At 40.0% G+C, this 413975-nt stretch overlaps 9 protein-coding genes across 16 annotated transcripts in view; 3 read left to right on the plus strand and 6 right to left on the minus strand.

The window, feature by feature from the left end:
• Positions 1-11751: 11751 nt before the first annotated feature.
• LOC121949919 (transcription factor Maf) lies at positions 11752-104129 on the plus strand. Its single transcript, XM_042495783.2, has 3 exons — positions 11752-13238; positions 20489-20559; positions 100607-104129. Exons 1-2 carry the CDS (start codon positions 12262-12264, stop codon positions 20514-20516), a joined length of 1005 nt encoding a protein of 334 aa, XP_042351717.1. The 5' UTR covers positions 11752-12261; the 3' UTR covers positions 20517-20559; positions 100607-104129.
• wwox (WW domain containing oxidoreductase) lies at positions 100551-254445 on the minus strand. The gene is made up of 9 exons (XM_042495782.2): positions 254181-254445; positions 252779-252843; positions 252441-252498; positions 252126-252295; positions 240269-240375; positions 209152-209240; positions 203432-203617; positions 199394-199658; positions 100551-102001 (listed from the first exon to the last, which is right to left on the minus strand). Exons 1-9 carry the CDS (start codon positions 254285-254287, stop codon positions 101810-101812), a joined length of 1239 nt encoding a protein of 412 aa, XP_042351716.1. The 5' UTR covers positions 254288-254445; the 3' UTR covers positions 100551-101809.
• A 5052-nt stretch (positions 254446-259497) lies between these two features.
• On the plus strand, positions 259498-284122 carry LOC121950732 (nuclear factor of activated T-cells 5). Of its 2 annotated transcripts, none has more exons than XM_088079915.1 (12): positions 259498-260346; positions 270128-270256; positions 272625-273249; positions 273388-273571; positions 274364-274554; positions 274664-274836; positions 275054-275188; positions 275314-275366; positions 275511-275643; positions 275844-276028; positions 276120-278445; positions 279621-284122. In XM_088079915.1, exons 1-12 carry the CDS (start codon positions 260274-260276, stop codon positions 280025-280027), a joined length of 4614 nt encoding a protein of 1537 aa, XP_087936041.1. In that variant the 5' UTR covers positions 259498-260273; the 3' UTR covers positions 280028-284122. The 2 variants fall into 2 exon arrangements, with proteins under 2 accessions (XP_087936041.1, XP_087936042.1); XM_088079916.1 differs by lacking the exon at positions 259498-260346 and adding an exon at positions 272013-272075 and having other exon boundaries at positions 270126-270256.
• On the minus strand, positions 283503-287509 carry nudt7 (nudix (nucleoside diphosphate linked moiety X)-type motif 7). Its single transcript, XM_042496821.2, has 3 exons — positions 287079-287509; positions 286385-286543; positions 283503-284690 (listed from the first exon to the last, which is right to left on the minus strand). The coding sequence occupies exons 1-3, from the start codon at positions 287232-287234 to the stop codon at positions 284337-284339; spliced, it is 669 nt and encodes a 222-aa protein (XP_042352755.2). The 5' UTR covers positions 287235-287509; the 3' UTR covers positions 283503-284336.
• Positions 287510-288371: 862 nt separating this feature from the next.
• Positions 288372-295945, minus strand: hprt1l (hypoxanthine phosphoribosyltransferase 1, like). Its single transcript, XM_042496759.2, has 9 exons — positions 295573-295945; positions 295112-295218; positions 293013-293196; positions 292678-292743; positions 291878-291895; positions 291329-291411; positions 289945-289991; positions 289355-289431; positions 288372-288938 (listed from the first exon to the last, which is right to left on the minus strand). Exons 1-9 carry the CDS (start codon positions 295588-295590, stop codon positions 288891-288893), a joined length of 648 nt encoding a protein of 215 aa, XP_042352693.1. The 5' UTR covers positions 295591-295945; the 3' UTR covers positions 288372-288890.
• Positions 295946-298857: 2912 nt separating this feature from the next.
• psmd7 (proteasome 26S subunit, non-ATPase 7) lies at positions 298858-304664 on the minus strand. The gene is made up of 8 exons (XM_042496035.2): positions 304476-304664; positions 303961-304052; positions 303284-303376; positions 303087-303184; positions 302886-302966; positions 301957-302048; positions 301534-301732; positions 298858-299482 (listed from the first exon to the last, which is right to left on the minus strand). The coding sequence occupies exons 1-8, from the start codon at positions 304547-304549 to the stop codon at positions 299219-299221; spliced, it is 993 nt and encodes a 330-aa protein (XP_042351969.1). The 5' UTR covers positions 304550-304664; the 3' UTR covers positions 298858-299218.
• Positions 304665-306432: 1768 nt separating this feature from the next.
• Positions 306433-362892, minus strand: LOC121950517 (genetic suppressor element 1-like). Of its 5 annotated transcripts, none has more exons than XM_042496541.2 (16): positions 362240-362892; positions 329434-329613; positions 326388-326587; positions 322489-322655; positions 321542-321745; positions 320567-320725; positions 319460-319743; positions 316579-316888; positions 315868-316475; positions 314714-314826; positions 314343-314622; positions 311943-312056; positions 311473-311853; positions 310059-310358; positions 309182-309285; positions 306433-308294 (listed from the first exon to the last, which is right to left on the minus strand). In XM_042496541.2, the coding sequence occupies exons 1-16, from the start codon at positions 362274-362276 to the stop codon at positions 308157-308159; spliced, it is 3579 nt and encodes a 1192-aa protein (XP_042352475.2). In that variant the 5' UTR covers positions 362277-362892; the 3' UTR covers positions 306433-308156. The 5 variants fall into 5 exon arrangements, with proteins under 5 accessions (XP_042352475.2, XP_087936043.1, XP_087936045.1 ...); XM_088079917.1 differs by lacking the exon at positions 362240-362892 and adding an exon at positions 342460-342595; XM_088079919.1 differs by lacking the exon at positions 362240-362892 and adding an exon at positions 342468-342571.
• Positions 362893-385437: 22545 nt separating this feature from the next.
• On the plus strand, positions 385438-388079 carry LOC121950290 (F-box/LRR-repeat protein 14-like). Its single transcript, XM_042496235.2, has one exon. The coding sequence runs from the start codon at positions 386028-386030 to the stop codon at positions 387237-387239; it is 1212 nt and encodes a 403-aa protein (XP_042352169.1). The 5' UTR covers positions 385438-386027; the 3' UTR covers positions 387240-388079.
• A 5524-nt stretch (positions 388080-393603) lies between these two features.
• Positions 393604-413975, minus strand: part of LOC121950036 (ELKS/Rab6-interacting/CAST family member 1-like) — a 21352-nt gene continuing 980 nt past the window's right edge. Inside the window, exons 2-21 of one of the 3 annotated variants that reach the window (XM_088079921.1) lie at positions 411821-412610; positions 411493-411681; positions 408014-408305; positions 406730-406857; positions 406551-406625; positions 406302-406457; positions 406011-406178; positions 405423-405590; positions 405162-405299; positions 404894-405034; positions 404533-404673; positions 404169-404362; positions 400831-400966; positions 400608-400739; positions 398706-398762; positions 397899-398059; positions 397518-397665; positions 396780-396875; positions 395182-395367; positions 393604-394222 (exon numbers count right to left, since the gene is read on the minus strand). In XM_088079921.1, coding sequence (XP_087936047.1) covers positions 394085-394222; positions 395182-395367; positions 396780-396875; positions 397518-397665; positions 397899-398059; positions 398706-398762; positions 400608-400739; positions 400831-400966; positions 404169-404362; positions 404533-404673; positions 404894-405034; positions 405162-405299; positions 405423-405590; positions 406011-406178; positions 406302-406457; positions 406551-406625; positions 406730-406857; positions 408014-408305; positions 411493-411681; positions 411821-412372 — 3396 coding nt within the window. In that variant the 5' untranslated portion in view covers positions 412373-412610 and the 3' untranslated portion in view covers positions 393604-394084. Of the gene's footprint in view, positions 394223-395181; positions 395368-396037; positions 396116-396779; positions 396876-397517; positions 397666-397898; positions 398060-398705; positions 398763-400607; positions 400740-400830; positions 400967-404168; positions 404363-404532; positions 404674-404893; positions 405035-405161; positions 405300-405422; positions 405591-406010; positions 406179-406301; positions 406458-406550; positions 406626-406729; positions 406858-408013; positions 408306-411492; positions 411682-411820; positions 412611-413975 lie in introns of those variants that run through there. The other 2 variants (XM_088079922.1, XR_015776957.1) reach the window with 2 other exon arrangements.

Consider the following 413975-nt stretch of genomic DNA (forward strand, 5'->3'; position numbering starts at 1 on the left):
CCAATGTGCCGATTGCCAAATGCAGCTGATTTGGAGATGAAGTTGTGCGGAGGAGAGACTCTAACTCTCCGTCTCTATTGCTGTCTCTCTTGTCTCATTCCACCCAGGACTACCGCTTGCGTTTAATCACTAAAGTCGTTGAAGACTGTTTTGTGGTTCGACTGTATTGTCTCGGAGAAACATGTCGGGTTTAAGAGGCTGTAAAGTAGCTTTGTACTGATCTCGGGAGAAAGGAGGATAAACAAGCAGATTGGGGAGAAACCTGATCAGTGTTAATGTTGATGGTTTAGGATTTCGTCTCTCATTGATGCCTTCTGCCTGACAGCCAAAAACACCATTCCACTGATTAGACTGAAAAAGAAAGACAGGAGCTATGGACTAGCCATGCCCCTATTCCATACCTCCTCTATAAACTAATGAAAAGAATCACAGTAAACTTCTGTGCTGACTGATCCTGCATAAAACACATCAACACTTGTATAATCATGATTCAACCCCAAACCTGGTGCTGACTGTGCTGAACTGGCAGGGTCTGAACCACACACTGTTGATCATTTACTTGATATTAGTGGACAAGTGGCAGGAGTGACAGGGGCCTTGGATGAGGAGCGCGAGGATGTAGGGGGGCCTGACCGGGGTCTGGGCAGGTTGTCAGCTAAGGGCACAAGGTGTGGGGGACAGGGGCAGAGACTGCTGCCATATTTCTTCATGAGGGCGACAGTGACAGAGGAGCGACAAAACGAATGGCCTGTCAGAAGAAATGAGAACGAATAGTTCCTGTGTTCCATGGAAAGAGGACTCTTCAAGCATCAAGGGGCGGTTCGTTTGGAGGCAGAAACCAGGACCAAGTCTGCAGCTAGCATCACTGCTAACTCCTGTGAATCCTGAGGCTAACAGATGATGTTTGTAGCAGTGTAGGTTTTCTTTTGGCCCTTTAATTGACCCGGGGGCTGCATTCAGTGACTCACCAGCAGCTTGAGTACTGGACAGCACCACTGAGTGCTATGTCTCGCAGAATGATTGTTTGTTCGGGTGTACATTTCCTACCTGGCCGTACGTGTTGGTGGCGTGGTCCGCAGTGTGGCGTGGCTGCCGGCGTGTCTCCCCGATGTGGGGTTTCCCAGTGACTGTAAGCAGAGCTGGCTCATTTCTGCCTCTAGATCCAGAGTGTACTGTGCTAAAATCTGACAAGTTAATTTTACTTTAAAAAGATCAAGGAAACCAATAACCCTGAAAAAAAATTGCGATTATTCACAGAATTTCAATAGTTAAACACGATTAATCGCATTTTTAAATTGTATGTTTTCAATTCCATAATTTTGCATTTCAGGAGCCATGGACAGGAATTCACAGTTGTGAATTCCATATTGACAAGATAAAGCAACCAGATTGTCTTGATTAGGTACCAAATGACAGCAAAAAAACTGCATGGGATGAGCCTAAAGTTGTGTCTGTAAAGGGTAAAGGCTTGTAGGTATCCATAGAACCCATTTTCATTCGGATATCTGGAGGTCAGAGGTGAAGGGACCCCTGTGAAATGACCATGCCATTTTTCGATCGCTCAAATTTAGCCTATCTTTGTAGCGTAATTTGCCCCCCTTCCTGACAAGCTAGCATTAAGGCCCCACTGAATCCCTCAGGTCTTCTGGTTTCATTTGATACCAGTGCCATCACTATAGCTTCAAAACTTAGCTCGGTACAGCCTCTCAAAGACGGGTATGTCAGCTGGCGATTAACATGACTTGATCGCATTGTGATTAACTCATTAATGCTGACAGCCCTCCAGGATACTTGTGTGAATAGATTTCATGGAGGCTATTTATACATAGTTCGACTAAAACCCCAAACTATTTGTGTTTGGGTAAACCAACCCTTTAAATTACCTTTCAGTGCATTTAAAGGGATCTTATTTGTGTTTGTTGTGCATTTGTTGTTGAACACACTGCCCTTTAAATATTCTTTTTGTACAAGTGCTCCATTTTCCCTCTCTCCGTCTCTTTCTCTCCTCATTCTGCGTCTGTCTTTTAATATACTGTAGCTTCTCCCCGCCCAGTTTTTTCCTTTAATCCCCCGCCCCTCTCTCTCTTTCTGCCTCTCTTCACTTCTTTTTCTGTCTCATCATTAGTGGCTGTCCCATGTTGAGGGGAGAGTAATCTGAACTACGTGTCCCAGGGGCCCATTCCTTTACTTCCTGCTGTAGGAATAAGTGGCCTATTGATTAGTTATCAGCCCGTAATTGGGCTGCGATCTCCCTCGCCCTCAGATATCCCCCAGATATATGACACTCCTGACAGCCTGAGAGGTGGGTGAGGAGGCGGGGGGTTGAGTGGTGGCGAGGGGGGGGTTCCTCCCTCCTGCCAACACTTTACTCAACAAAATGTCTTCCTGACCACATAGATGCCAACTGCTGCCCACGTCTCTCTTCCTGCAAAGGGATTTTCAACATCACGCCAGGGAAAGATTATTCAATCTTTCAAATTATACAGCCAGCGAGAGGTCCTGCAGGATTTTATGCTCCGTGTTAACTATGAGCACCCATTTTTGCCATTTTCTCATAGGAATAAACTCTGAAATTGTAATCAGGAGTTTTAAAATGAAAATGGTGCGGCTTACCGAGAAAGAAACTTATATAAGCTCAGAGTAAGTACACCATTCGCATATGGATAATTGCCTGTGAGGGATTTCAATACAAATTGAGGCTCAGGAAGCGGATAAGCAACAGGAAGGGTGTCTCTGCTCCTGTGTAAGCATCCAAATCTACTGTGAGTGCGCAAAGAACCATGACTAACTCTTACTAAGTCTGTTTGTGCGTTTTTAGGAAAAGCTTAAAGATACTTTCCTCTCTTCTTCATCTCACTCCCTCTTGCTGTCATAACCTCCTTTTTCCCCCAAAATTATGTGTCGCTCTCGGGACTCTTTAAGTTCGAATCAAAATTTATACATCACTCTCCAAATGCACTTTTCCACTCAACATCAAGAGGTGCTAATTGTGAGCGCTTGCGAGCCTGATCAAAGCGCGCAGAGAGGAGATGAAGACGTGTCCCGCTGGGTTCTTCAGACAGACACAACATGTCAAACCCTCCATTTAGCAGCCAGATTAACGCTTATCCCAGCCCTCCCCCTGCTCCCTCGCTCCTCCCGTCTCTCCCTCAAAACCACATCTGATAAACATCTCATTTCCACACTCAATATTGCCATAATCAAAAGTCCAGCCATTACGTGAAGCCTGTTCATCATCTCGCTTCACTCATCCCTCGGGCCAGCAACGATCAACCTCTTCCCCTCATCCTCCTCCCTCGCTCTCCCCCAGAGAAGAGAGTATCCCAGTGGAAGTGCATTTGTCTCCTGGCATTAATCTAGTGGAGATATAAAGGATTGTTGTATGAGGCCGTGGTGTCCTGTGGGCTGTATTGTCTCTGCATCTTCCTCTGTGACAGAGTGCAGAATAACGCAGAGAGATGTGACTTTAGTTTGCTGGCTCCCTCACACACTCCTCTGCTTACTAAGAGCTATAGGCAAATGATTCTTCCATTGCAGAGGAACAGATGAGGGGATTATCATGGGGAGGTTAAAATTAATATTTACATTCATCTGCAATAATCTTAAATCACACTGCATGCAGAGGTGTTTACATTCCCATCTTTCTTTTAACTGAATCTCTTAGTGTCTCCGAAGGGATGAAAGTGTGTGTGGGAAGACTTCAGAGGAGGTCTGGGGTGGGAGAAGCAACGCAGATCACGTGGACTGTTGTATCTGTAATGTGGCACCACCTCACTATTGTCTGGTAGGGCTGCCCCCTGATCTCCACAGAGCCAGTGGCCTCTTCAGCCCTCTGGAAAACCACACAAAGACTCATTGTGTGAGACCTGAACCAGAGCAGCCGGCAGTCATCTAGTTACAAAGCATATACAAAGTTATTTTATAATGCATTAATCCATATATTCAAGATTATAATGCATTATTTTGTGAGTTAGATTTTATACATAGTAAGAATTTATGTTCTTTCCCTTTTGAGCCTTTACTAAAAGTTACCTTAACTATTAGACTAAATCTCAGTATTCTAGTGTTATACCATAAACATATAATACATAGTTATCATACCATATAGTTTGCCTATGTTCCTTTTTTATAGTCATAGCATTTTCTAGCATTTTGCTTAAGTTGTTAAACTACAACAAATATCTTGGGCTGCGGCCAACAACAATTTTCATTACTGGTTAACCTTTTTTAAATTGATCAAGTAATTATTTAGTCTCAAAATACTAAAGTATTGCAAGGATGACCTTTATGTGTGGGAAGATTCCTTTGATGTCTATGAGCAAACAACTAGAAAAAAACACTCGGGCTGAAATCAATGTAACCGTCTTTATACAACACTCCTTTTTAAAAAAAATATTAGTCCTCTTAGTCTGAGACCAAGACAAGACAGAGTCAAAATGTGGTTGAGACTCAGTCCTTCAAAATGTTTCTTGAAGCTGGTTACAAATCCAAAGCGGATCTCAAGTACTACAACACTATTTTCAGAGCCAAAGGTGATGTCTTCGTATTGCTTGTTTTGTCTGAATTATAATTCACACATATTCAGTGTGCAAAGATAAGAGGAAGACAGTGATTGTTTGGCATTTTGTCTTGATAAATAACTTTAAATAATTAGAAAATAACTATAGAAATTGTTATTTATTAATTCCTTGTAAGTTGATGAATTGATTGCTCATTTCATTGCTTCTGACAGTACTTATGTGGAATAACTTTAGCCCTGCTTCTAAACTGGGTTGTTATTTTAGTTGCATTAAAAAGTTTTTGCAAGATACCGTGAGATAGTTAAATTAACCATAAAACTCCTGACTCACTGGATCACAGACGGTTTTTCAGTCTTGGTGCGCAGATCTGTGAACTCTACAAGAGTTTATTAAAAGAAACTTGCTGTATTTATATACATATGATCCCATATTATTGTTTGGATGATGATGTACAGGAGCAGAGGGAGGATAAAGAGGAGGAGTACTGCTTGCTCCTCCTCCTCCTCTGTATGACGGCACAGTTCCACTCTGACTAATGGGGAAACTCTTTATGTATATGAGTCACATTAATAACAGCTCAGAGTGGACACTGTGGACATTAATAACAGTGTACAGTTACAGGGAGCATATAGCACGGTACATATACCAGCCACATCAATAACAACTCATAACCTGCAACTGCAACATGAATCATCGTGCCTTGTGTACACAGGAAGTCACGCATGCAAACGCTGTGTTCATGCATACAGCTAAAAATAGAAATTTACCGTCAATAGCCATGAAAAGCTAAAATTATCCAGAAACCATTAGGGGAATAATAGCGTGTGTACCTTGTATTGTTTTTGTTTTTTAGTGAGAGTTGACTACCTGCTCTTCCACATGCTGGGTGATGCACAGTGGGAAAAGCTAATGAAGCCAATAATGTAGCAGTGTGTGTCTAATGAGAGGAGATGAGCTCAGGTTCCATATGATTCACACTTCATTTTAGTGTGTTTGTGTGTGAACATGATTACATTCATGAACCTTGACTGTTGAATCCACAATGAACTACTACTTCTTCACAGAAAATCTGCAGCGTCCAATTTCACATATTTGTGTATTCATAAAGCCGTTGAAAATCATTAGCTTGCAGACTGTGCTGACATGTGAATGACCCACATCTCTTCATCATGTTACCTGTTCACGCTATGCGCATCATATTTTAAACTACACATGCAGCTTTGCTGGTTTTTAAAGTATAATAGCAGTACAGCCGGTGCTAGACGGAGACAGAGAGCAGATGAGACTGCTCAGACGATGCCTGTGATGTCCACCTGCTGTGAGAGACAATAACCAGATGTGAAGAGGAGAGTTTGACACATGCAAGTCTGCTCATTGTGGCCAATTACCAGGTTGAAGCATCCTCCTGGCAGGCACACAGCCAGAGAGAGAGTGTCACAGCCTGGGTTTCTAATCAACAGCATCCAGTCATTTGAATCTGAATCTTACACTGCTGCTCTGGTGTTGTACTCTGCAGAATGTTTCCATTTTGAGGCTTTAAGGGTGTGATTGACTGTGGAGTCTTAAGCATTTCTGCCACAAAGCAGAGGTAAAATGAAGCAAAAGCAACAGAAGAACCGGGGTTCTCTATTGAATATGCACTAAGGCTGCAAATAACTGTTTTCATTGTCGATTCATTTGCACATTATTTTCTTGATTGATCATTTGGTCTTTAAAATGTCAGGAAATAGTTTAAAATGTCTATGTCAGTTTCTCAAAGTCCAAGGAGGTGGCTTTCAGTGTCTTGTCTTGTCAGTCCAAAACCCCCAGATATTCAGTTCAATGTGATACAACAGCATAGGAGAGCTACATAGGAGGACTATGATGGCTGACATGAAAAATGCAAAACGAGAATGATCCTATCTAGAGCCATTTGTCTGTCCTAGGCTACTGTAGAATGACATAGCGAACCCTGTGGGAGATTACCTGCTTTCTATATAGATATAAACAGTTCATTCTAAGGTTTAAAAACAAAACAGTCCTTACCTTCAGGTGATTATACACTAATGAAACCATACTCAGCTGGCACCACACTTCAGTATAATGTAAGAAAAATGTTGTATTCTTACATTTGACATATATTAAATGTCGTGTGGAATAAGAATCAGGTTGACGATAATTTAAATGCCTAAATACATATGAACTTTTATGTTCTATATGCAATAAATTTATGACGTAGATTTTTGGTTTTCATGTTTGTTTACATTTTTCTCTTACTGCTACAGCGGTTTAGATAGCTGCTGCATGCTGATGACGTTTTGCTCTTGCGTATTGATGTCGATGAACATTGGTCATGGCCTGTGATTCAGAAAGCGTCATCATACAGTCTGCATACATCAAACTTGATGTTGTACCTAAGTTTGTTAGATCCATGTCGCACAGTGCAGCTTGCACTAAACTTATAATATTGCTAAAATATCACAGTCTGCAGGAGGCTTTAGACGTCCTGACACTGAATTTTGGTCACGTGATCGCAACCCAAATTCAAACAAATATCAACATCTAACAACGATGGTGGCCAGCTGGTGATCAACTAATTGAGTATTTGACTAATCATTGCAGCCCTAACATACACTGGTAAACCCATGTCCTGTCTTTCTCTTGGTACAGTGTTTGTCAGTCTCTCTGTGTAAGTGCAGGTACAATGCAAGGTAATAATGAAACTCACTTGTTGAGGGCCTGTTTCTTCTCCATTAACCATGCAGATGTTTTTCAAGTCCACACATAAACAGACAGTTCAAACCCTGAGCTGCTACCTGCTTTCTGAGCAAGTAAATGAATCGAAAAGGTTGTAAAAGTCTGATTAATGCCGGATTGGAGAACAGGACGGTGAGATAGTGGGAGAGCGAGAGAGAGCGACTAAGCCTGTTCTCTCAAACGTAGCACTTTGCAAATATGGCACTTTGTTTCCGTGATGTGGAAACTTATTATCTTAATATGCATTCTTTTATTCCCCCCTATAAAACACTGGCAGAGTAAAGCGTGGCACCGTTCTTCATGCTCCTCCTTGTAATAGCTTCTCACAGCTCCTCATTCTATTACAAAAGATACAACAGTTAGTTAAGACCCCACGAAACATTTCATTTTCTGTCCTGCTAATTAAATGTGTCTCAGATGAGCCCGCTGAGCCCACTCGTCTGGTTGTCCCCCATTTGGGGTGCCACCAGAGTTTAATATATGGCATTAAACAGGGATTGAGAATGAATATGAAGCCTACCTCCCATTGGGAATGTAATGAATGATTATAAGGCATAATCTTGGTCATGCAGAAATCCTTTAGTTTAGTTTCTAGTCGTTTTATTTAAGTTACTGTCTGTTAAATATGGTAATGTCTTTGGCTATTTTTGGCACACTTAAGATTTTGAATAGTGTAAGTGGGGTTATAAACTGCTTATCTTGCAGATGCATAAAATCAGCTTTAATGAGTTTTTTCTTCAGTGCTCTCGATCCTTCATTTCCTTTCTTTGTCAAGACATTGTGATAATATTTTACACGACATTGAGATAATATCATGGTGAGTAACCTGACTTATTTGTCTTCAGTAAGTTATTTACTTCACAGACCTCACAAGTAGTTCCTGCTTCTTCACCCGCAAGCAAAACATTTCTCCCACAAAGGTGGATAACAAAGCAAACAACAAGTTGTGCGCATCCTCTACATGTGCACATCTTCAGGGAACCCCAGAGGCAAACAAAAGGTTAGCATGCCGAAAATAAAAGTGACGTCTATTGCAACGCAGCGCATAAGTCATGCTGTAATGAGGATGTTTTTAATAGATGTAACAATTAGTAAAGTCACTGTGTCAGTAAATCACAGGGAACTCTGGGAGCACTGGTTATCCTTTACCCAGGATGCATCAGTGTTCTCCTGGGGTGAACTCTGAAAGGTCAGACAGTGTCTCATTAACACGTACTGTAGCCGGGCTCCACATGTAGAGGCCAGGCTATTAACACAAAGCTGGTGTGTGCGCATTAAGGCCGGGGCATCAGCAGCGTTACAAAAGAGTCAAAGTGTTGGATGTTTTCATTAAAAAATCACTTGACTGCACGACTCTTTGTTCACAAACTGATGCAAATATTAGTTTTCCAAGTATTTAACTCTTTGAAACCTGGTTCAGCATCAGTTTTCTGAATAAATTAGTTTGATTTCTTTAAAAAAAAGAAAAAAACAACAACAACAACAATGTGCTGCACACTGCAAAATATTAGTATAAGGTGACAGGAAAATTACCTGAGAATTACCTCTTTTTTTTTTCTTTTTTTTTTTTACAAAAGAAAGAGTATGATTAAACATTTTCTAAAAAGGATAAAATATCCACAAAATTATTTTTATAATTTCTGACTATTTATCAAAATTAGGCTACAGCAAAAAACATACTTTACATTTATTATTATCATTATTATTAGTAGTAGTAGTAGTGGTATTAGTGTTTATTTTTTTATTTTATTTTCGTACACTTTTCAGGTCATTCCTCTTGTCCACGTTCACTTTCTTTTTTGGGGGGCTAATTTTCACTTTTTCCTGTATTTGTTCACGACTATCTTGCTAATATTTGTGTCATTGCTGGTTAAGTTGCTTATTGCCTTCTCTCCATGTTTTTGAGAGAAATCAAGCCAATTTGTTAGGCTTTCAAGGGATTAATGCTGTTAAGGATTGATTTTGGTGTGTCATTCGTGCAGAATGTCAGCCTCAATTTTGAGTCAAAAAAGTTATTTCAGCCACAGCATTTTATTTGGAGTAAAAAAATACAGCTGATCTGATTGTTTTCTGGCATTTCTCTTAAGTAGGTGAAGACTTTGATAGAGGATGCAGGGGACACCTCAGTATCTGTAAAATGTGCACCTGTCTCTCCTAAAAACATGAAAGTAGCAGAGGACTTTTATTTTTGACAGAATTCGATAAACGATACCATAAAATGGTCCAGACAAGGCACAAATTGGAGCATAGAAATGAGTCATAATATTTTAATATATTTAAATATGTTTAAACATATAAAGCTAAATGCTTTTAACTTTCCCCTGCACAAACACTATATAAGTACCCCCCCTCCTGCTGTATATATGCCAAAGTGCAACCTCTGTATGGTGTTGGGGGGAAAAAAATCCCCCCCGATAAAGACAGTGGTAAACTTGGTGGCAGTGAGTTGGCTGCACGAAACTCCAAAGGGAGACAGTACATACAGGACTATTAGCCCTCAGTAACACAGCTGATGCATTGGCTCTGGACTCTGCTTGTTAACCCTTGAGACTCCTGAGCCGATAAATCCTGGTTTAAGAGATCTGGCAAACTCAAGAACTCACCCAGCAGCAAGTGTCTACTGCTGCTTCAAATGTGGACCTGAATGCACCATGAACAACTTTAACGGCTCTCTGTGCCTGTTGGTGGCTTGTGTGTCAAACAGTTATACAAATACCATAAAGGAATTATGTTTTTTGGTTTATTTTGCCAATTGTACTTGAAAAATGACATGTTGCATGCAGCCGGATCATTTTTTTTTATTCAGCTCCCTCAGTTATGACATAATTTTCCTTGCAGTAGACATTATGTCCTGTTGATGCTTAAAAGACAAGCAGCACCACCTAATATGTGAAAATGATCTTTCACAGTCTCTCTGAAGCTCTTTCCCTGTTGTGTATCTTACTACCAGTCTGAATTCACACTACAACAGAGCGACAACATATAGTAGCGTCAGATGGGACACCTCCTCTGTTTAATATTTATTCAAAAGCATCAGAGGGGACTCTGTTGTGTGTTCTAATGAATAAAACACGATGTTTATCCTTTCCTGTTTAACGTTAAGTCCCCATGAACAGTCACAGGGACCAAGAGAATATTTACTTGCGTCGGGACACCGGGGAGTTGGATTATCTGCTGGCGGCTTTGTAGTTTTCTGAAGCTTCCCCGTGTGACATGTTCCAGGGAGAGTTCTCTTATTTACTCTCCAGTCCTCTGTGTATAGCCCTCCTTATTGTTTGTTCTTATGTGCCACCACTCCTGAGGAATGTGCTCCAGGAGAGAGAGACAGGGAGAGAAAGAGAGAGGAACACTGACGCTGTGATCATTACATGGGATTGAGAGTGTAGACTCCAGAAGGACACAGATGGAGGTGTTGTCTCTGCAGAGTATTACATCAGAAACAGGATTTTATGTTGACAAGGACTTGCATTTAATGTGAATACAAGTGTAAGAGAATGTGTTCCCAGTTGTCTCCTTAAAGAAAATGACTCTTGGATAGCTTAAGTACTGTTTTATATATGTAAATATATATTTTTTTAATTTGTCAGTTTAGTTTTTTCATTTGTTTTGAATCCACAAATGTTCTATTTATAATAAGGAGTCATGCTTGTCTTGTTAAATAATCTTCATATCCAGCAGTAAGACTAACAGGGAGCAGATGAGACTCCACAAAGTGACATAAAAATGTTTTTACATTTAAAGCAGAAAACCACCCGCGAACAGCAGTTCTATTTGACACACACTCTTATAAAAAACCACGTGAAGTTTTCCTTTATGCCGAAAGGTGGCGACGTTGGGTTTCCAAACAGTGTCATTCAAGCAGACCCAAGCCATGCTCCTTTCACTTTCACCTCCCTCGCACAACGATCCGCTTTGTCTAGTAATATATTTCCGCTACTATATGTGGAATATTTATCTATCGCTTAATGAGAATCTTTATAATGTATTCTGATGCATTTAATGTTTGGGTGGAGTAACTGAAACAGCTTGTTGTCTGAGACGAGTTTTGAGATCAATTTGACTCCTTAATTATAAATCTGCTTATATAATTAATGCATTACACCTGTGCAAAAGTGTTGTTACATCGACACATTAAATGAGAGCTGGATTAAGGACTGTACAATCACCAGACAGTTCTGAAACAAACGATATTGTTGTCAAAAAATGACTAAAATTTAAATATTTAAGTAGTTATATTATTATATGAAAAATATTAAATAGGCTATGTGTTGAAATTATAACGACTTGGTAATTTAAAAACATGCCTATTTACCATCTCATATCTTCTGTTAATCCTCGGAATCTGTTTTATTTTACTCACTTTTGTTCTTTTCCATGCAAAGTGACAAAAGAATGAATATTAAGTCTCATGTGTCAATCTGCTGATGGACTCTGACAGTTCAGAAAACTTTGGTTTCTATACTATTATGCTAATTACATCCCCAGGCTGGGCTCCTCATTGGCTGAGTCTCAGTCAATTTCATATTTCAGTATGACGTCAGGGCGCCTATAAAACTAAGCAATGCTTTTTAACTCGTCGGCTGACTGATGCCTTAGAAAAAAAATCTATCAATCCTAGGGTGGAGTTTTTTTTTTCCTCCACAAAGCAACTATTTGCCCGGGACACGTGCGTGAACCTCCTCAATTTGGCGCACTAATCCTAAAAGGAGCCATGAAGTGTTAAATGGTAGAAACAGAGACAGCGGCGCTCAGACACCCGCACGCTGGGAGAGAGGGAGGAAACAGCGCTGCTCCAATGCGTCTGTGCAACACAGACTGAAGAGAAAAAAAACTTATCGACTCACAAAACCAAAACCTGCGCTGCGCAATTAGTGCGTGAAAATCCACCTTTTCTCCGGTTTTGAAGAAAATAAATAAAGAAATCAAGCTGGCTCAGTGCGTGTCTCAGCAGCCCACTTTGACAGGTGCTCCTCACCCCCTTTGGAGGACTGTCAACAGCAAGAGGATGGCATCAGAGCTGGCAATGAGCAACTCCGACCTGCCCACCAGTCCCCTGGCCATGGAATATGTTAATGACTTCGATCTGATGAAGTTTGAAGTGAAAAAGGAGCCGGTGGAGCCCGATCGCAGCATCAGCCAGTGCAGCCGCCTGGTCGCCGGGGGATCCCTATCTTCCACCCCGATGAGCACGCCTTGCAGCTCGGTTCCCCCCTCGCCAAGCTTCTCGGCGCCCAGTCCGGGATCAGGGAGCGAACAGAAGGCACACTTGGAGGATTTCTACTGGATGACCGGGTACCAACAGCAGTTGAACCCCGAGGCTCTGGGCTTTAGCCCGGAGGACGCCGTAGAGGCGCTGATCAGCAGCAGTCACCAGCTCCAGACCTTCGATGGCTATGCCAGGGGGCAGCAGTTCGGCGGCGCAGCCGGGGCAGGAGGCGCCATGGCCGGGGAGGAGATGGGATCAGCGGCCGCCGTGGTATCCGCGGTTATCGCTGCAGCCGCAGCTCAGAACGGGACTCCCCACCACCACCACCACCATCACCACCACCACCACGCAGGGGCACACCATCCCTCCTCCGGGTCTCAGTCCGGCGGCGGCGTGGGGGGGACCCACCAGCACCTGCGTTTGGAAGACCGGTTCTCGGACGAGCAGCTGGTGACCATGTCGGTGCGGGAATTGAACCGGCAGCTCCGGGGGGTCAGCAAGGAAGAGGTGATCCGCCTGAAACAGAAGAGGAGAACGCTAAAGAACAGAGGCTATGCCCAGTCCTGCCGGTACAAGCGGGTTCAGCAGCGGCACGTCTTGGAGGGAGAGAAGACGCAACTCATTCAGCAGGTGGACCACCTCAAGCAGGAGATCTCCCGGCTGGCCAGGGAGAGGGACGCCTACAAGGAGAAATACGAGAAGCTCATCAGCACCGGCTTCAGAGAAAACGGAGGATCCAGCAGCGACAACAACCCCTCATCCCCGGAGTTTTTCATGTGAGTCTCGGCGCCGAAAAAGTTTTAATAACCGACCCTCACAAAGAAACAGACAAAAAAACTTTAAAATTTTCACGCAGCTCAAAATAGTTTGTGCGTGCTTGTTGAAGTTGTTTTGTAAAAGCTGCATTAGTTAAGGACAAAAGAGTTTCACACCTTTTCTGTATTTTAAAAGTATTTTGTTCCAGGGCGAGGATTTGTTTGATTTATGTTATATTAAAGGAAAAAAGGGCCTGTTTAAATGGCTGAATACGAATTCGGTTTCCACAAACATTTTAGAAGGATTTCTGTCCAACTTCAGACACACTGCATAAAATGTCTTTACGCTTTGCTGAGCATATAGGTCCGCCTCATCCTGCGCCTCGTCCATCCTGCTCCCTTCACCCAAAATTTGTTTTATGGAATTCAACAATCCTCAGGCACAGCAGCTTTATTTTGATGTGAATTTATTTTAGATTTTTTGTTTAAAGTCAATTTATTTTTGATATGAATGATTTCATTTTCATATCATCCATCCTATTTGTGTTGTGAAAAAAACAACAACATCCAAACTCAGAAGTTTGGGCATTTGATGTCAGACTGTAACAGTTAGCCTATGTGAAGCCATGCATGCTGGTCATGTACGGATTGTGTTTTTACTTTTTTTTTTTTCTTTTTCCTTGTTTTTGTGAATTTGTGTATAATGATTGTATTATACCACGACTGCATTGTTCAGCCTCATCACCTTTTTGGGGATTTATTTGTGATAAAAAGTGTGAACAGGTGCATTCATCCGTCACCTTGCTTTCATAAAAGTTGCCCGCGAACATAGACTCTTCAAAAACATATTTTATAGGCTGTTTTTGGAGCCATGTGAGGAGAATGATGTTGTGGAATAAAGCAACTTTGTGCTTAATATTGATTTATACTGACAGACAACCTACTATGAAGGTGAGCAGCATCGGAATAATTATAATTGTATCTGACAAATGCAGAGATTAAATAGATTATTGCGATCAACAAGTGGGGCCGGAGATAAAATGCTTTAAACAGAACAGAAGCAGATTTTGATGCATGTCATGAAGTAAATTATAAAAAGGCCACTTTGTTACGCAAAATTGGTGCAACAAATGATCTATTCTTTCTACAGTTCCCTGTTAATGTGTTTTCCTTTCATTTAAGGAACTTAATTAAGTTTACCCAGAAGCCTATGGGCGTTATTCGGTAAATAAACTGTGAACTGTTTGGGAATGGAAATTATATGTTCTCCCGGTGCTGTGGAATAATTAATGCAGCAATGCGTCTTTTGTGATTATTTCTAAACAGTAAAATGTATTGTCTGGACAGTACAATTAAAAAGCAGACATCGTGTTCACTCTTAAAATGGAAATTTAATGAACCTACCATTCATCAATAAATCTTCATGAATGGAAACAGAAATATTCTCCTGAAAATGTTTGTTATTTTTGTTCTCTTTACTTTTGCATGTTGTTTGTCACTGTGTCTCCGAGGCGACACCACACACTCTGAGCCTTATAATCTCCTCTCGATCTAAACTGAAACATAAACAGAAGAAAATGTCAATTGCAAATGTCATTGAGATAATGTTAAACATCTGTTTATACATATCTGGTTCTGACTAAAGCGCGGTGCAGATGTTGCGCACAAGGTGCGTAATTATAACAGCTTCAAGATCATTTTATACTTGAACTTAATTTGTGTTTTTCCATTCCTTTTTTATTACTCTGAAAATGCACGACGAAATATTTCAAAGCAATTTCCTTCTCTCTTCTTTTGCTTCTCAAGAAATAAAAGAGACGCCTTTCACCTGTTGCGGATTTAAAAAGAAAAAACTCTTTAATTTCTCTGTGAAAACGCAAAAAAAATCAAACCACAATGCTCAATATTTCTAATATAATTTCATTTTAGCCTCGGGGCCTAATAATTATGCTGCAGGTGTCCTAGAAAAGGCTGAGTTAATGATTGATTTTAGAGTAAACTTGCACTTTTTACTCGGTAGCTGTCCACTTGTTGAATATTATCGGTGGCAAGTTTCATTTAAAATCGACCAGGAGACAAAGGTCTAGAAGACAAAAACGATCAAATTCACTATTAGACGCAAATATGTCTAACTTTTTTGAAAATGTGAATTTTGACTCCCCGCAAATAATTCCGTCTGAAAATAAACTTAACGCAGTCAAACTCTTTATAATAATACCGTGCGTATTTGAATTTATGTCTAATTTCTTGTTCTCTTAAGTGATGCTTGAAGTCATATTTAACCAGGAAAATGTTTCGCTTTGTTTATAACACGCGAGGTATTTAGGCAATCCACCACTTTCGCTTCAGTGTAAAGATCTTTATTTGACAAAATGTGACATTAAAAAAAATGCCGAGAAGAGTAAAAAGAGAGAAGCCAAAGAAGGCACTTGGAGTAATTTGGTTTGGTAGCGACTGACAGCTCCAGTGGGTTAAAATCTGCCTCTGCTCTGGACTGAATGTGGCCTGCAGAGTGTCTCTGCTCCTGAAAGCAGTCAGATGAACTCAGTGCGTCCTGAAGTGCAGCATGGCTGAGATAAAGTCTGCACAGGGTTAGGCTGCCATACAAGGTCACTGCCACCACAATGCATGCTGCTGTAAGCCAGTGTGTGTGTTTGTGTGTGTGTGCAAGAGGGATATTATCTTTTCCCATTGCAGGACATTTGCCAGTCTGAGTGCATGCATGTGCTGTATGAACATGAGTTTTTTTTTTTTTTTTTTTAAATGTGTGTGTAGCTCATGAAAACTTTAAAATGCACCTCAGTGGTGACATGTCTGCAGCCAGAGTTGAAGACTCTGTATTAGCTCTGTCTCACCTGTACATGTCCCACTCACACACTCGCACAGCCACCTGGCTCGTAGCTCCCGTGAAAGCCCAGGAATGAGGGACAAGATGGGAGAGCACGATCCCCTTATGCCTAGAGGAATGATTTTCTCTGTGATTAAAAGTGAGTGAGAGACAGAGATAGAGCTAGAGGGATAGAGAGAGCACCACAGAGAGGAAGGAGAGAGAGGGAGATGCTGGCTGCCTTCCTGCTCCTTTCAGATGATAAACGATCAGAGATGCTTCCTAGCTGAGAGGAGAGGGCCTTTTAGTGAGCATGTGTCCACTAATTTATGGCCTTCCTATCTGATTAGGTCAATATAGTGTGCTATTTAATTACATTTGTGTTATAACCTAGAACTGGAGATGCTATACTTCTTTCACGGCACCCTTTTCTTCTGTGAGCCAGGTAGTTTTCTCAGTTGTCTCAGGCTCAGGACAGTCGCCTGGAAGTGGTGGACAGATTGGTTTCCATTGTTTAAGCTCCGTTATTCAATATCTAAGAATGATGAAGTGGAAAATCATTGTAAAGGGTGGAAATTGTGTGGGACGCTTTCTGCTTGTTTGTTTTGACTTGTAGACACACCAAGGGGCAGGAGGATTCAGTAGCACTGATTCACTTCCTGTGCTGAAGGAGGACAGAAGGCACAGGAAACATTATTTCAGCGCTTCCTCCTCATTTCTCAGCACTCTACCAGATTCACTGCTTCTTCCTCCGCCTTTTGCTTCCTCTCTTTCACTCGCAGCATATAAAAAAGTGTGTACACACAGCACACAGACATGCCACATTATTAATCTTATCAGTGTGAACTGTAATTCTATTCTCCGGCCCACCATATTGACTTCTACACTGTGATCATTTGCAGTCTGTCCAATGATTAGGTTATTAAAGATAATGTAGTTGTCTGCTGTCACAATATTGGACTCTCTCTTTCAGGTCAACTATGGGAAATCACTTTGAAATTTATCAGTATTGACATTTGAATCATCCTCATGTACTCCGCTTTAATGCCTCAGAATTAATAGGACAAAGGATGTGTGCACTTTTTTTAGTGTCTATTTGTGTGAGTGCTCAATAACCAGCCGGCATTGTCTTTTATTTGACCTTGTGGAGGATGGGTGTATGTATGCTTTAAGTGAGTGCATTAAATCTATAGGAATTAGTCATTTCATCATGGCACTGTCAGGCTTTTTAGTCAATCAAAAGGAAATCTAAATACATGTAAGTAAAGTGTCTCAATTAAAAAAAAAAAAAAAAAGAAAGGCCAGAAGCGTAAAATAAAAATTAGGCTGCATTATTTTTTCCCTGTAGTACTACAATAATTTATTAAAGAGCAGCTCCAAGTTGCTACACTGGTCCCTCTATTTTGATTTATAACCGTTATGATAGGAACTGTTTTTTTTTTAGCAGTTTATTTCTTAGAACACTACCTAAGAGAAGCAGGTGTCAGTAATAATAATATATACAGTACATTATATCATTAATTCATATAGGCTGTCACCCGCTGCTGAATAAAAAATATATTTTTTTGTATTATTAGGAATTATTTTGGAGCCACATATGTCGTTTTGTAACACAACAGTAACACAACATTGTCATTTTCTCTTCTTCCCTATAAGCGCTCCCTTTCCCATGATAGCCCCTCTCCCCAAAGGGTTAAAAACATATTCACATTCAAAAGAGGAAACAATCTCAATCTCTTCCACTCAATCCGCATCTGCATCACTCCACGCGATAAACATTTACATTTAAATTGATTTAAATCAGCTGCATTTATGTTCCTCTGTGGTCCGTCCATCATCTAGACCTGCAACGCCAGAGCCTCTCTCCCTCTCTCTCTCTGTCTTGCAGTGTCCTGAGTTATGTGTCATTTATTTGAAACCCTAATAATTTAACTTGTCCCCCCCTGTTGCGGCTGTGCATGTGGCAAGAATGCAGCAGCTGAAAAGAAGGTTTGTGCAGCTGCCTCTGTATGTATCTTATTGGCTTTACACGGTGATTTTTCCCAGCAAATAGAAGCATGGGCAGAGAGGAGGTAATGTGATTGTCTGGATCCAATCCTATAGTCTTGTGTTGAATTGAGATTACTGTAAATGCTGGGCTGTAAAAGAATGTGCATATGGCCACATGTAATGTGGCTCGTGTTTTGTGTATGTTGTGGTGGAATTCACACGCTAGATTTGCATTTGCTTGTATAAGGAGCTCTCCTCAGAATGCATCACTAAAGGGCAATAGATGAAAGCTAATTATGATTTAATTATATGTGATCACAATATTCTGACTCACAGATAAACATAGCTCAGGCTGTGTTGATGTTTTCGACAGTGAGTTGAGTTGCAGGGCACAGAGTCAGTGGAGTGGTGTGTTTTGGACCGCAGCGGACGTGGTGAGGGGGGGAGGGGTGTGTTGAGTGCATTATGCGACTGTGTGTGTGTGCGTGTTTGTCTATGTGTGCGCGTTAAAGTCTGCGTGTGCATGAGTTTGTGTTATGCAGGGTGGAGCTGGAGCCGAGCCCGACCCCTGTGTGTTTTACCTGCATCTCAATGAAGCGAGAGAGGTGATTTACCCTTCTACTGCAGTCAGTCTCTCTCTCTCTCTCTCTCTCTCTCTCTCAGCCAGTCAAACAGACATTGATCTCTTTGCCAGGCAAGGTGACCCACAGTGTTGTTCAGCTCTTCCAAAGTCTCTCCTCTCCCTTTCATTTGTACCTGAGAAAGGCCTTGACCCCACACACTGCTGCCATGTAGCAGCCCTCTGCACGTGGACCTCGCTTCCCCTGTATAAAGCCCAGTGTGTGTGTGTGTGTGTGTGTGTGTGTGTGTGTGTGTGTGTGTATGCTTGTTTGAGTTAGCAAGAGTGCACACAGGGTAGACACGTGTGTGCAAGTATGCATGCATGGTGTGCATGCATGTGTGGGAGAATGTACATGCTTCAGTGTGTGTGTGTGTGTGTGTGTGTGTGTGTGTGTGTGTGTGTGTGTGTGTGTGTGTGTGTGTGAATGTTCCGCTGTGTCTGGCCCTGTGTGTTTATCAGGCTCTTTGTTTGTCTTCACCTATAGGTACGTGTAATTACGTGCAGACTGATGTCTGTGGGGCTGAATCTGTAAATTCTCACAGGTACACCTGAGAGTCTGGTGTGTTCCTGTTTATGTTTCAGAGCATTTTTCAGGTGACGGCAGACTTGTCTCTGCTGTAGGTCTGTGACTGGGAGCTCCTATGGAGCTGAATGGGTCAGAGTCCATTTGCCCCCAGTGTGAATCGGATTACAGAGAAATGAATGGTTCTCATTGTTGCTTAAAGATGGATTGGGGGGCATTAATATACTTTGTCACCCCTTCACCTCATTTCGCTCTACTGAAGCCTAGCGCAAAGTTTTTCAGGATGATTCGTCACTCAGTTTTTAAAGCAGGTTTCTTTATCTGAAGTCGTCCCTAACATACATGTGTGCATCTGTTATGTTCACACACAAATGTGTGAATACCCTTCTGTCAGACATGCATGCTCCCAAACCTGTAGTTATGGGCCCTGATGAACTGTCTTACCCAAATGCTTAATTTCAGTCATTTATGAACCAATTCGTGTATTCTATATTATTGTTTATTTCTTTTAAATAATGCATTTATTATTATATTTTTTAATAAATGATGGAAGTGTTATACAATAATTATTATCAAATACAATCATAATGTTATAACCTGAATTTTTTTTTTAGATTTACTTCCAATGTGTATTGATTTTGCTTTTGAAAAACTGTGCATTGTGTGTATTTGTGTGTGTGTTTGTGCATGTTTACGTGTACGTGAGTGTGTGCGTGCGTGCATGTGTTTGTGAGTGTGTGTGTCTGTGTGTGATTGTGTGTTTTGGAAAATGCAGTATATAAGACTCGTTTTATGAGTATTAGTGAAATCACAAGACATATCTAAATCTTTCATTTAAATCTTAAACCTGACATCTGTTTAGCTGAAATATCGTATTAATTTTACGTGACTGAGCATTGAAATTAAGTTTTGTTTTTGTGTTGTTTTTCTTTGGTGCTGCTTTATTTATAAGTTTAGAAATGATTTTGAATTGTTTGAGGTTGTTTATCTAAAACATTTGCCTTTATTTTCAATATGTGCTGATTACAATTCTAAATAACTTGATAGCTTTTTATGAACTTAACTCATATGTCAGTCCTAGAAAAAAAATGCCGCAAATTTGTCATTTAGTTAAGACTGGATTGGTTTTGTAAAATAACTTTTGTCTTTGCTCTCTACATTATGTCTCTTTTCTTTAAACTCTTGGTCTGTTTTGGAACCACAAAACCATAACTTAATGTTCAGAGTGAGTTATATGTGCGGCAGAGTGCCCTGTATTGTTGGTTCAGAATGTGGGTTTTATAAAACATTTCTGTTTCCTGTTTTTGCAGGACGTCAAGAAAATTCCTTCATCTGTGATAGAGAGCTGTGTCTTCTCCGTCCCCCCACCCTGGAGTCTGAGGTAAATTCTCCTGCTCAGTTTTTAATCTTCGACACTCCTTGACTTTACCACACAAAATCATGAAATACATTTAAAATATAATTTAACATTTTAAACTAGTGACAAATTAAAAAATATATATAAACTGCATTGAAAAGTTTGAAGCTGCAAAGTCTCACATTCTAAATTTCAAGTCGCTGCATGTTTATAAAAATACAGCACATTATTGTCTCTTGGTAACTGATCTATCAGTGATGTTGTCCGAATTTATTTAGGAAACATATATACGTCAATGTTAAAAAACAGTTTTTAAAATTTGGATTTACACATAGTATTGATCTCCTTCCTGTAATTCAGCTTTATACCTGTAAAAGTACACTTTATGTTCCAAAACAAAAAGATAAATTGCAAACAAGCATATTTCAGACACACTACAATATAAATATACAATGTACTGTGATACTGCACATGATTTCTGCACAATTCTGAATCTTCAGAACCACTGTTTACTTTTGGTTTCACAGTTGTTAGTGTAAGTAGAAATATGAAATTTTTTTCTGGTTTCTGCTTTCTGTTCTTCATTCAAACATTTTGAACACAATCAGCTAAACAGGAGACTTAAATCTTTTGCTCTGTAACATCTAGATATTTCCATTATTAGTATAAATTTGACACAAGTTTCTATAGTTTCTATAATGACTCAGGCATAAAGTAAGTCCTCTGAGTGAAATCAAAACCACAAACCACTTGTTTATATTGATTTCATTTAATAAGGAAGCACCCATCTGGGACAGCAGACACCTGGGAGGGTTTCTTTATTAGATGCATTTTTTTTCTCTCACTTTATATTTAGCTCTATGACGATCAAAAGCTCTCTCAACCTTTGTTGTGTGCAATGTTACGCCGCTCTCTGTTTTGGGGGCTCTGACAGTGCTGCTTGACTGACAGGATGGTGACATCCGCAGTGCTCATGGGATGAGGCCAAAACTTTTGTCTTGACCCTTTGACCTCCTTGACTCTCTCGGCTCTCCCTGCGGAGACAAACACTGTACATTAATTTTTTATTTTTTGGCTGACACGCAGATAGACGGATGGTGGGATGGCTGAGGTTGATGGAGGGAGCGAGCAAAAGCAAGCTTTTTGCACTCTCACGTTGCCAGACGGAAAACGGCTGTATAAGGAGGATGGAAGGAGGGAATTGAGGCAAAGTTAGGGAAGAAGTTGAAAGGATTGAGGACAGGAAGGCACCTGGATTTGAATGCAGACATGCACGCCAGGGTGTGAGAACAGGAGGAGGCAAGAGGAAGGGAGGAAGGGATGGCAGGAGGGCTCCTGGCCGTGGATGCAGACAGACAGGCAGGGTAACCAGAGGCAGGCGGTGACCTTCTCTGCTGCTGGAGGATCGAAGGCTTTATTTAAAGGCCTGGTCAATGCTGGGTGCTGCTGAGGTATCAGCCTCGCAGCCAGGCGACTCATCACCACTGTAATACAACTCTCTAACCCTAACCCCCCTCACACACACACACACACACACACACACACACACACACACATACACATACACACACATACACACACACGCTCAGACAGACAGGACAGGACACTCTCTGGACACCTCAGGTTTTACACTGTACAGAGAGGCTGGACAGAGGAAAACTACAGCATCAGCATCGGCTAATTTTACGGTGCAGCAGACAGTATACTCTACTTTCCTCTTGTGCTCAGCATTGTGAAGCACATGCTTGTTTTGCCTTTCATACACACTCCATCACTGACCGATTATAAATAGACTGCATAATGCACAGTTTTCCTTGTGACGTATTGATATCCAGTGAGGGTGGAGGTGATGAAAGAGTTAAAAATGACAGAATGCAGGCTGCTAAGGTAGGACACCTGCGTCTGTGTGTGTGTGTGTGTGTGTGTGTGGAGCACGTGTTCGTGCGCCCGCATCTGTGTGGTTGCAGCGTTAGGACACCTGCATGCTTCAGCACTTTCTGGCTGTCAGGAGCTCTGAGGTCACAGGCAGGGGAGTGGAGAGGGCACATTAGAGGAAGCCTCAGAGCCCCACCCACCCACCCACCACGCCTCCATGATCCTTCCCCCTGCATCTCCTCCCACCACCCCAACCCCCTACTTTTCCCTCTTCCTACCCCGTTATCCCCCGTCATCCCACCGCCTCCTCCCCTTGCTCGTCTTCCCCTCGTGGTGACGGGGTGAGTCGGCCACTCGGGGGGGAGGGGGCGCAGGGACGCAAGGTGCCTCTGTGGCTGACAGCAGGCAGGTCAGGTTTTTGTAGTCATGGCAGAGGAGGAAGGACACATGCACACAGACACATCAAGGTGTGCAAGGGAGGAAGAAAGAGAGCATACATTTATGTGTTTGCGTGGGTGCATGGGTTGTGTATGTACACACCTGAAAAGCTTTTGCTATTTGATGGTCATTATATAAAGCTGTTCATAAAAATTATAAATATCAACCAGGCAGAGTATTGATGTTAATGTATGTCATGATCAGGGGCGTAGCACCAAATTCTGGGCCCTAGGCATAAGCAGTCTCTATGCACCCCCCCCCCCCCCCCCTTCTCTCTTGATCCATTTCATGCAACCTTTACATTTTGTTTTGTTTTGTTTTGGGTTTTTTTTTTAACAAAGTCAGTTTCCTTTCTGGAGCTTTACATTTTTTTGTTCTTTTTTGGAACCTCGATTTTCCCTTTCTTGGGGAAAGACATCACAGCATACTGTATTTTGGTGCTCCAGCAGCGTAATCAGTCACTCACTCAGCTTTAGCTGCGTTTACAGACAAAACTGGTGCAGGGTGGACTGAACCATTTTGCGCCTTTAAGGGTTGAGAGGAGTGGCAGAGAGCTTGCACTGTTTTTTTGTACAAAGTTCAGTTTTACAACTGATTCATTCTGCCAATTTTATTTCAGTTATGGGACTAATTATGTAGAAAAAAATTATGTGAACAACATCAAAATTTTCATTCTAGGATTTTTGAGGGCCCCACTCCTATCAAGGCCTTGGGTAATCAGTCGCACTATTCCCCCTACGACAACGCCCCTGATCATGATATGTGTTGAGGCTTGTTAATGTCAGGGGAGAAATCTGTCTGAATGTAGTATCAGTACAAAATCTGTATGATCATTTGTGATATCAAAGCAAAATTCCACAATTTCATTTCAGATGATAAACAATAAATATCAATATATGTATTGAATTGTCAGTTCTAAAACACTGCAGCAGTGTTGGCTTCTTTTGTATTCTGCAGCAACAAGAATTTGCACCCTTCCACAGTTTGACACACTTCGCCATCCATTTACTGCCTGGGATATATATAACTACTAGCTGCTCCGTGTGAGACTCGTTACACTGATAGTGACACAGACGTCATCCCTCAATCCAGAAAATCCAAATGACAGGGAGGATATGAGCAGGATGTATGCTCATTATTAGGCCTGGTCTGAAAAGAGAGGGAGCAAGTAAAATTGGAGTCTGGATTAGAAATAACAAAAAAGGGAAAAAGATTTAACTCTCCGCGGTTGTTAAGTTACACTAATTGAATGCAGAACAACTGTGTTTAGATTTGGATTGTTTTTAAAAATGTATTGTGTGTTTTTACTTTGCTCTAAACCACAGAGTTAATGATACTTGAGGAGAAAGCTGCACCCTCGAGCCAAACCTCTAAACATCAACGTGCTCCCCTTTTTAACTTATGTTAATATACAATTTTCTCTCTGATATTTCAGTTGTTTAAGCCTCGATTGTGGTGTTTAATTCAAACATAATTAACTATAAAGCTGTTACCACTGTGTTTGTGTGTGTGTGTGTGTGTGTGTGTGTGTGTGTGTGTGTGTGTGTGTGTGTGTGTGTGTGTGTGTGTGTCTGTAGGCCTCAGAGCCACTGTTGTCCTCAGGTTGTGACTGTGTGTTCACAGCATGATTGAGAGAGGAACTTGTGATCAGCCGGAGGTTAGTGTGATATAATGTATTCCCCTGAATCACCGCAGCCAGCAGCCCAGGGCCTTCCTCTCGCCTGCAGCCTCCTTCCCCTCACACACTCACAAACGCACACTCCTTCCTCACTCCCCTTGCGTCACCGTCCCCTCCTTTCTCTTCCCTGCGGTGACCGCCCAATGCTACCTGCTTAGCACTGCACCCAATATCTAATTGAATTCCAAAACTCCGGCTTTAGCTCCTGATGCTACAGAGATGTTAACACGGCACAATACTAACAGTCCTCGGGACGTGTTTCAACACCCGGCTCCTAAAGAGAAAATTAGCGCTAAGCTCACTCTGGCAGCGCATGATTTATTCAAAGCTCCAAACTATGTCTTCTGTATCCCCTAAAGGATCGTCTTTTATAGCCATGAGCAAATCAGCACTTCATATACACACTTGCAGCACATGCAGAGTATGTATTGTGGCTGCACCGTTGGTAGACAGACTGTGTGTCTCCTCTCGCTTCTCGAGCTTCTACTGGAGTGTATCTATTGTCCCCTTATATAAATGTGTCTGCTGGTCTCTCTGCATCCATATTGCTGGCGATGCCGTCCATCCCCTCTCCCTGACACCTTCACTTTTATTCGCTGGCCCTCAAACACTAGCTCTGGGCTTTAATGGCACATATTTCCTGGGCCCGGCTGAAACGGGATGCATCTTCTCCTTGTTAGCTTGATAAATAACCGGGCTGCTGGGAAAGTGCTGAATTTGAGCTTTCAGCCTCTATTTTCTGCTGGATGACATTAATTTTAAGTGCTGAGAAGGAGCTAACTAATACAGACAAATAAATAAGGAGGAAGGGAAGGTGCAGAGGTGCTGGAGTCATTCTGCTGTCCCTCCCCCTCCGTTACCTGTTTATACACAAGCGCTTATATATGCAATATGCAAACCTGCAAAAAATATACACAAAAGCGGCACACACACAAAGTTTGCCAAACTTCTGTCCAAACTGTGAAATCATGTCCCATAGTTGGTGCAACTCCTGCAGAGGTCAAATGTTTAATATGTTGCAGGTAGACAGATAGTCTGTCAGGTAGACGGTGAGATTGGCTCCATGCTTCTCTATCTACTGTCTGCCTCCGTCTCTCCTCTCTGTCTGTCCCTCTTATTCTGTCTCCTGAATTCTGTGTTTCATCAGAAAAAGAGATTAGTGAGGCAGCAAAATGGTGGCGGATCACAGCGCACAACACTATGGATAAATTGTATTTTTATGAGCTTATAGAGACAACAAAACAGAGATCAGGTTTGAGTCTAAGTAGCTTGTTAATGGATTGCAATTTAAATATTGAGAGTAATGGAGGAAAGTTAATTATTGTTGAAGAAAAGGCAACTTTGTAGCTGAAATTCTGGTATTGAAGTATGTTTAAACTGGATGGATAAAGGTCTAATGATATAATTTATTGCATTTCTATTTTCGTGTGTGTGCTGCAACACACCTGAGAACAGGTTAATCTATATTGTGTTTTTCTTGGAAAAGAATCTCTATTTGTGTGTCAAGTCTGTCTCTAGCTCGGCTACACCTATTTTTGAATTAGAAAAGAATAAAATGGATTAAATACAGGATTAAAGTTAAATCATGTTGGGTTTTTTTTAAATGTTGATGCCTGTACATTCCTATTGTTTTCTCTCTTTATATTTAAAATTACTTTATTTTTTTCCATTTTTACAGTTTTGAACCCACAAAACCGGAGATGACGTTACATTTAGAAAAAGCATTTGCCACATGACAGGAGCAAAAGCACAGCAATAAATATGTTTTACTGCCCGTCTATAAACAAGGAACACAAGGATGTCGCCTGAACATGCACAGCACTGATGATGTGAATCTATTTTCATCAGTCCTAACATGCAAAATTACTCTTAAACGTAAGTCAGTTGCATGTTATAACACACACAGAAACGATGACTTTTTAAAAAAGTCTCTTGACATCAAACATGTATTTACTTCTGTGCATTATCATTTATTATTTTTGCACAAATCCATGTAGCCTGCACACACACACATGCACACACGTACCAGTTGTGTATAACACAACACAATGAAGTGGCTTGGGCTTAGACACCTCATACATTATTTTAACAATGTATAGCACGGCAAATAAAAAGGTCAGTGGTTGAGAACTGGCTCCATGTAACAATAAGATGCATGAACTGAGCACTGCAGGCCCTTCAGTCAGCATCCTGCTGCTGAACGCTGTGAGGAGAAAACGTGAGCTACAGTGATAGATTCTACTGTAGGCTGTGTGTGCGTGTGTGTGTGTGTGTGTGTGTGTGTGTGTGTGTGTGTGTGTGTGTGTGTGTGTGTGTGTGTGTGTGTGTGTGTGTGTGTGTTTATTCAGTGTTTATGGGGCACCGTTGTGAAACACCTTATAACAATAGATTTACTTGGTCTATCATTATTGATTGTACATTTTTCCCTTTTGCCCTTTGCCTCACTTTGATAAATGTCTTTTATTACGACAACATTTTGCTTTTAAAGCACATCGTGAGCTGAGATTTTGTTTTTAAAGCGATGCTTTTATTAGACCAATTCTATTTTTGTCAGCATCCGAACACACTCCTGCTCTGCAGATGCGGTGCAAGCAGTGCGCGTTTTCTGTTTGCAAAGCAGGGTTTAATTTCCAGGGTGTATTTATCACATGCTGTCATGTTGCGGTCACATGACCACATGAACCACTGCCAGCAATTAAGGCTGATAAATCACTCATTTACAGGAAGAGAAGGAGGGACAGAGTCAGGCAAAGAGGAAACCAGAGAGTGATAAGAGAGAGGGAGAGGAATAATGAATTGCCTGCACCCCTTCACAGATTTTTTATTCTTTCATTTTTTAAAAAACACAATGTTGAATGTTATTGTGTTTGGGCAGTGTTGTATGAACTGTTGCCAGCGAGGCTCATTGACTCCTACAGGCAGAGACAAAGAGACAGATGGTAGTCGTTGCTGTAGTTTACTGTGATTGTGACCTGACTGCACTGCTTTATTTACTGTTGGTGGTGTGTGTGTGTTTTTGTGTTTGTCTGTGTGTCTGTAGCTGAGTGCAACCCTGCACAAGCACATGCATTTCTGTCATGACAAAGAAAGAGATGCAGAGACTGAACATACACAACCATCACTTCTCTCTCTCTCCTTTGGGTACCTGCTGATAGATTTTCTCTCCGTCGAAACAGGAGAGCAAACACACTGATGGCTCCGCATGCAGCTCTTCCAGATACCAAACAATGCTGGCGTTTAATTAACAACATCCTTTATTTTTGTCACAATGTAGATGGAAATATTGGTCTAATGCAGAGTCTAAATTCCAACAGACTTGGTTTCTTTTCTGCCTTTTTGACCCGCTGGCATAGAAATTGAGACACATAACTGTGAGCTTTAGTTGCTGATCAGACATAAGTCTCCGAGAGGTCCTGGGATGTGAGCGGGGTCTAACCTGTGCAGCGTCTGTATAAGTTACATCAGAATGTGTGTTTCAGCAGCGTGGGTCAGCGCTCTGCGGAGTCTCAGTCTGCCCACTCACTTAAAAAGGCTGATTAAAGATTCATGACAAAAAAAGAAAAAAGAAACGCTTTAAATGGGCTGGAAGAAGACGAGGGGAGAAGAAGAGAAGAGTGGGAAGGAGACAAGCTGTGGTTTCTTTTCCGACAGTCTGAACTCTCATTCACTAAAGACAGCGGCCACTAACTGACTAAAGGTGTCTTTACAATGAGACCATTGAGAGAGGCTAAGTTAGTCAGGCTTCCTGCTGCAGAGGGAATATGATAACTAAAGATTAGGAATCAGCAGTTACTCTGTGTGCGTGTTTGAGGGGGTGTTTGCTGTTTAAAGAGTCACTATATATTTAAAATTAATAGCTGAGTGTGTGTGTATTATTCCACAAAGGCAGGACCTTGCTGTCCATGGTCTTACCAGTGATATAATTATGAAAGCAAATGCCTGCGACTGGAGCAGCTATTCTGGGTGAAGAAATAAATTGTGTACACAATAACCGAACTAGAATACAAAGTCAACACTCTGAGTGTGTGTTTTGTGTTATATGTGAAGTGTTGCCAGAGACTGACTAGCATGGGAAACATTTTTCCAGTTGAGCAGACAGACAGTGTGAGTCTCTATGTTCTCTCTGATCTTTGCTGCCAACTTGCTTTCTAGTAACATCAGTAATGTAAGCTGTTTGCTTTATAAAACATTTTCTTTCTCTTGAAAGAATTTGAAGGGGATGATAGCTTTCAATTCTTGTCATACATTGTGCAAATATGCAAAAATTTATTTTTGTATATTGTAGTTTTTTATCTCCTGACTTCATTGGCAGTAAGGTCACAGACAAATTTCTATTCAAGCCTGTAGTTTTATTATTGATTATTTATATTAATATAATGTAACAGATTGGAGTAGCTGCGCCTGAGGGCTTGTGCAGTTAGTTTCTTTTGATTTACTCCCTGAAGAAGTTACCACTAGACTCAAATTTTCTTTTTTTCACTACACGAATCTGCGGTAGGAAGGGTGCTGCCCCGTCCCCATCTCCCACTTTCTCTCATTCTCATCTGCTCTTGGGGCAGAGAGGGAGGAGACACGCGGGAAGGAGGAGCAAACAGCCGGGCGTGCTCACTTTTAGCATGTGTGCACATGACGTCCTGCTAGATAAATTGAGAAGGGAAAGGGGGCCACATCAGCTCCATCCTCTCTGTGTCACTTTCTCCCTTTAAAACACACATATCGTCATTGTCGGCACAAACCTTGTGCCTCCACATTTCACTATTTTCATTTTTTTTTCATGAATTAATTCTATATTAATTCTGTGAACCTCCTATCTCCATCAAATACTTTTAAAAACAGTTGTTTTTTTTTTAATTCCTGAAAAATAGCACGTTTGTAGGTGTGAGGTTTGCGCCCGACAGCAGCGATATACTTTTGAGAACTCTGAAAAAAATGATAGTGACATGAACAGTATATCTACAACAGGCCCAAGGCGTCAGACTGTAATACGACATCTTTTTGAAGTAGTGCAATTTTTTTTGCTCCTAGTAATAAATCAAAAGAGTTCATCACATACAAAGATGCATGTTTACTTTGTGGATAGCCCATGTTTTATGTCACGCATGGGGTAAATGTGTGAATACTGAATATGGTCACTGGCTTCTTCAGGTCCGTCGTCTATTGCATATACAACAGATACATTTAATTGATCAAATAATCATAAAAGTCACACAGCAGGTGCAATAAATAGATTATGCAGTTATCTCTAATTACACCTCTACGTCAGTTCTTTAAGGTGAAAAAAATGCAAAGAAATTAGTGCTATCTATGCATATTTCTAGAATGGGAAGAGGTTTTTAAATAGAATAGGTCAAAATTTTAATTAACAGAGAGCTCCTTTAAAAATTCTGATACTCAGTTTATTTTGGTGGTGCTGATCTGTGGGTGCATCACACTGTTCCATACTGTATATTTTATGTGGCGTTATCTCGAGTGAATTAAAGGGCCTGTAAAAAGTGGAACGTTATTAGCGTCAGACCACCTGGGGTGAACATCTGCAGACTCAGACTGCAGGACCAACATACATCACTGTTTCACTTCTCACTGTTTATTGTCACACACACACACACACACACACACACACACACACACACACGGCTCAGCTGCATCCATCTTTTGCTTGCCTCTTGTCTTATTGACATATGTGCAGTTGTGTGTTCCAGCAAAGCAGAGTGAGCAGGTTATTAAAGATGCCACAAGGTCACAGGTCAAGTACAGGTTCTGCTGCTCTGGTCATCCAGAGGTCAAAGTTCAGCAGGTCAGTGTTGGAGGCCAGGATGATCACAGCTGATTGGTTTATCACAGCGTAGCTCACCGGAAATTCAAAATCAAAGTATAGGATGATTTTGTTTGAGCTTTGAATGATTCCTCTGCATTATTCTGCTGACTGCACAAAACCATTTTTATTTGTTTATCTTAGTTTTTATTCCTACAGTAACTACTCTCCTTTGAATAATTAGATGGTCTTTTCATGTTCTATTAGGACTGTTTTTCCTCAGTATTTTTTCATCTTCAAAGTGAAAGCTAAAATAGGGCAATCATTGCAATTTAATTACTACAAATCCCTTTGTGAATTTGCTCTTGTGTTTGTTTACATGGATAGATTTGCCGTCTTCTGCACTTTTTTTTACGTGTGTGATTCAGTGAATGTCTTTACTTTCTTGTGTCGTTCTGCATGTGCCTTCTTATTTACAGTGTGTGTGTGTGTGTGTGTGTGTGTGTGTGTGTTGATGATGATGAAGTTGCAGTGGGGTTTATTTAAATAGATAAGATGGTGTTTTATTCCCAATCAGAGGAATCTCCTGTCGCATCTCAGTCTCTTCATAATAACCCCCGGCATTCCTCCACATCCCCCGATACATACACACACACACACACACACACACACACACACACACACACACACACACACACACTGAGTATTGCAGACACTGCAATTTTTCTCTCTCTCAGGGGTAAAAGGCTTTGATAAATGAAAATAAATACTTTTTCTTCATACAAGGAACAGAGGGGGAGAGAAGAAAATGGCAGAAGAGACAGGAGGTCTGTGACAGTTTGATGCCTCAATACAAGCAAATATATGACAACGAAACACCTTTTATAACTCTCGCTCTCGCTCTCTCTTTCTCTCTCTCTTTCTCTCTCTCGCTCTCTCTCTGTGTGTTTGTGTGTGTGTGTGTGTGTGTGTGTGTGTGTGTGTGTGGTGCAACTTAGTGCTAAAACACAGATACGTCCTCAGCCATTGTTGGGAATAAGAGTGAAGAAGACATTGATTCAGAGAGGTGAGCTGAGGAAAAGGGAGATATAGCTCGTGGCCTGTAGGCTGACATGTTAACCGAGTTACAGTGAGAGAGAGAAAAAACAGCACAGCACATGATTTAGAGGGAACAGGTTCTCCTCGCTCATCTGTCTGTTTCTGTGACTGCAAGGTCACATAGACGCCTCCCTCTCTCTCCCGCTCCACCTTTGTTTCCCTCTGCTCCTCCAGACCTCATTTCATTCAACACTCCCAAACCTCCGACAGCTCCATAACTATAACTCTCTCCTCCCTGTCCTATCCTCCTCTCTTCTCTTCATCCGCAGCTAAATGACTCTGTCAGAAATAAAGAGCACTTATCTTATCTACTGCCTCCACTCTGCTGTCTCGATCCCCGTCGACGTCACACACACAAACGCAGAGAAAAAAACAACAACTTATGGACAAATCCTAACAGACACATTACACTAACAGACGTGTGTCTTTTATTGTAACTGTTATTACAGTCATAATGACTTTCCTAACCCATAACCAAAACCTTTTTATTTTCTCTGCCTGTCTTAATTATTCCCCTCAGATGGAAGATTCAGTCTTGTTTCAGCTTGTTGTACTGACTCAAAGTCTTCAGCTACCTGCCAGAGAGAAAGACATATCAGCCTACGGTGTAGTAGACAGACAGGTAGAGGAAATCTTGACAGAGGACAGGTGTCCACTCATTCTGTTCTGCCATTCCTCTCCCTCCTTTCTCCTCTCTCTCTCCTGTCATCCCCTTCCTCTCTCCTCCCTGTGGAGTGGAGGAGAGAGAGAAGGATCTACAGCTATCTGCAGCCTTGTGGAGGGCTTACTGTGTGTTTTGTCTTTCTGTGTGTGTGTGTGTGTGTGTGCGTGTGTGTGTGTGTGTGTGTGTGTGTGTGAGTGTGAGAGTGAGTATGAGCCACCTACCAGGCACTCAGCAGGAGGCCACAGAGGGATGAGAGAAAAGAAAGAAGGATGAGGAGAAGGGAAGGAGGAGTGTGATAGGGATAAAGCTCTCGGGGAGAACACACTCAATAACCAACTACACACACACACACCTACATTTACACCTTCACCTGCACCTTCACCAACCAAATTTCCCGAAATAAATGTTGGCATTGCCAATTCTGCAAACCACGGATATGTTAAATTTGTATGTTTCCTATGTTGCAGAAAGTTTACGTTGAAACTTTTTTTTCTTTTGGTTTTCAGTTTTATGTTGTGGTTGTATTTAGGCACAAAAGCACTTTGTCAGGGTTAGAAAAAAAAATTGTTGGTTGAAAATGCTTGGTTTTGAGATAGCTCACTTGGTAAAGCGGGTATACTATGTAACAAGGCTAAATTTACCACAGTGGTCATGGTTAGATTCCAGCCCAGGCCCCTTGCTGCATGTCATTCCCTCTCTCTTAAAAAAATATCCCAATTTGGTTGTTATAAATACGGCTGGAAACGTTACAACCTCTTGTTAAAAAAATAACCGCTTTTGTTGGTCTCAAACACTGATCTGCTGGAGTCTGCTGCTTTGCAGCTATGTTACCTACATATCACACCATCCACCACCCCCTTCTTCTCCTGGCTAGAAATCTGGCTCAAGAACAGATAATTTGAACTACATCATATGTATGAGACCAACAGATGTAACATGTTCATATTCACGGTTTGCAGAAACATACAGTGCCAACTATAGGGTTGCAGTTGTATACCGGTTTCAAGGTATACTGTAGTATGAAAAATGTATACAGTGTACATTTTGCAGAAGATTCTAACTTGTGTATATTTATTTAGCAAAACTGAGACTTTTTGTACATACTTCCATTAAAAAAAATGTTCTCAAGTTTCAATAATAGTAATAAAGAAATGAAAACAGAAGGTTTTTTTTTTGTTTTTTTTGGTTTTAAGTGTTATTTTAACTGAAAATGATAATATTTGTGTAATACCGTACACTGTCATACTGTGAAACTCTGATATGTTTTGAGACGCTTATTGTACCTCATACCTATTATCAACGATTTATTCTGCCAAGTGGGCTGCACACACTCACCTCAGCCCAGCACACACTCCATCAATCTGATTGGACCCTGAATGCTCCATCGCTAATAGTCACGTTACAGAGTGCAACATAGATGCAGATTTTGATCAGCATGTATTGTGATGACTTGGCCTTTCTCTTCCCTAAATGTGCACACACACACACAAAGTTGTCCTGCCAGTTAAGTTCAGGAGGATCAAAGGTTAAGAGTAAACTCCATCGACTGATTCATCTGTGCGTGGAGGTTATGCATATGTTTATTGAACCTTGTCCAAATTGGCCACCTTACCTGAGTAAATTAGCTTCAAGTATTTGCATACTTATAATGTTCAGGATCGCTCTTTGTTCGCTGTGCCTGCGTAGCAAGAAAACCAGAGAGGGAAGGAGGGAAAGAAAGGGAATGCGCTCGCTCCGAGCAGATAGTGGATATGTGTATGCAAGGATGCTTAAGAGACGAAGAGATGAAAAGAGTGATAATTCTCCTGCTACCCTGAGGCCTCTCACAGCCTTGCGGGCTCCCTATAGGTCCCCTGACGCATGCCTTAGCAGAAAGCCGGGGCCCGCTAATTGGCCCCTGTGATAACACCAGAGAGAAAGGCAATGTATGTGTGGATGAGTGTGTGTTTGTGTTTTGCTATTACAGTGCCGTTGAAGCTTATATTTTTTACAAGTAATAATTTATTGGTTTGTAATTCTGCTTTGAAGGGTGTTTGATTTGTAAGCTGTGAGGACATTTATTATGATCTACGAGCTCATTGAAGTCGGAAGCCACTGAAAGACAATTAAAGCATATACACTAGTTCAAAGCGCTGCTTCAATCTTTAAACAGCTTGTTTCTCTCTAATTGTTTCATTATCTCAGTGTGCTTATTAAATGTACGATAATTGTTAATTACCACATGAGGATTTGTAAAGGATTTGTCTTGAGTATCAAAACAAATTAATTAAACTGAACACATTTAAAACAACAGCAATGATAACAGCAGGTGCAGTGTGTGTGTGTGTGTGTGTGTGTGTGTGTGTGTGTGTATAAAGCTACATTTCCAATGCTATGCCTGTTTGTTTGAATCTCTTTGTTTAATTGAGATTCATAGGAGGAATTTAAATGAGATTCAAATGAGATTCATAGCTAATTGTAGCAGCACAGGTAATATGCAGATAGATTTAATGATGATTCAGTGTATCTTGCAGTCTAACGAGAGTTTGATTAGACCATTGGAAGACACTGGCTGAAATCATTACTGTGGTCTGAGAGAGAAGCAGCAGAGAGGGGAACTGTTGTTTCAAGGTATTTAATAGGAGATAAAATGATTTTTTTCCCTAAATTGTTTTTTCTAAAGCATTTTCAAAACGCAAATGTAAATTTATCCTACAATATGGTGTTTTAGAACAAAAACAACAACAAAAGTATGAGTAAAATGAATGCATTGTTTAAAAAAAGTTGAGTCAGGCCTTGGTGGAGTGTAAGTTTTTTGTTTTGTTTTGTTCAGGATAAATTGATTTTGTTCAGGATAAATTCCTCCTGTGAATTATCTCAAAGTGAGCACACTGTACTGTACATGTGATTCCATACACTCACCAGTTTAATCTGTGTAAAATCCAGCTGCTCACGACAGCTGGAACATTATAAGTAAATAAAACGCAGCTCCTGAGCTTGCACATACACGCATGCACACACGTCAACACTTATTCTTCTGTTGCCTTCTGTACATAAGCAACGAGTCTTTTCCTTCCCTTTCTCCTGCTCTACATACGCCCAGACAGATGTGCACTGCTGGATATTGTACATTTATCTATAGTGTGTTTACCATAATTAAATTGATGGGAAAAGGCGTTATGCACTAATCAGTGCATGTGAGCATGTGTTAGAGGATAAAGGGGGTTACATTTAAGACAAGAAATTCATGGATGAAAAGATCTTGATTCTTATTTCCTACTATAAAGGAAGGTACTCAAATACCCAGAAACTCTCCTCTGAGGGGTGCTCCCATTTGTAATCTCTACTATTAATCTAATATAATCCCAGTACTAAAAGGTTTATAATTTGTAATTTATTTATTTAATAAGGAACAATGTACATTAATCCACATTGAAACAGATGTTAATACACCTGAGTTAGCTGGGGAGCTAGTTTTCATCAGCAGTCCCTTGACTGATCTCAATGAGCATCCTAAAAAAAAAATTAAAAAATAAAAAAACATTAAGATAAAAAGGCACACAAAAGAAGAATAAGATGAGAATAATATACAGCATAACTGACAATATGAGTGGATGAAATTCAAATGGCAGATGATTCAGGTATATTCAGTCATTTTAAAATTAAGTAAAATTAGCCTAGAATCAGGTTTTCAGGGTTTCTGATATTACACTCTGAGGGAAAGGAACATTTCAGTTTATTGCTTAAATTTACTTGCATGGTCATATAGACTCAGACTTTACAGGAGACAACAAACATATGCACATGTGTGGGCACAAAAACATGCACACACACATGTTGAGTTTATACACATGGGCCGTACATTGTGCCTTATTTTGCATACTTACAGTCATGTAACATACAGGAGGTAGCACAGACACACATGCAATATAAGCATGGTGATGAGAGAAACCATGGAACAAATATTCTGTGGGACTGGTTAAGGCACAGCAGTAGGCACTAGGCTCTCTCTACTGTACGACTGCAGTATTGATAGATGCTGCAGAGCCTGAGTCTACCATCCCACTTTATTTCAATTAGCTCACAGGAAGCAGGAAATAACCTGCAAATCAATTGTCATTTCTACGGGGCCGAGGCTGGAGGCAGAGATTCACTTTGTCCACCAATAAAAGATGATGTAGCCATGAAGAAGATTAAAGGGAAATTTCCTCCTCACGTTCTCACACACTGCTGTACAGTATATCATTAGTGTGTGATGTCCAATGCCTTTAAGGCCATTATGGTTATTTTAAAAAATGTTTTCATGGTGTACACTCTTGCTTTATCCACTGTAGTGGTGGTGAAGTAAGTGATTTCCTTGAAAACCCAGAGGTCTGTTCTAATATTTATGTGGCAACATGCATTTTGAGTCAACTCAAGAGTCAAATCTCTTTGTCACTTTTGGATTGTGATATGCCAGTGCAAAATTGTGGGGAGTTCACAGTGAATAAACATTCTCAAAACTTAGACGCTTGGTCAGTGGCTCTACATAACCTATGACGCTCTAAGTACTTCTCTTGCATTAGTTACGAATGTGTAACAGACGGCGTGTCAACCAATTTAAATGTAGCTACTGTGATGTTTCGCACTGGTGTGTAGTGTGCTGTTTTGAAACCTCAAGTTCGGCTTTCTGGCTACCCATAGTGTGTTTTTTTGTTTGTTTGTTTGTTTTTTTTGTTTTTAGATGAAATGGCCATATTTAGACAAGAGCTTGAAGCTTCGGAGGGGTTAGGGGTAGACTCCCTGACTCCCAGACTGCAGCAACGCCTCACAGACAGCCTTTTGCTCAAAGAGACCTCGCCCTTAATAATGCAAAACTTTAAGCCTTAAGATAATGTAAACCAGATAGTTATATAACAATTCACACCCTGTACAGTTGTCATGAATGTTGGTGTAAGCTAAATAGACCAAAACTGTTTTTTGGGGGGGGGGTTTAGTAAACATGTTAGGGCATTTTAATATGTGGATCTATGGAGATTGCTTGGCTTTTGGAGCCAGCATCAAGTGGCCATTTACTGAACTGCAGTTTTTGAAACTTGCACATTGGCTTTATTTTTCAGCCCCAGAGATTTTTCAAGTTTACTTTGTTAGTGTTGTAACAAAAGTACTTGGTTAGGTTGAGAAAAAAATCATGGTTTGGGTTGAAAGTGTTTGTAAGAATGTTTGTTACTAATGTAAAATAACGTGACGTACAGTATGTGATGTGACACACACTACATTATGTAGTTAAAATAACTTAACATTTGTTTTACATGAGACCCAAACATCTGTCACCTAGGTAAAAGTCCTGTGTTTATTTAACACATCTGTTCTTCTAATTTGGGCTTTCTCGCTCTTTTTTACTTAGTTGACACAAAAGGAGTTCAGTGACTACATGTTGCTGTTTGACGAGTTGGGAGTAAACCTGTGTAAGTTCCATTTTTCAATATTTATCGTCACAGTAGCTATTCTAGGTCCTATCATTTTTGTAGTTGTTTGCTAGGCTTAGATAAATACACCAATGACAAAAAAGGCCCAAAATATTCACAGGTGCAGACTAGTTCTTGCTGAAATCAGCCTCAGAAAACAAAATTAAATGCCGACCATTTTAATTAGCACAAAACTGTCCAGAAGAGCAGGAATCTGTATGTTCCATGAAAAGCTTTTACCGAGGGAGGCTGAGAAAAGGGAGGTCAATATGGATTGCAACTAAAGCAAGATATAGTAGGTTATATGGTGTATGATCATTTCAGCAAACATAGACATGTATGCACCCCCACTTTACGGCATATCACACACACAAACACACTCACCTGAAAACGCCGGGGCGCACCGCGGTGTGATTTGTTTGTGTTGTTGGTGCAGTGGACTGAAGCGATGGAGGTAGTAACTGTTTGATGGTAGGCTTTATGGAGACACTATATAACGCCTGTGACAGTTTATTCAGTGCATGTCAGGAAAAGGGGATTTGTGACACTACAATGGCTGGGACACTCCTGCAGCCCCATGCACTTATGCACCCACCATTCACAGCTCCAGAGGGAAAAATGAGTGAGGGAGATGTGAATCTGTTTGCATGTTAAATGTCATAGAGCTGTGAGCAGTATAACGCTGAAACAAGGCTGTAATTCTATAATACAAGTTCTAAACTCGTACTGTGGGGATTGACAAAAATCTCTCTTTTTTTAATTTTAGCTGCTGATTTGAATGTAACATCACACTCATGCCTTTGACATGCTCGAGCAGACACAAATGTCTGAAACGGTTTAATGAGAGATTTTTCCTCAGCTTCACGGCTAAAGTAGGAGGCGATTGGACAGCAGACTGAGATCGTTAGACAGTACATTTTCTTTACAGAAAAAGAAATTCTGCCTTCTTTTTGCACTAACTTTTTGTCCAGCTAGTTATTCCCCAAGGTCCATTAGCTGAGTTCTCATTGGTTCTCCTCTCGGCTGGATGCTATTAGACCTGGGATTGGGTATCGAATTAGCCTGCTGATTGGGTATTGAAGGAGTGAAGACTGATGAGAGGATTTGGCTAAGCTTTCTTCTCCAAACCTCATTACTCACACTCACACTCAAAGAGAGCAGAGCTGGAAGACATACACACACACACATACACACACGTACATGCAGACATTTCAGTCCTGCTTAAATTCACACTTTTCTGAGGAAGATTTAACAACTTAAACATCATCCCACTTCACCAATCGCCTGCAGGTAAAAGACAATTCATTCCTCATGAATAGACCGCTCTTTTAGCTCACCTTTCACACCTGCTGCAGACAGAGAGCACAATCAAAAACACTAAACAAATATCTGATATGATGCATGAGCAGGTGCTGCAGAGGCTGGAGACACTGGGAGACAACCTTTCTACACTGGAAAGAAAGCGTTGTCGGCCCAAGAGAGTGCTCCATGCAATTGGAGGCTGCTAAAGAGAAGGATGTGTGAAAGGCTTTGTGCTGATTTATGCTGTGTTTCATCCCACAATAAAGATTATGGATGATGATATTGATTTAGCCGGGGCTGTGGCCATGACTGGACTCAGGCTCTCAGGTTGGGAGAAAAGAGAATTTAGCTCATTATCATTCTCAGACACAGTGAGGAAGCCTTTCTCTCAGCGCCTGTGTGTGTGTGCGTGTGGATAAGTGTGTGTCTCTATATTTGTGTGCCAGAGTCTTAGATCATCCTCTGTATTAGCAGCACGACTCTTCCCTCCTTTAGTGTTTGTGAAAGTGTTGAACCCCATCCTGTCCTCCTCTTTCACGAGCCAGAGAGCGAGCAGCAGGCGTTCCCAGCAGCACAGCAGAGCAGACCAAGAGGGAGGGATGAAGTTATTGACTCCACTTTGATTTAACCTCTCCTGACTGATCCTCAGAAGCACACAGACACATGCAGATTGGGGAATTCTCAAAATAACAGCTGCCTTCTCAGGGATGTGCACGTTAAGGATAAAAAGTCAGAATTTATTTCAGGCTTGTAGTTTTGGATATATTTGTATATACCTGTAGTGAAAGCAGTAGTAGTTTTCTTATACTCAGCACAGCTCGGTCAAATGTGGCTTTAGCAAATCCAAAGCCTCCACACCTTTATGCCACACATGTAGACAGTAAAGAAGACATTGTGGTTTAGTCAGTTGAAGGTATTTACTGACCTTCAGCAGCTGGCATTGCTCTGGTGACTGCATGCAGTACTCTTGAAGTCCAATCCTCACAGACACGGGGTTCACACACCTTTAAACTCTGAATAAAACACAGTTAATTTCTGAATGTAGGTTTACCCATAGCTAACATTAGCAAATCAGCTAAAAACAAACATGTAAAGACAACTTTGAAGTTACAAGGAGGTGCATTTCCTCTCTAAACCCCCAACAACTGCATCATGCCAACACTTCCGAGAGTAGTCTGTCCTCTGAAAACACAGAAACTTAACATGTTTCTAATGCCTACTATACACTAAACCTTTGAAAAGACTAAAGTCCGTCCCTCTCTCACATCTAAAGACAATGTGAGTTTTTACAGACTGTAAGATTTTCCAGACTGGGAATCTTGCAGGGTCACTATTTTCAAGACTACAACTAAATGACCAAAAGATTTCCCTGCTCCTGGTGGAAAATATTATGCCCAACTCTCTTAAGAAATATGACATATCAACAATTATGTTATGTAAAAACACATAACTCTAGAAATATAAGATAAAAACCCTCATATGTCAAAAGAATAGTTGTCAAATTGGCATCAATTTAATCTGGAAAGATAAACTATTTTGTTGCCTCAACTCGTTACCAGCCTCCATCGGTCATTTTAATGAGGAGAGACTATGCTTTTTTGACTTGTCACTATAATAAGTCTTGTTCACTCCACAGCTCCTCCAGTTTCTCCTCCTTTACTACAGTCCAAAAGAACCAAGACTTGTTCACGTTCACGTTTCTGGAGTTTCCTCCGTGTTTATTGTCTACCCAGTTTGCTGCTTCTGTTTGGTGCTGGACAGAGTGCAGCTACTTCTTGTTGACAACATTCACATCATTGAACTTCAGTATTTACAAGAGCAAATTAAGTTTATGATAAGACAATAAAAAGACTGGCTTAAGACACGTCAGATTGAGTTTTATGACCACCTTACACCAAACGACTAAGATCACAGGAAAGCGCCACAACTTTTGCAAAACTGACTCATGATTTTATTCTGACAGTGGAAATTTGTTTGGTACAGCGAAATTGCTTGAAAAGTAGTTCGATGCAAGTCTGGCATAAGTAATGTATCATTGCCCAACACTGATAATGATTAATATTGCATTTTCATGTACACAGCATTTGAATCTTTTTACATTTTATGCAAGATTAAGATAATTTCATCTACTTTCTATACTGTTGGACAGTGTAATCTTCAACAAATAAATAATTCTTTTCAAGCTGATCATTTATGTTGTATGTAAAATCCTAAATCATCCGAAGTAAGTAACTAAAAAATCTGACATTTTAATGTATTGTAAACTTAGTAAAGACAGTCCAAAAAGTAAGACCGAAATATGAATGGTTCTTGAGTAAAGAAAAATAATTGTATTCACACTACAATACTACAATACTGTACAGCATGTTCTTGTTTGACTCGTACATGCAGTAAACATTCCTCTGCACATTGTGTCGGTTTAGCTGAATGCATCTATAAAATGTTTAGCTAATACGCCCCTAATTTGGGACCATTTCAGATTGAAACAACAGCTATTATTACCAGTAATATCACTGAATGCTGTTTTGCTGAACACTGTTAGAGTTGTTGAACAGGACAATGGCGCCAAAGTGCACTTCTCTTTAATTAATTACCCGCTTTTGTTTCTGGAGGCAACACACAAACACACACACACACACACACACACACACACACACACACACACAGATAATGACACACTCACAAATGCACAAGAGTTTGGTTTTTAGCGGAAAAGGGAGGAAGTGCAGGAAAGAGAGAGAGCGAGAGAGGAAGAGGGTAATATCAGCAGGCTATCTATCCTCTCTTCCACTGGTGCATCCCAATCCTCTTTGGAAATAACAAATGCATAAAGGAGCCACAACACAAATATATCTGCCTGGCTCAGATAGATAGGGCTATGCGAGAGTTTAATACCCTTATGTAAACCAGTAACAATCAAGCCCTAACACACACCCCCACATCACCACTAAGGGGACAATAAGGAACACGCTCTATTCTCTTTCTCCAGATATGAACAGTGAGGAGTGATTGTGTGTGTGTGTGTGTGTGTGTGTGTGTGTGTGTGTGTGTGTGTGTGTAAGAAAGAGAGAGAGAGAGAGAGAGAGAGAGAGAGAGAGAGAGAGAGAGGAAGACCGAGCTGTTTTCTTCAGCAGATAGTGAACAATGCAGTAGCCCAGATTGGTTGGCTCCCTGGTGCTCGTTGTGGTGGTTGTTGTTTCAGAAGCGGAGAGTGATATAGACCCTGACCTCAGAGACCGCAGCACGTCTGATACTCTATTTCATTCATCCCTCACCATCCAGTCTTTTGATATCTCATTCTCATCCCTCTGCGCCAATTTGTTTTCATACTTTGCCTCCTCTCTCATCCTCCCTCTGCTCTTTTTTTCCCCCTCCTTGCTAAAACTGACGATTCAGTAGACAAAGAGACAAGCGACACTTAAACCGAAGAGGCCATTTGTCTAAAAAATGTTGCCACTGGCAAACAATCCAAAGCGAGGAGAAAAACTCCAGGACTGGCACATTTGTCAAATGAATTTGGTTAATATATACCGCACATATGGCAGGTTTACTAGCTTTGAGATGCTCAGGAAAAGTTATGACATGCTTATGATATATCTTGACTTAAGAAAAATAAAGTATGAGATAATTTTGCATCATTTCCTAACTATGCACACACAGCTTCTGACCAGGAAGGGAGGAAAAAAACGACAAGTCTCTCTTTCTAAAGGTGGATCAATATGATTAGTATGCCGCGCATGTGTGTGTAAGTGTGTGTGTGTGTGTGAGAGAGAGTGGGGGTAGTATAGACAGGAGTTAGGATAGCAAAGGTTAATATCATACATCAGCTGCCATCTGCATATGTCTCTGAAGGAGAAAAACACTCTTTGTCTCTGTGCTCTCAGTAGGGTTGATCGCTGTAAGATTATACACCAGCTGACATTTCACACTTGCTAGATGGAGAAAAATTTGGACACTTTCTTTTAGAGGTGTAGAGGGGGCAGCCATAACAGCTCAGCGATTTAACACAGTCTCTCCGGTAGCGTTAATCTCTCTCCTAACTAGAGCAAATACATTGTGATATTTGAGATGGTTGTTAACAATGTTTCTAATAAGCAATTTTGGCATGAGCTAAAACAAAAATCCTTGTCTTGTCTTCCAGGGAGTAGTGCATTGATGCAATTTAACAGTGGCCTTTTCATGTTAGCAGCTTCTGCAGATACTCAGATCTTTTCTACAGTTTGTATCAAAGCATAACAAGTTGCTGCAGCAATCTCAAAGATGTAAAGAATCTGTCTTTTCACTGCAAGCTCAGCGAGACATGATCAACATCTGTAAACCAAGCACACGCAGAAAGTGAAACCCAATGCAGTGCAGAGAGACAGAGCAGTCTGTGCTGCATATGCGTGTGTGTGTGTGTGTGTGTAAATTGTGCCTTGTCGTCAGTGTGCACCCTACCTGACTGCATGCATGCATCACTGTCTTTGTGTGTTTGCGTGTGCATGTGTCTTTGTGTTTGCGTGTGTGAAAGCATGCCCTGAAGTTCTCCTTGATCATCAAGCTTAATGCTGCACTCTCTCAGCCATATAAGACCCTGCTAGGAAACCATCAAATATTTATACAACATTATCCCTGATCCTATAGCCTGTAAGTAAAGAAAACACTCTGCTGACTTCCATTGCATTACAGAGGTCCAGGATTCAAGCTCTGGTTTTGTTTTGGAGTTGTTACAGATTCTTTCATTCGCCACCGGGTTTTCTCAAGGAGCACTGGAGTGGTGGTGCTGACAACCCGCTGGGTAAATTATATTGTAAAGAAGACGCTCCGTCACAAGTGCTGTTTACAGCTCTCACTGCAGGATTTGTGACACTTTTTGATATAGTGATTGAGAGGGAGGATGGTGGAAAAATACAGAAAGAGAAAGCGAGAGAGTATTAATTCTACATCCCAGTCACTGAATGGCTGCTGTTGTTCTGAAGGCTGTTTTATGGAGCAGAAACAGCCTGATCTCTGTGTTGTTTTCTCCTTGATTGATTGCCCCGGCCCGAGGCTCCTCGGAGTGCGCTGTGTTTTGTCTGAGTATTTACTGTAATGTTGGGAGGATAAAAATCACAGGCACAGCCATTGCACTACACAGGCAGAGTGGCAAATACAAACAAACCGAAACGCAGAGGAGGCCCACACAGGCAGACAAATGAGGACAGACACAGACAGCACTGAGACAAACATACAATATCATGAACTTTTATCATTATTCTATGCTATGACTGTTTTAATGGTTTTATTTAAACATAACTATACTATGACTACTTTAATTTTGACATACTATGCATAAAACATTTTTCAAAATACTATACTATGACTATTTGTATTTTATTCTACTATACTTTGACTTTTTAACAGATTTTTCAACACACTGTACGATGCTGTTTAAATTATTTTCGACCACATACAATACTATGTTGTTTTTACACAATTTTGGACCCAATACTATACTATGACTTTTTTTAAATGATTTTGGACCGCATACTATACTATGTCTTTTTTACACAATTTTGGACCCACGCGCTGTTGTTTTTACTCAATTTTGGACCCCATAGAATACTATCTTGTTTTTACATGATTTTGGACCCCATATCACTATGTGGTTTTTTTCACGATTTTGGACCCCATACTATACTATGTGGTTTTTTCATGGTTTTGAACCGCATACTATACAATGTCATTTTTCCATGATTTTGGACCGCACACTATACTATGTCGTTTTTACACGATTTTGGACCCCAAACTATACTATGAAGTTTTTTACGTGATTTTGGACCCCATACTATACTATGACATTTTTTCATGATTTTGGACCCCATACTATGCTACAGTGGTTCTTGAACTTTTTTCTGTAATGCATCTCTTGACCATCGCAAAACACTTTTGGTAGAAAAAAAAAAGACATACGACAGTGCTGTGCCATCAGTGTCTGATTTATTAAGCAACATTGTAACTGAAAAACACTTTAAAATGTTAAGAATCTATGACTAAAATTATGGCAAATCATTTTTTGCCATCATACAATTCCTAATGCATAATAGTTTTTAATAAGCATTACTTAACTGAAATTGAATGTTGAGTATAAAATTCAGTTTATGAACTTAGATTTATATTTTTACTGAACTTTTCATATGATGATTATTTTTTAAGAGTTATGCATGACTGTTATTTTTGTAAATACTTTTTCTAAAAATCTCTCACGTACCCCTGGAGTACCTCCAAGTATCCCCAGGTGTACACGCAACGTGTCTTCACATGCTATACTATGTGGTTTTCAGCTGTTTTTAGACATGTCATATTTTGACATTTTTCATTCATAGCATTTTTTCAACATGCTATATTATGATGTTTTTGGCCATTTTTTCATTCTATTCCATTTCTATTCTATTTTATGTGGTTTTCAGGTATTTTCGACATGCTATTTTATGAGGTTTTGGGAAATCTTTTTTTGGCAATCTATACTCCCTGTCTCGACATGCTATTTTATGTGGTTTTCAGCTGTTTTTGTGAAATGTCATATTTTGACAATTTTCAGCATACCAGTGTGGCATTTTGGGTCAGTTTTTCAACATGCTATATTATGCTGTTTTTGACCATTCTGTATTGATGTTTTCCAGCTGTTTTTTGGACAGATCAAATGTTGATATTTTTCGCCATACTATAGTATGACATTTTCATTGTTTTTTTTCGACATGCTATATTATGCTTTTTTTGGCGGTTTTTACAACACTTTAGGCTCTGACATGTTAAGCCATGCTGTCTTATGTGGTTTTCAGCTGTTTTTTGGACACGTCATATTTTGACATTTTTCGCCATACTATAGTATGTCAGTTTCAGTGTTTTTTTTGACATGCAATATTACGCTGTTGTTGGCCGTTTTTGCAACATTTTATGCTATGACGTGTTTCAGCATGCTGTTTAATGTGGTTTTCAGCTGTCTTTTGGACATTGCATATTTTGCCATTTTTCACCATACTATAGTATTGCATTTTTGGTGCATTTGTTTACATGCTATGTTATGCTGTTTTTGGCAGTTTTTGCAACATTCTATGCTGTGATGTTTTTCTGCTTGCTATCTATGTGGTTTTTGACTGTTTTTTGGAAATGTAATTTTTGGACATTTTTCACCATACTATAGTATGGTATTTTCACAGGGTTTTTTTTGGTTTTTTTTTGACATGTTGTATAATGCTCTTTTTGGCAGTTTTTGCAACATTCTTTGCTATGACATTTTCAGCATGCTATTCTATGTTGTTTTCATGTCATATTTTGAAATTTTTCACCATACTCTAATATGGCATTTTCTGTGTTTGTTTTTTTTTTTTAAAAAAATGCTATATTATGCTGTTTTATGCTATTTTAGCCATTTTTTTGCGACATTCTATGCCATGACATATTTTGCCATGCTATTTTAGGTGGATTTTCGCTGTTTCTTGGACATGTCATATTTTGACATTTTTTGGCATACTATAGTATTGCATTTTCTGTGTTTTTTTCGACATGCTATTTTATGTGATTTTCAGCTGTATTTTGGACATGTCATAATTTCACATTTGTCGCCATACTACAGTATGGCATTTTCTGTGTTTTTTTTCCCGACATAATATATTATGCTGTTTTTGGCAGTTGTTTTTTATTTTTTTTGACATTTCTCACCATACTAAAGTATGGCATTTTTCTGTGTTTTTTTTTTACCTGCTGTATTATACTGTTTTGGCAGTTTTTTACAACATTCTATGCTCTGACATGTTTTGGCATGCTATTTTATTTGGTTTTCAGCTGTTTCATATGTCATATTTTGACATTTTCACCATACGATAGTATTGCATTTTCTGTGCGTTTTTTTTTCCATACTATATTATGCTGTTTTGGGGCTTTTTTCTGACATTCTATGGTATGACATGTTTTGGCATGCTATTTTATGTGGTTTTCACCTGTTTTTTTTGTTTGTTTGTTTTTTTTGGAAATGTCATCTTTTGACATATTTTATCATACTATAGTATGGCCTTTTTCTGTTTTTTTTTCAACATACTATATTATTACTATTACTATATTACTATATACATTACTATATTATAACCATTTTTGGCAGTTTTTGCAACATCCTATGCTATGACGTGTTTTGGCATGCTATTTAGTGTGGTTTCAGCTGTTTTTAAGACATGACATGTTTTGACATTTTTCACCATACTATAGTATGGCATTTTCTGTGGGTGTTTTTGGACTTTTTCTATAATTCTATGCTATGACATGTTTTGGCATGCTATTTTGTGTGGTTTTCAGCTTTTTTTTGGACGTCATTTTTGATATTTTTCGCCACACATTTTCTGTGTTTTGTTTTACATGCTCTATTATGCTTTTTTTCTTAAATTCTATGCTATGATGTGTTTTGACATGCTATTTAATGTGTTTTTCAGCTGTTTTTAAGACATGTTTTGACATTTTTCACCATACTATAGGATAGCACTTTCTGTGTTTTGTAGAGATACTATGTTATGCTGTTTTTAGCTGTTTTTTGACTTTCTCGCCATACTCAAGTATGGCATTTTCTGTGGTTTCTTTGACATGCTATATTATGCTGTTTTTGACAGTTTTTGCAGCATTCTATGCTATGATGTTTTTCGGCAAACTACTTTATGTTGTTTTCAGCTGTTTTTTAGACGTGTCATTTTTTGACATTTTTGGCCATACTATAGTATTACATTTTCTGTGGGGTTTTTTTTTTCGACATGCAATTTTATGCTGTTTTTAGCCATTTGGCGTGTTTCTGCATGCTGTCTTATGTGATTTTTAGCTGTCTTTTGGACATGGTCATATTTTGTCATTTTTCGCTATACTATTGTTTGGTATTTTCTGTGGGTTTTTTTCGACATGCTATATTATGCTGTTTTTGGCCTTTTACCGACATTCTATGCTATGACATGTTTTGGCATGCTATTATATGTGGTTTCCAGCTGTTTTCTGGGCATGTTGTGTTTTGACATTTTTTGCCAAACAATAGTGTTGCATTTTCTTTGTTTTTGTTGACATGCTATATTTTGCAGGTTTTTTTTTTCTTTTCTGTGCTATGACGTGTTCCAGCATGCATTTGGCTTTCAGGTGTTTTTAAAGACATGTCATATTTTGACATTTTTCAGCATACTATAGTATTGCATTTTCTGTGCTTTTTCGTCATGTTATATTATGCTGTTTTTGGCCATGTTGCAACATTCTATGCTATAACATGTGTGGGAATGTTATTTTATGTGATTTTCACCTTTTTTTTTTTTTTTTTTGGATACATGATATTTTGACATTTTTCGCCATACTAAGTATTTTATCTCTGTGTTTTTTTCCTACATTCTATCTTATGCTGTTTTGGCTGTTCTTGCACCATTTTTTGCTGTGACATGTTTCAGCATGCTATTTTATGTGATTTTCAGCTGGTTTTGGACATGTCTTTTTTTGACATTTTTTGCCATACTATAGTATGGCATTTTCTGTGGTTTCTTTGACATACTACGTATATTTTGCTGTTTTTGGCCGTTCTTGCACCATTTTTTGCTGTGACATCATTCAGCATGCTATTTTATGTAGTTTTCAGCTGGTTGTGGACATGTCTTTTTTGACATGTTTTGCCATACTATAGTATGGCATTTTCTGTAGTTTCTTCGACATACTAGATTATGCTGTTTTTGGCAGTTTTTGCAACATTCTATGCTACGACATGTTTCGGTCCACTATTTTATGTGGTTTTCAGCTGTTTTTTGGACATGTCATATTTTGACATTTTTCGCCATTCTATAGTATTGTATTTCTGTGTTTTTTTCGACATACAATATTATGCTGGTTTTGGCCCTTTTTGCGACATTGTATAAAATGATGTGCTTCGCCATGCTATTTTATGTAATTTTCAGCTGTTTTCGCCATACTATAGTGTAACATTTTTTTGTGGTTTATCTGCATGCTATATTATCCTGTTTATGGCAGTTTTTGCAACATTCTATGCTATGACATGTTTCAGCATGCTATTGTGTGTGGTTTTCAGCTGGTTTTTGGACTTTTCTTTTTTTGTTTTTTACATTTTTTGCCATACTATAGTATTGCATTTTTGGTGATTTTTTTCCGACATGCAATATTATGCTGTGTTGGGCCATTTTTGCAACATTCTAGGTTATGACGTGGTTCAGCATCCTATTTTATGTGGCTTTTAGCTGTTCTTTTGGACATGTCATATTTTGACATTTTTCACCATACTTTACATGGCATTTTCTGTTTTTTGGACATACTCTAAAATTCTGGTTTTGGCCATTTTTTCGACACTCTATGCTATGACATGTTTCCACATGCTATTGTGGTATTGTAGCTGTTTTTTGGGCAAGTCACATTGCAATGCAATATATATTCTATTGCATTTTTGATATTTCTTTTGACTTGCTAAATTATGATGTTTCTGGCCTTTGTTGGCCTTCATTTACACTTTGTATACTATGACACGTCTGTACAAGCTATAATATGTCATTTTATGCGTTTTTTTTTTTTACATGTCAAAATTTGACGTTTTTCAGCATACTATACGATTGCATTTTCATGTTTTCATCATGCTAAATTATGACGTTTCTGGCCTTTAGCCTTTATTTCCACTTTGTATACACTGAAGCATCTCTACAAGCTAGAATATGTGGTTTTCAAAATTTGACATTTTTCACCATACTATACTATTGCATTTTTGGTCCTTTAATGCTAAATAATGACGTTTCTGGCCTTTTTTGGCCTTCATTTCCACTTTGTTCAAAATTGTATATCGAAAAACTTTTTGTCGACAAAAAGACTGAAAATGACTTATTATACCTTATAGACGTGTCATATAATACAAAATGGAAATGAAGGCCAAAAAGGCCAAAAACATCAAAGTTTGGAGTGTTGACAAAATGGTCAAAACGGCAATTGTATAGTATGCTGAAAAAAGTCAAATTTTGACTGCTCCTAAAAATGGCTGAAGACAACATATGATAGCTTATAGAGACGCGTTATAGTATACGAAGTGGGAATGAAGGCCAAAAAAGGCCAAAAACCTAATAATTTAGCATGTCAAAAAATGGCTAAAATAACAATAGTGTAGTATGTCAAAAAAAAATTCGAATTGTGACTGCTCCTAAAAATGGATGAAACGACATATAATAGGTTGTAGAGACATGTCATGGTAAAGAAAGTGGGAATAAAGGCCAAAAAGGCAAAAGCCTCATAAATTAGCATGTCAAAAAACGGCCAAGAAGAAAACAAGGTCAAATTTTGATTGCTCCTAAAAATGGCTGAAAATGACATATAATTGGTAGAGAAGCGTCATAGTATACAAAGTGGAAATAAAAGCCAAAAACAGGCAAAAAAACCTTATAATTTAGTAATTCAAAAAATGACGAAGAAGGCAAGACTTTAGTATGTTGAAAAAAAAAGAAATATAGGCCAAAAAAGGCCCAAAAAAAGCCCCATAGTGTAGCCAAAAACCACTAAGTATAACATGAAGAGACATGTTATAGTATACAGTTTTGAAAAAAACATCCCAAAACATACCCAAAACCAATACAATAGCATATTTATAAAAAAAAAACCAAAAAAGCAAGGCTATAGTATGGCAAAAATGTCAAAATCTGACATGTCCAAAAAACTGCTAAAAACCACTTACCGTAGCTTATAGAGGCATGTTATAGTGTACAGTGTTGAAAAAGCATCCAAAAACGGCCCTAAAACCCATAAAATAGAATGTTGAAAAAACGATCAAAGAAGCAAGGCTATAGTATGGCAAAAATGTCAAAATTTGACATGTCCAAAAAACTGCTAAAGACCACTTACTGTAGCTTATATAGGCATGTTATAGTGTACGGTGTTGAAAAAACGTCCAAAAACGGCCTTAAAACCCATAAAATAGAATGTTGAAAAAACGATCAAAGAAGCAAGGCTATAGTATGGCAAAAATGTCAAAATTTGACATGTCCAAAACACTGCTAAAAACCACTTCCTGAATTATACAGACATGTTATAGTGTACAGTGTTGAAAAAGCATCCAAAAACGGCCCTAAAACCCATAAAATAGAATGTTGAAAAAACGATCAAAGAAGCAAGGCTATAGTATGGCAAAAATGTCAAAATTTGACATGTCCAAAACACTGCTAAAAACCACTTCCTGTAGATTATAGAATCATGTTATAGTGTACAGTATTGAAAAAATATCCAAAAACGGCCCTAAAACCCATAAAATAGAATGTTGAAAATACGACCAAAGAAGCAAGGCTATAGTATGGCAAAAATGTCAAAATTTGACATGTCCAAAAAACTGCTAAAAACCACTTACTGTAGCCTATAGAGGCATGTTATAGTGTACAGTGTTTAAAAAGCATCCAAAACGGCCCTAAAAACCATAAAATAGCATGTTGAAAAAACGATCAAAGAAGCAAGGCTATAGTATGGCAAAAATGTCAAAATTTGACATGTCCAAAAAACTGCTAAAGACCACTCACTGTAGCTTATAGAGGCATGTTATAGTGTACAGTGTTGAAAAAACATCCAAAAACGGCCTTAAAACCCATAAAATAGAATGTTGAAAAAACGGCCAAAGAAGCAAGGCTATAGTATGGCAAAAATGTCGAAATTTGACATGTACAAAAAACTGCTAAAAACCACTTAGTATAGCTTACAGGGGCATTTTATTGTACATAGTGTTGAAAAGACATCTAAAAACGCACACAAAAGCCATAAAATAGAATGTTGAAAAAACGAACAAAGAAGCAAGGCTATAGTATGGCAAAAATGTCAAAATTTGACATGTCCAAAAAACTGCAAAAAACCACTTACAGTAGCTTATAGAGGCATGTTATAGTGTAGTGTTGAAAAAGCATCCAAAACAGCCCTAAAACCCATAAAATAGCATGTTGAAAAAACGACCAAAGAAGCAAGGCTATAGTATGGCAAAAATGTCAAAATTTGACATGTCCAAAACACTGCTAAAAACCACTTACTGTAGCTTATAGAATCATGTTATAGTGTACAGTATTGAAAAAACATCCAAAAACGGCCCTAAAACCCATAAAATAGAATGTTGAAAATACGACCAAAGAAGCAAGGCTATAGTATGGCAAAAATGTCAAAATTTGACATGTCCAAAAAACTGCTAAAAACCACTTACTGTAGCCTATAGAGGCATGTTATAGTGTACAGTGTTGAAAAAGCATCCAAAACGGCCCTAAAACCCATAAAATAGCATGTTGAAAAAACGATCAAAGAAGCAAGGCTATAGTATGGCAAAAATGTCAAAATTTGACATGTCCAAAAAACTGCTAAAGACCACTTACTGTAGCTTATAGAGGCATGTTATAGTGTACGGTGTTGAAAAAACATCCAAAAACGGCCTTAAAACCCATAAAATAGAATGTTGAAAAAACGATCAAAGAAGCAAGGCTATAGTATGGCAAAAATGTCAAAATTTGACATGTCCAAAAAACTGCTAAAGACCACTCACTGTAGCTTATAGAGGCATGTTATAGTGTACAGTGTTGAAAAAACATCCAAAAACGGCCTTAAAACCCATAAAATAGAATGTTGAAAAAACGGCCAAAGAAGCAAGGCTATAGTATGGCAAAAATGTCGAAATTTGACATGTACAAAAAACTGCTAAAAACCACTTAGTATAGCTTACAGGGGCATTTTATTGTACATAGTGTTGAAAAGACATCTAAAAACGCACACAAAAGCCATAAAATAGAATGTTGAAAAAACGAACAAAGAAGCAAGGCTATAGTATGGCAAAAATGTCAAAATTTGACATGTCCAAAAAACTGCAAAAAACCACTTACAGTAGCTTATAGAGGCATGTTATAGTGTAGTGTTGAAAAAGCATCCAAAACAGCCCTAAAACCCATAAAATAGCATGTTGAAAAAACGACCAAAGAAGCAAGGCTATAGTATGGCAAAAATGTCAAAATTTGACATGTCCAAAACACTGCTAAAAACCACTTACTGTAGCTTATAGAATCATGTTATAGTGTACAGTATTGAAAAAACATCCAAAAACGGCCCTAAAACCCATAAAATAGAATGTTGAAAATACGACCAAAGAAGCAAGGCTATAGTATGGCAAAAATGTCAAAATTTGACATGTCCAAAAAACTGCTAAAAACCACTTACTGTAGCCTATAGAGGCATGTTATAGTGTACAGTGTTGAAAAAGCATCCAAAACGGCCCTAAAACCCATAAAATAGCATGTTGAAAAAACGATCAAAGAAGCAAGGCTATAGTATGGCAAAAATGTCAAAATTTGACATGTCCAAAAAACTGCTAAAGACCACTTACTGTAGCTTATAGAGGCATGTTATAGTGTACGGTGTTGAAAAAACATCCAAAAACGGCCTTAAAACCCATAAAATAGAATGTTGAAAAAACGATCAAAGAAGCAAGGCTATAGTATGGCAAAAATGTCAAAATTTGACATGTCGAAAACACTGCTAAAAACCACTTACTGTAGCTTATAGAATCATGTTATAGTGTACAGTATTGCAAAAACATCCAAAAACGGCCCTAAAACCCATAAAATAGCATGTTGAAAATACGACCAAAGAAGCAAGGCTATAGTATGGCAAAAATGTCAAAATTTGACATGTCCAAAAAACTGCTAAAAACCACTTACTGTAGCTTATAGAATCATGTTATAGTGTACAGTATTGAAAAAACATCCAAAAACGGCCCTAAAACCCATAAAATAGCATGTTGAAAATACGACCAAAGAAGCAAGGCTATAGTATGGCAAAAATGTCAAAATGTGACATGTCCAAAAAACTGCTAAAAATCACTTAGTGCAGCTTATCGAGGCATGTTATGTTATATAGTGTTTCAAAAACGTTCAAAAACGGCCCTAAAACCCATAAAATAGAATGTTGAAAAAAACGACCAAAGAAGCAAGGCTATAGTATGGCAAAAATGTCAAAATTTGACATGTCCAAAAAACTGCTAAAAACCACTTACTGTAGCTTATAGAGGCATGTTATAGTGTACAGTGTTGAAAAAACATCCACAAACTGCCCTAAAACCCATAAAATAGAATGTTGAAAAAAACGACCAAAGAAGCAAGGCTATAGTATGGCAAAAATGTCAAAATTTGACATGTCCAAAAAACTGCTAAAAACCACTTACTGTAGCTTATAGAGGCATGTTATAGTGTACAGTGTTGAAAAAACATCCACAAACTGCCCTAAAACCCATAAAATAGAATGTTGAAAAAACGATCAAAGATGCAAGGCTATAGTATGGCAAAAATGTCAAAATTTGACATGTCCAAAAAACTGCTAAAAACCACTTAGTATGGCTCATAGAAGCATGCTATTGTACATAGTGTTGAAAAAACATCTAAAAAAGGACCCAAAAGCCATAAAATAGCATGTTGAAAAATCGACCGAAAAAGCAAGGCTATAGTATGGCAAAAATGTCAAAATTTGACATGTACAAAAAACTGCTAAAAATCACTTAGTGCAGCTTATCGAGGCATGTTATGTTATATAGTGTTTAAAAAAGGTTCAAAAACGGACAACAAAACAATAAAATAGCATGTTGAAAAAATGACCAAAAAAGCAAGGCTATAGTATGGCAAAAATGTCAAAATTTGACATGATCAAAAAACTGCTAAAAACCACTTACTGTAGCTTATAGAGGCATGTTATGTTATATAGTGTTTAAAAAAAACTCAAAAACGGACAACAAAACAATAAAATAGCATGTTGAAAAAATGACCAAAAAAGCAAGGCTATAGTATGGCAAAAAAGTCAAAATCTGACATGTCCAAAAACTGCTAAAAATCACTTAGTGCAGCTTATCGAGGCATGTTATGTTATATAGTGTTTAAAAAAGGTTCAAAAACGGACAACAAAACAATAAAAAAGCATGTTGAAAAAATAACCAAAAAAGCAAGGCTATAGTATGGCAAAAATGTCAAAATTTGACATGATCAAAAAACTGCTAAAAACCACTTACTGTAGCTTATGGAGGCATGTCATGTTATATGGTGTTTAAAAAACGTTCAAAAACGGACAACAAAACAATAAAATAGCATGCTGAAAAAACGACCAAAGAAGCAAGGCTATAGTATGGCAAAAATGTCAAAATTTGACATGTCCAAAAAACTGCTAAAGACCACTTACTGTAGCCTATAGAGGCATGTTATAGTGTACAGTGTTGAAAAAACATCCAAAAACAGCTCTACTAACCATAAAATAGAATGTTGAAAAAACGGCCAAAGAAGCAAGGCTATAGTATGGCAAAAATGTTGAAATTTGACATGATCAAAAAACTGCTAAAAATCACTTAGTGCAGCTTATCGAGGCATGTTATGTTATATAGTGTTTAAAAAACGTTCAAAAACGGCCCTAAAACCCATAAAATAGAATGTTGAAAAAAACGACCAAAGAAGCAAGGCTATAGTATGGCAAAAATGTCAAAATTTGACATGTCCAAAAAACTGCTAAAAACCACTTACTGTAGCTTATAGAGGCATGTTATAGTGTACAGTGTTGAAAAAACATCCACAAACTGCCCTAAAACCCATAAAATAGAATGTTGAAAAAACGATCAAAGATGCAAGGCTATAGTATGGCAAAAATGTCAAAATTTGACATGTCCAAAAAACTGCTAAAAACCACTTAGTATGGCTCATAGAAGCATGCTATTGTACATAGTGTTGAAAAAACATCTAAAAAAGGACCCAAAAGCCATAAAATAGCATGTTGAAAAATCGACCGAAAAAGCAAGGCTATAGTATGGCAAAAATGTCAAAATTTGACATGATCAAAAAACTGCTAAAAATCACTTAGTGCAGCTTATCGAGGCATGTTATGTTATATAGTGTTTAAAAAAGGTTCAAAAACGGACAACAAAACAATAAAATAGCATGTTGAAAAAATGACCAAAAAAGCAAGGCTATAGTATGGCAAAAATGTCAAAATTTGACATGATCAAAAAACTGCTAAAAACCACTTACTGTAGCTTATAGAGGCATGTTATGTTATATAGTGTTAAAAAAAACTCAAAAACGGACAACAAAACAATAAAATAGCATGTTGAAAAAATGACCAAAAAAGCAAGGCTATAGTATGGCAAAAAAGTCAAAATCTGACATGTCCAAAAACTGCTAAAAATCACTTAGTGCAGCTTATCGAGGCATGTTATGTTATATAGTGTTTAAAAAAGGTTCAAAAACGGACAACAAAACAATAAAATAGCATGTTGAAAAAATAACCAAAAAAAGCAAGGCTATAGTATGGCAAAAATGTCAAAATTTGACATGATCAAAAAACTGCTAAAAACCACTTACTGTAGCTTATAGAGGCATGTTATGTTATATAGTGTTTAAAAAACGTTCAAAAACGGACAACAAAACAATAAAATAGCATGCTGAAAAAACGACCGAAGAAGCAAGGCTATAGTATGGCAAAAATGTCAAAATTTGACATGTCCAAAAAACTGCTAAAGACCACTTACTGTAGCCTATAGAGGCATGTTATAGTGTACAGTGTTGAAAAAACATCCAAAAACAGCTCTACTAACCATAAAATAGAATGTTGAAAAAACGGCCAAAGAAGCAAGGCTATAGTATGGCAAAAATGTTGAAATTTGACATGATCAAAAAACTGCTAAAAACCACTTACTGTAGCTTATAGAGGCATGTTATAGTGTACAGTATTGAAAAAACATCCAAAAACAGCCCTAAAAACCATAAAATAGAATGTTGAAAAAATGACCAAAGAAGCAAGGCTATAGTATGGCAAAAATGTCAAAATTTGACATGTACAAAAAACTGCTAAAAATCACTTAGTGCAGCTTATCGAGGCATGTTATGTTATATAGTGTTTAAAAAACGTTCAAAAACGGACAACAAAACAATAAAATAGCATGTTGAAAAAATGACCAAAAAAGCAAGGCTATAGTATGGCAAAAATGTCAAAATTTGACATGATGAAAAAACTGCTAAAAACCACTTACTGTAGCTTATAGAAGCATGTTATAGTGTACAGTATTGAAAAAACATCCAAAAACGGCCCTAAAACCCATAAAATAGAATGTTAATAAAAACGACCAAAGAAGCAAGGCTATAGTATGGCAAAAATGTCAAAATTTGACGTCCAAAAAACTGCTAAAAACCACTTCCTGTAGCTTATAGAATCATGTTATAGTGTACAGTATTGAAAAAACATCCAAAAACGGCCGTAAAACTCATAAAATAGAATGTTGAAAAAACGACCGAAGAAGCAAGGCTATAGTATGGCAAAAATGTCAAAATTTGACATGTCCAAAAAACTGCTAAAAATCACTTAGTGCACCTTATCGAGGCATGTTATGTTATATAGTGTTTAAAAAACGTTCAAAAACGGACAACAAAACAATAAAATAGCATGTTGAAAAAATGACCAAAAAAGCAAGGCTATAGTATGGCAAAAATGTCAAAATTTGACATGATCAAAAAACTGCTAAAAACCACTTACTGTAGCTTATAGAAGCATGTTATAGTGTACAGTATTGAAAAAACATCCAAAAACGGCCCTAAAACCCATAAAATAGAATGTTGATAAAAACGACCAAAGAAGCAAGGCTATAGTATGGCAAAAATGTCAAAATTTGACATGTCCAAAAAACTGCTAAAACCACTTCCTGTAGCTTATAGAATCATGTTATAGTGTACAGTATTGAAAAAACATCCAAAAACGGCCATAAAACTCATAAAATAGAATGTTGAAAAAACGACCGAAGAAGCAAGGCTATAGTATGGCAAAAATGTCAAAATTTGACATGTACAAAAAACTGCTAAAAACCACTTACAGTAGCTTATAGAGGCATGTTATAGTGTACAGTGTTGAAAAAACATCCAAAAACAGCCCTAAAAACCATAAAATAGAATGTTGAAAAAACGACCAAAGAAGCAAGGCTATAGTATGGCAAAAATGTCAAAATCTGACATGTACAAAAAACTGCTAAAAACCACTTACTGTAGCTTATAGAAGCATGTTATAGTGTACAGTATTGAAAAAACATCCAAAAACAGCCCTAAAAACCATAAAATAGAATGTTGAAAAAACGACCAAAAAAGCAAGGCTATAGTATGGCAAAAATGTCAAAATTTGACATGATCAAAAAACTGCTAAAAACCACTTACTGTAGCTTATAGAAGCATGTTATAGTGTACAGTATTGAAAAAACATCCAAAAACGGCCCTAAAACCCATAAAATAGAATGTTGAAAAACGACCAAAGAAGCAAGGCTATAGTATGGCAAAAATGTCAAAATTTGACATGTCCAAAAACTGCTAAAACCACTTACTGTAGCTTATAGAGGCATGTTATAGTGTACAGTATTGAAAAAACATCCAAAAACGGCCCTAAAACCCATAAAATAGAATGTTGAAAAAACGACTAAAGAAGCAAGGCTATAGTATGGCAAAAATGTCAAAATTTGACATGTACAAAAAACTGCTAAAAACCACTTACAGTAGCTTATAGAGGCATGTTATAGTGTACAGTGTTGAAAAAACATCCAAAAACGGCCCTAAGACCCATAAAATAGAATGTTGAAAAAACGACCAAAGAAGCAAGGCTATAGTATGGCAAAAATGTCAAAATTTGACATGTACAAAAACTGCTAAAAACCAATTAGTGCAGCTTATAGATGCATGTTATGTTATATAGTGTTTAAAAAAAACTCAAACACGGACAACAAAACAATAAAATAGCATGTTGAAAAAATGACCAAAAAAGCAAGGCTATAGTATGGCAAAAATGTCAAAATTTGACATGTCCAAAAAACTGCTAAAAACCACTTACTGTAGCTTATAGAAGCATGTTATAGTGTACAGTATTGAAAAAACATCCAAAAACGGCCCTAAAACCCATAAAATAGAATGTTGAAAAAACGACCAAAGAAGCAAGGCTATAGTATGGCAAAAATGTCAAAATTTGGCATGTCCAAAAAACTGCTAAAAACCACTTACTGTAGCTTATAGAAGCATGTTATAGTGTACAGTATTGAAAAAACATCCAAAAACAGCCCTAAAAACCATAAAATAGAATGTTGAAAAAATGACCAAAGAAGCAAGGCTATAGTATGGCAAAAATGTCAAAATTTGACATGTACAAAAAACTGCTAAAAATCACTTAGTGCAGCTTATCGAGGCATGTTATGTTATATAGTGTTTAAAAAACGTTCAAAAACGGACAACAAAACAATAAAATAGCATGTTGAAAAATGACCAAAAAAGCAAGGCTATAGTATGGCAAAATGTCAAAATTTGACATGATCAAAAACTGCTAAAACCACTTACTGTAGCTTATAGAAGCATGTTATAGTGTACAGTATTGAAAAAACATCCAAAAACGGCCCTAAAACCCATAAAATAGAATGTTGAAAAAACGACCAAAGAAGCAAGGCTATAGTATGGCAAAAATGTCAAAATTTGACATGTCCAAAAAACTGCTAAAAACCACTTCCTGTAGCTTATAGAATCATGTTATAGTGTACAGTGTTGAAAAAACATCCAAAAACGGCCCTAAAACCCATAAAATAAAAGGTTGAAAAAAACGACCAAAGAAGCAAGGCTATAGTATGGCAAAAATGTCAAAATTTGACATGTCCAAAAAACTGCTAAAAACCATTTAGTGCAGCTTATAGATGCATGTTATGTTATATAGTGTTTAAAAAAAACTCAAACACGGACAACAAAACAATAAAATAGCATGTTGAAAAAATGACCAAAAAAGCAAGGCTATAGTATGGCAAAAATGTCAAAATTTGACATGTACAAAAAACTGCTAAAAATCACTTAGTGCAGCTTATCGAGGCATGTTATGTTATATAGTGTTTAAAAACGTTCAAAAACGGACAACAAAACAATAAAATAGCATGTTGAAAAATGACCAAAAAAGCAAGGCTATAGTATGGCAAAAATGTCAAAATTTGACATGATCAAAAAACTGCTAAAAACCACTTACTGTAGCTTATAGAAGCATGTTATAGTGTACAGTATTGAAAAAACATCCAAAAACGGCCCTAAAACCCATAAAATAGAATGTTGAAAAAACGACCAAAGAAGCAAGGCTATAGTATGGCAAAAATGTCAAAATTTGACATGTCCAAAAAACTGCTAAAAACCACTTCCTGTAGCTTATAGAATCATGTTATAGTGTACAGTATTGAAAAAACATCCAAAAACGGCCCTAAAACCCATAAAATAGAATGTTGAAAAAACGACCAAAGAAGCAAGGCTATAGTATGGCAAAAATGTCAAAATTTGACATGTCCAAAAAACTGCTAAAAATCACTTAGTGCAGCTTATCGAGGCATGTTATGTTATATAGTGTTTAAAAAACGTTCAAAAACGGACAACAAAACAATAAAATAGCATGTTGAAAAAATGACCAAAAAAGCAAGGCTATAGTATGGCAAAAATGTCAAAATTTGACATGTCCAAAAACTGCTAAAACCACTTACTGTAGCTTATAGAAGCATGTTATAGTGTACAGTATTGAAAAACATCCAAAACGGCCCTAAAACCCATAAAATAGAATGTTGAAAAACGACCAAAGAAGCAAGGCTATAGTATGGCAAAAATGTCAAAATTTGACATGTCCAAAAAACTGCTAAAAACCACTTCCTGTAGCTTATAGAATCATGTTATAGTGTACAGTATTGAAAAAACATCCAAAAACCGCCCTAAAACCCATAAAATAGAATGTTGAAAAAACGACCAAAGAAGCAAGGCTATAGTATGGCAAAAATGTCAAAATTTGACATGTCCAAAAAACTGCTAAAAACCACTTACTGTAGGTTATAGAAGCATGTTATAGTGTACAGCATTGAAAAAACATCCAAAAACGGCCCTAAAACCCATAAAATAGAATGTTGAAAAAACGACCAAAGAAGCAAGGCTATAGTATGGCAAAAATGTCAAAATTTGACATGTACAAAAAACTGCTAAAAATCACTTACTGAAGCTTATAGAAGCATGTTAAAGTGTACAGTATTGAAAAAACATCCAAAACGGCCCTAAGACCCATAAAATAGAATGTTGAAAAAACGACCAAAGAAGCAAGGCTATAGTATGGCAAAAATGTCAAAATTTGACATGTCCAAAAACTGCTAAAACCACTTACTGTAGCTTATAGAGGCATGTTATAGTGTACAGTGTTGAAAAACATCCAAAAACAGCCCTAAAACCATAAAATAGAATGTTGAAAAAATGACCAAAGAAGCAAGGCTATAGTATGGCAAAAATGTCAAAATTTGACATGTCCAAAAACTGCTAAAAACCACTTAGTATTGCTCATAGAAGCATGTTATTGTACATAGTGTTGAAAAAACATCTAAAAACGGACCCAAAAGCCATAAAATAGCATGTTAAAAAATCGACCGAAAAAGCAAGGCTATAGTATGGCAAATATGTCAAAATTTGACATGTCCAAAAAACTGCTAAAAATCACTTAGTGCAGCTTATCGAGGCATGTTATGTTATATAGTGTTTAAAAAACGTTCAAAAACGGACAACAAAACAATAAAATAGCATGTTGAAAAAATGACCAAAAAAGCAAGGCTATAGTATGGCAAAAATGTCAAAATTTGACATGATCAAAAAACTGCTAAAACCACTTACTGTAGCTTATAGAAGCATGTTATAGTGTACAGTATTGAAAAACATCCAAAACGGCCCTAAGACCCATAAAATAGAATGTTGAAAAAACGACCAAAGAAGCAAGGCTATAGTATGGCAAAAATGTCAAAATTTGACATGTACAAAAAACTGCTAAAAATCACTTACTGTAGCTTATAGAAGCATGTTATAGTGTACAGTGTTGAAAAAACATCCAAAAATGGCCCTAAAACCCATAAAATAAAAGGTTGAAAAAAACGACCAAAGAAGCAAAAATGTCAAAATTTGACATGTCCAAAAAACTGCTAAAAACCACTTACAGTAGCTTATAGAGGCATGTTATGTCATATAGTGTTTAAAAAAACCTCAAAAACGGACAACAAAACAATAAAATAGCATGTTGAAAAAATGACTAAAAAAGCAAGGCTATAGTATGGCAAAAATGTCAAAATTTGACATGTACAAAAAACTGCTAAAAACCACTTACAGTAGCTTATAGAGGCATGTTATAGTGTACAGTGTTGAAAAAACATCCAAAAACGGCCCTAAAACCCATAAAATAGAATGTTGAAAAAACGACCAAAGAAGCAAGGCTATAGTATGGCAAAAATGTCAAAATTTGACATGTCCAAAAAACTGCTAAAAATCACTTAGTGCAGCTTATCGAGGCATGTTATGTTATATAGTGTTTAAAAAACGTTCAAAAACGGACAACAAAACAATAAAATAGCATGTTGAAAAAATGACCAAAAAAGCAAGGCTATAGTATGGCAAAAATGTCAAAATTTGACATGATCAAAAAACTGCTAAAAACCACTTACTGTAGCTTATAGAAGCATGTTATAGTGTACAGTATTGAAAAAACATCCAAAACAGCCCTAAAACCCATAAAATAAAAGGTTGAAAAAAACGACCAAAGAAGCAAGGCTATAGTATGGCAAAAATGTCAAAATTTGACATGTACAAAAAACTGCTAAAAATCACTTAGTGCAGCTTATCGAGGCATGTTATGTTATATAGTGTTTAAAAAACGTTCAAAAACGGACAACAAAACAATAAAATAGCATGTTGAAAAAATGACCAAAAAAGCAAGGCTATAGTATGGCAAAAATGTCAAAATTTGACATGATCAAAAAACTGCTAAAAACCACTTACTGTAGCTTATAGAAGCATGTTATAGTGTACAGTATTGAAAAAACATCCAAAAACGGCCCTAAAACCCATAAAATAGAATGTTAATAAAAACGACCAAAGAAGCAAGGCTATAGTATGGCAAAAATGTCAAAATTTGACATGTCCAAAAAACTGCTAAAAACCACTTCCTGTAGCTTATAGAATCATGTTATAGTGTACAGTATTGAAAAAACATCCAAAAACGGCCCTAAAACCCATAAAATAGAATGTTGAAAAAACGACCAAAGAAGCAAGGCTATAGTATGGCAAAAATGTCAAAATTTGACATGTCCAAAAAACTGCTAAAAATCACTTAGTGCAGCTTATCGAGGCATGTTATGTTATATAGTGTTTAAAAAACGTTCAAAAACGGACAACAAAACAATAAAATAGCATGTTGAAAAAATGACCAAAAAAGCAAGGCTATAGTATGGCAAAAATGTCAAAATTTGACATGATCAAAAAACTGCTAAAAACCACTTACTGTAGCTTATAGAAGCATGTTATAGTGTACAGTGTTGAAAAACATCCAAAAACGGCCCTAAAACCCATAAAATAGAATGTTGATAAAAACGACCAAAGAAGCAAGGCTATAGTATGGCAAAAATGTCAAAATTTGACATGTCCAAAAAACTGCTAAAAACCACTTCCTGTAGCTTATAGAATCATGTTATAGTGTACAGTATTGAAAAAACATCCAAAAACGGCCGTAAAACTCATAAATTAGAATGTTGAAAAAACGACCGAAGAAGCAAGGCTATAGTATGGCAAAAATGTCAAAATTTGACATGTACAAAAAACTGCTAAAAACCACTTACAGTAGCTTATAGAGGCATGTTATAGTGTACAGTGTTGAAAAAACATCCAAAAACGGCCCTAAGACCCATAAAATAGAATGTTGAAAAAACGACCAAAGAAGCAAGGCTATAGTATGGCAAAAATGTCAAAATCTGACATGTACAAAAAACTGCTAAAAACCACTTACTGTAGCTTATAGAAGCATGTTATAGTGTACAGTATTGAAAAAACATCCAAAAACAGCCCTAAAAACCATAAAATAGAATGTTGAAAAAACGACCAAAGAAGCAAGGCTATAGTATGGCAAAATGTCAAAATTTGACATGATCAAAAACTGCTAAAACCACTTACTGTAGCTTATAGAAGCATGTTATAGTGTACAGTATTGAAAAACATCCAAAATGGCCCCAAAACCCAGAAAAAAGCATGTTGAAAAAATGACCAAAAAAGCAAGGCTATAGTATGGCAAAAATGTCAAAATTTGACATGTCCAAAAACCTGCTAAAAACCACTTACTGTAGCTTATAGAGGCATGTTATAGTGTACAGTATTGAAAAAACATCCAAAAACAGCCCTAAAAACCATAAAATAGAATGTTGAAAAAACGACCAAAGAAGCAAGGCTATAGTATGGCAAAAATGTCAAAATTTGACATGTACAAAAAACTGCTAAAAACCACTTACAGTAGCTTATAGAGGCATGTTATAGTGTACAGTGTTGAAAAAACATCCAAAAACAGCCCTAAAAACCATAAAATAGAATGTTGAAAAAACGACCAAAGAAGCAAGGCTATAGTATGGCAAAAATGTCAAAATTTGACATGTACAAAAAACTGCTAAAAACCACTTAGTGCAGCTTATAGATGCATGTTATGTTATATAGTGTTTAAAAAAAACTCAAACACGGACAACAAAACAATGAAATAGCATGTTGAAAAAATGACCAAAAAAGCAAGGCTATAGTATGGCAAAATGTCAAAATTTGACATGTCCAAAAACTGCTAAAACCACTTACTGTAGCTTATAGAGGCATGTTATAGTGTACAGTATTGAAAAAACATCCAAAAACAGCCCTAAAAACCATAAAATAGAATGTTGAAAAAATGACCAAAGAAGCAAGGCTATAGTATGGCAAAAATGTCAAAATTTGACATGTCCAAAAAACTGCTAAAAACCACTTCCTGTAGCTTATAGAAGCATGTTATAGTGTACAGTATTGAAAAACATCCAAAACAGCCCTAAAAACCATAAAATAGAATGTTGAAAAAATGACCAAAGAAGCAAGGCTATAGTATGGCAAAAATGTCAAAATTTGACATGTACAAAAAACTGCTAAAAATCACTTAGTGCAGCTTATCGAGGCATGTTATGTTATATAGTGTTTAAAAAACCTTCAAAAACGGACAACAAAACAATAAAATAGCATGTTGAAAAAATGACCAAAAAAGCAAGGCTATAGTATGGCAAAAATGTCAAAATTTGACATGATCAAAAAACTGCTAAAAACCACTTACTGTAGCTTATAGAAGCATGTTATAGTGTACAGTATTGAAAAAACATCCAAAAACGGCCCTAAAACCCATAAAATAGAATGTTGAAAAAACGACCAAAGAAGCAAGGCTATAGTATGGCAAAAATGTCAAAATTTGACATGTCCAAAAAACTGCTAAAAACCACTTCCTGTAGCTTATAGAATCATGTTATAGTGTACAGTATTGAAAAAACATCCAAAAACGGCCCTAAAACCCATAAAATAGAATGTTGATAAAAACGACCAAAGAAGCAAGGCTATAGTATGGCAAAAATGTCAAAATTTGACATGTCCAAAAAACTGCTAAAAACCATTTAGTGCAGCTTATAGATGCATGTTATGTTATATAGTGTTTAAAAAAAACTCAAACACGGACAACAAAACAATAAAATAGCATGTTGAAAAAATGACCAAAAAAGCAAGGCTATAGTATGGCAAAAATGTCAAAATTTGACATGTCCAAAAAACTGCTAAAAACCACTTACTGTAGCTTATAGAGGCATGTTATAGTGTACAGTATTGAAAAAACATCCAAAAACGGCCCTAAAACCCATAAAATAGAATGTTGAAAAAATGACTAAAGAAGCAAGGCTATAGTATGGCAAAAATGTCAAAATTTGGCATGTCCAAAAAACTGCTAAAAACCACTTACTGTAGCTTATAGAGGCATGTTATAGTGTACAGTATTGAAAAAACATCCAAAAACAGCCCTAAAAACCATAAAATAGAATGTTGAAAAAATGACCAAAGAAGCAAGGCTATAGTATGGCAAAAATGTCAAAATTTGACATGTACAAAAAACTGCTAAAAATCACTTAGTGCAGCTTATCGAGGCATGTTATGTTATATAGTGTTTAAAAAACGTTCAAAAACGGACAACAAAACAATAAAATAGCATGTTGAAAAAATGACCAAAAAAGCAAGGCTATAGTATGGCAAAAATGTCAAAATTTGACATGATCAAAAAACTGCTAAAAACCACTTACTGTAGCTTATAGAAGCATGTTATAGTGTACAGTATTGAAAAAACATCCAAAAACGGCCCTAAAACCCATAAAATAGAATGTTGAAAAAACGACCAAAGAAGCAAGGCTATAGTATGGCAAAAATGTCAAAATTTGACATGTCCAAAAAACTGCTAAAAACCACTTCCTGTAGCTTATAGAATCATGTTATAGTGTACAGTATTGAAAAAACATCCAAAAACCGCCCTAAAACCCATAAAATAGAATGTTGAAAAAACGACCAAAGAAGCAAGGCTATAGTATGGCAAAAATGTCAAAATTTGACATGTCCAAAAAACTGCTAAAAATCACTTAGTGCAGCTTATCGAGGCATGTTATGTTATATAGTGTTTAAAAAACGTTCAAAAACGGACAACAAAACAATAAAATAGCATGTTGAAAAAATGACCAAAAAAGCAAGGCTATAGTATGGCAAAAATGTCAAAATTTGACATGTCCAAAAAACTGCTAAAAACCACTTCCTGTAGCTTATAGAATCATGTTATAGTGTACAGTATTGAAAAAACATCCAAAAACGGCCCTAAAACCCATAAAATAGAATGTTGAAAAAACGACCAAAGAAGCAAGGCTATAGTATGGCAAAAATGTCAAAATTTGACATGTCCAAAAAACTGCTAAAAACCACTTACTGTAGCTTATAGAGGCATGTTATAGTGTACAGTATTGAAAAAACATCCAAAAACGGCCCTAAAACCCATAAAATAGAATGTTGAAAAAACGACAAAAGAAGCAAGGCTATAGTATGGCAAAATGTCAAAATTTGACATGTCCAAAAAACTGCTAAAAACCACTTCCTGTAGCTTATAGAAGCATGTTATAGTGTACAGTATTGAAAAAACATCCAAAAACAGCCCTAAAAACCATAAAATAGAATGTTGAAAAAACGACCAAAGAAGCAAGGCTATAGTATGGCAAAAATGTCAAAATTTGACATGTCCAAAAAACTGCTAAAAACCACTTACAGTAGCTTATAGAGGCATGTTATGTTATATAGTGTTTAAAAAAAACTCAAAAACGGAAAACAAAACAATAAAATAGCATGTTGAAAAAATGACCAAAAAAGCAAGGCTATAGTATGGCAAAAATGTCAAAATTTGACATGTCCAAAAAAACTGCTAAAAACCACTTAGTATGGCTCATAGAAGCATGTTATTGTACATAGTGTTGAAAAAACATCTAAAAACGGACCCAAAAGCCATAAAATAGCATGTTGAAAAATCGACCGAAAAAGCAAGGCTATAGTATGGCAAAAATGTCAAAATTTGACATGATCAAAAAACTGCTAAAAACCACTTACTGTAGCTTATAGAAGCATGTTATAGTGTACAGTATTGAAAAAACATCCAAAAACGGCCCTAAAACCCATAAAATAGAATGTTGAAAAAACGACCAAAGAAGCAAGGCTATAGTATGGCAAAAATGTCAAAATTTGACATGTCCAAAAAACTGCTAAAAACCACTTCCTGTAGCTTATAGAATCATGTTATAGTGTACAGTATTGAAAAAACATCCAAAAACGGCCCTAAGACCCATAAAATAGAATGTTGAAAAAATGACCAAAGAAGCAAGGCTATAGTATGGCAAAAATGTCAAAATTTGACATGTCCAAAAAATTGCTAAAACCACTTACTGTAGCTTATAGAAGCATGTTATAGTGTACAGTATTGAAAAAACATCCAAAAACAGCCCTAAAAACCCTAAAATAGAATGTTGAAAAAACGACCAAAGAAGCAAGGCTATAGTATGGCAAAAATGTCAAAATCTGACATCTACAAAAACTGCTAAAAACCACTTACTGTAGGTTATAGAAGCATGTTATAGTGTACAGTATTGAAAAAACATCCAAAAACGGCCCTAAAACCCATAAAATAGAATGTTGAAAAAACGACCAAAGAAGCAAGGCTATAGTATGGCAAAAATGTCAAAATTTGACATGTCCAAAAAACTGCTAAAAACCACTTACTGTAGCTTATAGAGGCATGTTATAGTGTACAGTGTTGAAAAAACATCCAAAAACAGCCCTAAAAACCATAAAATAGAATGTTGAAAAAATGACCAAAGAAGCAAGGCTATAGTATGGCAAAAATGTCAAAATTTGACATGTCCAAAAAACTGCTAAAAACCACTTAGTATTGCTCATAGAAGCATGTTATTGTACATAGTGTTGAAAAAACATCTAAAAACGGACCCAAAAGCCATAAAATAGCATGTTGAAAAATCGACCGAAAAAGCAAGGCTATAGTATGGCAAAAATGTCAAAATTTGACATGTCCAAAAAACTGCTAAAAATCACTTAGTGCATCTTATCGAGGCATGTTATGTTATATAGTGTTTAAAAAACGTTCAAAAACGGACAACAAAACAATAAAATAGCATGTTGAAAAAATGACCAAAAAAGCAAGGCTATAGTATGGCAAAAATGTCAAAATTTGACATGATCAAAAAACTGCTAAAAACCACTTCCTGTAGCTTATAGAAGCATGTTATAGTGTACAGTATTGAAAAAACATCCAAAAACGGCCCTAAAACCCATAAAATAGAATGTTGATAAAAACGACCAAAGAACCAAGGCTATAGTATGGCAAAAATGTCAAAATTTGACATGTCCAAAAAACTGCTAAAACCACTTACTGTAGCTTATAGAAGCATGTTATAGTGTACAGTATTGAAAAAACATCCAAAAACAGCCCTAAAAACCATAAAATAGAATGTTGAAAAAACGACCAAAGAAGCAAGGCTATAGTATGGCAAAAATGTCAAAATTTGACATGTCCAAAAAACTGCTAAAAACCACTTACAGTAGCTTATCGAGGCATGTTATGTTATATAGTGTTTAAAAAAAACTCAAAAACGGACAACAAAACAATAAAATAGCATGTTGAAAAAATGACCAAAAAAGCAAGGCTATAGTATGGCAAAAATGTCAAAATCTGACATGTCCAAAAAACTGCTAAAAACCACTTACTGTAGCTTATAGAGGCATGTTATAGTGTACAGTGTTGAAAAAACATCCAAAAACGGCCCTAAAACCCATAAAATAGAATGTTGAAAAAACGACCAAAGAAGCAAGGCTATAGTATGGCAAAAATGTCAAAATTTGACATGTCCAAAAAACTGCTAAAAATCACTTAGTGCAGCTTATCGAGGCATGTTATGTTATATAGTGTTTAAAAAACGTTCAAAAACGGACAACAAAACAATAAAATAGCATGTTGAAAAAATGACCAAAAAAGCAAGGCTATAGTATGGCAAAAATGTTGAAATTTGACATGATCAAAAAACTGCTAAAAACCACTTACTGTAGCTTATAGAAGCATGTTATAGTGTACAGTATTGAAAAAACATCCAAAAACGGCCCTAAAACCCATAAAATAGAATGTTGATAAAAACGACCAAAGAAGCAAGGCTATAGTATGGCAAAAATGTCAAAATTTGACATGTCCAAAAAACTGCTAAAAACCACTTCCTGTAGCTTATAGAATCATGTTATAGTGTACAGTATTGAAAAAACATCCAAAAACGGCCCTAAAACCCATAAAATAGAATGTTGAAAAAACGACCAAAGAAGCAAGGCTATAGTATGGCAAAAATGTCAAAATTTGACATGTCCAAAAAACTGCTAAAAACCACTTCCTGTAGCTTATAGAAGCATGTTATAGTGTACAGTATTGAAAAAACATCCAAAAACAGCCCTAAAAACCATAAAATAGAATGTTGAAAAAACGACCAAAGAAGCAAGGCTATAGTATGGCAAAAATGTCAAAATGTGACATGTACAAAAAACTGCTAAAAACCACTTAGTATGGCTCATAGAAGCATGTTATTGTACATAGTGTTGAAAAAACATCTAAAAACGCACCCAAAAGCCATAAAATAGAATGTTGAAAAAACGACCAAAGAAGCAAGGCTATAGTATGGCAAAAATGTCAAAATGTGACATGTCCAAAAAACTGCTAAAAATCACTTAGTGCAGCTTATCGAGGCATGTTATGTTATATAGTGTTTAAAAAACGTTCAAAAACGGACAACAAAATAAAATAGCATGTTGAAAAAATGACCAAAAAAGCAAGGCTATAGTATGGCAAAAATGTCAAAATTTGACATGTACAAAAAACTGCTAAAAATCACTTAGTGCAGCTTAACGAGGCATGTTATGTTATATAGTGTTTAAAAAACGTTCAAAAACGGACAACAAAACAATAAAATAGCATGTTGAAAAAATGACCAAAAAAGCAAGGCTATAGTATGGCAAAAATGTCAAAATCTGACATCTACAAAAACTGCTAAAAACCACTTACTGTAGCTTATAGAGGCATGTTATAGTGTACAGTATTGAAAAAACATCCAAAAACGGCCCTAAAACCCATAAAATAGAATGTTGAAAAAACGACTAAAGAAGCAAGGCTATAGTATGGCAAAAATGTCAAAATTTGACATGTCCAAAAAACTGCTAAAAACCACTTAGTGCAGCTTATGGAGGCATGTTATGTGAAATAGTGTTTAAAAAAAGACTCAAAGACGGACAAGAAAACAATAAAATAGGATGTTGAAAAAAATGACCAAAGAAGCAAGGCTATAGTATGGCAAAAATGTCAAAATCTGACATGTCCAAAAAACTGCTAAAAACCACTTACTGTAGCTTATAGAGGCATGTTATAGTGTACAGTGTTGAAAAAACATCCAAAAACAACCCTAAAACCCATAAAATAGAATGTTGAAAAAACGACCAAAGAAGCAAGGCTATAGTATGGCAAAAATGTCAAAATTTGACATGTACAAAAAACTGCTAAAAACCACTTAGTATGGCTCATAGAAGCATGTTATTGTACATAGTGTTGAAAAAACATCTAAAAACGGACCCAAAAGCCATAAAATAGCATGTTGAAAAATCGACCGAAAAAGCAAGGCTATAGTATGGCAAAAATGTCAAAATTTGACATGTACAAAAAACTGCTAAAAATCACCTAGTGCAGCTTATCGAGGCATGTTATGTTATATAGTGTTTAAAAAAAACTCAAAAACGGACAACAAAACAATAAAATAGCATGTTGAAAAAATGACCAAAAAAGCAAGGCTATACTATGGCAAAAATGTCAAAATTTGACATGTCCAAAAAAACTGCTAAAATCACTTAGTGCAGCTTATCGAGGCATGTTATGTTATATAGTGTTTAAAAACGTTCAAAACGGACAACAAAACAATAAAATAGCATGTTGAAAAAATGACCAAAAAGCAAGGCTATAGTATGGCAAAATGTCAAAATTTGACATGATCAAAAACTGCTAAAAACCACTTACTGTAGCTTATAGAAGCATGTTATAGTGTACAGTGTTGAAAAACATCCAAAAACGGCCCTAAAACCCATAAAATAGAATGTTGAAAAAACGACCAAAGAAGCAAGGCTATAGTATGGCAAAAATGTCAAAATTTGACATGTCCAAAAAACTGCTAAAAACCACTTACTGTAGCTTATAGAGGCATGTTATAGTGTACAGTATTGAAAAACATCCAAAAACGGCCCTAAAACCCATAAAATAGAATGTTGAAAAAACGACTAAAGAAGCAAGGCTATAGTATGGCAAAAATGTCAAAATTTGGCATGTCCAAAAAACTGCTAAAAACCACTTCCTGTAGCTTATAGAAGCATGTTATAGTGTACAGTATTGAAAAAACATCCAAAAACAGCCCTAAAAACCATAAAATAGAATGTTGAAAAAACGACCAAAGAAGCAAGGCTATAGTATGGCAAAATGTCAAAATTTGACATGTACAAAAACTGCTAAAAACCACTTAGTATGGCTCATAGAAGCATGTTATTGTACATAGTGTTGAAAAAACATCTAAAAACGGACCCAAAAGCCATAAAATAGCATGTTAAAAAATCGACCGAAAAAGCAAGGCTATAGTATGGCAAATATGTCAAAATTTGACATGTCCAAAAAACTGCTAAAAATCACTTAGTGCAGCTTATAGAGGCATGTTATGTTATATAGTGTTTAAAAAACGTTCAAAAACGGACAACAAAACAATAAAATAGCATGTTGAAAAAACGACCAAAAAGCAAGGCTATAGTATGGCAAAATGTCAAAATTTGACATGTACAAAAACTGCTAAAAAGCACTTAGTGCAGCTTAACGAGGCATGTTATGTTATATAGTGTTTAAAAAACGTTCAAAAACGGACAACAAAACAATAAAATAGCATGCTGAAAAAATGACCAAAAAAGCAAGGCTATAGTATGGCAAAAATGTCAAAATCTGACATCTACAAAAACTGCTAAAAACCACTTACTGTAGCTTATAGAAGCATGTTATAGTGTACAGTATTGAAAAAACATCCAAAAACGGCCCTAAAACCCATAAAATAGAATGTTGAAAAAACGACTAAAGAAGCAAGGCTATAGTATGGCAAAAATGTCAAAATTTGACATGTCCAAAAAACTGCTAAAAACCACTTACAGTAGCTTATAGAGGCATGTTATGTTATATAGTGTTTAAAAAAAACTCAAAAACGGACAACAAAACAATAAAATAGCATGTTGAAAAAATGACCAAAAAAGCAAGGCTATAGTATGGCAAAAATGTCAAAATCTGACATGTCCAAAAAACTGCTAAAAACCACTTACTGTAGCTTATAGAGGCATGTTATAGTGTACGGTGTTGAAAAAACATCCAAAACGGCCCTAAAACCCATAAAATAGAATGTTGAAAAACGACCAAAGAAGCAAGGCTATAGTATGGCAAAATGTCAAAATTTTACATGTCCAAAAACTGCTAAAACCACTTACAGTAGCTTATAGAGGCATGTTATGTTATATAGTGTTTAAAAAAAACTCAAAAACGGACAACAAAACAATAAAATAGCATGTTGAAAAAATGACCAAAAAAGCAAGGCTATAGTATGGCAAAAATGTCAAAATTTGACATGTCCAAAAAACTGCTAAAAATCACTTAGTGCAGCTTATCGAGGCATGTTATGTTATATAGTGTTTAAAAAACGTTCAAAAACGGACAACAAAACAATAAAATAGCATGTTGAAAAAATGACCAAAAAAGCAAGGCTATAGTATGGCAAAAATGTCAAAATTTGACATGATCAAAAAACTGCTAAAAACCACTTACTGTAGCTTATAGAAGCATGTTATAGTGTACAGTGTTGAAAAAACATCCAAAAACGGCCCTAAAACCCATAAAATAGAATGTTGATAAAAACGACCAAAGAAGCAAGGCTATAGTATGGCAAAAATGTCAAAATTTGACATGTCCAAAAAACTGCTAAAAACCACTTACTGTAGCTTATAGAGGCATGTTATAGTGTACAGTATTGAAAAACATCCAAAACGGCCCTAAAACCCATAAAATAGAATGTTGAAAAAACGACCAAAGAAGCAAGGCTATAGTATGGCAAAAATGTCAAAATTTGGCATGTCCAAAAAACTGCTAAAAACCACTTCCTGTAGCTTATAGAAGCATGTTATAGTGTACAGTATTGAAAAAACATCCAAAAACAGCCCTAAAAACCATAAAATAGAATGTTGAAAAAACGACCAAAGAAGCAAGGCTATAGTATGGCAAAAATGTCAAAATTTGACATGTACAAAAAACTGCTAAAAACCACTTAGTATGGCTCATAGAAGCATGTTATTGTACATAGTGTTGAAAAAACATCTAAAAACGGACCCAAAAGCCATAAAATAGCATGTTGAAAAATCGACCGAAAAAGCAAGGCTATAGTATGGCAAAAATGTCAAAATTTGACATGTCCAAAAAACTGCTAAAAATCACTTAGTGCAGCTTATCGAGGCATGTTATGTTATATAGTGTTTAAAAAACGTTCAAAAACGGACAACAAAACAATAAAATAGCATGTTGAAAAAACGACCAAAAAAGCAAGGCTATAGTATGGCAAAAATGTCAAAATTTGACATGTACAAAAACTGCTAAAAAGCACTTAGTGCAGCTTAACGAGGCATGTTATGTTATATAGTGTTTAAAAAACGTTCAAAAACGGACAACAAAACAATAAAATAGCATGCTGAAAAAATGACCAAAAAAGCAAGGCTATAGTATGGCAAAAATGTCAAAATCTGACATCTACAAAAACTGCTAAAAACCACTTACTGTAGCTTATAGAAGCATGTTATAGTGTACAGTATTGAAAAAACATCCAAAAACGGCCCTAAAACCCATAAAATAGAATGTTGAAAAAACGACTAAAGAAGCAAGGCTATAGTATGGCAAAAATGTCAAAATTTGACATGTCCAAAAAACTGCTAAAAACCACTTACAGTAGCTTATAGAGGCATGTTATGTTATATAGTGTTTATAAAAAACTCAAAAACGGACAACAAAACAATAAAATAGCATGTTGAAAAAATGACCAAAAAAGCAAGGCTATAGTATGGCAAAAATGTCAAAATCTGACATGTCCAAAAAACTGCTAAAAACCACTTACTGTAGCTTATAGAGGCATGTTATAGTGTACAGTGTTGAAAAAACATCCAAAAACGGCCCTAAAACCCATAAAATAGAATGTTGAAAAAACGACCAAAGAAGCAAGGCTATAGTATGGCAAAATGTCAAAATTTTACATGTCCAAAAAACTGCTAAAAACCACTTACAGTAGCTTATAGAGGCATGTTATGTTATATAGTGTTTAAAAAAAACTCAAAAACGGACAACAAAACAATAAAATAGCATGTTGAAAAAATGACCAAAAAAGCAAGGCTATAGTATGGCAAAAATGTCAAAATCTGACATGTCCAAAAAACTGCTAAAAACCACTTACTGTAGCTTATAGAGGCATGTTATAGTGTACAGTATTGAAAAAACATCCAAAAACGGCCCTAAAACCCATAAAATAGAATGTTGAAAAAACGACTAAAGAAGCAAGGCTATAGTATGGCAAAAATGTCAAAATTTGACATGTCCAAAAAACTGCTAAAAACCACTTAGTATGGCTCATAGAAGCATGTTATTGTACATAGTGTTGAAAAAACATCTAAAAACGGACTCAAAAGCCATAAAATAGCATGTTGAAAAATCGACCGAAAAAGCAAGGCTATAGTATGGCAAAAATGTCAAAATTTGACATGTCCAAAAAACTGCTAAAAATCACTTAGTGCAGCTTATCGAGGCATGTTATGTTATATAGTGTTTAAAAAACGTTCAAAAACGGACAACAAAACAATAAAATAGCATGTTGAAAAAATGACCAAAAAAGCAAGGCTATAGTATGGCAAAATGTCAAAATCTGACATGATCAAAAACTGCTAAAACCACTTACTGTAGCTTATAGAAGCATGTTATAGTGTACAGTGTTGAAAAACATCCAAAAACGGCCCTAAAACCCATAAAATAGAATGTTGAAAAAACGACCAAAGAAGCAAGGCTATAGTATGGCAAAAATGTCAAAATTTGACATGTCCAAAAAACTGCTAAAAACCACTTACTGTAGCTTATAGAGGCATGTTATAGTGTACAGTATTGAAAAAACATCCAAAAACGGCCCTAAAACCCATAAAATAGAATGTTGAAAAAACGACTAAAGAAGCAAGGCTATAGTATGGCAAAAATGTCAAAATTTGGCATGTCCAAAAAACTGCTAAAAACCACTTCCTGTAGCTTATAGAAGCATGTTATAGTGTACAGTATTGAAAAAACATCCAAAAACAGCCCTAAAAACCATAAAATAGAATGTTGAAAAAACGACCAAAGAAGCAAGGCTATAGTATGGCAAAAATGTCAAAATTTGACATGTACAAAAAACTGCTAAAAACCACTTAGTATGGCTCATAGAAGCATGTTATTGTACATAGTGTTGAAAAAACATCTAAAAACGGACGGAAAAGCCATAAAATGGCATGTTAAAAAATCGACCAAAAAAGCAAGGCTATAGTATGGCAAAAATGTCAAAATTTGACATGTCCAAAAAACTGCTAAAAATCACTTAGTGCAGCTTATCGAGGCATGTTATGTTATATAGTGTTTAAAAAACGTTCAAAAACGGACAACAAAACAATAAAATAGCATGTTGAAAAAATGACCAAAAAAGCAAGGCTATAGTATGGCAAAAATGTCAAAATTTGACATGTCCAAAAAACTGCTAAAAACCACTTACAGTAGCTTATAGAGGCATGTTATGTTATATAGTGTTTATAAAAAACTCAAAAACGGACAACAAAACAATAAAATAGCATGTTGAAAAATGACCAAAAAGCAAGGCTATAGTATGGCAAAAATGTCAAAATCTGACATGTCCAAAAACTGCTAAAACCACTTACTGTAGCTTATAGAGGCATGTTATAGTGTACAGTGTTGAAAAACATCCAAAACAGCCCTAAAACCCATAAAATAGAATGTTGAAAAACGACCGAAGAAGCAAGGCTATAGTATGGCAAAAATGTCAAAATTTGACATGTACAAAAAACTGCTAAAAACCACTTAGTATGGCTCATAGAAGCATGTTATTGTACATAGTGTTGAAAAAACATCTAAAAACGGACCCAAAAGCCATAAAATAGCATGTTGAAAAATCGACCGAAAAAGCAAGGCTATAGTATGGCAAAAATGTCAAAATTTGACATGTACAAAAAACTGCTAAAAATCACTTAGTGCAGCTTATCGAGGCATGTTATGTTATATAGTGTTTAAAAAACGTTCAAAAACGGACAACAAAACAATAAAATAGCATGTTGAAAAAATGACCAAAAAAGCAAGGCTATAGTATGGCAAAAATGTCAAAATCTGACATGTCCAAAAAACTGCTAAAAACCACTTACTGTAGCTTATAGAGGCATGTTATAGTGTACAGTGTTGAAAAAACATCCAAAAACAGCCCTAAAACCCATAAAATAGAATGTTGAAAAAACGACCAAAGAAGCAAGGCTATAGTATGGCAAAAATGTCAAAATTTGGCATGTCCAAAAAACTGCTAAAAACCACTTAGTATGGCTCATAGAAGCATGTTATTGTACATAGTGTTGAAAAAACATCTAAAAACGGACTCAAAAGCCATAAAATAGCATGTTGAAAAAATGACCAAAGAAGCAAGGCTATAGTATGGCAAAAAAGTCAAAATCTGACATGTCCAAAAACTGCTAAAAATCACTTAGTGCAGCTTATCGAGGCATGTTATGTTATATAGTGTTTAAAAAACGTTCAAAAACGGACAACAAAACAATAAAATAGCATGTTGAAAAAATGACCAAAAAAGCAAGGCTATAGTATGGCAAAAATGTCAAAATTTGACATGATCAAAAAACTGCTAAAAACCACTTACTGTAGCTTATAGAAGCATGTTATAGTGTACAGTGTTGAAAAAACATCCAAAAACGGCCCTAAAACCCATAAAATAGAATGTTGAAAAAACGACCAAAGAAGCAAGGCTATAGTATGGCAAAAATGTCAAAATTTGACATGTCCAAAAAACTGCTAAAAACCACTTACTGTAGCTTATAGAGGCATGTTATAGTGTACAGTATTGAAAAAACATCCAAAAACGGCCCTAAAACCCATAAAATAGAATGTTGAAAAAACGACTAAAGAAGCAAGGCTATAGTATGGCAAAAATGTCAAAATTTGGCATGTCCAAAAAACTGCTAAAAACCACTTCCTGTAGCTTATAGAAGCATGTTATAGTGTACAGTATTGAAAAAACATCCAAAACAGCCCTAAAACCATAAAATAGAATGTTGAAAAATGACCAAAGAAGCAAGGCTATAGTATGGCAAAAATGTCAAAATGTGACATGTACAAAAAACTGCTAAAAACCACTTAGTATGGCTCATAGAAGCATGTTATTGTACATAGTGTTGAAAAAACATCTAAAAACGGACCCAAAAGCCATAAAATAGCATGTTGAAAAATCGACCGAAAAAGCAAGGCTATAGTATGGCAAAAATGTCAAAATTTGACATGTCCAAAAAACTGCTAAAAATCACTTAGTGCAGCTTATAGAGGCATGTTATGTTATATAGTGTTTAAAAAACGTTCAAAAACGGACAACAAAACAATAAAATAGCATGTTGAAAAAACGACCAAAAAAGCAAGGCTATAGTATGGCAAAAATGTCAAAATTTGACATGTACAAAAAACTGCTAAAAAGCACTTAGTGCAGCTTAACGAGGCATGTTATGTTATATAGTGTTTAAAAAACGTTCAAAAACGGACAACAAAACAATAAAATAGCATGCTGAAAAAATGACCAAAAAAGCAAGGCTATAGTATGGCAAAAATGTCAAAATCTGACATCTACAAAACTGCTAAAACCACTTACTGTAGCTTATAGAAGCATGTTATAGTGTACAGTATTGAAAAACATCCAAAACGGCACTAAAACCCATAAAATAGAATGTTGAAAAAACGACTAAAGAAGCAAGGCTATAGTATGGCAAAAATGTCAAAATTTGACATGTCCAAAAAACTGCTAAAAACCACTTACAGTAGCTTATAGAGGCATGTTATGTTATATAGTGTTTATAAAAAACTCAAAAACGGACAACAAAACAATAAAATAGCATGTTGAAAAAATGACCAAAAAAGCAAGGCTATAGTATGGCAAAAATGTCAAAATCTGACATGTCCAAAAAACTGCTAAAAACCACTTACTGTAGCTTATAGAGGCATGTTATAGTGTACGGTGTTGAAAAAACATCCAAAAACGGCCCTAAAACCCATAAAATAGAATGTTGAAAAAACGACTAAAGAAGCAAGGCTATAGTATGGCAAAAATGTCAAAATTTTACATGTCCAAAAAACTGCTAAAAACCACTTACAGTAGCTTATAGAGGCATGTTATGTTATATAGTGTTTAAAAAAAACTCAAAAACGGACAACAAAACAATAAAATAGCATGTTGAAAAAATGACCAAAAAAGCAAGGCTATAGTATGGCAAAAATGTCAAAATCTGACATGTCCAAAAAACTGCTAAAAACCACTTACTGTAGCTTATAGAGGCATGTTATAGTGTACAGTGTTGAAAAAACATCCAAAAACGGCCCTAAAACCCATAAAATAGAATGTTGAAAAAACGACCAAAGAAGCAAGGCTATAGTATGGCAAAAATGTCAAAATTTGACATGTCCAAAAAACTGCTAAAAACCACTTAGTATGGCTCATAGAAGCATGTTATTGTACATAGTGTTGAAAAAACATCTAAAAACGGACTCAAAAGCCATAAAATAGCATGTTGAAAAATCGACCGAAAAAGCAAGGCTATAGTATGGCAAAAATGTCAAAATTTGACATGTCCAAAAAACTGCTAAAAACCACTTACTGTAGCTTATAGAGGCATGTTATAGTGTACAGTATTGAAAAAACATCCAAAAACAGCCCTAAAAACCATAAAATAGAATGTTGAAAAAACGACCAAAGAAGCAAGGCTATAGTATGGCAAAAAAGTCAAAATCTGACATGTCCAAAAACTGCTAAAAATCACTTAGTGCAGCTTATCGAGGCATGTTATGTTATATAGTGTTTAAAAAACGTTCAAAAACGGACAACAAAACAATAAAATAGCATGTTGAAAAAATGACCAAAAAAGCAAGGCTATAGTATGGCAAAAATGTCAAAATTTGACATGATCAAAAAACTGCTAAAAACCACTTACTGTAGCTTATAGAAGCATGTTATAGTGTACAGTATTGAAAAAACATCCAAAAACGGCCCTAAAACCCATAAAATAGAATGTTGATAAAAACGACCAAAGAAGCAAGGCTATAGTATGGCAAAAATGTCAAAATTTGACATGTCCAAAAAACTGCTAAAAACCACTTACTGTAGCTTATAGAGGCATGTTATAGTGTACAGTATTGAAAAAACATCCAAAAACGGCCCTAAAACCCATAAAATAGAATGTTGAAAAAACGACTAAAGAAGCAAGGCTATAGTATGGCAAAAATGTCAAAATTTGGCATGTCCAAAAAACTGCTAAAAACCACTTCCTGTAGCTTATAGAAGCATGTTATAGTGTACAGTATTGAAAAAACATCCAAAAACAGCCCTAAAAACCATAAAATAGAATGTTGAAAAAACGACCAAAGAAGCAAGGCTATAGTATGGCAAAAATGTCAAAATTTGACATGTCCAAAAAACTGCTAAAAACCACTTAGTATGGCTCATAGAAGCATGTTATTGTACATAGTGTTGAAAAAACATCTAAAAACGGACCCAAAAGCCATAAAATAGCATGTTGAAAAATCGACCGAAAAAGCAAGGCTATAGTATGGCAAAAATGTCAAAATTTGACATGTCCAAAAAACTGCTAAAAATCACTTAGTGCAGCTTATCGAGGCATGTTATGTTATATAGTGTTGAAAAACGTTCAAAAACGGACAACAAAACAATAAAATAGCATGTTGAAAAAATGACCAAAAAAGCAAGGCTATAGTATGGCAAAAATGTCAAAATTTGACATGTCCAAAAAACTGCTAAAAACCACTTACAGTAGCTTATAGAGGCATGTTATGTTATATAGTGTTTATAAAAAACTCAAAAACGGACAACAAAACAATAAAATAGCATGTTGAAAAAATGACCAAAAAAGCAAGGCTATAGTATGGCAAAAATGTCAAAATCTGACATGTCCAAAAAACTGCTAAAAACCACTTACTGTAGCTTATAGAGGCATGTTATAGTGTACAGTGTTGAAAAAACATCCAAAAACGGCCCTAAAACCCATAAAATAGAATGTTGAAAAAACGACTAAAGAAGCAAGGCTATAGTATGGCAAAAATGTCAAAATTTGGCATGTCCAAAAACTGCTAAAACCACTTCCTGTAGCTTATAGAAGCATGTTATAGTGTACAGTATTGAAAAACATCCAAAAACAGCCCTAAAACCATAAAATAGAATGTTGAAAAAATGACCAAAGAAGCAAGGCTATAGTATGGCAAAATGTCAAAATTTGACATGTACAAAAAACTGCTAAAAACCACTTAGTATGGCTCATAGAAGCATGTTATTGTACATAGTGTTGAAAAAACATCTAAAAACGGACCCAAAAGCCATAAAATAGCATGTTGAAAAATCGACCGAAAAAGCAAGGCTATAGTATGGCAAAAATGTCAAAATTTGACATGTCCAAAAAACTGCTAAAAATCACTTAGTGCAGCTTATCGAGGCATGTTATGTTATATAGTGTTTAAAAAACGTTCAAAAACGGACAACAAAACAATAAAATAGCATGTTGAAAAAATGACCAAAAAAGCAAGGCTATAGTATGGCAAAAATGTCAAAATTTGACATGATCAAAAAACTGCTAAAAACCACTTACTGTAGCTTATAGAAGCATGTTATAGTGTACAGTATTGAAAAAACATCCAAAAACGGCCCTAAAACCCATAAAATAGAATGTTGATAAAAACGACCAAAGAAGCAAGGCTATAGTATGGCAAAAATGTCAAAATTTGACATGTCCAAAAAACTGCTAAAAACCACTTCCTGTAGCTTATAGAATCATGTTATAGTGTACAGTATTGAAAAAACATCCAAAAACGGCCCTAAAACCCATAAAATAGAATGTTGAAAAAACGACCGAAAAAGCAAGGCTATAGTATGGCAAAAATGTCAAAATTTGACATGTCCAAAAAACTGCTAAAAACCACTTAGTATGGCTCATAGAAGCATGTTATTGTACATAGTGTTGAAAAAACATCCAAAAACAGCCCTAAAACCCATAAAATAGAATGTTGAAAAATCGACCGAAAATGCAAGGCTATAGTATGGCAAAAATGTCAAAATTTGACATGTCCAAAATACTGCTAAAAACCACTTAGTGCAGTTTATCGAGGCATGTTATGTTATATAGTGTTTAAAAAAACCTCAAAAACGGACAACAAAACAATAAAATAGCATGTTGAAAAAATGATTAAAAAAGCAAGGCTATAGTATGGCGAAAATGTCAAAATTTGACTTGTCCAGACAACTACTTAAAACCACAAGACAACCAAAATTTACTCCCCCATAAAGTCAAAAACCTCATAATTTAGCATGTCAAAACAATGGTAAAAAAGCAATAATATAGTATGTTGTAAAAAGTCAAATACTGTGACATTCTTTCATTCTTTTTTGAAGACATACTATACTATGACAATATTTCATATTTTCAACATACTATACTATTACATTTTGTGATTTTTGACCACATACTATGCTGTGACGTTTTTTCACCGCAAACTTTACTATGATCTTTTTTTTTATTTTTTATTTTTTAAACATACTTTTGATTATAATTTTTGATGAGATAGTATACTATGATGTTTTTTTACAACATATTTTATTATGACTACAATGATAATAAAAATGATAATAATTAAAATTATAACATCTTCTAAATGTTTTTTTCAGGATGCTATACTGTGCCTTTTATGATGGTTTTCATAACGCCTGTGCTTGTCAAGTTCCATTGAACTGAGTTCTATTCAAATTTCGCTATGCTTGTTAAATTTACCTTTGTCTTGTCAACTGTCCCTACAGTGGTTTAATCATATTGCATTTCAATATTTACAATTAAAATACTTACCTGCGACACCTACCTTTCTTCCACTTAGCCTTTGTCATCTTCTCTGATGTCTTTATTTATGAGAAAGGTTAATCAGACTTTGAAACCATAAAAAAAAAAAAAAGATATACAATTGTATCACATACACTTGTACAAGCTAAAGCAGTGTGTTATTTGTAAGCTTTAAATGCACATTTTTCAGGCCATAGTTAGTGGTTGCACTGGAACTCTCCGACTGGAAACATGCAACAAAGCACCCAAAATTGACCAAAGTGTTAATTCAGTATCAACAAAACTGAACAGTCTAGGCCTAACAAAGAAATTACTTCAGAGCTGTTATATTGGACGATATTAGATTGGACACGTGTTCAAAAAAAATGGTAACTCAGTGACAATATCATTGACAGGCTTCAAAAATACATAAACCCCTTCATGATTTACGCCTCATCTTACCATGATATTGGACAACAGACTGGACAATTTGTTATACCTTTTTGAATTGATTTCACTGCACACGTCTGGCGTATTCATGTTTTAAAAATGAGGAATCAGTTTGCAACAGACGTGCAGAATTCTCTGGTGTCTCGCTCGGCAGTCATGAAATTTAAACAGCTTAGTTTCTGATGTCTCAAAACAAATACAAGCTTTCGTTTTCAGATTCTTCAGAAGTGGCACACCTGGCTGTCATATCAACACTTTTACTGTATCAAAATATTTTCTGTGAGCATGTGGGTGATGAAAACTGGAGGGTGGGCTGTTGTCAGACGACATACTTTGCTGCAGACTGTGATATGCTGTGGACAGGACAGCCCTTGGCTCCGTCTGTCAGCGGGTGAAGCCCCTGTGTGCAGTAGTGTGGGCCGGCCGTTCAGGGTTCCCCTCTGTTGCAGAGCTGTCATGGTGACAGAGACAGACTGACATAGTGTAGCACTGAGAGGTCGCAGCCTTCAATCTGTCGCTCTTTTTCCATTCATCCATTCTTGTGTCTGAGTTTCCCTCATTCAGCCTCTCGTAGTCTCTCACCTTCTTCCTTTTCGCTGATGGTGTCATGGAAACACGCTGTGGGTGTTCAGAAATTAATAATACATTTTTATTTATTTTCAATCCAATTTGTTAATTCATCTGTAAAAAGTATCACAATATGGTTTTAGTTTGTTATGAAACCTTGACACAATTGCACAAATCAACTGCACGTAACAAAGTATATCAACCCCCTTAAAGCTTTAGTAGTGTCAGCATTAAGTGCGTGTGTGTGTGTGTGTGTTTGTAAGTGTGTGTTTCCATTGTGTCTTCAGCCCTGTGATGTACTGTGGGAGGGAAGTTGATTGCGTAATTCTACAAACCTCAAAATGGTGCTTGTCAGATGATAATCTGCCCACTCTGCAGATTACTGCTCAGATTAACACACAATGAACACTGGGAAGGTGTGGGAGATAACACCCCCAATTTGTGCATTTGTGTGTAGATGCAATTGTGCGCATGTGTGCTTGTGTATATGTGCTAAAATATTTGTGTCAATTCAAATGTGCGCAGACATTTGTAGGTTTGTTTTGTGTGCATACTGTGTGTGTGTGTGTGTTTGTATTCATACACTCTTGTTTGTCTTGCTGCTGTCTGTCTCTGGTGTTAGGGAACACACACACACACACACACACACACACACACACACACACACACCTCCTTCTATAGCCTGGGGGTTCTAACAGCTTATTATGAGTTCTTAGTGGGAGAGGGAGGAGAGAACAAGAGGCCGTCTACACTTAAGTGGCAGCAGACAGCGGAGACAGAGAGATTTACTTCTCTTATTCCCGCACACAGAGATTTAAAGGAGCTCAGTCTGCGATTAAGAGAAACTACTTCTGTAATACTATAACGCTTAAATGTCTGCTGGCAAATGTAACGATTAAGAGTGTGTCTGAGGTAACGGTTCCTCCAAAAGGACACGCCGTTACAGAGGACATTACAGGGGATCTGCACACAGTTAAATGGAGAAATGTAGCTGTGGTTGTTTCCATTTGATGAATGCCAAATTTTCTCCGCTCATGTCTTCTCACTAGTCTGCGTGCTGGCTGCTCCCTTTTCTCACCATCCCCATTCTGTTGGTAGCCACGCTTAGAGTGTGTACAGGCATCTGTGTGTGGGTGTATGTATTTGTGTGCGTGTGTGCATGTCCATTCCCACTCTGTCAGGTTTATTTCTGTTATGTTTCTTAATTAGCTAATAAAGGTCATGGCATCTCTCAGTCAGGGGGGGACGGCGCATGCAAATGAGCCAGAAGGTCAGATGGATTAGTGACCGCCTCACACCGCCCAAATATGGACACGACCACGCTGCCATACAAATACCTGCAGCTATGAAAGAGTACCAACACACACATACTGATACAAACATGAATGGTTTGCTCAACGTTATTGTTGTTTATAGATAAACAGTGTAATTGTAGTGCCAGGCCAATGAGGTTACTGAGCAACTGGCAAATTCTCAAGTTGTATTTTTAGGAATGTCCTCACCAAAAAAAAAACATAAACATTGGTCTTTGGCTGCAAAACCTCTTTGGAGGGGTTGTAGTGGGCAGGCAGCATCTGACTGTCATAATGAGGACTGCTGTTTTTATGATAATTTTCATGACATACTATACTATAACATTTTTACAAAATACTTTACTATGACACTTTAAGGACTTTTTTTTCACAACATAGTATACTATGACATTTTATGAATTTTTTACAACATGCTTCACTATGACATTTTTATGGCATTTAAAAAAGAAATATATAATATACTATGACATATTTATGACATTTGTTACCACATACTATACTATGACATATTTATGACATTTTTGTATGACAAACTACACTATATTTTTGACATTTTTGTATGACAAACTATACTATGATATTTTTTGACATTTTTTACAACATACAATAGTATGACATTTTCAAGACATTTTTCACGGCAAACTACAATGACTAATGACATTTATGACATTTTTTAACAACATACTGTACTATGAGATTTTCATGCTATTTTTCACAACATACTTTACTATGAACTTAATATGGCTTTTTTTAGGACATGCTGTACCATGACATTTTATTGACATTTTGCACCATAAACTATATTAAAAAGATTTTGACACTTTTCATAACATACTATACTATGACTGACTAATAAGAAAAAATATAATATACAATTTTAAAGCATTTTCACAACATGCTATACTATGATATACTATGATTTAAAGACATTTTTCAGGACATGTTTTACAATGAAATTCTTATGACATTTTTCAGGACATACCATACTATGAAATTTTCATGACATTTGTCACAACATACTGTACTATGACTTTTTTATGACTTTTTTCACAACATGCTATACTATGACATCTTTTTACAACAAAATATACTATGACATTTTCATGACATTTGTCACCACATACTGTAATATGACATTTTTATATGTTTCACAACAAACTAAAATATGAAATGTTAAGATATTTTTCACTATACAATAACATTTTCAAAACAAAGTATACTATGATATTTTTCCAACATTTCTTATGACAAACTATATGAAAACATTTTTTCACTAGCTATACTATGACATTCTCATGACATTTTTCACCAAATACTGTTTTTTGACATTTATGTGACATTCTTCGCAACCAATATACCTTGACATTTTTATGACATTTTTTCATGACATACTCTATGACTTTTTAATGACATTGTTAACAACATTTTTCACAACAGACTATGCTATGACATTTGTTAGGAATTTTTTAACAACAAACTTTTATATCACAATTTTTACAACAATCCAAACTGTGAAACTTTGAAGACATTTTTTCATGATATTCTTGACATTTTTATGACATTTTTCACAACATACTGTACTATGACGACACGACTACAAAGTCGATCATCGAACTGCGGCCTAGAGTGTCCTGATGCCAAGTGTGCATATGGACACCCTTATGCCTGAACATGGTGTTTGTTATGGACAATCTGTGGCAAGTACAGAAGTCTAATAACAAAAGACCACTCCAGTTCAGATGGGGGGGGGGGCATTCCTCCTGATCACGCCCCTCCAGGTGTCACTGTCGCTGCCAACATGGCTGGTGAAGTCCCTAAGCAGAACGAGGGAATCCCCAGAAGGAGCACTCTCCAGCACCCCCTCTAAGGACTCCAAAAAGGTTGGATACTCTGAGCTGCATAGTCAGGAGGATCCGTCCCCCCACCCGAAGGTGGAGGGAGACTACCCTCTCGTCCACCGGGTTAAAATCCAACATACAGGCATTGAGCTGGGGGCAATAAGTATTGCCACCCCTGCCCGCCTCTCACCAGTGGCAACTCCAGAGTGGAAGAGAGTCCAATCCCTCTCAAGAAGACTGGTTCGGGAGCCCATGCTATGTGTCGAGGTGAGGCCAACTATATCTAGTCGGAACTTCTCAACCTTGCGCACCAGCTCAGGCTCCTTCTAGAGCTAGCTTCTGCAGCCGAGGACCGGACCGCCAAGGTCCCCGCCTTCGGCTGCCGCCCAACTCAAATCACGCCCAACCCCTTTTGCCCCTCCTATGGGTGGTGAGCCGACAGGAAGGAGGTCCCAAGTTGCCTCTTCGGGCTGTGCTCGGCCACCAGGCGCTCGCCTCCAACCCCACCCCCAGGCCTGGCTCCGGAGGTGGGGGGCCCGGTGACCCGCGTCTGGGCGAGGGAAACTTTGGACCATTTTTTTGTTTCATCATAAGGGGTCCAGTGAGCTACGCTTTGTCTGGTCCCTCCCCTAGGACCTGTTTGCCATGGGTGACCCTACCAGGGGCATAAAGCCCCCAACAACTGAGCTCCTAGGATCATTGGGACATGCAAACCCCTCCACCATGATAAGGTGGTAGCTCAGGGAGGGGACAACTTTAACCTTTAGCAAAAACTTTTGTAATGGTCATGCATTGAAACACTTCTGTCACTAGCAGGTCAGATCAAAAAAAGCCCATATAGATCATTTTGGAAGACACATGACCTATTTTGCTATTTAATTTAAAGGATTTGGTGTTTCTAGTGGCAATTAGTTTTTCTTTTTTTATGCCAATTTGTTTTGTTTCTTTTCTCAAACCTGCATGTGTATGTTATCATTTTATCCTGATAAACATGTGCTTACCGCTCTTATTTGAAAGTGTCTCTTGCGAGTGGCGAAGTGCTCTCGCGGTGCTTTAGTCTTTATAACATGTGCTGCATGAATGCTTACGTAGATAAGATAAGAGAGGAAGCACAGATGCTCCCGGCGCTGACACGGTGCACGCTGTAGTGTTGCAGTGGATCTGTTACTACTCTTTAGGTCTATCACCTTTCGCAGCAGAGCTTGTCTCAGTGTCCTTTAGCCCTAAATCACCAGGCTGTCTCCATGTGTGAAAGCTCTCTCTCCCTCTCTGGGTCTATAACTCATCCTGTCTGTCTCGCTGCTCTCTCTCTCTCCACCATCTCACTCACTCTGCCTCTCCCATAACTCACTGGGTCTCTCTCCATCTCTAACCTGCTCACTCACTCCTCTCCCATAGCCATTCATGATTATATCTTTGTAACACTTCACTCTGCTTTCTCTCTCTCTCCCCTCCTCTCTTTCACATCCTGTCTCCCGTTTGCTCTCTAAACAATTTTCATACCCACTTTTTGACGTAGCACTGATGCTCTGAGTCATAGCAGCGTCCTCCCCTTCTTTTGTGCATCTCCTCCAAATCCCACCATTCATCTATTTCTCTCTGGTGGGAGGTTGTCTGGCTGCCTGCCTGACTTACAGCAGGCAGAGTGATGGACAAGGGGTGAGACCCAGTGCATTACACTCCTCTGCAACACAGCACAACAGAGACCAGACAACACTGTATATAACACTGCACTGAATACCAAATGATGCACAGAGGAGGAGGATAGACAAAATAAAAACTCCAGCGGAGAAGGAATGATAAACAACGCATCACTCTTGGGGAGCATCTCCGGTCTTTGAGCTCATTATGTTCATGAGCGAAGATAAACACAGCCGCATATCAGCGTGAGTGGAAACTCTTATAACGGAGATTTGAATTAATGCCAAACTTTCTCACACATGATGAAAACAAACGTGAGTAAGTACACCTACTATCTAGAGTCGCAGGCTGTTTGGCCTGCAGCATTAAAAGTGCAACTAAGAGTGAGTCAAACTCTGTCTGTGCCATATCTTCAGCTCAGCAGACCTTTATAGGAGATGATAGAGAGAATGGGACTTTCTTTGTTTAGATCCTTTTCCTCCACCACCACCTCCTCCTCCTCTTCTCTTCCACTCAGTAAAGTATTTCTCCAGAATCTTGCTGTTGTTTCGAACACATGCTTCAAGCCTTAGCTGCCCTAAACTAAAAAAAAAAAAAATCATCTTGCAATACTTTCTCAGGAGCAAATACCCAGAATAACAAATACAAACCCCGCCAGAGGAGCACAGAACCAGAGAAATGCACAGGACCTCTCTCTGTCTTCAGAAGTCCAGTATTTTTACTTTTCCTCCTGACATCAGATGTGTCTGAATATTTAAAAGACCCATCTCTTCCCTTATGTAATTTTTCACTTGATCTTAGAATATTCTAGTTATTTCACACCCATGACCCCTACCGCCTTAAACCAAGAGTCAACGCTTCCCTAAAGCCCTCTCTGACTTTGTCTTTCTTTTCATGATTTCCCAAATGCAAACATATCTCCTGTCTTCTAAACGTCTCTGTACAACCCCGGCGCCGCAAGATTTAGAGCCGTTTTCAGAGTTTAAAAAGGTCCGATCCATAATCACCAAAAGTGCCTCCACCATCTGTGGAATTACAATAACATGCATTTAAATGACTGAACTCAATATCTGTATCTGCTGTATATCACTGCTAGTCATGACTCATACTGCAGGCCCGGTCGAGCCGCGTGCTTAGTCTCAGTTTCATGTTAATATCCTGCAGATTAAGTGGTGGGGTGACCGTTGTATCACTGCAGAGCATGTTTGCCTCTTGTTTTTTTTTTCAAGCAGACACAATGGAATATAATTAGTCGATAGCTGTTTCGCACTCAGGACTCCGCTCGCTGCTAATAAATGCTAACAACAAAGAGTGAGGCCGTATGTCATTCGCGGCATTAGCTACTGTACAGTTTTGTCAGACAGACTGCTCGCGAGTACATTACATACATTAACAGTGCTTCCATTCTCAGTCCTCTGATTACAATAAATGCTCCCTCGCATTGTAACGATGGGCTTTACAATAATGGGCCATAAATTAATACAGTGCTCGGCAGCAAATACTATTATGCTGTTAGTGTTTACAGTATACCCATGTATGTATGGCTGAATTGGTGGATAATTACCATTCACAAAGGCAGTCACTCCAACACAACAGGCATTTACTTTCCATTTGTCACCATGTCGGGGGGAGGACAGAGGGGGAACGACTGCATTCTGATCAAGGATATCAATGCCCCAAATCCTTATTGATTTGAACAAGGGATCAATAAGCGAATTACCAGCTGTGTCTTACCGCTATTAAAACACACCAGCAGTGGGCTGGATCTCTTTTCTTTAATCTTACAGAAAAGGAGGGCAGGTGTGAAAAGCTTATTAAGGTATAATTCACTGCTCCGTCTGTGTCATTTGGGCTTTGTGTTATCACTGAGATCATTCCCACACATGGCTGTGTAGAAACGCTGTGAGTGAGTGGCAAGCAAGCATGTGTGTGTGTGTGTGTGTGTGTGTGTGTGTGCGTGTCTGTAAAAGGAGTATGTGTGTCTCTGTGTTGGGGGGGGTTGCTTCCATATGAAATGTACACGAGGGTGAATCTCAGTGGTGTTAATGGCTTTTTAAATGTCAGGGAAAGTCAGGGAATGATAAAAGAGAGATCTGTTATCCACTGTCCTCATGATCACCGTGGAGCACGCCGCTGCTCTCACCTCACCGAGGAGCCTTGGTCTCTGTGTGTGTGTGTGTGTGTGTGTGTGTAGGAGTAGGCCAACTTCCACCCGTGCTGATGTCAGCATGATTTATGCACCAATCAGATTAGCTCTGAGAGAGAGAATGAGAGAAAGAGAGCGGGGAGGGGGCGTCAGACATTACTTGCTGGTTTATTGTCGTGTTTTTCATCTTGTATTTGGATAAATCAGAATCGAAAGATGAATAAATATCACTTCAATTGATGCAGTTGACCCAATACATGCTGTATTTATGTGTTAGTGTATGTTTTCACACCATACAGAATAAACACACAGTGAGGAGAATATTCACAAACTGTCGGTTACACTGTCTGCCAAACAACACTTTAGGACTGGGCAATATCGAAATGTCAATATTTTCATTTATAAAAATATTTTTCTTATATTGATATGTCTGAGGATATATCAGAGGTGGGTTCAATTTATGTCCCCTCACTGAATTTCAAGCCTGAAAGCTAATGTTGGTTTTTAATTTACTGTAAGTGTCACTTTAATACTTACACTCAAATGTGTTCAGAGACATGTTACTGTTGTGTTATTCTTTAAAATGAGAGTTTGTGACTCGAGCTGGCATGTCTGACACAGAAAACTTTGTTATCGGGCAAAACTTTTTGTCTGATGAAGGTACCAAAATGTTGCATTACAACAATGATGGTTGCAGGTTAGACAGTTTGAGGGAGTTTTCTTTAAGTCATTTAAAAGTTAGAAAAGGAGGGATTATACAGAGGGAATGGTACAAATGTGTCAAAAATAATTATATCCAAATAATTATAATCAAATGTGCAAAATCTTATATGATATGAATGAAATAATCAAATGATGTTAAATAGTAGGAACTGTGTCCCGCTGTTGCAGTACATCTAAAAATTTTCTGCAAATGTTAAACAAAACCAATGATGACTAATGATAACAAATGGTATTTAAATTTGAAAACATCATTTTGTAAAACGTGATTTGATCTTATCACCACAAAAACAATTCCCCTGAAACAATGATTATGATCAGGCCAACAACACACAGTCTATCCAGACTTAGCTACAGGCCAGTCACTTTTTCGCCTACAATAACACACACACACACATACACACACACACAGAGGCACACAGAGAGATAGAAGATGTAGTAATAACACACAGCAGGTTTACTTTGATTTACCTTTTAAGGACACATTAGTTCCAGTTTTCTCTTAACATCTCAAATCTTCCCCAAAATCCACCCTCGCTATAAGATAAACGTTGTGTATGTACATGTACCAGTGTGTGTGTGTGTGTGTGTGTGTGTGTGTGTGTGTGTGTGTGTGTGTGTGTGTGGTTTGCCCGGTGCCCTGGCCTGCTCTAACAGAGGGTTGAGTGATGTCACAGCAGACTGCATTTTAATAGAGAGGGAAGCAATTAGAGAGGGGACAGGGCTAGAGGTGGAGAGATGGAGGGGCTGTCTGTGTGACACACAGTACGCACGGTTCACACACACACACACATACACACACACACACACACACTCATTACTAAGGATGAGTTAATTAATTGCACAGTGATTCACGGTACTTGTAATTAATCTCGTAGGTATGTGAGTGTGTTTTTGAGAGGTGACTCTTCTGCCTTCCATTTATAACCCACACACACACACACACACACACACACACACACACACACACACACACACACACACACAGAGACACTGTTGCTCCTCACATGAACACTAACATTTCTATTCCTACAGAGTTACTAACTAGTCTTCCTCAGTGTTGTTCAACAAAATTACAGCATCTTCTTATTAGCCATGGTTTTGTTGTTGTTGGTAATATTGTCAGTTTCAGCCTGAGGTTATTAAGGCAATTATCCCAAATTGTTGTACTTAAATTCATATATTGCTCATTAAATTTATTGCTGTTTACTGTATCTTTTACATCAGGTTTGCACATTTTACTGTTTGTCTCCTTTTTCTACTGCCTTGTGTCACCTGTCCTTTGTACACGTTGTGCGCGAATAAAAGAGAGTAAAGAACTATACAGTAAATGAAGGTTGAATGAGAGAATGATGTAATATAAAATCTAGATTTTAGCAGACATTTAAAAGATGTAATGTTTGCGTGTGTGGCTGCCTCAGTACCCACAGGGGAGTTGTATTTCAGAGAATAGACACTAAAACAGTGGGGACTCACATTATGCAGCTAAATAAATGACAGAAATGAAGCTATGAGGTCATGGAGTTTTTCCAGTGTATTTTGCTTTTTTTTTATTCACTTAAAAGGCTTTTCACCCAAACAACCCCAATTTGAGAGAAAGACAGTGAAAAAAATGCATTTATTTACCTTACAGTACTCAGTTACATTATGTCGCAGCAGAAAATGGCTTTTATTCCTCCTCTGAGCTCTTAGCACTTTTTTTTTTTTGGATTGGTCTAGTTGAAAAATTATGTGTATTAATCTTGGCCTCCTTTACCCATGATCCTTTGCATTTATCAGCATGAGCGGGAGTGGTGTAGCAATCACATTTGGAAATTAAACAAATAAAAAAGTTGAAGATAGCTGAGTGAGTGATGAGGCCGGCCAATTGGTCGCAGCATAAATCTCCGCCTGTCACCACCCCACCTCTGCCTACACACATTTGGATATTGTTATGATTTTACCGTGTTTGCATATATGAGCCTAATTTATTAGCATCAAACACCATCAGGCTTATTTACAAGCAAGTTCTGGTCCGCTGCCAGTAAACCCATTAAGTGCATTGTTGGAGAGTGGTTATATGATCAAATACACAATAGTAATTGTGAGTGGAGAGAGGCCGGAGCGTTTCTCAATGAGGTGATTATCAGCGCGCAGGTTATTGTGCTATTTCAGCATGACATGTAAATCTGCATCACACCGTCAATCACGGTCTCCGCCGTCAGAGAAGTGCGGTGTGAAAATGTCAACACTAAAGGATGATGAGGGGAAAAGAGTAGAGCAGGAAAAAGCTGTATGATAGAGGAAAATACTCCATATTTGTGTTTGGGAAAGAAATAGAATGATTATATGTTGGTTGTTGTTTTTCGGTGAGAGAATACAATCTTAATAGCTCCAGATGGCCCCAGTTACAGACATGAAACAACCTCACTCCTCTTTCCCTCAATTTTTCTCCCTCCTCCTCTCCTCCCTTGTGCTCTCTGTCAATATAGAGGCCCAAATGTTTCAAAATACACAGAATAGCTGTGTATGTTAATGCTCTGTACAAGAACAACCCCAATTCCAAAAAAGTTGGATTGCTGTGTAAATCAAAAGCGAAATGCAATGACTTGCAAATCTTTTTCAACATACAGTCAGGAGAAGAAGCATTTTTCCCATGCAGCTATTCCAGTGAAATTTAGCCCAGACTTTGGTATTAATTTATTAAAATGACACTAAAGAAATCGTAAATTTCAATCTGTAAAAATTATGTGCACTAAAGTGGCATTAAACAGGAAAAAAGCACTGAGCAAGCTGACTGAAATTTATTTCATACCAGCATCACATTAACACCTAAATAAACAAACTAATCTCTTACAGTGCTCAGTTGGGATTTTGGCCCATTTTTCCACACAGGCAGTCTATATGTCTTGAGATTTTATGGGTTCCGAATTGTGGATATTTAGATGGCAATTTCTCTTTTAAAAATTAACAATTAGTGCCCTCAGTTCAGGTCCCCAAGTGTTGGTGAAAGAAAAGGTGATGTAACACAGTGGTAAACATGCCCCAGTCCTAACTTTTTGTTGCAGGCATCAAATTCAGAGTCCTATTTTTACAAAAATAAGTAACAAAATAAATAAATGAAGTTTATCAGAACAGTATTTTAAAAAAAAAGATTTGCAGATCATGGCATTCTGATTTTGTAGATGTTTATTATTATTTTTTAAGTTTTACATCTGTTTTGGATTTGGGCTTGTATTTGAGCTGCGTGCAGGTGTGCATGAATTGTAAGCAGAGCTGGATAGCGACCCTATACTGAAAACTGAAAACTGTCAAGTACGCAAAGCTGGCACTGAAAGTGTGGTCGGCTGGTGATGTTGTATACTTGTTCTTTGATCAGATAGCTCCTGATTTTTGCCAGTTTTAGACTATTCAATGTAGCTGCTTGTGTAAGGCATTTAACCATTGAGAAGTTTAACTTCTTCCTCAAAAGAAAGGGGTTTAGTGGAAAAGCATCTTAACATTTCATAATTTTGGCTCTGAAACTCAGGTAACACATTGGTAAAAGTCTTGAAAACTTTAAGCAATACCCAATACCCCAGCCTGCGTTTTAGGCACTATTAAACAGCTCCTTGCCATTTTATACACCTTATACACAGCTTCATACAGCCAAGTACCACATTGTGCATCCAAAATATTTTACCTCTCTCCATGCACTCATGTCAGACTCACAGCCCTCAAGATATCATACATACCCATGACTACACACACACACACACACACACACACAGACTAACAAAAAAGAGACAGAGAGAAAAGGTCCGGGGCTAAGTAAGCGGTGCACCAGGTTATGCGTCATTTACCGCAGCTCAATAACAACCTTTCTCTCTGCCCGACACACCTGGTCACACAAAATGACACTCGCTGTCCTCTGAGAATGCACACACACACACACACACACACACAAACATATCTCCTTTCACCCTATGGTGGCCTTAACCAGACACATTACATCCCCACTCTACTATCTGCTTGTGACAGATGTATTTATGTAATGGTTTTGATAGATATTGATTCACACGGCGGAGCCAGTTAAGAAGCGGAGAAAAATGAGATTTCAAAATCAACATGGCTGAGGGTGTGTGTGTGTGTGTGTGTGTGTGTGTGCGCAGTGGAGGTGATGCCTAACAGTAGAAGAGAGAAAAGGTGAAAAAGAAAAGAGAGCAGAGGTCAGCAGTGACTGCAAACATTTAGAGGAAGCTCAGGTGGAAATCACAAACATTTGATTCACAAAAGAGTGATGGGACAGGCATGAACTCTGTGTGTGTGTGTGTGTGTGTGTGTGTGTGTGTGTGTGTGTGTGTGCGCAGTGGAGGTGATGCCTAACAGTAGAAGAGAGAAAAGGTGAAAAAGAAAAGAGAGCAGAGGTCAGCAGTGACTGCAAACATTTAGAGGAAGCTCAGGTGGAAATCACAAACATTTGATTCACAAAAGAGTGATGGGACAGGCATGAACTCTGTGTGTGTGTGTGTGTGTGTGTGTGTGTGTGTGTTTGGACTGGCATGATCACATGTGTGTGACCTTGGCTGGGCCCAGTGGTAAAGTGGGGCGTCAAGAGAGTCAGTGTGAGAGCAGCCAAGCGTTCTCCCTCAGATTAGCGGGCTTTATTACTGCCACCAACCACTGGCCTGACAAATCCTCTTATTTCATTTTACCTTCCTTTACCTCTGCCGTGCTCTTTCTCCTTTCCTCACTCTTTTATTCCCCGAAAACCTCCCTCCCCCTCTTTTCTCCCAACTCTGCGGTAGCTTTGCATGCTCCACCTTACACCCCGCCTGCCTCGCTCTCAGTTTTCCCTCACGGTGTATTTCCTCAGTTTTTTCTCCTCATCCTCTTTCCATCTTCCACACCTATACAGCTCTTTTTTCTACCTTCCTTGACTCCACCTCGTGCTCCACTCCTCTCTCTATCTCTCCCCCCTCTCCCTCCCCTCTCTATAGTGTGATGAATCTGTAGACAGGGGCTAATAATTGTACTTCAGCCCAAGTGCTCATTTTTCTTTGTGTTTGAAAGCTGTGACAGGCAGGAGCTCTTTTTTTTCTAACCCCCCCTCGTCCCTCCTATTTCTCCCTCTCACTCTCTCTCTCTTTTCTTTCTATCCTCACACAATGGGTGAGTAAAATAACTCAGGGTTTACAAGGTCATGCTGTCTAGCGGTGAGGACACGCTGGGGATTTGGGGCTGGAAGGATTTCCTCAAAGGTGCCGTGTTGAGGCTTCAATAAAAACAGAGAAAGTTATAGATTGCACAAGCAGATCTGCAGGGGGAAATAAGTGCATTTGATAGTGAACAGGCTCACTGAATCACGAGCTATCTGGATCCAAATGTTATCAATGCCGCTTCTGAGAATCTTTATAAAAGAGGTGGAGAGAAACGTCTACTTTGTTGCATGTGCCAGCAACTCCAGCATCTTCGTATTATACAACATTAATCATTTTTGCAAAGAGAAAGCTACTTAAAAAAACGATGCTTCCTCTCATATAAAACATCCACATCTTATTTTCAGTGTGTTTCGTAGCAGTGTATCTTTTTTCTATTTTAGTGCTATGGGTTTGTTACATCTCAGAGTGAAATGCATCCGGCACAGTGAGATGGGGCAGCCCCACTGTACTGTTTACCACTACAGCCTCATGCACATATGCGCACACACACGCATGCAGACACACTTTCACACACAAAATAAAATAAAATTGGATTTTTAAAAAATCTGCAAAACAAGATATTAAATTAAGAGATATTATTTTGACAAGCAGACTTTTTCTTTTTATTAAAACATACTAATTAAGTACCAAAGGAGTCTGGGGGAATGATCGGCTAATTTTTCTTTCTGCAATTATTAAAAACTATATTATCTCAGTCTCCATCCTAAAAAAGCAGTGTGCAAGCAAAACGCATGTGCAGATATTGCAGGGAAATAATGTTTCCATCGACTCCACAGTAACTCTTTATGAAAATTGATCAAGGGTTTTAATCACAATATCATCCTCAAAAGAGAGAGGTGGAACAAGAGCACAGGGGAGGGAGGAGGACAGAGAGTAAGACTTTATTGCCTGCTGTAGTTAGATGGTAAATTTCCTCCTGGCAGATATTTATTGAGTTAGTTGAGTCTAGAGAGAGCTTTAACATTGATTGTGATCATTAAATATATCCGCTCGAAATGGCAACATGGCATTCCCTCAGTCAGTGGAGCCAATAGGAGTAGAACAAAGGCATAATCAAATCAATCCTCTCATAATTATTCTTTGAGAGGTGAAATTAATCACAAGAAGAAATAAAAACAATAATGGAAAATGAAATGGTCAGTCGTAAACAATTACGGCCCAAATTGAAATAAACTCAGTGAAGGGGAAAAAAAATCAACTGTAAATCCAACTAATTAAAATAACATTCTAATGTATATTGGTTATTCGGTTTACACAGGCTTTCAGTTATTATATTGTCTTGTACTGTTATTATAAGAGAGAGATAAAGTGACAGAAATGAAGAGAGACAGAGTGAAAAAGTGTGTGTGTGTGTGTGGGTATGTGTATATGTGCATATGCGCGGGGCCTCGGCTGTGGGGTCAAAGGATCAAGGTCCTACTCTTGTGAGAGCCGTGCTTCTCTCTTCTCCCTGCTCGCTGAGAGGAAGTGTAGCTCATTGATTAGCTATCAGATGATTCCGATAGGGGCTGATCGATAGGACTTTGTATGAAAGCCAGGCAGGGCCCTCCCTCTTCACTCAGGCACACACCCATGGATCGGCCACTGCAGTGCACAGCTGCACGGACGTCTGGTTGCTTGTTTGTTCTCCAGGAGATCTTCCTTTGTGTCTTCGAGTCCGCCCCTCCAATCGAAGGCTTTCTCAAACGCTCTGTCTGTTTTTTCGGTTTTCTATAGCTTCACTTTTATAGAGTTGTCATTGATAAGCTAAACCTGCAAGCTTAGCCGAGCATGATGCCTTCATCATTAGTGTCCTTCTTCAGTAGGGAGGTGGAGGAGAGGGGACAAACATGGCAGAAGTAGCAGGTGTGGATTAAGTCTCTTCAGGATCATCACAGATGCAGGTTGTGAGATTGTGATAAAATATCCATCCTTAGAAGTTATTTTATCGAGAATTTCTTTGAACTTTCTTTGAAATATTTCAAGAGCAGTGAAGTGTGACAAAATGCAAGACCCAAAGTAAGTGATTAGAGGCAGGAGTTGTCTTTAAGTATATCCAGTGGTGGCAGAGCCAAGCATGAAATCTGCAACTGGAAACAGTAAGCACAGCAGGGCAGACTAACTAAACAAGTCGCTGGGGCCTAACAACAAGCAGAGGGAAACTAAACAGCTGACACGCTGAACACTAACTTGCTGGGAAATGTTTGTTCAAAGCTGAACTGGGCAGACACTATGGAGGGGAAGAGCGTTGTCTCTCAAAGAGGCTTGAGTCAGGCAGAAAATGTGCTCTTTAACTGAGTAACAAAAGGCAAATTTACCTGTGCCTTTCTTTTCATGGAGAGTTTACCATGGATAGTGCCATGAATGATCAGCACCACGGACAGCAGCCAGAGGAATACTTGATCATCATTAATATTTTTAACATGTAGGAGATGTGTAGCCAACATTGCTGTTTACTCCTTTAGCTGAGGCAGAATTACTCTGTATGTTGTAGATCACAAGCATCACATAGGTTTACTTTAAGGCAGGCTTTTGACAAAATTACTTGATGACACTGATTCGTGTGTGCTGTTCAGAGCTGCTGACAGTTTACTCTGAGCAATAAGTTGCAAAAATAGTCTTAAAAGCTGTTTATAAAACATTCAGCCTGCCCACATCACTGATTTCAGTTGCTCCTGGCCGGTAGAAATTTTGGTTTCAGCCATGCTTCTTGTCAGCATGTGTAACATTTACACCATTATGTAAACAAGTCGAAACTTTGCTGTTAATGCGACATTAATTCTTCTTATCATATTAAAAATAATACCGGTATTATAGTGGACGATATGATTTGGAACACAGAGTCACCAAAGGTGGGTTAAGGCCTTCTTGATTTTATGTGTATGACAACTTAAAAAAAACAGTAGGCCTATGTCTCAGCATTTCATTCATTTCTGTGAAGAAGACTGAATGAAATGTTTATCTTTAAAGCTTAGATTATTATTCAAGGTATAATATTAAAAAAAAATCTAAATGATAAGGGCACAATAAACACCTGACCACAAGATTTAATTCACAGGGCCTTCCCTCTCTAACAAACCACCTCGTTCTACCTTAGAGAAGCATGCAGAAAAAAAGACCAAAGAGAAAAAAGAAACAGCCAAGCATCAGCAAATAGAAAACACTGAATTTGTCGAAAAAAGAAGCCTATAAGGTAAGTGCTATTGAAAATATTAAAAAATATATAAAACAGACAAAGAATTGTACAGAAAGTTCCTAAAAATATCAGGAAACTTATTTCTGATGCAACATTCACTGGAAATAATCAGCTCAAAATTCTCTAAAATCTCTTGTGCTACACAAACGCCCTGCAGTTCTTGCGTGAATTATCTGGCATAATTATGTAACTACTAACATTACTACTGTAATTCCTTAATAATAATTTGAAAAAAAAACATAAAATACTCTTCACTTCATCAGGTGGGTTTCAGTTTACTCAATGACAGGAAAAGGGTTTGGAACCAGCAGAGTCGATGGCTGTAATTTTATTAGGGATCACAGCATTGTACTGTTTCTGGAAAGATTTATAAAAATCTGCCTCTTTTCTCACTCAGATTATCACTGGGTACATCTGAGACACCAATTGCTGTTGCAGAGTGTGTCTGTGTTGTTTCTGTGCTGTATCTCTGTTCCAGGTGTGCTCTGTGCTGTGAAAGGACAGTGATAAGACACCTGTACTCTGAGTGCAGTTACAGATTATAGCGGGGCAGGACACTGGTATCAGTGTCTGGACAGGCCTTGACTGTGTAAAGGCACAGCGTGTTTCTGACTGAGTGTGTGTTCTGTGAGTATGTCTACGTACGGGGGACAGAAAAAGGCCTTATACGAAGGGAAAAACCACTCCCAGATTGTGGTGTAACTCTGTGTATGTGCTGGTGTGCGGGCCAATAGTTACTCAGCTTTTTCTGACACTATGAGGCAGCTGAAAAACCATGTGTGAGAGTGCAGGTGATCTCTGGGATCGGCTGGTTGAGTCTGTCCTTTGCACGCGGGTCTGACATAAAGCACATGAGCAAAGCAGAGAGAAAATGCTATAAAACACACAGTGTAACTCTGATGCTTTCTTAATACACACTGAGTATATTTCTCTTCTCAGGAAAAGTTAGTTTTTTAAGACTTTAATGTTGCTCACTTGTCAGCTCCCTACACAAATATCTCCCCCTAATGGCCTCCAAATGAATAGACTTCCACTGTGCATGTCAAATGATTTCACACACGTTACTGTAAAAGGGATATTTATTAAATGTTTTTTCTCATTTGTTTTTCTCTTACAGATATCATGAAACTGGAATGCTGATGTTTCAAGAGCGACCTACGGCACCCAGACTGCCATAAAGCACAATGTCTCAAAAGCGTCCCAACAGCGGCTTCAGGGCAACCAATCCACAGCAAACCCAAAGCCAGTGTTCAATATTAAAACAATAATGATAAATAATATCAGGAGACTGAAATCGCTCACATTCTTCAACTTCAACAACAAGGGAAGAAACAGATATTAAAGATCCTGGACTCTGGACATAAGATTCTCCACCGTCTGTATTTGCTACTCAAATGGACACAGATCATCCCATAAATACCTCCAAATTGTAATTTAGATTTACCAGAGTATAGATTATAAATACTAGGTTGAGTCAAATAGCAAACAGAAAAAAAAATATGATGTCCACACCCCTTTAGCACATGCCCCGAAATCAGGATAATGTAAATATTGTACAGAAAATGAATAGGGACATTGGTAAGAAATAAAATTATTGCAGAATAATGTATATAGCCATAAGAATCATACCTAGTGTGTTTATATATTCATGAGTGTCACATGCCCATTACTCCTTATTTCTTCCCTGCCCAAAAAGATTTAGCACAACAATTAACCAACACCAACACTCTGTATCTCAATAGGAAACATTGACATCTACGTAGAACTAGAAAGGAGGATACTGAATTAAATTGGGAGGACACAATATTTGCCATATAGTGCACTATTGCTGGAAACAGATGCATATGCCATAGAGTGTATGCTTATTAGGTAACCCTGTACTCTAGCAAGACAGGTCATCTGCGTCTTTGAACTTTGCTCTTTTAAATATGCAGTTGCTAAATGGAGAAGACTTGAGAAAGTTACAAAAAGCTACAGAGACAAACAGAACAGACTTAAATAGATCCCTGAATTCCTCCCAAATCTTCTCCCGTCCCCTCCCTCCCATTGTAAACTACCACAGCAGAGCTGCACACAACTCAAACTTTAATTTATTCAATAGAGTGTATATGAAATCCCCTCCTGTACTGTGTATTTAGCGTGTTTTAGCCCCTTTAGTGACGTGACATACCCAGATCTATGGTTTGGCAGCTCCCTTGTAATGTGCAGTCAGAGAACAGTTACCTGCAATTAAGTTCATACCTAAATCATCATGAAGCGCCATCCCTCGTCTTTGATTCCTGTTTGGCTAGTCCACCTTCTCCACCTCCTCCTCTGTCCATCAGAGGGCCTGTATGCCTGCTGACTTCTCTGCAACCAGGCGCTCGCTCAGCTCCCACAGGCTGGCAGCGCTGCTCTGGTCCTGGGCCTGGATGGACGGCAGGCAGCGGAAGCAGTTGTTGAAGTACATGCCGCCTATTCCCTCCAGCTCCGGAGCTACGGCACAGTACACCGTGGTGGCCGCCCCCTGTTGCTGTGGACAGAGAAACACAGAGAGAGATGCAAGTTCAGCGGGAGAATCATGACGAGACGGCGTCAGCCTGCAGGAGGACACAAAATAAAGAAGGCCCATTTACTGACTCAGACATAAGGACGTGTCCCGACCGGAGAAAAAGAGCAAGGACGAACAACGGACACCGACCACATCGCTGTGTCCTCTGTGAGACACACACACACACTCAAAAGAAGAGACAGCAAGACAGAGTGTCAACAGGAAAAAAAAATGACTCCACACGCTGTCTCTCCCCTCTCCCTGCAGCCCATGATGACTGGGTCATATTACCATGGGAACGGCAAACCCCTTACTGTACATATATTTATATACATATATTTATTTATTTATTTCTCTACCTGGTGTGTACAGGACCTCTGGCGTTTTGGGACCATGAGAATGCTACAGATGTATAGACTCACAGTGGAGAATGTGAGAACATGAAAATGACACCAGCTCCTGTCTGGATGGGAATCACCAGGAAAATCACAGCTTTTCTGTATAGTGTAAAAGAGCAGGTTTTAATGTTGTGGTTATGAATATGTATATTTTCACATGATGTGTATATGGGTTCAGCCACGCTTTCAAAGTTAAGACTAAGTATTGGAAATGATGCAAGAACAATTACATGTTTAAATCAAAAGTTGGTTTGTTATAGACAATACACAAACACACGCAGACACACACGCCACAAGGTTTTCTCTCTCTCTCTCTCTTTCTCAGTAAGTCCTCTAATTTTTTTAAGTTTAAATCTGAAGATCACTCAAGTCTCAACCAAGAAATTGACTCATGTTTCATGTCCTCTCAAGCCAAGACACACTGTGAAACAGTGTTTGGACGCAACCTGCTAAGTTCTCTAATACACCCTGTCCCATCAGTCAGTAATTAGCAGGGATATTCTTGGAGGAGGGAGATTTCTGTGACATTTGAAAATGAAAGTTGAAACTGCAGCAGAATAAACACGTCAGAGAGAATTACACACATAACCCAACTGCTCAAAGAGGGATCTTTCATGTTGCAGCTCCAGCTAAAAGCTGCTGTGACAGCTTCCCCGCAAACTCCGGGGCTGGAGACGACTTCTATACGGCCACATGAAATGGCTCGCCTCTTTATCTCCCAATGAGAGGCAGCGAGAGCGAGATGGGGGGCAGAGAGAGTGAGAGGGAACACTGATGTGGAGGCTGAGGACTGTTTAGCAACAGAGCACTGGCACACAGTGAGACAACCCCGGATATATGCTGTCGTCAAACATGGGCAAGACACACAAACATACACACATGCATAATGGAGCCACGTTACATGCCAAATGTTTGAACAGCTTCCTAAAGCAGCTGTGAGACAAACACACATGAAGTGGAAAGTTCCATTGAGGTCTAAAGCATTTAGACTTTCACATGCAAGTACAAAAATATGCACAGAAATGCAAATGCAGTGAACGTAATACACACACTGACTAGAATCCAGAAATATTTTTTTCTCATCAACACACACTCACACACAACCCCCTCTGAGCTCTAAGTAAACTTCCGCCAGGAGGAGCCCTGGTGTGTAACGTTGCAGCAGCAGATTGAGCGTGTTTGAAGTGCAGTGTGATGAGAGAGCTGGTAAACAGCAGATGAAAAGGCAGCATCTCTCTGTGCGCCGCTGTCTGTCTCACCTGCCAGTGGGGCGATAACTTCATCCACATCACATGTCACTATATCAAAGACAGACAAATGCCAAGCAGTGTCTCTGAGTTGCAGGTTCACACGCGCTCAGTTTAACTCATCTCCCTCGCTTAGGGCATCTGATTTAGCTCGTCTGAAAGCTAAATGCCTTTTAAACTCCACTGAAGATTTCAGTGCTGTATGCTCTGCCTCGCTGACGCCCCCCTGAACTTGGCTGACTTTCAAAGCAGTTTGTTTGTGACCAGTAACCAAACACTGGCCTGGCTGCAAGTTGAAATATTGATAAAAAAAAATAATTTTTTACTTTCATAATTCAGATTTATGTTCAGTATTTTTTTCTTCATATAAAAGCAAGAGTCTGTACAGCTGTTTCTTACCAGTTAGCAGTGCATTGACTGTACTGTGTGTCCAGCAATGTGCTATCTTATTGGTGTTTAGCTCATCCCCCTCACCACTTGACCCTGTGACCTCTGTAGAAGATAAGGCTGATGAGATTAGGCATTAACATGCTCAACCACCCACCACAGCCATCTATCATTGTGTGTGTATGTGTGTTTGCAGATAGGAGGAAAGGGGTGTGTGAGGTAGTGAGAAAGAGAACAAGAGGGGGGTGTGCAACAACCTCAATACACTCGCATTACAAAACAACACATACAGTATTCATACGTGCATGCCTGAACATGAGCATGCGCCTGCACACGAGCACGAACAAATTCGCAAATAAACATTTGGGACAATCTACATGAAAGGTGATATCACTGATCCAGTGTGCATCATACACATCTGTGGTGTAACAGCCATTTCTAACCCATGTGAAACTGTAGATTATGCCTGTAAATTTAGCTGTCTACAAACTGATGGATTTTTGATGTGTGTCTTTCTATCTTCTGCAACTAAGTGTGAATCATTACCTTGTGTACAGTAGTTTTCAGAGAAACATCCGTGATGTTTTAGACTTGTTCTCTATGACCCAGAGCTGTAGACTTTGACTTGACTTGACAAGAGACTTGACAAAAAACTGGAACAGTTCTGACTAGATAACACAAAAATAATAATAATATGCCGCAATTTGCCGTGATGCAGGTTATTGCAAAGGTTTTGTAGCTGTAGTAAATAAAGCGCATTTACTTACTCATTGTGATTTAAGTTATGATTGCCGGGTTTTGCTGCCTATTGCTGTGCAATTGGCCTATTATATAATCCGGGCTTGGATCCATCTACATACTTTTAAAGCCACTTCTTAATATTTTTTTAAAGATCTAACAAATTGCATTAAGAAGACTTGGTCTCAGCTATGTAAAACTTTTTTTCAAAGGTTTTGACTAGTGCTACCATGTCATTACAGTTAGTACAGTTACTCCAATATCAGTATCGGAAATGCCTCTAATACTGCCTAAAATGCTGGATCCTTTATTGGTGGCTAAGAAGTCTAAGCACCAATCTGATGCTATGTAATTAATTATTGAACCTAAAGGTTCAGAAACACCAAAATGACATCACAGAACAAGTGGCTATGACAGCCAACTGTTGTGTCGCCTCACGTCGCCTATGTCTCAGCCAAAAAGCTGCACATGAACACACAGTGAAGACTACAACTGACTGAGAACTGACTGAGAACAATACACACGTTCTGCGTACGAGCAGACGGCGGTAGTCTGTATTTGTCATTGAAAAAGGGAAACTGGATGATTCTACCAAAGAGCTCAATGGCTAAAGAACAGTAATCTGACCTAATATAAAATGTTGTTCTGACCTCACACCCTCTTGACTTTAGCCCTTTGTTTACTTTCCTCTCTTCCTTTTCTCATGCGCTAAGCTGAACTGCCAATCAGAGTGATTTCACTCACCGATGGGCTCCTTCGTCTCTGATGTAGATTTATAACGCTGAAGTGGGTCACACCGCAAAGACAAGGGCAACAGACCCTCAACAACAGCCCACAATTGACTGACAGCTAACCGTTTGGCTTAGTGTGTCAGGGCCTTAAAAGTAGTTTCACACCCAAATAAAATGGCAGTTTTTCCAGAAATCATTTGTTCTTCGCCCTTTTGATACAGCAGCCTATACAGCAAGTTGTCAGCAGTATAAGCAGTATTTTACACTGGAAAGTCCCACCAGTAAAAAAAGGAAATGTGTACAGTATGCAAGGCTTTAGTTTCAGTGTTAGTAGTATACAGCTGTTGATATTTTTTAAACGCAGTCGTATCAAAAATAAAACCTCTATAATAGCATTCAGAGACCCGAAAGACACCAATTGAGACTAGAGACTTGACCAGGACTTGTTTTAAATTACTCGAGACTTTGCTTGAACATTCCCTCCAAAAAACAGCTCTGCTATCACCACACAGATTTTGGGAGGGGAGAAGATGGGACAGATCAAATGTACCAAAACAACCCTAAAATGTTCCTTGATGCTACAGAAATCACTGCACCACAGCAATATGACAAACCAAAGGAGCAGGACAGTTCTTCTATGTTTATCTGCTTTTGTGGGTAACAAAAAAAACACACCCAAATCCTGAGAAAATACTCACAAAACACCCTGCAATAAGCTGACAGTAGATAAGCAGCAATGAGCCTGCACTTAGCCTGGGATCCACTACTACGGCTCTGGAACTGCCCTGGGATCAGATCCAAGTCTTCCAATCTCAGTATCGACTCAATACCCATGGACCTCATGGACTCGCAATAGAAATGTCCTTGTACAGTGTGACGCAATAATCAGTTGCTGAAAACATGAGCGTATTCAAAAGCAAAAAGGGTACAGGGGGGAGACGTGATGTTGTTGAATTAACAGTAACGTTACTTTGCCGTGTTCTGTTCTGTGTCTTCATCATCCAAGTTGTACTCAGCTGTATGAGCTTTCTCTGACCCTATGCATGTGACCCTTCAACCCCACATCTGTAGTTATGACATTGACCTCTCCCTCTGACCTGGATGTAAATAAACCCAGTACTGTAGAGCAGTCTGTTTTTGGCCCATCCCTGTACATATAAACCTGTAAATACAAACAGCTATGCATGCTGAAAACCTAGCAATTCTTTCAGGTACTTTTATAATCCCCAAATTCTCATATGGCATGTGCTGAAAAAACAGAATAATTTAAAAAAGTAGAAAAAGAAAAGATTAAAAATAAAAAAAAATGTTTAAAATATATGAGTTGATAATATTGTCAGGCAATATCCTCTCTTGGACAGTGTGTGTAGAGTCTTCCTGTTTTCTTACTCCTGTGGGTGGTTCTCTTCCTTTGCCTGTCCTTCTGTGTTTCTGCTCACCATCTGTGTCAGTTGTTGTCAGTTGGCATTTGTACAGCAGCGAGGGTTGAGGCAGAGCAGAAAAGAGAGTTCACCAGCTGACCTCTGTGATGGCACTCCAATTCAGCCACAGTGCTATATGTTGGCAAAGCTATTTATGCCAAGGACACCATTTGAGAAGTTCAGTTCCTGGCATGAACCACAGATCATTAGGGCGTATGTCCGTGCTTGTCATGTGAAGGCCCTCTGGATACGCAGCAGGTCAAGAAAACAGTTTCGGTTTGAGCCAAATTTCAATTTTTTAATAACATTTTTGTTAGCTTGTTTGAAGTTTGTTTAGCTGTCAATTACAGACAAGCAGCATCCTATGATTTGAAGTGCAAAGTTCTATGAACAAATACTATTTAATATCCTGTTTTAGATGAAGTCACATTTTGGGAAAACAGTAAATTACAGAATCTTTTTCTCATCTATAAGTGGTAAAATACCTGAATTCTACGGTTGGTTTCTTGATGAATAAAACTTATTTTCTACTATCCAGTGTAATAAGGCTACAGCATGCATTTGGAAAGTATTTCCTGGCTTGTAGCCCCAGTAAAGGGATCAGGAGTGCAGTTTTTGCCTCAGCCCTCTGCCTGGCCTCGTGGACTAGCTATCCTGAAAGTGGGATTCAAAAAGGGATTGTGATTCTGTTTCAGGAATGTTTTTTTCAGCCTGTGATGTTTCAAATAGATGGAGGTGTCTGATTTTTAATCTGTGCTAAAGATATTTTACATTTAATAAATAACCATTGAAATCAAAAACTCTCTCTGTGTATCTGTGCAGTTTGTGTGTGAACATGTGTGTGTGTGTGCAGAGCCGTCTTTGCCCTCAGCCGTTGTAACCTCTGCAAGCCGACAGCTCAGCTAAGCGTGCCTGGCCCAGCTGTAGAGGGAATCCGGGGTAACGCGGTCCCCTCAGATAAACAAGCTGTCCATCCATTCAGCCTGACCACTCAACCAAGAGGAGAGGAGATTAGTACCTCAAACACCTCAGCGCACACTTCAGAAAGCACCCTGACACTCACCCTTGTGACTCTGTGGTGACCTCTGTCACCCTGACTGAGTTGGGCCAAAGGTCACAGTAGACATAAGCAAGTAAAGGTGCAGTTCTAGCGTGATAAAATAATCCACAAGCTCTCTACAAATCATTCACGTCTACACATCCAACAACGCAGAGGCTAAAGGTCACTAAAGACAACACGATTTTGTTTTCGTCATTCATGATGCCACCATGTCAGACCACGATATAAAAAATTTGTGCTGTTTGGCCGACAGACTGGCAAAACTACAAGTGTGACGCTGACCGATCACCGTATGCTGTTGCCATGACGTCATCTGCGGTCATCGCAATCTAGTTCGTAGGTCTTCAGGGGGGCAGATCAATCATGGCTACCGCAGAAGCGCTGTGTGTTACGCTAGCAGTCTTTTGCTTGGAAAAATAAAAACAAAAATGATTGTGGACCCATCACGATATGTCACGAAAAGGACAATATGGTCTGTCTATCCTTCCAATAGAACTTGAGGTAAGAATGTGATAACGTCAAGAAAAAAAGCCCAATTAGCCGTTATGTGTGTTAGCTATGCTAGCTTTGCTGCATGTAAACAGGGGTGTTGTCTCCACAGCTAAACGAACATTTGTTGAGTTTCACTGCTCCATCTCACAGCTCACAGCAACAGTTGCACTCCTCATCCTCTTTGCCAGGGAGCGTTACGTTATCCTATCGGGCAGCATCAGGATATGTATCATTGACTTTGGTCAGAGTGTCAAGCTAGATGGAAAATGGCAAAAAATTCCAACATGCTGGTCATGTCGAATCGGGGGCATGAGGCTTTCTGGACCCATCGTTGATTGTCACACTGAAAAAGAGTTTGTTGCTCCTGATGTTAATATGCAGGCCCTAAGTTGTGCGATAGTCGGCAGCGACGCAATCGGGACAAAATATGGCAAAATTCATGTAGTCTGTGGTGATCTTAAAGCCTTTATTTGAGCACATGTCCATAATCTGACAGAGAGCCTGTTACGATCCCCAGAGAATGACCGGCTCTCAACATGGGTCTCCCCAGTGATTAGTCCACCCCTGGTCATCTGTATGTACTAAACTCTATTTCATATCCCCCATTAGCCCACAGGCGGATGGCTAATACTCACCTATGGGCAGCGTGCTCCCCTGAGGGGCATTAAGCACAGGATGAAAGGACCAGCCTCCTCCCTCCCTCCTTCCCTTTCCGTTCCTTCATCATGCCCGCTCAATCTCTCTCAGTCTGTCAGTCTTGCCCCCTGCTCTTTCCTATGCCTCCTTCTTTTCCATCAACCCTCTGTAGATCCCTTTCCCCCTGCAGCCCCATCCCCCTCCGGCCTCATAACTTACAGGACTGGGCATACTGTAGCTGAGGTCTCATGGGTAAACGGTCATAGCAGGACCTCTTGGAAGTAAATGGATCTCTTTCCCTGGAGTCCCAGATCACAGATGAGCCCTGGTGACATTCTTTCTTTCTATAAAAGCGAGTAGAGTGATGTAGTAGAAGATGAGAAGGCAGAGAAAGAAAGGGGCAGAGAAATAAACTATGTAGGAGTGACGGGAACACAACACAAAGCACAGCAGAAACCCCCTCCTGCACTATTTCTCTTTCTTTCTCTCTGCGGCCCTCCCTTTACCCCTTTTGCGCCAGATAAGATCAGCCAAGTGTCAGTCATCAACAGCCTCCTGTCACGCTGTGATTGTTCATCTGTTTTGTGTGTGTGTGTGTGTGTGTGTGTGTGTGTGTGTGTGTGTGTGTGTGTGTGTGTGTGTAAATGTGCAGTGTAATGCGACATCGCTGCATACATTTAATGCCCGCATGTTCAAGGGAACAATAGACGAGGAAGTGAGGAACGAGGTGGAGGGAATGCAAAGGACAAGAGGTAGAGGAGGAGGGGAGGCATAAAGATGAGAGGAGGGACAAGGAGAGCAGAGGAGGAGACGAAGGAGAGGAGGAGGTGAGGGAGCTAGGACACAAGGCATCCAAGGGGAAAACGACGAGGAGTCAGAAGGACTTGCGCAACGACTGTGAAACTATCTCATTTTTATCTTGCGAGAGGACTTCCGAAGTGATCCGCACAACCTAATTATTTTCCCCTAATAAAAGCAACATATGCTAAGACAATAAAAGGCCTTATTGGACACCTATTCATTAAAGAGGAGCAGTAAAAGGAGCAGGACTCTGGCACAGGGATTAGCTTTTAAAAGGGCTTTTCTCTGGCTGGAAATGGCCTTAGTCTTCCTTTAGCACGCCCATATGGGTGCAGAGCCCACCATAAAAGATCTGAATTATACATGAAGGGGCCTGGCTGCTTTATTGGCTGTGATCTGCTTTTTCACTCTCACCTGATTGCGTCAGTGCACGATACCTCAAACTTTGGGCCGAATCACTCTCTGCTGTATTAACATGAGGAGTGCAGTTTTGAGCGAAGAAATGCTCAAATGTAAAATACATATTGGTAACGACAACCATTCAGCAGCAGTAAGATAACCCATAATTCACAAAAGTTGGTCAAGTTAGTAACACCTGGTAGAAATAACGCGTGCTGGTGACTCAAATCTGACAGTTTGACACAGTGAAGTCATTATTCCATATGGTCAATGTACTGTAAGTGTCAGTATGTTTCTATTATGAGCAGAGCAATGCTGTCTGCGTGTCGGTGTGCGAGTGTGTGATGAGCTGGTGTAATAGGGCCACACACAGGTGTGTGTATGCTCACCTCCTCACTGATGCACCAGCTAATTGGTCTCCTGCGGCAACCTGACATATTCACACACCCTCACACACACAAACGCATTTTCAGGTGTGCACATACCAGACACACACACACTTACAATGTAGTGTGCAAAAGTTATATCCATGACAGTGTGCAAATACAACCATGCATGCGCCCACATGCACAGGCAGCCCGCGGAGTGTATTTCCAAATGAACTCATTATCACAGTGCTGACTCCAAGTGAAGAATGACACCTAACAGACTCCTCATACTGTACACACACCTACTGTAAAGTACTGCAAAAGAAAATAAAAACCAATGACCAGAAAAGCATACTGTAAAACACAAGCCATGAAAGAAAATGTACCCAAGAGCCAAACATCTCTTAAGCCGCCTTCAAAATCCAACGTGTTATTTCTCCACCAAAGAAAAAGACAGGAGCTCCCTAACACAGGAAACACAATGCAAAACTTATCTGTCTTTTTGTTATGTTAAATACCGGTGATGATAGCAGCCGTCACTCCAACAGCAGACATGCACCCGGCCGTAACAATTACTGAGAATACAATCCCAAAATGTAACATTACAGCTGGGAAGGAAGCCGTATTGTTCAACAGAGCAGAGATACATTTTAAAGCTGTCACACAAAGCAGAATGGGAAGTGTATTTTTAGGCAAATGAGTGACATGGTTACAAAAAAACGGTAAGTATAGTCCCACTGAATCACACAAAGTGGGCTTCATTTGCAAATGAAAATATTTGTCTTCATTTCCCCTGTCTAAGATCTGTCCTCCCTGGCTTAATGATGTATTTATTTTATCATCAGTGTTCTGTTTGTTTGCTTTCAGGCTCATCTTAACAATATCTTAAGTTCATCTTCCTCTTTGGCTGTAGTAAGAAATAAGAAAAAAGTCTGTTCACATTGTCTATCCTGCTCATAAGCCATTCTCCTACACCCCCCCCACCTCCTCTTCCCTTGTGCTGGAGGTCGAGAGAGGGATGTTCTGTTTTAAATAAGAAGGCAGCACTGGCCCATTAAACTCTGATAGTAATGATATTAATTTGGCAGGAACGTGTCATTTTCACAGGAGAGCAACTAGCTGAACTGTCATTACGCACACACTTACAGACACACGCGCAGGCGGAGCATTCTATCTCGCTCACACTGTCTCTTGCACACACACTCACACAAACCCGCTCTCTCTCGCTCTCTCTCTCTCCCTCACACACACACACACACACACACACACACAAACCAGGAACATGTCACAGGAGAGCAGCTAGCGGTAACATTATGAGAGAGTCGCAGAGATCTGCTAATGGGATAGATTAGTGTGCCCTTGGTCACAACGGCTACAATGGAGTGACTGGAGCTGTGACTTATATCCATGTCCCCCCTCTTCACCCCCTTTTTACTCTCTTCTACAGCACTTTCTCCTGCTCCTCTTCCTCTGACCATTTCTTCCTCTCTTCCTCATGATACTCTAGAGCTTTACATTTTATTTCGCCTCTTACTTCAGCCTCTATGGGGCAGATTTGTCATCACCAAGTTTGTGACTGTAAAGATCAGAGCAACGACGACAGAAGTGTTTGCAGCCAGAATGCAAAGCAGTGACAAATTATTAGAATTTCATTTATGGATTTTTACTAACTGAGGCTAATAAGCAAAGAGGACTTTACTAATCAATCAGCATTAATAAAAGTGTTGCAATCTTTAAGTGTATTCTGAATAAAAAGCTGTCAACAAGACGGCACTCAAATGTTTTCATTTACTCTAAATGTTTTACTGTTAGTGGAATTTCATTTTTATTGACTGCAGCTTACAATTCAAACTTTTTTTGTTCACATCTACGTTTCCACATCTGAGTTTGAGTTCGGTCATGTCTTTATGTCAAAAGCCTGAAAATGTAATGGGTCAGAGTGAATGCATGCAGATTTTTTTTGTGTGTGTGCGCGTGTTTGTGTTTTCATCTGACACTGACAGAGCGGACGTATTTCACAAGTTCAGAACGGGAACAGGCTGGCAATTCTGTCTGTCATCATGTACAATCTCAGAGAAAAATGATGGCTCAATTTACAGCATAAAGGAAGCGCGTTAACCATTACGCAACCAAAACAGTTAACAAATAGTATCAGTGTAAGTTCTTTGTAGTTACTATACCCAGTAGCAAAATGGCGGATGGAAACTTTACCATGCAAAGGCAAAAAGCTGGTTGCTAGGCTCTGACTGTCTTTGCAACAGCGGCACCAACAATAATACCATTCAAAAACACTTGGGAAAAGAGTTGTCTGTCTCCACTTTAATATAAAAGCAGGTGTAAAGTTACACTTGGGGCGAAAAACCCAACGGACTGCAGTGCAAGCCTCTGAGCATTGACCTTTACTTGTTATAATTAATATGGACTGTTGTTATCCCTACCAATGAACAGTCAAGGTAAGTCATGTTACCTTTAAATTCCTTTATGTTAGTTCGTGCCCTGCATGAGAGAATTTTCTTCAATGTGGAGATTTTATTAGCAAAAAGAGGGCAGCCAGTAGACCACTACAGCGGCAAAATACGCACAGATTTCTTTGTGATTCCTAATGAAACACGTAAAACCGTAGAGACAAATATGTAATGTTTAATTTGTGGATTTATAGTTTGTACTTGAGTCAATCTGCTGCACTTGTCTCTAAAACACTGCTAAATATACTCTCACACACGGTATCTCTGGCACACACACAGGTCATATATGCCAACATGCATCCAAACACACATTAAAGCACTACAGAGGGATGTGCCACCGTAGTGTGCAGTATAAGAAAAAACTAAAGTGTATTTACTTATATTTATTGGTATGCTGATCCATGTGTATGTGTGTGTTTGTGAGTTAGCGTGAGTGTGTGTGTCCCAATATGCTCCTGTGAGTATGTGTGTGAGCGCATGTGTGTCTCCGTGTGTGTCCATGCTGACCCCATCTCGGCACTCCTGACCGGTTGAATGCGGGCTGCATAAATTAGTGCTGATGCTCTGCGATGTAATTATGCTGCTGTCAGGACGGCCCCTCTACTCAAATTCATTTTAATAAAGTTGGTCTCCAAGGTTACCGACCGGGGGTCACCTTCGGTGTCAGCCCCTATGGATCGCGCCCACGGAACATTCTGAAAGTCTGCGGTCGGAGTACGGTAACACCTTAACACGACAGTCTGAACCCCCCACATCACAACACAAACAAACCTCCCACTGACTTACTCAGGATGGAGAGAGGCAGGTGGCAGAAAGGAGCAGGGACGAAACAAGAGTGGTAGAAATGAAGAGGAGAGGAGAGGAAAAAAATGTTTAATGGAAAGGTGGAAAAGAAAATATGGGGAAAGGAGGGGGGAAATGGTATGGGAGGGTGAAAAGAGAGAGGTGGAAGCATGAAGGAAGGAATAAAAATGAGAGGAAAACAGTAAAAAGAGCGGAGGGGGACAAGGGTAGAGGGACAAGGAGAGGGCGAGGGAGTGTCTCTCTTGGGCAGATGGCGGGGTGTATTCTCATTTGTCCTGCTACAGTGTGTGTGTGCTAACACTAACCTCCAGGGCAGAGCTGCAGCACAGAACACGCTCTCAATTAGCCAATAACACAGACCTGCGCACACAGCTGGGAGAGGGAAAAGGCACCGCTCTGTTTCTGCACAACAAATAGTTAAATATGCAGGGAAAGCAGACACTGCCACAGTATCAAATGAATGAAGTCCCATATGAATAAATAGTGGATAAGTTTACTTTATAGTACTGGTCATTTGAACTTTATGTGTTTGTGCTAAGGTTATATATTTTAAGGGACACCAGTCATGCTCCAAGTGATTGAAACAAATTTGCCATTTGCAAAAATGTCTGTACAAAAAATATAGATGGAACGACCCTAGGAATTTGGCATGTCTCATTTCATCTGAGTAGACAGGTTTCAAAGAGAAATTGTGGCATAAAGTTACTCTGCTGGATGTTCCTCATTTAAATTGACAAATTCCGAGTTTCACATCAGCTGTATGCGTATATTTATCAAGTTAGATCATGTTTTTCTTCGCTCTTCATCGGTTTCTGTTTTCATGTACTAATTTTAAATGTTTGTTTCCCCTGCTTTTCAGGTTGTCATCTGTGCAGTGTGATTAGTTGTGCTGACAAGGGTCTAAAAATAGAATTATTATTGAATTAAGCCATCATTTCTAATGCAGTTTTATGCTACCAAATATGACAAGGACTAGTGGCATACAACTGTTTCTGTCTGGCTTTAATATTAATCCTGAAATCATATAAAAGGTTTTGCTGCTTGTTACTGAGCTATCATGCTGATGTTAAAGAACCAGCGTAGTGGATTTAGTGGCATCTAGTCATGAGTATTATAGACTGCAACCTGTTGCAACTTCTTCATGTGCCATGCGAGAACTCCCGGTTAGGCTTCTTCTTCACGGTTGAGGAGGATTTTTGACTAACAGGTGAATTATCTGCATACCCCCCCGTCCTCTCCAAAACCAACAGTTAAGGTGATAAAAACTTGTAAACACAGTGAATGAAGCAGTTTTGCATTAGAAATCAGTTTTTTTCAGACTTGGCTCTGCTCAACCTGGAGGGGCTGCTAACTACGGTGGCAGACGCAAAAACGCAAATGCCCCCATCAAGAGCCAGTGTCTGATTTGTTTGTTCTGGGCTACTGTAGAAACATGTCAGTGCAACATGGTGGACTTCGTGAACAAGGACCTGCTCCCTATGTATATATAAATGGCCCATTCTGAGGTAATAAAAACACAAATTTTCTTGTTTTCTGGTGATTATACATGAAAGAAATCCTACTTTTATATATATTTTACCATTACTGACAATGTATCCCCCTAAATCCTACACACTGGACCTCTAAGTCTTTATCTGCCTCTGACTGGACTAGACGGCCCATGTTTGAAGTTGTACGCTGTGAATATTGAAATCTCAGTGCAAGAGACCACATTCACTCAAACTCTCTCCCTGCACTCTCTTGGTCTGCTATCATTCAGTGAGTGAGAGTGTTTAGCCCAGCCGTGTGGGCCGGGGTGACTTTGAGTGCCTGTGTAATAGTTACAGCAGCACGCTTTGTTAGCTGCAGGTAATTTATGGTTGAACTGGCCTGATAGTCTGATACGATCGACTGCCCCGACTGTCTTTACCAGCCGGCCCCAAAGACACAGAGGAAGACTCTATCTGAGGAGGGGAGGTAAGAATGAGACACAGAGGGAGAGATGGAGATAGCGGGCTGCAAGGCAACTTAAACTAACGATACGGGAGGTAAGAATCTGGATCTAGACTATAAGATGCTGAGAAATAATAAAGCAAAAATGAGTGTGACAAAAGCGCACAGAGGAATGAGTAATGCAGGTGAAAGGAGGGTGAGAGGAATGAAAGAGTTGCAGAGCAGTTAAGTTCTCAGCATCTCTCTTGAGGTGTGCTGAGAATTAGATTGCATTAAAGACTGACAGTCCATTCATCTGAACCATACCAAGAAGGAACATTTAGTTAATTGAATGATTAATAAATTCAGCTCAGTCACACTATTTCACTCTGGTGTTGGCTTTGGATAAAAATGTCTGCCAAATGGGAGACGTCATATATCACTTGTTTGAACCCCTTTGCCTAAGACTCATGCTGAGCATCAATATAACTTCAACTAGTCCAGCTGTGTATACAAAGTAAAGCCTCAATGCCACTGTACAAAAACCCGCTATCAACTGGCTTTTTAATGCAATGGAAATGTGTACAATCGGCATTCACACGCGCGCCAGCTCCAGTCGGCATTGATGGGAACACAACACCCGGGTGAAAATGGTAATTTCAGCTCCTTAACTGGCAATATGCAACTTAACCATCAATGCAGTAACACACTGCACTAATTACCATCCCTCTCCTCCTAAGCAGCTAAAACACAGATCCAAATACATCTGCAAAACTTTCTGAATAAGTAGGAGATATATAAAGAGAAGAAACCACTTAAAAGTTTTCAAAGACCACTGTTACTGCTACTGTTCGCCTGTTCTCCTGCCTGTCTGTGACCTCGCAAAGACACATCAACAAGACAACACACACATGCACACACATACCAGCTGACAGAAAGGGTGACTCGCTCCCTAGCGGTGAGTTCAGTGGCAGTGGGAATACACCCAATTGCTTTTATTTAGCAGGTTTATCCGTGTTTAAAAAACCTGATGGCACACACTAATTTTGGTAGGAAAGGGGTATAAGGGAGATACAGCAGCAGTGGCAGCATGGCAAGTTGTTTCACCTTGTGCTCTGGCAGCCTGTCCGTCTTCCTCTCTGTTTCATCAGAAGATTGTGTTTCCGCTGTGAAGTTTTTTGTTGCTGGCTCATCATTACCTCTGTCTGTGAGACACGAGTCCTTCAGCTCCAACTAAAGTGCAACCGGAGAGCCAACCAACACCCATCTCTCTAATATGAACAGACACACGAGCCTCCACGCCCACTTCGCTACACCTTCTTTCCCTTAATAAAGACAGGCACAGGCCCTTGCTCTACATACACCTTTCCTTCACCCCCTCCCCTAATCCAGTTAGGCAGGAACATCCTCACCGTTCTTTCTCCACCCTCGTACCTTTTCCTCCAGGATGCACTACTCTAATCCAGTCTGTCAGGCCAACCGGGTCCCTGACTGCTGTCCTCCTTTTATCTCCCATCTTCAAACAGAATGAGGATGCTTTCATAACGCTGGGTGAGTGACAGGTAAGGGAGTCAGGTGGAGACAGGCCCGTGATATGGACAGTCACTTTGTCCTGTTTAAATACACTAATAGAGGATAAGAGGCCTGTCAAGGGGACAGGTGGAGATGGGACGGGACAGAAGACACACACACACACACTCATCTTTACTTGAGGATGTTTTGTGAATGCAGAGACGGGGATGTGCAACGTATTACATCAGATAGCAGAGGATGATGTAGAGCGCAGGCAGCTCCCGTCTCTTTCACCTTTAAGCGCCCTGACACACCAAGCCAACGGTTGGCTGTTGGTCAATGTCGGGCCGTCAGTAAGTGTCTGTAGGGCTAGTATTTGCAGCGTGTCCCGCACTGTTGGCAACAGTCGACCCTTTGTCTGCTGTTTTTCTGCCGATTCAGCATGTTGAATTAGTGGTGGAGCCCGTCACTGAGTAAAATCAGTCTGATTGGCAGTTCAGCTAAGTGCACAGGAAACGGAAGTGGGGAAAGCAAACAAATAGATCAAGAGGGAGTGAGATTGAAACAAAATTGTTTTATTAAGTGAGATTATTTTGTTAGCCACTGAGATCTTTAGCAGAAACAGATCATAACTCTTTGTGTTATTGTTCCTAGCACAAGGGAGATATCAGCTATTGAACATTTTGAATCTATCCTGTTGGTCTTCTGGGTTTCCTTTTTGAATGACGAATACAGACTACAGCCACCTGCTGGTACAGAGTTATATTCTCTTCACATAGGCTCAGAAAGTACATGCTGTTTGGCCATTGGTTGTAGTCTCTGTGGTGTATTTGGGTGCAACTTTTTGGCTAAGACACAGGGAACGTGAGGTGACACAATAATCAGCTTTTGTTGCAACTAGTTCTCCAGTGTGTCTGGGCCTTGATGGACTGATCTGACGTTCTTTCCTCTCAGTGCATAATAATGTGAGGTGAGAACCAAATTCAAGCTTTTCTTTTCTTGTCTTTAGAGAACAAAACAGCTTCTTAGTTAGCCACACAACGACTGACTGATGTTTGCAAACACAAGCGTCCAAGAACAGTGTTTCTCTTATTCCTAGGTGGAACACTCCAATTTCAGTGTTACATTAACGCACAAATCACCAGTGAGCACACAAACACACACAAGCGCACACACTCATCTGAATCACTCCGCATACACCCAGTAGGCAGCCTTTTGGATAGATGGCACCTGCATACAGGAGGAGGGGGCACACAAATAGGATTGGAGAGTGGAATGGGGGTGTGCGGTGGCAGTGGGGTGGGGGTGAGTCCATAAATAGGATTGTGTAGGAAGCAGGGCGAGCTAAATAGGATTGTAATGTACAGGAAAGGATGTATAAATAGGATATGAGAGTCAGAGCTGTGTTCTCACTAGTTCCACGTCCCTGTGGTATAGGAGTTCTCTAGGACTGGCTTGCAACGGTGTGTGCGTGTGTGTGTGTGTGTGAGAGAGAGAGAGAGAGAGGGAGAGAGAGAGTAAAGGCCATTAATGTGGAGGCTAATCTTGAGGCACCTGTCTCCTCAGGCAGAGTGTGACCTCCACTCGCCAGGTTCACCCATGTTTGTCCTCCCATCCCATTCCTCACCTCCTCCTCCCCCTACTTCAACTCAATCCTCACATCCTTTTCTTTTTTCCATTCCTTATAACTTTGCTTTTCATGTTTCGTGAACAAGATCTGTGTTTCTTTTGTTTCTCTCTCGCACTGCTTGAACTCTTCGAACAGGTAAACGGTCACTCTTGCTGTGTGTACACTGCTCTCATTCCAAGAGAAGTTGACGGTCAAAGCTCCGTCTCCTTCTCTCTCTCTCTATCTCTCTACTTTTGGGGTCAGTGGGCTTTGGGAGCTGTCAGCTCAGTGCTGGTGTCTACTGGCTGACGGACTAAGGTCAAAGGTCAGGGGTCAGGAATTAGAGGGTAGGATGTGACCTTAAAGACAAACAGCATGGAGAGAGGGTCATACCCCCGAAAGAGCCTGTCATTCTCCACACAGGGGGTAACGGAGTGTGAGCGCACATACAGTGTGTTCATGAAAGTGTTTGGATCTCTCATATTTACACACTGATGGCCTCTCTCGTTTGCATATACTCACACCTGACCTCCGTGTGTGTGTGTGTGTGTGTATGTGCGTAGGTGTGTGCATGTCATACGGTGTGATGTGATGTGTGTGTCATGTTAGCATGGCAAGCATCTATTAGCCTGTTTATGGTTCCTTGTCAGAGCAGCTCCTCTCCTCCACTCATGATTACATTACAAACCCGTTTACACAGCCAAGGTCACAATGGACCGCAGCGAAAACATCATCTTCTCCATAAGCCAAGGCAACAATGCATACGAAACTGACAAAGAGACAGGCAGTTAGTCACACGCAGTGAGCAATATCTACATACTCCCATACAGTCATATCATCATATTTTAAAACGCCAAGGTAACGGAGAATGTGTGTGTGGGGCCCAGGAGAGCACACTGCCTCCTCATACAGGTAATGGATGGTGGGACTGAAAGAGACTGAGGGGAATTAAGATAAACACACTCTGATAAAAACTAACCTGCCTGGCCGCACCGCTGTCTGTTTACAACGAATTAAAACATATCACATATGCTGCGCATGTGCACATAAACACTAACACCTGCGTACGTGCATGCCCACACACGGTACAGACTTAGGATTTTATGATGGATTTATATACAAAGGCAGGCTTAAACAGTGGAATAAATGTTTGGACAGTGGTGGCTCTTTGAGTAATTGATCTATGAATCACACACAAGAGATCTTGTAAATTATGAAGACAAATAAACTCTCCATATATCAGGCCCCTATTATAAAATGTTAAGCAGATTTAAACAGATAGAAATGTATCTGCTTAGACAAGGACATTTATTTTTTGCTCTCAGGTGTCCTGCATACAGATTATTCACAATAACACTGCGACAATACTACTCTGGGTCCAAAGCCAACCTTGGGTCAGAGGAAGAATATAATCGGTCCCAAAATTATTCTGGAGTTATTGCAGGTGAAAGAGCCCTCACAGAACAAAATTAATTATAAGTAAAGTTACTGTCTACTGTAGGTTATAAAACCATAACTTCTTGCAGCCTTATGCATAAAATAGATTTACTGGAGTTACCAAAAGTCATAGTATTTTGGACAGTTTAAAGAGAAATTGGTATTTTTCTACCTGGACCCTATTTTCCCTGTGTTTTTGTATCTAAAGCCGCATTTACACTACCAGTTCAAGGCTGGAATATCACGCCGTTATGCCGCCTGGCTGTTCTGTATATAACATCTGATTGCGTAAATGGGGGGCAGCGTGATCTTGCCTCTGAGCTGCTACAGGAGGTAGTAACAGCACCATAATGAGGTCTGTGTAAAATGTGAAGCCTGAAAGACATGACCATGGGCAGCACGGGTGTGATGTTTTGACGACGTGTTTACGCGTGCAACCCACCGCGGGAGATTTAAAAAGCAGCTGTTAGCGTAACAGCTTATTTAAAGAAGAACAGCGGCCGTAAATGTCCACAGACTCGGAAAACAAAGAGTTTCAGGAGCTCCTTACCTTCCAAGAAGAGGACAAGATAAGCTGCCATATAACAAAGAAGGTAAATAATTGTGGTTAGAGCTGAACACTTGTGTGTTAAATGTCATGCCCATCATGCCTCTTTTGATTTCAGGATGCTGCAATGCATTGTATGAGGACACACTGGAGGGGAATGACGCCGCCATCATTTGGTTCTTTGTAAAAATGCAGGGGCGTTATAACAGGGTGAATTCGTTGTGGCCTTATAGCATGATCTCTGTGTAAAAGCAGCTTAAGTGACAAATGGAGGCCAGGTTTGAAATTGGTTCAGTACTGAGAGAGACTTCTCTTGCTGCAGTTGCAAAACAGATTGCGATGTAATCCTGGTTTACATCCATTATAAGTGCTTGTTTTTGCCACTGACAGGCTTAGATTGTTAATAAAAGTGTCTGACAAAATTACAGAAATGACCCTACAGGGAAAAAGAACATTTTTATGTACTTTCACTGGTCTGTTTGTTATTGTGTCTAAGTCTCACTCAAGAAGAAATCTCTTTCCGAGATCCCCTGGGAGGTAACTTGTTGCAGGAGAAACAATAGTAGCAACACAAGTAAGAGTTGGAGAGAGGAGTGTTGGTAACAGCAGAAAGCATTTCTTAGTGTAATCTAATAAAATTAAATGTCATGGCCGAATATTTAGCTGATTTCAACAATGTGGAAAAGTCTGCAAGATTTCAGAAGCAGATTTCTCCTTCATAAAGACTTGGCCACATACATTACAAACACACCAGTGAAAGATAAAGAAAAACATTTCATTTTTCTGTGGGGTCTTTTTGATAATGTGATCAGACTCTTATAATAACAATCTGAGCCTGTCAGTGGCAAAAACTTTCGATGGACATTAATTGACTGTGCACAATTGGCCTTAGGGATTACACTGCAGCCTGTTACATGGCTGCTGGACCAGTTTCAAAACTTGTCCTCTTCACCAATCACTTAGACACAAAACATGATAAAATAGAGTCCAGGTAAAAAATACTACAGTTATTGCAGTTATTACTCGGTAAATTATTCTATTATCTAAAAATGTAGTCTGGAATCTAAATTGTGGGTGGCATAAAATAAAAAAAGAAGGACATATAAGAAAAAATAGGCCGCAAAAGAAAACATCTATGCCCACTGGCTACTAAGCAAGTAGACAGTTGTGGCCAAAAGTTGGTATGATCCCACACTCCCTGGTGGAAACATACTTCATACGTGCACACACGCTTTTCCAAGTTCATGCACCACTGATCTAAGTACATAATGAAGTGTGACATATCAAGCAAAGGCGCTAATGGGGTGTGAAGTCATTAGTGAACTCCCTCTCTTTCTCATACACACACACATACACACACACACAACTTGTGCATAAAAACACACCTATTCTTTCAGTCTTTACTTGGAGGGTATGATTGTGATAAGCCCTTTAGGCAACTCAGACTCCAGGGTGATATAAGCCAGCTATGTTTTACAGCACAGCTTCTCAAAAATAGATTTCCACAGCATGAACGTATCATACATGGGTTTGTGTTAATACAAGCTTTATCGTGTGCACGAATTAAAGCAAATGTGCAGGGAAATGGGAGGTGACACAGTTGCAGGGTTTCCCCTCCTACACTGGTGCTCAGGCACCTGACACTCCCAGACTTCTGACAAATGCACCTGTGTGTAAACCTGACATAACTGACATAATGTTGTATGACATACTCCACATTTACAGCTGGCACAGGAATGAGAGAAGGAGAGAGAGAGAGAGAGACGAGAGAGAGACGGGAAGAGAAAGAGAGGGGAAGGGAGAGAGACTCTAAAAGCTTGTCAGTCCCTCTTAATTATTCTAATTGCTGAGCTCAAGCTTCATGCCAAGGCTTAGGCATTCCCCTGGCACAACAACACAAGCCCCCCTATCACACACACACACACACACACACACACACACACACACACACACACACACGATTCAGCCACTGCATTGCCTTGAAACCTTTCCTCGCTTCTCATTCCGTCCTCTCCCCTCATCTCCATACAGAACTCCCCCATCTCCCTCTTTTCCTCAGCTCCCTCTATCAGCATCCCTCCACCCTCAGAGCACCCTCTTATTCCTCCACTCCTCCTCCTCTCCTCCCATCACAACAGACCCTTCTGCTTCCTCTCCCCAGCCACTCCTCTCCTCCACCCCTCCGTTCCTCCGAACTGGATTAAAAGTACTTTTCATTACCCGTGCGGGAGATATGGCACTTAAAAATCACCCCATTATCATTTTTCACCCAGCAAACAGCACACACTCTCACAGAGACATAATTACCACACCCTGTCATACCAGGGAGATGGAGGCTGCTGATTTCCAGCCAGGCCGTGTGTGTCACTCTGTGTGTGTGTGTGTGTGTGTGTGTGTCTGTGTCTGTGTGTGTGTGTGTGTGTATAAGAAACTGCTGCCTGTCCGCCTGCCTGCCTGCTTCTCTTATTGATATTAAAAGCGCTGCATAAACGAGTGTTTAAAATGGCTGTCAGAGGGGGAGAGAGAGAGGATCCACTCCAATCACAAACTGCAGCACACATCACTGGATCTCTTTCCCGCCTTGGCACATGGTAATGGCCTGGAATAACAGAATACTGCCGGATGATTCCCATTCCCACATTCCAAGTTGTGCAGGGCTGCAGAGGAGGCAGCTGAAATGGGAGGGGATGAGTGATAGAGCTGGCTTTAACCAGTCAACACTTAGCACATAATGAATTGGGAGTCATTTGATGAATTGGATTTATGGCAACGCTTGTTCTTAATGGCTGAAGTGCTTCAAATTGTGAGGCTGCTGAGGGAAGGGGGACCCGACTCATTCACACTAATATTCATTTAGGAAGCTGGTCCTCATCTAACAGTTAGACCAGTTCTGCAGGGGCCATGCCTTCACTCACAGCATTCACAAGGGGGTGTTAAGTATATACGTGTTTAAAACACTCCCCGCACCCCTAAGACATTCATCACCGTGACAACGCTGCGTGGCGGCCCCCCAATATCACTCCGCAGGGGCCTGCCGTTGGCCTGTCACAGGAATGGGTGTCTATAATTATGCCTGTAGATAAAGCAGGGACAAACGTGGGTCCTGCATGATTAACTGGGTTGCTGTTTGATCACATTTGACTAATTTGTGGCATAAATCTTCAGGCTGGCGCCCCTGCTAGAGACCATTAGCCCTGACACTGACACCCCTGACACACACACACTCACACACACAAACACACACACACACACACACACACACACACACACACACACACACACACACTCAATACTCATACCTTTAAGAGGAACTGCAAAAAGGAGGGGTGTGCTGCTGGCCTTTTAGTGCTGCTGCGTTGGTGGGGAGAAAATGTGAAAACAAAATACGTACACTCGCTAACAGTTTCAGGCAACATCAATTCCAAAACTCTATCTGCATGAGGTCAAGGGTGGGGGAGTGGGGGTGTAGGTGGGGCAGCTGGTACACCTAAGCACTATAGAGAGAGAAATGCAGGTGTACTGGATTATAATATTAAGCAAACATGAGCTCTGAGGTCTAATTATGACACAGGGGAGGGTAGAGAGCGAGAGAGAGAGAGATTCAGTGCTGTGTGGTGGAGCGGATGCTGAAGCCAGCAGAACCAGCCTGGTCATTTGTAAACAGGTAACGATGCAGGCCAGGTGTATGAGCATATGTACCAATGAGCAGGGGAGGAAACGGGGGAGAGGGAGGGAGTCAGACGAGAGAGGGAAGACGGGGGAAGAGAGTGGGAGGAGTAGAGGGAGGATCTAATTAGGGTGAATTTACAGTGCCCTGTGCCAAACAGCTAAAATGGCCAACTGGGCACAGAGATTTATTACTGGGTTAAATTAGGTTGTCTGGTGAGGGTTGGTAAGGCCACCTGCAGCTGTCAATTGTCACAGCGATTATAATAACTGCGGCAGAAGACAACAGCTACGCAACATAAAACAACAAGTGCAACCGTGCATTGTTAGAGATGCAGGCTCGTGAAGAGAAACCAATATTCTTTTGTGTTTAGGACAATATCAATTGAGTCAAGTGAGTGATTAAGAATGATGCTTGAGCCCATTTAGCATGAATCAATGAACCTCTGGACAGAAGGTTTCCAGTGCGAGGAGCCTTTGCCTCCATTTGCATCAGTATCCTTGATCAAATCTGCAAGGTAAACAGGTTTAAAACCTGATGGGGGATATTAAACTTGCAGATTGAGCCTGACTCCCCCCCTCCCCAGGCCTGTCTGGAGCTCGGGGCCGGGATTTGGGCCTCTGCATTTGACTCTGGCTGTTGAGTGCAAGGACGTGGCACAGCAAGCCAGCCCTGAGCAGCCATACTTTCATGGTCGGTTTCCATTTAAATATCTGACTGACAGGGAACATGGCGCCATTAAGGCGTCCCGAGGGCCCGGCACGAGAGGAGGAAATGGGCAGATAAAACCCCCCAGGGGAGAGGAGGGGGGTGAGAGAAGGGCCACACTGCCTACGAAGCCTTTAACAGTGGGACCTGCTCTTAAAACTGTATAGGCACCACTCCATCCATTCAGTTCCTCCGTCCCTCCACACCCAAAACAACCTTGTCTCTCTGGAACAAAAGCAGGATTTATCTAGCATGACTTACAGCTCCAAGCTGACTTTCTTTCTCCGTTGGCAGTATGAGGTCATATAGCGTGTGTGAGTGCACATGAGTGAGTGTGTGTGTGTTCACATAAAAGATTCTTCCAAGTCCCAACTGTGTAGTAACCCTAAAACATTTAATACACACAGTTTTGTTGTCCAAGGGGATAACGGAGTACAGTGAACATGTTGAACATGAAAGCAACAAGAGTCGTTTTTTCAAGGCGTGTCATCACACAGGTCGGCTTCAACATTGTCTTTCTTCTGGTTTTAAACCAGATTGCCTCGGCACGATGACGGATACAGATTTAAGTTTTACTTCACTCATTCAGATGGTGATAAAAAAAGCTTTTATCATTTAAGAAACATTGCAAAGGTACGACCATATCTATCCTATAAAAGAAGATAAAAAACATATCCATGCTTTTATTTCAAACTGATTACATTATTACAATACTCTTTTCACTGGCCTTCTGAAACAGTTCATTAAGAAACTTCATTGCATCCAGAATTGTGCCACTAGACTTTTAACTCAAACAAGTGAGAGGGAGCATATTAACCCAGTTTAGGCTACACTTATCTTTTAGTACAGAATTTTGATTTATATTTGATCAGTGCTACATAGATTTACAGTCTGCATGCAGTTTGCAAAGCCACAACTGATATGATGGACAGCTGCAGTAGAGACTCCTCGGCTCTGATTGGTTGCTTGTTATGAGCTGTCAAAGATGTTAAGAAATGCCACTACAGGCAATACAAAGTGGAACAGGGTAATGGTTATTTTCACATACAGTCAAACAGACACACATCTGTCTCGTATCGTGATAGTTTCAGGAAATATGACAAAAAGTTATTCTCATAACAGTTTCTAACTGTGGCCTTAAAACTCGCAGTCTTGTCTGGTTGTTTTGGATATTGTCTAATCAAGTCTTGGCTACAAAACTGGCGTTAACTATGCTGAGCTCCAGTCTGTTGGGTCAAGAATCTAAACTGTGGATGCTGCCAGGCCTAGAGGTTAAGTGGCTGTCAGAAAGGGTGAAACACAGCGGCAAACGGCTCTGACGCACAGACGCAAATGAGCAAAGCCAGCCAGCCACAAGGCTGACAAGCTAGTGGCACCATGAAAATGCTTAGCAAGAGGAACTGATTCGGGGAAAGGAGTATTGTCTGCCAGTGATATACTTTTACCTCTTCACTTCCCACAATCTAGCTTTCAGAGGCTACACTCTACCCCTCCTTCCTCCCTCCGTGCCACCGTCCGCACTGCCAGGCCCAATAAAGGTCAAGTCCCTGCCTTCCTCTTAAGGAGCTCATTTGCATCCCGCCGGCAAACAGCCAGTCAGGGCTTGTTCAAAGGATCTGCTAATCCAATCAGATTGCTCATCTGTGAGGCCTTATCGCCACAGACACCGGCATCTGTGGGAACCACATCACAGGGCATCATGGGGCTGCTGGTTGTGATTGGTGGAGACAGAGAGTCAGAGGGAAGTATGCATCACAAGGCTTCAACACGGCTCGGAGTTAGCAAGGAGTGACAGTCAGAGAGCAGGGAAGGCTTAAGCAACACTTCCCATGTTATGACTGCTGCCCCAGGAACGGCACGGATACATATTGGGTGTGAAATACGAATTAGACCGGTAGGATTTCATCTTTATCTACTGTTGAGCACAGAGCGAGGAAATTGTGCGGTGTATGAGCAGCACATAAATACCAAGACTTAACAGGAAGGTAAATGCGTCGAAAAAGGTGTTTTACAACATACTTTTTTTTATGGTAAGTGGATTTCAGGTGCAGCAGCTCAAAAACAATAAAAATAAAAAGTAAGAAAACTATCTTAGTAAAAAGTTAAGAAAAATCATGAAAAAACAAACAAACAAAGGAGATGTTGAAAACACACAGAGAAAGGCACAGTATAAAATAAATGAATGGATATAAGAACTGATGCATATGCCCTTCAGCCCCAAAGGGAGGCAAACCTTGCTTGTGTAGGTTAATGTCTAACTTTGAGCACGCGCACACACACACACACACACACACACACACAACCAGTACAGCAGCCACAGGAGTAAAAACAGTTTGCTCATTCAGGTATAAACTACAGAGGTGATCTGGCTATGTGAGTGACTTTGTGTCCAGGGACACGGCTGGACATAAAGGGACATGGGGGGGGCATAAAGGTACAAGGGGACGGAGAAACCAACTTGGCTGTCCTTGCGCACAGTCCCACAGAGACCACAGTCCCATCCGTCTCTTCTTCTCCATTTCTGCTCCTACTATATTCTCCTATTCTTCCAACCCTGCCCTCGCCTCCTCCTCTTCCAGCTCTCCTGTTCCTTCTTTCCGTCCTCTCCCTCTCCACCTCTTGCCATCTGCCCTCCGCCATCCCTCCTCCCTCCCCTCCACCCACCCCGATTGTCTCAAGCACTTGCTCTCGACCCCACTGGTGTCACTATTAGCAGCATCACACTGGGATCACATGGCTGCTGAGGTATGGAGGCCGAGTCAATGGAGCGTGGCACACAAAGACGTCCATATACCCCCTTCGCCGCCGCTTCCTCCTACTCCCTTCTCTCGATAATTCTCTCTCCCGCCTTTTTCCCATCCCTTCCTGATCATTAGCTTGGAATGCAGCCAGATTGGATTTAACTAGCCAGACTAACTGTATTTTTTCCAATATATCCTGAGCTTTCCTCTGTAGCAGCTCAGCATATTGCACGTTTAAACTTGCTGAACCTCAAAACTTAAAAAGAATATACAGGTGACTTTTCATAATGGTTGCTAACTATTATGTGAGTCATCATTTTAAAACAGTGGATACATCATCGTGTAACAGAGCACCAGTTTGTCGGTTATGTGACCTGCTCTTTGTCCCAGCCTTGGCAGACTATTAGACCTGGAGCGAGGAGTCAGAGAGGTGAGACAGGCGTGAGGAGGAGGCAGAGGTGGATCTATAACAGCTCTCCAAGCAGAGTGCTGCTCCAGGAGAGGCAGCTATGGATTCAACCCATCCCTCGCTTTTCTCTTACTCTCTCCTTTTGTGTCCAAGAATGTGAGGCTGCATGTGCGCAACGTGTTTGCGAGAGGCATCTGTGTGTGTGTGTGTGTGTGTGTGCGTGTGTGTGTCTGCAGCCCGTGCATGTGATAAGCCTGTGGTAGTAGTGGTCCTGTGAGGGACCTAAGGCCCTGTTCTCCTGATTAGTCATTTATCAGGCCTGGCAGCCCAGACCCACCATAATCACTCTTCTCTTACCCCTCCTCCTTTTCCTCCGCTGATCCCCCTCTATCCCCCTAGATCTCCACTGTATCCACCCCTACAACAATGCTCTCCATCCCCCAACACCAAAGTCTATATGGTGCTGCATGTACATGCCTATCCAACCTCTACCTGCCTCCATCCAAGCTGCGCCCACTCCGTCCACCCTGTCCTCTGCACTCACTCCTCTCTGTCTGACTGTGTCTAGCCAGGAGCCCCCTTTCCTTCTCCTCTTCTCCAATCCAATTTCCCTCCTTGTCTGACTGTGTTTTGCATGAGCTTAAGCAGTGGTTCCCAACTGGTCCAGCCACAGGGTCCACATATAAGATAAATTACGACATATTCAGTTTTATTTAACAAAATGTAAACACTAATAGGCTTAGCATACATGTGCAATGAGTGCAAGTGCAATGACTTAAAACTTAAGTCACTCTCTAGTAATTTCTTGAAATTTTTGGGACATGTCTTGCCAAGTTTCTCATGACCTTTATCCATGTTTTTGAATGAAATCAAACATTTCAAATGTTTTAAATGCTTGTGAAAGGTGTCTGAATGCAACACATGAAAACTAATATCAATCAGGGTTTCAAAGGGTTTATAGGTCAAATAATAGTAAGAACTGGGCAATAAAAAAAATGCTGGAAAAAAAACAACTGGTTGGCATGACAAATGAGGCCCTTAACAAAGTCTGTAGTTCTGTACTTCAAAATAAATTATGTTAATTATGAACTTGACGTGTTCACAAGTCACTTGTGGACCACTTGGAATAAACCTGCGACCCACTTTTGGACTGCGACCCACCAGTTGGAAACCACTGTGCTAAAGACCCAAAGCTGCAGCTAAAGACATATTTCCAATTTGTCTGTTTGAATTTTTGCGTGCCGGAGCCATTTAATACCAAGGAAAGAGAAGAGGGGTACATGATGAGAGGAGGATGGGAGGGCAAGTGTCTTCCGGAGTGGCAGGAGGACCTCCCTATCAACCAGCTCCACACTCCCTCGTCCTGCCATGTCAACAGACAGGGATTAGGGTACCAGACATATTGAGGAGGCCAAAATGAGTTAATGCAGTTAACCAGCTGCTTCTTCTCAACCTGTCTTCCCTCGGTTGGGAGAAATTGGAAAAGCTGTCTAGCCAAGTAGAGGGAATGTAATCTGGACTATGCAGACTGGAGGATACGAGCACATGAAAGGGCTGTCCTCCTGCTTCCCATGCCTCTTTTCTCTTTCCTTCACCCTTCCTTACCATCATTCCCACTCTCTCTTCCCTATCTGTCTAAGAAAAGGATGGATGTAGAGGGAAAAAGGAGAGAAATGTGGACAGAAAAAAATGACAGAGGTGGCCAAACCCATGATGAAGGGTTAAAATAAAAAAAAAAATGCAAATAAAAAGAAGGGAAACGTGGTAAAAGGGGGTGTATAGATATGGGGATACAGAACAAAGCAAATGTGTGTATGTGTGTGTTATTATGGTGCATGACAGCTGTTTGAATCCCCAGGGAGATAACAGCTGGGACTCCACCAACAAACACACACTCCTTAACATATCCCTCGTTTCATTTCTCCTTAACCATCTCCATATCCCTCCATCCCTGGCCTCATCTTTTCCTCCAGATCTTCTTTCAATTCATTTAATTCTTTCATTTCCAGGCTAAGACTCCTTTTTTTATCGGTTCACCAGTCATTTCTTGTTTTTATTTCACCTTGTATGTTTTTTTCGATCTGTCGTGTGTCATAAAACGTCTTTGTCTCAATCTGTTATATAGTATAGAGAGTCAGTGAAATGAAAATATGTTGTTAATGGATAGTTTTTCTTCTTTAATTGTGGCTTTATTGGTATAATTTCTTTAAAAATTAGTAAATTGTTTTTTTTCCAAATATCTATACAATATCAATCGACTTTGATCTCTAAATTAAATCATGTAAACAAAGCCAGCGATGGGGTGACAGTTTAAAACGAGGGTGTCACACAACAATTACAAACGGGGCCTTTAACCACACCTCTCCCCCGCCGACTGTGTCTCTTTATAGAGCAGTCTGCGTAATAGTGGCTCTCTTATAAAACACAGTGCCGTGTCACACACACATTACTCAGCCCACCGCCCCTTTAAATGATCCAAAGATGTATGAGGCCATCTGTGGGCCACAATTAAATACCAACCCCTTTAATTCAGCTGCATGCTACATTACCGCCCTCTGTCCAAAGCCCTGTAGACCAGTTACAGGATTGGTTGAAGTCACACAAGTACAGCAGAGTTAGTTACACTGCAAAAAATGTCAGTATTTACATGACATTCTGAGTTTTTAAGTCTTATTTTCAAGTGACACAAAATTGACTGAAATTTTTTTGTAATGGATAGCATTACAGAAAAAAAAGAACACGATTCTTATTCACAGGTGATTCTACACCAAAAGTCAACTTATTTATATTACATTTAATTTCTTACAATATATCCACCTAAATCCTACACACTTGACCTTTAAGTCGATATAAAAACTCACAATTATTCAAAACTTCAAATTAATGTGAAAAAAGTTCATGCTGCAGACCATAGACCATGCTGGGTTAAATAACAACATCCATGAGCATCCCTGCTGCTTCAGAGCCTTGCTCATTTTCTCCACCTATTCACTGGCAATCAGTGAAAGAGGTTCATGAAATTAGTCTGCGGTTGAACACATGCTCCAGCTTTCTCTTATTTCACATCACTCCCATCTGATTGCCTTTCATTGTCAGACTCATAAAAGTCTCTCTCCGCTCTTCTTGTATCTCCTCTAGCTTAGGGAATCTAAAAGACCATTCCCCAATTATCTGTCTGTCTCTCCTTCATTTTTTCTCTCTCTTTCTTCCTCCGTCACAATATATTCCTCTGCTAAATCGTCTCTCCTCACATTGCCATTCCTCGTCCATTGACTGCACTGGCCTTGTCTCTGAGTGCTAATTGTCTCATTCTGAGGACTTAAGGATGCTAGATGGGCACTAGATGTGTTAAAGAGACAGACTGTGAAACCAGTGTGTGACTGGCAAATTACATCCTTGGCCTTTCTATGGTTGGCAAAGACACTTAATAAGCTCTCAATGTGTTCAACAGCTAGGTGAATAGTTCACTGGCTCCACTGTTGAATCTGAATAGTTCTGAAAGATGCTGCACAGAGCGTGCGCTCACGAGCGTGTGTTTGTGTGTGCGTTCAGTGAGGTGCTGTTTGTATTCTCAGTGCAGTCGACCCGGCGTTCTTCCCAGTGACAGGATCGGGGCAGATCAGCGCTCACTTACAGAATAACTCACCTGAGGAAAAACTCTCCTCTCAGCACGTCGCCCTTTTCTCTGTCTGCCTTTCTACTCCTTCTCTCTCTTTCTCTCTCTCTCTGACTCCTCTGTCTCTGACCCAGACAGAGATCCCCCTGAGCTACCGCACTCAGCTCTCCCTCTCCCCTTTCTTTTTCGGTTTTCGTTCTCTAACCCTATCTGTCTCTTTTTATATCATGCTCTCTGTAAAGATACCCTGTGGGAGGGCAGTATCTAACAAACACAACCGCACACACCGACTCGACTTGCTCACACTGACATTGACGTGCACGCGTGTGCACAAACGCATACACACGGACACGTACATGCATCACCTGCAACACTACCTTCCACTATAGTTTTCAGACCAGTGACGGGAATAAAAGATTCTCCCACTCTATCCCTCTTTCTCTCACACACACACACCTATGCGCACTCACAAACAGACACACAAACACACACACACACTCAGAAAAGAGCCCTACCAAATGCTCTATTTTCTGTTGCTGTGTGGTGATTTATGAAAGGTGTTTCTCACAGCAGGCAGATAGTCCTGTTTGGAATGCTTCATTTCATAAATCTATTCTCCATTCTCATTCCTCTGCATCCCCTCCTTAGCTTCCTCTCTCATATTTCCCCTTTTCTCCCCTGTGCAGGAGTCCCTCAGCCTCTGTTGACACATACAGTACAATGTATGTGTGTGCGTATGTGTGTGTATGAGTGAGTGAGTGTATGGATGGGGAGGGGAAAGAGAGACATAAGTAGGCTTTGTCTGCAGTCAGGGTAATGATGCAGGAACAACCAAAGCCCCTGCAAAAACCCCATTCTCCTGAGGTCTCTCTCTCTGGCTCTGACTCTACTCTTCCCCCACTCACACACACACACACACACACACACACACACACACACACACACACACACACACACACACACACACGGGCATGCCTGACACAGAGTCAAGCAGCGTTAAGTTGTGTAAACAAAAGTGAGATATCAACTGAGATCCAACTCCCCAATGAAGCCACACGTGCAACTAATAAACACACACATTAATAACTCGACTTGATAGAGCACCTTTATCAACACACACGCACGCACACACACACACACACACACACACACACACAGACACATAGACACAGAGGGAAGTAAAAGCAGCAGTGGGTTAGGAAAACAGTAGAGCTGTTACATATATTGGGAATAATAAACAGCCAAACAAAGAGAGGTGAAGTAATCTGTTTCAATGTTTATGTCTATTAATGGAATATATTAAATATATGTACAGTTCAGAGCCGGTGTGTCATGTTACGTCTGTTCTCCTCTGTGTAATCTCTCATTCAGCCCTTCTTTCTAAAGTAACAAAAAAGAGGCATATAGGGAGCATTTCCTACATTTTTAAAGTTGAGACCATCTTGATTTTCACATGTTGACTCGCCTCTTCCACTGAGGTGGTGGCATTTAACCTGAAATTGTCTTCACCATATGGGAAATGGTGTTGTTAAATGTTGCTAAAAAGAAAATACTGAATAAACAATTATATGATTGTTTTATAAAACAGTAATGTTCTTATACAAATATATTGTGTAAATAAACTCTGTCTATATGCAGCTAATATGGAACGGTTTTTGATGGAAACAAAATGTTGAAAAAAATACGTTTTCTATCATGTTGCACCTGGCAAGTCGCAAAAGTTATGAACGTATCAGTAAAACATTTACTTACAAAAAATTAATTATTTTCTGCCAGAACAGGCAATCTTGTAATACACTATCCTCTCATAGTGACTAGAGCATTATGTTTATTTATTCTCTTTTTTATTAACATTAAACCAAAATCACAATCTTTCCCTGATCTTAACAAAGGTGCTTCGGTTGCCTAAACCACAGACAGGATTTTGGATGTGAGCAGAGTATTCTGGTGTCACAGTGCTGCACATTGTATATCAGCTATCCACCCCAACCACCTCCCTGCCATTCCAGCCTGGCACATAAATTTGGTGTTTCTTAACTCAAAGAAACGCTGTTTCTGAACATAATCATGGCAACAATTGCATTATCACCAGAGTGTAATAATGCAAAAAATGTAGTTATTTACAAACGTAGTTTTTAGCAGACAGGTTTGAGTGAACCACACAACTGTCAAATAGGTGTCAATTAATAGGATTTTTATTTGTTTGTGTTTTCACAAATGTCAATGTGATTTTGAAGGTTTTCTTACATTTTAGTTTGGCTGTGTGTGGGTCTACCATATTTTGGAAAATCTACTAAGTACACAAGAATAGACAAAATAGAAAGTTATCAGACTCATGTACGTATGTGCATGGGTTAAAATTGTAATATCATTAGAAATTGTAATCATTACAGAAGACACGAGACACAATAAAGTGCAGTCAGTCCTAAACATACTGATGTGTGGTTTCCACATGCATTATCATCACATGATAACTTATATTTTAGGGGCCCTCTGTGGTCTGGTGTCATGAGAATGTGTTTTCTGAGATTTTGCTGTGCCATTTAAAAAGGTTGTGTTGTTTGTAGTATTGAAGTAAAGACAGGCAGCTTTCACCTCGGACTGTGTGTTTAGGCTCAGGGTTCATCATGACTGTGTGTAATCAGATCGAGCCAAAGGTGAACACATGGTAGGAAAACACTTGGTAAAAGCACAACTCTGCATCTGCTGCAGCGCGAGTGTGTGTGAGAAGAAAGAGGAAAAAAGGGAAGAAAGAGATGGGGGCCACAGTGTAGATAAGGCAGTCTTGTTCCTTATTTATGTCTTATTATAGCTACAGCGGGGCCAGGCCACAGACACAGTCACCGGGGACACAATGATGAACTACTCGACAAGACAGCCTGCTCACTCCTGGGAAGACACACTCCCTATATTCCCCACTCCTCCACTCCTTCGCCTTCTCCTTTAACACTTCCCTCTCCCTCCAGTCTCCTGCTTGTTTTTAACCCTTTCTCCCGTTCCTTTCAACAACCTCATTCTGTCTCTGTCCCTCCTCCACCTCCAGAACTCTTTCCACCGCATCCTGATTCAATCTCAAGTTTTCTTCTGCTTTCCCCATCCGTCTCTCTGCAACACGCGGAGCAGAGAGGACGCTACTGTAAACAGGGAGTTACCCAAAGGTGCTGCAGTCGAGTGGAACGGCAGGCAGGTGACATGATTAAGACATCCCCTTTCTCCCTCAAGCACACACGGAGAACCTTGTGCTCTTTCCCGTTACACTCCCTCTGTTGTTTCTAATCCTCTCTGTCTCTCTCTCGTGGGGTGACCTGCAGAGGTGGATGTGACTGAGCTCATTACCTGCCTTAATGAGAAGACAGCACCACTGAGACAGCAGCTGCAACTTACCTGAACACTGCACACACACACACACACACACACACACACACTCTCACAGGAAAACGCATGTAAATACCTGCTACTAACCACTGAGACGAGCAAATACACTTGATTATACCTCGGAGAGAGGAAGACTCAAAGTGAGAGCGTTATGAAGGAGGGAGGTGTGTGAAGTCTCCCAGGCTCGCTGTTGATACCACCGGCTCTCTGCTGTATCTTAGTTGTTGTTTTATGGAATTACCCTTGTACCAACATGCTCTTCCTGTGAGTAAAGCTTTTTTTGCCTGGTTCAGGAAAATTAATGTCTATGAGCGCAATACAATCCATCATAGGCTGAAAGCAGAGGTCATTCAGGAAATGATAGCAGGCAAGATAGGCTCCATGTGCGCACACACACACACAGACAGACGGAGAGAGTGTGTGTAAAGAGGATATAGAAACATGGGGGGCGAAGGATCCTTGAATCGCCAAACCTTTCTCCCATTTTACTCTTTGACTTTGGTAAGTTAGAGAAGGTAAGAAGTTCTGTGCTCAAGTAATGTTTTAAATATTGTGCCATTTCTGAACTGATACCAGAACAATATTTTTTTCCAGTGCCTTACTCTGACAAATGTAAAACAAATTTCTACAAAACCCATTTTAAAGATCTTATAAGAGAGGCTAAAGTCCTCAAATGATAAATGTCTAAACGCAAGAGACTAAACAAGAATTTTACTAAATAATGAAACAGTCTAAAACTGGCAATTTTTTCATTCAAAACTATCTCATCCAAAAATTAGGCCTGATACCTGTTACCCATGGCACACATCAACAAACCAGAGTATGCCACTATCCTATCTACCAGGGTCGACACATGTCAACTGGTCTGAGAAAGAAAGGATTTTATCACACTGGCTCTCTGAATCAAAACATCTCAGCTACTCTACCATCACTGCTTATTCTGTCTATCTGATGCCTTCAGTGTGTCAGGCATCAAGTGACCCACATCAAATTATAAAACAAATGATGAGCCTTCGCAATGTGTCCAGTGTGCGTTGCACTTTCAAGGTTGCTGGACTTTTTGAGTCCTAGTAACACTATACAGTAGGGATGAAATAGGCATGAGAATTGACAACCATTTTAAGTTTAGAACTGGTTTCTATATTGTCTAAACCATCCAAATCCTATGCTTCTGGGCTTACCAACTCCTTTCAACGAGCATGCTTTTCCAACAGTTGCACACTGCAAAACAATAATATTAACTTTTGGAGCAGAGTTGCTGGAAACGAGCCATGGTGGAGACGAAGAAATTACATTACATAACATTTAGAGAAAAATGACAACAGTCCTGCTTGTAAGGTCTATAAAATCACAATGTAATTTTTCTGCTCTTTCTACACTGTGTTGAGACACAGACATAGTAAAACTGTCGCACTGATTGTGAAAACCTATGAAAGCCTTCTTTATCCACTCAAAAAAAATGATCAGCAAACAATATGGGAATTAAAAATGTTCTGGCAGATAAGCAGAATAGATAAAGGCATTGTTATCAATAAAATCATACCTATTTTCCATCCCTACTGACTAATGTTTTGAGTGAATCCTGTTTTCTTTGTATCATGCATACAAAGATGCAAAAACAGAAGCCTGAGCACACAAGTTAAGAGAGACACTTCTGCAGACACTTTCATACTATTCTGCTGATTAACAATTAACGGCAATAACAGGTAGGCAAGAAGAGAGTAAGCTAGCCAATATGGATATTAACAATGTAATATCTAAAAATATATATTTTTAAATATATAATATATAATCTGCTTTTTCAGTGTTTTATGAGAAAGGAAATGCATTCAAAGAAAACACGACACTCAGGTGTTGCTGATTCGATGTCAGGGAAACTCGACAGGGCGCCTTTAACAGGTGGATCTCATCTGATGTTTAATGCCAGCATTTTGCCAAGTACAAAAAAATTATTGATGCTCGATAACCAGCCTTACATATGACATTGTTTGCAATTTATTTACAGTTTATTGACTGTGCTATCAACTTGGTATGTAGAGCATGTGTCCATCTTTGTGATTATTGATGAATGATTTAAATGTAAAACCTAAAACCTCAAATCAGACATATAATGAGAGTACCATCAGCACATACAGGTAGGGCTGTCATAGAATCCCAGAGCTGCAGTCTCTTGTGGGGACTCAAGAGGGTCAAGGCCACACACACACACACACACACACACACACACACACACACACACACACACACACACACACACACACACCCTTCTTATCCTTCCACACATGTGAAGTTGTTGACAGATTAATCACATGCATTAATTATTGACAGTAACTTCAATGTGAAAAGCAAACATCTGTCACCCTCGCCCTGTTTTAAATCATTTATACCTTCCCTACATGGATAATCATATGGCTATTGATTACGATAGTTACAGCACAAGGGCGTATCGATAACACATACATGCACGCAGCCTTACATTCAAGATGAGCTCAGTAGACGGATTGAGAAAGGAAGGAATCCAAATCCGTCTAAAGTGGACACACACCTGAGCTTCCATGAAAGCTCACACATTACTCACATAAGTAACACCAGAAACCAACGCTGTCCTACATAAAGCCGAATCTGGAATCTCTTGAAACTGTGCAAGAGGATGACATGGACAGAAAGACATGTTGACAGATAAAGACAGATGAAGAGAGCTAAGCCTTGTCCTAAAAGTGGACAGATGAGGGCCAATCTCTCTCGTTCTCTCTCTCTCTCCCTCTCTCTCTCTCGGAGATGGGGGGTGGGGGGGGGGGTTTATCTGTCTGACAGGGTGAAGGATGTGTGGTCAGGTTCTACTCTGATGCTCCTGTCCTTTTAGTAAATCAGCCTTCACTGTTGTCACCTGGCCGACCCATGGTCACACATCACTGGTGTCACTCTTATATGATGTAAAAACCCCACCACCCTCACCCGCACACTCACACACAAGTCCAGATTGTTTCCCTTACTTTAACCAATGACATGGACACAAACACACCAAAGTGACCAACTTAGGGAACCACAGAGCAAATGAAAAGTCTGAAAAGACGGAGGTTCAGTGTTGAGGTGTACTGATAATCATGCAATATTTATTCATTTCTTCAATAATGTTTCACTCTGAAAAATGTCCTCCTGCTTTTGTTAATGCTTTCCACTTAACCTGAACAGAAGGTGCATTCAGCAGCATAAGCCATGAATAAAAACACCAGCTGGATGATCTACTGTACTCAGAGTATTCCTGCCAATTATCATAGTGACAAAGATATAACATGCACTATAAATTATGCAAAGGCTCTTCATTTACAAACAGTCTTTTTAAATTTAACTGTTTTAAAATGTGTTAAATCGCCCAAAATAAATTTAATCAAATATACAAACTTATCCTTCAAACATTTAATATGATGCAAAGCATCAGCAGGTCAGATTAAAGGAAAGGCGGTAAGATTCAGGAGCATTAAGTGGCATCTATCTGTGAGGACTGCAGATTGCAACCAGCTGAAACTTCACCTGGTTTTGCTTCAGTGTTCATTGCTCATGAGGATTTTATCGGGAGCCAAATTATACACAGAGGTCTCTTCTTCAGTGATTTAAACCAGTAAAAACTATGAATACCACTGTGTTTTTCCGATGCTGCTTGTCACAAAGGAGCCTCTAATTACAGTGGCCGGTGCGAAAACATGATTGGTCCTATCTGTAACCAGTGTTTGGTTTCTGTGTTCGGGACTACTGTATAAACGTGATAGTGAAAATAGTGATCTCCGTAAGGGAAGACCTATGATGACACGAACAGCTTATTCTAAGGTAAGGAAAACACAGCAATTCTTATTTCAGGAAATTATACACTGAAGAATGTTATACTCTATTTCTGCCATAAATCCCTATAAACAGTACACACACACTAGACCTTCAGAGAAAATACCTGTTATTTAAAGCTATCAGATGTATTCACGTAATCACATAACTTAATCATTTCTGTTCTACTTTTTCAATTGAAGAAGTAGAAAGCAATATGTTCTCCCAAAATGAAGAAATAAATTCAAAACAATTAATAAACATTTTTAGAACAAAATTGCAAAATAGAAAAAAGCTGTTTTTTCTTTACAAGGCCCTGATGAAACGCCACATTTTATGACACTAAGAAAATGACTAAACTCACATGTACTTTAAAGTTTTAAGTATCTGAGGTACAGTTATTGCAGAGATGCCATTATCTCTAAGTGCTCCTCAGACATCAGTAATCTATCCATGCTGCAGATAATCACAACGATGGGAGAGGGTAGAGGGATCAATATGGCCCTCTCACAAGATCTATTGCTTTCTGATCGATTTCTCTCTCTGATCAGCCTCTCTGAGATCAGCCGCACTTCCTGCGCCATGGCACTGCAGTCTAGAACCAGACGTGATGAAGGAGTAATAATATTCTTCCTCTCACTGCATTATGTCATCGCCTGGTATTATATCATCACAAGTGTAAGAGACCAGTCTCTGTCTGTCTTTTCAGCACATTACTGGGAAATCAACTTTGTCACTATTAAGAATGTGATCAACTACAGTGAAAAATATTTTAAAGGAATACATAGATTGCAGGAATACTGCAGATTTTCATCCAGCTTTGTATCATCACAACGTGGGTAGTGTGTATAAATGAACTGCAGAAAATTTCCCTCCATTTAAGCTAGTTTGCTGTTGCTCGAACTACTGATTGTACTTCCACATCTTCCTCTCAGAACTCACTCTGATCAACCCGTGAAAATAGGCAGTGCTGACCAAATATAAAATAAGATTCTGTTACTGTTTTGCCTAAAATGTCTTCAGAGATATATTTTAGTGCAATGTAATGCTGTAATATGAGAATTTTTGAACAGGAGGCAGGTGCCAAACTGTTTCCTATACTGTAAAAACAAAGGCTAAAAAAATCTAATGGTAAAACTAAGCAGCGCTGATCAAATATGAACCAACCTTCTGTTACTGCATTGTCCATTTCTCCCCTTCAAATGTTTTCAGAAACATAGTTTAGCTCACCGTTTAATTGTAATTCTAGATTGTTTTTTACCAGCTAGCTGCCTTGTTGTTTCCTGTGTCAAATCAAACAAGCGCACATTATGTCATCCAGCAGTAGAAGTGTTAATTGGCGTGGTAATATATGTGCATTCTGGTGGTTTTAGGTTTTCTACCTCTTAAGCAAAAGCAAAAAGACCATTTCATACTTTCTGATTTTCCTATTTAAAGCACTTTGTGTTATAAACTCTTTCATGTGTCTGTATGTTCAATTTGCAGGCTGGCACACATAATAAAAACTGTAATAATAATCATCATTATGACAATCTACAAGTTAGTGTATGCATGCTTGAATATGTAATGAGAGTAATCACATGAACAAAAGCTTGTCTGCGGAAATTCTAACTGATTTTTGGTTGAAGAAAAAAAGAAAAATAATAATAATACAAGCGCCAAATGACTCAAATTTCATCAAAGCATACTAGACTTCTAACCAATAAAGCATGCATGGCTAATCAAATTAAGGGGACAAGCTGTCTAAAACATTTGTGTTCTGTGATTTCATACTAAACATTAATTCCAGTCTAACCAATTGTTTTTTAAATGGAAACAAATGAAAGCAGCTAAATAAGGAGTCATTAATGTACCCATAAAAAAAATGAAGACCAGTACACTGCCCACCACAACATAGTATTACCAGTTACCTATATTACTCCCCCACTCCTCCTTCATATGCATCGTGCAGGACAAAGTCATATACACCCCCGCTCCCCCGCCCTCCCCCTCCTCCTCCCCTGGGCTCTCCTCTGTGATTGGAATGAAAGGTAATGGTCCTGAAAGAGGAAGAAAGGAGACTTTCCTCCTCTCTTATCTCTTAACACCGACCGAGCAAACTCTCACACACACACTCACACACAGTCTGATGCATCCTTATGTATGCACACACACACATACACAAACAGTATATCTGCTGCAGGATGATGGCAGAAATAACATTGGTTTAATTGTGAAACACATCAAAGGAAAAACATATTTCGCATGAGGCATCTCAGAGGATGAAACAGTATTGTAATAGTAACAGTTTTGTCTCTTTGAGAGAATATACATTTTTTTTAAAAATCCGGAAAGATGTAATGCTAAACAGATACAAAGTAATTTAATAGGAAGTTTAAAATATTCATAAATATTGAATTAATCATTTATAATAGATCTTAAATTAACTGCCGTCCTTGAAGTATTAGATGTGAGGAGAGAAGCAAGAGAGAGAAAGTCTGTGATAGAGAAAGAGAACGATAAAGAATGAGCCCTCTAGACATTTTTCCTTCCCTGTGCTAACATCTCCTCCGTCTGATAAATGAATATTCATGTTTGATCCAGACACGGCTGCTCAACAAAGGCAGGGAAAGCCCTAAAACAGATATCGCTCCACTTCTGATGTAGTAACACGACTCAGAAAGCCTTTCTACTGTTGAGCGGAGATCAGGTTAATATTTATCCCACATCACTGCGTGTCTGTGATGATGTCTCAGAGGGTGGATAAGGTAATGCACCACAAGAAAATCTGGACCACACATTTTGCTGCGGGCCCTGTCTTTTTACGTGTTGCTCTGTGCATGTATGTCTGTGTGGGACCGACAGTGGAGTTAAGGACAGTGAAGGCCGCTCTGATCACATCCTCACTGCTGTTCCCGCTGACGCAGCATCCTGCTACTGGAATCAAGCTGGTGACCTGAAAGTATTCACTCACTTCCCCTGAAATCCCCCTGTGTTAGTGGAACGTGTGTGTGTGTGTGCATGTGTGTGTGTGTGTGTGTGTGTGTGTGTGTGTGTGTGTGTGTGTGTGTGTGTGTGTGCGCGCGTGTGTGAATAAGGGCTGAGTTGGCGTTCTGTGAGCCTCTCAGAGATAGCAGTGTCTTACAGTAGATTACAGTGGATCCAATCCATACGCCCACCAGGCTCAACTAGACCAGCTCTCTATTCCTGTCTATCCCACAGCATAAGGCGGATAATAACCGGGGAAAACACACACATACACACACACACGCAGCATGAATACTGACACCCTCAAAAATATGGCTGACAACAGAGACTGAACTTACCAACAAGTGGAATTGGAGTAATACAATACCAGTTACTCCATATGAATATTATATCAGTACGGTGGCTGTCAGTCTGTCAGTCTGAATGTGTAGTGTATTCATCAGGGCTCACACACTGATCGAGGGGTGGAATCCTTCATCACGCTCACATAAGGCTACCACACCCCTCTTCCTCACGCTGCAAGGATATGAATGATATTCTGAACTAAAGGTGCAGTTCACTGACGTGGCAACATCACACAGAGCAACCAATCTGAGCAACTATGATGGTCCGAAAGTGAATTGAAGAGTTGGTCACTTAAATTATTTGTGTGCCTACAGAAAGTTAAATTATGATAATATTCATGTAAAACATCCCTCATGTCAATTTATCAAGTAGTAATATCAAACATCTGCTGGTCACAGCTTCACAGATTGTCTTGCTTTTCTGTTTCCTATTATACAAATCTTTTTTTTAATTATTTATTTATGTATCTGTTTTTTTAGCTTGCTGCTCTAGCAGTTTATGATGGGCATTAGTCTTTATTCATGACATTTTACATGTACATCTTAAATATTTATAATGATTAAATCATTAAAAGCAAAGGAAACGGGGTGTCTATTTGCACCCAGGTGAGAATAGTCACTGCAACTATTTGACTGTTTACACTCATACAACTTATTATTATTGATCCCATTGCATGCTGAGTGGCTAGTACTCGAGGTCATAAAGGATTAAGATTAGAGCAAGGAGGTCATCGTTAGGGCTAGTGTTAGCCCTCGGATATTCTCTGAGATTTAAGTGGTAAATTTATGAGAAAAAAACTCACAATTTTACTGCCAGATAGTCAGGTGACATAGTATAAAGAGTGGAGCAGTCCACAGAGGTAAAAAAGACATGGTGGGTGAGTGTGTTAAGTACAGGACTTTCACTCAGGAGACCTGGGTCTGGTCCCACATGAGTCGACTTTAGCTGATTATTTTTAGATTTAGTTGGCTTTTTATTTTCAGTTTTTAGAATGCACAAAACTCCTGAATGCACGCTGTGCAAACAAAACTTTTCCAGAACAGAGGGATGGACCCGTTCATGTTGACGTCATATTTTGACATTACCGGGACACCCAGGAATATAAACCTGGATGTTAGCCACTTTGGCTATTTACACCCCATGGGCAAATATCATTGTCAGCCACGGACACCTGGGAGCTTGCCATTGCTATAATGCTAAATACACCCATGTGTCAATAGCTTCATTAAAAAGAAAATTTTGTTTGTTGATTAAAGATCGCATTAATCATTGGTTGCTAATGTGGGGTTTTAATTAATTAATTATTCTTTTCCCTTTTTTTAGCTTTTTAACTTTTATTTTTGTAACTGCCTGTTGCTGTTTTTCTTTGCATTACCACCTTCAATCAGTTAAGAACCATTATTTTCAAGCTATTTCTTACACTTGTCACACTGAGAAATAAGTATACACAGAGAGAGCAAAACTGCAAGAAAGCAGATGTAAAAGAATAAGTGAGGGGGAGACACTTTGACGTCATGTTCCTTGACGGATGTTGGGTGAGTGTTGCTGGGTGTGGCAGGAAAACAAGAGGTGTGTGAAGAAAAGCTAAGGTTAGTTTAGGCGTACATTCAGTTCATCTGAGAGCGCAGAAAAGAGAGTGAGGAGATAGGTTGAGGGCAGAGGGGTTAATAAGGCAGTGGGAATAATACGAGCGTTGGCAGCTCAGTGTGTCAGTTAGCCCACACACCCACACACACACACATACACACACACACACAGCAGGAGAGAAGGACACAGACTGCTCAGTATGCAGCCCTGACATTGTCCACATCTGATACGGGACATTAGCCCCTAACTCCCTCCATACACCGCTGCCCTTCACTTTATATTACTTTATGTTAATAGAAAAATATTACATACAACATCATTTGTCTTTGTTACCACGGCACCCCACAACTGATTTAAATGCATGTGTTTACCTCTACAGACAGGTGAAGACAGGGGGAAGGGTGGGTGACTGACTGTGTGTGTCTATGCATATGTGTGTGTGTGTGTGTGTGTGTGTGTGTGTGTGTGTGTGTGCCTATGCATATGTGTCTTACTGTGTGTAGTAACGTGTGTGCGTGTGTTTGTATGCAGGGGTACAAATGCACGCATCTTCTTCAGATTTATCGATCTTACCTACCTCTCAGTGGGACCATACTTTAACATATATGTGTTCATATATATAGGCATAATGTGTGTGTTGCTGTGCAGATGGGTGTTGAGTGCAGGACCCTGACATCAACCTGCCATCACCCACAACTCCACCTGCAGATTAGACTCTGGTTCTATTCAGAGGCAAAGACTGCTTTAAAACATATCTGGAAGACTCACTTTGAACACCTTTATTTTTCAAGTTATGTGTGTTTCTTTGATATTGGTAATAAGTAGTAGTCTTGTTTTATATGTATAATTTATTATAAAACATTATGTGCGAAGATAAACAATTTAATTATGTTCAAAACTCTGATATTTGTGTGGTGTTTGTGGCACTCAAAGCTGGGTGTTTTTAGTTGACATCTGTGATCTTTTCCTAACCATAACCACGTTGTTTTGTTGTCTAAACCTAACCACCAATCCCTTTTTCACTGCCTTGTTGGTGCCACCCCAAGCTGGGTGTTTTTGGTGACACACGGCTGCCTTTCTGGATGCATTTGTGGCACTCCAAGCCAGCAACACCTGCAATCTTTTCCCAAGGAGTTTTGTTGCCTTTACCTAACTGCTGACCCGTTCCTACTGCCGCATTTGTGCCACTCAAAGAGAGGTTTTTTTTTTTTTTTTTTTTTTAGCAACACACTGCTGCTTATCAAGCCGCATTTGTGACATTCAAAGACGGCTGTATTTTGGCAACATCCATAGTCTTTCCTTAACCTAACTACCTAGTTTTATTGCCTAAACTTAACCACGAACCCCTTCTTAACGTTGACCCTTTCTGTGTCAAGATTCAACACAAGGGGGTGCTTCCTGCATCAATTTAGTAAGGGCCAGGACTTCCACCAAAGCTGTAAAATATGACAGGTAGGAAGAAGATCACGTATTTTCAGGTATGGATGCAGGTGTACGGCAATTTGTGCTGTTACACAGTAAGTAATTTTCAGGTATTTAAGTTTGACAAGTGCTAATTAGAAACATATTTGCTCACCAATAAAACTGCATTAAATTAGCTTGGTAATATAGTAACTCTAATAGATGTGGACATGAATAATGTGGACAGTGTGTTGATTATTTAATCTGCATTAAACTGAAAGTGCATTTTTTCATAAAAATACAAGAACTATAAAAGCAATAGAATTTAATTCCACTATGTCAGGAGCAACTTGGATTTTCTATTGCTTGTTTGTTTTTAAATATAGTAACTATGATATACAACAGTGCAGTTCACGTGTGAAAACTGATTTTAAAAAAGCTTCAGACATTGGTTGCCACATATAAATAGGTAGGGATAAGACATCTGACAGACAGGTCGATGTAAGACTGTCTCACACCACAGCGTCTTACCCCTGATGTCCTCTCTGACCAGATAGGTTCACCTTAGAAGCTTAAAGGTCGCCTAAATCTGCCTGTCTGGGATTGTGTGTGTGACTGTGTGGGCATGTATATGTGTGTTTGCCATTACTACATTCTCCGTGGGCTATCATCAGTGTTCCCATTAATCAATAAATCAATAGATCAATGTTGGGCTGCAACTAAGGCTGAAAGCTCTCTGCCGTATTGACCTGTCATTTGAGACCCAGATGATCACTGGACTTAAATGTAAATGCCACCTTAACTTCAGTCGGACTAATAATTTGTGTGTATAGTATCCATGTACTAAGGAGGGAAGGACCGACTGCTGTAGGTGAAGCAGCGTCCCTTTTTCAAAGGTTATTACTTTGACCTGCGTTTTGGTGGTTACTGGGTCCAAAGGTGCAAGGACTTACACGTCATAGCAGAGCTATATGCATGCCATACTGGGAGGCTATTGATCTGGCAAGCAAGTAAATGTGGGCACATTGTCATGCATGTAAATGGTGTGGCATTAACAGAGTGCGAGGGCCTTCTGCTGTAAACGATCCTGCACTTTGTCATCTCTGGGATGTCAAAGCTCATACGCTACACCGTTAAAACACCCCCATAACTCTAGCACCCAATGCTAATCCTACAGCCCACTAACATGTATGTGAGTATGTGAGCATGTGTGTACTCTGCATGTGTACTACATGTGTGTGTTTATGCTACATATTGCTCAATCTCTTTAGTGCTGATTATGAAGGTGCAGATTGATAGTTGGCCTCGACACGGTGTTTAATCATATTGGCATTCCAAAGCAAAGAAAAATGGCAGTTGTAATGAATTAGCACAGTGACATCATGTAGGGGTCATTCATTAGCAGCGGTTCAGAAACCGGGAAGAGATGCAAGACGTGAATTGGATGGATGGCATTAGAACAATTTGAAGGGTCTAAAAAGGATCTTTTGGAGTTATTCTGATGAGCGAGTTTGACCCCGTTTATTAAAACACAATCAAAATAAAGCCAGATGAAGACAGAAAATTGGAGGCAAGAGGTGAAGTTCACAACTATGAGGGAAAAACTCAAGACCGAACTGGATTGTAGAAGCCTTTTGGTGCAGTGCAGATTCACAACTGGGAAGGTGCCAAGCTGTCTGACAGGTTAACATTGTTACACACAGGTAGAAGACACGTACTCCTCAAGACAAAGCCAACCAACCACTGTCAGCCCAACAACCAGTGATTGCCGATGTATCTGCGCCTGTGTGTTTAGTGCACAGTATGTCAGATTTTTCTCAACAGTCCTGTTCAACGCTTGGTTGTGACACAGACTTGTGCTCATAGCTCAGGTGGAGAAGCTCTGCTTAAGCGATACGGTACACAGGTTAATTTCAGGTAACGTTACATTAGACATTACATTTATGTATCGCTTGCCCAATGTGACGAGCACGAGTTTACTTACGTTAATGTCAAGCCCTCAAACTCCCGCTGTCTCTCTACCTGCTGAGCAGCTGCCCTAATGACCAGCAGCTCTCAATCACACTTTGGAGGTGGATCATTAAATTACAAATTTCCAACACATTTACAACATTACAACATTGCCAGAAAAGAAACAACTGGTAATGTACTCAGCCAGTCGTGTATCTGATATGTTTGCCCAATCAGACAACCCTAGTCTGACCCACACAGCTCTGATTCACCCCAGCTACTGTTATGCAAGTCAGATCCAGCTGCTTACCCATAAACCAATTCAATATTGACAATAAACACAAACAAAATGATTAATCACAGGAGCAGACTTCAATAAAAGTGCCCATCAGAGTCTAAAACACCCTCTCTCCATATCTCTTTAATGCTGGAATTTGGGGGGCTGTCTGTCAGTTTCTGTAACTTGCCAAACCTGACAATCCAACATTCACGCCACTTTACACAGAGACTGGCCAAGTTGTCGGACAGTGGAAAAAGAAGGCATGCTTGAAATTCTCTTTGAGCATGCCAGAGGCCTTATGCTACTGTTGGATTCTAAGAAAGGCTGAACCAGAAGACCAACTGGTCAAAAAATGACCTTGCAGAGGAGAATTGAACACGAGTCTTTCACTTTTAAGAGGTTTCCCACAAGTGGCAGTATTAATCGCACAACACTTTAGTCTTTCATAGGCTGGCAAGCATGTCCTGACCAATACACAGTTCTGTTGCTACTTGATACTCATACGGACACAGAAGGATTCATGTCTCCCACACCACTACACACACACTATAAACGAAACAGGAAGACGACAGAGAAGATGGGATGCTGGGAGGAGGGTATAAGAGCTTGTGCTCATTACAATCAATTAGGGTCAAGTTGAGAGCAGAGCCGGGTGGTGAGAGGAGGGGGGTGGGTGGGAGGAAGCAGAGAGGAAGGACGAGGGCTAGGGGGTGGCATCCTGGCAAATGTGGAAAGAGGGCCAATTAAAGTGAAAGCAAAAGGAAATATGAATGATTTAGTGCTTAAACACACATGGGGACACACACATATGTATGTAAAGCACGCATCCTCTCAATGTAATGTCAAGCTCAGTGTAATCCTACAGGAGCTGCAGTGCTATGTGTTTTGTTAGTTTGGACATGAACCCTAATAACTAAAGGATGAGTGAGTAGTCTACATGAAAGGGCTCCTCAGCCTCCCCCCATGAACACTTTCAACTCTGCGACCCCTTTTACCACACATTCACTGCTGTTTGACTATTAAACGAGTTTTACAATCGAGGTTGAAATCGGTTTCTTAGGTTGAGTAAAAAAAAAAAAAAAAAAGGAACTGACGTCAGTTTAACCTCAAATGATAATCCTTTAAGTATAACACCACCTTCAGCTATTGAGCTGGATTTCCAATTACGTAGACTGAAGATCTTGAACCAGAATCAGCCACCACAGCTGAGCATTGAAGCTGGTATGAAAGTGTAGGATGTAGCTCCTCTAAAGGCTACTAAATTCATAACAAAAGTTCAATATAGGGCTGTCGGCGTAAATGCATTAATCGCGATGCTATTAAGGTCCGTACATAATGCATGAATGTTTTTTAAATGTGTTAATCTCTAGACAACTTTCCCATCTTTAAGAAGCTGTACCGGGCTGATTTTGAAGCTAGAGCAATGATACTGGTATCATAAGAAACTAGAAGACATGAGGAATCTAGCTCTTCAGGAGGGGAGGAATGCTCCAAAATTAGGCAAAAAATTTTGCGATGAAAAACTGGCATGGTCATTACACAGGGGTCCCTTTACCTTTGACCTCAAGATATCTAAATGAAAATGGGTTCTATGGGTACCCAGCAGTCTCCCTTTTACAGACATGCCCATTTCATGTGATCTTATGATATCATGAGAATTCAGCTGCTGTTGAAGGCACGGTAAGTATGGCTTTCCAAAGAAAGTTGGCTAAAGGAGGCAGTAAGTGCTCCATTGCCTCTTATTTTCCACCTACTAAGATGTGCTGTTTTGATTAATTACTGCAGAGAAGAGTGAACAATGTGACTGATCAGTCATATACCTGCTGCACTAAATCACAGAGATCCTGATGCATTTCATCTTGGTTTAATGGAGTTACTTGATTAGTGTTTAAAAAGTCACCTCCCTTAGTAAATATGTGGTCTTTGCTGTGCAATGTGTGAAAAAAAAGTTCTAATCTGCACCTGTTACACCTTCATTAGTAATCTCAAGTGTGAAAATCTGGGCCCTTAAAGAAAACAAGATACACGTAACCTCGAAATAAAAAAAGCACTCACCCTCATACATCTCTTTCCTCTCACACACCCACACACACACGCTCACACAGAGCACAGCTTTATGTGTGTTTGACTCATCTAAGTGAGATAATCCAGTTTTCCGGATGAATTCGCCTTTGTGTCCCGAGGGCAGAGATTAAGATAAAGATATTAAACAAACAAGAAGCCAAACTCTCCCCTTCCCCAGCTGCCCACTGCCCCCCCAACCCCCCCTAGTATCAGCCTCATCCCTCCTCTATCACATCCTCCCTTTCCTGTGGTCGAGCCAAGCTTGTTGCTTCACTTTTCTGCTACACTCAGGCTCAATGAAGACTTGCTCCAGAGAGGTGTCGCTCCTGAGCACTCAGTCATATACAGTGGTGGAATGAAGCTAAGTACATATACTCAAGTAAATGTGTACTTAAGTACAAGTACAGGGAAATGTGCTTTTGACTTCACTAAATTCATCTGACAGCTTTAGTTACTTTACGAATTAAGAATTTTACACAAAAGTCATAAAAGAGTTTATAAAATATAATGTTTTGTTATGAGTAAATTACCCAAAAGTTTATACAAGTAGATCTATAACAAGAAGTCAATTGGCATAAAAGTTATTTCCAACTATTTTGAACTTTTGAATTTTTTAGTTTTTTCAATAATTTTCTCTCTCACTCTCTTTGTATGTGTGTGTGTGTGTGTGTGTGTGTGTGTGTGTGTGTGTGTGTGTATAATCTAATGTTTTAAAAGAGCTTTTTAATAAAAGCAAGTTTTTGGGGTGTTTTTCTTTCCTTTTCTTTTTAAAAATAGCTTTTTGTGTTTTTAGTTTTTCTCTCTTTTAAAAAAAAAAAAAGATTTTTAGCTTGGGGGGTGTTTTTCCTTTGTTGTTAGATAATTTTGAGGTTATTGGGTGTTTTTGTTTTTTTCGCAGATTTTTTTCTTTCATTGGGTAGTGTTACTTTAAATACTATAATTACTTTTTCTTGATTATACTTACTGACTTTAACTCAAATAATATCTTCAATGCAGGACTTTTACTTGTATCAGAGTATTTTCACAGTGTGGTATTAGTACTTTAACTGAAGTAAAGGATCTGTATACTTCTTCCACCACTGGTCATATACTAAGTCAGTTAGGTAATGCACAGGGAGAGAGGCGAGAGTGTTGATCTGACATGAAGCTCACTCGCCCCTCTACTCTGCTCTTGTCACAGGGTTGACTGGCTCCAGATCAGGAGAATAAGAAAACATGTCAAATGCATTATCAACACCACCACAGCTATGATTGAGCTGCCTTTAGAAAGGAACGAGAGGGTGAAAGACAGAGCAGCACTGCTATTTTCAGTTCTATTTAGCATTATTTAGTAGTAAGTAATTTTAGTAGTTAGTAATTTGGCATTAGTTAAGTACAAACTAACCATCTGAGAAGAGTTCAAAACACTCTTAAGCCCCATTGTCACTGGAAAAAAACATCTGGCTTTTGTATTTAATGGTAAAAGTTACATCACTCCCCAGTCAAACTTGCAGTAATCATGGGTATTATTTATTGGCTCCAATCAGCTCCAAACCGCAATGATAAACATGTGACATCCGGGTGTGCACACTAATTTTAGCTCATTTTCCGGGGCAATTCAATGAGGCCAAACAACAAAATGCCATCCGTCTCTATCCAAACAACACTTGGTCATCATTTAAATTTCAGTTTGCACTGAGTTTGAGAGAAACTGAATAAGTAAGAGATAAAGGAACAAATAAACCACCGTAGCATTTTCACTGGCCTCCATGCTGCTTTCTAACCTGTTTTCTGGCCAGTCTGTGTCAAGAACATGACACATCAGAAAGAAATATAGTTGACTAGCTCTGATCTACTGGAAATGGGAAAGCAGTCTATCACATATTTTGAACAGGTTTTTCTCCTTTTAAAAAAACTACATACAAACAAATTTTGGTGGAAAAGGGGTATTAAAAAGTCAAATATAAGCAAAAAGAATCAATAAATAACCAGTATAGTCGCAATGAGGTTTTAAAGTCTTGTGTAGAGTTTGCTGTACAGTGTTTATGGTGACAATACAACTTAAGTGCAATTTAAGCAACAATTTATCAATATTGTAAGTCATACATAAAACAAAAATAAATTAGATGCAAATACAGAAACACTGCAAATTGTGCTCAAAGAGGAAGCAAATAAAAGTCTGCGGGGCAAACTAAAATGTGATGAACACTCTGATTACATTGGTGAAAGGCTAAAGCCAGATGTGTGGCTGATAATATAATGAAACAAACATATTTACTACTTTTTAGTGTTCCTGGACGTGTCAATTATGATGGACTAACATTGTTCTGTATGTTTCTTCACCAATCGGCAACTGTAAAAACACACATCGTGAGACCTCTTTGGGGTAGTCAATCTATGAAAGGCTCTAAAATGTGGAACACACTGCCAACTGAGATAAAACTAACACTAAGATTTTTTTTTAACAAAAGTGTTAAAGGTTGGCTGAAGCAAAATCAGAGATGTGAGCATTTTTAACTATTTTAAAATGTCTTATAGTTGAGTGTTGTAACTGTATGCAACATTGATATCTGTGTCTTTTTTGTGTTGTAATTCTGTGTAATCTTGATATAAATATTTACCTTTTTGTCTTCTTTTTACCATAACTTTTATTATATGCACACTTTTGTATGTAACTTTCATATCTTCTATCTTTTTTTCTTCTTTTTTATTACTAAAAGCCTAACTAGGGACAGGAATTGTAAACTTACCATAGCTATAATCTCTTTATGTAAAACATTAGTTACTATAGCTTGTTTGTAACAGGCTTAAGTTGCACTACGTTAATTTGTTTCAAAGTGGTCAGGGTATCTTCTTCCTTTGCTTCTGTTTTGCCTTTGTGCTCAGTTTCTAAGTGGCATTACGTAAATCCTCTTAGCCACCATCATATATGTTGTTGTAACCATATGTCATTTAATTTCTCTTACATTTAGAATTATCATATTTCAAGGGTTTTCCTCTAGAAACTTCTTAACTGAGGCACCGTTAGTCACCTGGACATTGGCACATCTCATCTAATGATCAATGTAGTCAGTAGACAACCTAAAGAATATTAACTAATACTGCATATTAACCACATGGCACAAGTGAAAAAGCATCTCTTCTCTTTGTCCATGGAGGTCTATGTATAAACCCGGTGGTAGTGATGGCAATAAAGCAAATCTGAATTTGAATTTGAGAGGTTTTGAGTGCCAGTTTGAATGCCTTAAGAGACACAGAGATGGAAAAGGAGTTCTCTCTTAATAAACTGGGATGAAGGAGGCAAGAAACGGAGAGGGAGAGGGAGAGGGAGGGAGAGAGATGGGGTTTGAGGGGAGAAAGTCTTTGCTGAAAATCTCTCTCTCTCTCTCTCTCTCTCTCTCTGCAGGAAGACATCAAACAAACACACCTGCTCCCCGGACCAATCCCCTCAGCACTGCCCCAACTCTCTGCCTGCCTCCGCCATATACTCACACACTCCCATTCCTCATTACACACACCCGCACACAAAACACATAAACGTACACACACTCACACTCACACACAGTCCCATTCCTCATTACACACACCGAGAGCAGAGCAGTGAGAGATCGCGGAGAGCGAGCGGGAGCGGTGCTTTGGTGTAATGGGAGGAAATGTTGGTGTTTCATCTGGAATTGATGAAGTCTTGTTTCAGCGGCTCTCCCCGGAGCAGGGCCGCTGAGCGCTGGCTGTGTAAATGAAAGGAGCAGCCGAGACTGGACCGGAGGAGCAGAGAGCCAGTCGATAGAGCTACTGGAGAGTCATACTGAACTGCTTAGAGACTCAAAGCTTTAGGAATGGAAGAGGGGTGTTTTAGAAAATAAAATGTCTATATTGGTAACTGATGGGAGGTACAGATGGAGTAGTTTAAAAAAAAAGGATAAAGCACAGAAAAAAAGAAATACAGCTTATAGATGTGGGACATGCTCTGTGATGAAATCCGATTTTTAGCATCCCAGCAAACATCTGAAATTAACTAAAACTAAAAACACATTTATGATAAAATAGAAAAAAGAGCAAGAGGGCAGTGGCAATAAAGTGCTTAAGAGTTTACGAAAACCCCTGCCCACTAAATATGAGATATCTACTTACCTACTTATACATTTACATTTTTACATTTTATACATTTTACAGGAGCATATTTTTCTCTATTTAAGTTTTTTTCCTCACCTACTCATTTTTCACGGTCTCATCTGAAACTGGTTCTTCAAACAAAACGACAGGCTCTGATAAACCCTGACCTGGTATGTAAAGACGAGCGAGAGACGACTTGTGCATGAGCACGTATCTTGAATGATGTAAGAGGCCTTAGATCTAATAAAGCCAGTGTGGAGGCTGATGTAAATGCTTGTTCTAATAAAACCCTGGTGTTAGGGGGTGTGCAGAAGGAGATCTAAGTGCTTGTTATAATCAGGCTCAACTGTACTCTCCAGTCAGAGAGTGTTGTCTCAGGTTAAGCAAACAGAGATGAAAGGAGGAGGAAAAGGTCACCTCTACAGACAGACTGTGATCTATTAAGTACTGAAGAGACAGACACAGATTTGACGTTTTAAACTATAACGCTGAGACAAAACTACGACAATTTGAAAGAAGTGATGAGTCTTTGCTTACAGTAGCAAAAGTGCAATTTAGTATCAATTTAGATAGAAATAGAAACAGTGAAACAACATTAGAGTAATAAATAAAGATGGAAATACATTGAAAAGGACTAAAGCACAAATAAACAAATGTGCAAATTCTCGAAAAAACATCCAAACAACTGTTCAAATACATGCACACGCAAGGACCGTAACGCTTAATCTCAAGTGCGATCCTCACCATAGCAGAATGGATGTTAAAACACAAACACACACACAAGCAGCCTACAAACAGTGGCATTCATGTGGAGTGTTAGTTCGAAATAATCAGCATGAGTGTTTGTTAAAACATCGTAAAAAGCTTGTTTCCAAAAGATAAAGCAGTTCAGACAGGAGGAGGGAATCCAATCAAACATTTTGGACTGGGACAAACAGAAAGAGGCCCATTAGTCGGATCAAACATGTAGGCAGTCCAACACCGTTCACACACACGGCCTTGTACGAGACAGCTGTTATGAGAGTTGGCTAAGACTTGACTGACACATACAAAGAGAAAGAGATAGAGAAGACGAGGGTGAAAGCCTCAGTTCAAGCCTCTGACTCCTCATTCATAACTGACCAAACAAAATGCACTTCAGTCTGCACACACACAGATCACACAGACAGATAAACAGTACACAGGGCCATCTCAGCCTGATTGGGCTAAGAGAGACGAGATTAATTAACATTTTTATGTAAATGAGGCGTTTGTGTCTAATTATTTCTGTTATTCCAGCAGCAGCAGCGGGCTTTGATGTGCCAGCGGTGGATTTAAATAGAGGGAGATTTCCATCACATCCTCCCTCTGCGTCACAGCCAGGCAGGAGACAGAGACAGCAGAGATTACACACTCCGCTGGGACACACACATACACACTGTCTCGTCTTGCACACACATTTTCGCATGCGCACACACACTCAGAGTTAGTTCACCTTAGAGGGAAAGTCCTCATGCGTTTCTGTGTATTTGTTGCCAATGCTACCACTCAAGCGCTCGCATGTTTACAAACCCACACTCTAACCCCCCGTTCCTCCCAGTTGAGGCAGTCGAGTGTTGGAGATGTGGAACCCTTAATTGGCAGAGCATTCATCAGTGTGTTATCTATCTGAGGGAAAGAGGGCCTCCATGGCCTGTTTGGTGCTAGTTTATGAGCTGATATTAAAGGCTGTTAAAGTACATAAAGGGGATAAACTTTTACAGCCTGAACTTATAGCCAGAAACACAGGCGCCGTCATAAAGGGCCGATGTACACTCTGTGCACACTGCACCGCCGGGTCAAACTGTCTACAGTAACTCTGGAATATCTGTGGATCTGTGAGAAATAGGTCTGCTTTGTCAAACCAATACGAAACTCCCAAAAAAAGAAAAACAAAGAAACAAAAAAAATGTGTCTACACTAAGTCTCAACTGAATTCACTTTACCTCTATAATGGGAGCTATAATTAAAAAGTTAAAGGCACCCTGTGGAGTTTTTGACCACAAGTAGTGCTATGGAGCAATGTTTTTACGAATGAGTCCCTGTTTTGTTTGTATTGTTCACAGCCCAGGGACACACATGAGCATCCTGCAGCTGGTTTCAGGCTATTGCACTGATCAACAGTGTGCGGTAGTAACGAGCAAAGAAGCGTCACACTGCCCTCTTAAAGGCGATGAACATGTACACAATGCAGGATTTCAGTTATTCGAGAATTCGTTTTTGAGGAAAACATTCAGCACATATTTTAAACCTCATGTATACACATGATGTGTTTTGGTTAGAAACACTAAATGTATATATATATATAATTTTAAAAGGGCAATTCCACAGGGTGCCCTTAAAGTTATGAATGTGATACCTAACATTTCTTTGATTGATCTGATGTCAAAACAATTAAATTAAAGTTAAACACTTCAAAGCTTTAAAAGAGGTTGTCCTCATATTTTTGTACATTAAGACTACCAGTCACATTTTACTATGTTTTAGAGATTTGGGAAGTGAATACTTCTGAGGGACTACTTTTTGTTTTTTCATTAAATCTGACTTAAAAATGAGTGTTTATGATGACGTTAGTGTTGATGATGATAAACATTTCTACTCAAACTTCTATGACTACTAAAATTACATTTTTTGAAATTTTGCTGGAAAAGAAAGCACTGTATGTTGAAAAAGACCCAGGTTCGATACCACAAATGCTGCTGAGAAACACAACAATGTGTCTGTAAAAAAACACTCAAGTCAAGTGCCACAAATGCTACTGGAAAAAGCCACAATGCACCACTAAAAACACCCTGACTAGGTGCCATAAATGCCACGAAGGGTTGCAAAACACGATTGTTGTTTTTTTGTCGACTTCAAAAAGTAGTCTGAAGCTTGGTCGGCATCTCACCTTACACATGCTCCCACTGTCCTGTCCACATTCTCCATGACAAAGTCAGCTCATGTATGACGTTAGTCTAGAAACCTTGATATGATACATATAAAATGTAAAAATGTAACATATTCATGGTAGGCAGAAATGTACAATGCGAACATTTTCTTCTGGGCTGTTGACAAATAACAAAAATTCCTCTTTAACTTAATAGTCTTCTTTTGATGAAACCTAACCTCATGCATTGGTTAAAAGGTTGGTTTATTTTTCTTTCTTTCTTATTTTCTATTTTTTCCTTCCCTATTGGCTCTCAGCCAGGAAGGTGATGCGTCAGGAGAGTAGTGGAAACTAAAAAGAGGAGACACCCAACAATATGGCCAGGGTTGTGGAGAGGCATGGAGGAGACTGATGGAAGAGTGCTGACAAAGAGGCAGTCTGAGTGAGAAAGAAAGGCAGACATAAAGAGGAGACAAAGTGTCAGAAGAGGGAGAGCCGCAGTGTCTGCGGGAGAAAACACATCTAAGAACTGTGTACAAACAGGGATCAGAGAGGCAGAGAAATGAGGGTTATTCCTGAAGGGGCTTTTGCGTCTGATCCTACAAGTGTTCCCTCCACGCCTGCTATAATAATGTGAAGGCTTGAAACAAACATTGTGATAACACCGTGACACTGTATCCTGTCACTCTGAGCCTGAGGGAGCCAAAAATACCTGGTACCCCTCTCTTTCATAACTCCTGACACCTGACACAGCCTGGTCTCCTCCTGAGTTCCCCCAGCTTACATTCATCCTCCCATTGCTGTCAGGTAATACACACTCTCACACACATACACACACACACACACACACACACACACACACACACACACACACACACACACACACATACAGTATATGCTCTAACATGTACTCCACATATATTCCTACATGTACCTGCATGGCGTTTCCGCACATTTCAACTGCAATATAAGACATTCTATTCATAACATCCTGCAATGTTGGGGAAGTTATATTCTCCACTGACTCCACAGATAAGCGCCTCACTTCAATTACATGTAGTGAACCCAGCAGGGCTCTAATCTGCATGTTAGCATAAGGATAACTAGCCTTCTCTCTCCGTCCAATCTCCCCTCCTTTCTTTTCTGTCTGACACTTCATGTTCTGCTGATAGGGATCACAGAGTGTATTATCACAGAGTATGGGCTGTGCTATCAAAGTGGGGAGTGTTACTGGCTGTCTGTGCACGTGTGAGCATGTGGCGTATGGGTATGTGTTTGTGGGCAACCTGGTTTCACTCCTAACTTGTCAAATACCGACGCTTGGTCAGTGGCCCTGAGGTCAGATACCGTCACACTGTGGTACACTTTAGCGGTGGTATGAAACACACCAGGTGGCAGCATTTTTTTTGACACTCTGAGCAACTGCCATAGTATTAAAGTGATATTCTGCAGATTTTGAAACAGCTTTCAATCAAAACAACGTGGGTAGTAAGTGTGGGTGAACTGCGGTAAACTTCCCTCCATCTAACCAGTGTGTATATATTACATTCTAGTAGTTGTAGGTTTTCTACCTCTTGAAGCAAAAGTGACCTTTTCCTCTGTTTTCTCTGGTCATATAGCACCAGTGTCAAAAGTATTTCCATCTTTCTATGGCAGAGACGGCCTACTTTTATGTGAAGACTGTGTATTGGTGAAATACTTCTTTAAGAGCGAGAAATTCAGCAAGATTTTTACCTATGTTGTAAGTTTATTTTGAAAAGAGACTGTATCTATTTAAAAATCAGGAATGGTACATTTCCTGTGAAATCAGAAGTTTATTTTAAAAAGACACAATGCATGTAACATGCAAAATGACACACAGTCCCTGAGCACCTAAAACTGACAGGGGTACCTAGAGCGTCATAGTTTAACATGTAGTGCAACTGACCAAGCGTTGCTATTTCAGAGTATTAAACAACCCAAAAAGCCCTAATCTGGTGGCGATCGCTTCTTTTGGGTATTGGCTTTATACAACGAATGTTTATGGTGAGTTCATTTTTTTCCACTCATTCAGTGCTTTATAGCTCTGTGCAGTCATATGTTATTTTTGGAGTAATCTGTCTTGTTAAAGGTCTGCAGTGAAATATGTTCAGAGATTATGTGGGCTTTTTTGAAATCATGCACAGAGATTACAAACAGGGCAAAGCAACACAAATAATGTCTCGTGAGAATACATAAAATGCAAATAGAAATCCGCATGTGTCAAGTTTTCTTCACGGTGCTCTCTCTGGAGTGACAGCCTAACTGCTCATTATGTTATATGTTCAGCTTTTCTGAATGGTCCATTTTCCATTTCCAGTGTTGAAGTCTGCTCATAGAGGCCATTGATCCAAAGACAAGCTGCCTTGACTGATTGCTGGGAGGAAACGCTGGCATTATGGGGCATCTGTGTGTATGTGTGCGTGTGCGAGTGTGAGAGAAAGAGGGGAAGAGAGTGTGCGAGTGTAGAAGGAGGCAAAGCGGGTATTAGTCTGATGAAGTCATACAGGAAATCAATGTCGTATTGAAAGGAGAAAAATGCCCTGCCCAGGGGTGGTTGCACACGGGCCCGCACACAAACACTCAGACTCACTTAACAATGAGACAAAGTGTGATGTGCTATGAGCAGAACAGACAAAAGGCTTGATACTGAAAAATTAGTTGGTGATATGTCAAGTTCAAGTACAATGCTAAGGAGAGAGAAATTCTGCAGAGGCTCTCAGATACTCCCACAAGTGTCCTAATTTCTCCAGTTGTGTTGGTGATAAGTTACATGAGACATTCATGCCTTAGTAAGTGTGCACATGTATTTCAGACTATAGGTTTTTTCCATATGAGAATTTGTGTGCGTTCTGTATATCAAAAGGCACAGAGTGCAGGGCCGGCTCCAAGAGAGCAAGTGTTTAATAATGTATGGGGCCCAGAGACAGGGCCCTATAGATGGAGATGGACTGGGTGACTGAATTGTCAAGACACACACACACACACACAGACAAGAACAAACACACACAAACCATACTCCATGTTGTTCACACTAGCATGCACACATAAACATACACAACAGTCCATCTTAGCCGCGCTCCTCTTGATCTCCACTCCGACCACATCAATTGTTAATAAAGCCGGGGCCCGGGCTGATTACTAAAGATTATTCCGCTGTTTATTCTGATCAATAGAGCATTTCTATTCCTGCAGGCCCCTCATGGAGATGTTTGAAGGAGCAAGCGAGGGAGGAAAGCAAAGACAGAGAGACAGTAAGAGAAAGAGGTGCGCCTATATCTTAATGACTTTAGTCGCAGCAGTGTCTCCAGTGCCTGCTGGAGCTCAGAGCTCAGAGCAGAGTTAGGTAGATCTTAGCCTTGGGCTACAGCTCATGATTTCTACCAGCAACTTCAAGACTCGCAGCTCGGCTTAGACTGGAGTGGATATTAATTTCACTGACCAAGTGGCAGACAGAGGTGCTCCATAAGACCATCAGTCACCAGCTCTAAGCTACTCAGCGGCTATTACTATGGTAATCTATACCCCAGGCCTGCGTGTGTGTGTGTGTGTGCCTGTATACTTTAGCATACACACATTTTGTGTATACGTGTGCATGAGGGAGGGAGAAAGACAACAGAGAGGGACTGAGCAACTACTGTAAGTGTGTATCAACACTCATTAACAGAGACACACAATTACGTAGTCCCACACTTATGTTTCTGTTCAACCGGCATATGATGTTCACAGAGTAATTAATCATAAAAGGCGGAGAGGGGGAGGAGATGAGGAAAGAGGGAGTGGGGGAAGAGGGGGAGGAGTTGGAGGGTGGAACAACATTATGAGTCTGGGTAATTGTCTAATTTTCCTTCAGAGAGCCCAACGAGGAATTAGAAAACAAACTGCTAGTGCAGTCGCTCCGTTCTGCAGTTGAAAGATGAGGAAGGCTATCAAAGCGTCAACCATTCAGTAAATATTTAAAAAAAAAAAAAAAAAAAAGTAAAGACATTTGTTGGAAAGTTAACATTTTCCATTTTGTTGATAATGACTGGATGTTTAAATTCACCCAAAAGGGCCCGCGCTGTTTGTTACTTCACTGGCATGACGAAAAGCAACAAAAAAGAAAAGAAAAGGAAAAAAAGATATGTTCCTCAAGTCCTGATGTGTGTATCACTGTTCTGTTCTGCTGATTAAATATATAAAAAACTGAAATTACCATCTCTCGGTTGTATACCTCTGCCAACTGGTCTGTCCAACATGTAGCCATGACTGCTGATAATGCTTCAAATATGGATATGCTGCAAAGAAGCTATATGTTCTAAAACATGGGTGCTTCACACACACCTCCTCACAGCAGCACAGAGGATCTAAACAATCAGCACAGTGTCAAGATAGGTACCTTAGATTAGTGTCATCAATTCAGTATCGATCTAATATGTCCCCCTCTGTTCCTGAGTTATGATTTTGAATTATTGCAGAAAATTGTGATGTCACAGTGAAGATGACCTTTGACCTTTTGAATATAAAATGTCATCACCTAGTCATTTTATTCTATTTGACATTTGTGCAACATTTGAGGAAATTCCCTCAAATCGCTCCTGAGATATCGCGTTCACCAGATTAGCATTTCTAATCAGTTCTAATCTGTTTATTCTTGAATCCAGGTTGACATATGTGCATAATTTGAGGAAATTGCCTTAGGTCATTCTTAAGATATTGCATTCTTAAATATGACGTTTGTACCTACGTTTTTACGGTTGGACAAAACGTAAGGCCTCTGAACACAGCTGTCGCCGTAAAAACAACCTTCAGCTCAGTCACTCAGACAAGCACATGGAGATAGGAATACATTGCCTGGAAGAGACCCAAGTAGGGCACACACACCTACACGTGTGTGTGTGTGTGTGTGTGTGTGTGTGTGTGTGTGTGTGTGTGTGTGTGAGGGGACATTTTTAGCACAAGCATGCAGATGTGTATGCATGCACACACCAGCTGTCATCTAGATCTGAGCACGCAAAAACTCCTTAACAATGCAAATGCAGGTTTGCCTAAGCGGCAAAGAGTCGCGGCATTGAGGATTTTATGTAGCATTGTGGGACAACAGAGGAAAAAGATAATAACAAGACGGATTGGAGGTGTTATTTCTAAATCCACCATCTCTGAAGGGATAGAGAGGACTGAACAGGATGGGCCTAAAAGTGACAAATGAGACAGACATACAGCAGACAGACAGACTGACACTAACTTGTTAGCCTTCCGGTCACCCGTACCCAGTTCTGCAAACGGTAGCACTTTACTTTAAAGCTCTCTCTTTTCAGCAGGATAAAATAACAAGGTAAAAGTGTGAAAACAACTTAAAGTTACCTGCACTTCAGTAAAAGCTGTTTCTTCCCCCCAAAATTAATTGCTTCTTACTGGGGACATTGAGTGCACATGACAGTGAAAGTCAAAGAGGTAGGAAGGCATCGCCTCGGTCCTCCTTTGTTCGGTAAATGACTAAATATTTAATGTTCCGGGGCTCTTAAGATTAAAGGTAACATGTTGTCAGTAATAGTGGAGCTACTTCAAAGGATGTAAATTATGCATTTCTTCCTTTAGCAGAGAAATCAAAGCAGGTAATGAAGATTAAAGTTTGTGGACCTCCATTCTCTCTCTGGTTGAGGAGAGAGGAGAGCAGACGAAGAGAGAGGAAAAGGACCTGCGTTAGGAAGGTTAATCTATTCGGAGCGTGGGTTATCTGATTAAAGAATCATTGTGTTCATTTAATCTGTTCCAGTGAAGCTGGTGCATGGAGCTGGGAGATAGTGGTGGGGCAGGGGCCTAACCACCACTGTCAAGAGGCGCTGAAGCCAAACCAAAGTGGCAATCAAAGAACTGCATGACTTTGGGGAGACTGGGAGACACAAACCAGCTGCGTTACAGTTTCTTTGAGTTTGCTTGTATTTGAAGTAGACAGGTGGGAAATTGTCCGTGTAAAAATAAGAGACAGGAGGAGGAGTGAAAGAGCTTCCAGTCATAACAGCATCCAAAGTGCAGGTGTAGGGATTTTTCCTCAAACAGGACATTTGACACAATCTCACTCCTGTTCCCTTTAACCTCTTCTATCCCTCTGATGTATTTGTTTACAGAAAGACTGACTATGTGTACATGCATAATAATCCAGTAATCCAGTTTTGCCCTTTTTCTGACAAAGACAATATTCTTACTCAGGCTGCCGTTTGAAAGTCTTAAAGCTCGAATCACCAGTCGAAGATCCTAAGTCGAATAAGATTGCTTCAAGTCGAGCTGTTGTGTTTTTCTGAGAAGGCATGTTCTGGTCCCTTGATTTTGCTGCGGAGTAAGTGCTCTTGACTTTCACGCTACTCTTTGCCGCTGCAGACAAGCAGGCAGCGTCACGAAGGGAGAGAGAGACCACACCATAAGGTGAAGAAGTTGTGAATTTACAGCTCAATGCAAGTTAACACGATACAGTGTCTGGCTTTTGTTGATATCTAGTGTCAGCAAAAAATGTTGTTGTGCATTTGCAATTTGTCGTTAGCTCCCTAAGCTTGTTTACTTTATGATGTGAATGTCGCTGTCACAATGAACATCCCGCGGAGCCCTTCAGACTTTAAAACTCTGTACTGACAACAAAACGAATCATCATATATTCGTATTGAACCGCCAAATCCAATTCGACAGGTATAATTCTGATTCGGGTACAGCCCTAATTCTTACTAACAACTGATAACCGCCGACCTGCAAGAGTGTTCCCCAAAGAAGTACAGGGTTTTCAAAATTGGCTCCTGCTGCTACAATCCTTTGGTACTTTGTTAAACAGTGGCAGAAATGCAAGCTAGCCTGTAGCTGCCTATTGTAGAAGGAAAATGGAAATCACTGAAATTACCAAAGATTTTCACATATGTAGACATTTTAGTAGTCGTCTGAAGTTTGGTGTACGTTATTCCAGGCACATTTTTTCTACTAGTTGTCCTTATAAGTTGCTAATGCCGTACTCTAGGTATTCAGACACCAGCATTATCAGACAAAGTCACAGACATTAAGTTTAGGGCGAAGAGTCACATGGTAAGGTGTAGAAAAAAACTCCCACATCAATATCCAGGGTTGTGGGACCAATCCACCTCCCCTACTGTCCGCCCTATAAGGGTGCTTGCAGTCCCTTTATTACATCATAAGTGGCAGCTTTACAACCTGATGCCATCCTGATGCATTTCATGAGGTTCCGTCCGGCTGCATTCTCAAGTGAAACTACCTGTGTGCGTATCAGATGAGTGCGGCAGATGCCGTCCTGCTGTCTGCCAACGTATAATAACACTGCAACCGGTTCTGCCCTGCCGCGTTCTTACCTGAAGCCGTCCAGTGGCGTACGCCTAAAGCAGTGACAGAGTGGCACTATTTGACAGGTTTGGAAAGAGACCAGGCTGTTTTTTTCCGTGACCGGTGTCGAATACAGAATGTTGTAATACTCTGAATAATAGTGGAAAATTAGTGCGCATGTAAACGTAGTCACAGTTTCTATCAGCCCTGGACATTTTTCTGTCTGTGAAGAGCTGTGCTTACAAGTCCCCCTCGGGGCTATATTTTACTCCTATCCACATCTCTAAAACACCAGTTAGAGCACAATCCCACCGGCCAACAGAAGGAGTTGACATTTAGAAACACAGGTTTTTTTGTTCTCTAACAGTCTGTGCTCCTCCATGAGAAATGAGTAAAAAAATCAGGAGACTTTTAAAGGAGGAGAGAGGCGCTTAGCCCCGTCTTCACACCCATCTGCTCTGCGCCAGAACATCATTTAGGCTATCCCACAATGCACCTCACACAGGCCCCAACAGAAGAGTCAAGCCCATTAGCTTAGCGACGAGAGCGCTAATCGTCACATTCCATTACAGTCAATGGCAGCGTGGTGATTCTAATGTCCATTTGGGAGAAGTCACACAAGGGCCGGTGTTGCGTCACCAGAGCAAAAGGGGGACACAAACCAAAGAGTGACTTTGAGGTAACGGAGGCTAGGTTGGAAGAAAATCAAAATTTTTATTTAAGCTTACTATATTCCTTATGATTTGGGTTAAAGACACTTTGGGATCATTATCAACTCTTCTTCTTAGATCTCCTGATCCAATCCAGCACGACTCTCCTCAGTGTATTACTGTACAAACAGCACTCTCGTGGAGCTGAGACTGTGTCGAGAGGCACAAATGCGAAGTGAACAAAGCCCAGCGTTATTCTATTGGAATCAGATTCCTCTTTAACTGAACATAGACTTATCGATCACTGTGAAACTACACAAGAGCAGCTTCCAAATGAAGGAAGGTGTGTGTGTGAGAGGGAGAGGAGCGAGACAGCGAGACAGAAAGAGAGAGAGTGAGAAAGGGGTAAATAACATCTTCATCTCCACTCGCGTCTGCAGCAGCCAGTCAGTCAGGCATCATTAATCCAGTGAGGAGCCTCATCCGTTGTGTATTGGTTCATTTTACAACACTACAGTGCTGTCTAAATATTGACAGAGCTCTGTTGTCTGGGCTATTGACTGTCATCAGAATGCTCCCCTTCAGAGCCGAGTGTAAAAGGGAACTGTGAGGATCTGATGTGTGTGTGCATGTGTGTGTGGGAGAGAGAGAGTCAGAGCGCTCGTCTCCGCAGACTGCTGCCTTCACATGGGCAGCACATGTAACAGCACAGCTTAGACCCCACCAAAAAAAAAAATGCACAAGGGGCACGTTCATGCAAAAATTTAAGACACATGTATGTATTGTGGACATACACACACGAACGTACACACTCAATCACACACGCACAAAGAAGAGCTGTAGCTTCTCACAACTTGGCTGTCCTCTAAAATTCACTCACCTCAAATGATTTCTATGCAAATAGAGCAGCGGAGGAAAATGCAGCAGCTGAATTAAATCCAAAACACATTTGGTCAAAAATCAATTCCCCTGGTCCTCCCCTCATCCACACAGACAGCCGACTCTCTACTCTCCCTATCCCACAGCACACAGCCCTGCACCACTGATAAATATTCATTTTTTATTTTTATGTTACACAAAAAAGCTGTGATGGGCAAAATAGGAAAGCCTCCCCAACAAAAGCCTTCTGCAAACGCACACGCATCACAAACATGAAAATACCCTAAAAAGATAGACTTGCAGTTTATAAATAATCAGATAACTACTGCGATTCTGCACACAGATCATTTAATGGAGAATAAATAATACTAGATTTACATTATGATTTGACAGTTATACTTTAAAACAGATTGGTTATAGTGTGTGGAAGCAGCTCTCTGACCGCTGAGCGCACACGGTGCTTTTAAAGTCCTTCTACAGCTTTCCAGCCTCCCTGTGCGCCAGAACAACCACGACTCTCCTAACAGCACTTGAACATTCTCTCTTTCCAAAAAGAGATGGTAATTACTTGACAAATCACTGCCTCTTTTAAGTGCCAGATGAAAGAGTGTAAATGGGGGGAAATACGCAGGAAATAAAATAAAATCCATTTTTTCCTGTTCTCCGTTAAGTGGCCGGAGAGGGAGAACTGGAGATATTTAATGTTGCTTAAATATGCAGTGTGATTCCACCCGCTGATTAAATTATAGCAGATGAGATCTTCTGTTGGCTGGAAACTTGAAAAAGTCCAGAGCTGTTTAAAAATGCATCAAACATGCTGTTGGATTAGCTCTCTGTCTCTGTCTCTCACTGTCCCGCTGAGGGGAGGGAGGGGAGGACCGAGCTGTGCGGAGGGGGAGGAGAGGAGAGAAGACAAGATCCACTCCTCCCACAAATGAGACTAATGCTGGTGTGTTTGACAGAGAGCAAATATGATAATGAAGAAGTCAAAGCGCGCTTAATAATAAAACGAATGGAAAAGGAATTATTTGAATTAAGTAAACCCACTGGAAAATGTGACAGAGCATCTGCATATGTGTGTGTGTGTGTGTGTGTGTGTGTGTGTGTGTGCATGCGTGTGGTTATATTAATTAGTGTGTTTGCAAAATAGTCCAAGTGAGAGCCCACTGGGTCCTGTGCTCTGCACTTTTTGCCCTCTTCCTCCACTCTCCTTCTCTTCCTCTCCAGAGCCAAGATGTGCATATGTTTTGGGCTGCTTGAATTTCTCCGCTCATAATTGGGCTGACCCGCAGGGGGCCCTCATCCACTGGGACAACACTGTAAACATGAGTTTACTCTCTCTCTTTCTCTTTAGATGGTAGAACTGCTCTCAGCTAACTCTCTCTCTCTCACACACACACACACACACACACACACACACACACACACACACACACACACACTCACACACACAAACATGCTGAAAACACAATGCAGTGAACTGATCAAACAAATAAACTACCAACCAAGACGACAAGAAAAGGGGCTTTACTCCGACCCTGTATTTCCAGCGATGAACAAAGAAACACAAACTGCTCAGAGCGCTGCTCCCGCTCAGTCAATGACAGAAAAAAATAAATAAATAATTGAGCGCAAGAGAAACTGTTTGAAGAGTCAGAGGCTTCTAGCTCACCACATTGCATCAGAGGGCCAGTAGACAGAGAGTACTTTTCCTGCAGAGACGGGTAATGAAGGCGGGTGGGAAGTTATTCATAAGAATCTGACCGTGTAAGCACTTGTGTAGAGACATGATGTTTAATTTGTAGTTTGAGCAAAAGAAGTTTTCAAGTCCGGCTGCAAATACGGCACAATAATGTCACACTTGAGTGGGCAAACAGGTCAAACCACCTCCATTGTGCTCCTTCAGGGAACAGCCAAATGCAGCGTGGGACTCTGGCACACTGGGGGTTAACAGATTGAATGAGCTTTGGAGCGGTAATAGGTTGTCCAAAAATGTACCGCTTATCTTATATAGCATACTTCCACAATTTAGATGCTGTTTGCATGTCTGTGTGTGCATGTTTTCGTTTGTTTGTGTGTGTGTTCTGTATTGGCGGGGGCTGCTAAGCATGCTACCACCTCTGTGTGTGTGTGTGTGCACGTGTGTGTGTGTGTGTGTGTGTGTGTGTATTCCTGTCTGTGTGCGCACATACTGTATGTGTGCAGGCATGCTCCTGAGTTCAGAGGTAGTGACAGCTTTGACAGCTATACCTGCCAATGGCCAGATCCTGGCGATAACCCCTGCTGTCGCCACAAAGCCGACAGAAAGGCTCCAATTTCCCCCCCAGACACTGGGCCAGTCTGTGGAGGCAGAAGAGGGGGGGCAGAGAGACAACCTCCAGCCATTCTCCACAATACACTCTCCTCATTCCACCCCACTAACACATGAATGGGGATCCAATTGATTCTTTTTCACCCCAGTCCATTTTCCCACCCGGCCTGACACAGAGAGAGGATTTTGTGCTCATCTGCCCTTCCTTGTGTACTTCATATCGGGGAGAAGACTTATAGAAAGGGAAGGTAAAAAAGGGGGGATCTTTATCAGAAAGCGAATTAACGCTCAAAGTGCTCCATTTGGAAGGTATATCAGGCCAATCCATTAAAAGGGCCTTCAGAAAAGAGCCGGCGCGGAGGACACCTTGAGAATGAACAGAAGACCTTGCTGAAACAGCACTCTTCACACACAGGAGGAGAGAGAGAGAGAGAGAGAGAGAGAGAGAGAGAGAGAGAGAGAGAGAGAGAGAGAGAGAGAGAGAACCACAGCATTACGGTTTGTGCCACATGGGGCTGCATAATCACCTGCTAAATAAGCGTTCGTCAAAAATGACATAAATAAACTTGCTTAAAAATCTAAAAATTCCATTTTTAAGCAGGTTTATATATAATAATATGCAAGATTTTCCTAAAAATAAACACAAAAGTAATCCCCTCAATCATCACTAATGACCCACTAGAGGTGTGTGGCCGTGTATTTATTTGCATAGACCCTTCCCTCTGCTCGTATTTTCTTATCGTCTTCGTATTATGCTGCGTTCAGGACATGAGGACAGAATGCAGGTGGGGTCGAGATGTTATAAGAAGCTAACAACCAGGTGTCAAACCGTAATAAGTGAAAATCCAAGAAGAGGAAGCTAAGATACACTCAAATACAGCACCGAAAAAAACACAAATGTTGCGCACCAGAGTGAAACTGGGGTTGGCGGCCACTTTCACTTTGTTGTTGTTACTGTTTACAGTAACAAAAAATCCTGCATAATATACTACTAAAAAAAAGAAATTTAAATCACTTTCATTTAGACTTTTTCTCATTATTGTCAATGAGTAAATAACTTTTGTTCCTATTTCCGGCATGCATTCTCTGTCACACACACTGGCCTGTGCGCATTTCCTCTCATGCATACACACACACACACACACACCTGCGCCAGCAGTGAGTTCCATTAATCTTCTCCCAGGCCCTGTCCTCTGCGGGCTGACCCAGGTGAGGGAGGGGGAGGCTGGGGTCAGAGGCTACAGGGGTGCCCCTGTTTGGATGGGGGCCTCATGAACATTAGCCCCTGGCCAGTGGAGTGGGGGGCGGTGGAGGGACCACCCTATACTGACTGCGAGAGGTCAGAGATTAAAAAAACAAAAAGTGATTTCTGAGAGCATCTAACAGTGGAAGTCACTATATGCAGATGGATGAGTGGAATCTAACTCTCTGGAGCATGTGTCGATGAAAAAAATTGAGATCACATCACAGAAGAGGGATGTAATAAAGATCACCACCCTGAACATGATGCAGCCTCACAGGAATGCAAAGTTGGAAAAAAGGAACGGAAAAATAATAACTGACGATTCGACACTAAATATTGCAGCCTTGTTAATGCACTGTGTTTTGTTAAATATCTAATGTGTGATTTGATGTGGTTGTCCTGTTTGTGTTTGATGCTCATGTCATTATCTTTTTTAAATTGATCATTCTATATAGATTATTTGTTATTCTGATATGCCACTAGGTGACACATCTATACACATCATTTTTTTTATTTCAAAAGAAATATCATCAATACACGAGCTACGTAATTAATTTATACATAAAATGATATGATGATGATTAAAAAAGTTTTTAAAAAATGTAAAAAAGAAAAGAAAAGGAAAGATTACGTGGCACCATTCTACTTATGATAACAAGGATGATGTGGTTTGGCTTCTTACAGTCTGTGCCACCGTGCAGATCACCCCAGAGCTGACCTCATCAGCCTGAGAACAGAAACCCAGCCCCGAGGGGGATCCTGGCTTTTTGTGCCTCCTCTCCCCTTCTCCTCTCCAGGGTAAGGCCCTAAACAAGCAGCCCCTCTGTCTGGAGCACCTACCAAGAACAGAGACTCAACTCTTCCCCTGGCATTATCAAACGGCTCAATGAACAGGGAGGACACACAAAAGTTACAGAAAGTGAGTGAGCAAAGACAGACAGGCAGAGGGAAAAGAGCCAGAAGAAAGAACTCTCATTTGTATTAGCGTACATACACAAGCTCACACATACACCGGATTTGGCAGCGTAATTTGGATAGGATGACTGGTCATCAACAAGTACTTTATTAAAACAGAAAAACTCTTCTTTCCACACAACAACAACTCCTTCATTTCATTCTGTCATCCTGCAATCTCATATTCACTGCAAGGTGTTGATGGTTGTAATGACAGCGATGACGATGATGAGTGGTTTGTGTTCACTGTGTCTTTCTTTGAGCCAAAGTGTCATGCTGAGAGGGAAGACTGCCCTTGTAATTCATGTTCAAACCCAGAAGTAAGATGTAGGAAAAGAAGCACGTAAAAACTTAAAAACACATACTCATCTATTTCTAACTACATCTCCTCCCACCTACCAACACATACACACATACTCACACACAGACTTGAAAGTGTCTGATATGCGAGGCGTGTTGATCCTGTTTATAATGGCGAGTTTCCTGGTGTAAGCTGTTGGTCTCCCCTGGCGTTGGTCTCCCTCTTCTCTCCAGCCCCTCATCTCTAATGCATGAGCCAGCCAGAGAGACCGCGGAGGCCAAAGAACGAACGAAAGGGAGAATGAGGGAGCGAGAGCGGACAGAGGCTAACCCTGGCACTGCGGCGCAACACTTTCATATTCTAATAAACCCAACATGAATACACCCATATACAGAAAGGGAGGAAATTGCATTTCTAAAACTCTCTCTGTATCAAAGGGCATTCCGCCGAACATCTCTCATACACACACACACACACACACACACAAACATGCAGTCCGGCATTTTCCAAACCGGGAAAAAATGAACTAACACAAACATACACACACGCACGCACGCACACACGGGGAAGGCTCAGAGGGATTACAGTCTGCTGACGACAGCAGTTGAATGCACACACAGGCATAAAAACACAGAAAACTTCTTAAGAGAAGTTCTGTTCGAGGAAGTTCTAACTAGATGTCAGATGTGTGGAAACAGCGGGAAACGATTTCTCTGATTGTATCAATGCATCACTGAGAGCAACGTGGAAAACAAGTGATAGGTTACAGAAAGAAAAAGTGAGACACAGCAGATCAGAGGGCAACGATCTGGAGCAGAGAGGCAAATATTGTGCAAAACACGTACGCTGAATTCCAACTTAGACGGACCTGTGCCTCATTTCTGGCCCCATCTCCTTTAGAGCAAGCCATTTAATTTCAGGCCGCTGATACCCATCCCTCCTTTCACAAGAGTTAATATCCCATTCTCCCTCCTCCTCTCTGCTGGTGTGTGATGGAGTCTCAGTGACAGCCTGTAATGCAGGCCTGTATGCATTGATTATATGACACCCTCCATTCAGGTGTGCTATTAAAGTTCCCCTCCTCTCTTCCTTTCTGCTCTGCCAGTGGAATAATGTCCAATAATAAGAGGAGCAGGTGACTGCAGCCGAGGCGAGAGCCAGGCTGGCCCAGACGGAAACACTAGTTCCCTGGGCAGGACTAGATGAAGATACGCCCATGTTATTCACCCCAGCGCCGTTAGGCACAGAGAAACAGGGTGGGGGAATGCATAATTGCATTTAAATTACATGAAGGATGCTTTGACTACCTCCTTGTCTGGCTGCCACTCCTCCCCTGCATATCTGCACCCATATAAAATCAACCCGTCCCACCCTCTGTAGCTCCCCTCCCCCAGCACTCAGTAAGGACGCCCTCATGTCCGTCCCACACATGCAGCAATACACAGAATAGGCCTTTAATTAGTGTTCAGTAATGAGTGTCTTTCTGTGTACACAGTATGAGGTGGAAACACAACTATATGATAGAGATTGTAATATAACATGTTTTAAACTAGATGCTTCTGGGGAAAAGTCATGTCACTGTATTTTTTTGAAAAGCAAATATGAATAAATGTATTTCATTCATTAAATGAAGCAATGGACAAAAAAAATTAAGGTAAACGACCCGAAATAAAAGACTGCGGCAAAATCAAAAACTATAACTCAAACAAAACGCCCTATAAGACACAATAACTCCTCCCTACCAAAGAGCAATATACCTGAGTAAACAACTGCACTCATACAGATTAAAAAAATCATAGAAACTCTTTTTTTTCCACCTGTACTTGACAGAGATTAGTGTCTGTGTTTATGTGACGCAGTTAGGACTGCCCTCTGAAAGTCAGAGAATCGAATCATCAGTCGGAGGACCCTTAGTCGGCCAAGATTGCTTATTATTTTTTTTGATAGTCAGTGAGATGTTTTGGTCCCCAGATTCTGGAGCAGAGTGAGTGCTCTTGACTTTCACGCTACTCTTTGATATATGCTGCTGCATAGACGCAGGCAGTCACACAGAGGAGAACATTATCCTCTATCTTCTGCTTAGAAGTGGTGAATCTACAGCTTACAGAAATTTAATACGACATACAGTAGTCTCTGGCCTTTACTTGACATCAAGTGTCGGGAAAAAATGTTGCACGCTGCCTATCCATTAGCACTGTTAGCTTGTTTATATTAAGTGAATGCTATCACAGTGAATGTCACTTATCCAACAAGCACAAAATAAATCATATTAACAGAAAAAATAATTTGGTATTCTGTCTTCAATTTAAAAACAATAACAGTATCAAATCTTGCTAAGACTTCAACAACTATGGACAAACATATTTCTTAGCACAGATGATTGAATAAAAGTCTTGTTTGTCTGAAAGCAATAAACCAACATTAAAATTTAGTCCAACACCTAAATTCAAGGCATTACACGGGTTTTTCATGGTCAGACAACGGGCCGTTATAAACTAAATTTTTCTCCAATATTTTTCGAACCTGACTGTAAATGTGCAGTATAGTCTATCCTGTAGGTTGGGCTGTGGGTTGGTACACAAACCCATTATAGTAACTAAAATCAGGTCATATTATAGCAGCTGTACCAAGCCTCAGACAGACAACATCTTTAAGCCTCCTGCTCTCACCCACACAGTATTCCTGCTGTATAGCACAGCGGTCTACCTTCACCATCCCTGCCTTCTCTTTCCGCCTTTCTGAGAAGCTCCAGGCCGAGAATAGAGCTCAGAGCTCTACGGTTTACATAAACCACAATACCTCCTCAGCTCAGAGGGGGGAAGACAGACACAAGCATCTGTTTTTGTTTGCATTTTATTCCAAAACATAAAATTGAATCAATCTTTTAATACTCTGGATTGTATAAACATGGGAGAGAACTGCTTGAATAAATATCAAGAATGAAAATGGATTTCTCGTCGACGACTATTATCTATGCGGTTTATTTATGAATACCACGGCTGGTGCCAAAATAGGCAAGACATAAAAATACAGAGATAATGTGTTTAGCCTTTTTTTCATTTTCTTCTTTTTAAGTGAAAGAATAAATATTAGGATTTACATCACATTTACATTTTTATCAAAATCAAGTTGGGTGCCGCTAAACCTGTGTGCAACCATTTTCATCTGTGGTTGCCAGGACAACTGTGAAAATAACAAGAGCAACATGACACTGACATCTTTAACAGGAAAATCATTAAAAGCAACATGAGGGGCCAGATGATGCTGTCTGTGCCTCAGTCAGTCTGTGACTGATAAACACCACGCCGGATCCATAAATAGACTAATAGCTCTTTCACTGCTCCCACTACAATGCACTCAGTCAGGACAGTTAGTGTGTGTTTTTGTAAAAATGATAGATAAAATCCTCTCAATATCAGAGACTCATAATGGTGGTGTGCAATATCAGACACAGTGTGAGATGCAAACATACACACACAAACACAGCGCACACACCTAAACATATCCAGGGGCCATCTATCGCTGGCCACACAACACCCACCGACGCTTAACTACTTCTCATACACACATATATTCATAAGGTATTATGCAGAATAACAGTTTTATGGATTTTAAATGGCATTCATTTACGAACACTGTGGCTAGCCATCACATGGAAGGGCTATTTTATCCCTTCTTAATGTAGATCAGTCTTCTTGGGTGAGATGCAGAGGGAGGTCCAGGACATTAGGGAAGTTGGATCTGTCTTCAGCCACTGATTAAACACAGGGCCGAGGTGAATGAATAGAAAGGGATCGCATCAATTGGGACTGAGGCCTGAATGCATAATGGAACCATCACATGAATGCTATGTCTCCATTAATATCCTTTGAGGGTGAGGATCCCAGATAACAAGAAGCCTTTTCCGTCCATATTTCTTCTAGCTCAGATTTTTACGAGCAGCGCTCCGGTTATTACCGTACACCACATAGAGTGAAACAAACTTCACACAACCGCACTGAGAACCGCAGCAGATCCTCCACAGCCGGGGAGATGACTTTCTATAGTCTGTGCACGCTCCAGTGTGTGTGTATGTATGTGTGTGACAGGTTTATAGGAGTCATTTATCCTGCTCAGCGGGCTAGTGTAGTGCCGAATGGTGGCCTGAGTGCCAGGCGTAGCTTATTGTTGTGTAGCCTTTATGGGCTACATTAAGTACAGCTGAGTGAGAGGGAAACATACAGTACAATACCCTGAGCTCACACATGTCATACACACAGAGATTAACTACCTCCCTGGGCCCAGGGCAAGCCTACATCCACTCAGCACAAGACCCTGGCACACTGCCTCCGACTGCAGACATGGGTGAAGGTGTGTGTGCACGTGTGTGAGAATGTATGTCGGCAAAGAAACTAACGACAAAAGTTCAAGAAAAAGTTCAGTTAGCATTCAAAGAAATGAAAAGAGATTGATGCCTTAAGACACTGAGAATCTCACAAATCATTCTCACCTGTGCTTTCACATCTAGGGGATGGGTGTCCAGATTCTTGTTGTGACAGAGCGTTAGGGCTCGAAAACTTAGGCTTTTCAGAGACACACTTTAAAGCAAGTGTCATGAGAAATCACTGAAATGATGGCTTCACAAGCAACAGAAACCCATAAACATATTTTCTAGGGGTCGACAGGTTATCAGCCTGGCCCACTATTGGGGAAAATATTTGGCATTTTGCCGATTATCTGTATTAGTATTTTATTTTAATGATCGCCGATAAAATTGAATGAATTAAAAAGTGCAAAGAAATTTTCAGCATGGGAGGAACTTTTACGTTGTAAAACCTCAGGGAGCTGTTTTTGTTTATTCACATTTAATATAAATTTCCACTTGACTTTATTAAAAAAGTTGCTGGGAACTTGCTGTATATGATGTTGAAAGTCTCCGTTTCGATTATACCTTAGCCAAAAGGCATTTATACAGAGTTTTGTATTGGAGTTTGTTCAAGTCCAATTCTAAATACTGACAGAAAGATATTTATTTTTATTGTAAATGCATATCGGTTCCAAATATCTGTTGTCGGTCTCATTAACTACTACTAATCAGTATCAGTATCCACCCTGAAAAAACAATATCGGTCGACCCCTAGTATTGTATATGTTTCTAAAGATTTAAAAATGACAATACCTAATGTATTATCTTAGTTTAATGTTGTTTCTGCGCATTATGGCTTTTTTCTATAAAACAAGCCTCACAATAGCAATCACTAGCATGCCAGTGTAATTATTATTGGTAATTTGCACATGACAGCCACGCATTTTCACACATTTCCACACATTTCCACACATTTCCACATACCCTCCCCCCGTTGATGGCATATGATGCCCAAAATTTAACTTAAGTCCAGCAGCAAAGTTGCTCCAAACAGGATTGGATCTTGGTCTTTTTAAGGAGGCTGGTTGTTGCACTAAAGTAGACAAAGCAGTATTTCAGTCAGATACACCTCAAACCAGATCGTGAGAGATCAGAGCAGGTCATTAAAAAGCCTCTCTGATCAATCTGACCCATAAAAACAACATGAGTCACACATCACCACTGGACACACCACACCACACACACACACACACACAAAAATACACACATGTGCACTTGTTCTCAGACACACTGGCACGGACAAACGGGTCCAACAGTCAGGCAATTTGAAAAGCAGTTTTATTCTCTCACTTACCCACTCATAACACCCCCCACCCTCCCACCCCACCTGCGTGTCTGCTTTTTTGAAAGCTTCATAAGCGTCGCCTCTTCAACTGTGTTCCACGGTGTAAAAATAGAGGCCATTATATTGCCTAATGCCTACCTGCCAGCCCTCTATGCTCCCTCCTGTACACGAAGGCTTTTACATGATGAGGTGGCTGACATGTTCCACACACACCATCCATTACCATATGTACACTGGATGAGACTCAGCCTGCGCAACTTATACTAATGCATGTTTGGTATGCCCTGTGGGGGTGGGAGACATACGCGCACGTGTACGCGCTCGAACACACATAACGCGCTCGAACAAAGAGATGCGCAAACTCTCTTCCATACAAATATAATGGCAGCACTGTGATATGCCACTTGTATTAACAGCAGGATGCTTTTAAAGTAAATAAAAACATTATAGCTGGCTCTCTGGGTGAGGCACGATCCTGCTTCTCTGAGGCTCGCTCTGTATGTGTGTGTATGTGTGTGCGTCTGCGTGGGACTAGAAGAGGGGGGCAATCCTCTGCTCTGGGGCGGTGGTTTCTCTCTAATTGCCCCTCTAGGTGCCTGTGTGCTGGAGAGCTGAACTGAGGGTAAACACAGATCTAGAGATGATTAATAGCCAGAGGTCAGGGCGGAGCACAAACAGGCAGAGAGGCTGAGACCTCACTTCAGCCTACCTTGGCCATCCAAATCTACACACACACACTGCTCGCCTGTAAAGTCCTTTTTTCTGACAGCGGATCGCTACATTCACACTCACACAAAAAAAAATCCAAAAAGATCGATCCAGGCTGGATTCCTCTGCGCAGAGCAGAAGAGAGAGTGGAGATAGAAGAAGTGGACTGAGCAGGTCAGTCAGGGGTGAGGGTGAAAGGTAAAGTTGAAGGGTGAAGGGGAAGGGTGAGGGTCATGGTGTCGGCCCACAGCAGAAGTCCTTAACAAGCCATGATCAATACATGACTAGGAAACCCTGAGCTCCTGTTTCTCCCACATCCCTATGCAGCTGTAGGTGGTCTCCCAAAGATTTTACACTGTAGCAGAGAACGACGCACACCCTGCTCTCATTACCTGCCCACTTTGTCTTCTCTGTCCCCTGACAAACACACACACTCACACACACCGTTCTCTTCCCTACAGCCCGTCCCATGCACACATTTCTATCTCTCACACCGATCTGCACACAACACACACACAGCACATCCCCAGCTGAATGGAGTCAGGTTGGGCGGCCCTTCATTTTTCATGCAAACGGTAATTTAGTGAGACTGCCTATTGATTGAGCGCCGCTTGTCTCCCAAACAATGCCACTTCAATCAGCGGCCCGTGGGGGGAGGGAGGGCCGGGGGAGAGGGAGGAGATGGAGGGGAGAAAGAGGGGGGAGGAGGAGGGAGGGCTGCCGATAGCTGCAGTGACTGATTTAAGAGATGGATAAAAAGCAGATACGTCCCCCGCCCCTGTACTGATTAATGACAGTGGCCAGAGCAGCCCTGGACTATGCATCATGATTTAACCACCAGCCCCTCATCTAAAGATTAGCGTGCACGCACACACACATTGTCAAAGCACCCACACACACACACACAGTGTGTACTGTACCACACAGAGAGACAAGACACGGAAGGTGCGAAGGAAAGAAAGGGAAGTGAAGCAGTGAGAAGTAAAAGGATAATGGGGGCAAAAGGAGACACTGTATGACTGTGGTCAGCTGGTTTTTACTAAATTTTCAGTGGCAGAAATGTGATGCTTTTCAAAAAACTCCACAACTCGCAATGTAGAGTGTAGTCAGGAGACATCACACACTCTGGGAGTAAGTTTGTATTTACATAGCAATGTAATTTTCTTGCCAGTCATGTGGCTAATTGTCTGCACCGTCAGCTGGACGTGGCAGAGAGTTCAGGGAGAAGAGTGCAGCTGTGTGTTGCTGTAATAAGAGGTGTGTTACAAAGGAGGCTGGTGCGTCTACACTGGCCTCTCACACTAGTTAAAATGTAGCTATTAAAGCAGTGAAAAAAGACAAATTTTATCTTGATTAAACAGTGCAAGAAAGAGTCCAAAGTCATGTCTTCAAATGTCTATCTTTAAGCTTAAAGAAAAATAAAATAAAGAAAACACTGTGAAAACAGCACTCTCTTTGGTCCAGAAACTTGGTCCTTACTCCCACATATACATCCTCCCTGTATCACCTCAGACAGAAAGCCACATGCAAAATCTAACTTTTGGTTTTCCCTCACAAAACTGAAAACCTTTGGAAAGGTTCAAGTACTCAGTATAGAAATTATTGTGAAAAATTATTCTGTGATGATTTTGAACAATGCTCTCGTTCTACAATGAGTCTAAACATTTTTTACAGGTATATTATGCAGGCTTTTCTGTTAAAACAATGTATATGTCATAATACAGAAGTAATCCCTCTCAATCATCACTAGAAGTGTGTGACGGTGTATTTCCCTGCAGAGACTCTGTCCTCTGCCTGTATATTTTATTTTCTTATTTTCTGTGTTTGAGACATTAATAGGCGTGTACCCCAACAACACTCAGTTAAGACTGGGGCTTAAAGGTAATGACTTGGTGTCAGTCCATCAGCAGTGATGTAGTAGGGTGAAACACCAAACGACTTCAATCCATAGTATATGTGTGAGGTGTTAAAAAGGTTGTGAAATGTTTTATCTTGCACCTAAACACATGCAACAGAGTCCAGCTACAGTCCAATCAATCCCAGTCTAATACAACCTGTACACACCAGGCAGGGCACAGTCTAATGTCACAGTTTGTGCTCAATCGCAGTGCAGAAACCTAGAGCGCAATGTAAAGTTGTGCGAAGGAAAACACTGACTCTGGTCCATTAGTTGTGTTGGAAGCCGAGGAGGCGGGTTGGAGCCCCTCCCTGCGGCTGCTAAAATATTCATCAGACTCCCTGAGAGCATGTCTGCTAATAGTTATACATGGAGCAGGAGAAAGAAGTGAGAGGGAGGAGGAGAGGAGAGGGGTGGGAGCGAGGCAAGAGGAGGAGAAATTGGGGAGATGAGCGATGCTCCCTGTGTGCATGTCAGCTAATAGTCAAACATGAAGCGCTAGGAGGGAGGGAAAAAAACAGGAGAAGAAAGAGAGGGAAGTGAGGAGAGGGGTTGTTTAAATAGTCTGTGGCTGAAATCACAGGGGGATGAACTACACTAAAAAAGAAAGCAAAAGTGAGGAAGAGAGAGAGAGACAGAAGGAGAAAGAGAGAGAAAGATTGAGAGGGAGTAATCACTCCTTTTCCTCCTCCCCTGCCATCACTCGCCCCTCCGAGCTGCGTTCCAGATTGATTAAAAGCCCCTCTTGTAATTGTCAGATCTTGTAGGAACCATCTCTGTGTTTGAGTGTGTGTGTATGTGTATGTGTGTGTGTGTAAAAGGAAAAAGGGGAGGGGGGGGGGGGTCATCTGTGTGAGCAGGGTAGAAGAGAAACCCAATTTCAATCACGTCAACCAGTGTAACTGTAGTCACTTCAATAGCCACCAGTCGCTACCACATCAATCAGAACTCCCACTCAAGCAAAAAAATATTGTTGATGTTGTTTTGTCTTTGCAAACAGCAACCCAGGTAGCCAAGTTCTATCTTTGTATCCTGCTGAAAGGAGAAAAACACACACGTGCATAAACACACACACACAGAGTCATTTCTCTAGTCATTAAAATGAGGAACGGCCGACGGTGTAGAAGCTGTTGAAATACCATTAAGAAATGGAGACAAATGCAGTGGATCCCAGCCTGCTAAGGCAGCCTTACTACAGTAAATCAGACAGTGACGAATATTACTGAAGCCACGCCGCATGCATATGCACACACAAATACACACACAGACAAAACACATGTGCGCACACTCATCCGCACACAAACTGTGCAAACAATCTGCGAGGCACCTTCTGAAAAAGCTCCTTCGGTGGATTAATGAGTAATTATCCTAATTAAATGTTTCCTGATCATCCGTTGTGATATATGGATGATTATTATGTTCAGAGATGATTAAATGATAGTGTAACAGAGCAGTCTGATATCATTTCAAAGAATTAATGAGCGTTTGTACAGAGGAACCATGTGGAAATAAGGCGCAAATTAAAGATTGAATTAACTTTGATTTAATCAATTCAGGACTAATTGTGAGCCGCAGTAATAGAAAACTTTTTAGCCATTTAATCACAGGTGGAGATGCATGCTCTGTTTTGTTTTAGGTTTTTTTTGTAATGCAGAACATTCAAAGAAGTTCAACAAGTGAAAACATGCAATCAAGTGGTTTCACTGCACACACACACACACACACACACACACACACACACACACACACACACACACACACACACACACACACACACAGTGCCAAAAGACTTTTAGCAGGGCTTTTTACAGCATCACTTTATCAGATGAGGCTGTGTGTTGGAAGGGATCTGGCATTACAATATGTATCACGATCCAGGGGTTATGATTCGATATATTGTGCTCTACTTTATAAATAATTATATAAATATATAGTGCATTAACTAAATTAAAACTGGCTAAATCCGTTAAAATACTGAACTTTGCATTAACAAAACAAAGGAAGCTCTCTGAGGCCCCTACCTCCCCATAAGGGTACAAATTGGTTTAGTCCACCACTAAACTAGGACTCGTCTCTAAACGCAGCTAGAGTCGGGTGAGTGCACATAGACTGTTATGTGTTTCCCCAAGAAAAGAAAATTAGGGCTCCAAAAAAGAAACGGAAAAAAAAATAATGAAAGAAAGATAGAAAGTAACTGAGTATTTAAAACAAACCTCTGAAAAGGTGCATTAGAGAAACATGGATCAAGAGAGGAAGGGTGGGGGTTTCACAGAGACTACTTATGTGCGTAGGGCCCAGAAGTCTTAACTTTTTCTAATATCCCCAATATCAAACACAGTGTGCTTCAACAGACTGACTGTAAAGCAGAAAAACTAATTATGCAAACCAGAACAAGACTTTCCACATAACACTCCCAAGCAGACTGTTCTACAGTGTTTAATGTTGAATGACAATATTTACTCATTTAAATTCTTCCCTGTTTTTCTCTATGAGACAATGAGAGCTCACTAATCCCATTGAACTCGCCTTAAAAACTTATGTTAAATGCAGATAAATCTAAATTAATGCTTTTTTTGCATGGGAAAAAGCTACAATCTACTCTTACCAAATTTCCAACTGCTAAAGGGGTTGAAACTGAAATGATCACGAAATATAAGTATCCAGGCATTACTACTGATCAGAACTTGTCTTGCAAACCACACACTGAAAACCTTGTTTCCCAGCTGAAACTTTAATTTTGTTTCTTTTTTTATGGAATAAATCCTGTTTTTCGCTTCAGGCAAGGAAACACTTGATTTCTGCAACTTTTTTACCTTAATTGGACTATGGTGATCTGCTCTTAATGAATGCATCTGTCCAGTGCCTTAAGAAGCTGGATAGTGTGTACCATTGTGCTTTACACTTCATTACTGGCAGTGGAAACCACGTACACCACTGTACTCTGTACACTACTGCTAAATGGCCTTCTCTGTTGACGCGCAGTCTCTTGAATGGTTGCTTTTTGTATATAAATCTCTGCTTGGGCTGCTTCCTGCTTATCTGTGTGCATACATGCGTAAAAACCAACAACAATACAGTCTGCGTTCTCACAATGTTTTCTTGAAACTGGTGTCCTGGTTTTGAACAGAACTTGGCAAAAAAACGTTTAAATGCGCTGCCCCCTCTATTTGGAATAATTTACAGAAGGACCTGAAATTGTCTAAGCTGATTACTATCAGAGAATTAAAGTCAATTTTAAGGGATAAGAAAACACTCTTGGTCAATGCTAGTCAGATAATCACTGAAATTGTTTTAGACAATCGCACGTTTATTTATTCAACTGGTTCTTGTGTTTAAGTTTGAATGGATTTTATGCTTGTTTATTTGTATTGTGTGACAGCTGTATTTGACTGTTCGTATTACTTGTTGTAACAATGTTTTATGCTGCCCTCTTGGCCTCTTGAAAAGAGGTTTTAAATCTCAATGAGACTTTTAAGAGTTAAATACAGGACACATATGAAGGTAAACTGCCTAATTTACATGTTTTTAATTGGAGAAACACCTCCTGCGCAGATTGTGAGATGAAAAAAATAAAATAAAATAAAATAACTTCTCTTTTGATCCTTTGAAGACATATCTGCTCTTATGGGCAGTTGATTGTGTTACTTAGCCTAATGTAAACCAATAAACGAGGCTAACCTTGTGAGCAGGGTCGATGCTTATTTAAAAGCTCATTGATTAACAGTTGTGATTATTGATCATGCCATGTGGCCCAGACAGGATTGACGGATCTGATAGGTCAGGGTCCAGATTCACACACAAGACAGGACAGACAAATGTACGCGAGGAAAGGGGCGGGAGGGTGGGCAGGCAGGCAGGCAGACAGACACACACACACACACACACACACACACACACACTCAGATACAGTCCCTCTTCTCAATCATGTACTAACTTGAAGAGATTACTTGGAGTATCAACTTATTATCTGCACAGCACTTGAACCTCTTCAATATTTTTGCCCTAACCCCTATCTCCCGCTCCACCGCCTGATTCACTTCTCCATACAGTTCACGGTGCAGAGCAGAGTAGTTGCATGTGAAGGAGATAGTAAGCAGTAATATTCAATTATTGTATGCACGGCGTCCCCGTCCCGCCCTAAATTGATTTCTTACAGAACGGGAGGCATCGCTCAGCACTGACACACAGCCATGTTTCCCCCATCTACCACATCCCACGCAAATTACTCCTCCATCTGCTCTGTCTCACTGCATCGCGCATTTGCCCCTCTCCTCCCTTCTTTCCTCTCCTCCGTCTTTCCTCTCCTCCCTTCTCCTCTCCTCCTTTCCTCTCCTCTGTCATCATCTCCCCTCGTCTTCTCCTCTCTTCTCTCCCCCGTCAGACTGCACAGCTATCGGCGGTTGGCACGGGCTCCGGCTCCCATACAGGACGTCTAATCTGTCTTTAATCTCTTTGCATTGTAATGGGAAATGGTTTTGTGTTTTACCATTTGATTGAAGCTGCGAGCCCGCCCCTCACCACCGTGGGACTCTGTGTTTAGGAGTGGGAGGTGTTTTCAATTTTGCCCTTGCCTCAAATTGTCTTTTATCAAAGAATTCATATCAGTAATATGATTCTACATATTAACCAGGCTGTTTGTAAGTGGCCTAATACGAAAGAGGAACGAGTGGGGAGAGGAAGATAGAGGCAGAGAGAAAAATGAAAACTGGCTTCCACTCACAAAATCTAAAAAAAATAAATTGCACTGAATTAAACATCCACAAGAAGACTAAAGAAAAGCTTGATAAACACCTTGAATGCAGCTCATCTGTAATAAGAGAGTGTGTGTGCTCACCTGCTGGCACACAGGAGCTGTGAAACTTTTCTCCCGTCAAGTTATACCATCATCATAAAGACCTTTACAATTGTACCTTTAATAAAGCCACACAGAGAGGGAGTAGGTCTAATCAATACTTCATATAGCAGGGATTATTGTTTGTTCAGACTCAACATAGATTCAAAACATCTCGGCTCGACAGTCATGTAAAGCGAGAATTGATTTGTTCATAAAAGCCGTGAAATTTTTGATGTCGGTGTCACGTTTATGACTTCTATTTTTTTTTCTCTCTCTGCATCACATTTTTTATTCATACGCACATTGTCACTTTAACAAAGAACAGGCCCGCAGTTAACGCTGAATGGCATTTACAGTCTCTGATGGTTAAAATCAACAAAAAGCCAAACATACATATAAACACATACACACACACACGTATGTTCATACACACACACACACACACACAGCCTCCTCTCTCCTATTCTAATTAAAGGGACCTCTCTGCCCTGGGTGTGTGTGTGATATTGACACTTAGCGCCGTACAATAAACTTTATTGGCAAGCCCTGCTTGATTACAGCACTAAACTAGAATAACAAGGAATATGGGAGGAGGGGACGTGGATTATATACTAAACAGACATTAGCGGGCTCTATTCAAATATCTGGTGCATTTTAATAGCGAGCCCTGAAAGGCCTCTGTCTCTGAGGAAAAGCCTCTGTGTGTGTTTGTGTGTGTGTGTGTGTGTGTGTGTGTGTGTGTGTGTGTGTGTGTGTGTGTGTGTGTGTGTGTGTGTGTGTGTGTGTGTGTGTGTGTGTGGACACCAGCAGTGAGATGAAGCTGAAATATACTGTGCACAAATAAAAAATGACATGGGGTGAAATATAGTAAAGGTAGAAAAATAGAAAGAGAGGAGATATATGTTGAAGGATGGAGGAAGGGAAAGAGGGATAGATTTTCCGTCATTAATGATCTATGGAAAATCCTCTGTCTATTTTCAGATATACTGTTAATGGCTGCTCGCTGCCATTAAAATCGTTGCCGTCCTGAACTCAGCTATTCACATATTGGCTGCTGCTTCATCTAATATTCATCTGCTGGAGGTCAATGGCTGTGGTGGCATGCTTAATTTGTGTATACAAATTAAGGGTGGAGAATGGGAGCTTTCAATGAGAACGGCGTTGAGATTCAACAAATATACAATTTAAACATTAATAACACCTCAAAAACCTCCACAGAATTATTCTTTTGTGACTTTTATTAGAAATATTATCACAACTAAAACTCCAGAAATACTTCATAGTCAACTACCATTTCTTTCGGACAGACATCATCACTTTATTCGACCGTCATCAGAGAGTCGTTTTCTGTTGCCTACCAGTAGAACTGGTTTAATACAGACAACAGTGCATTATCAAGCATTGTGTTACCAAGATTTTTGATTTCTGAAAGTAATAAATACGTTTTAAGTAAGATTGTATATATTTACACAAGGAATAGTGTAGAACACGAAATATATGACATATACTTTCGATGGTCTTGAAGATATGAGGTTGACTTTGAACTATCTATTTACTTTTTCTTGTGATTTCATTGATACATTTTCAGGTATTTTATTTTCTCAACTATTGAAGAGATAAATCATGTTGTGGAGCTAATGTATGTAGACAGTCTTTGAGTTTGTGTTGATTGTTGTGTGTTGTACTGGTGTTGTAATGTGTTGAGTCAAACTGTGAGCATGAATGCTATGTTATGTGTATATGTCATCTTGTAAATGAAATATTTCTTATGAGAATAATGGAGACCCCAAGAAGAGCAGCGACTGTTTAAAACAGAAACTAATGGGGATCTTAATAAACAAACAAACTAACCTCCACAGTCCCGTCACTTTTGTTGCGATTTAACAAAATAACAAAACGAGTTTGTCTTTTAGAGTTCACTAAAATAAAGACTATAAGCATCCTAATACATGTTAAAAAGTTTTGACAGATACAGATTTGAGCTGTAAAAACACATGAATAGACATGCAGAGAGGAAGAAAGAAAAAGGGAAATTGTCTCTCCTCAGCACTCCAACAGCCCTGCTGAAAGAAGCAGCCTCTTAAAGAGGACTGACTGCAATTATTTCCTCAACAATGGTGTCTCAAACAATACCTGGAGGCAAAGACTTTGCAAAGCCCTCTTCATCCTGGACATTAAATTACCAGCCCAAGTGATAAATCAATTAGGCTAAACCGGCAGGTGAAGCAGAGGGTGATGTGCTGTTCATTCAAAAGTGTAAAACTGATGTTTCTCTTCTTATAATTTGGGAACTAAGCTCTGTGCCATTAGCAGCCCTACTTCAGTTAGTGTTGCACTGTGCATAAAGCCAAATGACCCGAGGTCTCTTGAAGAGGTCACCGGGTATAAAATATTTGCAACTCCTTTCAAAAAGTTTAACAGAATAAAGAAAAAGATTAGAAAACACATGGTGGGAAATGTGCTTGTTTAAATAAATGCATATTTTTGTAAAAATTCCATACATTGCGATAACAGAGTTGTGACTCAAGAGCAAATGAACCACAGCTGTCCGACCCGCAGCTTCCACCTTCACTGAGCGGCTGTTCTGCTCAGTCAGTTGAACTACAATGACCCCTACTGGCCTAAAACGGTACTGGAATCAGTGCGCACCTCAGACAAAGAGCTTGTACTTCATTGTGAACTTGTGGCTTTGCAACTGATCTGGATCTTCAACCCACAATAATATAATCGGGAGGAGAAATGACAGAAAATGTCTTTCTCTTTTCCCTCTTGAACTATAAACTCTTCCAAACTCTACATCAAAACTCCCCAGTTTTTTTTATTGTTTGGAAGTGACTAAAAGAGGATGAAGACATTCAAATATTCTCCTCCCACCCCTCACATCCTCCTTTTCTCCATCTCTCTCGAGGCCTTGGCACCCTTGGCAGGGCCTCTCCCGCTGGGCGTGTTGGCAGAGCTCTGTCTCTGATTCACCCACAGCGTGCCCTCTGGCTTAACAGGCTGGCACAAGGACATGGAGCAGAGTTGCGAGAGGAGGGCAGGGCGGGAGGCACGGAGCTGCAGACTGATAGAGCTATATATTACTGATAGAAAGTTAGAACAGAATAATGAAGCGGGTGCGAGTTCACTTATTTGAGGCTTGTGGTTTCTGTGAGCAAGGCAGAAAATGGCACCACTCGGTCGGTTTGCACGTGTGTCTGGAGGAGAACATTAGAGTGAGACACACATGCGGCCTCACCTTGAAGAGCCACTGACCCCACACACCTTTATTGCATCTCCAATTAGAGGAGAGGGAGGGAGGAAGGGAGCGATACAGAGAGGGAGAGACGGAAAGAAAGAGGGGGAGAGATGTATTTCATAAATGTAGTTCCATAAAGAGCACTGACCCAAATGGCATTCAGTAATTCTTCCCTGTGCCAGAGGAGGTGGGATAATCAGAAACTTCATCAAGCTCACTCCTTCCTTCTCTCCTTCCCTGCGTCTGCAACACCTCCTACTGTCCCACCCTCCGCTGGAACCTCTTAAACAAAAATCGCGTGTAATAACTGCACAACGTATACAGTGCATCCGGAACACGCATCAAAGAACATCCTTCTATCCCCACTTCATCGCTTCATTTTAATTAAACAAGTTTCCTCCACTCAGAGTCTCGCCATCTCCCATCTCTTTGATCTGTTCCCTTCCGACTCACAGTAAAAGAAACAGTCCGTCTCCACTTTGAGAAAGTTGTAAGTGTTTGATTCTGAAGTCTCCCAAGCAGCAGCGGTACAGCATTGATTTAACGTACACAAAAAGGCATCAGAGCACTTAGAAAAAAAATTACTGAAAACATAAAAAGACAGTTCCTTTGTCGACGCTATAACTACAACCTCTTATGGTCCATATGGGTCTACTTATAAAAGCAGAACAAATTCCTTTTTGAAACTGTTCAATAAATTCAGATCTGTCATCATGACAATGTCGGCAATACATATCAAATCTGTCACTGCTGCGCTGAGACGGATATGGGAGGGCAGAAATCTGAAAGAAAATAATACAATTAAAGTGTGTCTCAAGCACCAAGTCCCCATCGATCCATTCGCTCTCTTTTCCAATACACTATGGACTCAACATGGACTTATTCTTTCTTAAGCACAACTGGGAGCACTCCCTCCCCCCAGGGTGCAACACTCACACAATGCTTCAAAAGAACATTTTGTTTATATGTTCAATATCAGAAACATCAATAAAATTATCCAATCATTAATTTCCTATTCAATACAAATTTAATGCAGAGCCACGGAGTAGCCAGCTCATATCCAATGAGGACATCTATATCCAATCACTCAGCTCTGTGCTTCACATCGTGCGCACACACACACACACACACACACACACACACACACACAAACACACACATATCAATGGGACTGTCCCTAAAACTGCCATTCCTCACAGCCTGACTCAATACTGTAGGGAGGGAGGGAAAGAAGGAAAAGAGCAAATAAGGAGGATGGGAGTGGTGGAAGAGGGGGACCTATTATTTCTTAAGCACAACTGTCAAGGTGAAAGTCTTGACATTGGATGGTAAGACCAAGCTGAAAAGACACAATTCCTGCTTCTGGTCCACAGTGTGTACATTCAGAAATGCTGGTTTGGACATGCATGAGTATGGAACCAATTATGGAGGAATGGAACCGCAATACAAAAATACCACATTACAAGTAAAAGTCCTGCATTCAAAACCTCAAAAGTACAAATGTATAACCAGCAAAATGTACTGTAAGTATCAAAACTAAAAGTATGCATGCAGCAGAAGAGACCCTGTCAGAGTTATATCACATATTATGTTACTGGATGATTATTACTAATGCACTGATGCACGTCAGCAGCATTTATGTTCATGTAGCAGGTTGAGGTAAAGTTACTTTAAAGGGGAAGTGCATTAATTTTGCATATCAAATTTTGCTTGCAGGTCTTGTGAAATTTTACTGCAAATGTCAAAAAGGGATCAGGCCTTCTGTGGTTTCACAGCAGCCTTAGTCTGACAATTTGAAAATTAAGGAATCAAGTAGGGCTGCCCCTAGAGTCGAAGTCAAAGAGACCTCTCAGTTGTCTAAGATTGCTTTAAGTCCAACAGTCGATTTTCTTTTTTTTTTTTTGCTAGTCAGTTTGCTGTGCAGTGAACTTCTAAAGATGTTTTGGTCCCTAGATGTTGATGCGGAGTGAACGCTCTTGACTTTTGTGATACTCTTTGCGCCATTAGCTTGTTTACTATATTACAAGAATGCCACTGTCACACTGAACTTCCCACTGAGCCTGTTCAAACTTTCAAACTTTATATGAAAAAGAAAGTCTAATAGTTGTAATAAATAGCCAAATCTGATTCGAACTGCAATTCTGCTATTCTGAGTTAGGTACAGCCCAAGAAACTAGAGACCATCTTGCGATGGGATCAAACCAGCCATGATACAACGATCCACATATTAAAACTAATGTGGGTCAAAGTCGTAGAGTGAACTGGCAATGGCCACGTATCTACTTTCTACCCTCTTGTTCAGACCACATTCATCTTCCAACTCAAACTTGATGTCAGCTACACACCTGTAAAGTTTCATGACAGCATCTTGCATGGCTATGACACTATCTATTTGATAAAATCTGTCCAAAGAATCAATATATCATATTGTGATGAAACTTGTGATTTACACCCCTAATTAATAGTATAAATTAGAATAAAATAGAAGAGTAGAAATACAGTATGAGCACTTAAATGTAAGGTTTAGAAAGAAGTAACCGCTGTATAGGGGGTTTAGAAAGAATGGAAACACTCGAGAAGCTTTCATACATCATAGTTTCAATGTGACCTCTGTAAGGAGCTCTTATGCGTTCCAATAGACACACTCATTCATGGAAAATTTTGAGATCAATGGCAGGTTCAACAGTTCCATGCTTGATGATACAATCTATAGCTCTCTGATGCATGTGATTAGGAAATGCGTGGGAATGCTATCAGTATTGAATATCATACAGGTAGTGAACCCGGCTGAACCCGCCCCGACTATAACCCCCGACATGATACACATCAGATAGAGCTGTGAGCTGCGTGCGTGTGTTTAACATGTTAGAGCTGGCGAGATGACATGAGAGCCAGGGTTCACAGGTCAAGTAGAGTGGAACCAGGTAGGCGATTGGCTGATCAGGTCTGAGTGTAATGACTAATCAATGGTTGAATGCATTAGCCTAATCTAATGGGCCAGGTGGGAGAGGACAACGGCAGACGCATGGAACACATGATTGAGCACAACATGCAACAGCGATGCAATCAATAACACATAGAGTGGTCTAACCCCGGGGGGGGGGTCCCCACTACTGGAAAGACCTGCTCCACATGCATTTGCTCCGCATGTGTGTGTGTAAATATGTATGCTTGGTTGGTTAGGGGAGGACAGAAAAGGAACCAAGCTGCTTTAGTCTGATTGATTGGATTATGAAATGAAATGAGGGAAATCAAAGCCTTTTGTTTCTGGACGGCACCCTCACACACACACACACACACACACACACACACAGACAGACACACACGCACACGCACACGTCAGAGAATAGCTACTGTGTGTGTTTTTATCCACCTGCGAGAGAGAGATGCACTAAAAGAAAGAGTGGAAGAGAGAGTGGTATAAGTGATGGGGTGATTATAGAAAGCGAAAATAGAAAAAAAAAGAAGCAAAATACAGGAAATGAATCATCAGTCTGTTTATACAATCAGGGGAAAGAGAGGTGAGACGTTCTTCATATTTAGGTTTGTCCCATGAGAAAAGGACACCCTCCTCTGTGCGTGATTTGACCTTCCAGCGTCACTCAGTGACGAGCATTATGTGAACCTGTTTGTGGGTTAAAAGCATTGCTGAGCTCGCATGTACTAGTCTGTGCATTACTGAGATCATTCATATCTCTAACCCCTATCAGATGAATGTGTTTTAATGCAAAGTATGTAATGGAGAATAATGCTACGATGAAAGAAACGCAGATTGGACAGTGGAATTTGTTAAATACAGGACAAATTTGACAAATACATTTTTTTGAAAGTTGTTAAAAAATTAGCAATGACTATAAAAAGGTGCCAAAACATTGATAAAGTCACTACCACCAGACAAAGAGATGGACAGAGAGAGAGAGAGAGAGAGAGAGAGAGAGAGAGAGAGAGAGAGATGACAAGTTAGGGACAAGAGCCAGTCAGAGCAGAGGACAGGCCTGGGTCAATACTTGCAGCACATGCTGCTGACACTGCACTGCTCAACACACACACACACACACACACACACACACACACACACACACACACACACACACACACACACACACACACACACACACATCATGTGCACGCCATACACACACGTTTTCACGTGGACAAGTACACAAAAGATAGAGAGACATCAGACCAATCAGTCAGCCGATGTCAATATTTCAAGAGGAAGACGGAGAAAAGGAGAGAATGCAAGTGTGTTTGTGCATCAGAAAAAGCCTCCACAATTATGAGACTTTTAGACTAAATTGGGTCTTTGCAACACCGGTCCTCTTTTCTTGACCTCACTATATCTAAAGTAAACGTTAACTGACTGAATTAAAAGTTCCACCTTCTGACATTTATTTTTGGGCTGCCAGATGTGAAGACCCCAGTGAAAGCTGTTTCAACACGATCTTAAGGGGTCAGTTCACCCCAAATTAGGCCTAAAACAAAAACATTTTCTCACTAACCTCTGGTGGCATCTAAAACTGCTGCAGGGCTTTATGCCATGTTTCTGTTATTCCTATTTCTCTTTAAAATCAATTAATTATTAATTAATTAAATAATTAAATTGATCAAAAAAATTATCAGCAACCATTTTGATAATCAATCAATCGTTGAAGTAATCTGATAAACAAAAATGCCAAAATTCACACATTCAAGCATCTTCAATGTGAATGTTTCTTATCTGTTTATGATACTAAACTAAAAATCTTTGAGCTGCAGTCCTAATCTCATTGACTCATTGTGAATTTAATCTATACACACACTAACATGAAAAAATCTCTTGACTTTTTTGGGGTTTTTTTGTCATTTTTGTTTCTTTTGACTTCTGTTTTGACATTTTCGATGCTTATGCCCTGCAATTATGTGAATGTGTAACTTTATTTTGTTTTATGTCTATGAGCATGTAAGAGTAAGTGTGTGTTTGTGCGTCTGTGATAGGGGCCTCTCCATCTTTGAAACGAATTAGCGTGCGGTGCCTTATTGAGTGAGGTGCAGTGTTTAAGTGAAACTGATGAGAGATGTGTGAGCAGCGAGGACTGGGCTATAAGTATGTGGCTTGGGTCACAGGTTAATCCCTATTGATTTACTCCACCGTCTGCATATAGCCACACAGGAAGACAAGGCAGGAGAGGCCTGCGTTACCAGCTATCACAGAGCACAAACGCAGGATAAAAATCACTGCTCGCACACTCTTGGTTACCTGATACTAAGTAGGGTAAGGACAAGAAAATTAAGTATCATTTAATCTAAATAGATAGTTAAACACCCTCTACTTAGACAGATTGCAGACCGTGACCTCCTGAAGATCAATGAGAGATATGATCATTGGCTTCATTTACACGCGATCACATGATCAGGAGCATTTGTCCTCATTTGAAACAAAATAAAGTGTCAGTGACAGATTTAAATGCTACCTTCAAACTGTGAAATCACAGCGACCTGCGACACCGCGACATCAGACCACAGTGTGTTTGATGAGAAACCCAAACAATATCCGCACCCGGCTGTATTTATAAACAAGCTCTTTACAATCTCACCCCAGAGGAGGAAAGGTGAAATATTACATTAATATGAACAACTATTAATAATAACCCCCCCTCCCCTTACCCCATCACTCCTTCTCTCTCCATCTCTATCTCCCTCCTTCCCTCTCTCTCTCTCTCCCTCTGCCTCTAATCCTATCATGCGGGCAATAAGTGTATGCACCATGAGCACATTTAATTTCTGCGGTTGGTTTTCAGCGAGCCCAGAGGTGAGCCTTAATAAGGATCAATGGCACTTTATCTGGGACAGCACCCACTTCACAGCATGCAAATTACACAGCAACCCTTAAAAAAAGAAATGGATTTAATTAAAAAATGTAGAACCACGGGCTCTGGAAATTCAATTAAAGGATTTATGCAAAGGTTGGCTAGCTTTTTGTGTTGCAGTTCCTGCTTATATAATGAGCTTTTCATATTAAAAATCAATAGGTAATCTGGGCTAGGGGATCGGCTGCTTATGTACATTTTTGAAATCAATTTGAAAAATAGTCCATCAGCTCCATGTCACAACAAAGAGGGGAGGGAGCGGGGTGTGTGTTTGTGTGTGCTGAGTTGTGGGGGGGGTCAGTGACAAGAAAGCAGTAGGAGTGGATGGGTGAGGTAGGGGTGATAGGTTACATCTATCTCCTCTCTGAGGGACACAGGAGAAAAGCTCTGAAGCTCTAAAGGTAAAAGAGACGAAGGGTGAAGGAGGCAATGTGGAAGAGTGGAGGGTAAGTGAGTGCGGATGTCTCTCTGGCCAGGTCAGTTTCTGGCTCTTTGGCCTGTTCTGATCCCTTCTATTAGAGAGAGAGTCCCTTGGCAGTGAGGGTCTAGCTGGCTCTGACCTGTGGCTCTGGGGTAATTTAGCCCAGCCCCAGCTCAGACTCAGCCCAGACTCAGACAACCAAGGCTTGGGAGACGTCCTAATGGCCTCCCTGAGGTGTCTGGAGCTGGAGGAGCGGGGAGGATGCGGTTGAGGCTTTAAGTAACGTTTCTTCACAAACAAAACTGTCAAAATCTATCGCAGAAATACATCCTATAAAGAGGTTAAAATTAAAATGCACTGTGCAAAAAAAGTATATCTTAAAAAAGTGTAGTGTGTATCTTTAAAAAAGCAGCATTACAAACAAGATAATATATTGCAGAATTAAGCATTTTTATGAGTTTGATTTTAAAAAAAAAAAAAGACTTTCTTCCTCAACTTCTGCTTTCAACACGGATATTGTTCTTACCTCCTTCACACTCATGTTGTATAACTGTACGCAGGCAGGAGGGGTGAATGACTGACTGCATACAGTAGCAGACTGTCAGCATTTGATTGGTTCTTTATTGATCTAGACACGCTCTCCATCACATCAACTCATCCACAATAAACCATTTACACAGTTTCCCTGTGCAATGGACCACATAACCAGGCCTCAGGCCATCTCTGTTCACCCACTGTGTGTGTGTGTGTGTGTGCGTGTGTGTGTGTGTGTGTGTGCTTGTATGTGCATGCGTGTGCATGTGCACATGTGCATGTGTGTGTGTGTGTGTGTGTGTGTGTGTTTTCTTTAATGAAATGGTATCTCCGTGGACAATAATCCCAGTAACAGGATTGGGCAGGAACACACATGTCAATACAGCCAAATGGGATTGTATGCTTTTATCCATCCCCACACCAACACATCTTCTCCCCCTCTGTCTCTCTCTCTCCTTCCATGTCTCTCGCTCTCTTCCCCACTATGTCTCTCTCTCGATATGTATTGCAGCAGCACAGCAGGGAATGTCTGGCAGAATATCACGTTCATCAAATCAACTTCCTAAAAAATGATCTAAAGCATGGCCTCTGAAGGAAATCAGTGCATCATCAGAGAAGTCGACTCTCTCTATGTGAACTTCATACCAATTGGCATATTGTGTAATATTCTATCTACACCACTGAGGAGAAACATACAGTGTCTCCAGTCAGGCTGGAGCTGACCCCCCTCCTGTGTAGCTCCTAATCATCCAAGAGGACTCTATTGCAAGGGCCTGGCAGCTCATCTAACCCCACAGAGGAGAAGGGGGGGCTGGTGGGGAGATTGGGACCTCTGCTCCTCTTTCTTTCCACATGGTTGAGCACCACACACAACACCGGAGCACACACACACAGGTTGCCTGGGTGTGCAGCAGAGCCACTGCGTCTGTGTGCTACACCAGACAGCAGATAGAGCACCTGACCTTACGTCTGTCTGCGGGGGAGAAACTGATAAGAACACTGAGGTAAAAGTGGCGGCTGTGCTCACAGCCTCACTGTACGTCTGTTATATGCTGATGTCTTCGTTGCAAGGCCTGTCTCTGGGGTTAACCCCCGAGGTGCAGGAGCTCCTGGTCACAGTAGGCTCAGCAGAGGAGGCACCAGCGGTCCCACTACTCCTGACTGAACAACCGTTTCTCTAATACAGTCCTGACTGCTGGTGCCTGGTCAAAAGTTCAGCCTGTGCATATGTAAAAAGGTGGCCTGGTGCCCGAGGCAGGATCCTGGGTAAAATAATCACACTAAAACGCTAAGAAGCATGGGACTAGGCGAGAGCACTGATGAAACCAGCCCCTGGGGGGACTGAGGTGTCTGATTGGACCAGCGGAGCCTCTTAGGCCTGAGCCCACAATACCCCCCTCCCCTCTTTCTATCCATTATGGTGGATGATGAGGTACTGGAGCCACTGCCCACACTGATCTCCATTCAGCTCAGCACTGTCTGTGCCTATAGTTAAGGTATAGATTAGATGAGTATAGGCTGAGCACAGCTGCTCAGAGCCTGAGGGTACACTGATCTTGAGGGAGCAATCAGTCAGTCAACAAAATGTCACAGGGTCAGCGTTACAGCGTGACAAGACAGTGACAACTTCACAAAAGGTTACAGCCCAACTCATAACTGCAACAGTCACCGAAACTCATTCTGTGCTGTTAAAATGTTTTGGTTCAAAGTGTACTGTCTAATAACTTTTACAGCACACAGTCAAAGGCCTCAAATCCTATCCTGAAATACTATCCTACATCAAATAAATCAACCAAAAAATCTGTGTCAATCAAATTTCGAGCATTAAACAGAACTGCGATAACTGCTGTTTTTTTTTTTTTTTTTCTTCTGCTTAGTCTCGTTCTCAAACACACACGCATATCCGGGCACATACACATGCAGCACACACCACTGCGGGCCAGATCATTCAGCGCTGATAATCACACCAAAGGACACAGGGAAAACTCCCACTCTAAACACGCTGAATTAAAGAAACAGGAGTTACAGGCCTGGTCGCACAATCTCTGATAAGTAGATCAAGGCGCGGGGAGGGGAACATGATGTTAGTGAGAGATAGTTTGGCTGATTAAAATGTCATGGCTCTTTATAGATGCCTTTCTCAACTCAGCAAAATAGAATCAGCTCTGTACATCAATAGCAGAGTGGGCTGTGCTCCCTGCTAATAGAGAAGTTTCTTTGCCTTAAGTAGAAGCCACAACACAAAGGATGCAAAACTGAGGAAGTCAAAATATATTTTTGGTAAAGCGCGATCAAAATGCGGTAGCAAAATAGATAAAAGTGAAGAGCTGATAAAATATTAGAGCATGACGCACAATTAATGAGGGAGGAAAAGCTTGGACATGATTGGATGACCAAGGCAGAGCTTGTGGCCTGACATGACATTCCCTCCCTTTTACTACAATAATCAAATTAAAGATCTGGGAGCACATGTAGCTGCAGGTGTTCCTGTAGTCTCCATATTGTGAATTCATGTGTGTGAAAGTGTGTTTCTCCCCATGTAGGGCAACTGTATATCACTCCACCTGTGCTCCTATAAATCAAACCTGTGTTTTAAATGAGAGGCTGGTTATTTGCGCAAGAACACACACGGGGGCTTTGTGATTGTTTTTTGGAGTCGACATTCTGCTTATGTTTGCATCCCAGAACAATCTCCATGGATCCCGCAAGCGTACGCAAGCAATTAAAGCGATACCATCTTCATATCCCTGCAACCAATAACTGAAATAATATCACTGTTTTATTAAGCCCTTAATGTGGGGGCAGAAGGAGTGAGGAGTGGGATTTTAAAGAGGATACACTTTCAGGGGCCTTATCAACCCCAGATTTAAATAAGAGCAAATGCTCAGCTTAAGGGTGTGCCTCTGTATCTGTGTGTGTCTGTGTGTAAGGCTACGTGTCTGTGTGTGTGGCCTTTATCAGACACGAGTTTTAGCTAATCGCTGTGTCAGCACACCAGAATTTAATTACTAGCTCTACCTTTGTCCTTTAATATTTACTAACATCTACACTACGTTTAATTAACCACGTGTAGAAAGAGCCGAAGCCCCGTTCTGGAGGAAGAAAACGCTCTGCTAATTGCATCTGTGCGCTCGCATCCAAAACGTTAACACGCCCTTCTCTCAAACGCACAAAGCACACAGAAGTGTCATCCACTCTAGGGTGCACTTCCAAATCATCCGATTAATAAGCATGTTTAACAAATTTTCGGTCCAGCTTAAAGTGACGCCAACCAGGTTTGAAGATTGAAACAAGACAGCAAGTGATGAAAAAGAAAAATGTTACAGAGGGTGAGTGTTTTGTGACAGAAATTAAGGAAATGTTCGTCTTGGCATTTTGTGAAAGGTGCTGAGGAGCAGTTCCTCTCATCTCTCATCCGATGTCAAAAGGAGGAGAGACAAATGACGGCCTGGGGCCTTGTGTCTGTCAAACATGATGGATCAGAATAACGCTTCACTAAAACTCCAGCACGTTGCCTTTCAACACATCACATTTTCCCTTCAGTGCAAACACTAAATTGATAAAGTATGAAGAGTAGCTAATGGAAAGATGTAATAGTCAAACTAAAGCATATATTAGGAGGCCGTGGAGCCTAAAGGGTAGAGAGCTGCTATCAATTGAAAAGTCTTACAGAGCAGAGGACACAATAGAGACTAAGATAAATCACAGTGTTGGATTTTATCGCTTATATCCAAGGTGTGTGAGGACATTAACCTCAGGCACCTAACCTCACCTTACAAGCACACACATGTGCTGTGAACACTCTCATGCAGAAATTTATTTTACATCCACAGCAGATGCATCTTACCAACAGTTGCCACTCTGAAAGGTTATTGCATTGAGAGGAAACTTTAGTGGTACATTTTACTAACATTATCTAACTGGATGCCATTAGGCAGGTTTCCATTACAGATTTGCACAAAAATTAAGCAATATTTTCAAAATGTCAATAAAACACAATTGCGAGATGACTGCGTTTCCACTGAGTGATGTTTTGTTATGCGACTTCTCCTCTCAGGATAATATTCCAAAAAGCATGGTGATGGATGTTCAAAACATTAGCAGGTTAATTTCTACTGCAGCCACCGCACTAGCTGTCATTATTTCAAATCCAAGGCGACGTAGGCGTGTTATGCGAGCGATAATGGAAAGGCAAGCTCCTTATACGTGGGAGAGGCCGTGTATGAGGGATTTCTGGGAGGTGATAGTCCATGATCTGACAGAGGAATTGTCAAATTTTCAGATGATCCGCTCAACTTTTGAAGAGTTTGAAACTCAATTGAGGTGGTACAAAAAAAAGCACTAGTTACTATCCACAACTTTTGCTAATGGAAATCCATAACGGAGCGAGTCGAGCTGAGTTGATCCATGCTGTGTCATGCTGTGCTGTACCATGCAGTGGAAATGGGCAATAAAGTCACCATTTACCAGCCAGTGACCAAAAGCAGAAAGCTGAACACTCTAAGCATCGTTCAGTGCACAGAAATAAAACAGGGAAGTCTCCTGTCTCTGCAAAACCCAAATGAATAGAGGCCACGCTCTCAAATCAGAGGAAAACCACAACACAATGCTGCTCAGCTTCGTTCCTCCTCACTTGACCAGCTCCTGTCTCCTGTCCTGTCTGTATGCTGTAGTCTGGCTCTGGCGCCAGTGCTGCGTTTAGAGGTGAGCCCAACTAAACATACAGCCATACCTCTTGCACCACCTTTGCCCCTTTCCCCACCAAAGAATGACATTCTGTGTCTTGAGCCTCTTACCTGGGTCCACTTTACCAAAGGGCAACCCTACCAGGAGCTGTTAACCCAATAACACAGCTCCAAGGGTCAAAGGGGCACGTTAACTTCCACCAGCATCACAGAGGAGTGTCAATTCTCTGAGGGGATCGGGTTTTATTGTTCAAAGTTAAACTTGTAAACAGATATAAACCACAGATCCCTCTGGCACAGCACCTGGCCTCCTTTCGCTCGAAAACAGCCTGTGAGGACGTAATGTCTTTACTGTATCTCTGCTGTTCTCAGACAGGTTGAGTCACCCTGCTAATATGACTCAGAACTTAAGATAATGCATCTGAAAATATCTGGTAATAGGTTCTCCTGATGGGAAAGGGGTAGATGGCAAAAACATACTTGACAGAGAGCTTATTATCTTAGTTCTCCGGACTGCACAGGAGCAGAGACTTGAGTTTGTGCAGTGCATTTACAGTAACCTAATAGTCGCGGTACACAGGATCTGGAATATCGCCTACCCTTGCGAGAGGATAGGGGGACTGCCTCTCAGAGTTAAATAAACAGTGACAGGAGGAAGAGGAAAACAAACCACAGACTATCTCTCTATCTGTGAAACCCAGACTCTCTCCCTGAGCCCTCAGCACTCAGCAGATCAACCCCTCTCCATCCTTTTCCTCTCCTCTCTCCCAGGAACGTGCCAAGACAAATATATACGCTGACTAAGGGACACATCAGACTTAAACAAGAAGACAGTAATACTGCGTGGTGAATATACTGACATTCCTTGCATGATACTTATAATTAGCTTCAGAGCAGCTCCGGTGAAATCAAAAGTTACCAAACGTTCGGGTCAGATTGTGCTGCAGTTTGTGCACTCACACAATTAGATAAAACTCAAAACTAGTGTTGTCACTTACCATAGACTTGGTGAAAGGTCTGGCCAGAGTGAAGAGAAAGGTCATCAGCCACCAGCTCCGGTGAATGGAGGTGTACATCATGTTCCCAGGATGCACTGCGCTGGAGGTGACACCGTGAGGCGAAAGGCGGCGGTGAAGCTCGTTACTGAAGAGGATGTTGCAGAGTTTGGCCCGATTGTAAGCCAGCATGGACCAGTAATCTTTCTTTGCAGGAGACAGCAGGGCCAAGTCCACTTTGGCACACGAGTCTAACAGGTCTGTGAACCTGAAACATAGTCCAGATCGAGAGTAGTTAGAGTGCGTGCGTGTGTGTGTGTGTGTGTGTGTGTGTGTGTGTGTGTGTGTGTGTGTGTGTGCGTGTGGTCTTTCTTCTGGCAGATGTGTGGTGCCGGCTGCATACAAATCAAAGACGTGACATGATGTTCTTTAATTGCCTGCGACAGAGCTGTTAAACTCCAGATGTTTGACAAGGCCCCTTAAACATTACACTACTCGTTGTGTTATTATGCAGTCACGCAGTAACATCACAATACACGGGCACGAAAATCACACTCCCTGTGTGTCTGTGTATGCGTGGGAGAAGGAGACGTAGGCTCCAAACTGGGGGAACACATCCTACATATTAATCCAGTCATTAGAAAACAACCAATCAAAGTGTCACCTGGTTTCCTTGTTGTGATTTTACAAGCTCGCTGCCTCTTGTTTACTGTCGCCTTCCGCAACATCCTTGCTTGGCTAAATTACAACATCTGCAGGCTTTTCATTTCATGTGCTGCAACTTCATAACTACTTTAGCAAGTAGAGGTTGATAAATCAATTGCTTGAGCACCAAATGCAGTTTTCTCCCCCAAAATTTGTTCATGTTATACTGAAGTTGTGCCTGTTTAAAACTGAACACAAATAAATGCAATAACCCTGCCCCATGACTCAAACATATTGTATAATAAAATATAGACATTGTGGTAAATTAAAATATCCTCTCTATACATAAAAGTACAGAACAAGAGCTGTAGCTTAGATCTGTCAGAGGTAATTTCATTAAGGATTTTATCTCCCCTTGTCTGACCAGATCTGATGCGGTAGTAGGGCAAAGTAAACCTGTACAGCGCCAATTCCACAGTAAGCCCCGGTGGTGGAAACTGATAAAGTGTCCAGCCATTACCCGTATGTCCATCTCTCCCACCCCTGTCCCTTATAGGTCAACGCTTTACCAGCGGACAAGGAGCTTAGGGAATACAATATGCTGCTAGGTCAGGGGTCACACACTGCTTGTGAGGGGAAGCTAAGTGAATAAACGGGAAATCAGCGAAAACTGAAAATAACACAAACAAAAAAGGGAACGACTTCAATAGATGTAATATAGGTCTGGAATGAGGTGGACAGAATGGAAGATGTAATATGAGATATTGTCTATTTTCACTCCTTTTTCCCCTCCCTCTAGTCTGTGTCGGTGTGTAACTGACTCTCTCTGGTCCTGCCTAAGCCTTCTTTGAAGGGGTTAAAGCCGCGTAGAGGAGAGAAGGAAAGGTGAGTGTATTTGTCAGGGAGGCAGAGGAGGAGAGAGAGGGAGCTGTAGGGCAAAGAGTGAAAAGGATACCTGACCATTCTTGCCTTGCACTTTATACTGGGTGGGTTCCCACCTATTTTCACTCACAAAAATTTCCAAACTTTGTCTTTCGTTTCCTGAAAGTGGCGATCATTTGTGAAGATTATTTTGGTGAATAAAATGTGCAAGGATCATAAACACATGTTTAACACAAACATTAGCTTCCAGGTTGGCCTACAGAAAAATGTCATCCATGGGTCACTCCATTAAAGCTAAGTTACGTCAATAGCTTCAGATATTAATTAGCCATTGTGTTGGTTAGGCTATCAAGGCTATCCAAGGAAGACTACAGTAAAAATGTCATTATATACAAAACAAATTCCATGTTTTTTCCCAAAACGTCTGATAATGTCATCGCTTTCCAGGCCTGGGAAATGTAATTGTGAAATTCTATGACTTTTCCAGATTTCCCATGACCGTGGGAACCCTGTACATGTGATCGTACACACCGTTCAAACAGCAGTCCAGTTTTCACACCATCAAAACTTGTGTGACCTCACTTGTTCTTACTGTGTAGGCAAGTCTTGCTTCAATCAAATCCTGTCAATACTCCCTTCATGACATGCTTTCTTTCAATAAGCTTTTCCTACCCTCTCTTCCTCTTGCTTTTCCTACAGCATGTAATAGCAGCGTGACCCCCGAGTGAATCTGAGTGTCAGACCATCCACTCTGCTGCTCCTGTCCTCTCATGCATGGCGCTCTGTATAACATAACTCATACGAGGGCCCCTGTAATATTGCTGCTGCTTGATCTGCTAGAATAACTCTGCGTATGTTCTCCTTGTCTCAGGTCACTCTGCCGAGCTCCAATCAATCACTCTGCTTGGCCGTCTGACTGACTGAAGACTGGATCAATGTCGCACACACACACACACACACACACACGCTCACTGACTCTGAAACACATGGCTGAGGGCTCGGGCTCACAGATCAGTACGAGACACCATGCCTGTCTGCTGTATGACAGGGAAAACAGAGGCCTTTGGAGTGGAGTTAACAAAAAAGACAGACGTGAAAAACAAGAAAAGGCAGAAGGAGGGAAGAGAGGGGAGAAAGGGGCTGAGTCAGGGGGTCAGACAGAAAGGAGCAGATACTTGATCAAAGTTAATTTTAGCTGATAAGTCCATCCATCATGTTGATGATACGTTTAATTCATAGTGACAGCGTGTGGAGGGAAATGAGTTTTCAGTGAGTGAGGCTGTCATGTTTGACAATATGCATTAAGTCTGAGCTATCAGTTTGTGGAGAAAACTTGCCAGTGTAGCGGCTGTAACTGCACGACTGGAGCTGAAGAGTTGTTGGACTAGTTTGACTTCAGTATGGCTGAACTGTGACTGTTAACTGAATATAAGGCAAACAACAGTGTGGCTCTCAACAATATCCCATACCCTAACCCTTCTGCCAGGGAGGCTGATTTACATTATGGCAACTAGAGTTGAGTCAATTTTCAGTTTTGCTGGTCCGGTCCAGTGTTCGAGCTTAAACCAGTTTAATTTATGCAATTCTGCAATTTTAAAAGAAGCCCAAGTCACAGGGGCTAAATCCAACTCAAACTGTATTGATAATAAACAATATAACAGTGCGATTGATATAATATCATGTTTGTAAACTCACTAATGGAGCAACTAGTGTAATAGTGTTTAATTCTATTATTATTGCTTTCATTTCTGTGTTCACTGCTTATATTCTTTGAATTGTATTCACTCTTATTGGTATGAGTAGTGATTTTTGTTTTGTAATTGTTTCCATTTCTATTTCTCATCATTATCATTGACACAACAAGTCAAACCGAGTCAAGCCAAGTGAGCAGATGTGTATGGAAAAGGGCTGAGTTACCCTGATTCAAAATAAAATCAGTAATATTTGAGATCATTTGTAGGTGTGTTAGTAATATTCACAAATTACAGAAATTACAGGGTTTAATACCCTGTACTAAATAGCCAAGTCTAGACATTTTTTCTGTTGTTTAGTCATCCATGTATCATTATTGGTAAAAATCCTTATACTTCTAAAACCTGAAGGTTTGCCCTTCTGGGATAATAAAGTTGTCTGAATCTGAGTCTGAATCTGAATGCACCCAAGATTTAATCATAACTTAATTTAACGTTACCACATGCAACAAGGAACAGGTAATAATTTCACCGTGGAATTGGTCTGGCATTATCACGTTTTTCATTAATGATGCATAAAACCAATTCAATATGAGTTAAAAGTAACCCGTGGCGAATGATCCTTTGTTCTTAGCACATCTTTATTAAGAATTAATCAAGGTGTGCATTCCACCCTAAATAAATGCACAGGTATTGCTTATTACTTATTAAAACAGCCAAAAAAACAGGCAATTTTAAATTCTATAAGCTTTATTGAATAGTCTTCTCTCGAGACCCTGTAGATGAACTAATACTTTTTACATGCCTGGTTTACTGCCTTTACCTGTGGGACTCAGAAGATACCACAACAACGCGGGCGGGGGCCGAGCGGCGCAGCACGTCCTGTAGGCATTGGACAAGCAGGAAGTGACCTAGATGGCAGATCTGGAAGGTGGACTCCAGGCCGTCCTCTGTTAAGCTCCAGGGCTGAGTGCACACTGCTGCATTACACACCAGTATATGCACGGGCCTACAGGGAGAGGGAAGGCAGAAAATAAAACATATTTGATTGTTTATTGATTATAAGTGAAAGCAAAGAAGACACAGCTGCATAAAAAGGGGATTTTTATACCATATTAGGCTGAAGAGGAAGTAAGGAGAGACAGGGAGGAGGAATAAAAAAAGAGGACAGAATAGTGAGAAGCGAAGGCAGAGAAAGGAAACAGGGTGTCTTATTCCACAGTGTGGTAGACTTTAGAGGTCTACAGAGACAGAGCATCAGTAATGCTGATATGATACAGAGGTTTCCAGTGCAAGTCCCCGTGGCTCGACAGGTACTGTAGATACTGAATACAGCTGGCTGGAATCCAAGAGCAACAACACATTGAAAAGCAATCTCAAACCGTTTCAACACACAAGGGTGGTGGAAGTAATGGGTGTTGATACAGGCCATGTGTAACTACTCTGAGTAACCAAACCCACCAACACATCGACTCGGAAAGGCTGAGCAGAAGACAGCAGATCAAAGGAAATACACACACAAGGCATGATTTATAAAAAAAACAAATGACTTAATTCAGGGGCCAATAAAAAACAACGGTTTAACACAGACACGCAATGCATTTCCATCCTTGCAGACTTTGTGTGGGCGAGTGAGTAACACTCCCTGCTCGCGTGCCAGTGAGTGGAGATTGCTGGATTGGTCAGGGCAGCGAGAGATCCTTGTCGGTGACAGCGTCGCTCCAGCGAGCTTGAAACCACAGTAACACAGCCGAACAATCCAAACACACCCCACCAATTTTTAATTTCTTCCATTAGAATTAATTATGAGGCCGAAGGCAATTTGTGTACCCTGTGTTTAAGACTGCCTACTGGATTAATTAAAAACTGGATGCTGGAAAATTAATGTGTGAATTGTTATGCCTTGCTATAATGAGCCATCCCATGCTATTACATAGGAGTGTACTGTACGATCACCTTCAGGCCTCCGAACACACAAGGTTCATTAAAGAGCACAAACCTAGTCACAAGTCAACTTGAAGAATGCCGACCTCAGCACGTTATTAACGGAGCACATACTAGCAGTGAGATATTAAAATTTCCAGCTAAAATGCAAAAAGGTAAGGAGACATAACCTCGTGTAGAGGGAAGAGGGAAAAAAATGACCTTCGTAACCTGCACTTCATCCTGATAAAACAAGATAGAAGAATAAAGCACCACAGTTGCTGTGATGTCAAGTTCTGCACTGGAACAAAAAAAACAAAACACGGTTGTTTTTGGCCCAGTGTTCCCCTGTCTAATAGAGCGTGAAGTACAGTAACAATGTGCTACACAAGGCAAAACTCTTGGGTCTGTTAGTGATGCACTGGCTCGAAGCTGCACAATAACACCACAGGCATGAACTCTTGACCTCATTTTCCAACCTTTCACTGTAACTGCTGTTTTAAACTAATACTCATGTCAGTTACACCTCTTAGATTTAAAATCGTGTCCTCTTTTGAGACCTTACACAATTAAAAAAACATGCAGTATGTCATTCAAATCATATCACAAATTTGTGATCAAAAACTCCAATAACCCAACTTTTTCTCTGGCCAGTAGAGCGATTTCCCCCACGCAGCTCCGATGGGCCTCTGGTGAGTCTGCTTGTAATGTAAAAGGCCTGTTAATTCAACTGCCCACCAGTTAGTCCCTCTCTCATAAGCGCAGGTCTAATGAATGTCTTTAATAGGCCTATTGCCGCGTACCACAGTCCCTCTTTCCACATTAAGATCTCACACAACACTGTGTGCACTGTGCAATCTCAGCGCTGGTCAAACGAGGGTGTTAACTACCAAACAGGGAGACATCAGTTTATATATTTACTTTAAATAACCCCCCTGGGTATGACCCCTGACCTCTATGATAATGTGGGCCAGCAGGAAGAGATTGCCTGTGTGAGCTGGGCTCAGACTGCTGGTCATTAACACTGCACTTTATTGGCAACAGGAAAACTGGCACTGGCAACAAACATGTGGACAGGTGTACGCCACTCATCCACAGCAGCAATTAACCATCATTTTCATTATCCATTTATCTGCAGAATATTTTCTCATAGGGATGTGCTATATGAAGAAAACAACATTTCATAGTATTTTTTTAACAAATACCTTGATATTGATATTGCAGTGATATTGTAGAGTTGGTTATTGGTGCTTTCACAAAAATATTTAAGCAATGAAATTTCTGATAAAAAATCAATGTATATCCATGTGGATATAATGACTAAGTGGGTAGAGGCAAATAATGGAAAAATCTGGTAAATTCAGGAAATTACATTACTTTACTGTAATACAGCTTTTAAAACCAGGAAATGTCCTGATATTACGATATTCAAAATCTAAGACGATATTGAGTCTCGTCTCACAATATCCATATAATATCAATATAAGGCCCAGCCCGACATATTTTCTCGTGTAATCAATAATTATTTGGTCTATAAAATATAAGAAAATGTGAAAAATGTCCATCTCAGTTTCTTATAGTCCAGGGTGACATCTTTAAATGTCTTGTTTTGTCAGTCCAAAACCAAAGATTTTTACTTTAAAACTATATAAAACAGAGAAACACAGGAAATCTCCACAACTGAGAGGCCGAAAGAAATATTTTCTGCCATGTTTGCATGACAAAGTACTTTAACAATTAATAAATTATCAAAACAGTTGGCGATTGTTCTACTGTCAATTGACTAATTGCTGCTTCTTCAACATCAGTGGGGTCCTCAGAGTTACTTCGAGAGGGCCACCAAATTATTGTTTGTTAATTTTTTGAGAGTATCTTCTTCTTGTCAAAAAATAAAATATCTCTGAAAATACACTTTCACTTTATCCAACGTATTTTGCCTTTTGAAGCAACTTATCTTTGTGATACTCAATTTTATGTAATATGCAACTTGATTTGATACTCTATATATACGTAGTAGGGGATCCCTGCTTTACCCTGCTTTCATCTTAGGGGTCCTCAGCCTAAAAAATGTTAAAGATGGGGCGCCTGGTGGCTCAGTGGATATAGTGACGCCCCATATACAGAGGCTGTATCCTCACCCAACAGCCGCGGGTTCGATTCTGGCCTCGACCCTTTGCTGCATGTCGCTGACATTGTTACGGTCACCACACTTCCGTGTTTCTAAGATTACTGCGATCTGGCTTGCGTGTATTCATACAGACCACCCATTAGACATAATACGCTTAAAATTAGAACAGGATAAATGCCGTTTAAAAAAAAAAAAGTCACAGGTGAAAACAAATTGCATGTGTTAATTACGGACCGTTCAGTAGAAATTGTATTAGGGGCGTTCTGTCAGCACCATCCTCCATCAATTACATCCCAATGAAATTGCACTGCATTCAACAATATCAATATCCAGGTAATTTCATTTCAAAGGACACGCAATTAAAGCAGAATCGGGGTCAATGGAACACAAAGCAGCGTGAAAGCCACTGACTAAAGCACTTAAAAGCAAGGGAGTGAGAAACGAGAGAAGGAAAAGAAAAAGACTCTGATTACATTTCACCTGTCAATGACACGCTGCAGGAGCATTATTGTGCGTGTGTGTGTGTATGAGTGTGTTTGTCTCTATGTGTTTACAAAACTGTGTGTATGCGTCTGCGTGTCCGTGCATGTATTCACATGTGCGTGCGCGCGTGCTCTTGTGTGTGTTATGCCTGAAGACATACGTGCAGTAATAGAGTGGTGGTAGACTCAGACAGCTGCCCAGTGCCATTCACAGCTCAGAGCTCCCAGCCTCCACTCTGCTCTGTTCGCCTTCTGATGAGAATTAATGTACTCTGACGTCCCCTGGGACTCCCCCACTCCCCCCCCCCAACAGCACAGCTAATGAAGAAATACAACCTTGCCAAAATACTGAGGTAGAGAGAGACACTGAGAAAGACTGAGAGACAACATGAGAGAGAGGCCGATGCAGATAAACAAATTGCAAAAGGGATATGTAAAAAAAACAAAACCAGGAGACGGGTTTCTTGGGACAGCGGGCTTAAAGGGAGGTTAATATACTTCAGAGGGGATGGGACGGATATCTGTAAGATACGGGAGGGAACTATAGGACACAAGGAGAGGGAAGCCAACGTGAGGTTTGGCTGTGACCCAAGACACGTGTCCTGGATGGCCATACCCTGCCCCAGGGCTGCTACGGGCAATGACTGCCCTGCCTCTCCCCAAGGGGCTCCCCTGACACCAACACCCACACACACACACAAACACACACACACCCCAGCCTAGACACCTGCGGGTGGCTGAGCAGTATGGATGACAGAATACATGACCCCAAAATAGCAACTGTGCACCCGACCACGGGACACAAGACACATGCGGTAAAAGCTGACCACCACAAAATAAGTGTCATAAAGTCTGGTTCGACCAATGTCAAGCAAATCGACACAAATACACTCATTTACTCCTGGGGCCTTGTCCATATGGTGTCCATCAGACACAGTTTGGATGTCCTTTAAGTGTGCGGGAAGTAATGGTGATGAATAAAGTGATCGGCCTGAATGAGAGACTCTGACTTTACTGATTTATTTATATCCTTGAGTTTTCTTTTCTTCTCTTTCTGAGTAAGTAGAATGAAAAAGTTTGTTAGGACTTCAGCGCAGCCAGAGCCTTACATTTTGTCTGCTCCTCTATTCTTGAAACTTCAAATTTTCATCTTCCTAAATTACTCACTTCCAAAGGTCAATATTCAGTAAGATCAATAAGATTCGGGAGTTCCAAATTATGAATTGTTTTTTCCCCAACTGGTGAAAAACTGTTCCTCTTTAAAGGGGTATAAAAGATATTTAAAAGTCTATTTAACTGCTATTTTGTAACTACTGCTCTCTAAGTATTTCTAATGTACTCATGTTTATTTGTTGTACCTCTCAGTGACATCTACACACATGCTTACATAGATAGAACACATTATACAATTACAGTTTTCTGCTTTCCAGCCCACTTGTTTTTTGGCCTCACCCTGCACTGCATACTGTGCTTTTTTCTGCCATTTTGTGTAATTGTAAATTGTGCAAAATAAAAAAAATCTCATCTAAATCTAAAAACTCTGACAGTTGAAATGGGACTGATGGCTACTTAAGGTTAGCATTGAATAGCTGAGAGAAAGTGTCATGATTTGTTAGTTGGGAGTGCTGCCATATAAGTGATTTAAGAGCAGCTCTGCCGCTGTCTCTTCACAGTAGAGACTCTTCTGATGGCCTTTCAGATCCAAACGGTTATTTTCAACGCATTAGATTCAACTATTCACCTACAGTATTGGAGAGACCAGGCTAAAACTGCTGTCAGCTCGAACACACAACTGCAGCATTGCATAGTGTAATTTCCAAACTACAGAGCATCTAAACATTTCATAGCGGCAAACACAACCCTGATGTTCGGCAAGATTTTGCAGGTTTAGGTGCATCTCAGGAAATTTTACATCTACTCTCCATTCAAAACATACTGTAGGTCAGTAATCTAAAGAGTAGTAGAATTAGTTAGAGAAGATTAAAATGTATATTTTTGGTTTATACTCACAGTTTCTTGGCCTTGTAAGACTCAGCAAACTCCCTGACACTGCGGAGAGAAGCCAGGTCGCACATCATGGCCTCTACTCTTGCTTTGTGCTGCAGAAACAGGAAAAACAAAAGAACGATTGTAATAACCAGCAGCAGTAGATAAACAACAAGGTCACCAACATTATTTCAGATTTCATACAAACTGCCACGTTTATCATCACTGTCATCTCCTTCAGCAAGAGAGAAGAGTTATCACAAAGTACAGATTTACATGATTACAAAAAGGTGTGCTGTTACACCAGGTTTATGCAATTAAACCCATCTCCCCAGCAAAAATACAGATCTTAGGATCTCCATATGTGTGACTGGTAAACACATCTGTCCGTCTTGGGGAAAAAAAGTCACTGTTGCTCTTCATAAGCTTTTTTCCTCATTTAAAGAGTTTTTAGGGGGGAGTTTTCCTTTATCCATATTGAGGATATAAGGATTAAGGATGGTGTGCACTGCACAGATTTTAAAACCATTTGAAGAAAATTTGCTAATTTATCATATGCGACTTTGGGCTACATAAAAACTAATTTGACTTGAGTGTTATATTCAGTCAGACTGGTAAAAAAATATATATTCTTGAAAAGACTGATGACGTGGTCACAGTCCTGTCTAAAGACTCGGAAAGAAGTCCATAGCTTTTGACTGTGTTCTCTGTGTGTGTGTGGGGGGGGCTCATCTTACACCATATGTTAGGAGACAGGGTGGGGATAGAAGAGGAGAGGAGAAAGATAAATGACTTAAGAAGTGAATGCATAGCTGCATTTACACACTGAGGAAGATGGGCTAAATATTCATCATCCTCTCTGTCCCACTGCAGCGTTCTGCTGCGGGGCAAAGGCCTCAGCAGAGACGTACGCATCTCTTTAATAACAGCACATGACCATGTTTTTGTGTGATAAAGGATGTTAACTTAGACTCTCTTCCCCTTTTTCCCCCTCTTCCCCTTCTCTACATCGTCATCAGTGCAGGGCCCCTTCAACAGACAACCCAGGTTCAATCTCACGTGGGACAGTGGAGTGCGAGTGCGTGCAGCGTGAACTGAGGTTTTCTGTTCAGACTGATGCTCCATTAGACTCATGCTGAAAAGGGAAAAGGAGTGAGATATTGCTCCCAGGACTCCCAGCTGGGCTCTGGATTCGGTAGCACCAGGTATTCCTGATGCTACTTCTCCCCTTCGTCCTGCCCGCTATCCCTGAGGAACGCTGTCAGCTCGCATTACACCCCGGAACAGCGTTCAGCTCTCCATCCGCCGCCACCGCCACTACTGCTGCCGCTGCTGCTGCTCCCCTGTCAGCCTTTTCCCCTGATCTGATCTCCAGTCTGTGGGCGTCATATGGGAATGTCTTAACTCTGCGTGTCTGTCTCCACGGAGCTAAGTGTACATGACACTCACAGCAAGGACGCTCCATGGAGCAGTGCGCACAAAGAAAACAAGAAAGGGTTAAGAGCGCCTTCTGATGGAAATGTGATTCTTCAGGCATTTTACAGACACCTTAACTGCTCCAGGGCGTATTTATACATGCATACACAGGCACACACACACCCCCACACACACAACAAATGCAATGTTGTGACTCAAGGGTAAAACCACGCTATCACACCATTATCTATGCCTGAATTATTCTCTTGATGCTACTCTATACCGTTATATGGATGCTATTACAAAGCATTAAAGGGCTGATTATGGCTATTATAGGTATGATTATAGGGTACCTGCTTATATGATCTGCACACAGCAGTAATCACAGGTGAGAGGAGACAACTGTCTCATTTAATGACTTGTATGTGCAGCATTCACACTCCTCGCCACTTTTACACAGTACACAAGTAAAGTAGCTGTGAAAGAAATATTTGGTCACCAAGTATTCGAAGAAGATGTGCAATATAACGAGGAAACTTTATGTTATAAACGTGTGGAGGAAGCCTTCATTTGTTCTTATGGAATTTGGAATTGGGAATTTTACAACAAGAAAAATGGGGTGTTACTTCCAAACAAGGTCAGAGCAGGCAGCAGTGTGGTAATTAACAGGTCAGTATAAGGCCTCCTCAACAGGGTAGCCCTCCATGAGTGTATGACCAGCAGAGAAGATGAGAGCAGGTGTCAGCTTGACGAACACATATCCCCTTCTCTAGAGACAGGGGGGGAAAGGGAAGGAGAGATGGAGTAATAGGAGACCAGAGGGAGGATAGAGGGGGGTTGAAGGGGGGGCCACTGGAGCAAATCCAGCAGGGAGAAGGTGAGCAGCCTGCCTGCCTGCCTGCCTGCCCGTCTACCCTCCCCCTGCAGATTGAAGTCTTGCGAAGAAAATAAAGTTTATTGCCTGGAAAGAGGGGGGAAAAAGCATGTAAAAAGCATTAAAGCGATGGAGGTGAACAATTAGACAGATGGCCAGGTTTTGGAAGGAGAAGAGGGAAAAAAAGGGTAGAAAAAGAGAGGAAGAACGCACGGACGCAATCGTTCAGGGTTTTTATGAGGACCCTGACAACTCCTGGTCTCTTCAAGGGCGAAGGAAAAGTGAGAGGCAGCGAAGCCTCTCTGGTTAACTCCAGAGTAATCGCTGAGTGTGCAACACCACAGAGCTCGGCTCGGGGTGACAGAGCTTACCGCCCCCAGCTACACACAACCTATCGCTTCGTCTCAATGCAAAAGGCTAATTATGAATGAAACACGCGTAAATAAGCTTGAAAACTAGAAACTGGGGCAAGTGTGTGTCCATCTTCATGACCAAAAAAGCAGCAGCAGGTTTGGAACAAAATGCAGCAAGGTCACTAGGGGTCGACAGATATTGTTTTTTCAGGGCCAATACCGATTGTTAGTAGTTAGTGAGACAGATAATTGGAACGGATATGCATTTATAATAAACATGAAAATATTTTTGTCGAAATTTAGAATTTGGAAAATAACAAACTCCAACGCAAAACTTTGCTTAAATCCCTTTTGTAAATGTTTAATCAAAACTGAACCTTTCAACATCATATACAAAAAGTTCTCTGCATTTTTTTTTATTAGGTTAATTGAAAATTTAAATAAAAAATGAATTAACAAAAATAGCTCCCTGAGGTTTTATAAGTTCCTCCCATGCTGATATTTTCTGTCCATGTATTGTAGACCGCCTTTCCTGAGGTTGGCTGAGTGTAATACACACGCTTTTTCATTAATTTTGATGGCGAACACTAATATGAAACGCAGATACAGATAATCGGCAAAAAGGCCGATAATCTGTCGACCCCTTAAGATCCCCACGATGATAACACAAGCCTCAGATCACTCAAGCCACCATCTTTCCTCTTACACCCCTATCTCCAGTCATCAACCCAAGAGCACAGCTGTCTGTAACATGTCATTTAACCTCTGCGACTTTCACCAGAAGGGAAGAAGAAACTACGAACAAAGATGGAGAGCCAAAGTGCTGTGGTGGAAGCTGGCTCTGCAGAGGTTCCCCCCGTCTCCCCTGGTGTTTTCCACGTGTGTTGGGGAATGACATGTGGACACTGCTGCTGAGACAGAGTGGAGCAATGGAGGGGGGAAGAGCCCTAATACAATTATAACTGGGGCCATCCAATCCAATAAAATGAAGAGGTATTAGAGAGGGGGAGCCCCATCCTGTTCAATAAGACACTGGACCACTCTACTAACTCTTAAAACACACATGTAGGCATACTCGCACACGCACACACAGGTACACACACTTCGCTGACCCTTTTAATAGCATAGCAGCCACCCCTAATGGACGCAAGCAAGTGGAACCGCCAAATAATACACTGTCTTAATGCACTAGGCTCAATCTCATCCCCCTCTCCCCTTATCCTTCTCAGCCTCCCTCTCACACTTTAACCCCCGTTTCCATCTTCGCTCACCTCGTGCTGCCCCCTCACTACCTCAGCTCCCCTTATAGTTTATCGATGCAGGGACGACACTTAAGAAATCAAAAGTATACCCCATATATACAAAACACTTACCCTGAAGCCCCAGGTTAACACCTCAGGCACTGAGGAGGATGGTGAGTGAGGAGGGAAGACAGAAAGATGTGCGATAGTTAAGTGTGTTTTCTACCGCTCCCTCTGAATGCCTGATATCAGTATAAAGTGATGTTAGATGACTGTATTTTAAGCAGCAGGTGCGGAGGTAAGGTATAATGGTGGTGAAAGTGAATGAGCAGGGAAGACACCATGTGAAAAGGGCACCTTATAAAAGCAATTAGAGAAATGACTTTGAGCCCCTCTTCTTGCTCTGTAGATTAGAACAGGCCTCGGAGGGAGGAACACAGAGGAACTCAGATCTCTATGACCTTGTCCGCAACACGCCACACTAAATTGGTCATCAGCTTTTAAGACTGTATTTTATCATAGATATATATTTTTAGCGAAAAGAAAAAGAGAAAAGGAAGGAGGGGGGAAACTGTGGAATGTGCTGGTCGTATATCATTCTGTCACAATTATGACGTTTGTTCATAAATACCAACCAATCTCCTCTCCACCTGGCTAAGTCACATGCGCTTGTGCTTATGCACACGCCACACACCAACAAAAGAAATATGGACACACACCACGTGCAGTGAACGCACATGCACACCGCAAATAAAGAAACAGACACATCTGGCTGGGTGCCCTACCACAGGTCTGAATATTGACCTCCACACACAGACAAAGAGACTGAATACACACTCAGGAAACATGCATTCATGCACCCAACACACAAATGAACCCACACACTCCGCACATTACAAACACAAACACACAAACAAACAAATGCACGCGCACATACACATCCACTTACTCACTGACATGCACACACACTGCAATTAATAGGGAGGCAGGTCTCTGGTGAGGAAGAGAAAGTGCCTGTTCAGCACATACAGTACAGGCAGAATATGCAATTTCCTCCAGTTAAGTCTGTATTAAATTGATTTCTTCTTTCTCTGACACGGACTGGGTTTTTCCCCCCTAATGAAAGCTGGATAATCTACAGGTTTTCCCTTTCCTGAAATCAAGTTACAAATCAAGCAATTGCAGGGGCAGATATGGGAAAGGTGAAGGAAGGACATGGGATGATTTTCCAGATGAGAAACATGGAGAATGAGGCACATACGTGCCGATACTCTTAACACGGACATCAGGGGCACTTCTCACACACGCGCACACACACACACACACACACACACACACACACACACACGCACACACACACACAGAGTAAAGGCCAGGCCTCGGTTAAGTACCTGCTGACATTTTCGTTCAGTGACGCACTAAGGCTACAGCAGGCCATGTTAGTAAACACAGCATTAAATGACGGTAATTAATGAAACACATTAATTAGTCAGCACTTCAATGAGTTAATCACTCACTCAGAACTGACAAGGAGTCATGTAGAGACTGCAGAGAAACACTGAGCGTGCTGAGAAAAACACAAAAGATAGAGGACTTGAAAAGGAAAAAAGTGGAAAGTAATTAAAGAATACCAGCAGAATACCAGTGGAGGAAGAAGTATTTATTTATTATTTATTTCCTTTCTTTTCTTGAGTTAAAGTAGCAACAGCAAAACCCAAATATAAACTACTCCAGCCCGAATCTTCTATTAAAAAATGTACTTAAAGCAAATGTATTAAGTATAAGCAGCAATATTTAAATAGCCAAAAAGGCAATGTTACATTTTATATTATAGAATTACTAATACTGCAGAACTTTAATGTTATAGCTGGTCCAGATGACCCAATTTTATGTACTTAATATACTGCTGTGTAGTTTAATTCGCTGTATAGTGATGCATTATATTTTATATGCTCATTAAAGGTTTTCAAAGTCTTAATATGTGATGTAACTATTAGCTTTAACTGTCAAATAAATGTAGAGAAATAATATATATATATATATATATATATATATATATATATATATATATATCCACATAATGTAGTGGAAGTATACAACAGCATCAAATGGAAATACTCAAAGTAAAGTGAAGTTGCAAAAATATAATATACAATTTTACAGAGTGAAATAAAAACTGTAAACAGGGCAATATCTGAAAATATATTATGGAAAAATAACAATATTTTTGCATTATAATTCAACTAAATCATATAACACACAATGCTGCTTGTATGAATGAGGTCGTTGCCAAAAAAAAAGAAAATAAAGAGAAGCATAACGAGTACAACTATAAGTTACAAGTGCACAGAAATAGTTTATATTCGAGCTTGACATGTACCTTGAAGCGAGACAGACAGGTCAAAGAGAAAGAAAAATAAAGACAAAGACATGGAAAGAGTGTGAGAGCCCGAGATAGACAGAGAGAGGGAGGGAGAGAAAGAGAGAGAGACGGAGATGGGAAATGAAAAGGACAGGGCGGTCATCATAATTGCAGAGTTTGCTTTTCGGATGCAGACAGACCAGGGCCATGGGGCCTGAGGCACATATCAGATTCCACACAAACACACACATACAAACTTACACATGCACCCATATATACCAACACACACAAACACGCACACACACACGCAGAAAATATTCCACAGCCAGCCTGTGTAAGTGTTTTTTCATTAAGTCAAAGGACAGCTGATATAATTTTAAAAGTGTTTTGCGTGCGTTTGTGTCCTATAACAGAGAAAGTGTGAATTGAGACAGTGACATCCAGCTTTCAATCCTAACAATGTTATATTATAAACCTGCTCTCTGTCTCTGTGTCTATCAGTGTGTGTGTGTGTCTCCATTTTCTGCCTCCACTTCACTTCTCCCCTCCTTCGTCCAGCGCGGAGTCTGATCAGATTTACATTAAAAAGTGATGGAGATTTAAATAATGTGTCTATGTTCTCAGAAAGACATTAAGAGATTTTCATCTTACTCTCCTCTTCCTCTCTGTCTCTTCCTCTCCATTTCCTCACCCTCTCCTGCTCCTATCTCCCCCCTCATCTCACCCACTCCATCTCCGCCAGATTCGCAGACAGTGCACATTTTCCTGCATGTCTTCAGTGTAACCGATACCCCTAACAACCAGGATTTTAATGCGATCCATATTGCTCCCTAATATTTCAGATCTCAGAATAAGCACTGGCAATTACATATTTACACCCAGCTTATTTTGCAATTCTGCACAGGGACTTTAGTGTCGGTGTGAACGGCACACACGGACTTAGTTGCTGATTATGTTGTGGTTAGAGCACAATAAAGTCGGAGAAAAACTCAGAGACCCTATGCACTTATACCGCATATACATAACTTTCTATTTGGGGTGTCAGCAATAAAGCTCGACACTCTCAAGTACAAAATAATGTGCTCTTTTCAAGTGTGTCGGTAATGTGATTGCTTTATCTAAACCTGCTAGTTTTCCACTGTTTAATTTCTCCTGAAACACTCGTGCCTTGCATCATCCCGGTATCCGGAGGGCTGCTGAAGAACCAGACACACTCGCAGAAACGCATTTACACATATGTACATTGTTGTAGTGAACACACATCGCTGTGCAGAGATGATAAATTAAGCCCCTTTGATTTGGTTACCCGAGCTCTTTTTGTATCAGCTTTATAAAAACATAAGCATCACATAATTGAATAAGAAAAGAATCTGGCAATTAAGAAACATGGAGGCCTTTGATGTGAGTAAGTGTATAATAGGCCTTTTGATGAGGGAGTGTTTTACACTCCGCAGGGTCTGGTATGCACTTTGATTAAAAGCTCTTTTGTTTGGCAATATTCTAAACTGCTTACCATTTTCCACTGTCACAATAGTTTAGCCTGGAAATACAAAAGATTGTGAATTTTTTTCCTCTTCTCTGTAAGATAAAGTCTCTTGTTGTGTGAAGAGTGACCTAAGATAAAGTGTTTTACAGGGTTTCCACACATTTTCATAAACAAATTTCAAATTTACTCTGTGACTTTTTAAAGAGTCATATTTTTCTGGCATTTTTTCAAAAATATCAGATTGAAACTTTTATTCAGACTTAATTCCATACATGGAGGGAAAGACAGACAATGAGGAAACATAAGTGATGGTAAACAAGATGTTGTAACACATCAACATATATTAGAGCTACATTAAATAACAGCTACAGAAAATAAATTTGCTGATATGTTACATTATGTGGAAGTTTATCCACTGAAGATTATAGTAACAATTACATTAAACAACAAAATTCAATGAATTTTGGCTGCCCAGTGGCTCAGCTGGCACAGTGGGTCACTGCACCCACAGCGACTGCGGGTTTGATTCCAGCCTCAAGGCCCCGAAAAATCATGTTTAAAAAAAAACATGAATTTTCCAAAACCTTTAAATGATTTTTACTAATTCCATGACTCTTCCAGGCCAGGATAATGTGTTTGTGAAATAACATAAGTTTTCCAGATTTTCCATGATCGTGGTTTTAGAGGGGGAATCACAGGACTAAAAGTGGCATACTGGATATGAAACAAAATACTGAAAATTATCAGTGTTATATGGTAATTTTCATATTCATAAACACATTCATTTCCACCAACTGTAGCTTCAAGTTTCAAGCACCATTTACATGATCCACCCTGTCTGTTGATAAGGTCATGTGGTTTTGCATTCTGTTACAGTGTCACGCAGATTTCAATAATGGGATTCTCATCATGCATCTTTAGCCCCTTGTCGCCTGATAATAGCCTGAAAGACGCTCGTTGAACAATGTAATAAATGCATCACGTGACCTCGGCAAAGGTCGGGGGTCAGCGAGCCACGGATTGTCAACGGAGCGCTGGCCTGACAGAGAATAAATGACGCCTTGTAAACAAATTGAATTATTGCTTTAATTCATGCAGTCTGATTAAATTTGCAGAGAGAAGAGTCCTTCACAAGGGAGGAGAGGAATGACAGCGAGGAGGAAGGAAAGAAGAAGAGAAAGAGGAGAGGAGGATGGACGAAGGGACGTGGACACACACCTCTCCCTCCATCAGTCCATCCCCGCAACGTCTTTGGCTCCACCGAAGGAGAGTTAACTACATTAACAATCCCGATCATCTCACAAGACTGCGCGCTGCTTTCCGTAGACAGCGAGTCTTCCTTTTGTGTCTCATCTAAATGTAATAAGGTTGTGTTATATTGAGTTGGGCCACCAGGCTGACTCCCTGTCCTGGCACCAACTGAGTGACAATAAGCAGGAGACTGATCTGAATTTTATAAACTGATACACAGACTACGGTTTGTCTGTTGCACAAACATTTGAGGAAGTTTGGATAATTGAGAAAGAAAGAAGATGCACATAAAAACAGCCTGAGCCCGATTATGCAGGAGCTGGGCATTGAGGATGCCTAAACATGAAGAAATTTGTGTAAGCTTATTGAAAAGGGCAAATGGGAAAGCCCATCTCCTATGGTACACCCCATGAACCTAAAACACCCTGAATGAAACATCAGTATTAAGTTTGGTCTATCACCCAAAGCTGCATTAGGTCTCTCCTCAGTTTGCTCCTTAATTCCATCCGAGTAATCCCACATTATTGCCCTCTAACAGTACCCTAAACGGAGAATAAAAAGTTTGCTCCCCTCTAGCAGTGTATTACCAGGAAACAACAGGCCCTCTCCTCATTAAGTTATAGATATAAATGCTCCAAAGCATGAAATTACCCCCGAGCCTCCCTCTCCAAATAACCTGGTTTGCAAACAAATGATCCGAGCACAAGCAGTAAAAGGCAGATTATTAAAATAATAGGAGGGATTTAAATTTGCATCCACAGAACAATTCAGCAAAGGACTGTGCAATTACTCCTCCCCCTCCTCTTCCCCTGTTCATTCCACCTTTCTACTGGCAAGCAACGTCCCTAACACTTTATTGTGTCCATCTGTTCTTTCTAAGAAACAGAAGTAGAGTTTGGCATCTTCAGGTGTGTGTGTGTGTGTGTGTGTGTGTGTGTGTGTGTGTGTGCGTGCGTGCGTGCGTGCGTGCGTGCGTGCGTGCGTGCGTGTGGTCGTCCACAGGAGTACATGCACTTATCTGGTTATTGTTTACCTTTGTCAAAACCAGTCAATTTACATGCTCATAGTTTCCTATTCTCCCCGGCCCACACCCTTATTTCTCCACTCCTATCTCCCACTATGATAAATATCTGACTTTATCCTGAGACAATAACAGTCCTTCCTCCTATTCTGGAGTAAATGGGGAGCGATGAGAGAGTGAGGTGAGCAGGAACGGACGAGGCAAAGGGTGCTCAGGTCTGCATTACCTCTGAGTTATGGCCCCCATTTGCATCTCAATCAGCCTCTTTGGAGAGCCCACCACCTTGGTAACACCCCCATCACACCGCAGCCACCCCGGGTAATCAGGGAGATTTAGTGGGAATGGCAGCCTACCGTGGGCACCCCCTGGCTGGGGCTCGCAGCTCATTCCCAGCCCCTGGTCTCGCTAAGGGCCCTCTGGGCCACATCCAAACACAGGAGAATGGCAGCACTTAACAAGACCGAGGAAGACCAAAATAGACGAGCAGCAGGAACAGGCCATAAAACAGAGGGAAAACAAAGCACCCGCGTGATTGTAATAGATGTTCTGGTATAGATGTCTGCATAGTGTTCTGGATTGCTGCCTCATTATAGCAGGAGAAAAAAAAGAAAACAAACTTGAACTTACGACCTTAGGTGAGAACATTTTATCTCAGAGTTGATGAAGGCGCTGACACCATCCCACAGCTCCCCTGCAGCAAACACGGGCTCCCTCTAACATGTAATGGGAGTACGTGCACAAACAAACACACACACACACACACACACACACACAGCTACATGGTGTGATTTGCAGATAGTGAATGCTCCACTTGAGAGTTGCCTCTCTAGTTAGCGCTGTCTCATGGCTGAACCCTGCTAAGGTATTATTACCCACACTCAGCCCTATTGATATTGTGACTCCAGCATCTGTTCAGCTCCTTGTTACTGCCTGGACCCCAGCACAGCAGCCTATCTGCCTGCGTGCATGGCGTGTGTGTGTGCCTGTTTGTTTGTTTGTGTGTGTGTATCCCACACCTCTGGGGTAGAGAGTAGTCACTGCGCTCAGAAGAAGACTAGAGGCTGAGGAGGCTAATAGAGAAACACTTGACACACCAGGGGCCTAATCAACTGCGAAGGACACGTACCCATAGCTCCAAATCTCTCTCTATCACAAAACACACTCTGGCCTTTCTTTCTCCCTCTAATCTCACGGATACTCTAAACTCCACACACCGATGCCACATCGCACAAAGACTTTGTAAGCAAAGCTTGTAGAAAAATAACAATGGAAGAAAAGGCAAGACTGGGAACCAAACTTAAGCTGCAAACACAGACGGCTCAGGTGAGCAGAGGAAAAGACAAAAAGAAAGGGACACGGGAGGGAAGTGAGGACCGAAGACGGAGAGACTCCAAACGAGGAGCTGAGTTTCAGTTATCAGAATCAAATATTAGTGGGGGAAAAAACTGGGGAGTGGGCAACATTAATCAAAGTGTTCACCTAGTGGGCAGCCATATGGCAGATCAGCACGCCAACAGTGCAAACTTGCTGATCTTCAGTAACGGGGTGCAATTAATTCCACTGGCTGCATTCATCTCTCCCTCACACACTGAAGGAAGGGAGGTAGAAAAGAAGGAGCAAGAACAGAGGAGGGTTTGTTATGACTCTTTTACTCTTCCTCCTCAACTCTTTCTTCCTGTCTCTCCCTCTCTCTCTCTCTCTCTCCCTCTCTCGGAGCAGAGGAATCAAACCCAGGTGATGAATGAGGTGGACACAAGGGCCTCAGGTAGCTGCTGTGGCGATGGTGGGGGGAGTGATGGGGGGTGGGACAAGAAAAAGTGGAGAAATTAGGAAGCTGGGAGAGAAGAAGACAGTGGCGGAGAGGGGATTAGTTTATTCCAAGATTCGATCGAGGCAATTTTAAGGCCCTTAAAATCTATATTTATGTGTATGACTTTTTTCATATTGTGCACGATATCAGTTCATTGCCAAAATCAGAATCAAAAGTAATACTCATTCAGTGACTGCCATTATTACTAAGATATTAAGGATTGCATTTAGTAAAAGTTTATAGAGGAAAGTGTACCGACAACATACCCAAAATGACAAAGTCAGAACAGCCTGCTATTTTTGAACCACTCAAATGAGTGGAAGGCACGCACAATACCACTGGTCAAAGAAAAGCCTCATAAATTCGATGTAAATCCCATTATCTGGCCCACATAATAGATATTTCTATGCAAGACTGTGCAAATAAAACACTGTGTCTGTTAACACTTTCCAACTTTCCCAAAATGTATTTTAGTGCCTATAAAATGCTTTAAAGGGGGAAGGAAAACTTGTAATGAAAAGATAGTTCACATTTTGTGAAGTGGGGATGTGGGATGTTTGGGGCCCTTATCCACAGTCAGTGTATCACCTACAGCAGATGGTGGACAGCACGCCCGCAGTTTTGAGAAGAAGGCTGGAGTACCGTCACAGAAGCTAAGTGATGTACTGCTTTGGATCAGAGTATTTTCACCACTTTATGTTTTTGTAAGACAGCCCAGAAGCTGTTAACAGCTTCAGTTCCCCATCTATACTCACATGAAAGCAACCACACTCCCTTGAAAACTACATATACCACTACATGGTTGTACGCCCCCGCACACCAGTCAGGTTGCAATTAGTTTACATCCATGTCTGTGAAAACATGGACGCTTCACACACAGAAGACCTATACGATCAGCACAGTTTCGAGGTGGTTCTTGAGAGTTCTATGGCCAAAAACATGTTGAATGAGGTCACCGTGACCTTGACCTTCGACCACCAGATTCTATCCAGTTAATTTTTGTGTCCAAGTGGATGTTTGTGCCAAATTTGAGGAAACTCCCTTAAGGCCATCTTCAGATACTGCATTCATGAAAATGAGATGAGACCTTGACCTTTAAACATCAAATCCTAATCAGTTCATCCTTAAGTCTACTCAAATGTTTGTGCCAAATTTAAAGAAATTTCCTCAAGGTGATCTTGAGATATCACATTCACAAGAATGAGACGAATGCGAGGTCACTGTGACCTTTGGCCACCAAAATCGAATCAGCTAGTCCTTGAGTCCAAGTGGGAAATTCCCTATAGACATGGTTGAGCTATTGAGTTCACAAGAATGGGACATCCTTACATACAGATAGACAGACGGACAGACAGACAACCTGAAAACATAATGCCACCAGCCATGAATCTGAATCAACGTCAAAGTCAAACAATAACACGAACACACTAACTGATCGAGGCAGTGGTAGACCAGCAGCTCCTGTGTTCAGCTAAGTTTAATCACTGCTTTTCTCAATGGAGTCTGGCCTTGAAAAGAGCGATACAATGGCTTTTCCCCATCAGTTCCACATCAGAAATCACTGTCTGACAATAAGGATAGGGAAAACAGTAAAAATATTTTAAATATAGCATACACTTATCATAATGCTGATTGTTTTAGGTGGGCCGTTCTTTAGGGGGTTAATTTTGTTTCTGACCCCTGCACAGAATCGTCTACTTTTTGTGTCACCCAGCAGCCTGCTTTTCAAAACTGGTGACTTGCCAGCCAACAACTACTGTAGATAATACACTGACTATGAGTACCTCACACAACCCCACTTCAAAAGCTCTGCACTATCCCTTTAAGGTCTGTAATTTGCATGAATTTGTCAGAGAGTGGGAACTAAAGTTTGCAACTGAGGCACAAAGAAAAAAAAAAGTGCAACTCTCCCGTTAAACCACAATCTCAGTTAAATCTGAGCTGAAGTCTCTCCGTGCAAGATTGAACCAAATACAGTGTTTTTTTTATCAGATATCAATTCATTAAAATGTAAATTAAAAGAGCAAACATGATCATGATAAGTGACGTCACTCTCAGTCATTTCTTCTTCAGCTGGATTAAAGAAAAGCTTTTATGGGAAAAGATGGTCAGCGTTTGCACTTGGTGAGCCGGCAGAATAAAGTGAGCACTACCTGACCACACACACACACACACACACACACACACACACACACACACGGCTCTCAAACCTCTTTTGGTTTTATGTAAAATTAGCTTCTCCCCTGGCTCTTAACACAAGCTCATCTCCATTAGCCGCAACCTAGTAAAACTGACTCCTGCAAATGAGTTGTGGATATGCATTCCCCCGGCCCTCTCATCTCTCCCATCCATACAAATATACTGCATCTGCTATCTCATGTCCATATCTCCACAAGTCAGCCCATCCCATAGGCCTAGTCACCATACCACCCATACCAATATCATAAATGACTGTGGGGGAAGCCTTCATTAGGGCAGCAGTGCCCCTCCACCCCTCTAATCAGGGCATTTTCCTTGTGCGCATTGGGATGATGCTTTATGGCCCAAATGGGGCTCTGTTAATGAGGAAGTACACATGTCTCCATTTCCTGTCTAGCCAGGTCGGCAGTTCCTGTATTTGGCCCTATTATAATCACGAGGCTTTTTTAATGAGCTTTATTCATCTTGGTCATGCATCAAACACCACGCAGACATACAATAACAGAATAAATGAAAAGACACACAGAATTAATTACACTAATACTCTTGCCAAACATCGTGACATTAGCCAAAGCCATTATTACCATCCGTCGGAGATTAGAGGAAATAAATTACAAAATGAGTGTCAGGGAAGATATTTCGATGTCTTTATCTCTTTCAAACGATGTCAGACTATTCAGCGCACTCCGAGCAACATGAGTTTAAACCCACATGACGACAGCTGAATCATTGCAGTGTCACAGTAAATTCTGTTACAGGGTTCCCACAAAATTCTGCTTTTTCACATTGTGCTCTCGGCCCGCTCATTCTTCTCAATCCCCCTCTCTACGCCTCTGATCTCCCGACGTCCCCGTCTTTCCTTCCCTCCATCATCCCCTCTTCACTCCCAGGCCTCGTTGACATTAACCTGGAGCACTCACATTTCCCCATGGTTCTCCATGTTGCTCTCCGCATGTCAGAGCGGGAGGCTTTATGGCCCACATCCATCAGCGTCACATGCCAGGATTTATGGGAGATGGAGTCCAAACCTGATCGCTCTGAATCAGTCTTGCTGAAGCCGACCCCTGGGCCGCTGTGAGATGTAATGGATGAGCATCCTCGCCCCCCCCCCACCCCTTCACCCACCTCACTCCTCCTTCCACCTCTCTCCTCACCCATACTCTGCGCTCCTCTCTTCATCTCTCGTCATTTTTCCTCCCCTCTGCCCGTCGGTCCAGTCCTCTACCTTGCCCTATTTGGCTCGTCTAAGTCATTCATTCAAACCTAATGGAGATTTGGTTACCAAAAATTAATGAGGCAGACTCACTCAAGGAAATATCCGAGAGCACCAGCATACACTCACAGAGACATAAGCTCATCATTCACTGCTGTGTGTAGGGTTTTATTTGGGCTAATTTATCATGACACTGTATTAATAGGCAGCGGTGCCCTTCAGAGGAGAGATGAGAGGCACCAATTAACTCTGTTCACTGTTCACTGCCACAGACAGACCTGTAGGAATGACAAAGGTCTGTCAAATTATTCTGTCCCGTAGCTGCTCCGTGTGTTTGACAGAACATCAACATAACTGACGGAGGAGAAGAAGCTCAGCGGATGATCATCTAGCGCTGACTTAGATTGAATATTTTTCCAAACATTTTGTACTTCTAACATCTAACATCTAACATTAGGACCATGAATTGCGCATCACATGCGACCACTATTTGCTCCGTTTCAAGGTCCAGTTCCCAGAAGATATTGCATTAATGACTTTACAAACAAACACTCCCTTAAAGCTTTAAAATTTGCTCTTTTTTTTGCATCTGATTGCAACTGTCAGTGTGGCAAGTATTAATGCTGCCTTTGCGCCACGATTACAGGAGACAGAACAATAGCAGAGAGAAAAAGAAAACTGAGCTATCCTTCAAAATATCCGATACCTCCTGACAGTGCCTTTGCCTGGCTACAATCAAAGGAAAGTTTGGGGGTGACAAAATGTATTAATGCTAATGATTTTGCTGTAGGTTGGGCACCCATTAGCTCACCTGGTAGAGCCGGCACCTCATGTACAAAGGCTATGTCCTTACTGCAGTGGCCACAGGTTCGATTCCAGCCTCAGCCCTTTGCTGCATGTCATCCCCTCTCCCTCCCCCTTTCACACTACAGCTGTCCTATCAAATAAAGGCAAACCCCCCAAAAATTATCTCAAAAGCTACCATTAGCTCAATGAGTTGGTTGAAAATGTTGTCTTCTGTTGATGTTTTAATGTTTCCAGCTGAATCAGACATACTATCACGCTAAAAGACTGAGACTTAAACCATATATCCCAGGAAAAATAATCTGCATGGTCACCAGTTGATCCATTTAGAGGACTGAGAGGTAAAAAATAGATGGAATATAACGAAAGCAAGTGTTAGATTTATGCATTCTTGTTCATATTTAACAGCATGTTTCATTTTTAACTTTAACAAGTAAAAGCTTTTTGGATGAGGACAAACCAACATGTTAAACAAACATGGCTACAATAAGTTTATTGACTTATGATCTTCCCCAAAACTTTTTGCCCTTACAAAAAAAGAAACGTTTTGTATCTGACTCTCTTAAGAGAGCCACACATACTTTGGCATGTGAGGAAAAACAAAGTTTGACAAGACTGCTGTGCCTCATTATGATTTCTATGCTACGATGGGACTTCTGGTGTTTAGGTGAGGAGTTTTACACATGGTCAGTTAAAATAGTGCTTAACAGTGAACTGTACAGTCAGAAAAAGAATAACCCAAATCATTGTGACAGCATTAGTAGAACAAAGAGCTCACAAAAGTTTAAGACACCATGCCTCCTCCTCATAGCATTCAGCCCTATTCAGAATTAATCAGCTGAGCCCCAGTGGTCTACATATAGAGCTGTAACCAAGGGAGTTTGTGGTTAAAGGTCAAACTGTGTTCATTGGTTTACAGCAGGTTTTATTACACTTATTTGATATATTTACTCAACCTGTTCACCTTCTAACCTGCCTCTATATGGAGCTGGTTATCTAAAAGTTGCACACAAACACACACATGCTCATTTCTCAATTGGAACATGTGAAATAATATTGCCCTGCGGCCCCCCAAACAGGTCTGTGCCATAATAAAGGCTTTACACTATGAAAGAAACACAGCGAGGCAGCTCCGACACCTCTGAGCCCCCCTCAGCATACACACACAAACACGCACACAAACACATGCAGGGCTGTGCCTGGTCACAGGTCAGGAGAGCCTGTAGCTCTCTGTGGTGCAGGGGAGCAGAGCCGCTTGAACCTGTAATATGCTCCTCTCTCCCCTGGTGCCACTTGTTGGGGTTTTAGTGCAGGAGAAATTACACCTGCTCTCTAGCCTGAGACCAGCATTGACACACAAAGACGGCTGAAACTGGGGATTACACACACACACACGTGAACACACGGGTAAACCAAAGAGGAACTCGGACAGTCAAACAGAGGAGTGTGGGTGTGCATGCGTGATGTTGCATTTATACCCCCAAGTCACTGATCAACAAAACACTTTATAGTGGTGCTTCACACATCATTAAAACTAGTAGTTTTCAAAGTATGAGCAGCCCAAATAGCAATAACAGAAAAACACCTGCTCTCCATCCACTATTCCCACAGGTGAACTGCCTCACTGAGAGAAAATAATACACTCTATGACCTGGCTTGACAATCCAAACTGGCTTGAAAACAATGTAAAGCAGTTATTTGTTCACCTCTTATACACTAAATTAATCTCAAAGTTGTGTAATATTAGGACAAATTATGCTGAAAATACTGATCTGTAGGTCCAATCATGCACCAATGTGTAGGTTTCATCACTGGTTAGAGCGGGAGGCCGTTTCATCATCCAAATGTTCAACTAAAATGAACACAACATCTAGCCTACTCTGCAAGTCAAATGTGAGCTGAGAGATAATCATTGATATGGGGCAGGAGAGAATGAAACTAATAAAAAGGCAGTGTATCAAAGTATCGCAGTTAAGCATTAGTCACGTGAGGGCAACTACGCCACAACTCTGGTGTTCTCTAAATGAATCCCCCTCGTCCCACACTTGATTTATGGACCTGTAAAAACACACGTTGTTTTTAATCTACTGCTGCCTGAATCTGCCCCTCTAATGAAATGTGGATTTGCGTGTGTGTGTGTGTGTGTGTGTGTGTGTGTGTGTGTGATAATGATGTATGGGCTGAGGTCTGATTCTTTGAGCATGAATTTTCTCTCTGATAAATATGCATTCAGTTACATAGACTGATTAAGCTGTAAACCAGTGTTAACTCTGTGTCAAAGCGCATACAAACACACACATATACATATGTACACACTCACACACACACAAACATGCACACAACTTCCCAGAAAATAATGATAGCTGTGCCTGGGGCAGGATTGTTTGGATGCCTGGAGCGGTTCACTGATATCAATTGCATGAGACCCGACTGCAGACGATATCCTATAAACACAAGATGAGGCTCAGAGACAGAGTCATATCAGCAGAGGACATTTTACTGAGACAAGAATGACGATTTGCAGAGTTCTGCACCAAAATGCTATATATTGACAGACTACAAATACAGTTTAATTATAAAAATGTACATGATAAATGCATGGCAAGAATCAAAGATTGCCAAAGATTATTGTGATGACACCAGTATCAAATGTAACTACAAGATCTAAGGAATATAGTGGTGCCAACAATGCTGGCTTCTCAGTAAGGGGCCCAAATTTCGGTCCAAACTTAGGCTAAATTTTGGCAATGGAAAAATGGCGTGGTTATTTCACAGGGGTCTCTTGACCTCTGACCTCACGATATCTGAATGAAAATGAGTTCTGCGGCCATAGTCACGTGTCTCCTCTTTACAGACATGCCCACTTCATGCTAGTCCTAAGCAGTTTTTTACTGTCTTTTGATTCTCAATCAAGACAATCTGGTAAGAACTGCTTTACCTTGTCAATATGGACTTCATAGCTGTTTTGTAATGCAAAATAATGCAATTGAAAACGTGATTAAAAATGCGATAGCAATAAACTATTGAAATTCTGTAATTAACTGCGATTATAAAAATGTATCCTTTGACAGCCCTCGTTTATTGCTTTTCAAAGGTCACATCTTTGTATGAAAAAAAGCCTATATTCACCTTTGTTTTTGTTTGTTACATTTAAAGTTTATAGGTCATTCTCATCACGTTAACAACAGCATCATTGTGATTCCACACGTTTTTCTTTTTGGGACCTGACACACCAAGGTGATGGTCAGTCAGTCTTAAATGTCAGTCTGACAGTAATTTTGTGTCTAGTTGGCATTTGTTGGCCCTTGTTGCCTTTGGCTTCTTCAGCATGTTGAATTTGCATCAGAGACAGCAGAGTTCGTCAGTGTGTGAAATCACTCTGATTGGCAGTTGAGTTCGGAAGGAGAAAAAGAGAAAGTAAGGAAAGTAAACAAGCAGCCAAAGTTAAGAGGATATGAGATCAACAGCAAAAACAGTTGTTTATGTTGCTGTTCTCTAGTGCACAATGTCTGTCATTTGTTCTTTCAACATCAAGTTGTGTTGTTGATTTGCTAACTGGCATTTTGAATCAATCTTGTCCATCATTCATTTTGCGTTTTTGAGGACCACCACTACCTGCTGCTATGAAGCGTTATTTTCTCTCATGCAGGTGCAAAGCGTCTGTGCTAGTGGCTGTTGGCTCAAGTGCAACTTTCTGATGATGTGAGGTGACCCAACAGTTGGCCTTCAGTGCTGCTAGATTTTTAATGTCAGTTTGGTGAATCTGGGCCTTTAGAAAGAGTACAGCCTTTCACGATAATTACAATGTCTACTTATCAAGGTTAGCTAAAATCATTGAGTTAATATCCATATATCGTAGCATTGCAATGTGTTTACATGTGTGTTTGTTTACATGTTTGCCAATGTGATGCCAGAATGAACAGCAGGGTTTGACAGTATTTTGCCAATTAAGAGATGACTCTCTATAGCCCTGTGGCAAATGTTTATATTTAAGTCCAATTTTCCTTAACAGAGCCTTTAAGTCCATGTTATTTACTGTTTAGATTGTGTGGATTAATTTCATTTATGTTTTGTTGATTCAAAACATTTTTTACATTCCAATTCCAATGTCTAAATATTCTTTACCCTATAATGCCATTTATATCATATTTTATAAACCACTTTCTGTGACCTCCATGTCAAACACATAAACAATACTTTCCTGAAAACCCTGTTGTATGAAATCTTGACCTCATTGTATAAAACGATCAGTTCTGACTTAAAGGATAATCACAGCCTGAAACTTATCACAAATTAAAAACCTTGGGCATCCTGAAAATGTCTTCTGAGTGAAATGTTAAGTCCATCTTTGCTTAAATAAGGACAGTAACTTGTTTTGTTGCTCATTGTAATGCACTGTAAAGGAGGTAGAAAGGTTCCTGTTTAGGAAAAAATCCCAAAAAACAACTTGAAGTGTTCCAATTGCAATGATCAATGTGTTGTTTCTAAAAAATGACATTTTTTGTGATCTATTAATTACCATAAAAGCCAGACATATCAAACATGATCCAAAATTATTACCATATATCATATATAGTATATTAGATTTTTTTCTTTTTTTTTCTTTTTGAATTTTGTCAAAAAGGCCCATAATACATACATTTAAAAAAAAAAAATAGAAATTTCTGGCTATTATTGCATGGTTCAGGCTTTACAGAGCTGAGAAATAAAAGATTATTCTGCTCTAAAAAGGAGTACTTTCAATATTATACTATAATATAAAGGGTTTTTTCCTTAAGTCTAAATTCTTGCTTGTGTTGTACGTCGCTTTGGACTAAAGCGTCTGCTAAATGAAATTGTAGAATTGTAGAATAATATTATCATGCTGTCAGTGGCATAAAACAGTCTTGAAATGATAAAAATATCATTTATCACAATTAATAATGGAACAATTATCTATTTTTGACCAAAAGAAGTTGTGACAGGCCTAGAGTTTACTTTCTCGGTCAAGCTGACATTGAAATATATGACTTACGGTGTCAGAATGGTTGGACCTGGCAGCTGCTGACTTGTTGTGACGCAATGGTCTGTTTGTTAGCGGACAATCCCTTTGTCCTTCATAACAAACTCAAACTGACACCAGGGTACATGCATGCAAACTCCTCTCCTTCTGTATTTTCCCGTCTGTCATATGTGAAACACCATCAGACATGTAGGGCACGAAATGCATGCAGTGCAGACACAAACACACACATACTCATTAAGTTCCCATCTCATGTCTGAATACACTCCTGGTTGGTTATGAAAGATGACGAGAGACAGCATCAGACAATTTAAATCTCACAGAGACATCAAACACAGAATTATATCTAATTAGCCTTTTACATCTCCTATGAACTTTATCACGGGATCAGAGAGCCATGTGCTAATTTCAAACTGTGCTAAAGATGCTAAAAGAGCTCGGGGTAATATCGGATAAATGTTATAGCGAGTTGCCAGATGGTTCCTGCATACAACATTACTGTGTTTGCTTGTTTGGCAGACATCAACTAAGCCTCAGTCTATTTGGCTGCAGCTTATTACAACTGGCTCATCTCCTGATTTAAACTATTATAGTGTGTCTGTCAGTGTGTGTGTGTGTCTGTGTGTGTGTGTGTGTGTGTGTGTGTGTGTCTGTGTGCGTGTGTGTGTGGGTAGTTGGGTGTGTGTGTGCTGGACTTGTCTCTCTGTGGTCAGCACTTCTCAGACTTCAATAAAAACATTCTCTGCTGGCAGAGAGAGAAAGAGGGGGAGAAAGAGTGAAAGAGATCCAAGCAACCTCTCACCTCTCTCATCATAAGAAGCCCTCGTCCCAGGGCTATGAGCCCTCCTTCAGAGGGGAGAGTGAAAGAGTGAAGGATGAGAGTCTGTCAGGTTCAAACAACAAAGAGGTGCTGCCTTACACATCCTTCCTCAACCTGTCCCCTTCAGTGGCAGTGACATCATTTAAATCATTTAAATCCTCCCCAACATGACCTATGGCAAGTGACCCGTCATTCCAACGCTCACACCTCCATGTGAGACGGCTGCTGAACTGCTTATTTAGCAGAAAATACCACCCGGCTAACTATGTGATTTATTCAAAATTATTCCTCCGCGGTGCTCCTTCACACAGAGCATTTGCCCATAGTTCACTGTGGTCCAGGCAATTAGGAGCAGGCCACACCTCTTCAGGAGACAGAGCACCTGGCTGTAGCAGACAGACATAAGGAGGAGGAGAGCTGAGCGCTGCGCACCGCTTTTCACGACGGGCTGGAATAACTAAGCAGAGCAGTGAGGGAGAGTGAGGGAGTGAGGAATGCAAGCCAGGCACTTTAGGATTCATTTAGGTTCCCCATCTCCCTGGTCACTTTATTAGCAGTCTGGGAAGAGTGATGCATGTCCCAAAGCTATGCAAAATGCATAATCAAGCATTTAAATACACACCATGTGGATGGGCATGTGCAACGTGCATGTACATGTGCACACGTACTGTACTTTTGGCGTGTATCACATAGACGCAAAATCATACACACACACACCCACATACACACACACAAAAAATGCTTACTACTGTAAAACCTCAAGGTATTCAAACTCTTACACGTTTATACTAACAGTCTTTACAACACAAAGCCTCTTTTAGTATTCCCATGAGCTGCATTGTAACCGTCACCTGTGTAATGTAAAGAAATCCTCAATGGTATATTACAGTAAATCCTATAGTGGTTCCCGAGCTTTGTGTGGTCGCTTGTTTGAGGCATCAAAGCAAGATAAATTTTGAGAAAAAGGGTGTTTCCTCATCAAATTTACATATCGCAATTCCACCCTTATTCCATCCATCCTTTCTGCTCTCTTCACCGCCAAGCCAATGTAGGCCGTAGTTGGGGAAGTGGGACCTTTTTATTCCCAGTTTACAGACAGAATGCAGGTAGGAAGCAAACTAATAAATAAGTAAATAAAAAGAGATGAGAAGGGCTCCCCGGAGAGGTGGACGCATGCTACTAATATGCAAGGAAACAGAGCGATTTGCACGATGCCTCATCGCAGAAATAAGGAAGCACAGCCACTCCCTCAATGATTCAGTGGATGCACCTGAGATTGGAGGAGAGGATTGGGAGAGCACCAAGAGATGGAAAGTGCAGGTGTAATGTCGGTATAGTCTGGGGACAATCTGAAAAGGGGCTCTAGGGCTGCTTAAGTACAAGCGTCGACATCACCAACAACAATATCCACTGGATTTATCGGAGCTTAAACAGTGGTGTGTCAGCAAAACCACACGCAAAAAAAAAATTACTTCTGCTGCTGCTTTTTAATGAAAGAGCATGCACCATGTGAGGCATCCTAAACCATAAAAAGGTATGCATGTTTTAATTAAAGGAGCAGGGTGCAGGATTTAGTGGCATCTAGTGGTAAGAATTACAGACTGCAACCAGCTGAAAGTTTTCCCATGTGCAAATACTAAACTCCCCATTAGGATTCCTTCAGTGTTCATTGTTAAGGAGGTTTTTACCAGGAGCCAAATTATCCACAGAGTTCTTTTCCTCTCCAAAACAAACAGGCCAGGTGATTAAAACCGATAAAAAATACTGTAAAAACAGTGTCATATTACAAATCAGTGTTTCCCTGATTTTGTTCAGCTTCTCACAGACATCCAGCACCTGCTGATGTGTGTCCAATATTTTATTCTGATAAGTTATGATCCAGATGTTCAGGAGGTTTTTACTGGGAGCCAAATTGTCCGCAGTGCTTTCACTCCAAAACAGACCAAGTGATTTAAACTGGTAAAAACAATGAATAAAGCAGTTTAGTGTGGAAAATCTGTGTTTTTCCGATGCTGGTTGTTGTTGAGGGTCTGCCAACTGTGGAGGCCAAAGCCAAAACGTGAATGGCCCTGAGACAGTGTGAGATTTGTCCGTTCTGGACTACTGTAGAAACATGGTGGTGCAACATGCCGAACTCTGTGGAAGAGGACCTGCTCACTGGACCCTTAAAGCGACTGAGTGAAACTGTTGTTTAAGTCAAAACAGTTTCAGTCAAAACAGAAATTTAAGTTTGTTATGACAGGATATTGAAACACTTAAAGCTGTTTTAAAGTCACATCAAGAAAAAATTATAAGGAAAACACGATATAGTTTGAAATCCTGCAAGATATAAGAGCGACAACTGACTAACTATGATCTATTGGGTTCTCTGGCAGCAGAAAAGAGTACTACAGACCTGCTCACTGACCTGGGAAATGGGTTGCAATTTCCTTAATCATTGTGGGAGGGAAAAGAAGAGGGGGGGAAAGGGGATCTAAAGGAATTAAAGGTTGAATGGAGGGGGACAAAAGTCTTTTGAGGCCTTTCTGAAAGATGAAAAAAGGAAGAGCCAGGGAGAGAGGCAGAAAGAGTGACTAAAAGAGCAGCATCCTGAGGGCCTGGAGGGGGCTGCAACCGACCAGGTCAGCATTTCACATGTGTCACTTCCTGTTGGCCTCAGCGGGAGGAGCGTGGCATGGCATAGTGGCCAGCGGGGCACAGGGCCTGTCAGACTGACAGAGGAGGTTATGCACCAGGCAAACGGACAAATGCAGGCCCACATGCATCCACACACACATGCAGCACTTTTTTCCTGTGCAAACAAGTGTGGATCAGGTTTACGGTAGAGTGAGGGTGACACAGAAAGGGGTCGGAAGAAAGTTTTTTATAAGAAATAAGGGACTCATCCAGAACTTTGCCACCTAAAGTGCATATAGGCCATGACGCATAAATATGCGACAACAGAGACTGCCTTCTTCCTGTCTGTCATCGGAGACCTTTTCCACCTCAAAAGAAAAGATAAACCAGACATTTCACCTGAAATATCACTGCATATCATTGAATCTGATGCTACTCAATACTAAACATAAGAATCGGTGAAAGAATATCTACAGCACATGGGTAAATTATCTCTATAGATATAATATATACAGAGTTCCCACACATTTTCATGGACATAATTTCAAAACTTTTCCATGAGTTTTAAAGGGCTCATAATAATAAAAAATACATTTCTTGCCCCACTTGTTTTTCAAACCTATAAGATTCAAACTCCACTCAAACATAATTCCAGGACATGGACAGAGAGACAGAACATGGGGAGAAAATTAAGAAATGTACGTGATGATACACAAAACGTCACACGTTGACACATATTAGAGCGATGTTACATTGACAGCCACAAAAAAAAAAGAAGCTATGTTACATACTACGAGTGGTTATATTAGGTGTAGGGATGAAAAGTCGATATAGTATCACAATATTTTAGCATGGCAATATCGTATCAATAAAACACAAACATCCACTTTGTTATTTTTCTTTTGTTTTTTTTTTTTTGGTTTTTTAATTTAAATTATTAATACTACAAATACAACTTAAACAACTGGTAGCCTTCTAGAATAATAAAAATCAACCCACTAGATAAAATTTTCTGTGTGAAAAACATCTTTGAAACTTTGTCTCATTAGATAAAACAGATGTTGGAAAAGTTTTGCTTTGGGAACATAATTTACAGTCGCAAAATATGTGTTATCGCAATACTCATCATATTGCAACAGGTTTAAAATTGCAATAATATTATCGTGACTGAATTATTGTGATATTGTTTTATGGGGCCTCTGGTGATTTCCATCCCTTGAATATTGTAACAATTTTATTACACACAACAAAATTCCATGACAACTTTTAAAAACTTTTTATGATTTTTTTTTATTAATTCCATGATTTTTCTAGGCCTGGTGTTCCATGACCGTGGGAACCCTTTATATATTTCTATAGAGGCAAAGGCTTAAATCTGATAATAACGGTAAAGGTGTGTCTGATTTTCACGTCTAGCAGAGGACTTGTCTGTCTGCCTGTGTGAGTGACCGCTGCTTATCAGCTCTCAGTCCGCCTGTCTCGCTCTGGCCTGTGTTAATGTTGCTGTTTGACATTGCAAGCAGCAGGCTTTTTTCTCCCAGCAGCCTCAGTGGACACTGAGCTTTAGCCTAATTGGTTCCAGAGCAGACCCTGACAGAACTCTCCTCAGCGGCACACAGCCATATTAATACCCCCCTGCCACACACACACACACACACACACACACACACACAAAAACAAGCACAGCAATCAGTGACTAGCTCACTAATTAACGCCCTTACAAAGCATCTCATTAGCATGTGTTGCAGAGAGGGGCAGTGGGGGAAATAAGCATTTTGGATTAAAAAAAAAGGGAAAGAAATTACAAAATAAGACCGGGCTGCATGAGTGTGTATGTGTGTGTATTGTATTCTACTCAAGGGCCAAGGGCCTTGGTTGGCCTACTGTATCTCAGGGGAGTCCATTACAGCTCTCTGAGGGAGACACTGGAGTCAAAGATAAGCAGAATTTTAAAGGCAATCAGGAAAAATAAATCTCTGGCACGCAGGCAACACTTTGGTTGTTAACCAGCAACTTAACCTGCCTGTACTGTGAGCGGAATAGGAGATGGATGGGTAAGGGACTGTGGGAAAACAGCATGCAGTTAAGTCATGGGGCAGAGGACAGACGCTGCAGAGCTAAAATATGTGCATAGTAGAGTTACCTGAGGGACTCTATGACAAAAATAAGATGCAAAATACAGTATAATCCACAAAATTAAAAGTATTAGTGGACGTGTATGTATCTGCTTTGTCTCTTTTTGGTGCAAAACACTCTTTTTTTTTCCTTTTTTCTTTCTCTACCTATCTCCACCTGCTCTCGCTCCATCTCTCCCGGCACCCATCTGCTGCTTAATCCCCTCCTGGTTTTACTGTGGCTTCATCACAGCCTGTAAAAACAGCCCCCTTTGAACCCTATAAAGGCAACCAGCATCAGGCTTATTGTAAAACACAATCATAAGGTAAATGTTTATCCCCTCTCCGCCACTCTAAACTCCCCTAATGAGCCTGCTGGAGGGGTTTCACCTCGCAGCGCGGATAGAGGGAGAGAAAATAACACATTCTGCCCAGATTAGGCCTGCGGTGGAAATGGAGCTGAAGTCCCATCATGAAAACAGTATGTAACATAAACACAGCAAGAAACTAATTTCATGATAAAAAAAAGTCAGCAAAAGAACAAACAGGTAAGACAATCTCTTCAGTGCCAAACAAGCTCTAAAATGTCAAGCATGAAAGTGTGAGCTGTTGAATGTGTTCAATATAAAAACAAATATTTTCATATTAGATGAACATTAAAGGAATACTTCACCCCTAAATGACCACATGTATATCAATTATTTACCTCCAGTTACACTGAATTCACCAATGAAAGTGTTTTTGCTCACGTGTGTCCACAACGAGCGAAGAATGCAAAAATAAAGAAAGTTCATGACGAATTTAAGTTGCAGATTGTCAGTAATTAACATCAGCAAAACTATATCAAAGGGTATATTTCAAGTCTCATTTATCCTAGGGGTGGGAATCACCAGAGGCCTCACAATATGATATTATCACCATTCATTCAGTCATGATACAATATTGTTGCGATACGTAAGTCACGACACAATGTCATCATGATACTTAAGGCATGATACATTATTGTGATTTTAAACGTTTTGCAATATGCTGAGTATTGGGATAAGATGTACTGCAATTTGTACCTTTTCAACTGCAAATTACGCACTAAAAGGAAAACTATGTCGACATCTGTTTTATCTGCTAAGATAGAGCTGAACTGAAACTGAAACTTTCACTCTGTGAGAAAAAAAAAAATCAATCCATATATTGATACAATGTTGTACGCTCAGTACTTGTCAGACAAATTTTCACATAAATTTAAAACACCTCTGCATTAACAATCTCAAGCACACACTAGTAGCATACCTACGTTGTTAATGCAGAAGAGTTTTAGATAAGGTTTGCTGAAGGTTTCAGCAAAAATGCATGTGTTTGGGAAGTACTGAGCATACGGCTTGAAAAATGAGACTTGGATTATACTGCAGATTATACTGAGTTTTGGGAGAGTTTAACTGACGTTTCACATAATCTTGTTGTTAAGCGGGGTCATTACTTAATTTCAGCATTTGTTTTAGGATTTTTTTCTCACCACAGAGGCATGAAATAAAAACGAAATCTTCTCTACAAATTCAACGTAACACAAGGTGAGTAGCTGAAACACGAATGGTCATTAGAGCGGGGGGTGAAGAATTCCTTTTCATAGAAGTACAAGGAATCCTCTGTGAAGTATTTTGTTCTGTTTATACAGTAGCCGTTCCTGGCAGAGCACAGTATGATTGGCTGGGAAGGATGAGCCCTCTGACCCTGCACTTCCTAACAGCCAGTGGCTGTTCTGACCTGCCCATTATCCATCGGTGACCCCACTATTATACCCACTGTCAGTACACGATGCTACGCTGAGCGGCACCGCCCGCCCTGCGCTGCGGATGAGCCACCGCTCTCACCTCTGAAGAGCGACTCTGGCCCACACAGCCAGAGAGTTAGAAAAAGAGAGTTCAGAGTAATAGTAAGCAGGTAGTTGGAGGTCAGAGGTCCTGTGCAATCGGGACAGCAGTTCCACTCCTGGCAGCCAGAGCGGAACTCTGAGAGGGACCTGGAAGTAGATATGATGACCTTTTGTACAGAGGACCCCAAAATATACCCTCTTATCAAAATGACCTTAACGCAGGAGCATGGGAAGGCGAGCAGAGTCCATCCATCATCTTAAAGATTAATCCTCCTCTCTATTCTTCTCCTAAATCTATTAATAATGTCGCCAGAGGGGAGAATTTGCAGCAAAGATTTATTCTGATATTGTGACTTTTATTCATTAGCCTATAACAGGGGGATTCCTTAAGAAGGAAATATGGAGTGAGCTTAGGGCATGCTAATTCACTGCTCATGCTCCGTTTGAACTACACAGAACTGTATTAACTTAATGATTTAATTTGCTACCAGTCCGCACATGAAACACAAACATAGGGAAGATTATCATTTACGACACAGAGGTCAGCGATCATTTAATCTTTCGAAGCAAGTCTGAGCAGATTCCATTTGTTAACATTTAACAACATCTTGGATAACTCTGTGGCAGGTGTGAAGCTTGGAAATCAATTTGACTACAAAATCTGGCAATTGGATCGGAGCTTTTCTTCACTCGTTTAGACAAAGCAGCTACATTAATAGATCTGTACACTGGATTTCGCACTGTGGAGCAGCACTGACAGCCCCAGGGGCATACTTCAATTAGAGACTTGGGTGAGTTTAAACACTGCAGATCTACTCTCGCTCAAAGGCGTTTGTCTCCCTCTCTCGCTCCCCCTCTTTTCCTCCCGCTCGTCTCTCTCTCTCTCTCTCTCTCTCTCTCTCTTTCTTTCTCTCTCCATATCTGCACTGAGCACTCTCTCCTTCTTCTTCAAGTCCTGCTCTCTGTAATCAACCCAGTGCTAATGGCTTATTCTTTCTGCTCCAGCACCCACATTTCACTTGTTTATTTTCCCACACTCGTAAATCTGGGGACGCGTCACAAGCGCGGCGATATTAGAGCAATAATCTCAGGTAATTATCAGATGCCCTCTCTCACTTTCTCTCTCTCTCTCTTACTCCCTTTAACTCTCTCTCTCTTTCTCTCACACGCTTTAAGCAGAGACACCCATACAGTTTCTTCACCTTTCCTGGGAAGAGTGCAGGCAGTTTCTGAGAAGCAAAATGGGACTAGCTCAACTTTTTCTTTAATTTAGGGAAGCTTTTCTCTTTAAGGTACACCTGAATATGTGGATCATATTAGTGTTGTCACAATACTGACATTTTCAATATCGATACAAACCCTTTTGATACCATAGGAAAAACTGGCATTGAGGCCAGTAAATTTAAAAAAGGGGACACCCAGTGGCTCAGCTGGCAGAGTGGGCACCCCATGCACAGAGGCTACGTCCTCACTGCAGCAGCCGCAGGTTTGATTCTAGACTTCCAGCCCCTTTGCTGCATGTCATCCCCTCTCTGCCCCTTTCACGCTTAAAGCTGTCCTATCTAATAAAGGCAAAAAGAGCCAAAAATAATCTTTAAAAAATGTCATTAAAAGATAGATATAACAAGGCTATAAGATGATCATGAGGATGTTATTTCTTGGTTAGTTGCAGAGAACAGCAGAATGACTATAGCAAACGTTAAAAATAAAGGAAAGCCAGAAATTGCAGCTGATGTTGGTGCATTGTTGCTGCAGAAAACAGGTTTTAAAACTGTTTTAAATATTCAGAAGCTACATGTAATGATGAATCAATACTTTTAACAAAACTATATCATACAGACATTTGGATAATTTATTTCATGTCATTGATCATGAATTAATGCAGCATTGAGTCATGCATCCGCTGTTTACACTGAAACAAGTTGAGTGAATTTTTATTTTTACAGCCCCAAATCACAAATTTGTTTCAAAGAGCTTTGTTATCTGACAACATCCACCTTTTCCCTTAAGATTCTCGATTTTTTAACTAAATCAAGGGTCTACAAAGAATATGATAATTAATAATTATAATTATAATAATAATAATAATAATAATAATAAGAAGAAGAAGAAGAAGAAGAAGAAGAAGAAGAAGAAGAAGAAGAAGAAGAAGAAGAAGAAGAATATAATTAAACAAAAATAAATTCTGAGAAAATCTCAGAGAAAATCTTACAACCCTACTGTGAGTCGGGCAAACGTGGAGGAGGAGAGCAAAGTTGTAAATATAGAAACCTGTACTACTTCAAATTTTTGTTCTAAAGAACCTTAAAGCTTGCATTTTGAAAGGATATTAGTTTTACTGTTCTAAGTCATTAGTTTTTTAGTTTTTTAGTTTCATCTCATGTGAGACAGTTGGGGTTATTTTTGGTTGTATAAAAGTTATAAATAAAAGAAGAAAGTGATTAAATGTGACGAACTACAGTGTGGTTATTTTAATGCAGTTTTTAAGTGAATTCACAGAACAATTACTGCATTGTGATCTATACCATTACCGTGATATAAAATCACATATACCATGATAAAAGATTTTGAACATATCGCCCACAACTACTTGTCAGCAGGAGCAACTCATTGTTGGTTTTGGCTGTTGTTTTTTCATGGAAATCATTGACATCATCAGGCTCACACTTTAAAGAGCTCAGGCACAACTTACCCATTCCTCCTGAATGAGGCTAACTGCCTTGCCAGCCCGGGATAGGTTTCGACACGCCAGGATCACATGGGCGCCATGAAGAGCAAAAGACCTGGCTGTCTCGAAGCCTGAGACACGATCACAGAGACAGACAGACAGAAAGACAGACGGACACAGAGAGAGAGGGGAAAAAAACGAATGAAAGCGAGCAATGCTTCAAAGATTAGTTTTTTCTGAAGATAACTTTGATTCTCAGGGGTTGAATCTAATGGGGTGTTGGGGGTGGTGATGGTGGGGGTGCAAGTTAAAATCCCTATCAATTTTCCATATAATTTCTTTCATTGAGTAACCCAGTGGTCTAGTAGAGGGAGTTAATCATTTCTCTCTGAAGTGATGAAACTGATTGAATTATTGTGGTTCAAGACTTCTTCCTCTCTTCTTAGATAAAGTTTTGGATCTGACCGCCGGCTCTCGAGAAGGTACCTCTGCTCGTGCTGGGTAAGAGAAAGGGATGCTGGTTGTTAATTATGTTGGTAATTACACAATGATGGCAGTAATTATGAAAACAAGGCTCATAATAGAGGGAGTCAGATGAACAATCGAACACACGTAACATTCAAACTGTGTGATATTTCAGCACATCAAAGGGCCTCTGATAAGGACATTTCTCCCATGAAACGAGGTCCGCGGATACACACAGAATTTATCAGTCCAAGACTACTTCATGGCTCCATCCAAATCATGCAGTCACGATAAAACTGACAAAAAACGAAGATAGAGGGAGAGAAGTCCATTTCTAAATTACAAGTCTAAATGGGTCATTTCAACCCATAGGTTGAATTAATTTATGAGATTAACTTATTTCATCACCGTATTTTTATTTCCTGTGACATTTACTATCCTTCAAAGTTCAACCGCACTGAGCGGTGTCCCATTTTTCAGTCCCACCTCTACAGTAAATACAAACCACAGTCAGACACACATATACAGGACGGTGTGTGAGCGCCCTGATTGACGAACTGACGGGCACAATAACTGATAGTGGCAAAGAGGGTCTGAGAGGCAGAGTGTATCAGAGGGTGGATTAATATGAACTGTAATTAGATTATATGTCTTAATCTGATTTTCATTAAGAGCAAAACTGGGAGGCCTAATTGTGAGGAGAGTGTTAAGGACTAATATCTATTAAAACTCAAAATTGGAGTCGGATTGGAAGCCCTCTCTGACAAGTGAAGCATGGAATTAAATTATATGACACCTTATTAGGTGTAATGGAGGGGACTGTGGCTGTGAGCGAAGATCATTTCACTCACAGGAAATGGAAATGAAAATAAAAACAACATGACAGAGAAAAACGAGCGGTGTGACTGCTGGAGAAAATATGCGTTTTGATTTTGCAGGTGGAGAAGCCGCCTATAGGAAAAAGATGTCTTAAAATCTTTTCAACCACATACAGAATGGCTGTATTTTCACTATAATTTAATCTTCTTCAGGTATTATTGGGCGATAGGTTGTGTTATGATGCATTTGGTGTTTGTGGCGATATATGGCAATGTTTAGCTTTTAATATGGCAAAGCTTCATTACTGTCAAAATGTCAAACGATGCAAATCTTTGAAACTTTTGTGGATTTTGTGGGTTTTTTTCTCTCTTTCTTTAAATTCTTTATGATTGTTTATGATTGTTAATTTTTTTTATTTAATTACCTTTTTTGGGGCATTGATTTGCCATGGGGTGGGAATCCCAAGAAGCCCCATAATACAATATTATCAAAATAGTCAAGTCATGATATAACATCACAGTGATTTTAGACATTTTTTAGAACACTGAGTATTGAAATAACATATGTTGCAATATATTGCAATTTATTGCCTTTTTTTGGAACTGAAAACTAGGACCCCAACGGAAAACTCTTATCATTATCTGTTTTATGTTATGAAATAAAAATGAAATAAAAATTTCAGTCATTTTTATTGAAGCAAAGTGTATCTAGTGGACTGGAAAGCTATCGTTTTTATTATCCTCATAGGTTACCAAAAGATGTATTTATAATTTTTATAAATAATAAAATGAAAACATCAATACTACACTGTGCTGTATTGTTTTTTTATCAACTCCTCGATGCTGCACCATTGGTTGTAGGGTGGTTGTAGAGCGTATGTGGGCAGAGGAAGCAAAAAACGAACTTTTATCTGTCTGTTTTTGTGAAAGTAAATAAAACACACATACCAAAAAATATATAATTTTATCAAAACTAATGATAAAAATAATAACCTGTGGAAGGCTACAGATGTGTCTTCAATTAATATCACAGCATATTCAAAATATGTAACAGACACAATCCTTAAGCAGCTACTAAATTTGCAAATGGTAAAAAAAAAGGATTCCAAACATGCCGTCATATAAAAGCGTTTTTTTTCCGGCCTTTATAAATTGGACAAGGCTGCTGGTAAACAAAACCACCTCACACTCACTTGTTGTGTGTACAAACCATGAAAGTGAAATTAATCGACACCAGTGTTTTCCATAATGGAGAACAAATTAGAATATGGCAGCAACAACAGCAGCAGCACCGAAGCCATGTATTTCCAATGACAAATAACAAGGGCTTGACATTAATTGTGAAATAACGAGAGTGGCGTTGCTGTAACAGAGACTCCACGCCCTCTCACCCATGTTGCCGGTAGAGAGGGCCGTGCTGAAATTAGTTCCTGGTCAGGTGTACAACAATGCGAATCTGTTTCGGCGTTGTACGCTGATGGTGGAACATGACAAGAGGTCAGACAGCGGTTTCTTTTGCTCTGGTGGATCGACAGACGCCATAAGCTGTTTTACAACACACAGGAAGCCTGACTGTTACGCCGGGCTGTGACGATCTTTTAGGTTCTTTTGTCTAACAACTTGGCAAAACAAAAGTATAAGAAGAGCACGGAGAACATTTTTAAAAAGCTGGGAGATGAAGATAACACAATTCAGCCTGGTGAAACCAGAACCTTTGATTGTGTGCTTGTTCAATCTGATGATTCTCAACATTACAAGAATACAATAAGTGGCTCAGCTATTGTTGAAAATTTGTTTTTAGTGTAATGTATAAAATGCATAAAAAATTGTGTAAAATGTCCATTAAGCAGTGAATGCTCTTCATGGTACATTAGGATCCTGGCCCTACTGATATCCCCCAATAATGAGTGTGATTTAGTGATTTCACGCTTTGTTTGTCCTCCCTGGCCCGCCGCCCCTCTCTGGATCCCCCTCGTACACAGGTGTATTGGCTCAATGTAATGAGATCATTACCAGCCTCGTCAGTAAACGTGTTTATTTGGCAAACGGAGCTGCCTGCTCCTTCTCTCTCTTGATCTGCATCCAAAGAGGCATTTAACTAAAATAAGCTCCGTAGTACAATTGGGCAAACAGAAGTCAATTCAGATCATTACAAGACCTGTGGGTAAACAGACATGGTTCCCACAATCCCCTTTTCGACAGAGCTCAATTTGTGCTCAGAAAAAAAAACACAAGAGCAACACAGATCATGAGCAGGCTACATATAACCGCACCTCCAATGAATTATATGGCATTTTTGACGGTGATGCACAAAATAAAAAAATATGTTGTGTGTGTGTTATGTTTCTGAAGAAGTAAATAATATGATAAATATGTGACTGCTAATTAAAGTGTTTAAGTTTGTGTATCTCTATCTTGTTTAATGTAGTGCATTCAAGCTGATTTATGCATCAAAATCTGTTGACTGGTTTGGTGTATATGAATTTGCAGATAAACTGAGGGTGATGTGGATCACGCTGCAGATCCCCTCCATCTGATCCAATGTTGCCACTGCACTTCATTTTATAAATTCCTCCCTTTTACCCCCAAATCATATCTCATCCCATCTTAACTCTAAGGTTGTGTCTGAACTTTACTATTAAATTTATTGCATTACACTGTAAGGAAACTTATCTGAGTGCCATAATTCAGAGTGTGAAATGTATAGCGCCCTGAAACATTCTCACAATGGAAAGAAAAAGTAATGTCCATACGGTTATAAGAATGTATCAATACGCTTGAGTATTGCGATAATATGTATTGTGATTCTGTATTGGTCCTTAGAAAGACGAGTGATTTTTAAGTAATAGTTTACATGCAAAGATTTGTCGCAGTGGTTCAATATCTGTTGTGTGTAAACCCGCCAACTGCTAGATTCTTCAGCGTTGTGATCTATCTTCAACTATTTCACTTTTCCACTTCAACATAACAACAAATCAATAGTTTACCCACAAAAAACAAAGGCAGAGTCCAAAAAGGGTGCAAAATCTGCACCATATTCAAATCCAAAAATGTTTTGTACATCGTTACACCTTTGTCTAATTTGTCACCTACTATATTTGTACCATCACAATTAAAAAATAAAAATGAAAAAAAAAACAATGGGTGCACTGCTAGCAGTTTTCCTAATTTAGGTTTTAAAAAAATCACAATATAGAAAAAGAGAAAAATTTTATAATAACTTTGTGCGCAAACAGACACACACACAGTGGCACGAAGAACACTAGTAAGGCGCGGATCAGCAGAGTACAGTGACAATGCAACACAGTGGTACTCAAAAGGTGCTAACATGTCTACTGAAATGGACAAACATAAATGTAAATAAATAATGTAAACATAATAACTTTCTTATACTATTGATAGAGAATATGAAACACGTGATCCTCTAAAATCATGACATTTAAGACTATTTGTGTTATTTATAACTTTTTGTTTTTGATCATATATTCAGCAAAATAAATGTTTTTCCTTTATTTGTTGTATTATGACATTCTGCTGACAATTCCTCATTTTAGATGGAAATATTGCAGTTGTGTGACCCTACACCTGACTGTGATGGCGCAAAAGGATGATGATGCATAAGTGTCCAAGAACTTTACAGTTTACTATATAGTGGTTTTGTAACAGTATGAGATTTTCATGTCTCTGAAAATCACAGCATACAGTATTACATAATCATTACATTGTTATTATTATAAGTGTTGTTATTGTTACTGTAATTGAAACTAATTGAAACTATACACTGTATGTATACGTAAAAAGGAAGTCGAGGGGAGAAGGAGATGTGAAAGGGTGATTCTCGGTTCGACTGCATTTTTTTTTTACCATAGATAAGTAAGTGTACGCGGTACAACTTTAAAACGGCGGAAAACCTTGAAATCAGCGTATCGCTGCAACCCTACAAAATAACAAACTATTTAGTGTCTTTTTATGAAGAAAGTAGTAAATGAGTGAAAGAGTCGGACACAGGCTAACTCCTGACCGCCTTGGTGCACCTGTTCCTGCTGCTGCTGTGTATTTTTTGTCCCGAGAAGTGAGGAACTACACAACCCTCCCCAGTCTTTCTGACTTTTAAGATCCCCTCTAATTCCCCACCATTAGTCCAAGAGGAGGGAGATGTCACCCCAAAAGTGGGATGTATGGTTAGTAATTACAGCCCAAGGTTGCGCTGTTCCAGGCGAGAGCACTGGAGTGGTTCTATTACCCCTCCCTGTCCCCTTCTGCCTCCCTCTTACCCCCCCACTGCTGTTGCACCATCCATGCAGCCCTATCTAACACCCCCCACCCTTCCAACCCCCCTCGCTGCCTCTGACCCTCTGTGTCAACCTCCAACTCCCTACACAATCTCTCATCATGGCCTCACATCACACTGGTCACCCCTGCTCCTCCCGCAGCCAGCCTTACCTGACTACCTCACACACACACACACACACACACATATACACACAGGCCAGTAAACTTGATAAACACACACCAAGTCGCACAAGGATAAACACAGACCCCAGAAGCATGCACACACATCTCCTGAGCATTGAGGCTATTTTCATCACTGTCATCAAAATCCCCCCCATCATGTAACTTTCATCCCCTCATCATCCGCAGACTGTAAACTCGATAGGTCTATAAACTACTTGACTACACACAATAACCCAGTACCCTTTCATTTTATTTTACCTACAGCCTTTAAGCACATATATGTATTCCATCCTCCCGCTCTAACCACTTCACTTCTATTATATTAGAGCTGTAATCATTATTGAACCCTTCTGGCCTCCAGCATAACACTCTTTGCATGTTACACCAGTTTGGGTCTGCATAGCAAATTTCATCCAAGGTTAATAAAGTTAAATAATTTGACTAACCAACCATAACTGGTTCTCATTACGTAGCCAATAAACACATTCATCAGAGAGGACATGAAATGCCCGTTGAAAAAAGAAATAAAACTCTCCTTCGATTTCCTCAGTGGCTCACAAGCTGATGTAGAGGAGACAGAGCAGGACACGGGCCGGCCGCTCCCCCAGCGGACACACACACACACACACACACACACACACAAAATACTATCAGACTCCTGAATATAAACACAGATGCACTCTGGATGTCATCTAAACCACACACAGCCACTCAGAGATGCTCAGAGACACACACACTGGGACACAGGCACCGCATGCCACCCTCACCAGGAACATCTTTTTATCCATCTAATTCCTCCCACTATGAATAATGCATTTCCCTCCTTACCGAGGCTCGGGTTTAACGCATCGCTGCGCGGGTCTTTAAGGGGGTCCTTATTCATAAACAGCAGCGCAGTAAATACCAGAGCTTTGCAGCCAATTTAATGGCAGTTATGCTTAACAAATCTGCCTCAATCTAATGATCAGCCACAAAGCTAGGCTATGGGTTTAATCTGCACACAGAGGCTCCCCCAGCTCTGCGACTCACTGAATATGCTTAGGGATCTCTCCATCCAGAGAGAGGAGAGCACCGGCCTGACACTTAATCCTCCCAACACAACACTGGGATCAACACAAACATAGAACAATGTTAGTCTTTCATGAATAAGAATAACATTCAAAGTCCTAAAACACTGCAGAGACGATGCATAGAGATACTGAAACATTATGGAGCGCTTCTTTCCAAATCCTTGCTATTCCCTGTCTGGAGTTTTTTTCTGCTTCTTATTCCAGCATTGACCCTGAACCTAAACAAACAATGCCATGTGGAATTCAGTGCATGCATTTAGATTGAGTACAGCTTTGCAATTGCAGGCACTGCTTCACAACAAGCCACTGTACAAACGAGCCAAAAAAGTTCAGATGAAATTCTAAACATGTCGACATAAAAAGAATAAACACTGCAAATGTAGGATAATATAAACTATGACCAAAAAAACAAACCATTAAAATTCTAGAAATAGCAAAACAGGTCCATGTTATGCATTAGGATGCCCATTGGTTTCAAAAAATGCTCTTTTTTTGTCATAAAATAGACCAAATAAGCATGATTTTTTAAAGAACTTTTTAGTAAACTTTTGGGTGCGTTACCTTGAAAAAACATAGTACTATGAAGGCAAGAAATAAAAAAAGAGACTATATGTTTCATGTTAAAAAAGCTAGTGTTCAGGTTTCTGTAAATTGTTGAAGTTGACCGCATTTGAGAAGTCAAGTTGTCCAGAATCAATCATTATAAAATAACCTAAATTCGTCCTCTCAAATTCCACTGAAAATTTTAATACAGCCCAGACACTAGCTTTTTTAATTTAAAACAATTTGTTTCTTTTTACAGTGTGATGATTAAAAATGATGATGACTGTTCATTCTTTTGAACAACCTAAATTATTGCATTTGAACAGCCTACACAATACCAGGAAATGTCATTAATTATCAAATAAAGTACATTAAACAACACAAAATTCAACTTTACTAATCTACTAATGTGAATCCATTTTTCCAGATTGTAAAAAGATGTTTTAAAACCATTTTTTTGCTGAGAGATGAAGGAACCATGTGAGGAAGGCCCCAAAAAAGGGACTCAACATAATTTCCAGACAGTCATCTCATAATATTAACAGTGCTTAGGGGGGACTTGCTCTTTTTTGCAACATAATTGAGGATGTACTGTATGAGTAAAAACTGTCAAAAATGGGTCGTTACATAAAGGCAATATGGTACCACAGAGGGTTAAAAGTAAAACCACAGCTAAATATAGGTTTTCTGTCATACAGCAGAAATACTACCATGCTACTAAAATAGCACATGGAAGACAGTTGTGTTGCCCTGAATGTTTTATTTAAGTAAGACAGAGGGTCAGTGTGTTATATCTGACCGCTACCCAACATACGTTATGCTGACAACATGGCACCTGCTCTAAGAGCCTAAGAGACTGAAGCTGCTCCCCAGGTATAGAGGGGGACACATACATGCAGTTACACATATATGCAGTTACACATAGGTCCCAAAAGAAATGTCATCGGGCAAAGATGACTGCAAGTGCAAGAAGACCACAATACAAATATACTCATGCCTCAAAAGAACAAAAATATTTTAGGACAAGTGTAGCTTTTCAGATTTAAAGATTAGTGTGGGAAAAAAATACACAATAAAACTGTTAGATTTCAAATTTCAAAAACAATGTTGAAAGAATTCTGTCTTTGGACCCAGTGGGTGCCAGAGATATCCCGACAATGGCCCTTTAAGGACAACTGTTCCATGGACCCCAGTAAATAACCTGAGAGTTAGTTGATAGGAGGGGAATTAGAGCCAGAGCAGGAGTGTGTAATGGGGATGGATAGGAGGCTCAGGCCTGGGTCAAAGCCGCTTAGGAATCAATGCAGAGGTACAGGTGTACAAGCACAGGTCTATAAGAGTAAGAAAACCTTTAGAGAGAGGGGGGGGCGAGAGGGAGAGAAGTAGAAATAAGGAGGGAAAAGAAACTGCGATCATTCATTTCCATTATCACAATTAAAAACACCGTTCAGGTTGGTACTGGTTTTTAATTTACAAAAGAAAGCAGAGAGAGGAAGACTGATGTTGTGAACCGAGCACAGCGATCGCATCGGCAAGACAAACCACATTACTGTCTCGCCTCCCAGCACTGTTGCAAGGGAGCCTCAAGGCTGGTCACAAAACCACAGACTATGACATTTTACGCATAAATAAACTCATATATGTGCTTTGTGCATTAAGAACTAAATTAAAGAGCTGAAATGTAAATGTGTTAATTAAATAATATCCCACCATTGCTAATAAAAATGTCACATTTCCTGTGGAGGAAAGAAGCACTGAAGAGAATGGAAATAGCCTTGACACTTGGATTAAAACACTATTGATGCCATTAAAATGCTAAGTGGGTCCAACCAATTGGCATAACCACATTTCACTAGTGGAATGTCAAAGGAGCACACCAGTAGTAGCAATTACTATTAGAATACTGTTAATTATTGGTGCTGCATATTTAATATGTGGTAAAGTAAAACAAAGGTTATGTTAATATGGGCTTATTAAGCATTCACACACTATAAAAATGTCTCTGTGTTGGAGCTATTTGATGCATTCTTTTGAGAAAAGCTGCTTTTTTTTCAGATGAACACATTTTCATTTACTAAATACATTGCAACAAAACTTAAATGTGGATTATCTTTTTCATTATATAGTTTTTAAACTAAGGCATAAACCCGGGCCCATGTAAAGCATTTAATATGATAACGTTTTAATACCCTAACAGCAGTGACATCGTGGACCTCCTGTGCCCTCTTGTGGTAAAAAAAAGAAAAAAAAGTATTTGCAATTTTCGCCTTTCTCCCTTTAGAATTATTTCTCACCACATTTGATGAGAAGGCCCAATTATTTGGTTTTATTTCAGAGTCAAAAATATTCCTGCAGTTTTTCAAAGCGTATCAGAGAGTCTTGTGTGCTTTCACCATTTCCCACATTAAACATTTTCTAAGCTTGGGGTCATTTAGTTCAGATAGCATCCATTTTTTGTAATTATTTATATTCAAACTGGCCTCCCTTACACATGATGATTTTGGGGGGGGGGTCATTGTTTTGTTGAAAAATTATGAATTCTCTTTTACACAACTTCAGTTCAGAAGACAAGTCAAATATTCAATTGCAAGTCAAACTCCTGAGGAAGTGAAACATCTACACGAATCAAATTAATTTAAAAGTTTAATACTGATTTAAAGGATTACATTTTATTTCTAGGGTTTAACTTTTCACGCAGCCATCTCTACACAAGTTCTCCATGTGCATCCACAAGGTTCAAGTTTGATTAATCTCTAAGACCTTCCTCCAATCTTTGACTAGGATTTTTTTGTATCGGGCCAATGCCACTATTTTCGGGGGAGTTATTAGTAACCCTTCTTATTACTTTCAGTTTTATATGTTGGCCTTTGGTATTTTTGTTACATGTATCCTGGGTCCAAACAGTAACTGAATGTTTATTTGTATGAATGTTCCATGATTGTTATTTATTATTCTAATTTTTACAAAACCTACTCAAAAGGAAACACAGTAATCTGAGTTCAGTTCCATTATTTAGTTCAGCTATCTGAGTTATTCAGAAACCTGCCAGCCAACAGTAATGGTTGCCAGGTTGCTATTTGCAACTATTTTGAGAAACTGGCAACCAATTCTTGGTCTTTGGCTGGCATCACTGGCAACCACTTTGTAACATAAAAAAAACAGGGAAAGCAAAACAAAAACAGAACAGCAAGATGTGCACCCCATTTTTTTATATGTATTTGTTGCATTAGTGATAGTGAAATCTAAATATTGCTGTTAGTTAGAAAAGGAAACAGACTACACTGTGCCTGACGATGCTGCAATCGAGTTTTCTCGCATGCGCAAAATGTACCCTGTGCTGTTTTGTTTACAGGGAATTGAGGTCGGACGTGTTAATTGATAACGCAAAATTCAAATTCTTTAAAGTATCAGAAAAAAAATTACAAATAATTTATTTGGTAATGTAATATAGCTTGTAAACATGATTTTATGTCACATTTTTAATATTAAGCTGACAAAAACTACATTGTATCTAATTACTTAAAATCTAAAGTGACTAAAACAACATAAGCTGACGCCTGGTTGCCTGCCTGGCAACTACTTTTAAAGGTTAGTGTTGATCCCTTAATATATTTATTTAGTCAATGTCTAATTTGTTTAATAATAATAATGACGCTGTTTATAAGGAACATACTGTATGTTTGTGTTTGTATACGGTTTGTTAATATATATATAATATATATATATATAATTATAATTTAATGTTTAAAGCGCAATAATAACTTGAAAGCATACATTATACAAGAATATTTTCAAGGACAATAACATTTGGCTATGTATTATTTCTATATGACGACTATGTATATGAATAAAGAGACGGATAGAAAAAAAGAACATCAAGGTCAGGGAGTCATTTAAGTTCACAAGCTCAGTGAAGGTCCCCAGGCTGCTGTAAATCTGTGTACGACGGTGTCGCTCTGCAGCATCTCTCAATACACACACAGCAATTACACTGCTGTGACTTTCCTTGGGACAAAGAATTTGAATATAAAGACAATTAACGATTTTATGTTTATTTGATTTCCCTCATGCTGTCATTATCTATCCCGAACAAAGCAGCAAGTCTGAACAAATGGCCACTACTTGTGCTAATTTAAACTAAAGGAAAGAGGAAATACATTTGTTTCCAGACCATTATATAGTGAGCCATGCATTTGCTGGGTACAAATGGACACCATTCATTACAGTTAACAATGACATCCAATTCAGCCCAGCTAATGAACTTCAATACAATCATGTTCTGTATTAAGGAGTGATTTGTTGAGTCTAAGTGTATCATTTTGGAGGCTAATGTTGATGAATGTCTGGTAGTGGAGCGATGGGGACTTGCAGGGAGCAGAGAAGCGCTTGTCAAGCGTCCCTCTGTAACAGCGCTTATACCACATCACCACCTAGTGGTGTCATCATGGAAACACACTTTACTGCACTTTGAGGACTTCAAATAAAACATTATTGAATTGGTAAAACAGATCAGGATTTTATGAAACTCACCAATGCCAGAGTTGCCTCCAGTGATGAGGACAACCTTATCAGACAAATCACGACCCTGCAGGATCTCGAGAGCAGCTGTGTTGCCATCGTACCGTTTTGGCTTCACCACCACATCCTCTACTGTAAAAGCCTGCCGCGGGTCAAAGTATGTGTTTCGCTTGTTAATGTGACTGAAAAAAACAGAGGAAACAGGATGTTATAATAGAAACTTCATCCCACATTTGTACAGTCATACAGGCATATTCAGTGAAGCTTAAACAAGCTTGTTTGTTTCCTCTGTTAACCAAGCCGGGGTTAAATTATCGTTCTACTTACTCAACATAAATTATTTGTCCTTTTTCATCCGTTTCTTGCTCCCAACCATACGGTAAATCTGTAGGACAAGACAATACATTATTTTTCTTCAACAGCCAGAATGTGTAAGAACAAAATGAGTATCTTTACGATAGGAGAATATTACAGAATTACATTAATTCATGTGGCACTTTCACAATCAAAGTTACTTAAAACAAGGATGCATGGCTTTTAAGAAGTCACTTCTCAAATTTGATGGTTATAAAGTAAAAGGTTAGAACATATTTCTTGCATGCATGTGTGACTCTCAAACAGACAGAAATATGCAAGATCCCAAAACACAAACGAATAAAACAAACCTCCGGCACAACGTTTCTTCTTTCCAGTCTTGGGGTGCTCCCACTGTGTCTTCATCTCATCGTGGCTGTTGGTACACAGAGACAACTCATTAATTAATTAATATAACAACTGGGGACAACACACATTGATGAGATGTGGAATTGTGCCAGATTTAGCCAAAAGGCTCATTTTTATCTGGAGCCTCTTAGTCTGTTGTTGTTGTTGTAAATTAAAAAAAGGAAAAAGGACATTAAAATGCACGTACATTGATCAACCAAAACATTAGCACCACTGGCAGGTGAAGAGAATAACGCTGATCATCCTGTTACAGTTACAACGTTATACTGGGAAACCCTGGGTTCTGGCATTCATGTGGATGCCACTCGATACGCTTCACCCAAGCATTACTGCAGACCAAGTACATCCCATCATGGTAACAGCACTCCTGATGGCAGTGGCACCTTCAGCATGGCAATGTGCCGTACTACAGCGTAAAAACTGCTCAGGAATGGCCCGAGGAACAAGACAAAGAGGTCAAACTGTCAACCTGGCCTCAAAATTAACTGTTACAGTTTATTAACAGCATTAACTTGAAATTTTAATATCAATACTTAAGCACATTTAATTTTATAAAATTACTTTTGATACTGAAGTACAGTAAATATCAGATACTTAAAGACTTTAACTCAAGTAATATTCTAAAATGTGACTTTACTCAGTGACTTAATCAGTAAATCAGTGACTTTTAAATCACTTCTTAAAACACATTTTTATAGACTTGCTTTGATGTGATGTCATCTATTTTAAATTCATCTCTTTTAGTTTGTCCTTTACTTTATCTTTCAATGTATTATTTTCTTCTGTCCCTTTTGTGTTTAATTCTATTATTAGTAGTATTGTTTCTGTTTTCCTGCTGACTTGTATTTAGTCTTATTGGTATGGGTTGTTGTTTTTATTTTTGTTTTGTAATTTTGTCTGGCCTTAGTTTGGTATTATTGTTTGGTACTTATAGTAATGTTGCCTCTGCAAGAAACCCTTCTTGCTTCTGTTTTGCCTTGTTTGTCGAAGCACTTTGTAAATAAAGCTTATAAGTTATTTTTTAATTTCTATCAAAGTGATTTCCTTTTGTAAATTTTTTTTTTTTTTAAATCTGCACTTTTACTCAAGTATGGCTTTCAGGTACTTCATCCACCTCTAAATATGTCTCAAGCACCGATTTATTGAAAACCTACCGTGCTCTGAGCTCTGCAGACTTCATGCTATCAAAACATCACAGCTAATCTAAACTGGTTTAGCTAGCAAGGAGCGTTAGCCACAAAATGACAACACCAAAATAAACTATTGGTTGTGAACACAGCTGAATTTAAACTCCTAAAATCAGACATATTGGTGTTGATGGTTAAGATTAGGGTTTCCACTCACTTTGCATAGTAGACCCAACCATCTTTCGTGGACCTCTCTTCCCATCCGGGAGGTAACTCGTCCTCACTATCTGTATCGTCCATACCCGCGTATTTTAAAGCCGCCATAACTCACGTTTTTGTTTCTTTTTTTTTACGCAAACGACGGCGCTAAAAACACAAAACCAGTGAGTAAAATCTGCTCTGAAGAATGAATGCAACTGTCAGCCTTGAGAATTACCCGCACAGCGTTTGTCGACCGGCACTTCCGCAACAACACGGTGACGCTGACCGAATTGCCTTTTGGGAAATTGAGTTTAAAAATAACGTGCTGCGGTTTTTTGTTGTATTGTAAACTGTATTGTAAACTTTTGTTGCTATTTTAAAAGTATAACTGGAATAATACCTTTCAAAGTCAAAATATAATGATCCTTAATTCATAACAGTATCCCTTATAGCCAGTGATGGATTGTAACTACGAACATTTAGCCTACTTAGTTACTGTAGGCTACTTCTATGCAAATTTCATGTACATGTACTTTATTTGAGTTTTTTTCTTTTCATACCACATCATACTTTTACACTACTACATTTCAGAGTAAAAAACTGTACTTTCTACTTCACTGCATTCATCTGAAAGCTTTTGTTAGTTACTTTAGCCTACATTGTTTTCATCAAAAAATATAAAATCAATGTAAAAAAACATTTTTTTTTTTTTAAATGATAAGTCGACAGAAAATAATTGGCAATTATTTTGATAAACATTTAAGTCATTTTCTTGTTTGTTTTTTCTCTGTCTCACTTTTTTCATAGTTTTGAGTTTTGTTTTGTTTTTTTGTTATTTTCAGCCCGATCCAGCAGGGGTGGTTTTTAGTCCGTTCAGATTTGCCACCCTGGCTCAGCCTTCTTTTTCTTTCACAGTACTGCAAGAAGACACAAGTAATTGGCTGGTGTTTTGTGTTAATTTTCCAAACGTGCCTGTGTGAACTGCCACCAGCCTACAGCTGTTCCCCTTCAGCTCATTAGGTCTTTTGTATGCAAAGGCAGCAATGTTCCCCTTGTTCCTGTGATTTTACCTGCCTGTTAACCAGTTTAGTTACCTGCTGCAGGTGTCCTGTCTGTCTGTTGAGCCTATTATTAGGGAACAGGTCACCTGTAAAACAAGAAATAAAATAAAATGAGAAATTTACATATCACTAGGTCTATCCACTTCTAATCAGTACAGTAGAAATACGGGGAAGATGACTGACTTCCCCATTAGGTCTATGTACTGAAACTAAAAACCTGTATTCAAACAGTGTTTGTGTTGGCGTTTCTCATGGAAAACATTTTGACATGTAACGGATAGAAAAGCACCCAAATTAGTGATGGCTGATTTCCATTTAGCTGCTTCAGTCATGAGACACTTGAGGAGAAAACCTTTGTTAACTGAAAACACCTCTGGTGTCTTACTATAAGAAAACACATTCATTCTTTCTTTCATATGCTTATACAAACATTTTGTATTAATATTTGTATTTAATATCTTTAGATATTATATCTTGACTAAACTGTTTGTCTCTTTGTGTCTTTACAAACCAGCTTTTATTAAATTACCCCAATAAAAGTGTTTTTCATTGAACTGAAATGATTTTTTTCACATTTTCTGGAGTTTAATGTGGCTGTCAAGCAGAAAGTTACAATGAGGGCCACATAAGCATACACAAAGAAGCTTTATACACTCTGCTTTGAAGCCTGCTACTTGCCCCCTAACACATCATCAAGAGCAGCATTGTCACGTACATGTCACGTACTCATAGAAAAGTTGCCCTGCACTCTTGGCATCTTTCCTCAGTTCTACTTGTTCCACTCCTGTTTGTTAGTGTAGTGATTCAACTACTGTTTTAAGTATCAACCACTGAGCAATCTGACATTAAAAAGACGTCTGTTAAATGTCTAATGTCCATCTATATGTCTTTAGATGTTTAGATTTTGTTGTCTTTAAGTGTTTCGTTTTTGGTTATTTGAGGGTGAGAAGTGAAGGTTTAGTAGATGTCTTAGCCTATGAAAGAGTAAACAGAATCTGTGTATATGACAAAAAATAAACATTTCTAATGTATTTGTGGGGGTATGCAGTACTTTTGTTAATTATTTTCAGGTTTTTTATGTATTTTTTATATATTCTAAAATATGGTCTTGGAGACAAAATGACACATATTGCTCAGTGGGCAGTTTCTGTTATTAAAAGTGTTTTCTATTTTGTATTGAAATATGAGACACTTGACTGCTTTATTGTGCTGGTTTTGAAAATCTGCTGCGCTTGTTCATCCAGGCACCAGGTTTCATGTAATTGACTGCAAATTTGCTTACTTTCATTTTTCTTATTGCAAATGGATTCTGAGAATTTCTCCTGCTCTAGTTTTCCTTTCAGAGAATTACATATGAGACCCCCTTGGCTCTTCCCCACCTTCCCAAACATGTGGAGCAGAGGTCAAGTTGCTGATGAACTACAGAATAAGGATCATACTGTTATCTACGAGCTAATCACAATGGCAGAGTCACAAGAATGTATGATACTTCAGACTACAATACAGAGCTTATGTAACTGAGAAAACAGTTACTTGACAAAATAGTTCTGCATGCCCCATTTACTGTCCTTACGACTGCTTACAAAAAGAAAAAATGTTAGCAATGACAAGTTGCGAGACCTGATGAACAACTTATTCAGTGCTCTTCAACAAATTCCTCCAAGACAGAGCCCATTTTCTCACGTTCAGCTGCTCTGGTGTGTCTGTCAGAGAGCTTTTTCACGGTGACCCTGTGTGAGACACATGGAAGGTGTTGATTGACAAAATAATCTTGACTCATGGTCCAGTTTCCGTCTTTTTCATGAGCTTTCAACTGCATCACATCATCTTCATCAGCAGACAGTGTTTGCTCCGTTGAGCTGAACTCTAATGCTCAAGGGGAGAAGTTGTGTAACAAAAAGTTGCATATTTCTAAAAGCTACCAGATGTTACTATAGCCCCGATGAATACAATGTTGATGCACTTGTACTTTTCTTGAGTATTTCTATTTTATTAAAATTTTCAGGGGAATTTGACTTTTTACACCAATGCACTGTATAATGAGTTACTGTGCAGATCAAGATTTTACAGTATATTCTGTTCTTATAAAATACAACGTAGAAACACATTGTGAACTTTATAACACATACAAATGAATAATTTGGACAACAAAACTAAAAGCAATATCAAACAAAAAAGGACAATAAAAGCAAAACAAATGTAACAAAAATGAAAGTTAACATAACAATGCATAAGACTTGTGACAAAAGGTTCACTTGAGGATTTTGTAAAGAGTGCATACATATATCATTTTAATGGCTTTTTTGTTTTGTGGTGAAGAAATTGTTGACAAGTATTGGTCCATTTCCTTCATAAATACAGAGAAATTAGTTGTTTTTTTTGTTTGTACATTTACATTTCTGAATGGGAAATTTGGCGAGAAGAAAAATTAGATTATTGAAATGCATTATAATAATCATAGCTCCCAAATACAATATTTCTACAGTAACAGTAAAATCTGAGATAATTCTAACTATAAATTTAGAAATATCTTTCCACAGCACAAATGTGAAACTACATGACCAAAATAAATAAGAGGATGTTTTAGGATATAATTCACAAAAGGAGGAATTGACATCAATGTGCCCCTTTAACTTAAAATGAAAAAACAATTAATACAAATACAGATATCACTAGGCCTACTGATTGCTAATGAGTAAAGTAGAAATACAGGAAAGATGACTAACTTCCCCATTACGTCTATGTACTGAAACTAAATAATTGTAATCAAACAGTGTTTGTATTGGCATTTCTCATGGAAACATTTTGATATCTAACAGCTGGAAAAGAACCAAAATTAGCGATGGCTGATTTCCATTTAGCTGCTTCAGTCATGGGACACTTGAGGAGAAACCTTTGATAACTGAAAAAAACTGGGCTCTTAGTATGAGAAAACACACATTGATTCATTTTTCATATGTTTATACAGACATTTTGTATTAATCATTGTATTTAATATCTTTAGATATTATGTCTTGGGTAACTGTTTGTCTCTTTGTGTCTTTGCAAACCAGCTTTTCTCAAATTATTCCAGTGAAAGTGTTTTTTCAATGACCTGAAGTGATTTTTTTTTTCACATTTTGCATAAAAGTCTGATGCCTTTGGGGAGTTTAGTGTGGATGTCAAGCAGAATAACACCCAAATAAAAATATTTCTAAAGTAAACAGTGAAATCTGAGATTATGTTGTCAACTTCAAATTTAGAAATATCTTTCCACAGCACAAATGAAAGACTACGTGACCAGAATAAATGAGAGCCTGTTTCAGGATATGATTCACAAAAGGAGCAATTCACATCAGTGTTGTCCTTTACTTTTTTAAAGAAATGCTTCATAGGATAAAATCTGAGGATCAGTTGAAATGACACCTCTTTCACCTTATTTGTTACAAGACACTTTTTGTGGGGAGGACCATACTGTCACCCTCTGGTTCCAGGAGCTAAACATCTCCAAAACCAAGGAGCTGTTCTGTGGGGGACACCCAGCCCCCGACACCCCCCACCCTCTGTCTGGGCCACCCAAGCTGGGAGGGCAGGTGGTGAAAAGGTCAATGTGTTTAGGTACCTGGGCACAGAGATCAATAACCACCTGTCCATAGCACAACATGCAGACAGGGTTTACAAAAAGGCCCAACAGTGCATGTTTCTCCTGAGGAGGCTGAAAAGTTTTAATGTCAGACAGGACATTTTAACAGCAGCATGCCGATCACTCACTGAATCAGTCCTCACATTTAACATGGCATCCTGGTACGACGACTAGGCAACCATGTGGCTCGTTAGCCCCCGTGGCTCCTGTGTCTCTGAATAAAAATTATATGGAAATGAATAGTGAACATTTTTTAAAGATTTTCATTCAATTTTATCATTGTTTAAGCCTAAAATTACTCTTGCATTTTTCAACTGCGAAGATATGAAGCCTGCACAAGAGTACAGAATATAAAAATGTATTAGCATTTCATTAACCAAAATATGCATCATATTTCTGTGGCCTTGGTGCCTTTTCTGCTAAATTTTGCCAAATTTCATAAGTGGTGGGCGGTCCTGGGGAAGTTAATAGTGTATGGACAGATCTGTTAATTTTTACCACCAACGCTGCAAAGTTAATGTAACAGAAAATAATAAATAGTGTTAAAACACATGAATGAATGCTCATGTAGACCAATTTATAATACTAGACTTAGACTTAGACTTAGACTTAGATGACTTTATTGATCCCCGGAGGGAAATTTAGTTGTCACAGCAGCTTGGCACGTAAGACATACAGAGACATACATAAAAAAATAAGAATAATAATACTGTACTATACTATATACTATACTAGTAGGCTAATTTTGACTAAATGTGTTGTGTTACCTTTATTTTAAGTATCAAATGTGTTTTGTGGCTCCAGACAGACTGTTTTTTTAGGGGGGGTGCAAAAATGGCTCTTTTAATATCAAAGATTGCTGACCCCTGCCCAAATCCAATGCAATTTTCTGTCACTATATGACAGACAATAAAGTTTTTTAAATTTTTTATCTTTTTTCATCCAGTCAATGTCATTGACAAAATCACTCCAATGATGAAATGCCACATAAATACAATGTAAAGACATATCTGACCTCTGTGATGGTTCACTTTAGTCTCATCCAGGGGCCACAGCGCATGCCCCTGGGCAGCGGGAGGAGGAGGGGCCAGGAGGTGGGCCGACCAACTGTAGGCAAGTGTGTATGTGTGTGTATGTGTGTGTGTGTATGTGTGTGTGTATGTGTGTGTGTGTTTGTGTGTGTTCGTCTCAACGTAGCACGAAATGTGTCTCCTCTCAGCAAAGACACACACACTAACGTGGGACGTGATAGTTAACGGTTTTTGATATTGAAAGTTTTGTTTTTGTCGGCTTGACATTGTTTTCGATGTTATTCTCTGTATATTAAAAAAAACATTCCGCTTGCAAAAATTCATTTGGCCAAGAGCTGCCGACTTCGTTTCTACTAAAGAGTGTCCGCTTCCCCTCCCCTCGATGAAGCGCTGCGATGCCCTCTGATTTTATATCCCTCCTTAGCTCGGATCTCGACCTCAATTCCCCCAAATCTCTATACTCTAAAGGTAAGATTTCTACTAAAAAAGGCTTCTATACAGACACTAACCCGTTTGTCCTGGTTTGATCGGAAATAATGTCCTGATGGCTCATGTTAAGCTGCTAGCTAGCAGTAGTTAGCTTCTTTTTTGCTGTTAGCCAACCTAGCTAGCTTAGTTAGTTAGCTGCATTTGTAGCTGGTTGGTTAGCAGTCCGTGTCACATGCGTGGAGGACCATGATACGCTAGGCTGCTAGTCTAATTATAACAAGGATACGTGCGATCATATCGATTTGTCTTTTAGTGGACTGATGGTTAGCATTAGGTCAGGTACTGTTAGCTAGCCTCAGCTTCGTGAGGACGCTTGTTTCTGGTCCCCACATTGTTCAGTGGTTTAACATACTAAAGTCTTAGTGGGGTCCTGCAGAGGGGTGTGTGTGTATATCGTGTTTATATCGCGAGAGAGTACACGCGTGTTGTTTTGTGTATCCTCCTTGTTCAGTTGTGTTTGGTGACAGTCTCTCTGTTGTTTTGGTTTAAGGGTGGGATTGAGCCAGAGTTGTCCCCCTCACAATCTCTGGTTTCTCAGGAAGAATGCAGCTCCTGGCACTTGAAAGCTCAGGCATGGCAGTCTCCCTGTCAGGATAAGGGGGAGCTGCCACGGGGGCCACCAGTGCCAGCATTCAATAATACGCTTTGGACACGAGTCAGGCAACTGTTTAGTGTAAGGAGGGTGTTGCTACATCAACAAGGAACTAGACCGTTAACTCTTGTTGTGTTCACCTGGGTCAGATTAACAAGATAGATCAAGCAAGGTTTTAAAAAAACAACCTAAATTACATTTGTCCTTGATCCTGCTATGTCTTTAACATGTTATGCTGTTTTTATTTAAAGGTTAATTTCACCCCCGTATCAAAAATACATATTTTTCCTCTTACCTGCACAGCTGTTAATCAGTCTAGATTGTTTTGGTGTGAGTTGCATGGTGCTGGATATATAAGCTGTAGAAATCAGTTCAGTTCAATACTATTTATAAAGCACATTATCACAAATCAAAATTTGCCTCAGAGGGCTTTACAGCATATGACGCCCCTCTGTCCTTAGACCCTCACATCGACTAAGGAAAAACTAGAACGGGGGAAAAAATGGTAGAAACCTTAGTAAGAGCAACTGAGAGGGGATCCCTCTTCCAGGATGGACAGATGTGCAATAGATGTTGTAAAAAAAAAAACAATTAAATTACAGTAGATGACAAAATAATGTATAGGAAAGAGAGAAAAATAGAGGAAGGGATACACTGCAACAATGCTAGTAATAACATATGAAAATAGTAATAGACATAAAAATTAATAAATGTAATTTATGATAGCATGTAATATTGCATGCAAATGTTGTAGTTTATGTATGTGGCGATAATAGTCATATGTGTATATTGATAGTGGAGACATGACTAATAATAACAATAGAGTGCCGCAGGGATGACATTTTTCTGAAGGCCTATCTAGAAGCTAATGTCGCCTTGGTTCCCTGGCCAAAAAGCCTGTGAGATTTTTCCATGGGATTTTGGATCATTGCAGAAAATAAGATCTGCAGTAAACAATCTAGAGCTTTACCAGAGTGTAAAAACAAGTAACTAAGGTGCATTGGCTTTCAGCAGCACTTTGCTTGCAGGTTAATTTCCTTCCTGTCAACAAGTGTAACAACTTAATGTGTGAAAACTGTCCAAATTTAATGTTCAACACTTGCATCTGTTGTGCTATTGCTTTGTGTGTTGTTTTTTATTTCCCTCAAATGGAACTACTCCCATTTTCAAAATTCTTACATGTTATTTATATGGTTTAAGGCAATTGCAAAATGTTAGTAGAAATGAACAACTCTCTTCCCAAATCCAAAAGCTAGACTGCTAAAGCTTAAATGTATGATGTTATAGAGTATAAAGTCTGGAGCTGTTCCATAAGCAGCGAATAGGAAAAGATGTTCTTGATGACACTGAGAGCAGAGTTCTCAGTATAAGGGTACATGTCTGTCTGAGAACTGAAAACACTACAATAGAGCTTTTTTGGGTAAAGAAACAAAAAAAATCAAACATTGTTTGGGTCCACAAAATCAATCTCCCATTCATCAGGGTTTCTGATGCTTTATTTTTTTGTAGTTCATTCATTAGGTGCGCTGTTGGAATTTATAAACCGTCTTTGCTCCAGACTCTCAGTGCAGAGTGTACTCTGGGCACAGACAGAGCAGCAGGATATCATTCACAGTAAACGAAATGAAAACTTCAGTGTTTATTGCGCTGGGTCCAAAAGTTTCCTTCCACTCACCTCTGCAGCAGCTGCACCTCTCATCCATCGATCCGATCTGGTTGGCTCTGAGCGGCTCAACAGATAAACTATCCAATCAGTGATTCACCTCCTCAAACTGCTGCACTTTGTTCATGAATCTGCAAATACGTCCATATTTAGATAAGACACAATGATAAAAAGAAAGGGAAACACACAAGGAAACATACACACACTGTCTAATTCTGTGGGAAACACTGCCCACGGAGAAGCTTCAGACTTCATAACTATGGCATCACAAGTTTGAGACTTATTTCTCTGGTTTGTGGCTTTGAGAGAGAGTAGCTCATGTTTACAAATATTGATTGAACTTTCCCAGACTATGGAAATAACACATCTTAATTAAGGGGGTGTTCCCCTTTAAAGCTGTAACCTGAGATGCTTGGATTCCTGCATTTTGAAAGGACAGTGGTGGACAGCAGGGTTTTATCTTTTTTCCTTTTTTTTTTTTTACCACCACGTCTCAGATATAGCCCACACTTTGATGGTTAAAAAATAAGATTTATACCCAATGCAATTTTTACCTGGTTACTGTTGGAACTGCTGCTCTCACATCTGTCTGGCTGCTATGTATAGGATGCCCATGAGCTGGCAGAAAGCGCTGCTATGTGACCCTGAAATGCTCAGTTGAGCCTACCATATGGTCACACTGTATCACATGATGACTGTTTATTTATATCTCAGCAATTGGGTGTGCGCTTGTGTTGAGGTCAAGGTAGCAGACATGCTCATCAACGATCGAGTGGGAGACCTCATGTATATCAGACTGCAAGTGAGAGGAGGGACAGCTGGCTAAGTTGCCGTTTGGCCTGCCAAGTCAGTATTGCACCATTTAGTTGGTTTTGGCACAAAATGAGGAATGCAAAACCTCTGTTGTGAAGAACCTTGATATCTTTAAACTGGAAAGTAAATAATAATAGTAATATGATAATTAAATAATAAATATTTTGGTGCAGCATCTTTTTGCAGAGACCCCATTTGCCCACTCTGACTCCAGGAATCTTCTGTAGGATTTCCAACTCTGTAATTGAAACGAATGACAGTGATTTGGTGTTTACCATGTGTTAGTGTGAATGGCAAAGACTTTCAGACCACTCTACTTGTTGTACAAATGCAAACCATAACAGATCTTTTTTATATAGTATAGTGCTTAAAATACACATTACCAAGATATTATCAACACTTTTCAAAACACACAAACATTCAGTTCAGTTTTGATTTAAGTTAGGGTTTGTTACTTTTTCCTGCTGTTCGCCCACATTATTCCAGCATAATTATTTATATCCATCCTTAGAAGGAAGTCTGATTTATTTTATTTACATAATTTAGTCACATCCCAACATCCCATGAAGACTAAAATATTCACTAAAAGAAAAAATGTGTGCTGCTTCGACACTTGCCAAAGGGTTGTCTCTTTGACATCAAAAATATTTCTTTCCCCTCAACTTGAAGTGGAGATGTATTGTGATTTTGCATGTTAGTTTTATTGCAGAAATATTTTATTACATAGTTTATTTTATCCCGCTCCCCGTTTTCTCTGTGTTTTCATTAGATGGAGAGAAAATCCCAAAAGACAGTTTAGTCTTAGTCAGTGCGAAAGGAAATCTTGCATCACCTTATCAGTGTGAGAAACTTGAGTTGGAGCATCAGTGTGTGTGATTCCACTGTGAGACACTAATGCAGTATTGCAGCTCAGTATAGATGTGGTCTGATTGTAGAATAACATTGTAGTGTACATTTTTTATTTCTGTACATTATGAGAGCAACCGTGCAAAGCATATAGTTCATCATGTTACATAAGAAATCAGAGGTTTTTTCCGCTCTATTATTATATCATTATGCCTGAAGTGAATGTATTCATTTTGGTACATACATCCATTAGACTCCCATTACTGTCAGTCACCTGAGGCACATGAGAAGAAATGAAAGTGCCCCCTGGAAATAATCCTTTAAAAGCATGCTGCCTCATAACATTTATTGACACATCCATGTATATTTGTTTATTCACTGCACCTTTGTAAGCTTACAGTGGTTGAGTTTAGGCTTGGTTGACTAGCAAGCACAAAACTTGTGTCCTACAAATGTCAAAATACATATCATGCAGTGCTGTATCTCTTATGGAAATGGAAACTAGATGTACATGGTACTAATTGGGTTATATGTTAAGCTGAAACCACTGATCTGTTTCTTTTTTCATACATAAGAATCAAATAGAGTATGCAGCCATTTGTTGCCAGTATAATTCAGTTTCAAGGTAAACAGAGATGGTACAAATCGCCAAAAATGGCATTCTTTGTGGTTTGAGTGCTGTGAGTAGCTCTATTGTCTGCACTCTGGCTTGAGCATATTGTTACGAGTTCAAGATTGTAATTAAAGGAGCCATTATTGGGCACTGAGACACATTCTTGGTCTGCATATTTTTTCATTTGCAACAAAAACATAGCCCTCATGCATTGTCTATTCATCTGTCATCCCCCATCTTATCCCCAAGCCAGCTGCAAAGAATAAAAATGGACTGGTGACCTTGCCATTTGGCAAAAGCTTTAAGGCATGTGTAATGTGAGCGGTGCATAACTTTGAGATGAGGTAATTTAATTGTTCTAAGTGTAGGTTTAACTCAGTCCGCCCCCTCGCTGGCTCGTGTGTTGCAGCCTTCTTTTTTGGGCATACTCAGACAAAGCTTGCAGGGGCTGTGCACATAAACTCATACAGATGTCATCTGACTTGTGTAAAAGCAAATGGAGACCAACACCAAAATCCCTCAACATTATCTGTGTCTAGTATTCAATAGGGAGCAGTGGGAAGTTACTCTTTTTAAGCTCTCCTCTGTCAATTAAAGAAGCATTTCACTGCTGAAAAGATGGTCGCATAATCAGACTAAGCTGTCTATGCAGTAAAAAGAAGCAAATACTTTTGAAATTCATGCTACATGACCAGAGAAAACAGAAAAAGGGATGTGGCATTTGCTTTTTACAAAGAGGTGGAAAACCTACAACTACCAGTATGCACCACAGAGGTCCAGACTAATAAATGCTCCCACTGGTGGGTGGCCCAGTTCAAGCTTGGTTGTTTATAACCAGGAAACAATATGGTGGCCTGCTGGTAGCAAAGGATTTCAAATTACAGTTAAACAGTATAAGTATGCTTCTGAAGATTTTAGGTGAAAAATAGGCAATGCGGTAACAGAATCTTGGTTTATATTTGACCAGTTCTGCTTGGTTTTACTGTTCTCATATGAAGGTAGAACAGTACACCAAAATATGTTTCTGAAGACCTTTTAGGTGAGAAAAAGGCAATACAGTAACAGAATTTTAATTTGATCTGTTTCGTCTGAGTCTAAGAGAGAAGGGGGCTTGTCTCTCTCCCTTTCCGCTTCTATATACTCTTTGTGTCCGTAATAGCAAGCATAGGAAAATTTGGAAGTAAAATCTGTAGTTCAAACAACAGCCATAGAGCCAGACAAAATCTGTCATATTTGAGCTGGGTGCTGATCAGGGAGATCTGGGCGCTGGTAAGATCAGGGGAAGTGTACCACAGTTCATTTACATAAACCACCCACATTGTGATGACACAAAGCTGGTTAAAAATCAGCCAAGTATCCCTTTGATTCTGTGTCAATTAAACCATTTGATTAAAAAGTTTACATGGTTAACCGTATAGTAATTTAACCAGAAATAATATTATGTGTTTGATTCGGTGACCCAGAGAAAGCACCCTCTGTCAGAAAAATAGGACAAGGAAAATGGACGGCGCTTTGCATCAAAGCTCAACACTTTTTTGAGTTGCAAATGTGTTGTAGAATAAAAATATATAAAACCATCACGTACCAAAAGTGAGCAACACGTAGCCTATGTACAGCGGTTTGACAACAATAAAAACATACATTTAAGATTTTTGGCTTTTTTACCTTATGCTGAAACTTTTTTTTTTTATAGGTAATATGTTTATACTTAGTAAAGTATTGTCCTGATATCGGTACTAAAACTTAAGTATTGCAATATTATCAGTATCAGACAAGTGTTACAAAGTGTTCAATATTTTTCTGTAATTTTCCACCACCACAACCCATGCCACAGTGTTTATACGAACACTGTTTTGCCTACTGTTTTCTCACTGGGCAGTCAGGCACTGACTGAAATCAAAACACTGAGTAAAATCCAGGCTGTGCATTTTCATACCCAAATAACATGAATGATTAAGCAACACTAATCAATTTGTGCTTGCACTGTCTGTCAGCCCTATGTGTTTAAGATAAGTAGACAAAGTATTATATGTAGCTATACTAAACCTATTAGTCCACATGTGAACAAGTATACTCAGAATGTGACAGGCAAATGTGAGTTTTTTTAAACATATTGACACTATTAAATCTAATCTAATCTAATCTAATTGATTACTGTGAATATTTTAAACATACCATAGAGTAAATGTTTGGGGTAAACCTTATTTGCAGGGAGGAAATGCATGTAAGGAAAAACTACGAATTCATCGAAAATAACATCTCAGAATTACATTTCTGTGCTTGTGCTGGTTTGCTCTGTGATCTGCAGGCAGTCAGAGAGTGAGTGACTTATTCAGACCAGCACAGTGACATAGTTTAACCCAGTGTTTTCATTTTATTCTGGCCAGTGCATGTCATCCAACCTGGCTTTGTGACCCTCCTTCCAGTCTGGGTCGGAAGATGCACAGCTCACTGAACAAGCATGTCAGTTATCTTTATTATGTAATACAAGTCTGTTTTGGGGTATGTAGCCGCCTGCTGCAGATGTAGTGTGAGTCTGCGAACGTCATTCGTTTATATGTGAATGGCATGCTCTTCGATGCACATGAATATGCTCCAGGCAGGTTGCACATGCATTCAGAAAACTCACATCACACACGCATCTGCCGACTGAAAAGGGTGAAATAGTCAAGACTGAGGTCATGTCGGGTTACCAGTCAATCTGTAATGCATCCATGCACAAAGACTCTCTCTCTTCACACCATGAACAAAGCACAACAGACACAGATGGAGTGTTACCATGAGAATCGTGCACACTTTGCTATGTGCTTGGAGACCACATTAAAGTTTTTTACATGGGCTTCTATCCAAGACAGATAGGTTCATAGGGATCTTTTGTTTGACTTGGAAGTTGTGTAAATACACTGTTATGGTTTGTTTGGTTTTAAAGGGACGGTTCACTCAGCACGATTACTGACAATAATCTTCAGATGACATTTTATGCAGTTTTCTCAGAGGAACGTTTTACATTCTTCTTGCACTCGGCAGAGTCACAGCAAGGTCTGCGAATTATCACATTTTCTATATTTGGAGAGAAAGATTGCAGATGAGTTTCTCAAATGTAATTTTTTGGCACTTGGAGCACCACAAACCCAATGCTCTTCAGCTCAGCTGTAATGGGATTTGCTGCAGGCTACAGCTCCAAGCCCTCTGGATGGATAAACAACTTTTATTGTATTTTGGAAGGGAACTATCCCTTAAAGAGAGATTAGCTATGGATAAACAATAGAGCATGGAGCTGGCCTCCATTGATGCTTTAAGCTCGGCTTGTCTGTGTGAACTAGAGCACTGTGTAGCTCTTTGTGTGAACTGTGGTGACTTTGTGTTGTCACTCCCTCAACGGCATCGCTGACGTCACAGAGGTGCAAGATCATGTGTCCTGTCAGTTTCACCATTCTGCTGGTGCTAAGTCATAGCTAAGTGTCAGATGACTACTACACATGCTGAGTGCTGCCGATGCACAGCTGAAATATCCATGTCAGGGTCTTGATGGGTCCCTGTTTCTTAGCAACCAGACTACCTAATCATGTGTTTATCTGCCACCGAACGCATTTTATTCCAGTGCAGCTGCAGTGGTTGATTTTAGTCTTCTAGGAATACTACCATCAAATATCAAGGAATGTCTCCATGGCTCTTATTACACTAAACCCTGTGGGAGGTTAATTTAGTTCATCATAAGATAGCCTGTGTGAAGTTAGTGTTGACAGCAGAATTTTTTGTATATGGGTCAAAAACACTGGTCATGAGACCCAGGTTTGCTTTCAGTCTAGTTCGGGGATTGCTTCTGCTAACTTTTGAAAAGGAAACAACCAGTGCATGAGCGAGAGATACAGTAGAGGTTTTACCGTTCGATTCAATTCAATTTTTGTTTTTTGTCCCAGAGGACAATTTGTGTTGCAGGATGTGGTAAAAAACATAATATAAACACATAAAGCACAAACAATATGACAAAGACACATTCATCAGTTGACATTAATCTGTGCACAGGGTGACCTGCACCTGTGCACATTCAGGCTGCACTGGAGCAGATTAATAAGTGTCCACCATAACTCCATAGGGCCAATAATAATTTAGTGAGCATTAAATATGACAAACAGCTCCTAATACGTAAACCATTTCCAGTACAACATACATGACCATAGACAGGTCATGACGGTCTCAGTGATGCAGCAACCGGACCAGCACCATAGGTCTGATGCTGCAGAATGGCGAGTACAGTATGCACTGGTACGATCACTCACATTAACATCATCAATACTACAATACAATATGTACTATTACTGTCCCCCAATCATCGACATCATCAACATCATCAATACTACAAGTACAATATGTACTGTTACTGTCACCCTTTCACCATCATCATCATCGGTGCCACAAGCACAATGTGTGCAGTTAGTGTCATCATCAGGTTTTGGTATTACCAGCAGGACAGCATTAGAACAAGTGAAACTAACGAGAACTTGGGTCTTAATGTAGCTCAGCGCAGCCAGTGTCCAGCTGTCGTAGAGAACCCAAGTAATGAGTCCGAAATACCGGAAATCTGTTGGAATATTAGCATCTCCGGTTCCCTCACCTCGATGTCAGGTGGTTTTTTGAAGAGGTTTTCGGATAGAGGCCTGAAATAAGGTCTGTTGTTAACACAAACTGGAGATACATTTTGTTCTACGATGTAAAATACGTGTGGAAATAGCCCCCTTGTCATGATGCTGAACCGCGGCAAACACGGGTTTACAGCCGTGTTTGGCAACACAACCGTAGTGTAGTTTGGTTCAGCCTAGCTTAGTTTTTTAATTCCGGCGGTTGCATTAAGGGCTTCAAAAATCCTGCAAGTGGTGTTCATTTGTAAAGATTATCTTGCTGTGTTGGAAATATAGACTGTAGAGATGTCTGCCTTTTTTCAATATAATGGAACTAGATGGAACCTGGCTTGTGGTGCTCCAAGTGCCAAAAAACATTTTAAAAACTCAACAGCAATGACAGACATCTTCAGTACAGATATCTCCAACAACTGGCAACACACACCAAAACAACCTAGTTAAATAAACAGCACTACAAGTAAGAGGAAAAATGTGTGTTTTTGATTTTGGCTGAAGACTCTTTTTTTGTTACATGGTCCTGTAATAAACAACAATCTGATTTCTTTTTTTTCCCAGAACCTAATTTATCCTCTCCTGCTCTTCCTTTATGACAGAGTCGGTATATGACCTCCTCCCCAAAGAGCTCCAGCTCCAGCCGTCGTCCACCCAGACAGATCCACCCACCATGAGCCAGAAGAGTGGGGGAGAGGCGGGACCTCCCCCCTCTGCAGCCGTGGCCTCAGGTGAGCTACCTGCTCAGTCCATGAAAACCATGATCTGGGATCAGTTTCCCCTTGCCAAACTATTCTCCAAGACGGTAGGGGTGAAGAAACTCAAATGGCCTTGTATTAGTGTCTGGGGGCAACTTCACCCTTTCACCAGTTTCTGAGACAATATTTGTGAGTGTTTGAGATGATATGAGTTATGATGGTTTTTATATTTGTTATTTTGATACTGCCGGCATAGCAAGGCACAGTCGTGTTAGATTTCAAATGGGTATTATAGGGGTTTCGCTGGCTCCACAAAGCTATATTGGTACAAACAAATAAGGGTTGGTGCAGAGTGTTAAAGGTTATTTTTACAGTTGGACTTGAACTGTATTTAAATATATTTTGGGTTTCTCAATTTTTCCAAGCTATATTACAGGAACCATCAATTAGTGAATATCTATTGTGGTGTTGTTCCAGTTAGTCCTGTTGTTGCCTTGAAGACATGGTGATAGGTGACCCTGTCAGGGACTCTTATAAGCTCAGTAGCAGCATGGGAATAGGCATTGCTCACCTTGACTCTGTGTGTTGGGGATATAGTCACCCAAACTACACCTGCATGAAGTGCCTGCAGCTCTTCATCAAACCAGTTCATATTATAAAACTGACTAAAAAAGATATATTTAAAATCGCTGAATATAGTTATAGACCAACTTCTAAACTCAGTCATTATCTAATTCATTTATACCTTGCTAGTGAGAGGGAATCTTCTATATAGAGAAGGTCATACACAGTCCTCTTTTTAAGCTTTGCTCTAAATCACAGCTCCAATAAATGGCAAGTTTGCATTAAAAGCATGCTAACATAGCTTGTTCTTTCTCATTTCACTCATTTTTTCAGCAGCACCCCCCCCTGTCATGCTTGTGCTTAATGCTTTTCTTCACTCTAAGGCAGTTAAAAATCTTTTCAGGTGATTCAGCTTTAGAGACGCAGCAAAACCACAGTACTGCTGATCCAGATACTATCCTTTGCCTTAAGCAGTCATCCCAAACATCCCTCATGTTACATTATATTGTGTTTCAGTCTATGTATTAGCACATCTCTCTGAAGGTGTCAGTAAACTTTTTACAGGTTTTATTTTTAAATATTTTACAAGTGCCGAAAGCAGAAACAGCCTGCACATTTGTCATTCTCACATACTTTTTTGAACACTCATACAACAGAAGGTCATCAGATAATTTACTGAGGTCTCAAACTGTGTGAGCTTTCCAGCTAAATGATTAATCTACTCACATGTTTCAGATCAGCTGACATTGTTGGTAATTCTGAAGGGTCTGTCTCTTTATGAAACAGTGAAGTTGCCCCTAGCGATCGTTTGACTGTCTTTTAAATACCTTTTATCAAACCAAAGGAATATGATCTGATCTTGGATCATGGTTCAGGGAAGCCAACATCAGCTAAAACTCTAAAAGAATTGTAGTCTTGAGTTTCATCTAGAGAGCAAACTAACTGGACAACAGCGTTGGAGAGAGCGCTTTTGTTAACGCTACCTTTTAACTCTCCTGTCTGACCCAGCTGGCCCTAAGCAGTGCTGATCAAAAGCATGACTACTGTAATGTCCGTCAGATCATCATTAACCAATTACACGTGCTTCAAAATGTCTATAAATGATCAACTTCAAAAGTTACTCCTTCTTCAGTACATGAACTCATCCAATTTACTGATTGACAGAAGTTGAATCTTGAATGATCAGCTCTCTTGTTGCTCATTGGCTGTCTCGTTTTTATTGCAGGAAGTTCCCTCTGAGGCAGGGAGTGTCTGCATATAAAATGGTCTGCAGTTCACTGCTCCATAGGTCAGAGGCTTGTTTATTCTGTCTCCATGGCTACGCTCAGTCCCAACCAAATCTTCCAATTGGCATGCGCAAACTACTGTTTACTACTGAATGCACATTGCACAAACTGTACTGTAACCCTGGCAAAATTTAATTTGGCGCCACATTACCAGCTTGCAAATTTGGCTGTACAAGAAAGTTTGACCAGATTTTTTTATGTTTCTTTCTGGCAATGTGTATGTAACAATTTGTAGCTTGCTTTTGTTTTTGTAAACAAAGCATGTCAGTTTTGTCACATTGATTTTAATTGAGAAAGGTTTTGTAGGAATCAAAACATTGTGGGACCTATAGTACCCTTCTCAACTTTAACTTCAAAATATTTGATCAATGCTTGACAGCTCTCGCATGCACAGTGAGAGCATATAACCCACAACAGTCTGTTGAAATTAGAGTTGGGAAGAGGGGAAATCAATACAAATCATGCACAAATTCAGCTGCTTGAATGGGACTGCTAGCCTGCACTGTGCTGAACATCTGTACTAACTTATTTATCTGTATATACTACCACAGATGCCACCTCTTCCACCTCCAGCCCCTCTGCCTCTTCGTCCCTGGCCATGGGAGCCCCAACCACTGGCTCCTCTACCTCAGACCATCTCAAGGTTCCCCAGCATCTCCACTCCACCGGAGGGGATGGAGCTGGAGCTTCAGAGATTCAAGGTATGGAGGGTGCTGTGTCTGCCCCCAGCAGAGGCAACAGTGGAGCAAACACTGCAACAGGAGACGTAGGGTCAGGAGTGTTGTCAGGGTTAGGAGTCCAGCAGCCTCAGAACACCCCATCAAAGCGGAGGCCTGTGTTGAGCATATCCCCGCCACCTGAGGACCTATTTGACGACAGCCAGATGTCCTGCCAAGAGGAGCCTGCCGTATCTGGTCCAACAGGTCCAGACTCAGAGCATAGCAGCAGCATGTGGGCTGATGACTCCGTCTCCAACTTCAGCTTGATCAGCTCTATCTCTTACAATGACAACACGGAGGTGCCACGCAAGTCTAGGAAACGCACCCCTCGCCAGCGGCCTGGTCCTAAACCTGCTCCTCCGGAGGACAGCATGGATGTGTTTGATGCTGACAGTGCCAAGGCCCCTCACTTTGTCCTATCCCAGCTGGGCACAGACAAGACCAGTCCCATAACCAGGTGGGGTTATTTTTAACTTAAAAGTACACCTGTCCTTCTGTAGGAATACAATAAAGGTCGTTTAATTTTATTTTGTCTGGGGGAATTGAATTTCTAGATGTCATACTTATTCTAATGTTGTTTTTTGTTGCCCTGCAGCTCTCTCGAGTCAGGAACTGCAGTGAAGGGTGGGTCACTGTCTACTCAGTATCCCCCGAGGAGTGATGGGAAAGAGCTAAAGATCCTGGTGCAGCCAGAGACCCAGCACAGAGCTCGCTATCTGACCGAGGGCAGCAGAGGTTCTGTCAAAGACCGCACACAGCAGGGATTCCCCACTGTCAAGGTTTGACAAAGAAGGCCACTGGCTGCGTGTTGGCACAGGAAACATATTAAAACTACGGATATGAGCAAAAAATCCAATATCACGCATTCCTAATTAAAACCCAAGTTGACTGAATAAGGCCAAAAATACACAGGACGTGGAGTGTGGAGTACCGTGCACCACAAGGGAATGCTTATGCCTGTTCAGATGCATCAGAAGCATTCACTCACTAACAAATGCGCATCAGCATGTTTGCTTTGAGCTATTTTACAAGCTTTATTTTACAGATTGTAGCCTGCTGAATTCTGTGTGGTGCATAGTTTTTTGACAAAATAACAACAGACCCATTTTTTGAGGGAAACCAATTAAAAACTACACCATCCTATAGTAACTTTTTCCTGTTACTGATACATCTGTGCAGGGAAGTGAAGGAATAGCATTGGCCCTTCATCATCAATAAGGTACTTAACCCTAAACTGCTCCTCTGGGGCTGCTTAGTGGCCAGCAGATAAAACTGCGGCTGTGTTGAGCACCTCCCAGCTGTTATTGTGTGTAAAGTATGAAGCACTCAGTGAAAATAGATTGAACTCTTTGCAGCAAACCTGGCAAAGATCCGTACGTGACATTGCACTTTTCACAAGGCACGGTTTTTCTGTGCACTCTCGTGAATGCTTTAGTAAGAAAACACCACTCACTTTATATTTGGCAATAGCACCTTTGGGTTTAAACTTAATTATTTAATAATTTTAGGATTTCTATTATCAGTTAGGGTCAATTCAAGTTGTTTACAACTGTTTCTTTTTTTGTCCTCAGTTGGAAGGTGTGAGTGAACCAGTTGTGCTGCAGGTGTTTGTAGCCAATGATGCAGGCAGAGTGAAGCCTCACGGTTTCTACCAGGCATGCAGAGTGACAGGACGCAACACCACTGCCTGCAAGGAGGTGGACATAGAGGGCACCACCGTTATTGAGATCCCTCTGGAGCCCAGCAATGACATGACACTCGCGTAAGGGTTTATTTTTTGTAGATAATTGTAGATCTATTAACACTTAAACAGTGTTTGTGTATAAGAAGTAGTTAGTGTGATTATCTTGTCATGTATTCCCCATCTACAGGGTGGACCGTGTGGGGATCTTGAAGCTGCGTAATGCAGATGTGGAGGCCCGTATTGGTGTGGCAGGGTCCAAGAAGAAGAGTACACGTGCCAGGCTAGCCTTCAGAGTCAACATCCCCCAACCTGATGGATCGGTCCTTACTCTTCAGGTCACCTCATCACCCATCCTCTGCAGTAAGTAGTTCAGTCACAAGATGCAAAAAAACATCAACACCTGTCTAATGCTACAAATGTGACAGCCACCTCTGGACTTCACGAGGCTAAATGCTGGGAAATGTTGTGTTTCCAGCAGTCTGACTCACGGGATGTAAACTGTGGGTTTAAGCCTGTCATTGGCCGTCAGTTTCAAAGTGTGAGCTATGATCCATTTGACTCTTCTGTCATTCTCCAGCCCAGCCAGCAGGAGTGCCAGAGATCCTGAAGAAGAGTCTGCACAGCTGCTCAGTGAGAGGAGGAGAAGAAGTTTTTATCATCGGAAAGAACTTCCTCAAAGGAACCAAAGTTATTTTTCAGGAGAATATTGCAGGTGCTGTAGCCAGCTTGGTGTTGCTAGTGTTGTCCTTTGTTGTAAGCTCAATGTTATTTGTTTTGAGAAAGGCATGTAAACCCCCGACTGATATTAAAAATTATATAATTTTGTTGTATTTGCAGATGATAATTCTTGGCAAGCTGAGGCAAAAATTGACATGGACCTTTTCCATCAGGTAAATGCAACTGATTGAAATGCATACTTCACAGTTTCTCCTGGAATTATATTAGCTGCCACATCAAACCTGCCTGCTTTCACTGAACATACTCTTCAAGAGATTTTACTGTAACTGTGATTTTCGCTCTCTTATGTTTTCCAGAACCATTTGATAGTGACAGTCCCTCCGTTCCACAACCAGTCAATCACTTCTCCAGTTTCTGTGGGAATCTTCGTGATGACCAATGCCGGTAAATCACATGACGCCCAACCCTTCTCCTACACTCCAGACTCAGGTACTGCCACCAGCACGCATGCATGGTTATCCCATTTTTCAGATACTGTGACCAAAAGTTCTACTTGCATTAGTTGTAAAAATCCATATCTAGACTTTTTCGATTCCAGCAGATGCATTTAAATGAGACGCTTTAGTTTTGCTGAAGTGCCAGATTTAATAAATGTTTTAACGCAGACAATATTTCCATTCTTCCCACAGCCGATAACTTAAATGTCCCAACAATAAAAACAGAGGGACCCTCCCTCATCAAGACATGTATATTTGATGGCCAGATTGAATCTATAGCTTCTGAGCAAACTGACAGTGCTGCCCCGCCTTCAAAAAGGCAAGAGGACACACCAATGGAAGTGTCTAGCAATCCACCAACCACAGACGTCTTTAAGGTAAGATACCCCTCATCCTCAAGAAAGCAGAAACAAGATGTCTGCTTCAGAGATGCAGTTTGTAATGTTTATGCTTCCTCTCTGTTCGTAGCCCTCCCCTGACCCCCTTGTCGCAGTGCAGCAGACGCTGGAGCTCAGCTCTAGTCCCCATCCAGGTGGTGAGTCTTTTCAGAGCCCAATGCCCCTACAACCTGAAGATGTGGAGCTTCCCCAGGTGCCGCCTGTCTTCCCCAGCCTAGAGTCTCTCGGCACCATACAAAAGCCAGACATCGCCCCCACAACCTCCTTCCCAGTGCCGGGCGATACTACAATCCCCCCTGTGACACCAGAAGTCCCACAGCAATTCCTCAGAGACCCTCAGGACAGCATACCTCCTGAGAGTTCCAGTAATAGTGGAGGGGTCGTGGTTGTAGCCATGCCCCAGATAACAACTCCCTCTCAGCCACAGCAGTCACAGGTTCCCCTGTTCCCCCAGGAAGGGGTGGCCCAGCTGGAGAGGGCAGTGAGAGAGCTACAGGCTGGAGGTAACACCACGCTCCAGCAGGTGTTGGAGGCGGCTGTAGCCCAGCAGCAACTCAACTCTGTGCTGTACAGCCCCACTCCATCTGCAGACTCCCTGCAGCAGCATGTGCAGGAGAACATGAACAGCCTCAGATTGGGAACCACAGATAATTCACTATCGCCACAGCAACAGCTACAGATGCAACAGCAACAGCAGATGCAACAGCAACAGCAGATACAACAACAGCAACAAATACAGCAACAGCAGATACAACAGCAACAGCAGATACAACAGCAACAACAGATACAACAACAGCAACAGATACAGCAACAGCAGATACAACAGCAACAAATACAGCAACAACAGATACAACAACAGCAACAAATACAGCAACAGCAGATACAACAGCATCAACAGATACAGCAACAGCAGATTCAACAGCAACAACAGATACAACAGCAACAACAACAACAAATACAGCAACAGTTTCAACAGCATCAGCAACTACAACAAAACTTACAGCAGCAGCAGCAACAGCAGCAGCAAGTTCTTGGCAACATGCAGATCCAACAACAACTTATATTACAGCCGCAAGACCAGCAGCAAATCATGGAGAATATTCAACAGCAACAACAACAGTTGCAACAAAATCAGCAACAACAAGTCCTTAACAACATCCAACTTCAGGATCAGCAACAACAAAATCAAATACTTACCAATTTACAACAACATCAGCTGCAACAGCAGCACCAAAATCAGACATTGAGCAACTTACAACAGCAACAACAACTGCAAGAGCAGCAGGTATTAGAAAATTTACAACAGCAACTTCAGGCTGAGTTGCTCCAGCCCCAGATCCACTCCTCCCCACAAGTGCAGCAGCCAGTGTCCCTCCTTCAACAGGCTGGAGAGCTGCTCACCATTCAGACCAGCTTCCCAACACAGCCTCCATCCCACACGTCTCCCCCACAGCAGCTTTTTCAATCGCCGCGGCCCCTGGCTGAGACCCAGAGCTCCCAGCAGCAGGTCCAGGCTGCCCTGCTCCAAAATGCGCAGATTGTTCTGGCCAGTGGTAGTCTCAACTCAGAGCAGCAGCCTACAGGGTCGACCCTTTATCTGTCCCCAAACCCTCAGCCCCAACAACAGCCGCAGCAGCTGGCATTTATCGCCTCCATGGAGACTTCTAACAGCCAACCCCAACCTGTTGCAATGTTTCAGAACCAACCCCAAGCTCAACTTTCCCAAATGCAGCAACAGAGCACACCCATGGAGCAGCAGCAGTCTCCACAGCAGAACCAGCAACAGCCACCACAGCTTCCATTGGGCCAGCAGGGCTCCTTGTTCCAAAATATCCCAAACCACTCACAGTCTAACCCTGTCCCTCAGAGCCAACTTTCCCAACCCCAGCAGACAGGTCTCCTCCTCTGCACCACTGACCTAAACCCCCAGGCTATCCCCCCAGCTATTCTCTTCAGTACCCAGACCCAGGGCCCTTCCCCTATAGGGAGCATTAGTGTTGGAATCCCCCAGCCAGACCCAGCAGAGCCCATGTCCTTCCAAGACCAGAGCTCCACAGGCAGCAACTCAACATCCACTGAGAACCAACAGCAGAGTCTGTTCCAGGAACAGCAGCCAATGCAAGTGGGCCCAAGTTCCAGCAGCGTGCCGAGCAGTCAACCAGTGGAGCTGTTCTTGCCTCAGACATCTCTGTCCGGCCTGCAGAGCACTATTAGCTCACAGGAGCTGAACAACCAGGCTCCAGCCCCTGGCACAACCATCTTCGTGGTACAGGGTGGTGTGGGTGTGGTCGCCAACCCTGGCCAGCAGCCTCCAGAGCAGCTTTTCCAGACAGCTGTGGGTGGGAATGTGGCTCCACAAGGACAGGCCAACCTGTTTGTGTTTGGCATCCAGAATGGTAAGATCATTTTGGTCTTCTGCACCTCTGAAGTACATTAAATCTGAGATAAGTACTGTATCCGGCCTTGACGTCTGATATAAACACTATTTAAAAATACTATTTCCAGGTCCAAACATCATATTGTTTACAATGCTACGGTGCTGTGTTCCCTGTTGTTTGAACCATAGACTGTGTATAAAGCTAGATGACGCACCCCCACTTATCCACGCTATGCTTCCTGCCAAAACACCTGTCCGACCAATCACAAGCAGCCACATTAAATGCAAGCGCATGGATTGGCACACACAGCTGTCAATCATGGTGGAAAAACCTCCTTTTTGTAGAATCTAATAAATCATTAAAACCGAACATCATAAAAACAAACAACAGCTAGTGCTAATACCCTTTAAAATGACTTTTCCTGGGTTCAAATGTTCTGTCAAAAAAAAAAACAACCAATGGCCGAACCTGTGAATCTTTCTACAATCATGTCTTTCTTTAGTGAGACACCTGGGAGAGTTAGCTGTTCTGCCAGAGCGTATAATAAATAGCAGCATCCAGACATCACAGAAAAAGAAAGTTAACAAGGTTGAAGTTAATCAGAAGGTAGCGGATACGTAGTTAGCTGGTTGACATCTACCGTTAAGGGTTAGACGTTATTCCGTGTTGTGAATTAGGCATTTCTTAATAACCGTACAGGACTGCTTAAACTTTGACTTATGTTGACATATAGTGAATGTTAACAGGCTGTAGACAGCGATATGATCTGGGATCTTGCTTTGCTAGAACAAAAAACACAGCATAAAGCAGCTAGCTTTTATCCGCAAGGTTTAAGGTTTAACTAACAGGTAATGGTTAGCAATAACAGCAGTTAACATTAGCTAAAGTTAGTGTAAGCACTAAAACGATTTCTTCATTTAAGAATTGTAACTCAGCTGCAGCCTTTTCCTCCACTCTTTCTCATCGATAGGGAAGTGGTAAAATGGCAGTTTCTACACTTTTTTGGATTCAGATCTGTTCAAACAACGGGGAACACACCACTGTAGCACTGTACACAATATGAGGTCTGGACCCCGGGATAGTATTTTGAAAGGTTGTTACAACAAGACTTAAAGACGAGACTGAATGCCATTGCCAGTGCCTTTACCTAACGTTTGATTATAGTGATTTTTTCCACTTTCTCTTCCTCCCAGACTCGCCCCAGCTGCTCAATTCCTCTGGGCCCACCCTGCCAGCTCAGGCCCAGTCCCAAAACTCCAGTCACATGCAGCCTCTGTTGGACCAGCCCATGGCCCAAGCTGCGTCCACAATGCCAGCCCCCATGCACAGCAGCTTACAGAACACCCTCCAGGCACAAATGCGGTCCAGCTTAGAGAACGCCATGCAGACCAGCCTACAGAACGCATTGCAGACAAACACACAAACAGCTCTGCAGTCCGGTCTACAGGCTTCCATAGAAACAAGCCTGCCAACTCCAATGCAGACCAATCTACAGACCCAGATACAGAGCAGCTTACAGAATCAACTGCAGGCATCAATATCTGCATCGTCCAACATGAATAAAATTGAGGACCTACTGGAAAGCTTACAGAAGCAGTGATAAATGTTTGGACCATGTGGGCACTAAGGAGAGTGAGTGATATGTAGCCGAGAGTTGTCCATCCCTACGTCAACAAACAGAAATGTGGTGTTTTGTACCAATGCCACACAATTTAAGAATTAAATGCCCCCTTTTACCTAAAACCCAAATTATGAGCTCATGTAACTCCTTGTTTTTATTGAATATTTATAATTATTCATAGCCTTCATACATCCATTGTCCTTGAATCGAAGAATCCGCCTTTGTTATTACCCCTCTTGCAGGATCAGAGAGGCCTGTAATAACTGCTTTATCCATCAGTCTCAGAAATGCAGTGTTTTGTTGTTAGAGTGTTTTAATAATGTGAGCCGAAGAGATGAAGATAGAGATAAAAACCTACCAGATTTGGTGGAAAAACTGGAAAAGGTTAAAGAATGTCAACGACAGGAAAACAGGGGGAATAGCAATGTGATGGAGACGAGCCCTATGATGAACCAGCCGGCCATGGAGTGAATATCAGATTGCACTAAAGTGTTAGATTTAGGCTGAATCTCATTTTGTGAGTGTGGAAACTCCAATTTCACTCTGAGAGTCTGTGAGATGTGTTTTTGTCTTTCCATCATGTGGAAATAGAGGGGCACTTATCTGGCCTGAAAACAAATTAATGTCACCACTCAATTTTTGACATGGATATTGCGAGATTTGTTTGCAATTGTCATCAATTTGACCAAAATCTACTCTAAGAGTAAAAACGATTAAATTAAGTACATTTGTAGAATGTTTCGCCTCCGTCATATTTGCTGGCACGGCTGGAGTATGCACACGAGCAGACTCTGTCAGGAGGAGGAGAGTTTAAAATATTGTTATCAGGAAACTCATTAAAATGGGTATTATTACATTCTGGTCGTGCAGGGGATTTCTCCCACGTGCAGAAAGAGGAGCGACTGTTAAACACTCGCAAATGAGATTCACCCTGGTGAATAATGTGACTTTGTTTTGGCACCTCCCAGTGTTTTCAAAGGTTAATCGTCGTCACTGGGTTTTCAGAAGCTTTCTTGGTGAAATTCTAAAAAGCATTCAACTATGTAGTGTGTGTATCTTTTGTTTTGTTTTGAAGAAGTTGGTAACCTTTACCAAATTTAATGTGGATAGAAAGCAAAAATTTCCACTAGTGAAAACGGAGTGTTGTGTGGTTTTATAAACATTTTATCTCAAGCACTTTATAACCTCTAGCTAATCCTTATATCCGTCCACAGCTCTCTACTGACCCAGCTGAATTTATACTCTGAAACGTCCAGTTTGAAAAAAAAAAAAATAAGAGAACAACAAACACAGCAGTTGTCTTTGTAAAGGTAAACACATCTTAACCAAGCATTTTTACATTTTTCTCATGTCTGAATATTTTTGAGGTCTTGGACATCTTTGTACAGAATGTCGACTCACTGTTGAATTCCTCTTTGTATTCAGTCTCAGTGGTCCAGTCAAGTCTGTCTAACGAAAAAACAAAAACAGCCATTCCCACAAAAGCATTGTCGTTTGTCAGTGTTGGAGTGGTAAGCAGGCCTTTGTGTTTTACTCACTGACAAAACACCTAAAATACAGAGTCATTTAGTTTGTGCATTGAAATGAAGGATTTTTCATCGTATTGCTATTTGTACTATTTACTGTTCAATCTGTCACTTGAGACTGTTTTACCTTGTGTTGTGTTAGATATTTAAGTTTTTGTCTCAGTGTTGGTACCGCGTGCAGGTCGGCGCCATGTGAAGTTGGCACCCAGTACCCGTCCCTTGTGTTGTGAACAGGGGGCTCACTGGTAAATGAAATCTCTGTTACATAGAGGCCGCCATTTTGATTCTATCTATGGTGCTATGTGCAGGAGTGATGGGCACTTCTGATGTGATGTTAACAAGTTTATACTTATATCAATAGCACTGACATTAATTGTTAGTTTTGAAGCGGAGTCTAGAGAGCTGGCTGTTGTTGTGGGGTCAGACTGGAGTGCACCCAGGCATACCAAAGCTCCTGTTGTGAATCGCCGTCATCTTGTCTCATACTTGTCTTTGCAAATGCCCTCATAATGTTTACTCATTTGTACTTACTCGTTTAAATTATGCAGCTCTTAACATGGATAGTAATTCAGCATGTTGTTTTCAGTACAAGATTTATAAAAGATATGTAAAGGTACTTTGCTTCATGGATCAGTTTAACCTCTCATTAACATTTCCACCGATTTGATACATTGCTCTATTTTTTTTTAAAATGCAAAATAACACTGCTGTACTTTCCATATCTACAACCGTAGCCAATTTGGCGTCTATCAAAAAGCCAATTTTTTGAGAATAATTCAAATGTTAGAATAGTGTTGCTCACATATGCATTTGTTTACATTTTCATAGTCATACTATTTTGTCCTGCAGCTGTTAGTGATCCATTTTAAAGTAACTTATCTTTTCTAGAATTTTGTATCCATGTATCAAAAATGTAGAGTATTTTTGTAAAACTAAACTTTTTTTTTTTTTTTTTTTTGGTTTATGCTCATAGCACAGAATATCATTGCTGGTATGTTTTCCTGAAATGAAGCGCAGGTTCATTGTGAAGTGTGTGACTGCAAAACGAGTGGACATCAAGCAGATATGTTGGAGCTTAATTCTACTGTTAACATTGACTTTACCCAACCTGTATAACAGAATACATGGGCTAGGTTTTTCTTGTGTGTGTGCGTGTGCGTGTGCGTGTTTTGTTTTTCTTATTTTATTTTATGTCATGCATCTCAAATGGCACTTTGACTCATCCATTGACTGTAGATCAGGTTAGAGCGCAGTAGTGATGTTTTCCAAGCATTCCATTCCTCTTGGGGAGTTTAAGAGCACATGACGTTGCGGGAAGAAGTGCGGAACAGTAATGCCTCTTAAAGCCATACCAACACAGAAAGCCAACCTGTGACTTCAGTTTCATGAATGTAAATTTTACCTCATGGTGTGGACATAGAGCTTGCTCTACATCTAACATCGGACCAATTACAGTTTTAGAGAACATATATTTTGAGGCAGAGAGGGTGGGGTGGCACCAACTGTCATTTGTATCACTGTACATTTGTCAGATTGTTTTGTCTTGGACTGTGGTGTAATTTCGTGCATTTCACGTCCAGTCATTTCATTTTGAGCAATCCGGGATGCTCAGTCTGACTCTCCGAATAGCCACTTCCACCTGAAAAAACCCACGTGAAACGTGAATTTAACGGTGGTGAAGATAGCACACAAATCTTTACAAAATATCAGTTTTGTCCTTCAGTCATGTAAATGAATATCCATGTATATTTAAATGTGAAATATACTGCAGGGGTATCTTGAATTTCAATTGTGATGCTTTCAACAGAACTTTGTGTGCCTTGATAACTTAACTGTTACTCTGCTGTGTTTACTGGTGTCCCTTTTGTGTCATTGCCATTTGGCTCCTTGTCCTTTTTATTCTCTAGGACTGTTGAACATCAGGACACTTTTCAGTGATTGAATTTTTATTTCAAAACACAAGCATAACCATAGCCCATTCAGATATATTTTAGTTTCCGCATTTTCTCTTTGGAAATCCATCGCAGGACTGAGTACTTTCAACATAATACTGTGCAGCTTCACCGGTGAATTGTCAACTTGTTTGTTACTTTATGTTGAAAATGTTTTTCACGCCTCATGAGATTTGTACATGTGAGGTAAAAGGGACGAGACCGTGGAGATTGTTTTATGGAGAGCTTTCTTGTGTTGATGTGCTTGTCAACATTACTATTGTTGCTGTGAAATGCTTGATCAAAAGGAGCAACCATGATAAATTAACTGTTAATTGCCAATAGTGTGAGCTGTATCTTGTGTGTTATCAGTTTGCTCACTTTTTCCTAGTTCGCTTTCTATTTCACATTCTCCAACAGTTCTGTTGTATCCGTTCTGTGTAGCTTGAGCTTTAGTATCTAGCCTTAAGACCCTGCAGTTGGGATAAAGGTCAACCCCAGTGTGTTATCATACATCTGAACTATTATTAACATGTACTTTGCCTTGGTCTGGACATTTGTATACTCTTCTGTTTATATCTGTAATCCTGCTGCTACATTAAATGAATTAATAAAAATTTAAACGTCTTTATCTGCTTATTTTCTACCCACTATTAGTTTTAAATGCACTTATTATATATCTTTTTTTTAAATAGCTGAGAGGTTTTTATATTAACCTTATTACACAAATCCTTCCTGTAAGTAAAGTTACACATTTTACTTTTATCCTCACAATTAATGCTGTAAATTAATATACTACAGGTGTATAACCATTCTGGCATCATCAGCCGCTCATAGTTTACTAATTCTTCTATGTAGAATCTTTTGGAAGACAGATAATGGATCCTCGGGGTCAAAAACAACATCAAATTCAGGTTTTTTCCTCAGAGCGAGGGCAGCGACTAGTATGGCAATTACGGCAGTCAGGCCCCATATGTGATACTGGTTTCCTGAATCAGGGTCCACAAAATAAAAAGAGTGTTCTGTCCCCTTCCTCCAAGCAGCATCATGGGTAGCGTAGTGGTCTTTGTCACAGGTGAAGAAGTCCAGAGGGACTGTGAACACGGCACTAACCTCAGATGGGTTCGGAGAGGGACGAAATGATTCATCGATGAAGCCGACCACCGGGGTCACCAACAGGTTATTCTGTCAAGGGAGACAGAAGGGAGCAAAGTGTGAGAAAGCAAGCAAAACATTATTCATATGACGGTAACATCTGTACACCATCAGTATCAGCCAATATTGGTTTTAAAATGACATATCCTTTTTTTATTGAGATAGTGAACAAAACATCAACCCTAAGTCGAAGTGTTTTTCTTTTTTTGTACAATAACTGATTTTTACGTACGTTGAAAAGCAATGTATTTTATGTTTTTAACTGCTGGTGGGCCGTCATGATACGAGTATGCACAATATGACGTTAATTCCACTAAAGAGGAGACTTGATGATCACTAAAATTAGGTGTGGGGAAAATGGTTACGTCAGTATCAGTATTGCTTATCTGCCAAATGACTTGTTAAATACTGACATATCAGATATGGGCAGAGAATTCAACAACACAATTTTGAACTACAACTATTTATGACTTTACTATGTTTTTTTGGACGACATACTATACTATGAATTTTTTATGCTCCTTTGTGTAAGATATTGTACAATTAATTTTTTATGCTATTTATTATAGTATGCCTACTTCATGTTTTTTTTGGATGGCATACTATACTATGTTTTTTTATTGCAATATTTAAGCAAACTGGACTATGATTTTTTTGTTTTTGTTTGTTTTGCTATTTTTTATCAAATATTACAGTATTGCTATTTCATGTGTTTCTTGGTGACATACTATACTTGGATGTTTTTTTTGTTATTTTGGACAACATAGTATTCAATTCAATATAAATTTTATTTATAAAGCCCATTATCACAAAACACAATTTGCCTCAGAGGGCTTTACATTATATGTCATTTACGTCATTATGCTATGATTTTTTTTTTTTTTAACATTCTGGACGACATAGTATACTACGAAGGTTTTTTTTGGTTGTTGTTTTTCTTGTTATTTTGGACCACATTTTATAGTATGACATTTTTATGCTATTTTAGACGACATATACTATACTATGACTATTTGATGCTCGTTTGTAAAAGATATAATACTATGATTTTTAGGCTATTTTTGACAAGATACTATACTTTGGGTTTTTTTTCAATATCATATCAGATCAGATTTATTTATAAAGCACTTTTAAAACAACCAGAGTCGACCAAGGTGCTGTACAAAGACAATAAAAATAAACATAATAAAAATAATAAAGGACAATAAAATAATAGAACTAAAACAGCATATATGGTATTTTGGACGACATAGTATACTATAATTTTTTTGCTATTTTGGACGACATAGTATACTATGACTTTTTATGCTCATTTGTATTATACTTTGACTTTTTTATGCTTTTTTTGGAAGACATACTATACTATCATCTAAAAGAGCATAAAAAGTCACAGTATCATGTTATCCAAAATAGAATAAAAAAGTCATAGTATAGTATGTGTGTCCAAAATAGCGTGAAAAATTCATAAAATAAAATCTTACACAAAACAGCATTGAAAAAAGTCATAGTATAACATGTCATCCAAAATAACATGAAAAAGTCATAGCATAATGACTTCAAAAATAGCATTAATAATGTAATAATTTAATAAATTCATAGTATAGTAAGTCTTCTAAAAGGAGTATAAAATTGAATTAAATTAAATTAAATATTCAAACCAGACGACGTGAATGCACTGATGGAGCCGATGCCTTGAAACGGAAGAATCATTTGTGCTGTCCTACCTTAGCGATGATAGGGACCAGTCTGCAGACCACCTGGACATCATTAGGAGATAGACCTATCTCCTCCTCTGCCTCTCTCAGAGCTGTGTCCACATCATCTCTGTCACTGAGGTCTCTCTTCCCACCCGGGAAACACACCTCACCGCCACTGGTCCTCAGCTGCAGAGACACACAGGTCAGTGAAAAGGTGAGTTAGAAAAAAGAGACAGGTTAGCCCAGTGACACTTAACTTAGGAGGGAGGTCCCACTAAATATTAACTTCAGTCTGAAGAAACCAGTTTGTAATGACTTTTTGGAGTTTTAATGCATTGTACTTGTTCTCTGTGTTCTTTGTATCTTAATAAAGAGCATGATAAATATATATATACAATCGCTTCTAACAATAAGATCTAGTTTCTCGTTATTGGGATTTTTAAAGATTATACTATTTCACTTGAATATATATATATATATATATATATATATATATATATATATATATATATATATATATATATATAACTATGAATTAGATATTTTTTCTTTATTAGAAAACATGAAATATGTTATTAGCGTTACTCCCTCTTCTGGAATAACTGAAAAAGTGCAGCTGAAGTAAATATACTTCGTTACTGTCCAACACTGCCCCCAAGCAAAGCAAGGTGAATGTCCCTTTTCTTGTCCTTCCCCCACAGTTGTCCTCCGTTGGACTTACCTGTTTTGCGCGCAGGGTCATCAGGGTGCACAGCTGTCCTCTCCTCACAAACAGCGGGATCAGCACCGACGCTTTGGGAAGCACCGACAGAGAGGAGGACTTGTCCCCAGCGTCAAACTGCTTTAAAGTGGCTATCATCTCCTCTTTAATATTCATGGCAGATGTCCGGTTTCAAAACAAAAACAGAAAAATTCACGACAGCTACTAAAAAAACAACAACAAACGCACCGTTTGGACTTTAAACATAAACAAACTGAAAGACAACTTGTCCCACGAGTGTGAGACACGCGTGTAGAGCATTAAACTGTGGGGTTAAAGTCAGGCTGAGTCTTAATTAGCTCACAGTTTGTGTTATCCGGTAACTCTGCGGCACACCTGTGAACTATTCAGTTTACTGCTTTGTTATTAAACCGAGGGAGCTCGAGCTGTCCCGCATATTTGACGTCACACGTTTTTTTTCCCCTCAATTCTTTATTTAAACAACAGAGTTTAACAAAAATCCAATTTACAAAGCAACAAAAAGCCAAAGGGATATTAAATTTAAAAAAACATAATATTATGAGACATAAAAATGTAAAGTGCCTTGAAGACTTTTTGTTTTAATCAGTGAGTAATTTTATGTATTACATATCCTTCAGAAAACCGACATTATTAGGGTTTTTTAATCACATAACTTACATTTATGTTTATTTTCCTAAAATCATTAACAAATAAATTATTTTAAAAAATCTTTTCTTGGGTAATTGAGAAAGCCAAACGCCACATTTTCCCCAAATAATGTAAAATTTTCAGCATCTGTGTAGTATAGTATGTTTTCCAAAATAGCATAAAAAAAGTAATGGGAGGTTGTCACATCAAGTATCTTCACTGCAACAAAAACAACAAATCTATGATGGCCTAAGGCTTTTGTGCAGTACTAATATACATTTACAGATTATTTACTTTTTATTTTGTTTTTATGAATTGTTTACAGTTTGCAGAACATTTCTTGCCAAGTTGCTAAATATGCTTTCCCCGTATTTTTGAACGAAATTAATTTTCTCAGGTGTTATAGGTTTAAAATGTTCGTAAAAGGTTTCTGAATGCAGCATCACAAAACTGATGTCTTTTCAGGTGTTAAAGAGTTAAAGCCAATTTTATATTTGCTTTTCTTGAATGTGACTGTAAAGATTATCACAAGTTGACAGAAAATGAATGCTATTTTACTTGAACATATATTGCTATATTATTAGCGTTACTCCCTCTTCTGGGAAAACTGCAAAAGTGCAAAAGAAAGAGAAAAAAACAACAGCATTCAAGGTTTCAACAAGATTTATATTGCTGTAAACAGGTCTTCGGTGAAAACATCAGATATGAAATAAAACATACAGTACATTCCAAGTCAGTCATTTTATGGCATAATGAAAGGATATATCCGCATTTAAGTCGAAACAGAAACAAACTGAAGGCTACTTAAATATGACTGACAGCTCACTGAACATGAAGTAGCCTGAGACGTGTGATCTGAACAAATGACATTTTTTTTCTATCTCCGAGATAAAACTGCAATTTACAGGTAAAGTCTATACATGTAAAATTAATAAATTAAAATGTAACAACCAAAATATTCAGAATATACAGAATTGATCCCACATCTTCAACAGGGGAGAAATTACATGTTCTTTAAGTTATTTACAACCCACAATTCACATTTTGTGGATTCTTATGTAGAAAAATAAATAAGATTCAAAACACAGTAAAGCTAAGAAGGAGCATCACAGTGGTCCTAGTCGTCATTGATTTCAGTCATCGCCTCTGCAGCACTTCGTCTGCTCACACTTTGTACTTCTCCTTGGCTTGATCGTTCAGTATACAGATGTGCTGTGAAACAAATGAAAATACACAAAGGACAAGCAATTCATGTTTAATGCATTTCTGTTGTCCAGGAATTTGATTTCCTGCTTAAATTCAACATTTTGAATAACTAGCGCTGACGGAGGTCATGTCTTCTGTATTGAAAGATAAATGTGACAGATTTAATTTAAAAAAAAAATAGGTTAGATATTTTATAAGCTTCTCCTTTTTTTAAAATTAGCATGGTTAAATTGGACCTTTACTATGAAAATAGTAATATTTAATAGTAACTGAAGGAATAAGGATTTTGCCACCAAAATAGTTTTTTTTCCACATTATTTTTATGTTTTGACATAATAACAAGCATGAAAATGGAACGCAGATATTTGATAGGATTTCTGACTCCATACTTGATCTGGAGTACTCAAGTGCAGCAAACTTACACTGAGATCTCTGAAGTACTCATTGTAGTCCAAAGCGTAGCCCACGAGAAAGGCATCAGGCACCTCAAAACCAATGTCTGAAATAAATATAGAAACCAGCACTGTGAGTCATATAAAGAAAACAAACAACCTCTTTTGAGTACGGTGGAAGTAAAACTCTCAGGCGGACCTGAAATGACATGTGGGAACATTTCCTGTTAAGCTCTGTAGTGAACTAATTGATGCTCTTTTACTGTCTGTGTGAGGTTGTACTAAAGCCGTCCACGCTGCAGTGGGAAGTCAGACTGCTTACAGTAACAGCTGTCCTTGAGGGACAATCTTAAAGAGATTATCCAACTAAAAGCGTTACATAATCGGAGACAGTGTGAGCAAGGGGTTACCCAGCATGCGTTAGAGCGTAAGTGGTAGGCTCTGCAACATCTAGAGTACATTTTTCTGATATGACTGTTAATCCTGCATGAAAAACACAAGCTTTATTAAATAACTCTTTATCAGCTCTTCAAGGACGCACATGAGAGTGACTGGCACTACACATGACTGCACTCCATAGATAACATGTCTGAGCGTGAAGTGAGTAAAGAAGCACTCACAGTCTGGTCTGTATCCTGAACTCCTTGGTGTCCTCTTCACCAGGAGGCTAGAATTACAAATGCAGAAAATACAGGAGAAATTAAACAAAGCCTTCAAAGAGAAATTAACACGTCGAAGATAAAGAGCAGTTGTCGCTGCGACCTTTTCCGTGCAGGTTTTAATCCTGACAGATGGCGACGATTGTCTTGGTACACCCGCACAACAACGTGGCCAAACAAATGCCTGTTCACCATTTAAGACCAACTTCTGTGCTTCAAGCCTTTTTTACATACATGGATGTAATATTAGAGTACAGGCTAAGTGATGCAAATGAAAAGCTGTCTGAAAGCTTAATTCACAGAATGAAAAAAAAAATCATCAACTTTTTGTGGGTGATGCAATGGTTTAAGGGGAAGTTCAAACAGGGGGCATATACGCACATCCACTTGCATGAGGAAAAAAGGTAACGCCTGCACACTTACTCCATGTCACACAAGTTTCGATCCTATTTGGATCTTTTTTGTTTGACCTGACAAATATATTTTTATATATTTTTCCTCAAAACATTTTGTCCAGACGAAGATCCGAGGAGGATCGAAACACTGTCTTGAATAAAGTTGCGTGGCACGAAGTGCGCAAGCGTTACCTTTATTTCCTCATAAAGGGAAAGTTCACCCCAAAACAAAAAAAAATGCATTTTCTTCCTTTTACCTGTAGAGCTGTTTATTTCTCTAGATTGTTTTGGTGTGAGTTTCTGAGTGTTGGAGATATCGGCCGCAGAGATGCCTGCCTTCAACAGCAATGTCTCTTTCCAGAAACCACGACCTGGTTATTAAAGATAATCCACAGATCCTGTCGTGAGCAGTTTTGTGCAGGAACTATTTCCTTTCTACCGAACTACACCCGCCAACGGCGTCACTGCACAGAGGGAAGCGTGCGTCTCGCGCTTGTGACAGCGCGAGATGTAAACATTTCTTACTTCTGGATCATTTCTTCTTTTGTTGTTCATTACCTTCCCCCCATGTTTTTGAAAAAAAACAAAACAAAACCAAAAGAAAACTCGATTTGCCCAGGTTTCAAAGGGTCAAATATAAATGTGATTGTATTTCACATATGTCTCTTTTATGCAAGCATCAAAGGAAACCCACATTGCCTCAACACATTTCCTGTTTCAAGCCTACACCAGAGAGATGGCCACTATCTCCACAGTGCAGTTAATGGTGCAGCAGATTAACTCTTAAGCTGCTCCCTTCCTCCATCACATTACATCTCTAATACAGTCCTAAAGGAGACTGTCCATTAGCTAAGAGCACGGTTACATGCACTTTCTCTGCAGACATACCAGTCATTTACAGCACAGGTCTATAATTCAGCCTCCTGCAGACTGCAGACGATGGTGCTTACCTTACAACTTTAACCATTTTGGGATTGCATTCACTCAGCAGGGAAAGTAGCGTCTGCATCGTCCTTCCAGTCTCTACGATATCCTTTTTACAATGCAGGACACAGGAAACAGTCACATTAAAGAGGAAGCATAAACAAAAAGAGGCATGACTTAAAATATGACATTTACACAACAGACTTTGATATTGTATCTAAAATTATTATTATTATTATGTCTGAGGCTTAACTGGTGCAGACACATGCATGACGACGTGTACAGTGAGATTACGTGAATTTTTCAACCATAAAGAGATTAATTCATATTGTTTACGCCAAGGTATTAATATCAACATGAACAATATTGCAAATCAGTGAGCAGGACTCATGTAATACAATATCAGATTGGAGTTAAATGAGTATTTCTGCATTGTTTTTATAAAGCACCTTGGTTTGTCAACTATATAATTTACTGAATACCATGAGATATATTGATTTAATATACAAATGTACACATACTAGTTTTATCCATATTGCCCAAACATAATACAGAATAAAGAAAATAGGTTTTACCTCGACAATCAAAACATTCTGCGGAAGAAAATAAAAGGACAGTCAGGGTTGCAACACATTTTCATGGGCAAATTTTTCCATGACTTTTCAATGACCCAAAATAGTTTTTTCCTTGTCCCACTCACCCAGCATTTTTTCAAACATACAAGATTCTAACTCTATTTAAACATAATTTGTTCAAGGATTGTCAGAAATGTAAATATCCAACAATAATTATTTCTGTTTTTATAGTTTTTGGCTGTACAGATATCAAAAGACAAAAAAATAGATAAAAATGCCTTTCAAATCCATGGTTTTCTGTACAAATCGCAAAAAAATACAGGAGAACAATCAAAAAAGCCTTTGACGTGTTTTCTTTTAAAAACACATTACAATAAAATAAATACAAAAAACAGCCATTTCAAGTTACATGCCGCTCCCCTGAAGCCAAAAGTGCTTAAAAAATTATTTGACCTGCCTGGTGGGGATACATGAGGGGCAAGACGGAGCACGCAGAGAAGATGAGGAAATGTACGTGATGAACAAATTTAAAAAAACATAACGAAAATGGTGTCAGACGTCGACGCAAATTAAAGCTACGTTATGTCGTTAGGCACAGAAAATAAATTCACTGTTATGTTACATTAATATAATTTAATTTATTACACACAACAAATTTCTTTGATTTTTCCCAAATTTTCATAGATTTTTTTCTACTTTTCCAGGTTTTCCATGACCGTGGTAACTCTGGACATTTTATGAAATATTCAGCCACACAAGAGTGCTTAGTGTGCCTGCCCGACAAACACCAGTGGACTAACCTTGCCTGAGAGATTGGACAGCTCATCCCCTCCTATGACTTTGACGTTGTTTGTGGACTTGTCATTCTGGGGGACACAAAGAGGAGACATTACCTCAGTGTGGTTACAGAATAAGTTTGGATTAGTTTCTGTTTAGAGAACCACAGGAAAATTCTCACCACAAATCTACAATACATTTCCAAATGTCTGTGCATTTCTTGCACACTCTGCACACTGTGAATACTGCAGTGGCCCATTTCTGACTGAAGACGGCTGCTCTTATTCCTAACCCCATATCACAGACCTCACATTAGCACAAGTGGTTCCTGGAAATTAAATGAGAAAAGGAAGCTTACACAGTAGCTCTTCACCCTAATGAAATCCACTGTCAGGGGGACTGATTTATCGCTGTTCTGGTTCAGTGCTTTAATGTAGTCCAGGAGGTCTGCGAAGAATTTGTAGCCACCTTTTAGCACACACAAAGCCACAATGTGGTGTCCCCCCATGTCCCGGATTATGTCCCGGGCTAGACGCTCTGTCCTGGAGCAGAGAGAAAGAGAAACCGATGCATCGTCAGGCTACGGCTACGATAATCATCGCAGACCCCTCCCATGATCTGTATTCACAATACAAACTGCTTCCATTAGGTGGACGTTATGTGGTCGCAATTAAAAAACAGGAGGAGACGTCTGAGTAGGTATAAAAATTCTTTCATACATCTATCAGATGAACTCAGGAAATAAGGAGGGTGTAAAATTACGGACGGCGTCGCATGTATTTGAATGCACTTTATGTCTGCACTTGTCTGAGCTGCGCACTTTACATCTGTGTCTGCACTGTGTGTGTGTTTTTTTATATTCAAGAATAAAACTCCCTTGGGACAAATAAAATTATCTTGGATCTTGAAATTACTACAACCAGCATTTACATCATCGTTATTCAAAAAGCATCTGAAAGGACTCTAATATGCAAAAGATTCGCAGTACTTCACTGATTCATTTGTAACACATTTTACTTTGCATATACAAATGTTTTTTTAGCAACTTTGTATTACTGCTTAGACTTCAAATTTGGATCAATTATGTAATCTTTGTTTTTATCCTTTTCTTTTTATGAATGATTATAGTTATTTAACTTGAGGAAAGTTAAAAAGGAAAATAAAAAAAAAAATCCCTCCCAAAAAGAAAAAAAAATGTCTATCCTACATTTTTCTGTATCATAATTTTTGAATATACAATTATACAAATTTTAAAAATATTTTTCTCAAAAATGTTCCCTTGTTTTTGATAATTTTCTCATAAATCAACACATTTTCAGGTCATTTTCTTGTCACCTTTTACCTAATATTTGCAATTTGTGGGACATTTCTATCCAAGACAGTCAATGTCTCTTCCCCCGATGTCTTTTCATTACTCATGTAGGTGCAAATAAAACTAAACGGTGCAGATGCAGTGCAGTTCTTCCCAGAAGGGAGGGGATGGTTTACATGATATTGCACTTAAGCGTAATTGCTTACGATGCATTTCACAGCGCCGGACATTTAACCCCTGCCTCACAAATCCACATTCAAATGCACTGTAGGATGTGGCCAACAGTGATTTGTCAACCAAATGCAGCGCAGTGCACAACTAAAATAGCACAACCCAGTTTGAATGTGTGTGTCAGAGACAGTGAAAACAGAAAGATTCTATGACTTTATTCCGACTCACTATACTCCGATGTTACTGTCATTTTTACGACATATTATACCACGAGGGTTTCTTTAACATACTACACTATAACGTATTTTATGACACACTATACTGACTTTTCATTTGGACATATTGTACTATGACATTATTTGACTTTTTGTCATTTTTATATACTATACTTTGAGTCTTTTTAACATACTGTACTTATTACATTTTTTGTCATACTATACTATAACTTTATTTTGACATACTATACGATTTCATTTTTATGTCATACTATAACATGACTTTATTTTGACATGCTATACTATGACATTTTTTTAGGACATACTATAGTATGGTTTGGGTTTTTTTCAGTAGATTAAATGCAATACTATGACTTTTCCTTTCATTTCTACAACATTCTGTGACTTTTTTCAACATTGTTTACTATGACATTTTTTCTGACATACTATAGTATAATTTTTTTTCATTCAGATGCAATGCAATACTGATAGTGACTTTTTTTGAAATATTATAGGCTACTATGATTTTTAAATGACTGACAATGTTTGTTTTTTTTCATTTAGATGACATGCAATACTATGACTTTTCAATATACTATACTATGACATTTTTATAACATACAATGCTATGGCTTTTTCTATTATTTCTATGGCATACTATCCTATGACATGTTTTATAACATAAAATACTATGGCTTTTTTTTTGTTCATTTTTATGACTCGACAAAAATATGTTTCATTTTCATTGGCTGTTTTTACCTGTCCATGATGAGTCCATGAGGGATGATCACCTTGTCCAAATCATTCTCATAATGTCTGGGGACACAGAAAAGATCCAACTCGTGGCCTTTCTCATCATCAGCGATCTGGAACAACAAGAAGCCATCTCTCTTCAACTCAGCACAAACCGGTTGGCACTGACAGATAACGTGCGCCAAAGATAAGTCAAAGTCACGCCGTTCCTCGCGCCCCTGGCAACACTGAGCCTGTCAACCACCTGTTTATCCCCGCGCACATGCACACCATTGAGATTTTGGACATCAAACGCTCATGTGGCGGAGCAAAATTCAAACACTCAAATATTGATTGGAAAGCTCGCGCCACCTGCCGTCTCTCAAAACAGGCCTACAGTGCACGCGGCACAACCACACCCCGACAAGTGCATAAGTTATCCAAAAATACCAAATAACATGGCAGCAGCGACCAGTTTCCAGCCTCACCTCCAGATAAGAAGCCATATTGCCGTCCGTCCCTTTCAGTCGCAGTGAAATGTCTGAGAAGTCATGCTCAGGTCCGGAGAGAGAGAGAGGAGGAGAAAGAGGAGGAGGAGGAGGAGGAGGAGGAGGGTTTGTTGACTGGAGGTGGCACGCGCTGCTCTCCTCTTCACCGACTGCTGCTGAGCGGGCGCGAGCAGCACATGCGATGCTCCTCTGACGGTGTTTAAGCCCTTGACGTCAGAATCCCGTTTACCTTCCCAATAATCTGATTTGCGAGGCACAACCTGAGATTAAAATGCGCTATATTAGTCACTACTACTACTACAGTGTGTTTTGGTGACTGTGGCAGCGATGCGATCGCGAGCGGTGTGGAGGAGCCGCAGATGACGCAGTTTTAAAAATGTAACGGAGGACAGTTCCGCCTCTCCTCTCTGAAAGCACCACACTGCTCCCTGTGTGCATCTGTGGCAGGGCCGTGCAGAGAGATTTAAGGGGGCTGGTGCGCCAAGTTTAAAAGGGGCACATAAAACAGCAATGTCATAGTCGTACAAAAACATCATAAAAAATGTCATAGTATAGTATGTTGCAAAAAATACCATTAAATGTCATAGTATTGTCTGTCAAAAAAAGGTTATGAAAAAATGTCATAGTATAGTATGTCGAAAAAATAGTCATAAAAATGTCGTAGGATGGTATGTTGAAAACAATCTACACAAAAATGTCCTAGTGTAGTATGTCGAAGAAAGATTATGGAAAAATAACATAGTGTCATAATGTATGTGTCATAATGCATGTTGAAAAACATCATAAAAATGTCATTGTATAGTATATTTTTACAAAATTCATAACAAATGTCATAGTATAGTATGTTGCAAAAAATATCATTAAATGTCATAGTATTGTCTGTCAAAAAAAAGGTTATGAAAAAATGTCATAGTATAGTATGTCGAAAAAATAGTCATAAAAAGTCGTAGGATGGTATGTTGAAAACAATCTACACAAAAATGTCCTAGTGTAGAATGTCGAAGAAAGATTATGGAAAAATCACAGTGTCATAATGCATGTTGAAAAACATCATAAAAATGTCATTGTATAGTATATTTTTACAAAATTCATAACAAATGTCATAGTATAGTATGTCAAACAAATATCATTAAATGTCATAGTATTGTCTGTCAAAAAAAGGTTATGAAAAAATGTCATAGTATAGTATGTCGAAAAAATAGTCATAAAAAGTCGTAGGATGGTATGTTGAAAACAATCTACACAAAAATGTCCTAGTGTAGAATGTCGAAGAAAGATTATGGAAAAATCAGTGTCATAATGCATGTTGAAAAACATCATAAAAATGTCATTGTATAGTATATTTTTACAAAATTCATAACAAATGTCATAGTATAGTATGTCAAACAAATATCATTAAATGTCATAGTATTGCCTGTCAAAAAAAGGTTATGAAAAAATGTCATAGTATAGTATGTATAAAAAATAGTCATAAAAATGTCGTAGGATGGTATGTTGAAAAACAACACAAAAATGTCCTCGTGTCGAAGAAAGATTATGGAAAAAAATTATAGTGTCATAATGTATGTATGTCATAATGCATGTTGAAAAAACATCATAAAAATGTCATTGTATAGTATATTTTTACAAAATCATAACAAATGTCAGCATATAGTAAGTAAAAAAATTAAATGTCAAAGTATTGTCTCTCAAAAAAAGGTTATGAAAAAAGTGTCATAGTATAGTATGTCGAAAAATAATCATAAAAACGTTGTAGCATAGTATGTTGAAAAACAAACAACACAAAAATGTCCTAGTGTAGTATGTCGAAAAAAGATTATGGAAATATATGATAGTGTCATAATGTATGTATGTCATTATGCATGATGAAAAAACATCATAAAAATGTCATTGTATAGTATGTCAAAAAAAAGTAATAAAAATGTCATTGGGTAGTAAGTTGAAAGAAAAATGTCCTAGTAAAGTATAACAAAAAGAGATTATGGAAAAAATTGTCATAGTATGTTGAAAAAAGTCATTAAAAATGTAATGTGTTATAATGTAATTTGAGGAAAAAATTGTACAGTAATATCACATGAACCTTTGTATGGTCATAATCAGGGTCATCCGCAAAAGGAATCTACCAGAAAATTCAGATAACTTCATGATGATTATTTAATATTTTATCTTTATATCTAATTTTTTAAAAATAAATTTTCATTAAAATTGCATCTGTTGTAGTGAGTTTTTAACTGCACTGGATTTTTAATATTTAATTTAATCTAAATAAATAATAACAATTTTAATGATTTCAAGAGGGTCCTCGCACCGTTTTGGGTGCTCGGGGGCCCTAATAAATAAATAAATACACACACAAGATGCAGTGATACATAAATCTTAAAATGATCCACGATCAGGTAACATTTTTTTTGTTTTCACTGAACCTTATTATTATTATTTCAAAGAAAACATTATCAATCATCAGCATAACACTGTCTGTAAATTCTGGTAAATATTACCGATGGTAACTCTGATCTATCTCCAAATAGAAAAAGTTTAGAAGATTCTTGTAAGGCTTGTATATTATTACTGACAAATAATATTATAAAGTGTAAATGTTCCTTGGACATCACTATTCAATCATCCTGTATTTTTTTTCAAGAGATTGTTGTTTTCTATTGAGCTGTAAGCATTTTATTTGTTGTTAATCTCAGGTCGATGTATGTTCTGGAGCTTTCAGTCGTATTAAAACATTCAAATTTCCTTTTTTAAATTTTATATTAAATTTTTTTTTAATCCTTTACTTAACTGTCATACCAATAAACCAATTGCAAATTTGAGTTAGATTCTAACTGATTTTCAGCTTTTTATAAAGTGGTATTGCAGTATTTTACGTTTTGTTGCATTTTGATGTTGTTTGTTTTTATTTAAAGTCTGTAATATTGTCAGTGTTAGTGCTGTATCACTTTTAATAGCTCCGTTTAAAGCAGGGTCTCAGTAACATAACGCGTCCTGTTTTTATTTCAGTCTTCAATTTGGCAATCTGACTGAGTTCAAACCGCCCCGTGACGAAAATCCACTCAGTCTCTGGACAAAAACACAGCAGTGAAGTGGCACAGGCTGTGTGAGACAAAGTTTGCCCTCTCTCCATAACTCCATGTTAAGAACAAACTAAAAACAATCATTATCAAAACATTTGCCTACAGCCACGTCTACTGCATAACATTTAACAGTAAATCTATAAAGATGAAATATTAACAGTGTGAAAACTGCAAAAACAACCCGTTTTTAATATGATCCCAATTTAATGAGTGATACAGAAACAAAACATTTTTTCCATCTTACAAAAAAATCAACCCCAGGTGTCGTATAGCACCAGGAGCACGGCGACCATGAAAACAGAGTGAACATGTTCTCACAGTTCAGAAAACCAAAGACGCAAACATCATCATCTCTGTACGATAATAACAGTCTTTAAGAGCGCCACTTGCGACCGTGAGGCCAAATCTCAAATGACACCATTCCCCATATAGAGTCCTACTTTTAGCCTGAGACCCACATACAGAGCTGCAACAGCGGGCAGAAAGTGGAGCACCATGCGGATGAAGATGGCGCGATCTGAGAAAAGACCTTAAAGGAAGAAGCCTCATTTTTTCTTCTTTTCGTCTTTCTTGGCACCGTCCGCTTTCTCCTTCTCCTTGTCTTTGTCCTTATCGTCTTTTTTCTCTTTGTCGTCTTTCTTCTCTTTCTTGCCCTCCTCCTTCTCCTGTCCTTCCTTCTTCTCTGCGTCTCGGTTGGAAATCTTGTTGTTGATCAGGTTGTGCAGAGCCACCACGGAGCGTATGAGCGAGGCCAGGTAGACCACCAGCATCTGGTCGTTGGTCTTCAGGTAGAAGGCTTTTGTGAACTCCTGCGAAGACAGAAACGGGATATTCAGCAACACAAACCGCGTCTAAAATAATGTGAAACGCACAAGAGTTGGGTGGGTCAATAATTTTTTAAAAAAGTGAGATGAGAGGTAAAATGATTTATGTGATTCAATTTTAGGCAGGGATGTAGAAACTTTACCAAAAAAGTGTTAAAGATAAAAAGATGAGCCATATTTCAAACACATAGCTGGAATCTTATCCAGATATGAAGAAAGCAGGTATCTGTTAGAGCTGCACCCGACGCAGAATTATGTTCGTCCAATCAGATTTGTCTGTTCAATACAAATATTCCACAATTTGTTTTGTTTTTCATTTAAATTTTAAAAGTTTGAACGGGGTTCAGTGTAACGTTAAGTGGGACGTTCAGTGAAACAGCAGCATTTATAACAATGTGCAACGGTGTATATATGTATTTTTACTGTTGAGTGTTGCATGTTTTTTTTTTTTACTATTTATACTGTTATTTTTGCTCTCTCTATTTCTTTTTTCTATTTCTTTTTTTTCTATTTTCAGTTTTACGTCTTGTTTTTCTACTATTTATATTGTTCTTTTTGCTCTATTTATCTTGTACACGCCTGCTTTGATTTCCCTTTGCTGCTGTAACAATGCAAATTTCCCTGTTGTGGGACGAATAAAGGATTATCTTATCTTATTCATGTAATGCGGTAAACAAGCTAATGGTGGATCAGCAGTGTGCAACATCTTACACTGACACCTGATATTAAACAAAAGCCAGCATCTGTCACGTCTGAGCTTGTTGTGAGATGTAAATTCACCTCATCTCAGCAGAAGAGAGAAAACAGTGTTTTCTCACTCCCCTTCAAAATGTGGAGACCAAAACATACCCACACTGCACAGCACACTAAATAACAAAAAAACCCGACTGCATGACTCAAAGCAGTCTCAGTGGACTGAGACGTCTCCAACTGATGATTCGAATCTCTGACGTTTAAGGGGCAGCCTTAGTATTTATCTCCAACAACTTCTGTAATTATGTGGACTGCAACCAAGAATACTTGTATAATAATAATATAATAGTGATATTGTTTCTTTGTATGCTTTTTTGTTGTTGTAATAAGTGAGTCTGGTGTGGAGGATTTGCATCCTGTACCAGAAAAATGTCAAAATCAAATTAATTTAATTAATCATTTTGGTGGATGATTATTTTATCAGTTAATCGACTTGATACGGCTGAACTACAATTTTCATATGAAAGTGAAAAGTTCAAATTTCATTATAATATTTAATTTGGACAACCAGTTAGCTTTTAACCCTTTCCAACACCCAAATAAATCCATACAAAGACTTGATGAATTTCGTCAGTTGAAGCTGTAAGCTGCTTGACTCTCACTAGATCTAGATTTTATATTTTCAGATCAAGTTTTTAATTACAATCTCTCTTGTTCACTAAATTAATGAGTTACATGAAAGACTATCAATGAGCGCTGCATGGGGAAACAACTAGCCAATCAGTGCTATGGGCGGGACGAGCGCCATTGTCAAACATGGTGCCAGAACCAATGAGGAGAAAAAAACGACGACGAGCGCTACAGACAACACTGACGCTGCTGTCAAGGCTGCTCTACGACGACACACATCGTCTTCTCAATGTCGCCTGACAATGCAGTTTGACTTCACTCCCCTCCACTCTCAGAACTGGGTCACAATAAGAAAGCTGACATGACGAAACATCAGTGAAGACTTAAAATGAGGTGGATGCACAGGTCTCTTTTGATTGGTTAGGAAAGATCGAATCCCCCTTCTCTCACTGACATCGCAATGTCAGACCGAAGATGGAAACGGAGGGCGTGTGTTTACAATTCTATCAGGAAATTTTAATATAACTAATAATGAGTAATTGCTTTGATTCATTGTAAAAATCCAGCTCTCAGTCACCTTTGATAAAGGAAAATAAACCAGATATCGCTTAAAAATAAGTGTAATTAGAAGCTCTACAATTCAAAAGACACTAATTTCCCTGATTATTCTAATTAAATACAGAGTAAACGCCCCTAAAACACAAACAACTTACCAGTAGATTAACGTCTGGCAGCAAGTTGAAGACATCCTGCAGCTGGTAGATGATCTGGTGGTTGATGGGAAGTTTTCCCGCTGCCACTCTCTCCAGGTACGAGCGGATGTCCAAAAGCTTCGAGTTGAGTCCCTTCAGGCCGTGAACCTGGTTTGTGATCCGCTGCGACAGAGTGCCCACTGTGGTGTCCTTGATGTCTCTGTTTATGGTATGCGGCAGATGAGAAGTAATGAATGTCTTAACACGTTAAGCGAGGAGTTTTCATTTGTCGGTATGTCTTTGCACTTTTGTCGATTACAAAGAAGCAGAATTGTATCATTTATACTGCGTATTGTGATTACAATTATTTACTGTGCTGACTTATATTGTTATTACATAAATAACAGCGGAGGGAAATTTGGAAATCAAAGGTTTGTTCAGTACCTGAGCAGATGCTCCACACCCACTTCCTCTGCTTCTTCAGCGCCAATCTCACTGGTGACGTGTTCAAAAGTCTTGGATGTTGGAGTGCCATCCTAGAAATAATAAATCACAACAACAACAATAATTCTAACTCAACTCTTAACCAAAGTTTGTTTTCAACTTAAATACAAAAAACTCTCAAAGGAAAAGTAAAGGCAGGATGTGATGATAGCACTGCAGCACAGACTTTCACCTTTCACTGGAAATAAGATCTCGGATCAGGCCCGACCCTACACGAACCCGCACAGTTTCTGTCCCAGCGTGACCTGAGACCTGACACATGGCAGCAGTTGGCCCGAGACCGATTAAAAACTCAAATTTGTACTTTAAAATCAGGCCTATATTTTATTACATTTCATAAATTATAAAATATATTTTTTAATAATAAAACATGTATTACAAGCTAGAGGCTGGCATGTTTCCTTGCACCACTTCTCCTTGTTCTCCTCCTTCTGTTATTAGTCTGTTATTCTGTGCATAACAGGTTCGGCAAAGCAGGCTGCGCCCTTTGGTGCATCTTCTACGTGCGATGATCTTGGCATGCCGCACGCAGATGATTACCACTTTCTGCCACATCTCACACATCTCTCCTACTGTCCAAAGAGGTCTACTGAAAATACTTTTTAACAATTCAAAGGACAAAAATTAAGCTATTTAAAGGCTTTTCAATTCTGTTTGCTTTTTCAGCAGAATAAATATAAACAGAAGCCATAAAACTTCATTGAAAATCACCCAACTTGTGTCCAGTAAACCCTACATGCATCGTCAACTCACACAAATGGAAACATATTTATTATGTCATTTAGAATTCGATAAATCAATGCACAGCTCAAACAAACTTTTGACATCTGGTATCCCATCTGCCTCAATGCAACCCAGGATTCACTTACATCGTGTATTTCCTCCACAGAGATGTATGCTTCTGTGGGTAGACCGAGATCTTTGGGCTTCACATCTATGATGACTAATACCTGGAGGGATAAAAAAAAATATGAGCATCTTATTCAACATCAGAATAGATATGATTAGAACAAGATGGTGTCACAACACATGCTCATTAAACAGAGGAAAAAAGTCAAGCAGTTACATACCGAATTGGTACAGTACTGCTTGATGAGCTCATTGATGGCAATGTCATTCTTATGTAGCTTGGGTCCTGTGTGGTACCATCCAACTATTCTTTCTCTGGCTGAAAAAGCAGGGAAGACAGTTACTCACAAGTATAAAACTACGGTAAAACCATTGTGAAAGACACAAGTGATTGACGTAGATGCAGGCAGTGCTTTACCATTAACTTTCTTGAACATGCCATACATGTTCTCCAAGTAGTCATGATCCAGGAACCACACCGAGTCGTCCCTGTCATCCTCATCAAACGGCACTGTGAGAGAACATCGGCAAGGAATTAAAGAACTGACGGGATCTGTCTGTGGCAGCGTCACAATAAAATGCTGTCTAATGTATATTCTTATATCTTAAAAGGTGAAATCCACTGATTTTACACATGATCAGCTGACAACTCAGCCTGTAAAAACAGTTTTGTTGTGATATCTTTGTATCTAGAGGGAGCTTTTTAATAGAGTCGTTCCAATACTGACAAAAGTATCAGAAATGCCTCTGATACTACCTAAAATACTGGATCAAGTAAGCGTCTATGTGCCGATCCAATACCACGTGAATTACTGATAAAGTCTAAAGTAGTTTCACACCTGGATAGAAGATTATCAGATGATGAAATGATAGGTAAAAATAAAATGAATAACAAACCATAATGACAAAACAAAGAGAAAATGAAATCAGATAACCCCCTCTGTGTGTGTGTGTGTGTGTGTGTGTGTGTACATTACAACTTTGGCTGAGACCTTTGCACCGTACATTACATCTGCCTCTTTCTTTATGTCATTACGGTTGTGTATATAATCGTTTTTTCTGGTATTTTCCAAATACTGTCACCATGTCACTCACCTGCAAAACTATTTGAGACGTCGAGAACTTTTTTCTGCCATGATCCCAGGAGGACACCAACCACTCGTTTCTGGTTGCCAACTTTTCCTATCCTGTATATTGAAATGTCAAAGTGACAGAAATTAACTTTGTAGTTCACAACAGTTTTATCAGGAGTGGATGCGATGAGTCATAAACACAGACTGAGTCGTTAGCTAGGTTGCTAACTTGCTTTAAGCTAATGCTCAAATCTTAACGTTATCTATCGCTAATAAAATCGAATGACAGGATTATATTATTAGTTTATAGTGAGTTCAATTCGCCTTGTAGTTGAGCACACGTTGTTTTCTAACACTGACCAGGTGGCGAACTTGATTTCAATGAGCTAACTAGCTCTGTCATGTCTGCATTCATTTTCTATGGGACTCTGACTCAGCAGGGCTAACGTTAGCTTAGCTTAGCAGCAACGCTGCGCTTCTGGACATTTTTACTTCTATCCTTGTTAAAGACTGAACACAGATATTAGATTTACTCACCTGTTAAAATGATCGACCACGCTGAGCAACACCAGGGGGTGAACGACCACATTTTCCACCGCTAACTCCGGCATTTTCGCAGCGAAGATAAACAGCTAACGGCCCCTCTCAACACAATGACGGCTCCGATTCACTTCCGCTTTGCGTCTGACGTGTTTTCCGTTTCTCTTGGCAACGGAGAGACGCAGAGAAAAGGCACGTGAGTTCAGTAACAGCCCATCACTGACAAAATGGCAGCTTAAGTACCGAAAAACTTAAATTATTTGTGTTATTTGCTTAAATCATTGGCCTAAACAACCTTATATTTTGGTCAGGCTTTTTATTTTATCTCATACAAAACAACAGCAAATGAAGAAATACAATCAAAGTTTGTATTTAACCCTGTAAACCTGGGCAAGATGGCTTTATTTATTGATTGATTTATTGATTGATTGATTTATTCATTTATTTCTCAAAAACCTTGGATGAAGCTAATGACCAACAATAGAAGAAATGACCCAAGTACATGAAAATGACCTGAAAAAAAATCTCAAATATTATAATAATTTTAATTATATGGTTATGATTATTCTGAACATTATGTACATTTTTTTTTCTGTAGCTTTTAAAAAGAAAGAAATAAAGTCTTCGACATCAACAAATCTCTTTTTTAGTGTCTCTCTCGTTTACTATGCCGATAATGCTTCTTTGGTGCTCACGGTGTCAGTAAAATTAACTGAAGGACTGAATTGAATCTTACTAAGCCAAAATTGTCTGTAACAGGTCCATATTGACAAAAGTTTAAACATATACACATTTTGTTTTTGCGATCTAAGCAGCTAACTAGCGTTATTTCCAGCAGGTAGGCAACAACATCCAAGGAACTATAACAATGAACTGCATGGCTCCCAGACCAGGCCTCTAATTGAGACAGGCCTTTATTTGTCAAAATGTGTCACCACACAGAGCTAGTAAAAGGAATTGTGCTTTTATTTGAAGTATTACAGTGAGTTAGATTTGTGTTGGGAGAGTTATCTTAAATTCATATTTCATTACGCAACTGACTATACACTCATTAATATTTATATTAACATAAGATAACCGGAAACCCTGATTTTTAAAATAAACATTATTTAACAAATTGCATTGTGCATATGACTTATTTTGACATTAGTAGTAGTTGTAGTGCAAAATTCAAATTAACATGCCAGGGGGTTAAGTTGAATTATTCCTATTATTTTTTTCGAAAGGAGAAAAAAAGGAAAAGAAAGCCATACATTCATTATTGAGATAACCGGATAATTTTCATGAGATCTTGAGATAACAAAACTGTTTTTCTGAGATAATGACATAATTAATTTGAGTTATCGAGATAACAAATGAAGTGTGATAGTCGTAAGATTTCTGTCACGAATGATATACCGTGCTGACTGATGGATGCCCCGGACACTAATGTGGATAAGCTGGAATTTTTTGTGCTTTTATGCTTTTTTATTCTATACCATTTTTTGAACGAATTAATGAATATTAAAACAAGAATGTTAACGTAAAAACAGCTGTCTGTCGAGCTAACCTGACGGCTTGGTGAATAGTCTACTATTAAATTATTTCGTTATCTCAAGATCACAAGAAAATGATCAAGTTATGTTAATTGATTAAATTATTATTTTTAACTATTATTATTTTATTTTTTTATCAACATACTATGTTAAAACATTTCCGTCTTAATGAGCCTTTTTCAGGATGACAACAACCCCATCAACATGACGTGAATCGTAGCTATAGTCGTCACAGACACTAGGTCTCAACTCAATTTAACACCAATTTAAGATTTTGGAGCAATTTCTGAACCAGATAAGACACACATGACATATTTTCCAGAAACAGAATACCTGTTTATGCAGGAAACATGAAATGAGTGCTAAAATAAATATGCCAGAAGTAAAAACTCCCCAGATAAAAGACAATGATCGATAAAGACATTTTACAAATATTTTAATGTAAATTTCAATCAGAATGTACAGCATTATATGTTAATAAATAATTCATCACAATTATACAGCCCAAATAATACATTACATGACAACTGATTGAAACAAATATGCAGGATATCACAGCGAGTTTGTAGAGGAGACTGAACAGGTGAAGCAGGAGGGTCAGGTGATTTTGGGAGATTGCTATTTAGCTTGTGCTTGTAGGAACGGGCTCCTGGGATTTTAATATTCAGAGGGAAAGGGGGCAGAAATGACGAATTCGGGACGTTTGTTTTATGTGGCTTGAACAAAAATAAATCTCATCAAAAGAGAAGATGTAGTTTATTGTTATCCTCAGAGGACTAGTGTCATTCTGATGTTTATGTCATCCATAAACAATTAGAGATTGTTTCAAGTACTGTACGGGCATCAAGTGAAAATAAATCGTTTATAGGTTTTGACAGTCCTGAAATGGAGCTGAATAATAATTTGGCTTTTTCATCTCCTTGAGAAAGCCATTTTGCTTAGTTTTTTAACAATAATGCCACGAGGTATCACCTTCAGATGGGTGAAAACAACTGTAAGGTTTGACAGTATGACTAAAAGTACCGCAGTTTCACTCAAGTGATGCCAATTATTAAGAACCTGTGTCGAATGTTGCAAAAGGCCTTTTAAAAATATCACAACTTTTATTCTTTTCAAGTGTTCTCAACATTTTTATGCATTTGAAGGGACACAGACTCTGCAGTAAAACCATCTGAGCAATCGTTAACTTTATAATGTGTGAGACAAAAACTGCAAATTGTCTTCCATCCACAGTGCATCTTGGTCAACCCCCAAACATTTTGACATTAGGTAACATTATTTTCAAATACAACTGTCCTGACATCCTTCATTTCCTAAACATTTTTTTTATTCTGACCAGCAGCAATTCAAACTAAACATATGGCTTCCCACAAGAAATGGTTAAAACAATAAAACATACAAAATTCTTCATCTATCACAAGTGACATTTACCAATGGAAAATGTATTAAACCTCAAAAAAATTCATTGATACCATTTGCCTTTATATAGATAATATCTTTTTAGAAGTTTCCTATCCTCTGCAGAAGCTTTATGCGCACACAAACCGCTTCATCTGTCAGATAAGTAGACACGACGACATTAAACCACACAGAGGACGGTCAAGTATTTCCCCCAATTTCGCTTCAAGTGCATCCTATCAAGTTTAAGGCCTGAGGTGTGCTTTGATTCCTTGACTCAATGTTCATTCTCTGAGTATTAACCAAGTGACCACTGCATGCGCAGTCTTTTCTCACGGCTGTCCACAGAGGCTACAGGTTTGTGCCGAGTGATGATCATTAGTGTGGATCGATGATGTGAGTTAAATGGTGGAGAGTCCTTAAAGCTGACTCGGGGACTAGTGGGAGTGGTTAGCATTTCTCTGGCAAAGATGCTGTTTCACCTACACAGTGCTGATACAGTCAGAATGCCTCGACTTTATGGTCTCCGTGGTTTACGGTCACCGTGGCGAACATGGCAGGTAATCAGTTGAATCTGGAACCAGTCAGGTGACATAACTGGTTGGCCAGAAGAGTAACAAGACAAGGAACCGCTCCTTCAAGTGCTTCAAGTGCTTCAGAGAGTGGTCTGGCTCCAGTCGGTCTTGTTCGTGTTACTGTACCTTCGCTGTCAGAGGCGTACCCGTCGGGGAGTTGGAGTCGGAGGTCACCTCGGCGTGTGCCCGTTGACTTGCCCCCTTCCCCAGTGAATGTTAGGTAGCGTCAAACACCTCCTGAAGTGCTCCAGCTGGGCCTGCAGTCTCTCTCTCTCCTCTCTCACTTTCTGCCTCTGACTCACCAGCTCCTGATGAATGAAGGACGGACACGACTCTCGTTACTGAGCCAAGACTTTCTGCACTAGGCTGCATCACTTAAAGGGGCAGTTCATCCAAAAAAATGGAAAGTCATTATCTACTCACCCTCATGCTGATGGAAAGTCGGGTTACGTTTTAAAGTCCACAAAACACTGCCGGAGGTTCATGGGGAAAAGGCGTTGCACTCATCTCCCAAACAATTGATGCAAATGGTGACCGGGATTCAAATGTTAAAAAATACATAATAAAACCCCAAAATGTCTCTACAGTGCTCGTCCGAAGTAATCAAAGCGTCCTGAAGCCCTGACGTGTCAAGTTGTTTTGAAAAACGTTACTGAGGTTATGTTTTCAGCCTTGATTTAGCCCGTAGCTCCTAGTGTGGAGCCAGATTTAAAACCACTGTGTGGGCTTCCAGGTAGTATGTAAACACTGGCGCGTAGATACGGTGAGCATTCGTTGGTCTAGTGCAAGCGCACATACGTGAATCCAACATTAGGAGCTAAAAGCTGAAAACATGATGCCAGTGATGTTTTCAAAACAACTTGGCACATTTCATCTTAAGGGCACTTGGATTAATTTAGACGAGCTGTATGGAGACTTTTTTTTGGTTTAATTAATTATTTTTTTTAATATTTGGATCCTGGTTACCATTTGCTTCAATTGTTTGGGAGATGAGTGCAACACCTTTTCCCTGTAAACCCTCTGCAGTGTTTTGTAGATTATAAAACTTCACCTGACTTTCCAGCGACATGAGGGTGAGTAGATCATGACTGAATTTTCATTTTTGGGTGAACTACCCCTTTAACAGTATATACAAACAGGAAAAAAACATTAAAAGATAAAAATACTGCATGCAGATATGGTCTCAGGTACTTACCCCCATAGTGAGAGAAAGCTGCTCTGCAGTTCTGGTCAGATTGTAGTTCTGTGCTTCAAGTCTTTTACACTGACTGTGAAGAACCTGCCTCTCTATACTCCAATCTGTGCAGAGAAAAACACAGAAACCACAAATGAGGGGATATTCTAACCATTTGAATGCCTCTCTCACAAAAATGATCTGCGAGTATAGTGTAGTCCAGTGTTAGGGGGCCATGGGCTGAATCTGGTGCTCCAACAAAAATATTTGGGCCCCATATATGTTTGCACAAACTTTGTCTTTATAAAATCTGCATATAACTTACAAACCAGAGAAACTAAAAGAAGTAATGAAATGTCCTATGTGTGCTGGTGTTGCAAAAAAGCCCAAAGGTAACTTCTTTCCTATTTATTTATCCAGTTGTGTGATCAGGACTTTCCAAAGACATGCATTAATACAAACGGTTTATCTAATAATGGTTAATAACAATTTAGATTCACGGATTATGCTGTTGATGAAGGTAGTAAGAAGAGAACAGCAGTATGGCAGCTCTGCAGCTCAAAAACTCAGCAACCACAACGTTCAACATTGTCCATCCCTGTAAAACCCAAGAAGAAAGGTACAGGTATGGGTCTTTTTAGCTTATTGGATGAACATGATTTGTGACTTGCATGACTTATAGCAGATTTGCTTGACTCTCATCACAATAACCTGGACTTGTTGAGACCTGAAGGTTGAGACTTGGGACTTACATGTGTGACTTAACTCCCACTGTAACATCTAATAGTAACTATTAATTTACGCCCTAAAAAGAAAGAGAGGGCAGTCTAACAGAAACGATGTGTTACTGAGATCATTTTTCCAAAGTAACAACATTTTAAATTTGAAATTAACTCACCATCCACATACTCCTGATAGGCCTCAAAAATGGCTTCAATACCGTGCCACTTCCTTGGAGCCTCTTCTGCCTCCTCCTCCTCGTCTTCCTCCTCTGGACCAGACTCTCCTTCGTCCTCATCAGACATGTTTTCTCGCTGTCCTCCAGTGTCCCTGCTGGCTACAAGGGAATGGAAGTGATGTCCATTGATGTGTGTGTGCTGAGGGGCATGGTTAAGAGTTGAACTTTTCAGCTGAGAGACGTTGTGAGGCAACACACAGTCTGGCTTCATGCCGGCCTCAGGGACACAATTTGAGACTCCTTAGAAGAAAAGAGTGAGACAAAAATGCCATGTCAGTCTTTGCAGCTGCTTTTGGTACCTCATAGGCAGTGGTAAAATAAGTATTCAGGTCCTTCACTAATGTATAAGTACTGATACCACACTGTTAAAATACTCTGTTACGAGTAGAAGTCCTGCACTGAAAGTTTTAGTTAAGCAAAAGTAAGTATATTCAGGAGAAAGTACTTGAAGTATAAAGTAAAAGTACCAAATGCAGAAAAATCTTAATAAAATTAAAAAAAACTTATGCCAAAAATGAACGATTGTAAACATTTTTTAAAAATAATAAAAATAGAAAAAACATAAAAAAAGATTTTAAAAAACTGAATTAGAAATTAAAAATTATAAAAAAAAAAGAAACATCCTAAAAACTCAAAATTATCACAAAAATTGAATAAAAAAACATCCCAAAAAACTCAAAATTACTGCAAAAATTGAAGAAAGAAAAAAAACACTCACAAGACAAGAATGTTTATATGAATAATTGGTAATTAATTTCCCATCAGCTGAAAGAAATCAAGCTACTTTGCTCAGGTTACAAAGGGTTAATAAAGATAAAAAATGATTTGGAAATTATTGTGTTGTTTATAATTTACACTGTGTCCCAACATTTTGGAATTCAGGGTAAACATGACATTGGATTACACATTGATTAATCAACTAATCATTGCAGCTGTACTCTTATAAACTTTTTGGTGATTCAATTGATAACAAAACATTATATTTTATTAAATTTTCTTATGTTTGTTAGGCAAAACTCTTAATCTGTAAAGTAACTTCAGTGTTTAGATAAATGTAGTGAAGTCAAAAGTACAATATTTCCTTTTAAATTGTGGTGAAGTAAAAGTGTTAAGTGACATAACAACACATTACTTCAATTAAATACAAAAACCTCAAATTAGTACTTAAGTGCTGTACTTGAGTAAATGTCCTTCAATGCATTCAGCTACCTCTCATAGAAGCCAGTGTGGTTACTAATGTACATTTTAAAACCAACAACATTATGCATAAACACCACTAGGTGGCAGAACATTGCCATCTCAAAATGTACGCTCCAGCCTGATGGTGGTGCACCTCTGGGAGTGAGTGGCTCACCTTTGTTCTGCAGAGTGTTGTGTGTTGACTGCAGCACGGCCTGGTGGAAGTGCTGAGCAAAGGCTTCAGGTGTGAACCTCTCCCAGGGCCGATTCCGTCCGTTCTGCACAGGATTGGACTCCTTTTTCTGCGGAGAGGCAACAACGCCATTCTGGAGGCCCTGAAGCTTCCTGTTTTGCTGAGCCTCCATAAATTCAGTTTTCTCATGATGGGGGGCCAAGGGTTGAGGGACGCGGGCCCCGTGGGTGTCCGTGGAGGGTTTGAATGTGTCATTATGGGGGAGTTGTTTAGGTTTGTGTGAGTAGGGAGGGGAGGGGCTGGGGGAGTCGGGGTACATGTGTCCATTTGATTGACTCGGCAGAGGGGCTGATGATGAGTCACCTGAAAAAAAGTTTGCACAGCTCCTTAGACAAAAGATTTTGCCACTTTAAACACATTAATGTATGTGCGTATTTGCTTAAGTATCTCACCAGTTGAGGGAGCAGGAGGACTGCTGCACGGAGGTAAAGGATTATATCTGAGCGTGTCTAATGTCACAGTCTTCCTCTGAATGGCCTTCAGCAGCTCCTCCGTCCTCTCCTTATCTACAGAGAAAAGACAGAATGAGAACACGTCATTCATATTTGAAAATAGGGCTTAAAATATTGACTGGCGCCAGGAACTGACAGAAAAGGGTCAGCAAACGGTGTGACTTGAGGTCATGTCCATTACAACTCCATCATAGAGTATATGGCCACCCACATCTAAAACACACTGTCATTGATATATCAGATTTTAAGCCAGATTTTGTGATTGTTTCATCTAAAAATGGGTAGTTCACAATAAACTACACATGAGAAAATTCTTCCTAGAACAGGAAATTAAAAGACAAATTGAGAAGGAGTGCAAAATAGTTTCTAATTATGCACCAGCATCCATTTAAAAAAGTAATAAACACGAAATGTTTAAATAACATCCAATTTTTAATGGGATTTTTCTAATATGATTTTTTAAAATCAGTATAGCTGTGAACTCAAGTCACAAATTTGATGACTTTAAACTGAAAAAAAAAACTGGAAAAAGGAAAAAATGGAAAAAGACCACTAACTTGACTTGGACAACAACGATCAGTGGCTTCACTTGGAATTGAGCCCTTAGACTTGTAAATACTTAATGCATACTCCCAAGGTCAAAGATGAAGACGGATGTATTCATAAAGTGTGCCACGAGGCAGTTTGTTTCCCATCATTTCCTTAATTAACTAACATTGGCACCATTTATTCCCAACAAGTTGACACTTTGTTTTAGCCAATACAATTTGCAGGAGAGAATCATGAAGAACTGACGTTACTTTACTGAGTGCCTATTGAAAAAAATTATACCACAGTATATAGTAAATTTCATATGCATGCACATACTGTAATGGTTAACTATGAAAAAACAAAACTAACCCTAACAACAAAACCAAGTGCTTCATGAGAAACATGCAGGTCGAAAAACAAGGCGCAATAACCTTCAACTTCGTTCGACATTTGAATTTGCACAAAGAACGGTAAGCTAGAGCAAATATTGACATAGTTATTAAGATAATGTTAGCTTAACAGCTTAGTGAGCTTAAAATAAATATGCAATTTTAAAAAGTAATCACGATTTTTGTAAATGCAACATATTATCACTCTGTTGGTAGCATTAGCAGTCTTAATACATTTGGTGAAAAGAGCATTATGACTTGTTTATGACTCTTAATTTGAAGTTTAAGACTTTGCAAAGACTTGTGATGGGACTTGACCCTGGACCTGTCAGTCTTGACTTGGGACTTGAGTATTTGACTTTAAGTCTTTGTCTTTGACTTGATGTGGGACAAGAGTGAAAAGTCTTTAGACTTAGTTATAACATGCATAACAATTGCTTGTTCCCACCTCTATTGATCAAATTTTTAATTCATGGGTTCAACTGACAAAGTATGAAGAAAACTACTAGATTTTTTAAAAAGTAATGGAAAGTAGCATTTGTTGCCAGTTTTCTGTTTTTTAACTGAATTTGACCTATTTATTTATTTGTACATTTTAATTGTTTAACTGTTTTGTTCAATGATAAATCATTGTCATTTTTAACATTTTTATCTATTATTACACTTTGTGCTGTTATCGTTTAATTTACCTTTTCTCTACTGTTTAGAGTATTTTAAATAATTATTTATTCATTATTATTACTATTATTTTAATTTTCTAAATTCATTTTTATATCTATAGGTTTTATCCTGCCTCTGGGTTTTCCTCATTAATGGCAGAATTTCCTCAGTTCCTGGTTTTAATGAGTACTCCTATTTTAAAATTAAAGTCTTGCTTATTTATCCTTGAACTTGTGTGCCTTTTTACTTGTGTTTGTGTGTGTGTGTGTGTGTATGTGTGTGTGTGTGTGTGTGTGTGTGTGTGAGTGTGGTATTAAGAGTGCTATATATAAAGTCTGATGGATTGATAGATATATTGTATCAGTGACATACACTACAAAAACTCTCCCTCATAGAGTTTACATACTGTTTTAAAGATCATAGCTCTCACAGTATTTGATTTTTCCCATTTTTTAAATATTTCTATCCGCATATTTACATTAAATATACATATTAAATTCATTCATTTTTAGCAGATACTGTATTTTGACAGGCTTTGGATTATATTCTTCTCTTGCTGGAGAAAGTAGAAAATCATGCCGTAACCTCCGCTCGAGATGCCTCCTAACTTTATTTTCTTCACACCCCTCCTACAGCCGTGGTAAAAAAACAAAACTGAGAGAAACTGAGTGTGGTATTTTTCCGCGGGGAATCACCGGAACAACTGTGCGGAGAGCAGAGTAACACGTAGGATGTGTGTGGATACTAAACAGGCTGTTACCTCTCCTCTGTTGTGGGCTGACATGGGACAGGTTGAACATAAGGAGGAAGTCTTTTTTCTCCTCCAGTTCGGGGGTGCTGTCCATCTGCTCGGCAGAGTACGGGGTGGTTAAGGGAGCTGTAGGTGTTGCAGGTGAAGAGGCCTTTCTCTTGCCCCGCACGGCCGGTGGAGAGAGGCTGCGCTCTCTCATCATCCTCCTCCTCTTCCTCCTCTTTCGTGCCAGAAGCTCATCGCGATGGGTGAGCGTGGTCAGACCACACACGCGCAGAAAATCCACTTTCTTTGGAGGAGAGAGACATTTATTCAGGTTAATATCACTCCAACATTTTCAAATTTTACTTGTATATTTAAAGTTTTTGTTTTTTATGCACCTCAGAGGATGTGTCCGGTTTGAGCGGAGGCTGCTCCGTCACTCTCCTCAGATGAGCTTTCACCTCCTCCTCGTCACTCTCATCATATGACTCGTCCAGGTCGTAGTAATAACCTGGTGAAGGGAAAACAACAGAGTTGCTGAGCCTCATGCAGCAGCATTCTCTTAAATTTATCTTATTTTTTTCTATTAATTTTCTGATAATAGAAAATAGAAGAAAAGTCATCTTCACCATCCAAATCTGCTATTATCCAGGTGTGCTCATCAATACCACTTAATCATAATTTACCTATTAGCACAGGCAGCGCCCCCCAAAATCTATTTAAGGGCAGGTGTGGTGCTGTGCCCAAAACTTAGACATGACACCTAAAAAGGCTGAGAGAGGAACCTCTGCGGTAGTGAAACTAAAATACTGTTAAATAAACTTAAACAAAGTAAATGTGATTTCAGGGAAATGTATTTAAATATTTAAAGTAAAAGTACTCATGCAAAATGGTTCAAATAAATTTAATAAATCAAAACAATTGAGATAATTAAAAGGAAAAGCAGCAAATCCTCATACATACAATATATAGGAGAAGCTGGAACTATGAAATGTTTTTTTGCGTAAAAAAATGACTTACATGATTATAAAAATAATTGCCAATTAATTTTCTAATAAATCAACTAATTGTTTCAGCTACACTTTGCTACAGCTACACATATTTGTATGATTTGTGCGAAAAAATCTGAATTAGTAAAGTAATTATCTAATAATAGCAGTGGAGTAAAAAGTACAATATTTCCCTCTGAAGTGTAGTGGAGTATAAGTGATAAGTGGCATGAGATTGAAATTCTCAAGTAACATTAATGTTCCTCAAATTTGTATTTAAGTACAGTACTTGAGTAAATGTACTTAGTAACGTTAAAGCATTACAGTAACTGGGATGAATGCACCGAGTATAGTAGTATTTCTTTAGCCCAAAATGAATGATTGAGTCATAATGACTGTAAAACATTATCTAAATTTGAATGAATTATATTCATGCATTTTTTGAATGTTTCTTCAAATGTAAAACTAATTTTTCCATGTGCTGGGCAACAGTTTGTGGCCTGTGGAAATAAAATATTTTTGCTGCTCATAAATCCCCTCTTTTTCCACGTCATCCTGCTCACCTCCCTCTCTGGCCTCTCGCCTCCTCTTCTCCTCCAAATCCAGTTTGCTGAGCAGTCGGCGGTGCTGCTGGAGAACTTCGTCATACACTAACATGCTGTCAGGCGGCTGACTCTGCCGCTCCCTCACTGGAGACGGAGAGGCTGCCTGACACCGTCCCACCAGGTCCGTGCAGGCACCGGGAGTACTCGGAGGCACACAGGATCTCTGGTGGAGGTTACTGATGTGATGGCGGTGATAGAGGCTCTGGATGGCTCTGTCTTGCTCCACTTTGTTCCAGGAGCCGGTCTCTGGTAAACCAGCTCCCCTCAGCGATGTGTACCTCTCTGTGCCTTCCCCCCTCCTCCTGCTTCCGTCTTCCAGCTTCTCCCCCCAGCTCAGGGAGGGTCTGTCAGCTCGGGTCAGTCCCGGAGGTGGCCGACTTGGCGGTGTAGGAGGGTTGAGTTTTCTGCGGGAGTCTACAGGGGTGTCGACGAGGGATGCTGGGTTCCACAGTGTGGTGGGAGGGGCAGGAGGATGATGGGGACCTTTGGGGGAGATAAGAGGAGGCGGAGCGCCGAGGCAGGGAGGCACGTCTTTACTGCCCAGGTTGTGATGGACTGAATTGGTTCTGTTGAGGAGAAGAAAAAGCAAATTGAAATTCCTTTTAAAAAGTTTCACCACATTGAGCGTGATGCAGATAAATATTTCCTAGTTTTTTTTGTCATTTTCACCTGTGACTGTCCCTCCTCAGCTCAACCCCTTTCCCAGGTGACCTGAGGCCCATCTCCAGCGGGCCCTCCCTCTCCTGCCCTTGCCCTCGTTGCCGTGTTAACCACGCCACCTCGCTGGCCCTCTGCGTCATCATGGCAGCTGCCAGAGCTCCATGCATCCCCCCCGCAGCAGCATGATGCTTCCCCAGGTGAGAAGGCACCAGGCTGGGCACAGGGTGTGGGATAGAGCTCCTGGGGGAGTGCAGGCCAGGCTGCAGGGACAGAGGTTTGGGTGCTGGGAAAATTGGGTGCTCTGAGTCCTTGGTTTTATCTGGAGAAACAAAGGAGTTTAGACCATGAATTAGTTCTTAGACGTGTAGCACCAATTTGTGCATGTGGCCGTTTGGATGAGATTTATTCAGACATCCTTCAGCGTCTGACACGGCAGTTCAGACATGGGTGACAAGATGATGGATTACCAATAATATTTCAATTTAAAGTTAGAAGAAATGTGCATGCAGTGTTGTTATTTCATAAAACTTTAATATATACACTTTATTTATTTGTAATCCATAATGCAATCAAACAGACTTAATTGTGCCATATTTTAGGTGTTAATATAGAAAAGAGTTAAAGTTTGAACCTGCAATATCACAAAAAACAAAAATAGTTTGAGAGTTTATGAATCAATTCTGTATGAATTGGGTAGTATGAGTCACACATATTTTTTAAAGGTGGCTCTTTGCTTGGATACATTGCATAAATCATCTGACATAATTCATCTTAAATCCATATTTTTCATCTTACCTGTAGTGTTATTAATAAATCTAGATTGTTTTGTGCCGTTCATAGAGAAATCTGCCTCCTCTCCAATATGATGAAACTAGATGGCACTAATGTGGTGCTCAAAGCGCTAAACAATACATCTGAAAAACTCAAAAGCAGACATCTCTATGGCTGATATCTCCAACACTCAGCAACTCACGCTAAAACAATCTAGACTGATAAATAACACAACAGGTAAGAGTAAAAATATGATTTTTTGATTTTGGAATGAACAGTCACCTTAAAGTTTGAGAGCTTATGCAACAAGTTTCAACATGCTGCTGAGCTACAACAAGTGCATCCACTGTTTCTGCATGACTACTACTGTGCTATGTTCAAAAGTAGGTCTTTATCCATTTATAATAGAGTGAAAGTGAATCTGATACAAGGAAAAGCATCCAAAGGAGTGCAAAAGGCACATTATTCAATATTCATATATATTTGACACACTGACCCACAATTTGAAAGATCATGGGGTCATTGTAAGCACAACAGTCTGCCTTGGTTTAGGTAATGAAATACTATCTTGTGTACAGAGTTGACATTTCGGCTTGAGAGTGTCACAAGCTCTGGACAGCAGATTTACCAAAAAGATTGTTTTTTCTGGTATACAACTACAAATTCTGGCATAATGTTTGCCCTAGAAAAGAGGTCAGGGCATCACCATAATCATCAGTAATTGCCCTTTTGGGGGCCATAAATATCAAGCCTAAATTCTAACCAACATCAGCATCCTGAGGCCTCACAGAAGCAAGACAAAAAGGTTATGATTTACATCTATTCAAATCTAAACTACTGAAGAGTTTCTCTCCTCTCCTGTGATTTTCAGTAAGTAAAAAATGAAAGGAGCAGTGTGTAGGATTTAGTGGCATCTAGCAGCGAGGATTGCAGATAGAAAGCAGGTGAAACTTTCCATGTGTCAAGCATGAACACCAGGTTAGAATTACTTCAATATTCTTGGTCTTTATCTGCATCATCTGAGAGGTCTATTCTTCTCAAAAAAAAAATAAACCAGACTAAACATTGCATATGCACAGTATGTACACCACCTCACACGCAAAAGTTGTGATCTATAAAAACTTGAGGGGAGAATGCGTGCACCTGCAGGGAAACTCTGACCCATGTGTGCGCACACTTTGGAAACAAAGAAAAGTGGCGATGCAGATGGTGAAGCAGAGAATAAAAGCCAGATTGTAGAAACTAAATGTGAGAGGAATCATTATATGTATCATGATGCCTCTCACACTAAATTTTGCATCATATCACGCACTACTTACAGTTCCACTTCATATATTTCATCAGCACCGTCGTGGCGCGGGTTACTTCCTGAAGCTTCCACAATACAGGAGTTGATATATATAGTAAATTATATTTATGTTATAGAAAAAATTACTTTCTTTCTTTACCTTCAGAAAAGTGTTTTCACTGGAGTCTGGACCGAGTGGGTCAAATATGTAAGACCTTACGGCCAGATTTTGTAGATGTACTAAATAAATGACCTTAATATGTTGTTTTATTCTTATTTCCATTCTATTTTTCTTTCAAGTCTTCTCCTGAAATATTTCACAGAACTTTTACGTGTACACTTTGTCTCTCCCAGATTGTAAAAAGTTCTTACATTTAAGAAAATCTGAACAGTAGGGGAAATTTAACTGTCTGTTTTGATTTATGTTCTGTACCATGAACTGCTGACCAGTAAAATTAAAAATTTAAAAAAATAAATAAAATAAATTGGTCTTTTTCCAACACTGTTTGGCTTGTCGCTTACAGGGCCAATGTGAAAATGCAAATGGATTTATCTATTATATTCGATTTTCTGCCAATATATCAGCCTAAATCTGACACACTGGACCTTTAACACAGTCATTTTTACTCCGATAACTTCATTTGAGTAACTTAAACCAAAACTTAAACTTTGCTTTCTGCGTAGTTTCCTCCTGAGCTGAGATTGTACCACACAGAATATTATCACTTTTTTTTTTTTCAACTCTGGGTTGTGTATGTGCACGTACGTGTGCACACGTTCATGAGAGCATGTGTGAGGTCTGTGTGTGTTTGTGTGTTTGTGTGTAGGTACCCAGTCTGTTTGGGGTCAGCCTCTCCCCTGGCCTGGCCCTGTCCTCTGGTGGTGCCCTCCGAGCCTGCAGCTCAGCCAGGTAGTGGCTCTCAGCCGCTCTGACCATCTGCTGCTGTCTCTCCCTCTGCCTCTCCTTCTGTCTGTCCAGCTCTCTCTCCCGCTCCTCCTCCCTCTCTCTCTCCCTCTCCCGCTCTCGTTCCAGCCCTGCCTCGCGCTCCCTTTCTTTCTCTCGTTCGCGCTCTTGCTCTCTCTCTCGCTGGCGGAGCTCATTCTCCATCTGTAGCCTGTGGGGGAGGTTGACAAGTATGCACACACACAGACACACACACACAGGGGGAGAAGGTGAGAGATGCAACACCCAACATGAGGCAGATATTAACCACACACTGGTGAACCTCACACAAACATTTCTGCTCAAACATACACACACTCGCAGAAAAGCGTGCAAATATGCACATACACACACACACACACACACACACACACACACACACACACACACACACACACACACTCTCCACTTACCATGAGGAAAATAATCCATACACAGCATGACTGAGCAAGAGCAGATGAACACTTAATAGGTATCCACAGGAAAAGAACACACACATACACACACAACAGAACACATTCAGCAGCAATCAATAGCACACAAACAAACCTACAGGATACGCAGGAGCCATTACAGTACCAGACGATAAATACCATCCATTTCAAACACAAACATTTCCCCGGTGCATTATGCCACAGGGAAACAATGTGTATTGTGAAACTGAGAAAGCAGCTCAAAGTGCTGAAAGAAAATGGAGAGAAAGACTTCCTTATGTGTGAGATTTAATGTGTGCACTGGCCCTGCATATGCATGTGTATGGGTGTGCAGCGCGTGTGTGTGAAGGGCAGTGTGTGTGATGAGTGTATAGGAGGAGCACTGTGGGGTGTGTGCTAAAAATATCACACACTCAGCAACCTGTGCCTACCCTGCAGAGAGAGATTACACAGCCCTGCAGACAGAGGAGGGGAGAGAGAGAGAGTGTGTGTGTGTGTGTGTGTGTGTGTGTGTGTGTGTGTGTGTGTGTGTGTGTGTGTGTGTGTGTGTTCCTGTGTTACCTCTCAGCCAGTGCTGCCGTGTGGTTCAGTTCTCCAGGGTAGCGGCCTCCAGGCAGGTGCAAGTGTAGGGCAGAGGGGTGAAGAGGTGGGAAGGCGCCCCCTGCAGGCACAGAGTAGAACTGCGACCGCAGCGCAGAAAGACACAGGGACTCCTCCATCCTGCGACAGACAGATGGAGAGGGGCAAACCAGTCAAAGGACAAGTGTGGAAAAGGTGAAAGATTATTCACATTCACACAACTTTATCAATCCCACCAAGGGCAATTTGTTTGAACAGCTCGCTGTGTACACATACAGTAGCAGTTAGATACATTAATAGATTAGTAATGAATTGAAAATACAAATAAAAAATAAAAAGGGGCGCCTAGCTCACCTGGTAGAACAGGCGCCCCATGTGCAAAGCCTATGTTCCTGTTCCCCTCTCAGCCCTTTGCTGCATGTCATCCTCTCTTTCGCCCCCTTTCACGCTATTATATGTACATACATATATATATATATATATATATATATATGCAAAGGAAAAAATATGCAGCATTCACATTTTTGTGTTCTCCACAATAGTTAGCAGCCCCTCTGAGAACTTTCAGCTGTTTGCAATCTGCAGTCCTTGCTGCTAGATGCCATTAATTTCCCCTAAATCTTAGGCACTATTCCTTTAGCTTTGTGTATTTTCTTTCTGTATCTCAGCCTCAGTGCAAATGAGGGAAACCTCAATGATTTTCAAGGCTTAAATAAAGGTTTTCAATTAATGAATAAATAAAAGGTTAATTAAGTACGTCTCATTTTAAGTCAGCACCATAATATGCATTCTCGTCTTCATGCCTTACAACATACTGCTAACAAGACAAATATTCAAACCAAATATGTCATATTTTAAAAGCTGCACCTTTCAAGCAAATGTCTTGAGAGAATTTGAACAAAAATTCTGTGAGTGACTAGATTACATGAGTTAGAGAGTTTAAGGTGCAGCTGTTACCTTGGTAAGGACAGCGGGTGGTGCAGGTAGGCAGGGTGATAGTAAGCAGCAGCAGCTGCAGCGTGGGCAGCAGCAGCAGGGTCCAGACTCAGGGGTAGAGAAGTCAGTCGGAGGTCATCTGAGGTGGCGAAGGGCCGGAGCGCTCTCAGGTACTCCTCCGGGACAGCACCCGAGGGAACCACGGGGTGCATCTGTCCGGGCAAACTGCAGAACGAGAGCACACAGCATTAATCTATCACTGTTTTAAGTTCTTCAAATGAAGATTTTTTGGGGTTATACTCAAAAATGACACATGATCTATCCTGATTCATCCCCCAGGTGCCATCGATGTAAAACATAAATTGGGTAAATTATCCACATCTTCTGGGAATGTAAAAGGCTAAAAATATTTTGGAAAGAGGTACATGACCTGACGGTTAAGATATTGCAAAATTCCCTTGGACATTACACCAGCATGGTACCTCTTTGGTACAGAACTGGACAAGACGACAGACACCATATCTGTGAAAAGGACCGGTATAATATCCTTGTGGCAAAGATATGCATCTTGTTGAACTGGAACCACCAAAGGCTGAAAATTTACATCTTGAACAGCGCACTTATACCGTAGAAATAAGACATCAAAACCTTTTATGGACCTCTGACCCCGACCTAAGCTGGCTAGACTGAATCTGATTCTGTATAGAAAGAAGTCATATGTTCTGTAACCATCGCTGACCAACTGATGTATTTTTACTTCATTTATTTTATTATTTTGAAATTTTATCTTATTTATTTACTTAAATATTTTAAAAATATTTTACTCATTTATTTTGTTTTGTCTATTTATACTCCTATATTTTCTGTATTATATTTTAATGTTTGATAATTGTTGAAAGTTGAAAATAATAAAGACATAATTGAAAAAAAAAAGACATACAGTCCAACTATGAGTGTGTTGCACTTACCTAAGGCTCTGTATTCTGGGGTCCTGCATGACAGAGCTGGGGGTGAGGCCAAAGGGGTGAGTCAGGGGGAGAGGCGAAGGGGTGGGCGGAGTCCTTTTATCCTGTTGTTGCTGGGTGTTCTCAGCACCCACCCGTTCCCTACCGAGTCCTTGAACACTCGGCTCAACCTGACAGAAAGACGGGCAGTGTGAGAGCAGATATTACGACATATATGTAGGTTAAAACTGAGCAGAAAAAAAAGTTCAAGAAGAAAGGAGAGGGAAATGAGAGTGGGTAAAACCCCCACAAGCTGCACCCAGAGGCTCAGCAGAGTGGAAAAGTGGGTCTGATATGTCATAACAGGTCAAGATCAAAGTGGAAAGATGATCCTAATATCAGGCCAACTGCTCTCTCCTTCATCTCTCTCTCTCTAAGAGCTTCCCACTCAGAGGATTTGGTCGCCGCAAAGTCCTTGATTGCTTACAGTACAATACCAACCTTCAAATCACCACCATGACAAAAGCAGTCGAGGAAAAAAAGCCCAAATTACAAAAGGATGTTTCCCAAACTTGAATGTTAAGCAAACGGAGACACAGCAGTCAGGGATTCGTACCATGAGGCCGTGTCCTGGGCTCCGTCCCAGGTTGTTTTATATGTTGTGTCATTTTTCTACACTTCATGTGCATTGTTGTATATAAATGTTGTATATATTTTGTGTATGTCCCGGTGTATAGGCACACTGCTATTTACCTACACACACACACTTGTGTTTTACACAGTATACATGTTTATGCTCCTTTTTATATACTACTGTATATATTATGTATTTTCACTTTGATGTTTTGTTTATTTGAATATCTGTATTTACTACCTCACTCAACGTTGAATGGCCTCAGCTGTTTTTGAGTCACGTGATTATTAACATATATTTAGGATGGCGACTCATTAGAAAATAAGTCGGAGGGAGAGCATATTGGCTCGAAATGTCACTTGTGTTTGCAGAATAAATATCCTTTAATGGGGGCTCCCTGGTGTGCATATCTCTTCTCATTTTTCTACTCTCGCAGAAAATTTCAACAAAAGAGACAAAATGCGAAAAAATATTTAACAGGGCTAAGAGCCATCGCAGCACTTCTGTTTGAGATACATGCTAACATCAGAACATCAGCAATGAAAATATAAACATGCTTAAAAGCAGCAGCCAATACCGATACTGATTATTGGTATTTAATGAAACCTAAAACCGACATCTGGAACCAATACACGTTTAAAATAGAAATGAAAATATCGCTGTCAAATGAAGAATTTGGGATATAACAAACTCCAACACGTAACTTGAAACGCCTTTGGTAAATGCTAATCAAAACTGAGACTTTCAACATCATATACAGCAAGTTCCCTGCAATGTTTTTTTAATTAAGTTCAGTGAAAATTTAAATTAAAAATGAATAAATAAATATAGCTTATATAGTTAGTAATATAGTTCCTCCCATGCTGACACTTTCTTTGTATGTATTACAGACTGCTTTCCTAGTGTTGGTGCAATCCTAGTCCTAGAGTGTAATATACGCACACTTTTTAATTCATTCATTTTATTGGCGATACAGTGTTATTTATTAATGTTGCACCTCGATCCCAGAGAATCATTCTCTCATTCTGCCTTGCACAAAAGATGTATCGGAAAATGAAAATAACTGGACTGATTGATTACTAATTAGCATGTCATTAGTTTTGCAGGTCTTTGATCTCAAACCAAAGTTTTTAAAATTTTGAGCTGATGATTGTGCTTGATTAAAAAAATTAGCCTATTTTCACTGTCGATTATTTTGCCAATTATTTTCTCATTTAATGGATTAGTTGTTTAATCCATCAAATTTTAGAAAATGAGAAACAGTCAATCAGTGTTTCTTAAAGCCCAAGAGGACGTCCTCCAGTGTCATGTTTTGCCCACAACCCAAAGACATTCAGTTTACTGTCATAAAAGCATAGGTGTAGATTTCGGGGGAACATGTGAACGTGCTTTTATCACAACCAATTAAAAACATGACAGAAGCGGAAGACTTTAAAGACATTTAAATTATAAGTTGATGCAGAAAAAGCAAAAACTGGCACATAAAAATTCACCAGAATTCAGGAAATTAAATGTTTGATATCTTAAATTTCTTGATGGCAGACCCCTTATCCCCCAGTTTCACAATTGCCCCCTCCAATGTTGAAATTAAACTTAGCCATTGCATAGAGGAATAAAGGAACCAGGACATTTAAGAAGCTGGAATGACAGACTTTCCTTCCTTAAAAATTACTGAAACTGATTATTTGATTATCAAATTACTTGGTGATTAATTTAGAAGTTGACACCTTTTTTCGATTTATCAATTATTTATTGCAGCTGTATACCATGGATGTCTGTGCAAATTTAACAATAATTCTCTCAATAGTTGTTGGCACATTTCAGTCTGGATAAAGTTGGTGGACTTTGCCATTCATTGACTGATACTGTAGCTAAAACGCTGTAGAAAAAAAGTATTTTGGGACACTGAGTTCTTAAGTATACAACCAGAAAACCGTTAACAGCCATACATTAATCAGAAAAAAACATACGTTTCCACTATAATGTGTCAAATCTTGTTGTTACAGCAACAGACAGCAATACAGGTGAGACAACCACAGACAAACGAAAACAAATTTCCTCTCCCTGCAACACCCCATCTGCTACCTGAGTTTAGTACAACGCTTGACTTGCAGTGAAATACCTGTGCTTTGAATACGTTTGAATAGTTTTGAATGTGTCACTCATGGAAAGCAGATTCAAACCAGCGACCGTCTCTCTCCTATTCTCATTCAGCAATCTCCTCTGGTTTACACACACAGAGGGTCTGGAGAGCAGCCTTCACATTCCTTGACCTCTGACTCCGCAGACAACCAACGGCCTTCACAGATGCAGCGATAAACACACATAAATAGTCTGTTTCTTCAGCTTAAATCGTCCTGTTCTAAGACAAGCGGCATACAGAAAGGACAAACACTGAATCCACACAAAGCTTTGGAGCGGTGTCTCTATCACTCTCCTGCTCCATCTTACTCTCCCTCCCCTCCTTTCTTAACATCCTATTCTCTATTTTCCTGCCTCCCTCCCTCTTTCGTTCTCTCTGAATGTCTGAATGGGAGCCCCAGGCAGGCAGAGCCACAGAGTGGTCTTTGTGAAGGGGGAGAAAGGCAGCTCTGATCCAGGGGGAAGTGGCTACTGCGGGGGCTAACCCCTGCATTGTGTGAGGGGCCTGGTTCCTCGCCCCACCTTAAATTCGCTCACACACCCACAAGCAAACACATCCATAGACGCGCGCACACACATACACTGGTCCCTCTTCACATCCTAAGCCTTTTGTGGTGAAGGGTCAAGTACACACACACATATGCGCACACAAACACACACACACACACAAACACTGCAGGAAGCTGAACACAATAGGTGCCAGTCTCTGCAGCCTCCAGTGTTTCTTTACAAACCCCTCATGTGTTGCTGAAAAAGACATGGACTGATTAGTGAGAGGACGAGGGAGCGAGGCGGAGGGGTGAAAGCATGAAAATGAAAGAATGAGACAAGACAGAGAAATAGAGAGAGCGGTCTGATAGAGGGAAAGAAAGAAACGGAGGGATGGCTGGTTTTGACAGTTTGATGTTGACAAGCACTGGGACTATTTTTTTAATGGAGGGAGCAGCAGCAGGACGGATAAAGGAGACAGAAAGGGACAGGAGACTCGTCTGTGCTGAGAGAAAGCACGAGAGGGAGGAACGAGAAAAGGAGAAAACAGCAAGACAAGGGAACAAAAAGTACAGATACGCAGAGCGAGAACAGCAGATGTCTCAAATTTGTCTGGAACACCAGCGTGTATGACGGTTTGATAAACGCCGTGACTTACCTGTCGTCCGTCGGCCCTCCACAGGCCGTTGCTGGTCTTGGTGGGGGCAATGGTGACGACCGGCGGGGTGCTGGGGACACCGTGGCCCCTGGTTTGGCCCAGGAGGGGCCCTAATGAGCCCCGCTTAGGGGTGGTGACTGGCGAGCTGTGGCTGGTGGCCGGGGAAGATACTGGAGACGACTCACCGCTGAGGGCAGAACCTGAGGCAGGGAGAGACGGGGTAAATGACAGCAGGAATAAACTGAAGCTATCAAACAGCCGATTAAAAAAGATTTCAGGATCAAACAATCCCCCTGTGAAATAATACAGATGGTGCACGAAAAAGAAACTTTTTTTTGCCAGTGTGCCGGCCTCGGACGATGCGATTCAATCATTTTGATGAAAAGCGCTCCGGCAAAATGTGACAGAAATAAAGGAAAGTGTAAAGAGGTACATGAGGTAGAAGAGATGAAAGTGTGTGTGTATGTGTGTGCAGGCAGATGAAAAAAAACACAAAAATCAGACACAGAGAGAACGAAAGAAGGATCACATAAATGAAGGTGTTAAAAAGAGGCTGGGGTGTCACACGGCGAAGGGGGGAGGTGTTAAATGTGATAAAGAGAGAATATGTGTATGTGTGTGTCGGCTGTAACATTCACGTTACCATTACTGTAACACTCACAAACCAGTCGACACACACAGAAACACAAACACCCAGAGATGGAAAGGAGGAGGAAATAATGAGATGGAGAGAAGGTGGGAGCGAATGAGCTCATGTAGAGCTAGAAGGTGGAGAAAGAGCTACAGAGAGAGAGCGAGAGAGAGAGCTTGTTATAATTGGCTGTAATTAGATTCTCATTATTAGGAGATGAATGGAAACGGATGAAGGAAGAGACAGAGAGGGAGAGGTCAGAATAGGTCAGCTCTTATTCAACACCTTCATTAGGACACCAATGAGCTGAGTGAGGACACACACACACACACACAGACACACACAGACACACACACACACACACACACACACACACACACACACACACACAAACAAAACCAGAAAGCTACCAGGCAGCAAAATATTTCAGATTAATCCACAAAACACAACCTTGGTCTTTGAAATGATCTGCTTGCACAATTATTGGCACCATGTTGCAATACAATGTGCAATTTTCTGTCATTAACACCTCGTTCACATCTTTAAGGAACAGTTCAACATTTCGGGAAATATGCTTATTTGCTTTCTGGCAGACAGTTAGATGAGACAACTGACACACACGCTTTTTTTTTCATAAATCGATTGTATCTGTACTAAGAATTGGTGCCTTGTGTTAAGCATGTTGTTATCTGGATGTATTTCTTCACACTTCTTATGGTAAATAATTGCAAACGTTAATGCGGTTCAGTCTCCCATTCTCCAACGTTATGGGTATGCATATAGCGTCAGGACTCAGCAGCGTTGCTTCATCATGGCAGGGAAGCACCAGGTTAAAGGAGAGCGAGAGATTTTTAGTCCGCATTTGGGATCAAAGGTTTGGACACATTTTGCTTTTGTTAAAACAGAGACGTTCTTGATAAAAATGCTTGCTGTTTGAAAATATGCAGATACAAGATCAAATACAATGAAAGGCAATATGCCTTTTAATCGTTGTTTTAAAAAACGTGGAAGCCTGACCTCTAATATCTAACATCCAGGTATTTATTTCACACACATTGAACAGAGGCCGTGCACTAAATGTGTAATTCAGTGTATCATTTATTTCCTAGTGTTTTACCTTCTCTACCACTACATAGAAATAGGCTTTTTCTTTTCCTCTATATTTGGCAAAAAATAACTTACTGTATCGATTTCTAGCCATTGAATCGTATCATATCATGTATCGTAACACGAATAACATTTTTGTTAAAATACATCATCACACCTCTAATTAACATATTTTTCCTCTTACTTGTAAAGCTATGTATCAGTCTAGATTTAGCTGCTAAGGGTTTGAGATATCAGCAGTAGAGATGTCTACCTTCTCTCCAGTATACTGGAGCTAGATGGCACTCAGTTTCTAATGCTCAAAGCACCAAAATAAATAAACACATTTTTGTAAAACTCAAAACCAATGTATCTTTCCAGAAATCATTACCCATTTACCCAAGATAATCCACACTCTTTGTTGTGAGCAGTTTTACGCAGGAACTATTTTCTTTCTACTAAACTACACTTGCCAACCATATCCAGTGAACGAAATACCTGAAAGCTATACTTGAGTAAAAGTACAGATATCTTACCAGAAAATGACTTTAGCAGAAATAAGTCACCTGTTAAAATATTACTTAAGTAAAGGTCTTGAAGTATCTGATATTTACTATACTTAAAGTATCAAAAGTAATTTTGTAGTGGAGTAAAAGTAAAAGTGTAGTCACACTGAGCGAGCTAGCGTTACAGCTCAGCCAAGGAAGACGCCATTAATGTTTACATCTTTTGTGGTCACAAAGCTGTTGTCCATGAGTAGATGCACGTTTCCTTCTGTGTGGTGATACTGTTTATGAGTGTAGTTGTATACAAAAGAAGAGAGAGTTACAACATGAAAATGCTCACAACGAGGTCTGTGGATTGAGTAACCGGGTTATGATTTCTGAAAAGTGACATTACAGTTGAGTTTTTCAAATGTTTTTTTTTTGTATTTGGTGCTTTGAGTATCACAAGCCGAGTGCCGTCTAGCCAAAACTATCTATAGCTTTTGATTTGGGTGAACTGTCCCTTTAATTTGTCCACAAAGTATAAAAATGAGTAGCTGAGGTTTTACAGGGGAACAAGCTTACTCCCTTTTCTCCGTGTGTGTTACCTTTAATGTTAAATTATTCCTTTCAATGTTTTTACAGCGCCGTTTTTTGGTTTAGCGTTGACAGAAACATTGTAAATATGCGGCCACATTAGAGGATGTTGAAAAAACCTGACAGCAGGAGTACAGATCAAGTGTGTGTGTGTGTGTGTGTGTGTGTGTGTGTGTGTGTGTGTGTGTGTGTGTGTGTGTGTGTGTGTGTGGCGCTGACTTTTCAAAGGAGTTAGATCACAGCTCACCTCTGGGATCCTCGGCCTGTTTGGCCAGTTTACGCAGGGCAGCAGCGAATCCGGAGTTTGCAGGCTGGGCAACTGCGTTCCCATTGGTTAGTGGGCTGAGGGGACTAACAGTAGCCGTGGTGCGAGTTGCCGTGGAGATCATTCCTAATGATGGTGATTTATTGGACTCATGGTTCATACCTGAGGAGGTGAGCGGGAGGAAATGAATGAGGAGCTTTGATTTATGTACAAATTTTCCCATGTTCATTGTTTAATATCTGTCAATAAAACCATCCAGGTTGAAAAAGTGTGTGATTCTTCAGTTAACTGTGGAATTTTATTACCGCCTCTTTGTATAAATAAAAATATAGCAATTAGTGAGAACAAGCATTGGTTTTGGACACAGTTGGTATCTCATTTATCTTGAATGAATGAGACTCGTACACAAGTGCTCAAACAGAATGGAAAAGGGTGTGTGTGTGTGTGTGTGTGTGTGTGTGTGTGTGTGTGTGTGTTTCTGCCTTTGTGTCTGGACATCATACGCGTGGGTCAGCTCCACTACAGACAGAGTGGAGGGAGTATAGCTGTGTCAACTAGAGCGGTGACCCTAATAGCAAATCACACACATGAGTGCACACATGTCCATTTCCTCAAGGGAGCCAGCCGACACATCTTAAGACCTCGGGAGCGTCTACACGCAAACATGAAGTATCACTGTAGCTTTACACTCTCGCAGATGCTAAGATGCACAAGTAAACACACACACACACACACACACACGCACGCACGCACAGATAACTAAGCAAACCCATTGATCGACTCAATAGTGGACGCTCTAAGAGCAAACGTGGTTAGCGTAACCTTTGTCTTCACCCTCTACCCTCTTACTGACCCACTAATGTTAATTACAGCTGGAATTAGCCAGCAGCCCCCCTGCCTGCTACAGCAATGACCTCATTACCACCGTGCACACACACACACACACACACACACACACACACACACACACACACACACACACACACACAAAACCACCTTACAAACATGCACATACATGCCACAGGAAGCACAAACAAACAGCCAAAGCAGTAAACACACTCATGAAAAATTCATACGTGCACCATTATCGAATGTTCTGCTCATCACACGGAAGATTTTGAGGAAAGAATTAAAGGGCGGTCAGCACTCAGAGTTTGTTAATAGAAAGTATCATAAATCTCAGATTAGACGTCTGCCTTCTACCTGCCAGCTTTCACACGCGTGAGCAAAGACAGGCGGAGGGAGCTGCAGAGCAATAAACAGAATGTGGAAGATATATGAAGGGAAGAGTGAGGGAAAACACAGAGAGGGAGAAAACATAAACAGCTCTTAAAGTAAGTGAACCTGAAGTGGAGATCAGCAGTGGCTGCTTTATGAAATTGTGTAATTTACCAGATAAACTTATATGTACACTTGTGTACGTTACTCCTGCATGTTTTTGCACTTTTTCTGTATGTTTTGATTATTTCTTCTATATGTTTCTTGCATTTCCTTGCATGTTTCATACATTTCTTTTACACGTTTTGTACATCTACCCTGTATGTTTTGTATATTTCTTCTGCATGTTTTGAAATTTTAAGACATTTGTCTAGTGTTAGGCATGATCAAAGTGTTAAAAAAGCTACTCAAGCTTTCTTAAATTTGTTACCAGCTGCCACGAAGACACACAGACAGATAAACAGTCTGTCAACCCACATCGAAGAGCTCTGAATAAAACATCTGTGTGTAATATATACAATTAACATGCTTCTGACATGTATAATGTGTTTATACATCAGAAGACAATAGGGTGAACAAGATACATGGCTTTCATCGCCGTTCTTAGTTTCTAGCACACTCATTATTTCAGATCACTATTTCTTACTTTATATCTTTTGCTACACTCGTGTATTTACATGTCATGCCGATAAAGCAAATTGAAAGTGAAACAGACAGACAGAGAGGAAAAGAGAGATGAAGAGAGTAAAAGCTCAGATCCTGACAGGCTGTGTGTGTGTGTGTGTGTGTGTGTGTGTGTGTGTGTGTGTGTGTGTGTGTGTGTGTGTGTGTCTGTATCTCTGTCTCTGCTGAGCCCAGCAGTCAAGGGAGAGATGATAAGACAGTTTCTATCGACTCTTTCTCTCCCTTCTTCCTCTCTACTCACTCACTCTTTCCTTCCCGTCTCTCTCTCTCTCTCTCTCGTTTATCTAAGCATACTGGAGCTTATTTAACAAAAGCCAACACACATAATCTCCTCTCTGTTTCTTCCTTTCTTTTTTCCTTTTTTTCTACAACCTTTTGTTACAGGCTATTCCTGTGATATTTACCCATGTCATTCACAAACACAAACATACTAACATATGCATGTGAGCATAATTCAAACATGCAAACAGACACACTCACCCTCCCGCTCACTGTTCTCCTCCTGCTCGTCGTCTTTCTGCTCCTCTGTGAGACTCTTTCTCTCTCTCTCTCTCCCTCTCAGCCTTGCAGCTGCTACGTGGTCACGTGACCTCTTTTCTATCCACTTCCCCCCTCCTCCTCTTCATCCACCCCCCCCACTTCCCCTCCCTCACCATCTATCACCCTCTCCATCCTACCTCCTCCTCCTTCTCCTCCTCTCTTCGCTCGTCTCTGTCACTCTTTTTATCTTTCCATTTTCTCTCCTTAGCTGTCCCTTCTCTCTCTCTCTCAAACTGTGCTCTCTGTCGTTTTCTTTTCTCTCTTCATTCTTCATCATTCCTCCTTTTGGCTCGCACTCCCGGGAGGGTGGTTGAGGGGGTGGAGGGGGGAGTAGAAAGAGGAGGAGGAGGAGGAGGGTTTAGGGTGATGACGGGGAGGGTGTGTGTGAGTGTGTGTGTGTGTGTGTGTGTGTGTGTGTGTGTGTGTGTGTGTGTGTTTTGAGCTCTGTGTGTGTGTGTGTGTGTGTGTGGTTTGAGCTCTGTGTGTATGTGTGTGTGAATGTGTGTGTGTGTGTGTGTGTGAGTGAGTGTGTGTGTGTGTGTGTGTGTGTGTGTGTGTGTGTGGCAATGGGTAGTGTTAACCCTCCATCCATCACTCTGTCTCTCTGCTAGTCAGCTCTGTCTGCTTTGGGGACAGGGGAGAGGTGAGGGGGGAGGGGAGGTTTCTGACAGTGACCTTTCACCCTTAACCTCTGACCTCTGCTGCCCAGGACAGCAGGAGGTTGGAGGGTGAAACACACAACAGCCCTAAATACAAATTAGACATTTAACTCCCTTTAGGAGTCTTTTTTAAAAAGTGATGACCGAATGAGTAAACACGACTAAAAGGACCGTGCAATCAGCCCCATGAGGCTCAAAGGCTCGCTGCACACCAGAAAACTGTCGGATGGATTGAAAATGGAGACAACTTTGCTATTCATCAATATTGGGCCCAAACAATATTGGCTGAAAATTGTGCCAATGAAAAGAGCATGTTAGTGGCTATCCTCTGTACAGAAGCCATTATAGAAAATCTCAAACTTGTCAGGTTTGACACTGTTTAACTTAATTTTCAGCAGTTTTGGCTTAACTCTGCTTTGAGCTGAATGCTTCTGTTGGCAGACCGTCCATCAAAAACAATCTAACTTTGACATTATTGCAAATATACAAATGCATCAACATCGCTATAAAAATGATGGGGTCATCCCTACAGCATGTATGTTCTCATACACTATTTTTCTTTAATATAACACATAAGAATCACTTTATATCAATCTTCCAAGTTACTTTAAAGATTAACAAATATTAAGATATATCTCTTAATAGAAACTATTATTGTAAGAAACTTTTTGAGGCATCTTTGCAGTTGAAATTGCAAAAGTATGACTGACATTTCAAATGCAGTTTGAATGTTAAAAATCTGTTCAGCCACTGTGGAGAAATCAATGTCTAAAATCAAGAGAACTGTCTTGCCCACAAAATTGAGGGGGTAGGTTTCAAGGAGTGTAACATCCGTGGGCTGTAAGCTGTAGGTAAATGACTTCAACATAATGACCCTGGGAAATATACACTGAAAATCTGAACTAGTGAGAAAAACGTTGCAGAGAACATCAAACTCTTGAAATGGTCTTAACTAGACATGGAACAATATCAAAAGTCACAACTGTCCTGGCAAAATTAATTGTGATTCACAGTATTATCCTGATAATCATCAAAATACTTATACTAAAGAGAATTTTTCTAGAAAGCAACGTATAGACTCAGTGAAGTAAATGCCTCTCAATCATCACTCATGACCAGTGTTAAAGAGTAATATATCACTTTACTTAAATACTCCCTGTAGCAAGTAATCTGCTACACTAATTACTACATTACTTTTGCATTACTCAACAAAAACACATAACTGAAACTTAAAAATATAATGTCATAATGTCATTAAACCTCACGTACAGTATGTCCACATATTACAACAACAGGGATCAGGAGAATAAAGACAGCAGTAGCTATAACTGCCTCGAATGAAAATATATAAGGCAAAACCGGAAATAGGGCACCATCAAATTATTTATTTAAACCAGTAGAAATATTACTGCTTGTATAAGAAAGAGAGAGATACAGCCTGGGAGCGAGGAAGTTACGACAGTCGTTTTACAAAACCTGGGCACACACCACAACACTACAACGCCTGGACTATTTTTTTATGAAAACTTAAGGAATATATAATCCAGGAAGGGACTCGTGTTCAGATATTATGACGCTTTAGAGGTAGGGAATCACCACTTTTTTCGACTCTATTGTTTATCATACCAGTTCGTAAATGAAATATATTATAACATCACTGGTGCTCAGGGTTTCAGTTAATGAACTAACGGATTTAAATGCAGAAAATCAAACGGAGCTAACCGTGTGCAGCACGTCCAGACTGAGAAAACTTGAAGCGTGATCTAAGCAGCTAACTAACATTAGCTACATAGCACAGTAGTCTTGTTTATTTGACGTGTTTATCACTAAAGCAGCGGTTACACCTCATGAGGGGGAGATTCTCAAATCACTAGTCAGACAACCTGTTCCTCCCATAGACCGTATATACGGTCTTTGAAGGGCGCTACACCCATCACTGCTTCACAACTTCTACGGGCGTGCACCCCCCACAGCGCTCAGGTGAGGTTGGGGCTGTATACAAATATTTTAGCGCATCACTAATGAGGCACATCTTTTTTAAGAGAGTATCCTTTGTCGTGAAAAACAAACACATTCAAAACAGCCAGGCTTTTCAACTCTTTTACATGATATCATATGTTTCTATATGAAATATGCCAATGATTGATCAAGACTTTTTATGGTTTTTGGAAGTTGGTTTGTATGCATATTGTTTTTGTGTCTTTTATTGTCAGTTAGTCTTTTTCTATTTACCAAGATCAAATCAATCGTCTGTGCTTTTATTGCAATATCAAATAAAATTGCATATCGTTCAATTTCTTGTCTTGATTCATCATATATTCTTAGAGTGGGCATGCTAATGTTTAATATGTGACACTGAACTTGTAAGCATACTAATGCTAACATGTTAACATGCATGTGGTAAGTTAAAAACAGGCTGACGTGCAACATAGCTACCTCAAAATACTGAGGCCATTAGTGTATTATTATATATTAGATATTTTCAAGGGCATAGGTTTTGGTTCAACATAGGTTTTGGTTCAACATTGGGGTAGCACATGAAACAGGGGGTTTGGGGGTCCTCGGACAGAAAATTTTGAGCAACAAACACTTTATATCCTGCATTCTTGTGAATTCTATGCACAAATATGTGCCTTTTCTGCATCAATTTATGGGGTAAATGTCTTTAACTTTATCAATATAAAAGTTCTCCACTACCTTTATGTTTTTACTGGGGGGACAAATGCACATGTTGTAAATATTGAGCGGGGCTTTTTCCTTGCTGATGTGTTAGAGAAGTGACCTGCTGGTGGCACTTAATATAAAGTCAGAGGTCAACAAAGTGACGAGAACTCTGGCTTTCTACATCAGTATCTTCTTTTAAATCACTTTTGAAGATTTGTCTTTCATGGAAAGGCATTCCTATAGTTTCTCTTTTATTTTACTTTTTTTTAGGTTTATTTTTAATCTTAATTAGTGAGTTACACTGTGCCTTAATCCTGACATTGCACTCGAGTCTTGCACTGCTCTATTTAATTCCAAATTAAACCACTGTTTTTTTAAAACATTTTTTTGTGTTGTATTTTTGGTTTTTATTTATCCACAGCTCTTACAAGTTTATTCCTGTGTGTGTGCTTTATTTTATGTCACTTTGTCACATTGTTTTTTTTAAGTGCTATAAAAATAAAATTTGCTATTAAACTGCATGAAGTGTTCAACCAACTGACCATCGGTGCATCGCCCAACTGATGCTCCTGTCCACAAAGAGCCATGAAAACTGTCATCGGCTAAAAATATTCCAATGTACACCACAAACTAATAATGAAACAATCAGTTTTGCCAAAATGGAAAGGGAAATCCCCAGACATACACACACACACACACACACACACACACACACACACAAACACACAACATCCCACTCTGCTCTGCATGATGCAAGTGATATAGGACATGTCAAAGCCTGTGTGTTTAACACCTTTCTTGCATCTCTCGCTCTCTTTTTCACTTTCACTCTCTTTCTCTCTGACACACAAAAACAGGCAAACACCAACTACACAGGGGACTGTGAGGACAGCAGGGGGGGACCTGCTCTGCCCTGTCAGCTCATTAAAAAAGCACATTGTGTGTGTGTGTGTGTGTGTGTGTGTGTGTGTGTGTGTGTGTGTGTTGCATGAGCAGGGATGGGTCATTAGGATGGAAGAAGAGGTTGTAACACACTACCTACTCATTAACCCTCATCACGTTGGCATGTCTGAGTGTGTGTGTTCTTGTGTTGGCTACTGTGGTAACACTTAGACATTAAATTGACTATCCTCATTGTGTTTACAAACAGTTACCTCACATAAGACCAATAATGAGTGTGCACACAAACACACACACACACACACACACACACACACACACACACACACACACACACACACAACACAAAATACACTGTATTTCAGTTTTAAGACATTATTATCTGGGCTCCTGCAGCTGATAGTAATCACAACAGCTACTGTTGCTGTTACAATAGCTGGCGGACTTTCCCAAAATTCCTCTGACAGGCACACACACACACACAAAAAGAAAGAGAGGGAGAGGAGAGGTAGCCAAATGTTTTACAGCCTCTTAAACTTGTCTGTAATAGCAGTCAGAGTGGCGTCAACACAGCAGTCTCCAGGGTTACTCCAGGGGCTGCTAAATGGCTTTACTAGCTCCAGTCACTCTGCAACTCGCACAGAAACACTTAACACTTCCTTACAATCCATAAACAACGCACACACTCTCCCACTCCAGCATCTCACACACTCAACACAGAAATAGGCACGCGAATCAACATAAAATCAGGGAAATCACCCGAGACATAACACACATATGTGAGCCGTCTGTGCAAATCCATGCAAAGACTTGCACATGCAGAATTAGCTGACTCAAGATCCAGGCTTTGTGCGTCACAAAACGTATGCATGTGACCCCTCGGGACCAAACAGCCAGCACGCATTTATGGTCTCGGGATAAATGGAGCAGAAAAACCACATACTGTAATAACCAACACCTCCAGCGAAAAAAACAAACAGGAAGCAACATCCAAAGACACACTGGAGCTGAGAATTAGCAGCAGGAAGAGATGGAGAAAGTATGAGGAAGAAGCAGTCATTACTTTTATATTAAACAGTGCGTCGGCTAGAGCCGAGCCATGTTTACTGTGCAATCATAACAGAGTCGAGATGTTAGTGAAAGGTCTATAAATTATCACCACCACAACTTAGAGCAGAAATGTGGGCTGTCAGCAAAGATGGGACGGCTACGCTGGAAAAACTCCTCTGTTTTGTTCTCTCCTCCTTTGAACTACGGCCTTCACTTGCACCTCCGCCTGGCTGCAGGGCACTTTTCCTCCCTCAGTGACCCCTTCTCCATGTCTCTAATCAGTGTACTTGTCTACGAGCATCTTGTCACTGTCTGTCAGATACGAAAAGAAGATATATATAGCAGCTGTTTTGGGACTCTTTTCTCTATCTGTCCGCATTGTCATCCCTTTGCCTTGTCATTTCCTCCTCACTATCTCTTTCTCAGTCTCCTACCACTCACTCGACAGCTTCTCCCATCACGTCGGCTGCGTTTCTGTTTTTCCCCTCCAAGTCATCGATCTTTTCTGCGGCGTGTGGCTCAGTCTCGCCTCTCTCTGATACCGAGATGATGCAAAAAGATAAAACAATCTGAGGCAAACCAATCTTACTCTGTCTCAGTTTGTTTCGGCGCCTGGCTGCGTCTGACTCTTGCCCGCAGGTTTTGTGTCTGTGTGTGTGTGTGAGAGTGTGTGTGTGTGTGTGTGTGTTCAGCATTGGTGGTGGATACAGAGGGTCGTGTCAAACTAGTTGACAGCCACAGTTCCCCCTTTTCTGGCCCGAGGCTGGCTCTGCTCACCAGGTGCAGACACCAAGGTGGCGAGACCTCAACCATCTGAACAAACATGAGGGGAGAGAACACACTGAGACACACTCTGGTGGCACAAAGGTGTACGAAGACAAACAGACGAGCAGATGCACAGACCGGCCTGTCAGGCAGGTGTTGTTAAAGTATAAAGTGCAGGGTGTAATGGAGGTGTATGCTGCACAACAACTATCACTGAAGTAAACAATTATGTTAGTGTTGCAAGAGCAACATTCAAGGTGAGGTCTGGGTCAGCAAATCAGAGAGGGGCTGATCCTGTTGTCTCTGAGGAAATTAAGTTTACAGATTTTATGGATTATTTCCTTGTATATTACCGCTGAATAGATTAGACTGGAGCAAAGAGGAAAGCAGCCTTGGCGGCTGATTTATTCCTGTCATCACCTCCATCCTCTGTGTCAGCTGTCGGTGCAGTAACTAAATAATTTGCTTTGTGTCTCCGTATTGTGCTCGTCCCACTCTTCTATCTTTTTTTCTTTCAGTATGTTAAACATGAAGACTGTACATTATACTGTAGATTCAGTCTGTACTGAAGTGTATATATATATATATATATATTTAGTAGTCAGGATTACATTTTACACCTACACAATACTGTCTCCGACAGAATAGGACTATTTAAGGGTAAAATTGACAGTAACGGTGATAACTACTAGTAGTTATTAGGATGAACTTTAAACCTCCACTGTCAGACAACCATAAGGGAAAACTAGATATACCGCCACATGGTTGTATGCTTCTGCACATCAGTCAAGTTGCACTTTCAGTTTGCATCCATGTCTGTAAAAACATGGACGCTTCACATTCAGAAGATATATACCGTCAGCACAGCTTCAAGGTGGTTCTTGGGTTATGGCCAAAAAGGTCACCGTGACCTTGACCTTTGACCTTGACCGCTGCAAGTTCACCTGCAGACATATGCTATGAGCAGCAGCAAGAGTGTGGATGTACTTACTCTCATTACCTGCAGGAGAGGACAAAAATTTCGTACTCCAGCTTTAATCGCTTAGTCCACTTAATTGCAGAAAATAGATAAAAATGTTCATCACAGGTGTCAAGGTGACATCTTCAGTTGTCTTGTTTTGTCTGACCAGAAGTCCAAAAGCAGGCCCAGGTCCAAATACAATGATATTAACAATATGTGAAACATAGCAAAGCAGCAAATTCTCCTCTTTGAGAGGCTGGAAATGACCTTTAATAGAAAGCGTCATAGATTAATCACCTGACCTTAAATTTGTATTTTAATGGATCAATAAAAATCATCTGAAGAAGATTTAAACAAATTAGGATCAGATATAGTCTCAGATACTGAGAAACCTACCCAGAACACACACTAGACAGAGGGTCTGAGGGATCCTCCACTGGCACTTTTTTTAATGAACAAGCAAGCTCTATTTCATGCTTTTTACTCTCTCTAGCAGTTTAATTTCATTCTAAGTACAAAAAAAAAATCTCTGTGTGAATCGATTTGTTTTTACTGTTAATTAGAAAAATGGATATTGTTCAGTGGGGGGGTGTAGCTAAGTACATTGTACATAAGTACATACTTAAGTAGTGTCCTTAAGTAAAAAAAAAATTAAGGTATTTGTACTCTGAGTATTTTCTTTTCATGTCACTTTATAGTTTTGAGCCAATTCATTTAAAGGGAAATATTGTACTTTTTACGTCATTACATTGATCTGAATGCTTTAGTTACTTTACAGAGTGAGATTTTTGCATTTAAAAAAGTTTTCTTCCCCTACAATAAATTCCCTTTAATTTTTACTATTTTTATGTCTATTTTGGGGTGTTTTTCTTTTAATAATTTTGAATGATTTGTTGTGTTTATTGTTTTTAAATAATTTTGAATTTGGGGGAGGATTGGGGGCTGTCATGAGTACTTGTTTTTTTCAGATTTTTTTAAAATGCGTACTTTTACTTTTAATAATTTAAGTAATTTTTCTCTGAATATACTTACTTTTACTTAACTTTTCATTCGTAACAAAGTATTTTTGTTTGTAATTTTACTCAGGAAGTCCCTTTACCCCTTAAGTTGAGTATCACTGCTTTAGAGGACTATTATTATGATTAATGTTTATTAGCTTTTAAAAATTTATTTACAAATACAAATAGTTTTAATAATTGAAAGGAATAAAAAGACTGGGGTGAATCTGAAGCCATGGAGCATATGAGCGGGGCAGTCTGGGTTTACAGTATCTATATGAGAGGGAGGTAATTAAAGAGATTGGAGGTTTACTCAGTAACCCCTGCAGAGCAGCTGGTCTACGGCAGGTCAGGAGCAGCACATGGCGCACGGAGCGTGTGTGTGTGTGTGTGTGTGTGTGTGTGTGTGTGCGCGCGCGCGTGCGTGCGTGCGTGCGTGCGTTGAACTCCACCTGCGGGCTGTGTACACACACAAAAGCGACGTGATCCGCTTGGCTGCTGCTAATGCGCCCGGCGGCATCTATCTCAGCCAAACAATACAGTCGCTGTTAAAGGTCCCGGATTAAAGAGCGACTCCTCTGACTCCCATGGGTGCTGCTGTGTGACAAACCACCACGAGGAACCTGTGTGACACACACCCGCTGTGTTTCAGGTCTGTCTGCCTTGTCAGTAAAGTTTACCAGGAGCAAACAGAAGCGGTGTGTGATCACCGACAAGTTTGTCAAGAAAGATAACACGACAAGGAAACACCTCAAACAGCCTCGCAGTCTGCGGCTGCGTCAAGACACACGCAATTAACGTGAGATAACAGGAAGTAAGGGATCTTCAAACTAAGAGCTTGTGACGCTCCCCTCATCTTTATTTATTTATTTACATGTTTGACTCAAAATACTTTCACACTACACTTAACTTTTTATGGTAAATGGTTTTGAGTGAGTAAATAATGCATTCAGGTAAAATGAGACATTTCTATAAAGTGAAGCCAGCAAGTTTTCAGGATACCAGGTACCATAACATTAAGACCTTTGTGATTATGTGCCATACTGTAATATTTTAGGCCTTTTCTTGTCATTTAAAAAATACTAAAGATGATGTGCTGAGACCATGTCAGCCACAATAGTCCACAATTAGCCATAAGTGTTACACACACACGTTTCCAGTGTAGACAAACTGGCACCAAGGAAATGGGCAGCGAGAGAAAAGGGAAAGCATGGCAGAAAAGCTGAACTTTTTGTTTTTCAATGAATAGCCACAGGTTACATGAATAATTAAATGAATTAATGACTGAACTGATAAATGGATTTATTTATTTAAAAAAAAACAAGCAAACATGACATCGGAGTGAAATAGGAGTTCTTGATGCGTTTGAATATCTCTCATTTCTGGCCTTCGCTTAGATCATAAATCTTATTACACTCGTTTATCACTTTACGCAACCACGTTTTTTCCCACTGTGTGATTATTTCAATTCATTATATTACTCATTATTCATTATTATATTCTAAGTAATCATGATTGCTATTCAAATAATTACTGAAATCATTTTAGACAATTGTTAATGTTTTTAACTGGTTCTTGTGTTTCATTTTGTCTGTATTTTCAGCTTGCTTTTTGTAATGTGTGACATTGTATTTGTCTGCCTGTATTAATTGTTGTAACAATATCTTGCTGCCCTCTTAGCTAGGTCACTCTTGAAAAAGAGATTTCAAATCTCAATGAGACTTTTACCTGGTATAATAAATTATTTATTCTTCTAATAATAAATATTACTATTTAAATATTTCACTTGGCTAAATCTTTTCTTCATAGAAATATAGCAGAAAACTGTAACTAGTTCTAAAAGTGATATTTAAAATACTATTTAAAGTTTAAGAGTTTTTTTGGCAATCTACCAAACGTGTCCCACATTACCTGACTTCCCCCTGTATTATATTTTTGACACAGAAAGCGAATAGTATCTGATTGTGGTTGACTTTGTTTGAGACACTATCTTTGGTCAAGTCGCTGAGACAGATACTAATAAGGTTTTATTTTGAAAAGATAAATTGATAACCGGAAGCCGTTTTCTCGTGCTGTCTTCACACTGTCCGTCAAGCTGAACCAGCTTGTCTGATTACATATTTTCGAGTGATTCAATCACACACTGCACACTTTGAGTGTTATAGTCAGCTCATCTAAAAATAGCCTCGAACAAAAAGTCGGATTTCACTTCCTCCAACAGTCCGTCTGAAGGAGACAATAAGACATAAAATGTACAAAGTGAGAACAGAACTGCCAACACACACCAAAGAAAATCTGCTGCTTAAACACACAAAAAACATATCGAAATATGATACGTTTTTTTTTTCAAATTAAGAAAGAAAGTCATAAGGTCATTAGATAAAGTCACCTCTCAGCACCACAGACGATATCCGAGCAATAAGTCACTGATAATACAACAATTAAACCCCATGTTAACTTTAAAAGCAGTAGGCTGGATATCCATAAATGAACGACCTTATCGTTTCACTACAACAAAGCAAAGCGCCGGGACGTTTTGTGCTAAAACAACAGAAAACAGAAAACTTACCGCCTCACCAAAGAAAAGCCAATCCTTGGTTTTTGCGCATCCTTAGGTGGATAAATTACAGTGTCTCTGTGCGCAGCGACGCGCTGTGTGATCTCCCGGACACCAATACAACACACACCGATGTGGTGATGTGGGAAGGACAACACGTTAACTGTCCTCAGAGAGAGACAGAGAGAGAGAGAGAGAGGCGGGGTATGAGAGGGGAGGGGAGGAGGAGGGAGGAGGAGGAGGAGGGCGAGCACCTGCTCCACTGATGCTCCCTGGAGAGATGGAGGGATGGAGAGAAGGAAGATGTGGCCCCAGACTGCTGATACCTCACAGCCTGGACATGTTTACTGTCCACCAGAGACAATCAGATCTGTTCATGTCAGCTCCTGCTGCTGCTGTAGCTACACTCACACAGCACACAGGAGTAATGACATCCTAATTTAACTCATCATGATACAACTAAACTTAAAGGGGCCCTATTATGCACATTTTCGGCATTATATTTGTATTTTGGGGGTCTACTTGAATATGTTTACATGCTTTAATGTTCAAAAAACACATCATGTGTCTTATACTGCCCTTAGCTGCAGCACCTCTGTCTGAAACAGTCTGTTTAAGCTTATGTCCCGCCCATGAACTGTATATAAAGGTGGACGCACGCTCCCACCTCCCCCCACTTTGTTGCCATCTTGCAAGGATGATGTCATTGAGAGCCAAATTCTGCGCAGTATCGATACTCGCGGTGGGGAAGTTGCTAAAACACTTGTCCGACCAATCGCGAGCAGCTGCACTGAATGCAAGCGCATGGTTTGGCTGTCACAGCTGTCAATTATGGTGGAAATTAACCCTTTTGTATAATTTAATAACTCATGAAAACGAACTTAGCATAAAAACAAACACTTGAACAAACATCAGGGTGATGAGAACAACCTTCAGCCATCTTTGTGAAAAATTTATTTGGCGTGTACTTTGAGTTTTACGTTTGGCCCATGTCCCATTCACTAACATGGAAGGGCGGAAACTATGACCTATACTGCAGTCGGTCACCAGGGGGCGATCAAGAACGAAAGGTCACACTTTCAGGGAGCTACAGTCTATGGCTATAATAGATAGTAGTAAAATAGTAGTATAGTATTGATAGTATAATAGACTATGATTTATAATAGATCCATGGTCTATGGTCCCGCCCAAGCCCCCAGGAGGTGCGCCGTGCACTGCTGAAAATTTTACATTGTGGCCAAAAGTGGAATTACAACCTACAGTCCGTCACGACACCCACTGGCCCAGAAAAGACTTTTCCCCCATTGACATACATTGGGAAAGTGACGTCTGTAAATCAGTAAATAATTTTTTGTGAGGACCAAAACCCCGGCAAAACGACTCATTTCACTATCTAGGTTTAATCCAGACAGTTCAATAACATTTGGAAAGCCTAAAAGAGCTGCAAGATTAAATTTTTTAAACTGCTATTCACGCTAGCGAAGCGCTAAACTGGAAGTCAGTTGCTGCGCTTGGCTGCAGTCAGTCTCTAGTGCACATGCTTTATGGGTAAGTAGATTCGGGTAATTTATACCCAGAAAAGAGTTTTTTTTGCTTCATGTGCCAATGAGCACCTCTCATAGGAATGAACTAAGCCCCGCCTCTATAACTGTATCCAGATTTTTTATATATCCATGAAGAAACTAGATATCCCACCATGTGGTTGTACTCCACTAGTTTAGTTGGATTTTCAGTTTACATCCATGTCTGTGAAAACATGTGCGCTTCACACACAGAAGATCTATATAATCAGCACAGTTTCAAGGTGTTTCAAGACCAAGAACATGTGGTATGAGGTCACTGTGACCTTGACCTTTGACCTTCAACCACCAGATTCTAATCACTTCATTCTTGAGTCCAAATGGCCGTTTGTGCCAAATCTGAGGTAACTCCTTCATGGTCATCTTTAGATATTGTGTTCATGAAAATGAGAGATGGGCGATCACAGTGACCTTGACCTTTGACTACCAAACTATAATCATCTCATCAGTTAGTTCAAGTAAATGTTTGTGTCAAATTTAAAGAAATTCCCTCCAGGGGTTCTTGAGATAATACATACAATAGAATGGGATAGAAGGAAATACGGACGACCCGAAAACGTAATGCCTCCGGCCATAGCTATCGCTGGTACAGAGGCACAAAAAGGCATTTGGCAACTTGGTATGAGGTATCCCCCAAACTGCAAAAAATAGTAAAAGTTGAATAGAGAATTACCAAAACATATCTTAAAAAAAGAAAGAGAGTCATTACGAAATTATCCCAAAAAAATGCCAAGAAAACTATATTTATAATTATACATCTAAAATCAGGTTTAAGAAAAAAGCTATTATTTTCAAGCCATTTTTTGTTTTTGTTCTTTTACTCTTCTTTTTCTTTTTGTTGTTAATTTCAAGTAATTGTCTTGTAACTCTTTACTAATGTCTTGCTATTATTTGGTTTTTATTTGCTGAGTTGCTCATTGCCATCTTTCCATGTTTTGAAAGAAATCAAGCCTATTTGTTCAGGTTTCAAAAGGTTAAACAAAAGTAGAAATACCCTGCCGGTTGCAGGTGTTAAGTCTATTTATGCTATCCTTAACAAAGTGGCATCATATTTAAACTTTAATACTATTAATACTATTTTAATAGTTAATTTAATACTATTTTAACAAATAAAAAACCTAATAAGCAGGAAGGATGCCATTAGATAAATGTGGTATAATTTAAAAAAAATGACATAATTTGAGGGAAACTGCAAAGTTTAAGTACAGTACCTCAAAAGTGTAAATATAACTTAACTAAACTTAGAATTGCATGAGGACACACTGATGCTTACCAGCTGGCTGCTAACCTTTTCTGTTTGGTGCTGCCGGTAGCGCATAATAGATTCGATCTTTTTCACTTAAAATATCCACCTGCTGCAGCTGGAAACAACTCTGATGAGGACCGTGAGATCAAAACAGTAAGGTTACAGACACAAACCAAAACAATGAGCTGATAGACGCTAAAACGCTCTGTGAAGTTAAGAGGAACAGAGGAGTCTGGTTAAAATTATCTGTGGTTTCATCACAACGAGAGACACTTTTCAGATTAAAATTCAAAATGACATAGTCATTTGATCCATTGTAGCATGAATTGAATGAACTGTATCTGTAGCCTAAGTAAATTTGGAGCTATTATTATAGTTTGACAAGACAACAAGGTTTTTTTGGGGCTACTCTTTATTCTAATTATAACATTAAATCTCAGGATCAAGAGCGCCTCAGTTTACTTACATTCTGATACACATACTGAGTGTTATGTAAAGAAAATACTCATGATGAATTTACTGACTTTCTTCACGAATTCCCCCTGCTACTAACTGAAGTAACATACGTTCTGTACGAAGCACCAAGTATATAAACGTGTTTATTAACATTCATCTGTCATCATGCACTATAAGCTCACTCAGCCTGCTTCATTTAGTCTAATATTTCAACATCTCCCCTGGGCCCCTCTGTCTGTCTCCCTTCTTGATCGTTCCTCCCTTCATCTCCCCATCCCTCGCTCCTCATCTCCCAAGCAGCTGCTCCACTTTGCAGCTATTTAACAGCTGTTTTGCATCGATTTGCGCTTCCGAGTGCAGATTTCTACCTTGTCCATCTTCCTCCTCCCTCTCACTTTCTATTTCTCCCCCTCTCTCTTCCCTCTCTTCCTCTTGCATTTCTAAGATGCCAGACACACAGCAGCACCAAACAGCCTTGATGTTTTCCTCAATGAATAGACTGTCTCCTTCAAGTCTTTCCCTGAGATCCATTCAGCGATGAAAGACGCACACATGCATAAACACAAACTGGCTCACATGCACCCTAATGGACACGCACATGCACACACACGTACATGTGTGCACAGATTAGCGGCCCCCTGCTTCCCTACTTTTCTCTCTATGGAAACAACAAGTACTGAAGGAAGCGATGAAAAAGAAAAGAGAAAAGTGAGGCTCCCCTATAATCCCCAAATCCCTCTCTCTTGTACTCAAACCTACACAAGAGAAAAGAGGGGGAGAGAACGTGTGTGTGTGTGTGTGTGTGTGTGTGTGTGTGTGTGTGTGTGTGTGTGTGTGTCTGCAGAGACTGGTGTAGCCTGACATGATTTATGGTTTGGCTGTGTACTGCAGGCAGACACCCTCAGTTTTCTCTGAGGTGGGTGTCTCACCTCCATCCTTTGTGACCTATACAGGTTGTATAGTGTGTGTGTGTGTGTGTGTGTGTGTTTACGTGTGTGTGTATGTGTGTGTGTGAAAGAGAGAGAGAGAGAGACAGGAAGATAAACTGTTAAATGTACAAATGAGCTTGTGTGTGTACAACAGCAGGTGCACAAAAGAGAAGATAAACCTGATCGAACATGTGCTTCTCTGTGTGATGTTGTGTGTGTGTGTGTGTGTGTGTGTGTGTGCGTGTGTGTGCAGTGTCGGGGTCAAAGCGCACAGCGGCGAGTATTCTCCGGGTGGGTTATACTTGGCAGTGGACTGTAGGATCCCCCATTAAGCGGCGTGTAAAAGAGGCCAAGCACAGAGGCCATTATGAACTCCGGCAGTAATAGCTCCAGGAATCTTACTGCCTCTGGAGAGCTGGTCATTAGCCTATTCCTCTCTCATAAAGCCCTCTATCCATCACACACGCAAGCATACACACATTTGTATGCAGACGCAGCCACACGCAAACACACGAGCACATGCACGGCTTGTCTCCCGGTCTCCTGCTCTCTGACAATTCATCTCTGGTGAAGAAGAGTATAGTGCTGGGGATACTGCTGCAAGAACAATCCACTAAGACATCCGCAGATGTCTCCAAAAACAGATGCACACAAACACACACACACACACACACACACAAACTATTCGCACACAGATGCTCATTTACAAAAGCAGCGAGGCATAATATCAGCCATGAACCCAAACCCCTGATTATTTAAATGTATTCCTCCTTCCCCATCCAGTGAAAGTGAGACGCTGTAGCAGCCTGTTAGCTCTGGTCAGGTAGGAGATTACAAACAGAAACACTGTCACATATAATAGTGCTACGTGGCTGAACGAGCATTATAATGGCAACTAAACCCATCCTCTAAGCATTCCCACACACACACACACACGTACGTGTGAATACACACTCATTCTGTGGCAAGATTTATTGGCAATTCAGACAGCGAAGACAAACTGCAGAGGAAACAAGGAGGTGAGTACGCTCTTTATCCTCAGGCAGCTGCACACACACAAACATACACATGTATGCTATACAGTGGTATGCTCACAATCACCTTGCAAAATGGCGTGCATTTACACACACACGCACACAGCATAAGAGAATCACTACTGAATCAGCAGCATACACACTGTGAGCACATGTACAGTATTTACTTTCACCTCTGCACACACACATAAACTCACACCCTCAAAGTACACAGACTACATCCAGAGTAACTGTGGTTTTAATAAAGGCGCGTGCATGCGCGCACACACACACACACACACACACACACACACACACACACACACACACACACACACACACACACACACACACACACACACACACAGAACATCGTGTACCAGCACACACAAAGCAGAGGTAGTCCAGAGAGAGGAGATACCTGGGGATGGAGACACATTGGCAAAGGTAATGCTGGAGTCAGTCACTCTTTCCTTGGGCAAAACACACACTAAAACTCACACAGACACACACAGACACACACAGAAACACAGACACACACAGTGCTGTAAAGATAAGCACTAATCCTGTTTATTACCTCCTCCCTCTCTACACTCTCCCTCTCTTTTTCATTTTATCTCTCTCTCATTTTCTCCCTCTCTCCTCTTATTTTTCCTGTCTCTCCTCCTCAAGCCTATTTCAGAAGTGCACACACACACATTTCATGCACACACAAATGCACACGCACACACATTGTCAGTTTACTCCTGTGATGTTTGTTGGCCTGGGGCTGAGACGAGGAAACAGGGAGGGGAGTGTTGATGTGTGCTGCTCTCTTCCAGCTCCAGCTCTGTTCACGTCCTGCAGAGAGAATTACCTTCCCTTTGTCTGTGTGAAGGGGCTGCTGCCTTTACCATCTGTGCAGCGGATACAGTGGCAGGCGTGTGTGTGTGTGTGTGTGTGTGTGTGTGTGTGTGTGTGTGCTTGTCTTTGCATGTGTGTGTGTCTATAATCTTCCCAAATAAAGACATTTCATAGGATCTGATGTCTTGAGGGGGCATTTTGGGAGGTTAGGGATAAGATTTAAGGTTATAGGTGAGCTAATTGATAAAATGAGGCTACTTTGATATTCTGGTGCTTTTGATTCGTTGAGCTTTGTGCATTTGTCATAAAATGTGCACATATTTAAATTTCAGTTTAAACAAACACTTGAAGGACTTCTTGACTTTGGAAACAGCAGTAGGCAAAACAGTCTCACCTCAGGGTCTATTTAGTGGCTTTACTGGAGCTTTTGATCGTATCAAATTATCTTTAGCATCAGATTAAGTCTGCTACATTCATGAAAATTTACATATTAAAAGTTTTAAAATAAAAGAACTCTTTGCCTATAACTCGCAAACCTACAGTGCAATTTGTATGGTAAATGTTGTTTGCAGTGCACTCTGCCGCTGTCTTGTGGGCCTGAGCAGGACATACAATATTCAAGGCCTTTATTATATCGCTGCTGTCAGGCGCAAACCTCCAAATCTCCAAAACTGCTATTTTTCAGGAATTAGAAAAAAAGATAGGAATAATTTATGAAAAAAAATAGTGAAATGTGAATGTGGAGATTCTGACAAGGACGATATACGAGATGAGTTTGGAAAGTCTTTGTTCTGTGTGTGCTTCTGGCGGTGATGCATGCTATGGGCTGCTATAGACTTATGTAAAACACCAAAACCAGTCATTGAAGAGGTGCATGATACTGCCAAAATTCTGAAAAGTGTTGTGACACAGTTGGTTTGTTATATTGCCCAGCACTATTGTAACTTCCTCTAGTGACCTGCGACGCTTGAACCCTAGGGTCCCCTTTTTTGATTATTATTATAATTGTTATTTATTTATTTTTACTTTGTTTACATGGTCTGCTTTATTTGTTTATGTATTTGTCTGCATGTGTTTTATTTCATTTATTTATTTGTCTGTATGTTTTTGTTTTGCCAGTGCTACAAAAGTGTACAGTGTAAGTGTCTTTGTACCACTTTTTTATTAAATTTAAATAAAAAGGGAAAAAAGGACATTAAAATAATATTGTTAATAATTTTCTTTCATTCATTCCTCCACTTATTTAGCCCGTTCTTATTCTGAAGTCATCAAATCCCACTGCTTTTGCAGTGATTACAGCGTAAGAACTCAGCATCCAAAGCCACCATTTGCACCCACATGGTACAAAGCCGAATGGCGTCAGCTGAGAACACGGCTGAAAGGACCTGTCCGTGATGTTCTACGGACATACTAACAAAAAAACCCCAAAACACACACACACAAGCTAACAAAAATAATGCATGTGGTGCAGCAGTGAGTTCAATGGCACTGGGTATGACGTCAATCGCCTATAACTCGCGGGTTTACCCGTGTTTGAGAAACCTGCGTGCACACGCTAATTTTGGTGGGAAAGGGGTATAAGTGTTTGTTATTGTCAACAATTTCCATGAAAAGACCAAAACCAATATCTGTCTGTCTCTCAACAATTTCCGACTTCTCCAGCCTGTTTGTGGCACTCAGATCCACTCCCAATGGTTTGGTCAAAAAACTGAGTTTTATTTTAGTTATTTTAGCAGAAAGTAATTTCCTAAAACAGCTGGAGTAAACTGGAGTAAATTATCTAATTATCTACTTTGGTCTATTCTAAACTGTAGATTAATACACATCCAATGCACGAGTGAGTGTTTATAGCAGCAGGATGGTGTGTGTGTGTGTGGGGGATCAATTAAAAAATAAACTTACAGTGCTCATGTTCATTAAGGAACATGTCACCCAGTGTGGCTCATTGATGTGCTTTTAATAGATTTTAGACTACACTGGAGCTCCGTGGCACAGAGGGATGAGCTAAATCACGCTCACAGAGGCGATACTTGTTAGTAAGATCAATTCATTCTTTCTTTTGTTTTTTTTCACGTAATCGCGTGACATAAAAAAATATAGAATATTGCTAATCTTATCCTTTAAGTTGAGTTGTATTTTTTATGTGCAGGAAACTGTCAACATTTTTTAAATTCATTGATTTTCTAGAGCTGAGGATGGCATTTTCTCACAGGGGCAACTACAGAAGAGGGAACTAAATCAAGCATTGCAATAAAAGAGAGGAACTTGTAGGTGAAATCTTCAACAAATTTAAAATACAATCACATTTCTTCTTTCATGCTTCATGCTGTTACATTTCCTCATTTTTCTACTTCTCCTCTTACTTTTCTCCTTACACCTCCTTTACATAATGTTCTTTCCTCCGCCTTCCTGTCCTCATTTGTTCATCCCTCTTTTCCTCCTCTCTCACCTCTTTCTCTTCTCTATTTGTGTCATCTCTCATAATATTACTCCTCCTCCTCCTCCTCCTCTCAAAATCTCTGTCTCTCTCCAGATGGGTGGCAGAGAGTAGCAGCTTGCTGTGGTCAGGCCAATTATTTACATAATTATGATCTCCCACTTAACCACATGATCCCTTACCTGGGTGTGGGCAATTAAAGCCGGCATCATAATGCAGATTATGCAAATACAGCCGGAAGCGGAACAAGGTGGCGAGAGATCACACATGAGCAAACACGTGCCCTGTGTAACCGTGTCTGTGTTCGTGCACTGTTGTGTGTGTGTGTGTGTGTGTGTGTGTGTGTGTGTGTGTGTGTCAGGGTAAATATGTGTGCAACAGAATGTGAGGCAACTTTGACAGCTTCCTGATTAGTGAGCAGTATTTTTTTTTTTTTTTTGTCTTTAAGCCCACAAAATGTTTAAATGTGAGGGGCACCTGTGGATAGAGCGGGCGTCGCATGTACAGAGGCTGTGTCCTCACCGCAGCAGCTGCGGGTTCGATTCCAGCCTCAGCCCTTTGCTGCATGTTGCAATCTCTCTCTCCCCCTTTCACACTTGTGCTGTTCTATCAATTAAAGGTAAAAATGCCCAAAAAATAACTTTAAAAAAATAAAAGTCAGATACCAGATCTGATCCCATAAAGCTTAACCTTAATTTTATGTGATTTAAAGGGTCAGTTCGCCCAAATTCCTTCCAAAAGACAAATATTTTCTTACTTTAAGTTTGATTTTATGTGCCATTCACCCATGCACCCCAAAATAAAGTGTACAGAATTTGGTACGTGATGATCAAAGAGTTAGACAGGTATATTACAAAAACAGTTCCAGCGACAATGTAACGTGGTTACTCTCGATACTAAGAAAGGACTGAAAAAAATAGTGAAAACAAATGCTTGACAAAGTATTTCATGGCAGAAAGATGCAAATACTTTTGAAATTATTGCTGCATGTAACCTGGTTTTTGTGGTATCATCCTCGGTAGTCCAAAGTGAAGACTGTGGATTGTCCAGAAAAAAACAGAATGTTGTTTCTGGACAGGAGATGGGCTTTACAAATGTAATTTTTCAGTGCTGTGAGCACCAACAACAAACTTCACCTCCATAATACAGGGGTAAAAGCTTAAATTTCAGGGAAGGATATTTTAAAAACTAAATAAAATGGAAAATATCTGCATGGCTAGTCAACGCAAGAGGGTCAGACTATATTTATGATGGTTGCTTGTTTTAAGATCCAGTGCAGAGAAAGAATAAAATGCACGTGTGCGTGTGCGTGTGTGTGTGTGTGTGTGTGTGTGTGTGTGTGTGTGTGTGTGTGTGTGCAGTCATGATAGTCACATATGTATGTTCACGAAGAACCTGCTAACATGGCACGACCAGGTGGCAGACAGAGCCATGCCCAAGGGTGATCAACAGGCTCCTCAGTGAAGTGACATCATTGATTTCGTGTGTTTGTTAGTGTGTGTGTTGGTGCATGTGTGTGTATCTGTGTGTGTGTGTGTGTGTGTGTGAGAGAGAGAGAGAGAGAGGGCCACATCCCTCCCGGCTGGAGTGCTGTGGCCCCTCACAAGCGAGGAGTGTGCAAACACACATCTGCATTATGAGGCATACATGGCCTGTCTGGCGCTAACTGCCATCTAACTGCTGTTAACCAGCTCTCTGTAGAGGCCCCTCCCTAAACACACACACACACACAAACACACACAGACACATTCAATCAATTATGTTTTGACATGGTTCATGAACATGCAGATGGTGCAGAACCAGCGGGGCCACAGGAGTATCTGAGTATACTCTCTCTCTCTCTGGCTCTCTCTCTCTCTCCCCTGGTGTAACTCAGTCCTGTAAATGTATGTGTGTGTATTTGTGTGTGTGTGTGTGTGTGTGTGCTAAGGAGTCCACCTCCCTGTAAAAGATATTAATGCCGGCAAATTTTAGCTGCTGTATTTTCATTTGGCTAATCCTCCTGCCATCTGCTCGTTATCATACACCGCGCTGCTTATTACAGTTTTACTCTGCGTGCTGGTGTATGTGTGTACTCTGAGCATGTGCATGTCATGTCTGTGTGTGTGTGTGTGTGTGTGTGTGTGTGTGCTCTGCAAAATGTGTGTGTGAGTGTGAGCTACCAGGAGTTGTCGTTATCACCTCGGGTCAAAATCTGCTGGCATTTATCCCAATCTCCCTCGCTCAGCGAGCAGGAAGGCTGCACGCACTCCTCTGTGTGAGTGTGTAGTGTGTGTTTATCGTGCGTGTTTTGTGTGTGTGTGTGTGTGTGTGTGTGTGTGCATTGTGTGCTTGCATGTGAGATCTCACATCAAAGCTTTTTGCTTGTTCTAAATGAATGTAAACATCACAGAGCAGGCATGTTTTCCTGTATGAGCGCTCGTGTGCGTGTGTGTGTCTGTGTCTCTGTGTGTGTGTGTGTGTGTGTGTGTGTTGCTGGGTGTACTTTAAGTGAATCCTCTGTTAATTAAGAGCTCATTAGTGACACCAGCTCTTTGACCAATTAGGGTGGCTTGCTTACTTGCTCACTTGTTTGTTTTCTGGTTGAGACATTACCAAACACGTTGTTTTATTCATTCCCTTTCTTTTACACCCTTTCTCCCGGTTTATTTTCACTCTCTCTGGAGGATAGAAAACATAAAAAATACATTATGGTTGTTTTGCACTTTTATTCTAGTTTTTTTTTTTCTTGGCAAGAGAAAGTCGCCCAGCTCCCACATGATGTGTGTGTGTGGTTTTTATCTCCTTTGTGTTATCAAGCTGTTGTCATGGTCTTTTATTCATCTCATTAATAACAGTGCCCTTGAGGTGGAGCACCGCGACCCTGTTTTCATCAGCACACACGCTAGTGAGCACACAGATGCAGGCACACACACATACACACAATTAAAAGCACAACAGCGCCTGACAGCAGCTTCCTTTGAGGCAGTATCCATCTCAGCCCCCTGCATGAATACACAAAGACTCCACAAACATACAGAATGGAAATATGGCCAAATGCATACACGTGTGTGCAAGCCGGCGGCTTCTCCACCCACTAAAACATATACATATGCACACAATACCTCATGCCCTACTTTAAGTAAAGACACACAAGCAGAGATTGAATTCTGGCTCCACCACAGCACAGAGCTTGACGTACAAGGTACCTGGCATGTTCACAAAAGTAAAATGGGAAAAAAAAGGAGGTGAATTTAGAAAGGGAAGCAGAAAAAAAAGAAAGAAATGGGAAGTAAGAGAGTCACATTAAAGGTCCAGTGTGTAGGATTTAGGGGGATATGTTGGCAAAAATGAAACATAACCTAATAAGTATGTTTTCTTTTAGGGCAAATACCAATAACGTTTATTAGTACTTAATGAGACCGATAATTGATATTTGGAATCGATGTGCATTTACAATAAAAAAAGAAAACATTTCTGACAATATTTAGAATTTGGAATATAACAAACTCCAACACAAAACTTTGTTTAAATGCCTTTAGCTAATGTTTAATAAAAACTAAAACTTTCGACATCATATACAGCAAGTTCCCAGCAACTATTTTTTCATAAAATTCAATACAAATTTGAATAAAAAAATAAATGAATAAAAATAGCTCCCTGATGTTTTATAAAGGCATACTGACACTTTCTTTGCATGTATTGCAGACTGCCTTCCTTGAAGTTGGTTGAGTGTAACACACACTTTTTCATTAAATAATTTTAACGGCGATCATTAAAATAAAACACTGATACAGATTATCGTCAAAATACCAAATATCGGCCCGGATAATTAGCCAGGCCAAAAATCTGTCAATGCAATTTTCTTTAAGAAAAATCACCCGAAAATAATTACTGTTGTGTTTTTGTTACCTCAAAATTAGATGTTCATATCTACATAGGGAGCAGGTCCTCATCTACGGAGACCACTATGTTGCATCGCCATGTTTCTACGGTAGTCCAGAATGGATAAACCAAACACTGGCCTTAGATTCGTTTTTTTTCCCTGTCAGCCACAGTAGTTAGCAGCAACGAGAGCAACGGAAAAACAGTAATTTCTTAACGTGAAACTGCTTTAGACGCTGTGTTTACTGGTTCAAATCACCAGGTCTATTTGTTTTGGAGAGAAAGACATTTATTTGGATAAATCAGCTCCTGGTAAAAAAAAAAAAACTCCTGAGCGTCTGGATTTTAAGTTATCAGAGAAAAAATGTGAGCACACATCAGCAGGTGGTGGCCTGTCTCTGCCTTGCCAAACTGTGCCACTGATTTGAAATGTCAAACTGCTTTATTTAGTGTTTTTACAGGTTTTAATCACCTGTTTGTTTTGGAGAGGATGAGACCTCTGTGGATAATTCAGCTCCCAGTAAAACACTCCTGAACAATGAACACTGAAAGACCAAGAGAAGTTGTAAATCTGCAATCTGCCAGACACCACCAAATCCCTCTAAATCTTACACACTCTTCCTCTAAGGGACACTGACGCACCGCTGAGGTATCCTCAATCAGTACAGGCTCCCAGGACTAGTTTACACAAAACAACTCACCATGCCGGATATATTTTTTCTATTCTGAACTCTATTTTGTCTTTCTCCTTTTTTCCTCAATGACACTTCAGCAGCTCCCTGAACGTTCACAAGCATTTTCTGCTGAAGTCATTACTCCTCTGCAGCCTGAGAAACGACTATTTATTTGTTATATGTAGAATTGCTGCTGCTGTGCAATGCAGGGAAAATATTTAGAGTGAAGTTATCAAATGCCGGGCTCACAGCACAGCAGCCCGAGGCTGAGTGAGAAGTGTGTGTTATACTGTGTGTGCTTGTGTGTGCATTCATGTGACATCTGCCATAAATCACAAGCCACAGTGTCCTTGTAGCTCTAACACATATCATGGAAATCAATGCAGAGGTCAAGTCGAACACAGCTACCCAACCCCCGAAAATACCACAGCAGCCAATAAATATGGCAGGCTAATACACACGTCAACGACCCGGCTCTCTCACCCTATTGACTCGCCGAGGATGATGTGCGTGCGCGCGTGAGTGGATGCATACATGGACAGAAACACAAATGTCACTGAGTGTGTGTTCATTCTTCATGCAGACGTTTGAGCCGGGTTTGACCTGATGACATTGTGAGCACTGGAGATGAACTATCTCAGCCTGCACACGATATTAAAGGACAAATCTGGTGATTTATTCCTATTTTCTCTCATTGTCTGGGTGACGTGTTCCTTCGTTTCTTAATGAATCATCCTGCCTCTGTAAACGCTCGCTGGAAAACCAAATGTGTGTTCATCCGCAGCTGGAAATAGTCCACAAAATACACTATTCACTCCACCTTTAGTAACATTTGTTAACCCTTTGAAACCTAGTTGGACATCAGTTTTACTTACTACGCCTTCACAGGCTATTTATCCCTCTGAAACCCGAACAAATTAGTTTTTGGGGGGTTTTTTTCAGAAACATAGGGGGACATGCAGTGACCAACTTGGCAAGAAATGTCCCAGAAATTGCAAGAAATTAATCAAAGGTGACAAAGAAAATGACCTGAAAAAAATGTTTTTAAAAAGAGGGCCAATTATTACAAAATTATCAAAAATCTACCACATTTGTATTGTAATTCTCATATTGTCTGCCCAGAAGAGTTCAAGACATGCTGAGTGTAAAGGGAGGTCACACTAAATACTTAGTATTACAGTATAAGTTATACAGTATACATATTTCCTCTATGTTCTAGTTGTACTTTAATAAAGAGACTACTGAGAAATAAATATGTATGATCTTTATAACCTTACTAATATAATGAAGTTTAAGGTTGCCAAAACCAGCACAGTACTGTATATATACTGTATATACACGTTTGATGTGATGCAGTATTATACTACTAATCTACCCAGTGGTATAAAGTTTAGATTGGCTCCACATTGACAAATTACATTATCATGCAAACAGAATTATATGATACTCTACCATAACCTAAGGATCTGGTGTTATGATCATAGAAAAAAATATTTGTATGGTTATGATACTTTGACAGAGACCATTCTTCATAATGAGTACTTTTAAGTACATTTTGCTGATAATACTTGTGAACTTTTACTTAACATGAATCCAGAAAATTTCCTTGTAATGGAGTATTTTTAGACAGTGGTATTTCTACTTTAACTTAAAAATCTGAGTATTTCTTCCACCACTGAAAATAACAAGAATTCAGGTGCTATCAGCTTTTTCTCACCTCCTGTCTCAGCTGGGAGTCGGACCGGGTCACTGGTGGGGTTGTTTGAGGACACTGCATCTGTCCTCTGGCCTGATACCATGCAGGGACAGGGACAACCCATTTAGCGCCAATTAATTGCTAGACGTTTGGTTATATTTACTGAATGACAGTTAAAATAGGAGTAAAAATGTAAGAGATTTTTCTGTGAAGATATTAGCTAACGTTAGCAAACGTAGCTAATTTCAGTATGGACACACAGGTTTATTTCCAAAACTCACGGTGACTCACCTTTCTTAGTGAAGAACTAGGGTGAAATAGTGTCGCCCTTTCTTTTTGCTCTCTTGTTTCGGACTTTTAAGACTTTTTTTGTTTGTAGTTTTCACTAAAGATTAGCTCCATTGACTCTCGTCACTCCGCGTTGTTAGCAGGTAACGTCTGGTCCAGCTTTGAGGACAGGACTGAACCATGTCATGAAAATGCGGGGGGAGAGGGGGTAATACGAGGCTTTAGCTTTTTTCGTGCCAAAAACAAGAAAAGAAAAAGAAACTGTGAGTATTAATATTAGCACATTGTAGATAAAATATTTTGTTAATGATGATGATAATTAATGATGGATTTTTTATTTTATTTTATTAGATTTTTTAGGGCCCCTATTAGTCATCGGCTCTTATGCTGCCTTCAGGTGCTCCTCGGAAATATCGTACTTCCCAGTTGTGCAGTCGTAATTACGAAAGCTGCAAGGTTTTTTTTTTGTACTGGTGTCCTGAAAAACAACGGCCTCATCAATGCTGTAACATGAACAGTAGCTAGCTAATGTTATGATAATGTTATTATCAATGTTCATATACTTGCCTGGCATGCTTTATTGTTAAAAGTTTGTATGCTTGCTAGGGTGCCCAGTAGCTCAGTTGGTAAAGTGGGTGCCCCACGTGCAGAAGCTGCATCCTCACTTCAGTGACTGCGGGTTTGATACCGGCCTTGGCCACTTGTTGCATGTCATTCCCTGTCTCCCCCTACCTCTCACATTAATGGCTTTGATTTCCTACCAAATAAAGGCCAAAAGGCCCTAAAAGTAAAAAAGTAAATAAATATATTTTGCTTACTTGCCACAGCAAGTATATACTAAAATGTACAACTAGCTACTAGGAACAAAATAACAAAATATATAGTTTTTTACTATCAGTTGTTGACACTGTTTCCATGTTTTTCACAACATCTGCTGCCCTGAAATTGTCACACAAACATCACAAGTTGGCAACTGGGGTATAATCAAAATATCCCAATTTCCCACTTATAATTAAGACTTTGGAGGGACATTCATGTGCTCATAACTTGCAAATATGGTAAATACAATATTTCCGAGGAACATGTGAGGGCAGCATTAAAATCGTCCTGTTTCTCCTCCATACTGCGCTCATGCATCTAGTTTCACTGGTGTAAACCATAGACTATAAAAAGATGGAGGACATTACAGCTCCCCTAAAGTGAAGTCAGAGAATCTCAATCGCCCCCTGGTGTCTGGCTGCAGTATAGGTCATAAACCCTGCCTTCTTCATGTTAGCGAATGGGACATGGGCCAGACTAAAAACACAAAAAGCACATCAAATAATTATTTCTAAAGATGGTTTCTGTCATTTTATTTAGTCCAAGGTTATTAAGCACCTTTATTTCTTAGAGCATATATATTATCAATCTGTTTTTACAGATTTAAGTGTTCAGTAGTAACAAATCAGCTTTGGACTGGTTAAAGAAGTGTTGAAAATGTGCTGAGAGACAGACTAACAGGGTGTTGGTTTTGGTCTTTGTTTATGGGATTTGTTGACAACAAGAAAAATACAGGATATCTCCAGCCTTGCCCTTTAAATATAGTCGAAAATGCTTTTGTTTATTTCATAACTTGCAAACTCCCAGCAGCCTTGATGCACCTCCCCCTGGGAATACATTCTGGTTTTAAAAAATACAATTTTTGAAAAGACATTTGCACAGCGATCAACTGACTGAAGTCACTGAGAGAAAACGGTAAACTGCTGTAATGTGTGTGGTGCACATCACCAGGGGGTCCCGAGAGTGGGAGATATCAAAATGCCACTTTCTTTTCCTTATGATACCGTGTTAAGGTCACGGTGTGCTTTGGGTAATAATGCGTGAATGTAGCACCTACACACACACGCACATGCACATCCCCTCTTTATTTCATGTCTCCTATCTCACACTTTTTTTCTTCCCCCGTTGATGGTTTTATGAAAGATTTTCACGTAGATAATATGTATCATTAACCTGATTTTGTATTGTTCCCTCTAATCTCCATTCCTGTCTCATCCGTACTCTGCTCTACTCCTTCTACCCTGACTAATCACACAGTAATCGCTAAACACACACACACACACACGCACACACGCGCGCGCGCACGCACACACACACACACACACACGCACACACACATCCTTTACCCCTCACAACCTACATTGTCAAATGATCATTGAGGAGCGAGTGTGTGGCTGACACTGTCTCCACAGCAACGGCAGTTAGGGACCAGGAGGGGGGCTGGGGCATCTTCCAGTGTGTGAATGATGAGAGCACACACACACACACACACAAACACACACACATACACACACACACAGCTCTATAAACACAAACAGAACAGACAGGTGCACATAACCACATGCAAACACACACTCTCAATCACACACACACATACAGACACACACACATACACACACATTAAGGTGCCAGCTATGACAAAAACCCATTTACACACATGCACTAAAACACAGTCACACACACTCCTCATGCACACAGACGTTCAAAAGTACACACGCTGCACAGACATTAAGCGAGACCTGGGAAACTGAAAAAAAGGAGGATGAAAGCGAGAGCGGAGGGAGGGAGGGAGGAGGAGGGAGGAGGAGGTGGTGGTGAGGTGGGGGGTGTTGCTTCCTGGAGAAATTTTCTTCCTCTCTCATCCACATGCACGCGCAAACAGAAAACACACACAAACATACAAACAATGACAAAGCACCACATAATCATTCTGATTCAATCATTTATGAAAGCAGATGTATAATTCAAAAACCAGCATGAAAGATTCACAAGGCAAAGAACATTGTTTAATCTGCCCTCCGCCCTCTAATTCCCCCCATCAATCCCTCTCTCTCTCTCTCTCTCTCGTATCACTCCCTCCCTCCCCCACTTTTCACCTTTTGCCACAGCTGGGTTTTTAATCATTTACCACAGTCTGACCCAGACAACTAAAAGGTCAGAGATCAGGGTAAAGGGTCGAGGGAAAGACACGTCTTGAAGCTCTGCTTTCATCTGACACGCGTTCTGTTTCAAACATTATCATTCGCATCATTACCTGTACAGCTTTAAGAGGAAAAAAATCCTACTTTACACACCTTTTCTTTCACTTTCTCCTCCTCTCACTGCCTTCACGCTGACCCTCTCCTCCTCCTCCTCCTCCTCCTTTCTCTTTTCGGTGTCATCCTGCCATCAGGCATGTTTAAGCACCTTTCTCAGGTAACCTCACACCTGTCTCCACACTGACACTGGCTCTTGTATGTCACTGAGAGACTGCAGACACTAGATGTTGTTTGGCTAATGGGAAGCAGCAAAAGCTCCACAGCAGAGGAGAGATAAGCCAGGCAATCAAGCCAAGAAAAACCCACTGTTATAGATCACCCTTCATCATGATGACATCATACAATTATTGCATTTAAGGGCCGAACTTAACTGTTTGGTCCACAAGATGTAAGAAAACAGAAAAAAATTCCCAATTTCATATTATGGCAGCTTTCTTTTGTGTGACCATCGGTCCAAAAGTTGAATGGAAGACAAAGAAAACCAGCAAATCTTAACATTTGAGAGGCTGAAATTCAAGATTTATTTATTTATTTATTAATATTTCATTGACTGATTGCATTTTGACCCAGAAAAATATGATTGATTGATCAAAACAGTTGTAATTTCCTGTGATTTGACTAATTGACTACAGTAATCAACTAATCATTTTAGCTTTGTTTCATTTTGTTTTACGTTGGAATTTTAGTCTACTGCATAAAGGACACATTAAAATTAACAAAACATCCATATGTTTTGCAACAACTTTGAGAAAACTAGCAAAACCATTGATGCAAGATTTAACAGTGTAAACAAATACTGTATTCTATAAAATATCCAAATTCGAGATGTAACCTTAACAACAGCAGCAAAAAGAAAATACACCACTGAAGGCATGCAATACATCTTCAGGTGAACACTTATTTTGACTGAGAAATAAAAATGTTCTTTAAAAAATCACTATGCAAATAAACCTTGGTTTCAAAATAATCCAAATAATGAATTTAACTCTTCAACACCTGGATATTATTTTTCTTATGCTGCATTTAGATGCCTTTCACAAGCATTTTAATAAAATTGGTTTGATTTCTTTCAAAACACATGAAAAACATAATGAGCAACTTTGCAAGAAATAAAAAAGTAAAAGGTTACATGGAAATAATGAGAGAAAAATGTCCAGAAATCTATATTTACAATTCCCTCAATTATGTATTTAAGATTATGTTACAAAATTAAAGAAAAAAAAGAAAATAATAATGTTAATGAATATAGTATTTTTTGGCACTTTCTTGAGGTTAGGGTTTTTTTGTATGTTTGTTCTTTACCTTACTATTTACTTTTTTTTCCTTTTTTCCAGTAATTTTCTTGTCACGTCTTATTCATTTCTTGCTAATTTTTGGGCCATTTCTTATTAAGTTGCTCGTTGCCCTCCAATATTTTTGAAAGAAACCAAGCAAATTTGCTTAGGTTTCAAACGTTTTAAAAGCATAATTCAGCACACTGGCTGCAGCATCTGTGTGACAATCACAGAAGCACGGGGTAACTCTCCTCACCTGGAGGAAGACTGTAAATCAATGTGACATCACTCAAGCTGCTAATTATGCCTTGAAAGGATGATTGAATGAAAGGGAAACTCACTCTCTGCAGCCATGTGACCGGCACACACACTGATACAGTTTGACAGATTAAATACTGAATAAAAGTGGCCTTACCTGGGAGGTAGAAGTGTGGTGTCTTTAATCCAAACATGGTCCTGGATCCAGGATCCTCCTCTGACTCAGAGAAGAAGAAGAAGAATCTGGCTCACAGGAGGCGGGGAGGGGGAATCGGGCTGTGGTCGGCCGGGTTAAGGAGCTCGTTGTTGGTGTAAAGTCATCAGACGGCTCCCTGCTCCAGCCCTCTTTCTGGGCCCTGTGGGTGCGAGGAGGGAGGTGGAGGGGAGAGGTCAGCCTCTGTCTGCCTCCCTCCCCTCCTCTTCACCCTCTGGACTGAACCCGTGTGGAGCAGAGAGGTGGAGGGATCAGAGGAAAACAGAGAGGATGCAGAGGGGTGATAAAAAGAGAGAAAACAAGGAAAGAAATGCTCCACAAGCTGGGTGACAGTGTGCTCATGCCATCTTTCACTGAGAGGGAGAGCCTCTGAGAGAGTTGGGAGGGTGACAGGGAGGATAGGAGGAAGGGGGAGGGGGGGGTAGAGAGAGAGTCTTCAGCCGGCGTCCTCTCCTTTTTTTTTGGTCCTGCGCTTTGTAATCCCTTCCTTGTTATTCATTCAGCGGCCTCTTGCTCGTTTGCTGTATAATGATCTGTTTTTCTGTGCCTCTGTTCTCTTTTCTGTCTCTATTCCTGCTTTATCCTCCCTCCTTTGCCTCAGTCCCACCACTGACTGCTCAGCTCAGCGAGCACAGAGGAGGAGGAGGAGGGAGGAGGGAGGGAGAGAAAAGAGGGAGGGATGGAGGAAGGAAGGGAAAAAAAGAGGGGAGGAGAATCATAAGACAGATGAGTGAGAGAGAGATGAATGAGTTTATGTGAGTGTGTCGCGCACACGTGTCAGCGTGTGCGTTTGTGTGAAATATGAAGAGAGGAGGAAGGATGATTTAGTTGGCATGTGTATGTGTGTGTGTGAGTGAATGAGTAAAAAGAGACTGAGAGAAGGAGATAGAGGGAGGAAGAGAGGCGAGAGGGTGTTGATGCAGTTCTCATTATCAGTAGATTGGACTGGTGCCTGAGTGACAGCTGATTCATCATGGGAGAGAGAGGAAGGGAGAGTGAAGGGGAGGAAAAAAGTGTGTGTGGAGCGAGGAGGAAGGAGAGAAGGGGGGTTAAAACCTGCCCTTAAGCATCTGCTTCATTCAGATCTCCTCCTCTTTTCCTCTCCTCTTCCTCCTCTCCTCTTTTTCAGCCTCCAGTCCTGAAAATCAACAGTCTGCTGCTTTGGATCGCAGACACGCTGGTGCATACCGTGATGTGACCAGCATAACTGTATCATCCAAACACACACACACACACACACGCACATACACATAGCCCCAAAACTGGTCACATGCTCTCATTGATTAGACAGGCCTCATATGTCTGACACATCACGTTAGCCGGGCTTTCCATCAATTACTGTCCACTCTTGGCGAGCTAACGTCCCATCTACTGTCAGCGAGACCCAATTCTATCACAGCCACGTTAGAGCTGGAGCCAGAAACCACTGCCCACACACACACACACACACACACACACACACACACACACAGCATCAAGCTGCATCACAGGGGAATGCCAATAGAAGCGATTATTTGAGGTGGCTCTGTGGCGTGCTGCTCGTTGGTGGTGGCTGGATGGGCAGACCTTGTTCAGAGCCGACAGGACACAAGACTATGATGCAAATTCCAAAAATACGTAGCAGGAGTTGTAAAGTGCCATAATAATGGAATAGATGGAATTTTCTATAGAAGCTGGAGATTTTAATCAAGTCATTCTTCAACTCCAAATATGTAGCAGGATCAAGGACAAATTTTAATTTCATTGTTTAAAGTATGTTCAGCCTTCTATGGTACACACTATGATGCCAATTGGTTAAAACGTTTGTAATTTTTTTTGGTCATAAGATAGATCAAATAAACATAATATAAAGACATTTTCAAAAAATATGTTTTTTTGGCATACACTTTTGGTTATGTTACCTTAAAGCAACACTGTACCATCCCAGCTAGTAATTTTTAGTTCTAAAAACATTCTGAGAATGTTACTAACAAACTAACAAATCTACCTTGTAGAAAGTCACTGGTGCTGTTTTGTCGTCTCTTTTTGTTGTGGTTTTGTCTCTGTGTCCATGGCAGCCTGGGGCAAACCCGGCTGCTCTATCACTGTCTCCATCTTCACATAGTAGCCCTCATTTCTCTCTGTCACTTCCTCTCTCACACATATGGTGTGCACACAGCCATGTTCACACTCATTCAACTATAAGAACGTAGACGGACACAGACACATTTTTCTGTCTCAGTTATTTCACCCCTCTTTTCCCATTTCCTCTCCATTTCTGCCCTCCCTCTTCTTCTATTTCATCTCCCTCCTTCACAATTCTTGTATTTTCTTTTCTCTACCTCTCTGCCTCTTCTTCCCCCTGAGTTGTGAGGAGGAAGTGTGCTGGTGATAAGATTGATCGCCAGGGTCTCAAAGAGCTATCTATAACCCCGTCTGTCACAGCTGAATCAATGCAGAGAGACTGCTGCAGGACACACTGTATACAATACACAAACGCACGGGTACAAACATAAACACACGTGCAGCACAAGGACAGGCGTGCAAACCCTAACTTGTGCACGCACGCACGCACACACACACACACACACACACACACACACACACACACACACACACACACACACACACACACACACACACATACACATGCAGCCTGATCAACAGCTGTGGGAGCAGTTGTGAAACATCAGCGAACCACAAACTGACAGTGGGGGCAGACTGTAGAAGAGAGATAAAGAGCACTGAGGAAGCAGCAAAGAGGGTGGAGAGGTGGTGGTGGTGGTGGGGAAGAGGGTAGTTGAAGCGGGTGAGTGTGAGTGTGGTTGTCATAAAGGAAAACTATTATACATTTTTTTATATTTCTAATGCAGCAAAAGACTGATATTAACTCAATAAACTATGCAAGAAAAATCATAACATTGCAATCCATAAAAATAGTTATATGCAATAAAGTGGAATGACACAGGAAAAAAGTATTGAATACACTAACTGAATTCTATTTAATACTTTACACCAGCTTTAAGATGCGTCAGCCTTCATGTATGAAGAATCTAATCTCCCACAGTGTTCAGATTACATTTTAGTTTCGACACAATATGCTGCGTTCCATTGCAAGTCGGAAGTTGACAATTCCTTGTTGGTTTTCCTAACTTCCAATGTAAGTACGTTTCAGTGCATCTGTTTGGAAAACATGGATGCCCGCAGGAAACTTGTGTTTGTTTGGCTAGCCTGTGAACATCAGAGGCATGTACTGAGGACCTATATGAACTGTCACAGCACCAGAAACCCCACCTCCCATAGAAGTTTTTTAGCGATTTTTAGATTTTACAGTTGGCTTCATGCAGATTCATTGAAGTAGGTAGCTAACAGAGATGTGAGGAATGGGCTAGTAGGCTGATGCAAGCTCACAAAGACTTCTATCAAACACAAATCAACTGAATGGAAATGCCACTACGAAGTTGTTAGAGCAACTACAACACAAACTACATAAAAGTAAAAGCTGAAGAACAGGAACAGGTAATTGCCTACCATTCACCGTGTGCGCCGCCGTATTGCTGTGACGTCAATTTGACTTGGTCTACATGGATCTTGCCCGAGTTTCTGATTTTGAATCCCAACTTGAATGGCCTTTCCACTGCACTTTTCTGAGTTGAAGGTTATTATTTTCCCGAGCCCTGAGTACAATGAAATACAGCAATGGTCTTTAAATCTGTAGGATCCTGGGGGGGGCTGCTGATTCTTGATCTTCAATTTCCTCCACTACTTTTAGGTTTAAGTTTTGTGATTGTCATTCAAACACCTTTATTTTTTTTAAGTTTTAAGTTCATTTGAAATGGCTACATGACATTCAGGTAAGCCTGTAGATTACTGAGAGAATGTAGTGTGGTTAGACAAGACACAAATCTACGTTTTGGGCAATAATACAACTTGAAGCTGGCTTCGTAAACAAAAAGGCTTCTCCTAAAAGTATTAAATAGAATTCAGTTAGCATTCAAAACCAGAGGCGAGATTTAACATGGCGGCGCCCTGTTGGTGAGAAAACACAGCAGACGCCTTAACTAAAAGTTCACGATAAGGAGTTAGACAACGCAGCCAATCCCAACAAACGACGAAAGACAGACTCTTCAATGGACACTGATGGTCAGTTAGTGTACTGGCAAGCTGCAAAAAATTCGACGTGTATCACTACACGTAGAAATCAAAAACATACACAATAGCCTGGAGTTCACCCACCTTAACATTGATACGCTGCAAAAACAAATCAGGACTTACAAACCTCCATGAAATTAGTTGCAAAAATTGCACCAGTTTATTGCCTCGGCCTCTCCTTCATCATTGTCAGTGTTGCTCTCGCCTGCTAACTCAAACCTGTAAATAATACTACCCCATTCAATCATTTTCCCTTATCCATCCACCATCCCCTGTTATTTTCTACATAAACCTGTTCTAGTAGAACCCCAAAATACAAATAAGATCCCAAAAATTAGCTCAATAGGGCCCCTATAATGAAAAAAATGTTGGTGTGTTAAATTCTTATTTCTCCCACTGTATGTCCTCTGTGTGATCAGCCCAAGCTGTTAACACACACACACACAAAGACAAACCGCCATCACTCTGCAAACACCCCTGACCTCTGGGGTCGAGACAGTCGTGACCCTTTGGCCCCCGGGGGTCACGCTCTGATGCACGCAGCCCGGTCGCCGGGGTCAAGAGAGGAGGAGAAGGAGGAGGAGGAGGGCTGACAAACACACAGCACGATGTGCGATGATTACAGACAGCAGCCAATAACGAGCGATCACCTCTGACCTCATCGCTGTGGAAACGTGAGGGAATGCCTGTCACCGAGGGATCAGTATAACTCAATCTATCACCGAGAAGTGACGGAGGAGGGGAAGAAGAAGAGAGATGCGGTCAATGAAATACCAGCTTCACCCAGCCCTCCTTTTCCTCACTGGGGACTCGTGTCTTCAAAACAGACGCCATCACACACACACACACACACACACACACACACACACACACACACACACACACACAAGGAACAACGCCCCCTCCTCCTCCTCTCCTCTCCTGCCTGGCTCTTTCTCTATCATTTGCCTGTCAGATGCATGCTGTGGCAGAATAAGAGCTGACACCCCGGTCCCAGCAGCAACCAGGGGCTGCCATCAGCACTTAAACATTTTCTCTCTCTGCTACTTCTCTCCCCTGCGTCCATGCAGCACTCTGGCTGCTGACAAGGAACACAGAGAAGATGACAAATAAAGGGAGAGAAATGATGGTGAAAAAAACAAAAAAAAGGAGAAAGCCCTCCTCCATCTAGCTATGATTCCTGCTTCCCTTCCCCTCTTGTTTTCTCTGCACCCCCCTCCACTTCTCATCTGAGCCCTGGCGAGGTCACTGACCCTGAGTGAGTGAGCCTCATTACCCAGTCACTCTGTATCCACTCACATAGGAGGGGGCGTGTGTGTTTTTATATGTGTGTGTGTGTTGACGAGACGACTGGTAAATATATTTGTCATTCCTGAAGTCACAGATTCAAAAGCGAAAGAGACGACAGAGGACGGGCGTCATCGCCAGAGAGGAAAGATTAAAAGATGGTGAGTCGAGGATGGGCAGAGCGGAGGATAAAGTGACGGGGGAGACGGGGGGGATGGATGGTGGGATGTGGAGAGGGTGGAGGGGTAGCGGGTGGCTTGTGTTGGATCAAAGATAATTGTCAGCGGAAGTCATTATGCACATATTGTATAGAGAAACTCGAGGACGCTTCTTTCAACTGATTCTTCTCATCATTTTCTCCTTTCCTCTTCATCAGCCTCACGGTGTCCTCCATACCATCAGGGATTTAATTGGACGTTGATGGGTTCACCGCGACCTCGAGAGAGAGGAAAACAAGAGTTAAAATTGCTGGGACAGGAAATGTTGGGACATGAAACCAAATCTACACCACTATCACCATTAGTCTGTTATAGAAACACTTACAAATGATCCAAAAGGCAGCGCAATCACAGGCTTGTCTCCGCCAAACTTATGACACAGCCTCAGACGTTCAGTAATAACACCCTAAACTGCAGTCTTATTGAGGTTTGGATTGCTGAAGCGGACTTAGATTGCTTTGGCGTGTGTGTCTTTGTCTGTATGCGATGTGTCTGTGTCCATATGTGTGCAAGCAAATGAGGATGAAAAGAGAGGGACACACACACACAAAATGATTTCAGCCCCCAAGTTAAACTCTGGACTCAGGCTGTCTGGTGCCTGTCTGGCCACGAAACTATCCTAAACACGCCATTCATGCATGCTCACAGAGACATGTATTACCAGAGTGTGGCCTGCTGAAGCCCTGAATCAGCACACACACACACACACAGACACACACGAGTTGACGTTGTCCCACCACAGCATGCAGAGCAGCATAAATCAAGGCTGTTAATGGGCCTGAGCCACAGGGCTTCACTGTACTTCTCCACCCCTTCAAACTCTCTCTCTCTCTGTCTCTGTCTCTCTCTCGTGTCCATCTGTCCGTTTGCAAGTATGAGCACAGCGACACACATACTGAACGGGAAATTATTAGCCTGCTGCTGTGACAAGTCCTGACAGTCCTGTGAGTGAGTGTGTGTTTCTGTTGGCGTTCGTGTGCATAAAGCATGTACAGTCTATGGTTGACATACTCAACCATAGACTGTATATTAAGTCTATGATGTGACATACTGTGTGTGTATGTGTGTACACACAGTCCATTTTTTCTCATGTTTGACTTCTTAATAGGAAGAACATTATACATCATACATTTTACATTAGATTGAACAACTGAATGTTTTTAAATTATTTGAAAATAATTAGTTCTGAACTGATTTTTAAAAAGGTCATTTCTGAAATTCAAATTGTCTGTGTGTCTGTCAGGGAGTAAAACTTTTTTTATATTGCAAAAAAAAAAAACACAGAGACAACAAATACACAAAGAAAGCAAAATTAAAAAAAAAAAAAAGAAGTATACGAGCAATGATAATCAGCACAGAGTTGATGAGGAAAATCACAGCAGATGAGGGCAGAGACACACATATATAAACAAGAAGTAAACAATGTAAAAGTTAATAAATGATATGGATGATGCATCCTAACAATGCCCTAACATCCTTGTAAGAGCCGCTTGATCACATATTTTATGGTACGTTGAAACGGCCACTATAGTCCTCTAGACTGAACAACTGAATGTTTTTAAATGATTTAAAGAGCATTAGTTCTGATTTGATTTTTATTAAGGTCATTCCTGAAATTCAAATGGTCTGTCTGTGACTGTAAGTAAAAAAGAAAAAAAAAGTTTATTCAAATTGCTCCTTTCTGAGATATAAAAAAAATACAAAGTGCTTTACATTAAAGACCGATACACAATAAAAACAAATTAAAAACACAAATTAAAATAGCAGTGATACTCAGCCAGATGAGGGCAGAGATACACATATATAAATAAGTAAAAATATAAAAGTTAATACATAATATGGATTATGCACCCTAACAATGTTCTGACGTCCTCTAGATTAAACAACTAAATGTTTTTAAATTATCTGAAAATAATTACCTCTGGACTGATTTTTAATAAGGCAATTTCTGAAATTCAAATTGCATGTATGATATGCTGCGTATGTAAGTGTGTAAAAATATAAACGGAAAGAAATACAGTAATGGACAATTAGCACCAATATGTGAATATTTAAAATGCAATGGGGATAATGTGCTGAGTGTGTAATGTGTGAACAATATAAAACTGTGCCTTATGCTACAAAACAATGTATAAAATTAATATATCTGTCTGTCTGTCTGTTTCTCTGTCCATCTGTCCATTTGCAAGTATGACAGACACACTGACACACATGCTGAGTGGGAAATCAGCCTGCTGCTGGGACATTAGTCTACAGTGTGTGTGTGTGTGAGTGTGTGTGAGTGTGAGCGATATGTGTTGCAGTGTGTGCCTTTGTTTGGCCCCGCTCTGTTTATCCAGATGGTGATATCTAGTGATTATCCGTGTACGTATCTCCCCCTCCGTCTTGCAGCCCCTCCGGGTCAGTCAGGTCCCACCCTCGCCGTGCCACCATCCATGGTGCTACATTGATTACACTCCCCTGGGAAACAAAATGCACCCCCACAACTTGGATCACATGACCAGAGCTCCACAGGAGAGTTTTGAACTTCTCTCAGCACATTTCCCTCCCCTGACCACCGAGGTGACCCCTGACCTCTGACCTGGCCTCTAAACCTCTAAACCTGCGTCTGTCCCTTCTGACGCTTTGTGACCTCAAAGGATCATAAATCAAGACATCAGACGCAGACTGAGCCTCAGGCCTTTCGCTCTGATATCTTGTGCCCATATTGTAAAATTTTGTCTTAACCCTTTGAAACCTGGATCAGCATCACCTTTGTTGTGCTGCATTCAGACACCTTCACTCTGGGCATATTGGTTTGTTTTGAAAACAAGGGGGGGACGAAGCAAAGGGCAACTTGACAGGAACATTTTTTTATTTTTATTTTTTTAAAAAGCAGGGAAAATGTCCAAAAAAATGATGTAATTATCATCATTAAATATTTTAAATTATTTTGCATAATTATCATCATTTACTAAGCACTTTTTGAGTTCATTTCCTTGTTTTTTCTTTTTTTAATTAATTTATTTTTCATCAAAATTATAGGTAATTTTCTTGTATATTTTCCTCCTTTTAAAATTTTATTTTTTTTAGTTTTTCATTGCCACCAATTTTTTCTATGTTTTCCTGCCAATTTGCTCAGGTTTCAAAGGGTTAAGAGATTCAATATGAGTCTCTAAATGATCATTTGTGGGAGGTGAGAGCACAGAGTGGCATAAGAAGGGAGAGGAGAATAAGAATAGATGAAACTGACTAGGAAGGAGCAATGTGCTCTTAATGCAAACATTTGTCTTTAATGATTTTCATGTTTTATACAAGATGTTTGATAGTCACACTAGTATGCAAATAGGAAGTTATGAGTCATAACTAACGGGATAAAAGTGATATAAATTATGTAGCATTTTACAGTAAAAAATACAGTGTGTCACATTACACTGTCATTAAAATGGGCAGTCTTATGGTGTTGCATCAGACACAATATTATTATTACATAGTAAACACACTGTCATGAGATGTGGAGCAGGTGGATCCAAATGCAGAAGACAGCAGGCAACAGGAACTCAAAGGACTCTTCAGTTCAAAGGAACAGCAAATAAACATCACACGGCTGAATCAAGGATCCAATAGAGACTGAAGTGAAAAACAGGACTTAAATACAAAGAAGACTAATGAGGGGATGAAGTGCAGGTGAAGAAAAAGGTGGAGAGGGGTGAGAGGAATAAGGTGATGAGGCAGAAGAACAGGCAGGGAGCTGATTGGCTGAGAGAAACTGAGGAGCAGGGGAGGACTAACGAGGCTGATGAAGGACAGGTGTGTAGATGGTAAACGAAGGAAAGGTATCACAGGAACACAGGAGGAGAAAACACGGTAAACTGAAACTCAACAACCCAAAAAAACCCACAATCAACTATTATATTATAATATAATTATAACCTCACCAAGTGAAATCAACAACAGCCTAACTTATAAAGGCAACTTAAATGAGTTTTAAACAGACACTTGGTCCAGTCTTCCCAAAAGTTTGGAAGAATCAGGACAAAGTGGACTGTGACACATAATCTGAACTCAAGATTCATTTATTAGCTTTTTCCAGAGCTTCTGACTGTCTCCTCAGGCCATAGATTATGCAATTAGAGATGCAACAATTAATTGATTAATCAATCAGTCAGTCTTTTTTCCCCATTCCCATTGTATGTTTATTGACTTTTTTGATTATTTTGAATAAAGAGAACAAACACTATCAGTTAGTCAATCTATCGAAAATAGCACACCCGAGGCAAGCTTCCCCTGTCCAAAAGAAATGAATACATAAAAAATGTAAATTAATAAATAAATAAAATATAACAACAATAATAATCATAACCATAATAATGTAATATTGTATTATATAATAATATTATATGATACAAAAAATAGTACAAAACGCTGTAACCAGCCGGGTGATGTGCTGATCTTAAATAAGGTAAGAGACTTTTTTACACTTTTATTACTTCTATTTTAAAAAATAACTTCAAGTTTGAATCATGGTGATAAAAAATTTGTTCAACCAAAACTAACCCTTCTGTTTTCATTCCTTTAACGGTAATTTTGACCGATCACAATAATTCTGCTATACGGTGATACTGTAAAAAACGAAATATTTTCTGAGATTGTTATCGTCCCGTGAAAATATTGCAACCTTAGTTGGACGAATGCATTATGGTCGTTATACTGAATCGTGATTCTCTGCAAATCACAACTCTGCCTTCCGTGATATCAGACTTGCTGGTGTGTGTGTGTGTGTGTGTGTGTGTGTGTGTGTGTGTGTGAGTGGTGCTGTCACTTGTCAGTCAACTGTCAACTTAATATCTGCACGGTGCTGAATTAAAACACAGAGGAAAGACTGAGAGGAGATTTTTCTAGTCTTCCAAAAACATTTTTATCAAGATAACAGACATTCAGATGTTTCATATTCCACGGCTCTTGAGGGAAATCCTGGCAGTCTGCGCTAACTAACCAGATCAAGGATTATTTGAGCTCCGCTGCCAACACACACGCGTGCACACACACACACATATACACACACACACACACATTACCTGGGGGGTCTGAGCTCCCCCTCTACAGGCCTTCACCCCACATGCTCATCTCAATTAATCACCCAACAAAACAGATGTCAGGAACAAAGGAACGATCTCCAGGCCTATGGGGTAAAGGGGGGAGGAGGAGGAGCAGGAGGAGGAGGAGAAGGAGGGGAGGAAAAGCAAAGGGAGGAAGGATGATATGAAAAAGGAGAAGGAAATGAATTTAGAGCTGGGTGGTTTGTACGAGGCAGGTGATTGGAGGTTGGAGGGGCAGTTAGAGTGGGATGTGTTAAGCTGTTTATGTGCTTCGAGCCCAGTGCTACTGTTACTGTACAACACAAGATGAAACTGTAAAAGAGTAGGAATAAAAAGAGAGAGAAAAAAAGAAGAAGTCACGATGTAAGAGGGGGAGAGGAGCGAGAGACAACGAGAGAGTGAGAAAACAACAAAGCCCTGGAGATGAAAGACGGTCTACAAAACAATGGATACAAAATAATGCTCTGTGGTGTGCAGAAATAGAGCAAAGATTGAAAACCTGCCAAGATAAAGACAAACCCCCGCTTTTGAACTGTCACTTCACCGCGATACTGTCAGAAAACAAATGGCAATCTTGACAGGTTTCAGCTGCTTTGAAAGAGACAGAATCATATTTTATTCACAAACGCATATTTTATGGCTTTTATAGCAAAGATCGTAACCTGTTGTTAAGCACTGAATTCTTGAATATTGTGCTAAATTATTGACATCTACATAATGTACAGATGGAGAGGAGGTGGGGCAGGGAGGGGGTGAACGCAGAGGAAATAGGGGGGAGAGAGGAGGGGGGGGGCAGAGCTGCAGGGTGGAGGAAATGCTGAGGGAACTGAAATCTACATTTCTTTTTTTTAGGATTTTACTTGAAACCTCTTTTTTGTTGAGTTTTCAATATATACAATATCATTCTTCCAGAATAAACTGCAAATATTCCATTAAAAACAGCGACGCCAAACTCTTCTCCCCCATCCCTCCCATCCTGGGTCAAGCAATAACAAAAAGGACAGTAACAATGACAACAGAAAGAAAAAAATGTTTGCATGCAATATGCATACACACGAGTACATAACAGTAATAATAACAACATCAGCTCCAAATACAAACCAACTTTTAGTGTATACAGTCATTCCTTAGATATTAGGAAACATAAAACCCTCCACACCTCTCATAAAATCTACATTTCTTTAACACGCACTTTATATGAATCCATGAAAAACGTCACACAGTCTGAAGTCTGAACATTACAGGGAAAGCCATCAATCTGCTGGCATTATCTCTCCACTGTTTCTTTTCTCCCATCCGCCCATCCTTCTAAAGCAGCAGTGCGCTGCCTCTCTTTCTGTCTGCCTGTGGAGTGTGGACAGTGAGAGTTACAGCTCGCATCAATAACGGGCAGATAACGGCTCCGTCCTCAGTCTTCAAGCACAGCCTTAAATCACATCAGCCCTGGAGGGAAGCAAATGAAGAGAGAGGAGGAGAGGGGGAAAAGCTTAGCACTGATAAGACACACTACAACAACAACAACAACAATAACAGTGCTGGTAAAATACACACAAGTGGAGCAGAGCTGGGAGAAAATACAAGAATGCATCAATTTATGCAGCATAGAAACAAGGCTCTGTGTTGTAACTGAGAGTTCACACACTGAGCAACACGCCGAGGGAGGAGAGAAAAGGAGAAATGATGACTGAGAGTGTGTGTGTGTGTGTGTGTGTGTGTGTGTGTGTGTGTGTGTGTGTATTTGCATATGTGTCACTGCATGTCTTCAGGCCCATTTTTTCTGTATGTTTGGATGACAGCAGCACATTACTGAGCTGCAGCACAGGACATGAAAAAGCACTTAATATAGCGCTCCATCCCACTGGCAGCCATTGATCCACAGCACACTGGGAGACACTGACCCCAGTTGTAGGTATCGAACTAATGCACACACACACTCACACACACACATACACACACACACACACACACACACAACCACACGTGTATTAAAGGGTAACTTACAGGTTGTTATTTTAATAGTTTTGCTTGTCACGGCTGTCTGTCACGATGGCACATGTATGTCAGCTGATATCTGGAAACATAACTCACTAAAAACAAATCAAGAAACACAAACATTCAGATGAGCATACAGGCCTGAAACTGAAGTTATATTGTCATGTTAAGGAGAGAATTACTTTTACGTTTCTTTACTTCTGCTGCACAATTCCTGTTATGTTTGTTATTATCTACTTTATCTGATCTTGTGTGCTAATAAAACAAAATGAAATAAATAAAATAAAAGGTGGGTTTTCATTACAGATTTGCACAAAACTTAAGCAATATTTTTTGAAATGTGTTTCCACTGAGTGACTTTATGCAATTTCTCTTCTCATGATATCATTTTAAGAAGCGTGGCGATTAATGTTGAAAACATTAGCAGGTTTATTTCTATTGCAGCCACCGCAGTAGCCGCCATTATCGAAGGCACAGTAGGTGTGTTTTGCGATGTGAAATGTTAAACTCTTTACTTCACTATATTTATTTGACAGATTTAGTTATTTTAAAAAAAATATGATCTTTTGTCACATATTAAATTACCAAAGAGTTTACACAAGTAGTGGCAACAATTGTTAATCAATCAATCAGTCAATTCACAGAAAAGTAACTGTGAACTTTTTAAAGTTTAGGGGGGTGTTACTTTAAATTTTGTCTCTTTGTTGTTTCTTGTTTCTTTTTTTAAACAATGTTTCCTTTTGGGACTTTTTTTTTTTTTTAACAATTTTGAGTTTTGGTGTGTTTTATTCTATTTTTTATTTCGAAGTTTGTTGGGTTTTTTTCTATTTTCTTACAATTAAGACTTTTTTCTTTTAAAAATAAATGTATTTTTCTTTCTTTTAAAAAATAATTTTGAGCTTTTTGGATGTGTTTTAAAAAATATTTTTCTGCATTGGGTACTTTTACTTCTAATAGTACATTTTTGTGATTGTACTTCAGTAACATTTTCAATGCAGGACTTTTCAGAAGAATTTTCACAGGGCAGTATTAGTACTTTTACCTAAGCAAATAATACTCATCACTAAATATGATCACTGACAAAAGGACCCAGGTGTAATCTGACAGAAACAACCTTCAAGTCAAAACCTTCATCTTAGCTCAGGATGTCTCCTTTCTTTCTGTCCCTTGCATATCTCCTTCATTCACCCTGCCTCCATCTTCCTTCTTCCCTCCCTGTTTTTTTTCCTGCTCTGTCACTCACACACACTCACACACACATCAACGCCTCTTCACCTCAACCCACATCTCGCTCATCACTCCTCATTTGTCTCGTTTGTCTCTTTCCAACTCTCTCTCTCTCTCTCTCTGGCTCCTTCTCTCTTGACATAATGATTCAGTGACACTTGTCTTTTCACTTCAGTGTCATGCCGACAAGAGGAGTACACACACAAACACATACACACACACACACAGGGGAGAATTGGAGGTCTACTTTAGCTCTACAGTAAACAGTGTGTGACATCCTCTGAGCTGAGGTCAGAGGTCAGCTGGTGTTGCGGCGACTCCCTCTGCACCCTCGCTGCTGCCGGGGTCAAACATCCCTCACAGACAGCTGCTGTCCATACTGCCCCCATGCTCTGAAGTATGGATCAGAACAGCTAAAGAGATTTAAAGGGATTACTTCACTTCGCTCTCACTCACTCACACACACACACACACACACACACTTTTACTCACAAACATACACTGGCACACACAGTGTGTTCGTACACACTTCAGATTCAGCTTATGGACTGCCGTGTTCCTGCGCTATGAGTGTATGATAATGTCATTGTGTTCGGCCGCATAGTGTGTGACCTCCTGACCTTTGCCCTGCGCTCAGCACCTGTCGGCCCGGTTTACAGAAGAGGTCAAAGGTCAGAAGTGGGGACCTCCCAGCCTCATGCCCAGATGGAGCCCTTTTAGCAGCAGGGACAACACCTGTTAAACACACACGCGCACACACCTACAGCGACACTGTGACAACACTGAAGGAGACACATCCACCTCAGTGTGATGCATTGAAAAGCATACGTGTCCTGTGAGTGACAACCATACTGACACAAAGCTCTGCGGAGACGCACAATGCGCTCTGGTTAACATGTCTTGTGAGTTCAGTCAGTCAGAGAATGTGCAGCGTATGAACGATGAGCGGTCACACCTCACTAACTCTGAACACAATGACAGGAGGTCACAGTCACACATAGAAACTATCTCTAGAGTGTGTGTGTGTGTGTGTGACAGAGAGAGAGAGAGAAAGTGTGTAAAACAGTGCATATGTTAAACATGATGACAAATGTGACTCAACATTTCTGCCGTTTTTTCAGAACATTGATCTGCACCCAAAGATGCCCCGTTTAAATAGAAAAAAATAAAAAATAAAACAGAAGACTCACATAAACATGACCAGCAAGACTCAAAATGACTTCAAAGGACAAAAAATGACTAAAAAGAGATTTAAAAAATGACCACAAAGAGATGCAAAGGAACTGCAAAGAGACACAAAATGACAACAAAAGGGGATAACCACAGACACAAAAAAAACCCCAAAATACACAAAAGTTCCTCATAGACAGACAAAATTATCTCAATAAAACACAAGTTAACCACATAATATTACCACAAAGAGACACAAAATGCCATCAATGACACACACAATGACAATGAATACACAAAATTACAAAGAGGTGCAAAATGGCTACAAAAAGACACAAAACAACCACAGACACAAAAAATACCCTCAGTGAGACACAAATAAATCATAAAGAGACACAAATAAACCATAAAAGAGAAAATTACTTCAAAAAATGTAAAGGAACGGCAAATAGACACCAAAAAAAAAACACAAAAGGGGGAAAACAACCAAAGAGACACAAACGTATCTCATAATTCCTATGAGACACAAATCAACCACAAAGAGACACAGAATGCCTTAAAGGAGACAAAAAAATGCAACAAAGACACAGAAAACAACCACAGAAATATACAGGCCACAAAAAGACACAAAATAAACACAGACATATAATTTATAATTACCGCAGACACGAAAATGCTCTCAAAGAGAAACAAAATAAACCCAAAGAGACACAAACAGACCTCAAAAAGTCATAAAATTACCACAAAAGGCACAAAAAGACCAAAAAAGCCACAAAGTTACTTCAAAGAGACACAAAACGCCCCAAAAGAGACACAAAACAACTACAAAAAGACACATTGCCACAAAGAGGCACAAGTGGATCAAAAAAGACATAAAATTACTATAGACACAAAATGCCCCCAAAGAAACACATAATGACTACATAGACACAAAATCACCAAAAAGGGCACAAAACAACAACAAAAAAAATACACAAAGTTGTCACAAAGAGGCATAATGTGATCAATAACTACGTAAAATGACTACAGAGACACAAAATGCCCCTAAATAGACACAAAATGACTGCAAAGAGACACAAAAGAGGCACAACTGGATTCAAAAGAAATAAAATTACTACAGAGACACAAAATGCTCCCAAAGAGACGCACAACTACACAAAATCACTTCAAAGGACACAAAACAAAAAAAGACACAAAGTTACATCATATAGACAACATGACTACAAAGACACAAAGAACAACAACAAAAAGAGGCAAAACAACTTCAAATTCTGTGTCTCGCTCCTGTAGGAGTGGTGGTGGGGCCTACTGCCTGTCTGTGCCCAGGGGCCCGTTATTTAATAATCCGCCCGTGATCATAAGTCAGTTTAGATGTTCACTTTTAGGTGTTAAATATATTTTGAATAAGTGATGAAACAGATAGTGCAAATACATGTAAATGGCTGCAGAATTTACTGACTACTTCTGTGCGTGTGTGTGCATGTATGTGTGTGTGTGTGTGTGTGTGCGTGTGTGTGTGTGTGTGTGGTGAGCTGTCAGAGGAGATCTGGTGAGAGTGGGCTAATTGGAGTTAATTCACCATCTGTCTGTGGGAGCCAGCAGACAGGGTCATTAGCAGAGACAAGTCCAGCCACAGGGGAGGCCGAGAGGGGAATCACCATCCCTCACTTTCTCTCCCTCTGTCTTTAGTTTCCCTTTTTCCCTTCCTGTCTACCAACCCATCTCTTGTCTCCATCTATCTGTCTTCATGTCAGCTCGATCCTCTTTCGTCACATTTTTTCAGATCTTGTTGTCTAAATTTGCAAAGCACAGACTTAAGAGAGCATTTTTAATGCTTTGCTTGACCCTCTGATTCTGCTTATAGCCTGTAGATGAGGTGGCGATGATTTAACCGGATGTTAAGAGTGATCAGTGAGAGCTCTTCTTCTGTTTATTGAATGTTTTTGTCAGATCAGCGCTGCCCTCTGCTGGTTGTAAATGGACTTTAGCTGGGCAGAGATAAAAGAGATTAAACATATATATTTTCCTGTCCACCACAGAGAGAACTGAGTGTCTAATGGTTCTCAAAATGGGATAAATCTCCTCATAGAGAGATTAATTGTGCCATGTGCAGTTATTGAGTCAATATTACAACCAAAGTCATTATAGTTAACAATAAAGATAAAGTGGAGAAAAAAAAGGTGGAGAAGCTCAGGTGAGGGGAATAAGGTAATGAGGCAGAAGAACAGGCAGGGAGCTGACTGGCTGGGACACTTTGGTCTTCACCTGCAAAATGTTATCTCAAATTAACACAACCAACAAGACACGTTACTGTAAAGAGACAAAAAGTTACCAAACAACTAAAAACACACAAAATTTTCTCAGAGAGACACAAAATTATCTCAATAAAACACAAATCAACCACAAAGACACACAAAATTACCACAAAGAGACACAAAATGCTACCAAAGAGACACAAATCAAAGACAAAGAAACAGAGAAACAACATGAGCACAAAGAGATGGCTACCAAAACACATATCTTTAACCATAATGACTCTGGTTGTCACTTTGAGTCAATAACTGAATTGGCTGAGAGAGACTGAGAAGCGGGGGAGGACTAAGCTGATGAAGGGCAGGTGTGTAGAGGGATAAACGAGGGAGGAGCAGGACCACAGGAAGGGAAAAACACATTCGACTGAAACACAAAAAGCAAGAACGAACAAATGAAGGCAACTTCAGGGACTCTTAAACAGACACTTGGTCAAATCTTTCCAAAAGTCTGAAAGAGTCAAGACACAGCAGACTGTTACAGAATAATGTTTAAAGTGTTCAATATGGCATGGTTGGCAACTAATTGGAAAAGGTCTGAATTTAAAAAAAAATACAAGTGAAATCTGATTTTTCTGCCAATTGTCTTTCATTTTAAAATTCATAGCCTTATATACTGTATATAATAGCTCCCTCTTTAAATACAGGGGAACATGCATTTATACATTTATATTGGAAGATATATATATATATATATATATATATATATACAGGCCAGCTGACAGTCTTGTCTGGGCCCGGGACAAGATAATGTTAGATGGGCCCTCCCCTCCACCACCGCCGGGTTTTTTTGTCACTAAACATCACCAGTTATGTTTGATATATTGTGATAATGCAATAAATAAGGTATTGTATACGAGGGGAAAATCTTAGCTCTCCATGGCAGCTGAGATTTTAGTTAAATATGACATTTATATACTTGTCACAAAGGACCTGCTAATATTATTAAGAGTTATGCATACACATTTTCTAATCCTTATACATGCAGGAAAAATAGACCAGGGAAGAATAAATTAGGCATTTTAATTTTAAGAATTTTCTCTCTGTCAACTGATAATACAGTAAATAAGCATGTATATCAAACTTTAAATGAAAACTTTATCAGTTCAACGTCATGCTAGAATTGTCAGTTCTCTAACTTCAAAACCAAATGAACATCTCATAACTGACATTAGTTCCTCTCTTCTCCTCTGTCTTCCTCTCCTCACCTCTCTCTCTTGTCTTCCTCTCTTCTCATGTGCTCTTCCTCTCCTGTCTTCATCTCCTCACCTCTGCTGTCTTCCTCTCTTCTCTTCTCATCTGCTCTTCCTCTCCTCTGTCATCATCTCCTCACCTCTCCAGTTTTCCTCTCTCATCTGTTCTTCCTCTCTTCTCATCTGCTCTTCCTCTCCTCTGTCTTCCTCTCCTCTGTCTCCCTCTTCTCTCCTCTCCTCTCCTCTTCTCACATCATTTTTAGATTTAAACTCTAAATGCTATGCGCCTAGCTTTCCTTGTGGCAAAATCATCTATAATGTCTTGAAAGTCCAGTTTCTTGGCAAGTTGACGCTCTATGGAGAGCATTGCCAAACCGTTCAGCCTCTCCTGGGACATGTTAGAGCGTAAGTAGTTTTTTATAGTCTTCATTTTACTGAAGGCCCGCTCACCTCCAGCCACAGTCACAGTTGGCCATAATGCAGGATCGCTGAAATTTTGTGCCTGATAATCAGTCTCTGATCCCTGCTCAGCGGACAGCTCCCGCTCTCTCCCTCTCTCTTCTCTGTCACCTGCAGCCTGACTCTGCTCCTCCGCTCCACCGTGACACACCCCCTCTCTCTCTTCTCTGTCACCGGTAGCCTCACTCTGCTGCTCCGGACTCGGTCCAGAGTCACACAGCCCCCCTCTCTCTTCTCTGTCACCGGTAGCCTCACTCTGCTGCCCCGGACTCGGTCCAGAGTCACACAGCCCCCCTCTCTCTTCTCCGTCACCCGTAGCCTGACTCCTGACACCTGACTGCTGCTCGCTCTCCCTCCTCTCTGTTTCTGTCAAAGATAACGTGTTTTGTCAGGCTTTTGTACAAGCTAGGCTAATGGCCGTTAACATTAGAGCTGGTCAGTTAGGCTGCTTTATAAGGTTGGCTGCACTACTTACCTTGCTCTATTCCACTCGTCCCAGCTTCACTGTCGGCACATTTTTTAAAATATTTGTTTAGAGCATTTCTCAGCCCTTTGTTTTCCTCTTCTCTTTTTCCCTTTTCTTTCCTTTTCTGGGCACCGGACTTGTGCTTACCAGACATTTTGATTGTAGACCCGCGCGCCTTCTCAACTTCAAATTAATAACAACATCAAAGTTTGATCTGGGCCAAACCATTTTTGTGTTTGGGGTGGGAGGGTTCATGATCACTATTTCTCAAGGACAACTAGGAGAATACAAATAAAAAACTGTAATGTGATTGAAATAATAGTTTTCCACTATTCTGACAATTTTTTTAATTCCACAATTTAATGAGGGCCCAGTTGTGGGCCCCCCTCTCCCTGGGCCCGGGACAGCAGACCCGTTTGTCCCCCCCTATCGGCGGGCCTGTATATATATATAATTTAAGTATGCTTTCTGCCTCTGCGATTGCTTTTGTTTTGAGCAGTCACAGTCTGTTTAACTCTTTGCAAAAACTCTGAACTAAAAAGCTTTAGGGACCTTTTTGGTGTTCAAAGATTCAGAGAGGAGCCCTGAAACATGCCAGGAATTGTAGATATTTATTGTTTTAGGGCCCCAAGTGAGCTGTTGTCAGGGGCCAGGATTTCTAGCGGTGCCCCTGGAGGTCACAGGGGAGTGTGAGGTCAGATTCACTGATACAGTAAATTCTCCTCGCTCATGCTGCTAAACAGACGCACATGTTGCACACGCGCATGTTGCATTGAAATGGAGGATACATGGGGCCTAATTAATAATAATGAACAAGAAAAGAAAAATGTGCATGTTAAAGTACATCAAATTATGAAATAAATTAACAAATATGCATACACTAGCCCAAAAAAGTGATGAGACGTGCTGTCCCCATGACCCAAATGTTACACAAAAAGACAGTTTTGGGTCAATTTACGAAAAAGGGTATTTCAGGCCTCCTTGGAATATGATATAACTTTCTTTCCTCCTGTAATATATAGGTAACAGTGTTACAGAAAAGTATAATTCGTTGGGCTAAATATTTTAATGAATGACAAGAAAGCTTACAGAAGGTATATATTCAAAAACTGTCCCAATCACCCTTAATTCATCCTATAAAATGAATTTGAATAAATCACATAAAAATCTCAATAAGATCATGTTTAACACACATATACATCAGTTGGAAAAAATAAAATCACAACATAACAAACTACCTTCCATATTTGATGTTCAGTTTAGTTTACATTAGTTATTTTTTTCTGCTTTACTTTAAATGCCTTTTTAACAAATATAAACAAGGACGGTAACAGTACAATAAAAACAAATAGAAGAGGAAAAAAACAAGAAACAAATCAAAAACATAGGGTAAGCATTGGTTTCAACAAACACTATGCTGTCACTCCACACTGTCTTATTATGAATGGAAAATATAACCATAAATGTTATATTATCTTAAAGTGACAAACAGGGCCACTATATTTAAGCACATAGTCATCCCTTATGCATCCAAACGTAATGACATACAAGGGCAAACAACATATTTATTTGTAGTGACAAATTAAATTAACATTAAAGTTATTGTTAACATGTTTTTGGAGTCCTTTAAAACTTGTCCCACTGAATTTTAATACTGAACAATGATAGGCTACTTTTCATACAGCCATTGATATCACTACTGTTACTGTTACTCAGACAATTGTATAATCATGGCTTTGACAAGCATCAAATTGAGCACTACACGCTATATGTCCAGGATATGGAAGCATTGGTATAGTAGTCTCCTCTGTGGTCATTGACTTTTTTAATTGTGTTTTTAAGTGATCTGTACATATTGTATTGGGGATATATTGTTTTGGTATAGTAGTCTCCTCTGTGGTCATTGACTTTTTACTTGTTTTTTTTTTTTAAGTGATCTTATTGCATTGTGAATATGTTGTGGTACTTCCCACATTCTTACCTGCATCTTGTTTAATCTGTATATCTTTGATTTTTTTCTGGTATATCTTTGATTTTTGTATTTTAAAACCTGTACATTTTTTCTTAAAACCTGTACATTTTTTCTAAAACCTGTACATTTTTTCTTCTTCTTTGATACATGCCTATTTTTGCACTTTTGTATATTTTACATTTTGCATATATTGATATTTTATATATTTTTTCTGTACACACGGCTGCTGTGACAAGCTAATTTCCCACAAGTGGGATAAACAAATGTGTCTAAGTCTAAGTCTAAGTCTTCTATGTGTCTTTTATATCTTTTGTATGTATTGTCTTGCTCTTATCTGGACCATTGAGTCTGTAATAAAGTCTATTATTATTATTATTATTATTATTATTATTATTACTGAATTCCCAGATACGACGGAGGATTAGGGCCACATTAAGGAAAAAAAAATAATTATTTACGAGATTAAAGTCATTAGTTACGAGAAGAAACTCATTATTTACGAGATTAAACTCATTATTAACGAGAAAAAAGTCATTATTAACGAGAAAAAAGTCATTATTAACGAGATTAAACTCATTATTCACGAGAATAAAGTAATTATTTATGAGAATAAAGTCATAATATTCAAACCTGCTGCTTTTGGAGACCATTGTCAAAATGAGGGCTACGGAGGATTTGTTTCTTGAGACACAACGAAACCCCTCTGAATAGCCTGTAGATGAAAAGATGCAAATTCTTGCATATTCTTTTTAAAATCCTGATACTTATGATAATGTGATGCTGATGTGCCAAAAGATTAAGTATCTCCTTGTTTGTGAAACCTATCCTAAAATACAACTCAATCAAATCCTCTGTAGCCCTCATGTTAACAAGTGTCTCCAAAAGCAGCAGGTTTGAATATTATGACTTTATTCTCATAAATAATGACTTTTTTCTCGTTAATAATGAGTTTGATCTCGTTAATAATGACTTTTTTCTCGTTAATAATGAGTTTGATCTCGTTAATAATGACTTTTTTCTCGTTAATAATGAGTTTAATCTCGTAAATAATGACTTTTTTCTCATTAATAATGACTTTTTTCTCGTTAATAATGAGTTTAATCTCGTAAATAATGACTTTTTTCTCGTTAATAATGACCTTTTTCTCGTTAATAATGACTTTTTTCTCGTTAATAATGAGTTTAATCTCGTAAATAATGACTTTTTTCTCATTAATAATGACTTTTTTTCTCGTTAATAATGACTTTTTTCTCGTTAATAATGAGTTTAATCTCGTAAATAATGACTTTTTTCTCATTAATAATGACTTTTTTCTCGTTAATAATGAGTTTAATCTCGTAAATAATGACTTTTTTCTCGTAAATAATGACTTTTTTCTCGTTAATAATGACTTTTTTCTCGTAACTAATGACTTTAATCTCGTAAATAATTAAATTTTTTCCCTTAATGTGGCCCTAATCCTCCGTCGTACCCCCAGATACACTGGCTAACATAAACTACGAGTTGCAATAATGTTTTAAAGAAAACTATTACTACTATTACAGCTGTGTTATGGAGGCAGCAGTAATAGTGGCCTCCACTCGATAATACATCCATGCCTCCACTAGGAGCCGCTGGCCGGTGCAGTCTGAGGGCTAACCCCGCTACGAGCTAACAGAGCTGGTTTATTCATTTGTAGCGACCCGCTCCGACGCTGCTGGAAATGCCTCAGAAGGTGAAAAAGCCTGGTACTTACCTTTATACGAGCAAACAGCTTTGTGGATGAAAGTTTCTGCAAACCAAAAAGTTTTTGGATACGCTTTGCGATGAGCTGGAGGAACTGACGGCTTGTTTTGGACAGCGCGGAAGGGGATGTTGTTCAGCTTTTCACAAGTTTAGACAGCTAACGCTAAGCTAACGTTAGCGCAACAACGTTAGCCTAGCCTGCTAGGTAAATATTACCTTTCGGAGTTTGCTGCCTCTGCGTCCACGTTGTCAACACAAGAACTGTGCCGTTATACGTCGTTTTGTATTGTACTTTTATTGACTATAATAGCAAACTTCGCCCCGACGAGATGGGTGTGTTTTTGTTACGTTACACACAAAGCTAACTGGCTAACGTTAGCATGTTCGTATGCTAGCTGACATTAGCTAACGAGCAACTTCGGCAGGAGAGTTTCGGCGAGCTAACCACGACTGTAATATCGCCCAAAATCAACCTCTGCTGCTGAAAGCAGTCAAGCTGCAGTCATGTTTGAAATGGAGACACATATATCGTGCCTTTTCCCGGAGATCCTGGCCATTATTTTCAGTTATCTGGACGTTAAAGACAAAGGAAGAGTAGCCCAAGTGTGCGCGGCCTGGAGAGACGCGTCGTACCACAAGTCGGTGTGGAGGGGGGTGGAAGCCAAGCTGCATCTGCGGCGAGCTAACCCGTCTCTGTTCCCCAGCCTGCAGACCAGGGGGATCAAAAAAGTTCAGATCCTCAGCCTGAGGCGAAGTCTGAGCTACGTTATTCAAGGTATGCCGCACATTGAAAGCCTTAACCTGTGTGGGTGTTTCAACCTCACAGACAACGGACTCGGACATGCCTTTGTGCAGGACATCCCATCGCTGCGGGTGCTGAACCTCAGTCTGTGTAAACAGATCACTGACTCCAGCCTGGGCAGGATTGCTCAGTACCTCAAAAACCTGGAGATGCTTGAACTCGGGGGGTGCAGCAACATCACAAACACCGGCCTGTTGCTCATCGCCTGGGGCTTGCACAGACTCAAGAGCCTGAACCTGCGCAGCTGCAGGCATGTGTCCGATGTGGGCATCGGTCACCTGTCCGGCATGACCCGCAGCGCCGCAGAGGGCTGTCTGTCCCTGGAGAAGTTAACCCTGCAGGACTGCCAGAAACTAACCGACCTGTCTCTCAAACATGTCTCCAAGGGCCTAAACAAGCTCAAAGTGCTCAACCTCAGCTTCTGCGGAGGGATATCTGATGCAGGGATGATCCACCTGTCGCACATGACCCACCTGTGCAGCCTGAACCTGCGGTCATGTGATAACATCAGTGACACGGGGATCATGCATCTGGCCATGGGCTCCCTCCGGCTGTCTGGACTGGATGTCTCCTTCTGTGACAAGATTGGAGACCAGAGCCTGGCTTACATCGCCCAGGGACTGTATCAGCTCAAGTCCCTCTCTCTTTGCTCCTGCCACATCAGTGATGATGGCATCAACAGGATGGTACGCCAGATGCACGAACTCAAGACTCTCAACATTGGACAGTGTGTGAGGATCACAGACAAAGGGTTGGAGTTGATAGCTGACCACCTGACCCAGCTGACAGGGATCGATCTGTACGGTTGTACTAAGATCACCAAGAGAGGTCTAGAGAGGATAACACAGCTCCCGTGCCTTAAAGTGTTAAACCTGGGACTGTGGCAGATGACAGAGAGTGAGAGAGTGAGGTGAAGCCTCTCCTGTTTGGTGTACGTACATGTGTTTCATTGTGTATAGCTGTGTACTGAGAGGGACTGCCTGTATCCACTCTTAATTTTACCTTCCATACTGTGACTTAAAACAAAGAGAGGGGCTCGGCACTGATCACTGGAATATTGTTCACCTCCGCTGCAATACTCCACTCTTAGTTTCAGTCTCTTGCTCTCTTTTCATGATGTGCATTGTTTAATCTCAGCCTGTGTACAGTCCTTACTATCTAGCTACCTCACCCATCAAACACAGGAGTGCCTATTATCGCTGAATACTAGATTACATTGCATATTTTTGTGACTCACACACCAATGGAGATTTTGATATTTAAAAAAAATCTCGTTGCAGAATAGGCATTTTAACTCTTAACAGAAAGGCTGGAGTACCTTGGATTGAAGTTTTGATAGATTTTTTTTTTTTTTTTGCTTATGTATTTTTTACTTGCGTAACCAATATTTTTTTGTATTGAAGGACTGTTGACAAAATTGTACTTCAAATTGAAGTGGGTGGATCACTCCTATCTGTCTTTGTTTACCTATGTATAGTTGGCTTATGTTTCATATTCCTGAGGAAACAAGTATGTATCAGATGTTCCAGTATGCTACTCTGTCAAAGGTTTAACAACACAACTACAGTAAGGCGTAGTAATTAACAGCTGCCAAGGCTATATGCAATACCCTAAAACTGTTTTATCAGTCGTTTTTCTCCTGAGGAGCTTCCAACAATAGTGTCAGAGTATTTGTTTAAAAAAACAGTAATTTAAGATTGTTTTATATTCATACAGTAGCGATATTTATGAATAAAGACGGCAAATATGTTTAAGCTTTTGTGTGTTTTACTTGCAAAATTTGCGACAGTTTTACCAATTCATTTAATTTATAATTATGACCAAACATCTCTAAGGTTTGTGCAGTTTAGGGTGCCACTTGAAACGTCTTTTTCCTGTAATGCAAAGGTCTTAATAGCCAGATTTTTATGCGTGTGATGCTCAAGATCATTAGAAGAACGTCCTCTTAATTCCTTACTTTTAATACCACAGAGAGGCTACCTCCAGAGGCAGAGTACTAGAAAATGGCACTCAAGAAAAAGTAATGTTTCTTTAAAGACATTTTCCTCAAGTGAAAGCAATTGTTTAAACATTTACCTAAGTAAAAGTGAAAAGTAGGTCTGTTAAAATGAACATGTTACTGTGTAACAGAGAAAAGGGCGAGGGGGGGCATCTTTAGGCTACAAAATGAATGACCTTTGATGTCAGTGTAGACACTAATGCAACAAAACCAGCAACATGACCCCTAATGTACAAACAATAATAAATTACATTTCTATAGGCGTCTCTTTGCAGCTAGTATATACAATGAATTATAAATCAGTTTAGCCTGGTTAACTGGACAAGAGACAAAACTCAGACAAAATGACCAACAATTTAAAAAAAGGTCTATGGCCTCAGGTAGAGGGTGCAAAAATCAATATTAACCACATTGCATAGTTAATGTTCATGTATTGGGTAAATCCTACATGAATGTGATTATTCTGTACATATTTTTCTGTATGTGAACAAACAAATCTTTTTGATCAACTCTTACAGGTGTCTGGTATGTACTAGATCAGTCAGAGTGCTCGTGCATCCATAAGATGTTAAGCTACACAAATAACACACTTCTTATAAAACCAACAGCCGAATAACTCATCACTAATATGGAGCGGACTTAACAAAAAGTGCACAGCAGCTGCAGCCACAGAATTACAGCAAAGAAAAGATTATATAGTTGTTTTTTTTTGGAAATATGTTTATTGATTTTCAATGAGAAAAATGAAAGAAAATATATAGAAAATGGAGAGAAAGAAGAAGTAGAGGAAGAAAAGAAGAGGAGAAAAGAAAAAAAAAGAGTAAAGAACATAGCACATCGAGCACAGTGATACTTCATGGTCATAAAATGAGTACTATCCCTCTTGATAATACAATACTCATAATAATAAATACTGCATTAAAGGTATAATTATCCTTTTAAAATACACTCAAAAAGTACTTCAGTACTTCCACCCCTGGATACTGCTAAAGGAAATCTAAAGTGAATAATGCGATTAAGATAGATTATCATTTTAATCATTTCACAGCAGGTAATACTAAGTCAGCTTATGCTGCTGAAGAGAATTTACACTTCACACACCTTTTAATAAGCTGACATTTAAACACTGGATAATGTTTGAGCATTTCTTTTAAATGTAAAAAAGGGCTTTTGTGGAGAAGTATATTTAAACTTGAACTTAGTGTGGTTCCTGTTGAAACTCATTCATACTAAGAAAGACTTCAAATAATACACAGCTGCGTCCCAGAACATCAGTTCAAAAGCTGATTTAGCAAGTTTCCAAGCTGTTCGCTGTCTTTTAGCAAGATCTGACATTTTCACATACCCCGTAGAGCTGCAACTAACAATTATTTTCTGTCGAGTATTTTCTTAATTAATGGACGAGTTGTTTGGTCCGTAAAATGTCAGAAAATGATGCAAAAATGTTTACCTGTTTCTCAAAGATCACGTCCTCAATGTCTTGGCTTGTCCACAACCCAAAGATATTCAGTTTTCTGTCACAGAGGAGTAAAGAAACAGAAAATATTAACATCTCAGAAGCTGGAATCGGATAATTTTTGCTTTATCTTTAAAAATGACTCAAACAGGCGAAACGATCATAAAATGAGTATGCAATTAATTATTTGAGGTCTAATATTTATACTGTGATGAATGTTCTCAATAAGATTGTGAGGACTCAGGGATCTAATTATACCAACTGCAGCTGGTTTCCAATATTAAAGGCGCGAGTGGAAAATTACTAAATGTAACACACATTTCTTTAACCTCTACATCAATGTTAGCACAGCTGCAAATGTGAAATCAGCTGAAATGTTAGCAGTCAAACTGGGTAAAGAATTTTCACACATTTGAGCCGAGCTGACAGTAAATGTAAGAAGAAAACCGTGTCTGTCTCTGTGACTTGTTTGAAAAGAAAAAAGCCATAAACCAAGGCTTATAATTTATTTATTTACATACATACAAAATCCAAATAACTCACAAACATGTCTGTTTTGCTTTCTTTTTACACAGTTGGATTCTTAACACGAACAGACAGAAGGCAGTACATTTCTTATACAAATGCAAAAAGAAAAGAAATACCATGAACTGGACAGAAGCCCCTTAATCAGCTCTGTGTTCCTCAAAAAGGAGTCAAGAAAAAGAGATGATGAGACATTAAGGCAAGGGCGGGGACACACAGGCCAAAGTAAGGGGAGTTAAACACCTTAAAAATGCTTTCTTCTCTCTGAACCCAGTGGTAAACGGTGAGGGGTTAAAACGGGATGGAGAGGAATTCATCTCCGCTCCGAGACATTTGACAGACAAGAAGTACAAAAACAAGCATCCAACTAACATCCTCCAAAACCAGCGGATGCGTTTTTTTTTTTTTTTTATTAGTCCACTAATGTATCTGTAAATCAATCGTACAAAGGAAGTTTGTTAGAAAACTTCCAAAAACGCAGTTTTGTCTTGTAACCTCATGTTCCTTTTATGACAGCAGGAGAGCCATAATGGTTGGAGACTTATTTTTATCCATCAGGCGCAAACTGCATTTGACATCAACAAAAACCGTTGACATAACAGGTAAGAAGAAAAGACGACAACACTGGAGTCTCAGGATAATACATTTACATCACCATGTGGTGAAAATATATAAAAAATGACAATTAGAAATAAATGCAAGAAAAGTACTCTCCCATCACACAGTCACGGTTTGAAAACATTTGTAGATCACACATTATTTTGACACAAAAGATTTTTTTTGACACTTCTTTCCTCTGCTGAGGACACTAACTTGACGTTTTGTTCAGAGCAGCTCGCTCTTCAAGATTCTGTGCAAACATTCAATGCATATCCATACAGTAAACATTTTTATATATATATGTATTATATTTATATATATATCTCTATAGAACATGACTTTCCGCAAGTTATGGCAGTACTGTCACACACACACATTTTGTCCCGAGGACAAAATTAGACACAAAAGACAACTGCACTGCTTTTATCTTTTCAGATTTTTTTTTTTAAAGAATTCACGACACCTTCCACTTAATTACCTTTAATCAGTCACTGTACGTGTTAAATATCACGTTATTTACAAACTGATCTAAAAAGTCAAAATCTGCTGAAAAGTGACTTTCATTTCCTGTAAATGTAGATGCACTTAGTAATTAAAAACCTCAGCCCTGAAGAGTTCAAAAAAGACAATAAAGGAGGCATCACTTGCATTTGTAAGTGATCTGAAAAATACAAGAAAAAAAGGGGCATCGCTTGTATTCTTCAGTGATTCAGTCGACTAACGAAAGATCAGGTGGGCTTTAAGTAACATCTATAGAAACTTTGGATGAATGATCAGTGGATCAGATCGTAAGTTCTTACATCATGCCTTAGCACCAATATTACAGAGGAATAAACATCCCTGCATTAGGTCCAGTACTGATCTCTGTGCATGCTCCAAGGCCACTAGAACGTTCTCAAAAGAAACATTGCATACCTCATAAACAAGTGGACATTGTGTGCAAAACCATCGAAAAATGAATACGTCTCAGAATAATTTTTTTTTTTTGGTTTCCTCTCTCTCTCATTTGTATTTGAGAACATAGTAACTAAAAGCGGACCTCTGATTTGTGTCAAAGGTCGGGCCTTGATCCCCCTCTCGTGCCAGTGACCCAGCCACAGACTACACAGTTTAAAAAAAATAATAAAAAAATGTACCTACAACTGGCTACAATGACAGATCCACAGCTCCGAGCCGGGAGAGGAAACATTTGGAGAACATGCTGCGTTTATATTTGGTTAAAAAGTGGCATTTTGCAGATGTTCAGCCACCAGTAACTGTGTTTCTAACTAGTGACTCCAACCTACTAGTTAGGGAACTACGATACAAAATAAGCATCTGCATGGCTCCGTGACTCCCCCACTGAACTGAGCTCCTCTCTGCTCCCCTCTAGATGTAGCAGCTCCCCAGTTCTCTAAGACTCAAAGTGCTTTCCTGCCCCATGTAAGGAATAAAATTTACCCCGTTTAACTTGAAAGATGCGTGAGACAGAGGTGGGTGAGGTAACCGTGCTTGATCGAGCAGTTCCTGCAGTGAATGAAGACGTTGAGGGAGCGGAAAGTTGGCAGTATACTCCGAGACTTTGTGCGGAAGTTTGCTTCTTTCATCTAATATCCTCTTTCTCCCAACGCACCTGTCCCAGACTCACAGGTGCGCCTTATTTTAAGTTTACTGCAGGCAAAAATCGATTATTAGTGAGCTCACAAATGTTGAAAGGAACAGTGTGTAAGATTTAGGGAGATTTAGTGGCATGCAGGAGTAAGGATTGCAGGTTGCAAACAGCTTAAAAACTCTCCTGGTTAGAATTTCTTCGGTGTTTATTGTTCAGGAGGTTTTACTGAGAGCTGAATTATCCGCAGAGGTTTCCTCCTCCCCAGAACAAACGCACCAGGTGATTAAAACCACTGAATAAAGAAGACTCACGTTACAACTCAGTGTTTCTCGGGTGTCATATCTCCCGCTGCCTGTTGGACTGTGAACAGCTGTATTTCTATAGAGAAGATAACTTACTCACTAAGGAAGAATAAACATATTTTCTATACTATATGGCAACCTTTTCTTAACTACATGGAGAATCTCCCATCTCACATGATTGAATAAAGGCCTCCACTGACGATGTCATTATGGTTAATACGATCCTGTCTCTCATCCCTTTTTTCTCTTTTCCTTTTATTGTATTGTTGTACTTAACTTTAATAGTTAGACTTTTATGTTATTTTATTGTCTGTTCATTTATTTTTCAGTTATCCATAATGTAAATGGGTGGGTAAACGGACCCGGTGATTTAAATCAGTGAAAACACTGAGTAAAGCAGTTTCACATTAAAAAACTGTTCAGCTGACACACTCGTCACAGGCGGGATGTTGACGACAGTAGCCGATGCTAATGGCCATATTTAGAGCCAATTTTTTGTTTGCTTGTTGTGGACTATTGTAGAAACACGCTGGTGCAACATGGCCATCTTTGTGGACAAGGACCTGCTCCCTATATATCCCCCAATCTATCCCCCTAAATCAGGCATGTCAAACTGGTCCACAGGGGGGCCGGTGTGGCTGCAGGTTTTGTTTCCAACCAAGTAGCAGCACACCAGACTTGACTCATTTAATCAACTGATCTCCGTCTTCAGACAGTTGATTGGTCAAACTGTGTGCTCTTGGTTGGTTGGCACAAAAACCTGCAGCCACACCGGCCCCCCTGTGGACCGGTTTGACATGCCTGCCCTAAATCCTACAAAGTGGAGCATAAAGGGTTAGCTTTTAACTTTCCATGAACCTCCAGTAAACTGTTTCCTGCCTGATATAACATTAAGTGTGAACTTAAGATATCTCCTCTCTCTATTCCCACCATCTGCCATAGCTGTCATTCAATGAGAGGACCTCGATTGGCAGAATGTGATCCGATATTTGCTCAAAGTGCCATATTTGAAAACGTTTCGACACACTTTGTGGACATCCCTAATTCGATTTTACAGCCCTGACAATAGAGAGACACATGAGACAGGAAAGCACTGAGGAGTCATCAAAGTTTGTTTCAGGGTGGACGAGGGGAGCGAGGAAGAGAAGCTCAGCGGGGTGAGATAATGCCCCAGCTGTCGCTCATCCTTCCAGGTGCCTCGTTGAGTGGAGGTAGGGGCACCTGGGCTCAGCTACAGATTATGTGAAGACCAGGGGTCGGCCGGGTCGGGTCCGAGGTCAGAGTTGTCAGCACGACTCCTCCAGGGCATTGACAACCTGCTCCAGGATATCAGGGCAGTAGTCTGCGATCTGCTGGAGAACAGAGTTGGCGTACTCCTGCAGCTCTCCGCTCTCCTTCTCACACACCTCCAGCTCTCGCTCCAACTGAAGAGAAAAAAAAGCATAAATAAATAAAAGTTTCTTTTAACAGGCTTTCAATCAGCAAAACTTCTCATTTTCCTACAATTTGTATATTTGGTCGCAGACCTATTTTATTTATCTTTATTTATTTTACGTATTTTATTTCCTTTTATTTGTGGTTTTATTGCTTTTGTTGTATTTGGTGTATTTGTTTGTGTTATTTTACACCGACATTTTGCATCCTGCATCTTGCATTGTTTGTCCTCATGTTTTAATTTTATCCGAACTCTACCCTGGTCTTGTCTCACTTGCGTTGATTAGGACTGTTTGACTATCTGTTGTTGTATTGCCTTTTATGTATCCCATCTCTGTTTTTTGCTTTGTTTGTCAAAGCCCTTTTTAAACTTTGTTTTTTAAAGGTGCAACATGAAGTTATTATTAGTATAGTATGTCATGTTTAACACAGATATACATTTTAGTCTGACTCCAAGGGAAGCCCTTTTTCTACCAACAAACGACAGCAAAAAAACTTCATTGTACTATCGTAAAGTGGGCGTGACTGCAAAGGAGAGACTCGAGTATCCACAGGACCCTTTTTCATACATATATCTGGAGGTCAGAGGTCAAGGAACCCCTGTGAAATGACTGTGCCGTTTTTCCATCACCAAAATTTAGCCTAACTCTGGAGCATTATTCTGCCCCCTTACTGACAAGGTAGCATGGTATGGATTCCTCAGATCTTCTAGTTTCACCTGATACTCGTATCATCGCTCTCACTCCAAAAATTAGCCCGGTACAGACTCTTAAAGACTGGAAAGTCGGCCAGTGATTAACAAAACTATAAAAAAATTAACACGTTAATTACAGACCTTAATTGCATCACGATTCATGCGTTAATGCTGAAAAGCCCTAAAAAACAAATTGGTAATAACAAATTTGGATGTAAAGATGAATAACAGAGTGACTGGGAGTTCCTCCACTACCTGTTCAACACTCATCTTCTGGAGCTCCTCCTCCCAGTCTTCGGGGTCGCTGTGGTGGTAGTGAGAGGGTGGCGTGAGCTGGCTGAGGATGCTGGGGTCCCGGTCATGGCAGAGGTCTGTCAGGTGGGCGATGTAGAGCTTGAGCTTACTGCGGTTCTGGGACAGGGCTAAAAGAGGGGGTATCATCTGCAGGGTGGGACAAAAGGGGAGAGAGTGTGAGGCGAGGGGGAGTAAGAAAAGGAGAAACAAGGGTTCATCTAAGAGACGCTTCCGTTTCAACAAAAGACTGAAGCACGAGACCCCACTTACATGTAAACAAAAAATGAGAGAAAAACAGAACATCATCATCTGCATGCACGCTTATGAACCCATCACCATCTCACATTGGAACCAACCTTTTCGGTGCATTATTAGAGTATCTAAAGGATGTTTTTTTGTGCAAGTGCAGCTCAGCAAAGTGTCGTACTCAACCGCTGATTACGTTGAGGTTACATTATCCAATGCTACACCTGTTTGCGTGGGTCAAAATGTGAGGAGCTAATCATCAGCGTCAGTGCAGCGGCATGCAAAGCGAAGATGCTTTAGTTTTTGGCGATGACACAGAGCCAGGATCAAAACCATCCTCTCAGCTTGTGCATGCAAACGAACACACACCACTGATCCCATCAGCAACTAAAAAGCGAGAAATGGAAACTGTTTAAGGCACTGGATGAGTATTAAGTGTCACAGAAAGACCAAGCAACGATTACAATGAAAGGAATAAAAAGAAAACTACAATGAATGAATGATAAGTAAACATGCCACAGAGTAGCGATGAAGAAAGGTGTGACTGGTGTGACTTTCCATACGAGCTCACCCTTCTGAACAAAATGGCTGAGAGAGAGAGAGGGGGAGGGCAAAAGCTCAGCTACGCCCAAATACCCTCCTCATCATCCTGTTAGCCACAAGGCAAGCCAATCGCAGCATTGCAAAGGAACATTTGGTTAGTGTGTATGAACAAAGTTAAGTTAAAAAGACAGAAGAACACCGCATTATTTTCTTATAACCACAATTGAAGGACAATTTTATTTTGCCCAAATGTTTAGTATGACATAAAACATGAGATGTCTTTGGTCCAGTGGAAAAAGTTACATTATTTGTGTCAATGTTAAAAAATAAAGCAACCTTTTTGAGCGAAACACATGGAAGACAGTGAATATATTACATTATCACAAAACAAAAGTATCTTTTAGGTTTACCAACCAAAAAGGGAAATATCTGGTACTTCTGTCCGATTTTTTGTTTTTCATTCTGCAGGTGAGATTCAACTGCTTGAATTCCCATCATGATGAGTTTAAGAAAAGGAATTTATTAAATTTTTTATTTTTTTTCTAATTTTTTTTTTTTATTTCACAAAAAAACAACTATTGAGATTTTACAATGCAACGTCAGAAAATCCTATTTCCCATGTCTGAGCATTTTTAAGACTTTTGGAACAATTCAAATGATCTAATACCAATTAAGGCTTTTTAAAAAAGATAAATGAATTCAATGCCTTAGAAGACTTTTTTAAGGATCTGCAGGAACCCTGTGTTCAGGACGAAAGGTGAGTAAGCTACCTGATCTGGAGAGGGTTTGTGATTTGTCTGGTCAGGAGCGGTCTTCAGATGGTCATCCTCGTAATTGTCTGCCATCAGTTTCATTCTGTTCTGCGTCTGTAAATTAAAGATGGTAAGAATAAAAAAACACTTCAGTGACATGATGAAGAGCAGAAAAGTCATGTGATCAAGTTAAGGAAAAACACAAAATTCAGGCAGCAGGGGACTATTACCCCTGTTTTATTTTTCAAAATAAAGTGACCACATTAAAATAATGATAACTTCCAGCAAAGATTTGGAGAAAAAAAACTGCATATGTCTAAAACCTTTGAGTGGAGGCAGCGCGCACAGAGCCAGTCAGGGGCCTGTTTGATACGGAGCCATTGTTTCAGTTTACTTTCGATTGGTTTGTGGTTAAAGCGAGAGAGAGTGTGTATGGTGTATATCAGGGACCTCAAACACTGTTGGTAGAAAAAGTTCCTCCCCAGTGTAACAGATAATCCCCAAAAGACATAATTTACTGTTTTTTGGCATGTAGTTTTGCAGTGTTGACGGTAACACAAACTACTGTCCCTGAAAAACTGTCCTTCCAATTTTTTTTTTAGCAACCATGTCCCTGCGCTCTATTCCCTGAAGGTAAATGTACTCTGCGTGGGAGACATTTAGGAGAGATAAAATGAAATAACGTGAATGTTGTGTGATCACGATGACCTCCATCATGTTTTTCCCCTCCACAGATACCAGCAGCCCCGCCCCCACCTGCTGTTTGAGCTGCTGCACCAGTCTGTCCTTCTCCCGCTTCAGCAGAGCCACCTCGTCCTGGGTCTTCTTCTTCTTTGAGGAGGACAACTCCAGCAGGGCGATGTTAGCATCTTTCTCGCTGATAGCAGCCAGCAGCGCCTCCTGCCTGTTAGGTGGGGATAAAACAACATGGCATTTAACCACATGAGTAAACAGCTCAATTATCATTTATTATTCATTGCAGAAAATCATCCTGCCAGCTGGGCAAGGCCAGAATAGGATGACATTTTACAAGATGAAGGTAGCAATCGATACTCCAGAGTTTCCTCCACCCTACTGTGTGTGTGTGTGTGTGTGTGTGTGTGTGTGTGTGTGTGTGTGTGTGTGTGTGTGTCTTACTTCATCTCCAGCACCTCCTCCAGGTGTTTCCTGCGCTCAGCTCGCAGGGTTGAGAGGTGTGCCTCTTTCTCACACAGAGACTGCTGGGTGGAGGCCAGCTTGGCCCTCATGGACTCCAGCTCCTGCTTCACTTTCTCCATGGCCCCCAGCAGCTCCTCCATCTGGGAGCGCACACGCACACGCACACGCACACACACACACACACACACGCACACGCACACACACAAAAACAATTCAATCATAAATTGAGTAAAACAGATTACCTAAATCCATCAGTGAAAGCCCTTTTTTGTTGAGAAAAGACACTTTTGATGACTTGCCAGTGTGAGGTGCTCTCATAAGAGGCAGGGGAGGCAGGGCTTTTGGGAAGGACTAGGAGTCAACTATAACACAGATAGCATTAAACTACAGCACGAAATTTCATTTACCTGTTATTCATTTTTAAAACGGCACAAGAGTACCGCTGTTTCACATCGAAACGTTTTAATTAGAGTGAATTATTCATCTCCAAATGATCAATTCTATTGGCTATTTGATGTACGAGCCAACCGATTCATCAGCATTGCCATGTTTCATAAGCAGGTAAACAAAATAACATGAATATTGCACGGGCTGGAAACAGCAACACCTCCCAAAATAATGCAATCCAACAACATCAAACACAAATTCCCCCCAAGATAATAACTTCACATGTAATGCCAGGTTGTTGTTGTTACTGCATGAATTGTAGAGGTGTTGCTGTTGTTGTGTCCACCCCTGTTGAGTGTTGTTGCTCACTGATGGAGGTCACACATACTGGGCTCATACCTTTGACCACTTTAAGTGGGCGAGGTTGGACTCATGCATTGGTTTGAGTGAGTGCTTCTGAGAGGCGGTGTGTAGCAGAGAGAAAACAAGAGAAAACAACAAGCAAAGATAAAAGAACTGAGAAAGACGGAGGCCAGAGGAGGGAGGTGAAGAAAGGAGGAGAAACACCACAATGGCAGCATAAAGATGAGAGAGAAGGAACCTCAGTATATGAGGCCGTTTCTTTTCTAAATGGATGTGTTAAGATATGCATCTACTGTACGTGTGATACTTTGACTTGGTAAAGAAGTATTTCACTGCTGGGGAGATGGTCTTTAATAAAATAATGTGTCCATGCAGTAGAAAGACACAAAAGCTTTTGAAATTGGTGCTACATTACCAAAGAAAACAGAAAAAGGGCATTCAAAGGGTATTCACTTTTTCTTAAGAGGTAGAAAACTACCAGAATGCACTGTGCTGCACCAGACCAGTAAACACTCCCACTGAGAGGTGTCGAAATGAGAACTCGTCTGTTGAATTGATGGCAGCTGGTTGGTATTACCAACTTGTATTAATCATTAAATGGTAAGCTAAAACATGAAAACATCTGAGGCAAGAAATAAGCAGCTCAGTTACAGAATCTTGGGTTTATATTTGAACAGCACTGCTCAGTTTTACAGTTTCATCTCAATTTTTTCAGCCTCCGTTTTCACTGTGCAGGAGCAGTATGACGCCCATGTCCTTTTCACAAATGCTATCACAGCTAAACGGGAAGTTAAAATAAGTTTCTAAAAACATTTTAGGTGAGAAAAAGGCAGTGTGGCTTATATTCAATCAGCTCTGCCTACTCTGACCATTCGATCTGAGTTGTGAGAGACAGTGAGAGGGGTGGGTCTATCTCTTGGTACACTGTGATGAGTTTTATTATCTGTGGTTGCAGCATGGGTTGCGGGCAATAAAAAAAATGCGAATGTACAAAGGGGATGATGGTCTATTTGAGAGAACTAGGCACTGGTTAGACAGAGGGAAGGTTACAACAGTTCATGGACACATGCAGTAATACCCACATTGTTTTGATACAAAGCTGGTTGAAAAGTATTCCTTTAATATTGCTGTGTCGTGTGTGCGCAGTTGTGGAACGTAACTAAGTACATTTACACAAGTACTGTGCTTGTATCCCATGTGCCAAGTGTGTAGGAGAACTATGGTGGCTGACGCAAAAGGGCAAACAGCCCTATCTACAGCCAGTGTTACATTTGTCTATTCTGAGCTACTGTATAACAACATGGCAACTCCTTCGGGGACGACTGGCTATGTCTATAAATAAAACATAGTTATGAATTTTGTTTACCATTGCTGTCAAGAGATGCCCCTAAATACTACACACTGGACTTCTAAGTACAGTTTTGACATTGTTATACTTTAATTGAGTATTTCCATTTTATGCTTCTTTATAGTTCTTCTCTACTACAATTGGGAAGAAAATACTTTACTTTTAAACTCTACTGAATTTATTTGACACTAAATTACTTGTTACTTTTTACATAAAAAACACACAATATGCTTATATGATATGATGTAGTACTATCTACAGCACTGATCTACAAAGTATCAGAAATCAGATCCACACTGACAAACTACAACATAAAAATGCTTTACATGTCTGTAAGTGTCAAAACAGAATAATATAATAGTCTATAATAATGTAACACCGTGAAAGGAGCCATTCTGCATGATGAGTACTCTTACTTTTGATACTTTTACACATTTTCCGAATAATACTTCTGTACTTTTACTTAAGTAACATTTTGAATGTAGGACTTTCACTTTTTAATGGAATATGTTGAGGTCATGGTCTTTCTAAATGTACTTAAGTAAAGTATCTGAGGACTTCTTTGTGTGTGTTTTTGGGGAGTTGTGTACCTGTTTCTCCTGGAGTGACCTGGCAGCCTCCTCCTGTGCCAGCACCATCTCTCTCTCAGCAGTGATCTGAACGCTCTCTCTTAGGGCCTCCTCCAGCTCCTCTATGCGCTCTGTCTTCTGACGCAGAGTGTCCTTCACAGGAGGAAGAGGACAAGGTTAAATTATAGTTTGTCGGACTTTGCACTAATGCAGTGCATACAAGCAAACAGCACACATGCCTCACCTTCACCTGCTGGGAGCTCTCGGACATGTTGTCCTCCCTCTTCCTGGCCTCCTCCATGAGTCGAGCATTCCTGCTCTTCTCCACCTGCTCCTTGTGCTTCAGAGACGCCACCTTCTTCGACTGGTCCTTCATCTGCCTACAGGAACACCATGGGATACATGGGGGAAGTTACATGTTTTGTATGCGTAACAGGTAGACTATGGTCCCACCTATATGTGATTTATCATTGCAAGTGTAAATTGATGGAAAATTGTTAAAAAAAAAAAAAAAATAGCAAGTATGTGATGTTGTTTATTTCTTTTTATTTCTTTTAACTTTTAAATTTAGGTTTTATCTGTTCTATTTCATTTTATTTGTGGTTTAAGTGTTTTTATTGTTTCTGTTGTTTATACTGACATAATGTGTCCTGCACCTTGCAGTATTTGTCCACTCGTGTTAATTTTATTGTAACTCTAACCTAGTTTTTTCTCGCTTGTGTTCAATAGGACTGTTTGGCTTTCTGTTGTTGTATCACCGCCTATTTTTCCCATTTCTGCTTTGTTTTGTTTTTCAAGGCACTTTGTAAACTCTGTTTTTAAAGGTGCAACATAAAGTTATTAATTATTTTATTATATTAAGTCATGTTTAACACAGATAATTGACTCACGCTGCCACGTCAATGATCATCCATGTAGAACGTTTTGTCAGTTATGACTGTAGCCAATTGTAAGTGAATACAATGTCAGGCAGCAAAAAAAGTGCATTTTCAAATCAAATGCAGACATAAAATTTCACTCTGATAAGGAACTGCCCTTTTTTTTATAAACATAATGAAATGACAATCAACAAGTGTGTGTACGTAGTCTTCGCTCTCACACTTGTCCTTACATTTACACTGCATGGAGTCAAACTGTTTTATTTCTGACCTGATGTCTGCAGTTGCTTCTGTCAAGTTGTACATAACTGTCCTGTCTGCTAATGCTTGTGTCTTATTGTCTATAACTGTCTTGTTTACTTATACTTAAATCTTGTGCATTACTATTTCTTGCCTGCTCTTTTTTCTATCTTGTTGTACATACTGTGTCTGCTGGCTTATCGCTTTTCTTCTGTCAGGTAGAACCGTCTTCTTCATGTGCTTTTAATATGCTAACCATTTGGCTAAGTCTTACATTAATGTTTTCATTCAAGCTTTTAATTGTTTGCATGCTTTTATGTCTTTCTGTTTTTGTGGCTGTCTTAACGCCTGGCCCAGGAACAACAGTTGAACATTTGGCTTTGGATAACACTGGCACATTCGCAGCAATGTTTATTAATGTGCACTGTCCCTGTAAAAATAAAATCATAAATAAAATAAATAAATAACAGCCTTACAGACTTTTAGAGAGGCCTGCAAGGGGTCAATCTTAGATTTGACTCGGGGTAAAAGACAGAACAATAAGAAGGCGAGAGCAGGAAAATGGGCATGAACAGAAGTAAGAGGAAAGACAAAGAGTTCAATATGTCACACAAGGCAGCTGCTTGCAGCACCGCATACTGTGGAGAGGTAAGAGGCGGAGAGAAACCGGGGAGAGAAATGTGAGAAGACAACTAAATAGAATAAAGGAAGACAGAAAAAGAGAAGATACTAACCTGGAGGCCAAACTGGTGGGGTGAGAGATTTCCGGTGTAAAGACAAGAAAGCAGTAAAGAGAAAAATAGACCAGGAAGATGAGTCAACATGAGGAAAAACAGAGAGAGGGAGGAGGAGGAGGAGGAGGAAGGGGGCTTCTACACATCAGCTCTGGGATTACGTAGTGACTCTGGTGTCACAAGATCTCTTGGGTCACAACATACAAGTACAAGACAAAACCTGCAGAAACATGGCTTGCCTATGCCAATTACTACATCTGTCTGCTGTTAACATTCACCACATCAGCTTTCAGAGCGATATCACCAAGACGCAAAACAGCAGACAGCCAAATTACATTAGAATCCACATGTTCGGGGCAACAATCTCCAGAGTGACATGATGCCATTGAAGGAAAATTTGCATCAGTCATGAGAACAGTGGTCACAAGTCCAAGCTAGCAGGGATGAAAACAGATAGCAGAAAGCACAGTGTAGCTGCTGAGGACCCTAAAAAGGCCTAACTGCTGCTGTTGAGTTTTTCAAATTTATTTTTTTGGCACTTTGAGCACCACATACCGAGTGCCATTTACTTCCATTAAATTGAGAGAGGGCAGACATGTCTCAGTTGATATCTCCAACACTGAGCAACTCACATCAAAACAATCTAGACACACAGGTAAGAGGAACAATATGTATTTTTGATTTTGATTTTTCTAGTGTGCCACAGGAGAGGATGAAGAGTTGAGATGTTGTAAATGGTAAATGAACTATACTTGTATAGCAGTTTTCTGGTCTTATTGACCACGCAAAGTGCTTTAACACTACATGTCACATTCACACACTGGTGGCCGAGGATACCGTACAAGGTGCCACCTGGTACTCAGTAATCATTCACACAGTGCACTGGGTTCAGTATCTTGCCCAAGGATACTTCGACATGTTGCCCGGAGGAGCTGGGGATCGAACCGCTGACCTTCCAATTAGAGGACGACCCACTCTACCTCTGAGCCCTCAGTATTTCACCAGTTTGATGACTGTAAGCCCACAATTTGTGTTGATACATGTTGTATCAAAGTGTGTTTCCCTGTCGAATAGTGCATCCCATGTTAATGTGTAGCACCGCCCTTGGTGGTCATGGTAAGAATTAAAAGGTTTGGGGTCTTGTTAAGGTGGAAGGAAACACATACCAACGAGGAAACAGTCCCTGACACAACATCGGAGTCAATGGATACAGCGTAGAAGTGAATTAGTTAGTTAGTGCGTAAGAAACACAGCAATGGCAGAAGCTCCAGGAAAAAGACCGTTATCTCCGTCACAAGCAGCTCCCGCAAAGAAGCAATATTCCACAGCAAAAAAACAAAGAAGCGATGCAAGAGGAAGCAAAACCAGAGTGAATACTGGTGTGGCTTTCCAACGCTGGAGACAGCTCTTGGAGAGTATAAAGATTCGGTTTGATGCTGCTGTTTGATGCTTTATTTTAGACTGGTAAGTAACATCTGATGTTGGCTATTTAATGAAATGTATCTTTAGCGTAACTAATGACAACACAAATTGTGGGCTTACAGTCATCAAACTGATGAAATACCTGCTCCCTATTCAGTTGGACTGAGTAGCTGGATCTTACAAAATGCACCTTTAACTATTGTAAAGTGACAAGGTCACATGATACAGAGTCCTCATCTTTTAGGTTAAACATCTTTACTAAAGAAAATATTCTTGAGAGTAACTGAAACATGCATGTTTCCACCCACCTCTCCAGCTCATTGATCTTTTTGTCCTTGTCATTCTTCTCATTCTCCATTTCCCGAAGGATTTCCAGCAGGCGGTCCACCTCAGCCTGGGCCTTCCCAGAATCCTCTTTGTGGCGGGCCACTTCCTGTTCGAGGTTCTTAATGCGCTCGGCCAGCTCAGTGTTGGCCTGAGCCTCCAGGGCTGCGTTTTGAGCCTGACAAAAGGACGAGATGGCAGTTAGAAAACAGCTGTATTCACGTCAGCGTCCGCAGATATGGGCTAGATACCAGACAATGTAATAATCACTTAAAGTAAAAATTTAGCATCATCTGGTGAGGTGAGCCAGCACGTGAGCTGCCTGCTTTCTATATTTGAGGATCTCACTCTCTTAAGCTGGTTCTCCACTTTGAGACACTCCTCCCTCTTCTGCTCCAAAGCGATCTCCATACTCTTGAGTTTGGAGTCCTTCTTCAGCCCAGACGAGGCCAGCGATGATGCATGCTCCTTCAGGTCCAACAGAGACGTCTGCACATGCACACACACCCACATACACACAAATATAGATGAACCTCTTCCAGCTTATCAAACTAACAGAGCATGGGACTGAAAATACATTAGATCTAATACAGGAATCCATGACTCATTGCAATGTAAGACTGATGGAAAAAAAAACACCAGAAAGGTTTCGCTGTATTAATAGAGACGCAGTCAACAATGAGCTTGTGTTCCTCCAACCATTTCTCACCTCTCTGTCTGACAAGTCTCCCTGCACTAAGCTCAGTTTCTCCTTTAACTCTTTCAGTTCCTTCCTGTAAGAGTCAAGCTCCTCTGTCCTCTCCCGGTCGTCTCTGTCTCGCTGCTCTTTTAGACGCTCAATGATGCGCTCCTGGGAGGACATAAAGAATATGATCACGTGTGCTGCCTTCAAAGGCATAACAAATAAACATACACCAGTAAAAAATGAACACCGAGAAGATAAATAAAATCTACAGTTTGTGCAGACATAAACTCACCTTTTCTGCAAGAGACTCCTCCAGTGTGGTGAGAGCAGTGTCAGTGTTGGAGGTGTCTGCCTGCAAAGACTTGACTCTCTCCTTCAGACTGCTCATTTGCTTCTCCTTGTCCCTTAGCTGCTCCTGCAGGTTCTCAATCTGCAGAGTAAACCCAAGCAACCATCAGTCAAAATGACAAACAACCAGAGGATACACATTTAAAATGATGAATGCATGTGGTCGTTTCACACAATACAACATCTTTGAAAAAATCCAAATCACCTTCTTCTGTAGCACATTAACTTTGCGCTCCTTAACCTCAAGCATGTCCTTAAGGTCATGGATCTCCCCATTGAGTGTGCCCTTCTCTTCTGACATTTCTTGTATCTGCTTGCTCTTCTTGTTCAGAGTTGCCTCCTTCTCTTCTAAGCGCAGGCGCAAGGCATCCACCTGATCAGGGAAAGGTGAACAAACACGTCATGCACACAAAATCAGAGTGGTCAAAAGCAAAGAAAACAGAAAACGTTCCTCAATATATGGCGAAATCAGAGACTGCTCTGCGCACATCTTCACAGAGACATGGTTAACCCCTAACATCCCGGATGGGCGAACCTTGTTCAGAGCCGACAGGATACAAGACTCTGATGCAAACTGAAAAAGTGCACTGCATGATGGTATCAGCAGCAACATGCCTGAGCAACCAGTTGGAATTTTCATAGTAACTGCTGATTTTAATCAACTCATCCTTTCAACTCCAAAGATGTAGCAGGATCAAGGATACATTTTTATTTTATCTTTAAACTATGTTTAAAAAATGACTTATAAATCTACCTTGTACAACACTGGTGTATAGATATGCATCTGCTATACCTCTGTCTGTAAGATGGCAGCTCGCTGCTCCTTTGCAGTGAGGGACTCCTTGAGGACTTCAATGTGCTGCTTGCTGTCTGAGAACTGGTTGGTGAGCGTCTCTAGCTTGGTCTGCAAACCAAGCAGCTCAGTATCCTTCCTGGAGAGGTCCTGCTTCACCTGCTCCATCTGAAAAAGATTAGGCCATGGAGGAAAAGAAAGAGGAAAGGATGAAAATGAAAGACTGAGTCCTCCTTATTGAAGATTTACTACAACAGTTCAGTCAAACTCCCATCTCATGTTGTCTCAGACCTTATTTTTCATGAATTTCGTGTGGCTGCGGTACACCTCCATCTGCTTCATCTCTTCTTGACGCTCCTCACAGCTCAGGAGTCCATTGGATTTAAGCATTAGCAGCTCCTCCTCCATGTCTCTCATGCCTCGCTCCATTGAACTGATTTTTGCATCCTGGGGTTAATGAAGAGGATTTCAGACACATAGAATGAACATGTGTGACCAAGAATAGTACAGTCATACACACTTCTTTATTTAAATCCTCACCTTCATGTCAATGACAGTCTGCAGAGCCTTAGTTTTGGTGGACTCTGGGGTTCCCTCATATCGACGGTGCAGCTCCTTTTGGATCACAAGAAGAACATGTAGCATACATGCATGAACAAGAAGGTAACTAGACCCATGAAATGTAATGTTATATCTCCCATGGTTGGACTGGACGTTACCTCTCTTAGTGCATTAATCTCTCTGTCTCTCTGGTCCAGTAAACTCTCAAGGTGATGTCTGTGCATCTCTGCATCAGCCAGTCTCCTGGTCCGCTCCTGGTCCTCCTCTGATGCCTTGGCAGATGGCCCTGAGACAAAATGCACAGCATCTTAGTTACCATAATGAGGTAGAAAAACATTTATTTCATCAAATCTTTACAAATGCAAACATGAGCATTAAAAGCCACCTGCTGAACCTGCACCGGGCAGGGTTCCCAAACATTTTCATGGAAAAAATGTAAAAACTTTTCCATGACTTTTCAAGAACCACTTTTTTTTTTCTTGCCCTACTTGCCCTGCATTTTTCAAACAAATCAGATTCAAACTCTATTAAGACATAACTTCAGAAAGCAGGTACACATGAAGGGAGAAACGGAGCGCCGGGACAAAAGAAGGAAATGCTCGTTACGGCGCACACAGCAACGTTACGACAACAGCTACAGGAAATAAAGTTGCAGTTAAGTAACATTACGTGCACATAATTCATTAACTGTAACGATTTTATTACACACACAACACTCCATGACTTTTCCAAAATTAGAAATGGTTTTTACCAATTCCACGACTTCTCTAGGCCTAGAAAATGTGTTTGTGAAATTCCATGCCTTATCCAGGTTTCTCATGACCTGGGAAACCCTGACAGCCTAAAAAAGGAGGTGGGAATTTGTTTTATGCTTAGAACTAAAGCTCATCAGTTTGAAAGAAAGGAAATCAGGAAATAACATTACCAAATAGGCAAAAAGTTTAATTTAATCCAGAGTTTAAATAGGTTTTAGGTTTCCTCTCCTGCATCTGGTTTGATATCTCTTATATTTTGTGCCACCAAGAACCATAACATGAAATTATTTTGGGAGACACACCTATGCAAAGGTCTTTGCATGTAGCCGTAAGTCATCGCTGGCCTCAGAAGCATGCTGGAGTTTAAAGCACGCCTCATGGTTAGTTTATGGAGCGCAGAAGCCCATATGTGGCCAGAGGGGGAGAAAGCTTGGGTGGAGCTGTGATGAAAACCATCACAACTTTAAGTGACAGCCTGAGACCAAAAACCTGAGACCCGAAATGTTTGTGGAAGTAACACACTGACTTAGTTTCCTGTTAACTTTAATTTGGTTTTGTAAGAGAATTAAGATCCACTGGCCAACAGAAAAGCTGTTCTGTAGCTCTGCACTGGCTTCAACATTCAGCCAAAGTTTTCTAATACTTCATGAGGATCACTAAGCTTTAAACCTCTCTGGCAGGGCTCACCTTTGCTCTGCAGCATCTCCAGAAGTTTTTTGATGGACTCGTCTCTGGCTCCCAGGGTTTGCTTCTGTGTGTCGATCCTCAGCTCCATCTCCTCCAGGGTCTTTCTGAGGAGGAAGAGCTCTTTGGCCTGCCTCTCGTGCTCGGCCTGTAGCCGCCGGTAGTTCTCCTCCGTCGGTTCAGATGTCAGGGCCAGATCCCGACCTTGTATGGCGGGGTCTTGCTGGAGCAGCTGGTTCAGGTCCCTCTGGATCCTCAGCTCATCCTGAAGAGCCTGAACAGTCATCTGGAGATGCTAAAAACAAACAAGAGACACACATGTTAATTTGTTAACATTCATTTTTTCTGTGTGTTTGTTGGACTTTATAACAAAATGATCCACACGAGGGTAGATGAGGTGAAGGAAATGTATTAATTATTTGAATAACCACAAGGGCTGCTTTATGCGAGTGGATCCTAGCAGAATATTGTGTTACAGCATGTCAAAAATCAGCCTCTAATCATGTCTGAAAATTCAGCCGTGCCCTGACAGATGCACCCCCAACAGCCGGGCTTTGTGGACAGTGTTACGTTTCATTCTCAGAGAAATACAAGTGGTGAAACACAATCAGCCCAGTGTAGTATTGCATTGTTTGTGGCATCTGATGCCACGGACACTTGGCAGAGCTGCTGTGAGACTGTGACACAAGGCTGTGTTGCACTCTGCTCTGAACCAGCTGTGAGCGTTTGCAGATGACAGAACAAAGAGAGAAGTCAGTGTCTGCCTTCGTTTCTCTCCGTCCTCCAGCCCCCTCCCTCTCCTTCCTTTGTCATTCTCTCCTTCTCCCTCCACCGGCACACACTATTCTCCTCCTCACACACTCTATTCATCTATACTTTGCTTCACGCCCTATCTCTTCCCTCCAATACTCTCACCTCTCCCTCTCCATCACCCTCTCCACCCCGTGACTATGGCTGACTCACTGCTGTGACTGCACCGATCCACCCCACACCACACATAAACACATGCATGGACAAGGACAGAAAAACACACACACACACACACACACACACACACACACACACACACACACACACACACACACACACACACACACACACACACACACACACACACACACACACACACACACACACACCTTTTCCCATCCTCAGCTCCGATATTCTCACTCTCTCTGCCTGAGGAGAGATAACAGTCGGCGTTTTAGAGAGCACAAAGAATAAGAGATGTGATGCACCAACTAAACTGATTCAAACACTAAGTCACAGTTCCTGAGGACACACACAGCCAAACCTCTGCTACAGATCATCCACAGCCCTTGACAAACTGTAACAAGTCAAAACGTTAAAGATGCTCTATGTGTGATGTATACTTTTTGGATTCTCCCTCTCTTATCTGCTCCACTCGCATTTAATCTCTGACACTTCACAACATCCTATGATGAATGTTATATTATATCTGTGTGGCAAAGAGTATTTGGCAAGAAATAACTGATGATGATTAGGTGAGTGCCCAACTTTTAAAAAAAGAAAGAAAGGGAAATGGAAGATGACAGCCATTTCACACTTAAACAGACTACAGAATAGCAGTCACTTATCACAGAGTATGACGGACATAAATGCCTCATAGTAGGGATTTTGGAAAAGCTGGGGCCAGCATGCACATCAGCATTGCAAACACAGAAACAGAAATGACACATAAACACACAATCAGGGTTCCTGCTGTTTAAGATTTAAGTTAGATTTCAGACTTTTTAAGATGTTTTCAATACCACTCGGAATTAAGTTTTAGACCAATTTTCTAAAAACCAAAACAGAAGAAGGACAATTTTATTTTGCCCAAATGTTTGTACAGTGAAAAAATTAGATCATCTACGTCAAATGTTGAAAATGTCAAAACCTTTTTATAGTGGCCTCAAATGGAAGACAAATTATATTATCTATTGGGTCTACCAACAGAAGTGAGAAACATCAGACATTTTTGTCCGGTTTTCTTGGTCATTTTGAGTTTCTCACTCTGCATGTGAGTTTCCACTGCTTGGACTCAAATCATGATGCATTTAAGAAGAAGAATTTATTGATATTATTTCACAAAAAAAAAAAGATTAATTTTTGGAGCTTTTACGATGTAGTGTCATAAATGAAAACAATTAATAAAATCCTACTTCCCATTTCTGTGCAATTTTAAGACTTTTGAAAGATTCAGTATTTTAAGTATTTTCAATACCAATTAAGGCCTTAATTTTAGATTGCTGAATTCAATGCCTTTGAAGACTTTAAGGATCCGAGGGAACCCTGCACAATTGCAGACGTATGCACTGGACCTACATTTAATAAGGGCACGCAGTTTAACTGAGGCAGTAATTAGCCAAATGGCTTTGTGTGTGGCTGTGTGTGTGCTTTTTGTTGCATGTGTGCCAGTGTGGGAGGCGGAGGCTGACATGTGAAAGCAGACATCTTTAAATTACAGCACCCACTGATTAGTCCTGCGCAAGTCGGGCATTACTGGGAATTAGTCCACAGTGTGATTCTGTGACTCAGCAGGAGTGAAAACAGCAAATTATACACATCTGCCCATCCATTAAAAATCACAGTGAAACAAAGACTGCTTCCCTTCATTAATGACACTTAATTTGTACAATTCCCACAACAAACTGTAGGGTTTCAAAAGAGATCATGTGCCTGTATTTTTATTTAATGTGCACATGGTGTGGGCTGACACAGACTACCGAACAAGGAAATGGATTAAAATTTTTGCAGAATCAACATTTCTATTCTTTAGATCCAGAGCCAAATAAGAGAAAAACAAGTAAAAATTTGACACAGAAGTAGAAACAGAATAAAGAGCGATTGAAAATCCTTGGTTCACGCTCCTGAAATCAGAAATGAAGCCATTTGAATTAACAGCAACACATATTTAACTCTATAATAAGTCCAGTGGACTGTTTTACACTTCGTTTTGATATTTTGGGTGTTCTACTTTGTCTTTTTGTTAAATAACAAATGTGTAATATATTTGAACAAAGTGCTACTCAGAGAAGCCTTTTGATTATCACAAACTTGTGTTGATTTCTTATTTTCTGGAGTGGTTTATCTACTACATACATTCTAAATTTGCGCTTTCTCAACATTTTTATCATGTTCACAAATCCAGCATTTTCTAAAACATACAGAAATGCTAATGCAGCCATTAGACTTACAGCCTCTTTCATCTATTAAGCATGAGCATATAGCTGCATATAAGAGGATTAACTAGATGTTAAAAACCTGCCTCTAGCCTATGCAGCAAGGAAGAAAGAGAGCGAAACAGACTTGCACGGAAAGCTGACACACTGGGTGAAACGCATTTTTATAGTGAAACATGTTCGACCCAGGCAGACTGAGGACTCTATTTAGACGGATTAAAATGACTTTGAGGTCACAAACAGAAATTTTGAGTCGACAACATCTTTCTGTTTAAATAAATATAAGGGAAGACTGACCTGTGCTTCATCTTGAATCACACGGTACTGTTCCTTCCACACAGTGATCTTAGAGACCTCGTCTTTCCTGAGAGCTCGCTCCTTTTTCAGTTCTGGGCTCCAGAAGGTCTTGATAGAATTCATGGACGAGCTAAGCTTGCTCTCCTTAACTTCTACTTCTCGCCGCAGCATCTCATTCTCACGCAGAACCTAAGAAAGTAGGATAAAGGAGTAGAAGTTAAACACTGTAAATGTGATCTGTCGAACCTAGCAAGCCAATCTCTTATCAAAAATTCCAAATCCTTGATGTAGAAAATCTGCAAACTTGGCAGTAAAATGAACAACATACCTCTTTCAGTTGTGCCTGCAGGTCCAGTATGGTGTTGTCTCTGGCCTGCCTCAGAGAATGGGGCACAGTGGAGGCCATGTGGTGGTCCCCAAAAGCCAGAGCATCACCTGCCATCATGCCTGCTGGCAGCACAGCATTGGCAGGCACTGAGGTGGAGATGTTGGGGGTGCTAGCAGCCACAACTCCGCTGCTGCTGCTGCTGCCCCTTGACCCATATGTCACCCTCTGTCTCCCCATCGTCGTCACTGTCCCACCACTTTTGGGAAGGTGGTCACCTGCCATGGCAACCTCATTGTCACTCAGGTACATTGGTCCTGAGGTGGCATACGCAGCGTTGAGCGACTGGATGTTCTCCATGGAAAGCGTCTTGCCTCCTGCTCCTCCAGGACCCCCTCCACTGCCTCCGGTGCTGTTGGTGCGACGGTGTCCCATCCGAGGAGAACGGGGAAGGCGAGGGGAACGGCCAGATCCCTGATTACCAGTGCCACCTCCATCTCTTCCTCCACTATGGTTGGCATCCCCTCTGCCTACAGAGCGGGCACTCCCGTACATCTTCTGCTAGATGGAAGAATGGAGCTGACGGCTAAACTGGAGTATTCTTGCTGTTTTTGTGATCGGGACTTTCACCAATTGTATCAATATATGGTGGTGATCCTGCTTCAACTGGAGATGCTGGGTGCAATGGTCATGATAAAATAGAGGTCTGATGCTCTCCACTTTAAGGGGCGGACAATGCTGCTGACAGACTTTCCTCTTTCAACAGGAGCTAGCCAAAAATTATGACACCAACCTGCAAAGAAAACCACACAGTTAATCCCTATAAATTGCATGACAATAGCACACTTAAAAAATGGTTATCAATTAATAACATAAGAAGCAGATCTTTGCAAAAGTAGTATCGAAAGCCAATTGAATCAGCATCAAACTCTCGGCACCCCATATCAAATAAGTCATTAGTTTCTCAAATGCGGTTCACAGGGATTCATTGGAGTGGTCTCTATCCATTTTTAGCTAAATGGACAGTTGTGTACTGGAGGGTACATGCAGATATACATGGTATACTCATCTCTGTCTGATTGTTTAAAGTTTACCCACCTATCAGCCAAAAAAGCTACTGGAATATAAGGTAATGTGCAAAAGTCTTGTGCCACCATAGATTTATTGTTATATATATATATATATATATATATATATATATATATATATTTCACAGGCTCTTAAAGATTCAAAGAATGCAGAGAACATGTACAATGCATTATAACACCAAAAAGTCAGAACAAAAGGGCTTCCTCAGACTGAATTCAATATTTGGTGTGACCTAATTTTACTCAAAGCATCTTTAGAACTCTCTACGGCAACTATTTTGAAGTTTTCTTAATAATCTTCTGGTATATCAGAAAATTAGCACTGTAAATCTAATATTGTCCGTACAAGAGAGTTCAAGACGTGCTAAATGGAAAAGGAGGTCACACTAAATACATGCAACTTTTGCCTGTTTTTTTTTTACATATATATATGTTTTTAATACTGTTTATACATTTCCTGTATGTTTTTGTTATGTTTTAGTAAAGGGACTACTAAGAAATAAATATGATCATTATAATCTGGTTAAAATGAAAATGTTTTAGGTTGGTGTCAGACTTTTGCACAGTACTGTATATAGGAGAGTAAACCATTTTCTTCCTCTGTCACTACCCATCTACCTTACAGTACATCCACCTCATCAACTACTACTACACCACTGAAAATGGGGAGTAGTACATTTAGTGTTTGTCTATTTTTTAAAAAAATATTCAACACAATGAGAGCGATTAAGGATGTTCACTGTGTGCTTTGGTTTCAGTCTAAACTGGACTCATTCCTGCAGTACAGACAGTTATGTAACTGTTTAAAGAACAAAATTATTCTCAGATGGTTTCCCTCACAATAAAGTATTTGCTAATCGACCTATCATGCTTATATACACACATATCTACTTGCAGACACTGATGTGGAGCAGTTTGGGAGGCACTGATTTTAGGTTTATCCTTAGCAAAGGTTAGGCTGAATGCTCTGTCGTTATAACTGTTGGTAAGTCATAACCCTTTTGGCAGCCTTGTCGGGACAATTTCACTCAAAATGCTGGTACATAACGTTACAAACGGACTTTTACACG

The sequence above is a fragment of the Plectropomus leopardus genome, chromosome 7 (genome assembly GCF_026936395.1).
Source record: "Plectropomus leopardus strain MGB_pleo_1.0 chromosome 7, ASM2693639v1, whole genome shotgun sequence".
NCBI lineage: Eukaryota > Metazoa > Chordata > Actinopteri > Perciformes > Serranidae > Plectropomus > Plectropomus leopardus.

What these genes read in the sequence shown, in the direction of transcription:
- LOC121949919 (XM_042495783.2), top strand. Translation starts at nt 12,262, where the DNA reads ATGGCATCAGAGCTGGCAATGAGCAACTCCGACCTGCCCACCAGTCCC. An exon ending in TCATCCCCGGAGTTTTTCAT is followed by an intron (nt 13,239 to 20,488) that starts GTGAGTCTCGGC and finishes CTGTTTTTGCAG; the next exon opens with GACGTCAAGAAAATTCCTTC.
- wwox (XM_042495782.2), bottom strand. Translation starts at nt 254,287, where the DNA reads ATGGCGGCTTTAAAATACGCGGGTATGGACGATACAGATAGTGAGGAC. An exon ending in GAAGAAACGTTGTGCCGGAG is followed by an intron (nt 252,499 to 252,778) that starts GTTTGTTTTATT and finishes CTTGTCCTACAG; the next exon opens with ATTTACCGTATGGTTGGGAG. An exon ending in TGGAGGCAACTCTGGCATTG is followed by an intron (nt 240,376 to 252,125) that starts GTGAGTTTCATA and finishes ATCGTGTCTCAG; the next exon opens with GCTTCGAGACAGCCAGGTCT.
- LOC121950732 (XM_088079915.1), top strand. Translation starts at nt 260,274, where the DNA reads ATGCCCTCTGATTTTATATCCCTCCTTAGCTCGGATCTCGACCTCAAT. An exon ending in AGGGATTCCCCACTGTCAAG is followed by an intron (nt 273,572 to 274,363) that starts GTTTGACAAAGA and finishes TTTTGTCCTCAG; the next exon opens with TTGGAAGGTGTGAGTGAACC. An exon ending in CAACCACAGACGTCTTTAAG is followed by an intron (nt 276,029 to 276,119) that starts GTAAGATACCCC and finishes CTCTGTTCGTAG; the next exon opens with CCCTCCCCTGACCCCCTTGT.
- nudt7 (XM_042496821.2), bottom strand. Translation starts at nt 287,234, where the DNA reads ATGAATATTAAAGAGGAGATGATAGCCACTTTAAAGCAGTTTGACGCT. An exon ending in TGACCCTGCGCGCAAAACAG is followed by an intron (nt 286,544 to 287,078) that starts GTAAGTCCAACG and finishes GTGTCTCTGCAG; the next exon opens with CTGAGGACCAGTGGCGGTGA. An exon ending in TGGTCCCTATCATCGCTAAG is followed by an intron (nt 284,691 to 286,384) that starts GTAGGACAGCAC and finishes CTCCCTTGACAG; the next exon opens with AATAACCTGTTGGTGACCCC.
- hprt1l (XM_042496759.2), bottom strand. An exon ending in TTAGGGTGAAGAGCTACTGT is followed by an intron (nt 292,744 to 293,012) that starts GTAAGCTTCCTT and finishes TGTGTCCCCCAG; the next exon opens with AATGACAAGTCCACAAACAA. An exon ending in AGTACTTCAGAGATCTCAGT is followed by an intron (nt 288,939 to 289,354) that starts GTAAGTTTGCTG and finishes TTTGTTTCACAG; the next exon opens with CACATCTGTATACTGAACGA.
- psmd7 (XM_042496035.2), bottom strand. Translation starts at nt 304,549, where the DNA reads ATGCCGGAGTTAGCGGTGGAAAATGTGGTCGTTCACCCCCTGGTGTTG. An exon ending in CGTCTCAAATAGTTTTGCAG is followed by an intron (nt 303,377 to 303,960) that starts GTGAGTGACATG and finishes GTTCTCTCACAG; the next exon opens with TGCCGTTTGATGAGGATGAC. An exon ending in CATGTTCAAGAAAGTTAATG is followed by an intron (nt 303,185 to 303,283) that starts GTAAAGCACTGC and finishes CTGCTTTTTCAG; the next exon opens with CCAGAGAAAGAATAGTTGGA.
- LOC121950517 (XM_042496541.2), bottom strand. Translation starts at nt 362,276, where the DNA reads ATGTTTGGATTAAAGACACCACACTTCTACCTCCCAG. An exon ending in GGAGGGCCGACGGACGACAG is followed by an intron (nt 322,656 to 326,387) that starts GTAAGTCACGGC and finishes TCTTTCTGTCAG; the next exon opens with GTTGAGCCGAGTGTTCAAGG. An exon ending in CCCAGAATACAGAGCCTTAG is followed by an intron (nt 321,746 to 322,488) that starts GTAAGTGCAACA and finishes CTCGTTCTGCAG; the next exon opens with TTTGCCCGGACAGATGCACC.
- LOC121950290 (XM_042496235.2), top strand. Translation starts at nt 386,028, where the DNA reads ATGTTTGAAATGGAGACACATATATCGTGCCTTTTCCCGGAGATCCTG.